The 576,716-nt window shown below is 35.5% G+C and overlaps 1 protein-coding gene and 1 long non-coding RNA gene across 8 annotated transcripts; one reads left to right on the top strand and one right to left on the bottom strand.

Annotated features, from left to right (window-relative positions):
* Positions 1-113,503: 113,503 nt before the first annotated feature.
* LOC123611849 (uncharacterized) lies at positions 113,504-115,562 on the bottom strand. The gene is made up of 2 exons (XR_006718946.2): positions 114,718-115,562; positions 113,504-114,586 (listed from the first exon to the last, which is right to left on the bottom strand). It is a non-coding gene; the product is annotated as an uncharacterized LOC123611849 (long non-coding RNA).
* Positions 115,563-115,675: 113 nt separating this feature from the next.
* On the top strand, positions 115,676-348,883 carry LRFN5 (leucine rich repeat and fibronectin type III domain containing 5). Of its 7 annotated transcripts, none has more exons than XM_074365589.1 (8): positions 115,676-115,811; positions 116,379-118,406; positions 233,247-233,422; positions 331,587-332,991; positions 335,647-336,359; positions 342,739-342,782; positions 345,038-345,070; positions 348,497-348,883. In XM_074365589.1, exons 4-8 carry the CDS (start codon positions 331,607-331,609, stop codon positions 348,512-348,514), a joined length of 2,193 nt encoding a protein of 730 aa, XP_074221690.1. In that variant the 5' UTR covers positions 115,676-115,811; positions 116,379-118,406; positions 233,247-233,422; positions 331,587-331,606; the 3' UTR covers positions 348,515-348,883. The 7 variants fall into 7 exon arrangements, 6 of the variants coding, with proteins under 6 accessions (XP_074221690.1, XP_074221689.1, XP_074221691.1 ...); XM_074365588.1 differs by having other exon boundaries at positions 115,746-116,296; XM_074365590.1 differs by lacking the exon at positions 115,676-115,811 and having other exon boundaries at positions 117,072-117,640; positions 117,852-118,406.
* Positions 348,884-576,716: the final 227,833 nt, after the last annotated feature.

The raw sequence follows: 576,716 nt of genomic DNA, 5'->3' as shown, positions 1-576,716 counted from the left end.
TGGAAGAAGATATTTTAAATTTTAGTTTTATTGTTAATGAGGCTTCTCATCACTTAAAGTCAATTTCACATTGTGCTTTGATTTTGCTGATAATCTCTGTACTATAAATCTCACCACTGTGTACCAGTTCACTCTTCAGTGGCACCTACCTGTATAATATGATTTAGAAACCCCATAAAAGTATTTTGACTACAATCAGATGATTGGGTGCCCACACGCTGTTAAGTGGTATTAGATTTGTTCCACAAAAGCCTATTGTTCTACAAGGAGGTCAGTGATTTGTTTTCTCAGTGAATTGATGTGTGCATTCAGTTCAATCTTTGATTTCACCTAGGGTCCGCTTTGGCTCATCAACTTTCCCTCCTAGCAGAAAAGATCTTAAGATAATTTAATTGAAAAAAGAGAAAAACAGGTCTCAGTTTGAGACTTCAAATCACAGCCACTTAAAGGAATAAGGTGTCAAGTTCTTTTCTAGACCCGTTAATACTTATTTTAGGCCTGAAAATTGGGGAGGAGGGGAAATTCTGTGTGAAATTTGCATGGAATATAGACAATGCCACTAAGATTATAAATTTTCTTAAAATTCATTGGGTTGTACATACTGCATTTCGAAAGAGAGGAGTCCTAAATATAATATCTTTCTTTCAAGGTAAAAAATACGTGAGATCGTAGGCAAAGAACGTTGTGCCTAATCCCTAGAGATATCCTAGTGTCTTTACTATTACTAAAAAAGATCCAGAAAGCAAAGACATCAGGAAAATGGGTGATTTGGCCAATATCCCCAAACTGTTTTCCTCCGTGCTGTTCAAAGTGGGAATTGGAGCCATTATATTGGCTTATTTTGGGCATGTTAGTGTGGTAATTGAAAGTACACGACAAACTTTAATCATAATCCTTTTCCTAGTATTTGTCTATGTTACTACTGTCTTATTAGCTCAGGCTGCAGTAACAAAGCACCATGACTGGCTGGCTTAAACAACAGCATTCATTCCTCACAGTTCTGGAGATGGGGTAGTTCACACCGTACTTGCAGATGTACTAATCCCATTATGAGGGGCCCACCCTCATAACTGAATCAAATCTAATTGTCACCAAAGGTCCACCTCAGAATACCATCAAATTGAGGGTTAGGGCTTCAACATATGAGTTTTGAGGTGATACATTCAGTCCATAATAGTTACAGTGATCAAAATGTTGCAGAGAAGTTGTTCCATCAAATGATCATTGAGACAGAGGGAGGGAAAGGGAGAACGGGAATACTTGATAATAGAAAGCAAAACAACCACTCTCCAAAACATGATGCATGACAATAATGCCTCACACAGCGGTACAGATTTGGATTAAGCACGTCCCGTATGGTAATTATATCCTCCAGCTCAGGCTGGAGAAGAATTAAAATTGTCACTAGCAAAGCCCATTAACAATTCCCGGGAAATAAATAGAATCTGGGTAATAAAATAAAGTCTAACCTCTTTTTCCTCTGTGCTTCGTCTAGTTTCACTTGCTCACAGGGTGCTGCGTTTCGAAGCCTTGTGCCAGGCTCCTCAGACCAGAGGTCCCGGTGGGATATGGCTGTGCCGGACCCTACCTCCGCGGACTGTATGCGGAGTCGCCGCCTCTTGCACTTTGATCTGGGGCGTGAGAGGCGCAGCTGCGCTAGACCCGGAAGAAGTCCGCTCCCTCCCAATGGGAGAACCCCTTCAAGCAGCCCCGCCCACAGACTGGGGTGGGGGGAGCCTGCGCTCTGGAATCTTGCTTCTGACTGAACTTGCTCCGGTTCTCCGCCTATTGGCTCCGGTGACACCAGGCAGGAGGACCATTGTGGGGAACGGACTCGAAAGGGTCGGTAACAAAATGCAGGTCTGGAAATTGAGACAATTTGTATCAAGTTAACTAAGCTGGTGGAACCAAAAACTGAGACTACCTATATCAATACAACTGAACAATTTGCATCAGGAAATTTTTGTCCAGAAAGGTAAGACTTCAAAACCTATAAATAACTTTACTGTTTACATTTTCTTGACCAGTAGATTTTTCTGGGAGCAGAACACAAATGTACCTATTTCAGTGGTTCTCAAATTGATACAAGAAAAAACAAATGTAGGGCAAGAAGAGGGCCGTCCCAGCCCTCGGCTGAGTCGCTGTGACATGCCCCTCCGAGTGTGGGTCCTTGGCTTCGCTGAGGAAAGTGTTCACAGGCGCCATGCCTCTCACCAAGCCACAGTTGAGTAAAGGTAGATTTATTTAGAGAGATACTCCATAGAGTGCAGGCTGTTTCAGAAGGCGAGAGAAAGGCCACGAGATGTGGGGGTTGGGTGCGCAGGTTAAAGCGAAAGTAGATGCATGCTCCACAGACAGAGTGCCTGCTGTCTCTGACAAGGGAGAGAGAGAGGCGGCAAGGCAAGGTGTTGCCTGCTTTTATGGGCTCGGTAGCTTCCCTTGCCAATGAGTGGGAGGACCCTTCCAACTACCCTGGGGAAGGGACTGGGATTCCCAGGAACTGAGCCCCACCCACTCTATGACATTTTATGGTCAGCCTCAAAGCTATCGTGGCACCTGTGGGAGTGTCATTTACTATGTTAATATTACAAGGAGCGTATAATAAAGCTCAAGGTCCCCTGGAAGTCAAGTCTCCCGCCCTCTTGATCCTCAAGGCCTCCTGGGAGTTGAATCTTCCCCCATTTTGGTGTTAATTGCTGTGTGAGTCTCTGAATGGCTGTGCCCTAGCCCCCTCCTTCCTGTCTCATTATGGGATATTTGGCAATGTATGGAGGCATTTTTGATTGTCACAACTTTGGGAGAGAGGTGGTTCTGTTGTGGGAGAATAGGTTCTTACCTCGCTCAGGAAAGAATTTAATAGCAAGGCGTAGTAAGGTGAAAGCAAGTTTATCTAGAGACACATTCCATAGAGAGAGTGCAGTCTGTCTCACTCAGAAAGTGACATAGCTTAGGAGACAGATACTCCATAGGCAGAATGCAGGCCATCTCAGAAAGGTGAGAGGGAGGGAGACCGAGAGGTGTGCGGGCATTTAAAGTAAAAGTAGATACACAGGACATAAAGCGCAGGTGTCTCAGAAGGCAAGGGAGAGCGACCACGAGGTGTGGAGTTGTTAAGTTTTATGGGCTTGGTAACTTTATATGCTAATGAGTAGGAGGTTTGGGGAAGGGGTGAGAATTTCCAGGAAACACCCCCACCTCCTTTTTGAACTTTTATAGTCAGCCTTGGAACCATCATGGTGCCTGTGGATGTGCCGTGAGGCTCAAGGTCTCCTGGAGGTCAAATCTTACGCCACCTTGGTTCTAAGCAGTTTGTCCTGTCCTCAGTTGCTGTGTCAGCTCTTCAGTGCTTGTGCTCTGCCCTCTTTCCTCCTGTCCCAGTTCTACAGGCATCTATGGCATCTAGTGGGTAGAGGCCATGGATATTGTTAAACATCTTAATGCACTAGATAGCCCCATCTCCCCCAACACAAAGAACTATCAGGTCCAAGATGTCAGAAGTGCGGAGACTGAGAAAATCCTGATCTACTTCACTTGATTTCTGTAAAGATTAAATAAGATAATAAGTCAATGTTTTGTTATACACCCAAAATTAAATATGCTATTATCAATATTTTTATTATTCTTACTCCTTTGTTTATCAGCACCTTTAAGATCTTTTATAGACATTTAATAGCTATAAAAGCAGAAAAGAAAAAAATGTTTTAACTGAGCAGCAGAGCACTATATGTATTCTCATCACTGAAAAATACAGTGAGTCACAGTAGAAAGATATACCATTTCCATGACTGCAATGGCACAAATGTCCACTGTGTAAGCATTTCCCAGTTTTAAATGGGAAATGTCAAAACACATATAGCTTTGTCTGTAAAAATTTTAGGAACCAATAGTTTATTTTCTCACAAATGTTTAAGCAATTTCACCATGGCATATGTTAAGTATCACTATATTTGGGAATGGTATTATTCAGTAGAGGCTCTCAAAAGCACTTCAAGTTTTTTTTTTTTTTACATATTTATTCCATAATTGGCAAAAAATCAGTTTAGAATTTAAATGCTTATTCACTGTATAATTACTTAAGTGCATGTTGCTCCCTCACACGTGTAGGAGAGTGCTCTTTTCTAGATTTAGTAGTATTTTTGGTTGGATTTGGCCCAATGTCTGATATAGTTTGGAGAGTCCATGGAAACCAGGATTCAAAAATAAATCTTAAATTATTTTTTTAATTTTCTTTTTTAAAATATATTTTTATTGAAGTATAGTCAGTTTACAATGTGTCAATTTCTGGTGTACAGCACAATACTTCAGTCACATAGGAACATACATATATTCATTTTCATATTCTTTTCAACTATAAGTTACTACAAGATATTGAATATAGTTCCCTGTGTTATATAAAATCTTAAATTATTGACATAGTATCCAAACACCAGTAGCAATAGTGTCATAATAAGACCAATAGCCCACTGATCATACCTTCATTTTCTTTCAGTACCAATTGATCCTGAGTTACACCCTTCACAATTCCAGGGTTCTGGTGGAGCTGTCATTCACTAAGCCTCCAAGCCAGTCAGTCGGATTCTCTACCTTCCTAGAACTTGAATCTCAAGCATCACAGGAGGCCGTACAACATCTGTCCTTCCAACAACATTGGGGAAGAGACCAGTGATCAGTTCTTGACTTTCAGTCTGGGTTATTCTCATTACTATATAGGTTTTTCAGACTTCAAAAAGAAATTCTTTGTGATTCCTAGTGTCCTGATAATAAATTTATTTTCATTTAAACTGAGTCATATCCTGTAACTTACAACCGGAGGCTTCTCACTGATAGATTATTAGCATGTGTGCCCCAACATATGCTCATTCCAAAAGCCTTCTATATTCTGAATTAATTTCTGAAAAAGAAATGGGAAGCATTTCCAAGCTGCATCAAACTTAGTGAATTGTATCAGCAGCTGCAGACCAAAGGGTGCTTTTTAACATTCTAACAGCATAGGGAAAGCTGCTACAAAAGGCTCTGGGTTTTCAACCACACCCCAAACCCAGAAGGATAATACTAGGCACAGTATCATATCCTCAGACACGAAGGAGATGATGTATTTCATTAATAATTTCTTACCTCCTCCTCTTCAAGAAAGTCTATAAATAGAAACTCCTGGCAGTGTAAACCCTAACCTGATCTTTTCTTCACTCTCTAAAGCTACACCCTGCAATAAAATGAAGATTGAATATTGAATCTCATCAGAGCACTCATACCATCAGGGCTATAACTATTAATTCCAGAGGTGACTACAGAGAAATTTGGAGGAAGAGGAAAAATCAGTGACTAGCCCTGGAGGGAAAAGGCCAGATTTGGCAAACTGGTTAAAATGGCCAGACTACTTAAATTATCTATTTCCATAAGAAAGCAATGACAATAAAGGTTAAGAAGGTTTGAGGCTAGTTATTCAGATAAAATTACATATTATTTTTTAATCCTTTCTCAGTTTACAACCTTCTCTAATTACTTATACGCAGAATCATGATCAGACTATGAGCCAGGACAGTTAAAGCCAGTTGAAGGCATGAGCATAGATTAGTTCTATGGCTTTACTTTCTGCTTCTTATCTCTCCCACAACCTGGTGCTTTTAAGTCTGGCCTAACGGTTTTCAAACTTTGGGTCTTAGGGCCTGTGCTAATTTACATAAGGATCTGGAGAAGAAATACTTCATAAAATTTCCATGTATAAATTGTGAGACTTCTATGAAATGCGCTAGTTAAACTTAGTGATAAATTTCTTTTACCAGCCATCTGGTTTAATTCTGTGAAATGCAATGTAGTCTCCATGACGAAAAGAAATGGAAAGTACCAGAGGGGATTTTTTTTTTTAACTTGGAAAATGTAAAAGCTTGACAGATTTTTGCAGAGTTCCTTAGAAAAGATCCCTTGGTATTTTTCACTAACTAGTTTGCTTACATTAAAGTATATAAATGATTGAATATATGAGGAAGTAGCAAAATACTGATAGATGTTAGAACTAATATGACTTTAATGAATGATTATTTTCTTAATCAGAATTGGAAAGATTAAGTTCTTATTATCTCTCCGTTTAAAAGCAATCGATAGTATCATATAAACAAATTTAAAAACAATGTCTACCTTGCAATGCTTCAAGAAAACCTATAACTCTTTTTTATTGCACTTTTAGCATTTGAAAGATAATTTATTAAAATGTGTATTCTCTTAAGTCTAACAGAAACAGAATAATAGTAAAACCTATTAAGTTCTGATGTTACTTTGAGGCCCTCCTTCTTATTGAATCTAAACAGTAGGTTATACATCATCAAGATGAAATTACTGAAACTGATAATTTGTAGATTTCATATCACCAAATAATATACTGGAGAACCCAAAAAGTTCCTTTTGGTTGACTGGATTTTTGCATGTCTCTCTTTTGTGACTTACTCTCTCTTAATTTATTTCTTTTTTATTGTTTACAATAGTAAATAATAGGCAAACAAGAAAAATAAGGTTATATTTTGATAAAATAAGTTGAATTGTTCCCTGGACAAGTTCATATATGAATAGCTTACTTATGTACCTAATATGAAAGGGGAAATTTTTGAAGCTTGATAATATGTTTTTTCATGGTTTTTCACATAGTTCTGCTTAATCAAATAAGTAATAAAATAATTACATGGGATGCTACATTATTTTGTTTTATTTTGTTGTTTCTTTGATAACATGAGCTCTTTCCAACATAATGCTGTAGTTTTCAATACAATGAGATAATGTTTTACATTGTTCAGTCATAAAATATTAGACAGCACAAAATTGTCTGGCTTCCATTAGCAAATATATTTTTAATCAGAGTCAAGTCAACCCAGTTTAGTTGTTCTTACCATAATTATTGGCAAAACTTCCTCTTCAAATAAACTTTAGTTAGGCTCCTCTGATCCCTCTTCTCATCAAGGCTTCTACCTTGGCCAGCCTTCAGCAAAGAATACTGCTGGTTGGTTTAGCAAGAATCCTCCAACCCTTGATAACTGATCATCCTTTATATCTGCTCAAGTTTCTCATCCTCTACCTTTGATATTTGCTCATTTTGGTCTGACTTCAGCAAGAATCCCTTGAAGTCTTCTCTTAGTTATTTTCCATTCCCTGATCCCCTTACTCTGCTCCTTGGCTATAAATCTCCAGTTGTCTTTGCTGTATTTGGAGTTGAGCATAATCCCTCTTCCTTATTGCAGAACTGATCCCTATTGCAATAGCCTTGAACAAAGTCTTCCTTATGATTTTAACACATGTCAGAATAGTTTTCTCTTTAACACCATGGATGCCTGGTTTCTGCTATAAAGATTAATTGAATTATATAACTTGGAGTTCAAGGGAGAAAAAGAGACATTGGTTTCCACAGTTGTAAATGATAGAATTTGTAGAATTGTAGAATCTCTTTTCTCTCCTGCCTTTTCTGGCTTAGGTTGGCTATTTAGGACAACTTCACCAAAAATTTAGAGGCAACTAATTCAGCATGGGATTACCAAGCATGCTCAAAGGTCTAGGTAATAAAGGAAAATAAGCAACAGGGAAGAAAGTTGAAGGTCAAAATATAGACCAATAGCCTGAAAAGAAACCAGTCACCTAATATATGTACTGTGAATCAGAGGTCCAAACAGAATCTAAGATGTACATGTCTTCAAAGTAGAAGGTACGGAAGTTTATTAACAGTTCCATGTCTTAGATCTCAGAACCTTCCTTCTGTAGTTCTTTTCATCTATCTTTTAGGCATACTTCTATGTACTTAAAGGGGAGCAGAATTTGCCACCCCAAAGTATGGCTCTTTGGCATAAGGATTATTTTAGGCTGATTATCTTTAAGAAACAGCAGACACAGAAAAAGCTTTGAAAATGGAGTGGAAATTAACCTTCTGTATGAGACCTTTACTTTTATAAGGGAAATCTCCATTTGTAAGGGTGACTCCCTCTCTGTTCCAGGAAAAGAAAGATAACTAAATTTCTAGAAACTCTTATAGATGGTGAAGGCAAAGATTTAGATCAGCATAACAACCTTACTCTGTTTACTGTGCTTTTCCTGATAATCTCCCATAACTAGCTCCCTTACCTTCCAACATCTTTTACCATTAGTTGAAGATGATATTTAATGTGCTGGCTTGGGACAATTGGAGCTGTTACTAGGTTTTTCCTATGTATCTCCCATATATACAGAAGGTATATATGTTATTAAGCTTCCGTCTGTTTTTCTCTCGGTAATGTCATCTATTTGGAGGAGTCTCAGACAAGAACCTAGAAGAGTGGAGGGAAAGTTATTTTCCCCCACAACGTATTTCTCATTCTCTCCTCACTCCAGTAAATCTTTTAATTCTCTTTTCTCCTCCCCTTCACAAACAAGATTCATGAAATATTTTACTTCCTCAACACCTATCTGCTCCTGATCCAAAATAATTGGAACCTGTATTCTGCTACCACTAATTCATTGAAACTGTTCTTATCAAGTTCATTCGCTCTTCCTTACTTCTAAACTTACTGAATATCTTTGAATTCTTATTTACTTGATCTTACAGCACTTGTAATGTTGACAGCTCTCTTAGTTTAGAAGTGTTCTTTGGCATCTGTTGGCATCTTATTCTACAGTGGCCATGTCTTTTATCACCTCTGTAAGTCCTTCCTGAAACTGTCACTTAAACACCCCATGAGTTTTTCCCCCAAGAAAACGCATTAGCCTCCTTCTCTTCTTGTTGTGTACACTTTCTGTAAGTATCCTCCATCACCTTGCATAACTTCAGCTACCATCATTAAACCGATGATGCTCATACCTTTTTCTATGTAGTTCTTACATCGTTCCTGAGATCAAAGTCGTATATCCAACTACCTGCTTGATACAGTCACATTTTAAATTCAACATTTCCCAATGGAAATAATTATCTTAAAGGGACATAGTTCCTCAGGGAGACAGCAGTAGCTGTAGTAGCTGTGGGCTTCAGTAGAGAAAAGTGTGCCTGTCTGAGGAAAGAGAAGGCAATGGAGGAATAAATATGGATTCAGGGGAATAAATACTTAAACTTCACTCTTCTTCCACCCTCTGATTTTCTACTGGAGCTCCCAGTGGCTAAACCTAATTAGGATGCATAGGATAAGGTAGTTTTCTAATGAAGTCCCTACAGTTGAGTGAAACAAGGTGAAGTGGATCTAGAGCGACAGAGTATCTAGCAGAGTCCAATATTTTTTCTTGTCAACACCTCTTCCTGTCAAGACCTCTTCCTGTCATTTGTCTGAATTAAAATACCAACCTCAACAATAAAAAAATGTATGACCCAGTTATCTACTGCCCCACCAGCCTTCCAGTATAGGGTAGAATTGGAACACAGTGTCTGGCATCACCAGACATCTTTGCTGGCACTTTGAGCAGTAAACTGTGATGATACTTTGTGTTCCTGAGAATTAGAAGTAGTTCAAAACCAGTATCTAATGTGCTCCAGAAAGTCTAAGCATTTTCCTTTCCCCAGTGCATAGTCACTCTAGTAAATGGTAAAGGCTTGAGAAAAAAGTCACAGTATATTCTTTTGGCTGTGTTTCAGGGTCCTTACTCAAAGTATTCTGACCTCTCCACTATTTGAAAGCCTTCATATTTGTGAACAAACATATGTAAACCCAACAAAAATCTTTGACTCGTCACTACAGTGATTCAAGTTACGTATCTGTGTAGCAAATAATGTGCAAGTACTCCTATCAAGAGGTGAAGCCTAATTCTCTTCCCCTTAAGTGTGGGCTGTAGTTAGTGACTTAACTTCTAATGAAAATAAGGTGAAAGAAATTACAGTGTATGGCTTCCACGACTAGGTCAAAAAAAGGGATTTGTGTTTCCTCCTTGCTCAGTTTCTTGGATCAGTCTTCCTGGGGGACATCAGCAGCGATGCCATGAAAGAAACACGAACAACCCTATGAAGAGGTCCATGTAGCAAGTAACTGGGGCCTCCTGCCAACAGTCAAAAAGAAACTTAGACCTTCTGCCAATAGTCATGTGAGTGGATTCTCTAATCTCAGTCAAGCCTTCAGATGAATGAAGCCCTAGCTGACATTTTTACCACAATCTCATGAGAAACACTGAAACCAGAACCATCCAGCTAAGCTGCTCCCAAATTCCTGATTCTCAGAAATTATGTTAACAAATGCATGTTGTTTTAAGATGCTAAATGTTTGGGTAATTTGTTGTGCAGCAAAGGGTAATTAATATAGCATTTCCGTCAAGTATCATCTACTCTATTTTGCAATCTATTTGGGATCAATTTGCCATTGCCAAAAATTCCAACAGTTCAAACGTCTACTTATTATTTTGCTCCCATGGCTTACATTTTATAATTATGCCTCCATTTAATTCTATCTATATGGGTCTCATTATTTCCATTAAGTTTAGGGAATCTATCAGAGTTAACTCTGCCTTCCCATGACAGCCACCACAACTCATCAAGGCCCCTTCATGATTGTGATTCATTTTATGTTGGACAAGTGCATCTCCCCTGGGTCCTGGTGAAGAGTATGCTAAGGCAATAGCTGAGCAATTAAGTTATAATCCATTCCAAAATTATCGTGTTCCTAAGCATTCGTACTTCTTTTATAGAATGCCAGTGAAAGTCTAGCATTTCACCCTCATTAACTGTGAGGCCACCAATGAGTCCAGGCATCAATTAACATAATTTAATGACCTGTTAATATCACTCCCAAATGCTCAGGCTACCATGTTAAATCCTGAATCCCAGGTGAGTGCATCCATGAATTTGAACCCATCTAATCTAATATTTCAATTTTCCTCATTTAATGACCATAGAACCCATCCCTTGTATTAGTTTTCTATGGCTGCTATAACAAAGCAACAAAAACTGGGTTGCTTAAAATGAAAGAAATGTATTGTCTCATAATTCTGAAGGCTAAATGCCCAAAACCAAGGTGTTGGCTGAGCCATACGTCTAATGGTTCTAGGACATAGTCCTTCCTTTTCTCTTCTAGCTTCTGATGTTTGCTTGCAATTTTTGATGTTCCTTGGATTTTAGACACATTATATCAGTAACGTAGCCATTCTTCCCTGTGTGTCATCACATCATCTTTCCCCTGTGCATGTCTACTTCTTTGTCTAAATTTCCTCTTTTTATAAGGATACAGTCAGATTATAACCTACCCTAATGACCTCGGTTTAAATTGATGACCTCTGTAAAGCCTATTTCCAAATGAGATCACATTCTGAGTACTGGAGGTCAGGACTTCAACATATCTTTTTTGAGGGACACAGTTCAACCCACAACACTTCCCATCCTCCTATCAATACTAATTTAATTGGTAAAGCCCCACACCTTTTCTAGTATATAAGCTATATTTTCCCGTACAATTCTGTTGCTTTGCCTTCGTCTATGCTAGAATTTACTTCGTGGATCTGGAGAAGATGAAGATTTGTTTCAAGGAAAATTGGCATCCTCTTGTGAGACAGCAGCCATAGCTGAAACTTTTAAGTGGGAAAAGGGATATGTTACTGCTTCAGTTAGAAGGTTCAGGGATTTGGGATTTCAAAATTCTCAGCCTTTTCTGTGACTGTGTACTCCCTCCCATGTACCATGTACAACTTACACTACTATCAGCAGTGCCTGGGTGTTCCTGTTGTTCTATTTGCTCACTAAAACTATGCATTTGTCCTCATTAAATTTGAACCATTTTGGAGGGTTGATACTATTATTTCACACTATTATTTTAATTTGCTTTCCTTTGATTGCTAAGGCAGTTCAGTGCTTTTTTTTTTTTCTTTAGTGTTTATGACCATTTGGATATCTTCTTTAATGCCTATTTAAAGTTCTTGCCAATATTTTCTTTTGCTATTTTTGACTTTCTTTTATCAATTATATAAATTCTTAATATCTGTTTCATATGTAATTTTCCACAGTGTAGCTTAAAATTTTAGTTTCTAAATGCTATCTTCTGAGACAAAGAAGTTCTTATTTCAATTATAGTCCAATTTATGAAATTTTTTGTGGTTAGTCCTTTTTTTAGAAGGTGCTATGTAAGTTTTTATCTATACTAAGGTCATTAAGTATTTCATATTATATTCTAGGAAATTTATGTTTTTCCATATGGAAACTGTTGAGGGATGGTGTGATATAAAATCAAGGTTTTTTTTCCCCACGTACATAGCCAACTGCTCCAACACCATTTCCTTTCCTCATTGCTCTACACTGGCACAATTTCTTTATTTCAAGGGTCCAGATATACATGGGTATATTTTAGGGCTCACTCTTCTCTTCTATTCTATTTGTCTGTCCTTGCATAAATATCATATTATCTAATTACCAGGTTTTTTAAGTAGTGTTACCTAAGAATAAAAGTTGTTCCACTTTAACTTTTTCGAGAATGTTTTGGAGAATGCTTGCCAGTATAAAATTTCTGTTGGAATTTTAACTGGGATGACATTGAATGTATAGATCATTTTGAGTAGAACTGGCATCTTTAATTGTAATAATCAAGTCATACAAATCATGAGCAGGGCATAGCCTGCCAATTATTTAGGTCTGCATTAATATCTCTCAATTCTGTTTTGAGTTTTCGGTTTAGAGATTTTACATTTCTTAGGCTTATTCTCAGTTGTTTGCTATTTTCTGTGACTATTATAAAGAGCTTCCCTTTGTAAAAATTTTATTTCTCATATATGTTCATATTATATGGACTTGCAGTTGAATTTTGCACTAAACTTATATCCAGCAAATTTGCTGAACTCTCTTATGGTCTCTGTTTCTGTCAAATTTATTAGAAAGCATAAAAAGTTAGCAGGAATGAGAATTTTAAGAATTTTTTAAAAATGGAAAATTCAAATTAGCCAAATATATCAATGTTAATGTCTGTTTTTATTGTCAGTTACCAGATATTAAGCTGATTTCTTACTGCTTTGACTATAATCTTTCCTAATTAAAACAAAAAGGTTGTAATTCATATAACTTTTCTCCAAAAAATATTTTAAATGAAGCATCTGAGGGTTTGAGAAAATACATTTGTGCTAGTCTTTTCTCTTTAAAAAAGAAAAAAGAAAAACTCAGAGACCCACCTAACCACATCTCAATAAAGATTATCTAAAATATTATCTCAGTTCTGATGGACTATTACTGTAGTTTAAAATAGTTTCCATTTTTATAATTTTGTCTATTTTATGAAACTTCTAAAATAAACATGTAATACTTTATAATCAGAAAAAGGACAATTTTTAAAAGTCAATCTCATTTATGGCATTAAAAAAACTGGATAGCAGGTAATGGAGGAACACGTGTTACTGCTTTAGGCATATGAAATGAGGAATCCACTATATTTAGCATGAGTGCATCTAATTGTTTAGGGTGAATTCACTTATTAATTTTAATATTATAATCTGAACATTCTTTTGATCTTCTAGGTATATAACCATAAAATAATAATAGTTTTATTTCTTCTTTCCAATTCTTGTAAACCTTTAGTTTATTTTTATTGCTTTAATAAATTTCCAAGGGTCTCCAATGTAATGTTGAATGTAAAGGGGGATAACAGATAACCCTTGTCTTGATTCTGACCTCTAAAGGAATACTTTAAACATTTTGTTAAGTGTGATGTGTACTCTATGATTTTTTAGATTTCTGTTATAAGATGTATAAGGGTCCCATCTAGTCCAAATTTGCAAGGAGTTTTCATCATAAGTGAATTTGAAATGGTACCACTTTTTCTTAATCTATTGAGATAAACATGATTTTTCTTTATTCTGTTAATTTAGTAGAATACACTGATTGTTAAATCCATTATATTTTTGTCCTTCTTAAATGTGTTGCTAGACAAAACACATTGTTCATATAATCTATTTTTATTTACTTACTTATCTACTTGCTGCTTCAGTTACTGACAGATATCTATTAAAAATCTCCTTCAGTGATAGTGGACTCATCCACTTCTCTTTGTAGTTTTGTTAATTTCCACTTCAGAAAATTTAAGCTTCTGTTATTAGCTGAACACAGAATTTTATATTTTATGGTAATTTGATTATTATTTTATTTCTGTGAAGTGTCCTCTTTGTTTCTTTTCTTTTTTTCTTTTTTTTAGCAGTGTGATTTTTTTTAACTTTTTTTATTGAGTTATAGTCATTTTACAATGTTGTGTCAAATTCCAGTGTAGAGCACAATTTTTCATTTATACATGAACATACATATATTCATTGTCACATTTTTTTTTTGCTGTGATCTATCACAAGATCTTGTATATATTTCCCAGTGCTATACGGAATAATCTTGTTTATTTATTCTACATATGCCTGTCAGTATCTACAAATTTTGAACTCCTAGTCTATCCCTTCCCACACCCCTCCCCCTTGGTAACCACCAAGTTTGTTTTCTATGTCTATGAGTATGTTTCTATTTTGTATTTATGTTCTTTTTTTTTTCTTAGATTCCACATATGAGCGATCTCATATGATATTTTTCTTTCTCTTTCTGGCTTACGTCACTTAGAATGACATTGTCCAGGAACATCCATGTTGCTGCAAATGGCGTTATGTTTTCATTTTTATGGCTGAATAGTATTCCATTGTATAAATATACCACATCTTCTTTATCCAGTCATCTGTTGATGGACATTTAGGCTGTTTCCATGTCTTGGCTATTGTAAATAGTGCTGCTATGAACATTGGGCTGCAGGCGTCTTTTTGAAGTAGGATTCCTTCTGGATATATGCAAGAATAAACAAATGGGACCAAATTAAATACAAGCTTCTGCACAGCAAAGGAAACCATAAGTAAAACAAAACGACAACCTACGGAATGGAAGAAAATTTTTGCAAATGAAACCAACAAAGGCTTGATCTCCAGAATGTATAAGCAGCTCATACGACTAAATTAGAAAAAAACAAACAACCCAATCCAAAATGGGCAGAAGACCTAAACAAGCAATTCTCCAAGGAAGAAATACAAATGATCAATAGTCACATGAAAAAATGGTCAATATCACTAATTATCAGAGAAATGCAAATCAAAACTTCAATGAGGTATCACCTCACACCAGTCAGAATGGCCATCATTCAAAAATCCACAAATGACAAATGCTGGAGAGGCTGTGGAGAAAAGGGAACCCTCCTACACTGCTGGTGGAAATGAAGTTTGGTCCTCTTTGTTTCTTAAACTCTAGTTTGCTTGATATAAATATAGTTACTCCAGCTTTCTTTTGTTAATTGTTTACATGGTACATTATTTTCTCACCATTTGCTTTCAAATGTCCTATACTGGTATGTTAGATGTGTCTCATGTAAGTAGCATATATTGGGATTTTTATAATCCAGTCTGACAAAGTTTGTCTGTTAAGTTCTTTTTAACCAGTTTTTATGTAATATGATCACAGATGTATTTGGATTTAAATCTAACATCTTATTATTTGTTTTCTTTTTGTGCCCCCCATCTTAAGTTTCTTTTTTAACTTATATCTTTTGTACTATTTTTCCTTATTCCTTTTTTTCCTAATATTAGTTTGATATACATTTTTAAAAATTTCTTTTACTAATTTCCTTTGCAATTGCAAACTTCATTCTTGGCTTATTTAAATCTAATATTGATTCGCACTTTACTCTCTTCTCAGGTAATGCAAGGAACATTAAAACACTAACTCAGTTTACCTCCTTTTAAATTAGTTGCCATTATTTCCACATATTTCAATTCTATAAATGATTAAAACTCAAGATATTTTCTTATTATTTATTCAATATCCATTCAGATTTGCCTGTTTTATTTCATTCCTTCCTGAACTCCTGAACTTTCATCTGTAGTTATGTCCCTTCTGCCTGAAGAACACCATTTAGTATTTTTTGTATTGTGTGTCTGATGATGATGGTAATAAGTTTTCTCAGTTTTAACTGGTCTGAAATTATCTTTATTTCAATTAATTCCCAAAGGGTATTTTCATATAGTACAGAATTCTAGGTTGAGCTGTTTTTTGAAGATAATTTGATTTTTTTTCCCCTCCTTGGCTGCTTTTAATAGTTTCTTTTTGTCTTCTTTTTTTTCCTCAACAGTTTTAGTGTGTGTGGCAAGCAGACACCTAAGAGAATCTCCGTGATTCCTGGTCGCACCACTGGTTACTTGAAAATGGAGGGGGCCGTGTTACAAGAAATGCAGATGGCCTCTTGAGAGCCTCCCCAATCTCTAGCAGCAAGGAGACAAAAAAAAAACTAAGAGCTATAAACACAAGAAAACCAACAAAAAGAGGGCGCTTTGGAAGAATCCTTCCCGTGAGCTCTCAGACAAAAACTCCGTCCAGCTGACACCTCGATTCCAGTCTTTGATGCCCTGAGAACCCAGCTAAGCAATGTTGGACTTCAGACCTACAGAACTGTGAGTTAGCAATTGGATTCTATTTTAAGCTGTTAAGTTTGTAGTTATTTGTCTTGCCACAATAGAAAGTGAGTAGAGTGTGATGTTCCTAGGCTAGGCTTTCTTCGTAAGTTTACTACCTGGGGTTTGTAGAGGCTCTGGAGATATAATGTCTTTCAGTGGTTTAGGAAAGTAATCAGATATTATTTTTTCACATATTATTTTATCTGTCTTCTTCTTCCTTTTTTTCTCTTTCTGTTACCCTGAATAACATATGCTAGACCTTTTCTTTGTATCCTCTATAACTCCTATTGTGTTTCCTTCTATTTTGTTTTACATCTTTAACCCCACTCTGCTCTATTTTCTTCTGAATTATTTCCTCTCCATTTATCCAATATTGTATTTAATCAACTATTTTGATTCTTCATTTGGTTATTGAATTTGTCAAGTTTTAGATTTCTTTTTTTTTTTTTACATTTTCCAATTTTCTGTTTAAGTTCTCGTTCTTGTCTTTATTTCACTCAATATAGTAAATGCCACTATTTTAAGTATATGTGAGGTATCCAATATCTATTCCTTTTATAGGACTATTTCAATTGTTGTTTTATGTATAATGTCTACCATTTTATGCTGTGTTCTGTTCTTTCTTTTTCTTTTTTTGTTCCTGCCTTCTTTTCTCTTTGTGGGTCTGGTGATTTTGATGTCAATATTTATCAGAAAATACTTGTAGAAGTAACTTTGAGAACTAGGGTGGTGTTATCTTCCCCCATGAGAATTTGGTGTGCTTCCTCCAGGTGCCTGTTGGTGCCTATAATCTAGGATCACCTTTATCTAATTTCATAGATTTACCTTTTCAAATATGAGATATAGGCTACAGAAAATCTATCCTAGTTAACTCTTATTCCTAGGTTGCAGCTTTTTAGTTTCCAACCTAAAGCAAAGGGGGTATACCAGGAATTTTTTCCACCCTTGATAGGCCCTGGGCATTAATTTCTGACACTTCAAAAGATCTACTCAGCCTCATGCCCTCTCAACTACTTCTTCCAGCAACATCCAGAAACCCTCAAATCTTTGTTTAATTTTCTGGTTCTCTCCCTTTCACTCAAGTCTTTTGTGGTAATTCTTCAATACTTGTTAGTTCTTCAATACCATAAAACAGATGACTTTAATAATTGTATTAGAGTTCTTGAGAGAAACAAACCAGCATAACACATACCTTCTTGAGAGAGCGGAGAGATGGGGGAGATGGGGAGAGAGAGGAGAAGGGAGAGAGATTGATAATATAAGGAATAGACTGATGTGATTATGCAGACTGTCAAGTCTCAAGATCTTCAGAGTGAGTTGACCAGCCAGAGATCCAGGAATACTAATGGGGCAGTGGCATTCTGAAGGCTGACAGGCTCCACACTTAGGGAGATCTGATGTGCCAGTTCAAGTCTGAAGGCAGGGAAAAGGCACAGTCTCAGTTTGAAGGTAGTCATACAGGAGGGATGACTCAGCCTTTTTGTACTGTTTAGCCCTTCAACTGATTGGGTGAGGTTCACCATATTAGGGAGGACAGTCTGCTTTACTCAGTCTGTTGATTCAAATGTTAATCTCATCCAGAAACACCCTCACAGGAATACTCAGAATAATGTTTTATCAAATATCTGGGCACTCCATGGCTCAATCAAGCTGACATGTAAGAATAATCACAATAATTTTCTCAGGTTTTCTACCTGTATCTGAATATGGAAGTACACATGATTTAAATTTAAGCTAATGCTCCTATAATTACTCAGTATAATCTAAATTCTTTAGCATAAAAAGTTTGAATCAAAATTTGACATTAGTGAATTTTTCAGACTTTTTATTATTAATTCCTAACACCATACCCATCAAGAATACTTGGCTTTTCTGCACATCCCAGGCAGCTTCACAACTTCTTGTACTTGTTAAATATTCTCCATCTGTCCAGAATGCCTTGTTCCATTCTCTTAACCTGACAAAAACCTACTTACCCTGAAAATTCTCTCTCAATTGTTGCTCCCTTTATGGAATGTTCCTTAGCACTCTTAAAACTAGAGAATTAATAATCAATTATTATTAACCCAGAGAATTAATAATTTGCCCCTTTTTCATGTTGTATATTTTATATATGTGTGTATAACATTCTATCACACATAAATATATGCTATGGAACATAAAAATAATAAAATGAACACTTGATACTGCATCTCTCAACTTAGAGACTAAACTGTGAATTTCAATCCATTGCAACTACCAGTTTCTCCTGTCTTATTTCAAATCACCTCTGTCCTCAAGAGATAATTACCTTGAATTTTTGTTCTTTTTTTGTTTATTTTCAGTTTTTTCTTAGTTTCTAGATTTAGCAGATGTAATTATTTTAAATTATTTTATTTAATATATGTTTCTAATGTAGCTTCGTACTGTTGCATGTAGCTGCCGTTGATTTATTTTCCCTGTTGTATACTTTTTCATGGTGGTCACAGAGTACTATTAATTTATCTAGCCTCTTGTCAACGAAGATTTTACTCACACCCTCTGGTTTTTTATATTACAGACACGGAAGCCACAATAATTTTTGTCCATGTCTCCTGGCATAGGATGCTCCCTGTGCAAGATATTCTCATATGCAGGAATTTCTCTAGAGTGAATGGCAAGAAATGAATCTGCTGAATCTTACTGTGTGTCCGTGTTTAACTTTAGGTAATGGCTAATGGTTTTAGAATGTTATTGATCAAATTCAACTCACACATACATCAAATGAGTTCTCATTATTTTATATCATTACCAACTCTTGGTATTTTTAGATTCTAAGTTTTTGCCAATTTGGACTATGGGAATAGGAACCTCTTATAATACATTGATCTGATTACTAGTAAGACTAAATATCTTTTCGTATGTTTACTAAGCAGTTATTTCCTCTTCATGTCTTTGCTGGTTTTCCTAGTTTTGTTTATATTTTAAATTTTGTATTTCATTTTCTGTTGATTTATGAGTTATTTATATAGTCTGGTATCAAACATTTATCGACTTTATGCATTGCAGATATTTTCTCTTGCTTTGTGGCTTATATTTTCAGTGTCTTTGTGGTGCCCTAGAGAGAACAGCAGTTTAAATTTTTAATGTGTTCTATTTTAACCATTTTTCTTTCTATGGTTAGCACCTATTATAATTAATAAATTCTTACCCACCCTAAGGTCATGAATTTCTTTATTATTTTCTTTGTTTTAATTTTCATCTATCTTTAAGTGTTTAATAAATCTAGACTTTTGTGCATTTTCATTCTTAATTAAGTTTTTTTTTTCTATATTGTTTGGCTCTTTTCTCAGCACCATTTAATGAACAGGCCTTTCTTTCCTCAGCCATCTTGTTACTGAACTGATCTTGAGTTCCCTCGCCTGTGTGCAGGAAAGCCAATCTACTGACACTGGGTTGTGGTGAAGGAAAGTCTAGTGAGTTAGGATTAGCCTGCGAGACTACAGCTTTTCTACAAACAAGAGGCAGGCACAGGACATGGGGGTCTGTCCCAGGAAAGCCCCATAGGGTTCTGCTCAGTTGCAATCTGTCATATACCAATTTCCTACATATGCATGGCTATTTCTGGGGTCTCTATTTTGTCCTATTTATGCTAATAATTAGTGGCTTTTATTTTAGCGTTTACTAGGTATTAATATCTGGTGACATCTGATGCAATATGGCAAGTCTCCTACCTTACTCTTTTTCAGTACTGTCTTGGTTCTCCTTAGGTTTTTGCTTTTCCATTTTAATATTCAAAATCAGCTAATAGTTCTTTTAAAGTTTTGTGGAATACTGATTTGAAATTATGGCAGGCACTGTATATTTGCCAAGTATACTCCCATTTGGAGGGGGTTGATCTACATCATGGGCTATGAGAGAAAGTACTGCTTGATACTTGTGGAAGTAAGCATTTGGGAATGGGTGTGATTTCCCCATATTCTCTCTTCCCCTGACTTGGTGACAAAGTTATGCGTGAGAGAGAGAAAAGAGTCTGAATCCTTAAGGATATAAGGAAAAGAATGGCTTTACTGTCTTGGGAGACAATTCTCCATTGTTTCTCACCTTTCTGCCATGTTTTACAAGCAGAGGCACTGATTCTCTTTGCCTGTACTATCCTATCTTTTCAAGGGTGTTTGCATGGCAAACAACATTGGAGGATAGAAGTGTCACGCTGCTGCAGAGGGCAGACATCCTTACTCTCTGGTATAAAACATTCAGGTTCTCAAGCTCAGGGTTCCTCTCGGTAATGCACTCCCCTGAATATGAGATGCAACCTGGCCCTCTTTGAGTTGTCCTATGGGAACCGGGCAGTGGGAACAAAGCAAACGTGATCCTCACACTGCTCACTCCCGTGAGTAATGAAGTCAGGTACCTCTGATGCATCAGGCTGATTTATAGCATATAAATAGAGCAGACCCTCCACAGCTCTTGACATAATGGATCCAATATTATATTATTGAGAAGTAAAGTTTTTTGTGGTAAGCCCCTGTGATTTTGGTGTGTTTATGTCACCTAAGAAAGCTTAGTCTAACCTGATACAGAATAGCACTGAATCCTGTTTTTTTTTTTCCTTCCCTATTATTGTGGGACTTAATTTTTCTTTCTTTTTTCTTTTACTGGTTATGTTTCCAGTGTGGTGCTTAAAAAAAAAAAGGTGGGGGGCATTGACCTAGAAATGATCATACTAAGTGAAGTAAGTCAGACAGAGAAAGATAAATATTATATGATATCACTCATCTGTGGAATCTAAAAAATAGTACAAATGAACTTATTTACAAAACAGAAACCCATCTAAACCCCTCAGATAGGTTAGCTGTACATTTTCTACTCGGGTGTTTCTGAAACATAGAAATCTCTCTTCCTTAGCCCATTCTTGCAAACAGTGACTCTCCCCATCAAGAATAGATTGATCTACTGAAACAGACTCACAGCCATAGAAAACAAACTTATGGTTACCAAAGGAGAAGGTGGGAGGAGGAATAAATTTGGAGTATGGAATTAACAGATACACACTGCCATATATAAAATAGATGAGAAGGATTTACTGTATAGCACAGAGAACTATATTCAATGTCTTGTAATAATCTATAATGGAATAGAATAAATAAATAAATAAATATATATATATATATATATATATATATATATTTTGTGTATCACTTTACTGTACACCTGAAACTAACATAATATTGTATATCAACTATACTTCAATAGAAACATTTTTAAATAAAAAAGAAAATAGTGGGACAAAGGGCATTATTTTCTTTTTCCTAATTCTAAAGGAAATGCTTCTAAAATTCTCCCATTAAAAATGCTGTATGCTACAGGTGGTTTTGGTAGATATTTCTTAGCAAGTAAAAGGAATATTCTCTTTTTACTGAATTACAGATTTTTAATCATGAAGGAGCATTGAATTTTATTGGAATCTTTTTTAAGATCCCATTGAGATGATTATACATGTTTTCTCCTTTAATATAGTACATATTTTCTAATGTTAACTGACCTTTGAATTCCCAGGACAAAATCAACTAGCTCATGATGTGCTATCATTTTTGTACATCAGTGGATTTGTTTTGCTACTAATTTGTTTGGATTGTTTTATAAATATTCATGAGCAAAATTTGCTTGCATATAATTGGCTTGCATATAATTGTTTCTTTGTCAATCTCTTGCAGAATAATTATGGCTTTTGAAGCAAGGACCATATCTTATTCATTTTTATATCTTCAATACTTAGTAAAATGCCTGGCACACATGCTATGCTAATAAATGTTTTGAATAAATGCACAATTGATTAATCATATGCTAAGAAAGAAATGAACTTGTGGGTAAGTTTTAAGCATTCTCAACTTTAAATGAGATAACACATATTCATCAAATTTCCTATCGGCTTTGTTCTTCAAGCCTTAGATATGAAAGCAAGCTTTGACACCTCACCATCACCAGACCCTAAAATTTTGCCTACAAAATGTCATTCTAATTTGCATTTTGTCAATTTCCATTCCTACTGACATAGAACCACTCTCTGGCACTTCCTGCCTGGGCTATTGTAAATGTCTGCTAATTGGATTTCCTAATTTCTGTTCCCCACTCCCACTTTTCCATTTATCAAAGAGAAGACAAAGTGATATTTTTAAAAGATAAATAAAATTGTTACCCGTCCCCATGCTTAAAACCTTTCAATTGCTCCGCAATATACTTGGAATGACCTCTTGAATACTTAGAATAGCCTATAAGCCACTACATACCCGCACAGTATCTTGCTCACCTCTTCTCGCATCTCTATTGCCTGGTTCCCTGCCAGTACGGCCACAGTGACTCCCATTCTGTTAAAACACGTTGGCATTTTTATTGCAGCAGTTCTCCCTTGGTTTTTGGCTTGGAAGATAGATGACTTAAGTCAGGAACTTCCTGGAATGCCAGGTCTAAACGATCACTCTCCCTGTTTTTGTCCTTTGTAACTCTATCACAGTATTTAATTAATTTGCCTTTGTATATTTAATTGTTCAGTGATTTTCTGTGCTTGCATGGTTGACACCATAAATGTATGGAGTATGTCTGTTTTGTCTACCACAATACAGCCAGTTCATAGTTGAAGGCCTTGAATTTAGATATTACTCAATAATTTTTTGAGTGAACCAAACAGGAAGAATATATGAGTTATAAAACTATTCAAAAGTTTTACTCTGGTCTCAAAAAAAATGTATTTTGCTACTTATAAAGATGAAATTTGTAAATAACACTCAAAAGCTAAATGGAAAAATATATAAGTGATTGGTGACATCTGAAACAGCTGTTAAATATTGTGGTCATGTGAACTACATCCATATATGCTGTGTATCCACACAATATAAATGTATTGTAGCAGATGTCTCTCCTATAGTCCAAGCTTTATTTGCAGTTCAATTCAGACATATTTGTGAATAACTTGTGCAGGACCAACAGAAGCCAATTTGCAGAAATCACTTAGTATTCCTGGAAAGAGAACATGGTCTAAAAAAAGAAAAAAAGTATATCACAGACAATTTTTAGTCTTAAGGGGAACCAAGTGATTTTAAGGGAAAAATCATGCTTGTTTTTCAGATTTGTCTTCTGGTCCCAGGCACTTGAGCTGATCTATCAGCCCTACCTTGTTATATTTGAAAATTCAAACAGCCTTTTTATTAAAAATCCAGTATTTTTATTGAAGCACGGATTTGGTTATCTTCCTGTAGAATGTGTTAACAAATGTCAGTTCAGGAGAGAGAAAACTGGATGGACAAGGATACAAGACAGAGAAGGCGAAGGAACTAGGTGGACAGGGCAGCAGAGCGAGCACTAAATGCCCAGCAGGAAAATCTACCCTGCCGTCTCCCCTGGGTCAAGGCTTATTTGCAGATCAGTTCCCCAGAGACTGGACATACATGAGGTTTCGGCAGAGTTAACCTGGCCTCCCTTTTTGAGCTTCAGCCTGATACATGAGAGCACTGCTTCCTACCAGCAATTTTTATGAAACATAACTACTTAACTACAACTCCTCTCCTCCGCCCATGGTTTCCATTTCCAGACCTCTGTCTCCCAGTTTGACCAGTCGTCATGTCTCCCAGTTTTCTCAAATCAGCACCAGCCATACCTCACCGCTTCATGCTTGGTCTTTTCCTTCTCCTACATGGTAAAGTTGGAGGTTGTTCATCACTATGAACTTCCCCCAGCTCAGAGAGTCCACATTTAGCCAAATAAACTACACTAGAGATTGTCAAAGCCTTAACTGCTGATAGTTATCTCACATGTCCATTTATTGCAGTAACACAGAAGAAGAAAGAGGCGTTCTCCCCTACTTGATAGATTTGTCTCTAGTATCTCTGGGATGAAGGCAGGAGACTACAGACCCTGCCTGAACAATGTAGTAGTAGTGTGTGGGAAACCCAGTGGGACCCCAAAAATGCACCAGGGAGCAAGCAGGAGCCAGAGCAGAGAGAAGGAGGGTCCATGGTGCCCAGAGGCCATAATGTTACCTGTCTGTGTCCATTCAAAAGAGACTGAGGAAAAGGATAGAAATAAAACCAGGATGACTGCATCATTACTGAGAATAGTCTGTGAGCATATGTGAAATGGCATTTTGAGAGTCCTGAAAATGTTAAAGGCTGAATGAAGGAGAAAAGCAAAATGCAGTATATTTATATAGGACCCCACTGGAGAGGTGCTGAGTCATCCTTACCCTTTAAACTGTCATATAGAGGGTTGGGCTATAGAACCACAGTTAGGGATCCATAGCCTACAGGAACCTGTTAGTCCGAGAAATGCCCTGAACTGTTTTCAAGTAGTGGGATCAGGGAGTTGTAAGATTCCTTGAATTCATTCACGCGAAAGGCTACAGTTTCCAGAAGTGAGAACAACTCCTACATAAGTTACCTCTTGTTTGACCATTTTGGCCTTGGACCTGGAAACTATATCCCCACTCGGCCATGAAGTGAAGAGTTTGGATTGTGTGTTGGATGGCCTGTTCTCGAGTAAGGGAGCAGATAATTAGGTCATCTACATACTGGAGAATAGTTCCTTTTTCAAGCTGTAAACATTGCCTGAGTGGTTCACTTGTATCCTTTTGGGAGATCATTGCTGTCCCTCAGTAAGTAAAAGATACGAACGTATGGTATTTCAGACCATTTGCCTTGTCTCTTGCAGAAGAGGTCAAACTGGAACGAGATGGTTGAGTTTATGCTCCCATTTATAGGCCACACTTCCTCTCAGGGAAGTTGATATCATGGCCAAGCAACATTACAAAGGAATGTTAAGTGTTCTTCTTTTGAGGATTTGTAGATTAAAACGGTTCCACTTGGCCAATATGGAGCCCAAAGGCGTCCCAGCAGGGATAGACGCTTGGTTTCCTGTCCTGTGCTGGGTGTCTCTGTGGTCTGGCTGGAGTGATCTCCTTTAGTTTAGCCAGTGGCAGCCTTGTCTTCTCGGTCCAGCTGCCACAACCAGCAGCAGGAACTTGTGCTCCGCTGGCTGACCTCGGGGAGGGAGAGGAAAATAAAGGAGGAAAGATTAGGTTTAAGCACACAATCAGAGTCACAGCACAAAAATTAATGTTACCGGGAAAAAAGAAATAAGAACTACCTGGGTTCTTAGTCACCTGAAAAAAAAAGAATTTTTGATGAGAGACGAAAAGCGTGATATAAGCAAGATTTTTATTAGTAAAGTAAAAAAAAAATAGTGAAAGATAGTACACTCCCAAGAATTGGGAGCGGGCCAATCCAAGGGAGGAAAAAATAGAAAAAATACATACATATTTGTAACATACATACATGAATCAACCAGGCTATAAAATAACAGTAATATAATTAACTATAGTTTCATATACAGTAGTTTTTCCAAATGAGGCAATATATTATTACTTTCAAGTTTAATCAGGCTATATTTGTGTTTTAATTTAATTTCATGTGGTAAACATTATTGTATTATTAAAAAAGAATATACACATGTTAATATAAAACATTGTAAATCTCCTGATACACAACTTTGAACGAATTTTTCTCCACTTTAGAGATAAAGGGGAAGCTTGTCACTGCTGCTGTGAAAAGAAGTTAATCAGGTAGAAAACATCTAAGCAGCTGAGGCTATGGGAGCCCTTATTCTGAGGTGAAAGCAATGTTATCAAGAATGAATAACACTCTGGTGACATTCAGTCTGAAAGAATACTAGGAGACTGACAGCTGGTACTAGAGACGAAATATCTCTGAGCTGGCTAGGCTGGATTCAATCAGAGAACATATCTCTAAACTGGTTACATTAAATAAAGCCTTTATCTAAAGGAAGGCATTTGAGGGTTTCATTATAGAGGAGAAGGAACAAAGGACAGTTGAACATGTGCTGTGAACAGAGTGACTGAATAGAGTCCTATAAAAGTATTATGATATACTGTCAATAACTTTGTCAAATAAAGTCAGGTTTTGTGGATAAGCATTTAGTAGTCAGAGATTACCCGTTACCATTTGATAATGCTCTTCCTGCAAGTTTAGCAAAATAGATACTAATTTAGCAATTATTTTTATTAAAAATTAATGAAATATGATCTTATCCCCTCATCTTGTTATGCATAATTACTTAACCAGACCACTTAATGCATGTGGCTTATACTCTATCCTAATCAGTGTCATGGTAGTGAGCTGGAAACAGAGTGACATTCAAAAAATGTTGAAGACACTCAGAAGTGTTTGGGGTCATATCACAGATTCCCAAGAGATTTTTTGTCACAGAATTAATTTGCTCTAACAGTGTTCCATTAGGAATTGAGATAAATGAGCATTTAACTTGGAGTTTTGCCCTGTGAAGTAAGAGTGAATAAAAGATGAAGGAAGGGTATCTTTCTTTCGCCTCTTCTCTGTAAGTAAAACCTTTGTGTGCATTGTATCAAGTCTGGCCTTTCTCAAAGTATCAATAGAGATGTGTTTAACTGTTCCATTTTTGAGAGAAGCAAAATGCTTCCTTAAGATCTGATAGTAATAAATGGTGAGCTGAAGCAGAACATAGAAATATAAAGAATGAAGTCTTGATGAGACTATGAAGAATTTTTAGATGGAAATAGAATACAGGTCTATCTGAAGTACAAGGTAGAATGCATTTCTATGCCAGATGTGTGAAAGCCATGGAAGAGTCATATGTATCCTAAACTCAATTTAGGAATCCCTAAAACAAATTTTAATTAATTAAAATATAAACAGACCCCCATACTTTAACTAAACTCAGACAGAAACAAGGATCTCAGAATCCAGTGCCTTTCTTAAGAGACTTCTCTTTCGTGCACACCAGGAGTTCTAATATTCCTGAAATATACCAAGACAGCTTCCTCTCAAATGCTGAAACAGTGTTCCTCAGTTTCAGGACATTCATTCAAGGGTGATCCCAAATGAAAGAGGTGCCAGTGGAACATTTACCTTATGCCTGATTAGATCAACTAGTACAAGCTCCATCCATCCCAATGATCTAAACCAGAACCATTTATCAAGACATTGCTTAAACCAAAATCACTCCTAGGATGTTTCATGTCTGTTTTGTGTGGAAACAGATAGATAAACTCAGCAAAGAAGCTGTAACAGGAATACTTCACTAACTCTAAGGAATCCACCTAAGAAACTCTCTTCTGAAAAATAAGATACTTAATACTTTGAGCACAACCTGCGAAATTTCCTCCCACAATTTAAAATCATTCATTTAAAAAAGGTGTAGATGTTATCCATTGGATTCATTCAACAGATGGTATTTTGTCTTCTTTTTTTTTTTTAAAACACCGGCCACTTTGTAAAACAGCTTGGTAAAAAGAGGACAGATTAGCCCCATTGAAAGGATAAACAGAAGATAGAAAAATTTTCTATTATCTGACACATTATAGATTCATGATTTCAATTTGGCTGTATCAAAAATACCTCTGCCCCTCACGTTTGATTGTATAAATTCCTCCCCTTAAGCTGTTAATACCCATAAATGTTGTTGTCTGTTGTGTGTATCCTTAACACAGTCAAAGAACCCACAGGATAGCTAGAGTTAGAATTATTGTTGTTAAGAATAAAAACAATTGTGTTTAGATGTCATCAATTAAGATTTAATTAGAAGGACTACTTCAAAATGAGAAGTACTTCAGGGATAGTAAACAACAGTCAAAGAGAAAAATACGTAAAGGACAGATCAAAAAGACCACAAATGAATAAACACTACCAGGTCCAGAGTGCAAATGCTTTGGGAATCAGCAGATAGCATATCAGGCAAGTAAACGAGGAGATGACAGAAAGTGGGGCTTACAGGAGGAACTGACTATAGTGAGCTTGAATTTACCTCACTGAAAGGAAAATTGGCTCCACTGAATGTTGGGCATGTAGAAATGAGAGCTCACTATTAAACCCTTCTTCTAATTTTGAATTTTTCGTAGTGTCCAGATTTTAAATATTGGCTTAAAACAATGAGCACTGTGTAGCCCAAATTTAACACTTCTCTCAGCCAGATTCTGCCCTTGGGCCACAAGTTTCTTAGATGGATGAAAATGGAGACAGACAAAAATATTTAGAGTAAGAATTGCAATGAGAACATGATTGAAACACCAGAAGATGAATCAAACAGATGTACTGGATGTACCAATCAAGAATCTGCAACTAACATGGAATTAAATAACATGCAACTATCAGCAGTGAATATATTGGTCATCATTCCCATTCCTCTTATTCTTAGTACAAGCATTTCTTTGATATTAAAAAATAAGTTTCTTATACATGTAACCATTTTATTTGCTATTAGCAAGTCACAAGAATAGATCATAGAATCTGCTTATACTTTCTAAAAACTGTTATTATTCAAGGACAACTATATACTGTTCTCTCCAGGGTCTGATGAAAGTATCACATTTAAGAAAGGTTTTTTTGTTTATTTTGGTTTTTTTTTTAATTATTTTATTGATGTACAGTTAAGAAGGTTTTAAATTCTCTTTGTAACATAATACATACATGCTCAAAATATGATTTTTAAAATGACTATTAACATCTTCTAGAGTGGAATATATGGTAACCTCCCTCATAACCACCAGATACTTGAGGCAACATCTTAAAATTACAACTCTTAGAGATATTCCTTATAAGATTAACAGTTTAGCTATAATTGTGGTAATTTTTCATAGTAATTTTGAATTTCTTTTACATATGTTATCCTGTTTGATCCTCACAACCATCGTGATTTATAGATAGAATTCTAATTAAATTGAGTTATATATAAGTGAGTTATCCAGAGTCAGAAGCTAGGACTTGAATTCAAGTCTCTGACATCAGTCTCTCTGTCTTTGTAATACACATCAATACCATGCAGCCCACTTGGAAGACTGACATCACAAATAAGACTATATGGTAACATAAGAAAAAAGAATGCATTCATAAGCCATTTAGAATGTGTAATCTTGTATTGCATTTAAACACTAACAGATTCCTTTGTAAACTTAGGTAAAATGTAAATAATAAATGAGTCCTATAACAGAAAAGGAAGGGCAAATTTCATATGAAAGGATTTCATGAGGCCAAAGGAACACATGTTGTCAATCATAGATAAAAATATTTCAATGAGGAAAAATCATTGTTGGAATGCAGTTGTCACCTTGGCTTTGTACTCTCTTATTCCCCATCACCTTGACGCCAGAGAGAAAGTTGCTGAAGAGATAACAAGAAATAAAACACTCTAGTAATTTTATTTAGCAGGCCAAATATCTTTATTATTGATAAAGACTGTGACTTTTATTTGAAGGTAATTGGGTTTCCAGCTACAAAGAAAAGAAGAAGATGAAGAAGAATAATTAGGCTAGCATACTCCCTAAACCTGGCAGTACCAGTTCTGAGTTATCTTCTGTTCATGAGCCCTGCCCCTGACATGCTTTCAAACCTAGAGGAAAAGAGGAAAACATACTTCCCACAGGCAGCTCACTCCAAGAGAAAGGGAAGAGGTGAAGTCCATCTTCCTTCCCACACGAGAAAAGAGTGAGGGAGTGAGAGAGGCCAAGAGTGATAGATTAATAGTCTCTCACTGGAGGAAGAAAAGGCTAAATTTGGGAAGAAATACTTCAAGACCCATGTGGAGCCTGAGGTACAAATTCTGATGAAGCCAAGAAAAATGGGAAAAAGCGATACAGAGCAAAGGGTTTATACAAAGCTCACGGAGGGAACATTGAGATGTCGCTTATTTTTGATAAGATTGGCCTCTGAGTAGTAAACTCTAAGATGTATAGGCTCTTTGTCAAATAAAGGTATTCAACTGGGCTTAACGGGACAGAACATCTCCCAGAAAAAGGTTTGAAGAAAAGAGGTGGTATTCACATAGGGTTAGTCACTGTTGAAAAGAGACCTTTGAAGAAAGACAGAAGCAAATACTGACAAATCCCATCCAAGAATAGCTGGTCATTCTAGGGGAGGTAAAACTGCAACTGCAAAATTGAATGAATCAGGATATTATTTCCAGTACAACTAAGTAACTCTAATCTTCCATCTGATTTTCCTTATTCTAAATGCATAATCAGCAAGCTGTGTCATTTCAATTATTATTAAGGTTCACCTTTAGAAATCCTATGAAAAAGAACACAATGATCACACTAATATAAGCATACTGGTCCTTTTTCAAATGTTATATTTCTCATTGCAAATTATGTAATTGATTTTCTTTTTTTATCGACATACAGTTTACAACATTGTGTCAATTTTTGGTCTACAGCATAATGTTTCAGTCATACATGTACATATATATATATTTGTTTTCATATTCATTTTCATTATAGGTTACTACAAGATTTCGAATATAGTTCCCTGTGCTATACAGTATGAACTTATAGTTTATCTAGTGTGTGTGTGTGTGTGTATGTGTATATATATATATATATATATATATATATATATATATATATATATATATAAAAGTTAGTATCTGCAGATCTCGAACTCCCAATTTATCCCTCCTCACCCCCTTTCCCCTCTGGTAACCATAAGTTTGTTTTCTCTTTCTATTTTGTAAATAAGTTCATTTGTGTCTTTTTTTTTAGATTCCACATATAAGTAATATCATATGGTATTTTTCTCTTTCTTTCTGGCTTACTTCACTTAGAATGACAATCTCCAGGTCCATCCATGTTGCTGCAAATGGCATTATTTTATTACTTTTTGTGCCTGAGTAGTATTCCATTGTATAAATATACCACAACTTCTTCATCCAATCATCTGTTGATGGACATTTACGTTGTTAAGTGAAGTAAGCCAGAAAGAGAATGAAAAATACTATATGATATCACTTATATGGTGAATATATAAAAAAAAAGGAAAATAGTGAGCTTATCTACAAAACAGAAACAGACTTGCAGACATAGTAAGCAATCTTATAGTTATCAGGGAAAAGGGGGTGGGAAGCGATAAATTTGGGAGTCTGAGACCTGCAAATGTTAACTACTATATATAAAAATAGATTTAAAAAATCAAATTTCTTCTGTATAGCACAGGGAACTATATTCAATATCTTGTAATAACCTTTAATGAAAAAGAATATGAGAATAAATGAATATGTATAGATGCATGACTGGGACATGATGCTGTACACTAGCAATTGATACATTGTAACTGACTACACTTCAATTAAAAATAAATAAATAAATAAATAAATGTCTGGCATACAGAGTAATTTGAACAAGTTCATGCAGCTTGAACATACCAGAACGGGGATTCAAACCCAGAGAAGCCTGGATTTGAGAGTACATGTTCTTAATAGCACCTCTCTGTCTGCAGAAACGAAGAAAGAAATCAAAATTTCTGAGCCCTCCACACCATGAAGAACTCACTATGCTGAAAGATGCTTTTCTGCTATCTTTGGGTCTGGCTACTTGAGCTTGCCAGCAACATCTAGACCATTATCAAAATGCACAGACATTGTGGTGTGCCAGGACTGGCAGAAGAGGCACACGGCGGAGGGAGAGTACTGATGATTCCTAAGTGTACCAGACAGCTGCAGGGATATGGACAGGAAGGACAGCAGAGTTCTTGACAAACTTTTTCTTCACAATGTTGCGATGTGTTCTTGACACATGAAAGAGGAGCTTGTGGAATCAACTTTTATTATCTCCAGTGTCTAACCTCATGATTCCTACACTCTTGGTCACTCGTGCTTCAGCAAGAGATCAGCTTCTTGAAATGGGTGGTTAATCCTTTCCAGCTTTATATTTTTGCATCCCATTTATAGACCTGGCAGACAGCTTTTTGATGGTCAAACCTAGAAAACAAACAGAAAACCTTGATTTAATTATTTGGTAATGTTCTCAGGCATAGTTGGCTATTTTGACAAAAGAAGAACCTTTGTTAAATTAGAAAACAGTAAAAAGAGCTGTCATGTTAACTGTTTATTGTTTTAGAAACATATTCTCTAACGTCATGTGAAATGTGCAAATACATTTTCTGCCAAAATGGAAAAACTAAAGTAAATGATTCATTAAAGAAAACCAACATTGGAATTTATAATTCAACATGGACACATCCCCCATGATAACTGAAATCCACCTCTGTCCATTTCATCATAAGAACAAATAATGCACATATCTGGTAATATTATTTTAATTTACAAAATAAGTTATCTTTGAAACGCCAATATGATTGTAAAGTCTGTAGGCCTAGATTAAAAGTCCAATTCTTCTAGACTTTTAATTTGTGTCAAAAGTCACTTTTTAATTTGTATAAAATGTTACATGTAGATATTATTGTTTACAACTTTTCATTTCCCCACTGTAAGACGCTCTCCTGTAGGAGGACTACATTCCCAGGAGCTGCAGTGCCTGCTGTGGGAGAAGGATAAACCTCTGCCTATTGACGTTGGGCTTGGCCATGTGGCTTTCTTTGACCAATGGAATGTGGCAGAAGATTTCAAAGTCATTATGTTTCACAAGCTAACTTGCTCTCTTCCCTCTGAAATGAGAATTTCACATTCCAAGTAGGGGCTGCTCCTTCACACTCAGTCTTTGAATAAGTAGTTTGCTCATACCCATAAGTATATAAGAAAGAAAATGTTTCTTATTGTAAGTCACTGAAATTTGGGATTAAAAAAACAAACAAAAATATGCTCAGCCAAGCTAAGAATTATACAGTGTTACTTTCTTATCTAACAACTATGAAGAATAATTTTAGTCTTTATAACATCATTCTGAGTAATAAATGTATGTTCAAGAAATGGTAGATAATCTACCTAAAATTTTTGTATAGAGATTTCAGATGAAATATAATAACTTAAGTAAAGAGTCATTATTTTTATTTAACACTATCTGGTGCTGCTCCTGACTTTATCAATATAACATCCCTGTGCTAGGATCACGTCTGATGATACAAAGTGTCCTAAGTACAAAGGAGAACCATGCAGATAAACACCCATTAGAATTCAGTACAGTATACATTATCTCTCTAAACTATCTTCCTAAAGGAGTCTTTGCCTTTAAATCTCAATTTCCTTTTTTAATTTATTTTTTGAAGTAGAGTTTACAACATTGTGTTAGTTTCAGATGTACAGCAAAATAATTCAGTTATATATATTTTTTCCAGATTCTTTTCCATTATAAGTTATTGCAAGATATTGAATATAGTTCCCTGTGCTATATAATAACTTAGTGCTTATCTACTTTATATATAGTAGTGTGCACATCTGTTAATCCCAAACTCCTAATTTATCCCTCCCCGACCCCTTTCCCCTTTGGTACCCATAAATTTGTTTTCAAAGTCTGTGAGTCTGTTTCTGTTTTGTAAATAAGTTCATTGTATCAATTTCTTGTATTCAATATAATTCTAAGGTATATAATTTCATCTTCCTATTCAGAATAATACAGAGGAAATAACAAATGAAATACACATTAACTTTAAAATAATTCATCGAACAAGTGAAAAACATCTTTACTGAAATAAGATCTATCAGTAGACAACATAGAAAGTAGTATGCAGGTGAAATTCTTGCAATAATAATATGAGTATTAGTCATCCAGTACTCATCTACACCTACACCTACACATTGGGTACTGAGTTGTGTGTGGCCATGTCATTCAAGTAATTATCTAATTAATATAAGCTGTGAAAAAGTTCTACCTTTCACTTGACTCCATATCACTAAAAACACCAAAAACGCATGAGTGAATGGGGGCTGATAGTCCTTGGAAGGAGAAAGTTACTGTCAAATTATTGTTTGCTACTTTTACTTAGGTTAATGTAGTAAAAGTGGTTATAGGAAAGTCAATGATAATTTATGTGGGTTTTTCTGAAAACACCAATTTAGAATAGTATCTTATATAGGTCAGCAGTGGACACAAAAAACAAACAAGATTTCCTTGTTAATATATGTATATTTAATTTAAAGAAGAAAATGTGAAGCTTGTCATTAAATACTGTAAGGAAGAATTTGGAGAAAGCTAAATGAGAAAAATATAAAGGGAATATTATACAAAGTTAAATGCCTGATATATGTATTCTTTTAGGGTAGTAGCTGAAACAAATTGGTATCTTTTCAATAAATTAAAAGTAATAGGTGTATATTCCTTCAATATGTAGGGAGGGTTGATTTAAAGTGATTGTATTCCACTTTGCAAATTTAGTTTCAGCAAAAGAAGAAGGAAGCTGGGGCTCTCCATAGAGTCACTGTCTTGGTTCTTGCTTGAGGCAGTGCAGTTTCAGCATACAAAGAATTCTCTCTATTGAGCATCTGAAGACAGAAAAGTGTAACTGCTCCCTCAAACTACTTTGCAACATCCTTAACATCATTATTGAAATAAAATAATACATTTCTTTAATGTTTATGCTATTTAAGAAAAAAACACTTGAAAGCACTGAGGTAATTTATCTTATCCAGACATATTTTTCCTTTTTTTAAACTAAGTCCAGAAAATGATATGAGTCTACAAAGTCAGCATTGCAATTGAGAGTTGGTAACATTTTATCAGATGTGCCTCTTTTTAAAATATAATAAATGAAATAAAAATTGCTGATAAAGTTTAACTCTCCATTGTTATTTATCCCCAAGAATTTTACAAAGAAAAAAATAATTTGAAGGATCAGACGTGGCACATATGCCCAATCCAACAATTTAATTGCTTTGAAATTAATATTGCTAACATTCTAATATCATCTTGAAGATGCTTCACATTTCAATCTTTATATTCATGAAAATTGTGCATATATTAAGTACAGGAAGGGTACCAAAAATACACACCTGCTTAGTATTTCCATGTTTTTACTGTCTTTATCCACCCACCCACCTCCAACTGCCCTCATCAAACCTGAAAATCAAACTAGATCTGGATCCAGGTGCTTTGTATTATTTTTTCCCGCATTACAGAGCTCTAATTCTTTCGTGAATTTTAATAAGAGATTTTTTGGCATAGAAAGGAAGCACCTGCTGTTTTGAGCAATTCCATCAGCTCTCAGCCAAGCAAAACTATTTTGTAGGTGATTATGGTCCTAGTATCAGAATATAACCAATAATTTTATCATCTTATTCCTAATTTGTAACTGTCAACTTTATCCATTGTTGAGCTTTGGGGAGAGAAGATGAATGTTCATAATGATCTCCAAATGCTATTTGAAATATTGTGGAGTTTTGAGTGAAATTTCTGCTTCTAGTTAGTTGTGATTATGTAAAGTTGCAGTAAAGTTATTTGACTCTTTAGGGCCATGTGCACATCTTCGGTACAACTGATTAAAATGTTAAAATTCAGATAATCAAAAGCTGTGTTTATCAACGGCAATCATTAAGAAAATAACTACTTTAATGACTGCCCTTTCTTTGAAGTTACCTTTTTCTTGCCATGTTACCACAAACTTCAGATGTAGGGTTATCACTATGTACTTGGCCTAAGTTTACAACTGCAGATTCTGCCCTCATTAAAACCACTCTCCACCCCACCCCTCATGCACATACATATACCTTGTGCACTCTTGCGATATCTGTGAGTCTCTAAAAACTGCAAAGTTTAGTGTAAGTGATAATTATTCCTATTTTTCAAGAAATGTACTTTTATTTAACCAAAGATACTGTGTCATTCCTGTATCCATCCTGCTGTTTTATCAAGAGTGGATAAACTGTAGTATATGTCTGATGAGCAGTGCACCCCTGGTAGCCAGTTAGGAATTTCTTCTTCACTTATCCATACATTCATTCCTATATTCAATAAATATATATTAAGTATCCAAAAGGAAAAGGTGCTGCATAACAAGGTATTGAATGAAACATACATGCCATTCACAGCTTTCGCAAGTCCAGTGAATATTACAGGACATTTTATTTTTAAAACTTTGGGAGGGGGTAGGAACAGCAAGTTACACAGCATATAGTTCTTTCTGTTAAATGGTTTACAACCTAGTGTGATTGTAATGTAGAAATAAAAGGAAATAAGGAGTAAGCCAGGTCAGTTATAAGCCTAATGGGAGAAATGTGTGTAATACTAAAGAAAATGTTTTAAAATATCTACAATAGCACAGAAAAAGATGAGAGTTTTTTTTGTTTGATGGTCACTGTTGTACTTTCAAAATGGAGGCAGTAGCATGTGAATTAAATTAGAGGTGAGGAAAGAGATGAGCAGAGGAGGAAAAGTACAGGTAAAATGTAGAAGGAGTATGAATTACGGCATTGAGAGCAGGAACAGATGAAATTCTGCTAATGTATGCACTCCTGTGAGTTTGTACACATCCTCTGCTCTTCAGAGTAGGGCTTACTGGAGTGATGACTGGCTGTGACAGATGTGAGTGCAACTCTCTGCTCCTTTACTCACTGATGGTGTGACCTTGGCAAGCGGTCTGCCAACCATTTGGCTCTCATTCCTCTTGGACAAGCTCTAATTCAGAGGAATGTTATAATAATCCAATAACACAATGCACAAAAGCACTAGGTTCAGTCTGTCGCGTAGTCAGCATTCAAAAATTCTTTTAAAAATAATCTGTTTCAAAATAAAAAAAAAGAATGCAGACTTGCAAGGAATACTTATTGATATGATCATTGTATCATCCTAGTATTGTCTTTTTATGTTTACTAAATAGATGAAGTGGAAAAGATTTTGAACTCATTATCAAAATAGTGAAAATACTTCGGAAAATGAGGATTTGCATGAACCTAATTGGATAGAACATCCTCTTTCTATAAAAATATCTTGCTTAAAATTGCTATCTACCATAAATTTAGGTTCCCTGGGAGTTACATGGGCAAGATCTCCAATGACAACCTAATGACTAAAATCCCGTGCTCAGTCATCCTGCCTGCCGTATCTCTGCAGCATTTAGAGAAGAAACCCGCTTTTCTTCTCAGAAGCCTCATTCACAGTTAGTTCTCAGGAGACTTTGTTAGTTCATTTCCTGCCTCCTTGATCATTCTTTTTCTGTCTCCTTTGATTTCTTCCTCCTCTCCTGCTTTCAGTTTTTTTTTAACCTTAAAATTTCTTTCTCTCTTTCTGCCTGTCTTTCTTTCCCTCTTCCCTTTCCCTCTCTCAATTCGACCTTAGCAAGTAGTTTGTCATCCTTATGTTTCTTATTTCTCTTTTGCAATCTCTAATCCAGAGGATTTTAAAAGAGGAAAAAAAATTATATATATATATATATATATGAAAACTAGATTATATACATTTATATATGATCTATTATATATCACCTATATTTACAATCTTAGAAAACTCATTTCCTCCCCTAGATTAAATAATCATGCCTATGAGAATGATTTCCAAATCTTACTCCTAGTTCTTACTTTTCCCCCAGTACCTGTGTCTCATTTTTCAATGCCTGTTAGACTTTACCATCTGAAGGTCCTTCCTACTGGCACCTCAAATTTAATATGCCTAAAAGATAATGCATTGCTTTCCTCTGAAACAAAGTTTTCCTTGAATTGTCCTTTGATTTATGGTTGCACCTTTTTCCATGCTAAAAATTCCAAAAGTATATTCAGATCATATCACATGGACACTTCATTCCCATGGCTACCACCATAATTCACAAGCCTGTCACATTGTACCTGAGTATTGCCTGAGCATAATGAGTGTTGTCTCTAGACTTTCCGGAAAATCATATTTGGTTAGGAACTTTTTTTCATACCTACTTTTATGTCAGTGCTCTCTTTGAGGCTTTTGATAAATATCCTGGTCATTCACAAAATGTAAAATTGGGAATATATTCTGCCTTGCCTTTTTTTTTAAGAAAATGGTTCTCCAAGGGTACTGGTGGCTGTGAAAACCAACAACCTTGCTGATAGACTTTACTTGATCTGACACAGAAGATGTAAAATACAGCAGTTTTCAGTGAGAGAGTGATCTTGGTGGGAAGCAAATGGGGAAGGCCAAACAGTTAAAGGGAAATCCTGGATATGAGAAAGCCACAGAGGCATTTGATAACTCTTCCCATACATTCCCAGGCCCACGTTGAGGCCGTATGCATTCTAAGGGATACTAAAGAGGGTCCAGTCTTTCCGTACATGCCTGATTGACCAGGAGGCTGCACGTGCGTGCGAAGGAAACACTGGCAGGTGTAGCAGAAAGTAAAAGCCAAGGTGGATTTGAAAAATGCCTGAACTTTGAAATCTGCTCTGAACTCACTCACAGTAAAGCCTATTGATAAAAGAAGAAAATCTTCCGTTTTTAAAGTGTTTGAAGACAACATATGATTATGTACTAGGTGATCACTAAGCTGTTCAGAGCCAGGAACAATCAGTAGGACACAAAGCAAAACAGATTAAAATAACACAAAAATATTAAGCATAAATGTCAGTAGCTGTAGACCATGAGAGAGCCATTCATCAAGCTTAGTCTAGGCAAGTTACTAAAACAAATAAATCAACCAGCAAAAAATAAATAAAAATAAAAACACTCAGGAAAAAACAACCAGAATTGCTGTAATATGTTTTCCAAAATGTGCAGTTTAAAAAATGTTATGAGATGTACAATTGATCCTGAAGGTGTCCCCCCATGGAACTGTGAGAGCTGTAGAACACGGATTTCTAGAAGCAGTGGTCTAGAAGGAAGTAAGAAGACTGCTTCAAAAAAAAAATTCTTAAATTCATAAAATGTAAATTTGAATTGATATATGAATTTTCCTGAAATGTGAGTCATGATATTGTTATTTCGCACAGAAAATAAAATTGAGAGTATTGAACTAAGCAAAGACAGAACTTCCCAGATTTCCCCACCCCTCCAGGAAGAACTAGTGTCCCCTGTGTCCTGCTTAAAGAGCGCTTTATACAGGTTCTATTCCTTATGTCTTAGGATCAAATTTACTTGAGTCTTCCTTCCAGGAGTTTAAACTTCAACCAGGCAAGGACTGTGTCTTAATCATTTTCCTATTCCCATTGCCAGAACTAGTGTTCAGTAATACCAGATGAAAGCAATACAGCCCTACCATGGCTACTTTCACCCTAGCTCTAGACACGGTTTCGGTAGAGATCTGCTTTCTCCTTTGGCCCTGTGTTCTCTTGCAGAGTGACTTTTTTTTATTATGCTGATTTAATTTTACAAAATAAAAAACTGTATGTATTTAAGGTATGCAGCATGATAAATTGACATACATATACGTAGTGAAATGATTACCACAAACTAATTAACATACCTTCTCCTCATAGAGTTAACATTTTTGTTGTGTGTTGAGAACACCTAAAAATCTACTCTTAGCAAATGTCTAGTATTCAGTACAGAACTGTTGAGTATAGTCATCACGCTGTATATCAGAAAGACTTTTCAAATCATCTAAACTGGGCAGAAACTTGTCTTTCTCAGTCTGGAAGAAGGAAAGTCAGATTTACATGTTTATAAAACTTGAAAACAATATTGCTTCCAGTACTCTATGAATTCAGAACAGAATGTTTTGGTATCAGTTCCAACAAAATTTGCTGATGCTGACTTGATATATTATGGCAGCATATTGGACTGGTTGGAGGCATTACCCGCCACTTCCTGCTTAAATCGTTAAGGGTGAGTCCCATGAATTCATATATTCACACCCCATCTATTTTCATTTCTGTTTCCCGTATATCCCTGATTTAGTGCTTATGAGCCAGGAAACACCCCAAATTTTTCATATTCTAACTTACTTTCTCATATCTAAGATGAACTACTGATTTATCTATTATCAAATATTTTGCCTCATAATGAATGCAGAGAACCTATTACCCACTTTGGCCTAATGGTGCTTGTAAATAATGCATTTGCATAACGAGCAATATTTATGAAAGCCAATTACCACTAATATGGATAACCTTTTGGCACCAAGTAAGCTAATAACCTTTCAAATGCAGACTAGATTACACAGTGCTAAAATAAAACTTAGGTATAATAGAAACCAGGCCCCCTTGCATACATGAAGGTTTTTTTGTTGTTTTTTTTTTTCTATCTTGGCTGCGCTTTTAAAGATCTATTAATTAAATACGTGATTTGAACTAAAAAATCAATGTCATCTTATTTTTAAATAGAGAACATTAAAAAGCAATGCAAGAGCCTTCTTTTTACAAAATATTTCTAATGAAACAGAATTAACTTTAACATGAAATACTATGAATTAGGCATTTTCAAAATGTTCATTTGCTAAAGGTCATATACATGTTATATCTATAGCCAGCTACAAGATTTTGAGTTTTTTATTGATTCATACATACTTAATAATAATGATTAATCATGCTGAAATTTTACTTATCTTTTAATAGGTCAAAATATAGTGTCTCTAAACATTTAATTCACTGCTATAAAACTGACCTATTTCATCTAATTCTAGGAGAATGCCAGTTCATTTTATTAAGGCGCTTTCATTTCTGAGTATTGCATTTTAAATTGTTTATTTACTATTATATGTGGTCTAATATGGCAGCCTAGCCATGGTGTGATGGTGTAATAGAACCACAGAACCACCGTGCATTACAGCAGTAAAGTACTAATGGAATTTGATTTTGGCTTCACTGCTGCATTCTATTCTACTTGAATTAGTTAGGAATCAAAATGTGATTATCCAAACAAATAACATTCAATTACATATCAAATAATTTTCAGCACTGATAACATCACTACAGGTTTGCTTTATTCCATCAAATCTAACCCTAGTGAAATTGCCTATAGTTATTTTGAGTAATCCATCTACTTAGATGTTCTGCTTTATCTTCACCTCTTTGTGACCCTGTCCCCAGGTGACCAGACCTTTTACAATGATTTAGTGATTACTCAGGCCCCACCACCTGGCAAGGCAGTACACGCCATTGCATCCCCTATTCACCATTCTGCTATGTAACTTTTTTTGTTTTCTTCCTAAAAAAATTACACTTGTGCAAATTTTTTAACCCTTTCCTTTGATAACAGCCATCTAATATGGCAAATTAATTACAAGAATTTAATTTTAGATATATGATATTTGCAAGCCCACTGGGAAATACCTAGGTGATTTGGAATTTTGCTTTTTCTCAAGAGACATGAAGTCTAATGGTAGAGGCACAAATTTACAAGGCAAAGTGTGGTAAGTGCTGTCAGCGTCAAAACTGATGATGGTGATGATGATGTTAGGCTTTATTTACTGGTTCCTGACTTAATAACCATCAGTGCTCCAAGATATTAACATGGGAACAGGTATAAAGGATAATTTTTATCTGACTCATCTGGGAAGTTATCATGAGTAAATTGTCATTTACTTTTTATTCTGAAGGCTTTCACAATTAGAAATGAAATGTGAAAGATTTCAAGGTAAGTTAGGGTAAGTCAAAGAAGTTTACTTGAAAACAACAATTAATAAAATTATAAGTTTCTGATAAGATTATAAAATGTCTACAGTGGAAAATAATAAATACCCAGAATAAGATCAATACTACCCCGACATTGACACGTGAGAATGTGTACTCCAGGACAGCTAGCTGAGTCCACGGAGGGAAAGAGAATCTCATCACGAAACAGTTGCTACTGTAAGCATAATATTAGTAAAAAACTGCTGCTTGATAAACTAGCATGATAACCATGACACAATCAATCATAAGAAGAAGACAAAGTGTGACAGTTAATGTCACCCATTTGCATATAGCAATTTGTATATTTAATGACCTAGGTCCTGAGTTTTAAAGGTAGAGTTTAAGTATTGTCATAGGCACACTTCCTCACCATGAGGGATAGGAACTCTTGGAAGATAATTATGCAAAGGTAAAACTTGGGGGCAAGACATATCAGGCCAATAATTGTTCAGGTAAACAGGCTTTTTCAGTAGTTTTAAAATAACCTCAAATAGTCGTCTTCTATGAAATACATATATGTATAGCATCAAAACAATTCCTTCTGTAGATTATTTTCCACATTCTGACTTTTTAGCAAGGCTTTGGTTTCATTGTTTAAAAGAAAAAAAAATGCTCTGTAGATTGTGCTGAAAAATGTACACTATCTAAATCGAATATAATGGGTGATGATATTAGTAATTTTATTTTCACCCCAAATCTTTCTTTTTTTCTCATTTCTCAATTTTGTAACTTTTCAGGTTGCTTTCCCTACTTTTCAAGCTTGAGGTCAGTAGTCTGAAATGCTGCAAAGGTAGCTAACTTCTAACTCAGAAAGCAGGAAGACTATATCATACTCCCTCAGAGAGATCAAACATCTTTAAAAAACCTGCTGAAGGGGAGAGGGAGGGAAAATGGGCCAAAAATTTTATGTCTGTGCTATTTGCAGTGAAAACATCTCTATTATCTAAAACTTCTGAATACCAGTTAGCTATCCATTCAGCAAGAGTCACTCGAGCAAAACACAAGGGTCATCCCACAGCAAAGAGGACTTGATGTTAGTTATGTTAGTTAGGTTAGTTAAGTTAGTGAACACTCATAGCTAGTATGATGTTAGGCTCTAAACGCCACACTCTGTGCTGCAAACCCTTCTCTAGTCTCCTTGAACTCTGTCCTCATTCCTTACTGCCTCCTCCTACACATTGTCAACATGCAAAGTCTTTATTCTACACCTTTTTCTTTTTAAAATTTTATTGAACTATAATATAATATAGAAAACCTATAAGTAAATTTAGAAGTACAACTTATAGGTAAATTGCTCTGTCAGGGTTCATACACTGAAGACTCTCTTGTAACAGCTTCTTAATAAGGAACAGAATAGTCCAACATTCCAGAAAAAGAAAGAATAGGAACATGTTGAAAAGAACATTCTCCAACGTTGTTTGTGTAATACAAGTAATATTTGGGGATCTGTATATAGAACCAGATTTTTGGCGATGAAGAACTACAAACATTTAGTGAGGGAAAAAAGTGAAAAATGTTAAACTAGATTACTCATAAATGAGCACAAACCAGGACAAACTCTGGCTTTCTTCTGCATCAGTAAATGCTGAAAATTAAAGCAACAGTGAATACAAAAATGTAAGGAAGAATATGTTTTCCTAAGAATTTTGTACTCAGCCAAATTACATTTCCAGTGCAAAGGCTATAACACCCATTCCAATTAGTGGTATCTGTGCTGGGTGCTCTCTTGTCACAAGGAAAGTTAATCCTAACCTCAGCTGAATAGCTACATTGGAAGACTTCATCAGAATTTATCTTGAACTTGCCTCCACTTAAGAAACTTCAAAAACTTGACTGAGAGCAACAATACTTCTGGAGGATTTTCTGTAGGATATTACTGACATCCAGTTTTATAGATAGGTACTCCTCAAATTGCATTCATGTGAACATAAATATTCCCAGAATTATTGATAGAAAAACACAAAGAAAAACTTCTGTGATGAAATATGTCAGAAGCATGATGAGCTAAACTAAGTTAAAAGAATTTCGGGACTCTGCCAAGTCTGTAAGAAACTAACATGTTTTGTAAATCTTCAGGAGTGGTGTGCGGTGTTCAGCATTCAAGTGTATCCACTTCCACTGCATCCCCCAAACACAGAGAAATCTCTTATCATTATTTCACATAGTACTAGTAGTAATCCATATACCATTCTTCAGGAAATGGACTTGAGATACTTGTAAGATTTATCCCTGTAAATGCCATGTTTGTTTTGGCCTGGACAGCCTGCAATGGGAGATGTTGTAAGAGATTTACTTGTAAAACCCTTGATCATATCAACTATGTTGCACAGTAGTGATACAGGAAAAATGGTGTGCGAGAGAAAGGCCGTGTCCCAGGTGAGTCCCTGGGACGCGCTTCATCAAGTGAGGATCCTTAGCTTTCAGCAGGAAACAATTCAAGAGTGAGCCATAGTTGAATAAAAGTAGGTTTATTCAGAGAGATGCACACTCCACAGACAAGAGTATAGGCCATATCAGAAGGCCAGAGAGGCCGCGAGGTGTGGGGGTGGATAAAATAAAAGTAGATTCACACTATAGTCAGAGTGCAAGCCATCTCAAAAGGCAAGAGAAAAGGTGAGAGAGAGAGAGAGCTCCAGAATCCGGGGTTCTGAGTTTTTATGGGCTGGATACCTTCATGTGCTAACAAGTGGGAAGATTATTCCAACTACTTTGGAGACACCACTGGAATTCTCAGGAATTGGGCCATTACCCACTTTTTGACCTTTTATGATCAGCCTTGAAACTGTCTTGGCACCTGGGAGGCTACCACTTAGCATCCTATTGTATTTCGATGAGCCTATTATTGAAGCTCAAGGCTTACTGGGAGTTGACTCTTCTGACATCTTGGTGCTAACTGCCATGTCATTCTCTTAATGGTTGTGCCCTGCCCCCTTCCCTCCTGGCTCAGTAGTGTCTTTATATGAACCAGCAGGAGAAATATTCCACTGGTCTTAATACCCAGAGTAGTTGTGATTCTCTTAAACAACAAATTTACTTGTTTGTTTTGGTTTCTCTGATCCTCCTAACTTATTGAGTTTTCTTTCACATTGTCTGCTAAAAAAAAAATTATGGAAAAAAAAATTGTGGTCAACTTCTCCAGAATGTGTAAAGGAGAAAGATACAAATAGGAGAGGAACAGCAGTACAATGATGGGGCATGACGGTGTCTGTCCTGATACCCAGATCTAGCCTTCACGTTGGACTTTACCCCATGAGTCCTGCTGGAGTGCTGAGCAAAACCTTCAGAAAATGTTTTTTTCATGAGAGATTTTGTGAGACTCTGTGTATAAGCAATGATGCTCTGGACCCAGGTGAATACAGGACAGGAGAGAGCACTTCTCTTCCAATTTGTGCTCTGACACAGTGAAGTAGGACTGAGTTCCTGTTTTGGCACTGTGGGAGTTTTGCAGTCAAAGGACACTAGGCGTTATGCTGGAGAAGGACGCATTCTTCCCAGGAGGGCAGTGGCAGCTAGCATATCAGACAGCCAAGAGTGAGCTGCAGCCTGATACCGAGACACATGCAACATTCAGGAATGCTTGAGGAGAAATTTGCAGGCATGAGTTCCTGCACATTTAAGGATGTAGGCTAAGCAACGTGTGAAATTCGGTACAAATGCTAATAATTAGTGAATTATGTCCTTAGAATGGTGATGCCTACGATTGTGCGGGCTTCTTGTTTTAATCCCAGCTCCAATTTCCTACATTTATCTTCTTTAATCTTACTTTTTTTTGGCATTAAAAAGTTTTATACTGTGGTATTATATACCTCTTCTTAAAACACCTTGAATAATTCCTTAGAATAAGGCAGTTTTAAGTAATTGATATTCTAGAGTGGAAGAAATTCAAATGACCAATAATCGTGTGATACCATGTGGTAGACAGAATAACGATCCTTTAAAGATGCCCACTGCCTAATCAGCAGTATCTTTGAATATGTTGCCTTAAATGACAAAAGGGACTTGGCTCCAGTGATAAAGGATTTTAAAATATGGAGAAAATCCTGCATGCCCCAGTCGTGACAAATAGGATCAACATACTCTGTTATATTTTATTATATAGTATTTATATGCTATTGTATTTTATTGGTTCATTGTAGTTATGACTTAGATATTAGGTGTATATTCTTATTAATAAGATAAATTTAAATTTATTCACAGCAAATTTTCACCTTCTTCACTAGTTTAGTATTTCTATATGTGAAAGCAGCTCACATTTCACTTAAAAAACATTACATAAGGACCTCCCCAACCACATTTTAAGTTATTCTGAACAACTTATATTGTACATGGACTAGTATATGTATTATTTGCCCTTCGTTGTATGACAAACCACTTAAACTTAGTGGATTAAAAAAAAACCTCACCGATCATCACTTTATAATAGGTAGGTTAGCAATTTGGATTAAATTAATCTGAATAGTTCAGCTGGTCTTGTCTGGGTTCACACATGTGGCTGCAGTCAGCTGGTGGCTCTGCCAGAGCTGAATGGTCTAAGACAGCATCGTTCTCCTAACTCGCAGTTGGAAGGCTGCTGGCTGGGATGCCATGGTACTCTTCAAGGGACTTGTCTAACAGGCTAACTTGGACATGTCTTCAAGCCTCTTCTAGTAGATTTAGGTAAAGATTCCTTTGTTGTTACATATTCTTCTATTCACATTCATTAATTGAACAAGGGTCAGCTATGTGCCCAGTGATATGTGAAAAACACTTTGAAATGTATGAAAGTTTTTGCCTTATATAGAGTATAATTTACTATTTGGAAAACTTAATCAATAATTTTAAAAAATCAATCTTCTGTCGGAAGGTGTATTAAGACAGTGGGAAAAGTAAGCCTATCTACCTGTTATCAAATATATAATTACACATGAATATGAAATTAAGCACTGTAAAATCTCTTGGAGAGCCATATTTGCTATCAAAATAGGTAAGCCAATTTTTGTACTTTTTTCCCAAAAAAGAGTGTTATTATGTGATACAGGAAAACTTTAAAGTATTTTCCTTGAAAATTATTTAAAACTAAATAGAAAAGTGGGCAGAGGTTATAAAGAACATTTTCAAAATCAAGCCAGAAAAACATTTTTTCAGACGCAACTTGACTTTGATAATAGATACATGTTTATAGTATGTTGAACAGACATACTTCAGACTATAATGAAAGCAAAACCATTTTTTCCCCATCAAGTTGATAGAATAATCTGCATACCTAGCCTAAACAGTTCTGTAGAAAGTCACAAAGAGAATATACAAAAGAGAAAGTGTAAAGAAAATAAAAATCTGTGCTTAAAATTATGGACACTTTATTGTACTCTCCCCCAAATCATTAAATTTGATATATTCTCTTTTATTATCATTTTATTAATCTTGGTAGATAATTGGACATATAATCAATAAAAGGTACATAGGAAGAAATTCACCTAAAATTGGCTGCAAAGTTTTATATTATTGAGATCATAACTCTTGGCTATTACTTTTTTCACAAAAAAACCAGCTTTCAATAAAACCCAGTAGAGAAAATATGTATGCCTAGGGGGGAGAATATTTTTCACCTTTATAGGCACTGAAATTGAATCTGTTTTGCTCATGAGCTATTGTTCATAGCTGCTGTCAAAAATTTTAAAGGTTCAAGAATTCACTTTTTAAATGAAACAATGACTGTTCTTGTACTGAGATCCCTTAATATATCCCCCAAGAAAACATGGCATTCCACATTTTCTACAATCATTTTACGTACGTGATTTTCTTGATGTGGAAAATAGAGAACCTTCACACTACCAAAAATAAATACTACCTTACTCTTTAAAGATTGAGTAGAGTTTGGCTTTTTAGGGAACTGTAGTGTAAGAGACACAGGTTTAGCCTACAAATCTACAAGGCAAAATAAATAGCTGTGCAGTGCTTTCAGAGGCAAAAGAAGTGGAACACAAATCTGGAGGGAAGGACATTCTGTTCAGAGATAAACAAGGAATTCATTCATGAAATGAGAAAGCATTAAACCGGGCTTCACAGGAAATGAATGAACTAGAGAAATCTCTCTCTAATTTCTCTCTAAAAACAGCATCCTGGGCCTTGTTCAGGTGAACGTACACCCGACTGAATGACTAGATTGGAATGGAGGACTGGAGGCTGGAATTACAAGGGAACGAGAGCAAAGGCCAGTATCACATGAAAGATGAGTATAGCTGTGAAACAGGGGAAGAAAATAAATTCAATAGGATAATTTTTTTTTAATTTTTAAAAAGACTTTCTTCAAGCTGACTAAGTTGTTAAACAAGTTTTAATATTTACCAACACATTCATGAAAAATAAAATGAAGGTTTTAAGAGAGAAGGTAGAGACAGTATTGTGATATACTTTAATTTTTATGTTGAAATGTAGAACATCACAGGTATCGTGCTAATGTTAATGAAAAAGTAGAGGATCTTTCATTCACTAATTCTACATATTTCAATTTCATAAATAAATAACTGAATAAATAAATGTATGAATACATAACAAAAGCAAGAATAAATACTAATATATATTTTAAATTACCCTATTATCTCTAATTATTCTTTAAAAATAAAAAGCACAACTACATTATTTAAATCCCAGGGTTACAATTTCCTAAAAGATTTCCTCTATTCAAGTTGAGGCAAATAATAGATTTTATTCATCCTTTTGCACATACTTAAAAGTGTAGGTTGGAATACTATATTTAAGCCTGTGCAATTGTCAATTCGTTTAGCAATTATTAAACATAACTAATACTAAGTTTTCAGCTTTCTCCTCAATTTTGTAGGCTAGTGTCCCATCACATGGTCTGGTTTTCTTCTATTACGGTGATTTGCTACCAATAATTTTGTTATAAAACATCGAGTTAGATCCTTTACCTTCCATTCCCATAGCTTCCACCTCTTAGAACCTCTTCCCTAAGGATTTGGCTGATCACTCTGCTCTCAAGCTCTGCTTCACACTTGAGTCTGCCTTTCTTCCCCTGCCTCACCAACATCATCACCAGTCTTTTCAAGCTCTCAAATAATCATCTTTCAAATCATATTTTTCCATGTCAAGGACTGCTCAGTATGAGCCAGTTCCTCTATCGACCAATCCAAAATCTTTATGTTTTTAAAGACTTACATATTTTACCCAAACTTATTTCTTACATCTCAGCATAGTTGATTTCAACCAAGCTTAGCTCTTTGTTGCTTCTTACATATCCATAGTCATTCCATTAGCATTTGTGCCTTTGCTCAACTTTTTCCCCAAAAACATGTACCCCCAATTCTTTGGAAAGTCTTTCTTTGTCCTTTCTATATAATCAAGTGGGATTTATCATGTAAGATCTAAATCAAGCTCCATTGTTAAAGCTTAAAATCAGTTTCCTAGAATTCTGGATACTCATTGTCCATTGAATTCTGTGGGAGCCCATGACTGGGTTAACGAATTGTAACAGACCCCAGCCGCTTCTGGGCTGGTGGTCTGCTTTAGCATATCTATAAGAATGTATATTATTCCCCTTTCTCCATGACTTCCTTAAAGGTAAACTGTAGGCCCCCGAAGAAATGAGTCTTGGGCTAGAATGATAAACAAGTTACAAAAAGCTGCAGACTCAGAGGTGAAGAGGCTGGTTAGCCAATGACGGGTAAGACCCCCAGAGGGGGCCAACCTAAGACAGGCATAGCCGCCTGAGTCCAAGAAAAATGTTCAAGCAGCTACTTCTCAGACATTTTGCCCTGATAAGCTGTAAGGCTCGCAGATGTCAACACAAATATGACTTGCTAAAACCTAGAGGGCCTTCTGACCTTGGGCCAGACCCTACAATCTAAATCCCACCCTGTCTTTCCCTAAATTCCTGCATTCCATCACACAATGGTCAGTGATTTCCTAAATTCCTGCATTCCATCTCACAATGGTCAATGATTTCTCCTTTGATTGTAGACAATAAATGTGGGAGCAATTGAGAGGTTGGGGAGTTGGCTCCCGACTCCCTCTCGCTCTCTTGACTTTTTCCACAAAGTCTTGAGTAATTCATTCCGTTTCGGTGGGACTTCTGCTGGCCAGAACCCACGACTGGTGACGAACCCACAGAATTCCATAAAGTTTGGTACTTTATTATTTTCTGATTTGATAAGTATACAACACCAAAACATATTCTATTGTATTTGAAGTACACACACATTAAGACTCTTCCAAAATACATATGCACTGTACTTGATGAATGGTTTACCCACACAAACTCAGGAGATGTACTTACAGAGATAGGCTCTACCTGTCAAAATTGAAGTCAAGATTTCTCCTCCATCTGTCATTCTCATATCACCCCAGTCTCCACACCCCATTTTTACCTAACCCATGTGTTTCTGAAGTCTTAATGACACCAATTTTCTTGCATCTCTAAAACCTTTCATGTTTCCCTTGGGTGAGTCACTTCTTCTGAAATATACCTATAAACCAACATGCTTTATCTTCATTCTTCACTCTACATTTTCTTTCTCTTTCCCTTTCTTCTTCCCTATTTGACAAAAAGATTCCTAGAACTAGTACATGATTATAGCAATTTTGCAGAATACAAAGTTAACATACCAATGTCAATCACTTTTCCTTACAGCAGCAATGACCAAATGCAATTCAAAATTAAAAACACAATACTATTTACACTAGCTACCAAAACTCAAAATACTTAGGTATAAATCTAACAAAATATTCAAGAGCTATATGAAAAAAATTACAGAACTCTGATGAAAGAAATAAAAGAAGAACTACAAAAATGGAGAGATATTCCACGTTCATGGATAGAAAGGCTCAACAAGATGTCCGTTTTATCCTAACTGATTTATGGATTCAATGTGGTCTCAATCAAAATCCCAGAAAGTCATTTTGTGGATATTGCCAAACTGATTCTAAAGTTTATATGGAGAAGTTAAAAAAAAAACAAAAACAAAAACAAAAAACAAAAACAGATTAGCTAGCACAATATTGAAGAATAAGAACAAAGTTGGAGGACTGACACCACTTCAAGATTCACTATAAAGCTACAATAATCAAAACAGTGTAGCACTGGTTAAAAAAAAAAAAAAAAAGATCAATGGAGCAAAATAGAACAACCAGAAATAGACCCCCATAAATACAGTCAAATGATCTTTGACAAAGGTGCAAACTGATATGATGAAGAAAAATGGTCTTTTCAAAAAATAGTGCTGTAACAACTGGGCATCCACATGCAAAAAATGAATCTTACTCAGACCTTACACACTTCACAAAAATTTACTAAAAATGGATCATAAAACTAAATGTAAGATGCAAAATTATAAAACTCCTAGAACATAACTTAGGAGAAAACCTAGATGACCTTGGGTATGACAATGACTTTTTAGATACAACACCAAAGGGATAATCCATGAAAGTAATAATTGATAAACTGGACTTTATTAAAATTAAAAATTTCCCTGTGCAAAAAACATTGTCAAGAGGATTTGAAGACAAAACACAGACTAGGAGAAAGTATTATAAAAGATACTGATAAAGAATTATTACCCAAAATGTACAAAGAACTCTTGAAACTCATCAACAAGATAAAAACAACCCAATCAAAAAATGAACAAAGGACCTCAACCAATGTATATCGAGAAGATATACACATGACAAGTAAGCATATAAAAAGATGTACAACACTGTATGTCATTAGGAAATTGCAAATTAAAACAGCAATGAGATACCATTACACACTATTAGAATGGCCAAAATCCAAAACACTGACAATACAAAAATTAATAAGGATATGGAGCAAAACATATGCTCATTCTATTGCTAGTGGGAATGCAAAATGGTATAGGCATTTTGAAAGAGTTTGGCAGTCTCTTAACAAAACTAAACATACTCTTGCTATACAATCCAGCAATCATTCTCCTTGGCATTTCTCAAATGAACTGAAAATTATGTCCACACAAGAACCTTCACATCAATGTTTATAGCAGCTTTATTCATAATTGCCAAAGCTTTGAAGCAACCAATTTATTCAACAGGTGAATGGATACATCCACCTAATGAAATATTATTCAGTACTGAAAAGAAATGAGCTCTCAAGCCCTGAAAAGAAATGGAGGAAACTTAGTTCCATATTACTAAGTGAAAGAAGCCAATCTAAAAAGGCTTCATATTTTGATTCCAATTATATGACATGCTAAAAAATGCAAAACTATGCAGTCAGTAAAAAGTTTAGAGAGTTCTGAAGTTCTTGAGAGAAGGCAGGAATAAATAGGTGGAGCACAGAGGATTTTTAGGGCAGTGAAACTATTCTGTATGATACAATAATGATGGATATATATCATTATACATTTGTCAAAACCCATAGAGGGAAGGGTATAGCTCAGTGGTAGAGTGTGTGCTTAGTATGCACAAGGTCTTGGGTTCAATCCCCAGTGCCTCCATTAAAAAGTAAATAAATAAATAAATAAAATCTAATTATCTCCCCACCCCTCTTAAAAGAAACAAATAAAACCAACCCATAGAATGTACAGCATCAACAGTGACCCCAATATGAACTACAGACTTTCTATGATAGTAATGTGTCAGTGTAGACTCACTGATTGTACCAGGGGCAGGGGTATATAGGAAATCTCTCCACCTTCCACACAATATTGCTGTGAACCTAAAACTTTTCTAAAAAATAGAGTCTTATATACTGAAAAAAATTTTAAAGCCACAAAATATAAATAAAATAAGCTTACATTTTCTTTCAAAGGCAAAGCAACAATGTTTTAATTTCTTAAAAAGTACAACATTGATATTTTTTACCTTTAGATCTCACAATAAGTTTGAAGTTGTATGATCATTTATCACAGGTATAATGGTCAGGGAACTACATTTCTAGGAACACACTTGCATTTCTTGTAATTGTCCTCTTCCTTTGTCATAGGAATAGCCAAAGTTAGCTTGCATAAATTTAAAGAATGATTTCTTTAAATGAGTGAGAGTGTAGAAATTAAAAAAAAAAAACTGAAAAGAGTATGGAGAATTAAAAACCTAGGATAAGCATATCTTGAATATTCTAGATCACTAAACAGAGTGTTCAGGATAGGGGGGTAGCTTTCATTTCCTAATTACCCAAGGAATATAAAATAAATTCTACACATGTGCAATAAATGCCTAATTTGGGTCAGCCCAGCAAACATTGAAGCCAGTGTCTCCCAGGATTCTTGTCTGTTTTTCTCTTTGCTTCTGTCTCTGCTCTGGTACTGATTGTTTTCTGCTCTTTGTCTGTTATTCTATTTTTGAACAACTGCTCTAAGATAGAAACCAGTAATGCAAGAGGGACTGTAAAAGCTGCTTTCAACTTTCAGATGGATGGCTTTCCTGTCTGAAAGTTACCACAAATCGCTTTCCCTGAGGAACCAGCTCTCATTGTTTTATGAAAGGTCTTCATTCTGCTATGCACCCAAAGACTAAAGCTTGCAACACGTTATTTTTTCATGCCTATTGTAAAGACTCTGAATGATTGACAGGTGCCAGCTAGATAAGTTTCCACGTGGTAAATTTTAAAATCTATTTAGAAAGCTGTAAAAAGAACACTGCTAAAAGTGTTTTGCCTCTCTTACGACTGATCAAGCAGTTGAACTGATAAATCCTCACGTTGGCAGAAAAGTACAAAAACTATTAAAGTACTGCATAGAATTTTATTATTAAGCAGCAGTCTTATTTATTCATTCTATGAGTTTTTAAATATTATTTATTTTTTGACAAACCATTTTACTTTCTTGCAAAATAGGAGAAAGCCCTAAATCAAAATGCTTATTTTGTAGATAGAAGTAATGCCACTCACTTGACTTATATCCTACCATTTACTAAGGGTAAAAAAGTGATGCATTCAGTTTCTTAAACAGCTAAATAGTAACTAAACTGAAGAATGTGAGATGACAATGTTTATTTCTCATACTTTCTATGTATTCAGTTAATAAAGAAGAAAAATATGTTCTCTAGCAATGACATCTTTTGGCAATACAAAGTATAAAACTACCTTTATGAGGCGCGGCAAAGAATTTGTGTTCATCTTAATGTTATCACAGTAATAAATATCTATAAAATTCCTGCCAGTATTAGAGGCTGTGAGAAATTTCATCTTTATACCCTGTTAGCTAGACAAACTTACAATGTAGTTGTACTCTTTTTTGACCCCAGTTCCTCCTCAAGACTAAGATCATGGAGTAAGAAATATATTCAGTGTAGTTAACTTATTCTGCAACCAAAATGTATGGATAGAAGTTGGAATTTGTCAAACGTATAAATCAATCTTAATTACTATTTATGCCATGTTTTCCTTCCAATGACATAATTTTTTCATGCTAAAAATCAGAATCTCTACAAATTGGAACTCATTATAATTTTTCTTCTGTGCTGTAATTTTTTCATGTATATTTTCTGAGAAAATAAGTCTTTTGGAAGATAGAATATTGAGGTAACATTACTTGTGATTTTGGGTTGTAGTAATATGTAATATGATAAATCTATGTGTAAGTTTAAAAATTGTGGTATATTTATTTTATTTTATTGATTTTTCTAAAGAATATGAGAAGTGTGGCAAAAAACACATAGATATTAAACAATTCTACTATTTAAGATGACAAAGAACATAAATAAAGTCCCAAAAGAGAGAGTAGGAAATAGTATATGTGTGTGTATATGTATGTATATGAAAGCACTCACATGAATAAAATTTTCTGTCCTGTCATGCGAATTTTTTCTAGATGAAAATACTAAAAAGACTATCTCATATTTCTTCTTTGAAGAATACTGACCTATGTACCGAGCAGTCTTTCAATGAGACATTTATAAAATGATATTCCATATTATCCATATGGATATTTTTATGTAAACTTCAAAGAAACCAAGGACATAATGTTAACTCACAGCACCAAGGAAATTTCCGTGGAGGACTAAAAAAGTTGAATATAGGATTGAAGACTTCCAGTAATCTGGCTTGCCACAGGTGCAGAACCTAAGGAAAGCGGAGCACTGATTCTCAAGGTGTGGTCTCCAGGTCAGAAGCACTAGCATCACAGAGGATCTCGTTCGTGTGACTCTTCAGGTCCTACTGCAGTTCTACTGACTCAGAAACTCCAAGGGTAGGGAAGGAATTCTTTATTTTACCAAAGCATTTCAGATGATTCCGATTCACCCTAAAGATAGCTACTAATCCAGTGCGACATTTCTCAAACTGTGTTCTGTGGAACATTAATTCCAGGAAGTATCAAAAAGTATTCCAGGGAGAAAAAGAAAACATTGTTCTAGTTTAAAAAAACAAAACCAAAAACTTTGGGTGAAAGTTAAAGTTGCTTTACTGTAATTTTTCTTAGGCTTTAATGTGATAAGCTTGCCTTAATGCCCCAAAGTTGGTTCTCCAACCAACAGCATTAATATCACACGGGAACTTGTTAGAAGCGAGTGTATCAAATCCCGTCCTGAAACTACTGAATTTGAATCTACATTTTCATGCCTATAAAGTTTGCAGAGCGCTGTGCTAAAGTGCGAACTAGAAGGCATGGCAGAGTGCACGAATTATAAGTAGTCTGTTAAAAAAAGCATTGGAGCCAATAATGGGAAAACCTGATCTAGAGATGAGTGTCTAACATGTGGTTAGAAATCATTCATGTCTAGCATGACCCAGATTGCAAAAGCAGAAGAAAATCATTTTTTTACACAGAATTCTTTTTCACTGTGAGGGGAGCAGGGGAGCTGGAGTTAAAGAGGATGTCTCAAGATAACTAGATCACTTGATTTTAAGCATTTCATGTTGTTGTCAAGACAGTGTCAACCAGTGAAACAAAGTAAAAACCTCAATTTATAAACACAGGTAAAAGAGAGGTGTGCAAAGATAGTTGATTTAATAGAGTATATTTAAAACATCTTTTTATTATGCAAATTAACTTTAAGTGTCAAAACCTTACAGTAGGTCGCATTAGAAGAATGATTCCAAGGAAGGATTTAAATAGCCTTGGAATTCATGCAAAATGAGAAGAGCCCTCTTACAACAACATGCTCACGTCCAGTGCTTTCTTCCTTAAGGCCACATAATACTTTCCCCAAATTTCCAACAGGGCATCAGCTGGATGGTCTAAAATTACAACATTTATAAACAGTTAAGGTATTGAAGCTAACATTCAGAAAACAGAGCTAAGATGTAATAATGTGTTTTATGCTACATATATATTTACTCTAGCTATATAGATATAATTTAAATATGATAAACTTAAAACCAGAAATGTAAAAGAAAATAATTCATCTAATTTTTTTAAAATGTCTGTATGAGATTTAAGGTAATCATATTTTGGAAGTTTTGCCCGCTTGGGTAAAAATACTAGCTGTTATTTCACTACAGTAAAATGACTCACAACTGCGAGCCCAAAGAAGATGCAATTTTATGGAGCTATTAATTTAAAAATACAACAATTTTCTGAAGAACAGGAATATCTAGTAAGTGATCGTTCTTCTGACTATTATTAGAACATAATAATGTTGCTATCCCATACAGTAGTGTTGTAGATACACCAAAGTATTTCTAAGTAGAATTGTATTGTAATAAATATATCCAATTTCTTTAATGGAAAATAATATTTTTCTTCTTACTGTCTTGTGAAAATTAAAACACTTAATTTTTACCTATGAACTGTATGTTTAATTAAAACTAAATAACTAATCAGACAAAGAAATAACCAGGACTAGGATTTGTAATACCTAGGTCCAGATAACAAAATAGAAATCCGGCTGTGGAATGCAGTAGAAATTCTAATCATGCTTAAATTTGTTAATAGAAGAACTATTGCAAAGCTACTCTTTTACTGTGATGGAAGAATATTTATTAAACACTTACCGTGTAATAGCATTATTGAAGGAGAGGACTGTGATTTGGGAAGCTGGTGACTGTGAAGATGCATGCATGCCCTCTGCTCCCCTCTTTTGACTTGAGAATCTTTCTCATATTTCCAAAGAAAAAGATTTCTTTCAGCCTCACTTCTAAAAATATCACTTACACGGAACCCCTATTGCTGTGAAGCCAAAAAAAAAATCACTGTCTATGGAAGAGGTGTCTTTTCCCTGCTCACTGCAAATGGAGTTTTCCCAAGTTGCTTTCTTAATGACCTTGAAAACGTCTAAATAATCATTACAGGGATCATGTGGCGCTGTGTGTGTGTGTGTGTGTGTGTGTGTGTGTATTTGGAGGGGGGGTAGTTCAAAACTTTGACCTGAGGGCAAGAACTGTCTTTTTCTCTTAATATCCCCAGCACCTACAACACACCTCAGAATGAAGCTACCCATGTATTTGTTGAATCCATGAATAGCCAGATCAGTAAATATTCTAGTTGCAAAGCATAAGGACCCTCTGCTTTATGCACTCCAGACATGTTAGAAAGGTATTTGACTACACTGGGATTCAGGAGTCCAAATATCAATTATTTATTTAGTAGAACTATTGACCTTGAGGTCATTTCGTACTGCAGTTTCTTTTTTGGGGTCTGTGGACTCCTCAGCTTAGCTGCCATAGTATTGGAAGTATGCACATAATTTTTAATATTTCAAAAGGTCTAAACATTTGCACAGCATAAGTAAAACTCTAAGATTCTTTGCTTTAACTGAATTTATATCAATTATGGTGATTTTATGAAGGCAAGTATATATGACATTAATTAATTTTAGTATTTATAATTTGTGTAGGTATAGGATTTATATAAAGATAAATTAAAAGATAGGTTAAAAATTTGGAAATCATTTCTCCAGTGTCAAAATAATTCAACTAAGTCAAATATCTAGTTGGTAAAAAAAAAAAAAGTAAAAAATCTGACTTTAGTTCCTAATCTAATATTCATTTTCTGATATAATAGGCAAATTTATTTCACTGCAAGATAGGAACTGCATCAAAGGAGAAAATATAACAGCATTTTGACCTTTCAAACTTAATAAAGTAACAAAGTTGGAAATTGTGAATTTATATTCCACTGCCTAAATAGTAACCAGTTTCCAGCAGAAATACAGGATAAGAAATGGAAATATATGACAGGGCTTAATTGTCTTAGAGAAAAAGAATTTAGGATGACAAAGTAGGTTACAGGCCCAAGGCAAGCAATTTTTTTTTAAGAAGTATATTTTTATTTTAGAATAATTTTAGATTTGCAGAAAATTGTGAACATATAAGTTCTCATGTACGGCACATTTGGGTCTCCCTACTATTAGCATATTAGTATGGTCTATTTACTGTATCTAATTTTGATATTTGTTATTAATTAAAATTCCACAGTTTTTCCTTAGTTTTTTGCAAAATGTCCTTTTCCTATTCTAGGATACCCTCCAGTTATCACAGTCTACTTGTCATGTCTCCTCAGGCTCCTCTTTGCTCTGTAATTTCTTGGACTTTCTTTACTGTTAGTAATTTTGACAGTTTTGAGAAGTACTGATAAAAAATTGTGTAGAATTTACCTCAATTAGGGTTTTATTATGATTTTGTGGTTTTTATAATGATTAGACTGGGTTTATGTGTTTTGGATAAGACTACAGAGGTAAATGCCATTTTCAAGGGGAGGGTATAGCTCAGTGGTAGCATGCTTGCTGAGTGTTCAATCCCCAGTACCTCCGTTAAGATAATAAATGAATAAGTAAATAAAAAAATCTAATCACTTCTTTCCCCAAATAAAAACAAACAAAAAAATTTTAAAAAATAGATATGGGCCTATTCAGATAATTTATATTTTCTTGTGTGAGTTTTGCTAGTTTCTTTCAAGAAATTAGTGCGTTTAAATCAGGGTTGGTGGTATAGCGGTAAGTATAGCTGTCTTCTAAAATTAGTGCATTTAATCTAAGTTATCAAATTTATGAGAATACAATTATTCACTAATCTTTTATTTAGACTCTACTGTACATGGGATGAGTAGTGATCAACCCCGCTTTCATTGCTGCTATTGGTAATGCATGTCTTCTCTCTTCTTTTCGTGGCTCGATATAGCTCATTTGTTTTTAGTGCTGAATCGTTCATTGTTTGGATGTACCACAGTTTACTTATCAGTTCACCTACTGAAGGACATCTTGGTTACTTCCAAGTTTTAGCAATTATGAATAAATCTGCTATGAATATCCATAGACATGTTTTTCTGTGGATATGATTTTCAACTCTTTTGGGTAAATACTGATGAGTACAGTTATGAGTCATATGGTAAAAGTATGTCTGGTTTTGTAAGAAATAGCCACGCTGCCTTCCAAAGTGGCTATACCATTTTGTAATCTGCTGTTGTTGGAGTATTCCATAAATGTCAATTGGATCAAGTTGATAGATAATACTGATTAGGTCAACTATATACTTACTGATTTTCTGCTTGCTTGATCTAATAATTTCAGTAAGAGGGTTGTTCAAGTATCTAACTATAGTTGTAGCTTTGCCTGTTTCTCCTCTCAGCTTTTGCTTCTTGTATTTTGACACTCTCTTTTTAGGAGTATACAAGTTTAGGATTGTTTTGTCTTCTTGGAAAACTGACTCCTTTATTTTATATAATTCCTGTATTTATTCCTGATAAATTTCCTTGTTCTCAATTCTGCTTTGCCTGAAATTAATATTTCTGTTTCAGATTTCTAATTTTTTAGTTTTAGCATGGTGTATATATTTTTCTATCCTTTTACTTTTGACTTTTCACAGTCTTTAAATTTAATGTAGTCTTTTTTGTATATAACATATAGTTGAGACTAGTTTTATTACAGACTCTGACAATCTCTGTTGTTTAATTGACATAATTAGACCATTCACACTTTAAGTGTTTATTGATAGAGTCAGATTAATATCTATCATGTTTGTAACTGTTTTCTATTCATTACATTTTCTCTTTTCTTCTTCCCTCTTTTTCTCTCTCCTCTGGTTTTATTTTATATAATTCCACATATCTCATCTCTCATCATATTAATTATACCTTAAATGAAACTTAGTTTTTTTCATTAGTTTCCATTATACTTTTTCAACCAAACTAAATATACCTTCAGATAATGTTAGAGTACTTCACATGTGGTGCAGACACCTTATAACAGGATATCCCCAACTGTTCTCTCCCACCCTTTTTGACATTGCCATTATTCATTTTCCTTATTCATTTGCTATAATCACCTAATATATTGTTACTATTATTACTTTAAACAAGGAGTTACCTATTATTGTTTTTTAAAGGAGTTAAAGTTTATTTGAACAAAAGCTCCAACAAGCAAATTTGTGTCAACAAAAGAGAAAGGTTTGTACTGACTACAGTATAGACACTGTTATATAGAATATCTGGTCCTTGACCGTGTTGCACCTTAAGTGATTTAAGAATGAGAAAAATAAAAGATGTTGTTTTACCTTCATATATTTCTTCTTTGGCATTCTTCCTTTCTGTAGGTAAAACAGTTTGTGACCTATATAATTTCTTTCTCCCTGAAGAATTTTACTTTTCTCTTAGGACTGGTATTGTCACAGTTCTTGTTTATTCTTATCTTTTTCTTCTTCATTTTGAAGGATTACTTCATTGGATATATAATTCTGTGTTGGGAGGGGGTTCTTTCAATATTTTGAAAATTTTGCTCCTCTCTCTTCTCGCTTGTATCATTTCTGTTTATAAGTCTATTGTAATTCTTTCGTTTCAGAGAAGGTGTTTTCTTTCTCTGGCTTCTTTTAAGATTTCTCTTTATTTATGGTTCTCTACAGTTTGAATATGATATGTATGTGTATGCAGATTTTTGGTATTTATCTTGATAGGTGTCCATTTTTGGTCATTATTATTTCAAGTATTTTTTCCACTTTTTTTTTTTCTTTTTTTCCAGTTACACATATGTTACATCTTTTGGATTACCACATAGTTCTTGAATATTGTGTGCTGGGCTTTCTTTTTAATTATTTTCCTCATTTCATGTTAGTGTGGGACTTTTTATTGACCCACCTTCAACCTCATTGCTTCTTTCCTTAGCCTCGAACAGCCTTGATGATTCTACACCAAAGGTATTTTTATTTTCGGTTGTGGTATTTTTAAAATGTGGCTTTTATCTTTGATAATTTCTTAGAGTTTACATCTCTCTGCTTACATTAACCATGATTTCTTTCATATTGATTTCTCTCATATTTCATTACAGCCCTTAACATATTAGTCATGGTTATTTTAACTTCCCTGTCTGGTAATTCCAACACTGGTGTCAGGTCTTAGTCTAATTTTGATGCTTCCTAGGTCTCTTCAGACTCTGTATTTTCCTTGAATGTCTTGAAATGACTTTCTTTGACATGCTTTGTAGTTTTGTTGTTGTTGTTGAATTAAAGACATGTATTTGGTAATAGAGACTGAAGTAAAAAGACCTTTCATGTAAGCATTTATATTAACCCGTCTAGGACTTGATCTCTGTTTAATGTTTGATATAGCTCTGGGGGCCAGAAGCTTTACATTTTTGTAGTGCTCTTGTTTGTGTCCATTCCTGACTTTGTACTTCCCTGTGTACTCCTCAGGGAAAATCTCTGTCTTGCATCTCTTTCATCTGTTACTCACTCTTATACTGGTGCCCTGTTGATGTGGAGTTACAATGTGGGGCAGGCAAAGCATTCTATAACTTTCTGATTAAATTTCAGTCTTTTTTTGGGCCAGTGTGTCTTGGCTTTGACTGTCGCTGATGTTTTTGTGGTGGTATAGATTTATTTCCCCTTAGGTGACGCAGGAAGCCTAGAGGAGGAAGAAATTGCCGGGAATTCCTTCCCCTAGCTGAGATAGGGCTCTGGTAGAGTCATTTTCCCCTGGAGAATAAGCCTTTTTATACAGAACCCATTGGGTGTATTTCACTATGATTACCCTTTCCTTTCCCCTGCCAGAGTCAAGAAGGTATCTTTGATCCTTACCTTGAGAACATTGTAGGATTTCTGAGGAAAGCCCATAAAAACGTGAGAGACCCTGTAAGACTGTGGTCCCCAGGACTTTCTAATTATCGTGTTAGTCCACAGTCAGCCTCCAGGAATACATCAAGATTACCATTGTAGTGTTCCTACTTTTTCTTTTTTCTCCAGGCAAGTGTATATTGACTGTGACTCTCCATATTCTGTCTGTCCAGATTTAGGATGACAGTTTATCCTGAAACCTCATATCACTGTTGGGACCAAGAAAAGTTGTGCTGATTTTCAGTTAGTACAAGTTTTTCTTGTTATAAGGATTGGGGTAAATGACATGTTGGACCTGAAGCTGTAAGTTTCTTTCCTTTTCCAGTTACCAAAAAGTTACCAAAAAGCTGCCATCATTGCATTGCTGTTGAAAAGTTTGTTCTTTATTTGATAAACTTCACCTTCAGAAGTCTATTTTTTTTAAAGAGAAACTCTATAATGTTTCCTATTACAGGTTAGAAAAAGTCCAGAAAAACACCATCAATTTTAAGATCATATTGTAGACTTTAGTTTACCTGATGTGGCTAAACTTTTATATTGCCTTTTATGTCAGTAAACAGAGACTTTTTTTATGAAGGAATACATACTTCTCCTATAAGGGGAAGTGAATTTCATGTTAAACTCAGTATCTCCTAGATTTCTTTCCTTATGTGGCAGAGTCGTAGGTGATGATACATCCTGGTCTGCCCTCATCAAAGACTTTTTGCTTTAACCATAGATATTCTCTGAATCAAACCATCCTACCAACACACCATGCAGCCAACACCCAAAAATCTGATCCTTGTTTTCTCTGACTATTTCAACAATAAACTAGGCTGAGGCAATGTTTTGTTAGAAATATTGTTCCCAATTTGTCTACCAAAGGCACCAGAATCACAAAATGCAGTTATCATTATCATCATTTGGGCACGCTTGTATTTTGTCACCTTAAGTCCCAGTTCAGTGTGAAAAATAAGAAATAAAAACCTCATTTATGCTGTGCTTCAGTCTTCCCAATTGCCTTTCTTTCCTCTGACTCAAAATAGGATCAATTTCTTCAGCTGTTCTCGTCTTTCTATTCATGCATGACTGTTGTGGTTCTCCCAGATGGATGAGTCGCCTCACATTACCTTCAGAAAATTCAAACCCCACTGCAAAGCTTCTCCCTGTGAAGCCTTCCCAAGCTTTGTGTGGAGATAGGGGCTGAGAGCTTCCAGAAGGAAGTATGATTATGCTCCAGAAAACAACACGTGGTTTTACCACATTTCCACTGTGCTCACCTTTGGCTCCTCCAGATGTGAATCTTAGTTCTCTATTCCTGAGCCTGAGACAAACAGCTCCTACACTGGGTCTTAAGAACAGGTCAGTGGAAGGGGCAGCCCCTTGTTGGAACTTCTTTTTTTGTTCATACTCAGGACCAGAAACATTTTTTTGAGGCATTAAACTGTTCTGACCAAACCATCAGGACAATCCATATCCTATTCTACTGTAACGTTTCCTTGGTTTCAGCCTCAAGACAGTGTTTACTGTTAGGATACAAAGTCAAATACCTTCTCTGCGTCAGAACCTGGGCCACTTGGAGCTTGCAGTGCACCATCTTAGGAAGAGCTCCTATCTTTAGAACTATTAAGCACTTCCTCTTCTTACAAATGTCTTCAACCATTCAGTAAAAGTCTTGTTTTTCCATAAAATTGTTTCTTCTATTTCTTTGTAGGATAAAGGGAACGGTCTAGATGATCCTTGAGTTCTCTTTGAGGTCTTAGATTTTATAATGAATAAAAAGCCTTCACAAGAATTTAGTTATGGAGAATCTGCTCATAATCTCTCATCTTATGTAATTTTCTTATAACTCTTACGTTTTACATAGAATTTACAGGTAATTAGTGTCATAGAATCAGCCACTTTTGATTAATTCCTGGGACACAAGGAACTGAAATTCGTCCCATACTTCTTCTAAATAAGAATTCAGTGGTACAACTAACAAGGACATATGGCCACATGAAAAAATAAAAAGCCACACAATGACATTTTTTTAGTCTTTGAGTGTTTACCTTTCATACAGGGCAGGATAACTTCTTAGGCATCTCTCAAGTTCAATCTCCAGTACCTCCAAAGACTGCAACAACTCTAACTATGACTTTATTCACTTATTCTTTTTAAAAAATGTTTATTCTTTTTTTTTAAAATGGAAGTTCTGGGATAGAACCCAGAACCTTGTGCATGCAAAGTGTGAGCTCTACCACCGAGCTACACTCCCCCTCAACTTTATTCATTTATTCTTTATTGTTTCTTTCATCCATTTGTTCAGAAAGTAATTACTTAGGCACTAAGGGGAAGACACGGAGGGGATCAACAGGTAAACTATTGTAATTCAGTGTGTTCAGTGCTCTGTTAGGAAAAAACAAAGAGGGCTAAGGGAGTGGATTAAAAAGAATTCCTAAATCTCCTTTGGGAGGTGGGGGCACTCAGGGAAGGCTTCGTAGAGGTAAGAAGTGAGCATAATCCTGAAGGATAAGTAGGAGATGGCAAATAAACAATGGTTAGAAAGGATATTCCAGTAAAATGAAGCAGCATACACCAGGCTAGAGGAGAAATTCTATAAAGTAAGGGACAACAAAGTCTATGTTCAGAAAACTGGGAACATAGGATCAAAAAGACTTGATGTACTGTGACAGGTGCAGGCAGGAGGCTTGGAGGCACGAGTGTGGGATTAATAATTAGAGCTTCCTCCTCCTCATTTCCCCAGGTCAGAAATCCCAAGTCTCTCTCCCACAATCGTCTTGCTCAAATCTTGTTCTGTGGTTTATTCCTATAGAATAGTCTTGTTGAAACACTTTATATTTAGTTTTAAAAACTTTTTGTATAATATTCAAAATTTTTTTAATCTAACAATTTGGTAAAATTTCAAAAAACTGAAATAGATGAAATTGTTGATCTGAAAGGAACAAGTAAGGCTAAAGGTTGTTTCCTATGATACAAACAACCAGGTGAGATATGAAGCCTAACAGGTTGCAGAAAAGACCACTGCAAGTTCATATTTGTTTGTTTAATGTAAGTCAGTGTAATATCAAACTGTGTAATCTTTCCTTAGTTTCCATTCTTTCTTTTCTATTGTTAAGCTGGTGAGAGCATGGGAGAGCAAGAGAAATCTGGGAATTTAGAGTCCTAAATCCTGATAAGTCCTATGAAAATTAAGATGATGGTAGTTAAAAATTTATAACATTACAAAACCTAAACATAATGTTGGCATTTAGCAAAACTATTCAGATGTCTCCGATTTGATAAACCTATTTCATATAAATAGAAATAGAATGAAAAAACACATATAGGCTTATGTTGCAGCAGGATTTATTAACCTTGGTATTAGTAAAATTTTGGGCCAAATAATTCTTTGCTGTGATAATTGTCCTGTGCATTGTAGAATGTTTAGCAGCATCGCTGACCTCTGTACACTAGATGCCAGTCTCACCCTACCCCTCAAGTCATGGTATACAAAAATATCCCCAGACATTGGCAGAAGTCCCCTAGGGGACAAAATCACCTCTAGTTGTGAACCACTGCGCTACATTCTAGTAGATATTGAAAGGCGTAAGAAGGCACTCTTCCCCTCAAGGGGCATATCATTGTTAGGGGGGGAAAAGACTTGCTAAAATCTTTTTCTAGTTCACCTAATTCAAATTAGATTGTGACTACATAAGGAACTTTTTAATACAATTATATGAGAACACAGAAAATAATTCTGGGGAAGTAGTAGGATGCAAAAATCATTAAATATTCTATAGAGAAAGTGAAATAGGAATGTGGACTTGAAAGAGAGAGAAGTAGAAGGGAACTGCAAGGAACAACAGCGCCCACAAAGGCTGGGAAGCATGAAAGCAAAGTAAGCACTTGAGAAATAGTGAAAATCCATTAAAGTCAGCCAGAATAAGTGATGGGTTAGGAGGCTAGAGAGAGAGATTGAGGACACGTTTTGAAAGATCTACAGTGCTGTGATGAGAAATTGGGGACTTTTTTACATCAAGTGCTAAAGGACTAATAATATGTTAGAGTATATTGGCAAAATCTTGTCTTAATGAATGTAATTTTTAAGCTTTGTCTTTAAATGTTTTATAATATTATAAAACAGTAGTGTGCTATGCATTACTTAGATAGCAACACTGGAAGGAAGCCTAGTTTTGAAACTTCAAAGATCTATCTCAAATTAGTGAGTTTGTCAAATTACAGATCACACATCTCCAATGAAAAGGATGGCTTTTTGAATATTAGCCTCACAAACAATATATTTCCAAAACATGGTTTCTATTTCTCTGTTTTGCTAATGAAAAGATGACTACTTTAAACAACAAAGGCTGAAAATTATTTAAGAGATTTTTTATGACATGTTGTAACAAGTAAACCAAAATAAAAACATATATTGAAATAAAGAATCTGATTGCATTAGACTATGTAGGAATATTTAAGGTGATGAATGCAGCCAACAGGTAGATTAGGGTTGGCTCTTGTCCATGAATAGAGTTGAGAGCCACTTGGATCCTCCTAGCAAGACTCCAGTTCTTAATTAGCATAGACAATGTTTTGGCTGTGTGCATTGTGCTTGAATTTGAATCGTATTTTGATAATCAAATAATCAGAGAGATTTTATTCAGCACTACTCTGCTACCTGTTTTTAAAAAGCCAAGTAAAACGTCTTTGTTGAAGAATTATTGTGCACAAGTGATCCCAAATAAGCCACGTGGTATTCTGTTGTCCTAATATTGGTGAAAATGTATATAAACAAAGTAATATATTTTTAAATCAAAAAATTGTAATGATTACAGCCTCAAAATTTTAACCCCAGCTTTAAAAAATAACATATTTATTCTTCCTTTCTCTCTCCTATTATATTTTATTGCTATAAACTTTTGAAATATTCTAATGGGTGAAGATATGAAATAATCAAATAAACATAAAATGTAAAGCATGTCAGTTAGTGATAAGTGATACAAAGGAAAACAAAGGAGGGTTATAGTTGTAGGGTAAACTTCGAAGGAATGGAAAGGAGGAAGTGAGATGAATGGTACTACTGCAATAGGGACCAGAGGAGGGAAAGCAGCCGTCCATGCCAATATATGGTAGAGTGTTCCAGACAGAACTAATGGAGGCAAAACTCATGGTAATGTGCATTTAGGTTTGAGGAAAAGTGAGAAAGCCACCAGAAGTCATACACTACTTTGTCCATGGTATTTTTAAAGTGCTGACCTCATTGTAGGAACTCAATAAATATTTGATGAATCAGCCCAGCATTCTAGAGCTGGGGCAGTAAATGAAAGATTGTAGGAAATTAAACATAGAAGTTCCAGAAGGGACTTGAAGGCTAGTCTAAAAAAAAAAATAACTGTGGCTCTTAGTCTGAGAGAAATGGGAAGTCATGAGGGGGTTTGGAAAATAGAAGTAACATTATCTGACATATGTTTTAATTAGATGCTCTGGTGCTGTCATTTTAGAGACTTAAGAAGAAAAAGGAGGAAACTAAGAGAGACATGACAGCATTTTGGACCAAGATAGTCACAGTGGATGTTGTAGAAATGGTCAGATGCTATATATGCTTTGAAGATGTAAATTGTAGGATTTGTTAACAAATTTATGAGTGTGATTTAAAAAAAAAGTCAAGAAGGACCCCCAGGTTGTCACCTGAGCATCTATAAGAATGTTACAAAGCACCTGTAAGAGTTATATTTACAGAGATGAAGGCAATCATGGGAAGAACAGATGAAGAAGAGTTGTGGAATAAGCAGTTTGGGAATAAGCTGAGTTTGAAATGTGTACTAGACAACTCTGTGAAGCTGAATGGACAACTAGAAATGCAATGCTGAAGTTCGGGCTACAGTTCTAGACTTGGGAGTTCTCAGCATAGATGGCATTTAAAGCCATATGATGAGATCATCAAGAGAGTGAAGTGTAAAGGAAGTGTCCACAACTGAACTCTGGGGCACACCAATATTCAAAAGACAGAAAGATGAGAAGGAGATCATGAGATTAAGAAGGAATAGCTAATGAGGTAGGAAGAAAATAAAAAAGGATCTTGGCAGGATCATCTATTAAGGAGAAAGTGATAAAGTCAATAGATCAATAAGATGAGAACAGGTATGTCAAATAAGTTGAAAGCTGAAAAGTGACATGACAGTCATTGGTGATTTGGACAAAATCTGCAAAGTAGTAGTGGAAACAAAAGTCTAGAGTAGGTTCAATTTAGAAGAAAAAGAAAGTAATTATAAATAGCAAAGGTAGATAAATCTTTTGATGAATTTTGCTTTAAAGTTAACAGAGAGATTGGGTGGTATCTGGAGGGATATGTGTGCTCAAAATTTTTGTTATTTGTTTTGAAAAGGATAGTATTACTTGACTTTTGTATAATCATGAGAATGACTCAACATTCAAATTTTCAGTGAAAAATCTGACAATGCAGGATGGAGAGGGAATTATTTGATACAGTGTTATACTTGAATGGATGAGAGTTAAAACAACCAAATGAAGGGTTGTTCTTAAATATGAATGGGCAATTTCATCCATATTAACAAAAAAGAAGGCAGAGGGACAATATGGGTAGATTGGTAATATGTAGAAATCATTTCCTTTCTTTCATTTTTCCCAGCGAAACAGAAAGCAAGATCACCTACAGGGAGTGAGGGAGGTGGAAGGAGGGGCTAGAGGATTCAAGAGAGGAATAAAGAGGCAACCATGGTAGCCTAAGAATGGGAGCATGAGCAAACTGGGAAATGTTAGTCCTACGAGGTAGTTCTAAGGGCTCATGTAGGTTAGCAGTCATTAATTCAGAATGAGATGAGTGTGCACAGTTGTCTTTTTCTCCAACTATTTTCAGCTACTTGGTATGGACATGAAGAAGGTGTAGAGCTTAGTATAACAAGGATTAGGAGTGAGAATTTGTCATAATTAAACAACATATGCTATATGATATGCATTCAAATATAAATAACATCAAACTAAAAAAAAATACCCAGCCAGATGAACATATATGTAAAATACAACACAATCCCATTTTTGTCTACTAATCTTAAACTTAGAAACAACAAATTAACTACTCTTGTTTGGCTATACAATCTCAAATAATCATATTTAAAATAATGTATACTTTATTTCCTTGTAGACGGTGATATTTAAATTATTGTACTTTCGGCACAAGTCAGGTATCAGTCTCTTCTGCCTCTTTCTCTCCTCACCCCTCTTCTCCATCACCCACACATAAGCACTTTAATTTGTTTATCTATGAAAGGGAAATAATTTGTGCCTAAACCTAGTCAGGCATCAGTATAACTGCAGCTCGAAAGCCATCCTTGTTATCTTTTTTTTTTTTAGAGTGAATGTAGGTTTATTTAGAGAGATGTATGGGCGGGGCAGAGGGGTTAAAGTAAAGGCAGATACACACTCTATAGACAGAGTGCAGGCCATCCCAGAAGGCAAGAGAGAGAGAGAGCTATCCTTGTTATCTTCATATCTGACAACTATAGCTCCTTCTAGAGAAAGTGAGTTATTTCTTTTGCCTAGAGAGTGAGGGGAAAATGTACCTTTCTCTTTCATTGACAGGCATGGTTGTTGTTCAGACAGTGTTTAAAATAATGCTTTTCCTATCTCCAATAGCTATTTTGACAAAACAGAGTGAAAGCATCATTAAAAATGTAAGACTATCATGTTGATGCAAATGGCATTATTTTATTCTTTTTTATGGCTGAGTAGTATTCCATTGTATAAATGTATCACAACTTCTTTATCCAGTCATCTGTCAATGGATGTTTAGGTTGTTTCCATGTCTTGGCTATTGTAAATAGTGCTGCTATGAATATTGGGGTGCAGGTGTCTTTTTGAATTAAGGTTCCCTTTGTGGGATTTCTGGATCATGTGGTAAGTCTATGTTTAGTCTTTTGAGGAATCTCCATACTGTTTTCCACAGTGGCTGCACTAAACTGCATTCACACCAACAGTGTAGGAGGGTTCCCTTTTCTCCACACCCTCTCCAGCATTTATCGTTAGCGGATTTTTGAATGATGGCCATTCTGACTGGTGAGGGGTGATACCTCATTGAGAAAAAAAGGGTAAACTGACAATTTTGAAAATTTCTCAGTGTCCAATTTGCAAATATTTACAAACTTAAAGTAATAATTTTATGCAATTTTATTTCTAATGTGGAAAATTTTGAATGTCTTAGAAGTTCATTATTCTCTATTCCACATTTCTTAACCATTAAAAATCCTTTAAAAGTTTTTTTAAAAAAGTAAGACTAATCCTGAAAAACAAAGCAAAGCAAACAAAAAATTAAAAATGACCTTTTTCACAATTGGTTCTCATTGACGGGTAAAAAAGCAACTTTTTAAGCTTGTGATTGGTTCCTTTATAGTAATGTGAGCGTGGTAGGAACCTGGCAGAAACCCTTCTCATTTGGAACAACAATGTCTTAGAAAGAAAAACAGAATTAACTCTTAGAAATATAGTTTTCCAAATATATTAGAGACAATTTGGATATTTGTGTGATAGAATTCTTCATTATTATTCTCATCACATTCATTAGTATAGAAACAAAACATTCAGCAGTAAGCTGTATGAAATTTAAAGTGATTCACGTACTTCAAGTTCATGCTCTTTAGTACCATTTTTGTGTAATAAGATGAGTTGAATGATTTGCATGTCTACAACCTGCGTTCAATGATGGACTTTCACGTTTTGAGTCAGGAGGGTTGAGTTATCCTTTTAGCTTACCATTAACTGATAGTGCAAAACAGAGGAACAAGATAATGTATCTGCATCTCTTTCTACCTCTGTACTTCATCTGTAAAATAAGAGATACAATCCAAGGGATCTTTCAAGGAGGGGAAAGGAAATTAAATATATAAGTTATTTCCCCTCTTTTTAATTAAAAAAAAATCTTGTGACTTAGAGTCCTTTTGTGTGTTCTTTTCTGAATATTTACTCAGCTCTTGCACTGTATTACTGGGAATCCAGCAGTATACCTCTCTGAGTTTCAGTTACCTCATCTGTTGATGAAATTAATAAACCCAGACTGCTGAGCTCAATGAGTTTCTGCCAGAAACCCCAAAGCATCTGTAAAAATATCTTTTAAATGCTAAAGGACCATTTAAGTGGAAATTATCAGTGTTAATCTTTAGATCCTTTTGATTAGACATTCTATTTAGAGCAAATTGGATATATATTTGGAAATATTTGAAGAAAATATTTTGCAAATGATCAGAAAATTATTCCCTGAAGGAAAATTGTACTATATCCTCATCCTCTTGGTATTTCTGTTAATAAGAAATTATAAAATAGAACTTTAGGAGAAAAATCATTTAGATTTGATTCCAATGGGAAATAACTTCTGAGAAAGAACTGTCATAAATAAAGAAGAAATAATTTAGAAAATTTAAAAATAGAATTGACTTTTAAATGTCTTCTCTGATTATTTGTTCGATTTTTATTTTTTAGACTTTTTTCTGTATTTCTTCTTTTTCTTTTTAATCCACGGGGGACAAGAGCAGCTTTGTTAATTCCTCCATGGTTTTGCTAAATAGCTTACAGTATCTTTGTCAGTCCTCCTTGTTTATTTATTTATCCTCTGCCTTATGTTATTTTTAGAAAATTTTGTCTTTTTCTACTTTGTATTGTTATTATATTATTTTATTAATATTAGAAGCTAAACTGAATAAATATATATATATTTTCATATGCAAAGTATATCGGAATGAAATACACATGGTGATCATGTTCAGGAAACCAGGGTGGGGAAATGAACCAATGAAGTTCGTTGACTGGCTTAGTGATGGAGTGCCACGTGAAAAGAAGGTCAGGGGTCAGTTCTCAAGTGGATAAACAACCAGGTGGAGTTCTGAAGACTGGACAAATAGCTACATGACCTTCCGAGTCAGATGAGTGGTCTGACCCCAATTATGTGTGATGATTATATTAGGGGTTATCATAGTATGCAATCGTGTGCTATTACGTGATAAGTTACAACAGGAGACAAGGAGCATATCCATAACTTCAAAAAGAAGAGATTTTTCGGAGTGTTAGTAGAAATAATTTGCTTGCCTTGCACAATAGAGTGCTTTAAAAAAATTATGGAATCCCAAGATACCAACTCTATGCACCATCTGGTAGTCAGGGAAAGTAACATCATTCTGTTTTCAAATTTGGTCATTATGATATTCCAAAAACTAATTAATAATAACAATAGCTAACAACTATTGAGTACTTACAATGTGACAGGTAATGTTCTGAGCACTTTTAATCCATATAACAGCCTATGAGATAGTTGTCACTTTCCCCTATTTTATGGATGAGGAAACTCTAGCATGAAGTAATTATGTAAATTAAGTAATGCCACTTAGCTAGGAAGTTTTGGAGTGGGTGTTCACACCTCCGCATTCTGACCCAGGTCCTACTGAAATCCTTATGTGAAGAGGATGAGGAAAGATAAGAAATCAAAAGCTTTCCCGAGAAACCTACAATCTAGTTGAGAAGTCATGGAAGAAAAAGAATGGGGCGTCACAAAGTTAACCATCCATAATTTAAACTAGAGCTTCATTTGTATAAACTAGAAGAGCTGTTTTGTTTTCTTTTCTCTTTTGACAGTCCTGATGGAGGAGGTGAATCTTTTAAAAGGAATGAAGATTTTTATGGATGGAAGGGAGAGGGGAGACTACTTCTAGTAACAATATTACATTCTATCTACCTGTTATGACTGTTAAGAAAGCCTCTACCCTTTTCTGGGAAACCGCTCACTTCAAAGAACCACCTTCCCCATACGACTTAGATAACACTCATGGATGCTCTCCTGCTAACCTACGACAAGGCCAGACATAGACCCTCCGAATCCCCATTCTTCCATAAATTATTATCTGAGTTGTTTGTTTCATTGGCTAGCCTGGACAAAATGTCCACTAATTTAAACAAACTAATTTGTTTAAGCTTTGATTAATTTTCTCTCCTTCCTCCAGATTCCTGAACTTTGATCCCCCTCAGCCTGAGCTAGCAGGGTCCCCCTCCTGAGAATCAGCTAACTCAGGGAAAGATGTTCTCTAACCAGCTAGGGCATCATGCTACCCACACATTCCACTATTTGGGATCTTTAGAATCTTGATTGTTCTTCTCTATAAAAGAAAAGCCCTTTCTGCCCAGACACCTACACATCTACAGCTTGGAGGGTTCTATTGCAGTAGTTCCCCTGGTCCTCTTGCAGTCATTCCTTTCCCACTCTTGTGTTAATCTTCAAATGAAATCTTCTTACTTACATCCAGATTTGATATTGACACTAGAAAAAAAGATGTAAGGGAAAAAAAAAAACTCACACACATAGGAAGAAATGAAAGGTTTTTTTTGTTTCTGTTTTTGTTGTTTTTTTTTTTAATTTATAGGACAGTGAGGGACTAGCCTAAAAAGAACAATAGAAGTATAATTTTCAGAGTACAGGGAAAACACTGTGTGAGCACCCTGGTGTAATATAAGACTTTAATCTGTTGTTTACCTGAAGAATCACAGCCAAAGCTGTAATAAATACTCTGCATCTAAAATGAACTGAGCATGTATATCATGCCAAGTTTTTACACGGTTAGCTCCTTTAAGCCTCGTGGGAGCCCTCTGAATTAGAGACTGCTTGTAAGCACTGAATCGTGTCCCCTAAAATTCATATGTTGAAGCCCTAACCCTCAGCGTGACTGTATTTGGAAATAAGGCTTACAGGGATGTAAGAAATGTTGAGAGATCATAAGGGTGAGGGATAGCCCATCAGTGCTAAGACTGATGTCCTTATAAGAAGAGAAGGAGACACCAGAGATCTTTCTCTTTCTTTCTGAGTATCCACAGAGGAAAGGTCACGTGAGGGCACAATAAGAAATTGGCCATCTGCAAGTCATGAAGAGAGATCTTACCACTATCCAACCCTGAGAACAACTTGATCTTGCACTTCCAAGCCCCCAGACTGTGAGAAAATAAATTTCTGTTGGTTAAGCCACCAGTCTGTGATATTTTGTAATGGCAGCCCTAGCTGACTAATATATTGCTTTTAATCTTACTTCACAAATGTAGAAATTAAGGCATATAGAGTAAGTCACTTAGCTGGTACGTGACAGGTCTGCGATTCAAACCACCTGATGCCAAAGGCAGGCCCTTGAAGCCTCCACTGGTCTCCTAGCAATGCGTAGGGGCTGCAACAGCTCTAGTGAGGTCTCAGTGGAAGGCTTCAAGCATAAACTGCTGAACAGTTTGACAGGAGGTGTCCAGCCCTAGAAAGATGCGTGAGGTAAACTTAGAGCCCCTCCACTCCAGATTCCTTCCTTCTATTATCTAGGTTAAGGTGACCACATAACAGACAGGGTGATGATAGTGCAAACACAGAGGCAGGCAGGAAAACACTGTCTTTCAAAAACCTTTTAATTATAAAAGCTATGCACAACACTCATTGCCCAAGAAGCAGTGATGCCTTAAATTCAATAAAATTCTGTAATATTTTCAATACATACCTCTTCTGTAATTGTTTCTACTATATTGGGTTCCATTTACTTTATTCTCACAATAATATATGATAGACATTATTCCAGGGTGGTGCGTACAACCTACCTATTTTGTTAGCCGCTGTCTTGTATTTATTGTGTTACATGACTTCACTTACTTAACCCGCACTCTATGAATGGAACTTCAGATTGTTTTCAGTCTTTTCTTTTCACGGTTGATTACAGCAAACTCTAATAAGAACTTTTGAAAATATATACATATAAATCTATATATACATTTGTACAATTTTATGATGATTTATTCCAAGATTTCTAGGTAAAGGCTTGCTGGGTCAGATGTTATACATATTTTGAATTATGAATAAACTGCCAAATTATTCTCTAAAAATGAATCAACTTTATGGTTCCCAAACAAGGAGCTAAGTGCTGCTATTCCTTGCCAACACTAAACTTTATTTAATCTTTCGCACTTCAGTGTTCCCATTCGGTAATAAGAGAAGTATCATTTGTAAGAACATATGATGGAAACAAAGATTCTGCTTTTTTCTTAGAAATTTTTAATTGACCTTGTTTATAAAAAAAAAGGGAGGAAGTTTGACGTGAAAAGTTAATGTTCTGAACCTAGTCTCAGAGTTCATCTCTGTTAATGGTTTTGGCATTCTTCATGTAACAGTGTTCTGCCACGTTCTTTTTTTTTAAACAGACTTCATACTTTAGAGTAGGTTTAGATTCACAGCAAAATTGAAAGGAAGGTACAAAGATCTTTCATATATGCTCTGCCCCACAAAGGCATAGCCTCCCTCAATATTAACATTCCCCACCAGAGTGGTACGTTTGGTAGGACTGAAGAACCTACACTGACACATCGTAACTACTCAGAGTCCATAGTTTACCTTAGGGTGGTGTACATTCTATGGATTTGAACAAATGTATAATGACATGTATCCCCCATGATAACATCATATGGAGAAGTTCCATTGCCCTAAAAATCCCCATACTCCACCTGTTTTACTTACTATATTCTGGACGTCCTTTCCTATTATTGGTACACCTTTTTTAACAGTTAGGTAGATTCTACTGAAGGGACATAATATTTTATTAAACCAGCTTCAAACTGACAAATATTTGTCTTCAGTTATTTGCTATTATATACAAAACCATAATAAACATTCTTGATAGAACATCTTTGGGGCACTTTTGTGAGTGTATCGATGGGATGATGAAAGATTTTTAAATGAGGAGGAAAAAAGAATGCATCAGTAACTACAAACATAGCCATGCACAGAAATAGGCAACCATGACACCATATAAATTTAATGTTAGGGAGTCAATGAGAGACAGGAAAGAAATGGGAAACTAATAATTTGTTTGGTGTATGCTGTGTGCCACATGGATAATCACATTTTTCCTGTGAACAGGATTGCAGGTTGACAAACATCATCCTCACTTTTTGGAGGACGACCCTCCAAGTTCACAAGAGAACAAATGTGTTGATGTGGTCATTCATGTCGGGAGCTAGGACTGTCATTCAGACCAAAATGCACACACTTGCATAGAAGTCCTGAGGCCAAGGGACTTGGCTTGGATCATCTGCAGGCTTTGTGGTAGAGCAGGTTTTGAAGCAGGGCTGGCCAACCCCAAGAATCTGGCCTCTGCGGTATTGTACCAAGCTGCCCCCAAGAGGAAAAGTTGTCAAAAACAAAGTAGACACTGTTCTTTAATGGCTTGATGTTCTATTGCAGTAAGTTAGCAAGACAAGGATGCTAACATTGTGCAAAAGGCAGATATCCCAAGTGTGACCACCCGAGGATATACTTCTTAGCCAGCCTTGTAGCAAGTTTTCCTTGTTATGGAATTCCAAAGAACGGGACATGCACATGGATGTCAAGGGGCCTGTGAAAGTATAAATGTCACAGTTGCTGAATACTGGTAAAGCTTTGAAAGTGCTATTCTGATCTTGTGAAAAATTGGCATTATAAAAATGTTAAGTAAATGGAACAAGAAATATTGTAAGTAAATCACCCAAGCAATATCTGTCAAAATGTAGGCACTAAATAAATATTCAATGAGATTTTGTTTTATTATTTTCAAAGGTTGTGCATATTCAATAACAAACTATATTAGAAGCAGGTTTTGAATGCATTTTATTGATTCAATGGAAACTTTACAATTTCTAGAATTCCCACATTAAATAATAATAAATTAAAAAATGAAAATCGTTTAATACATAACTGGCTGCTAGACCCAGAAGGGGCTAGGAACTTTAAATGCTACCTTTGTTGAAAAAACTAAATCAGATTAAACTAAACTAAAGTTGCCCTTGTTGAAAAAAACTGATCAGACTAAAGTCACCTAATGATAAACAGATCTCACTTAATGTATGTAAAGTCCTGAACAATTAGAGAATTAAAAAAAAATTATTCATTCAAACCAATTTCTAAATTATTGTGCTTTAAGAGCCTCACTGTCTGTTAGGTATGCTGATTATTTAAGAGAGGACACAACAATTAAAATTTCAAGTATGGCTGATTTCCATTAACGGTGGAGAGGAGAGAGAACATCACCCATCACAGTTTGCCTGTCACAGTCGGAGAGTGTACTTTATTCCACCAAACATATGAAACATGACTTGAGGCTTAATGTAGCCAATCAGTGACATAATTAGATACGAGTTTACTAAAATGTAATCTATGACTATCTAGTCCTACAAAACAGTTCATAATATGATGCCAGACGATCTTATTTTATAAATAAATTTATCATAAAATTTCTTAAATGTGTTCTCTAATGCATCTTAAACATTTTTTTTTAGGCACATAAAAAGCACTGTTGAATGATGAGGCATTTGAAAGCAAAGTATGGTAAAATACAATGATCTTTACTGTACACACGAAACCAGTTCTATAAACTGCCAGTCAGGAGTCAGATCTTTGTAAGTCTATGGAGGAAAATCTATAATTTCAAGAGGAAAAGAAACTAATACCTTCTCCTCCTATAAAATAAACATAAGGAAAGAGAAGTTTCTCCAGGTTGCAGTTCCAAAATTATTCCTCTGAATCTGGAAGCAAAGATTTCTGTAAACTATAATCAGGAAATACTAAGTTACTTATTTTGACTCAACCAAAGTTAAGCGAACCACTGGGAAGTGGGCACTGCATTTTTCGCTGGTTCAGAGCACAGACATCTGGGCCGTATCAGCTGGGTTCGGACACTTAATCAGCTGTGAGCCTGTAGCAGATTCCTTGGAATCCATTCCCTTCATCTGTGCTTCAGTTCCCTCATCAGTGCTTCAGTTCCCTCATCAGTAAAACATTGGCTGATGCTAATAATAATAAAAACTCCTTCGAAGCATCGTGAGGCTTTTGCTTTCACATAGGCAAGGCACCTAGAACAGTCTAGAACATAGCAGGTCAGCAGATGTCATGTAAAGTTCAGCTGCTATTGTTAGTTTGTTTAAATAGATGACATTTTTTATTCTCTGGAGTCTCATAGTCTAGGCTCTGTTATACGGGTCTAGAGAGTACCAGGAGGAAGTATGACTGTAATGTGGTAAGTATTAAGATTGTTACCTGCAGAGGGCTTCATATCTTAGAGGCAGAGTGCTTAGGATCATCAGAGATATGATTCAACATGTACATTTATATTTTTTAGGTGTATAGCTTATCAATAGTAGCTTCACAAAATTATAAAATTCCTGGCAAACGTACGTGGTTGAATTTCAATTAGAAGCATTACCTGTGATAGGGTATCTTTATCAAAGTCTTTTTCTCTTTAGCATTTTCTTCAGCTTGATTATGACTGAATTTTCCTTTTGCAAGGCTTTGGAAAGTTCCACATCAAAAAACAGATTTCTTCTGTATAGCACAGGGAACTATATTCTATATCTTGTAATAACCTTTAATGGAAAAGAATATGAAAATAAATTTATGTGTGTATGGGTGGGACATTATGCTGTACACCAAAAATTGACACAATGTAACTGACTACACTTCAATTCTTTAAAAAAAGCACCTGAAGACTATGCATAGTAACTTGTATAACCATTGATTTATAGCTAGCTTAACAAAAGGGGAGAACATCAGAGACTGGTCCAGTCTCGGCCCTTCAAATATTAAAGTACCGTTTACTTAATGTTGCCATCCATCTACAGCCCCTATAATATTTAATGTTGGTGACAACATCCATAAAAGCCAAACAAATTAAATGACATTTCCAAGTTTTTATTATTAAGGCCACAACTGTGCTTGGTACAATTAAACTAGCTCCAAGACTTGTCAGAAGTTGTAACTTTATAGGGCAATTGGTTGAATATTTAGGAGTGGACTGGCATCTGGATAAATTTCTTTTTGGAAAAGAAGGGAAAATGTATTGATGATTTAAAGAACGTAAGGTGGTTTATTTCATAACTGGCATTGTGTGGTGTCATTCAGGACTCTTAGGAGCCTAGGTTAGCTACAGGGTATATTTGAATATCTCAAATTACAAAGTATAAAACACAGGTCCTATTCTTGTCAAGTATTTTTTCTCCAGACCTTTTACAATCAAACATAATTTTTTAACATTCAATTATTCATCTTTTTTACTACACTGTAGCATTACTTCTCTTGGTAATACAACCAATCCAGGCTTTGGTCATCAGGCTCTTTCAACACTCAAGACTGCTCTGGAGACTTGACATTTATTAATCCCTGGACAAGGTCTGTGCAGAGAATACAGCAAAAATCTACATCCATACAAATCATGATATTGCTGCTAAAACCAGAATCATGACCTAGAAATTCAGTCAACAAGGATCCAAGCCATATCTTTTGACAAATACAAAAAGATGATTTAGAAAAAAATACTCAGTGAAGCATAACAGACCACCTAGGAAACAACTCAAGAAGCACCAAGATGTGGAGCCCTAGACTGAAGAGGCCACAGGAAAATGAAAACAGATTGAACGAAATGATGAAAGATGTCTCCTGAAGACTGCTTAGTCAGATGCTGAAGAGCAGCTACTCGTGGGCTGCAAAGGGAAGAGGAGAACAGTTAGCTGAAGGAGAGCTCTAGAAAGACATCACTCTGCGTTTTGTCTTCTCTTGCTCTACGTACCCCCTAAGCGAAGGGTCCCTGAACTTCAGAATTCTTAGGGATAGATTTACTTCATAATTAACCACTTCTAAACTTCTCAATATGTCATTTTTAAAAGCAGCATTGCAAGGTAAAAAGTGTATCCAGAAATGGAGTTTAGGAGCTGAATTATCTTTAGTCTGTGATAAAAATGATCTCACATAGAGTCAGAACCTGGCCACAGAGACATCAGATTTACCACTACCTTGTGTCTCCCACCAGGGCTAATGAAAATGATAGTGCTTTCAGAAGAAAACTCAAGATAAATAAAAATTTTCTGTTGGAGGTTTGAAAGAATCCTTTCATCTTATGGAATCTAAATCTGAACAAATCTAAATTGTGTGTGTGTGTGTCTGGTTACACAAGTTAGTTCTCAAATAGTTATTGTTTTTGGTCTCTTTATATCTTTCCAAATATGTTGTTTAAATATAATATTTCTACTAGCCCAGAGTTCACAGTTAATTATACATAATTATGCATCATTCTCTATACAGTCTCCTTCTTACTTAGAAGATGATATTGCAGAAAGATAACATTTTTGGCAGTCAAAACACGTATGTGTTCCTCCTTATTTATTTAGTTTTCTGAATATCATCTTTATTCATCATACATATTGGTTGGGCACTAACTAAATATGTCAAGCACTATAGCAAATGCTTTAGAGACATTATGTTATTTAATTTTCACAATAATTCTAAGAAGTCAGTCCTGTTATTGTGACAATTTTTCAAGCAGGGAAACTTAGATTATGTAATTTGCTTAAGAACATGTCACAATGGCAGTGAATAATGGAACCAGACTCATATTAGGCAGGTTAACATCAGAGTCCATATGCTTTCTCAGTGAGATTCTGCCTTCTTGGCACATAAAAGAAAGGCCTTGCATATATAGGTTCCCTGCATTCTGGAGTCTTGAAGAGTTCAATCTCCATTCTACTACCTATAACTCTGTTTATTTAATTCTTAAAATGACTATATAAACCAGGTATTTTTTCCTATATCTTTTTTTTAATTTTTTATTATTTTGTTTATTGAAGTATAGTGAGCTATAATGTGTCAATTTCTGGTGTACAGCATAATGCATATATATATATATGTGTGTGTATTTGCATATTCTTTTTCATTAAAGGTTATTACAAAATACTGAAGATAGGTAAACTGAGGCTTAAGATAGTTAAGTAACTGAGTTCCCTGATAGAACCTGACTAGGAAGTAGAAAACCGGTATTGATATGAATTGTTTTGACTCCAAAGTCTACGCTGTTTCCAATACATTGCACTGCTATTCATTTAGTTCTTAGTTAATCTTCTCAGCAACACTGCGAGATAAGTCCTATTATCTATCTTATAAACAATGGAACACATTAAAGGACTTGCCTGAATTCACCAGGTTACCAAGTATTGGAATGAGGATTCTGGTGAAGTCTGTTTGACTCCAAGTTTATTCTCTGTGATAATCTCTTTGTCACTGAGCCATTCTTTTGGTCAAGCTGCCTATTGTATTGATGTTTTTGACAGATTAAGAGCTTATGCATCCTAACCTTTGCTGTGTGATCCTGTTTGTTGATAAATGAATCTCTAGCACAAACTTGACCATTGTATAGCAGTCATTTGTTTTCCTAATCCCGATCCAATGATACTTCGAAAACATAAATGACTTAGAAAGGCAATAGACTTAAGAAGATGATGTTGCCATACAATATTTGAAGAGTTTGTTTTTAGAAATGAGTTTACACTATTTTGAAATTTTTAAGTGAGTCTGCTTAAATATTCATTTAAATAATTGAAAATGCATATTTAATTTATTTATATACTTCCTCATTCTACAACAAATCATTTAAGGGGTCTTTAGAATGGTATTTTATATTTGTTAATAGATGATCTCTAGAATATATCTTCTTTCAAAAATGGAATTAATGATGATAAAAGTCATTCTTGATTTAGAGATTACATTATGCATGGCACTAATAGCAAACAGATGGTACACTCAAATCAGGAACATCTAAGGAGGGCTTATTGGTAAAGCAACTAGTTGCAAAGGCACAGAAAGGGTGTGCAGGAAACACAAGGACTAGAGTATATTTCACTCATAGTCCTGTGTGGACAAGGAAGAGAAGGTTGCTGGAATTGGGAAGGAGTGAGTTGCGTATGAAAGGCCTGTCTCAGTAAGCAGTGACCTTCTGTCACTAGACACACCAGCCTAAGGTAACTGCAGAGAATGAGAAAAAGAGGAAACTACTGACCCTATATTTCTATCTGCCTGTCCTTTAATCTTGTTTCAGTGCCTCAGATTGGCCTAACCCAAGTGGGAGTCAGAGGGTTGGGAACCCATTGATGTTAACTGCATAGGTCAGTCTCCCAAGGCAGAATGTTGGGTGGATCAGGGCAGAGAGATCTGGAGGGCCAAATGGAAGTTTCCAATACAGAAATTAACACTCATATTCACCAGTTATGTACTTATTATTCATATCATTTTATATAATCAACCAGGTTGCATACATATGGTGCTACAGTATATCAAAAGTTTAGAGTAACAATAATTGTCATTAATAATGGCTAATTATAAATACATAAATATTTGTAATCTATCTCTTAACAAGAGAATAAAAGGGGCTAGAGTTATTTTTTAGAAAACTCAGAGGACTTTGACTTAGGATTCCTACATTTAAGTAATTCATTGAAGGTGTGATTTTTTTTTTAACATTTTTTATTGATTTATAATCATTTTACAATGTTGTGTCAAATTCCAGTGTAGAGCACAATTTTTCAGTTATACATGAACATATATATATTCATTGTCACATTTTTTTCTCTGTGAGCTATCATAACATCTTGTGTATATTTCCCTGTGCTATACAGTATAATCTTAAGTTTATCTATTTGAAGGTGTGATCTTGAACAAATCGGTTAACCTCTCAATATTTCAGTTTCTATTCTGTAAAGTAGAAATAATATACACCCTATCTCCCTCATGAGGTTGTGATTACAGTGAATGAGATAGTAATTTGAAAATACAAAATATTGTTTTCAAGAGGGAATTATCACATTGAATTAGGTCATCTGGAAAACATAATCTTAAATTCTGTTTTGTTTATTTGATGTTTTAAACGGAAACTCGTATTAAGAAATTATGTCTGTATGCTATTTAGATAAGTGTAAATATTCAATTTAGCTTAACCTGAATGTCCTAATTTCTCCTTTTAAGCACAATTGTCTTCTTTCCGAATAATTGACAAGTATAATACTTACCATATGGTCAGCTTACACATGACTGGCATACTTATAAAAGGAACAAATGTAGAAAGTATACTTTGCCATTCTAAAAATGTCAATCCTATATTAGTAGTTGTGCTTATTTAGATAAGAATATTAAAATACTCCAGAAATACAAAATAACTTATATAAGCTCTTGAACATGAGTTTAAATTTTAGTCACTTTCCTGTTTCCAGCCGGTGAACCCCTCCTGACACACTGCACAACGTGGCTCTTTCAGCTATGAGGCGATACTTCCAGGCTATTACTCACTGTAGGCATCTCTGCTTCTATATGTCATAGGTACCTCAAGCTCAATATGATGAAAGTCAATGAGATTATTTCTTACCCAGAATGGTACTGCTTTCTTTATTCAACATCTCACTATATATCCAGTCACCCAGAAATTTGGATATTAGCCAAGCAGTCACCACCTCCTAATCACCCACATCTAATTCATTGCAAAATATACAATTTAGTGCCCCTTGTCTCTAGACTAACATTTTCAGGCTACTGTTTCCAGTATTATTGGAGCGATCTTCTAAAATACAAATGCGAAGTTACTTTTCTGTCTAAAACCTTTTAATATCTTTCTAATGGATGACCATTATTTGAGCTTTATCCAGTTACTTTTTACTTTACCATTACTCCCACCCTACCCTAGTCTTCAACAAATATGGATATCTCCCACCCTCTAGCCTTTTCCCAATGATTCATGGTGCTTCAGGTCTCCATGTCTCCTGGTCACACTGTACCCTTCTCACAGAATAGTCTTATTCTCCACCCTTTTGCCACCACAGTCTGCCAGATACTCATCATCAAGATGTGCTGTTACCACCTCTATGTGTGCTCTTCACTTTTCCCTAAGAGTAGACCACATCATCTTTTGTGGTGTTTTGTCATATCACCCTTATTTTTTTAATCCATGCCTTTTCCATTGTTGGAATCTAAAACCCCTTAAGATCAGCAGTACTGACTTGGTATTTCTAATGTCTAGAAAAGCGTAGGGTTAAAAACTGCATATTAAATGAAAGAATGACTATAAGGACAAAACTATATAAGAATAGTTTTCTTTTACCAATTTATCTCCGAGTACCCCAGTCTTGTCCTTGGTAAACCTGAAAATAATGATTATTTCTGATACAGTAAGATAAGTATACTGAAAGTGTGTAAAATAAATGGTTGGATAACTAATAGAGTGGCATATTTCTGACTTTTTATATTGTTTTCCACAAAAAACATGCACAATAACAGCAAGTCTGTTATAGTTCACTGTTTCTTTTTAGCCCAAGATCAGAATTTTATTCATAATTTTATCATGTAAATATTCTTTCACACTGAACTTTCTGCCTCAAAAGAATTAGATACTAAAGGAGATAAATGCTCTTTATTTTTTGCCAAGATGAAAGAATTCTCTACTAAATTTGTTCTATGCTAAAAGAAGATAAGAATTAAAACACATAATTTGCATTCTCAGTATAAAAGTTTACATTTAAAAACTCAAAATGTGAGTTAGTCATGTCTTTTAAGTCTAGAAACATGTAAAATTAGGGCTGTAGATATGGGCACTTAAAAAATAGACTTTATCACCTTCAAGTCACAATTCTTTCCACTTGAAATTTTTTTTCAGATCAAAATTTCTATACCTATCCTTATGCTGAACAGATAGTTTCATTTAATGATAGAATTGTATGAATACTATTTCAATTAATCTAATGTAGTTTATTGAGTCCATCTTTTTCCAGCCATATAATCTGGTAAAGGTAAAATGTGAAATCCATGTTCTTTTTACTTTTTTTTAAAAAAACACAAAATATCATCAGAGCATCTACTTTACCCTAGAGGGAAGATTTTATAATAAGCTATAAAGCAAACATAGTTTTAGTATGTTTTATACAGTGTATAGGACAAGGAATTTCTTAAAGGAATCAGACTATGGCAGAGAACAATGTGTTAATTTTTTCCTTTCAGTGCACTTTTATTGAGATGTAATGACATATAACATTCTGTAAGTTACGGTGCGCAACATGTTGATTTGATACACTTGAATATTCAATGTGATCAGCAACATAGCAGTAGCTAAGACCTCTATCACATCACATTATTGTCATTTATTTTGGCGCGTTAGAACATTTACTATCTAGTCTCCTAACAGCTTTGAAGTATATAATACAGTATTGTGGTGTGCTAATTTGTGAGACAAAGAAACAAAGGTAAATCGAGTTTAAATGACCTGTCCCATATTACATAGCCGATGTTGATCAACTCAGTAATTCTGTCTCCTTCGGCCCTTTTCTCCTATCATATCACATATTTCTGTTCATCAGGTGTTTCCTGAGAAAATGCCTGGAGCTCAGGTGGAAAAGATCCCAAACTCTATCAAACATGAAAGTAGACACATACAATTGTGTCAGTGGTTGCTTGTGATTCTGGTGTCAGTGTGAGCATGGGACAGAGGTGTGGTTAGCTGTAGAAGACATTTTGTAGTAAAAGTCTCATTTCTGGGCCTCATCTTTAAGTCTGTTTTTCCCGGTGTCAAACGCAATTCCACATGGCCTCTATTTTCGTAAAGCACTATAAAAAGTAAATTCTGTCACATAATGACTTATAATGCAAAATTTTCTAAATTAAGGCTGTGAATTTTTTGAAAAAATTCTGGTGTTTGACTGCTCAGGTTCAAATTTTAGCCCAGTTTGAGTACCCATGGGCAAGTTGTTTAAAAAAAAAAAAAAATCTTTCCATGCCTCAGTTTCCCCGATTATCAAATAGCAATACAAAGAGTATCTTAGCAGGCTGTTGTGAGGAATATATAAGTAAAAAATCCTAAAGACTTTAAACAGTGCCTGACACGCAGTAAACCCCATGCTTAAGTTTTGGTCATTATGCTGTTTTATTATTAAACTTTTATATAGGCATTCACCTATAAATAAGAATAGGGACACACGCTTTTATGGTACATTTAAAACACACAAACTCTATGTGTTAGCATTTTTAAGGTATGCATTTATGACTCAGAAAATGGTAAATAGAAATGAACACAGTGTCATGGCAGTTAGAGCGACCCAAGTCTAGGATATGCTATTAATCTCATCACCTATAGGCTTATTGAGGGCAGGACTCTTGCGGCATCACATTATTTTAAATAAGTTCAACTGGTTTTACTTGAATCAGATGATAATTCTGCTGTCTGACTTTGTTAGTGTGATAAGCCTCTGAATGTATAATGCTTACACTGTAAAATTGTTGTATTTCAATTCCCACTACACTGTTTTAAATTCTTCTCCTTTTCAAAGTTGGCCATATTTCACCCCTGTTTCCTTATTCAATCTCATTTCTTATTCATTCCTCCTCTGATTGTTTTCCAACCGGACTTTTAGTTCCCACAGTCTTTCAAGCCCCAAAGAACCTGGCAGGCTTTCCTTCCCTCCTTGGATGAGTCCTCTGCCTAGTGAGGGAATGTAAAGAAGGACGAGAAGCCAGTATATGAGTGGATCACCAAGAAAGTGGCCCTGGACTCAAGCTCTCCCTCCCCAGAAAGGAGTCTTGTGCGTTTATTTATTCATTTATTTGTTCACATGTTGTTTGACTTACTCGTTTAACAAACATTTATTGAAATCTGTTCTTCACCAGGTACTGTGCTGGGCATTCAACATACATGATCTCCCTAAGCCCTCACACTAATACCATCTATCTATCTATTATTAACAGTAGTAGCAATAATAATGTATTATTGATTGGCAACAGTCGTGCCTTGGCTAAACCTCACTGATTATGACCTGGACACTGCTCAAAGCTGGCAGTACTGCTATTACCAACTCCAATTATACATGAAGAAACTAAGATTCAGAGGTTTAAAGTAACTGTTCCTTAATGTTAAGTGTTAGACACATCTTGCTGAACTTCTTCACAATAATAAGCCAGCCAGATAATATCCACACAGAAGTAGAGCAGGCCATCCTTCACTCATTCATTTACATATGCATTCATTTTTTTTTTCCTACAAAAGATAATTGTGTGCTCAGCTTTGTACTAGGTATTAGGAGAAAGTCTACTTTTAGGGAAAAGTAGTGTTACTCACCAGGGCCAATGTTTTATCTATGTTAACTCACCCAGTTCAACAATGGGCTGGCCAAGGTTGGGCCCAGGGGACTAAACGAAACTGCTGTACCCATCTGGCTCAGGTGTAGTATCCTTTACAATTTGGGCCCGATTGTCAAGATTCAGTCGTTCTTTTTGAATAATGCTCCTTGAGTAGTTGCAAGCCTTTGATTAATATTCAGAGTTCTGAAAAAGCTGATTTTGAAAACTTTTACTTTGTTATCATTGATTTTATTTTATTGAAGGGTGGATTTTCAAGGTCCTCACTCCATCATTCTAGAATTCCCTCCCTGCTGTAGTTTGAAATTCACTTGTAGCATTGCATTCTTTTTTTTTTTTAATTTAAGTATAGTCAGCTTACAGTTTTGTATCAATTTCAGATGTACAGCACAATAAGCTTATTTACAAAACAGAAACAGACTCACAGACATGGAAAACAAACTTACGGTTACCAGGGGTTAAAGTGGATGGGAAGGGATAAATTGGGAGTTCAAGATTTGCGGATACTAACTACTGTATATACAATAGATAAACAATAAGTTTCTTCTGTATAGCACAGGGAACTATATTCAATATCTTGTAGTAACCTATAATGAAAAAGAATATGAAAAGGAAGATATACGTAGGTATACGGATGACAAACGTTATGCTGTAGCACTGCACTCTTATCTCATTCTTTGCGATCAAGATCATTGTCATCTTTCAGTGGCAGTAACTGAGTCTTGGCTCTGATTTGTGTTGTAATAGTTCAGTATCTCCATTGCTAAGGTGGTGCTACTTGGTTTAATCCATCTTCCTAGAAAACATGTTGCTGAATCCTAGTATTGATCCCTGTTCTCTGCTTAAAGGCTAGAAAGGCGATCCCCTCGCTGCTGTATATCTGGCATATCTGGCACAGACTGAAGAAAGGCATGAAGTCACTTCTTTTATAATAGTCCTGGTATTATTCCGTGTGTATGATGTAACATATAGAAAAGAAAGTCACCTCTCTGGGCTTTAGTCTTTGGACTTAAATTTGCAGTGGAAAAGTGATCCTAGGTGTAAGTGTTTAAAAGATGATTGTTCTCCTATGAAGGCAGGAATCCCAAGCTGAAGATGAGAAAGCTATATTTTAAAACCAGCTGTCTTAGTTGACTGCTACTCTGAGTTGATTTTTCTTTATTGTAACTAATCTCTTAGTAAATTCCTGTGTAGAAATTTTAGCTTGGCCTCCAGTGTACAATGGGCATGTAATGGAAGGGTATTTGGGTATCGAGGGAGTACCATAAAACCTAAGGTCAACATGGTAGAGAAAATGATCATCAGTGAGAGAGCACCAAGGAAAAGATTTACCTTTTTTCAGGCTAAAAATAAGGTGAGGAGGTCCACCACACCTCACATCGATAATTCCCTTAGTAACCTTGGAACACTGGAAGTTATTTAGGAGACCTAAACATAGAGATTTTCCCTTGCATAGATATTACATGCTAACTACCCATTATCCCTGAACTTCGTGGGAGAAGACTTCCGTGAAGATTCTAAATGCTCACCTCCAGAAACTGGCCATGACCTCCCTCCCCAGCTGCAGGCTGGATTAGCTGCCTCCTCATGTATCCACACCTCACCCTGCACCCAGCCCACACCATATTCTATAAGCCCTTCCCTTCCTTAACCTGTGGACCTGTAAGAATTTCAACTTGCTTTTGAATTTCAACGTCTAGGGCAGGACTTGGTGCTACAAGATGCTCAATACATTGCTTGTGGAATTTTTATTTAACATTCCTCTTGCTTGTTCAGACTTCTTTCCATTGCTCCCCAAAAATCTGCCAAGCTGGGCTGTTTGTTTCAGTAGGATTTTCCTACCCTTTGTAGTTCAGCTCATCTGACTTGAAGAGTTGTTATACTATCATCTAACTCTCTTTTCCCACTGGCATTTTATCTTGACTCTGTTTTTCCTATAAAACACACTAGTATTGTTTTTCCTGTATTTTACTAGCAAAGATCATATTGGGGAATTTAGCTTTCTGAATCTGTTTCCTCTTCGTTTATTTTCTCCTTCTTGTCTTTACTCCCTTTAATACTGTTGAAATTGTACTTTAGCTATCACAAACTCCTAGTCTCTAAATAAACAGTGTTTCCCCTCATCTCCCATAATTCTAAACATTTCTTTGCATTACTGATCTATCTCACCCTCTTAGAGCTTCTCCCAGATTTGCAAAACTCTTCTCATGCTTGAATCACTACCTGTTTTATGAGTGTTCCTTTCTCAGTGCCCTCCAGAGTCTACACTCCTCACAAACACCTCAGCCTCACTGGTGCATTCCTGCCACAATCGGCTATGAAAAAAAAAAAGCAGCTTAAATCAGGTTAGGGGGCAAGTGGCCTCTTCTTGCGATTACTCACCTGCTTAAATGGCCTAGATCCAGAAATCCTTCTCTATCTCTCAATGCAAAATCCATTCCTTACCAACCACATTATATCTGTTTTGAGCCCTGTGTTATTGTATACAACGCTGTCATTTTATACAGTGACTGTAACTCTGCTTATCATCACCATCTGGATCAGGGGGCTGCACAAAAACTCTTCTCCTGTTCAAGAAATGCAGATCAAAACTACAATGAGGCACCACCTCACACCAGTCAGAATGGCAATCATTCAAAAGTCCGCAAACGATAAATGATGGAGAGGGTGTGGAGAAAAGGGAACTCCCCCCACACTGTTGGTGGGAATGCTGTTTGGTGCAGCCATTATGGAAAACAGTATGGAGATTCCTCAAAATACTAAAAATAGACTTAGCATATCATCTAGCAGTCCCACTCTTGGATATATAGCCAGAGGGAACTCTAATTTGAAAAGATGCATGTACCTCAATGTTTATAGCAGCACTATTTACAATAGCCAAAACATGGAAGTAACCTAAATGTCCATCAACAGAGGAATGGCTAAAAAACTTGTGATACAATAGAATACTACTCAGCCATTAAAAACGAATAAAATAATGCCATTTGCAGCAACATGGATGGACCTGGAGATTGTCATTCTAAGTGAAGTAAACCAGAACGAGAAAGAAAAATACTATATGGCATCACTCATATGTGGAATCTAAAAAAAGAAAAAAGAAGACACCAATGAACTCATCTAGAAAACAGAAATGACTCACAGACATAGTAAACAATCTTGTGCTTACCAGGGAGAAAGGGGGTGAGAAGGGATAAATTGGGATTTTGGGAGTTTGAAACTTGGAGATACTGACTACTACATAAAACTAGATAAACAACAAGTTTCTTCTGTATAGCACAGGGAACCATATTCAATATCATATAGTAACTTAGAATAATGAAAAAGAATATGAAAAGGAATATATGTATGAATGTGTATGACTAAAACATTATACTATACACCAGAAATTGACACAACATTGTAAATTAACTATACGTCAATAAAAGAAATACCCACAGCTCTACTCCTGTTCAAACTGTGCTTCCCCACATGGCAGTGTGTACTGATGCTAGGGGTTTGGCCTCAGTTTTGCTGGGAGGACTCAGGAACCACACCCACCTGCTCCTTCTCCCTGTCTTCCTCCCATTCTCCTGACATGTTGACCAGTTTTCCCGTTTCTGTCCTCCCTCACTCCCCTTAGCAATCACAAGCCTAGTTTTAGCATGGCTTTCGCCGCTCTCCTCCTTGGCTGATGTTCAACTTCCCCTCATTTTTCCTGACCACAGATCCTTTTAAAATTTACTTTCTTTGCTGGTTCCTCTTAAAATAGTACCTAAGCAACCCTGTGATATCATTCAACAAACATCAGCTTCTATTACTACTTTACTTGTACCTATTCCACACCCTGGGAAGACCCAGGGTCTAGAATTTTCTCCGATGTAATTGCTTGTGCTGCGTGGTCTAGCTCAAGTGATTTCTCCCTCTCTGACCAAAATGTGTGTGTACTGGGGCTGGAGGAAGGGGATAGTTGACCTAGAGCTTTTTTTTAAGACCTCCAGTTATGTGAGACTTACGTGGAACTATCCCCTGGCATGCGGAGGTGACAAGTAAATTTCTACCACCGTTTCTTTGGTCTTTGCTGCTCATCTTTGCCTTCCAACTTTTATTTTATGTTCAATTCATTGAGCCTGCCTCTTTCACATATCTTCCCTACCTGTTCCAAACCATCACGTTATTTTCCTTTGGTCTCCTAGAAACATTCCACCCATGCAGCCTCTTGCATGAGTGCCACTTTCTTATGCCTTTGCGCAACCCCAATTTGACTAAGTCCCTTGAGGACCCAACTGAACTCACAAAGACATACACACAGATACATGCATTCATGCTCACACACCCAAGAAAGATAACATTTTTCTTCAATCCAGAATAACTAGTCGGAATCTGAGACGTTATTGCAAGTTAAATCAGAAGGAACAAAGCCCAAACTTACAACTGTATCATAATGAAACCTTGCACGTTCATAAAAAATTCTGCCAGCATAAGGGCTATTCAGTTAGACTCTTTGATGGTAAAATTTATTCTAAATAAAACCTCACCTTCATGCTGTGCCCTTTCTACATAAGAATTAGAACCAACTCTGCAGATTCTGCACCTGTTGAGTTATACAGAAAACCAACAGGAAACCGAGAGCACGAATGCGTGTGATTAAATACACAAGGTTAGAATAAAAACCTTAGGTGGCTCTGGTTTCTGCTGTTATTTGAACTCTCCATGCTCTTGTACGTCGTATATCACTAGTGGGCAAAAACCACATAATAACAAATTACTAGCCTTATGCTTAATGTTCTTAGACAATGCATATTATGTGAATATCTGTGGCTATTCTGCGCACACAAAGTGATTAAGCCAAACAGAAAGGTTATCATGTTGCGTTTATGAATTTTGATAACTTGTGGCCTCATGTTATGCATGTTGGTGACTCTGAAGAGCAGGTTTGGGTTCAGCCTTGTGGCAGCTCCTGCAGGGACTAATCAGGAGAGCTGCTGTGACTAACACTAAAGTAGAAGCTGCAGCTGCCTGGGAGATGATTTTCATTAAAGCTGCCTGCCAGCGTCAATGCAGAAGTCAGACTGGATTTCAGACATGAAATGTGGGACTTGCAAGGCATGTGGGGAGAGTAGCCCTAACTTTCTGGGGGTGGCATTGCATCTTTTCACCAAGAATGGAAAGAAAATCTTTAAACACCTCTGGACATAAAATTCACCCAATTGGCTAAATGTGACCATTTTCTTATTCCCTTCCAACTAATAATTATATATGGAGGTTTTGCCATTAAGTATCCGTGTCTTCAGCATTTAAAAATGACTTACAGCTGCAGACAGAGATTAGAATGTCATCCTGAGTTGTGTTAAAGTCATGAAATTTTAACTGTCTTCTTTTTTTTTCTGTTATAATTATTGTCATGTTGTTTTATCACAATGAAATAAATGTAAAAATTTTGGCAACAAATTTTGGTTCTTTTAAAGACAAACATTAATCTTAAGTTAACATTATACATATAGCACTGTACTTTTATCATTGGTTTAAAAAAGCTCTATTTATGGAATTTTTTTTCTAGTAAGATAACAGATATTTAGGAACAAAACATAATTTTCAGGAAACCTCAAATAGATGTCAGAGTTTCTATGGCCATTAAGTTATAGGTTTATTAAATAGTGTTATCTTGGTTATTTTAGTGTTAGTCTTCAGATTTCAGATGATAAAATGATCTCTGTAAAATGATATGACTCTTTGTTAAAATTAATTTAGTCCTTAGAAACTACGTAGATAACATAAAAACAGGGAGTTATTTTCCAAGGGAAATCAGTATAGTGAAGAGGACTCACATAGGTGCTGTATTATAATTTTTGTTTGGCTTCAAGCTAGAAAAAATCCTCCTCCCCTCCATTGCTTTACCCCAACAAATATATTATTTCTTTAACCACATGCATGCCATATTTGATTTTATTTTTTTTTTAGTGGAGGTACTGGGGATTGAACCCAGGACCCTGTGCATACTATGTTGTGTTAATTTTTGGTGTACTACCTAGTGTTTCAGTTATACATACAGAGTCCTTTTCATATTCTTTTTCCTTTATAGGTTATTACAAGGTATTGAGTATAGTTTCCTGTGCTATATAGTAGGACCTTGTTTTTTTATCCATTTTATATATAGTGGTTAGTGCCTGTAAATCCCCAACTCCCCAAAATATGTTAAAATTTATTTGAGAAATAATGAGGAAATATCTTAACCCAAAACTATCTCATGCCATCTTGCCTTTATAACACTAATTCTGAGAGTGATGAATTCTTGTCTTTAAATATCAGCAAGTGAATTTCTTAAATAATTAACACTGCGGGTATGTAGTAATATCCCCTATTCTGTCTCTCTCTCTCTCATACACACACACACACACACACACACACACACACATACGCACATACACACATACACACAAGATCAGCTGGAAACATTTTTTTTAAAAAAAAGTTTGAGTAATAATTTTTACCTTGGGCATAATATATATTTTTCAATAATAAAACTGTAGTAGTTAAACAATTATCACTTCACTGACATTTAAACTGCAAAGTTTTAAGGAAAATTAAAATTTCAACCCTCTGTTCCCTCAAAAATAGACAAATCTAGCAACTGTACCAAACTTCTCAATTTAGTAAGAAGAATGATGTACTATGTTTTGTATAGTATTATAGAAATTGCTATGTAGATGATACAGAAAACTTCCACAAATAGAATGGTAGAGAAATAGGATAAGGAAAAAGAAGGGAAATAAGCTGAAATATAAAAATATGTGCAAGAAATCAAATATACATAGCTGATAAAGCCAGTGAATCTGCAACTGAATACAAGACTATGATGGGTATATATCTATAAATCCTTCTTTTTTTTACCAGCTGTTCAAAGTTCCCCATCTTTATCAGTGCTTCAGTTCTCACAGCTTTATACCTGCGATGGAGATTGGGTGATTCAAGCTTTCATTCCTAAAGAATTGGACACCTTTGTAGCCCTGACTATATTCACCCTGATGGTGATGGAGACATGGAGCTTCAGGGATGCCCCAAGTTCTATTCACACTCTTCCTGGCCCCGTTTGATAGCACCACGTCATTTCCCCTTGATGGGAAAGACCGTAACCCCAGTCAACACCTAAAATCCTTGTTGTGCCTGTTCACTCAGAGGCATGCAGAGCCTGGTAGGGGCATTTTCCCATAGGCGTTAAAACCTCTATAACATCACACCCACACATTAATAGGATGGAAAGCAGTTTTTTTGCCAAGGCATCATTGTATACATGAGTGAGAGTTACTATCCCCATTTCTATCCCTTTGTTCTTAAACTTACGTACTCTAGTAATGGGGGAAAGTATTTTATATTGTTCACTGGCTTGGCGCATAGAGCGCACTCTGGCTAGAGTGCCCCTCAACACTGACGAGGTGCTGCCACAACAAGTCTTCCAATAGCCATACCGATTTCCTTTACATCCAAGAGCATCTGGCTGATGGAGAACCTTGTAAGATCAGTGAATTCTCCATTGTCTTACTTTTTTTTTTTTTCTGTGAAATGAAATCATTTTAGAAAGTGATAAGTGACATAACATGATGTTGTATAAGGCAGTCACAAATTCCTCAGAGGATGATTCTGGCAGAGGCATGATGAAGAGAATATAAATTCAAATCCAGAATATGTCTATTTACACGTGAGAACAAAAGGCCAGCTCAAGGGAATGGGTCCAATGCAGTAAGAGTTCCTCAGAGAGCTTGCAGTGCAGGTCCCTTCTAGGTAACATTCCCCACTGGGGCTCAGTACTGATTGTTCCTGCTAGAAAGGTAAGCACTTCGCTGGGACAGTAGCCAAGTTAGCCTTGTGGAGGTGGAAGTTTTAGTACTGACTCCATGAATAACCTCAGTCTTTAGGATGGTCATTGGTATGACCCTACTGAGAAGGCACTGAGTGGGCAATTTTCTTTATCTTATTTATTGTGGGGACCTTGGGTGTGAGTATTTATATGGTCAAATGTTATCAAATTCTGGCCCTAGGCCCACTGGGAATGCTCTATCTACGTGATTCTTCCACAAACCTCCTTCACACTAATTTTCCTTCTAAGTCCTACACCATCTAGTCATCCTCACAAAGCAACATAGGTGCTAACTTCAAGCTTTCTCTGCTTTTAAGCAAAGTAGGCAACAAGATATGCTGCTGGATGTCCTTCCCCCTGGAGGATTTCTTCCCTAAATGTTCCTCCACTGCCACACCTCAGTGAGACACAGCAGTGCCCTCCGACCTGTGCAAGCATATCACACTGAATATTTGGTGGCCCATCCACCAACATTTTACTTCTTTATCAACAAATCTTGAGGATTCTATATAAGACCAGAGTTTGGGAAAAGGGAGAAAACAGACTATGCAGAATTCGGTATCCTTGGAATGTGATTTTTTAAAAATAAGAAACAAAAACAAAGTGAAAGTAAACTTGCTAGAGTATGAATTATCCCTTCTATGTCTTTGAGCCTAAATGGCTGCTATAGCATCATCAACTCAATGAAGAATCTAAGAAAAGGTAATATTTTTCTTACAGATATACTTAGATAGGTAGGCAGGCAATTGCTGTGACATTGTGTGGAGAGAGCAAGTTATCCAAATAAACACCATGCAGTGGAGAAAAATGGTATTTTCAGACAATTCATGGATTTAGATTTGGGAAATCTAGGTTACAATTCTAGTTCCTGAGAGGGTCGGTTCTGAAAGGGTAGAATAATAACCTCCCCAAATCTACTCCTTCACAAGAACGGAAAAAAAATGGGAAAAACATTCAAAATCAGCAAATTTTGATATCGACCTTTTCAGAATTTCAGAAACCAGCTAAAGACCTGCAACAACCTAAAGTGTGTTTATTCAAGAAAAATGGCTGAATCTTAACAAGAGCAGCAAGATGTGTGTTTAATGCGTTAATCTCATTCCCTGCCTCGCCAGCTCTGCAGTAGCCTTGAAAACGAACAGCATGGCAGCTGCAAATGACTATGAAAACCACTTGGAAGCCACTGGATGAGACAAAATGGGATTGGAGGTCCTCAGAACCCCCAGAAAACTGTCACTATTTGACCTGTCTGGCAGCTACTAAAAAGCTCCATTCTCAAGGGATGTCTGTATTTGAACTGATTCAGGCTCTGCTCTGTGAAGCAGCCTATCCTCAGGACATTTGTCAAAAGCAATTACAGTGGTCTCTTCGAACCTGCAGAGGATAGATTTCAGGACCCACCAAGCATACCAAAATTTGCAGATGCTCAAGTTTCATAGTTGGCCCTCATTGTCTACTGATGGTTCCACATTCATGGATCCACAACCTCAGATCATGTAGTACTATATATATTTACTGAAAAAAAATCCGTGTATAAGAGGATCTAGCAGTCCAAACCCAAGTTGTTCAAGGGCCAACTGTAGTCTTAATTGTTTGTCATCATAGCTGCCTAGGTAGCATTACAAGTTGAGGCTAATAAGAGGCTGATCAAAAATGTAAAAGGGAAAATGGGAATGATATGTCATTTAAAAACTACCAGCTCTAGAAAGCCACATCTATGTGCAGGATTGTGCACAGACTAAGGGAAGACCTGAGGAGGTATTAATCTCTGACCACTAGTTGACCTTAAGTGTCTACACAAGCAAAAAGTGAATACTAAGGAAAACATCAGCTGCTTGGCAGCGCATTGAAGGTATGCCCCAATACAAACACAGTGCACTTAGCGATATCTGGGAGATTCACTGGTTCAAAGCACTGAAGGAAATCTGTTCAGTCATTAGCTGACCACTAACTGCAGCAAGCAGACTTTAGTAGCACATTTGACAAAAATTACATACTCTATAGAATATGCCCAGAAAAGTAACTGAACAAACACCAACAATAACAAACCCCTGGGCAGAGGAACATTCTATTTCCAGAACTGAAATTTTTATTATTTAAAATGCCCATTCTTTTAGCCAAAATATGACATGTGCAGAGAGAAAAAAGTATGAGCCATAAACAGGAATAAAATCAGTCAATAGACGGTGCCCCTGAGGAATCCCAGATGTTGAACTTACTAAACAGAATTTAAATCAGGCATTTTAAACATATCCCAGGAACTAAAGGAAACCATGTGTGAAGAACAAAAGGAGAGTGTAAGAAGATAGCAATAAAAAGATATAAATTATAAAAAGGAATAAAATAGGAATTCTGGAGTTGAAAGTACAATAACTGAAATAGAAAATTCACTGGAGAGTAACAACAGATTTGAGCAGACAGTATCAGTGAATTCAAAACTAGGTCTGTTGAGATTATCCAGTTTAAGAAACTAGAAAAAAATGAAGAAAACTGAACAGAGCTTCAGAGCATCAAGCAAACCAACATACATATAATGGAAGATCACGAAAGAGAAGAAAGGAGGACTATTTGAAGAAATACTGGCTGAAAGTGTCCCAAATTTAGTGAAAAACATTAATCTGCACATCTAAGGAGATTAGTGAACTCCAAGTAAGATAAATTCAAATAAATCCACATGAAAATACCATAATCAAAGCTTCGAAAGACAAGTACAAAAAGAGAATTTTCAAAGTAGTAGGGGAAAAAGTGACTCATCACATAGGATTTTCAGTAATATTGACAGCTGACCTCTCAGAAACCAAAGAGGATAAAAGGCAGTGGGATGATGTACTAAAAGTGTTGAAAGAAAAGAGACTGTCAGTTTGAGAATTCTATATTCTATAAAAGTATTCTTCAAAAATTAAGTGGAAATTAAGACATTCCAAAGATTAAATAATGGAGAATTTATTGCTGGCATACATGCCCTGGAAGGGAGTTCCTCAGGCTGTAATGAAAGGAAATTGGATATTAACTTGAATGCACATAAAAAAATTAAGTGCACTAATGAAGGAAATATACAGAAAAACATAAGAGAAACTATAAATGTTTTTGTTTGTAGTGCTTATATTCTACTATCTGATTTAAAATAGAATACATACGGCACTATTTTTAAACCTGTATTGATGGGCTTATAATGCATGAAGATGTAATTTGTGTGCAATAACTGTACAAAGAAGGAGGAGAGATGGAGCTGTATTAGAGCATTTTTTAATATACCATTGAAATTGGCTCAATATTAATCTGATTTAAATTATTTTCAAGTAAGATGTAAATTGTAATCAGCAGAGCAACCACTAAGAATATAACTCAAAAACAAATAGTAAAAGGAAAAGCTGGAGCATCAAAATATAAAAATGAGACAGTTTAAGCCACCAGATCAGTAAGAACTAGTTTAAAAAATCAACCATAATTAGTAACACTTAAATAATCACTTTTTTGGTGTTTGCTTTTCTAATATATATGTTTTTTAAGTTCATATATATTTATACACACATATGTATCTTCATTTAACATGATATTGTAAACTTTTGATTTCAAGTTTGGATTTGAATTGTATGGTGGGGAATTTTTAAATAATTTTTCTATATATTGTAGAATCTGTACTTCTACACATGTAAACTGATATTTTACATGTTCTATAAAATTTAAAGTGTATATGGATTCATGACATGTTCATTTACATTAAACATATGAAATATTTTTAATAATTGCTTTTGATTTCATATTCAGGGATTGAAAGTTAAAATCAAGTCCCGTCATAAATCTTTACACACTCACATGGTATAAGGAGCTACCAGTAACATACATGATAATCCTTATCCTTTCTCTAAATGATTTTCATTCATCTGAAGACAGTTTAAAGAATTCTTTAGCCACAAAGTCTTATAAAGTGTATTAATAAGCAAAAGTTGATATAATTTAAAATATTAAGTGCCACATTCTAATGCTTTTGGTTTGTGGGCACAGGCAAATTTGCTTGGAGAAGTTATTCTCTCAGCATTCCCTTCACATGGGGATTTGGGTGTGATGTTTGTTTTCACTAAGAAGGAGAAAATGAAAAAGCTATTTCAGAACCTGATTTGATTGCTTTGAAAACAAACAAACAAAAAGTGCTTTTTTCGTGTGGCTTTGGGTTAATTGCTCTTCCCTTCAAATCTGTTTTTTGGGTGTGTGTTTTTCCTCCCTATTTTCAAGGTAGGTTTAATGGCTTGTGGGAAAAATTTGTTTAATTTACTTCTTTTTGAAAAAGGTTTTCTTCTCTATCTTTTCTTGCCCTACTCTCTCAAGTCTGATTTTAGTGTTACCATGTTAAGGAATTGATAATGCATGTGACTGTTTTTTTCCTGATATTTTTCAACTTTTAAGAGGTGGTACCTAATGATCTGATCCCAGAAATCTTATAAATCATGAATGTTCTTAATGGCATCCAAAATGGTGAATCCTTTCCAGAAGGATTTTGACTTACTTTGCCTAGATCGATTAGAGGAATCACTGTCTTTGGCAGCTGTAGTCTTACGAAATGTATTTCTTAAAGAGTAAGACTTGAAAGTTGAAATTACTGGTCCATCCATGGGCGGCAGAGTGGACGTCGTGTTAGCAGGCATGAAAACAACGTCAATCTTGTTGTACATCTCCATCAGAGCTTCCGGGTGATCCGGTGCCTTGTCAATGAGCAGTCACATTTTGAAAGAAATCTTTTCTGAGCAGTAGGTCTCAACAGTGGGCTTAAATATTCAGTAAGCTATGTTGCAAACAGATGTGCTGACATGCAGGCTGTGTCATTCCACTGATAGAGCACAGGCAGAGTAGATTTAGTGGAATTCTTAAGGACCCTAGGATTTTTCTAAATGGTAAAGGCTGGTAAGCTGCATTAGCCCCTAACAAGCGTCAGCCTGTCCTTTGAAGCTTTGATGTCAGGCATTGACTCCTCTTCTCTAGCAATGAATGTCCTCGATGAAATCTTCTTCCAGTAGAAGGCTGTTTTTTCTGCATTGAAACTCTGTTGTTTAATGTAGCCACCTTCATTCCTTATCTGAGCCAGATCTTCTGGATAACTTGCTGCAGACTACACATGAGCACTTGCTACTTCACCCGGTGCTTGTATGTTGTGGAGACAGCTTCTTTCCTGGACCTCTTGAATCAAGCTCTCCTAGCCTCAAACTTTTCTTCTGCGGCTTCCTCACCTCTCTCAGACTTCACAGAATTGAGGGGAGTTAAGGTCTTGCTCTGGATTAGGCTTTGGCTTCAGAGAATATTGTGGCTGGTTTGATCTTCTATCTGGACCACTCAGACTTTCTCCATATCAGCAATAAGACTGTTTGACTTTCTTATCATTTGTGTGTTCACTGGAGGAGCCCTTTTGATTTTCTTAAAGAACTTTTCTTTTGAAGTCATAACTTGGCTAACGATTTGGTGCAAGAGGACTAGCTTTTGGCCTATCCTAGCTTTCCAGAAGCCTCCCTTGCTAAGCTTACTCATTTCTAGCTTTTTTTTCCTTTTTCATATACCAAAAGAATTTAGTGTGTTTTTCTTTCTTTTCTTTTTTTTAAATTGAAGTACAGTCAGTTTACAATGTTGTGTCAATTTCTAGCTTTTGATTAAAGTGAAAGATGTGTGACTCTTCCTTTCACTTGAACACTTAGAGGCCATTGTTGGTTATTAACTGACCTAATTTCAGTATTGTTGTGTCTCAGGGAAGAGGGAGTCTCAAGGAGAGTGAGAGAGACGGGGAACAGCAGGTCAGTGGAACAGTCAGAACACACACAACATTTCTCAGTTAAATTTTCCGTTTTATATGGGTGCAGTTTGTGGTGTCCCAAAACAATGACAATTGTAATATCAAAGATTACTGATCAAAGATCACCATGACAAATATAATAATAATGAAAATGTTTGAAATATTGCAAGAATTACCAATATGTAACACAGAGGCAAGTAGTGAACTAGTGCTGTTGGAAAAACGGTGCCAATAGACTTGGTTGATGCAGGGTTGCCACAATGATCAATCTATAAAAATCAAAATATCTGCACAGTGCAATAAAGCGAAACAAAAAAAATGAGGTACACCCGTGTTCAGGGTTGCAGTGAAAGATTGTAAAACATAAATAAATTACATACAAAAATATACTTGATGATCAGCCATTTATCATGGCTACTTGAAGCCAAGAACTAACATTGTTAAGATCATATTTCATAAATACAATTTTCATACACATTATCTTTAAGAACCTTAAGTTACATAGGGAGGTATTATATATTTTCCCCATATTTCTGAATAAAGATAAAAGAATCAGTATTAATGGAGTGCTGTGATTGCTGATAATTGCCTGTGTAACTTTAAGACATAATAACTCTTCTGCACCTCAGTTTTGTAACCTACAGACAAGGCTGGTAATATATACTTGTCTTACTTCAAGGGGTTCCTACTAAAGCCAAGATAAGACAGGAGAAAAGTAACTGTGTTCTGCAAAGAGCTTTTCTTTGTCTCCATTCTTCCATGTGTACAACATGAGCTAACATTACAGCCCTAAAGTACCATTAACATTCTTCCTGTAACAAAAATTCTATGATATAAGCATAAGGTGTTATTGGTTGCTCATGCCCAGGTTTTCATCCTGGTTTAGAAATACTTTAAGTTATAACATAGGTAGCGTTAATATTTTTCTTCCTCTCACTGTTCATATTGTATGATTAAAATTTTAAGACATTCTGCTTCTGTTTTCCTGACTTGGATTCACTCAAGGTTAAGTTTGTAATGCGTTCCTCGTCTTCCTTTGTAGCCTTCGTGGGGATTAAGAGACTTGCCAGATCTATCAGGGTTTTAAGGGAAATCATAACTAAACAACAGCAGAACATTTATTTTTGGGAAAGGTATTTTCATGCTGTTCAGATAAACTCTCTCATGTAAAGCCTAGTAAGTGTTAGTCCAAAAATGGTATATTAACCAAAACGTACAGGTGTTACAGAAAGAATTGATACCTCACTTTAAATGCATTACTAGTAAACTATATTTTATATGTCTAGCAATTGAAACCTCTTTCAAGATACAAATTTCATTAGACCATAATCCCAGCTAAAATGTCATTTACAAAGGCTTGGGTCATCACTTACTACAAATGGTTTTAATCAAAGGAAAATGCTTAGAGAAACAGAACTGGCCAGTACTTTGTGTAATGCAATAGCTCCCCCAACTTACAGACAAAAGAATATAAACTGGAATTCTTCTTTGGATAAATAATACTAACAACATCTACATTTTATTTTGCTAATTCTGTTTTCTTGCCTGAACTGTTTCAAAGACGAGAAACCTTGTCATTGATGTAACTGTTCCAAAAGTTTCCATTTTTTCTACGTGATCTTCTGAGAACATAAAATTCTTACAGGACACTGAAAATATCTCAGTGACTATGGTATTTAAAATTCATCTTGTAAAGATAAATATCATGGATATCCTATGCTTTTTTAATATGTTCTAGGAAAACAATTTTCTTTTATCTGCTTGTATGCTTTAAAAGTGATGTTTGTATTGAAAAGTCTTTTTTTAAAGGTTTCTTACATTTTTACCACTTAATAACAGCATTCAGGTTTTCTTTCCAAATTAGTCTGACTCAATACTTAAATATTTATTTAACATTTTCAGTCTTGCAAAATAGCTAAAGAAACTGCTAAGCAACTTACTTCAGGTCTCCTTAAAGATGATTAGGTAGATAATTCAATTATGAACTCTAAAAATTACTTACCCAAGACAAGAGGATTTTTTTTTTTGCAATTCAAAACATGCATCTGCATGTAAATAAATTAATATATAAAACTTTCTTTACATAATATATGAATTAAAAATGTTCAACTTTCAAAGTTTTATCAGGCCCTATATACTATGGTGTTTCCCTATATTTAGCAGTATTAAACAAACCCAAATTGAAACAGGAAAAAAAGCTCACCACATTAAAAAAAATCATAATAATGACTAGAATAAAGGAGAATTGCAGATATTTTTAGCAAAATTATCTTTTAATATATCTCAAAACATCATTCCATTTGGGAAAAATCACTCCCCCACCCCCATAGACTCTACCAACCAGGTTTCTTGAGAGCATTTGGCAGGGAAAATAATGGTTAAAGCTATTGAATGCTTAATAAGGGAGCTGTATGAAGACACTTTTAGAACTTGGTAGCCAGTTGTACGCTGGGGCCAGTTTGTTGGTTAGCTGAAGCTAATTGTGTGCCTTTCTTCCCAAATCTGTGGTCACTGACCTCATATGGTAGCTTGAAATCACCCTAGGTTGTATCACTTAAACCATGGAGACTGGCAAAGGTTACATATCAAAACCTTTCTCCTCCTTTCCCCAAATTCTCCCACCAAGCTGGTTGTTAAGCATTTACCAGCACACTCCAGCCAGTAGTAAGTCCAAACCTATTAAGTATTTTCCAGCATCAAGATCTCCTTTTTGCTTTACACTCTGTGCAGCATTTCCCAAGTTGCTGAAATTTCCCCTACCGGCAATTCTCTGGCTCTATGATGCAAGTACGGAAATCTAGAACCACTATTCTTGCTTTTATACTCATACTGTCTAAATTATTACAGAACTACATTTGATAAGTGAGGACCATTATCTAATAAATGAATTTTAAAATGAAAATTCCATGATTTGTCATCTTCCATAAAATTTAACATTGCCATACGTAATTGATTCCATAAATTCTGCAATTTTGTGAAATTAGTTCTCAAAAGGAACTAAGAAAAATTTTAAATTAATGTACTAATACTTACCTTGAAGTTACAACATAATTTTTGATGCCAATATGTATTTTTGAATATATACATAGTATTATAACTGTTTGCATACTTTAAGTATTTTTCTTAAAAATCAACAACTAATTTAAACTAAAAGTACAAGTACAATTAGAATAGAGAAAAGAGGAAAATCAAAGAAAATAAAATTAAATAAAATGCAAGTTTATTAAAGTGCTTTTTTGTGGTTTTTTTCATTCAAATACATAGTGAAGTAATTGATGGACTTCAGTATTTAAATACAATATGTTTTGTTATTTAAACAGAATTAATAAAAACTGTTTAATATTTAAATAAAATTAACATAAAACCGGAATATCTGTTTTATATCAGTTGGTCCTTTTAATAGTTACTGTAGATAAATACAACCTTTAAAATAGTGGTTCTCAAAAGATAGGAAGCATAGGATGTCTTGTTAAAAGATGCATGAGCCCCAATCCAGAGTTTCTGTTTCCATAGATTGGGGGCAGATCTGAGAATCTGCATTTCTAGCAAGATGCTGGTCCAGGGACCACACTATGAGAAGTACTGCTCTAAAAGGGAAGGTCTGCTAGATACTAACTTTGTCAAGGCCAACCACCCTGACACTGACCAATTACTCCAATCTTTGAAACCTGGCTTGAGCTGTTGTCTAACTAGTAAACCTCAGTACCTTTGCTTTTTGAACAATAATGACAATCTGTTTGAGGTTATTATCCTGTTGGTTTGCAAACTGGCCCCTAAACATGGAAGTCAAGGAGAGATTGAAGGAAGAGGCAGACCACTCGACTGGTAGGGGGCAGATATAGTAAGCAAGGGAACGAACTTACGAGGCTGGTCTTGGGTGGCTGCCAGAGAAGTAGCTCCGCACACCCACCCACCAGAATCTTTACAGCGTACACAGGGGCCTTAATGAAAAATACAAACAGCTTAGATTTTCTTAAAAAACAAATTGGATATTTTCTGAAATTCAGTAACTCAAAATCCATCCATTCTGAATTTATTGTTTCTTATACTATAAAAATAATTCTCCCATAGTATTAAGTTTTTTCATAAAGTATTTGTTTTGGGGAAATCGAAGTGTTTCTGTGTGCTTTTAGAAGAAAAATTTGTAGCCATCTGAATTCTAGTAAAAGTTGTGATAACTGGTGACAGAAAAACCAAGGTGTTTTTGAACCGTTTTCGTTTGTCTTCTTCTTCTGTTTGTTTGTTTGAAATAAAAAATTTATGTTGTCTTTGATCATTTATTTAGATTTTTAAACTATCATTTGACTAATTGTTTACAGCTACTTTTTGCATAGCTTTTTATAATAATACATTTATCACAGAATCTTTGCACCTCCAAAGACAGATACTTAAATATTCTTTACTACATGACATCACCCTCAATTTAACTTAAAAATGTCAGTAAGAAAAGTCATGCAACAAATATTTATGGAAGAACTTGGAGAAGACAATATGTAATAGCTTCAGTCATGGTTCTAGAAAGATGTTTCTTCCTCTGCCTGGGGCTAATCCCTCATAGATAGGATCTTCTACTAACTCCTTGAATATCTTGCTCCAGAGATTTATTAACCCGCTTTCTTGTATTTTTGTTTTTTTATTACTTAATGGGATCTGACTTGCTAGATAGTTCAACCTCCTCTATATGCACTTAAATCTTCTCATGTGAATGATCCCTACCCCTGTCTTAGACTTCTCACTACCATTTTCTCCTTGACCCACTTAAAGAGGAATCCTCTGCTCTCATCATGCCACTGAAACTATTCTTGCTAACATCACCAGTGATGCACTATAAATCTTCTCCTCCCATTTCACTCTATCTGTTATTAACCTCCCTGCAACATTTGCTACTGTTCGCCCATCTATTTCCTGAAATTCTTTATGTTCTTACTTTTCTTGATATCATTCTCTCCAACTCACTATTAAGATATATCGCGTTTCAACTTCTTCCCATCTCTTCTTCAGTCAATTCCTTGGCTATTGTTATACTACTGAGATCCATCTTTAGTCTGATGTTCTCACTCATGCATTCTCATTTAATCCCATGATTTTAATTGTCACTTATAAGTTAATGGCTTCCAAATTGTATCTTCATCCCAGATTGCTCCTGTGAACTCAACTTATATATCCATATACCTCCTGAGAATCTTTCTTTCAACCATCTTATACTCACATGTAAAATCAGAATTAATTATTCTCACCCAAACTGGCTTTCTTTCTACATCCATATATAGGTAGACTAGAGACTTCAATATGTTCTTTCCTGCCTCCAGACCCACTTCTCAGAACACTTACCCAAACTCTTAGAGTCTGGCTCCCATGGCCTATTTGCTGTGTAAGTAGCAGGACATATTATCCCATCCCCTGAGTACAGCTTGGCCAGTCTGATCTCTTTTCTAGGAACTGAAGTTGAGACACAGACAGAATGTGGAATTAGCAGTGGGTGAGATGATCATATGTGGGCAATGTTCTCTAATTATCAAGCATGAAGAAAAAGCCAGTCTGAAGGAAAAGAATCATTAAAAGTCCAGGTGAAGAGAGCAGTAGAAATGAGAAGGTATTACTCTAGTAAGTGAAAGAGCTGGATAGAGTAGCTGCCCTGTTCTCTTGTAACTCTTACCTTCCTCTGTACATCCTTTACTTGGGATACTAGAGATATTCCTGTATGGATACAGTGAATTCTTCTTGAGGTACCTAGGAGTCAACCTAGTCTACTCTGACATTGTTCAAATTGGCCATTAGGTCATATAAGTACTAATTTCTTATCAACTTTTGAATCCAATCCTCTCTCCCCAGTTCATAGCCATACCCTGGTCTCACCTAATGACTCCCTGCTAACTACCAGATGAAGTCAAATCCCTTATGCAGAGCATGCTAACTGCTCTATGTCCAGGACTTGGCCAACTTTAATTTATCCTGAGGGTCTACTGTCCTGGATGTTTTTATTTGGCTCATGTTATTTCTGCTGCCTGGAATACTCTTCTCTTCCTTGTTGCCTGGATCATTCCTACTTACCTTTTCAGACCCAAATGCAACGTCTACACTTGCAAATCTTCCCTGACCTACCAAGTAGAGCTGATTAATGATTCCGTTCTTTGAAATATACACACATATACATCTCTGTACTATCTCATTTACTTATTTAAATGCCTTCCATTCATTCCAGACTATGAACTCATTGTTGATGGAGAACAGTGTTTTATTATTTATGCAGCCTTGTTTGTTATGATCTGACAAAATTCAAGAGGTGACTGTGTAATCCAAAGTAGATCTGGGTTTCCTGGATCCTAATAATTGACTACTGGTTTATGTGTTAATCCATAATCTAATTCACTTTTTCTTCAAGAAAGAGGACAACTTTAGAATTATTATAATTCATATTGAAAAATTCATCTTTTAAATGTCACAGAGCTCATGTTAAAAGATAAACTGAGGCACATTAAATTTTTTGAGAGTTTATCTGAGCCTGCATCGATTCCAGTCAGGGAGCACCAAAGTAAAGGCAGTTGGGAGCTCTCCACCAACAGGAGCGAAGGGAGATACTTCATAGAGGAGAAGTAGAAGCAAACCACAGAGATTATTTGATTGGCTATAGGTTAAGCAGTTGCCTTATTTGGGAAAGATGAGTTGGCTGTTTGCGACTGGTTGCTGAGTTTCATTTTCTGGGATTGGCGCACAGTGGCTCTGTGTTAGGGTTTGGTTTGCCTGTGTAGGCTATCAAAGCATTAGAATCACCTTAGTCTAATGGCCTCCTTGTCACACTACTTTAACACCCGTAAGTCCCTAGTCTTCTTTAAATGAATGGTTTTCTTCATGGCACTTCAAATTGTGATATATATTGCTATGATTCCTTAGAGCCACAATTTACTTTTTCCTACTCAAATTCCACAAGTATTTTTAAAACCAACTTCTTTTATCCAAATGTGGCCTAGGTGACTCCTCTTTACAACAAGGAGCCTTACTAATAAGATTTGAGACTGGGGGAAGGAGGCCGTGTGAGCGCTAGATCATACTCTACAAAGCTCCATGAAGTAGTGAAAGGTTAGTGGAGGGTCTCTACATGTCTGTTTTTTTAATACCTAAAATTAGCAGTTGAAATAGCCAATCTATAAATTTCCTCCCAACTTTAAATTTCTGTTCTCAGAAACTCAAAGCATTTCTAAATATTAATAAAAATAATAATTTGGAAAGTAATCATTAGTGGCCAGCATGCATATTCATATCAGTACTTAAAGGCATATATCACTGCTTGCATAAGCATACATTAAAATATATTAATGCATTTCTCCATTCCTAGGTGCAAATGTCACAGAACATTTTGATTATAATAACATACATATAGCAATGTACATAGTAATATATGTAACATGCATATGAAAGTATAGGGGCTATATATTAAATTAATGTAACTTTTAATTATCTGATTTCTATCTTGAGTAGATCAGAGATACAGTGCAACAAAAGGTCAGATTAGAGAGAAAAAGCACATATTCATTTGAAGGTAACCTCCAATAAATTGTGTTCTGAGAATGTATCATCATCGGTTCCTGCTATTAAAAGCCTGAAACAAAAACACTACCAGAAACTGCAAATGAAACAAAGAGTCAATTACTTTTTCATCACGACTGCTAAATATAAAGGACTTACTTTCATGGACTACAGTTTCTTAAAATCAGATATTGTTTCACTCATTATATATAGTTACAAGCTTAGAAAAAAATAAAACAAAAATACATTAAAAAATGTTATACCTTTATTGAACAGTCTGTTCCATGTAAATGTTATGTATATGGATCTTTTTAACATTAAAATAACAGAGGATCTGTTTGAAGCCACAAAATAAATGCTTTTTTTTAAAAGCCTGGCACATTATCTTATGTATACGTACATTATCTTCTCATAATACTTAAGACATCCAGGAATAAGTATTAGATTTGCAAATACAGAAGACAAAAATTAAAGAAGTCTTTGCATTGACTACACTTAAAAAATAATTACCACCTTGTGTAAGTGTGATCTACATAGAATTTGAAACACTGAATTTGCTGTCTGGATCATAGCTGAAACTACAGACACGCTTGGGAGCACTGTAGATGATGCTCAGTCACTTTCTCTTCCAAAATTTAATAACTTTGTTCAAATCCAGGGTTTAGTCTCTTGGGCTCCTCATTACTGCTGCCTTCAGTTCCAACATTTGCTTCTTAGCGCATGCCATGGCACAGATACATTGCACCAAAGCAAAAAATAGCAAATGAACCCCAGAGGGAGAGATTTTTATACCTAAAAGTCAAAGTAAAGAACCCATAAAAAAGTAACTGTGTGTTTATACATCTCATAAGACAGAAAAACATTTCAAGGAAAGTAAAATTAGCTTTTCCAAAGAGTACCTGCCCCTTGTACTGGACATCTGCTACACAAGTGTGAAATTACCTTACATATTTTTATAAGGAAGGTTTTCACATTTACAGAAGTAGTCTAGGTTTGGCCATTCTACACATACTGTTGTTATTAAAATTTTAAGTTTCATTGTAGGTTCCAAGTGGGGCATTTTCTGCAACTAACTATTCAAAGAAGTACTCAAAAACTCTCCAGTTCGACGCAGAATATTCCTGTGTTGCTTGGTGTTAGAAAACAGGCATACATTTCACCTATAAAATGATACTCTCTTGCCAAGAATAAATCAGAAGTGATTAAATAACAAAAGCAAAGAAAGAGAAGCTAGCGGCACAGTATAAAGACAGAATACAATAGCCAGAAATGAGTTCAGGAGGTCTAGGAATCCATCTCGTAGCTCACTGGCAATTTTCTAAATGAATGAGTCAAGTGTAGTACTCCTGAATCCAATCAAGGTTTCCAAGATGAGGTCACTAAAAAAAAGAAACTGTCTTATTCTAGTTCATTGCCTCAAACAAATGTCCATCTTCAAAATTAATACAAAATTTTTTTTGCATTGAGTATTTTCACATTCAAGACAAAGTGGAGATTTATAACTGCATTTCAAACTTTCCACCATCCACAGAGTGAAAAATAAAACCTTTAACATGTTATAACGATCCGTTGTATGTGCCTAGGGATATGTGCATGTTTGACACAATTCTACTTGTCTTTCTTCCAAATCTTCCATTTATCCCCATCTTATTTAAAGTCTATAAAATAAATGTCTCAATGGGATAGTATGTATAAGGCTTTTGGAAATAGAGAATTAATGTTTGAAGTGAAAAAAAAATAAAGCATTCCTAGACAACCTATAAGGAATTGTTTTTGTAGTTCTAAACATTAGCTTTACAACCTGCTCTCATTCTTTGCCTCCCCCTCCGTATTTTTCTTTCAAGATATATTGTCCCTTTTATTATGAATGAAAACCGGAGAACAATAACATCTCTTAGTAAACAGAGTCAGAAGCAGGAAGAGGCTAATCTTGTAGCATAACATAGAAAATGAATGAATGAATGTATGAATGAATGAATGGATTCAGTGCCCATGATTTTACACTTTTGGCTACATTTACCAGTACCACTAGCAATCAAGAGCGTATTGAAAAATTTCTACCAGAAAATGTTATAAATTATCAAATTCATAAAATTATAAAAGTTGACTATAATCAATGTGGATCATGTGTTTGAAAACCATATAGAATAAATGCAACTTCACATAATTTTTCACAATGATTTACCACCTAACTTTTTTAGTTCCTAAATTCTGTTGCTAACAGAACTAATAGAGAATATCTAATATGTCCCAACAATCAGTAAGTTATCATCTTAATTGTTTAACATTGTCTTTTTTTGGTTTTTAAAAAGGTTCCAAACTCTTGGGTGTAAGATAGACTTAAGGATGTATTGTACAACACGGGGAATATAGCCAATATTTTGTAATAACTGTAAATGAAAAGTAACCTTTAAAAACTGTATAAAAATTTTAAATAATTTTTAAAAAGGTAAAACAGTGAGCTATATAAAAAAGGTTCTAATTTTATGATATTATCAAAAGGTTAAAACATGCCAATCTAACATAAATAATATTTTGCTTATGGTTTTGACATATTCATGCAGAAACAAAAGAGATGACAAATGGATAATAATTAATTTAATGTTGCCAATATATAAATTCACTTTAGAGAAACTGAGACAATACCATTGCATCGCAATATAACACAATAAAACAAAAAAAGTGCTTATGTAGCTCTCTTAGAGGGGAGGGTATATTAGGAACTAGTACTAAACTTATAAAACACATTTTGAGGGTAAATAGCATCTAAAGAGAACAACTTGAATATTTAAGATTTTGCTAAATAGTATGTCAATGAAATCATAGAATATTTAATATGAAGTAAAATTAAAATATTTGTAGAATGTTTTAGGCGTCTTCCTGCGGATTTTTATCTCACTTTTATGAGCAAATTTTCTTGATTAAAGGTTAAATTTTCTAGATTATTTATAATATCCTTTCAGTGAAATTAGCTATTCACTACATAGTTTGAAACAGAGTAATGGCAAAGAACAGAAATGATATGTATGGGGTACTTGCTTATACTGGGTAGTCTACACAGGTGAAATCATTAAAATCTCTCAACCAAGCCAAAACCTAAGTATTATAATTTCCATTTTACACACAGCAGAGTTAAAGATTCAGGCTGGAGTTGAACAATTCCCACAAGTAATGCAGTAAATTTCAGAACCAAGATTCAAACCCAGGGATGTTATAGTCCAACATTTTATGGAATATGCTGTGTTGTCCTTCGATAAAGGACTCTGTCTGGATACTTCACAGGCTACCTCACAAGAGAGTTTGAATGCATATGGGAAAAACAGACTAGAAACCTAGAGCAATAAGAAACTATTATTGGAGCATATAGGGGTGGGTCCCAGAGGTCTAATAAAAGAAGACTTTGGACTTTATAGCAAAGTGTTGGTGGTAAAATAAAAGCAAGATCATATTGTAATGACATGCTTGTTGGTCTGTAATCTCCACTAGATGGTAAATTCTACTAGGGGGACAGAGACCAAGAGAATTATGATTCCTCTTCTCTCTCCAGTGCCTAGTGCAGGACACTGGCTAAAACAAGGCATTCAGTGGATTTCCATGGAATGAACCAAACTGCAAGCAGAGAAAGGAAGGTCAGTGTCTGAAGAAAGAAGTGTGCTGGTAAACAATCACAGAAAGGATCTACTTTCATTAAAGAAATTAGTGCCACTATAGCTAAGAGATAAATCCAAAAGAGCCAAGCTAGCCAAGAACGCAGAGTCAAAGTACCAGAGCAACTAGGATGTACAACGCACGCAGAGGAACGACAAGCAACTCAGTGTTCAACTTAATTAAAGGAGAAGAGAACTGGTGAAGAGATTAGGAGGAAATCACCTAATCGTGCCTTAGGGATTTACATTAAGAAAGAACTGCTCTAAAATAAATTATCTGCTCTCATGTAGATAAAACTTATCCAGCATTATTATTTTAATGAAAAGGCATCCTTCATAAAATAAATAGAAGGTAATTCTTAGTTCTAAATCTATGGTGGTTCTTAACAAAGCCAAACTCTGTGGTCTGGTCTCAACCACGTGAGTGTGTCACGTTGCTGCCAACTTGTGGCCACCTGACTGAAATTCAGGGGCAGGGGGGTGGATTTTAGAGAAAAAATAAACATTAGAAAACAGAATCTGTAAAACTAAAGCTTAAAAACACCTGCATTTTTATATAGTTTATCATCAGGTTTTGTAGACTCAGGAGTAATATATGCATTTTGAAAAAGTCCATAGACTTTCAACAACTTCATCACGTCCACCTAATATGACTTGGTGTGCTTACCAGTAGTCATAAATCAAGTCATAAGAACAGTCACACAAACTTTTATTTTAAGATAATTATGTGATGATTGGCTTCATTTTAGAATAGAGTTTCAAGATCAAGTGGAAATGTTCCTGAAATAGTAACTAAATATATAAATATAAAATTTTCTGAATGTTTCTTCCAAGGTTAAAAAATAGATTTGAGTAATTGTTTAACAGCATTTTCAAAAATACGAAAAGATAAAATATAAAAAAGTACCATACTTAACATTCAATCCTGTATACAAATTTAAAAACCACTGAGGTGTCTTTTGCTCCCTTTAAATGTAACACACTTTGCCTGAAATTCCACTTTATAGAAATTAAGTTGGCTTCATATTTTGGAAGTGAGTAAAGTGCTAGTCACTGACGCTTTAGTTTGATTAGCATTATGTTACTGTTTTCCTCTTAAGAATTTCATAAGATATATCTAATATGACTAAGCAGAGGTTTTGATGAGGCGAGGAAAATAAATGACAATATTGTGCCATTTTTCTGTGGCTTAGATGTTCCTACGTAGGATGCTGCACTTTGGGCTTCTTGGTAACGAAATGGAAGCACCAGACAAATACTGGAGTTAACACCAGAATGTAAGCAAATAAGCAAGACAAAAAAAGGAAAGATGGATACATAGTAAATATTAAAATTTACTTCCTACTTGCAACATTGCCTAAGAATTGCTTTGCCTGTCCAGCGATGTTTATCTCTGAAATTACCTCTTACCCTTGAGCACTCTCAAAAAATTTCTGCCTATGACACTATATTTTAAAATGAGTATGTTTGTGTTTTCCAAATGAAGGTCCCCAAAACACTGTTCTTAGTAAAAGAAATGACCACTCCCAGCCAGTCATTTATGGGGTTCTTAGTTCCAGCTCTCATGAGGTACACCTTAATCACCTTGTATGCAGTTATCATGATCCATAAAGGTTAAAAAATATAAGAAAGACAGAGGAAGAAGGGAAAGTAAATGTATGTTTTCCACAAATCAAGTTAAAAAAAATCACACAAAAATAGAAAATTTATTTTTATTTAAAAATAAAAGGGAAAATGTCTTGTGTAGCTCAGAAGAATGTTAAATAGTAAATAAATTTGATTTGGGGAGATCCAAAATAGATGAATGAGAAATCTGTTTATTATTGGTGACAGAAACATGTGAGGTCTGCAACTGTTTAGAGCCCAGCTGAATCATGTTTTTGGTGAGATTTAATAGCGAACAGTTTGTACTTTTGGACTATATTGTCAGGTACAACATCAAAAATATATTTCTAAGGTAAGCAGATCTCTTTCTATACTTCGAAAGTATGTAGGGCACAACTCTGACAGTGATTTTTTAAAAAAGATTTTTTGATGTTGGATTTCATTTATTATATTTTCACTAAGTTTTTCTTTTTAATGTTATTCCTTCATTTCAGAAACTTGTATTTTCCCGTTGTTTCTTCACATCATTTCCTGGTCTTGAATTAACAGAGAACTTTATGTTAGGAAAAAGAATCAAAAGCTCTTCACAATAGCAATTCATCACCCAGAAAAGATGGAGAAAATTTCAATTTAAACAAGCTTTTTAAAATATACAACAAACAAAAAATGAACTAAAATAACAATTTATTACACATTTCAAACCACAGAAATAATAAAACTCATGAGGTAAAGCAAACTAATTGTTAAAAGCAATTTTAAAATAGAGTTAATCATCCTTTCTCACTACCTCAGGAAAACAATGTTAAATAATAATACAACCAGAAACTCAGGTTTCCTTTTGGTAGTCATCATTTTAACTGCAAAACATTTATATTTCCATTTACTGTCTAAAATTAGCAAAACCCAACTTTTAAAAAGATTCTGGATTATTCTGGGAAAACACAGTCCAACATGTATGACCAAAGATCCTGAGAAAAATGATCTGGGAAAGGAAGAAGCCTAACACTTAAAAATTACTTGGCATAAACATTGGATTTGGGGATAAGCTAAGAATTTTTTTGACAGTTCAAAGTACACCAATTTCAGAGTTGGTTAATGCCAACAATAATTATATAGGCCCACTAGAAATTACCATCTCCTTTTTTCTCAGAGGCCTTTTTTCTTTGGTGGAAATAAAAATAAAAATCACCCTCTGTTAACTTTGAGATCCTTTGGGAAAGAATATCCTAGCCTCTCCTTAAAAGTCTAACTACCTTCTACTGTAAAGTGAAAACAAAGCTTGCTTCTTTCTCTCTGTTGGCAAACTCTAATCAGCTTGTATGGGAGGAAAATTAACAAATTTTACTGTACCTAGAGAGAGAAAGGTATAGGGCTTTACCAGCATGCTTTTTTGAGATAAGATGAAATGTGGAAAGCACTTTCAAATACAATGTATAAGGTGTAACGGGAAGGCTAAACTAAAGAGAGGACGCTTTCTGTGAGCTTGGTAGGGCTTGCAGCCTGAACAGTTAAATATTACTGAAGACTGAACAGTTAAAAATTACTACTCCCTACATTAAGAGAACGTTGATTTCATCTTATGCAAACACACACACACACACACACACACACACACACACACACACACACACACACACACACACACACTCCTTTTACTTAGAAGCACTCAAGAAGATATTTGAACTTTGCCCTGTTCCCAAGTCTGGTCTTCAGTTGGTTAAGTGTGTCCCTCCTCACCTCAGTCTGGGCACTAGGGAAAAAAAGAGGGAAAAAAGAAAAAGAAAACGAAGACGAAAAGTTATTTAGTCCAACAATGCAAGGTCTCTGGATTTCTCATTCAACATTTCTCTATACTTTGATTCCCCAGGGGGAACTGCAAACCTTTATCTCCTGGTTCTTAGCGGTTCCTATCAGCTCAGCAGGGAAGAGTGGCAAGTGGGACAATCCTAAAGGAAAAAGGAGTCACCCCCGCGTCCTAAAGTACTTGGAAGTGCTCGCTCGCATCTGCTTGTGGTCGGTGCTGGTGCGACTCCGCCGCCGCCCGTCAGTGAAGTCCCAGAAGCGGCCAAGTTTAAAGAGAAACGAAGATGGGAGCACTCTCTCTCCTTGTTTCTCGGGGAGTCCCTGGACTTAGTTCGCCGCTGGTTCTTGCCTTGGACTTTTCGGAAACCCCACTTTTTCACTTCGGGGGACATAAAGGCATAGAGGAAACGTATATAGTTTTAGTGGAGAGTCCCCTTGACTGCAGTGGTATCCGCTGATGTATTTGTCCGCGGTATCCCTTTGGTTTATTTTTTTGAGGTACGGCCGCACAGTTCCCCTGCCTCGAGAGTTTGATTCCAGCTCTCGAACTTGGATTGTCCAGCGCCGCCCGCGCTGGGCCGAACTCCCCCCGGAGCCTGGACCCGGCGCCGCCAGCGGACCCGGAGGGAGGAGGCGTTTCAGGTTTTGCAGCCCCAGAGCCGCGCTCTTTCCGAACAAAGCAGCCGGAAGAGTTGCGCCGACTCTTAAACCCCAGGTTGGACCTGGAGCCCTGGAGGAGTAGAGGGGGAGCAGAGGAAGAGGTAGAAGATGCCAGCAGTTTCCACCTCTAGCACTCCACCCCTCGGGGTCTTTTCTGAAAGAGGCAGCTGTGTGGGTCCTGCTTACGCGTGGGTGCACGTGTGCGCGCTTGGGAGAGCCCGTGGGTGTGCTCGAGTCTGAGCGCGTCTGTGCACCCGCAGGGCAACGCTAAAGCCTGAGAGAGCTCGATTGGTAGCAAAATTCGAGAGCGTCCTATCCAAGGAGGCCACTGACACGTGGCTTTGCCAAGTACGCCAGGAAGAGGCCCTTATTAAACAGCTTCCCTTTGCAACTACCAGCTCTTCCACTCTCTGGGTTCAAACTCGTTTGGAGCCAGCCAAGATCCGAGTTCAGAGGGAGGGGCTCGCTGGAGTGGAAGGCCACGTGCTGGTGAACCTGTTAAAGAGCAGTGTGTGTGTGTCTGTGTGTGCCTGCGCGGCCGCCCTGCCTCTGATCGCTGCCTGGGTGCAGAAGCGCGGGTTTCCTGGCGCCAGAAGATAAGAGCAGCTGATTAAAGTCGGGATTCCCAGGAGGAAGCCTTTTCTGGACTGGAGAGAGGGAGGGAGTGATAGGGTCGAGGAGGGAAACGGATTTGGGGCGAGAGAAGCCGACCCCCACGCCGCGAGGCCTGGCTAGCCCTCTCCGCATCCCTCATCTCTTTCTTGCTTCAGACCTCTTCCTTGTCCCGTAACCTTAGTGGCCTGGCCTGGCTTGTGGTAACTGTTAGGCTTGCTTTCTGCCGCTGACGTAGTAAAATGTGGCCAAATGCAGCACAATAATGTATGATGCTGAGCTGAGTTGATTCTCAAAGACAGTGTTCTTTTCAGCTTTTTGCTCCCATCTGATTAGTAAGCAAACCACCACCTACCACTAAGGAGACACTAGAAGCCAATGGCAGGTGACTGGGACCCCAAGTGAGCAGCCCTCCGTCTCCGATATTCTCGGCGGGTAATAATAGCTAATGACTTCTCCCTTTGCAGCCACAGCCTGACCCGGTGACACTCCTTTATCACGTAACCGTGGGGCAGTGGGCAGTCGGCAAGTACCTCTTTCGCAAGAGGCTGGGGACGCCTCTGGAAGTTCGCCTTCATCCTCCAGGTTTTTTTGCCTTTTCCCCTCCCCCAGCCTGCAACGCCCCCGCGCCTCGCCTGCCTGGGGATTTGCTGGCGCCTGGCGCCCTTTCCTCCAGCCCTGGGTAAATCAGTCCGGAACACGCCCGGCTCGGAGGCGCTAGGGCGGCCAGGCAGCCCCGGCAGGGGTCTCGCCTGACTCTGGGAGTCTAGGCTGCGCGGCAGCTCCCGTCACTGCGGCGAGGGCCGGGCCCACGGCCGCGCGCCCGCCGCTGCCGCCTCCATGCTGCAGCACGGGGCGCAGTTCCTCCCCGCCAGGTGGCTGCCGTTGTCCGAACACTCCGGCGCGGGGTGCCGGAGACCCCGGCCCGCTCGGGCAGCAACCGCAGTTCGGGAGCGGGGCTGCCAGCCCTGCGCCTGAGCCGCGGACTCGCCCGGGAGCCTCGGGCAGCGGGCGGGGCGCCGTGTGCAGAGGCGTGCAGGGAGGCGGCCGGCGTGTGCAGAGCGGTCCGAACTGAAGACTGTGTGTGTGCGTGCGCGCGGGTGTACGTGTCTTTGCGTGTGTTTTTCCTTCTTCCCTCGAGGATGTGAATGGCTTCGCAGCTGGCTGCTCCCTTAGGATTCTAGACTTCACCCATATAATCCATTTTGCACGGTCGGTTTGTATCAGGAGAAAAAAGCGCAACTGGACGGGGGTGGGGCAGACCGACGAAACCTGGAAATACAAACATGCACACACAACACTCAAAAGAGAGAGGAAGAATGAAAGATCTGGGAAGCTTTTCATAACCTTCCTGCTGGCCCTTCCTTTTTCCGGAAATATTCTGGATCTTTTCAACCTTTTGAAGTCTTCTTGGCTTTTTTTTTTTTTTTTTTTTGTAAGCCACTCTCCTACTAGCTCTGTGTGTGTGTGTGTGTGTGTGTGTGTGTGTGTGTGTGTGTGTGTGCGCGCGCGCGCTTATCTGATGCATTTGACTGTCTTTTATCCAACTGCCCAGAAGCAAATGTGTTAACTCAGCGCTGCCCCTCTATGCCCGGGTTCTCGAAGAGCGCGGAGGAAGCCCAGACCGGTTTTCCCGGTTGGATTCAGAAGGGCTGCTCAACTGTGGACCCTTTTGTGTGGATCACTTTACCCAGAGGCTTGAAAAGCGCCAGTATTAACCCGCTTTCAGGTACATCACAAGGTCATCAGAGGGTCTTGCAGCTGTCTTGTTTCTGTGCATCCAGACCTTCCTGTCTTGGCCAAAAGGATATTTACGTTTCGGTCCACATAATTTGACGCCCAAACTTCAGCCTTTCGAGCTGGTTTCTGCACAAACAAGGTAACAAGGATTGCCTTTCAAACTGCTTAACAAAATCCCCGACTCTTCGACTCTTCCTCAGTCCGTTCCTGGCTCTCTCCTCCCCATCAAAATGTCACCTGCTCTTTAAATTACGTGGATTTGGGTTGGAGGATAACTTGAAGGAAACGTGATCAAACGGCTATGCTAGACCACTCTCTTCGCTGCCTGTGGTCCGGTGAGCATCGAAGCCAATCGTGAGAAGAACCAGTCCCCTCCTTGCTTTTCTTCCCGGTGCTGTTACTGGGTGTGAGTGTGCAAGTGTGAATGCGAGTGCGCGCGCCTGGGTGCGAGTGTGTGTGTCTGTGTGTGCGTGCGCGGCCGCCCTGCCTCTGCCCGCTCCCTGGGTGCAGAAACGCGGGTTTCATGGGGCAATCGCCGCGGATCCCCCACCCAGCGCGACCTGCGGGCAGCGGCGGCAGTGGCAGGAGCCGCCTTCCGGACTCCCTAGGATGCGGGTGCTGAGCTATGGCAAAGGGCAGCGAAGTGACGAGCGAGACCCGCGTACGACTGTGAAAGCCACCTGGAGCCACCTTGCCGGGATTGTACCTGCGGGCAGAAAGTCCTCCTACGACCGTGTTTCCTATCGAGGCACCAGGTAACTAGCAAACGGCTACCCGCCTCACCCAGTTTCCTTCTGATCTTATTTCTCGTGTCTTATCTGCATTGCAGGCCACTTTACTTATTAATGTTTTGAAATCATTAGGAAGGGCTGGGTATGCAAGGGCGCTCTGTGATGTTGTAATATAATTTCCAGTAGGTGGAATATAAATCTTTATATGAGCACTTAATCTAGCAGTGAAAGCTAAGAAAATATGGATACGCTCCACCCTAAGGGGTGTTTTTGGAAAGCTAGGCGTGTTGAACCTGTCTAAAGATGCCAGAGATTAAAATCCCGGGTTTCCTTCAGGCTATGGTTGCCACGGACCATTTGGTATCCAACCCTCCCCAGATTGAGGAGTGCGAGAGGGTGTTTGGTTTCCACCCATCATTTCAGGCAAGGGTCATTTTGACCCTTTTGTACCTCTGGTACCAAGTTATTTTCCTTTCCTTAATTGTGGACGAGCTTGCCACATCCTTTAGTAGTTATAAATTAAGCATCTGGGGACTTTAATCTGAAATGGAGTTTTCTTGGAACTTGCTTTTTGCATGGAAGGGAATTCGTTGTCACGAGTGTGTGTGTGTTGAGATACGGTGTTTAACTGTCAGGGTTTGCTTTTATGTAGCAAAATAGATCCATGAAAGAAGTCATTTTTGTATCTAGAGGTGCAGTGCTAAAACCACAACCACCACCCCTACACGGTCCCCAGCTGTATTGTCTCGGTGGTGGAGAGGGGGCTTGTATGCGTGTGGTTAGTTTGTTTTTATTTTGTTCTGCATTTTTGTTGTTTTTGTTCGTCTCTGTATAATATGTATTTTGAAAATTCTTGCCAGTGCCTTGATTTCAAGGAGTAGGGTGGATTTTCGTGTGCCTAATTAATATTTGGGTCTGATCTGTTAAAATGGAGATTCCCTTGGCCGGCTGAGGCAGAACAAATTTAGCGAACTTCCAAAGCCCCTTATCCTCGCACCTTACTTCTCTCATTTCCTTTTCCCATCACCGCTGCGTCCCCTACAGAAAATTTCACTCCTTTCTCGAGGGCATTAGGATTAACAAGATAGAGCACTTCCAAAGTAGTCTTATCAATGTTTTATTCGACAGTGAAGGCAGTCTGAATAATTCAGCTGAGAAGTGCTCGTTTGTCTCCCGCCTTCGGGAGCTGCCTGCTAGCTGCACCCAGCGGAGGATTCGGCCAGCGGAGCGCACGGCGCCCTGCTCCGGGAGCCGGTGACTGGGGCTGCTCGTGGGGTTTCTCTTTGCTCAAGCCGCTTAGAAAGTGGAGGGGCCCTGCCTGCTTTTCCTCCGCTCGCTGCGTTTTTTGTAGATCTCCATACGATGGCATTTGCAGACTACCAGCTGGTCACTAGCTAGCTGCTCTCACTGTCCCCGAGCGTCGGTGTCCCCGACTCCTCTGGAGATGGGGCTCAGCTGCTGCTGCAGCCCTCGCAGGCTGGTGGTGCTACAAGGCCACGTTTGCAGCGGGCTTGGGGGCTGGGCTCCGCCACTGCAGCTGCCAGGCCCGCGTTGACACTTTCTTGGGGCGGGGCGGGAGAGCTCAGCCGGCCCCCTGGCAGACAGCAGGCGCATCGTGGCCGAGGTGGCCGCCTGGACTTGAGAGGAAGGAGGTGGAGAGACACGCGTGGAGGGCAGCGAGGTCCCGCCCGACTTCCTGCGCCGGTAGCCCCTCCCCCTTCTTCGTAAATGAATATTCAAGTCCACAGAATGAAAGCTGGCTGCAAAAGTGCCTTGATATTCAGATACTGCACGATTTCTCGGCGTCCAGAACCAGAAACTAAATGTATTTTCCCTAGATTTCCATTTGTTCCTCACTTTTCTCCCCTGGTGCTTTCCTGGATTTAATCAGGTCATTTCTACTCCTGTTGTATCTCCACTTGAAATACCACTGGAAAGACTAACCCCTCTCCCGCAATCCCCAGTAAACCGTAAGGAGTTGAGGGCCACTCTTTGGATTTGCTCTGCAACTTGGAGCCCTAGAGAGAACCAAGAAAGGATGCTGAGGATAACCCGACTTTAACAGAAAAGCAGGTCCCCCACCCCTACCCCGCCCTCCTAAGCCCAGAAAGAAAAGGATACTGCCTGCATAAAAACTAAACATAACTGGGAATTGGGGTGGAATTAGGTGAGGATTTTGCTTTTCTTTCATCTTTTTTCTTTTTCTCTTTTAGTGAATTTATTTGTATTTCTCCTATCACTTAGAAAATCCTAGACAGAGAACTGATTTGTGTGTACTCAAAATATGACAAGGACACCTCTTTGTCCCCCAGATTTCTCCAGAATATTACAACAGAAACTATATCATACTCATACTATTTGTTAGCAAATAAGGCATAGCTCTTCATAGGGTGGGGAAGAAAGACGGAATGCTAGTGGAGAATATTAGTACTTGGAAAATAATGTGTTTTCCTCCACCTCCCTCTCACTTCATTTCACTCTGGCCTTTTCTCATTAAGGATTCAGTCCTTTGCAGGCTAAGTCTTGTCCTTCTGCCCTCATCCGCAAGAAAGTTTAAAACCAGTGCATTAACTAGATACCACACGCTCAGAAGCCCACACTTAGACTGTGGGGTGATTCATGTTTAAAAATGCCATTCATTGGTGCAGACTGGACAGGTGAAATGTCATAACCAAACAGATCTCCTAGCACAGAGTTTCATGTAAAGAAGTTCCTTAGAAATGGAGCTTTCTGCCTCCCTTCTCGTCTCCCTTGTCTGGAGAAACAGAGAGGTGCACACCAGTTTGGAGATCTGAGTCCACTGCCAGTGGTCAGCGTTGTACATAGAACTGGCCTGATCCACTCAGATTAAAACCAACAGTATTGACAGAAAATTTCCTAGCAAAATCTTCCTTCCTTGTAAGCCCTCTTATGCTCACTAAGAGGGAAAGAATAATAGGAAAGTCAGGACTCCCCATGAGGACAAATATGAGCATACATGTAGGTGGACAGAAGTTGTCATTTAACTCCTGTCCCCCAACCATTTCTTTTGGTCATTTTTTCATTTTCTCTTTTCAAGAGGAGAATGACCTTGAGCAGCAACCAGGCTTCTGTGCTTCACATACCACTTTTCCTCCCTCAAACATGTGATGTATATATGACACACACACACCTCATATTTGAAATATGAGATTGCGGTGCTTGTGTGTTTTGGGAGGGGTTCTTCAAGGTATCTCTCTGATGGATACCAGCCAGAGGTGATTTTCTTTCCTCTTTTCTTAAGAGGAGAGAGTAAGAGCTGTGGTCACTTGGAAAATTTCCCCACCCTTATCCCCTCCTCGAGTATTTTTGTCTCGTCTGTCATTCAGTCTGTTCTTGGTGTTAAAGCAATGTCTGGTCGTGACTCTGGCGTTTAAATGACCATCATATGTTATAACTGCCTTTCATCTTTTCATGAATGACCATCAGTTCCCTTTTGTCCATTTAAACCGATGTTCTGTTCCTCCTGCTGCTTGAAGCACTTTAGACTTCGTAGTTTTGCTGAGTTTCCTAGCTGGTGAAATTAGGAGCTTGCTTTCTGCTGATACTGTTGCTGTGTTGTTAGGTGGTTGGGATGAAATGCTTGCAGATACCCAGCAATGTTCCTGCTTCTACAAAAAACTACAATGTCATAGTTCTATATCATAACTATTGAGTTATTTTAAGGGAAATTTACTACAAATAAGATTGCTGATCAGTATTTTTGCCAATTTTGAGGTTGGAAGAAGAAAGCTACTTGAAACCTTCTAATGGCTTAACTGGCTAATCTATCCACTCATTCCAGTGATTTTTATTTTCTATTTACTCCGAAATGTAACATATTGGTATTACTTTCAGAGTTTTGTGTATAGTATAAACAGTTCTAAGTTTTATGTTTCACTGAATAATAAAGGTATAAATTCAGGCCTTTAAACAGATGTGATTGTGACCCTCTAGGATATATGACTAACAGGTAATTTTGCTAAATCATTCCACTGACACATATGTGCACAGCTCTGCCTTGTTCAGTAAACCTTGGGAGTGAGACTACTTATTATATTTCTGTAGCCCACATTTTCATCCCTGTGGCATCCTTCAATCATTGAGGACTATTTAAAACCTAAGGCGGTATAATTTGTCCATTACATGGTGTGTGCATAGTGAAATTAAGAAGTATTATGTTTATAAGTATTGAAGCTATTCTGATTAGAGGTGTGCTGTTTTTATTATGCTCTATCAACATAAATTGTATGTTATGAAAACCCAGTTTCATCTAACAGGAGATAGAAAAATAAGAATTTAATTCAGAGAAGAGTACTATTTTAAAGCTTTTTCATCTTAGTGTTCTGATAGATTCTGTTCTGACAGAATGCTTTTTACTGATCTATGACATAATTTAATACTAATTATGAAGATGGTTAACAAGTGATAGAAAATTACAAAGGAATTACATGGTTATATAAATGCACTATCATTTCACTGATACCAAATAATCCGCATGAAAAGGCTTTATTATTTAAACTATAAACCACATCAGTAAGGTTTCTCACAAATTGACTTGGGTAGCCTATGTTTATTAAGTTACAAACTTGGTCACATTGGGAGGAAAATGCAATTGGCCAATTAGAGTCTTCATAGAAAATACATCTTTTTATAAAAGAAATTTGTCTAATCATAAACCTCATGCTATTCTTCTTTTATTTGTGGGAGCATGTATGTAATTTATTGCTTTTAAAAAGACTTTCAAAGAAACATTTTGAAATTGGTGTTATTATAATCCTTGTGAAGAACAATTGCAGAGTTACCACTGAATGTTGAATCTATTTTAGATTTTACAGCAAAAAAAAAAAAAAAAAAAAGCTCTAGAAAAGAAATAAGATACAAGAATAAAGTTATAGGATCCTTTCCTCAACTCTGAGAGCGGTTTCTGAATTCTTGGAAAAAGAGTGAAAGAAAGCGCCAATTAGTTCATTAGTTACTCAGTTAGAACTAGCACACTTAATCAAGAGATAGAAGCCAAAACAATGCTATTTACTCTTTCTTCACTTTGCCCTTTGGGACTCTTTTGAGGAAAAGAGCCTTAAAGGGCCATTGCTCCGTTGCCCTCTGGATTCCCTTACCCATATTGACTTCTCATTTCCTGTCTCCAAGTAGGTTTTTCATGAATCTTAGTGGTAACACTTCCAACGTTATGGGACATTTGCATTAAAGTGATTTACTAGTGGAACCATATCAACTCTGTAACCGTTAAAAACTTACTTGCTTGTATCTTCTGTGGAAGTAAAGGCCGTGGTATTTTCTTAGGAATTAGTTCTTTTTGTTATTTTTTCCCCATGATGTAAAAATTAGGTTATTAAGTTATTTATGTGCACTTATTTTATTAGTGCTAAGGCATTTGTATAGCAGCATTAAATGCATATAATTTATATGGCACAGTTGAGCTCTGTGTTGAGTAGGACATTTGCTTTATTTCATACAGATGAACAGCTATCATGATATCACCAGTATTCACAGATATTTCAAATTGAAATGCCTCATTTAATAGAAACGTGCCTCCTTTAAGTTGAAAAGTAGGGGTTGCTTATGGGAATTGTGTAGGATATTTGCCTTATATTGACTGTTCAAATGTCAGGCACTTTGACAACATATATAACAAGACATTGGATCCTCACCTCAAGAAAATTATTTTCTTAGTAACATGAAAGATACAAACAAATGCATAAGCTTGAAAATAACTGATATTTTAAAATTCTGTTTTGATATTCTATGCTTTGTAGTAGGGGAGACAGAAAGTCAGGAAATTGTAACTGTGTTTTGTGGACAACAGTATTATTGCACAGTGGTTAAAGCATGTACTTTGTCTGGGATTTCACATACCTACGTCTCAGGCCTGTGTAACCTTGAGCACGTCTTAAACCTCTCTGAGCCTTGGTGTCCTCACTTATAAAATGAAGCTAATAATAAAAGACACTTAGTTGTTATCATCATCATCACCATCACCATCATCATTATCATCATTAGCTGGCATGGGGGTAAAGGAGAAAAGAAAAAGAAGTGGTAATTGAATGTCTTCAAAGCTTATGCTTGTTGTCGAAGACCCTCAGGATTCCAGGGAGTGCTAAAGCTCTTCCAAACCAGGGGTCATGCCATCCAGTGTCCTCAGAGACCAAGCAGAAGATGTAAAGCAGGAAGTCTGGCTGGGTTTAAGAAACTAGGACGTAGGATCTCTGTTATGCTGGAGAATGCATGGCTTATCCAAGACATTCACATTTAAATTCATTTTAACCCCTGCTGGGTCTGACATTATGAAATTTCTGAGTTATTCTGAGTCAATCTTAAATTTTCTCGAAAGTGTTCTTGCCTTGTGGTCATCTTGACTCAGCTTGGGGTACCTTCGGGGATTCCAAAATTACTCCATCTAAAGCAGATTATTCCATTTTTATATAGTCTTATAAAATTTCTTTTTGAGATTGAGCCAAAAATCTGGCATCCTGTGGCTTCTAATTCATTTTAATATGGGAGACGGGACACACCGTAAGTCTGATCCCCAGTGACAGTACCTCAAATACTTAAACTGAGTTACTCACGATCTCCAACCCATGATTGCTGTACTTGTGATTAAACATAACTTGACCGAAAGAGGTTTGGGACAGTTTTCTTTGTGTTATGATTTCAAGCCTTTTACACTCAGTAAATATTAGCTATCATAAATCTTCATCATCACCCTCTTTGAGATGGGTTCCATGTTACCAGCACCAACAAACTGTGGGTCAAGTAGTGTAGAGTTGAGCAGGACCATTGCTTCCTTGCTTTTGGACCAAAGGAAATAAATACATGCAGTAACCCTCCATCTAGCACTCATGCCAGATATTACTGTTTGAGCAATGCCTTCTTCCCTTTTATGTCTGGATATGTCTTGAACACGTACCTCTGAGATGCTACAACTCATCAATCCAAGTTTGGTGACAAGATTTAAAGTATTTGCCATTCTGAGTCTAGGCATGAGTAAAGATACCTGAGATTGCTTTCTTAACATTCACATCACGTGATTTCCTCATAGGGATCAAATTAATTAAATCTTCTCCACTAAATATTGAGAAAAAAGTAACTTAAATTGTAATGGTGGTGTTCATAATATACAGGAAAAGCAATGAAATGAAGTAAGACAAGGTAGATTTCCACCTCACCCCAATTTGATAGGCTGGCTGTCTCACGGGCCCTCTGAGCTACACAAGAATGACTCAACGTCCATCCTTTGCTTCCTTTAGGGAATATTTCTTCATTATTTAATGCATGCTTTGCTACTTTGCTAGCCATTTCTCCCTTGAGACACAAAAGCCAAAATAGCAGATACCACTCTGGGAAGCTGCCTTCTACAGTGAGGAACAGATGTTCTTTCAGAGAGGCAGCCTCAGGCCTGAGTCAGACTTGATGGCATTCTCCTATCTTTGCCTCTTAATTTACCCTTAACCCTAGATGATACTGATTTCTAGAATATTTACTAAGTTAATTTGTGTTACCTCCTCCATTATTGAATAAAAAATCGATCTTTAGTCTCCTGGTAGTTTCCCCAGCCTTCGTATGAGGTCACCTCATAAATTTCCAACAAGGAGGAAATCATTTGAATACAGGAGGAAATGACAGTCAAACTACATCTGGTGTCCTTGTAGAATGAGTCTTCTGGTTCTTGACATTGTCCATAATCTTGAATATTGTTCTTTTTAGACATCATGTTTAAAAATGTTTTTTTCCCAGAAGTTTTACTTTTGATGGGAATGCTAATGATTACTCAAACTGACCCCCCAATTCTAAGTATAGTTAACCTTTTCTTAGCGACTTCAGGCCCTCATTTTATGTTAGTGATTGCAGAAAGCCCTTAGGGAACAATCCATGACATGTTTAAGGCAGTTTATACCAATGCTAAATTTTCTTCAACTTCTTTTCTACCCCGTCTATCTTCTATGCATGATTAAAAACAATTTTTTTCTTTGCGCTCAGATCACCAACTTTTTTCCAGTGGGCTTGTTTTTCTTTTTAACTGACTGATGGAAATTTAATAACAAAATGACAAGATTGCACAATAGAGCCTGAAGATGACTAAAATTCAAAGACCTCCTCTGTTGAGGAAAGCACATGAACTTTCCTCCCGCTACTTTGTGGAAAGCACTGAAAGATGCTAATGTATCTCATATAATATATCATTAGATGATGATGACAATGATGATGGTGATTAAGATCATCGTCATCATTTCCTGAGACCGTACTCTGTGTCAGGCACTGTTGGGTTTGACTTTCCTTTAATCCTTGCAGTAACCCTTCAGCTTAGCCATGGTTGTGTACATTCTTTTAGAGCAGCAACTTGAGGCTGACAAATTTATTTGTCCGTGATTATATGACTAATAGACAATTGGGCTAGAATTCAAATACACATATTTCTGATTCCAAAGAATATGCTGTATCTGGTATTTCTAGGAGATTTCCCATTTCTCCTACCTCTTAAACCTGTTTTTTGTTTATTATTATATAAAAGTGTTTTTAATCCCCTTCAAGGAGGATGACTATCTTCTGAATATGCATCTTATTCTTAATTTCTTTTCCCTCCATGACACTTTATGAATTGCCATGTTTCATATGTGGAAAGTTTAGGAAAGACTTTATGGTTATCCATTAAGGGATTCTGTAGCTGTTTATATTGAAAAGAAAGTGTTTTATCCCGAGTCTCAGATATTAGCATATACAGATTATTTTTTGCTAAATGAGACTGTGATTTGGGGTGATTTTACTCTCTCTTGTTCCCAATTCCCATCTTCAAAAGAGACTTGCAAGCCATTATAAACTGGCTGGTGTATCTAAGCAATGAAAAAATAATTGTTCCCTTTAGTACTTTTCCTAGTACAGAAGAATCAGAAAATTCTGTCAATGTTAGGATTGGAAGGAAAGTGGAGATCACTCTGTTTATCATGAGAACTTTTGCATTTGTCTAATTGTGCTCTCCAGGTCACTGGCCTCTTGTCTGCAGGCTGCTGTCACAGTCCTTAATGAGTGCTTCAGGCTTCACCCCTAGTTACCTCCTCCCTTTGGGACAGGGCCAGAAAAAAGTCAAATAACAGACTCATTTCCTCACCTTGTATCCAGATTTCTATACTGCTATTTCATGGCTGTTATTTGGCCCGACAGTAGCCAGAATCTGGCACTTAATTCTAGATATATCTGTTGGCAGAACAGACCATTTCTAGATAAAGCCCTGTGGTCTGTTCCCATCCATGATTTACTGTCTTATGTCATTTGGTGAATTCAAAGTAGCCACAAATCCCTTGCAGGTCTTTCCATCAAGAGTAGACGTCTGTCTCCCTTCCCCTTGAATCTGGGCTGTTCTTGCCACTTGCTTGGAACAGTAGTTGCGACAGAAGTAATGTGGTGTAACTTCCAAGCGTAATCCTCCAGAGGCCGTGCATCCTTCAGTCTTGCCCTCCTGGAGAAATGTGAATATTATGCACAGAAGATTGGATCCCCTGCTGTAGACAAGTGGCCCAAGTGACACTAGCACCAGTGGCAAGACATGTGAATGACATCACCTTACACCATCTAGACACCATTGAGCTTCCAGGTAATTATAGTCACATGAGTGACCCAGGTGAGAACAGCAGAAGAACCAGATCAAACTGATGACCCAGAAATCATGAACAAATGAAATGGTTGTCACTTTAAGCCACTCAGTTCTGGGGTAGGAATAGGTAACCGAGAACCAACACCCCACATTGGGTAATGGGACATAGCTGGCCACCATGCCAATTTTGGAAAACAACCCTGCCTCCTTTTTTCTTTTTTAATACTTTTAACATATATTTGTTAAATATCTACCATATTTAGGCATGCTGCCTCTCCATCCCTGGATTCATGGATTTTTGAAGAAGGGTATATTTTTTTCCTTAAGCCTTTGGAAGTATTTGCTGATCCCTCAAATGCCTTAAGTTTCCTTAAATTGCATTTTCCTCAGATGTTTCCTAACATGGCTGCACGTACATGAGACTTAATTTTGATTTGCCTGTTTTCTCCTATAGCCACTTATCACTGCCTTAGAAAAGTTTCTCTGAAAGGGTTGTCCTCTCATGCTAGGGATCATGCCAGTCACCTAAAGCCCAAGGGACAATTTGTCTTTGTTTCTTCAAGTTACATTGGGGCTTGATTTGGTTCAGAGTGACATTTTGTCATTTCTCCAAGATTTCATTTTACCTTCTAATTAGGTTTCAGTGATTCATATTTACTATTCATTTCTTCTGTAAATAAAATCTCGATTGCACAATTACTTTATTCTGGAACTTCATACACACCTCATTTTGTATAATAGTGTTCTCATTTATGTGTCAAATTACTCTACAGGAATTTGACATATTGTTACAGATATAATAAGGTGCAGAGTGTAGGCCATGGGGCAGTACAATTATAATGGTTTTATAGCTCTCTGATTACTATTTATTTGCAAAAAATATGTAATTACAAAATGAATAAAGTCAAATTTAGTGTTTTTATTTTCAGTAAAAGAGATACATTTGTGAGGGGGTGCGTGGGAACGCGTGTCACATTCACCTCAGCATTTTCTACAAAGGTGTTTTGTTATAGATTTGAAGTCTCCCTGGAACATATGTAGTATGAAATATTTTATTTATAGTTTATTTCTGCCATTTTGCACTGTGATTTTGAAGTTTAATATAAGATAGGTAATATATGTTGTGCTGATCATTTGAAATTTCTACTACCGAATTCTAAAATAACCGGGTACCTATTCTGTTGGCTGCATACTGCAATATACATACATTAAAGTTGATTTCCTTCTCATAGTAGTATCAATTTCCTCATCTGTAAACTGGAGCTAATGTTGAGGTCCCAAGGCCTGTTGTGAGGAGGAAGTGAAATAATGCATTCCTAGCATTTTGCACGTTGACTGGCAGATAATGGAATGCTCAAACAGCACTGGCAAAATACATGTCCTTATAATGTATATGACAGAGTGGAGTATTTGGCTTCAGTAATTGTCAGCTTGGAAATCTCTCTCTACTTTACTTTGTTGATGCCTCAGATTGAAGAAATCTTCTAAGACAGTACTGGGGCAATATTTTCCTTTCCAAACAAATGTGGAAGTTTTTTTTTTTACATTAACAAAAAAGCAAGCTTTCACACAGATCTAGAATAACTAAGTTTTTTTAAGCTAGCTGAAATGATATTTCAAGAGAAACAATCCAAATAGTGCATGGTTTTTAGAACATGATTAGGAAAACTGAAGATGATCATTGTTTTACCACTTCTCTAATTGGCAGGACAAATCCTGGCTGTTCAGAGTTTTAAAATTATACAATTTGGGGGATCTTTTGAAGGACAAAAAAGAAAATTACAAGCCCCAGATTAGCTAAAGTATCTTGAAAGGGTCCCGTTTGTGTAACAGTGGCTTTGTGGCCTATCTGCTTTTCTTTTTCTTTTTTTTTTAATTAATGTATAGTTGATTTACAATATTGTGTTAGCTTCAGGTGTATAGCAAAGTGACTTGGTTATACATATACATATGTATGTATCTGTATTTTTTCAATTCTTTTCCATTATAGTTTCTTACAAGATATTGAATATAGTTCCCTGTGCTATACAGTAAGTCCTTGTTGTTTATCTATTCCATATATGGTAGTGTGTATCTGTTAATCCCATACTCCCAATTTATCCCTCCCTCCTTCTCCTTTGGCAACCGTAAATTTGTTTTCTATGTCTGTGAGTCTCTTTCTGTTTTGTAAGTAAGTTCATTTGCTCTTCTTATGGAGCACATGTTCAATGAATTCAGAAGAAAATTAGTAACTTTCTTTTTTTTACTGATTGGGAAAATTTATGGTTCTACATACTAATTTGTGCCTAGAACATTTTTAAATTCCTGATAACTTTTTCAATAGTTCTAATACTTCCTTGAATGTATTTTTCTTAGTTGAAAATTAAAGTATTTCTCTAAGTAGTCATATGAGTATATGACTGTAGCACTTCTTGTTTTATCGAGATCAAAATAAATGTGCAAATTGATGTGTGCAATAGATGACCAAAATTTTCCAGTGATGTTGGGGAAAGTTTCTTCAATTTGAGACGATGTTTGTAGCATTACAGTAGATAACAGGGAATAAATAATTGTCTCTAAAGTACCTATATTAAGAAAGGAAACAGATTCAAAGGCATTGTTAAAGGAAAATAAGGAATTTCAGTGAAATCACACTTCGTACAAAATGTAAACTCAAGAGATGTTGTTTGAATATTGATATGTACATTAGTTAATAAATATGTGTTTGGGGATGTGGCTTTACAGCACTAAAGTCTATTTTTATGAATAGAAACTAATTTCATTTTTATTGGTGTTTACATTTTAGTTTAATGTTTGAATATTTGGGGATCCACGAACAAGAAAATAATCACTGTTTTTGAAATATTTTTAAAAAGCAGCCCTCAAAATACAGTGTGATGTCATTCTAAAGATTTTCTCTGTCTTATGTGTTCACATATTCACTCTATAAAATACTAGCTATGTTGGGAATGAGAAGTATCAACTCTTTCAAACCAATTCAAAGCACATAGTACAAAATTTTCTTCTATGGGGTGGTAAGTTTTATGGGATTCAGTGTTTCTTGGATGGAGAGAATCCATGTGAGTTGTGTGTGAGTGAAGTTAGTACTCATTCTTGCTGAACTGGTGCTATCAGTAACAATTTGATGATAATGATTTGCCACTGTAAGTTGAAATCACGTATTGACTATATAGCAATCCAAAGAGGTGAGACATGCAGGTGGATAATGTGTACAAGAGTGGGACAAACAGGGTGATATGATGGTCCTAAGCTTGTTGGAGTTCAGGTTGTATAATTAGCATTCTACAACTGAAGATTTTTGGTTTCAGTATCTTGAGTTAAGGCTGGAAAACAGGGTTGTGTCATTTGGTACTCATTTAGCTGCAAATGGAAAATCCAACACAAATTGACTCAAGCATCAAGGGAATTTTTGTGGTTCATTCAACGAATAGCCTTAAGCAAGATTAACTTCAGGTATAGCTTGATTCAGGGTTGAGCTAGTTGAAAGACTGGGATCCAACTTTTGGCTCTATTTTCTCCCTGTTAAATCCTTTCTCAGATTTGGAAGGGTGGATCACTGTAGCTTCATATCATCGCACTATGAAGTTGAAGTTCAAAGGCAGAGGGGAAAAGACAAAGAAAGAGGGAGGGGTGGAAGTGGAGGTAGGTGAGAAAGAAGAGAGAGGGGAGAAGGTGGGAAGGAGGGGGATGGAAGAACTGCTTCCTGATAATCTGAACAAAGGTCCTTTAATTAGTTCTTTTTCATCCCTAGTTGTTTGGCTACTGCCCTGTTAATATCTCTGAACTTGGAACTTGGTTAGAGGGAGTCAAATCCCTGTGTGGTTCATTTCCTTCTTCCTTCCTCCCGTCCTCTGTTCCTCCTTCCATCCTTCCCTCCTTACCTTTCTTTCAGAATTACTTTCCATGAAAAACCCCTCTCTGATCCCCCATGTAAAATTCAAAAGCCCATACAGCTTTAGTGAAATTTTAATATTTTGCTTTAATGGTCAGTCTTTCATGCTGTGGGGAAAAAAAAATAATTTTCCCTTTACTTTTCTAGATTCTTGGCTGAGCCCCCCTCCCCCACTCCATAATAAAAAGACAGATTAACGAGAAAAAGACCCCAGAAATTTCATAATGTGTACCTCCTATATACATGGAAGAAAACAAGTAACTCCTCAAATGTCCCTAAATGGCCCAAGACATCACCTTAAATGTAATCTTCAGCTAAAGACAAAAGATTTTGGAGGGGAAGGGGAGCCAATTATGGGAGATTATCAAGCAAAGCACAGTAAACCAGGGGATGGTTGTTAGGCAGATTCAAGTTGGCACCTTCTCCATTGATCTTTCTAGAGATTTAGTCATCCGCCTCTTTCTGGTACAGAGAGGGAGACACCCTTACAAGTGAATATTTCGTTTATAAATGTAAAATGTCTCTTACAAAAGGGTAACTTCTTCTAGGTATTTAGAGCTTTTCCTGTGTCTGCTGTTTCTTAAAATAACAAGCCTAAAATAGTCTTTCTGCCAAAAAAGGCATATTTGGGGGTGACAAATTCTGCTCCCCTTCACTGCTTTAAGATTTCTTAGCAAGTTTCGTTACTTTTGGGAGACACATCGAAAGTGGTCAAGCCACAGTCTTACTGTAAAATCTTTGAAATGAGTGGGACTAATAGAATTTAGCTCCAAAGAAAATTTCATCTGTTTATTTATCATTGAGAAGTTAAATAACACTTGTAATATTTGCATAAGACCAGCTTCATCTTACTATAACAGAACAGTTAGAGGTTATTTGTGTATACACACACATATCCACATAAGCTGATTTATTTATTCAAATTCAAAATCTTTAATATGCATGCTATATATTGTGCTGTTTGCAGTTATCACACTAAAAATGATTGCAAATAAATTCTAAACTCAATGGTTGTGGAAAAATAATCATCTTTTATTTTGAAATAAAGCGTAGTAAAATTATAAAGGAGGAAATGATAATGAATGAATCTAAATGTAATTTAAATATAAAGCCTCAAACAGCTATCATACTAATGCTGAATAATTGTAGCTTTCACATTTATTTTCATCATCTGTTTTTCAGCCCTCTAAAGGGTAGCATTCTCCATTATGATTTACCCATACTCTCTTTCTGATAGTACTAAGTCTCCATCACTTCCTTTTCATCTTTCTACTATAATTTAATATTAAGGTTATAGGTGATAATAATGAACTCAGTTTTAACTGGGATAAACCATCATTTTGTGTTGAGTTTCCAGTATGAGTTCAGTTGAAGGAAGGAATAAAGACCTGGTGTGGGCTGAGCTGGGTCAGTTTGAGAGCCTCTGCTTCAGCACAAGATCAGCTCAGCTCTCAGAGCTCAGCCTTCCGTCTCCCTCAAGGCTCATCATGGTTCCCTCAGGACCACAGCATTCCTACAGTCATTAATAAAGAAACTTCCGTTTGATGAATAAAATGGCTCAAATTAATACCAGTGGAGATTTTCAAACATTTCTGTGTGTTTGAATTCCTATTCAGTGGCACATCAGAAAAGTAATCAAACAGAGCTATGTTTTGTACGAAACTCTAATTTAACACAGTTATTTGTGTCTGCACCCTCTAAGTGGTTTTAAAAAAAATGTTGAAATATATTTTTATTGAAGTATAGTCAGCTTACAGTGTTGTGTCAATTTCTGGTGTACAGCACAATACTTCAGTCATATAGGAACATGCATATATTCATAAGTGGTTTTAATAACCAATCTTCAGTGTTTTTGTCATAAAACTCATTAAGAAATAAAAAGAATGTAGTCCTGACACTTTAGCTTTAACTGATGACCATAGACAGTATCTACTCATATTTCTATTATATTTTAATTGCAGCAGGCAAGCCTCTTAAGTTATCACTCATTCTTTAAAAGTTGAATATATCTGAGTCTGCTTCTGTTTTGTAAATAAGTTCATTTATGTCATTTGTTAGATTCTCCATATAAGTGATATCATATAATATTTGTCTTTCTGTCTGAAATCAGCTATATGTCAATTAAAAAAACAGTTGGATAGTTGCCTTCATTTTAGCTTACTTTAGCATAGTGGAGATGAAAACATTCTTTTCATAGTCAACTTTTGGTCAGAGTCCTCTAAAATTTACTAATTATAGTGAAATCACAGTTTTGCATTCTTCATCAGAAGGAAGTTGGTGACAGGCAACCTCTGAAGAAAATAATGCAGTGTGGTTAGCATGTGTTCTGGTTTCCTCTAGTGTAATGTAACTAGTTTAATCAATTACATATATAACAGTAAGTTTATGAGTTACCAAGAAGGAAATGGTTCCTGGCCTCTATATGTAAGGTATTTTAATGTCAAATATCTTGGTTTCAGCTATCCAGAGTTTGAAATAACTTTTACCCCTTCCTTCAGTATGAGTAGCATATAATCCATATATTTTTACTAGCTAGGCACACTTTGGAATATTTAGTCTTTTAAGTACAGTCCAAGACATTGCACTTTTAATCAGTCAATATGGGTTAAAATTTGAATGTCTGGTTAGATTTATTGCAATTAGTCCTGTTGTGGAATTACTATTATTCAATTAAAATCACCAATAGACTGTTCATAATCATCAACAAGGAGGATATAGTGTAATGTTAGCATCATATCATTTGCAACCTCTTCAGATGGCTCTACAGTGGGGAAAAACATTGAGCTGGAAGGTTATCAACAAAAATAGACTATAGCAAGAGAGATTAAAAATAGCACTCTCTTCCCTGTCTTTTTCAGTCCAAGCAGAGCATCCATTGTATGATTAAGCACCAAATCTGCAAAGTGCTGTAAGGATTCACTTTTAATTGAGGTAACCCTGAGCTTTTTGAAGTGTAACGAGTGACAGACTAAAGTGACATTTTGATTAAGCAATGGTTGAATTATGAAATACTGTTACTCTGTGTCACTGCTGGGAACCTTAATTGGTGTACAGAGTTTAACTAAAGGAACAACAACTACAACAACAAAGCAAAAACAAAGAAATAACTAAATCATGGCATCTTTTTATATCAGTTCTCTCACCAATCACACACAGAAAGAAAATACTTGTAAGTTTTTTCTTTCCATTTTTTTTGGTTCTTTTGTTTGAATCAAAATGAATGCCCCTCCTGATTCTTTTCTCCTTTTTCTTGATCTTAGTTCTTAAAAAATTGGCTAATTGCACATAAAAGATCTTAATTGTAGGCTAATCAGTTGCCAGTTTAATTTTTAATGAAACAGCTAGAAGGATATGCTTTTTGCTAGTATTTTCATTCATCTTTTTTCTAAGACACAAATTGCTTTCTTATCTTCATCATGACTAAGTGATGGATATTTAGAGGTACATTTATGAATCAGAGAGGATAGGACAATTACAGAGCGCTTTTCTGTATTATACTTCAACATTGTTAAAAGTTAAAAAAGATCAAGATATGGCCTTGAAATTTATCACAGAGATACAGTTACACAGAAATATATATTACAAGAAAGTTTATTGCAATATGATTTGTAATGGCAAAAACATATTTTACAAAAACTATACAACCTAAGTATTCATCAATAGTGAGCAGGTTTCTTAACAGAATATTGTGCTGCTCTTCAAATAAATGAAATAGATCTACACTTGTTGATAAAGAAAGCTGTCCAAAATAACATGTTTATATAAGAGTGGAAATTATGGTGGCTATGATGTTATCCTCTTTGTATATATGTGAAGAATATAAATACATGTATACAGATGTGTATATGTTTAAAATACACCTGCACATATGAAGATGTGTGTATATATATATATGTAAAAATACTTACACATGTGCTGATGCAAATAAGTGCATATGTATGTATTTACATTCTTTGGAAGGATACTACACACAAAATGTAGATGGTGGTTTCCCATGGGTAGGATGGTCAAATGGTTATCAGTTTTGTCCTTAGTTTTATGGTGTTTGAAACTTTTTACCATAAATGTGTAACAATATATAATTTTAAAAAACCTTAAATATAAGGTTTTAATAGCCATTATTCTTACAGGGCAAATAAAATTAAAATTGAATATCTCTAAATGATGAAATGCCACTCTGCGCAAAACATTATACTGTTGAATGTTTATATGTCAACAAAAACATCAATGATAATACAAATTTATTTTCAAGTAATGAGTTGCAGAAACTTAACCACCAGCTTATCCAGAATGTTGCTTGCACTGTGTAAAACAAGCTGTATGTCTGGTTCTTAGTGGCAATTTCACTAACTGTATGAAATGCCAAAAGCAATTGCTTCAGAGTTTCAGCTCTACCTTATATTACAGTTTTTTTGGGGGAAAGTAGCTATAAAACCTAAACATTTAATGTAATCTAAAATAGTAGGAAACTTTGACTTCCACAGTAAAGGGTATTTTACTCTGAGCTCTATTTAAGTTCATAGCTTCTTGTTTCTGGGGATAGAAATTTTGAGTGTTTTGTGCTTCTTTGCATCAGATACCAGCACAGTGTTTGCAGTTTAGATTAATGTTTGGGTCATTAAATTAAAAAAAAAATCAACTCTTTTTTTTTAACTAGAATTTCAATGTAATTTGAAAACAAACAATTTTCTAATTTACTCCAATTTATTAAGCAAACAAAATAAGACAAAACAAAACAATAGGAGACAGGAGGCCCTGCTAGGTAACCAGTCTAGAAAATTGAAAATGGAAATAAAAATTACCACTAAATTCCACACCAACAGAGAGGAAAGTTTTATTTGGCTCTTGTACAGAAGAATGAAGCTAAACTTTTGAAAACCATTTTACCTCATATTTAACAAAAATGTAATTATAACTCTGCATATTCCTAGAGTAAAAGAAACACTCAATTCTTATCAGTTCCTCTGCACATTTTCAAATAATGTTGATCAGTAGCATAAATGGCTAGTTTTTACTTCACATTTAACTCTCACAGCAGAACTCTAAGGAAGTGAAATTTTTAGAAATTTATTTTCTACTTTTCAATTGAGATATAGTTCACATATCATATAAGTCACCCTTCTAACATGTACGATTTAGTGTTTTTTAGTGTAATCACAAGTTTGTGCAATGATCACCGCTATCTAATTCTGGAACTATTTTATCTCCTCCCAAGGAAAACCCATACCCATTAGCAATCATTCTCCATTCCCCACTTCCAAGAGGTTAATTTTTGGAGGGGGAAAAGAAAAGCAGAAGAAAACTATATGACAAACAAATGAAGGCTTTTAAAAAAAAATATTTTCCCAAGGGTCTTTCTTAATCTTTTAGACACGTAAAGTGATTTATTTTGAAGCGTCTTGCAGATATGTTTAACTTATCCCGGGTTTCATTCTGTCAGGTTCTCATTTTGATCCCAGCAGTTATTCAACATCATTTTCATTGACTTCATGATATCCTAATTTTTATAAATGAAATATAATAAATATATTTGTATTGCAGTGTATTTATAATGCAAAGGCGATAATAAAGAAGTCAACATGGTCAAAGACATAACTGTCTCTGTGCTGATCTCTCTGACCATCTGTACTAGTGCTAAGTGGAGAGAGAATGGAATGGAGTTAACTACATAAGTGAATAGTTGATTAGTGAGTATTGCCTTGTAGTAACACTTTTTTCTGCTTTAAACAACCTTGTAATTTCAGAGACTTGAGTAAAGAATACTAGATTGAGTCCCTTTGCATATCACTTGAAATCACATACATTTTTTTCCCCTTTTGAGAGAGAAATATACCTAAAAGTTCTGTTTATGCTGTTGATGATTGTGAGTATTGTATAATAGGGATGAATTTTACTCATTACAGATAAGAAATTTAATATCTTCTCAGTATTTAGCACTCTAGGTTTCAGTGATACTTAACTAATTACTTATTTCAAAGTTGCTGAGTTAATATATGTTACAATAAAAGATCTATGAACTATGCAGGACTGTCCTGTCAAGGGTGAAGCCTGTCTGGTCTCTCAACTCTGAATTCCTGAATCTTGACTATAATTTTAATTTCCTTTTTTAGCCCTCACTTCTTCTTAACAATATTTCACTTTTTTCTCACCAAGGCATCAGTGAAATCATTTACTAGAGTGGATAAAACAAGACAGTTCTCTTTCTCTGTTGTCAGTTGCTACATCTTCAACGCATTGATTCCTTCATTCACACATTTGTATTGCCAGCATTCTACCTGTACTAAAACTAGTGGTAAGATCTATAGAGTCAGCAGCAACCAAGGGAAATAAGAGCATTGCCCTTATTGAATGTGCAGAGCAGCAAGGAGAAACATTCTCAGGAATTCATGGATTCAGTTTGTTGAGTGCCAGTTACATGCCTGATGCTGGTATCAGCATTAAGGAAGTAAGAGTTACTTTACATGCTGTGACACAGGAAGCCCAGTGTGCTCAGGGGACATGTAAAGCGGGATCCTGTCTAGATCAGGGTCTTAGCCCACGCTCTGTGTGTATGAAGGGTGGCACGAGTTGGACTGTCTTGTATGTCTGGGCTACTTTCCTGACTCTTTTATATTCTCATTTAGCCTGTGAACTATTAAAATTCAACTATTCACCACGAGCTGTCTTTTTAAAAAAATATTTTTAGTTAATTTTTAATTTATTTTTTCCTTTTTCAGTTTTATTAGGTAGAATTATTATAGTTTGACTGCACATATACATTATATTGCGTGTAAGTACATATATACAATATACTGCACATTTTTTTAGTTTACATATGTGTACTGATCATTGTTTCTAAGAACAGATTAGAGCTTTAGTTTTTTAAATTTACATAGTTACCAAAGGAATATAGGCAACCACAAAATAAGAATCAATAGAATGTAGTAATCCAATCATAAATCACCAGCTGTCTTCTAAAGGTATTTACAGATGTGTGTATATATGTATTATATATGATGCCATGGGTCTCCATATTTGCAAAAAAATACTTTCTTCATTTACTGATGAGGTCTGAGGATTTTCCTGTCTGTCTTTCTGTTTTGGATAATATAAACCGCTCTGGCTCAAGTCCTGGCAAGAAAGTTTATTTGAAGAGTATTTCTTGTTAGTCAAAAACTTATTGCTCTATGGTAGTTTCTTGTATTACACCCTCAGACAATTTATCCAACAACAGGAGCCTGGAGTTTTACTGTTCAATCAACTTTGTGCTCACTTCCTTGTGAGCTACGCTTCCATGCTGCTTTACAACCCTGAAAGGCTTCCAGACTACTTATTTGTAAAATAATTCCATTGTTTTACTTCAGCTCACTCCACGTCTACATATGCAAAGGTTCCTGCACATCATTTAGGTTAAACAAACACCATTTTATTTCTCTGAATGGACTTTCCTACTTCTAGTCGGTACAGCTGGCACAAAATCTTGCCCAGACATTACTAAACTATTTGTAGACTTCTCCAGACATACTAAGCTATTTCATGTCTTTAAGTCATTGATTTTGCTCTTCTGCCTAAAAGGTCATTTTCTCATCATCCTCAAATTATTTATTGAAAGGATTTCCAAAATCATTTTGGGGGGACATCTTCCCTGATGCCTCAGAGTAGAGGTTATCATCACACATTTTTATTCCCATCCTGCCCTCATCTCATCTACCCTGGAGAGGGAGCAGGTGGGTTTTCCTGTTTCTGTGCTTCATAAGGTATAGATTCAGTCCCAGGATCTTTGAGCAGAGTCTTTCTGAGAACTTTTCTTTTCTTCATAGTGGCCATTCTGTATCAGAGCACTTTTTCAAAATCACAGCACATGGTAGTTAAATCATTTCTTCACATCTGCTAGACAGACTTTGATGTGTTTGGTATATTAAACATATTTTTACATTTTAAAACCCAAATACCTAGAACAGTGTTTGAAATTACTGAAGTGACTTACTAAGTTATTGGAATGAGGTACTCATTTATGGGTAAAAGCAGTAGTGATGACACAAGATAAGGCAAGTTTTCTCAGAGATTTTTCCTGAGCTTGTTAATATTAAAGATTTGCTGTAGAGTAGTATTTGAAGACCCTTTCTCAATAAAGAAATACCAGAAAGAACTAGACATGACCTATATACACATCTTGAATAAAATCAAAGGAGAAAATTTTCTTTGAGTTAAATCAGTTTAAAGCTATGGCTTCACTTAGATATATAATTACCATTCTGAATTTGCTGCTAGATCATGTAAATGCTGTAAATATTTATCATTTCAAAATTATAATTTGAATGATCCTTTTTAGGGATTTCTGAAGGCTGATTTTGAGAAATAGATGGATTTAAGAATAAATCACTTTCTTGGATTATATTCTTTTCATTTGTTTAATGAGTCTATATTATATTCTCTGAACCCAGAAATTCTAATTCCATGGTGTATATTATAGAGTATAGTTATCATTTACTTGCTGCTAATTCAGATGCATGGTAATGGAACAGTGAGAAGAGTCTCATTTCTTTGAAAGCAGTTTGCATCATATACTTTTGAGAGGACATAAATGGAAAAAAAGGTATTTTTCTTTGACAGTAGAATATCTTAGTCATATAAGACATACCCCTGCTTCCATCACTGAGCATAAATTTCTCTACTCAGGTCCTCTTTCATCATTTTAAGAAGTCTTTTATAGTAATGAGATACATATTATTTTCTTGGGGTTTTTCCTTTGATGTTTATATTAGTTCTTTACCATTTTGCTTCTATATTTTCTATAATAAAGATCTTTACTTTAAATTCATTGACATTAGCTGGAAGATTGACCAAATGAGTTAAATTGGAATGGTTTATATGAAGCTCTGGACCCTCTACTCATGGTCTTCCCTCTTTCAGTCTATACTATATTCCTGCAGGATAGATCTTCCTAAAGAGCTTCAGTCATATAATTTCCCTACTCAAATACCTCCAGAGGGTCCCCATCGCTTATTAAATTAAATTCAAACTTGCTCTCTGACGTTCATCTGATAAGATCTAGCCTCCAGTCTCTGTGATGAGGACTTCTCCATTCACATTGCAAACAGCAATAAAACTGAGTTATCTGGCGTATACAGACTTGTATTACAGGCACTCAAGGTGCTCCAGGCCTGGCAGGTTCTCGGATTTGGGCAGACCGAGGAACCCTCACGGAGCCGCAGGTATCTCTGACACGCCTTTATCACCAGTGAGCGCAGTACACGGGCTTCAGTAGCGGGGCGGAAAGTCCCGTCCGCCTTCTATACCGACGCAAAGGCGGCAGCCAGCCAGCTACGTGAACTACGCGGGCTGACCAGAGCGCTTGCGCAGCGCAAGTCATCATTACATAACAATACAGGGGTACTGCGCATGCGGGATAATATTGCTGCCTCACTGGGCACCGGACGTCCGGCGAGGGAGCCTGACTACTCCATTTTCCCTACATTCCACCCCTTCAGAGTCACTGGCCGCACAATCTAAGGTTATGTGTCTTCCGCGAAAGTCCCTTGGCGAGGTAGGTGGACCCTTGCATCCAGAACCTACGGGGGCAACAGAGGCTACTAAACCGTGGCACAAGGTAGGGCTATGTAAATAGCCCTGAGGCAGGACCTTAAACGCCCATTGTTGCCCTTCCCAGGTGAAAGCAAATTGGTCTTGACTCTCGGAGGCGATGTCAATTAAGAAAAAGGCATTGGCTAGATCGGTGACGAAATGGTAAGTGCCCAGCTCATGGCTTAATTCATCCATCAACTCGGCCACCGGGGGCACTGCGGTGTGCAGCAGGGGGACTGCCTTATTTAATGCTCAGTAGTCCACAGTCATTCTCCGAGTACCATTGGGCTTACTCACCGGCCGTACAGGAGAATTGAACCAGCTATGGGCTGACTGTACAATACCTGCCTTCTCCAGTTCTGCAGTGGTGCCCATAATTTCATCATGACCCCACCTCCAGCATTCTTTATTGCTTGGTATTGGTGACCCTTCAGGGAACAGACAAACTGTGCTGGAGGGTGTTTTGCGTGTCCCCACTCTACCACCTTCACCACGCACACTCTCCGGCAGAACTCACCAGCAGTTGTCTATAGCCATAGGCCCTGAAGCATGTCTATGCCCAGTATACATTCTGGTACTGGGGACACATAAACTTTATATTCCCTAGGGGCAGCCCTGCTGTCCCAAAGAGATACTTTTCCCTCCATAGCCATCTATATATGACACTGAGCCTTGAAACTTACCTGGGTTGCCATGTAATAGGGTGCATTCAGCCCCCATGTCTACTAAGTCCAATACCTACTGTACGTTGGTCAGGGACCAATAAGTAACAAGTTCCACATGCGGCCTCCGGTTCCCCCAGCCCCTGTAGACAGGTTCCTCAGCCTTCATCCCATTCAAAGGTGAGTAAGTCATCCCCTCCCCTGGGCACCTCCTGGGGTAGCATATGGTCCTCAAGGCACACTGCTCGAGTCCCCAGGGACTCCTTGGTACCTTTCATAGGGGTGTTCTTTTTCATGGGGGTGAACCTCTGGTCCTCCCTCAACTGTTTCCAGGCGATGATCAGTGCTATAAAGGAAGATATTGCAAGTGCTATACGTAGAGTGTGGAGTCAGAGAGGAGAGCTGATGTTTTTATGAAGGGTGACTAGGAACGTGTCCTTTCAGGAATTTTGAGAGGCCTAAATGAGGGGGGGGGGGAGTGAGTTATGAAGCTATCCAAGAGAAGAACAGAGGTGGAGGGAAGAGTGAGTTCAAGAACCTTCGGGCAGCAGCAAGCTTGGTGTGTTTACAAAATGATCAGGAGGAGCTTGTGGCCACGGAGGGGTGAGCCCGACAGTCTGAGAAGGTGAGCAAGAAGTAGGTCCTGAGGGTCGCCTGAGGACTTGGACGGTCAGATAGGAAGCCAGAGAGGGTTTTGAGCAGACATGACATGGCATAACTTACATTATAAAGCATCACTCTGTCTGCTGCCTCAGAACAGACTGAGGACACAGAGAGAAAGCAGAGGAGTGCAAAAGAGGATGTCCATGAAGATTTGATGGAGGACTGAACCATGGTTTTGGTGTACGAAGTGACTAGATTAGTAAGGGTTAGTTTTGTAAAATAAGGAAGTATGTTTAAAAGGGGAAAAAAAAATCACAAAGAAAAAAAATTTGGAAAATTTAGGAGAGTCTGTCTTCATCTGCAAAGCTACCACTACTTTTTTTTTTTTTTAACAGCGATATCTTGTGCCAGGAACTTTACTAAGCTCTTTACTTCCATTATCCATATTTAAACCTCATAACAACCCTAGGAAATGTCAGTATTATTATTGTTACATTTTTACATATATGAGGTACTTTCAAACAGAGAAGTTGAATCATAAGAAAATACAATATGTCTATTTCTTTGTATTCTTAAGGGAGAAGAAATATGACTAGGAATAAATACATCAGTGTTAATAGCGTTAGATGAATGGATAATTTTTTCTTAGTATTTATCTGCATCTCTTTTAATAGATATTTTCTTTTACTTATTTTAAAATTCCTATATTTTGATGAATAAGGATATTGCTTTCATAATCTTACAAACATAAAATATGAAAATCATGATTTTTAACTCAGTTACCAAACTTTCCTCTTTTTATAGTTGGCAAAGTATAGGATTTGTACTCTTGGTTTCAAATTCTGTCACCTTGGGCAATTAATGTATCCTCTCTGAACTTCAGGGTCTGATCTGTAAACTAAAGCTAACAATCTCAAGATTTCAGGCTTGTTTTCAGGACACAAGTGGATGATAGTTTTAGGTACAATGTCCAAAATACAATAGAGCACAATAAATGATCACTATTATTATGTCCATATCATGTAGGTTTTCAGATTAAATTACTTAATAGATAAGCAAGACAAATAAAGTCAGCTACGTCATTTTATATATACAATATATATTTTATATGTCCCACAATATATATAAAATAATGTAGCTGACATCTATACCTAATAAATTACTATGAAAGTTAATTCCAGCTAAGAACCTTGCTCAGTTTTTGCAATTTCTTTTGTACCTAATGCTATGACTTGATTATACACTTTTGTGCTACTTTGGGGATGATGTTTATTTTCTGAAAAAACTTTTTCATGTTTAACATACTTTGATTTCCTTTTATTTTAAGATGCTTTAGATACTTAAGTTTCAATAATTATAAATGATCAACTTAGGGTCACTTTTAGATACCGGTTTAGTGTGGGCCAGGTTGGTTTAGTGAAAAACTCTACTGACGCCAGTTGCAAACAGACTTGACGTCATTGTTGGTTCATTCTGCATTCACATTTTAGGGTGAGGTCCAATTCCATAGAAATCATTGTAATTATGACATTTGTATGGCAGCATCATGAGTGTAAGTTAAGATCTTCCTCTATTCACTTACATTTTTAAAAACAGCAGGCAAAAATGTTCCCTGCAGTTTTTGTGAAGATTGCCTTCTATAGCTAAGAAATATTTAAAAGATTCATAAATGAAACTATTTAGATGAAGAAGAAAATAATGACCCCTATAATAATGAAATAGGCCTCATCTTCCTAACGTGCATGTATATATTGTATACATAGCAAGCTTTTTCCTGTCTTTTACCTAACAATCCAGATGAACAGCAGTTACACTCCAATTAGTGTGACTGACTGCATTTTTTCCTAGGGATAGGAATGTGAATAAACAGAAAATAATGCAGTCTTCTGCAGTGTATTTCAAAGTTATGAATCCTACTTAGTATTGTATGACTCACATTATATTGGTTTGGCTTCCCATTGGCTTTCACTTTTCTTTAATGTCACTGGGTTTTTTTTTTTTTTTTATTCCAATGATTGCTATGAAATAAACTGAGAACCATCGTATAACGATTCTCAATAAAACTAAGCAAAACCGGGTCCAGTGTGGGAAGGGTATCCACTGTAATGAGCTCCACCACACTCACTCAGTTATAGACATGTATGAGTCACCACTGATTCTAACTTTTCTGAAATTAGATCTTTCAGCATCTCCTCCTAGATTAGTCATGCTCATTTTTTTTTCAAAAGTCCCCCCAAAATGTCACTAAGTCAGGATGTTCTTCCAGTGATGGACGCGTCCAGAGATATCCCTTTGGTTAATGCAGTTTCTCTCCATGGAGTCTCCTGCATTTCAAGAAGCCATAAAGGCGAATAGCTTCATAAAGAGACAGGGCATACAGTGCTGTTTGGTCAGGTCTGAGATCTGTACTTCAACAGTGAAAGTAAAATAGTAAAATCATATCATTGGGAGCTAAAGGATAATTTCATAGTCCTCTTTGAAATGCTGTTGGTATGGTTTTAATTCCTGAGGCACTGAAGTAGGAAACTTTCTTCTAGGGCCTGATTAGCTGTCATATATTTGGTAGACAGACTCTAAGAACTGTATGTTCCCGTATATAACTAAAGACCCACTGCTTAAATTGGATCAAAGTGATCTGATTCCTTTTAAGCTGTGGGATTTGTTATGTTTTCATTTTTATCATTTTCCATTTTGATTCTCTTTGACATATTGAGAAATGTTTGCAAGTGGGGTTTATTCTTTCACTTTTCTACATTTACCGGTTCAAGACTCCTCTCCATTACTGTTCAATGTGGTGTATAGTCTGACAGATGCATTACTGTACTCCCTTTAGGAAACTATTCACAAATAGTTACAAGTTGCTCCCAGATGACAAGTATAAAGAGGCAGAATATTAATTTTTTATGATTTTAGGACTCATGTTATTTTTGTTTTGCAGTGAAATTCCCATTTCACTCCCATTAATCTCCAATAAATTATATTTTAAAAGTCAAAAACCATATTGAATTCTGAACATTGACTCAGAAACATCCTTCAAAACCAAGAACAATTAGAGTGTGCCATGCTATTTCTTGAAAGTGTCTTAATTTTCATAAATTATTTTAAAGGACAAATATAAAAGTTGCATATTTGCAGGGCTCTGTATCGGCCAGTACATATAGCTTATCTGAAATTTTACAAGTCAAAGAACCCAGCTACTCGGGTGTCAAGATTTTGAGTCCAGTTTTAAAAGTTAATGCATGCAATAAAAAGTTAGGTTAAAATGTCTAATCCTTCAAGTGAATTTAATGATTTAACAAAAATTTGTCTTAATATCAGAATGTCCTATATAGGATGATGTGAGTGGTTAAAAGATAAGAAAGGCATGATCTTTGCTTAAAAGAAAATTGTTATATTCTTGGGAAATAGGACAACCTTACAAATGATTCTGATAAAAGCAGAATTTGCATGGTGCAGTATGTGAACACTGGTTTGCAAGGTTAAATGAGAGAAAGCTAAGATCTAGTTAGGGATGCAGAAGCAGACCATAAAGAAGGAGACACATGAGGTGGTCCTTGAAGATCCAGTGAGATATGAGTAGTTTGAAATAAGGAAGTAGACATTATAGAAAAAGGGGCTCATATGCATCAAACAACAAAAAGAGGCTGAGTAAATATTTAGGAAAGAATAGTCAAAATATTGCTTGAATTTAGGGTATAAATAGGATAACAATGGAAGAAAATGCCTGACAGTTTTTAGAGGTAAGGAATTCTTAAATTTTGATGGGTATTGGGGGCCACTGAAATTTAATGAGTTAAAGAATTAAACATGGTTGGAACTTGCTCTGTTGCTATAATCAGATACTGGCTCCTCTGTAGACCTGGGAAAGTACTGGAAGCAAAGAGACCAGTTGAAAGAGAGTTAAAGCATTCCTAGTGGGTGGCGGTAAAGGACTGGATCGTGGAGCAAGTATGAGAAATGGAAATAAGGATGTGGTTCTGTGACCTCAGTGAACTCTAGTTTACTTTCATTAGAGCTTAGGAATTATATTTTAATCCATGTTCTTCTTTGAGATCACAGGAGTTCATCATAAACTCTCTTTTCATCTTGGGCTCTTGGCCTGAGGAAGGGGTTTATTAATGGGTCTCCTACAGTCTTCCTGATTGTGGGCATTTGCTCTGGCCTGGCAGCCCATCAGCACAATTCCATTGCTTAGGTGGTAAAAAGAAGTTGCTCAGCCATGGTCCCGGGTGGGAGGTGCACCTTGTGAGGCTGCTTAATTCCGTGGTTGTAACTGGGGAGAGTTGCTCTGTCTTCATGTACTCATCATCTCCTGATAGTGGAATTACGTAGCTTTCAGCGTGGCATGTTCAGATATATTGTTTTGTTTCCTTTTAATCATATAACACTTTAAAGCCTCCAGAATTGGGGTGGGGGAAAGGGCAGGAGGTTTTTTTCCCCTCCTTTTCTAAATCTTCTTTCTTCCTTTTGAGGTATAAACCGAAAGGTTCTAATTAGATCCAGAATCTGTCCATACTCGTCTCTGATTCCTGAAGGGCTTCATTCTGAATTTGCATACGCTACCCCTCAGCCTGCTACCCCAACACAGCATTCAGAACTAGAACTATTCTGTTTACCCAGTTTGGGGTCTATCTCAGTGAAGGGCCAGGCCAGCCTGGTGGCTTCATGTTATTCTTTTGCTCTGAGCTTTTTACACTTCATTTAATTTTTTTTTTTTTTAGGGTCAGTTGAGGGAAAGGGGAAATTGCAGCCTGTTTCTAAGGGCAGGGATCAAAAGTGCAGAAGCTGTTAGATTTGAATTTTTTATTAAGGACCCAGGGATATGACCTCATTCTTTGCAACATCAAGAGATTCTTTAGGACCTTTGTCCTAATGGGATGGGATCAAATTATCAATTCAGTTCAGCTCTTGAACGTTTTCTATCTGTGCAGGGTCTCCACTGTTGGTACCCAGAAAGGATTCTTTCTCAAGCATTAATTTGCCTTAGGGAATCTTTCTGGGCTTGGCTTCAAAGCCAAATTCTATTCTCTGTTTACTCTCTTAGATTGAAGATGAAAACCTTCCCTTATTTTCAGACCCATTTTTACCTATGACATCTACCCTGACCCCTCTTTGCCATGGCGCTTTGTAACCGCACTGTCTCCACCCACAAGGCAGCTCTGACACTCTGAATAGATGCTGCTGTGATATGAAAACCATGTGTCTGCATGGGTAACAAGACCCTGATGTCTTTACTTAGCGCAGAGAAATTAGGTAATCCTAAGAACTTTGGACCTTTGGAATTTCTGCCCTTATTAGTGAGAACTTCTTAAATGCTAATCTATGTTCATGTTACATTAGATAAAAGTTGTTCCTCCTAAGTGAAATGGTAGGGAGTTAGGAACCAAGGTTGACCTGCCCAAGAGCCATCGAATTCTCATTAGAAGGTGGGGGGGTATCTGCATTTTGTTCGGAGTCAACACTACCCTGTCAGGGGGCTGCTATTCCCAGAAACTATTGTAAGGCAGCCCTCCACCCCTTTGCTTAACTATATTTTTGATGGGTTGAATGATGAAAGCCATTTAGTGAAGAAAAAATAGACTTTGAACTACATTTAATTCAGTATTCTAATTGCTTTCTCTTGCTAAATGAAAAAAAAAAAAAGACATTTAAAAATATCTAACTTACCAACTTCTAGTTTGCAGTTCTTCTAGTGTTATGTATGAATACTTCTCCCTAAAATTTAATATTCTGCAAGAGACATTCTGGTTCTTAAAAGAAATAATTCTGACAAATCTCAATTTTTAAAAGTCAGTTTTAAAATTAATATAACCTAAATAATATGACATGTTTTATATAGCTGAATTATGTAATGTATGAGCAAATTTAAATTTGCTAAAGCTTAGAAGTACTGATAATTAAACATGTTAACATATATTAAATATTTTTATTAGAGCCTTTAAAATATGCTTCTAGAAATACATTATCAGGAATAAAATACATGGGGTATTTCAGACGCAGACAGAAATATTTGATATTAATATATCTCTTTGGCATCTCTTGGAAAGCATTTTTCTTGTGTTATTTTATTTAGTCCTTACAGAAATGCTGTGAGGTAAAAAAGGTTGGTATCGGTATCTTTACAGTAAAGATAAAAAATTTGTTCAATAAAACATACTTGAAAAGTGACAGAAATGGAACTAGAGTCTTCTGATTCCTAGTTTTATTCTGCCTCTACTGAAATGCTAAAATAATACATTTTTTCCCCTAAAGACAGAGCTCATGAACCATTTGTTTAACAGCAGTAATCCATTATGTTCTGCTTATGACTCGGTATTTTGCTAGGCAATGAGAATGCCAGGTACATAAGACAGTCTTGGCCCTCAAAGGATGGACAGTTTGGTAAATAGGTTTTATAGACCATGTAATAACCTAATCTGGAAATCACAGACGCAGAGAATAATTCGTCTCTTGTTCCTATTGAGAACAATATGATGCAGACTTTTCTCTTCTAAACTGTTGCTATTTGTTTTTTTCTGCAGGGTTGAGTGGTTGGCCTTGGTTAGAAAGGGCATTCTTCCCCAAACCAGGCAACTGTATTCTGTCTTTGCCTCTGAAACTAACTTGTTGTACTTGGAAAATATCACTTAACTTTCTCATGAGGTTCTTAGTTTCTCATTTTTATTTTATTTATTTATTTATTTATTTATTTATTTATTTATTTATTTATTTAATTTTTTAAGGGGTGAGATAATTAGATTTATTTATTTATTTTTAATGGAGGTACTGGGGATTGAACCCAGGACCTTGGGCATGCTAAGCATACACTCTACTGCTGAGCTACACCCTCCCCCTTTAATCGTAATAAAACTTGGTCCACCCATCTCGCAGGAATTGGAGTGAGGGGAAAGAAATTATTATAGTTAAAATCAAAATCAAAAAATGTAGGCGGACGGCAAGAACATACAGTGGAATAAAGACAGTGTCTTCAGTAAATGGTGTTGGGAATACTGAACAACATCATGTAAATCAGTGAAGTTAGAATACTCCCTCTCACCATACACAAAAATAAACTCAAAATGGCTTAAAGACTTAAACATAAGACAAGACACAGTAAATCACCTAGAAGAAAACATAGGCAAAACATTATCTCACATACATCTCAACGGTGTTCTCTTAGAGCAGTCTACCCAAGCAACAGAAATAAAAAGCAAAAATAAACAAATGGGACCTAATTAAACTTACAAGCTTTTGCACAGCAAAAGAAACCATAAGCAAAACAAAACAACAACCTACAGAATGGGAGAAAATATTTGCAGAAGATAAGATTGACAAGGGCTTGATTTCCAGAATATATAAACAGCTTATATGACTCAATAAGAAAAAAAACAAACAGCCCAATCCAAAAATGGGCAGAAGACCTAAACAAGCAATTCTCCAACGAAGACATACGCATAGTGACCAATAGTCACATGAAAAAATGGTCAATATCACTAATTACCAGAGAAATGCAAATCAAACTACAATAAGGACCTCACACCAGTCAGAATGGCCATCATTCAAAAGTTCACAAACAATAAATGCTGGAGAGGGTGTGGAGGAAAGGGAACCCTCCTACACTGCTGGTGGGAGTGCAGTTTGGTGCAGCCACTGTGGAAAACAGTATGGAGCTTCCTCAAAAGACTAAAAATAGACTTACCATTTGATCCAGCAATCCCACTTCTGGGCATATATCCAGAGGGAACCCTAATTCAAAAAGACACTTGCACCCCATTGTTCACAGCAGCACTGTTTACAATAGCCAAGACATGGAAACAACCTAAATGTCCATCAACAGATGACTGGATAAAGAATTTGTGGTATATTTATAAAATCAAATACTGTTCAGCCATGAAAAATGATAGAACAATGCCATTTGCAGCAACATGGATGGCCCTAGAGATTGTCATTCTAAGTGAAGTAAGCCAGAAAGAGAGAGAAAAATACCATATATCACTCATATGTAGAATCTAAAAAAAAAAAAAAAAATGAACTTATATATAAAACAGAAACAGACTCACAGACATAAAATACAGGCTTGTAGTTACCAGTAGGGGAAGGGGAGGGAGGGATAAATTGGGAGTTCGAGATTTGCTGATACTGACTGGTACATATAAAATAGATAAGGAAGTTTATACTATATAGCACAGGGAAATATATTCAATATCTTCTAGTAGCTTACAGTGAAAAAGAATATGACAATGAATGTATGTATATTCATGTATGACTGAAGCATTGTGCTGTACACCAGAAATTGACACAGCATTGTAAACTGACTATACCTCAATAAAAAAAGAAAAAAAATGTAGGAGGACGGGGCAAATACAGGTGATGGTGTCTAATTCTGACTATTGAGAAATTACTGGTAGATAACTAGCATTATAAAAACTGCCACGCTGACAGTATTCAACACATTCTTTAATTGGGTGCCATATCCACTGGGATCACAGGTGAAAAGTCAACCCAGGTAATGGAAATGTCAGAGGTGAAAACATACATAATCATCCCTCTGAAGACCATGACATTCCAAGTCAGCTTTGTCAATATCGTCACATAGGCCTAGGTGGATTGGAGTGCCATTTTTCCCTTTGCCTTAGGCTGTTAATACAAAGACATACTTTTTTTTTTTTTAATGCCAAACCACGTGGGGATAAGCTATTGTTAGACGCCTATAATAATTCCAAAATTTTAGGGCTTCAAAGCACTATATTTTTATGCAGTTCTACACTAAAGGAAAACCTCTGCTTTTGGGTGAGCAAAGTGAAGATGCAGTTCCACCCTCTAATTTTTTCCATCATGACCTTTATTATATCACATTTTACTTGTGTGTATGTCTTTGAAGCAGCAACACACAGGAAAGATTAGGACACTGTAGAGACAGAAGCATGCAGAGCACTCATGAAAAATTAAATGCCCTCAGCATACACAAAAGTAGGCCATTTCATTTTTTATTAAATTTGTATATCATAGTCATTTATAATTAGACAAGTCTGAACTTTCTTTCTTGCAAAGCACCTATCATCTATAACAGACAGCATATCAAGTTGAAAGGTTATTCAAGAAGATTCTTCCTCAAATTTCATTGCCCCCTGTCTCATATTTCACGACTTTACACTCAGTCTTGCATACTTCTAGGATTCTCCATCTAAATGACCTGTTTTTATCTTCAGTTGCTTGTATCAGTAGGAGATGAAAAATCTCAAGTCTAGATAGAATACATAGGGCATTACCTTAGGAACCATATCTGAATCCCCTGGTGTTAGAATCGCAAGGGTGAGTATTGAAGAAATGACACAGAGAACTTAATGTTTTTCAAAGGTAGAGGCTGAATAGACAAAGAATAAAAAAAAAAATTCACTGTCTCTCAAGTGCAAATTACATGAACTGTTGCCAGATACGCCCCTCCTAATGTAAAACCACAGCACAGTAACTTGAGACGTATTTGATCATTCCTGAAGTCAGGATGATCTCTTTGGAGGACATTTGAAAACATTATTCTGAAGGTCTGAAAAGGACATTGGATGGGTCATATGAAATATTAACTATATATTCAAGTATTGTATTAAAGCATTCTAGAGAAAGGGGAATGCATTTGATTGTGGATTTTAAAAATGTATGAAAGAAATAAACTCATATTTCACTTGCATTATCATTAAGAAAATATGACCTGTAGCATTTTTTATTGTTTATTGATTGATTGGGAATAGTAATATTTTGGTTAATTTAAATTGCAAGTTTTAGCTATTTTATGATAATATCATTTAAATGTTCCCCAAATCATACTATATTAATAAGGTTTCTATTTTCTCATTTCATGTAAAATCAGTGCTTTTAACATGGCTTGGCTTTTGAAGCATTTTTATATGGATATTTTTAGTTTGCTTGGGAGGATAACCTGAAATTCAACACCAAATTGCTCCTTAAATTCCACAGATATGCTGCCAAAGTGATAACTATCAGATTTGTAATGACCCAAATCAGATATTCACATGGTTCTTTGTGGTTTGATAATGGCTTTAAGATTTAGATTTAAAAGATTTTGAAAGGTGAAGGATAATTGTACTGCGCTGAAACATCAGAAGTTGAAGATCGGAAACATTACTGTTGTCACATAAATCAACCAATTTCTCTTTGTTTTTGTAGTGCAACAAATTTTTCCCTTGTCAAAAATGAGTATCAGCATAAAAGCCTCTTGAGCAAGAAAAATGAATATTGATCTCTGTAAGTGCATTGCAGTAATACCTTAGGGTTATTGAAATTGACCCTAAACCATGTTTTATTTCCAACAATAGATTCCTTTCGTGTGTTGGTATTTATTAATTTATAGCTTAATAGAAATGCAAAATAATTTTCGTTGGGAAAAATACAGGTCAAACCTTGTCTTACCGTTTGAATATGTTTGTGGCATTAAGAAAACATCACAAGTGTCATATTCAATATAAGAGTTCATAGATTACCCATCGTAACTCTTGTTAACACATTTGTCCTATAACAATGGGTTGAGATAGATATGCACACTGAATCATCCTTGTTACCACAAAATACACCTGGCTAGCAAGCATGTGGGAAAAATAGATTCTAGAGTGAAGGGCTCTTTGTGTTATAACCTGCATTCTAGTTCTTCTCAGACTTACTGTGTCATCCCTTTGCACCTCACATTTTCCATTTGGTAAATGGTGATAACATTAGTCTTCATCTAGCTCAGTGGCTGTTACAGAAATAGGTGAGACAGCATATGTGAATAGTTCATGGAGCTTTGAAAGTCTCTAAGCAGACTGAGGTAATGTGTAGGTCAAAGCTACTGGCTAAGGCCGGGGCTTCCTCATTGATTTAGTTTCTCCCATTCTAAGCTCAAAGCAGGCTGTCTGCCAAGAGACATGGAATGTCGTGAACAATTGACATAGATTCCAGGACATTAGCCTTGTATTCCTGATGATTTGAATTTGAATCCAATAGTGATTGCCAGTGTGGACTGATAGACAGTTTGCTCAAACCCCCATTCGCTACTCAGAAACTGTCTTTGTATTTCGTTTTCTTAGCATCTTGAACTCTGGAGTAAGTAAAATGCTGAGGAACATGTCTTATTAGTACATATACAGTATGTACAAAGTTGTGCATGTACAATATACACTAAAATGTATACTGTATGTCTCAGGTGTTTTGAATGTTAGGTAAAGATTAGAGAAACATAATTAGCTGGATTAAACCACTAGTCATTTAAATGCAAATGGCTTGTTATACCTATGTGCTGTTACTTCGTAGTTCATTGTCACAATTTATACCATATGTTTTAGCAAAAGTAATGAAAGTGGATTAAAAGTGGATTAAGGGCTTTACATAAATAATAATGTGAGACAGTCACACTAAACACAATTTTAAAAATATGTCTTAACTGATTTATAACTCAGGAGCAAAATATGGGGCTTAAGGAAATTATATGTATTTTTGACTTCCCAGATGTTTTGTTGGTAGGATAATTTATGATTACACAGGTTTGGATTTTATAATTTCTTCATAAAATAAGAGAAAAAGATATCACTGTGGGTTAAAAAATATTCTTAATTTCATTATATTTTTAAGAATATTTTGAATAAATAAAGATGACCAAACAGGAACTAAACAATTGACATCAGTGGAATGTTGAATAAATACTAATGCAGCTAAATCTGTTTATTTGCTATATGGCGTATCCTGTGAGAACGTTGAGAGGGGAATATTTCAGAATATATTTCCTTTCAGGAGTATTTTTAAAACTAAAACCCTCCCCAAACCCACTCACAAATTATGTATATTAGTTTCTAAATGTTCTAATATATTTGAAAATCAACTATCTTTGCATCATTAGGTTGATTCAAGATCCTGGTTCTATCTTCAGAAGCTCCCCAGTATGCACTAAAAAAAGGTAAATTCAGTAGTGTCATTTCGTGGTCCTCTATAAACTGTCTTCCCTGGGCACAGTCTCTCCCTTTTGGGACACAGACACAGACACGTGCGCGCGCACACACTCACAATTGCTGCTTAAGCTTGTTTCTTACTATTCCCACATGTTCTTTGCCCTCTACTTTAGGTGCTCTGGTGTTCTCATCCCTCCACACACAGGAAGCCATCCTTCCCTCTGTGCCTGTGCGCAGGTTTTTCCTGGACACAACGCTTGCCCTCCTAATCTCTACCTGTCACAGTCTCAAGTGCATTCTTCACTGAACACACTATAATCTCTGCCTCCTCAGAACCACTGGAGCTAATGCACAGTGCAGCAAATTGCCTTAAAAATAGGTGATGACATAAAAATAAATTACTAATGTAGAAAATTGAAGTGAGAATTAATTAGGATACTTTCTCTGCTTGAAGTCACTGTTGAAAATGAAAGCGTTGTCTTCTTTTTGATACTCTTCAGTAGGCTGACTTATCATTGCAAACCTCCAGGGACTTTAGAATTAACAGATATTCTGGGATTCTAAGGGTCCTATACAATGATTGTGACCAGTTTGATACCTCAGATACTTCACATATGGGTTTCAGAATTATAATGCACTTAAAAATCATCTGTGTCTGCAACACGCATGCTGGCAGATTCCAGGTCGGATCGGTAGGTCTTTGACTCTCTTTTAAATAACATATCTTTATCTTAGAGCACGTAGAAAGGATGAAGCCCATTTATGTTGCTTTCACTGTTTAAATCTATCATGCAACCAGGAAAATAGTTTCTTTGAATTTGCTCATTAATGCTTCTGTAGCATAATAATCTATAAAATGTAGATTGTGTCATGTCATATGTAATTATGTATAATGCATAATCTATAAAATAACACATATCCTACTATACACAGGATGCCATCCATTTCATTACATACCATAAACCATATACCGCATACTATGGCAGGATGGGGTAGGTGTTTGTGTGTGTGTGTATTGGCAGAGGTTACACGTGAGGAGACGTTTGGAACCATGTGGTACAAGGAGGAACAAGGGCTGTCCTAAAGCAAAATGTGTAAGGATGTTTCCATCAGCATGTGTTTTATGTCCTTCCCCTGCTTCCTACAACTTTCAGGCACTCTATTATTTGATAGTTTAATTTCCAGACATCGAGGACCAGAACAGATGGATGCTGGAATCCTGGGAGAATCTTGGCTGAAGGCGCAGGTTTATCTTCCGCAAAGTACACTAGGTAAAAGAATCTTAAAAATGCAATGGGAAGAAATTTCAACATCATCTTTGCCATTCCAAATTAAAACATTATTTCTTTTTTTATGGTATTCTAGAGCAGCTGTCTAGTTCCTTTAGAACAACCGGAGTAAGGTACCTACAGTGTAATGGTTAAGTGCTTTTGCTATGCATCTGTCCAACTGGGTCTGTCTGTTCTACCTTTGCAAGCTCAGAGAGCGGAGCCTTTTTATGCTTCAGTTTCTTCAACTGTGAAATGGAGTTAGCAATAATACTCACCTCACAGTGTGGTTGAGGGGATTAAAAGAGATGATGCACGTAAAGCGTGGCAGAGTGCCTGGAAGAAAACTCTCAACGACACTTAGCAGTTGTTTTTATATGATTACATTGTTGGAGAGCTTGTTAAAAGCCTTTTTCCATATTTTAAGTCCCAAACAACAGTCTCGCTACTTCCACGCATTGGAAGAGTCTACACCTTGTTGGAGGTATTCAAAAGGACTCTCTTTCAAGTGAGAACCATTTAGGCATTTAGGTCCAGGAAACATATTTCTCTAAATCTTTTCTATTTGAGGCTAAAATCCCAAGTTATTTTATCTCTTCGTATGTCATGATTTATCATTTGGGCCATCCTCTTCTGGGTATTGAGCACATGTTAATATTTCTCTGGAAGTTGAACGCGGTAGTCCTGGCAGATTGGAGAGGGAGAGTCTAGCAGAATTATCACCACGCCGTTGGCTGTGCCCTCTGCTCTGGTGCTGACGGCGCTATTGCATATCAAAGTAGTTGTGTATTTCGTTTTGAACAGGCAGAGTCTCCTTGTTACGTTGAGGCAATTCCACACTTCATTTTGAGAGGCATCATTTAACATCAAGTGTACAGACAACTCAAAATCTGAAGTGATTTTATCCCCTGTCCCTCTGATTGGATGGTGTTTTCTTGTTGCCTTCATCCTGTATATTTGTCTTAGTTTTAATTGACATTTTTAAGTCTTAGTGAGGAAGTTTCCCTCTATTTCTGTAAAAATAATTTTAGCCCCTGGGGCCCTTTTGTTTGTTGCTAAACTAGAGCAAGCATTGCCTCGGTTTCCTGGTGAAGATATTCAAAGTAAAAGGAGAAACGTTGCTCCCCAGACAAGGCAGACCTCTCAGGGACACAAATTCTCTTTTACATCCCATTTCCCAGGACCACTTCGCCCTGTAACTAACACTCCCCCCCATTACGTTCCTTCACCACGTGAAGATAACATGAGACATCTCTCTAATAATTATGCCCTGATGGGCTTGTAGCATCATCTCACTTTGGGGCTAACTTTTTAAATTTTACATTAGCATATCCTCAGTTTCCTTAGCAAATTTAGTTCAATTAAGTGACTTTTTATTGAGCATTTATGCTGTGCAGGACAGTGCGCACTGCTGTTAGGAGGATGGATTGCTTTCCTCACAGAGCACCTCTGGTGCCAGCTGGGCCTCAAGATGCTTTCTGGAGCCGTCTTCTGATGGGCAGGCACAGCAAGAGGAGGCTTCCTAATAGCTGCTGTGCCCAGACTGACTTGGATTCGGCTTTAGGCAAAGCCCGCATTACCTCCACCTTCAGCAGATATCATTTGACGTAAGAGCTGAGATTATTCAGAGAACACTAGGAATCCTTTGGTTTCCCAGGAGCCCGTGAGGAAGTAGAAAAAATAACTAGAAAGGTGCATTTGGTTAAAGATTTTTGAAGTGTAAATGTCCGTGTAGGTACCTGAACATTAGCTCAAAGATTATTTCAGAAACTGACTCCCACCTTCTTTGAGTCTCCTCAAGTTTCCCTGGTGATTATACTGTTGATTTTATAACCAGCAGCCTCTATGATCCTGTTATTATGATTTAGGTCTTAGGATACCCTGAAGAGATTTTGATCTGCATATTGTAAAATGCTTTCAGTGGTTACCAGTCACCATATCCCAGAAACAAAAGATGATACATGCTGGTGCCTGGCCAAGGGACTCAGACTATAGGTCATTTAATGGGCCCTGGACCCAGCTTACCTGGGAAAGCAAATCAGTCATCAAATGCCAGGCAAAGGGATTTGAACATTATTCTATAAATGTTGTATGTTGTAGAGGAATTTAGGCAGGAAGTAACATGACCAGCAATTCCATGTGTCTAGCAACATGGAGGAGGTGAGCTTTGGGTGCATCAGGAGACTTTTGCAGTAGACATGAGCAGACGGTGAGGAGGCCAGTCCACAAGCACTGGCAAGTGAGAGGGCTGGAGGACAGGAGGGAGGAGTTAGTTGGAGATGATGCTGTGGGGTTTTGTCTGATTAATTAATGGAGGAATTATGACTTTAATGAGGATGAGAAAGGCTGAAGAATCTGGCTTGTCAGGAAGAGGGTGAATCCAGGTTTGGACATGTTGATTTTGAATTGCAAGAATGATAAGAGCAGAGGTTCAAAATTTAAAACAGAAGTGAGTAGAGAGGCCAAAGTTGGACCAAGACATTTGGGATCATTTAGAGGAATTTTTGAAGTGATTGGATGGATGAGATTATCAGTTGGGAACAAACTGAGAGGGATAGATTGAGGTAACAGGGATATTGTCACACTTTAAACAACAGGAGGAGAGATACCTGGACTCAGGCTATCTCAAGAAGAGTGAAGATTACATAGGCAAATAGAGAGGTGAATTCAATAATAGCTAGTAAGAATAATAACTAAGAAGAGTTATTCAGTTTAGTGGTTTGAGATAATAATATCTTTGTAAACCAATGTTAACATATCTACATCTGCATCTTTATCTTTCCATATAGCTTCATCTTTGTTTTTTTTTACTTTTTTAATTGAAGTATAGTCAGTTTACAATGTTGTGTTATTTTTTTTAATATGAGTACAGTTTTGAAGGTAATACACAAGTACATGAGCATCATGCATAATGAGGAATCACCAAATCCATTATTATTACAATTAAACAATGCAGTAATTGTTATCTTCAGTACTGTTTAACAAAGTTCTGGAATGGAAATTACCATTATTGTTTGACATTATTCTTGAAGTATTCAGGAAAAAAATAGATACTGGAAATGAAGAGTTATATTTATTATTATTTACAGATTATTTTCTCAATCTAGAAAGCCTCCCAAATCAATAAATACATTAGAAATACTAGGAGTTGATTAATATGTCAGGTCATAATATAAATGAATAAGATTCAGTGGCTTACTTTTAAAACTCAGCACTAATCAGTTGAAAATAAAATGCTTGTGTTGTCAAAACAGTGACAGAAACATAATATACCCCAAAATAACTTAAGACATGTACAAGAACTTAATAAATAAAACTATAAGACTTCATGAAGGAAATTTAACAAGACATAAATAAATCCCATTAACAGGTTCCTTGAATGAGATGTATCAATATTGCAAAGATGCCATTTCTCTCAAAATGTTTTAATTCATTTGCTAGAATCCACCTTATACCTGCTCCCAACACAATGGCATCCTTTTTTTGGGGGGAAATGTGACCATATAGTTCCCAATTTTATTTGAGAATACACCTTTACATTAAAGGAATACATCAGGAAAATTATGATAAAGAAGAGTAATAACATAAAACTTGTGCTGTAGACTTCTAGTATGTAATTAAAATATTGGTGACAAAATTGACGAGGAATTTAATGAGACAAAAAAGTTATTTAAGAAATAAACCCAAGTAACTAATGACAATTTACTTTTTAGGCTAGCATTTTTACAATAATGAGAAAAAATAGATTATTTAGTAAACAATGTTGAGATAATTTTAAATTTGGAAAAATACTTAAGATATTTACTTATTACCATAGATGAGAATAAAACCCCAAATATTAAATGTTTAACTATTAAAATACTAGAATAAAAATGAAGTGAATAAATTTTATTTTTGTAATACTCAAAGGCAAGAATCATTAAAAGGTTTCAGTATTTAAACATCATTTTTTTCTTTTTGATAAAAAGAAACAAAAGCAATTTTAATCAATTATATCCTGATAAAAGACATTTGCAATGTAGATGAGAGACAAAGATTTATTATAACCACAATATAAATAGAAATAAGACAATACAGGAAAGACCAACAATGATTAGGTGATTTATAATAGGTGAAATGATCAAAGTCAATGAATGTGAAGATACAGACAAATTCATTAGCAGTTTAAAATGTGTCCCAGTGGCAATGAATCTGTGAGCAAATGGGAATTGAAATGAACTCTGTTGGAGGGTAAATTGTTAGAACCTTCTCAAGGGCAACCAGACAGTATGTATAAAATTTGAAGATTAGCAAGTCTTCTAGTTCAGAAAATCCACACTGAGTATTATCCCAAAAGGAGATAATTGAAAACTTTAAAAAATGTGGATTAATAGAGGAATATTTATAAAACAAAAAGTAAAACATCTTCAAGTTTATCAGTCATAGTTAAGTTAAAGTACTTTGTCATAAACGTACACACACAAACACACACGCACACACAAACATACACACATTAGAATATGGTGTGGCCATCAGATACTTAAATCAACATGTCCACAATATAAATAAAGTCCCAGAATAAAAAAGACAAAGAGAAAGGGAGAAAGATAATTTTAATATGCAGTGGCTGGAGGAAAATATACCAGAATCTTATAAAAATGTTACTGGCCCTATAAATTATTTTAATTTTCTTAATTGTATCTTTTTATATATAAAATAAGCATATATTAAATTAAGTTGCAGCTGGAAAAAGATAAGGCTATTTATAAGTATTGTTTCATTATTTAGACATGAAGACAGCAAAAAGATTCTGTGCCTGGCTTGTGGAAAGAGAGCAAATTGTGCAGATTATTTGCTGTCACAGCACCCTCATGAATCCTCAGCCACCACGACCAATTTGAGCTTCCTTAGTGGACACTTTCAGTGAGTATTCAAGTGATGCTGCATAGTGCAGAGTCACTGGGCTTACATGAGAGAGCAGTTCTCTACCTCTGCAGTTTTCCATGGCAAAGACGCAGTCTCCAGATTGGAACACTCTCGAGCTGTGCTTTTGAGATACTCCCTGAGAAAATCTACAACGTGAGCTACAAAGATACTTTAAACTAAATATGAATTAGCCAGCGCAATACAAAACGATAAATGAAAGAACAAGATTAAATTTTGACATTTGCACTCACACAGAGAACTTGAAATGGGGTGAGAAGGAAGATGCATTATTTTTCCACTTCTCCTAGTAGGTCGGTGTGGTACAGGCAATTCATTTCATGGATCTTTAATTTCTCCATAAAGGTATTTATCTGAACCACCTGGGAAATGGTGCTAGAATACACCAACCTTTAGCAAGAAAAAAAACAGATATCCAAATACTAAAGTCTATGAATCTTAACGTTCTTGTAGTTAATTTCAAAAGGTGTAATTGAGCCGCAGACACTACCAAACGAAGCATACTGTGTTACCTGGTTTCTGTTCTCAACCGTCAGTTAGCTTGCTAGAACTGCTGTAACAAAGTACCAAAGACTAGTGGCTCCAACAACAGAAATTTATTTTATCACAATTCTAGAGGCTGAAGTCAACTGTTAGTTTCTTCTGATGCCTCTATCCTTGGCTTGTAGATGGTCATCTTCTCCCCTGTGTGCCTTCGTATGTATAAGTATGTCCTAATCTCTTCTTCTAGGGACACCAGTCACATTCGATTAAGGCCTCCTCTAACGACCTGCTTTTAGTTTAATTACCTCTTTAATGACCCTGTCTCCAAATATAGTTACATTCTGAGCTTCTGGGGGTTAGGGCTTCAACAAATGGGTCTTAGGGGAGCACATTAAATTGAAGGAATGAGTGCTTGGCTGTATCAAAGACCAGATGAATCTTTAGTACTGTTGGTATAGTTTTTTTTAAATATATTCAACTAAGAAATATGCTGAAAAATATTATAATGGTCTAAATTATCTGAACATGGGCGATAGAAATCCTTCCATGTTTTATCCTATTTTAGGATAGCATGTTGATAAAATCATGTCGTCTCTATGATCTTCCTAGAGGTACAGAAATGTGGAATATAAGTAAAGTTTCTGGAGCAAGACATCTTAGGTTTTGTGATACGTAATTGTTAAATCACTCAGTCGGTTAACAAGTAATTATCAAGTGAGCCAGGCACTGTTCTAATTACTTGGGATAAGAATGAACAAAGGAAATTGAGCTCCTGCCTTCAGAAAGTTTGCACTCAAATGAGGAAGACAGTAAGTAAACGTGCAAACCAATAAATAATATAAGTTAGGAATTTTATATGCTACCAACAGAGACTAAAATAGGAAAATATGGTTGAGAGTTACTGGAGCTGGTATTTACTAAGGTCAGGGAAGGCCTCTGCTGAGACGAAATTTGAGTTATATGACCTTGCTGATGAGAAGGGCTCTCGGGAACAGCGAGAGCAAATTCCTTTAGAATGAAATGGTCTCCAACTGTTAAAAGACAGAAATAAGGAGATTGTAATCAAAAGGAAGTGAACAAAGCAAATGGAGGGAGAGATTGTGTTCAGAGAGACCTTCCAATTATAGAGACATTCTGGGGTTGCACTAAAAAGTTTAGATTTTGTTTTAAGTATAATTGCATTTCATTGAAGATTTGAGGTGGCAGTGTAACTTGACCTTAAAAAAAAAAAAAGGAAAGATCACTCTTGCTCAGAAGGGAGGCAGAGAAGGGGCAGGGAGACCAACAGAATTGTTGCTACAGTGATGCAGGCAGTAGGACTTCAGATGGACTTGAGAATGGCTGGAGAAGTGGACATGGGGAGTAGTTGCCAAATTTGGGATATATTTTGGAAATATATCTCGTAGAAGTAACATGTGGATTGGGTATGTGGTGTAAGGAGAAACGAGTAATCTGAGATGAATGTAAGATTTTTTTGGTTTTATAGCTGTTGAAAGGTGGTGTCATTTACTGGAAGATTTTTTTGTGGGGGTATATTTGTTTTGTTATTTTTATTGAAGTATAGTCAGTTTACAATGTTGTGTCAATTTCTGGTGTACAGCATAATGTTTCAGTCATACAAATACATACATATATTCCTTTCATATTCTTTTCATTATAGGTTACTACAAGATATTGAATGTCGTTCTCTGTGCTGTACAGTATAAATTTGCTTATCTATTTTATATATAGTAGTTAGTATCTGCAAATCCAAAACTCCCAGTTTATCCCTCCATCCCCTTTCCCTTTTAGTAATCGTAAGTGTGTTTTCTATGTCTGTGAATCTGTGTCTGTTTTGTAAATAAGTTCATTTATGTCATTTTTTTTTTTAGATTCTACATATAAGTGATATGGTATTTTTCTTTTTCTTTCTGACTTACTTTACTTAGTATGACAATCTCCAGGTCCATCCATGTTGCTGCAAATGGCATTATTTTATTCTTTTTTAAGGGTGAGTAGTATTCCATTGTATATGTATACCACTGTGGGGGTATATTTGGAGGAAAAATAACAGGCTCTCTTTTGACAAGGGAAATCTGAAATGGACAAGATGATAGACGATTGGCTAGGCATCTTATTCTCAGGGATGAATTCCATCCAGGCAAGAAGTGTAAGTTTGAGAGTTGTCGGTATGTACTTTATACTTGAAGCCATGGGGAGCTGAATGAGTTCATATAGGTTGTGTATAGAAAGAGAGAAGGGATTCTAGGACTGTGTTAAAAACTTTGCACATTTTTCAGGTTTGGAGGATAAGGAGGTCCTTATAAAAAATAGTTGTCCGTTAAGTGAGAGAAACTCAAGAGACTGGGGAACCTAGATAAGTTTTCAAGAAATGGTAACAGTCATTTGTGTTAAATTCTACAGAATGGCTTTGGATAAAATGAGAACAGGTAATTTATCATTTGCTTTGGCAAAATGAAGGTCTTTGGTGTTCTTACTAAAAGCCATTTCCTTGGAGTGAGGAAGATGAAGCACTATTTGAGTACATTTAATGAAGAATGTAAAGGAAAGAGGTAGATGCAGTCAGAGTAGATTCCTTTGAAAAATTTAACTACTGTAGGGAATTGGGCTATGGTCAGAAGCAAATGTGGATTCCAGATAATTTATGCTCATGGGTGGGTGTCTGTGGATGTTGCTTAAATTTGGTGATGTTAGTTGGTTTGTTGAAATGAATCATCCAGTAAAGAACAAGAAACTGATAATACAGGGAAGAGAGAGAGAAAGGAATACTTCAGGAAAAAAAATTCCTTGAGTAGTCAGAAGAGATGGGATTCAGGACACAGACAGAGAGGTTGCCCTTAGATAGGAGTGGAAGCATGTCTTCCATGGTAACATGATGGAAGGCAGATTTTGGAGACAGAGATGTAGGTGCATTAGAAGAATCAGTGGTGGGCAAATGAAAGAATCTCATTTTGTTGCATTTATTATCTTTATGCATTAAGCAGTATCATCATCAACTGAGGATGAAAGGATGAAAAGGTCTAGGAAACTTAAGGAGCACAAGGCATTGTGAAAGTAGCCACCTTCTTAATAGTGGGAAAGTGAGTTTACTAGGGAAGTGTAGTAGTAGAGGGGGCAGTCTGGCATTGTTAAAGGATTCCTTGAACTGTCATAAACTTATGCTTGATATTGCTGAGTAAACCAGTGCTGTTCAGCTACTGGGTTCAAGTTTTTTGTTGTTGTTATTCTTTGTTTTTTTTTTAGCTGTAACTTACAACATTAGTTTCAGGAGTAATGATTAAGATATTTCTTTAGTTTGCAGAATGATCACAATAAATCCAGCTAACATTTGTTACAGATTTTTTTCTTGTAATGAAAGCTTTCAAGATGTACTCTCCTAGCTATTTTCAAATATCCAATACAGTATTTAGTGTTATTAACTATACTCACCATGCTGTACAGTACTTCCCAAAGATGTATTCATCTTATAACTGGAAATCTGTACCTTTTGATCCCTTTGCCTATTTCCCCATTCTCCACCCCCTACTTCAGGTATCACCATTCTGTTCTCTATATCCATGAGCTTGTTTTTTTGTTTTTAGATTCCACATGCAAGTTTGAACCTATGGTATATTTTTTTTTCTGTCTGATTTATTTCACTTAGTATCATGCTGTCTAGGTCCATCCATGTTATTGTGAATGGCAAGATTTTATTCTTTTTTATGGCTGAATAATACTCCATTGCATGTATATATGTGTGTATATATTTTTTATATATATCACATTTTCTTTATCTGTTCATCTGTTGATGGACACCTCGGTTGCTTCCATGTCTTGACTATTGTAAATAATGCTGCTATGAACATAAGGGTGTAGCTATCTTTTCAAGATGTTGATTTCTTTTCTTTAAGATAAATACCCAGAAGTGGAAGTGCTGGATCATATTATAGTTCTATTTTTAAGTTTTTGAGTAACCTCAATACTATTTTTCATAATGACTGCACTAATTACAGCCCCACCGACATTGCATAAGGATTCCTTTTTCAAATGTTGACATTCTTATCAACACTTGTTATTTCTTATCTTTTTGATGATAACCATTTTGACAAGTGTGAAGTGATAGTTCATTGTGGTTTTGATTTGCATCTCCCTAATGATTAGTGATGTTGAACATCTTTTCATGTACCTGTTGGCCATCTGTATGTCTTCTTTGAAAAAGTATCTATTCAGATCCTTTCTCCATTTTTGATTGGATTGTTTGAGGGTTTTTTTTTTTTTTTCTTGCTATTGAGTTGTATGAGTTCTTTATATATTTTGGATATTAGCTCCTTATCAAGACATATGATTTTCAAATTTTTTTTCCCCATCCTGTAGGTTGCCTTTTAATTTTGTCAATGATTTCCTTTACCACACAGAAGCTTTTTAGTTGGCTTTTTAATAGTCCCACTTGTTTATTTTTGCTTCTGTCACCTTTGCACTTGGTATCAAATCCACCAAAAAAAATCATTGCTAAGACTGCTGTCAAGGAGTTTGCCACCTACGTTCTCTTTTAGGAGTTTTCAGGTCTTGCATTCAAATCTTTAATCCATTTTTAGTCAATTTTGTATATGGTATAAGTTAGTGGTCCAATTTCATTCTTTTGCAATGAAATTTTTGTTGGGTTGAATGTTTGCAGGAAGTGCACAGAGCAACACAAAGTCAAGATAATGCACAAGCAAGTAATACCACTAAACTGTTGACTCGTGGCTGAGCAAGAGGGATATGAACATACAAAGGAGGTGATGAATAGTGAAAATCTGCTATGGTAAAGAAGAGGCCTCAGTGACATCAGAACATTTTGGAATGGTAATTTTAGAATAAGTGACCTGGAAGGATTAGATGTGATGGTCAGACAGGAGGTGCAGATCCCAGTGATAACAGGGTCTGTTGTATGACCATATGCACGGGTCATACAATAGACAAAGAGTATCAAGGAAATGAGAGGCCATTGTGTTAAATGGATCATATTCCTGACTTTTAATGTAGTCAGGAATATGAAAGATGAGAATGGTGAGAATCTCAGTTGTGGACAGAGGGTGGAGACAGTTCGAAAATATCAAGGAAGAGCCCAGAGGACATTACTTCTATGCCTTTCTTACTCTACTTCAACTTCTCTGTGTGGGAGAAACAAAGCAAAAAAAAGCCAAAAAAAAAAAAAAAAAAAAAAGCCAGCGTTTTCTTGTGAAGGTGGCAGGGGAAGTATGTCTTCCAAAGAGCAGGTGTCTGAGTAGTAAAGGAATTGTGAGTGGAAGTGAGTTTCAGAGAAAACTTGGGATATCAGAGAGTAAGTTTTTTTTTTAACAGGAAAAGTAATAAGGCTTGTGAGGGGAGGGGTGGATGATCTTTGAGCACAAGAATTCATGTTTTCATGATGGTTAATTTGGGAGGCTGGGACTTTGAGTGGTGACTGAGTTGAATGAGGAATCGTTGTAAGGCAGAATGGTGATATCTCCTGTCCTTAGGACTGGGTGTTATTTAGGTTATCAGGCAACGATCTCACCTGTGACTGGTGAAATTTTTTCAAGGAAGGAAAGACTTATAACCAACCTTCAGGGAGGTTGGTCATAGTCTCAGGAGAATAAATAGCCCATAAAGGAGCTGATTTAAGAGGAGCTGGACTCTGGGAGGAGGAGGGCTCTGGATTCTCCTGCGGCTGGAGGTGTTTTTAAAGTCACTGTAGAACATAGGTCAGTGGAGGTGTCTGTTGTGTCCTGGGTTGCTCAGTTCAGTGTCTGTGCCAAATGCCCTGCAGCGGGCCTTCTTTCCCCGGGCCGGTTTCAACAGGGTTTCTGTGTGTGGTAGATTCTGTCGATCAGATGGATTTGCTCGAGCCTTGATTTTGGAACTCAGTTAAGGAGGAGAAGGCGTGGAAAAAAAGGCCATCATCATTCTGCTGGGACCGATGGTGACAGAGACAAAGTAAGTGGTTCTGAAGCTGGCACTTCCCACCCCCAGCAGCTGGTTGCTTAGTAGTGAAAGGAGCAGCAACAACTTTGGTGCCCAAGTATGAGGCGTTATTTTTGGAGGCTTTGCCTAGAATCTGCCTCTTGGGCTCTCTCAGTGATTCTGTAAGCCATTTTCTATCCTGGAATAAATGTCCTTTGCTAACACTACCCCAGTGATTTCTTTCCTCTACAACCTGTACCAAGCCCTTCTGTTCCTGTGGCTCCCCCTCCCCAGTAGGGATGATCCGCCAGAGGTTAGGTGCCCAGGCTAGTACATTTATTGGCTGTGGGGGTTAAAAATATTAGCTAGGACCATCAAATTTTCTCTCAGGATTTTTTTCCCCCGAGAAATAAGATTAGAATGAGTCAATTATGAGAGGTAAGGAATGTTACTTTCATAAGGTGAGCCTCACTGAGAGGATAATCAGGAAAAGAGAGGAAGAGAGAGAACCGTGAGCTGGGTTGTAGTACGTGTGAGTGCGTGTGTCTGCACACGTATCCACAGTACTCCTGAGTCGCTGACAAATGCTGTAAAGTGACTGAAGTGACTTGAGATATGACACTGCTTCCCCAGAATCAGAAATTACACTCACCAATGTGGTATCCCTTGTGTTCTCCTATTTTCCCTTCTATTTGCAAGTAGGCAGAAATGTTACTGGGCTCAGCAGTCACTCATTCCTCTCTGGAGTATTTGTTATCCGCCTACACGCGTCAGGCTGTAGGCAAGGTATTGGGGAAACAGAGAAGGAAAACTCAGACAAGACCCTTGACTGCATGAAGCCTATAGTTGACTGCAGAGGGTGGACATTAAACAAAAAAATTAAACATGGTTATTATTATGTGCAGGGAAGACTTGGTGTTAAGAAGCAAACCTCGTAGGGAAACCTAAACTAGTGTAGGTGGTTCTTCTTAGGGAAAGGTTACTGTCAATTTATTTCTACATGTAATAGTGTAATTCATAATGCATGCCATAACAAACTCGAGTCTTTTTTTTTTAATTTTTATTGAAGTATAGTTGATTTACAATGTTGTGTTCATTTCTGGTGCACAGCATGGTGATTCAGTTATACATACATACATATTTCTTTTCGTATTCTTTTTCATTATAGGCTGTTGCGAAGTACTGAGTGTAGTTCCCTGTGCTATACGGTAGGGCCTTGCTGTTTATCTATTTTATGCATAGTAGTTAGTATCTACGAATCTCAAACTTCCGTTTATCCCTTCCCACCCTCCTTTCCCCCTTGGTAGTTTGTTTTCTATGTTTGTGAGTCTGTTTCTGTTTGGTAAATAAGTTCTTTTTTTTCACTTTTTAAGATTCTACATATAAGTGATATCATAGGGTATTTTTCTTTCTCTGACATACTTCACTTGGTATGACCGTCTCCAGGGCCATCCATGTTGCTGCAGATGGCATTATTTTACTCTTTCTCATGGCTGAGAAACTCAAGCCTTAAAGTCTTAACATAACAAGAATTTGTTTCTGACTCACATAGTGTCAAATGGAGGTTTATTAGGTGGCTGTCCTCTCAGTGTTGATCCACACGTCCCTTCTTTCCTTCTTGCTGTTTCTGAGTTCTCTAGGGTCTCCTCAGATTCCCCTGCTGCTTTCAGCTGCCCAGAGATCAGAGCCAGGGTGAGGACGATTGTGAATATGACACTTAATTTCAGCCTGGAAGGGATTGCTCACATTCCACAGAGAGCAGTCCTGTGGACCCAGTGGGGGCTGGGTGGAAGGAGAGAGGGTTGGGAAATATAATCCTTCACAGGTTAGCTGCTTCCTACCAACAATTCTGTACAAAAGAAGGAGAAATTCCCTACTTGAGTAGCAGTTGTCTCTGCCACAGACACACGAAACAGACACACTTGCATTTTTGAGAAATAACTAGACTCAAAAAGCAGATGTAGAGAAAAATATGACTGCAAAATGTTACTAATGTTAACAACAGTCCTGTTGAGAGGATGCTGGGTTTAAATAGATGTTTTCATGTAGCACATGGGAAATCTAACCCTTAAAATTTGCACCAGAGATTAGAGTGAACACTAGGTATGTTACGCCCTGGGAGCTAATGCTAGAGTTCTGTGGAAGTAATCTGGACTGGAATTTAACCTGTGACCCCATTCACAAACTTGAAGTCTTTAGGAGAATCCAGTGGTAGGGAAACGTGGGTTTGACACAAATTCCACTTTCAGTTATTGTGTAATCTTCAAATTTGACCATTGGTATTGATACTTGTTGGTATTGATTCTATATGTGAAAATCACTGTAAGCAATGGAGAAAACCTATGTAATTTGAATTTTTATGGAAGAATCGCAGGGGGCCAAAAAAACTCGTGTTAACACAAATGGACCTGTGACAACAAATTACATATACTTTTTTACTTTTTTTTAAATGTTTCATTGTTTCTAAGGATTTTAGAATGTAGCCTGGGATGTTGTGATTTATAGCAAGAACTGTGATATTCGTCCTCATTTCTCTCACTGAATTCCCCACACCCTTGAAATTTCCTAAGTGCTGAGAAGCAGTGAAGTTGTCTCTTGTCATGGTAAGGAGACTTTTGGACCCCACCAGGGGAATGGTGGCCAAGAGAACCAATCACGTGATTATGGGGTCAGAACCTTTGGGGAGAGGAGAGAGTAGGAGGGTGTTGAATCGATTGCCAGTGGCCAGTGATTTAATCAGTCATGCCTCTGTGATGAAGCCCTCATAAAACCCCAAAAGGATCGGGTTCGGAGAGCTTCCATGCTGGAGAACACAAGGAGGTGCTGGGCGAGGGGCCTGGAAAGGGCGTGGAAGCTCTGCACACTTCCCCTCCTTGCCCTGTGCATCTCTTCCATCTGGCGATCCCTGAGTTACAGCCTTTTATAATAAACTCTTGATCTAGCAAGTAAAGTGATTCTCTGGGTTCAGTGAGCTGCTCTGGCAAACTAATCAAACCCAGGGAGGGGGTCCTGGGAACCTTCGGGGTTTGCAGACATGCACTACCATATGTAAAATAAGCAGTCTTACTGTACAGCACAGGAGCTGTATGCAGTACTTTGTAGTGGTCTGTAATGACAAAGAATATGAAAAGGCATATATATATGTATGTGTGTGTGTATATATATATATGTCACTATGAGGCCTATGCTGTACATGAGAAATTAACACAACGCTATAAACCAACTATACTTCAATAAAAAAAAAAACCTCTGACTTAACGGTCAGTTGGTCAGAAGCACAGGTAACGTGGGCTTGCAACCAGTGTCTGAAGTATGTGTGTGGTGGGGATGGGGGATGTGCGGGGCGGGGAGGGGAGTCTTGTAGGACTGAAGCTCTGAAATCTGATGTTGTCTCCCTGGTAGATCGTGTTGGAATGGAATGGAATTGCAGGGCACCCCAGTCGGAGAATTTCTTGTTTTGTGTAGCTGTCTCTGGAGTTTTCATTGACATGGGGGAGACAGAGTCCCCTCGTCTCCAGAATGAACAGACAAATACAGTGTGCGTGCAGATGCTGCTAGGTTCCAGGGAGAAGTGCCGTGGGCTCGGGGCAGCTGTGGGGAGAGTTGCTGTTTCCCATAGACTGGAGGGAGGCGTCCTCACTGGTAAGGTTTGAACAGAGACCTGAAGCAAATTGACTAAATCCTGCTGATACCTAGAAGGAGAGTCTTCCAGGCAAGAAACAGCAAGGACACAACTTCTTAGAAAGGCAAAGTGTTATCTAGAATGATCTAGGACCAGCAGCCCAGTTAGTGGGACCAGAGCAGTAGGAGTCACGGTTGAGTGGCAGGGATGAGGCCAGAATGGGAGGGCCTTTTAGAACTTTGTAAAAACTTATATTCTGAGTAGGCTATGAGAGTGCGTGAGAAAGTTTTGAGAATAATAGTGACACCATCTGACGTATAAGGAGATTACTCTGGCTGCTGGTTAGGGGACAGACTGAAGAGAGCCTGACTGGGGAAAGAAAGAGCAGTAAGGAGGCCACTGCAGCGATCTGCAGGTGGTGTGGACCGGGTGGTGGGAGGCTGGATTCTAAATACTGTATTTCAAAGCTGAAGACCACAAGATTTTTTGGTGGCTTAGATGTGGAGAATAGGAGAATGAAAGAAATGAAAGAACCAAAGATGACTTCACAGTTTTAACCATGGATTTTGGGGCTGTGATAAAGACTGCACGGTTAAGTCACACAATGGCTTTTCAAACAGTGCCGAGCGCATGATGAGCAATCAGTGAATACTAGCTTTTTATTGTTTTCAAATGCCTACCAGTTAGTTTCCACTCTTTCCTTTGTGCCTTCATGTTTGCTTTCACGTGTTTGACTTCTGGATGTTTACTTGGCTGTCACCTGAATGCCGTTTCTCTCAAGTGCTCACCATCTAGTGATATAAATTTGAGTAATGCAGTCATCCAGGTGCCGGTGCCTGGGACGGAAATCAGCATAGAGTTCACTTACTGAGTAGCTATGGGCAAATTACTAATCTCTCAATTTTGTCTCCTATGAAATGAGGATAATGATATTTACCTCCCGAGGCGATTATGAAAATTAAAGAATATCCAGATTCAAAAATGAGAGTCACTACAGAGTATGAGTTATTGCAGTTTTTATTGTTGCCTGTACTCCAAGAAGGCTCTTTATGCTAATCCTAGCTACTCAAAGGCATGAAAGAAATGACTTTGAACGCATTAGTCATTCACAGTGAGTTTTATTCTTGTTTGGTAAGATTTGAATGTTTTTATTGGTGAGATTTGGATTTTTTTTTTTTTAATTTCATAGTTTGGGATTTATTGAGACCTGAGCAGCTCTACTGAACCACTTTAAAAAACATTTATGAACCCAGATCTTCCACTCAGGATGAATACTGGGCCCAGGAAGGAAGTGTGGCCCTGTACCCTAATGCATATGAGATACTTCCGGGGTACAGCTATCAAACACAGCTGTTACAGATTCAATGCTCAGCAAATCTTGTGTCTAATAATTACAGCGTTTCTTTTGTTGTGGGGGGCGGTTGTAAAGCCTTGATCACTGAAACAAAAATTGAGGAAAGAACACTGAGGAACCAAGAGTGTGACTTTTTATCATATTTCAGTTGTTTCTTCTTGAGACTGAAGTTGGGAAAAAAAAACAAACCCTGTATGTTTTTCCTAAGCCGGGTAGGAATACATTGTTCATTGTTCATCATTTTATATTATTTTACTACTCACAGGGATTTCTAGGTGTGGACTCATTTTAAACTAAAAACCCTTATTCTCACCCATTGAGTTACGCTCCTTAGGCAGATATTATAATTCCTAATTAATAGAAAATGGAACTGAGACCAAATCACAGGGTTATTTGCTTAATAAGGGCAAGAGACGGTCTTTCATCCGTATCTGCCGTCTGCATCTCGGACCTACATTTTTTTTTCCCTTATGGAAAAATGGTAGCGACACAACCATTATGAAATGTTAGTCATTTAGTACCAGAATTGTTCTAATAAGTAGAAAAAAGGGTGGTATTTGAGCATTTGCATTTTTTGATAAATGTCTTATGGAGAAGCAGTGAGGTTATATTTTAATTTTAGGCACAAGGCAGTTACAAAATAATTTCACAGCCCTGTTTCAGTAGAGGTTTGGAGGATACGCATGTAAGCTGTTCAGCAGGCTTGTGTACTGTGCATTTCATTTTTATCTTAAGTGATGTAAAAACAGTGGGAAGATTCCTGTGATTGTCACTGGAATTTGTCCTCTGGTCTGACCTGTCTCAGAAGGACATCAGAAATGTGGCATTTTAGAATTAGGCTCTATAAAAAATAGTTATTGCATTTGGTTAGAAGCTCATGAGGTAATTTGAAAAATCCCTTTGTAACTAAGATACCAATGGCTTTTAAAATTCTTTGATATTTATGGGTACCTTCAAAATATGTGAGAAGGCATTTAAAGCCATTTAAAATATTTAAACACTTATAACTTGTTAGGCAATATTGTGATGACACGATGAAACCAAATTTATGTATATAACCATAGTCATTTTAAAAGCCTTGGTGTAAAGGCTTGAAATAGGTATGGAATAACTCAGTAAGCCTCATTCCCAATTCCTCTTTTTGTCAAAGGCACTCTGCAGAATTGTTGATGAATCTTAAATATACTTGTCCTCAGGAATATTCTTTCTTTCTCTCACATAGAGAATAGGAATAGAAATTGCTTTGGTAAAGTGAAAGAGGCTGTTGAAAATCAGATTTGGAAAAGAAGAGAAACAACTCTAACCTGTATCTACATTTTTTCAAGCCTTTATTATGAAATTCATATATAGTCTAATTGTTTACAAAGCTCTAAATAATCAATAATTTAAAACCACTTTGCAGTTAACTAAAGGAACAAAAAAATGTTTTTCTTAAGTCCTATAGCTAAAAAAAAAAATCGCTTTTTTGAGTCACGTGCTGAAAGAGTAAGTCATGCCACAAGGATCTATAAATCATTTTAGACCCAGTGCAGACAGTAGTCGCATATTTCATTTGATCAAAATACTGGAAACACATTTGTCAGAGAAGTTTGACCTTGAGAAAACATCAGACTAATTTTCCCATGAACGGAGACAGGCATTTTATTCATAGGCTTATGGAGAGGAAGAATTAAACTATAATTTTCCTTGATACATTTTTGATAAGTATGTGATTGGCACTTGTACCATCTTCCTTTAATCATGACTTAATTAATACATGCAACTTTCTCCAAGGAAAATGGTGAATAATAATTCATTGATTCTTTAGTCATTTACCTTACTTTCTTAAAAATGACATGTATGAACTTATGATACATTTTTTTCAAATGATTTTTCTTTCAGTCTGTAGCATGGTATTCATTTCTAATATATCAAAATTTTATCATGTGTAAATATGAATAATTTACAATTGGCTGTATAAAAGTTTTATATATGTAGCCAATGACATGTATTTATCTTACTAAAAGATTGAATTACATCTACAGCTTTGAAACTTTTCATGTAATTTTCCCAAATACCTTAATGCCTTGTAAATTTTTTCTCATTGCTAATTTTTCCTTTTGAGAAAGGAGGAAGATCTTTATTTTACTATTTACTTGATTTTATTTATTTGTTATTTGTTTAATATTAGTTATGCCCTTGGATATGGTTAACAATGGCCCTTACATTTTAATAATGCAGTTTTTGTTTGTTAGCGAATCAGATGATTTCTAATCACAGATTTTAGCATCACTGCCAGGTTATCTAATTCAGCAAAACTGTGATTTCACTTACTTAACTCATTATCTTGTTCCTTGATTGTTCTTTTCTCCCCTCTCTGTGCATTATGGTCTGTCTTATTTTCTTAGCCTCTAAAGCCTCTTTCAGCTCTTTTATGGTCATCTCTTCTATCCTGTTAGTGCTTCTATTTCTACCCAGAACTGTGCTGGATCATAATGTTTGAACATTTATAAGGCTGTAGTTAAATGCTGAATTATAATTGTGTCCTGGCCCACAGCCTTGAATCTCCCACTCTTAAAATCAAAACATACTGTTTTAGTCCACATAACTATGCAAGTATTTTCTGTGCATGTTCAGAAGACTGACTTGCATAAGACCTTAGAGGGTTTATTTATGGTTTTATTCTAGACATTGGAGCCATTTGTTCATTATTCTTGTATATTTCAGTTTAACTACTTGGATTATGTGTATCAGTGGTACTCAAATGGTAGGTGAATAAATCACCTGGAGTGTTTGTAAGGATATTTATTTGGTCAAACATTCTGATTCAGTAGGTGATGGGTGTTATCGAGGAAACTACAGTATTAAGCAGAGCCCTAAGTGATTCTGGTGCACGTGGGACAAGGATTATACTCTTTAAAAAATATATATTGGTAATATTTCTCTATGAACTACTTAGAATGAGAAATGAAAGAAACTAGGATACTTTGGCCAAGTCTGAACACCCATTACCGTTCTTCTCTACCTAAGATAATTAGAAGCACTCTAGTTCCAGTCTTGAAATCATTGCCCTGGTGTCTGTTGCATCTGTGTCTGATTTGAAGTGATTGTGTGCTCACTCATTCCCATGAGGTATAAAAGATAGACAGCAATTTCATATGGCTTAGAAGGAATGTATTTGCAAGTATAACCCTAGTTTTTCCAATTTATTAAAACCAAAAAAAGTTTTAGAGATAGGAGAGTATTGTAGATAATTTATTCTAATCCCCTGTTTCTAAATGAAACTAAAATCTAGTCTCCTTAAAGAATCTGCTCATGACATATATATTAGTTGTTGATAATGTCACTTCCATCTCAGTAAGAACTCCTCCAATTCAAGTAATATTTTTCAGATTTTATTATTCATGAGAATCACCCAAAGTGCCTATCAAAATAAAGATTCCTGGGTTCAGCCTCAGAAATAATGATCCGTATAAAGCAAAGAGCACAGGAAACTCTTCTTTTAACAATCGTCCAGAGTGATTTGAATATGAATGGTTCAAGGAGCACGTTCTGTGAAGTAATGCACAATGTCCTGCTGGAAGGCTTGAAGGGTTACAGAAATAAAAAGAAGAATAACTAGCCTTAATCAATTAAGAAAAAAGTTATTCAGCCAGGCTCTATGACAAGCCCTGGGCAAGTAGACACAGCTCTCACCATTCAAGAAGCCCACTGGTTAGAGGTGGTGACACGTAAGCAGATCAGCCTCTAACAGTGAGTCAGGTGACGTGGAGCACAGGGAAGGGAGCTCGCAGTCGTGGGGACTGTTGGTGTGGCCATCAGGAAAAGCATCCCAGAGAAAGTGACCCTTGATGTTTGTAGTAGGATGTGGGGGATGGCACTTCAGCTCTTGGGTAGTGAGAGTTAGCTTGAGTTGAGGAAACTGTTTCTAAAAAACAAACAGACAAAAAAAACTGTGATGAAGGAAATCATGACACGTGGGATTGTTACAGGGGATCGTGTCTGTGCTTAGCACCCACTGTAAACATTCAAGAAGTACTCATCTTTGTTTGTGTCACTTATTTTAATAGTGGGCTAAGACAAGAGATTGGGATGGAAAGAGAATCCCATGAAGACATTAAGAAGGGAAGGCCTGAAGCCCCTGAAGCTTTAGATCAAATAGCCAGCAAATATGTAGGGCATGATGTTATCCGTAGCTCACTTTTTGAATTCACTGCTCGATAATCTGTGGAGGAGCCAGCTTTTTCAAGGGCCAGGCCTTGAGCATCTGGGAAAATGAAACTTCAAGGGTATCAAATCTTGCAGAAAGGTCAAATGTAAGTAAGAACTGAGGAGTCTCCGCTGATCTGGGTGTTAGCTCTTCGTGACATTACTCCGGAGCACATGCATCAGAATAACTTGGGAGTGCTGATAAATATTCAGATCCCCGCCTTCCAGTTTGGGACTATTAAATTAGAATCTCTGGGGTATGTAGTTTGAGGATCTCAAGTGAAAAAGCATCCAGGAGGTTATTTTGCACAGTGAAGTTGGAAAACTAGTGAGCTAGGTAGACCTGTTTCGGTGTGTGGTAGAGGCACAGGCAACTGCAGAGCTTTCACTAGTGCAGAGAAAGTAAGTGGAAATAAAGCAAGTGTAGTCAGGATCTGTTATGAAAGCAAGACAGGACATAGAATAGTTAGGTCAAGGGAGAAATTTTTGTTTTTATATTTTGTTTGAATTAACAGTAATACATGGAAGAGCTTAAGTGTGTTATAGTCTGATTGGAAAGTCAGAAAAAGCTTTGGATTACATGTCTAGTTATGAGATACATTTCATTTGAGTTCTGAGGCTATAGGTTTGTACTAATTTGTTAATACAATCATCTCATGTATCCAACAGTTGAACATTTAGGAATCTCCAATATCTGAAGCACATCCCCCCCCCCCAAGAAAATATGGAGAAAAAAAGGACTATTGAATTACTCATTTAAGAGTAAAACTTACCTCATTAAAGTCTAGCATATTATTGGCACAACATTAACTGAGTACTTTCTATGAACCATCCATTTTTACAGACAGTAGCATGATTAAAGATGAGTGATATCCCTAAGGAAGAAATGAAGAAATGAGATCTCAAAGCGGTTAAGTGGATTGCTGGGTTTCACAGAGCTGGGATGTGATAGGGGCAGAACTGTATTTTAAACTATGTCAGGTCATTCATTTTAATGAAGAGCTTTTAGATTCTCACTTAAAGGTAGCTTAAGACACAGTTCTTAAGCTTCTATCACATGCTTTATATTTCTAATACTAGTATAATTTTTATGCCAGATATTATTAAACTTTTGAACTGCCTTCTATATTGAATACTAAATCATGACTGTCATAGCAACCACAGGCACGTTGGGAAAAACAGTTTTAACAGTGAGATGTTTCAGCCCCTCAGATCACACTTAACACCGTGAGTGTTAGGGGATAAGGGAGTTATAGGAATTTGACTGGACACAATTGTGGGAGGAGTTCGGGGAGTAAAATTCTGGAAAGAAAGTTGGAGGAGTCACTCACCAGCAAATCCAAGGAGCCAACCACATCCAGCTGCCTAAGTGTGACTAAGGCTGCTAAGTTAGCGGGGAGGTCTCTGTTGTAGCTCCCATATCTGCAGGTTCACGGTGGAGCATCTGCTGTGGATCTGGAGCTGCAGGTGGTCATAAAGCTCATCAGTTAGGGAAAAGAGCAGCGCGTGCAACAGACGTGTAAACTACTTAGAACTCACAGGGCATCTCTGCATCTGACTCACCGTATCTGACTGCAGAAAGACTGCCAGGGAGCCATGGGAACTCCTTCACTTCTGCTTTCTAAATCTCATGGAAATTCAACTTTTGGCTAACTCTAACTTGGACAACAAGAGAAAGGGAATTCTGGAAAACATGGTTGTCAGCTTGAATCAAGTTGCGGCAGCACAATCAACCCATAATTTATATTACCAATTGCCTGCTTTCTTTTGCATTTGGGGATTAGATTGGTTCCACATATAGTGTGAAGTCGTACTTTAATAGGAACATGAGAAATGCCATGTGAATCAGAATGGCCATTGGCTACTACTAACTACTGCTACTCCTACTTCTGCTCCAGTTACAGATAGATAGCATTTATTGACTGCTTATGATCTGCAAGAACTGTTGAAATTGTTTGCACACAGTTTAATTTCATCTTCTTAGAGGCATGAGAGGTAACGTTTTCCTTCTCTTCCAACAGACGAGAGATCTGAGGTTAATGAATGTTGAATAACTTGCCCAAGTTATAAGATGACCCATTGAAAAAATTACTGACTAGTTTGTTAGGCTAAGGGGTGTAGTCAAACCACTTTGCTGTTGAAAGTGAAGCCAAGATCCCCTCATTGTGAAAGGAATATAATGGTGAGAAGAATGTGCAGGGCCCTGGTAGGTGGTTACACTTCTTCCGGGTGGAGGAGAACCCGTTTGCATCACCTAGGAGAGAGGACTGGGAGACACAGTGCAGAGCCTCACAGGACTGCAAGACCTGATAGGAGGTGAATTGCTCGCTGTGTATTTACAGAGGAAAAACAAGCCTTCTGACATCTGTAGTATCTATCATGAACCCTTTGTGAAAGGATAGAGAGGGAAGAGTACTAGCAAGATCAAGTTATCAGAAAAAAAAAAAAAGAATAGGGAAGGACCACCTTGAATGGAGTCTAATTTTGCTTTTGGAGAACATGACTCATATGTACAGCAACTGCTTTTATAGGAATTGTCATTCTTCATTTTCTCATATAACCTGGCAGCTCATCTTCGTTGTGCATTGATGGTCTAGTGAGACTCTGGCAGGGAACTTGTTCCTGTGCGCTCTGTAAGCTGATCTCCATGCACGCAAAGTGGTACGTGAAGCCATGGATTTGGAATCAGAGAATGTGGGGAGAGTTGCTAGTTTCAGGGAGAAAAGAGAAAATGATACCTGTTCAGTCTAGTTTATACAGGGATTACATATAACTGTCATAGTGACTTAAACATTTTAAATCAAATGAATTATTTTTTGTAATGAAAAATATCTCATCTGGGAGGGATAGAACTTGACTAATACACGTTAAGCACCAAAAATAGGTTACGCTTGGATTGGGATCGTTAACTTTTTCACAATAGGAATCATGATAAAATGTTTTCCCTTTCTCTCTCCCTCCCCTCCTTTCCCCACATAATAGTCCTGGGTGTTATAAATGCTGCAAAAATACCTCATTCATCTCACCTTCTATCATTCCCCGAAACATAACTACAAAATTGAGCTCTCCTTACCGGTGTTTGCAAATCATCTGTAGGTGAGACATGGGGAGTTAAAATGACAGTAAGTTTCTCATTGATAGGCAGTTGCTAAATTTTATGAGTGATGTTTTACCTTTAGCTTAATTTTAAAATGATGTCAAAATAGCTAATAAAGAAACTATATTTAAAAATGCAGAATGTATGCTATTTCTGTAACTATAAAAGGTAACAGCATACCAGAACATTGCTAAAAGCAGTTTTCAGTTGTTAGGGCCATCATTTTGTGTCTTTTTTCCTAGTGGCAATTTTTCTTGGCGGTACTTATTACTAAAATTGGTAAGTTTGAAATGCTTGAGAGGTAGCTAAATAAGTTCTTTAAGGTGTGGAAGATTCTGGAATTTTCTCTCTAATCCAATGACATTAAAAAAAAAACCCTCAGGAATAATTATATAATGTGCATTCAGTCACAAAATAATTGTTTTTCTACTGTGCTTTTAAAAATTTTTTCTGATTGGATTCTTTTTTCTAACATGTTGGTATTGACTGGATTGAGATATGGTCCACACAAATCAATACATGAGAAGACAAGTTGTGTGTGATGACAGTAATTCTCTCTGCAGGGTAATGGCCAAATGTCTGGTTACCAACGATTGTATTTCAGGTAGCTGGTCAACACATGATAATTTGTTAGTAAATCATTTTGCTTTCTTTGGCTTACAGAATAATGCTCATTTTCTTCAAAATATATATATTTTGCTTACTATAATAGCATTATATTATATGTAGTATAATTATATATCATGGCTAGAAAGCTTGAAAATGAACATTCTTCAATTTGACTTACTTTTCTGACATATTTAGGGCATGAATGGTCTCAAAATCTTCATGCTATCTGGTTTCCAGGATTGTTTTATGTAGTATGTTGCTTGTGGCCAGATATAAGACAATGACTGCCGCTACAGAAAGGTTCTCTGTTAGGGAAAATTTTGTATACAAAGGTTAAAGAGAAGAAAAGGAAGGAAATTATATTAGGAATTTCTATAAGGGGGTTACAAAGGGGAAGGGTAAGAGGTATCATTCAGAGGACTGTGCAAGTGGATGGGATTTAGAAATCTCTAGTCTCGCTCATCGAGGGCAGAAAACCCCCTGGACATTTTCTCCCGGCACTCATTCGTTCCTTGGATTGTCAGCGTTAATTATTAGGCAGTGAAACACATTTCACATGGGTAAGAAAGGACAAACATCATAGTTACAAGAAAAGCATCAACGAAAGGAAGATATGATTGGGATTTTCAGCCTAAGGGGCAAGTGATCTTTACTGTTATATGATCCTTCTTAATTTCTTGCCTCTTTGAGCTCTGAAATTTCTAGTACAATTTCTATTTTTAGAGGCCAGTAATGATATGAAGCTAAAACTCCTTAGTAGGGGAGAACAGTGTTGCTTTAAAAAAAATCCCCACTTCAGTTTTAATGTCCAGAACTGATACCTACCATTCACTTAAATACATTTCTTGCTTTTATGACCTATTTGTCCATTTCTAGTTAAAAATGTAAATCCAGTTATAATACCATGTTAAATTTCCTTAAGTCTGTTTTTTATTTCATGTTGACTGAATATTTCATGATATTAAAGTTACCAACTTTGTTATCAAGGTTTATTTGTGTCAGTATTAAGTATGGTCAGTCCTACATTAGTTCATAGATATTTTAAACGGGAAAATTTCTTCAGAGATCATTTCTCACTTCAAATTTAACTAGCATTCTATTTTGTTCATAAAAGAAGAACCTGTATAACTAACATTAATTGAAGGGAGTTAAGTCACAGAAGTCACATATTCCAAGGGTTTTAAAATTATTTTATTTGAATTTATTTAGGTGACTTTGAAAGAAATTTGATCAGTGATGGGTTTAATTCGTGCTTCCTCTTCTCATTTTGTTGAAGTCCTAAATAGTAATTGTGGTTACAAGACATTAGAAATCATTTCAGAGAGTTTCACTTTTTAAGAAATCTCAAAAAGATCCTAGCCATAGTGCAAGGTGTGAGTCTTAACGCCATGTTTCAGAAACAGAAACTGATATTCAGAGTGTCTGAAGTATCCTGTGCTGGGCCACACTAATCAGCAAAGGTGCTTTATTAGTATTTCATTTCCTTAAGGACTATTCCAAATTATTACCACTACTTATGCTAGAAGGCAAAGTGAATCATGCCAAAATTTTTGCATTTTTTTCCCTATGGTTTCTCAAGGCTCTTTTTAGCTAGAGAGCTTACATGTTTGTGAGAGAAAAATGCAAACTAGAGGAGTTAATTCCTAACCGATAAAAAAGTTGCTTTTGTAACTATGGTTACCAGAGGGGAAGAGGTGGGGGAGGGATAAATTAGGAGTTGGGGATTAACAGACACATGTTACTATATATAAAAGATACACAGCAAGGACCTAATGTGTAGCACAGGGAACTATATTCAATTTCTTGCAATAATATATAATGGAAAAGAATCTGAAAAGAAAAAATATATATGCATTACATGTATAACTGAATTGCTTAGCTGTACATCTGAAACTAACAGTGTAAATCAACTACACTTCAATGAAAAAATTTTTTAAATTAAAAAAAAAGAAAAGTTGCTTTTGTAAGTGGAGTCCATTCTTTTAAAGTTTCAATTTTGTGGCTTAAGCATTGTCCAGCTGAGGGAAACCAAAAGGCCAGGAGAAAATTCTTGCCCTTGTTAAAACCTTTCCAAGTGTTAGGAGGTTCTTTGCAAGGGCTTGACAGCCGTGTCTCATGGAGTTTGTGGTTAGTCAGGATGAAGGCAAACAAAACAGACTGGGCTCTTAGTTTACAGGGTGATGATGTGGCTTCAGTTTGCAAGGCACACTGTCACTCACTCACTCCTTGCTTTGCTTTCTCTGACTCTGCATTCCTGAATTGCTCATGGGTATATATACTGCACACATCAGGACTGAATCAATTCTTGCTAAAATTTGAAAAATAATAGTAGAATTGTAACAATAGTGAAAAATAAAATCACCTTACTTCAGTAAGGGGAATTTTTGGTAACGTTCTCATCCTCTAGCAGTGCTGATAGAATAGTAGTAGCCACTCGTGCTGTTCAGCATTTGAAATGTGGTGAGTGTGATGGAGGAACTGAATTGTCAATTTTGTTTAATTTTAGTTAATTTAAATTTAAATTAAATATTTGCACATGGCTGGTGTCCACCACGTTGGACAAGGATGAGTCTAACTCTAGAGCTCCGAAGGGGCTGCTAAGTGTCCCTGTCCCTGCCCCTGCCACTTTCCAAAATCTGTGGAGCACTGGTTCTTTCTTTGGGCTCATCCACCCATACCTCTTTTACAAATTTGAGCATTCCTTTTCCCCTTTTGTGGGTCCAACTTGAATAGCCAGATCTCTATCTCTAAGACTCCTTGGTTAGCTAAGTCTCCTACTTGCCCTTTGGCTTTGAATTACTGGTGGCCTGTCTGCTTTCCATGAGTCTTCTTTTAATTGGGGCTGGATCCTGTTGCTTCCAATTCTGACTTACACTGACAGCTACTGAGCATGACTTCTGACAGTTAGAGCCGCTTACAGTGGGTGATTTGTGGTTCTTGAACACAGAGTACTTTCAGTATGTGCAGGGGACATCTTGGCCGTGCTCATTAGGGCCCCACGGCTAGTGTCTGCAGTCTCCAGGATCCCCACGTTCCAGACCTGGGAGGAAGCTGTCATTTCTCATTATGTTACTGCACAGCTGGATCATTACTGGCTGTAGAACCTTGGGGAAGCTATTTAATCCCCCTTGCTTCGATTTTCTCACTTACAAGATGGGGACAATAATAGTATCTACCTCACTTGGTTACTTGAGGAAAAAATGAGTTAATACAAGGGAGGTGTTTCGAATAGTTCTTGGTGTATAACGACTGCTGTATAAATAGCCATTATCAAAATTATCTCAGTAGTTTACATCCGATAACCCAGTTAAAATGGTTTCATTTATTTGCATTTAGCTCTTTATTTTTAGTATATGTCAGAATATCACAGAAGTACATTCCTTTTTTGCAATTTAGATTGAAAATTTTGTAGGGGAGACTCAAGAAAGAGACTATTTTGCATATCCAACTTCAGGAACTTGAAATTTGCATTTGACACTCAATTTCATCCAAAGTTCCTTACTCTGTGATGGGCAATTAAATGTGTGTGTTTCCTTTTTGTCTCCTTCCCTCGTGTTGTACCACTTCTTCTGTCCCACACTACCTACTTTAGTGACATATCCTGGATCAACAAGACTTTCTTAGAAGGTAGTTAAAAAAATATCTGTTATTAATTCACATGCCCTTTTGGATTTTACCACTGCCCCGAATAACTTTACAGTTTTTCCAGACAGAATACTCTCCACAAGCCCAAGACAGCTTTTTAAACCGCTTAGATGAGAATGATTTTTTAATGCAATTACACTTACATGTTAGAATTAGTGTCTCTCAAGTTAGAAATAAATATTTTATAATTGGTGTCTTTACCAAATACCAGAGTTTACATTAAGAATTGGATTTCCTGAAAAATAACCAAGCCAAGGACACCGTACACTTACGTTCATTCAGTACCACTGACTTTATATATTTATATATAAGTATGTGTGTTATATATGCATACGTATTTTGCTACTCGCTTACTTTACTTTTCCAGCAAGTATGCCTTGAATACATGAGAGAAGAAAGAAGTGGAAAATCAGGATGAATAATCTTGGCAGCTATGTAATAAAAATATGTAATTTTGTTCACAGAGCCAAATGACTAGTTTGTAAATAGTGTTGTGAGACACGGGTAGCCAGAAAGAAAAAAAAAATCTATAACTCAAACCATATACCAAGATGAATAGATACATTTATATGTAAAATATGAAATCTTAATAATATGAGAAGAAAACCTGAGAAATTTATAATCTTAAAAATGGAGCCGTGCTTTGTAACCATAACTTCTAATCTGGAACCCTTTACGGGGAAGAAAAATCACCTTAGAAAAATCAGTTACATTAGAATAAAATCTGTATAGCAAAAATACCAAAATCAAATGCAAAGGTAGGGACACCTATTTGTAAGTCATATCACAGAAATGTGCTAATATTGCTAAGATTTTCTAGAAATGCAAGAACAAGACAAAAATTAAACCCATAATGAAAGGGCAGACATTTAATAAAAGAGGGTGGTAAATGACTCTTACACATAAACAATGGTATCCTAATCCAACTCTGAATATCTCTCAGAGTCCTAACAGAAATTCAAACTAAAGAAACACAAAATTTTTTTATCGATTGGATGAATGAGCATCTATAAGCCTGTTAAACCTGTGCTACTGCTGTGGTTATTAGTAGCAAAATGACACTCTCATGTGTTGTCTGTGCAAATGTAAGTAGTACATCTACATTAGATGATTTTGTAAGATCTGTAAATATTAAAACTATGCACATGCTTTAACTCAGTCATTTCTTCTGTCAGGAATTTAGTCCTGTTGCTGCATATGCATGAAATACAGTTTTCACAATTTTTTCACTGTATCATTATTGTAATAGAAGAAACAACTTAAATTTCCATAGTGTTTGATGGTTAAATAAAGGTATGTCCATACAATGGAAGGCTCTACAACTCTAATAATTAAAAAAAAAGAAAAAGAATAAGGAAGCTATCTCTATAGACAATGAAAGACAACCAAACTGTATTGTTAAAATTCAAGTTACTGTATAGTCCATAAAGTAAACAGCATAATGCAGAAATGCAGTCCAATAAAAATATGTTTCAATATGCACATACGCATAAAGAACTGCTGGAAGAATACATATTGTTCAAGGTGTCGTATGGACACTGGGTGTTTAAGCATGAGGATTAGAAGGAAACTCTTCAATGTATAATTTTGTGTATGTTTTTGATTGATGAATAGCATAAATCTTTTTCTAGTCAAAAATAAGTGTATTGAATTATATAAAAGGTTAATTAGGGGAAGTATCCCTTTGAGAAATTCAGAATAAAAACTTGTATTTCTATAACTTACATTTTAAGCTGTCTGTGACAATATTAATTACATTTATTATTTTGTCATGGTGGACCTCTGAAGTTTATTATTTTGAATTTCATCTCTCATTTTATTTTGCTAAGTTATAAAATCATAGTTCCTCACTGGAACAGGTCCGAAAATTGTTCATCATTTTTATTTTAGCAGATAGCAAAATAAGACCCAGGAAGATTACATTTGCATAATGTCAGAAAGCTTAAGTAGGGGAAGAAATGGACTAGATTTTCTATTTTATAACTTGCAGTCAGTACTTCAATGATGATGAATTCTATTACACTGCATTATCATTTCTTATAAGTTCTATTTTAGTTTTAAAGGCTTCTATTTTATTATTTTGGAAAAACCTTGAACTACCTCTTCTTCAAGGACAAAAATATTAGCAAAATGGAACATGAGAATTTTGAACTGAAAATATTAATATCTATTTTTCTTTTAATTTATTATTAGTCTGTAAAGGTCGTCCTTTGCTACAAAGGGGGAATTCATTTTCTAGTATGAGAATGCTTTGACAATGTAATGTCTATAATTGACAATGTCAGGAAAAGTGATTACTATTATCAAGAAGTTTTATAATTTAAAATGAGACCAGGTTTTAATATGATAATTAAGATGAGAATATGGATATTTTTCTGAAGTCTGAAGATTGTGTTAATAGGAAATTAGTAATTGTTTTAGTTGAAAAATGAGCAGTCACCCATACATAGCATTTTTGTCTGTAAGATATTTCTCCTTTTCCCCACTCCTAACAATTCCATTTGTTGCCCTTACACCTTAGATACCAGCTGCTGTAGCTTGTTCATCTGTTTGCTCATCCTAGTCTCTCTTCAAACAATTAATCCTTGTTTCTTTCACTCCAGTCTCTCTTTCAACAATCCATCTCTCCTCAAACAAGACTGCTAAATAAATCTTTCTGAAACATCACTTTGTGGTATCACTTCCAAACCCAAGAAGCTCCAATAACTCACAATATGTGCAGGAGAAATCAAATACTTCAGAGACAAATCTTGATTCAAAGCCTGTTTATTCAGCATCTAACCATGTGCAAGTTCTCTCCAGACTTATTTCCTCTGTTCTTAAAGCCACTCTCTCGGGAAGCCAGAGGTTTACCTGAGTTTCCAGTTCGAGCTCTACTAGGTGACCAAGTACAAGTACTTATTCTTTAATGCTACAGTCTCCTTATTTGCAAAATTGGGATGATGAGGGTAGTTCCTTTACTCGATATTGTTAGGATTAAATGAGGTTAACACATGCAAAATGCTTTAGGAATGTATTTGATATATAGAAAGTACTCTACAAATATTAGCTATTTTTATTCCCTTCTTTCTTGAAGACTCAAGGTTGTGTCTGACTCCTCCCTTAGGTTCATCTGTGTCTTGTGTGTCAGAGTCTGTTCCTCCTTTCTGCTTACTCAAATTCTATCCTTCCTTCAGATCACAGTTTAAGAGACTTCTTTCTGATACCAACATCTCTCTGCACTTCAACCAGACACCCAACAACACTGGACTGCAACCTTTCCTTAGGACTTGATCAAATACTTCTCAGGAGTAAAGATCATGTTTTCACTATTTGATTCCATCTAATGCCTGGATACTCAAGCTTCTGTTAGAAATGGACAGTTAAAATGAATAAAGCAACACATTTTTTATTTATGTCTCTATCTTATGGACCCAACTTGAAAAAAATGTTACAACCTTCAATCTTTAATCTCTTCATCATCCTGGCAACCCAAATAAATGTCTTTTAATTTTTATGTGATAACTCAGTGGATGTTCCTTCAATACAAGAGTTTTTTCACTGGGATTTGTGTATGGGCTTCAGGAGGGCTATAGTCTCTCTGAAATTATAGAATTTGTGGTGTGTGAGTATGTTTACTTTCTCCAGGAAAAGTGGCAGGCCCACAAAATATTAAGAACCAATTTTAATAATTTATTGTTTTTAATCCATATGTGTTTTAACATGTAAGGGCTTAACTCATAATATTCAATTCTGTCAATATCAGATAGTCCATCATGTTATGTAAATGTCTTGTCTTTTTCTTCTATTCCATGCTTTTAGGGCAAGAACTATTGCATTTTATGAATTAAGTATATGAGATTATTATGAAACTGTTATTTATTATATGTCACAATTTTAACACCTAAGGGGAAATAATCCTTTTCTTTTTCCCATTTGACCAAATGGAATTAGTGCTTTCAAAAAATAAATGGTGGTTTTATTGACTTCCAGGGTGATGAAGTAAGGAGCAGGGCAAAACTCCCCAGCAAAACAAGTTAAGTTAAAGTATAAAATGTTATCATTTAACATCTATGGAAATTACCCTTAGGGCATATAGCAAACAGAGAAGCTCTATTCAATAAACATCTGTTATGTCTCTGTAAGAGCAGAGAGAGACTGTGGCATTTGAGCCACGAGTAGCTCCGTTACCCCCACTACCACCCAGCCCCATGTTACGGAAGCTCTGCTAAGGGCATAAGCAGCCAGGAAGCTAACGGCCTCCCTCTCCCTGTAGCTCAGTCTGGAATTATGGGTTCACACTGAGAGGCCTCTTATGATTAGTAGTTGCAAGGTATTATTTTTTTCAGTCCTTTTATTTTCAACCTGTCTGTCTCTATAGCTTATTATTATTTAATATCTCCTTTCATGAGTGTTCTTTGTTTTCTATGTGACTCTTCTTTGTCCCTTCTTTGTCTTCTGTATTAACTGAATTTGTTAAATAGTCCATTTTATCTTTTCTGTTGACTTTTTATCTGCAAGTACACATCTGCTGTATTTTAGTGATTGCTTTAGGGTTTGCAATATTCATCTTTTATGCCTGTCTTTGATATTCACCATAATATCAATTAATACAATTTTCTACCCTTTCTAAAATTGCACACCAATATTTTCTATAAACTCCAAAATACATTGTTATTATTTTTTGCTTTAAGAAGTCAATAATCATTTAAAGAACATTCCACTTGCAGTAGAAGCAGAAGTCTTATTGTGTTTGATTATCTTACAATTACTGTGAGACATATGTTAAAATATGCCACTGTGATTATGGATTTGTGTATTTCACCCTTGAGTTCTATAAATTTTTGGTTAAGTATTTTAAGGCTATATTATTAAAGGCTGATATTTTGATAATTTTAATATTTTCCTTGTGTGTTGATTCATTGTTGTTACATTTTCTCTTTATCTATATTAAGGAGTTTTGTTGAAAGTACACTTTCTCTTAAATTTCACCAGCTTCTGTAGCTTTTTTTTGTAGGAGAATTATCTTTTTCCATCCCTATATTTTCAACTTTTCTGTCCTCCTACTTAAGGTATAACTATTATAAACAGAATATAGTTTTTTAAAGAGTGTTTCAGTCTTTGTATTTCAAATTAAATATTGGTCTATTTACATTTTATGTAATTAATAATATGTTTTTAAAATTTTATTTTATATCATAGACCAAGCAAGTTATTAAAATATATCTGAAATTTTTAAAAAGTGATGAGAGTTTTAGTATAGCAAAATTACACTATGTCATTGCTGGAGGCAGGAAATGAGGCCAGAGAAATCAGAAAATTATTACAATTAACACATATTCGAGATACTGGTTTCTTGGAAAATTGTAGAGTCGAGGGAAAAAAATAAACAGAATTCTGCTCATGAAGGGGGTAGTTATAAATGTTTTTTATGTGTATTTTCCTTTCCAGTTTTATTGACATGTAATTGACATACAGCACTGTATAAGTTTAAGGTGTACATCATAATGACTTGACTTACATGTGTCATGAAATGATTACCACAGTAAGTTTAGTGAATGTTCATCATCTCATGTAGATACAAAGTAAAAGAAAAAATGCTGTTTCCCCCTTGTGATGAGACTTTCGTGTATGTCATGTAGCAGTGATAACTGTACTTATCAGATTGTACATTCTCAGTACTTGTTCATCTCATAACTGAAAAGTGTATACCTTTTGACCACCTTCATTTAATTTCCTGACCCCCCACCACCTGCCTCTGGGAAACACAAATTTGACCTCTTTTTCTGTGAGGGTTTTTTTTTTTTTAAGTTATTTTTAGATTCCACGCATAAGTGAGATCATACAGTATTTTCTTTCTCTGTCTGACTTATTTTTACTTACCATAATGTCCTCACTAAGGTGATGGACAAATTTAAGAAACATGTAAAGCAAGAGAAACCTATGAAAAATAGAGGCCAGGAACCTGAGAGATTACAGGAAAACCTGGATAGTTTACATTCTGAAAATTTCTTTTGGACTAGGTGGTTTTATAGAACCTTCTTATTAAAGTGTGGTCCTAGAACTAGCAGCTTTTGATTCACCTAGGAGCTTTATCAGATTCTACAATTTAAAAAATTTGCCAGGTGACATTTATATAAGTTGCATGCATATTAGTATTATCTGGGGAGCTTTTAGAAACCCCATTGTGCAGGCTATTACCCAGACCGAGTCAGAGTCTGCAGGTGTAAGACATCAGTATGTCTAAAGCTCCTCAGGTGGAGCCAAGGTTGAGACCCAATGCTATAGGGACATGGAACAGAATGAGGACTGAACTAAGGAATTAAGAACTGGGGAGGATTTCAGAGATTAGATTCTATCTTTGTTGTGTTATTGAGAGATAATTTATTTTTCGTGAAATCGGTTTTCTTTTTGTATCTTTTGAAAATTTTATTCAGCAAATATTTATGAAGGACATACTTTGTGCCAGACATCATGAGGGAAGTTGGATTAATGACCTGCAAACTCCTTCCAATTCCTAAATTATCTGATTTTACTTTCTACAGTTTATAAGTTAGGAACTAATTGGCAACACAATATATTGATGGCAATTATCTGTATAGCATCAGTGTGTGAATGGGTGCTAAAAAGTTTGCTGGTTGTAACTGTTCAAAGAATTGATTGAGTATGCACTACTGGTCTGAAGCATCGACTGTATCAAAAATGGAAAAGCAGTCAAAGTTGGTTTGTAGAAATAAAACTGGCCAAGCTGATTAGGGTATAAATTGAGGAGAGTTTTAGAAAAGACAAAACAGGAAAAAGTCAATGACAGACCTGCAGATTTTTTTTTTTTTCATTTTTAAACCATAGAAGTGAGGAGAATTGGACCATTTCAAACATCAGTGTACACAGAAACCACCTGGAGATTTTATTAAAATGAAGATTCTGGGGTAGTAAGTGTACCCTAGTTAGTCTCTGGGGTAAAGGCTTGAAGTTCTGTTTTTCAGAAAAGTTTCAGAAAAGTGATGAAATACTGCTGGTATGGGGTCCATATTTCGGGCAGGATGGAGCTGGAGCTCAGTTGTATGATGCAAGTAGAGCCAGGGTCTTGGTAAAGTTAACCTGCTCATCTTCTTTCTCAGTTGCCTTAGTAACTACCCCCATCAAGATAAGGATACCATTTTTAAAAATCCACATGAAAATATAAACTAGTGAGAGATAGAGTAGCAACATGTCAACATAATACGAGGACTTCTAAATTACTTTATTTTTTGATGCAATTTTAAAAGAGTTGGGTTTTTTTTACTTTCCTTTTCTGGTATTTCTTTGTTAGTGTAAAGAAATGTGACAGATTTCTGCATGTTAATCTTGTATCCTTCTAGCTTGCTGAATTCATGTATCAGCTCTAGTAGTTTTTGTGTGGAGTGTTTAGGGTTTCCTATATGTAGTATCATTTCATCCGCAGATAGTGACAGTTTTACCTCTTCTCTTCTAATTTGGATCCCTTTCATTTCTTGTTCTTGTCTGTTGTGGCTAGGACTTCCAATACTACTGGAATAGAAGTGGTGAGAGTGGGCATCCTTGTCTTGTTCCAGATGCTAACTACTGTATATAAAATAGATAAACAATGCGGTCATACTGTATAGCACAGGGAACCATATTCAATACCTTACTATAATAACCTATAATGAAAAAGAATCTGAAAGTTAATAGTGATTAACTGAATCACTATGCTGTTACACTAGGAATTAACACAACATTGTAAATTGACTATACTTCAATAAAAATAATATGAGGGAGAAATTTTGGTGAAGAGATTCTGTACTTCATGAAGGTGAGGTTATTTCAGGAAGACCTTGGTTCATCTTTTAAAAAGTTAATAGAATTTCTGACATCAGGGAACTTCTAAGGTACAGGAGGGCAGTTTTATTTCCACCTGACTTTGGTAATAGTCAATGTAAAAATCCCACATACTTCATGAATGCATTTTCTCATCTATTTATGTGACATTAATACTGGACAGAAGAGAGCCTTACAGGGAAAAGGGTTATTGAGTCAACACCAGATACTATTCAGGAAATGATAATGTATTTCTTATGGTGACATGGTCCATAGTGGAATTACAAGGAGGAATATTACAGAGAACACTGAAAGAAATAAAATCACATTAAAGTTGGGAGTAAGCCATGAAAAGAGAAGAAGAACCATTTTTGTCTAAGGATGAAAAAGCACACTGAAGTGGGAAAGTCTATCAGTGGATTCTTAATATTAGGAAAATAGGAAGACTGTCTGTCAAGATTGGGGAAAAGAAGAGGATTAATCCATCAGGAAAAAAAAAGGAATCAGTAAGACATTACTAATTAAGTGGTATGATTAAGATTCTGTTTGCTTCCAGACGCATACATTTCTGGTGGAACAGATGCATCTATGCTTTGCAGCCCAGGGAAGGCAGCGGAGGAATAGATGAGTGTGTGTACAAAGGAGATGGTGGCTGGTGTGGGTAGTATCGCAGAACCTAACTGTGGAGAGGAGTAGGGTTACATGGAAATGGCTGACCATCCATTTTAGGGAAAATACAGGTAGCTAGAAATGAACCAATGAATTGAGTGAATCAGAACACACTTTAGTTTGAAATTTCTGATGAATATAAAGGAGAAAATATGTTACTTTGTAGGATCTGGGGGTGAAAATTGTATTTGAAACCCTGGGATAGGAATATGGTATGAGATGTCAAGTTATCAAAGCAGGTTGTTCCAGGCATAGATGACTGATGTGGGGGTGAATATTATTATAAATAGCTTGAAGAGGAGTAGCAGTTTGTTTGTTTGTTTGTTTTTGAGAAGCTTTTTTAAAACCAGGATGCTGTGAGACTCCACAATGTGATTCTTAAAGTTAGTACAGATGTTTGCAAATATGGGTTGAAAAGGCAACAGTTAAGCTAGTTGTTGAACTTGTCAAGGAGGGAGAAAATGAATCCTAGTTTTGAGAATTTAGAAAGAGAAAATGATAATAACATCATAGATTAATAGGGTTGGGAAGGAGTTTAGAGCTAATACAGTCCACTAACTACTAATACAGTAGTTTTTAGCTGAGGAGGTACATAAATCAAGAAGGTAAATTACTTGTCCAGAAGCACAAATCTCTAAGTAAACAGTTGGGATTAGAGTATAAGGTGATTGACCGCCCTGTTCTTTGTAGCCCTGAAGATGATGACAGTGATTTTAATGATGGGGGCTTAGCTGTACACACCAAGGGTTTATTATAGACAGGAACTTTGCTCATAGCTGATACAAAGCAAATCGGTAAAATTAATGTTTTTGATAGTAATTCTCCCTGCAGAATGTTAGCTCCCTGAGGACGGCGGTTTTTATCTCATTTATCCCCTGGTACATCCCTGATACATATTTGGTACTTACCATATATCTGCCAGATACATGAATAAACATATTTTTTAAGTTAGGATTTTCTAATCAGATAGCTGCTACTGTAGAACTATGACTCTGCTAAGGGAAGTGTTGTTTTATGGACACTTAGCACTTTAAGTGCTACGTATTGATGCACAATCAGAATAGATAACACTCGCTGAACATACACTGTGAACCATGTGGTGCGCATATTTTTTAATCTGTATAACAACTCTTGGAAGTAATTATTAGGACACCAGGACCTACTCCTCTTTTTAAACTATTTCCTACTACTAAAGCTCCAGGTATGACTCTGTGGTGAACTTACTGAGCAGACCTTACAGAAGGTCATTTATAAGGAGGATTAAAGATTCTTGTGGGAGAGAACGTCTCCTAAAACAAAGAAGATGCCAGGCCAAAGCAGGTTCATCAAAAATTGTTAGTTATCAAGTGGGAGTTTCTGATTTGGTAGGTGAAACCTTTCCCAGATCAGCTGCATAGATCTATATGTGTGCTTTTGGCAGAGAGAAAGGCTGTTGCAGTGAATGGTGTAATACTCAGGAAAATGAGTAATGTGATCCATTCTTGGGAAGGCTCAGGGAAAGGGTGATAGCACCATAGACACCAGAGAGAAAAGTTGAGTTTAGCACACTCATCTGAAAGTCTGACCTCTCAGATTTGGCCCATGAGCCAGCAGCTTCAAGCATCATTTGGGAGCATTTAGAAAAGTGGAACTTCAAGCCCCACCCCAGATCTACTGATTCAGAAACTACTTTTTCACAAGTTCTCCACCTTAAAGTTGATGATGCCTGGCCAAGCAGTTACTGAAATGGAACCTAGTAGACTAGTGGCAATGTCAAGGAGGACGGACTTGCCCGTGAATAGTTGTGAGACTTATTCTGAAGGTTTTATACTGATTTGGTAGATGGATAAAGATGCTGTGTGAGCAGATAAGGGAGAATCTAAAAAAAAAAACAAAACTCAATAATTATTGTTAACATGACTCCATCTGTAGACAGAAGTCAATGGAACCTACAGAAAATTGAGGTTTTGTCTGTTTTACAAATGAAGATACCACAGCTCAGAGACTTAAGTAACTTGCTCAAGGTGATGCAGGAAGTCTACATTATTTCCATTCTACTGCCAGTATTTTAAATGAGAAGTGACCTGGCTATCAAGAAGCACACACTTACTGCTTTCTTTCCCACATGAAGCCAGGAGAGACAATATGCCTTTTCATAACGAGCATTTGAGCAAGATGGCTGTTAATGGTTAGGAAATGCCAAGTTTCTGCTAAAGCGAAAATGTGGAGAAGGAAAGTGGTAAAAATTTGGTGGTAAAAATGACTCAGTTGATTTGAAATGTCACCAAAAGAGACTGAGTTGATTCCAGTGATAGTTACATAGTAGGAGTTCTGGTTGTAGCTTAATGATAGCAGAAAATCAGAGAGCTTAGAGGTACCCAGGAGTGAAGGTGGCAGAGTGGTGAAATGGCTGACAAGGATGAGGATAGAAGGGAGGGAGAGGTGCTGGCAAGAGAATGATTAAACAGTAACTCTGGCATCTCTTATCCAGTCCACACTTCTAAGTTAAATCGGCATGAAAAAACTGTCACAGCACATACATACTTACTAGAATTCTGCTTATAAATAGGCCAGCTTCTATCCAAGGGCTCAGTGTATTTTATAAGCATAATCACATTAATTTGCACAGTACTTCCTGGAGACAAGTGAATATGCAATACTACTTAAATGTATACGTTTCCTATCTCTCAACTGAGAGGGAGAAAGAACTTGATGAAACAGCCACCTTCTCCCAAGCTGAAATAGTTCAAAGTGTATTTTTATTGACTCTATTTTATAAGCCAGCTGTCTTTTCAAACCATGATAGTCTTGTGCCTTTGACAAATTCCCATGTCTGACTTAATTATTGGAAATTCCTTTTAGATGTCCTGGTAAGACAAAAAGAAGAACAAAATGAAAATCCAGATTTAAAAATTAGGAATATTTTAAACCTGCAGGGTAGCCACCAAAGGCTGGTGTTGCTGTCAGCATTTATCTACAAATGAAATATAGTTCTTTAATTAATTAGCAATTAAATAGTTTAATCATTTTAATTACTTCAATTATTTCTTCCAGTCTTTCCAATGTGGATGATAGGTAGTGATATTAGATGATGAGTTCTTATTTATACACCGTGTGATTATATTATGATAATAAATTTAACATAATTAATAGTTGACTCCAAGTGGCTCCTTCTTAGAAGAAAACTTTTCTACAAACTAGCATTGGACTTTTTTGCTTTTTCTCCTAAACAGTCAAAATTATTTCTCCATTTTGTCTGTTTGCAAAAATTGCATTATTACAATCTATTTGACCAGTTTTCTTTTCAAGAGAAAAATTTCAAAAAAGAAAAAAAACTAGTCAAAGGTGTAAAGGTTTCTGCCATTAAACAGAATGGCTTTCAGAGCAGTGACAGTAAGACAATATTCTTTCTCACCTAAAGTGCTTACTTTTTTAAAAGGGCAGCAACACACAGCAGTTTTTGTTTCTTGTCATCTTTGCTTTGAGAGAATGACTACTTATAAATACTTGTCTGGAATACTGTGCATATTTCCCAGAGTAAATGCCCCAGACTTGATGATCATTTCATGGTAAAAGTCTTTGGAAATCAGCACACTTCCTTCAGCAAAGATATTACTGCCAGGTGATACAGTAAACATCAAACTGTTTTATCAGCATTATTATGACTTTTTTTTAAATTATTTTTTCACATCCTGATGGTGTAGGTTTTTTTTCTTTGGTAGACTTGGACTTTCATGTATTTTGGTTTCTTAATTAAAATTGGAGGTACATATCCTGTTCCTTGCAGCAAACACTGCAAACTGAGTCCTTCTGTGACTTTTCACGATACTCAACTCTTACCTGAATTAAAACTCAGTGTATTAATGTGGAGTGTCTTGCATATCTGAAGTGCTTTCTCCTCTGCTCGATGCCGGGTCTTCCCTCTGAAGTAGGAGAAAAGGAAGACACCTAAATTGAGACTATCTCTTTTACCTGCTTAAGTGTGGATGACTATTACTGTTCCATTCTCTGGGGTCAGAGGAGAATTCACATCTTTCTAATATTTTAACTTATAAGAACTGCTGCATTTTAAAATTTGACTCTCCTGGGGACAAACTTTTTTTTTCCCCTCCTTTCTGTGTTTACCTACGCTTATAGTTAGCCTAAATGTTGATGATGGCATTACTTCATCTTCAGGGTCATAAGGGATTGAATAATATTTTTTATCTTTCAGTATATGTGGAAACTGAAGTATTTCTAAGTTTGACTCTCCTAGGAACCAACCTTAATATTTAATTACTTTTTTCCCCTAGAACTAGATGAATTATGAATTGCTTGAAGTTAAGAACAGTTTACATCATTTAAAGATTTTATTGTTTCCAGGTAAAATGAGGTGACTTCTTCCGATCAGTCTGATATATGTTTACTCTATTAACAAAATGTATTTACTCAGCCATCTACAATAGTAGTCATTAATGCCTGGCAGAAGATGATTCACATGGATGTGGGAAAATGGGACAGGAGACATGTTCAGCTGCAAGGCTGCATAATACACACATGGTCTCTAGAGCATAGGGTTCTGAGGCACATTCATCACATTGAGAAGAGGTATTTTAGAAGGCATTTTGGCACCAAGTTAGCCTACAAGGTAATGCATTTCGAGATTGTAATCAGGATATCTGATCTTCAGGGCCAGATTAGTGTCACTTGAACTGAAAGAGGCTCTCTTATCACCTTAATGCTATGGTTGAAAAGCTTCCACTTCATGGAAAGTAATTTCTTTTATTTTCTACCTTTCTGATCCAATCACATATAAGATTTAGCATGCCTTTTCATATTAGGAGGTTATTCCTGGAAGCCTGCCTCTAAATGTTTTAAATAGTCATGTTGAGATTCTAAACAGAAATCTGAGGTAATTTTTGTGCTCCTTAAACTAGTCTTCAAAAGTACCTATTTGTTCATGGTTAGAAACAATTTCCAATCTGCTAGATATCATGGTACATTCAACCATTAGAACTCTGGCTTTTGATCTGTCATTAGGTGAGCCTTATTTTAAAGGTCAATTGTATATTAACACGCATAGGAAATATATAGATATGTATAAGAAGAGATTATTATAGGAATTGGTTCATGTGATTATGGAAGCCAAGAATTTCCACAAGTTGGAGAAGTAGGAAAGCTTCTGGTATAATTCAGTCCGAGTCCAAAGACCTTAAAATCAGGGGCTGATGGTATAAGTTCTGATCTGAGTCTGAAAGACCAAGAACTAGGAGCACCTGTACCTGAAGGCAGAAGATGGGTGTCTCAGTTCAAGCAAAGAGATGGAATTGGTCCTCCCTCCACATTTTTGCTCTATTTGGATTCAAAATGGACTGGCTGATGTCTACCCACATTGGGGAGGTCCATTTGTTTTGCCCAGTTCACCAGCTCAAATGCTAATTTATTATGAAAACACCCTTCCAGGCAGCTATCTGGGCATCCCTTAGCCCAGTCAAGTTGACACACAAAATTAACCATCATAAGTCCATCCTTTGTCACCTTAGCACCTATAGGCATTTCCTTAAGCCATACTTAATCTCCAAGTAAAAACAATAATAAGATCATAATTCCACCTAACATGATATAACTATCATTTGTACAACTGAAAACACTAATCCCTTCCCCCAGATGAGAATGTAAAGTCCTTGAATGAAGTTTACTCTTCTCCTGATATCCTGTAACTTGGATACAATGATGGAAAATTAACAATACTTAAATACTGATATAAAGCCAGCACAACTTATGTTACATGAGGAGGGGATAATAGAAGAATGAAAAAAGCAAACGTTGCTTGCCTAATGTGTGTATACATATATACACAAATATTCATAACAAAATTAGGAGGAAATACTCATATAATTAGTCCTCTTTTCTTAACTAGTCACATGGTTGTAAGCTGGTTTTTATAACTACTTTCTTCTACTACCCATTCTGTATTCCTTTTGCTTCAGCAAGCACCTTAGATGGTCATGGTTAATTACCTACTGCGGCGATTCATTCTTGAAGGGTCTGGGCCATTAGTAGTCCTCACTGGATTGGGTTGTTGTATGTTTTCCATTGGCCTTAATCACAGGTCATGATAATACTAAGAAACATCTTAAGGGATCTCATGTATTCCAGACCTACTCTTTCTTCTCTCCTTTGTGGTGCAGTAGTCCAGTTTCATCTTAGTATTCATGATCAGTCACCCCAGCTAACACTGGTACTCCTTTCCTTGCTTGATTCAGAGTCATGAGGAGCCAAAAATAGCCAAGTAGCAGTCTTACCTTCCAGTTCAATGAAATCATTGTTGTGTCTCCTGGTGGAAGCATTCCTCTCTCTGGAACTAAAATCTTTATATCAGTAGAGCATAAAGTCTTGGGAACAGGAATCAAAAAGTGTTCTAGAAGGTCACTAGGGGTAATAATGAATGGTGCCACTTCCGTTTCCACCCCTTGATTCCTGGACCTGTGAATCCTGGCTATGAGAGAGATAATGCCCTAGGTTATGTACTTGATTCAAACCATATGCATCCTCTAGGAGAAACTTGCCCCAGTCCTGTAAAATATTGCCACCTAACTGATGCTAACTTTCATGGGACTAGTCTTATTTTAATGTTGAATTGTTTCCTAAAATCCCTATTGTACAAGTATTACTGAGGGAAATCACTTAACTTCTGTTGTTTTGTTTTGTTTTGTTTGTTTTTAGTTGGGCTGTTTTGGGGGAAGTTTTTCTTTTAATGAGATTTAATGGTCAGGGTGACAATGTAAGAGTGGAAGGATGGAGAGGCTCCCAAAAATCAGTGTGTGATTTGTTCATCCTTCCAATCTAGTTAGCTCCATCATTTACCTCAGAACTTTCTATCCTGAGAACATGACCTTCTGTGTTCTATATTCAGGGAGATGACATCTCCACAAGGAGCGGATGAAGGGTAGTACATTTTAAAAAGAAGTCTAGTGGTCAAAATAGAGCTTTCCAGATGGCTGGTGGATTGCATTTCTTTGGATTTAAATGAAGAGTGCCATCTTATTCTCTATATGTGGAGGTTGTCGTTAGATGTCAGCAGCCATAGCTGTAGTTTGGGGAGTTATTTACAACTTCCAGAGTAATCTTGTAATTTCCCTCCCCGCCATGCATGTTGTCTCATCTCGGTACTTTACACCTGGTACCAGGTTGCTGTACCTCACCTCCATTGAGAATTTCACTTCCTTTTTTCTAGACTTAATGTTACATTTGATATTCTTTTTTATCCTCATGTCCAAAATATATTGTCACCCATTTTATCAGTTGCTAGGGGGTGTTTCTTATTCTTTGTACTTTTAAAAAAAGGAATTTATTATGAATTTGTAAGCTTGTTTCTTTGGTTTGCAAAGTCCTTCCACTCCTATCTGTTGTCTGTATTTAAGGCAAGATTCCTGTTAACAACTGACTTCCTTGGCTGATTTTCAAATCTAGTAGCCACTGCAAAATATGAAGGGTCGTCCTATTTTCCTACTAGCTCCTTGGTTATGTACACGGCAGGGAATAAATGTCCTTCTAAAATATTTTGGGAGAGGAAATAAAGGTACCTATTATGTTTGCTGGAATATATGATACATCTCTAGAGAAATAAGCTTATTGCAAGTAATTAGGTTTCTGGTTTCAATCTGCTCATGACTCAAATGCTTTTAAAGAATGAAAGATAAATATGAGATATACATTGTTGAAGTGATGTATGAGGGGCAGTCAGCTGTATATATCACTCATTAATTATAAGGATAGGTTATTAGGGGCTTTGACTAGTTCACTTGTTTGTTTCTAGAATCATTTTAAACTACTAAACTGTATCATTTTTCAAAAGAAGAACATAACAACTTTTTAATAAATTAACTAATATAATTGCAAATGAGCCTCAAAGTCTATTTGGTAAAAATATAAAAATAAATAAATAAGTAAAAATTCAGAATCAAAACAGCATAACACACTACTCAGAGCAGCAGCTGGGGTCTCAGTTGCTTCCTTGGAGACTGCAAAGATACTAATGTCACATGAATATTGATGTCATCATAGCTGTCAGTTCTCAAAGTTATCTTGTTCCAGATTGTGAAAATTCTTGAGATAACTAAGGTCATTTTTAGATTTTTTTTTGGAATAAAAATAATACAGCTTGAGGTTAATGACCTTACATAAAAAATAACACATATTATTTTGCATATAAAATACTTTTATTAATCATTCTGAAATAGCCATTGGTATTTTGGTGATTATTCCTACATCATTTTCACACACACAAACACAGGCATAACAGTGATCATATTATGTAAGCCATTGTATAGATCCTTTTTCAAGTGGGGTGATAGCATTTTCTCTTTCTTTTTGTTTAGCTCTACTTATCTTTATTCCCCTCAGACTTTAATCCCTACCCCAGGTAACCTGTGACCATATGCTTGTAACTTCATATGTCTCATTGTGCTCATATGAAATATATATGATGCATGTATTTATAGTAAATGATCTTTCTAATGTCTATATATGTATTTTTTATGTAGTCTACAAGACATGTGTTTTTCATATCTATCAAACATACCCAAACTCCACACTTACACGTATGTGTTATCACTATTAGCTTTTATAAACCTGGGTTCACAGTGCACACATTCCTTATTTAAGCATGCCTTGTAGAAACCCTCCATGTCAACTAGGATACCTCTAATTTATTTCTTTAAATTCTTACTGTAACACGTTTGGTATTATTTTTTCATCCATGTACTCATTGATATAATTTACTGATATTACTTACTTTTTTTCTGGTGATTTTTTTCACTACAGACACACTGTAATAAAAACTATATACTCTATCCTTAAATCCTTAATTTTTTTCTCTTGAATTGGGAAGATTCCCAGGAGAGGGCTTTTTGAGCCACAGAGTCTGTTAGTATTATCCCTTTGTTTTCTAAAAAGGCTATCAAAATTCACAATCCTGTAGCAATATGCAAGTATCCCCTAGCATCCAGGCCATCTGCTGCTATTATCAATTGTTTAGATTTCTGCCAGTCTGTTAGATGTTATCTAACGCCTTATTGTTTATTTGAGTGTGGGCATCTTTTGCTGTGCTTATTGGCTGTTCATCTTACTTTTACATGAACTGTTGTTGATCAGAGCTAGATTCACCTGTGTTAAATAAAACACTCAAAATCATAGTGCAGTGAACCATATAGAAGGTTGATTCTCTTTGTTATAAAAGTGATCTAAAGGTAGACAGTGCAAGCATTGGTGGCTTTCTGCTGTGACCTGGGTTCTAGGTCCACACTGTGCTCTGCCATGCTGTTCTACTTGGTTCACTGTCATGGGCTGGAACTTTAGAAATTAAATTCCAGACACATGGACGCAGGAAGAAGAGGAGTAAGTGCTTGCTCCTTCTCTGTAAAATAAATCTTTCTTAAATGCGCATGTTCATTTTTTTCTCACCTGTATTACACTGACTAGAAGGTAGGACACTCCTGCAGATAGTTAGAATATAGTCTGTTAAATGTAGTATTTTATGTTTTTGGCAGGATGCCTAGTTTAGATGCAGGTGTCTGTTACTAAGGAAGAAAGCAAGATTATACATTAGGAAGCCACAGGCATTCTCTGTGCCTGTGTCCTTTCCTATGTTGCTATTAGATTGTCTTTTCTGTTAATTTTAAGATACTTCCCTGCCACCTACATTTGAAAGTATTAGTCCAAGTATATAATTTGTCTATTAACTTTGTTTATATAATATTTTACTGCATAATATCTCGATTTATCTTCACATGATCAAATAGGTCCTTTATCTCTAAGTTTTCTGTGTTGGTTAGGAACTCTTCCCAAATCATTGAATGTTCATGACTATATAAAATTTTCCCAAGATTATTATTGCTTTATTTTGCATATGTAAATATGTAACCAGTCTGTACATATGTTTGCAAATGTTTTTGTCTGTCAACCATATCTAAGGATTGTTAAGGGTCTAAATCATCTTTTTTCCTAATGCATATTACATATGTTACCATTATTGTTTTTAAATGATAAAATTCATTATCCTTTTATCACTGAATTAAATTACCACTCTGGCCATTTATTTCATTTTCATATATATTGAAATCTACTTCTGGACTTCCTTTTCTTACCTGTTTCCCATTCTTTTGTCAACATCATAGTGATTTGAAATCATAATTTTTAGAATTTGGCAAACCACAGTGCATGGGGCAAATCCAAACCACCGCCTGTTTTTGTAATTCAAGTTTTATTTACTTGATTATGACCATTTTTGTATCATCTATGGTTCTCTTGTGCTGCATTAGGAGAGATGAGTTGTTGTGACAGAGATTGTATTGCCACAAAACCTAAAATAATAACTGTCAGTTCCTCTACAGAAAACTTTGCTGGTTCCTAAGTAACTGGTTGGTTGACATTTTACCACATTTATAGGTATTCAAAAACTAAACATCTGCAGATGTTTAAACATCACATGTGTTAACTGTTTTGAGCAATAAATGACATCTGTAAATACCAAAACAAATTATACAGTTAACAAATTATCAAAACCACTTTTTTGATATCAGGAAAGACTGTCAACTAAGTACAAAATTAGACAGTAAGACATTTCATATTAGTACTTATTTGTCACTATTAATGAAGTTGCCATTTTATGGGTAAACATTGCTAATGGGGATCATATTACATTATATTTAAATAATTTTATTACTTTTACTATAGGAAACTTCAAGTAATACATTTAAAAAATTGAAACAATAGTATAATAAACCTCTAAGTACACATTACTCACCTTCAATAATGATCACCAAATAGCTAATCTTATTTTATTCATCCACCTAATCTCTTTTTACAACCTCAGATTTTTTTAAAAACAAACCCAACATTGTGTTATTTCATCTGTAAATGTTGGAGCATTCATTGTTTAAGGTTAAGGAGTTTTTGTTTTAACAAATCTACATTACCATGATCACACCTGAAAAAAAAAATACCATTACTTTTTTATATAATCAAATATCCAATCAGTGTTTAGATGTTCATATTTGCTTCATAATGTCCTTTCCATGATGGGTTTCCTCTAATCGAGATTCAAAGGTGTTCCATAAATTGCGATTCATGGCCTTTTCATAGGGATCTTCCAATCTATGAATTCTCATTCCTTTTTTCCCTCCTTGCAGTGAATTAATTGAAGATAGTGGGCTGATTTGTACTTTATGGATCCCCATGCTATAGATTTTGCTGGCTGCCACATTTTCCACGTATTTTTCTGTTAACTGTGTTTAATGTGGACTGGTAGATCTGGATTTTTTGGACCAGTGTTCCTCCGTGATTTTACTCTGTATTGCACTTGTTTTTATCAGGGGGTACGTGACGTCTGGTTTTCTCACAGGTATGAGCTATCAAGTATTGTGAACGTGACATATCTGTTTTAGTTATCCATGAGCTATTCACTAATTTTTTGTTGATAATTATTGACATTTGTTATTTCATTAGGGCTTATGAAGTGGTGGTATGTTAGGTTTATCATTCTTTCTTCATCTATTAGCTGAAAATCATCAAGAAAGTAAAACTTACTCTCATCAACTATCTGTTACACTTAGGGATAGTTCTTGTAGCAGAAAAACAAAATAGATGCTTGATTCTTTCCCTTTATTTACAAGGCTTTCAAATATTTTTGGTTTCCTGGCATCCTCTAACCATAATCATTGTGGGTTTTTTTTTTTTTTTGGTTGGATTAATTACATGTTAAGCATCACTATGCTTAAATTACCCTGAATTTGGCTGGTAAACAGTTCTTTTGTTACTTGTTAAATTCTTTTGATTAGACCTCAGTAGTCTTCCTTACTTATCTGTTAAATGAAATGATCCAGAGTTCTCTCAGATATTTTTGGACCCAGACCTGAAATCCCAATAGGTTTCTGAGGACTGGAACTTGAAATCACTTTTCATTTTTCACATTGTTTCATAAATGTATCAATGGGAAAATACTTCATATACTGATTTTCTCATTTATAAATTCCATTTCTCACATTTTGCTTTAAATAGTTCCCAAATGTGTAAAAGAAGTGTTTTATGCCAATTAAAAATCTCAACTATCATTTTTTTTTATAGCACCAACTGTGGTGTGGTATTTCTTTTTGTATGTGAAAAATGTCACTGCGTGCCATCCATTTTTATTTACTTTGTATTTGTTTTGAATTTAATTATCATTTTGAAAATATGTATCCATAAAGTCCAAATAATGAGAAAGTGAAAAGAGAATGTAAGCTTATTTTAGCTTTATTTTATAAATACTAAATATGAGAATGTAGGATTTACCCCAAGATAAAGCTGTAAAGGAAAATATGGTTTATTCTAGCCTAAGTGACTTTTTCACTAGATGTAAGCATATCTAAAGAAATAAACAAAAACAACTGGAGAAACAGAAAGCAAAATAAAACAAATCATAAGATTGAAAGTCAGGGTTTGAGTTCAGATTTCTCCCTCTGGGAATATATTAACTGAAGTGTTACACTTAAATTATTATCCACTCTAAACTTTCATATCATGAGAGAATGCATAGTTGTTTTTTTTTAAAAAAAATACATTGCATAATTTACAACTTTTAAAAACTACAGAGCAGGATTGTTTTTGGCAGACATTTTTAAAGCAATGCTATAAATACATTAGATAAGTAATTTCTGTTCTCCAGTTTGAAACTACATGGAAGTATCAATACATTAGTGTTGATAATAGTGTGCAGTGATTTTAGATCCTGTTCAAGAGCCATAGTTCATAAAAATTTTGAAAGGACCTCAGATTAATGAAATTCCCTTAGTGGCATGTTACGGGTTATGAAATGTAACTCAGGGTTAAGTCTTAGAAAGCATTTGGCATAAATTTTCTGAATCTTTTTTTTGAAGTAGCTAATATGGTTATATTCTGTCAAATATGTACTCAGTAGAGGACTTCCTATTAATGTAAATCTGTTTAGAGTAATGACATAAGACACTTTTTTATAAAGGGAACAGTAATCCACTTTGTTATAACTGTAAAGAAACAAGTATAACATGAAGCATTTTAATTGGACTTTCACATTTATTTAATGACATATAATTTTATGATTCTTAATTCTGAAAATTACTGAAAAATCATGATTGGAAATACGTATTTAAATTTTTGTTGATGAGTTTCTCTCTGTCAAAAGGAAGACCAGATATCGAAAAAATATCTTACTATAAACAAGAAACAGTGCTGATTAGATATGACACACATGCACACACAAACACACACAGACACATAAAATTTGCAGGAAATTAATGGATATTGACTGAAGCATAAATGTGAAGTGAAAATAGGAACCTAGAGCGATAAGCAACTTATATAAACTGTTAGTTACTCTTGGGGGGATCTTGAGCTTCAGTTTTTTTGGTTGGGTACCTGTGGTGCAGGGGACAAGAGACAAAGCCAAGACACATATAAAATGGTTAATTCATAAGAGATGCCAATCCACTGCCAAAGTCTTGGAGAGTAACGTGCTTAGTGAATAAGGGAAGTAAGGAAAGATGCTCTACAGAGAGGGGAAAAATATAAGTAAACTTTTCTGCCTTGAATTTAGCATTTGAGCGACAAGACATATTTAGATAAATACATAGTCTCATGAGAATTAAAGACCTCAAAATGACTATCATATGTAAAATAGATTTGTGACATAAATTTATCATCTTCTGGTTCCAAACAGTCTTAAATTGTAAATTATTTTTAAAATAGTTCCTAGTTGGTAGTGTTTACTGACAACTGTCAGAAGTTTCTCTCTACAGAAACCCTCCTTAAATACAGGACTAAAATAATTTCATAGCTAAGGTTTCAATAATATAAACTCATAATAAAACATCAGGAAATATGTGAGAAAAAAAGCACTATGAATGAGAAATTAAGACCAAGCAGAATTGATAGAAAACAAAGTCAGACTCTGTTTTCATATTTAGCATGATGCCAGAATATAAAACATGTTTATATTTATGTGTGTAAAAATATATATGTACATCTGTATATGTATATACGTATATATACATACATACATATGTGTGTGTGTGTATATATATAAATCAAGAGAATGCTTAAAAATAGGAGACTGTGAAAAGCAGCCAGACAGATAAAAAAAAAAAAAAAACCAAATGAAACTTCAGGAAATGAAAAAAATATATTGAAATTAATAATCCAGTCAACAGCCTATTAGACACTGTAAAAGAAAGAACTGGTGACATTGAAGAGATAACTAAAGACATTACATAATAGACTATAGAAACAGAATATGTACTAGATATTGAAAGACATGAAGGATTGCTTGAGAGAATCTAATATGTGTTAAAATGGCCTTCTTATCAATAAAAACCGGGTACCTCTTTTTTTTTGTATGTCATCTAATATCTTTCAAGAAAGGATTTCAGTGTCTCTCAAGAAATTTTTTCAAAGGATTATTAATTTTCTTCAGGAAAAATACTTTGAATTTTGTTAGTATTATTCCTAAATAATACCTTTTTCTAAAATTGTCATTCCAAACAAAATTATAGTAGGTTTTGTTATGAAACTTGACAATTATAAAATTAATATAGAACAGAAAGGATCATAAGGACCAAGACACATTTAAAAATGAACATGTTTTAGGTCTTGGCCAAAACCCAAAGCAACAGTTGCCATATAATTTTAGCAATTAAGACAACGTGATATTAGCACTGAGATACTCAAGAAAGAATCCAGTGAAAAAGAGTAGAGATGCACAAACAAATCCACACAAATATGAAAACTTTATATGATAGATGTATTTTTGCAGATCAGTGAGGAAAGAGTTGATTATTAATAATCCTTCAGGAACAACTGATTATGCATGTGAAAATATTTGAAATTTGTGGCTACAATAGTCTCAAATCAGTTCCTGTTGGAGCAGAGACATAAGTGTTCAAAAAAATCTTTAAAAATTTTTGAAGTAAATAACAGGAGAATATTTATGATATAAAGGAAAATGTTTAAGCAATACATAATAACAAACAATAAGGAAAAATATGTAAACCATACAGAACAATATTGAGAAATTTAACTCCTATAAATTAAGATTTTTAAAATCTAAACATTTTATAAAGTACAAAGGTAAATCATAAACTTGTCTTCATTAACATATACTTGAAGATATATGTAACTACATCTGTAACTGGCAAAGGATTAGTACAAGGATATGTGAAAAATCTTGCATACACAGACTAAAATCTTCAGAATCACCCTGTAAAATGGCCAAAGGCATAAATAGATAATTTCTAGGAGAGGAAATAAGAATGGTTAATAAACCTATAAAAACACATTCAGTATTACTGGTAATCAAGGAAATATAAACTAAAAGCAAAATGAGATATTATTTCAAATCCATCACATTGTCAAACACTAAAACACTTGTAAATCAAGTTGTTGGAGTATATAGAACAACATTTGTAATTTTCCCTTCTGGTGAGAGGTAAATTGGTACAATCTCTTTGTGAAACTTGTCATTACCTTGTAGATTTGGGTGTGTGCATACCTTATAACCTGATAATTTCAACTATGGGGCTGTAATTCCAGAAAAGCTCTTCTTAATATAGGTGAGACAGTAAGAGCATTCCTGGCTTCACTTATAATAGCAAAAAGTCAGAATAATCTAAATGTCCAATGACAGAACAATGAATATGTAAATTGCAGTGTATTTATACAGGGAATATACTATGTAGCAGTGAACATGAGCTATAACTAGATGCATAAATGTGCAAAATAATGCTATAATCGATATGGAAAACATGATTCTAGAACATGTTTATGTGGATGGGATGCAGAACGGGGAGGAACAAAGGGCTTGAGAATCATATTATTATTTTCTTTAGATAGTATATAAAATGATGCTTGTTTCTTTCTTTTTGGTGGCCTGAATATCTTTGAGTCATGCCCCTCCTTGTGGATTTGCATTAAATCATGAGCTTTACCAGTACAGCATCAATATATTATTAATTTGTGTACCCCACAAAGCCTACAACATAATGCTTGACATATAATTATCATACAAAAGTAATTGCTTGTCTTTATTATTTATAACCATGTCTTTATTATTTCTAAAATTTCAAAACTCCCTGCATAACAGTTTCAGATTAAATTTCTCACTCTGCCATAGTGAACTCTTGGTGTTTTACTCTAATAGGAATTTAATTCACATTGGACAGACTTCTGTTACTTTATAAGATGTAGACAACAGTGGTATTTTAGATTTTTTGGTCACATAGGCTGAACATCATCATGATTTTCCAGAACTTTTCATAGTACTGTCCTCATGGGTTCCTCAAACTTCCCAGAACATACACTATTACTGGGATTATATGATGTATTGGTGGAGAAAGATATACAGAGGCAGACTGATTTCCAGGATTCTCAAACTCATGAGTTACATACCCACCAACTGAAGGAAATTGTACATTAAATAATATAGTGAAATGGAGAGAATTAAAAATAAACAAGAGAAAACATCCCTGAAATCTAGTGCTTCCCCAAGTAACTGGCTCCCCATTACCATTCTGAAATGTTTTGCTTAAAAATCAAGGAAGAATTCTAAGATCTGATCTTTGACGTTTAAAAATTTTTTCCTCACCATGTATCTTTCATCTGTATTAAGTCATCAGAGCATTCTCTCCATCAATCCAGCCTTGAGGAATGTTTAATTGACTTTATCATGAGTCTTAAATTAGGTTTATAATGCAGGAATCAGATGACTTTTTATGGCTTCATACCAAAGGTCAGAATTCCAGCTCGGCCTCTCTGGTCTTTATTAACCTCCTCCTGTAACAAAAGCACCTCACATCATATCTCATATTTGGTCTTAATTTTCAGATGGAGACTATTCTTTCAGAAACAAATGAGTTTATAATTCTCCTTGGTTTCTGTTCAGTTTTCTTCCTAACTTGTCTTCTTCAAGTCATAGTCCTCAATGAAGTCTTTGTTCTGATGAAGTTAATTTTCCAGGTTCTCTTTTCCCTCTTATTCTTTCAACTTTTGTCTTTTGTCAAACCAACTTATTTCTTAAATCATATCCTTTTTTGCTTTACATTTATTGCTCTCATTATTACAGAGGTGATGCATTTCTGCTGGGTTACATGCATGATTCTTGTTTTAGCTTCCAGATATTTGCCTATTACCCATGTTTGGGTAAACTAAAATAAATCCAGTCTTGTTCATTACCAAGTGTTTCATATCTGATCAGCTGGAAATAGGTACTTTGGCCTCCTAATTGGCAGGAGTATAACCATCTTTAGTTCCTGTGTCCCTAGCCAGAACGCCAGCCATATAGCCTCACCTTTAGAATTTTCCAAACTGCGGTCCAGTATCAGCCTCACCTTCCCTTATAACCTTAAAGAGGAATGGACCAGTCTCTGGGACCAGTGATGAGTGATGATTCTCAGTATGATAGACAGTGTGATACCCCTGCTCTCTTGTATGAGATGTGAGGAGCGGAAATGCCACAACATCCCTACAAATTCCTCCAAAAGAAAAAGTCTCTCTGCTCATTTTTTCAGCCTCAGACCTCTTACTTAGACTAGAAGAGGGTGATAGGCCAAAAATCACTATATATGTTTTAGATGACTAATCTCACAAGTCCTGCATTCATGATCTGACTCCTCCCTGTGAAATATGGGGACACTTGTCACTTCTGTATTGTTCTCAGCTTTTGTGACCTCTGTCAAAACCGAGACAGAAAGTGTCAACTTTTAGCGTCTTATCATAGGTAAAATGTAGACACATTGCAATGCATGTAGTGAAAGATAATTGGACTCGTATTAAAAGAAATGACTAGGGTCTTCGATCTGTCTCTTAAAACTCAGGGACCTTGGAGAAGTTACTTGACCTTTTGAAGCCTCAGCTTCTTCATCAGTCAGAAGGATGTCTGCTTTACTGGCCGTAGATGCCTGACAAATAGTAGAGGCACAGTAGGATGTTTATGGCATGTAATTCTAGGATATATACTTCTCTGCTTTGCAGTTTGAAGTATCTTCAGCATAAGTGACCACTGAGCTTATTGAAACTAACCAACCATATCATTAAATGTCAAGTTATGCATCTGTCCTTTGATTTGTTTGACATGGATTAGAAAGGACAGAGATGTATGTCTTTTTCTATAAACAGGCAAAAATGCTAGTAATTATAACCATTTTAAGCCTATATTTTATACTTAACTATTTTGTACTTAAGTATTTTGTACTTAACTATAATGTAAATTTTTAAAATCATAACAAAATGTTTAATTTCTAGAATTCACATGTTTGTATTAATTGTTTATCATGCCACATTTGTATGGAAGGGGCGTCCTTTTCAGGTGAGGTAGCCATTATAGTTGATTTCCTCAAATCCACCTCTCCTCTTGCTGATTGTGTAGACATTGAGGTGATTGGCAGAGGCGCCACAATCTAGTCTTGATTAATCTAAGCCAGGGACAGTGACTCCACCATTTGTGTTAGCTGCTGGTTCAGAAACCCAGCTTTAAGTACATCCGTGATTGACATTCCACTGCTACTTTATAAGTGGACATGTGGCCTGTGTTTTGGGCCATTAAAACTGGCAGCAGGTACTTGTCATGATTAGGGAGGGGCTTCCTGTGCCCCTTCCCTTGCAGCTGGCAGAACTGAGAAAGCAGGTGCTTCCAGAAGCCACTGTGTAATCACAAGAGAAAGTAACCTTAGGAGGAAGCTTGGCTACAGAGTACAGGTTGGACTGCAGAGTACAGGGGATCAAAGTAGAAAGAGCCAGGGTCTTCTGTACATTTTCTGAACTGTCTTTGCTCTGAATTTCCAGAATTATGAGCCAGGAGAATCTTTTGTTTTTAGTCATCATATAAAAAGCACAAAGAACACCATCTGTAAAAAAATGTGTTATTTTCATTGTTTTGCTCTTATCCTGTCTTTTGGCACTTGAATCATTTAAAAGGGCTTATATATTTATTGAAATATATCATCTTATTTGTTCTACTTAAGCCTTTCCATTTCAGCAGAAATAGAAGATTTCAAATGTGTGCTTTATTCTTTTTAAGCTGATAACTGTTAAATTCAGGCTTACCTTCGAAATATTGCAGGTTCAATTACAGACCACCACAGTAAAGCAGATATCGCAATGAAGCAAATCACACATTTATTTTGGTTTTCCAGTACATATAAAAGCCAAGTTTATACTGTACTGTGGTCTGTTAAGTGTGCAATAGCATTGTCTGAAAAAATGCACATAACTTAATTTTAAAATACTTTATTGCTGAAAAATGCTAACTATCATCTGAGTCTTCAGCGAGTATCTTTTTGCTGGTGGAGGGTCTGGCCTCGATATTGATGGCTGCTGACTGATTAGGGTGGTGGTAGCTGAAGGATGGAGTGGCTGGGACAATTTCTTAAAGTAAGACAATGAAGTCGGCTGCATTGATTGACTTTTCCTGTCACAAACTATTTCTGTGTAGCACCCAGGGCTATCTGATAGTATCTTACCCACCATGGAATAATTTCTTTCAAAATTGGAGTCAGTCCTCTAAAGCCCTGCTGCTGCTTTATCAACTAAGTTTATTTAATATTCTGAATCCTTTGTTGTCATTTCAACAATCGTTTGCAGCATCTTCACCAGGAGTAGATTTCATCTCATGAAACCACTTTCTTTGCAACTCCTCATCCATTCAAGTTATATCATGAGATTGCAGCGATTCAGTCATGTCTTCAGGCTCCACTTCCAGTTCTTGTCCTCTTGCTCTTTCCACTGCATTTAGTTACTTCTTCCACTGAAGTCTTGAACCCCTCAAAGTCATCCATGAGGGTTGGAATCATCTTTTTCCCCAGACTCTTGTGAATGTTAATATTTTGACCTCTTCCCATGAATCACGAGTGTTCTTTTTGTTTTGTTTGTTTTTGTTTTAAACGTTTTTTATTGAGTTATAGTCAGTTTACAATGTTGTGTCAATTTCCAGTGTATAGCACAATTTTTCAGTTATACATGAACATACATATATTCATTGTCACATTCTTTTTCACTGTGAGCTACCACACAAATGTTCTTAATGGCCTCTAGAATGGTGAATTCTTCCTATAAGATTTTCAGTTTACTTTACCCATATCCACCAGAGAAATCTGTGGCAGCTATAGCCTTATGAGATGTATTTCTTAAAGAATAATACTTGAAAGTTGGAATTTCTCTTTGATCCATGGGCTGCAGAATGGATATTGTATTAGCAGACATGAAAAGAACATCAATCTCATTGTCCATCTCATCTCCATCAGAGCTTTTGGGTGACCAGGTACATTGTCAATGAAAAGTAATAGTTTTTTAAAAAATCTTTTTTTTTTTTTCTGAGCACTAGTTCTCAACAGTAGGCTTAACATATTCAGTAAACCATGTTGTAAACAGATGTGCTGTCCTCTAGGCTTTGTTGTTTTGTAGTAAAGCACAGGTGGAGTGGATTTAGCATAATTCTTAAGGTTCCTAAAATTTTTGGAATGGTTAATGAGCATTGGCTTCAACTTCAAGTCCCCAATGCATGGGCCTCTATCAAGAGAGACAGCCTGTCCTTTTAAGCTTTGAAGTCAGTCATTGATTTCTCCTTGCTGGCTGTTGAAAGTCCTAGATGGCATCTTCTTTCAATAGAAGGCTATCTCATCTGAGTTGAAAATCTGTTGTTCATTGTAGTCACCTTCATTCATGATGTTAGCTGGATCTTCTGGACAAGTTGCTGCAGTTTCACATCATCTCTTGCTGCTTCACCCTGTGCTTAAATGTTGTAGAGACACTTCCTTCCTTAAACCCCTTAAACCGACCTCTGCTAGCTTCAAACCTTTCTTCTGCAGCTTCCCCACCTCTCTCAGGCTTCATAAAATTTAAGAGAGTTAGGCTCTTGCTCTAGGTTAGTCTTTGGCTTGAGGGAATGTTGTAGCTGGTTTGGTCTTCTATCCAGACCAGTCAGACTGTCTCCATATCAGCAATAAGGCGGTTTGGCTCTCTTGTCATTTGTGTCTTCACTGGCATGGCACTTTTAATTTTCAAAAACTTTTCCTTTGCATTCACTACTTGACTGTCTGGTGCAAGAGTCCTAGCTTTTGGCCTGTTCAGGCTTTCGACATGCCTTCCTCACTGAGCTTAACTGTTTCTGTGTTTTGATTTGAAGTGAGAGATGTGAGACTCTTTGACTTGAACACTGTGAGGCCATTGTAGGGTTATTTATTAACCTAATTTCAATCTTGCTGTGTCTTGGGCTAGGGAGGCCTGAGAACAGGGAGAGAGACAGGGGAATGGCTGGTGGAGCAGTCAGAACATACACAACACTTATTAAGTTCATCATCTTACGTGGGCACAGTTCCTAGTGCCCCAAAAGGGTTACAATAGTAACATCAAAGATCGCTGATCACAGATCACCATAGCAAATATAATAATAATGAGAAACTTTGAAATATTATGAGAATTACCAAAACATGATACAGGGACATGAGGCTAGCAAATGCTGTTGGAAATATGGTGCCAATATCCTTGCTTGATGCAGAGTTGCCACAGACCTTCGATTCTTGAAAACACACTATCTTTGAAGTGCAGTAAAGTGAAATGCAATAAACGAGGTCTGCCTGTATATGATTTTTAAATAATATAAAAATGCCCTAGGACTACAGCATCCTTTTATAGTCATATTGTGTATTATTTTTATATCTATTATACACATGCATATTTTAAGAAATTTCTGTGGGAATTATCCTGTTATTATAAGAGCTAGTATTCCAAGTCACCCACATACAACCTTTATTCCTCACTACTGTTTTTATCATAGCACCATGTAACTCACTTAGTAACCTTATAACCTTGGGTTTACCTGTAATGCAGCTTTACCATGTTCTCTTATATTCTCTCTAATCATAGCTTTTTGTTTCTGATAAAGCTAAATATTGTTTAGTCATTTGACCCTTTCCATCCTTTAAGATTTTATTGTATTTATTTTATATGTATATGCCATTAGAAGAGAACATATATACAGTATTTAAAAATATCAATGGGTATCAATATATATTTAATATTGGAAGAGAAGGCCAAAGACAAATAAACCAAACAAAGCAACCCCCAAGCCCCTCCCAAGATAAACAAAAACCTTTGTGAAAAGTTCTTAGTAGAATTCAACAACAACAAAGAAGGGCAGCTTCTGCTTGCGTACATTATGCTAAGTGGAACAAGCCAGTCACCAAAGAGCAAATACTACCTGCTTTCTCTTTTACGAGGTTTGTAAAATAGTCACACTCATAGACGCCAGGAATGGAAAGGTGGTTGCCAGGGGCTGGGGGGAAGGGGACCGATAGGGAAGGTGCATGTGTCTAGACACCTGCTGTCCAGCGTCGTGCTGTCGATGCTGCTGCTGCATTGTACACCTAAAACTCTGTCCAGAGGGCCGATCTCATGTTAAGTGTTCTTACCACAATGCAATAAAAAAAAAAAAACCCTAATGACAACTTTTGTTAAAAGGAAAAAAAATGAATTAAACAATATATCTTACTGAAATAATTTTTAAACATTGAATGGCATACCTAATTTGTCACATTTAGCAAGATTAAAATAGCCTAAATTTGGAATATTTGTCTTTGGAGGCTACCAAATTACAAACTAAAAACCTTTGAAATAAGACATTCATATTTCATTGTCAATTAGCTAACACCTTTAGCTAAGATTTGCTTTATTGTGCTACATAAAAGGCTGGGTCAATTTGCATTTGGGCTTTAAAAGTACCACTCATAAGCTTACATGAGTTGACTTATACTAGTTAAAAGTACAAGGGTGTACTAAATTACAGTATGTTTTAAGTAGCAAAATGGCCGTTTTTAATCTTTGTGTAATACACTCAATATGCATACTCCCTTTTTATAGGGTGTTACAAAGGTGTTCTTTCTATTGCTGACAGTATATACATAATCCAAGTAAACACGGTTAAGAAATTTAAAATTATAAGCATATTTTCAGGAATATATTATCATTACTATATAATACAACATATAATAAACTCAGGAATTTATTGCATGCGATAATTATTTTCATCTGTGCATGTTAATTTTCCCACCATACAATCATCATGTCAGTTCTTAATTCATTATTTCTCCATGGCCATAATAAAAGCCTCATGCATTTTTCCTACTTTTTGAGCTTTTTATTTCACATCTCAGTGATCAGTTACCATCCTTCGAAGACCCGGTAGATTTTCTATCACCAAATTCCATTATATTTTTCTGTCTTTTTTCCAGATTATTCTTGTTTTTTTTTTTTTTTAACAGTCCTGAATTGTTACTCTTATTGATCCTGTTGATGAAATATCTTACCCTAGTCGAATACTTTGCCTTGGGGCGTTGCCCTTTTCCTTTCTCGTTTCATAGCAGATGGTAGTTGAGCGTTGGTAATGGAAGTCAGCAGTGGTTATGCTGTTTTGATGAACACATACGTCAGGTACAGAGCCTTCATTCTTTCACTTCAGTTTTAAGACCACTTTAACAAGGTGCCTAGAATTAGTATTCACATTTTAGGAATGATAAATCTGAAGCTTAAAGATTATTCCTTAGTGATACTGCTGTTACGAGGTACAGCCAGCATCAGAAGCCAGGGCTGTCTGACTTTGGGACTCAGTGTTTTAACTCAGATCTTCTGCCTCCCTTTGGCTGGCATGGCTTCATCTGTTGTTTAGAGACAGTTGACCTTTGACTGCATCTAGATTCACAAGTTTCATTCCTCTGTATAAGGTGGCAGTTAGGTTAGGCCTAGTGAGGCACCTTCCTGTCTCTCCTCACCTTCACCAGGTATTTTTCACTGCCTGACATGCAGAAACTAGTTAGTTGTCTCAAAACTAAGACCCAGGAGTTATTCTTCATGCTCTAGTTGCTGGGTCATTTTTTGGGAGCAGAGCATTTTTAAGTTTATAACTTTCTTACCTTCATTCCAGTCTGCTTGTTAGGAGTTGGTAAGTATTTGCCATGATTACTGTAAATTGCCACATCTGTGTAATTATTTCAGAGAGTTTCTGGCCAAATACCATTTCTCGGTTTCCACTGAACCACACTGCTGTACTTTTAAAAATCTTTTACAGTCTTCCAGGAAAGGTAGATCTACTTCATAGGACATGTAAGTCCCTGTATGCTGCAGATACATTTTTTTTTTCTTTTCTGGAATAACCACTATTTACTCTTCACTCCCCAATTTTATATATTTTTGCTTACTCTTATGTTAGGCTAAAAAACACTTTGGAACACATTATTGTACAAAACATTAACCTGTTATTTTCTAAGTAGAAAATTATGATGCAGTTGGTTGAAATTTCTCATAAGTTATTTATTTGGGAGTGCTTTTATCTAGTTATTAAAAAATGCTTACTCTTGGAAACTCAAGCCTGTGGTATCAGGTATAATTGATGATCCTAATACATTAATTAGATAAAAGGGCACCATGTTGCTTGAGTAGCTTATTGACTGTAGGACTGTCCCTCTTTGGAGCTCAAAAGTAAGTCTTTGCTTCCCTCAGTCATTGTTTTCAATATCTGTTCTCTTAATTATGCCATTTTATAAATCTTATTATTCAAAAGTATCCATGGAACTTTCACCTTTGCTTATTTTTCCTATAAAATGCCTTTATTTTTCCTTCCCAGTTGTGTCAGTCAGAACTTCCCTTTCCTAAGCCATTGTTTGGTGGACCTCAATCTTTGTTAAATAACAAATATACGATGTGAAATTAACTCTTGCTAACGTGCATCGGGACGAGTAACAGATATGCATCCTTTCAGGAACACCCTAGGAATAGTAACGAGAACAGCATCTATGATGCACAGACTTACACAGGGGCATTACGATGTTGAAACTAAAGCCTGAGGTACTCCTGTAATTGTGTGTGAACTGCAGTCTGTTCTGCTTGGTCATACTTTCTCCACAACCAAAAGTTTCATTCATTTTTCCTACCCTTTGACTTCTAAAGGCCATCACAGGAGTCTGTCACTTACATTACAAAGACCTTGCAGATTTCAAAAACACCATCTTCTCCTTTGTCAGATTATTCCATTTTTTACCTTCTCCTGTTATATGAGGCTCAAGGTATAAAGCGTATTATACACTTTAAACTGTTTAAATTCGCACATGTAGTAATATGGGTGATATTTTAAGACAGTTGATAGATTTTCAGGAAAAAGCCTAAATCAAATCATGTTGGCCAGAGCAATATATGTTCACAGTATTAATGTGAGTAAATTAGTGTGAATGAATAAATATATATGTATAGTATTAATGTGGATTAACTGTACACACAGAATAACATTTTTATGTAAAATTACTTATTTGTCTTTCAGACTTTTTACCAGTTCTTTTTCCATATCTTTACTTTTAACTTTTACGTTGTACCTGGACAAGGTCATAAACTCTTGGTATTAGGTAACCAATGAGACATACAATTACTCAGTGCTTACACATAGCTAAGGTGGTTCCAATTGAAGATGAAACCTCTATTGGCCTTTCACAGTGGCAGACTTCTTATTAATCACTTACTTGAGGCTACTGACTTTACACACACCTGGAGGAGTGTAATGCTAATATTGGAAGTTAATTTAAAAGTCATTTTTAAGTTGGAATGGTAAACTGTTTATCGGTGATGATTTACCTTAAACAACATTTAACACTGAGGTAAGTGCTCTGTAAATTGAGGCAAAGCAGCCAATGTCAAGCAGCATGATATAGTTAAAAATAAATAAATAAATAAAAACAAACAACATCAACAACAAAATTAAAAATACAGATATTTAGACGAACTATTAAAAGTATGGATCATAGTACTGGCAATGACTTTGCCCGCATATGTGGCTTGGAGCCCGAGTACTTTTATTTTATCTCTATCTGCCTAGAGTCTTATAACTGTGACAGTGCGTGTCAGGAGGTGTGCGTGTTGGGGGTCGGGGTAGGGGGAGGTGATCTCAGAAGTGGTTGTTCTTTCACTCCAGACAGGCCAGTTGCAGATCGGACTGAATTTGAGATTCCAGGATAGTATGTAGGTATTTACTGTCTGGTGATATTAGAAATGGTGCTGAAAAGGGAAAGGTGGCCAAAAGACAAAGATCAAAGAAAAAAATTCACTCTCTTTATATCTTTGCCCAGGGGTTGATTATTAAGTGCTTTTATTTTTTAAATTGAAGTACAGTCAGTTACAATGTGTCAATTTCTGATGTACAGCACAATGTCCCAGTCATGTATATCTATATCTATATCCATATGCATATATTCATTTTCATTATAGATTATTACAAAATATTGAATATAGTTTGAGATTTGCATATGTTAAACACTATATATAGAAATAGATTAAAAAACAAATTTCTTCTGTATAGGACAGGGAACTATATTCACTATTAAGTGTTTTTTTTTTTTTTTTGAGGTACCAAAACAAGCTTTATTTTTCAACGTCTCAGTGTTAAGAGACCATCAGACTTTTTTTTTTTCAGAGTGTTTTGGAAGGAGTTCCTTATAGCATTTAGGGTTTATGGAAAGGATGACAAGTCTATTGGAAGAAAACCGTCTACATTCATTTTGGCCTTTTCTGCAGTTCTGTCTGATTTGTTTACCAAGAAAATCACTTTTGTTTCTCCTTAAGTTCTTCACATAAAAATTACACTGGAACATCCCTAAAGAGCTTTTATTTTTTCGTTTCAGGCAAAGTGCCTGTTTTGTTCTCATGACACTGCAGTAACATAGGCCCATCCTTATTTTCAGATCACTCCTCACTTAATGGGAAGGTTCTGGTGGTGATGTTGGCAATATCACTCCTCTGTGCGTGGCTTTTACAAAATCTAAAGTGCTTCACCTCACTTTGGGCAATCTGCCATTAGTCACATTTATTAGATAAGCTTGCAAGGTCAGCAATCACTAAAAGTACGTGCAGACAGAATTAGTTGGTGTTGCTTCTTTTCGAAGAAAAGGCAAATAAAATGGCTGTAACTGCCTCTTCGAGAGTTCAGACTAACAACTGAAAAAAAAAATTCTATAATCCAGAGGAAAATAAAATACTAAATAGGATCACTCAGCATAAAATGTCTAGCAGTGTCTGAGCCTCATATAGGTCATCTTAATGAACTCCAAGACTCTCAAAGAAGGAAAAATGCACCTTTGTTTATCCTTTTCAAAGAGTGACCGAAAAAAAAATCAACTGTAAAAATAAATCGAAACCCATATGCCTGTTTATATTTTAATATGACAAGAGTGAAGGATGTCACATGACATTTATGAATGTTTTTAAGCCCTTTAATTAACTTTCAGATTTCCATTGCATCTGAGAATTAGAATCTTTTGTAGACTTCTAACTTTCTCTCTTAATTCTTCATCATTAAGAAAATCCATCAAGTCTACTGCATAAGATTGGGACAGTTTCCAAATTTTATAGCTGTCTTCTATCTTGAAGCCAAAATATTTTATGAGTCTCTTGGTTCTAATGTTCTTAACTCATTTGAATGTCTGAGCATTTTAGATGAGAGACATTTTTATCACTTTGACAAAAATGGCAACTTTAATTTTAATGACTTCATCAAAAATTGATCAAATATGTTCTTGTTGTGAGGCCTTTCAAAAAATAAACTTACTAACCAACAATTTTAAAGGCCCATCCATTTTGGCTTAAAAACTCCCTTTCAGCTCAATACATGAATTAACTGTTTATTCACACATGGCATCTTTTAAAAATGAATATGAATTTTGCAGTTAGACATCCAGAACAAAGGTTTCCAACAGTAAGCTCACTTTTTGCAATTAATTATTCAGTCAAACTATTAAAAACTGTATTCCTTATCCTTATTTCTTTAACAATAATAGTTTCCAATTAAATACAAGAAAGACTACTAGTTTTGAGTGAAAATACTTTTGTAACTTCAATAATTTATTACCTTTGTTAAATAATGCTTGAACATCTCTTGATAGCTTAAATAGTTCTATGCAAGAGATTATTTTTTAAATTAAGGGGGCTTTTTTGCACCCCAATTTTAAACTGTAAGTTCTCTATGTATAATGTTCATTTTTCCAAATATTTAGCAGTAATTTTAGAGTATTAAATGTTTTTAAACATCTGTGATTATTAGGGAAAAAATTTTAAGAAGGTAATATTTTATTGTAAAATAAGTGAAGGATAAATTCACTTAACAAGATAGTTTTCTGAAAGAGTATTAACAATTTTAATTGCTGAAATCAGAGTAGTTATAAATTGTCTTAAAACATGAGAACAAATCTTCCTAATCCAATCTGTAGTCCTTTTTGCTCCAAATTGTGTCTGATGTTTGAACATTGAAACTATCTTTTTAATCACCAGTGCTATTCATTATTATGTTATGTATACAGATAAAACCATAGAAAGCAATAGACTTTTTTTTTTTAATGGCTGTCTTCTGCTGTTGACCTTTTATTGCATAAATGTTATGAAATGCTAATTAAACTCTGTAATTTAAAAATGAAGTCCTAATTGCTTGTGACCACTTCAGCAGATACTGAACATAATAATCATATCTCTCTTCCCTTTAAGCCTGTGATTGTATCGAAACTTACTTTTAGCATAGTTTATTGAATTTACAAACATTTTAGTGACTTGTAAGCATGGAGTACTTTGATGAATTCTGAGAACAGCATGGTAGATAGATAATGCATGAATCTTTCAAGGAGATGTGTGGACTGACATAAAACATGAAGGATCATAAATATTGAGTTTATATTATCAGAAGCCTAAAATATGAGCTGACCATACTTAGGAAAGGCTTACCAGAAGAAATACAGGTTGAACGTGGACTTGAGGTATAAGATTAGTTATAACATGAAGAGTATTTTGTGATTTTTTAAAAGTTAACATTCTAATTTTTTATTTTATTGCATACTATATAATTTTCATTTTTAATGACAAGAACATACTTTCTAGTTGACTCTTTTTCACTTAATCATTTTTCTGTTTTTGAACGTTAGTTCTTTTCTGTGCCTCTATTCACCACCAGAAATATATCTGTGATGAAAATCTTTTAATGTGTATTTTCATTAAAATAAACCTCCAAAATGATATTGTTTGGCAAATTCTTTAGAGAATTTGAAGTTGCCTTTCCTTCTCTGACTGTTGGCAATTTCTTATTCATGTCTTTGTATGTGAATTGAACCAAAGGTTCTCATCTGGTTAGCACATGGGTAGTACCCAGTAGAATGTCATGCACAGATTGGGCATTTGGTATCTAGATGCTTATTTCAAAAATGACAGGAAATGTTATTTCTTAGATAGCCCAAGTGCCTTACTTTATATCTGCAATATTTGATAATGCAGAAAGTTAATTTACTTGTCCAAGAACAAGAAAAATGTCAGGAACCAGGATCTGAGCACACACAGACTTTAGGTCTTATCATTCTCTTTTCTTTTTTGCCCGTGATTAAAATGATCTAAACCTGGTTTTTTTTAAACATCATGTTTTCAGCTTATATGAGTTTAGGGGACCATTTTATTTTTGTAAATTTGCATCCAATAGCTGAAGTGCTCACTTGCTTTGTAAATTTGCCTAGAACTTACCAGATATGATACTTTTCAAAGGTAAGCCCCCTTTTTGACTACCAGCTATATTCCAGGCTTTTGTGCAGACTCTTCACTTACATCTCATTTAATTCTCAGGCAAAATATATGAGATGAGATTATTGGTGCTTAAGTAAAAAGATTATTTCCCATAATCATACAGCTTGTAAGTGATAGAGTCACAATTTCAAATGCTGCTCTTTGTAGAACAGTGCTTGTACAGGCTTGGCATCAGACAGATCTGTATGCACTTCCATTTTTCCTCCTGCCACCATCCTATTCTAAAAATCTTACCTATATCCTGGACTATGGAAAACTTACCTCCTAACTGGTTTATATTCTTTTTTATTGGCCATCACTAGCCAGACTTTTTAATGTAAACTCGGTCTTATCACCCATTCTTAATTTTTCCCACTTAGTTATTTGAGCTAAATTTGGAAGTTAAAAAGTTAGCTAGGTAAAGAAGGAGGATAAGGATGCTCCATGTTGAAGAAGCAGCCTTTGCCGAGGCCTCACATGTCCAGCAGGTGAGGTGGTTTGAGGATTTGCAAATATCATTAGAGATTTTAAAGTTGTCTTCAAAATGATAAATGCTGGAGACAGTGTGGAGAAAAGGGAACCCTCCTACGCTGTTGGTGGGAATGTAGTTTGGTGCAGACATTATGGAAAACAGTATAGAGATTCCTCAGAAAACTAAAAACAGACTTACCATATGATCCAGCAATCCCACTTCTGGGCATATATCCGGAGAAAACTCTAATTCAAAAGACACGTGCATCCCAGTGTTCATAGAAGCACTAGTTACAGTAGCCAAGACATGGAAGCAACCTAAGTGTCCACTGATAGACAACTAGATAAAGAAGTTGTCATATATACAGACACAGAGACACACAACAGAATACTAACTACTCAGCCATAAAAAAGAATAAAACAATGCCATTTGCAGCAACATGGATGGACCTAGAGATCATCTTTCTAAGTGAAGTAACCCAGAAAGAAAAAGAAAAATACCATATGATATCACTCATATGTGGAATCTTAAAAAAAACCAAAAAAGACACAAATGAACTTATTTACAAAACAGAGACAGACTCACAGACATAGAAAACAAACTTATGGTTACCAAAGGGGAAAGAGGGTGGGAAGGGCTAAGTGGGAGTTCAAGATTTGCAGATACTAACTACTATAAATAAAATAGATAAACAACAGGTTTCTTCTGTGTACCACAGAGAACTGTACTCAATATCTTACAGTATCCTATAATGGAGAAGAATATGAAAATGAATATGTGTATGTGTATGTATGACTGAAACATGCTGTACACCAGAAATGGACACATTATAACTGACTATACTTCAACAATAACACCCCCCATCCCCCCAAAAAAAGTTTGTGTTTCGTATGCATGGAGCTCAGGGCACAAAGAATGGTGGAAGCCAGATGCTTATGGGCATTGTATGCCATACTAGAGTTTTATATGTGACACATAATTTAATTTGCATTTCATAGAGATAATCATTGTGGTGATAGCAAAATGGAAATACAGAGGATATGTTGTGATAAGACAGGAGCACTGATTCCATTTATGAAGCAATGATATTAATGTGGGTGAGAGACAGTGAAGTGTTGAATTACAATAAAGGTAATAAGGAATGAGTGCAAACAGAAACTAGGATGTTAACATTAAATCAAGAGAACCTTACTGATGAGATGAGAAAATTTTCATCCTCATTTTGAGTGTTCATTACCATTAAATTATTGCAATAATTAATAAGTAGCAGTTTGGAGAACCAGCATATATTTTAATAAGATGATCTCAAAAATGGTAATGTCAAGCCAACATTGATAGGAATACATGCATATTTTGAAACTATGTCTTTAACTTTCATTTTCATATTTTTTATATTAAAATATATTTTCTGTTCAGCCTATCCATCTTTGTTATGTTGAGATAAATTTAAACATACATTGTTCTTAGCTCCAAAATAGATTAGAAAAGCATGCATAAATAATTTACCAATTTGATTCCCACAGTTTAAATTTCCAGTTTATTTTTTATTGCTCACATCTCTTATAGTGCTATCAGTTCTCTTCTTTCTTGACTTGACTTAGTTGACATTTCTTGTGTCTCAGTAACTTTTTATATAAATCAGAAAAATGGAGCTGAATGGAAAGGGACTTACAAGGAGTCAGAGATTGTCTATTACAAAGAGTGGCATAGCCTTGTGCAAGTGACTTCCTATATCTGGGCCACAGAAAGGACATCAAATAACAGTGCTATGTGCCTCTAATACTGTTTTGAAGGCCAACCTAAATAATGTGCATGAAAAGCTTTGAAAATAATCAAGTACACAAATGAAATATTAAAATTGGCTCTTATTCTCTTCTGAGCTCAGTTACACCTTGGCAGAACCATTTGGCTAATGCACGTTATCGTGAAAGAAGAAAATCAAATTGTGCTCTTGCTCGGAGACTTAAAGTTCACAGAGCTGGTAGCAAATAGTAAATTAATAGTAAAATTCAAATGCACATATTTTTAGAGTTAAAAAGGAAGTTGCAGTTCCCTAGGTCAAATATGAAAATCAGAGACTAGAATATTGAATAATAATTAAACCTCTACCCTCTGCCCACACACGTGTTTGAACAGGAACATACTGCTTTTTGGTATGTCCTAAGGAAGAGGTAAATTTTCTTGTTTATATTTAGTCATAAGTATTTTTTTCTTTCTTTTTGGTGAGGAGGCGGGTAATTGGGTTTATTTGCTTATTTATTTTTTAATGGCAGTACTGGGGATTGAACCCAGGACCCTGTGCATGCTAAGCATGAGCTGTAGGCTACCCAGCCCCCCATGTCTTAAGTATTTATCACATTATAAATTTAGTTATGATACATACCTGTATTTTTTTTTTTTAATATGTCATCACTTTGGAAGAGACCTCTCCAAGCAAAGCCACACTGAGGGTGCAGGAAAGTCAGTTTCCCTTTGAAGAAGGGCCAGCCTCAACCTGGCTGCTTTACTAGAGGACAGTAACATCAGAAGGTATCCTCATGACCTCCTCCCCCAACCTGGAATCCCACACAAGAATGTCATCTTTGATAGTCACATAGAATGAGCCTTTCAGCAAACAGTGAGTCAGTGCCTCCAGGGCAGCCCATCCTCACGTGGGACTATTCAAATAGCACATTCTTAATATAAAAGTAAAATCCCCATGCAACTCCCATCCATCACTTCCAGTCATGTTCTCTAGTGTTAACACCCCCTTCTCCACCCCCTACACAGGATATTTGAAGGTATCTTCCCTGTGTCTTATCTCTTTCCCAACATAAAATTTCCAGTTTTGTTTTTCAACCCTTTTTTATTTGCAGTGGTTGGTGATAGGCCGTACTTTCCTTGAGTGTCTGTCTCCAGACAGGTTTCGCCAGAATTCAGAGACACACTGTTACAGATATGATTTGGTAAGGACCAAATAAGTCACTGCAACAACTGAACTTGCTGTTCTAGATGATCCTTTTCTATTAATGAACGCTGAGACTGCAGCCCTGAAACTGTTGACCCTTAGGATCGTGGAGACAATACCTGAAGTGCATTTCATATACCCTGCCTTCAAAGACAGCTCTCACCCTGCACTGTAATAGTTTAGTTTCCTAATCTAAGCATCTTTACCTTTGGCTCTGTTATATTTCATTTTTACAGTCTTGGCCCATCCATTAAACCCATGGAGACATTTTTAAATCCCAGTTTTGTGTCAGTCACAGATTTCGCGGATTTAATAAGCACGGTTTCGTGTGTCCTTTTGCAAGTCAGTGTTAAAATGCTGAACAAGAAAAGACCAAGGACAGTGGGGTTACTCTCTAATGAAATTGTGTATCTGAAAGTGCTTTGCAAACACTATTTTATATTCATGTTTGGTTCTGCGTCCTTCCTTTTCTGTCTTTTATACATGCTACTTTAGAACCTGACCTTATGGAGAATTCCTTCCGTACAGTCTTCATGGTTTCTTTAACTTTCTTTCGATAATAACCTCTTTGTCATCAGACTAACTTCTAATTGCATCATACAGGTTTGACTTTCAGAGCTTCATTTGCTTTTTGAGTCATTTTTTTCTCTTAGAAACTGCCTCAACAGGTAACTTCTCTGGGTTCTTTAGTAGATGATTTCCCTTTAATTGCAGTTAAAAATCTTCAATTTGTATTTCTTGAGTGTCTGCTGTATGTAGCTCAGTGTGCTTGATGCTGCCAGGCATACAATTACTCATCTGGTGTTCAGAGAACTTATGAGCCAATAGGAGAGCTAAGGCACATGATGTACCATTAGTGACATATTATAAGTGTGATGCCTCCTACTCCATCCTCTTAGTTCTTCCCTGTAGTTGTAAATGTGGCTTTAACTCCTCTCCACCCATCCAGCTAAAAGGAAGTACTCCTCAAAAATGCTTCTGGATGTTTTCCACACCCATATTGCCTGTTAGTATGTTTGCAGTGATTCCAACTTCTAACCTCTGTGGGGTCTTTGGCTCATCTGAAATTGCTCCAGAATCTTTTTTTAACCCACTGTGAGCGTAATTTACAGTTGCCCAACAGTTGCCTAGGACTTACACCCTCGTCTTTGACTCATTGACTTTAATCTAATATATATGCTTTAATGTTTTTATTGTGACCATTAAAAAGTATGCTCAGTCTATCTACTTACATGTTTATTTATATACTATTTTCATGCTCGTGAGGGTGTGCATTTTTTCTTTATGCATATATGCATGAAGTAGATATTTCTAATACACTGTGTACATGTATATATACATATATAGGTATTTCTAATATACTCTACATGTAGTATGCCTGTGTGTGAGTTGAATTTACTTTGACCATAAATTCACATGTTTGGATTTATGAATTTCAAGTAGATTTATTTTTAATATAGTTTATTTAACACTTTGAATAGAACTCAAAATAATGAATTAAAAACAAAGAAACAACCACCACCACAATAAAAACACAGAATGATTCCTGTCTACACATTCAGCATTTTCTCCCACTCTTTTAAACCACCTCACATTTCCCAAGCACCAGAAATCCACACTTTCTTTTACTTTTTGGCTAATAAAGTTAAGAGTAAATAGAGATTTTACTCAATCTCAGCCCAGCAGGACGTGCAGCAGTGGGATACTTTACCATACCATGTTCGTGGTGCAAAACCTAACTCCTCTTCCTTATAACAATGCCACTGATGTGTTTTATATCTAGCAGCTCAAAGCAAGCAACAGTTCAGTACTTTTCATTGCCTAAGGGATTTAAGTGTTTTGGGGCTTGGGGGTTTTTTTGTTTTTGTTTTTTTAGTTTTCTTGGAGACAATGTATTCAAGATGTGGTTTAATAAGAAACAGATAATTCACAGCAATTGTTAAACTTGATGTTCTGGATATTCCTTCTCTGTTAATGAATGCTGAAATTGCAGCTTGATACTGATGCCTCAGAAGGGTTGCTCCAAGGCACATGATGTACCTCTATGTGGGTTCACATGCAGTTGTGAGAAATAATACGGAGACACCCCCATATACACTACACCTAGTTTCTCCCAATGGTGCGTCTTGCAGAACTGTAGTATAATATCTAGTATCTCAACCAGGAAACTGACATTGCTCTAATCCACTGACCTTATTCAGATTTTACCAGTGTTACATATACTTGTATATGTGTATGTTTATTTTTCTAAGTTTCATCACCAATGTATGTATGAACACAGTCAAAATACAAAACAGTTCTATCACCATAATACCTCCTGCTACCCCTTTGGAACCACAACTGCCTCCCTCCCCCATCCCTAACTGCTATCCATTATGTTGAATTTTAAAAGAAGAAGTATACTCATGTATTACTTGTATAATTAATATTAATAAGCATATGGGACATGCACTTTCTCATCTGCATATTAAAAATGATCTGGTTTCTACAGATTTCTGCATGAGTCAGAATTCCGAAATGAGTACATGATACAATATACATGTTTTGAAATCCTATTTAAATGTGTTTTTAAAGATTCTTATGTTTAGGGGATGTACAATATTGTGCTTTCTTTATGCAATCATTTCTGAATTTACCTGCAAGAGGTGAGGTGGTGGAGGGAAGGAAATAATGAAGGGAAGTTGAGAGAGGGAGCCAGGAAGAGAGGTGGGAGGGATGGAGGGAGGAGAAGTAGGGGAATTGAGAGCTGCTCAATTAAGGGCCTAAGTAAACTGATGCATCATTGAGCAAAATGGTCAGCAACCAGATGAAGATAAAACACCAATACCAGTGTGGACTAATATTAAAGACATGATATCTCATCCTGATACGAAGTTTTGTTGGTACCCTGAAGAAAGAAGTGACAAAGTCAGGTTGAAATAGGCAGAAAAGAGGTTGAAATATAGAGGGTTTTAATTTGTATAAAATATACAACTCTTTTTTTTTTTTTTTTGCAAGTTACAGTATTTGAGCATGTGCATTACACACACAAGTGTGGGCATATGTGTAATATACAAACAACATTCACAAGGACTGTGATTTAGGTATTATTATAACCATCTTAAAACTAAGAGACAAAAGTTTTAAGTAAATCAGAGTCACAGAAGACAGAAGGAGAAAATGGGGGGGCAGGAAAGAAGAAAGGAGTGAGGCAAGACAGAAGGAAACTGTACATAGATACAGATAGTTAAACATTGTATCAATAAGATCATACAGGTACTCTCTTTTATTTGGAAAGAATCATTACCAAAGTGATACACTGACCGTGAAGATTATGTGACCGTAATATCTGGCTGCTGACTTTTGCCAGTTGACTAAGAGTAACAAGAATGTTGCATTTATTTTTCTGTGTATTCAGTGGAACAGAGCAGCCCTGACATTTAGGTGGTCAGAGCAGACCATGGTCTAGGACAAGAAGAAGTGAAAAACAGTTCTCTCACTTCACCAGGGGATGAAGATGTGCCACTCGGGGGTTGTCATTTAGAAAACAAAAAAAATGTTTCCTGAATTTGAAATCCAAAGACATTTCAAGGAAACTTTTAAGAGAGAAAATTTATCTTCTGAAGAATGTATATATGGAAGTAGTTTTTTGTTACCATTTTGGATTATTTTGATCCTGTCATGTAAGAAAATATTAGTTATGCAAGGAGACTTGCATATTAATTAGCTCGATAATCTTCATCAGGCCTTTCTTTACATTTCTTTTATTTGTTTTTGTGCAAGAATCTTGCAATTACAATCTAGTAAAAAGACTTTTTGTAATTACAGTCAAATTGGGATAATGCATTGGTTTCTTCACTTAGTTATTAATTTAGTATTTGTTGTTTATAAAGAAAAATCCATTATTTTAAATTACATCATGAAACTTAGTGAATGAGTTTGTTCCTTAAAAACACAATGCAAAGCCAACAACCACCTCTACCCACCCTCTGCCCTTTCCAAAAAAGCCCTTCACCTTGGGTTGTATCTTATTGAAATTAAGCATTACCTGAAGTTATTTTCTTGAGCTGTTATACAGGAAATTACAAATGCAGTAATAAAATTTGTAGGTCACCAAGATTTATGTTTTATTTAACTGCTGAACTCTAGCTATTAGAGGAAAGGAATGATTAGTTGTTCTCATTTACAATGTGACATTTACATTAAGCAGTCAGTGCTCTAGTGGTGCATTAATCTATTTATCATATGATCCTGGATGTGTATAATAATTTGTAAACATTGTCCTATAGCTAAGTACATGGTACTACACTCTTATCCAATAACGCAAATGCATTTCCATATTCAATCAGCACCTCTAATTTAATTTTTAAATTAGGTCTATCAGTGCTGATGATGAGGGAAACTTGCTTTAGTAATAGTATTTATATGAATCCTCCTGAATATTTATGCATTTTAAAAACTCATTTATGTGAAGTAATTTCCAATTTTAGTCTATATTTCTGGTCTATTTTTTCAAACTATTTGTCTCAATAACATTCATTTTTAGAGCAGTGCACTAGAGATCATGGTCATATTATGCCAAACAATATATTATATGATTATTATGAATTATTATAAATGAATTGCAGTGAAACCATAGAATTCATTTATTCATTTATTTCCAAACATCTGGCTTTTGCATCATGTAGCTCAAACATCCAGATGACTAAATGTTTACTTTTTAATCATTTTTAATACAAGGTAAATATAATTAAGGAACAAATGTAAAACACTTCCCTCAGGTTATTTTGCACTACTAGAGATAAGATGGAGAAAGATCAGTGATGATACCATTCAGTGGATTCATAATTGTTCAAATACTGGATCTTTAAATTGAAAGGAATACTTAAGATTATGTTACTTTTATCTTCAGATTTTTTAGGGGTTTCTCTAGTGTTCAGTGGGTTAAAACTTAGGGTAGCCTTAGGAAAAAGTTCCTGAAGGAAACAAAATTATTGCATGGCTACAGTGAATGAAGCACCATGGCTGGTACTCTCAGATAGACTATGCTTTAAAATAATTACAGCTTTTTGTAGTATTGTTTTTTCATTTTAAAAGCAAAAACTGAGGAATACTGTTACAGTTAGGATTCCAACCCAGGTTCATAGGCCTTTAAAGTTCTGCCTTTACTGATAGTGAAATTCAAATCAAAATACATGTTCCAACTACTGATGGACACTTAGCAAAGGCATTGTAGAGAAGAAAGGACCACTACGAGCTGGCAGGGGTCATAACTCTCAGTTATTTAAGAGCTATTCCCTAATAACTTCCAGACTTTTGCCTGTGTTTCCTGAGTTCTTTTGGAGTTTAATATTGGCATCCAAGATAATTGCTAGAGGGAGAACCATATTTCTTGGGAATCCATGTACATAAACAATAACAGTTGCCAAATTTTCTAAGACTATGGAAGAAGGCCAATACAGCAACAGCTTGGAACTAAGGAACTGATCAGAATTTCTTATAAGATATTTTATTTGAACATCCTATCAGGAAGAAAAGGAGATCTTTGTAAGACTGCACTGGAGAATTGCTTAATTAGAATCCCAATCTGAGATCTCCTGGCTTTGGCATTGCAATTGCCAAAATATAATGGACTAAAAACAGAGAGAGAACTAACATCTTATTTGGGTTTGTCTACTATAGAATCTATAATGATTTTTTGAAATCTTCACTTACATTGTAAGATACAAGATTGATTTGGAGTGAGATAGCCCTGGTGAGACCTCCAGCTGTCCCTGAGACTAGCCCTATGGTCTCCCTTAAGGTTTCTTGCTTTATCTCTCCCCCTGCTTTTTTGTTTGTTTGTTTTAATCACATTTTGTAGAAATATGTATTTATCTCATTTGATTCTTAAGAGAATTAATTTGAATCACACATGTTTTTTGGTAGCTGGCACGTGGCAAGTACTTAATAAAAGATACTATAACAAAAAAGTGTTACCATTAATAAATTGTGTAATCATACATAAAAAGAAGTTTCCCTAGGGAATTTGAATTAGATAGGATTTTATCAGTTATTGTACTCTTCATATTACAATGAAGATGTGGAAATACTGTTGATCATCAGTCTCTTTTTTTTTTTTTTCCTTTTTCTTTTGGTTAGCATAATGGTTAGAAATATTTATGCCCTAATATCATAATACACTAATATAAAGCATAGTTATAAATTCAAATGTATTCTTGCTGGTGTAAAGTCTCCCTCTCTACTACAGAGAAGGGATCATAATCAGAGTTTCAAAAACAATGAGATTTCTTGGGCTAAACATTTTAGTTCTTTTCTAGTTAAACATTTAGTTCTAATAAAACAGTTTAATTCTTATTATACTTACACTGGGAACTTAATATGCCATTCATTCACATGTGTGCATAGATACATATGTATGGACATTGATTATATCATTTTGTCATAAAGTCCTGGAAACTTGATAATTTTCAGTCAGGACATAATATGAGCAAATTATGTTGTATGCATATGACAGATATTGACTGATAGACTGGATGGGGTTGACAACAAAAGACAGAATTTGGACACTCTCTATGACATTAAATGAAAGGAACAGGACAAAACAGCATACAATATTCTTATATATGTATAAAAATCTACACATACACACACGCTTATATATGTGTGAAATATTTCTGAAATGTGAAATTGGGTTCTTTCGGAGGGGGTATATCTTGCTTTAATAAGTGATTTACCATTGGATTTCTTATATTTTTATCATGTATATATAAATGTGAGAATTAGTTTAAAATACCCATGGAAGGAAATAAATTAAAAGGTAAACAATAGGTATCTCATGTGATTGATTTGTATCCATGTGTGGGGGTTATGTCTGAGATATTCTATAATTGTATAACAACATCTTTCTTTTATAATACATATAAATTTCAAAAATAGGTAGCATTGGTTGACAGAGTCAAAAATAATATGAAATAAATAAACTATAATGTACTTTTATTCAAGTTTGCCATGTGGCTGTGCACTGATTTTTAGCATTTCTGAATAAATTCAGTATTAACTTAGCAATAGTTGAACTTTTCTTTTTAAATATAGTTGAAATTTCTTTTTAAATAAAGTCCTAATTAGTGGGTATCTCAGGATAAATACAATTACCTTCTTAAATTTTGGCTTTGTAAGATCATTCACACATCTTTACAAATGGAGAGAGCAGAGACAATAAACTAACCCTGATTCATCCTTGGATCATCTTCTTTTTTTAATCCTTGTTTTTTGGAAGTATTACTCCTCAAACTTGCTTCTGCAGATAAAAAAAGTCATAGCCAAAGTAAAATCAAAAAGCTTTTATTCAAGAACATTTTTTAAGAACTTAGGCTATTTCTATATGAAAAATGACAGTGATTGAATATCAGTTGGCACTATTATATAGATCTTAGGGGAGGGAAAGTTAAATATTGTGTCTCATAGATCTAGGTCAATTATTATTTAGATTGACATGGAACCCTCAGAAAAAGGTAGAAATTAGCAATCTTCTGGGTGAAGTTAAAATATAAATGGCATGTCTGTGGATTTCCTTTATAGGCATATGTATTGAAATAAATGGATTTCTTTATTTAAGAAAAATAGGCCATATGACAAAGCTATTAACTCCGTGAGGGCAACACTTAGGAGACTCACTCAATTGCTGTAGCCCCAACATCAGGTATCTGGTACTTAGTGGGTGATGACGAGCGTTTGTTGACTTTATGCAGTTTATTTAACAATAGCCTGCAAGTTTAATTCATTGAAATATGAAGAAAATTGAAATGATTTATCTTTTGATTGTTTAAATCATTTTCAATTATAAGATAATCAAACATCCAAAAATGAAAAGCAGAATATTGACGTATATATTGGAATCAGAGCTTAGTGCTTATTCCACTGGAATGCCTTATTATGCAAATCTATTTAAATTCTCTTTAGTGATATTCCTGATATAGTTTGAGATTGATCACACACTTAACAGCAACTGTATTTTTCAAAGATACCTCATAAGCATATTTTGATATCCTGATGTACTTCTTTTGTGCTTGTCTCCTTTGAAGAGTCCCTGTAACCATTCTGCCAGGTGTTGGGAAGATATGCAGTAGCTGAGCATCCTTACTTCTGACACCATCCTCAGTATCAACTTTGGAGATGGTTTCACCCTGTCGGTCTTCTGCAGCAGCTGGGCAGAGTGCTGACTCCTTCTCAGCGGTGAGGAACTCTTCAGGCTCCAGAAGTAAGTTGATTGTATTCTGTTTGATCATTGCCAGTGAGTTTAAAAACCCTGAGGGGAGGATAATTAGAAATCTTGCAAATTAATGTACAAATGAAAAACTAGCATTATTCATCACAGATTTTTTCATTTCTTTTCCGAGTCATATCTTTCTGGAGATGCAAAGTCTACCACGTTTTATGTTGATAACCTTTGTCATTGTGGAATTTTCAGATTTTTTTCCAAGATTATATGGCGTTATTACAGATTTGCAGCCTAGAGGGACAAGGGAGAGATTAAAATGATAATGTCTGCACATTATTTACAAATTAATAAACAAATTCAGAATGACCAAGTATTTTATCAAAGTTGCTTGACTAATGAGCTGTGAAGATTAAATAAAATCCAGTTTTTTTGATTCTTAAAAATCAAGTTCTCTCTCCAGGACTGTGATCTCTAGTGCTACATGGAGGGTAAGGGACTGCTGCTAGAAATAGCACTTTTTCTGATTGGTTGATTTACTGAATGACATGTTCTCTGTGGCACTGAAGGAGAGTTACAGCAGCCTATAAATATGCATAATGGAAAACTAAGGAAAAGGGAAATCACATGTAGGAAAATGAAATCAGGAAACATGAAGAGGCTACAAACTGTATAACATAACGTATGCTACCCAAACCCAAATTCCCAGCTATGTGTTTATCTTCCACTTTCTAATTACTGGATAATCTGGTGTCTCAATTACGTGGCTATTTATATTCACAGAATTTGAAGAGTAAAGATAATTTATTGGCAAAGTTTAGACTTTCCCACTCCACATGTACGAATCTATCATTTTACTATTTTTCTAGCTTACTTGGTTTAAATTTGACATGTTTCCTTTTTCCCTTCTGCCAAATACTTGACAAAGGCATCTCTTCCTGCTCTTAAGGATATATTTGTATCACAATGTGACCACACAGAAAATGATTATGGGTGCATTTTTATAGAGCACAGAGGTTTGGTAGAGACTAGACTGTCTACCAGTAATTAGATGCTTAACAATTGAAATTGCCTTGAAAGAAATGGGTAGGAGATAGTAAATAACCTTAGTTTTATTTTGCAACATATTACAGCTTAGTATGGCAGCAGCAGACTGGTCTGTGTCCTTAAGGGAACATAAGAGAGTGTGGTTAAGGATTTATTTCTGAATCATGGTGCTACCTTTGTATACAATTTAAAACAGCAGTGTGTTGTTCCTAGTATACTCAAAGTAATATTGAAGGGCTACTTTTAAGACACAAACAAAAGGATGTATTAGGTTATATTGAGGTTACTTCATTATAACTGTGGCATAAAATCGTGAGTCTGAGAATGCAGAAGATAGATTACAAAGCATTATTTTAGTGTAGGTTTTTTCTATGTATATTTTATTACCTTGTACTCCTTTCATACATGATTTATTCATTTCTCTTAAGAATTGCTTTCATGGCTTTTGTCCTTGAGCTCTTTATTAAATAAAACAACTTGAGGAAGATATCCTAAATTTTCCATCTTTTACTCTTAAAGAAATTGAGGACTTTGTCGAAGCCTGAGGTGATCTTACACATTTAGAAGATGTAGAATGTATGGGATTTGTTTCTCAAAGGCAACCCCACAAGAAACTCCAGAGATTTTATCTACCCAAACAATTAATTAGATAAGTAATGAATTTTTGTTTCCACGGTGAAGGCTGACTTTTAGAAGACATCTGACTTTATGAAAGCTTTTAGCAAAGGAAATATATTTACTGATATAGATCCCCTAGTGTAAATCACAAGACTTAGTGATTTCAACTACATTTTCATTTACTAATGGCTATAATCAAGGCCAAAGGATTTACTTAATTAACCTAGCAATAGAAGGCTAAACAGAAATAATTTATATATTGAAAACGACTCTTCTGAGTTAATGCTTAATTCAATTTTTTTAATTACCAGTCCATTAGACTGTAAAAGTAGAACCTTTTTTTCCCTTTTTATTTTTCCTTTGGAGTCACATTAGGCTGAAAATCTTGCATGGAATTAATCACCCTTAAGAAAGAGAAACTAAATACATTCCTAATTAGGTTCCTCAAATTTCGAATAGCTCATTGAAAATTCATAGCACACCCATTAAAATCCCTTTACAAACCTAAATGGGATGCTGGGAACTTTGCTAGAGAAGGCAGTGAATGGAGAAGTAGTAAAATAAGGAGGCAGTGAGATGCCCATGTGTTACTAGCGCAGGACAGTGGAGGTGGGGGTGGTGGTCAGGGTGGTTATTTTTCTCACTGTGGCAATTTTCAATTAGTCTTGGCCAGAAGTGGTACTTTGGTCTGTTTCTGCTGTTTTTGTTTAGCTAAAGCATAGATAATTTTGAAGAATAAACAATGATACCTGAGCAGGAGATGTGCATGCCTGTGTAAATATATAGGTATGTTATGTATTTATCTAAAGATAATTTACTATACACATAGCAGCAGTGATAATCATTCTACAAGGCCAGCATGCCTTCTAAATATAAAGGTATCCCTAATGACATTAAATATGTAATATTTAAAATACTTTTACTTTTCTGAAAAAAAATTCCCTTATCCTTAAGGCTTGTAAATTATCAGCTCTCATTACATTAATTGCCAGTGGCTCATCCCCTTACGTATTATCATAATAATGACCAACATACTATCATTTGACTCTTTCTAGTACTTTTTAACAAACATTAATTTATTAGATTTTTATACTGTTTCTATGAGGTAGTTTTAAAAATGTGAATATGCTCTCAACCAGATTTTTGATGCTTATTATCTTTACGTATGTTATGTATATGCTTGAAATCATTCCAGATACTTGAGCTCCAAAAACAAAGAGAGAATTAGGGTTATTGATAGGACAAAGTAGTGTGCTAACTATAAATGCTTAAGTGGTCACATGAATTAGCTTCAGGAATCCTGACAGGTAGATGTGTTATATCACGCAGTGCTCATTTTAAAAAGCAGAAAGAATAAAAAATTCTCAAAGAAAGCAAACTTCATGATGGCTCTGACTTATTTATGTTCTCAGTGCCAGTCAATTCCAAACTGATACATCTAATTACCTAAGTGCCTTCATTTAACACATGGCCAACTAAGCTCTTGGCCAACTTTACAAATACACGCTTTTGATATTCTTGACATCAAAATGACATCGTCGTATACCAGAAAAAATAAGAATCATCTTGTCACCTCTCTTCCTCATTCCACAGTCCCATCACCTAATCTGGTCGTATTTACCTACAAAAATAATTTCTTGAATTCATCCACTTTTTTCTCTTTGGGACCATCAGTACCTGGTCCCAACTACCATAATTTCTCTCCTGAGCTACTCCAGAGGCCCAATTATCTACTCACATCCACTGATGCACCTATTTTGTCTGTTCTCCATGAGTAGCCAAGAGAGCTTTACAAAATACAAAATTGAGATAACATACCTCTCTAAAGACCATTTCCCTTAGAACACAGACCAGGTTTCTTATCATGGCTAACCATGCTCCCATGGGTTAGCATTTTTCTCAGTATCTCCGCCTTACCCTGCACCACACTCCCTTCCTTCCCTGTGTTCCAGATGCAGAGGCCTTTCAGTGCGTCTTCCTCATCACGTGACCTTCCACTGAGGTCTGCACAGAGTTGTTCCTCCCTAATCGGATCACTAGTCCCATCCCCTTTTTGCTTGGGATCTCAACACAGTAGTTGCTTCCTGAAGGAAGCCTTTCTGGCTCCTCCTGACCAGATCATCTCCTTTTGTTATATGGTCTCACCATACAACTGTACAGCACCATACAACTGTAATTCATTAAAATGTTATATCTCTTTGTGCAGTTCTCTGACTAATTTGACTTCCAGATTATAAGAACTCTAAGATCATATTTATGTCCATTTTTCTCCACAGTGAGACCTCCTTTTTTTTCTCTTTAGGCACTGTGAACACAGGCATAGAGCCTTTCTCTTTCCCTCCCTCTCTCTCTCAGTCTGCATGTGTGTGTATATGTGCTTGTGTGTGTGTTTAGAAAAAAAAAATCCCTGAGATCTGAGAAAAATCACTGGAGTATCAGGGAGAGAAAATTGTAACAGACAGGAAATGTTACTGGAAAATTGGTGCTTAAATTTTGCCTTTCTACCAGCTTGGTTTTGTTTTTTGCCTTTCATTAGTGATTATGGAGGCAGTTTTCCTCACAACTGCCATGGCTTTTGTTTTAAAGTTCCAGAAATTTTAATTTTAAAATTCCGTGATTTTGCTGACAAGAACCAGACCTCTTTATTTCTAGAACCAATAGCATTGCAAGTAGTGGCATAAACTTGTTTTACTTCTATACTGATGATGGTGAATGTTAAATATGGATGCTCAAATGTTTACAGATGAGTATTCAATCCAAGGCACTGGTTGGTAAAATATAGGAAGCTTCCTTCATTTAAAAAATGAGCATTCTTTTATTTCAAAAAAGAAAGATTCCAAGGACAGCAACTGGATCAAAATTTTAAAATACCAACTATTAGATCTCTTCATTAGCTTCTCCTGTTGTCTCCTGTTGTCAGAGCTTGACCCTGTTTTTTGCAGGTACCCCCTTCACAGTGGGTGTCTGGTTTTCCAGTGTCCTTATTACTGACCCCCCCCCCCCCCACCTCTCTATTTTAGTCTCATTACCATTCTTCAGGGTCTTGTTTTTCGATGGGTGTTGGATTAAGACCCTGTTTTTGCCATTACAGAGCAGGTACAAATGAATCCAACTGAAATGTGTGTCTGAAAAATAATTATATATCAGTAGGAGAGGTAAGGGTATTATTGCAATGCAGAAAGAACTACCGGAAGATAAATAGTGAAGGAAAGCTACAAATTGTCTTTAAGCTCAGTGGAAAAAGAGCTTACTTACATCTGAAATTATACCAATAAAATTCTTATTAGAAATAGAATTCGTCTGGGCCTCAGAGTTAGGTTTCAGCCTTGGACTGGTGTTATTAATGTGCTGATGTGTCATCTCATTTAGGTAGAAATTTCAGAAGGTAGAGAGATAATGTGCAGTTCTCCCCAAAGCCCTTAAGTACTGACACCCAAATTAAAAATGCCTTAGCTGACAGTACTTGATGGAGAAAGGCCTCCTCTCTCCCTGCCCACTGTTAGTGTTGGCCCTGTGGGTTGCTAACATTATTGCTCTTACTCTGAAGGGTCCTGGGAGGAGGTCTGAATACCTGCTTTGCTTTAGGAGATAATGATTACTTTACATTTAGGACCAGAAGAGATTGATGTCATATGGAGAGTACTCCTGGCAACTGACATTAGATATAAGGCAACAATCTTAATTGCAAAGCATTGGCTATGAAACCCATTGGAAAAAAAAAATCCACTTTGTACAGACTCAACCTAAGTTATTATCCCAGTTGTTGTGATGAGCACCCTGGGCCACTGACTATGCACTGAGCCTCCGTCATATCACCACGGCTGTACTAGGGGCATTCTAACATAGGTCAGCTTTAAAATTCTCTGGGTAAACTGAGGCATCTCTCTGTCAATATTAAACAGAATGTGGGAGACTTTACAGCAAGGAAAAAATGGGCAGGACAAAAACTTCTCTTAGAAAAAAAAATCATGATTTACCGTGGGGAGAAACTCACAGACTGGATGAAGCTGTGTGTGCTATATTGATCATAAACACTAACTGAATGTTACTACTGACTTACAGTAGGAAGGGAGGAAACAGGGAAATGTGTAGTTACAGCTACATGGAAAGATAAGTGAAAATCAAGGACTTTATACACATAACATTACTAGCTGAAAACATTATAATATAGGAACACCTAGAGACTTGAGTTTGAAAACTCCTTACTTATATAATACACTTAAGTAAGATGTATTGACACAAAAGTATTTAATAATCTAGAATGTTTAGGAACCTCAGTGGTGCTGAAGACATTTTATTATGGAGAGGGAAGGAATAAAGCACACCATTGGGGATGCAGACAAGCAGGATGTGATGTATGAATTTATCTCAAATAATAATCCCTTCCATCACCCCTGGTTACGTATGTGAAGCTGGATGATGACTGTGGCCTTGCAGATGGTAGCTTGGTCTCGTTTGTCTGATTAATGGACTATTAGAAGTATTCAAGGTGTAACTTACTTGACATAAAAATGCGTTTTCTGTGTACTTATAGGGTAAAAGATCAGGCACATAAGGTTTGCAGCTACGGTGGCAGCTTTGTTGCTGAGGTAAAAGCAACTTTTGTTTTAAGGTGACTGTTCTCTCAGTGTCAGGCAATTCTAAATCCACAGTAAGAATCTGGCTTTCTTTTTGATCTCTTGCATGCAAATATGGATTACTATGCTAAATCCTGAAGCCTTAACACACTGTTTAATATCTGGAAAACAAATAGGTTTTTAATACCTGCTTACTTATTTATGTCTTGAAGATAGAGTTCCATTACAGGCAAATGAGTGCCTCTTAGATTATTTCAATACCTACTACAGTAATGATTCTAACACAGAAACAACCTACAATTGAAAACATGCATTCATTATTTATAAAGAGATAGAATGATAAACTTTTCCATAGTAAGAATTCTCTACTTAGAGGACTGAAAAGGAAATACTGACAAATAAATTTATTCATAATTTAATAAAATACTTTCATTTTATCCAGGTTATAGAATGAAGCACTTATCAGTATTTCTTATATGCATCTTGAAATTAAATGGTAGAATCTCAAAATTTTATATCGTGTTTAATTAAAGAGTGACTCTGTGTGTAACAATTACATGGTAATGAGAGTGGACCTGAGGCATTCACAGATTTTAGTGATGCAGTTATGTGGAAATGTCCCCAGTCTGGAAACTGGCTTCCAGAAATGAGTCACGTTAAGAGTGAGCCCACCAGACATCCAGTATCTGAGTCATTTCTTGGATTTGTCCTCTACTCATTACGACATACAAGTAACTTCTTTTAACAGTCAAGAGGGATTCTTTAAACTCCTTCAGCGATGCTTTGCTCTATTTTATGGGTAGTTTCAAAGTGGTATTCCTCATTTCTAAATATTTGGGGACAAAATCCATATATGTGGCTCCTCTTGCAATTGTACAAGGGTATTCATGTAAAGAGATCTATAATGCATTATGAAAAGTAATGATAAATAAGGAAGATACTGAAGAAAATGTTGGGAGGAATGTAGCAATCATCAAGTCTAACTCCTCTTTATCCAGTCTTGGTAGCATCCTTATAATTTATTTTTGCCACACGCTACCCATGTGAATAAGTAATACTTTGTTCTCATATATTTTAAACCTCAGTAATTATCAAGTCTGTCCTCTAGACCGAGACAGGTGTTTTACTTAAATATGTTTCTTTAAATGCCTTTGTTTCTCAGGATATTCCTTGAGTCACCTTCAGAAATAAGTCCAGACATTAAGAAAATACTAACTTTAGTCTGTAACAGGTGCTACTACATGAGAAACTCTAATTTAATCTACTCCAAATAAACCAAAGACCACTTATTTGTACATTTTGCCGTGCATTTTTATGCAAGATATTCATTAAAGAAACAGCAAATATCAGGGATTTACTTCTAAAATTACATGTATCAAATACATTAAAAATAATAAGAATGGCAACTCCAAGGCACTAGAAATCCTTACGAGGAATGGTTGGTGATAAAGATTTATACTTGTTTCTCTTTTTCAGTATTAGTTATGTTTTGATGCCCTGCGGTTCCGTGCAAATTAGTGATCTGTGTTTGGGGCATATAGGAATTTTCACTTCACTAGAATGTACATTAACCAGCATTCTGTAATCACTCTGAATAAATAGAAGTTTACTAACAATTTAAAACAAGAATAAACCTCAAAATGTTTGAATAAAAATATACAAAATTACTATCTTGTATCACAAACCCAAATATATAATTTAATATTTTAAATGGTCAAAAAATGTAAATTCTGGAGCTTAAGAAAAGGATCTCATGCAAGTAAAATATAAAAAAATATAAACATACAACTAAAAATTAGATATTCTATGTTCATGGAGGAGAGGACTCCATATTGTCAAGATGTCATTATTTGCCAACTTGATCTATAGATTTAATGCAATCCCAATCAAAATTGTATTAATTTATTTTCTGGATATTGATAAACTGATTTCAGTGTGTATGCGGAGAGCCAGAAGACCTAGAATGGCCAGTACAATACCAAAGAAGAGTAAAGTTGGAGGACTGGTACTACCCAATTTTAAGTCCTACTGTAAAGCTACAGTAATCAAGAAAGTGTGGTATTGGTGGGGGAGGGTATAGCTCAAGTGGTAGAATACATGATTAACAAGCACAAGGTCCTGGGTTCAATCCCCAATACCTCCTCTAAAAATAAATAAATAAAAATCTAATTCCACCCCCCAATTTTTTTTAAAAGAGTCACTAATGAACAACAACAACAAAAAAGAAAGTGTGATATTAGTGAGAGAATAGGCAAATAGATCAGTGTAGCAGAACAGAAAGCCCAGAAATAGACCCTCATAAGTATAGTCAACTGATCTTTGACAGAGGAGCAAAGGGAAAACAATGGAGCAAAGATAATCTCTTCGACAGATGGTACTGGCACAACTGAACGTACACATGCAGAAAATGAATCTAGACACAAACCTAACACCCTTCACGAAAGTTAACTAAAATTAGATCAGAGACCTAAATATAATATGCAATATTTTAGAACTCCTAGAAGATAACATAGGCAAAAACCTAGATGACGTTGGGTTTGGTGATGCCTTTTTATATACAACACATAAGGAACAGTCCACAAATGAAATAATTGACAAGCTGAGTGAATTTTAACTTCTTTAAAATTAAAAACTTCTACTCTGCAGAAGACAGTGCCAAGAGAATGAGAAGACAAGCTGCAGACTGGGAGAAAATATTTTCTAAAGACTTGTCTGATAAAGGACTGTTACCCAAAATATACAATGAACTCTTAAAACTCAAGAGTGAAAACACAAAAAATGTGTTCAAAAAGTGAGCCAAAGACACTAGCAGAAACCTCACCAACAGAGATACACAGGTGGCAAATAAACATGTGAAAAGATGTCATAAGGGAAATACAGGTAGGTATGTCATAAGGGAAATACAGATAAAACTGTGTTGAAATGCTACTTTGAACCTTTTAGAAAGCCCCACATCTGGAACACTGACAACATCAAATGCTGGTGAGGATGTGAAACAATAGGAATTCTCATTCACTGCTGATGGGAATGCAAAATGGTACAGCTACTTTGGAAGACAGTTTGGTAGTCTCTTACAAAATTAAACATAGTCTTCCTATATGATCCAGCAGTCATGGTCCTTGATATTTACCCTAAGGAGTGAAAACTTATGTCCACACAGAAACCTACACATGATTTGTATAGTAGCTTTATTCATAACTGCCGAAACTTGGAGGCAGCCTAGGTGTTCTTCAGTAGATGAGTGGATAAAAAAACTGTGGTACCTCCAGACAGTGAAATATATTATTCAGCACTAAAAAGCTATCAAGCCATGAAAAGACATGGAGGAACTTTAAATGCCTATTACTAAATGAAAGAAACCAATCTGAAGAGGCTGCATACTGTATGATTCTAACTGATTCTGACATTCTGGAAACAATAAAACTAGGAAAACAGTAAAAAGATCAGTGGTTGCCAGGTATTTGGGGGTAGGAGGATGCATAGACAGAGCAGTAAAAATACTCTTTATGATACTATAGTGATGGACACATGTCATTATATATTTGTCCAAAGCCAGAGAATGTAAAACTCCAAGACTGAATGGTAATGTAGACTCTGGACTTAGGGTAATTATGATGTGTCAATTTTATGGTCATCAGTTGTAACATATGTCCCACTCTAGTGGAGGATATTAATAATAAGAGAGTCTATAGATATGTAGGGCAGGGAGCATACAAGAAATCTCTACTTTCCCCTCAGTTTTGTTGTGAACCTTAAACTACTGTGAAAAAAATAAAAGTTTTAATTTAAAAAACAATATAACGATTTCAATAGTTTTGTTGTTGAACTTTCTTCCATGTTTCAGGTTTTAAATAAATTCCTTAGATATTATGAAGTATTTCTGTATCTATACTTTGGAAACTTACCATATTTGATATGAGATGCTTTCTCATTCTTATAGTAACTTGAATTTACTTGATTTCTTGATTTACTAGTAAGAGAGAATTTTGCAAGAGTTTATTGGCCCTTCAGATTTTCTTTTTGGTGAAATCCTTTGCTAATCTTCATATTAAGTTGTGTTTTTCTTACCAGATGGTAGTAGTTTTTTAAAAAAGTATTTTGCATTCTAGTCCTTTGTGGATTTCTTGGATCACACACATATTGCTCATACTCTATGGCTGATGCTTTTATTTGAATAATGTTATACAGTATTCATTAAGGACTAATATTCTAGGTTCAGGGGTTGAGGTAGGAGTAAGATTTTCCCTTCCTCAGTGACGCTCACACACAGGCATGCTTTGATGCCTGCTCCTAACCCCTGACACTCAGGAGGGCATAAGAGACGGATATATAGTTTACATTTTATTTCCACTCAGGAGAGGTTTACACACACTAGAGTCAAAGGAGAGTGGGAGTTGTGGAATTGTTCCTACAGCTTTCAGATCCCCAGGGACACTTGACCCTCTCCCATCCTCAAGGGAAAGGGCACTTTCGTCAGAGAATCTGTAGGTACAAGAGTGGTGACCTGGAGATTATGCTCCCTCAGAGTATACTGGAGAGATGGTCATTCGACGTCCTCTCTTACGGTGTCGGCTGACAGTCTCCCTGGGTCTTATTTAGTGTAAGTTTCTGGGGCTTACCCACACTAGTAATCCAGAGAGAGGCTTTAAATATAAATGTTACTGACACGTTTACCACTTCACACATAATATGGATGCCTTCATCCAGTGCACTTTAGTGTCATCAGCTTTATTTTCATATTTAGTAATTTCAGTCTTTAATTTTAAGGGACAGTGCAGCGACCCGAGAAAGTCAGTGTTTTTTTTTTTCCCACAAAGAGAAATTTGAACAAAGGACTCCCAGCTCCAAGGAAAGGTATTATTGCAGAAACTCCTTACCCAGATAAAATGTTTTCATTTTAATATGGTAAAATTATTGATTGTTCCCTTTGGTTTTGATAGGTGTGTGTGTGCATATGTGTGTGTGTGGGGGGGGGTTTGCATTGTTTAAGCCATTGTTCTCTGCTAGTGAAAAAACAAACATAATTTTCTAGGTATTCTTTTGATATTTTAAAAATCTCTTCACATTTTTGGTATAGTGTTGAAATTAAATTGCTTGGAGTAAAGTTCAGTTCTATTTTATTATTTCCATACTGATAGCCAATTGTTCTGATATGGTTTATTGAATAATTTATCCTTTCTCTATTGAACTGAAACTCTAACTCGGCCATACACAGAGCTTTCTTATGTGCATAGATATATTTCTTGATTTTCTATTTTATTTTATTGTTTTATCCATCATCCCTGCACAAATACCATGCTATAATCTAATTATTCTACTTATAAATCTTGATAGATTGTAAAATGAATGAATCCACTCCTTTCATTCCTCCTTCAAAATTGCCTTGGCTAATGTTGGCTCTTTATTCTTTATCTTTCTGTTTCAATTTTGGAAGAAGACCAGTTTGGTGAAAAATCATGTAAATTTTACTGGAGTCACATTTACTGTAGTAATGTTTATTTTGGAAAGAAATATTTTATTTTTAAAATTTTTAAAATTAAATATATCTATCAGTGATTGTTTCTTTTCTGTTTCTTCACAAGATTTTGTGTTTTTGCAAATGGGCTTTTAAAATGTTACGTTTTTCAGCTGATCATGTCTGCATAGGAATATTGCTTTTTATCAATATGTTTTCTAAGCGACTTTGCTGAACTCCTACTAGTTTTAGTAGTTTGTAGTTGTACTTGGATTGTATAATTTTATCTATAATATCTATAAAATAGCATTATTAAAAATTTCCCTTAAATTTCAATTATCTTATTGAACAGGTTAGGAGATCTCTTACAATGGTGAATGCAAATGGTGATCATGGCCATTTTTATATTTTTCTCTCCTTTAAAAGAACTGATTTTCATATTTTGTCATAGTGTATGACGTTTGTGATAGATGGTTTTATGGTAAGTACCAATTAAGGGCATATATACTTTTTCAAACCAGAGAAGCACAATTTTCCTCTTCATTATTTCTTGATAATGAATATTATGGAGTCTCTATTGCAATAGTCAGTTTTTGTTTTTCATGGATCATGGTAATGGAACTCTTCAAACCCTAACCCAGTTTCTGACTCTGTCTTTAAGATTTTTTTTTTCCCCTCATTTTCATTGTCAGCATTAAAACAACATTAAGGGAATTTATGAGTTGCTTTTTTCTGGTGGGGGGATAGAATCATGTTTGAATCCTTCATGATTTATTATTATTTATTGTATTAGAATTTCCTCCGGCCCCAGAATCATGACCTTTTTCTGCACCCTCCCAGAAAGTTTGATTTTGGCATATTAAATACCAAATCTTTATAATTGGAAATAGTGTGATCAATCTGATTCTTAGTCTGAATCTAGAAGTAAGTAGGAAATACGTTTTTAAACACATAGAAAATTAGCAGGTATTCACATCATTGAATAGAATTTTAAAAGAGCATGACTTTCTTCATTTGCAGTTGAAGAATTAGGGACCAAGAGAAGACTTTTGATATGTCTGAGCTTCACAGACAATTAATAGAAGAAACTGGCTTAACTTCTTCTAGGGTGTAACTTTAAAAATTCAAAGTCCCTTCGGGACTGTTTGACTATTTTACAGATAAATCTCTTTTTTTCCATCTTCCAGTTTATTTCTTTGATTATCGTTGTCCGCTTCACTGCCATTTACTCCCTTTGACTGGTTGTTGTTATGATTATTATCATTATGGTTTAATGTTTTACTGAAAAATGTGCTCTTGTTTTATCGTAACATTTAATACTTACAGAGAAGTTCATAAAACATTTATACATTTTAATGAATAACTACCATGTGAGTAACTGAAACTACCACTCAGTTCAAGAAATAGACCATTGCCCTGGTTCTTCCCTGCTTCTGTCTGAAATGTGGCGCTTCTTCACTGAGCTAATAACCGTATCACGATCTAAGCTATGCAATACTTTCTTTGTTTTACTTGAGAGTTTTCCTTCCTGTTATGCTTCTACAACCTATATAGTTAAATTTGCCAGACTTCGAACTTTATAGTAATGGATTAACACTGTACTTGCCATTTGTGTCTTGCCTCTTTCATATTCAAAATTAATGTAAATTAAAAAGCTTAATATGTTGCTTTTTGAGATGTGTTTTGATTGTTGTGTGTGGTTGCAAACTGTAGATCTTCATTGCTATAGAGTGATATGTTATATTAGCATACTTGAATTTTTAATTTCTTTTTGAGAAGTATTGAGATTATTTCAAGTTTTGCAAATAAAGTACAAGTTCTTCTGTTGCATCATAGCTGTTCCCCTGCCCCAAACTAGGTGAGTCAGGAAGGCGAGAGGGGGCCCAGTGGTTGAGAATCCCTTCTTTCCTTTCCTTCTGGAGTAAAATCTTTTCTTTGGAAACCTAAGCCTTTGCTATGGAGAACAATCTGGATGTTTCTCATATTGGTGACTTATCCCCTCCCAATGCCAGAAACAGAAGGGAATTTTTTTTTTTTTTTTTTTTTTTTTTTGTCTCTTCCTTCTGTAACTATAGTAGCTTTATGGAGGGAAAATCCATGAATGTGAGAGGTGGTGCTTAAGACTCCAGCCTTCAGGAATTTTCCAATCTCACATTCATCTCGCAGCACTTTATCAAAATTATCATTAAGTCATTCCTACCAGTTTATGGCTTTAGCAGCTTCTGCTCCAGGAGAGCAGATGTTGGCTGTGTCTCTCAGGATGCACCTGACACTCCAGATTCCACGGTGGCAGGTTTTCTTGTGACTTCAGTTCTCTAATGGGTTCAAGAAAAGTCCCTGATTTTTCTGTCTGTTGAGCTCTTTTTTGTTATAAGGGCTGGAGTGACCAGTGCTCAATTCTTTATGTGTTGGAGCTGAAACCGTTTCCATCTTTTCTTTTTCCCTCTTTTCTCCTCAACCCTATTGAGATATGGTTGACATACAGCATTGTATAAATTTAAGGAGTACAATGTGATAATGTGATACATATATGCCATGAAACATTTACTACTATAAGGTCAGTTAACATATCCTTCACCTGACATAAGTATCTCTTTGTTGTCATGGTGAGAACATTAAAGTTCTACTCATAGCAGTTTTCATGTAGACAGTACAGAATTGTTAACTATAGTCAGCATGCTGTACATAACCTACCCCGAGTTTATTCCTCTTAAAAGTGAAAGTTTCTACTCCTTAACAGCATCTCCCCATCTCCCCCACCACTTAGCCCTGGCAATTACCATTGCACTCTCTGTTTTTATGAATTCAATGTTTCTAGATTCCACATATTAGTGAGATCATAGAGTATTTGTCTTTCTCTGTCTGTCATTCTTTTTAAAGGTAGCCATTCCAGTTGGTGGCTTCAAGATTTAATTTGCATTTTGATTAATAACTAATGAACTTTAGCAACTTTCTGTATGCTTACCATCTTATTAAAAGGTATTCTCTTTAATATACTGCCCCTTTAAGACTGCCCATTTTTTGTGTGTGCGTTTTGTGTTTTGTTTTTTAATCAAGTAGTCTGTCCTTTCTTCCCTGATTTCTAGGGGAACTTTAAGTATTCTGGATATAAGTTCTTTTTCAATTATGTGTTATAAATACCATGTTTTGAGTTTTTGCCCTTTTAATTTTATAATAGTGGATTTTTAATAAAGAGCAGTACTGACTTTTTTTGTGTGTGCCAACAGTGCTTTACTGAATTCACTTAATTACATGCAGAAGTACTAACTTGTAATGAAGTATGGTTTATCAGTCTTTTTCCTCACTTTAATTGATTTTTGTGTTGTGTTTAAGAAAGCTACAGTCTGTAAATCATGAATACACTGTCTTAATGTTGTCTTCTAGAAGCGTATTTTTCCTTTCACATTTCATAATCAGTTTGTCATTGGTGTTTACATATGGTGTAAGGTAGAACTTCAGATTCATTTTTCTTATATTAAGAGCTGTTTGATCTATAACTGAAGGAAAATTCTTTATCCCACTGCTATGCTCTTCCATTTTTCTGAAACCTCATGTAGACATGGGCATTCGATGTATGACAAATGTGGTGAAGTATAACAGTGATGTGAAGATATGTTTGGGGCACTTTATTTTGTCCTGTCACTAATGGGCTATACCTTATACCACAGTGTCCTCATTAGTGTAACATAGTAAGTTTTGATATCTGATAGTGCCAATCTTCCAACATTGTTGGGTTTCAAAATATTCCTGGCTTTTCATGGCCCTGTTTTACTATAAATACCACAGTCATTTAACTTTACTTTCGTATTTACCTTGTTCTTCATTATTCCCCTAAACTCCTCCCTTTAGTAATTCCTTTAATGTGGGCAGGCTACTGGCTTATTTTCTGTTTTCATTCATCTGAAAATATTTTCATTTTGTCTTCCTTTTTCTCTCTGTGTGAAGCTTTGTTAATAAATACACATGGCACATCACCATGTCCTGGAAAAAATTAACACCTTGATTATTATGAAATGTTCCTCTTAATCTCTGTTAAATCTATTTTGAGTGATAGTAATATAAACAGTCTAGCTTTCTTTTGATTAGTATCACATGATGTATCTTTCCAACTTTTTGTTATTTATTTTCATTGTCAAATTTAAAGTGACTTTTTTAGGATTAATGTTGTTAGGTCTTGTTCTCACGTTCCATTTGATAATTTTTGCCTTTTAATTGCAGTGTCCAGACCATTTCTATTTCATGTGCTCATTGGTACAGTGGGGTTTTAATTTTCTATTTTGCTACTCCTTTGCTGTTTGTCTCATGTGTCCTCGGTGCATTTTTCCCCTCTCTTCCTGCCTTCTCGTAGAATAACTGAATATTTTTGTGACTCTACTTTATTTTCCTTATTGGATTATATAGCTGTATCTCTTTGATTTTTTTCAGAGTTTGCTCTGGAGTTCTAAATGTATATCTTTAACTTATCAGATAAGTTTACCTTTAAGTGGTACTATACCATATCACAGACAGTACAGGAACCTTACAGTGGTTTATATCCATATTTCCACTCCCAGCCTCTGGGTAGTTATTGTCATATTTTACTTCTACATATATTATAAACTCAACAACACATGGTTATTATTTTTACCTTAAACAGTTTTATTTTAAAGAGATAAACAGTGAGAAAAATGCTTTTATATTACATATTTACCATTTATATACTTTCATTCTATCTAGTATCATTTTCCTATTATGTAAAGAAGTTTCTTCAACATTTCTAGTACTCTGAATCTGTGATTAATTGCTCAGCTTTCATCTGTTCCAAAAGTATTTAATTATTAATTTTTAAAGTTACTTATGTCTACTCTAATTATACAATTTTTAAAAAAATTTTAGTACTTTACAGTTGTCTCTCCACCGTCTTCTTTCTGTAGTTTCTGGAAAGGTCTACTCTCATTCCTGCCCGTGTTCATCTATATGTAATGTGCACGTTTTTGTAGCCGTCTTGGAGATTTTCTGTTTATCCTTGGTGTTGTTTTTTTAGGGTTTTTTTGCTTGGGGTTTGTTGAGCATCTTCCATCTGTCAGTTTATGATTTTTTGTGTCATCTTTGGAAATATGTCAGTCAGAGTTTCTTCAGATTTCTTTATTGTTTGGCAGCTTTTTGAGGTGTCCAGCTATGCATCTGTTAGAGCACTGAACAGTCTCACAGTTCGCTGAGTCTCTGCATTTTTTTTCATTTTTTTTTTTGTTCATCTCACTATTTCTATTGTTAGCATTTTTCTCTCTGTGCTTAATTTTGGGTAGTTCTTACTGCTATGTCTTCATATTCACTAAACATTTCTTCTGCAGTATTTTGTCTGCTATAAATATCATCTTGTGGGATTTTCCGTTTTGATCTTGTAATTTGCATATCTGGGGGTTTCCTGTGGTCTGTTCTGTGTATCTCCCATTTGTCTCCTCATCATGGTCCTGTTTTCCTCTAACTTTTTGAGCATATGGAGCATCTTTATTATAGCTGTTTAAACATCTTTGTTTGCTCTCTTCATCATCTCTTTCTTTTCTGCAGCCTTTTCTGTTGATTGAGCTTCCATGGTTTGGAGTCATATTTTCTTGCTTTTTTACATTCCGGTAATTTTTAACCAGATGCCAGACCCAATGAATTTTACATTTTTTCGGCTGATGCATTCAGAGGATCTCTGCAGATCTCTGGAGCTTTCCCAGTGCATCTCCTTCTTCTCTGGGATCTGCATACGTATTCTAGACCCTTGACCTCCCTGAACTCTGGTCACTTTCCACACACTCAGGAAGACTCTTCAGGTCCCCACTTCGTGTATTACAACCTAGAAACTGTCTCCAGGCATAAAGTGTAGGCACACTGAGGTGTTACATCCATGCTATTTTTCTTTCAGCAGTTGCATTTCTATGCTATCTGTTGTCCAAAACACAAAATTGTATTGTATTTTTGTATGTTTTTTCTAGCTGTTCAAAACGTGGGAGGTTGCGTCAGTCCTGTTTACTTCATCATAGCTGGAAGCAGCAATCTGTTTTTACCTTAACTTCTCTTTTTTACTGGAGAGAGTATTATAAAGTTGGAGATTTTTTTTCATTTCATTGTTTTCTAGATTCCATTGTTCCGTTTCTATGTTTTATTTGAAGGAATGTAATACGTTGTTTCTTACTGCCGTTTAGATGTTCGTCTTGTGTTTGTTTCATATCAGATTTTTATGATGCAACTAAGTGTTATGGACTGAATATTTGTGTCTCCCCAAAACTCATAGGTTGAATCTGTAACCCCAGTGTGATTGTCCTTTGGGAGGTAGAGTTAGATGAGATCATGTGGGTGGAAACTTCATACTGGGATTAGCGAGCTGATATGAAGAGACACCAGAAAGATTGCTCACTTTGAGAAGGTGGCTCTCTGCAAGGCAGAAAGAGAGCTCTCACCAGAACCTGACCATGCAGGCACCCTTATCTTGGACTTCTAACTTCCAAAACTGTAAGAAAATAAATTCCTGACTCTTAGAACAAGAGATTAGATTTGTGGTTACCAGAGAGGCAGGGGGGAGGGGGAGGGAGAATTGGAGAAAGGTGATCAGAAGGTACAAACTTCCAGCCATGCAATAGGGATATCATGTACAACGTGATGACTGCAGCTAACGCTGCTGTATGATATATAGGAAAATTATTAAGAGAGAGAATCTGAAGCGTTCTCATCACAAGAAGAATTCTTTTTCCTTTTTTTCTTATTTCTTTTCTTCTTATTGTATCTATGTGAGATAATGGATGTTAGTTGAACCTGTTATAACAATTTCACAATCTGTAAGTCAGATCATTATATACAGTGACATATGTCAATTATTTCTCAATTAAACTGAAAAAAACCCTTTTGTTGTTTAAGCCACCTAGTCTTTGGTATCTTGCTATGATAGCGCAAGTAGACTGAGACAGTGAGTTATACATTTTATTTATCATGTTAGGGTTCATAGGTTTTCTTGAATCTCTTGATATCTTCCACCAGCTTTAAGGAATATTGTTCATTGTATCTTTGAGAATTGCTTCTTCTCTGTTATCTGAAAGTCACTTCTTCAGGGATTATGGTTAAATGTATGGTGTATCTGTCATCACAACCCATATATCTCTTTATTTCCTTTTTTGGATTCCCCCTTTTTGTTCTCTTTAAGATTTGATCTAGATATTTTTTCCAATCAGTTTTACATATATCTAGTTTTTCTTCAAAAATTTTCTAATTATCCTCCTAAATCATCTACCAAATTTTAAATTTTGGTTCTAGAATTTATTTAAAAGTTTTTAGTATGTTCTAGTTATCTTCCCAAACCCTAGATTTTGTTATTAAATTTCTAGCTCATATTAATTAAGTTTATTTTAAGGTCTGTGTCTGGTAACTTATAAATCAAATATTTTAATATCTTTTAACATCTATTGCAATTGTATCTTCCACTTTGTCTTATGCAGTCAAACATTACCCTTTTATTTGGCTGCTGAATTTTTAAAGATTATGTTCCAAATATTGGGTAGGAAAAATGTGAGAATAATTTAAGTATATTGCAGGTAGTTTCAGTAGATGAGAGCACATGTAGGATTTACTTTTCTAAGAGAAGGCAAGATGAGGGACTGTTCACTTGAATCCAGTTAGTGATCAGCTTTATTCTTTCCGAGGACTGATCAATTTCTGGTTCACCCTTGTTCTTGAATATAGCCCTGCTTGATCCTAGTTAATATGCTGGAATGTTTACTGAGGTGATTTCTGATTGGAAAGCCCCATACTCCATTTTTTTTTTTTCCTTCAAATCTAGTGACTCTCCAAAGAGTCCCAAAGAGGCTCAGCCTCTTAGCCTTTCAGTCACTTCTATTTCACTATAGAACAAAAATTACCTTTAGGATTATTGTGGTCCACGTGTCTAACTTGCTTTTGGAGGAGACGGTATAGGGGATCATCCTGTTTTTTTTTGGATCTTGTCACAAACTTGCACTACCTTACTCAGTTTAAACAGACACACAGACAGACACACCACAGTTTTTCAGGAATGTTGATCCATATCAAACTTGTCATTATCAAGAAGAGAACTCACAATGGTTTATTGCATTTGATTTTGAATCCAGCAAATTTAGTGAACTTGCATCTTTATTTTAATAATGTGTCTGTAGATTCTGTGTACTTTCTATTCTTAAGTACACTAGCATTTATGGACAGTGACAGCTTTGTTTTGTCCTCTAGAATTCTTGTTTAATTAATTTTTTTCCTGCCTTACTTTGTTAGAAAAATTTCCAGTAGAATTTTGAAAAGAATTGGTAGTGGGAGGCATTCTTGTTCTTTATCTAATAAAGACTACACTAGATGTTTCACTATAAATATTATGTGTACTGTTTTTTTCTAATCTTAATTTGCTAATAATCTTAATTTCTAACCTTAGTGATTAGTGTATATCATCCATTATTTTTCTTCTGCATCTACTAAGATGCATGTATGATTTTATAATATTTAGATAGTTTTACACTCCTGGAATAAACCTGTTGGCCATGATATGTTATCTCTTTTTGTGATTTATTGAATCTGGTTTGCTAATATTTTCCTTAGACTATTTAAGATACATTAGTAATCTGTTTAGAACAAGAGCTTAATTTCCAAAATATACAAACAGCTCATACAACTCAATAACAACAACAAAAAACAACTCAATCAAAAAATGGGCAGAAGACTTAAATAGACATTTCTCCAAAGAAGATACACCATGGCCAATAGGTACATGAAAAGATGCTCAACTTTGCTAATTATTAGAGAAAAGCAAATCCCAACTACAATGAGTTATCACCTCATACCAGTTAAAATGGCCATCATTAAGAAGTCTACAGATAACAAATGCTGGAGAGTATGTGGAGAAAGGGGAACCCTAATACAATGTTGGTGGGAATAAAAATGTAGCCACTATGAAAAACAGTATGGAGATTCCTTTAAAAACTAGAGTTACACTGTGATTCAGCAGTCCCACTCCTGGGCACATATCTGAAGAAAACCCTAATTTGAAAAGACGCATGAACCCCAATGTTCACAGCAGCAGTACTTACAATAGCCAAGACATGGAAGCAGCCTAAATGTCCATCAACAGATGAATGGATAAAGAAGATGTAGTGTGTGTGTGTGTGTGTGTGTGTAACTCAACCATAAAAAAAAATCAAATAATGACATTTGCAGCAACATGGATGGACCTACACATTATCATACTAAGTGAAGTAAATCAGAAAAAGACAAATGGCGTATGATACCACTTATATGTGGAGTCTAAAAATACATAAATGAACTTATTTACAAAACAAAAACCGACTCACAGACAGAAAACAAATTTATGTTTACCAAAGGGGAAATGCAGTGGGGGAGGGATAAAGCAGAAGTTCGGGATTAGCACATACAAACTACTGTATATAAAATAAACAACAGGGTTCTATTTTATAGCACAGGGAACTGTATTCACTATACTGTAATAAACTGTAATGATATATATCTGTTTATGAATCACTTTGCTGTGCACCAGAAGCTAACACAACATTGTAAATCAACTATACTTCAATAAAAAAAGTAATCTGTGTTTATTAGTGAGGTTTTCCAATAATCATTGTTTCTCATGTTCTCTGCTTCAAAATACTTCAGGGAATATTCCCTTTTTTTTCTATTTTCTAGAAGTGTTGATGTAGACGTGAAGTTATTGTTTTGGAAGCTTTGTAGAACTGAACAGTGAAGATACAGATCAGCCTGGGATTCTAACTGTGGGGAGGTTTAGGATTACAGGTTCCATTTCTTTAATACTTATAAGACTATTCAGGTTTTCCATGTCTGTTTAACTAGTTTTGAGAGATACATTTTTTCTAAAAACTTATGCCTTTAAGCTAAACTTACCAATTTATTGTTATTAGGGATAATATACTTTATTACATCTGCATCTCATATAGTAAGTGTTCCCTTTTACTTTTATGCTTTTTTCCCCTAAATTTTACCAGTGATCTAAGAACTGTTTGTGTCTTTTATCTTTTAAAGGTGTAACTATTGGTTTTCTTGATATTTTCTCTGATATATTTATTTTCTATTCAATTAATTTCAGCCTTTATCACAATTATTTTCTTTTTGCTACCCTTTATAATTTATTGTGATGTGTTTGTATTTTTTCTAACTACTTAATGTGAACTTTATTTTTCGCTAATTAACTTTCAGCCTTGATTCTTAAATAGTATATAAATATAAAGCAATTTTTTTTCATTTAAGTACAATTTAGTTGCAGTACATATTAGTGATATTTATTTAGTAGTAATCTCATCAACATTCAGTTCGAAATATTTTCTTTTTATATTTTATTTTATTAATTGTTAGGAGTGTTTCTTAGAACAATTATGACTGATTTAAAGCTTAATTCATTTTGGTCAGGAACTATAGTTTGTATGATTCTAGATTGAAATGTGTTAACACTATGCCTTACGAACTAGTAAATAGTTAAATTTTTAAATGATCTGTGTGTGTGTTATATGACTAGGTATTTTATAAATGTTGGGTGTCATGTACTATATATGTTTATTGGATTCACCTGTTAATCTTGTGGTTAAGTGTTCTATTTTATATTTTTTCTTTATATTATATCAGTAGCAGGGAAAGATGTGTTAAAACTCCCAGGTGTTGTTTTGGATTTACCTATTTACCCATATAAATTGGCAAAGTTTTACTGTAAAATTGGTTCTCAGTATCTATAGGCAGTTGTTCCAGAAACCTCTGTGGATACCAAAATCTGTGATGCTCAAGTCCTTTATATACAATGATGTAGCATTGGCATATAGGCTAGGCATGTCCTCCCGCATACTTTAAATCATCTCTAATTACTTGATATACTTAATGCAATGTAAATACTACGTAAATAGTTATAAAATGCAATGTAAATGCCATGTAAAAAGTTGATGGTGCATGGAAAATTCAAGTTTTTCTTTTTTGAGCTTTCTGAATTTCCTCACCAATATTTTCCATCCATTTGTTGTTTAAATTCATGATTGCAGAAATTGTGTTTATTTAGGGATGGCTGTATATATTTTGAGGCTATGCTATTCACTGCAAATAGCTTTAAATTGTGCTAGCCTGTAGTTGAATTGAAAATTTTAACATTATGAGCGAATTCATTATCTTTATGTTTTTGCCTTAAAGTGAATGATTATTTGTTTTCTTTTAAATGTCTTTTGGAAAATATTCTAACTTTATTGAAATTATAGTTTAGATACCTAGGAGACCACTGTATATAAAATACTTCAATAATTTGGAAGTAAGGTGATAACAGATCTGTCATGTCTCATCTTCTGGGAGTGCAGATGATCAGTCCACATCAGGAGAAGAGATCAGATGCAGTTCTCTACCAGTCCTACGTGCATAATGGATGCACTTGTCACCAGTCATATTGAATAGTAAAGTGAGATCTATAGGTCATAATTGGTAATCATGATTAAACCTTTTCCATATGGTGTATTGTCATGTTAGATTGACATTTACTTCACTTACTTTTGCCCTCCAGTGTTTCCTTAATTCTGATATGGGAAGAAAAATTTTCAAGATTAATTAATACTTAGATTGGTAGTTTTTGCCACAAGTCACCTCTTTTTAAAAAATATTTTGTTAGTAGTGTCATTGAATATCTGTCTTGGGTTTATTACTGATAAAAGTGCCTTTGACACTACTGTGTTTCCATTTGGAGTTTATTTCATTTCAGTTTCTAGGTCATATTGCTGACAGAGATGAGATATTATCGGTGGGCCATCCTTTACTTAAAGGTGAGGCTCTCCTGACAACTTATGCTAGATAAGCTTTCTGAATATTACTTATCAAATAAGAAGTGATTCTTGATAAGTCTTGGAATTTAAGACATCATAAAAAGGTTATCCAATATGGTAGAAGAACAAATTATGCCTTTGCAGCACTTAAAATAAATGTAAATGCTCTTAAAATCATAAGCAAAACACATCAAGCACATGGTTTTGATATGAGTCAGAATGTTCTCTCTGTGCACTAGGATCTGCAAAAATGCCATGCATAATAATGAATGTATATTCCATTCCTGAAATAGCTTCCATCCAAGAAAATTTCGTAATATTGTAAATTTTAAAACATAATTTTACTAGAAAAGACTTATTTGCCTGCATGATGGTGTGTTTTTTGTTGTCTCCAGTGCTTGAACATTCATTCATTCAAGGGACCTATAGATTTTATTGGCATGAGTATTCTTCCACAGGACCTCTGTGTCCTGGTCGGGTGACATTACAGTTTATTGTCCCCAAACTAGGACACTTTTAGCTGGACAAATCTTAATCCAAACAGTATGCTGAGACAATGGGCACCAACTGGGACTCACTCAGACATAACCATAATATACAGTCGCCTTACTCCTAAGGAAAAGATTTAAACTAAATGACATTACTGCCCAAGGATGATCCTGCCAATGAGAAATGTGGGTCAAACACAAAAGAAGATGGGTAACTAATTACTTTCTAGCCAGAGATTTTTGATGAATTTCTATTTTGGATGTTCAGTGGTTTTTTTTTTTTTTTTTGGCATATCCACTTGAATGTCCCAAATGCTCCCCAAGTTCAGTTTATCTGGAAGTGAATTCATCTTTGAAAATCTCCTGCCTTTACATTCCTTTGCCATAGCCAGAGGTAGTGATTAGAAATTCCTCTTGTCATCCATTCCTGTAATTCATCTGTCACCAACTTTATTGATTTTACTCATCCTCACCATTCTCACTTCTACTTCCTTGGCTCTGCCATATCGATTCAAGAAACATCTTGAATGCTATTTTTGCCTGCCATCTACCCTGGTAACATTGTTGCTAGAGTTTTGTTCCTAACATGACAATTTATTCAAGTCATGACCTTGCCAAAAAGAAAATAGAGCTTTCAAGGAATTTCAAACTCTACATGCCAGGATCTGGTTTATTTATCACTTTATAATTCATCCATGCCCCACCTCTGACCATTTCCCCTTCCTTCTGTGTATGTTTGGTTTACTAATACCAAGATGTTTACAATCCTCGTTTATTGTGTGATATTTCAATAGAAGACTGATGTTGCAATTTTCTAAAAATGTAATATTGTCCAATTGTAATAGTCATGAGTGATTATTGTACAAAATGCACAAATAAGAGGAAACAAATTATTCATAAACAATACTCAGATATTACAACTGCTGAAATATTGCTACCATGGCTGTCCAACATCCTGTATTTCAATAAGCTTAGTGGATGTGAATATGTACTGTAGTATACATGCCATGTAAGTAAATGAATTGAAATTACATTTTATAGAGAGTGTCAGATTTTTAATTTAAGTCAGTCATGAGCATTGTCTTTATTTAACTTCAAAAATACGTTTTTTAAAAGGCTGAGTAATAAATCGTTATCTGTACACACCTTAGGAACTTCAACCTTTGTTATATTTTTATAGTTTTTTATGTTAAGAATTCTTTAATATAGCACAGAAATGTTTGTACCTCTATTTTCATTAAAGATTAGTTAGGATCATGTTATAGGTGTTACTATATTAAAGTATATTGATTCTACTGTGTATTATAGAATTTCACATGACCCTCTCTGGTCATATTACTCTAGTCAACAAATTCATAAGCATTGAAACATGTGTACCCATCTGAGTGTTCCATTTCTTGCTTTAAGTATGTTCACTGAACAGATACTTTCAAATATTTTTCACCTAGATATAGAAGATAGTAATTTCTTAATATTTTCCTATGCCTTTTATCATTGAAGTTTTGAGTAGAGTTCTAATAGTCTTTACTAAATTTTGTCTTTTCCATTTGTATCTTTTACTTATTTTAAAAATTGAATTCTCTTAAGATTGATTAGTTAGAGAGTGTCTTATCTTGTGTACTTGCTACAAATGTTTTCCTACTTGGCTAACAATATTCTTTCTGTTGGCTCTTAATCTACCAAATTTTAAATGTGTATTGAATCAAATGTATAAAATGTTTTGGTACTTTTTAATGTCTCATGCATAGAAATTTCTTATTTACCATGAGAATGATTAGTCAACTCTGCTTCCTTACAGATTTTTAGGTTTGTTAAAGTTATGTATTTATTTGACCATTTGGGAATTAGTTTGGTGAATGCCATGGAATATGATTATTTTCCATCATAAACAATTTTAAAAGAAGTAAAACTGGATTATTAAATTATTTTAAGAATAATTAACACTGAATTTTAAGTAATTACAGTTGGATTATTTTCTATATTAAACAGTTTTCCCAGCGCAATTTGTTAATGAACACAACACCTATCCATTCTGTGATGATTTAAAAAAATTATATTTAGGTTTTAATCATTGAAGTATATTTGTTTTAACTTGTTGAAACTTACAATATCATTCTATTTTCAGTATGTATAGCTTAATAATATTTCTTAGTATCTTACTGGAAAAGTTCTAACTTTACTCTTCTTTTTAAAAATGTTTCTGTCTAAATGGGACTATTTATTTTTCTCTATTTAGAATTTGTTAAATTTCCCTCCAAAAGTAATATCCCAGTGGTATTCATTTGTCCCACTCAGACTATTTGTTCATTTTATTTTTAAAATATTTTACAAGAAATTCTGTACTTTACTTGATATGCCATACATACCAGTTTTAAAAATTACTGTTTGTTTTTTAAAGCTTCTTGCTTCTCCTGATCTTTTTAATTGTTTCTTTTTTTTTTTTTTCATTCTTTAGGTTTTCACATCTTTGAGTTATTTCTGATCATCAGCATTTTTTCACAGATGACTTTCTCTTAGAGTGAACTATGTCCTGCTGTATTACTGCTCTCTAGGCCTGCTGCAAGCTGATATCCTGGCCCCTCACATACGTACTTACTGGTTAGCATAATGGATCAATTTGTTTCTTGGACCATAAGTTTTACTCTTTCTTGGTTTGCTCACTTTATTGCAGCAATTTTTAAATGCTTCCTGAGAAAGTTTTTAGAAAGGAAATCTTGGTGAGTTCTTGCATGTCTGAAAATATTCTTAAATTTGTAGGTTGGCTTGAAGGCACTGTTCCACTCCTTGCTAGCACCAGTGTTTCTGGTTAGAGTCTAATATGTGATATATTCTTCTCTTTTTCCTCTCTAGAAGCTTTAAGAACTGTTTAATGTATTTGTGCATCCAGTAGATAGTTACTAAGTGCTGACTACATTCCATTTTGTGTACTCAAGACAGGCGGTGAGCAAAGTAGACAGAATTCCTGCTCTCACATTATCCTGGAGTGGGAGAGAAAGACTAGCAATTTCCTGATAACCGGGTCTGCCAAGATAGGTTTTTACATGCACTGTGTTGGACGTTGAGCAGGCCCTCTCAATTAGAAATGTTGTAATCTTAAGGAACAGAAGTTATTTCATATTAAGGTTTAATGATTTAGTTGACTATTTTTTTCTTTCTGAAACTTTGTCTTCTTAGAGTTTAAAATTCTATATTAATTTTTGTGACTCTTACATCTATTATCATATTAGCTATTTCTTTGTTTTGTTCTAAAATTTGGATCAGTTATTGACTTTATCACATAATCCTATTGATTTTCTTTTATTTGAATGTATTAAATAGGCTCATTGTTGTGTTCTCTGTTAATTTATCATGGTATTACTTTAATTTTTATTCCTTTAATTTTTAATCCCTTTGAGGCTCCTAAGTGAGGTTTTCTTGTGATTTGTGGCCTTTTTTCATTATAGTTACCTTTTTTTCCTTTTCCTGGGGTTTATTTTAACTTGATTTCTGATTTTCCTTAGATGACCTGGGAAACCTAGTTGTATGTTCAGATTTTAAAGAGAAGTATAAACCCAGTTGGGAGCACTGTGCACGATGCAAGCTTATTGACCAGCGCACTCAGCTTGGCAGGAGGGTGAACAGAGAGATGGCTGGCGGCTGCACTGAGTCCAGGGGCCAGGAAATGTCAGAATATGAAGATCTTTTCTGTAGAGTACAAATAGCCAAAAACTATTCTCATTCTTCCAAAAGAGTTTATTATTTTTTTTTAGGAAATCCCTTTTCAGTATTATGCCTGGTGAGTTGGAGGGTAGATTGCTACCAGGCATTATATGCACAGCAGGGGGTGTGCGTGCATGTGTGTGCACACTTGCATGCATGTGAGGGGGGTGGGTAGGAGGAGCAAATTACTGAAACAAATAAAAACTTACAATAAATGCCCCTGTTTCTGCTGTGTATTTCACTTCTCTTTTCCATCATACTTAGCATTTCCAGGTACAAATTCTTTTTCCAGAGTTCTGAAGGATTGCTTGCTTTCATCCTCAGTGATCATAATCTTCCTCTTCTGCACCTTCTGCTACCCTGAATCATAGACATTGCATCTCCTTCATCTACTTTTTTTCTACTGTCTGTTAAAATGTATTTTCAGCTGATGGCTTCAGGCCTATTTTCCTCATCACTGTGGATACATCTCTTCCTAAATGAATTTACTGTCGGTTTGACAGCAGGGCAGATAAGGAGGTAAATGTATCCGTTCAGTGTTAGCCTGTCCACAGGAACTGGAAGTTGGAAAAGTGTGGCTCTTGCTGCTGTTTCTGCCATTGTTGTTCTACAGTGTTTGAGTGATGGATGGTGTTTGTAGCCTAAACACTCTTTTTTATAAAAAAGTATGATCATACTGAAATGAGAATCTCAGGCTGTGACTTAGAGTCAATGGAAAGGAAAGGCAAGAAATAAAACATACATTCATTTTCAATTATTGATTAGATACTGGACAAAATATTTCATTTAATACTAACAGCAACCCTGTGATATCTGTTATTATTTTAACCAGCTACAGTTTCTAAAGGACATTTCCAAAATCTGACATCTTAATGGTGTGCCATGTGGCTCACTTAAAATTTGAAGTCATATCACATCCTATTATTATTTGTCTGCATTCTTCCATCTCTCCCCCACTTAGGTGCCACTAAATTGGAAGGTCCTAAAGGGCAGGATTTATGTGTGTTTAACTTTGTTTCCCAAAATACTGATCATAGCTAGGAACAAAAAATCCTTAGCAAGTGCCCTCAGTAAAAAATAATTAATAATGTAGCATCTTACTCTCATAGTGGTAGACTCAAGTATAAATGATTTACGATTCGTAAGTGATGAGTTTGCAACCATATATAGGTTATCTAGTTTTATACTCTAAAGAAACATTCCAATCAAGACTTCTCAGTATACCTATTTCTTAGTAATTGAGGGAATATATTCAATAACTGAACAAAGACGTGCTAGCAACTTCTGCATGCCTAGCACATCATTAGGCACTAGAGAGAGAGGCCAAACAAGCAACATCACTGTCCTCACTGAATACGAGCTTCATTGCATTCATAAACATGAGATGCAAAAGAAGTCAATAATTCATTAAGAAATGAAATTATATTTTTAAATTTTTTAAATTTCTAAATACAGGAATGCATGGTAAAACAGAGAAAAACATATACAATAAAAATCGAATCGAAATTTAGACTTTGGTTCCTCCTAATTCATAAACAAGTTCTCTAAGGAAAGCACGGCAATGTCGATTCAGACAAAAGTGTGGAAAAATCAGTGGTATTGCCAAAGTGCTTTGAAAGGAGAGGCAGAATTCTACTTTTAAAAATGTCAGTTCTTAAAAAAATGGGATGTGTATATCTCAGTGGTAGAGCATGTGCCTACCACGTACAAGGTCCTGGGTTTAATCCCTGGTACCTCCATAAAAAAAATAAAGTGGGTTTCTTAAAAAGGTGGTAAGTAAAAACGTTAGTTCTAAACAGCAAGACCATGAAGAAAAAGATGTAAGTTTCAAGCATTGCTTGCATTAGGAGTCAAATATAAGGACTGGATGTTCATATATCGTACTTAAACTTTTCAATAAACTACAGCAAAGTGACTGTGACATGTTTGTATTGATATATAATGGCTTTATCTCCCTATGTGTAACATTATCAGTTAGATATCAATTTTTTTGAAGAGCTAATTTTCTTAGTCTTAGGAAGATGCTTATTTTTTTTGTAGCCATCTCAATTATGCAAAAAATACTTAAAGCCAATATTATTAACCACTTATTATGTCCTAGGCACTTCACGTGTTAGATTAATTATACGACTAGAAATCCCTGTGGGGGATATACTATCTATTTATGTCTATAAGAGGATTTAAAATATCCAGTTTTTTTACAGACCTTTTAAAAATAGGATAGATTCTTACCTGTTGGGGATGATTTAAACATTGTGCTACTAGAAGACGGAGAGTGGGTAAATTGATTTCCCGAAGTTCCCATTAGCCCTTCAGTTTTATAACTTTATTCTAATTTCTCTATTTCCTGGGGAATAAAGAAATGTTTCCAGTGCAAGATACGAATGTTAAATAACACTTGTGGCAAGGCTGGTGATGGAGCAGGACAAAAACTGACTTTGGAATCTAATACAGTTTAAATTTGGTCTCTGGCACTTAGCGATAAATGTTGTGTAAATTTGCACAAAAGCATTTAACCACTCAGTATCTGTGTATGAAACATGGAACAGCATTCTTCCCTTGAAAAATGGCTGTGAGGATTAAGTGCATATATATTTCTAAAGTGACTAATATAGGTACCTGATTAATAAGGATGTGATTAATGACAAAACCCCACAAAGATATTTTTGTCTTTTTTTCTTAGTCCTTCATTCTGAAATTAATATTCATTAATAATATTGAACTTTTGTCATTACACCCACCGACAAGGAAGCAAGCTGCCCATCTTAAAAACAAGAGCCCTTGTTCTCACACTCAAAATGTTCTTTTCCCTTAGTATCGACAGTCACTCCAGAGTTAAGATTTTCTGTGCTCCATCAGTGCTCTTCAGGTTTCTAGTTTTCTCCCACACCTGTTTTCTTCTATTCACGATGGGTCCTTGAGGAGATGAAAGCTCATAGCATGTGCTCGTCATCCTAGACGTGGGGGCACTTGCAGTGCCCAGCAGAGTGTGTTAATGATGGTAAATAGGTTTTATCTCACAGTGTCAACTTTGAATGATTGGTAGTGACTGCATAAATTGCTCTGCAGAGAGTGGGAGAGTGTGCTAAAACCCTGCAGGAGGGAGGCGGCGTTTGCCACTGAGTGGGAGGGAGGAGGAGTGTCTGATTTGCCAGGTCCTCGACATCCCCAAGGGGTAATCCCTGCTGTGAGACAAGGGTGATAACAAGGAACCCGGAGGGACCTCACTGAGTGTGAAGAAGCAGAGTGAGCATGGGCTCTAAGTCCCCAAACTCTGGAAACTCTGGGAGTCCAGTAGTGGAGAAAGGAGATGAGACAGGTGGTGTTAAGATGGGAATATTCGGGGGCTCCTTTCAGGCATCATCCCTCCCCTTTTGAGTTACCCGGCAGCCATGTTAGGTTGCTAGTAGTCAGTCTTCACCACAGTATAATTCAGGAGGATAAGACAACATTCTCTTAGTCCTGGGAGTTCAGATCTTTAAGTTCTGATTGCAAAATGAGAATATTTGCTTCCAGTTAAGAAAAATTGTAGACTAATTCATAGTGAAGATGATATTCAGAGGGAGCAATATGTTTTGTTCTCCCTTACCTCTAACCTTAGGCTCCAAAATAATATATCATTTATTCATTGTTTAAGTTGTTTAATCAGATATATGAAATGGGAAGAGGGTGTCTGAGAAGGTGGATAATTATTTGGCACTGAGATGGGGTCAGAAAACAAAACGAAGGGGAATTGGGTATCATTACAGACAAATGTTAACACCACTTAATTTTTTGAGGGTATAAACTTTTCCTGTTTATGTTTTTCTCAGTATAGAAAATACATTTTATAGGAGTATTTCGTATTCTGTTTAATAATGCAAGTGTGCCTTAGTATTGGTGTCAAGACAAAGTGAAGCTTTTATGTTATACCTTCCAAAATAACAGCCAAAGAAACAAACGAAAAGCAGTGCTAGAAAGAAATTAGTGATTTCCAAATATCATGCCATTCTTTATATGTAAAAATCAGTTTAGTGAACTAAGTTATGGCATATATGAATTATCACCAGAACAGAGCATATCTTTCAGCATTTTTCATAGCTAGTGGAGATACAGTTTTCAGGCTTATTCATATGATTTTTTAATACTACATATAAAGTAATCAGAAAAGATGATTCAACTAATTGAACAGAAGGTTTGTGTGCATACACTTTTAATTCTGTCATTGCTTTCCAGTGTCATTTTCATAACAATATGTGCAGAACAGTGCCTGGAACATAGCAAGTTCTCAAAACATATTTGTTAAATGAATGAATGACTTACTCTCTTAATCTTTTTTCTAATTTTTAATTGCCATCAAATGTTCTGATCAGAAACTGACATTCACTCTAAAAGTAATAAACACTCAGAATAGAGATGTGCATTTCTGGTTTTTGAAATTCAGTTCATTAATTCTAGAAATCATCATTATATAGCTATTTCTTATATGAAAAATATCTTTAGGCCATTAGTGGTGGTGATAGTTTTACGTGGACAAAGGGAGGATGGGAGATCAACGTGACTCAGGGAGCAGATGGAGGATAACATTATTAAGATTAGCTACAGAAAAAAAGCAATAAATAGCATCTGTATTTTCAATTTAAATAAAAATTGGATTACAGTGCAATTCTGTGCCTGCTTTGTCCCTGAAGCATTACTTTGGATGTCGGCAAACATCTGAGCCTTTTATATATGAAGACATGTTGGCCAAATTGATCATTATAGAAGTGAAATAATAGCAAGATTATTAGATTGGAATTTTATTCTTATATATTATAAACATAAAATATAGAAGGGAAACCACATCAGTTAACCGGGGTTGGATCATTGAACGTTCTCACAAGACTCCTCAGGACCTGCTCACAGAACACTTGATTCAACTCTAGGATACAGTAGACCGGGGATGGAAGTGCAGGCACATAATCAGGTCTGAGTAGCTTTCAGGTACAGCTCTTTGGACTTGTTTTGTTGCACAGCATGACTCTTTTTTCAAAAATAAAGAATTACCAAGATGTGGATAAGGACTCTTGGTTCAGGGAGCCCAGACAGAAGTTTCCAGTGTGGTCCTTGATAGACCACTGGCCTTGTAGCCAGGTAAGACTGTATGGCAGGTTAAACCAGGTGTAAACCATCAGTCTGTGTATCCCTCAATAATATAGACAAGCTAATCTTAGGTGCCAACTTGAGAGTTTCAAACTTTAAACTGCACATAACAGGGCACTAACTAGCTCATCTTGGCCATAATTTGACTGAAGGTCAAGACGAGATTTCCAGGAGTCCCAGAGATAAGCATAGTGATACCCCAAAACAAGCTGTAAGATAACCTTGAACAGCGACATTGCATGGTTAGGTAGGTAGATACCTAAATCAAATTTGGTAACTTGAACACCTCTGATTTTAACTGCCTTTATTGTGTTCAGTGTTCGGGGAATACAGACATATGAGCCATCTGTCTAGCCAAGGAGTTTACTGCTTTGTTATGGAAAAATGCCAAATACATGAAATGGAAAAATGTACAGGGTAATCAATTGCTTTTTTTTGTACTGTTACCACTAGGGTAAGCAGAGAGGTATTCTTAGAAGTGACAGCACTTAAGATAGACCTTGAGCAACTGAAAGCTTTGCAGTGATTATGTATGAAAATGACCAGTATTCCAGGTACTTAAGTAATAAACTAGGGACGAAACCACATCCTTTAGACTATAAAGTGAACCCAGATACTTAACAATATGGGAAACATGTGATCAAAATAAATTCAACAAATATTTCCTTAGTCTATAGCATATACTAGGTAGTGGAACTAGAGTAAATAAGAACTGAATTTTGTTTCGGGAAGATCCCAAGCACAATGCAAAAGCTAGGTGGTACAGACCAGTATGTGCACAAGGGGGTTATGTGATGGTTTTTGGTGTATTTTTAGATTAGCGCAGGAGCATAGGAACAGCATGTGATGAAAAGAACGTAAAAGCAGGAGCAGGTTAAAAAGGAATTGAACTGCTTGCTACATAGCTTTGAATAAAGGTAGAAATTAGCTGAAAAAAAAATTTTTTTTGCTTGGCCCATGGGTATGGGTATGGGTATGGGAATGGAAATGAGGCACAATCTCAAAATTCAATGGCCCGGAAGCTTAGGTGGGATAGATGTTTCAGACCAAGTTGGCAGATTGTAATTGCCTCCTATAGTAAAGAATCTTATGGTTACCAGAGGGAAAAGGGAGTGGAAAGGGATAAATTTGGGAGTTTGAGATCTGCAAATGTTATATTCTTGCCTCCTTTGTAGAAGATTAATTGACCATAGGTCTGTGTGTTTATTTCTGGGCTCTCTCTTCTGTTCCACTGATCCATGTCTGTTTTTGTGCCAATATCATTCTGTTTTGATTACTGTAGCTCTGTAGTATTGTCTGAAGTCTGGGAGGGTTATTCCTCCAGCTTCATTCTTTATCTTCAGTATTGCTTTGGCAATTCTGGGTCTTTTGTGATTCCATATAAATGTTAGGATCATTTGTTTTAGTTCTGTGAAAAATTTGATAGGTAATTTGATAGGGATCACATTAAATCTGTAGATTGCTTTGGGCCATTTTAACAATATTGATTCTTCCAATCCAAAAGCATGGGATAGCTTTCCATTTCTTTAAGTCATTTTTAATTTCCTTAATCAGTGTTTTATAGTTCTCCATGTATAAACCTTTCACCTCCTTGGTCAGATTTATTACTAAGTATTTTATTATTTTGGATGAGATTTCAAAAGGTATTATTTCTTTAATTTCTTTTCCTGCTGTTTCATTGCTAGTGTAAAGAAATTTAACTGATTTCTGTATGTTAATCTTGTATCCTGCTACCTTGCTGAATTCTTTTATCAGCTCTGGTTGTTTATGTGTGGAGCATTAGTTGCTTGTTTTAATGATAAAAAGCATGACTAAGTCAGCACATACAACACAAAAAGTTATTCTATAAATAAAGAATCTCTACTATCTGGAACAGATTACACAGAGGGTAATCTTATTATAAGCTAACTGAATATTTCAAACCAATTTGTCATTTAACAGAGATAAAAGTCAAATTCTTTCTTTAGACAAATATATTTGAATCTGTATTATATTCCACAGTGGTACAAGGGAAAGAATATATACCTGATTTTAAAACTAAATTACCAAAACAGTGTGATTGGAGAAGGACTTTATTTTATTACAGAAATTTGGATTATTATATAAAATACTTAACTAGGAATTTCCGTAAGTTTTTTTTTTTTTTCTGAAAAGACTAGCACTTTAAAATTATTACAATTTTACTTTCTTTATTCCCTGGGAATTGTGAGAATATTAGTTTCTATAAACTAACCAGAACAGAACCCTTTATTTTCTAATTTCTTAATATCTTCTGTAGGCAGGAAAATATTTTATATTCAGATAATGATGTGTGAAGATTGTTCTCAATTTAATATATACAAGCAGACAAAACACCCTTTCTAAGTTCTGCACTGTTATATATTTTTGACAAAGATTGTAATTTCTCTTTTTTTTTTGCTTGAATGAAGTGATTTTGATACTATGAGTAGTCAATAAAATTTGTCAAATAAAATAAGTATAATGAAGGAATTCTTTAAACAGTTTACTTTGGAGCAGTGTCCCACTTAGTTTTGATCAATCTACTTTCAAAAGAGAACATGTGAGATGAAGTAGTGATGGAAAGTTTCATAATGGCTGTCCTATTGACCTAAATCTAGAAAGAGTGATGATCTGAAGAAACAGAGGAACTACGTTCTAGACTAGAAAAAGGCCAAACACAGATATTTGTGAACTGAGGTACCAACTGGACAGTGCTGAGTAGAGGATGTGTGTTGAAAGTGATAAGAAATAAGATAGGAAATTTGTTTCTCATTCTTAGAAACAATTTTATTCCTAGTGTTGGTCACAAATACAGATGTAACTTGAAGCTGACTTTGGGAATTAAACTATACTCGTCATCTTTTCCACGCAAATCTGTTTTCAATTTACAACAGAAAGCAATTATTTTAACAATTTTATCCATTTGATTGTGGACATGATTCAAGGGGCCAATATTTAGAGCATATTTTCTAATCCTTTCTTATTATGACCCCATTAGTCTGGTCCGAAAGGGCTATTCTTCATATATAAGCATTTTTACTGACAGTTGATAAGCATTAATTGAGTCATAGCAATAGATTTGAATTAAATGGCATGAAGGATCAACAGAGTAGGGAACATAATCCCTGCCCTAAAATATCTTATAATGCAGCTGGGGAAATAACAGTGCACATAGGGAGCCCTAGATAAGCAAATTTATAGAGCCTACTTAAATGATAAATTCTGCTGTGCAAAAACTAAAGGCACTATAGAAAGTCAGCAGTAGGAAAATCACTGGGGATCCAAATAGATCAGGAAAGACGAGCCTTGCTATGAACCAGGTACTGACCTTAATGTGTGCCTATACTACAAAATGGAATTCCTCCACAATCTCAGGAGCCTAATTATTCCTATTTCTCAGAATATTGAAATTGACAATCAAAATTGTTAGCTTTATCAATATTGCTCATATAGTGTGTGACAGAAAAACCAAAATCTAAACTTTCTGACTCTACATTCTAAGTTACCCTACTTTGCCTATGTTTTAAGTCTCTTCATAACTTAAAGAACTATGAGAAGCTGATAGTTTTTGATCTGCAACATACAGTAGGAATGGGTTTTTAGCAGAGAAAGAAGGTAGCAAAGAGGGCATTGAGAAAACCTGAACGTGATATTTGGATCATAGACTTTCCCATCTGTCCTATTAGAGAGAAATCAGTGCTATGGGGCTTGGGGCATTCTTATGTGGCCTGTAATTTATTCTGCCAAACAATCCAGGAGGAAGGACAGGGTTTCCGCTCCCATCCCCAGGTTATTAGAAGCAGGACCACCTTCAGTCCTAAACATCACCATACATTAAGCTCCGACAGTGGATCAAGTAGTACCTTTTGATGCAGGTGTAACAGGGTAGTATGGAGTTGGAAGACCTGGATTTAATATCCTCAGCCTTTACTGTCCTCTTTCCAGGGCTCCTATTTGAGGGTCTTGCCCCATCTGGTATTCAGATCACTCCTTCTGAATGGGCAGATCACGGGTCACTTGATACCGGAGTCCTTCTTGGGTCATACAAAGCCTGCTGCTTTAGGGGAATTTGAGGAAAGTAAGTAAAGCACAATTCAAAGACCTTTTTTATTCTTTTGGTCTTCACAGTAACCCCATGAGGGGAGGTTTTCTTTTTTTTATTATGATCATCTATTTTACAATGAAAAGATGACATGGAGTGCTTAATTATTGAGCAATACATCTTGCCTCTTACTACTATATCCTAATTCTTAACTACCTAATATAGCTTCTCCTCAGTTTCCACACACGCAAAAGTGAGCTCTGACCCTCTGTGTTGGGCAGGAATCAGTTGGGTGCTTTGACTCTAGTCCACCCAATCTACAAAGACTGGTAGTTCAGGGATACCTTGGAGATATTACAAGTCTGGTTCCAGACCACTGCAATCAAGCAAATACTGCAATAAAGCAAGTCACGTGATTCTTAAAAAATTTTCCCAATGCATATAGTTATGTTTATACTATAGTCTACTAAGTGTGCAGTAGCATTATGTTTTTAAAAATTGTATATACCTTAATTTAAAAATACTTTATTGCTAAAAAATTGCTAACCATCATCTGAGCCTTCAAGGAGTCGTAATCTTTTTGCAATGGTAATATCAAGGTCACTGATCAAAGATCACCATAACAAATATAAAAATACTGAAAATTCTTGGAAACTTGTGAGAATTACCAAAATGTGACACAGAGACGCATAGTGAGCAAATGCTGTTGGAAAAATGACACCGTTAGACCTGCTTGATGCGGGGTTCACACAAACCTTCAATTACTAAAACACACGATATCTGCCAAGTACAACCAAGTGAAGGGCAATAAAGCAAGCTATCCCTGTACCCAGATTTCTCCTTAATTTCATGCCATGGGGTGTTAATTTCCTTATTAAAGCCACATAGTCTAGTTGCACTTAAAGGAAGAAACACCAGTCCATCTTTTAAGGTACTGTTGTTCCTATTCCTTTGGTACCTGGCCTTTTTATTATAAAATGTGTCTTCCTCCTGGGTCTGTCTTAACAACTCACTAGCTGAGGATACTTGAGTCTCAGTTCACAAGTGTTGCCCCTGGTAACAGTGGTAACGAGATGCAGGGACTCAGAGCTTGGCCAGAGACAGGGTGCTTATGCTTAGATTTAGGTAGGGGCCCAATTTGAAAATATTAAAGTTTTTTGCAAGTGATATTTGCAAGGTATTGTGGAAGCAGAGTATGGAGACTGAAAAACTAAAGAATTGAGCCTTATTTTTTGAATTATTGATCAAACTAGGAAAATGTGAAATATCTTTTTTTCATTTTCCCTTTTTTATCACTTTTTTACACATTCTCTTTTTTATTTTTAATCTATCACTAAGCATTATGAATTATACCTCCAAAATTTAACTAAGTGTCAAAAATTAATTTTCCTGTTTTTCCATTAACTAATTCAAACATCTGCTATGTGTCACATAGATAACTGCAATAACTTTCTAATTAGTTTTTCTAGTATTAAGAATGTTTATGAGAATCACGTGTTAATATTCATAAAACCTTGCTCATGAATATAGTAAGTACTCTACAAATGTTATAACTATTTTATCTTTCTCCATTTAATTCTTCCCAGAGTCCAGAGTAATCATTTTATTGTTTCTTTTGGTGGGGGAGGGCATGAGGGATAGTTAGGTTTACTTATTTATTTAAATGGAGGTACTGGGGATTGAACCCAGGACCTCATGCATGCTAAGCACACGCTCTACCACTGAGCTATACCCTCCTCCCAGAGTAATCATTTTAATATTTAATTCATTTTAAGTTTTATTAAAGTAATGTATGTAGGTAGTTGGAAATGCAGATTATAACAGAAAAAGGATTTGAGTCCCCTGGCCCGCCACTACCCAAGCCACAGTTCTGCTCTGCCGGAGATGCTGTTCTACCTGGTATTTTTCTCCACATCTATGCATGATAGTCTTATATTACACGTCATTTCTCAAATTTACCTATCGTCTGCTAATTTCTCATTATTGTTTACCATGTCCTGGCTCATCTAACTCTTTCCTCACTTCCCCTCCCTCCAGTCCCCCCCTCATTTTTAAAGAATATTATAATTGTTATTAAATCTGTAACAAGCATTAATATTCTTATGTTCAACAAGTTTGCTCACCGAGACCACTCTTCCTTGTCTCTTTAATCTTTTATTTTTCCTAACTATAATAATGTGTTTCCTCTTTCTCTTTGCCTGGTTTTCTTTGAAGTTGCCTTTATTTAGATTGGACACTTTTACCACATGCATGGTTCTATCGATGTTTTCCCTATGCATGGACAATGGCTTTCCTTATTTTATTTCTTTATGTATTTATGTATGCATGCATGCACGTGTGGATAGACGGATTTATGAGAGAGAGAGAGGGTTGGCTTAGAAATTTAGTAGTTTTGATTCACAATAAGTCAAACAGATCAAATCCAACTTTGCAGAGTTAATTTTCTATTATCTCCTAAGTAGTTTCAGAAATATGAATTAGCTTTACCTGAGTCGCAAATCTGAAATGAAAACACATATAATCAGAACAGAATTACCCTGTCTTAAAGGATAGAAATTAATTAATATCTAGGAGGAGGGTGTAGCTCAGTGGTAGAGTGTGTGCTTACATGCATGAGATCCTGGGTTCAATCCCCAATATCTACATTAAAAAAATATTTAAATAAAATCTAATTACCTCCTCTAAAATAAATACATAAAAATGTTAGAAAAGATTAATATCTAGTTTATTAGTGTTCAATCTCACATAGTCTGTTTATCCTTACTGAAGTTTAGGGTCATTTTCTTTTCTTTTTTTTTTTTTTTTTTGAACTAGGGTCATTTTCAAGTTTCTTTTTTATGTTAACTGACTAGCATTTTGCATAACAGATAAAATGAAAGCAGAGCTTTTAAGACATAAGTTCACGATGGCAGTTGCTTTTCTCAGCTGCATAAAAAGAGATCAGTGTGTTTATTTCTAATTTTCATGAAGAAGTAAATTGTAGGAAATACTGGAGAATGAATATAAGTGCACAGGAATAAAGATAGAAACATGTCTTCAGAAGTTACTGCTTTTACTACTTGATAACTTGTATATATGGAGGGCATATATTTGCATGGGAAAATATAAAGCTAGAGACATTGCAAAATAAGAGCAAATGTGTTGAAGGAAAATAAAAAAGGAAATGAAAAAATGAACTGACATTCATTAACCGTTCCCGGAAAAATCTGGATACCATCTGACTTTAAATTTTCCTCCAGATAAATTCCTAAAATTATAACAACAAAACCATAGGCCAACTTTTAGTTTTGCCAATTAAAACTTCACTAATTATATTTGAGTAAGATCATAATATCTTTCCAGCCTTAAAGTTGAGAACCTTTTGTTTTAACAATGCTTTGTGTGTAATAATTTTCTGAAATAGCAGTAAATTTTACTGCTTATGTATTTCTAAGTTTAGAAGTTCGTTCTAGTTTTTATCTTTCTCTTTCTCTACTTTGCTTTTGCAGTAAAAGAAAGTATAACAGACTTGATCTTGCCTGCCAGTTTCCTTGATTATACTGTTTTTTCTTCAAAAGTTTCAATATTTGCACTTGCTTCAAGGTTGTGCTTAGTGTTCGTTCACTGTTTGGTTAATGTCAAAAGAAGACTGTATCTGTTCACAATAAAAGGAAGTAAGTCTTGTTTTATCATGAAACCAAAATAAGTCAAAGGAAAATATTTAGGTCAGCTTTCTCTAGTCATAAACTTTATGTCAGCAGAACAAACTGTACATTTTTGATGTTAGATATGGAGATAATCTTTCAGATTTAATATGGTTTCTTCCATTTATTTGTACCTAAATACCGACCTTCTTTTGCTTTGCTTTTTTCCTGTTATTGTAGAATATTAATCTGATGAGATGTGTTTGCATAAAGGAAAAAAAGTCATAGTTTAAGTCTTGAAGTTTCAACAGATCGTCTGTTTTGTAGGCATCAAATTAGCTTGAGAAGGCAGTTCTGCTAACACAATCCAGTTTATTTTCTTTCTCTACAATTTATAACCTAAGAGCAAACTGATCAGATTGCAGTTGAAAAACTGTTACATTAAGGCCCTTTATTCATGGGTTGTCTTTTACCAAATAAAGCAAAATGTCCCTTTACTTCAACGTTCTCTGCCTTTTCTTCTTCAGATAATGGTACCTCAAACATATGGTTGAATTTTTTAATCATCATGGTACCTCCTTTTGAGCTTGGTGTAAATGATGTTCGTTAAAATTTATCTTAACAGTGATTGAGTGTGAAAAGCTCATCTAGTGGAACCTCTCTTCCTGAGATACATGTATCTATCCTCTTACTCCATACCTGTTACCGGGAGGAGGGCAATAAAAGTTACTTCAGTTCTTAGTCATGTGAAAAAAAAATGAATTTTTAATGGGAGACAGAGAGCGTGATATAAACAGAAGATTTTATAAGTAAAGTAAAAAGGTAGTAAAATATAGTAAACACCCCTCCCCACCCCCGCGCCCTGAGAACTGAGGGTGGGGCCAATCCCAAGAGAGGAAAAATGGTGCCACTCCTTTGTTTTTCCTGTCTTTATATCCTGGTTTAAGAGGTGTTTTTTTTGTGTGATTACTTTATTCATGGCTCAGGTTCTGTGAGTGCTCAGGCTGACTGACAGCTCACGTTCCTTGTGCTCAGGCATGTCCATGCCAATCTCTCTTACACATGTTTTTACCCATGATGCACACAGAGCAACCTACAGGAGGGGGCTCAAACTGCAATGTTAATTACATAATGAGCATTGGGTCAAATTAAGCCAGGTCTTTCTCTCTACTGTGCAGCTGCAGTGTTGGACCCTAGCCAGCTTCTTTGCTGGCCCTCATTTAGAGAAAGAAAAAGTCTTTGGGGCCCCTTATACTGAGCTCAGGAGTACTGTTATTTTCTGGGTTGCTCGCTCCCCTTTCCTCTCCCCTTGCCTGGTGCTCATGTCTGTCTAACTGCCTAAAATACCCACTATTTCTTTAACAGTGACACCCAAAATCAACATGTCCAATAATGAACTCATAATATTTTTTCTGAAACCTGCTGTTTCTCTCACTTCTCTTAATTTATCCATTCAGTTTCTCGAGTCAGAAACCTAGAAGTCCTCCATGGCAATGTTCAGTTTCCTTCCCCATTGAAATCTAGTAAGTCAATACGCTTATTGGATCTCCTTTATAATTGGTTCCCAAATCTACCCACTTCATCTCAGGCCACACTGTCAACCTCATGATAGTCAGGGACACTGCCATTTCTCATCCTGAGTATTGTAATACCATGCCTTTCTCCAATCCCCGATTGCCTACTGCATCAGTTCTCTTAAAGTGGAAAATGCTTACCAGGGGCTTCATTGCACGGCCCCTCCACCCCTCTTTATAACTCTCTAGCCTCATTTCATGGAATTTCCACACAACAAGTGCTAGATTCACGCCCTCTTTCAGTTGTTCTGGAGCACTAAGCATTTCCTGGCACCAGGGCCTTACACATGATCTCTCTCCTTACTATACTCTTCCCTCTCTCCTCACTCAGTTCTCTTTCAGGTTTTATGACTTAACTATTACTCATTCACCAAAACTTAGCTTAAATTTCACTTCCTCAGGAAGGCCTCTTCTTACTTTGATAATGTATTCACTCCCAGTTTTATAATCCTAAAGAGTTCTGCAAGTTTCTTTTACATTACTCATTTGCATAATTGCATGTTTAACATTTGTCACCTCCTCTATACTCTGCACCCCATGAAGACAGAGATTAGTTTTGTGAACATAGACTCATTTTGTTAATTCCCTTTAAGATCATTTAAAAACAAAATCCACAAATAAATTTTTGAAGAGAACTGTATTGATTTCAATATTAACCAAAGGGCTACTGAGATCATGAATATTTATATCCATGAAGGGGTCGTATCTTCCCACTGATTTATTTTTAAAATATATTTCATGAAAATGTTATAGTGTACCTCATGATTACCAATTTCAGACAGATCGCCAATACTGCTTGCTGATTTATGTTTATCTGATTAACACTCTCCCCGGTTCTCTAGCAGGATCATTTCAAACCTCTTCTGTTCTCTGTAAACTTCAGAAGAGCAAAACCACCACCACATTTGCCCTCAATTCTGCAGATGTTCTTTCCTTCACATGAAAAAAAAAAAAAAAAAAAACAGCATCAGAAGAGAATTCCCTCAACTTTTCAGGAGTAAAAATCTGCCTACAGGTGCCTAAATTGTTTTCATTCCCTCCTCTGAGACAGAGTCCTTCCACCTATAATTTGATTCTTCCTTCTGCCTCTTGTGCATCAGACTTCTTCTCAAAAGAATTTATTTAACACAATGGCATATATAAGCTATTAAAGATCTCCTGTTTATTAAAAAATTAACTTCACAGCCATCACAAAAAAGCCTGGAATATTCACTTCCATTTCTATAAAGTACAAATACAAACAAAATTAATCTATGTTTTTAGAATTTAGGAATCATCGAGAAGGAGACGTCTAAAATGCCTGTAATGTTTGGTCTCTTCTTGGTCCTGGTTTTGTGTCTAGTTTTACTAGATGAATGTCCATCAAGATATTCCCTTGTGAGATGTGCACTTTCCCAGGTAAATATTGTACTTTATAACAATGAAAGGGAAAAAAATTTACTTTACTTTTCCTCTCCTGCAAGTGATCTTGCCCCTTCATAGCCCAAGTTGTTGAAAGAGTTGTATTAATTTCTTCAATCCTCACTAAACTAAAATTTTCCCTCTGTTCCTATCACATTACTGAAACTGTCATACTAGGAGAAATTATATAATAAACTTACTTTGGTTCTCCTATCCCTGGACTTCCCATCAACATTTGGCATCGCTGAGCACCCCTTCTGTCTTCAAGCAGTATTCTCCTTTGGCTTCCATGATACCAGACTCTCTGTTCCTCTGCTGTGTCTCTGGTTGCCTCTCTTCCATCTTCTTTTCAGATTATAAGGCTTTAAATATTGAAACTCCTCTGAGTAAAGCTCTTGGCTTTCTAACCTCATTCTATATTTCTTCAAATAAAGAAAAATATTTAGGCAGTGTGCTATACCTCTAAGATTTTAATTATTATCCATGTTATCATTATTTCAAGAGTAATTTTTTTTTCTGGCCCAGAATTCTCCACTGAGTTTCAGACCCATTTTGCTAGATGCTTTCTTTATATTTCCACTTGACTATTTCAAAGGCATTTCCAACTCATATTCTATATTGAATTGATTCATCATCCTCTCCTCTTTGCCAAATGGTGTCTTTATTCCTTTTAAACCATCAAATCAAACCAAATGAGGTCCTCTCCCTTTGTGTTCTATTTTAGTGAATCATCCCTCAGTATCATCCTAGAATCATCCATCACATCATTCCACATCCATTTTTATAAATCAGTAATTGGAAGGTCAGCCTTGACACCCTGACACCTTTTTTCCTCACCCTCACATTTAGGACACCACAAAATTCTGTATTTTTTACCTAAACACCATTTCTGATGTAATCATGATCTCTCAAGCAGATAATTATAATACCTTTCTAAGTGATCTTTTTTCTTCCCCTCCAAACTCCTCCAGTCCATCTTCTATATTGCAGAGTGATCTTTTTCAAAGGCAATTGTGATTATAATATTCTCTGCTCAGACTCCTTTACTTAATTGCCATTTCACTTAAACTCCAAGTCCTTCAGCACTACCTGCCTCACTAGTCTTCTTTTAATTCCTCTTTCTCTACATAGGAACTTTTTACATTTGTTTCTTTAACTTCATCAACTATACTTGGAAGTCACTTCCTTGGAGAATCTTTCCTTGATCTCCAGGCTGAATCCACTTGCCCTGATAATGCTCACTCATAACATGTGCTGGCACATATCACATTGATAATTTTACATTTATTTGTGTGTGTTTTTAAATTACCTTTTTCATTGGTAAATAACCATCTTTTTGCAGAATAGTTTAATTTCTGTTCTACTGAAGATTTACATAGCATTGAAATTTTTTGCTTTTTAGAGGTTAAAAAAGTATGTAACGTATATAAAAATAAATGCCAGTCATCTTAATAAGAGATAGACTGTTACCAACATTTTCCAGTTCTATTAATGATCATTTGCTTGTTAATTTTTTTCTACATTTTTCTGAATAATTACTGTCTTCCTATAAAAAAAAACTTCATTAATGTTTTTAAATACATCCTCATCTATTTTTAAAATTCCCTTTGAGTGCTTATTCCCTTACTCATTTAAAATATTGTATGTTTGTGTATATGTTTAGTTTCATATTGATTAGACTAGGTCTCAAAAGGGATTATTTTCTTTTTTTCTAATAATTTATTTGAATTTTCTGATTCTGTACATTTTTGGTAATAATTTCTTAAAACTCTCTTCTAACATCTATAAACCACTTCTTTCATAAATTATTTTCCATGGTTCATTTAAAAATGTATTTAGTTGAATGCTTAGTTCATCTATATTTTATTTATTGTTATTCATGAAACTATTTAGAGCTTTGGATTTATCACTGATAATATCTGTGACTATATAAATTAGCTTTTGAGAAGTGTCCCTATTATAGTCATCTTATAAATATTTTGTAAGCAGAAATTCTATTTCTTTTTAGATCAAAGAGTTATTTATTATCACTAACTTCCAAATGTTTGGTTTATATTTTTGTTTTTTATCTCCTTTGAATTGCAGTGGAGCTATGTGGCTCATATATTTTTGTTTCATTTTTGTGTTGATTTGGCAAAATATTTCTTTCAGGCCTATTCTGTGATCATTATAGATATATAATAATATTCATAAACTTTCATTTCTAATTCAGTTTGAATAAACACATCCTCAAAAATCAAAGCTAAAAATGTTAAAGAATTTTAAGGTTAAAAATTGTTTTCTCGTGTTCTTAATCAGCTTTGTCTTTTAGTACTATTACTTGATATATAGAATATTATGAAAGTTTTATCTTCATTGTACCTTATACATGAAATCTCCTATATCAGTATTTGATCAGGGAAGCAGAACAACTATGAGTACTCTGGGATAAAGAATATATTATAGGAGGTAAAATCCAGAAAAGGCACTTGGAGAGTCAGAGAATAGTCGGTAATTAGCACTCCTGCATCACTGGCACGATGGATGAATCTGAGTGGCTGGGAAACTGGGCACGTTAGTCAGCCAGAGGGGACCCGTATGGGAGGGTGGTGGAGAAGTGGACGGAAGGCTGTTGATGTTCCTTCTGATGTGGACCCTCTGGGCAGCAGTGTCAGCAGTGGGGAAGGAGAGCTGGACGTGGAGTGGCCGAAGCAAAGACCGGCTGGAACCCACCAGCACCTCTGCCTTGTCTCTCCCCTCCTCTCCCTGCAGTAATCTTCACAGTAATAGCTGTTACTTCGTCATTTCCTCTTTCCACATCTCACACAAATTTCTTTTTAGACAATCTCTACCATTTATCCATGCCAGAAATTCTGGGAAAAGTTGTCTTAGTTTACAACTTTATACATTTGAACACCACGATTGAAAACTTAGCATTTGTATTTCACTCCTTAATCAGACATTCTTTCTGAGCAAAGTGATAGAAAAACCATGCAACTATCTTCCCATAAACTGAGGTCATACTAACCTTCTTCCCCAAAGAGGATAGAGGTCGCTTGATCTATCTTTCAATAATATACATTCCTTCTCTAGCTGAGTCATAATCACCTTTTGATAGCTTATAATTTAAATATTGAGAAAGAAGTTCACCATTATTAACATATTTTATGAATAGAGCATGAGTAAAGGAAAACAATTGTGTGTATGTATATGTACTTATATATGCATTTATACACATGCTATACATATAATAGAATACGTAAGTGCAGGATGTATGCAACAAGCATGTGTGTGCATATGCACAAATACATATCTATGTCTACATGTATGTATGTATGTAAACATGTATGTATCAGTTTGGACCATACAACTAGTTACAGAAAAAAAAAACTGTGTGCTTATGAGTATTCCTTCCTTAAATTGAATATGCACACACACATACTGCACATTTATAAATATTATATATATATTCATAAATTTTTTCCAATTTATGTAATATAGCTACCACAGTCCTCTTCTTCTGGAACTAGTCTATGTGGCCCAAGGCGACATGTGCATCTACCCTACTTACCACGTTTTCCCTTGCCCTTGTCTTAGCCAGGACTGCCATAATAAAATGTGTAGCCTGGAGGCTTAAACAACAGGTGTTTATTTATCACAGTCCTGGAGGCTGCAAGTGCAAGAGCCGAGCGCTGGCCAGGCTGGCTCCTGGTGAAAGCCCTCTGCCTGGCTTGCAGACCTCTGCCTGCTTGTGGTGCCCTCACAATGTGGGGAGAGAGAGAGTGCAATTTCTATGTCTTCTTCTGTTTATAAAGCCACTAATCCCACTCCGAGGGCCCCACTCATGACCTCATTCAACTCTGATTACCTCCCACAGGCCCCGTCTCCAAATACCATCACACTGGAGGGTAGGGCTTTAACATAAGGATTTCAGGGGAACGCAAGTCCATAGCAGCCCTCATCAAGCAGCTCAGCCACTGAGGGGTTCCAGTCTGGTTAGGTGACTCAGGCTTTTATACTTGAACAAACTGTATTCCTCAGTGACCCGTGATATTGCTTGTCTTGTCCATAGTGGATTGTTCCCATTTCCCACTGACTCATCACAGCCCCTGAAAGCATCGAGGTGCCCAATTGTGTTCCTTCCGTTCCAGACATTCTCCTTTTCACTTCCACTGTGTGGTGCCAATCCAATTTCCCGTTAATGATCAGGATAATTAGTTCCTTCTGTGCTTGATGATTCACTGGCATGAGGAGCCCAAAGTGACCAGGTGGCATTTTCATTTCACCATTTAATGGAACCACTGTTGCGACCCTAGGGAGAAATTGTCCTCCCTTCAGAACTAAGATTCTTAAATTATCAGAACTCAGAGCTGCAGTGATGAGCAGCAAAATCCTCACTAGAGAATCATTAGCAGCAGTCGTGAAAAGGGCTATTCACATTTGTGCAAGTCTCCTGGACTTGTTCATCCTGATGTGAGAGAAGTGATACCGTATACAGGTCCCTCTTTCAGAGCATATCCTGTACTCAGAAGACATTGCCCCAGCCCCAAAATGTGTCACCACACAGGAAGCATCAAAACTGCGTCTTCAAACTGTTGAGGTTCCATTTTTCTACCTTGTCAGCTGTTTGAAGGTGATGGTAGACATTGTAACATCGGTAAATTCCAAGTGTGTAAGCCCATAGACAAACACTTTTTTCCTTGTAAAGTGAAAATACTGGTTTTAGAAGAACCATAGTAGGCAAAGAAGGCAAATCTCTCTCCAGAGTAAATATCTCTTCCTGTCAGAACAACATGCTGCCTCTCTTGTGTTAGAAGGGGCCCAGTATAATCAACCTGTCACCAGGTAGCAGGCTGCCACGTCTCAGGGAATCATGCCGTATGAGGGGCTTATTATGGATCTTTGATAGTTTCCTGATAGTTTGATCATTCAGTAGGGTCTCTAGCCAGACAGTCGTTGGTAAGTGGAAGTCCGCTTTGATAAGCTCATACATCACAACATTGTAGCCACTATGATAACTCTTTTTTTTCATGGGGATAAAAGGAGCTGGAGGGAGAGGCTAATTGACATTCACAGGAAAACGTCATCTTAGCCTCCTGACTGTGAAGCTCCTCTGCTGAAGTGCTGAGTCCTGGGCATCCACAAAGGACACACATTTATTCTTTCTCTGGACCCATTCAGAGAGGTCTGTCCACTTCCTCAGAATCTCGTTACCAATTTTCCCATTATATTTTTTTCAAATCCTTAGCTGTCCAGTCAAAAATGTTAGCGATTACCCATGAGTTAGAGAAAATCTATACCTCTCTTCATGTCTCTTCCAGGCAATATTACAGCCAGGTGCACTGCTCAGAGCTTTGCCCACTGGAAAGATTTTTCTTCACCACTGTCCTTCAGGGTCACCCTTGAGTAGTATTTTAATGCTGCAGCTGCTACTCTTCATATTTGTGATTTTTCAGTCAAGAGCAAGGAAAATCTGATACACTTCACTGAGCAAGCCATGTAGACTCGATTATTGGCTTTTGGGCAGTATCCAATTTGTCATTCACTTTTTCTACTTTTCTTAACTGTGTCAAGTTATTTTTTCATGTAATAACCAACTCCTAGTTTCTCCCTTTCTTTGGCATAAATCTCTTTCTCGAGAGAGTTGCTTTGAACTCCTGACTTTCTAAGCAGCCTTAACAAGGTGAAGTTGCGCCAGTATTTACTTATTATTGGGAATCTGACAGCTGAGGTAGATTCTTGTCCAACAGACTGTACCCCAGATATTATTCAAGAGGATAATTTTTGTGTGTGTTTGTGTATTTGTGTGTTTCTTTAGTACAGTAGTGTCCTGCTTTCCAGGGAGAGCTCGAGAAGAACATTTCTATTCACACCTCATCATGGCTTGTGCTGGCGTCCAGACCCACTCTGTGGGCTCGGGGTGTCAGTGGCATCCGATGGAGGGAGGCTCTACTTAAGTTATTTGTTTTCAGGGGGCTTCAGTGTAGTAGTTAGGCATCAGTTTGGGAACCACAATTCTTCAATATCTCTTGCAAAGTTTTCTGTTATTTTCCAAGTTCATTTTCTGTTTGATTTATTGGTTTGTTTAATGACTGCTTATATATTTATTTGCCTTTTCTTCTGTCATTTCATTGGGTATTTCAGAGCCAAAGGGATTAAGCTGAAGGGCTCAAATCACCATATTGAATGGGATCTATATTTGCTTTTTGAACCCAACTAAAGTTAGAACACTTAATCCTATGACCCTTGACCTATCCTCATAGTCTGCCAAGATCTTCTGTATGCTAATTACTTAACACACTGTTTTACACTTTCTTAGTATTATTTTATTTATTTATTTTATTATTACAATTTTTATTTCACTTTGACGTTGAATAAGTACATCACCTATAGCTTCATTTAATTCCATGATAATCATGTTAAATAGTACTCTGTATAATTATCTAATATCTGAGTGTGGGTCTTCAATATATTTTAGAAGAAGAAATTTGAAAAAAATACTGAGTAGAAGAAAATTTTAGAAACCTGAGACATGGAAGCCAATTTTTCATCATTACCTAGTGTTATTTCTTAAATAAAAAGAAAAAGGAAACCAAACTAAATGAAGTATAGATGTAAGAAGGAATACACATGGCAGTTACAGTCTTCAGCTGCCCTATTGAGAAGGAAAACAGAATTAAAGCCAGAACCGTTAGACACGTTAAGCCCCATTTTTGCAGGTGAAAAGGTGTGTGGGGGTAGCTACGCACTCGCCACTGTATTTCGCTAGTTCACTCTGCTGTGACTATAAGCTAAAATATGGTGTACTCCCTCCTTTGCATAAGGACACAAAATTGTGCGGGAAACAAGGATTTCAAATAAGCCTTTGGTCCGAACAATCCAAGCAGATGTTACGTTTGGAAATAGAACACCTGTCAAATACTTGGAAGTCAAATAGACCTTGTGATTTTAAATAGGGGTAAAAGTAGTCAAGGAAACGTTAAAAGCTAATGGGTGAATAAATGAGGTGGAGAGAAAACGATTTTGGAAATGTAAATGTTAATCTTTAGAGTTCATACGAAAGTAATGGTTCTAGATGAAAGTAATGGGTCATTCATAAACAGCATGTAATCAAAAGGTAATTTTAATCAGGTTAAAAAAGCTTTTTTTTTTTTTAACGTTTGAAAATGTGGCTTTCAGTCATCCTCAGAATTCGCTGTATTGCAAATACAATAATGTGACCACTTTGTAAAGATATAATCTTAAAATGAGCTCAAAAATTATATAACCTTCCATTTTAAAAAAATCACAAAAGATATAATAAAAGTCCCTTATGAATAAACTCTGTTCACTTGGAGTAGGGGGAAAGGGCACTAGAGTACATTTCTGTGAACTCAAACTTTGTACTCTGTTTCGGTGTGAATTGTCACACTTCATTATTCCTGTAACATGAATATCTGTGGATACATGGGGCAGTTTTGACTGACAAAGTTTTCTAATATATGCTGTTGGCAAAAAGATACTTGTTTTATCTTTGGCGATCTTAGCAAATAGAATCCATTATACACTCTGACCGAGAGAGCAAACACATTTCATTTGCAATTCATGAAGGAAGAGGAAATACATACTTGATACATGCATGTGCATGCTTATATGTAGGTATATATATATATGACTTGGCATGTGCATTTATATGTATATGTGCATGTGTATATTTGTTATAGGACATTAAAGGGAACCTTCTGGTTTCCTCTGATTTGGAGAATGGAGCCCAAAGCTGAGGAGAAAGAGAAACTAAGTCTCCTCATATTCAGAAGCAATCCAGTAACAGCTGGGATTGGATCCTACTCAGACTGCTAATAGAATCTTTGGCCTTGTGGGATTTGGGTTGCATAATTTCTGAGGCAGCTCCTTTGTCTCTGGGTGAGGACACAACTGCACCTAAAAAGACTCTCTCTTAGAGACTGGCATGTCTCCTAGAGTGGCACTTTTTTTCTCTTTATTTTGTAGTGAATATGTATAATATGTGTTTTTAATTGTGGTATAATTGACATGGAACATTGTATAAGTTGAAAGTGTCCAGCATGTTGACTTGAGGCATCTACATATTTCAGTATGATTACCTCCTTTCTCTTCCTTTTAACACCCCCTTGTTGGATATCTGTGTGAAGTCAGTGATTGTTCTTTTCAGCCTGTGTCTTCCTAAGGAGGGTAGACGATGGAGGCAGCGAGGCACAGAGTGGTAATGACAGAGGAGCAAAATGCCGCCCCCTGTTTGACAGGGTTAGGACGGGTGAATTTTCTTTGAGCCCAGTGGTTACTTGGGAAGTTGACCAGGTTTGAGTGATTTTGCCAGTTTCCCACTGAGGAGAATTGCTCCAAAGAAAGGAAACCAAGTTGGAAGCTCTGGGGAGTTGAAAGGTGATAGTGGTTGATTCCAGTTGATTTTCCAAATCAGAGAACTGGAAAAGGTGGGGGAGGTCCTAATGGGTCTTTGAAGAATTTTCACACACACTCCACAAAAGGGCCAGCATTTGGAAAAAATCTTGGTTACCTGAGTAGCCTCAAAAGTCAAGTTAGTGTCAGAGAAGCATCCACAGCCTGCAGTTAAGGCAAATCTGGACTTTTTTCCAGCCCACTACCCTACCCAGTGGTGAAATGAAGGCTTAGAAGAGGGCGATGTGGAAAGACACGTGGGGACAGAATTGATGTCCGCCTACATCTCGGACCCCTTGACCTGTCCCTAGATGATAGATGGGAGAGCTCTGACTCAGAAATGAGATTAGAAGGACTGACTGTATTAACTGAAAGCAATGTTAAAGTTGTAAAATCTGGCCAAATTAACAACCCACTTTAGAGGTAAATATAAATGTACATGGAACAGAAAACAGTGAATGATATTTGCTGCATAAAGATGGAGAGGTGTAGGCCAGAAAAAGGGAATAGGGACTTTTTTTCAGTTATTATGCCAGAGGCATTTTTAAAAAATGTATTTCCTGCATGTGCAACCTCTCTGTCATACAGATGAATGACTGTGTTTAAAGAGTTGCTGCTTTAAAATAGCTAGAACAATTTATCTGGGAGTTTATGAAATGATATTCAGCATTGAAGCTTGTAATGTGGAACAATGAAAACTAAATGCTAGTATAATTCTAATTTAGTTCTGTCTTGTGGGCCAGTTTTTTACAAATATACTCAGTGTTGAAAATGTAGGAATTGTATGTGCCTAGGCAGGGGCATACACACAGCACTGGCATACCCACAGAGAAGTGTATTTAGTAGTTGAAATAAAAAATCATGCATCATCTGGAAAGAGTATAAGGCCCAGTAGTTGAGTTTTTACATTGTAAAGCACATCAAAATGTTAAAAAAAAAAAATGGAATGGATGGATGTGAGCTGATCATTAGTGCACTTATGATGCAATAATGATTTTTTAAAAATCATGAAATTTTGAATTAATAATTAAAATTAAAAACCAATAAGAACTATCTTAATCTGTTTTTTATTATTCATTGCTAAAACCAAATCAGAGGAAAACTGGACTCTGGCATTACCTCTCCTTTGATGATCTTTCAAATAATATATCAGCTATTATGGCATTTTAATATTATGCATTTGATCTTGGAAAACATAGATTGTGACATGTGCAGTACTTCGTATACCTACACAAGAGATATGCTTCAATGGAAGAGGACTGGGATGGATGGCACCATATTGTAATGAGAGCTACACGTCTAGGGAGAAAGGCCCTTAATCTGTTCTTTCCTCCAGCATCCTATTATAATACCTGCCAGCACCACGTAACCTAGTTGTGAGTTTGTGCCTAATCTCTTCATTTAGAGCCATGAACAAAGTTAAAGAATTTAAGTAAAATAAAGAGAATTTAAAGTAAAATAAGCTGAAATAAAATGAGTAGGAGCAATAATGTTTATAATTCTTCTGGCAGATATGTCCCGATTTTCTTCCTTAGGGTTTTGAAAGATGGCACAATGGAAGTGAGGAAATAAAGATAAGAAAATAAGATTAAACTAAATTATTTCTAGGCATAGCTTGGTACTATTTTGAAAAAGTCATTAAATAATGAGTGCTTTACAAATGTATGAATAATATGTTTGTAAAGAAAGTAATGTTAGCTTTTGGGCTAATATGAAAAAAAATTTATTTGTAAAAGGCAACGTTAAAAATACTGGTAACCATGAACGTGTGGGCTTGTTCTTGGCCTGTTACCACTAAACATAGGACTGAAAACCCTTCTTTGTTTTAAGGAGAGTAAAAGAAAAACAGGTTTTAAGTATTGTTCTTTTTATTCCACCTTAGAGGAGCCAGGCTATTGGAGAATATGATTTGTTGTTTATTTTATGTCTTTTTTTTCTGTAGCTTCAGGTTTCAATATTGAATTATGTCAGTCTCCTCCGAATGTCCTTGGTGGTTACAAGTAGCCTATTCCATACAGAATGGAGTTTCAGTTTCATCAATTTGTCAAAATGTCTTGTTTCCATAATTTCTGTTTTCTCAGATTGTTCTATTAACAACTTCCCTGCCCTTTTTTTGATATATAGCAAAATAATTTGAGAGAGGAAAACAAAATGAATGAATTTCCTGAGTATTTGAATAGATGTGATGTCCTAGCCAAATTTTTTTGACCTTAAGAATATTTTTTTGAAAGAAAAGATTTCATGAAAGGTGAAATGTTTTCAAAAGTGTTTTTTTTCTTTGTATAAGCAATGTGTAAATCTTAATGAAAAATGTGATGACAACAATTTCAACAGCAACGCTGTATTATCATTTACATTCACCTATAGTGCTTATTACTAGTCCTTGTAACCCAGGTGATGGCTGTCTTCCTTTTTCTCTGGTGATGCTATACCATGCTTTCCTCAAGCAAGGTCATATTTTATTCTCAAGGTATATACATTCTGACAGGAAGGACTACAAGTTTAGGCTAAACATGAACCAAATATTTTACTTTCCGGTAACAATAGCTGTAAGATTTGTAGACAAAAATAGTTTAACTCATCATAGCTATTTCTGTGGAGGGACCTTAACAACAATCAGCTTATTGCTTCCTATCTAAATTCCTTGTGAACCTATTACTATACCCTTGCTGAGGTCTCTCCATTGAACTCCCCTGGCTTCAGCTAATTCAATTCCTAACCAGCAGGTATTGCTAAAGCATGCTGTGTTCACGTATTCCCAGCTTTGATAATACAGAAGGGAGCAGGCAAAGAATTACCAAATTGAGATAGACACACTGTTCTTGCTCTATTCACATTATCCTGGCATTCTGCTGCTTCTTAATTCTTCTGCTTTCATTCATCCATATAATCCCAACCTGTAATTTTAATTTCATGTTTATTTGGAGAGGTAATTTGAGCACGTGCATTAATTTAGAAGACATCTCTGAGTGTGCGTTAACTATAAAAGACCATGCTTGCTAGAGAGAAATGTCCAGTAACCTATTAAATGATCCATAGTGTCATGAAAGGTATAGACAAAAATGGATCAATCTAGTAGGCTGAGTGCAGAGCCTTAAAGAAGCTATTAAAATATTAATGTGCCTTTTTTTTAAAAACCCGTGTAAAGATATTTCTGCCACTAAGAAATTCAAACAACATATATGTAAGTTAATGACTGAATATCTCTAAATGTCTCTGTTCCCTTATAAAAAAATTAATACTATTATTGGAAGTTATTTTGTGGTGATTTTCAAATAAGCTGTTCCAAAAAGACATTCAGGCAATGGTGCCATGGAATAAATTCTGTTATTATTTAATCATACCTAATAAATATTTAAGTATAATAATATGCACAAAACAATGAAATTACAGATGTGGAATATAAAATCTTTTATTGGTGCTGAAGTGCAATTTAAAATAGCCTATAAAGAACTCTGGTATAGCACTCTCAGGCATAAATATTTTCTGTATGCATCAATAATGAATATCCTTTTTTCCCTACATCCCTTAAGTGGGAAATTTGTAACTTTGCCATTGTATTATCTTATAGGCGAGCGGAGAGAGCCAAAAAAAAATCATATCCTTCAGGGGACTGGAAGGCAACTAAAATAATTCTAAGCAAAAAACCTTGTTATTTAATTTTACACAATTAGCTCTTGTTGCTGTTAAATGTTTTAATACTGTGCAGTCCACTCAGTATACAAAGCCTGAGATGGAATTATTTTTTGATTCATTTAAAATAGGAATCTACTCAGTGTTGATAGTATTTTATTTTTATTTTTTAAATACAAATGCACAGGATAAATATGCGGGTAACTTATTTCAGCAGTGAGAATTTACATTTTATTCCAAAATGTTAGTATTCAAGGTATATATATATGTCTTCCAGAAACTCCAGTCAATAGTAGTGTGTGTGTGTGTGTGTGTGTGTGTGTGTGTGTGTGTGTGTATCAAAATGAAAATGAAAAAAAAGTTCCTTCACAATGGCAAATTTGTAACTATATAAATGAATTATAAATATATAGCTAACTAAATAAATAGAAGAACTAAAAATAAATCAAGAACTCCTTTGTGATATATCGATATTTTTACAGGCCACGATAGAAAATATATAAGGATATTGTCCTACTTGGAAAACTTGAATATGAAAAGGAAATTCCTGGAAGCATACTATATAACAACAACAACAAAAAAAAAATAGCTGTAGTGGATGGGGAGAGCTGGCTCTAAAGTTAGGGCTCTGGAGACACATAGCCTGGATATTCTCTCCAAGAAGTTCATGTATCTCCCTAGTTTAAGTACATTTGTCTGTGTGCCTGTATCAGGATGGAGAGAAGGGAGGGTTGCACATGTGCATATCCACATACAGCATTAGATAGTTTGCATGATTTTGTGTCTGATTTCTTCTACTCAGTGACATATTTTATAGATTCATTCATGCTTTACCTGTATCAATAATTGAATTTTTGTATAGCTCCACTGTATGAATGTATCACAGTTTCTTGAGGCATATTCCTCTCATGGTCCTGTGAGTTTTTCCCAGTTTGAGGCTATTATGAATAAAGCTACTTCAAACGTTCTTACACAAGTTTCTTTGTAGACACATGCACTTGCTTCTCTTATCTACTTAAGTGTTAAGCTTCTGATCATGGCGTGTAGATGGGTATGCCGGAGCTACTTCATTTCAGCTCACTAGTGCTACTTGTTACATTTTTAGATACTTTGTGAGCTGATTGTTAAATACAGATATTATTAAAAATCAAATTATATTCATTTAGAGTTAAGTAAATTCTATTAAAAGCAAAGTGAATAAATTCTCACAACTCATCACACCCTTATTACCCTACTGTATTTTAATATTACTTACGCTGTTGAGGTTATTTATGTATTTTAATATATGTATGGTGGGATGCTGTATTAAAGTGTGCTGTTGTACACTTTTTTCCAACTCTGCACTTGGTGATGTCATAATGAATAGTAAATCAGATACGGTGAAAATATTTAGACCACAGAATTTGATAACTATTTCAAATCAGGGCTGGATTTGTTTGTGGGGGTGGGGGTGTTTGTTTTTGTTTATTTGTAAACTTATGGAGAAAATGCCACCCATGCTGATTAGGCTTTAAAAATGTGTCACATCTATGACAACTGGATTGTGCATATCACAGAAACGTGAACAGATAGTCTTCCAGTATTTAAAAATTATAATTTGCATCAGCAAATTAGTTGCTCACATCATTGATGAAATGGTGACACACATCTTTGTTGTTTTACTTATGCCTTGCTGTAAGACACGTAAACAAAATATCAACAAATATGTATGTCATTATTTATTTTAATAAATAAAATTGTGTATTTAGTCATATTTGTACATTGAGTGCTACATATCATTTATATCAGCAAAATTTATAATCAATCTATATATGTATTTATATGCATACATTTACTTTAATGCGAAGTATAGTTTTTGAACATTTAGCAAAACACAATTTTAAAAAATAGTTAATTAGAAACCGACTGTTAAAATAAGTAAGCAAAAATAAACAAGTGGATCTACAACAATCTAAAAAGCATCTGTACATCTAGGAAACCATCAACAAAATTAAAAGGCAGCCTACAGAATGGAAGAAAATACTTGTAAATCGTTTATCTGATAAGACGTTACTATCCAAAATATATAAAAAGTCATGCAACTCAATAGGAAAAAAAAATCTGTTAAAAAACAGGCAGATGGTCTGAGTAGGCTTTACCCAAAGAAGACATATAAATGGCTAACAGGTGTGTGAAAATGTGCTCGACATTACTAATCATCAAGGAAATGCAAATTCAAACCACAATGAAATATCACTTTAACACCTCTCAGAATGGCTGTTATCAAAAGCGACACGAAATAACAAGGATGTGGAGCAAAGGGAAACCTTTGCTGGGAATGTTGCTGGGAATGTAAGTTGGTATAACCAGTATGGAAAACAGTGTGGAGTTTCCTCAAAAAACTAAAAATAGAACTACCCTATGATCCTGCAGTTTCACTCCTGAGTATTTATTAGAAGGAAACAAAATCAGTTATTTTAAAAAGATGTCCACACCCCCATGTTCACTGCAGCATTATTTACAGTAGCCGAGCCATGGATGAAAGTGATCATGAGATACAAACTTCCAGTTATAAGATAAAACACGTCCTGGAGATGGAATATGCAGCATAGTAACTGTCATTAGCAATACTGTATTGTATACAGTCATCTCTCAGTATCTTCCTGTGTCCTGTAATTCAGCTCAATTCTGATGCCCAGCTACGTGAAGATGGCATCAGATTCACTGATAAAGGATTCAGTGCTACAAGTCTGCTGCCTCACCTTCAATTTTGGATGCTAGTCCCAAGCCCAGTGTTGTCACTTGTGCTTCTGACAGACCAGCTACAAACTGGAGACTCCAGCAATTCCCTCCCTCTCAGGATGCCAGTCCCAAACCGAGGTATTACCTGTACTTTTGAGCAACCTGCTACAGATCAGAGGTTCCCCCAACTCCCTCCTTGGTTTTCATTAATTTCCTAGAGCAGCTCACAGAACTCAGAAAACATGTTTACTCACTAGGTTACTGATTTATCATTAAAGGATATAACTCAGGAACAGCCAGGTGGAAGAGACGCAAAGGACAAGTTACGGGGAAAGGACACGGAGTTTCCATGCGTTCTCCCAGCGTGCCTCTCTCCCCAGTCTCCACATGTTCCCCAACTCTAAGCTCTTTAAACCCCATTATTTGGGTTTTATGGAGATATTATTCCAGAGGTTTGATTGATTAAATCATTAGCCATTGGCAAAACATTCAACTTCCAGCCCCTCTACTCTGCCAGAAGGTGAACAGTCAGGGTGGGAGGGTGGGATTGATAGTGTCAGCCCTCTAATCACAAGATTAGTTCTCCTGGCAACCAGCCATCAACTTTAAATGCTGCCCCAAAGTCACTCATTAACATAACAAAAGGCGTTTTTATTGCTCTCATCAGTTAGGAAATACTAAGAGTTTCAGGACAACCTGGGAAGAAGACCAAATACGTGTTTCTCATTGTAGGCCCCAGTATCACACATGTTAAAATGGAAATAACACTTTATACCACTCATCTTTTCCATCACAGTTTATACAACTATTTACTCCTATTAAAATGAGCTCTGTTAGCCCAGGAACAAAGTTTCCTATAATACTTAGTAGATTGATTAGATACGAACTCATGGATGTTCAAAGGTCACCTATTCTCTGCCTCATCTTCATCACCTAAAAGATTAAAAGATTAAGAAGCACATAATTCTAACAAACATGTTTATTTAATAGAGAAATGTAGGTTCCATTGGTACTTTTTGTACCTTATTACTGCATCTGTTTTTTTTTTTTAATTGAAGTATAGTCAGTTTACAATGTTGTATTAATTTCTGGTGTACAGCATAGAGATTCAGTTATACATAATTATATTCATATTCCTTTTCATTTTTTTTCCTATTATAGGCTATTACAAGATATTGAATATAATACCCAGTGCTATACAGTAGGGTCTTGTTTATCTATTTTATGCATGGTAGTTAATACCTGCAAATCCCAAACCGCCACCTTATCCCTCCCCCTGCCCTTTTCCCCTGTTACATCTGTTTGCCACCTGTTACCCTAATCTCTTCACAGAAAACTTTCCCACATTCTCATAGCTGACTTCGAATTTGCCATTCCTCAATTCTCTTTGTATAAAGCTGTTGTTACGGTATATTTATATAGCAAACATATGTGACTTGTCTTGTATCCTCAAAGCACTATATTGAGCGTTGTAGGGGATCGAACATTGAACAGGACCTGGTAGCTGATGCCAGGAATTTCAAGTCTAGAGAGGACAGTACACATTTCCATAAATTACACAAGGGGACACGAAGTTGGTGAAAGTGGTTTGAGTTGATGTGGAAAAGTACTGAGGGTAGTTTCAAAATAGGACCATAATGTCTTGTGCTTCTATAATTGGAACTATGATTTGAGGACATTCTTAAATCTTCTTACTTAAGTAGCACCATTGTGATGAACTCTGTTTCATTTCTCTTGTTCAGATTGTCATTGGGTTGGTTTCTATTCTGCTCCCACACAGCTGTCCTAAATCCCTAACAATATCAATTCCTATATAGACATGTGTGCTATGGTTAATGTTTCTGTTCCTCCAACACCAAATTAAACTGTTGAAATCCTAACACCCAAGATGATAGTATTGGGATGTGGTGGGCTTTGGGTGATACTTAGACCATGAGGTGGGGCCATCATGAATGGGATTAATGCCTTAGAAAAGAGCGTCCGGAGAGACCTCTAACTCCCTGCACTACATGAGAACAGAGTGACAGGGCATCAGTTATGAACTAGGAAGAGGACCTTTACCAGAATGCAACCATATTGGAGAAGATGAAATCCGCATAATCTTTCTTGTACAAATAACTTAAGCAAAGTAATAAAAAACACTAAGGGGCCAATAGGTATGGAGAAGAACAGTTAACTCATCACAGAGGGAAAACAGATGACAAAGTCATGAACAATTTTGGCCATGCTAATAATTAGAGTTATATAAACTATCACAATGTCAAAACTCAACTCTCAAATTAATGAATATTTTCAAAATATGTAATTCACAATGTTTTTTTCTGTTCCTCCCTTTACTGATGGTACAGTAGAATTCATACAGATTTATTAATTCAAAAGAATGTTTCCATTTTGCTCACTTGACATGTAGAGGACAATTTTGAGTGGTCATCATCATGATGGATGATTTATTCTGGGAAAATGCTAAGTACCTACATGCTTTTTTTTTTCAGCTTCATCAGGTATAATTGACATATATTTTATAAGGTATACAAAGTGATCATTTGTTATAGGTATGTATTGTGAAAGGATTCTTCCCATCAAGTTAATTAACACAGTCATCAACTCATGTGTTTCTTTATCATAGCATTTAAGTTCTACTCTCCTAGCAAATTTTAATTATGCAATACAGTGTTACCAACTATAGTCAAATTTTATATGTTATTCGTCTTATTCATAGGGATTTTGATGTGGTAAGATGGGCATTTTTAAAGTTCCTGATTAAATTTAAAATCATGTATAATATTTTAAACACAGTTTAGTAATACCAATATCACATCTTTTACAGCTTAAACTACCCTGCCCGTGATTATACGTAATCATGGTATACTGGTAATTTGGCTCTCAGTCAAAAGTAGAGTTCTAATTTGTAACATTTTCTAATATTTTTGGTGTAGATACCCTTACCATGTCTGCTTTCAAGCTGCTAAGAGATTAACAATCCACTCACCAAGTTTCATAGTTGTTTCATGAAAACCAATAAAAGCCAGCACAAGGATTCCACTACGTGTAACTCTTTTTTTCTTTCATTTTTAAATGGCAGTGAATTGTTATACAAAAGACAAAATTAGCAATCTTCTTTAAAATAAAATTAATTATGTTTTAGGAGAAATGGATCTGGATATAGTTTATTTTCCACATTTAAAATGTGAATTTAAAAGACTTCCGCTTTATGAAGGGCAAGTTAGAAAGTCTAAACACATGCTTATTTTTTAACATAGAAATTCTACTTCTAGGAATTTACCCTAAGAAAATGTATGAAACACAGGTACTCATACTATGTACTTATTAAAGGCATGACTATTGAGTGATTAATACAAGTGATGGGTGAAATGAGGACAAGGTTGAGGTGCTGAGTAGATAAATCCAGTCACATAAATCTACTTCAGAACTGAATGAATTCCTCACCTAGTTCTTGTTGAAAGATGTTTGCATCTGAGAAAAAATAATTGTCACTTGCAAAGCATCTGCATTTAAGGATTACTGCAGGTCAGATTACCATCTCTTAGAGCTGTGCATATTATGGGATTAAGTACCACACAAAAGCATTAATTTCATTAAAGTAGAAACAATAAGAGGTAGAGCTAAGTAGCATATTAAAAGGAATAACAATTTCTCTGTGATACAGTTATCTCATTTCTTTATTTATGACTAGAGTCATTTCAGTGAGTAATTTTAGTTTCATTTTCTTTTTAATATCACCTCAGTCTGTTACAGAATCATCAGTTGGCCATTATTTTTACAGCCCACTGTTGTAGAACAGCCCTCTGATCTGTGCATTGCACCCTGGCTGTATCTGAGCCCACTTCTTAAAGGTTACACCTAGGAAAAACAAGTTATGACTGTTGGTCTTCAAGTGTTATTTCAGTGTCTCAGGAAAAATAAGTGTTACTAAAGTGTTACCGAAAGGAAACACCTTACCAGTCTTCACAGTAAACAAGTGGAGGGAGGATGGAGATATAGTTGGAAGGGAGGACAAAAGCGTCCCTCATTTTTGCCTATAGACTTAGTGATAATAAATACGTTGTTGAAAGTTGTGGCTTGTAAGAGCTTGCCTTTCTTGCTCACATGCATTTAATGTAAATTCAAAAAGATGAGCTATTTCATAGGTAACAATAATGTGGCACGCCATAGTTCCTACTCTATGGAAACATTATAATAATGTAGCTACTATGGCGAACCTACAGCCTGTAATTAAACCGTGAAGACAGCACCTGAATACACATGGTGAATAAATTATGTAAAACAATGAAACTAGAGAACAGTTCTTATCAGAGACTTTTCAAAATAGGTTTAGAATCCTAACGTATGAATTCCATTCTGGAAAATGTATAACCCTGTTTACATGGAAGATATTTTAAATGTGATTGCACATATATCATAAATATACTGAACGCAAAGCCAAATCTCTCTTTAAATATAAGAGCCAAAGTAAAAAGTTGGGCTTTTGATTATGTTACATATGGTGTTTAGATTTTTGCATAAAACACTTATGCAGAGATTCTCCAAGGCGGAAACATAATTTTGTGAAAAATTAAAAACACGTACAAAGGTACTTTTTTACATAAATGAATTTAAATGAAACAGGTATATCTGTTTTACATGGAAACTTATGGTGTTTGTTTCATTTTCTGAAGCTGTTCACAACAAGGTTTATTTAATAAAAATACTGTAAATGTAATTTTTAGTTTAATTTTCATAAAACAGGTTGGGTGGCTTAAAGTACCAAATGCCTTAGCAAAGCTGATTAAAACACATCCATTTCCATTACAGGGGTAGTTTATTAGAATTGCAGATTTAAGTCCAAGCATTTGACAGTCTCAGGTCTTCCCAGATATTTAATAAACCAAAGTTGACGAGTCTGTTGCACTTGAGAAATTTAGAAATTAGGATGGTTTATTAATGATACGGTTCTCACTGAAAAACTAATGCCTGACTTGATCCCCATCCTCTGGCAATGGTAATTCTTGTTAGCATTGCTGGAGATTAATGCAGGGAAAGGAAGAGAACCTCCGTAGAAACCATGACATCCTTTCTTCCAGCTTTGCCCACATTGGAGTTCTTTTCTAGTGCAAATTGTGGCTCCATCTGTACTCCCCTGAGTTGCCATTTCCTATAAATCGTAATGCTCAATACACAATTTTCAACATTCTCCTTACGTAGTATTGTTGATGCAGTTCTACTCAAGAGGATCCATATCTATGGCGCGAGATGCAGTTGTGTGAATTCACTCCCAGAAGTTGATAAATGATAATGTACTCAAAAGTATCTATTTTTTTATATTTTTATGTTCTGAATCAAAAGTGCCTATTTAAAGGAAGACAACGTCCTAATCCGTCACTGCCATCGACAAAATGCAAAAGTATTAATCATCTATGACAAATGAATATCAGGACGTCATGTAAATTTCCCTCTACGTGTAAATATGTAAATTTTCCTTTCCTTTCCTTGGCTTCTTTTCATTAATTTCCAGGTAGTTCACGAGTAAATCTGTTTCCTCACCCAGTTCAAACAACTTAAAAATATGCACAGCCAATTCTGAAAGGCATCCCGACTTTCAGATACCACGTATTGATGGAAAAATTTGTCTCTTCCAGTTCCTCAAACCTTTGTCCTTTTGACATATTTTGCCTGAGATGAATAGTTACTTTGTCCTTCTTGAAAATCAAATTTTCCCTTCACACTAACTTTCCAGATTAAGTTATAAGCCCCTTGTCAAAACTCCATTCTTCCACAGGTTTCCAGAAGCTTCTGTGCTAACATTCTTTCACAGATTATTGCTTCTTTGGCAGTACTGATGATCACACCATGAAGGTCTCTGCATGTTTTACCATCACCAGTGAATTGTCACGTTGGGGTAAGCACCCTGACTCCTCTGCCTGATCTTATATATACTCTGGTCAGCTTCCAGTAAGATGCTTCAAAAGAAAAGTCTTTGTTTGCTTTTATTTTTGACTACTGAAATCAGTATTGCTTTTTCTTTTTGTCAGGCTATTCCGTATAGGGTAATTAAGGTATATTAATATGCCTCTTACTTACAGGAACTCCTTTAATACACGCTTAGTGTTAGTCTCAGAAAAAAGATTTGGAGTTAACATGAATAAAGAAGCTGATTTATTCACAAAAGCCAATGTCCTCATGTTACTGGGCTTCTCCAGATTCTTGAACGGCAGTACCGTAGAAATGAGTACCAGTCCTCCAGGATTCTTAGGCGAGGCAAAGCTTCTTTTTGAGATGATAGTTTGTGCATAAGGGAGAAAGCAGAAAAGAGTGTCCGCTCTCCAAGGACTTTCAGGGAAAGGGTTTTAAAGGCGGTTGTGAGGGAGGCAGCCACCGGGTGCCTGATCAGCTTGTGCTCTGTTCTTGGACTGGTTGGCATCAAGGTGAAGTTTCCAGCACCATCAACCTTCTAGTTTCAACCAGTCTGGGGTCTGTGTGCTTGCAGTCAGCAGTTTGCATCTGGTGGGGGTCTGCTTCCTGCAAAAACAACTAACTTAGGAATGTATGTCAGACCTTTATCTGCATCTTTCTGGAAACTGGGAGTTCAGAGATTCTGCTATGTGGTAGATTTTTAGTCCCACTTTTGTCCTTTGGGACATATGTACATCAGTGTAACGGAATCTTTTTACTCCTGTGGGTCTTTGGTTGTTGTCTCAGAAGCCCAGGCCTTCAGGCGCTTTGTTTTACTGGGCCTGTCAAGTTTGCTTCCTAAAGGCCATTCCCTGGGTCCTTTTCCAAAATGGCTATACTCTTGTCTTCCTGTCTCAACAGCGTTCTTGGATTTACTATCTCCCAGTTTGAGAATGGAGATGATTTTAAACAAGTATTTTTAAAAATTCGGCAGAATCCATTTAAAGGTTTTAAATAAATTGCCTTCTATGTGTAAGGGAGGAAGACCTGCTTGCATTCATTAACTTATATAACAAGTACTACTTTGAGGTAATCGTGCTCAGCTCTGTTTTAGATACAGTGAGTGGAGTACCAATCTAGACAGCAGAAAAGACTAGTTAGTAGGAAATAAGATAATGGCATCTTGGTCTAGGAAAGTGACAACAGATATAAAGACAAGTGTATACATTTAGGCTATATTTGCCTGTAGATGGGATTTACCAGTAGGCTGTTAGGACTTAGCATGGGTTGGATGGTGGGGCATGAGCAAGGTGGTAATACAATATTGACTCTTCAGTGAGCTTTTTAGCACCTGAGGTGGGGAAAGTGGGGTTGTGGGGAATAGGTTTGTTGGCTGGAATCAGGCTTCCATTTTGGATATGTTACATTTGAGATACTTACGAAATATCTAAATGTAAATATCAAGAAGCAGGTAGACACAAAGGTCTAGAACTCAGGATGGAAGTCAGGACTAGAGATATATTGGGAGGCATAGTAACCTTACAGAATTTATTTAAAATCCTGGGGAGTGGTGAGATGACTTTAGGTAAGAATGGAGATGAAGAAGAATAGAGAAGCTCAAAGAAGGTTCTGGATCCTGAAGGAACAGCAGTGTTTGGCTGTCAGGTGAAAGAAGAGGCACCTGAATAGCTGTGGTAGTGAAGACGACAAAGGTATCAGCCACAGCTCTGATTTATTGTGCCCTTGTGCTGAGCCATGCAGTATTCTAAGTGTTTAACACTGTTTCAGAACATCTGTTTAAATCCTCGTGACAACCCTGTGGTGTGTGCACTGCTATCACCTTCATCTTGCCTGACGGGAAGCTAAAGCACAAAGAAGTAAAGTGACTTGTCCAGGGTGAAGTGAGTTTCTGTTTTTACTAAGGACACGCTAGAACACATTTTGGGTGCTGTGACCTAGTAGAGGTAGAGAAAAATGGCTAATGTAAGAAAAAGAATTTACCATTAAAATTATGACCTTGAGAAGGTAGAAGGGAGAAAATCCAGAAGCCAGAACTCAAGACAAGAGGTTGGTCTTTGCGGAAATCAGTGTATTTCAAAGGAGAAGAAATAATGAATAAAGGTACAATATGCGTATATTGTAGAGGTGTAGGTTTTCCTATGGGAAGGTGAGGTCGTTTCCTTTTGATTGCTTCTGGTTTTGTTGTTATTGTTGTTTTAATGGAGGTAATCAAAGGGGAATGGTTTTCATAGGAGAGCCTAATTATCCTGTAGATTATACACTCAGCGCCCTGAGAATCTTCACATTTCCGTTCGATAAAACAATGTTTCGCAAATAGCATACACTCACCAAGTATCTGTCTTATGAATTGTCTGTCTGCAAGGATCCTTGACTCTAGACGTAAATTAATTAAATGCTTCGGGTGAAAGACAGATAAAATTCTATCAAAGCTCAGAAAAGTGTGCATTTAAACCCAGTGATCTTGAAAGGTTCGTAGAGGAAAACACATTTCTGCTGATGCTCTTAAAAATGAATGGGATTTTGATGGGGAAAATTTTGAGGAAAGGGTATTCCAGATGGCAATGGCAGGCTAAGCAAAGGCATGACCAAAAGTAATAAAGCTGATTTGGCTTAAATGTAGGGTGAGGAAAGTTATATAGTAGGACATAATTCATACACAGCATTAGGGACAGACTGTGAAGGCCTTGAATATCACACTGAGTATAGATTTATTCTGTAATAAACCGGGAGACATGGGAGGTTTCTGAGCAGTAGAGTGATGAGACAATATATTTGGAAGTAGATAATGAGCCTTACTGTTTGGCAATTTGGAGGGTATGATATTTTAATACTACTGAATTTATCTAGCTACCCTTTAGGTTGGCTTAACTTTTCCTTATATTATCCCTTCTATTCCAAGCCTAAAGCAGCATGAGCACAATGTTCTTTTACACAGTTGTGCAAGGATGTCCTAGATACCAGGGTGGTTTTTCTGTCTGTTAAAATATAGCTAAATATTTTAACTACTTAGCATCCCATGCACATTTTCGCTTTGAAAAACTGAACTCCGAGGGATTCTTCTCCACTAAGAAAGCTTTTGATGCCTACTGTTAGCAAGCTGAATAAACATTTCTATAAATGTTTAATTAGACCTACTGCCTAAAATAAATTTTTGATTTACTTATAACAACACAAACAAAGAGTTCAGTAAAACAGATGTTTTTACCAAAAAACTATTCTACCTCTTAGACTATAACCAAATAAAAATGTATTTTATAAAATTATGCATCATTGTAGACTTTGTTAGTGTATAGAAACTTTTTAGATACAGCTTAGAAAATCCTCAATAATTATTTGCTTTTTGCAGTTTTTCAGAAATCAACCTGTGACCCTTTTTGTCTCCCCCACAATTATCCTGGTATCTAAGTGTTTCCAGACAGTTAATTTTGTGCTTTGGGGTAGTTGCCCTCCGTGAATGTTTTTCACAGAAATTTGTTGTATTAGCACAGAAATTGAAATGTTTATTTATCATAATTGAAAAGTCAAATCTCAGTAGAATTTTTTAGGAGGGGAATGCAGCATGTGTAGAAAGGCACTGTCTCTCTTACCTGGTTCTTGCAGCTAATACAGTGAATGGGCTTTCTTTGTGAAACAGCTGCTGACCACAGTTAGGGGTCCAGTCAGTAAACAAAGAGAATTATTTTCTAGAAACGCATGATCAGAATTAAGATACTGAATGTGTGGTTTTGACCTCTCAATTCATGCGTTCGACAGCTACTCCTTGATTATATATTACCCATCATGCCTTGTACTAGGTGCGTTGTGCTGGCGATAGAAATTTAAATAATACACAGCACTTTCTCTCAAGGAGCTCACGCCCCAATGGCGGCAATCATAGGAGACAGAACCATGAGAAGTGTGCTCTCCTGGTATGCCAGCATTTCAGACTTTTGTTTTCTGAACCATTTTTTGAACACATTTGTAACATCATGGCACTGAACTAGTCCAGCTCTGTTAATGAGTCTTCTAAGTATTCTTGATCCCTTTCCTAATTATTAATGGCTAATAATAATAGCTTACATGTAATGAACACTTACGTGCACAGTACCTTATATACGTACTTTACATGTATATTTTATCTTCATAGTTAGTTGGAGTGTGTATCATTATTACTAGTTGCATTTTATAGATAAAATCCAAGACACAAACAGCTTTAGTGACATGCTGAGGGTCGAACAGGAATTCAGTGACAGGGCCACGTTTTGACAGAGCCCAGGAAATGTAGCCCACACTTTTTTTTTTTTGAGTATCGGGCTGACTTTTTATTTATTTATGTATTTATTTTTTTAACATTTTTTATTGAGTTATAATCATTTTACAATGTTGTGTCAAATTCCAGTGTAGAGCACAATTTTCCAGTTATACATGAACATATATATATTCATTGTCACATTTTTTTCTCTGTGAGCTACCATAAGATCTTGTATATATTTCCCTGTGCTGTACAGTATAATCTTGTTTATCTATTCTACATTTTGAAATCCCAGTCTGTCCCTTCCCACCCCCTGCTCCCTTGGCAACCACAAGTTTGTATTCTATGTCTATGAGTCTGTTTCTGTTTTGTATTTATGTTTTTATTTTTATTTTTTTTTTTTAGATTCCACATATGAGCGATCTCATATGGTATTTTTCTTTCTCTTTCTGGCTTACTTCACTTAGAATGACATTCTCCAGGAGCATCCATGTTGCTGCAGATGGCATTATGTTGTTGGTTTTTATGGCTGAATAATATTCCATTGTATAAATATACCACATCTTCTTTATCCAGACATCTGTTGATGGACATTTAGGCTGTTTCCATGTCTTGGCTATTGTAAATAATGCTGGTATGAACCTTGGGTTACATGTGTCTTTTTGAATTAGGGTTCCCTCTGGATATATGCCCAGGAGTGGGATTGTTGGGTTATATGGTAAGTCTATTTTCAGTCTTTTGAGGAATCTCCATACTGTTTCCACAGTGGCTGCACCAAACTGCATCCCCACCAGCAGTGAAGGAGGGTTTCCTTTTCTCCACAGCCTCTCCAGCATTTGTCATTTGTGGACTTTTGAATGATGGCCGTTCTGACTGGTGTGAGGTGATACCTCATTGTAGTTTTGATGTGCATTTCTCTGATAATTAGTGATACTGAGCATTTTTTCATGTGCCTATTGATCATTTGTATTTCTTCCTTGGAGAATTGCTTGTTTACACACTTTTAACTAATGTAATTATACCATTTCTCTGGAAACAAAGGAGACAAATGCCATTAATTCTGCTATCTATGTGGTAAAACACTTAAGAAATAGATAGATAACTAAATACATCAATCAATCAATCAATCAATAGTAATAAATAAAATACTTTGGAAATAGAATCATACAACTTCCAGAAGCTATATTTCTGTAGATTCTGCTTTTGCAGCACATATGCTACTCATTGTTCCCCCTCCAGTTAAGTCATGTTATTTACAGTTGGTTTTGCTGCTAGTTACAATTCTGACCCTTTTGCTGGGGCTCTACAACTGGGTGCAACTCCTCTTCCATTTGTTCTTTTGTTCTTACATCTTACGCATACTGTTGTCCATCCCACGTGGTAAACACTGTGGTATAACCTGTGGTATAACCTTTGGTAGGGATTGTGATTAAAAGGGTGCATAAAACACATCCCCTAAAATTGAGGAGGAAACTTAAATGTGGAAACAAATCACTATGTGATCTTTCACGATCTCTACAAGAGGTCTTTTAAAGGAGTCACTAGAAGATAAAAGAGACAGCAATTTATACTCAGAAATGCCCATGAAGACCTTGTGGAGATGAGGATATTGAGACTGAAACTTGAGGGTTGAGAAGGGTAGGCAGGAGGAGAAGGGAAAAGGGATATTTCCACTGGAAATAAATTGAAAGAGCCTGGTTGATTGGTCAAAGAACAAGCCAGCCAGGATGATTAGAATTTTGAGTCTCAACAAGGAGCAAGGGGAAGTGAAAGCAGTAAGACAAGTTAGAGCTCCATTTGAAGAATGTTTATTTTGTAAATATATATTTGCAAATATTTTTACATTGAGAAGAGACGTGGTGAGACTTCTATTTCAAACATCACCGTGTTGAGCCAGTGGAAGGGTGAACTGGAGGAGCCGCAGCCAAAGGCAAATACACGACCAGGAACACTATTTTCATTGCCTCTGCTGCTCCTTAGGCAGTGGCCTCACTCCCCAACCTCAGGGGCTGTTCCTGAGGTTTTCCACTCTCTCCAAGCATCACCCAGTCCATGCCACCTTCAGATGTCAGCAGAACGCATCACCTCTTCTTCAAGAAAAAAGCCATCACACACACACTCTCAATTTCCGACTTCCAAACAAGCTGTCTGATTCTGCACGTTGCTCATTCTTTCTTTCCTATCTCCTGATCAGATTATGCTCTTGACTTCATCACCTCGTGGCCTCACAGAGGCTTTGCTCTAACAAGTACTTTTTCTGCTATAGATTCATTTTTTTCTCTTTTGGCTCTTTTCCTCAGCCTCCTACGGGTTTGGACTCTGGTAAAAACAAAATGAAGCAAAACAACAAAGGAAAAAATCCATCCTTTGATCCCACACGCTTCTCTAATCTTTGTCCTTTCAATCTCCTCTTCAAAGTCTGACTTTTCAGAAAACTCCAAAGAAACTCACTTTTACACTTCCTATCCTCCCATGTTCTCCTCAGCCCACTGCAAACTCTTCCCCCCCCCCCCACTACACAAAAATGAACGCACCATTAACCATGAAGTTCAGTGGATATATCTCAACCACCATCTTATTTGGGCTCTCCAGGCATTTCGCAGTTTACTCCTCTCAACATATTCTTCTGCTCTCAACTTCCTAACATTGTTCTCCCTAGCTTGTTTTTTTCCTCCTGCTTTTATATTTTCTGTAGAAATTCTGTCTTCAAGTACTGGTCCATGTGGTCTCAGTGATGATGTAAATTAAGACAAAGACCATTTAGCTGGCAGGCTATTAAACAGTAGTGTTTTGACAAGCGCGTAATACCTGGCTGGTGGTCGGGGAGGAGCCCTGATTTGTAGCATTTATGAATTTCTGTGGTGGTATTATTCCACATCAGAGCCAGTGTCTAGCCAATTGTTGGGTCAACTAGCTCACAAAATTCCTGAAAGCTCAACAGTTGTTTTTCAATAATCAGTAAGAGCCATCTGCAGCCCGCCATTGGATTAGGAAACTTTATCACTATGTATCATCAGAAATTAGATATTTAGGACTAAAGATACAGAGAGTGGTCCCAAATGATCTTATTAACTTTCCAAATATCCTCCCATCAACTTTAACTTTCTCCGAATGTAATTCTTATGTGAAACTACATCTGTTTGCATCCTTTTGAGAAGGAGGAGGAGTATTTAACAGAAGTAACCTGATGAGGAAAGGCCACTATTATTACCCCGTGATTGGTGAGGTCATATTTCCAACTTTAATGTAACAAATAGACAGTGGCCAAACTCCTTCCTGTCTCATGCCGAACATCACAAATATCTGTTGTGTTTCTTGCAGAGGAAAACATTTTCAGCAGCCATCGTGCCTACTTTTTGCCATAATTAAAGAGTGCTATAAATAGGCTCAAATTCTGGGGAAAAAATTCTACAGAAGAGGTTTCTACTCAAGAAACAGGATATTCAAGCATTATCCAAATATCTGGAAATTCAAGGCTATCCTAGCAAGAATTACTTAGCAGAAAAGTAGCAGTTTTAACATTTTGTCTGAATTTATCTCCAATAATATTTTAATAAAAATTATACCATTTTATTTCTAGTTACTCTTGTACCTTGAGACTCCCTCGCTGTTTTCATCATATTAAAAATCTCTCTTTCATCTTATTTTTGCCAGGTTTCTTTTATATTATAACTAACCAGTTACCGCATCAGTCATCTACCTTCTACACTGCGTTTTGGAGCAGGCTACTGTGGTTCACAGGTAGACAGAGACACATGGATTATACATGGGGATGGTGTAGTCATCATGCATTCTTCTGCTTGAATCTTGTCCAAGTATTCCATTATTGACTCCAAGGACTGTGGGACCTGCAGGTAGTTCTCTCTGCCAGCATCACCTTAGCACAATGCCAGCTGTCTAGAAAGAAAAATAAAGCCCAGAAGCTCTACTGCAGCCCGCAAAACAAACAAAACAAAAAAACAGAAAAATACAGGAAATTTAAAGGCATAAGACACCTAGCTTTAAAAAATACTTTTGTGCACTTCATACAGGCAGTGCTGATTAACAACAACAAAAAAACTTGCTTCTTATTGCATTTATCTTGTTTACAAAATAGTTATAAATATTTTAAACACTTCAGGGTTTTAGAAAGTCAAAGTGTGATTTTATTTTTTCTTTCCTTCCCAATATTAGTAGCTTTGTTTTATACTGAATACTTTTAGACCTGTTTCTATATAAACATGAATATATACATATACCTACATAGACAGCATTTTTTTAATATAAATGTATTTAGCAATGTAGATTATCCTAAAGTTTATCCTTTTTCATTTAACATTTTATTGGGAACATTGTTCTATAGCATACCCCAAAATTTATAACATATTTTTTCCTACTGGTTCACAGCATACCATATTTAATCCAGCTGCTGAAACTATTTAAAAGCAAAATAAAGAAAGGGAGCGTTTTCTTTCCATTTTCATCCAAGATTAGATAAACCAGGTAGATGACCTAAATTTATCTCCTTTGACTCACATGCTCGCCCTTGTCCAGAGCAGACAGGCAGAGCCCTGTAACTAGTCATTTCCCCAGAACCACCGGAGTGACAGTGATGTTCTTCCAGTAGATGGAGGACTTCCTTAGCAGATGAAGGAAGAAGGAATGCTTGGCAAACAAAAGCATCATCTACAAAGTGAAATGCCTGCAGATTTATATTGAAATACTTTTGAAGAGAAAAACTAAGGGACTTTTAAAGAGGGTTTTAAAGCCGACTACCCCAGTATTGTCCTTTCTGGAAAAGAATAATTTTGATCCAGGGTCCAATCCACATTGCATTTAGTTTTCAGGTCTCTTTAGTCTCTTTTTGACAGGACAGTTCTGCAGAATGATGTTGAATTTTCCTAAACTTGTAAGAACTTGTCTGTCAGTTTTCTTCACAATAAATTACTACATATCTCTTTTAAGTTAGTAATTTTTGTGAGGAGATATTTTGAGACTGTGGAAATACTCTATTTTTTTTTTATCAAACTTTCACCCACTGTTTTAACACCTATTAATGATGATGCCTGAATCAGTTATTAACATGATGTTTGCCTTCTGGTGATTTTTCTAGCTTTATTATTGTTTCTGTTTATCAGTTTGCCTTTTATTATTATAAGAAACATCATTTCCTTCTTCCCCATTTGTTTATACATTTATTCATTTCTACTAGTATTATCAGCAGTGACATGGATTCCTGTTTTATTCAACTGGTTGTAATCCATTACTATCTTGTATTTTGATGTTCAATCTGCATGTCATGCACTTTGTGCAGGAAAGTTCTAGCCAGCTTCATTTTAGCAAATTCTGCACTGCATTTTTAATGAACGATTTTGGTTTTCATCTTTATACTAGAGTTCTCTGAGGAGAGGAACCTTGTTTTACTCATCTCTGTATTTCCAATGTCTGACAGAATGCTTGGATTGTAGTAGTGATGGACAAACACTTGTTGGGCGGATAAAGGGCTGCAGTAGCTCTCGTGTGAATTAATTTTATCTTAAATGTTTATTGAAGAAAATGCAATAACCAGAAGAGTGCAAAAAGGAAGTGCATGGCTTGATTAATTATTACAAAATGAACAGTTGTGTCAACACCACCTTGTCAGGGAAAACACCACTTTCAACATTCTGGAAACTCACCTCATGCCCTGCCCAATCAGTAATCCATTTTTTCTCGTCAAAGGTAACCATGATCTTGACTTCTACACTATTAATTGTTTTTTCTTGGTTTTGTATTTTATGTAGTACACCAGCCAGAACATTTTGTGTGTGACTTCTTTTTTGCCCAATATTATGCATGTGAGATTCATCCAGACTTTTGAGTGTCAGTGTGTGGCTCAGTTTATTCTCTTTCTTGTATAGTTTTGAGCCATATGAGTACCTGCAATTTAGGGACATCAGAATTCCTTTTGGGTTTTCAGTATTGCATAGAATACTCATGTGAACATTCCAGTACATATCTCTTAGTACCTATGAGCATGCATTGGTGTTGAATATATGTCATGTGTGGAAAGGCTGGGTCATAGTATATTAATCTATATATGTATGTTCAGCATTAAGTGGAAAATGCCAAACTGATTATGCAACTTACCAACAGAGTATGAGAGTGCCCATTGCTACATAGTCTCACCATTCTTAGAATTGACAATTTTTTTTTAATGTAATTGCTAGGGTATGTAGATATGTAGTTGTAACCTATTGTAATTTTATTCTGCATTTCCTTGATGACTGATAAGGAAGAATACCTCTTTATATGTAAATTGGCCTTTTAAAATACCTCCAGGAAAGTACTTATTCAAGTCTTTTACTTCTCTTTAATTGGTTGTTATTTTTCTTATTGATTGATAGGGATTATTTACATAATTTGGATGTGAGTTCATTATTATATGTATATTAAATATCTTCTAGATAGTCGTTTGCTTCTGCTTTCTCTTTATGCTACTCAGTATCACACTGTTTTAATTATTGTGGCTTCATAATAAGTCTTGCTATGTGGTAGAACAGATCCACATATTTTGTGACTAGGTTGGAGTTTTAATCAATGATACTTTTAGAATATCGAATCTAGGGTTTTTAGTTAACTTATTTTTAATTCAATATTTTATTTATTTTTGTTTGTTTTTTGTTTCATCATTTTCACTAAATGCAATCCTAAGGTGTTTGACTGTTTTCCTGCTGTTGCAAACAGCAGATTTTTTTCTATAGCTTTCACTTTTCTTTGTACATTATCAATTTGCTAATAGTAACAGTTTTATTTCTTTCTTTCTATTATTTATACGTTTATTTATGTTCTTGTTTATTCTACTGTCTAGAACATCTAGTGCATTGCTGAATATAAGTGGTATTAGTGGACACTTTCATCTTGTTACTCAAACAGAAAATATTCAATATTTCATCACGAAGAAGAATAATTTAAAATACCATTTATTAGGTTAAATATTTTCAGTCTATTCCTCATCTAGAAAGGTTTATTTTTTAAAATCAGAATTGATGTTGAACTTTATCGAAATCTTTTACTGCATCTACCAAAATGATCACAAGTTTTTTCTCTTTTACTCTGTTAAAAAGTTACACTGATTTTGAAATGTCAAAAATAATTCCTAAAATCAGTCCTAATTCATCATTATATTTTTTCATTACACATGTGGCTTACTCAGTTTAATACTGATGTGTTAAGAACATTTGTGTCTGTTGTTCCTTAGTGATACTGTTCATAATTCTCTTTCAGTAACATTCTCTTCAGTATTTACTGTTAATGTTACGATGACGTCATAATATAAACTGAGAGGGTTTTTCCTTTTTTGTTTTCAATTCTCTGAGTGTGTAGGATTGCTATTCTTTCTTCTTTACTTTAGTAATCAGTAAAACCATCTGTGCCTAAAGATTTCCTTGTAGGAGGATTTTAATTATGGATTCTACTTCATTAATAATGATAGATAGGTTCACATTTTTAATAATTCTTTTTGTGCCAGACTAGTGTGGTAATTATATTTTTATGAAAATTTGTTCATGTGATGTAAATTTTTAAATGTATGGTCCCAATTAGTCTAACAGCTTCGTATTTTTAATAATCTTTTTATTATCTCTAATGGCATCCCTTTTTCTTATCCTAATCAATCTTGATAGTGGGTAATTACTTTTAATAGTTATTTTAAATAACATTTTTTGTTTGTTGAATTTTTATATATTTATATCCTATTTCAATAATTTTTGCCTTTGTCTTTATTTTCTTTCTTTTACTTTACATGGGCTTAATTTGCTCTTCCTTTTTAAACAACTTAAGAATGATGATTAGTCCTTGCTTTTCAGTCTTTTTCTTTTTTAAAATATGTCTTTATAGTTATACATTTACCACTTTATGATTTTAGCTACATCCCACAAGATTTGATATGCAAATTTCATTACCATTTAATTCAGAATACTTTCCGATTTGTATTATTAGTTCTTTTTTGACCTGTGGGCTATTTAGAGTATACTAATCAATTTCCATACATATGCAGGTTTTATAGATATATTTGTCATTTTGATTTCTATCTTAAAGCACTGTGGCGTGAAAAAATTATTCCAAATAATTCCAGTCATTTGAAATTTTTATAGATTTGTTTTAATTCAGACTATTTGATTTTTAAAATATTTTCTGTGTTTAGGGAATGTGTATTTTACAGTTTATGCACAGAATGTAGTACACATGTGTGTATGTGTATAAACTAGTTTATTAGAGCAACTGGTGAATCATGTTTTCAGCTATTCCATATTCCTACTGATTATTTTTATTTTTTCTGTTTCTTTTGTATGCAAGAGGATGTAGTATCAAATTATATGAGATGATTATGACTTTATGTTGCTTTATACATTTTAAGGCTGCATTGTTAAAAAAATACATTGTTTTAATTTGTCCATCTTCCTGTTAAAGTGTATCCTTTTTCTCTAGTAGTGCTTTTTTGACTAAAAGTTCATGTTTTCTGATATGAATATAGCTCTTCTTGCTATCGTTTTTTAGTGTTTGCATATGAAAATGTTTTTCATCTTTTCTTCTCAACATTTATATATTTTATATTTTATATATGTCACCTGTGAGCAACATAAATTTTAAATTCTTAATCCAGTATGATAAACTTACTTATCTAATTAGAGTTTGTATTATTTTACTGGGGCTAATCTGTGACAAAATGCCTAATAACTACCAAAACTGGGTGGCTTAATTAAGAGAAATGTATTATCTCAGAGTTTTGGAGACTACAAGTCTGAGATCCAGGTGTTGGCAGGGTTGCTTCTGTCTGAGGATTGTGATGGACAATCTGTTCTACGCCTCTCACTAGCTTCCAGTGGTTGCTGGCAATCTTGGATGTTCCTTGTCTTGTAGAAGCATCCCTGCTCTCTCTCTTCACCTTCATTTGGTGTTCTCTCTGTGTGTCTGTTTCCAAATTTCCTCTCTTTGTACAGACACCAGTCATATTGGACTAAGAGCCCATCCTACTCCAGGATGATCTCATTTTAACTAATTATGCCTGCAATGACCCTCTCTCCAAATAAAGTCACATTCTGTGCTATGGGGATTAGGACTTCACCATAGGAGTTCTGGGGGAACACAGTTTAACCCATAACCAAGCATTTATTCCACCTAAACTTCATGTGAATACCAATAGATTTTGGTTTAAATATACTGTATTAGTATTTGATTTCTATTCTTCTGGTATATTCATTATCTCTTTTCTTCTTTTCTCTCTCATCTCCTTCTTGATTGATTATTTCTCCCTTGAGATAAGAGCTTTTTATATTTTTTTTTCTCTTCTCTATTAGCTTTTTTGTTGTACCTTATTTTATTTTTTGTACAGCATATATTCTTAACTTATAGTAGGAAAACTAAATTAGTTATTTTGGCACTTTTCAAGCAGTAAACCGTATAGCATTTAATTTTTTTCTTGTTTTGACTTTTCCATTTATTAAAAAAAAATTTGTATACCATAAATTTGAAACAGCTTTATTGAGATTCACATGCCATACAATTTACCCATTTAAAGTGTTCCCTAATGGAAGGTCACAAACACTTACCTCTATGTTTTCATCTAAAAGTTTGATGGTTTTAGGTCTTACAATTTAGGTCTCTGAGTTGGGTTTTGTGTGTAGCAGATGGAAGTGGATCCATTCTCCATTTTTCCTCTTTATCTTATCTCTCCCTGGGAAGTCTGACCATTACAGATTGCATTAACGAGCTTTCTTATGCTCTAGCAGACCAGGAAGACGACATCTTTGAAGGTCTTGCTCATCTTTTGCAGGCTCAGGGAAGGTACGGCTGAGGACCAAGTCCAGGTCATCATAATGCTCTGCTCTTGGCTCTCTGGTGGGAAATAGGTTTCATCCCAAGTCACAGTGTATCTGAACTTGGCCCAAGGATTTCCAAAAGCTAGAAATAAACTACATGACCAGGTTTATCAGACTCCCATGGTACCCTGTTTTTATTGCGTGGCTACCTCTTCTTCAACCCCCCGATAACCCCATGCCAGGCTTCTTATTATTATATAAGAAAAGAGGGGGAAGTTCTGCATTTTCTTGCTATTTCTATCATGCTATTATTAATTATATGGAAAAATCAATATGAAACAGAGAAACTCCCTTATGAAGTGTATCACATAACTTAAACTTATCACCTCATTAAGAGGTTGCATTTAAGTGACAGGCTGTCAATACAACCTTATTTTAACATATCATTGTCTTAATTTCTAAGAACACTAACAGATGATGATCCAAGTTGTCTCTCAAAAGATCTATGAACAATCCTAAGTAACGAATCTAGAATATGACCTAGATCATGTTATTAGATACATCATATTAGGTCACATTATTATATGAACCAAGTGTCTTACATGTTATAATTATATTTGGAATTGTAGCTGTACTCTTCTTAGCATTGTGACTCTTGATGATTCACCTGAATGTTTGTCTTAGTTTTAAAGTGATTATAAGACCTACATCACAGTGTCATTATGAGTGCTATTTGGTATATTACACACATGAACAAACCTGTATGTATGGACCCAGTGGAAATAATGTTTTATTTCAGATAATCTGACTTGAAAAAAGTCAGATTTATATCTTATATAAATAATATCTCTATATTTTTACCTATTTTTAACCTATTTCCATCTTTTTTTTTTTTTTTTTTTTTTACTTTTTTCCACTTCTTTCTCCAGAGTGTCAAGTAAGTTGTTTTTTTGTTTTTTTTAAATCAGGATAAGGGGCCAAGTCTTTACTATTTGTCCACATTGGCATTGGTGCTTCCTGTGTACATCATCCCAGATGATTCTCGGACAGTAGCAAACCCCCATATTAGCATCTGTCAGTGGTTCTGTCCCCATCTGCTCTCTGACATTTTGTTTGATGATGAGCTGACTGAGGAATTCTCCCCTATAGACCCTTTATACGAGTCAGCTCTCTCCTTCCCTTCCTCACTTTCTCCCTTCCTCCCTCCCATCCACCCCCACCGGCTTCCGAGAAGTGCTCGCTTATGCTACGCGGGTGTGTTACTTGCTGCCGTCTTTGTCTCTGACACTTAACCTTTTTATACCTCTCATGCCATCGTTGCTAAGGAACTTCTGTTGGGGGAAAAAATGTCTTCCAGGGATGTAGACAGAAAGTGTGGGACATCTCTCCTCAACTGGTGGAAACTCAGAGTACTTTAACTACAATTTTCTCTTCACATTTCACCTTGGAGGTGCTATTCCTATGTACACATTTGTCTTCGTACTCTTTCTCTAAGCCAGAATATTTTTATCATCACCAAAATGACAAAAAAGAAAGAAGGCAAAAAAAAGCTATAACAAACTATGTAGTGGTAGGGTACGTTAAAAAATTTTTTTTCAAGACATAGGCCTTGGAAAGTAAAAATTAACTTTTCTTTATTTCTCTTTACTTTTTCTTTATGTTCTGTCTGCCCCTTGAATAGTAGATGACAAGGTTGTAAATTAGAGGCCAGGGGAAAGAATAGGTAATAAAATATATACAGGGATTAAGGCATTGCAGGACAAAAAAATGTTTATAGACTAGTATTTTAAACTATCATGCTCCCTCAAGCTTCTTAACATAAAGCACAGTTCTTAACATAAAGTCAGCAAATGGCAGCCAGAGCATTAATAGTTCTGATTTTAGTAGTGATAATAGTAGTAGTAGTCATCATTCACTTATGTAACAAAACCTGAATACAGTCTTAGACCTCCTGGCTTCCCCTGGCTTCTCAAGGGGGCACATAAAACGTTCTCTGGGAGCTCGGCATCTGGAGAAGCACGGCAGGAATGGGGTACGCCGTGCTGGAGAGTGTCTTTAGAGCATATCCCTCTACTCCTGGGACACTCCCATTGCCTTAGTGGTACCTACTTGGCCTAAGAGAGAAGAAGTACTTAAATGAAGACTGTTATTAATCCCAGGACACTTTGATTACTTTTTAATATTTAAGCAGTTTTAAATACTTTTGGTGGAATAGATTATTTACACCAACAGGAACATGAAACATACATGTGCAGTACAGTAATTATGAAATGAGCACGCAGAGGGTCTATTCCTCTGTCAGTCTGCTCCTAACCTGAGGGCATATCCCCTCCATCTCCTACACACAAACATAATCCAGACTTTTGTGTTAGTCCCTTACTTGCTTTTCTTTATGGTTCTATCACCTTTGAAATATGTTCCTGTTTTTCAAAGGTAAATAGAGTCCATTGTGTTTATTCATGCATGTTTTGCTCCCTTTGTCAACATGATGCATGTAAGCAATATGTTGCTCCCTGCAGCTGTAGTCATTCATTTTCATGGCTTTATAGTATCCCCTTGTTTAAATATATTCCAATTCATATTTCCACTTTACCGTGCATGGATGACTGGGTTGTTTCCAGTTTGGGGTCATTACAGATAACACCAGTGAAAACTGTTTTCTGCACGTCTCCTGAGCATGTGTGCAGCACCACTGGTCTATTAGGAAGTCTCTATTTACATGATCAGAAAAAGCTCTTGGGACAGAATTGTTTTTGAGAAGTAAGCTTATCTCTGTGGAATCTTACATTTCCTAAAATTTAATCTGGTATCCTTCACTGCCTTGTTAACTTTATGGAGATTTTTTAAAAGTTTTTCATTAGTATTTCATTTAGCTTTTAAAATTATACTCAGTAAAAGGGACCATATTATTTAGTCTAACATTATCAGAATCAGTATTCTATCAAGCCTTATTTATAGCTTTAGTTTAGGTTTTTTTTTTTTTAATAATTGTGTTGATAGTACACATCCAATTTTATATCCCACTTTTTAATCTAAATACTTTGTATCAGTTTTCTTTGGCTGTGATATTACCATAAACCTGGTGGCTTAAAACAGTACACATTTATTATCTGAGAGTTTCCTTAGATTACTCTGGGCGCATCTTAGCTGGATCCTCCGCTCAAGGTCTCGTAAGGCCACAGTAAAATTGTTAGCTGCGTTGAGTTTTCACCTAGAGGCTTAACTAGGAAAGAATCACTTCTGAGCTCCCTCACATTGTTGGTAAAACGCATTTCCTCGCTGCTGTAGAATCCTGACAGTTTACTTCTTCAAAGCCAGCAATGGATAGAGAAAGTCTCTGCTGCTTGAGGTGTCTAACTTCAAGGAAAGATCGGACAAAGGGCTCACAATACTAAGTCCCCAGAGTAAACTTTCTTTTTATTAACTTATATTCAAATAATTAAACATCTCAATAACATATGCAAAGTCCCTTTACCTTTGCCTCATTCTATTGGTTAGACGCAAGCTGCAAGTTTTAATGGCAGGCAAGGGGAGGAAACTCTTGTAAACAGTGCATCCACCAAGGAGCAGGAATAATGAGAACATCTTAGAATTCTACCTACCACATATTGTAACATGTATTTTTCTATTATTCTTTAATTTCTATTGTAAAGATGGTTGATGACCGTATTACATTCAAACATGAAGTATATTATAATTCACTTGAACACTAGATTATTGAGATGTATTTAATGTTTTACATGCCTAGTTTTTTAAGGTTTAGAAAACTCTTATCATATCTGAATAATATTAGGTCTCGGTTTTCTCAGCTGTAAATCAGTTGTCCTTAGAAAGTGGAAGAAATGAAGGGTAGGCATGTTAAAAAACGACTTGGTGTCTAGCTGTTTTCAAAACCCAAAAGCCAAATAGTAGACACTAGATTCATCTCATTTCAAAAAATGCACAATCTTTGACAGGTGATACTTGAAAAATGATCACGAATCATTATTTTGAAAAATAATAAAATAAATAACAGTGGGAAAATGCTCCCAAATGTAGACAATAGCATGCTGCCAAGAAATATAAAATAAGGCATTTCCATTGTCTGCAAACCAGCCACACCGCTCATAACCTTCAGGGATTACATGCTCATAGATTTTAATACCAGTATCTTGTTCATTTCAAAATCTATCCAGCCTGGATTTAAACAGCACAGACACCTTCAAAACTAGATTATCCCAAACCAAACTCATTATCTCTAGTCACATCCAAACCACCTTTCTTTCCTGTGTTTGGTATCTTAGCTGGTATCACCTTACCCACTCTTACTCAAGCCAGAATTGGGGAAGGAAGCCAATACTAGCATTTACTCCACTCATTTAGTCAATGACCAAATTAGAAATTTATTTTTACATTACATTCTCATAGTCAGAGACTATCTGTAGCTGACCCAATGCCTATTTTTATACAATTTTTCTTGGTTAGCTTGAAACAATTAATGAACTTTCATAACTAACTTACTATCAAACAGTGCCTCAGGAATTGAATGAATAGTGTCTGCCTGCTGATATATGACAGATGTGTGCTAAATGTGTTTACTCACTTTTATCACCATAAAATATTTCTTTTCAGCAATTTTGTGGGGTTTGTTATAGCCCAGAGCAATACCTGTCAAAACTCTCTGAGTTTTTACCACTCATATGACTCATTGCTAACACACATGAATTCATATTAAAGTAATCCAAGTTAGTTTTAACTTTTTTTATGTTACAGAAAATATGTACTCACTACATAGAGTGTTTTAAAAGTACTGGAAATATCCATGGATAGATAGACTTGAATGCATGATATTTATCTTTCTAGTCATTTTTAGCATATTTCTATTTGGTGTGTTAATGTTTTTTTAAATTACACTGTAACCAGTTTAGATTAGTTTGACTGTAAATAGCAGAGACTTTGCAACAGTAGTTTAAACATGCTAGACAGTAATCAGGGCTGGTAGAGCGACTCCACTATAGTTAAGAAGGCCTCCTCCATCATCCTGACTCCTGACTCCCATCTTCAGGGTCACCTCAAGGTCTCAAGAGTGTTGTTAGTGTTCCAAGCATCATGTGCAAATTATAGTTCAGAAGAAGGCATATGGACCAAAAGGACAAGTAAGGGTACACCTCATCTCAATCATCTCCCTTTAAGGCCCCGTCTCTGAAGTTCTTTTTAACATTTTCACTTATACCTCATAGGAACAAAGTGACTCACATGACTATATCTTCCTGCAAAAGAAGCTAGAAAATAAACTCTTCATTCTGGGAAGCAGTACGCTGGGTGGAAATTGGGGTTCTGTTACTGAAGAAAGGAAGAATGGATATTGAAAAGGCAACTTGTACTTAACACACGCACACACTCGTGTACATGTGCACACGTACAGGTGTGCAGATAGACTTGGATGTACATTAAACGTATATATGATTGCTTATCCTGTTTTTTCACTAAGCACCTGTATAAATTCCACTTCTTTGTGATTCTTAAATAAACATCTAATGGCATGATTAAAAAGTAAGTGAACTGATGTGTTATCATTCACCGTAAAGTTGATGGTAGGCTTTTTGATATTATTATTGCTGTTATCACTTGCTGAGCTGCTACCATGACAACGGCTGCTGCCACTTCCACTCATGGGGCAACTGTCATAAGCCAGTCATTTTGTTGACTAGTTTACACATGTGTTAGGGGAATAAATTTGGTTCTTGCGCCTATCTTTAGGCATGGGCCAGCATAGGTAGCACAAACCCCAAACCCAGGATCATTTACAGATCATGCAAATTTTACTTAAGGTTTTCTTCAGGAGTATAAGAGGAGATTGCACTGCCAGAAATACAATAAAACATCCTATAATGCTCCTCACTTTCATTTCCCTCACAACTCAAGGCTGCTGAATCCATCAGTTCTCGCCCTTGTCAAAAGCCAGTCAATTCTGGACTTTTCTCTTGTTCCTCCATTCTGTACTTTATCCTCTTCTCCAGCCTCCAGGATCCCTTTCATTTTAGGTGGCATAAAATTCTGAATGTCTAGTACCTCTAGCTGTGTCTGAAAATATCTCTTTACTATATTCTTACTAGCACTGATATTATAATTACAAAATCATAATTGTTTCACAAAATAGTATTTTTATTCTCACTTTAACTACTAAAACTTTGGAAATTTTCTCAGACATGTGCTAAATAGCTGGATCTCCAAATCATTTATTCAACCAGTATTTATTGAGAGCCTGTTTTGTTCCAGCCCTTCCTCTAGGTGTTGAGGGTAAAATGGTGAGTGAGAAAATCCCTGCGCTCATGGAACTTGCCTTTTACTTGGTGAGTCAGAAAATAAACCAAGATAAGCAAAATGAGTAGAAGATGAGATGATGGTGATTGTTAACAGAGAAAACTAGAGATTGGAGGATGGGGGCTTACAGTTTAAATAGGGTGGACAGGGTAGGCCCACTCTGAAGGTGACATTTAAGTAAAAACTGGAAGGAACTGATGAACTACACATAACTCTTAAAGACAGATGGTGAGATTCAGAAAAAAAGGAAAGGGGAGAGAAAAGTCTTGAGCAGTAGTTTGCCCAGTGTATTGGAGAAACAGCAAGGTGGCCAATCTGACCAGAGTGAAGTGAACCAGGGCTGGAATAGTTCTGAAATCAGAGAAGCGGGGGTCACCAGACCACGTAGGAATTCATGGACCTGAGCTTTTTCTCCAAGTGAGATGGAAAGCTAGCCGAATGTTTTGGATTTACTTTAAGTTTTAACAAGATCACTGGCTGCTTTTTGGGAAAAAGACTGAAGGACAATAGCCAAAGCAGGTTAACTGGCTGGGAGACTTGTTATATTCCAGGTGAAAGATGGTCACGAATTCACAGAAGTAGCTATGACCCCATCATGCGTGTGTTCTTACTGTATAGTCCAGAGGATTATTAATGAACTGGGTTTGGTGTATAACAGAAAGAGAAGTCATGAATAATTCCAACATTTGGGATCTGGGCTTTGGAAAGAATGGAGCTGACCTATAATTAGAGGCAAGTGCTATTGTAGGAGCAAAACAGGTTTGAGAGAGAAAATTAGGAGCTCAGTTGTAGACATGTTAATTTTGAGGTTTTTAAGAGATCAAAGTGGAGTGGACACATGGGCAGTTCAACACAGAAAAGAGTGGTCCAGGCTTCTGTGAATCATCTGTATCTTTTATTCAGTTATCTCTTAAATTTATATATTTATATATATTTTTAAATATAATTGGGCATATATATATTTATATAACTGGGCATAGACTTTTCATGTAGTAATACTATTGTATTACTTTTTAAAATATGCACAAGGGGAAGATATAGCTCAGTGGTAGAGTGCATGCTTAGCATGCACAAGGTCCGGGGTTCAATCTCCAGAACCTCCTTGAAAAAATTTAAAAATAAATAAATAAATAAATCTAATCACCTCCCCCACCAAAAAATATGCACATCACATTGAAATGATCACTATGTTGTAAAGGGCAAAACAATGTCAACACAAAAAATAGGAGAATTCTAAAAGACTGAGTAGGGTGGGTGTGTTTGAGAGACATGGGTGGGAGAGAGGGAGGGAGGGCTAGAGAAGAGGAAAGAGAGAGACAGAAAACACATTGTGCTTTCGGTGATATAAAAGCTTCCATATGGTGTTAGTTTGTCACAACATTTCTGTGGGAGGACCACCGGAACTTGCCACTCGCACGCATATTTAGTATTGAAACCCTCAGTAAACTCACTGCTTCCTCTGTATGTGTGTATGCCTTTCTTGCCTCTGCCCCCCCGCTTTTTTTTTTTTTTTTTTTTTTGGTCAGCTTTCAATTAGATTTTCCATTGGTGATAACTTGGCTGCTTCCGTGCCCACGATAATATCAAGAGAAAGTCTCAACCATATTTTTTTTTCTGAAGAATTATCCAGATTTCTCAAGGCCTGAACTGTGTCAGACATCTCTGTGCTGATCTTTCTGTCTGCGTGGCTCCACAACTCTGCCTCTTTAATTTCCATGGCAACAGCACAGTAGCACCAGTGTAGCCACAGAGACTAGTTACATGAAGTGTTCAACACCATCGGGAAACGGAAACATAATGGATAGCATGACAGCTCAAAGGCTCAGAGATTCACCTTGCAGAATTCCAAAGAAAAATGGAGAAAGCACTAAATCATTTACTGGATCTGAAACATCGATACATGATGTTCGAATTTGTCTTACAAGCCGCTTTATGCCCTTTCAAGTTGATATTAAAAAATAAGGTGAATTCTGAGAAGGAAGCTGCTGTATTCTTGGCAACTGGAAGGAAACAGGAGTCATCGACGGCTCTGCAATGACAGGATAGTGATTTGACTGCATTGCACATTTGGAATAATGTTCCATAGCCTAGACCTTTCTCCCCTGTGTCCATTGCAACCTGATTGCCTGCAATGAGGTGCAACAGAGAAATGGGCATATTAAATCCAGGTTGGAGTCTTCAGTAACTGATATTTTCCGACCTTCACTGAGAGTCAGTTTTCTCATCATTCAGTACCAAGTCAGATGTGGAACATAAGCTCTTTTTACTCTGATGGTTCCCACAAGGCATCGATATGGGAGGGCCACACTTCCTTAGGTGGGGAGCAGCAGTGTGATCCCCCAGCAAACAGGGCACTCTTTATCTGAGAGCTTCCTGATCTGTGACCTTCTGAAAGCCACAGCCTCTCACTGTTTTGCACAGAATCTTCTCCCTTGTGGGCTTCCTTCAGTCCTCTCTCCTCTCTTGTGTTCCACACAGTGAACTTTCATTTATTTTATCAGACATGGAATTTAGCTAGCCGTTTTTTCTTTATTGAAGTAGTGTTGATGTACAATATTATGTAAGTTACAGGTGTACAGCATAGTGATTCACAATTTTTAAAGGTTATATTCCATTTATAGTTACTACAGAATACTGGCTATATTCCCATTGCTGTATAATCCATTCTTGTAGTTTATTTATTTTGTACATAATAGTTTGTACCCCTTAGTCCTCTACCCCTATATTGCCCTTCCCCATTCCCTGTCCCCACTGGTAGCCACTAGTGTGTTCTCTGTATCTCTGGTGGTCCTTTTTTTGTTATATTTACTAGTTTGTTTTATTTTTAGATTCCACATCTAAGTGATATCATACAATATTTGTCTTTCTCTGTCTGAGTCATTTCACTTAGCATAATACCCTCGAAGTCCATCTATGTTGTTGCAGATTGAAAAATTTCATTCTTTTCTATGTCTGAGTAGTATACCATTTCATATATATAAATACACATATATATGTGTGTGTGTGTATCACATCTTCTTTATCCATCCATCTGTTGATGGACACTTAGGTTGCTCTCATAAACACTGATGTGCATGTATCTTTCCAAATTAGTGTTTTTTAAATTAAATATTTCATTTTGCACAGCACGCAAAGGAAACCATCAACAAAATGACAAGAAAGCCTACTGAATGGGAGAAAATATTTGCAAATGATATGACTGATAAGGGTTTACTTTCCAAAATATATAAACAGCTCATACAGCTCAACATCAAAAAAAAAACAAACAACAGGATTAAAAATGAGCAGAAGACCTCAATATTTTTCCAAATTTTTTCAAAGAAGATGTACAGATGACTGACAGGCACGTGAAAAGATGCTCAGTACTGCTAATCACCAGTATGCAAATCAAGCAACAATGAGATATCACCTCACACCTGTCAGAATGGTCACCATCAAAAAGAACATAAATCACAGATACTGGCAAGAATATGGAGAAAAGGGGACCCTCCTGCATGGTTGGTTGGAATGTAAATTGGTGCAGCCACTATGGAAAACAGTATGGAAGTTTCTCAAAAAATTCAAAATAGAACTACCACATGACCCAGCAGTTACACTCCCTTGTTCCATTGCCCCTTTATAATCCATGCCTTGTCATATTCACTGTTCACACACAAAGTGGATTATCATATTATTCTGTTAAACAAATAACCATCTACTCCCCAGATAAATTATACCTAGCCCTTAGAGGCACTACCATCTTAATTAGTTGAGGTTTTAAATATAAATTATCTTGCACTTTTATATACACATCCTCCCCTCCCCTTCCCAGTTATTTTCCAGTTGTATCTGAACATCCAGAAGGAGTGTTTGCAGGCAACAGAAATTCATTTAGGAAACCACTTGCCATCTGTGCCAGCTGACCCAGCTCCAGACTGCTGCTGTCCTAGCACAGTTGGGGACCTTCACAGCCTCTCACTGGGCCCTTCTAGGCTCCCTTCATTCCCAAGCTTTTCTGCAAGACAAGATACTGGTAGTATTTACTCTCAGGATCCAAGGACAGTCCATAACATTATAGAGTCTCTGCAGGCAGACTTCTGAGGGGGCAAGAAAAGGGACAAGTCAACCCACATCAGTGGGCGAATGCTGAGGCCTCTTTATACACAGAAATCACTGTCCTTCCTTAGATGGAATTCATATTCTTAAAGGAATACTCAGCATTTATGGACTTAGGTATTTAGGTAACTTTAGTTATATTTTGACACGTTAAAAAAAAATAAAGAATGACTGGTTAAATTTGTCATTTGGGTTTTCTTCCAATATGCCCTCTAGTCTCCACCACAATAATCTTCCAGAACCTCTTAAATGTAATTTGATTATGAAGAGAGACTGGGGGAAAATTATCATTTGATGAACTTAAGGAGTCATTTTTGGAATCAATACCACTTTATGACCAAGTGCTACAGAATCAGAAAAACACAATATAAATAATGTACATAAAAATCATATTCTCCTTGAAAGAGCATGGGTTTGGGAAATAAATACGTTTCCATTTTAAATGTACCGTTTTGTTTACTTTCTGTATGACCTTGAAAAGAAGGCTTAACATTTGTTAAATTTTATTTCATCATATAAAATGGGGAGAAAAACAAGTGCTTTATATGGAGTTGTGCAAGGCTTAAATGGAATTTAGTATGATAAGTGCATAGAATAACAAGTCCATTTCAGCTTTCTAATGGAAGCTAACAAAATTAATATCAAAATCATTTTATAAAGGAAATAAAGCGTTTCTCTATGTAGGTTTCACCTTAACTTTTTGTATTTATATTTTATTTTATTTTTTAAATATATATATATATATTTGCTGAAGTATAGTCAGTTTACAATGTTGTGTCAATTTCTGGTGTACAGCATAATGCTTCAGTTATACATGAACATACATATATTTGTTTTTATATTCTTTTCCACCATAAGTTACTACAAGATACTGAATATTGTTCCCTGTGCTATACAGTATGAACTTGTTGTTTATCTATTTTATATATATTAGTACCTGCAAATCTTGAACTCCCAATTTACCCTCCCCACCCCTTTTCCCTTGGTAACCGTAAGTTTGTTTTCTATGTCTGTGAGTCTGTTTCTGTTTTGTAAATAGGTTCAACTGGGTCATTTTTTTAGAAAAGTGATGAAATGTTTGCATATCTACTAGTTGGATAGAGCATGGCAAGTATTATACTTAGTAAACTGGTTTAATTATACGTCACCAGCCCCTCAATCTTGTTTCCTCATCTATAAAATAAAAGACCATTACTTACTTTATGTTTACCTGTGCTCACTGAATGGTATGGAATGAATGAATGAATGAATGGTAATTTTGGGGGGTAAAATTTGGTTTATCTAAGTAACTGGCCTATTATCTGTAATCCATTAGTGTAAATAATACGTATTTATGTTATATATGTATAGATACACATGTTGAGAAGAAAAATTACAGGATGCTGTATTAACTCATAGACGCATTTAAGTTGAGTAAATTTAATATCAGAATGTATGTTGTTAGAACTTTTCACAGTCTGCCTTTTATTATACTAATTGTGAATTCATTTGTCTAATCAAATTCCAGACTTCTAAGCATGATAGATTCTAGCAAAGCACTTTGCATGTGGTGCAGATGCTAAATAAATCTTGTGAAGAAATTAATGAAAGAATGAGTGAATGGATGTATGAGTGAATTTTAAAAATTCATTATGTTTAATGTGCTTAGGAATTTTGCTAGCAACTATTATAATCAAAGACCAAAGGATAATTGTTCTAGGTTATGTTTGTCATATTTTGAGGCCTAAATTTGAACAGGTTCAATTGCAATATCCTGAGAATGGAGTTATAATATCATTTATAGTCCTTCCAGAATAAAAATTAGAGGGAAAACCTAAAATATTTGAAATGAGTATCAAATGTGTTTGATTATCTAAATTATATTGTGAAATTTCCCTTGCCGTACTATAATCATTTTGACACATCCTAAAACAATTTATCAGTGTCAACAGGCATCGGCATCTGTTCCCAGGCCTTAACCTGGGCAAAACGGCACTAATTGAATTAGTAGAGCTCTGGCTGAATGATGGCAAGGCAGCTCTGGAGGAGCCGGATAGCTTTCCTTTAACTCAGCACATAAATTGGTACCGTATTGGTTTCTGCAGAGAATAGATTACACTCTCAGTTGGTTTTAAGATCTAAATTTGCTTTTATATCCCGTTCTAGTTGCCAAATAAATACAGATTCTCTTGAGCATATGTTATTCAATAGCCATGGGCTGAAGGAAGGATGCAGTCCTGGAAAATTATTTTCCAGTTTGTGTGTGATAGACACCTCTTTGTTTATAAATGTGTCACTCTATGTCTGAGCGGAATTAGCTTGAAAGAACATGTAATATAGAGGTGTGTAAATGTTATCTAAAGAGCTGCAACTCGAGGACTATTTACTAAGTTACAGACCCACTCAAATATTATTATTAAAAAGGGATTTTTGTTGTTTCCATCTAACTATTTAGAGAAAACAACAGACAACTCACGTTTTAAGAGTTTCACTTAACTAGATAAGAATGAGGATGCTGTGTTTGACGGTCTTTATAAATGTTTAAATTATGAATTCCAGCACAATATGACAACTACTCTGCTCTTCCAATCACATGCATTTTCTTCAGTTGGTAATATGGTCATTTAAAAATATGTCAAGGAGTAGCTTTTTAACTTGTAGGAAGTGAAAACTCTGTTTCTTTATGTGACCTCCATCTTCTGTTTTTACAAACCTCGAAATTTCTACCCTATCCTAAGATAATGTGGGAATACCCACTAATCACAATTCATACGATTCTGTCATTACTTAGAGATCTCACTTAAGAAATAAATATAGCATTAAGAAAGTGGTGCACATTTTATTCCAAACTTACTCTTACTTTGTAAATTACTGTATCAGCAGTGAGAGCGTATCGAATTAGGATATGTCAGAATGTATGTTGCCTTATGAAGTAATTCAGATTTTAAAATATGACGCATCATTTGGGTTGAAATGGAATCACATCTTTGCAGATATATAATAGAGCTAAGAAAATATGTGTTTCTACAATTTCTACACAGATTTTTTGACTCTGTAAAGGGTGGGCACCCCTAACCCCTGCATTGTTGAAGGGTCAACTGTGCTTGGAATTTTACCATACACATTGTTTTGTATCCAAAATTCTTCTGCCATAGGAGACGATTCTGAGACTTGTATTAGTTTGCTAGGGCTATCATAACGAAAGTACCACAAACAGTGTGGCTTTAACAGAAATGTACTGTCCCACAGTTGTGGAAGCTAGAGGTCTGAAATCCAGGTTATCTGTCATGCTGGGTTCCTTTCAAAGGCTGTGATGGAGTGTCTGCTCTGTTCCTTTCTCCTAGATTCTGGTAGCCTTAGGAGTTCCTTGGCTTACAGATGGTGTTCTCATTGTGATTCACATTGCCTTCCCTCTGTGGATGTCTGTCCTTGTGTCCAGATTTCCTCTGTTTATAAGGGCACAGTCATACTGGATTAGAGTCTACACAAATCAGCTCACTTTAACTTGATAATCTGCCAAACCTCTATTAAATAGGCTCACATTCATGGGTACTAGACGTTAGAACTTCAAAGTATTTTTTAACTGAGGTTATAATTGTCATATAACATTGTATAAGTTTAAGGTGTAAAACAAACCATGTTGATTTGATACATTTATATATGCAATACGATTGCCACTGTAGCATTAGCTGTCACCCTCTATCATTGCCACATACTTTTAAATTTTTTTGTGGTGACAATTAGTAAGATACAGTCTCTTAGCAACTGTGTTGTTTATAATACAGTATAGTTGTCTGTAATCACTGCATTGTGCATTAGATCCCTAAGACTTGTTTAGCTACTAGTTGCAGGTTTGTACCTGTAAACATGTCCCCAGTTCCTCCACCCCTCAGCCTCTGGTAACCACCATTCTGCCCTCTGTTGGGTTTTTTTTTTAGTGCTTTTTCTTTTACATTTTCTGTTTGTGCCTTACATTTTTTTAAATTAAAGTATAATCAATTTACAGTATTGGGTTAATTTCTGGTGTACAGCATAGTGATTCTTTATATATATAAATAAATATATATGTAATATAAATATATATATACACATATATATTCCTTCTCATGTTCTTTTTCATTATAGGCCACTACAAGGTATTGCATATAGTTCCCTGTGCTATATGGTAGGGCCTTCTTGTTTATCTATTTTATATATAGTAGTTAGTATCTACAATTCCCAAACTCCCAATTTATTCCTCCCCACCCCTTTTCCCCCTGGTATGAGACAATCTCCCTAGGTACTCTGTATTTTCAGACAAAAATTGAGGAAGAATTAAGGAAGGAAAGGACAATTGAAATGAATCCTCCAGGCAACCTAGACTTTCAGCTTTGGAAGAATGGCTAAGAAGCAGAACAGAAAGAAAAAGTCAATCATTCAGGACTTTCAGTTATAAAAGACCAGGAGAGAGCAGGCGGAGAGCTCAGTCTCTTCCCTCTCATACAGCTATTTATGACTTTCAACCACAGAATGCCTGGAGTGGCATTGAAGAGACGAGAAAAACTTCTTAGAGAAAATCTTTTCCTTCATAGAATGTAGGGTGGCTCAATTACAGCAACAGGAAAAAAATCTGGGGGTGAGATTAAAGATCAAAGAGATCTCCTTGGCCACCAAAACAGAACTATAAAGCAGGGTGAGCTCTCCAAATGTTTACAGATCAGATAGTTCATCTGTAAAACAGAGACGGCACTCCAGAACCACGTTCGTGCTAAGATCCGTGTTTTACTGAATAGGAAATTCCCAGCCATGCTTTCAAAACATTTGAAGCTGTGGTCAACTGAGTCACAATCATACTGTAACAAATTACAGACTGAGCTTAACTGCAGAGCATATAATACAATACTGTAAAACTCCCAGAAGATAACATAGGAGAAAACCTGGATGACTTGGGTATTGTGATGCATTTTTACATGCAACACCTAAGACATGATCTGTGAAAGAAATAACTGATAAACTGTTGTTCATTAACATTAAAAACTTCTTCTCTGTGGAGGACAATGTCAAGAAAAAAAGAAGAAAAGCCAGGAAATAGAAGAAAATATTTGCAAAAGACAAATCTGCTAAAGGACAATGACCCAAAATAACACAGAGAACTCTTAAAACTCAATAATGAAAAATGATTTAAAAATGGGACAAACACTGTCTTAACAGGCACTTCACCAAAGAAGATACACAGATGGCAAATAAAATGTGAAAAGATACCCCACATCATATGTCACCAGGGAAATGCAAATTAAAACAGTGAGATGCCACTACATACCTATTAGAAGGACCAGAATCTGTGACACTGACAACACCAAGTTCTGAAGAAGAAGAGATGGAACAGGAATGAACTCTCACACATTGCTGCTGGGAATTATGATGCAGCATATTTGATTTTTTTTAAACAAAACTAAGCATGTTCTTATGGTCCAGCAGTTGCACTCCTTGGTATTTACCCAAGGGAATTAAAAATATATATCCATACAAAAGTCTGTACACAGATGTGTATTGCCACTGGGTTCATAATTGTCGAAACTTGGAAGCAATCAAGATGTCCTTAAGTAGATGAATGGATAAACTGATACATCTGGACAGTGGAATATTATTCTGCACTAAAAAGAAATGAGCTATCAAGCCTTAAAAAACATGGAGGAACTTTGAAAAACATATTAAGTGAAAACAATCAATCTGAAAAAGCTACATACTGTATGATTCCAGCTCTATGATATTCTTGAAAAGGCAAAACTATGGAGATAATAGAAAGATCAGTGGTGGCCAGGGATGGGCTGAGATGAATAGACAGAGCACAGAGGTTTTTTAGGGCAATGAAAATACTCGGTATGATTCCATAATGGTGGATACATGTCATCATTTATTTGTCCAAACCCATAGAATGTACAACGCCAAGAGTGAACCCTAATGGAAACTGAACTTTAGGTGATGATGATGTGTCAAAGTCAATTCATCTGTTGTAACAAATGTACCACTTCAGTAAGGGATGTTGATAGTAGAGGAGGCTCTGCATGTGTGGGAGCAGTTGGTATACAGGAAATCTCTGTACCTTCCTCTCGATTTTGTTGTAAACCTAATACTGCTGTAAAACAATTAAGTGTTTAAAAAAGGAGTTTCTAAAAAGTTAGGACGATTTCTCTTCACCCCAATTTATGCCAGATAGTTCTCCTGTTAATTTTCGTGTTGGTGAGAGAGGAAGGTGGCATCTCTGGATCCCTCTCCTTTCACCAAGAACTGTCACTATCTGCAATATAGTTGCTTTAACTGTATTTGTATCCTCAGCATCATGATGTTGTTATGTTTAAAAATATATGATTTGTAGCTTATCCAGCATATTTGGTTGTTAGGGTGTGAATTTTTTTCTTTTTTTAATATATATTTTTATTGAGGTATAGTAAGTTTACAATGTTGTGTCAATTTCTGGTGTACAGCACAATACTTCAGTCATATAGGAACATGCATATATTCATTCTCATATTCTTTTTAACCGTAAGTTACCACAACATATTGAATATAGTTCCCTCTGCTTTACAGCATAAACTCGTTGTTTATCTGTTTTATATATATTAGTATCTGCAAATCTCGAACTCCCAATTTATCCCTTCTCACACTCCTCCCCCTCTGGTAGCAATAAGTTTATATACTATATCTGTGAGTCTGTTTCTGTTTTGTAAATAAGTTCCTTGGTTTTTTTTTTTTTTTAAGATTCCATATAACTGATATAATATTGTGTTTTTTTTCTCTTTCTGACTTACTTCACTTAGAATGACAATCTCCAGGTCCATCTATGTTGCTGTAAATGGCATTATTTTATTATTTTTATGGCTGAATAGAATTCCATTGTATAAATATACCACAACTTCTTTATCCAGTCATCTGTCAATGGACATTTAGGTTCTTTCCATGTCTTGACTATTGTAAATGGTGTTATTATGAACATTGGGGTGCATGTATCTTTTTGAATTAAGGTTCCCTCTGGATAGATGTCCAGGAGTGGGATTGCAGGATCATGTGGTAAGTCTATTTTCAGTCTTTTGAGAAATCTCCATACTGTTTTCCATAATGGTTACACCAAACTATATTCCCACTAACAGTGTTAGGAGAGTTCCCTTTTCTCCACAGCCTCTCCAGCATTTATCGTTTGTGGACTTTTGAATGATGGCCATTCTTACTGGTATGAGATGATAACCTCATTGTAGTTTCTATTTGCATTTCTCTGATAATTAGCGATATTGAGCATTTTTTCATGTGTCTATTGGCCATTTGTATGTCTTCATTGGGAATTGCTTGTTTAGATCTTTGGCCCATTTTTGGATTGGGTTGTTTGTTTTTTTGTTATTAAGTTGTATGAGCTGTTTATATATTCTGGAAATCAAGCCCTTGTCAGTCTCATCTTTTGCAAATATTTTCTCCCATTCCATAGGTTGTGTTTTTGTTTTGCTTATAGTTTCCTTTGCTATGCAAAAGGGTGTGAATTTTTTTGGTAACTTTTTATATCCACACCAGAGAATTATATATAAACCCATGAAAACACAATGAAGTATTTTATACCTACCCACAGATATACAGTTTCTCTTGCTTTTCATCCACCTAAACAGATTTAGGATTCCATCTGATATAATTTTCCTTCAACCTGAAGAGAATATCCTTTATACCTTCTAATAGTGCAGTTCTTCTGGTAATGAAACTTCCAGTTTGTTTCTCTTAAAATGTTTTTATTTTACTTTCATCTTTTATGAGTATATAAATATTCCCCACCCAGTTTGGCAGGCTTTTCTCTTTCTTGCAGGACTATAAAGATATTTTTAATTGTCTTCCATTTTGCTTTATTTCCAAGATAAGCCAGAGAGGAGTCAGATGTTATTTTTATTTTTATTTTGTTCACCGTATCTTCTTGTAATGTGTCTAATTTCTGTGACTGCTCTTAAGATTATGTTTTCCTTTTTCTTTGTTATCTGCAATTTGATTATGATGTGTCTTGGTAGGTTTTTCTTGTTTTGAGTTTGGATTTAAGGATTGTTGTTTTTCTATCACCAATTTGAAAAATTTGCCTTTATTTCCTCAGATACATTCCTGTCTTTCAGCCTTTCTCTGACATGCCAATTATGTGTATGTTTGACTTTGGAATATTTTTCCACAGTCACTGAGTTTTTGCTCACTTTTTCTCCCCATCCTTTTCTTATCAGTGTTTCAGTGTGGTTAGTATCTATTGCCCTGTCTCTGTGTACAGGGATTCCTGGAATTCCTTCTGATACCTCTCTCCTACCTGGTACTTTGCTCCATAAATTCAAGCCACCTGAGAATCCTGGCACACCAGTTTCCGTCCTCTTCAACTGAATAAAACTGTTCATGCTTTGCCATGTTTTCCCTCCTTGTGCTGAGGTTTGCGAAGTGTCCCCTGGGTTCAATGATAGGGTTCATTTTTTTTAAATTCACTTTTCTCAAGGATCACAGTTCTCCACTTCATCTTTTCCAATGTCTGAAAATTGTAGTTTTATATATTTTTGTTCAGTTTTTTTGTTTTTGTTTTTGTTTGCTTATTGTGGAAAGGTTAATTTAGTATTATTCTGTCATGAACAGAAGAATAAGACTGTTTTATTTGTTGAGAATGACAGTTCTTATTCATTGTACCCACATTTAATGTGACATAAAATAGGCATAAAATAAATCAAACCTGTAAGAATAGATTTTATTTAGAACACTAGGTGCATCATTTCTAGAATAATTCCATAGTTCATATTTTCATCAATTAAAAATTGATTTTCTCCAGCTGTTTTCCCTCTTGATGTTTAAAACTGCATGTCATTATTGAGGATTTTAATCATTAAGCATTGTTTTTTTTTAATTTTTATTTTTTGTATATATGTATTTTTATTGACTAGTCAGTTTACAATATTGTATCAGTATTTTTATTTTTGATGATTAGTTTCAAGAGCAAATACTTAAGAGCAAGATGGAAAATGAAACTGTCAAGTTTTTAAAAATTAAATTTGGATAAATACAAGTGCATTAAGATTTTCAGAAGAGGAAAGTGGAATGTGACATCTTCTGGGACTCACTGTCAAGTATTTTGATTACTGCTTTCCACAAATTATCTTTAAAACTCCACATTATATCAAATAAAATATTCTAATATTTTAGAGCTCAGAGCATTTGTGGAAAATTTTCAGGGTTTTTTTTTTTTGAGAACAAGATTGTATATTTGCAGTTGAGATGTGAAAGTTGTATTATTTTCAGGATAGTTTGTAAGGATGAATAAAATTTAATTAACAACGAATTACTTTCAAATCCTTGCCACAAGGTTAACAATAACAAATATTGTCACTTACTGTTTCTGCTCAGATTAGTAAATTGACATACCTGCAAAGCCTTAAATAAAAGCTTTTGAATTTACAAGGTGTCTTTTGGAGTTTAGGGGAAGTTTTCCTGAACTCCCACCCTCCAATCTGGGCTGAGTATCTCCTTTTCCTGCACCTATGGATTTTAAATCCCATGAGGTTGTGAATGGTATATTTTTTATCCTAGCATCCATAATAGCCACCCATACAAAGGTGATGTTTTATACTTGGCTCGGTAAACGCATGAATCAATTATTTCCATATTCTAATTTGCATAAAAAGATTATTTTAGGAGGAATATTAACATTACTCAAATGATTGGATGCTAATACTCTATTTTGTGTCTTTTACAGGCTCTTAAATCTGATCTACAATGGAAAAATTTCTTTTTTATCTGTTTTTCATTGGCATAGCAGTGAAAGCTCAGATCTGTCCTAAGCGTTGTGTCTGTCAGATTTTGTCTCCTAATCTTGCAACCCTTTGTGCCAAGAAAGGGCTTTTATTTGTTCCACCAAACATTGACAGAAGAACTGTGGAACTGCGTTTGGCAGACAATTTTGTTACAAACATTAAAAGGAAAGATTTTGCCAATATGACCAGCCTGGTGGACCTGACTCTATCCAGGAATACAATAAGTTTTATTACACCTCATGCTTTTGCTGACTTACGGAATTTGAGGGCATTGCATTTGAATAGCAACAGATTGACTAAAATTACAAATGATATGTTCAGCGGGCTTTCCAATCTCCATCATTTGATATTGAACAACAATCAGCTGACTCTCATTTCTTCTACAGCATTTGATGATGTCTTTGCCCTTGAGGAGCTGGATCTGTCCTATAATAATTTAGAAACAATTCCTTGGGATGCTGTTGAGAAGATGGTTAGCTTGCACACCCTTAGTTTGGACCACAATATGATTGATAACATCCCTAAGGGGACTTTCTCGCACTTACACAAGATGACTCGGCTAGATGTAACATCAAATAAATTGCAGAAACTACCACCTGACCCTCTCTTTCAGCGAGCTCAGGTACTCGCAACCTCAGGAATCATAAGCCCATCAACTTTTGCATTGAGTTTTGGTGGAAACCCTTTGCATTGCAATTGTGAATTGTTGTGGTTGAGGCGTTTGTCCAGAGAGGATGACCTGGAGACCTGTGCTTCTCCAGCACTTTTAACTGGCCGCTATTTCTGGTCCATTCCTGAGGAGGAGTTTTTGTGTGAGCCTCCTCTCATTACTCGGCATACACATGAGATGAGAGTCCTGGAGGGTCAGAGGGCAACCCTGAGGTGCAAAGCCAGGGGAGACCCTGAACCTGCAATTCACTGGATTTCTCCTGAAGGGAAGCTTATTTCAAATGCAACAAGATCTCTGGTGTATGATAATGGAACACTTGACATTCTTATAACAACTGTAAAGGATACAGGTGCTTTTACCTGCATTGCTTCCAATCCTGCTGGGGAAGCAACTCAAACAGTGGATCTGCATATAATTAAGCTCCCTCACTTACTAAACAGTACGAACCATATCCATGAGCCTGATCCTGGTTCTTCAGATATCTCAACTTCTACGAAGTCAGGTTCTAATGCAAGCAGCAGTAATGGTGATACTAAGATGAGTCAAGATAAAATTGTGGTGGCGGAAGCAACATCGTCTACAGCACTACTTAAATTTAATTTTCAAAGAAACATCCCTGGAATACGAATGTTTCAGATCCAGTACAATGGTACTTATGATGACACCCTTGTTTACAGGTAAGAAAAATGAAGCCCATTTTAGCCTTGCCATGCATCTTAGTGTAGGGCTTGATAATGTACTGCCAATTTTTTTTTTTTTACTGACAGTGCTCCTCTGTGTTGTAATGAAAGTACTCCATTTTTTAAAGTATCTGATGTAAGGCTTGTGAAAGGTGAATACATGTGGAGAAATATTTTGAATGGTGTTATTTTCAGAGCATTAAATTTATATTTAATATTATGCTTACTTACTTTTTCCCCCCTCATCTAAGAGATGTGACTATCAAAGAACAAGATTGATTAACTTTAAAAATTCAAAAACATACCAGAACTTACACATCCACATGAGTGTTCTTTCCTTCAAGGAAGTCACGTTGGGAGGCTATCCCATTATCCCAATGATGCTGCCATTGCTCAAAACACTTTTGGAATTATCTTTAGAACCTTCGTCATACTATTTTGAATATCCCCAGTGGTGGCAAATCTTCGTCTTTTGAGGGTGAATTTGAATTTTGGAAACAAGCAAAAGCCATTTGGAGCCAAGTCTTGTGAATAAGGTGGGTGATCAAGATGGGTATTGCCATTTTTGGTCAAAAATAGGAATGTAACTAAAAATAATGAGACTGTTTTGTTTTTTTTTTTTTTTGAGTGGTTGAATAATGTGTGTGTGTGTGTGTGTTGTCTCATATACACTGGTTCTTAAGACAGTTCCAAAGAGAAAGTTTGTAAGTATTTTGAGCAGTGAAAGTATCACTGGAGTGTGAAGTATGTAATCTCGGGGTAAGGACATTGGTGGAGAATTTGCATATGACTAAAGAATTTCTGGTATGTTTTTATGAAGTTCAGCCTCATTGATTTATAGTCACATCTTGTCCAATTTGCAGTTAGAAATATACATTTTTACCTCTCCATGTAATTTCACTCATGATAGACTATTATTACTCCTAGGAAATGATGCAAAATCATGGCTTTGAAATAAATATATATATATATATATATTCATCTTTGAGCTTTCCTGAAAGAAGATCAGATCTGTTCTTATATACCCAGATGAATTCTTGAAGATAATTTGGTTTTCATTCATGTATGGAAATGAGGAATGAAAGTAAAATTTTTTAAATTGAACATGTGCTGGTAGGGAAAAAAAAGCAAAACTGACCTAGCTAGCCATGTGATCTGTCCTGGGCAGGGTTCTAATTTTCTCATCTTTAAAAGGGAGAGATTAGGGTAAATGGTTTCTAATATCCCTCTCATCACTAAATGTATGGAGCTGTAGACACGATGCATGTCTATCAGCATCAAGCAGTTGCTCTTGTCATCCTCAGCTTTTCATGTAGGTTATGGATAATTTAACCCATTGTCGAGGATAAGCATCCATCCCTACCCCATATTTTCCTGTAGCTACTAGACGTTCCATGTATTTTAAACATTAGCTCTGTGAAGTAGGTCCATTTCTGTTTTCCAAATTCCAAGATTTTAATGCCGCCATGACAAGTAAATTCTCTATGACCCTGAGGAAATTCCTTGAGTCCGTGACCGTAATGTTTGTTATGTGTAAAAGAGTGGTGATGCCTACCTCATCCAGTCCTGGTGAAAATGAAACTGTAATGCCTGGCGTTTTCCTTGCACATGCTAAATGGTAGTGACTTCAACCACAAATGCATAGTCTGGCCTCAAAGTTCTTGGTTCATTTAGAACACATTGTTTAGGTTGTATAACAGATTAGCATTACCAAGTCTTGAGATTTCTAAAACTCAAGAGATAAAGTGTAGTTTCAAGCCTTTTTTTTTTTTTCCTAAATTAAATCTTAATTTAGGTGATGTATGGTTGTTACTTAGAACAAAAAAAAAAAAGTTACTAGAGAAAAGGCATCCACAGAAGACTTTTGTGATGTGATGGATTCAGAGGTGTCTTTAAATTCTTCTCAGAGTTTACAAAATTATGTTCTGAAAGTAATTTCATCAGCCCACAGTGGGGAGGACAAGGGATTTATGCTCTGGTTAACAGCTTTGCCCAGTTCCTGTTTCTAGGATAATACTGCTCATACATTTTCATCAGCCTCATTTATAGATAAAAAATACTGGGAACCAAGTGTTGAAGACATAAGAGAAGGCTGAGATCTGTAAATAAAGTCCTTTAGTCTTTGTAATTATCTGAGTTATTAAAGATGGATTTACCAGATACCATCCCATAGCAGCTTCTAACTGATTTGGAAAATAAATACTCCAAAACACATTTCCATTCTAGTTTCTAATGTGATTGTCAGTGTTTTCCCTTCCCTCAAATTGGCTTTTAGTCACAGAGGTGTTGTAAGTGCTAAATGGATTTGTTTAGTAGTCAGATAATGTCACAGTCACACCTTTCAAAAGCAATTTGTCATAAATGATTTTTCAGCAGTGGCTTTTATTAGGAGTTCTGCTTTGCCAAGCAATATAATTAGTAAGCTCGTCAAGGCATGATGTAGGCACCATTAATATAATGCAGAATCCAACAATGATGTTTAGCCATTTTAACTGGGTAAAAATATGATTAGAACATTTCCTGTATTTCATATCTGATAGAAATGTGCTTATCTTAATGAGTACTGAAATGAAACAGAACTGAAGTCATGATGACTATGTGTGTGTGTTTTGTTTTGCTCTTAATGTTAACATGAATTCCATTGTCCCTCAGAATGATACCTCCTACGAGCAAAACTTTTCTTGTCAATAACCTGGCTGCTGGAACTACGTATGACTTGTGTGTCTTGGCAATATATGACGATGGCATTACTTCCCTCACTGCCACAAGAGTCGTGGGTTGCATCCAGTTTACTACGGAGCAGGATTATGTGCGATGCCATTTCATGCAGTCCCAGTTTTTGGGAGGCACCATGATTATTATTATTGGTGGAATCATCGTAGCATCTGTACTGGTTTTCATCATCATTCTAATGATCCGGTATAAGGTTTGTAACAATAATGGGCAACACAAGGTGACCAAGGTCAGCAACGTCTACTCTCAAACTAACGGGGCTCAGATACAAGGCTGCAGCGTGGCGCTGCCCCAGTCCATGTCCAAACAAGCCGTGGGACACGAAGAGAACGCCCAATGTTGTAAAGTTGCCCAAGACAATGTGATACAATCTTCGGAAACTTGTCCAAGTCAGGACTCCTCTACCACTACCTCCGCTTTGCCTCCTACCTGGACTTCAAGCACTTCTGTGTCCCAGAAGCAGAAAAGAAAGACTGGCATGAAGCCAAGTACCGAACCACAGAGTGAAGGTGTCACAAAGGTTGAGTCCCAAAACACTAACAGGAACAACTCCACTGCCTTGCAGTTAGCTAGTCGACCTCCTGATTCTGGCACAGAGGGGCCCACATCTAAAAGAGCACATTCAAAGCCAAGTAAGTTTCTCACTTTGCCTGCTGAGAGATCCCGAGCAAGGCACAGGTACTCCCTGAACGGAGAATTAAAGGAATACTATTGTTATATTAACTCACCGAACACATGTGGACTGTTTTCTAAAAGGAGCATGTCTATGAATGCGATGTTAATTCAGCCCCACAGTTCTGATGGGTGTAGTGGAAAAACAACTCTTTCAAATTCCGAGTGGATGTTGGAAAGCACTGTGTAACCTATGATTACTTTTTAATGAAAAAATTATTTTGAGAACTCACATAGGAAATTGGAATTTGAAATCCCAGTCTTGTCTCTCTGATGTATGGCTCTAGAGCCATGGTGTATAAACCCTCTAGGGTACAGTTACTTCATATATGTACATGCATATATGAAGGTGATATACATATGTATGTATATATCAAATGGTTTAGGAAAAAAAGCATGACAGCAGTGCCTTCCCTTATTCTGAGACCGGCTTCCAGGTTCTGCAGTAGCAGATCACAAAGTGAAACTTGTCATGAAAAAAAAAAAAAGGCTTGCATAAATAATGATATCTCCTCCAGTCTTTCAAAATGCCACCTATGGATGATTGGTATTTTTCAATGAATAGATTGTATATTTTCTTTCAATATCAGCGGCATTTATTTTTAGGCAGATATTTTAGAGAATAGCTCTGTGTCGTTATGTTATTTAAAATTAAATATTCAAATACGTCTACCTAGGCAGGGTTAAAATACGCCCCCTTCTAAACAACAGTCTTGGTTCAGGTGCCTTATGGTTCTATGATGTTTCTCGTCCATGGCACAGATTTGTCAGTGGGAAGCAGAAGAAAATGCAATTGATTTTTTTATTTATCAAGAAAAGCCAATTCAGCTTTAAGTCACAGGCCAGTTTTAAGTCACGTGTCTGCCTGGGCGAATGAAGGTGTTTTCATTCATTCAACACATGTTTGCTGAATGAATGAGCTTTTTATTTTTCTTAATGCAAGTTAAATAGAGAGACAAAAATACAAAACTGCCTTTATCAAAGGGGTATTTATTTTTATCACCAAGTAAAATAAAAATCTTCTAATGGCGTTCTTATTACATTTATAAGCAATATAAAGTCATTGCTCATTAACCAGATAGTTTTGTTTTTCCCTCCTGTGCTGTAATTCTGAATCTGAATGTTTCTCTCTTAGAGTAAATGTATTTATTATTTGAACCAAATCTTGTGATGAAATTTAATTAGAAATTATACAACTTAGTGGGAATACATCATTTTACAAAGGATTTTTAATTTAGGCTGACAATAATATTTCTCCCTGATAGTATGGCATTCTTGGACAGTCACTGAAATTAAGGTCTGTAGACAAATGTTCTCTCTACCTTGAAATTTTTAAAATATTATATCTAAATTGATGGTGTTTTATTAAAGATCAGTAAATGGGGGTTTGGGTATTTTTTTTTCGAGAGTAAGGCTCATGTGGGAACCTTGCACAAAAAATATTAGCCATAATATAGTAAGATGTGTACTCTGTGTAAAGTACTCCCTGGGAGTAAGTTAAACCCACAGTAAAAGTTTATTAACTCTTTCAGATTACTTTTAATACCATTTAAAATACAGGTGAGGAGTGTCAGTCATTAGTTTAATTTCCTCTTGCTGGAGGCATTTATAAAATTTTCAGTTAATTTTAACTCAACAGAGGCACATCTTATGCATGATGTATTGTGATGACATTCAAAAGTAGCTTAGATTAAAGCAGTTAGAGATTACTTTCTGAGCCAGTCTTGAAAACACCTGTCTAATGGGCTTTCAACACCTTGGGTATTTCCTACATGCCTTCTCTGCCCTGCTTCTCTTTCTGAAGTTTGCCTTTCACTTCTCTAAAATCTAATCAGCCTTTGTGGGTCAGGTATATAGTTCTTGTGAAGAATAAATGAGGTCATGTGTGTAGTGGTATTTTGTAAAACCAAAGCATTACTCAAAGTGAAGTGTATTCTCAACACTCGTTCTGTGATAATGGTCTAACCCCCAACTAAATTTTTTAATTAACGTTAATTAATTAATTCTTCACCAAGTGCTGATTGACAAAAGCATATTACTTCTCCCCTTCTTAGGTTTTTACCTGCATAGCATTGAACAATCCTGAATATATAAAAGTTTTCAAGAATTAAAGACATGACTCCCCAAACAAGGAGTCTCTGGCATTATGAAGGCTATGGTCAGGGGGGCCCCGAAATCACACAGAACAGGCAGCAGCTTGGTGTGTCACCTCCAAGCTACTGATTAACTTATTTTCTATTTTCCAATTGCCTATATTTTTTAAGGTTAATTTCCTGCTTGTGTTTCTAATGAAATTTCAGCTAAATATCTTTTATTTCTCATAAACATTTAGAACTCTGTAATACCTAATCTCGTGAAATTTATTCTGTTTGGCTAAAGCCATTGAAACCGTTTAAACGATTGTATTACATTTACAAGACTATTTTTAGGGTGAATTAATCAAACGCTTGAACTCTTGTTCTGGAAGTGATACGAAGGCCTGTGTTCCTATCTTTCAAAAAGTTTATGTTTGAAAAAAAGTTTTGAACAAAAGACTGGCCTATCAAGAGGGTCAAATGTTATTTGGTTTTGTTTATAAGTATATGAGCTATGTTTTTCTCAGGGCAGTTTGAGTGTAAAGTGACTTAAAGATAAGTCTATGGGAAGGTTGGGGCTGATTAAAGGTACTTGGTATAATACCCGAAACGCGGTAGTTACTCAGATGAATGAATGTGCAAATGAATAGATGACTAACTCCTTGAATGGAGCCAGGGAAGAAGGTGCAATAGTAAGAATTTTGATTAATTAAGACAATAGAGATTTGTGATCCAAGTATTATGTTACTATAAGCAAGGAATTCTGTCCCTCCTTTTGCTTTTCTTTCTGCCGTTTCTTACGTTCCTTATTTAACTAGCTACATACGTGTGGTCCAAAGCATATGGTTTTGCTGTTTGTTGCTGCTGACAGTGTATAGGTTGTAGATGTTGTTTTGGCTTCCCTGTTCTTAATTATTTTTCTTTAATTTTTAGCCATTTTACACCATGCTGTCAGCTTGTTCAGTATGAAAACAAACTAACGAATAATGTATGTACAGATTTTTACTCCAAGCATTTTTCAAATTATATGTGTTCCTGTGTTAGTTTTTTTTTTTTTTCATTTCTTTTGGATAATTGTCCCTCAATTTGAACATGTCAAACTACTATTAAAGTAGGTCTTTAAAAAATGTGTAATATATGAGTCCCATAAAGGGGTAATGAAGCATCCAAAGCAACCTCAAAAATCCTAAGAAACAGTTTGATTTGATGAATATTATTCATTTTAGTCTACAAGTAGATTAGCAAAAAGTACATTAAATGCAATAGTTTAAATTAGATACAGTAACACCTTCACTGAAGACAACATATTTTCTATATTTTTTACAACCATTAAACGTAGTAGTTAAGTTGAGTTCACAGTAAGCTGTTTAATGCTTTTAGACAGTTGATTTTAGCTGCTTTGCAGATATAATTCACTAAAAACTTTTAGAATATAAGTTTTTGAGCTATTGCAAGCCATCTTTAGACATAACAAGTTTACTATCTGAATGATACATACTTTCTCTACAAGAATCTAAGAAATGCTTGAAAATTAAATGTCTTCCATTTGTCTATAGGAATCTCTTTTCATCTTTTTTTGTTAAGTATTTCTTCCTTCACTTTAAAGCACTGAAAAAAGTACTTACTTCAGAACTAAATTTTAACTGTTTTGCTTGTATTACTAAAAGGAAACTAAATATTTAATTTATAAAACAAAAAAAAGTTACTGAAGCATTTATCACAAAATTCACATCAGTAGCCTTTTGATTCCTAAGTTTTAATATTATCCACTCTGTTTATTCACAGTAATAAACTTAAAAACAATCATTAAAATGCCAAGAGTTTAAAGAATTCCAAAAACAAAAAGCATCTTATTGTACATTGAGTCGTGATGGTCAATGGGACATCTGTTCAAAGAAAATTGAGATATGAGCCCATTCTCTTTTCAGTGTGGCAGAAGTCCAGTTCGATTTTATAATGCTCAGCACGCAATGGTCATTTATACTAGAGAGAGTGAAGACTGTGTACTCTTTTTCCCTTTGCTCAGCCTTCCCTTGAGTCTCAGGAAGAGTCCAGTCTTTCTGCTTCAGCAGTGTCTATGTGTGAGTTTGTGTGTGAAAGAGTTTTGGAGAAAGGACTTCAGCACAAAGATAGATTGGATGGAAAAGATACTTTTTTCTTAACCTCCTCAGTTGGTAATAAAACTAATAATAATAATAATAATAATAATAATAATAATAATAATAATAATAATAATAATAAAATAATGATAATTTACCTTATAATGTTTGTGAGTTACATGTTAGTTGAGTTAAGTTTGTGGGTAAAAAATAAATCACTGTTAAAATTTCATAGAGAAGAGAGAAAGTAACCAAAATTAATGATTGGGCTTTGATAACAGTTTCAGAGCTCTGTGTGTCAGACTACTCAGTCCTTTTCCCTCCTGTGCCAGAAAAATGCATGCTGGGATTACAAATGCAGCTAGTTTTGTCAGATTTGAGGGTATTTGTCTGTTTTTTTGTGTTTTTTGGGGGGGTTTTTTGGTAACAGAAACAATCTTATAGCAGCAAGATCACTTAATATGGAAAGAATGGTAAACATATTACTGGGATTGAGTCCTGCCAAATATGCAGCATTTATCTAAAGTGAGACATAGAAATTAACAGTTTGTAAATGGGGGTATACTGAAGTATGAAATTACCTCTTGAAGGTAATGCTAAAGCATTTGCAATTTCATCAAATAGTACAAATACTCATTATAATAAAATAATCAGTGTGCCATTGTCTTCTGATTTGGTCAGCTATTTCGAAGTCAAAATTTAGGATCTAAAGTGACCATCGAATAAAATACACTATATGACATATACTTTTATATCTGTATATGTAATATGTGGCTATATTAACATGTATACTTATAAATTAATCATTGCAAATCACAATTTGGAGGCCTGCAATGTGGGTTGGAAGTAATGTAATAAAACTAGGTTTCAGTGGGCTGGCTATTAGAGGACTTCTCCCAGAACAGCGGCACAAACTGTGCTTATTATCAGATTACAGTGGAATGTAAACTCTAGTACAGATTTATTTTTCCAAACTTCCTCATGATAACCATCTCCACAACTTGTCTAATTTAATTTATTCTTTTCAAATAGGTGAATGTATGTTCATGAATTTTAAAAACAGCAGAAAAATTATTTTTGAATACATTCAGGGGAAAGCCATGAAGTTCATTTCATTTTATGTTCAGAAGTGGATGTGTATTTAATCTTGCCTGAGACATTAGCTAGACACTAAGTGTGACTTTGCTCCAAAATATTTCCAATAAATAATTATTCTACTACTTTAAGGGGCTTATGAAACATACTATATGGGCTCTACCATTATGTGATTTCCTAATTATTTTTTCCTGTATAATGCGAACATGTTGTACTGTTGCTTTCATGTAAAACCTAATCTCCAGAGGTCATTGTAAATTTATATGAGTATCTGTGCTGGAGGTTTATCAAAAAAGTATTTTGTACTGTTTTCATCACCTTCACCTGTGAACCCTTAGAGCGACATTTTCCTGAGACACTTAATTTTTTTCTCATAATTGTGTTACTTCTAGTGACCAGGAGTATTTGCTTAAAAATAGGACATTTGGGAAGGAAGCAGAATGTATACTACACAGGGCTATTTAATGATATTAAACATTTATAGCCAATTGGAATATGGACACTGAAAGGCAGAATGTTTGCATTTAGAACATTACTATTTTATATAAGGATAAATGAGTACTTGGCAAAACATGCTATTATCTTGGGGGGTTATCGAATAATGGTTTATATTATAAATGATTATTTTATACTCTGCATGGTGAATATGGTGAAACTACATTTCCTGCTTTGGATTTTTTTTTTCTTGATGTATCTTTCCATATTTATCACATGCAACTCTGTAGTTGACATATTAACTTTGCCTAAGGAAAGTTAATAGAAGCCTGATTCTCTTACTGATCTCTTGCAGGGAAAGTGCATCCTACATTGATAGTTAGTCATTTTCGTAACTAGAAAAATATTTTAAAAAAATTCTATGTTTCGAGTGTTATGTATCAAGAAGTAGCCACAGAGAGTATTATCAAAGTCAATTGCAATTAACCCAAGAACTGGTAAGTTTGGGGAAAAAAAAGTCTAGATAAAACTTTTTTAAGAAGGATCTTACCAAGATTTCAGTGAGAAGTATTTTAAGGTCTGTTTCATTTTTTTAAAAAGTGAATTGTTCATGACGCTGAAAATTTTATTCCCAGATGCTTTGCCGACTAATGTTGACCAGATTGTCCAGGAAGCACAGGTGAGCTTCTTGTTACCTGTCACATATTTCAGCACTTAAGTGGGTATATTCTTTTATAAATGAATTTTCCATTTGTGTTTTGCTGGCTCATGCAACATGTTGAAATTTTCCATTAAAACTGAGTCGATGCTCCATGGTCAAAATTGAAGTTCAGTTTGGTTAGGTGAATTTTCAGTTCCTCAGTTCAGACATATTTCTGGTTACCTGAATATTTCTGATTCGTACTGGATGAATAAAGGGAGTACTAGTGTGACTTGGGAGCCGCTCTTATAGTCACATGTGATGTATTGTTTATTTTTACAAACATTTCCCCACGTGAAGACAGTAACTTTATAGAGTATATTCACTCCTGTCCTTGGCCTCCACATCCTAACTGAAGCGGAGATGCTACATTACGCCTCACTGAAGTGGATGAACAGAAGTGTTTCACTGTTACCCAAAATGAATGAAGCCGCTGTAAAATGGAGCAAAAGACTACACATGAAATATTCATGGTATTCCTTTTGTCAGCAACCATTTACTCTTCTTGGTTTGCTTTTCTCTCTTTCTTTCTTTCCTTCTTTCTTTTTCTTTTTCTTTTTTTTTTTTTTTTTGAAGTTTCAAATGAGTATTTGATTCCTGCATTTTAATTGGATCCGAGAGTGTGTTTCTAGAGGAGAATGGCACTTCAGCAATCTGTTCAAACAGCTGGATGCATCAGCCGTTTGCTTAAGATTTGGCACAGAAAAAAAATGCTCTGCTTTTTAAAAGTCCTAAAAAAAAAGCCATTGGTTTATTTGTTCGTAGTAAAAATAAGGGTCTCGATTTTTACCATTTCTGGTTTAAAAGATAACAATAACTTGGAGCATCATTTATGGTTTCCCCTAAAGAATTCCATTCCCACATCAGACACAATGTTTTTCAAGCATCATTTCCTTACTGAATTTAGGATCCCGTTCCTATGCTGCAAAAAACGAACAGATGGCTCACTGCAAACCATCCATAGCACAGAGTCTGGCCCATGCTTGGTGTTAATAGAACTGAACTGACCTGAGTAAAGACACCTCGGTTCACCACCACCTTCTCTCTCTTCCTCTCCCTCCCTCCCTTTCCTCTTCCTTTCTTCCCTCCATCTCTTCTCTGTCTTTGATTTTAAAGAGTTCATTTCTCATGCAACTTTGGCTATCTCACTGTTCCAAAACTGGCTCGCCTTAGAAAGAGTTTAGGAGGTTGAGGTTCATCTATCAGAATCACCGTCCAGAACGGTGCGAAATGTTACATCAGGATTTGGAAGCAGGAGAGTCCATTTGGTCATTTTTCAATTACCCATTAAAGCAATTCCCCAATATTCCCATTTCATGGGGCATGTTACATATTATTGTGTTTATGTCTTTATGTTACCACCGTGTTAGAAGTCAAATTTAGAGAAAAGTAATCTCCTTGGGAGTCTGTGTACTACTTGAGGTGGCAAAAGGTTTGCCAACGTGGTAAGTATGTAAGATTTCTAATAATGATTTTCTTTGTCCTAAAGTTATGAGTATTAATTAGAGAACTTTGAAAAATACAGTTTAAAATAGAAAAACAAATGTAAACCTGTCATAACCCACCACCCACACACAAATACTAATAATCTGGTCCATGATCTTTCAGTGACTTATCATTTCTCTGTGTAGTAAATTCGTGTGTATATATGTGTGCTTGTATTAGATTTACATAGTGAATGTGTGTATATGAGAATATGGCATCTATTTTTAAAACGTTATGCTGAGTCTTTCTTTAGTTCCTTTTTTGAAACAAATGGCTGTGTCATAATGTCATAGCCACTTTCCTTCCATGCTTTGTCTAATTTTCTTTTCTTTCTATAAGCATTAGCAAGAAAAATCCACAGGCAAAGAAGAATTTGAACAGAATTTAGTGACAATACATCATTTACTCATTAGCCAACTCCTTGCTACATTTCTGTTGTCAGATTTAAGTCACCATGTGACCTCAGCATAACTATTCTTACTCGGTAAATGATGTCTGTGATAGCAGGCCTGTCATTGCTACAGCTGTCAGCACAACCGGACAGTAATGCCCCTTTGCAGAGACTGTGACCCGTGTGTTCTTCGTCTTCTCACGACCCTTCACGCTGTCAGCAGTACTTTTACCTTGTGAATGAAGTGAGGTACAGGGCTGGCAGAGATTCATGGGCTCACAGCTTCTTAATTTTTTTGAGGGGGGGGATGGAGTGGGGAAGATTACAAAATTTTATTTTCAGTTTCTGTTTCCCACAGGATGGTAACAGACATATCTTTTTCTACCCAGAGGCAAGTATATATTTTCCAAAAATGTGGACACTGCCCACTGCATTAAATTTAAATTAAAATGTTCCTCATGTATATAGATGGCAATATAAGCAAGAAACACATTTTTAATATATAAAATATTTTTCCAAGGTGACAGTAGTAAATCAATTATAACACAGTCCCTAATATAACATCAAGTTCTAATAGAAAGGAGCAGAGAGGGCAGAAAAGTTTCATCTAGTCAGCAGTTTAGGTGATCTTCATACTGAGGTATCTGCTAAGATGATTTTTTTACTGAGAAAAATGAGTTAAATTTACTCCATTTCCATTAGCCGGAATATGCTCTATGCCCGTTTTCCTTAAGACCTTTCCTATATATATACAGAAACAGAGTGAGCTTAACCTACTTAATGTAACACGTACAGTCCTTCTGTAATAGTCATAAGATTCCAATCACACTAAGATGAATTGAGAGGAAAGGTGAGAGGAATTGTTGCTGAAATCATTGATAATTACTCTTTAAGTAATAGATACTTACATTATAAATTAACCATATGTTTAAAAAACCTTATGTTTTTATGTTTAAAGTGAACTAGGTAAAACAATTGATCTGCCATACTTGGTAGTTAAAATAAGAACCGTTGACTAATTTGCATTTATACTGAAAATGCCTTAAGTAAAAATTTTTTTTTAAGTATTTATTGTATTCGGACCAACAAAATATGTGTACATTGTGTGTGTGTAAGTATGCACAAGAAATGCCACTTACACTGTGATTGCTTATACCAGTCTTTAAGATGATTGCTTTCTGGTTTTAATAGATTTGACTTATGATGTTCAGTATCAACTCTATGTTTAGTATCAATCAAGGTATTTAAATAATTTTAACTATCAAAAAATCTCTGCTACAGATACAATAACCTAGTTCTTTTAGAGAAACTGTTAATATATAAACAAGTAGAAAGTTATTTTGTTTAGAGATAAAGAGCTATATTAAAACAACTATGGGAAAACACAGGGTTTGGAAAATATATGAACTAAGAGTTAAGCAGCAAAGCAAATGTGTATATATAATCCAAATATCTTTCCAATGTTTTTTTTCAAGCAAGAATAACCAATATAAAATATTTGGTTCTGTAGGGGGTTTTTCCCCATGATACTCCCTTCAAGTGAATTTAAAAAATAAGAGAGAAATAAGAGTAATAGAAAAGGCACATAGGTAGGAAACATGTAACTATTTTGATAATGATTAAAGCATACTTTTTGACATACTTATTTGAACATTACAGAAAATTAGAAAAAAAAAATGGAACCCTAGTGTCAGCAGTGACATTTAGAAATCAATTCCTCCTTCTTTTGATATCCTAACTATACAAAATAAAAACTCTTCCACAGTTCTTAATTACACTCAGAGTAAGAGCAATAACAGTTTCCAAAATCCATGCAATGTCAGGATAATTTTCCTTCTCTTAATGTCAAGGTAGCTTTAATTTCCTCTTTCCTTTGTGGTATTGTTAAGACTGTGCAGTGTTTTGCATGCTGCTCTTTCACTGGTAAATGAGCATCTTTGACAAAACATCAGGAACGTACCCCAAATTGGTTATTTTTAGTTCTTATAACATTTTAGCCTAATTATAGTCTGTTGTGTTTTTTCTTTGTGATGCTCTTGTAATTTTGTGTTCCATATTTAAATCTTTATGGAATCACTATATGAGTTTGTTTATTGATAAGTAAAGTTGAAAAGTGTTATTTTGAATATCCTACATACAAAATTTTTATTCAAAGTCATATTATGTCATCGTTTCAATAGTGGTAGATTCAGGGCAGACAGATTCACACCATTGTTCCCAAAACATGTAATGTGAAATTGAGCCAAAAACTCTTTAAGCTATGTCAGCTTGTAGAATCATTAACTTGATATTAAAAGAAAGTTTGTTATTCTGGAAGGAATTATTATTTCCAAAGTCAAACTAGTTATACTGTCCACTGAATTTTTCTTCTAGGCTTTTCTATATTACTACTTCCTGAAACTTGAAATTTGGTGTAATGCAAACTTTTGACTTTTTAATCAAAGGAACATATTATAGGAAATACAAAAAGAAAAAAACGCTTATTGATAATTAATTTCACCAACATAAACTATGCCATGAACCCAATGGAGAGAAATCTAGATACTTGCCATTCTAATTTAAACTGATTTTGTAATGTTTTCCTTAGAATGAATATTCCAGGTAAAGTGTATAGCAATACCTATATTTCAGTATTTTCCAAGATAATTATTTTTTAACAATAGGATACATATCTATTATCGATTAACAATCTTTGAACATCAAGTAAGTTCTTATTCAATAATTTTTAAAATTATTGTTTGTGCCAAAAATAACTTTACTTATTCAGATTAAGTATTTTGAATACCTTCTTAAGTAAAATATCTCTATAGTATTTTGCCTACCTTCATCAGTTATCCAAATATACCCTACATCAACATTTTGAAGTAGAATATTTGAAGTTAATGAAGAATCTATATTTCATCATTCATTTGTTCCATGCATTTTATAACCCTCATCTTGTAAACATGTAGTTGTTCTTAAATGGAAAGGAGAAAAATTACTTCTGTTTCATATGTATGAAATTGTATGTTTCTCAAAAATTATTTTCCATCTTCATCAAGTATAGAATTTATAGACATATTTGAAAGCCATGAGTACTGAAACCCCATATTAGAGAAAAAGTATTTTTGTAATTTGTTATTTAAATATTTTAAATGTTTTTATACGATTTTCTTTCAAATTCATGTTAACTATGAAATGCCTTTGCTTGTGAGTAATTGTCAGTTTTCAGATTTATTTCATTTGTTCTGTGGGTGAAGAATGAATTAATAAAGGTGAATTAATAGTCTTCACCATCATTAAATGTATAATTAAATTTCATAAAACTTTAATATGATGCAAATTTCCAACAGAATATGTAAGAATGTAGAGCTCACTTAGCTCTTAGATGTGATGAACAAATTTGATCTAATATGTTCATATTTTAAAAACCAGTATGAATACTTGTTAAAACCTGAATGGCATGCTTTAATGAATAGAATCATTTTTTTCTCTTAATATAAATGTGAAAACCGAAGCAAGGAAAAATGCCATTCCACAATTTGTCTTTGATTTGCATAACTATTTAGTCAATACATTTAGATTTCCTTCTAAAATGAGATTTTTAAAATATATTCCACAGTTAAAAATTACCAAGCAACATTTTAAGAACTGATGTGCACATGGTAGTGTTCTGGGGTGTGTCTAGTATTTATAGCGATCAGCTCCTTCCTGGATGCATACAGCTCAGTAACTTCTAAATTGCTAGCACAATGATCTTATTAGCCATGTGTCTTCTTTTTCTTTCTTTCTTTCTTTCTTTCTTTCTTTTTTTTTTCTTCTTTTTCTTTCATTTCAGAGGCCGGAGTTAATCTGAAGAGCACTACTTCTCTCTCTCCTGAAAAAAATTGCCACTGATATTTTTACTGGATAAAATTTAAAAATGTTTCGATTCACAAAGGCTAATTGTTGAGCTGGTGTCCGAGAAGAAATTGTCCACAGGAGCCGAAGCAGAAGTCGCTGATGCAGGTGGAACTGGCTCTATCAGACCATGGTTCATCCCCTTTTAAAACCAAATTTTTTTTTTCTTCTGGCCTACAAGTATTTTTTTTAAAGAAGGAAAGAAAAAAGCCTACATTGGCATCGAGTTCTGTATCAATCCATGTTACATTGCCATCCATGATTTAAGACTGTAGAATCTTGAATCTATATCACTTTAACAAATAAATGTTTTACTATGACAGAATTTGCACAGTGCCTGATTTGTGGAAACCTCAATTGCTTCCAGTATGAATGGTGAAATGATGATTGTAAGACGTATAGTAATTTTTTACATCTATGAAGTCCAAAAACCTTAAGGGATCACAAATTGCTTTATAATATTGGAACTATTTCTTCCATGACTGAAGTGCACCCACTTCTGTGGGAGAGCAGTTCAGTCTTTAAACAGCTTTACAGCAATTTTCTGCTTCAGTGTAAGACAGAAAGTGATGAGGGATCTCATCTCCGAATGGGACTTCAGAAAGCATCAAGGTAGGCATATTGTAACTAATCCAAATTGATTCATTGCCCTTCTGGAAAGCAGAGGCAAAGAGGTTTTTAATAATTCTAGGCCTTATGTTTCCATTTTAAAAGTGCCGATTTCTCCAGTTTTGCAATTGGAGGTAATAAAATACATTTCCAGGTTAAATAAAGAAGGACATATATCCAACTTAGCACCAGCATGAATAGGAGTAAGAGGTCTTTGATGGTTAATAACTCAGTACAGTCCTCTTTCAGCAAGATTCAAACCCAGCAAGCCTGAGTTCAAACTCTACAGCGAAGTGATTGTAGCCAGTTACCCACTCTCCTCTTCCATATTCTCACAGGAGAAATAGTGAACGAAAATACATGTAAATGTATCACTGAACTTGGTGTAAGCAGTAAGTTTAATTTATAATATTATGAGTAGCATTGTTATTATCAGTTGAATTCAGAATCTTTAAAACTTTAGAGATTTTTAGTTCTGTTCCTTGACAATTCTGGTAGTTGCCAATCATTAAAAGTAATTGTAGTTTCAGTTGTTAAAAATTTAGGTAAAACTTAAAAAAAAAAGCCAGAAAACTGTCTTTGAGAAATGTAGGTTAATCTGTTAAGCATTCCACATCTCTTTGACTGTTGTAAATATCCAGCCATCCAAAGAGAGGTTACAGAATGTCAGCTGTTAGATGGCACTTGGAATCTGTGCTCAGGAGCGTAACTACACTAGGCAGCAGTTTAAACGTGTGCATGCACACAGCATGCACACGCACACACACACACACACACACACACACACACACACACACACACACACACACTCACTCCCAGACACACACACAATGCACAATTGAAACAGAAGTAATAGGTTTGAGTTGAAATGTCGTTAGTTTGTGATGTTGGGCAATGGACTTCATTCTGTGTTTCTTGACGACTCAGATGCCCAGAGCAATCCTGCTTCTGTATGTGTAAGTGGATATATGCATGGATCAATGTTTATGGTGACAAAAAGGAGTGGACAAAGTGGACAGTAAGCATTGCCTCTGTGAATCTGTTCCTGTTGTATACGTATTTTCTCCTCAAATGTAAAGTGTCAGGAACACAACTGGCTTTCCCGGATCTCAGTGCAGAGTTTAACTTGTTAAAGTTCTCTCTAGGGAAAACGTACTAACTTTTCTTCAAGGACATTCTCCTGTTTAGTCTCACATCTCACCCACCCCAATTTCCAGCCCCTTAGGCCTGATTCTTGTTTTCCTTGATGATTGTAAGAACATAGCTCGACCTCTTCATCTTTTTAGAACATTCAGGCTCTTGTGTTCTAAGGAACAAGATTTTTTTGTGAGTTGGAACTAAAATTGCATTTCATTGCTTCACGTCCTCACGCCACACCCCTACACCTACATCTAAAACTTCATTTATTCACACGTTCAAACAGCAATCATACTGTGCATATTTTCTCTTTTCTTCAAATATTGTTGAGGAACGCTGAGGCAGTCTCTGATCCTGTAAGTGTGTGATAATCAGTTGCTGTAATGGATAGATCCTTGTACTATGAGGTTAAGAGCACACAATTGTATACCCACAATTAAATAGGGTGAATGATCATTCACGAATTCATTCACGAATAAAAGTTTTGCAAAAATGTGACAAAATGGTATTTTCAGAATAAGTAGAAACAATTTCTTTTAGCTGAACATATTAGAAAAAGGTGAACAAATGCATGATAAAAAGTCTCGCTGTAGGGTTCTTGGGTATGCATTGAAAACCACTCCCATTTTTTCGTATTACTCTGTATTCCTGAGTAATTTTGGAAGTAATTTTGCTGCTAACAATGTATACTGTAATTAGTATGAATATTTAAAATTCAACTTGTGACATCTTACACATCATGCAAGCATATCAAATACATAGACAAGAAAATCAAGTGTTTTGAATGCAATATAAGCACAGCTTGGGAGGCATGAAAGTAGACTGAAAACCATGACTAAAATTTTGAAATCTACAATAATGATGTTTGAAATCCATATTCTGTAGAACAGAAGATAGAAATAAAATATTATTGGTTGAGGAATAACTTACCCATGGGAAGAAAACTCAAATAATTTTAATTTCTATTTTACTTGTAATTTAATAGCTCTCAGATTAGTTTGTACAAATTTTTGTCTGTTAAAGATACATAATATCCTATTTCATATGGAATGTTTTATGTTACATTCTTGGTTTGTTTTATCTAAAGTATATTCAGATTATTTTTTCTTCTAGTCTGCTTTCTGTGTGTTAAGAACTTACTCCATTTTTATTTATTTACTTTTTCATTTCCAAAATATATTTATATGACATCTCATAAGTCTACTTATCAAATGGTTGTGTTTGTGTATATGTGTATCAAGGAATATGTAAGTATTTAAAATGCAAGTGAGGGAGAATATATTATGTCCAATTAGAGTCCCTAGCATATGATTGTTTTATTTGATATACACATGTAATATATAGAGGAGCTACCTACACTGGATTTTTTTGTATGGAAAATATACGTAACATGAAATTTGATATTTTAGCCATTTAGATTGTACAATTCAATGGCATTAATTACTTTCACAAGGTTATGTAATCATCACCACAATGTATTTTAAAAACATCTTTATCACCCCATATAAAAATCTGCACTTATTAATCAATAATACTTATTCTCCCTCCCACTAATCCCTGTTAGACTCTAATCAACTTTCTCTGCCTATGAATTTGCCTACTCTAGATATGTCGCATCAGTGGGATTGTACAATGTTTGTCTTTCTGTCTGGCTTATTCCATTTATCATGTTTCTTAGGTTCATCCATATTGAGGTATGTATCAGAAGTTGATTTCTTTTTATGGCTGAATAATATTCCATGCAATTTATATAACACATTTTGTTTGTCCATTCATCTTTTGATGGATACCTGTGTTGTTTTTACCTTTTGGGCACTGTGCATAATAGTACAATGAACATTGGTAGGCAGGTATATATTTGAGTTTTTCAGTTATTTTTGCTATATACCTAGGAGTGAGTCTATAGTAATTTTATGTTGAGTTTTTACGAGGAATTTCCAAACTGTTTTCCACTGTGGCCACACCATTTTACACTCACTACAGTAATGTGCAAGTGTGCAAGGGGCCCAGTTTCTCCACATTTGTAATTTTCAATTTTTAATAGTCATCCTAATAGATGTAAACTATCTCATTATGGTATTGATTTTCATTTCCCTAATCACTAATGATATTGAGCTTCATTTCATTTGCTTATTGATCATTGGCATATCTTTTTTGAGGTCAATGTCAACTCAAGTCCTTTACCCATTTTAAAATTGGATAATCTTTTGTTATTGAGTTGAAGGCATTCTTTATATATTCTGAATATTAAACCCTTCTCAGGTATATAATTTGTAAGTATTTTCTCCCATTCTGTAGGCTGTCTTTTCACTTTCTTCATATTATCATTTGATGAACAAAAATGTTTAATTTTATGAAGTCTGTGTATATACTTTTTCTTTTGTACTTGTGTTTTTGGTATTATATCTAAGAATTCATGACCAAATCAGTGGTCACCATGATTTACCCCTATGTATTTCTCTAAGAGGTTTATGATTTTAGCTCTTATATATAGGTGATTGATCCATTTTTAGTAAAATTTTTGTCTATGATTTGAGGGATAGCTCCAAATTTAAATGTAAAATCCAGCTGTCCTAGCACCATCTGTTGAAAAACTATTCTTTTCTCATTGAATGGACTTTGTAGGCTTGTCAAAAATCAACTGATTATAGCTGTATGCATCTATTTCTAGACTCTATATGCTATTCCATTGGTCTGTGTGTCTGTCTTTATGCCAGTACCAAAACATTTTGATTACTATAGCTTTTTAACTTTTGAAAACAAAAGTGTGGGTCCTCCAGCTTTGTTCTAATTTTTCAAGATGGTTTGGCTATTGTGGGCTCCTTGCAAATGAATTTGAGGACTGGCTTTTCCATCTCCCCCAGAAGAAAGTTGGAATTTTGATAGAGATTGTATTGAACCAGTAGAGCACATTGTGTAGTTTTGACATTGTAACAATATTAAGTCTTTCAATTCATGGGCAAGAGCTGTCTTTAATTTCTTTCAACAATGTCTTGTAGTTTTCACTGTACAAGTTTTTTGTCTCCTTGGATAAATTCATTTCTGGGTGTTTAATTATTTTAGATGCTCTTACAAATGGAATTGCTTTCTTAATTTTCTTTATGGATACTTCATTGCTGGTATTCAAAAAAAACAGCTGATCTCTGGGTGTTAGTCTTGTATCTTGCAACTAGATGGAATTAGGTTATTAGCTATGGTAGTTTTCTTGTGAATTCTGTGGGATTTCTATGTGTAGAATCATGTCACATGTGAAAAGAGTTGGCCTTCATAGCCACAGTTTCTGCATCCATGGATTCAACCAACCATAAATCAAAAATATTTTTTTAAATAAAATAAAATTCTAGAAAATTCCAAAAAGCAGAACTTAAAATTTGCTGGCACCTATTTACATAGCAGTTACATTATATTTACAACTATTTACATAGCATTTATATTGTATTATAAGTGATACAGAGATGATTTAAAACATATGAGAGAATGTGCTTAGGTTGTATGCAAATACTACACCATTTTATATAAGAGACTTTGGCATTCTTGGAGTTTGGTATCCACAGAGAGTTCTGGACCAAATGCCCTGAGGATAACCAAGATGCAATGTGGTTTTTTTTTTTTTTTTTTTTTTCCTTTTCCTATTAGAATACTTTTAAGTTCCTTTTCTTGTCTAATTGCTCTGGCTAGAAATTCCTGTAAAACATTGAAATGACAGTGGTTAAAATAGCATTTTTATATTATTTTTGATCTTAGAGGAAAGCTTTCAATCTTTCAAGAGGAGTATGATGTAGACTGGATTTTTTTAAACTGTCCTTTATGCTGTTGAGGACATTCCCTCATGTTTCTTGTTTTCTGGTGTTTTTGATCAGGAGGGAGTGTTGCATGTTTTCCTAAATTATTTTTGTGTTTCTTGGAATTGAGATGATTATGTGTTTTGGGGGTTGTTTTTTGTTTGTTTTGTTGTTGTTTGTTTCTTTATTATATTAATGTGGTATATTACATTGATTGAGTTTCTTATCTTTAGCATTCCTGGGGTACGAATGCCACATGATCATGATGTATAATTCCTTTAATATGGTGTTGCATTTGTTTTGCTAGTATTTTGTTCAAGTTTTTCACATCTCTATACACAATGGATATTGTTGTATAGTTTTATTGCCTTACGATGTTTTTATCTGGCTTTGGTATCAGGTAATGCTGGCCTCTTAGAATGAGTTAGGAATTGTTTCCTCTTTTTTGAAAGTGCTTGAGATGAACTGGTGTGAATTCTTCTTTTAATGCTTGATAGAATTCACTAGTGAAGCCATCTCTCTGGTTCTTGAGTTTTTTGTTGGGAGATGTTGGATTATTGATTCAATTTTTTATTTGTTATAGGTCTGATGAGATTTTCTTTTCCTGTTGAGGCAGTTTAGGTAATTTGTGTAGGTCTAAGAATTTGTCACTTTTACGTAGGCCATCTAATTTGTTGATATTCCTAGTATTCTCATACAGTTCTTTCTGTTTCTGTAAGGTCAGTTCTGTCCATTATTCAAAGTGATTTTTTGAAGTCTCCAATTGTTATTATAGAACTGTCTCTTTCTCTCTTCAGTGCTGTCAGCTTCATATATTTTGGGACACTGGTATACATTTTCTGGTGTATGTAAGTTACAATGGTTATATTCTCTTGATAATGTGATTGGTCTTAGAATGTATTCAATATCACATATCTGATTATCATAATTGTTAACTGAAAGAACTTATTTTGAGTTTACTAGGCTCATTTGATAGACGTAAACTTGTCACACCTATGTAACTTGCTTCCCACCCAATCTATCATTGACTTCCCTCCTTACATTATTTACTGCCCTAATCTTTAATTTCTGTCCTAACTGAAATCCAGTTTTAGGGCCTAACACTTATCACCCACTTGAGTCGTATCAACTAATTTATATGCCAGTCTCCCTGTTATTAGCATATTACTAACCTCTCAGATCCTACTCCCACAACCAGCATTCCCAAACACCACCTAATCCAATCACCAGCAAAGAAATTTTTCTCTCTGTTTATGAAGCCTGTCATAAACAACCCTCTGAGTACCAGCATAAAAACTGAAAGAGACCACAAAAGAAATAAAATAATAGTGCTTTACAAAAGATATTGTAATTCATATACAAGTTACTTACAGCCTTTAGTAGCATAACATATGTGAATATATGTAAAAGTCAACAGTAAATACTCCATATTATTATAGCACAAATGCAGGTCGATTGTGGGTCATAACGTCTCCTTGAAAGAGTTGTTTTAAGCTGCCTTTTTGTTGTCATTCCTTTGAAAGAAAAAGCATCAGGGGTACCTATAAAGACAGGGCATGATACAGCATTGCATGACCTCTATGGAGTACGACATGTGCAAACGTCTAGAATAAGAAAACAATAAAGTGGGCACAAATTACTTTTCCACCTTAAGTTAAAAATAAAGTTGGGGCATTACTATTCATCAATGATCATATTTAACAATTTAGATACAAAAATATAATTGATGTGATTGGAAACTTTTTTATTTGAGTAAATTTCTGAGTAAAGTTTAGGAAATGTTCACAGGGAATCTTTAGTTCCTAAAAGTCATCTGTTTTATTTCAAAGAGAAGATTTCAAATCCTCTGACTTTATTAAACTTGTTCATTCTGCAGCCATTTTTTAAACACATAATTTGTCCTGTGTATCTTACTATTCACAGGGGATACAGAAATAGATGACTCAGTGCCCTTCCAAATGTTCGTATTTAGATGTTAAGTTAATGGGTAGACCACTCGTGTTGGTCTGTTCAAGCTGCTCTAACAAAATACCGTAGACTGGGTGGCTTACGGGGTTGCATTGTGGTGAAGTTTCTATCCTGATGCCTTGTCACTGTGTCCTCAGGTGGTGGAAGGAGCTAGAGATTTCTCTAAAGCCTTTTTTTCTAAGGCACTAATCCCATTCCCAAGGGCCCAACCCTCATGATCTCAGCATCGTCCAAAGCCTACTGTATCTCAGTACTATCATCTTGGGCTTTAGAATTTCAACGTATTAATTTAGGGTAAGAGTGGGACACAAACATTAAGACCACAGCACACATATGTCTATGTAGGAATTGATAACTGTTAGGAATTTAGGACAATTGGGTGGGAGCAGAATACAAACCAACCTAATGACCATCTGAACAAGAGAAATGAAACAGTGTTCATCACAATCGTGCTACTTAAGATGACTCAGAAGATTTAATGTCTGCAAATCATAATTCCAAATAGGGAACCACAAGGCTTTATGGTCCCGTTTTGAAATTACCCTCAGTATTTTACCACACCAACTCAAACTACTTTGACCAAGCCCTGAACCTCATGTCTCCTTGTGCTATTTGTAGAAATGTGTATCTTTCTCTTTAGACTTGAAATTCCTGACATCATCTACCAGGTCCTGTTCAATGTTCGATCCCCTACAATGCTGAGTATAGTGCTTTGAAGGTACAAGACAAGTCACATATGTTTGCTATACAAATATACTGCAACAACAGCTTTATACAAAGAGAGTAGAGGAATGGCAAATTTGGAGTCAGCTATGAGGATGTGGGAAGGTCTGTGATGAGACTAGGGTAATAGCTAACAAACAGATGCAATAATAAGAATCAAAAAGTACCAGTAGAACCTACATTTATCTATTAAATGAACATAAATATTTGTTAGAATTATGTGCTTCTACATCTTTTAGGTGGTCAAGATAGAGATTAGGTAATCTTAGAACACCTGTGTGTTCATATCAACTCAATCTACTAAGTATCATAGGAAATTTTGTTCCTGTGTTAAAGGGAGCTAATTTGTATTAGCATAGATAGATGTATAAAAAGCTTTTCCTAAAACAGGACATAACATGTGCACTATAAGCATAATAGATCCACTGTGAGAAACAGCGAGAATTAAATGTTACAAACGATTACCTGTTTCTGGGTTTGGTATCTGGAAGTGTGGTGATTAACACAGAGTGATGGAAAAAGATGAGTGGTATAAACTGTTACTTCCATTTTAACATATGGAATATTGTGACTTGCAATAAAAAATATGTATTTGGTCTTCCCAGGTTCTGGCACAGAACTCCTAAAACCCTTGTAATTTCCTGATGAGAATGTAAAGGTGTTTTTCTATTATGTTAATGAGTGACTTTGGGGCAGCACCTAAGGGCTGAGGGCAGGTTGCCAATAGAACCAATTTTGTGCTTAGAGGTTTGAAACGTTCAGTCCGACCCTCCCACCCCCACTCCTCACCCTCTGGCAGGGGAAAGCGGCTGGAGGTTGAATTGTTTGCAAGCGGCCTATGATTAGTCAATCATGCCTCTCCAATGAGGCCTCCGTAAAACCCAAAAGAAATCGGTGGTCGAGCTTCCAGGTTGGGGAACACATGGAGACTGGGGAGAGAGGCACACTGGGAGAGAGCATGGAAACTCCGTGTCCTTTCCCCGTAACTTGTCCTTTGCGTCTCTTCCATCTGGCTGTTTCTGAGTTAGATACTTTAATAATAAATCAATAATCTAGTGAGTAAACAAGTTTTCTGAGTTCTGTGAGCCACCTTAGCAAATTAATGGAACCCAAGAACGGAGTTGTGGGAACCTCTCAGCTGTAGCAGTTTGCTGGGAAGAAGTGCCGGCAGCCTCGAGTGAGTCGGCGCTGGGGCCCAAGCCAGAGTTCACAATAGCTTGCACCTGATAAGGGGTAAATGTACGCATGCGCCAGTAGCGTGAGTCGGCATTATGAACACCACGCATGCGCCACTAGCCTTCTAAAAGGACAAGTGCATACACCTGAGCGCCTCCTGCTCCGAGCTACCCGCTTGTACTGCAGTAAGCTGCTGTCTTCCTCCATGTCGGCTCCTCGCGCCTTCTTCCAGTTGCGGAAGCTCGCTTCCTGGAGTCCCTCTCCAGCCTTCCCGAGGCTGACACACAGGTAATAATCCTGTTTGGGTTTAGTATCCTGAGGTGGAGGGGGTGGTTGGAACCTCCATTCTTAACTGTTCTGTCAGAAGCTCAGGTAACAACACTGGGCCTGGGACTGGAATTTAAAGTTGAAAGGGAGGCTGCAGTCTTTTGAGAGTAAACCCTTCATGTGTGCAATCTGATATTATCTTCATATAGATAGACTCTAGATTTGAGTTGAATTGTATGGCACCCGGTTCGTGTCCAGAGAATTGCTTGATTCTGTGGGGGAAAACCTCCGCCTACCCCTACCCCAACCCCCATGGGAAATGGTATCAGAACCTATTTTAACATGTAAAATTTTGTTTGATAATGACAGCAATAGGAATTTGGAGTCTGGACACTGGGGATATGTACGTAACTATGTAGCATATAAAATAAAACTTAAGCCATCTTTCCTGGGTGCTTAACCACCCTGCTCTTGCTCTTCTCTAGGAAAAATAAAACTTCTGTCCTGAATGTACTAAAGTCTTCACAAAATAGTCTTGTCATCCTCTCTATGATTAATTTGTTCATTTCACCCCCTAGATTCTAGTTAAAAATTGCTTAACTAACTCTCCCTTCCCTGTTGTTGCTACCCTGACTGAAATAAAGTGTTTGAATAAAGTAAATTAATCCATACATCCTTGGTTATTATGAATTGATAAAATTGGCTGTATACATTTCTATATATTTCAGTTTTTGTGGGTTTTTTCATCTTTTACTTATTTTGTTGGTACTAATTGGCATTTCAGTATTAAATCAGGAAAGAAATGAATTGCCATTGTAAAGCATAAATAAATCTAAGCACATCCTTATGTGCCTCAAGAACAGTTTTTCCCAATAATTTTATACCAGTGCCCTTTTAGTGCTCTAGTTTTTTTTTTTTTCTATTGACCCTCTTGCAAATGGTTGAAGTGATAGCACTCGAACTAGAATGATAATTTTTATTTTGCTTACTTTTATTTTTAAGATCTAATTCCCAATATTTAGGAAACTAAATTTTGCAGTGATTATTCTCTGGATGCAAATATACTATAATTTATATCTCTGATCTTGTGAGCCCAAAATCACTTTCTTGTTTACATGGTAAATGAAATCCATATTAACTAAGCTAATCCTGCTTTGGGCAGATTATTTGAAACAATGCAACTGGATTATTCTAAATTCTAGGTATAGGCCCAGTTATCCTATTACTTCCTGCCCCTACTCAAGAATGAATATTAAAGAGCAGACAAACTTATCAAAAGAGCATTTTCAAGCTTTTTTTTTTTTTTAATGACACCAGATGGTATCTTACAACCTTTGTTTCTCAGACGTCAGTGAACGTCAGAATTACCTTATAAACAAGTATTTCTGGACTTCACCCCTGCTTCAGGAAATTTGTGTGGAACCAGAGTACCTTGATAGTTTTCATCCTCTGCCCCTCACTTGCAAGCAAGGTGATCAGAATCAAGATTTTGAAAAGGACTGACCTGTAGGATGTCACTGTTAACAGCACCCATTCCTCATGAGTGATTTTAAAAGTTTTCTTCGTTATTATTTGGATTGATTGATGTTATATAGATGCAGTCTTATATGACAGGAATATTTCACACAAAGTGATAGTTTCTGAGAAAATCAGCCAAAAGTTTCTCATCTTTATAATCTAAGTTGAATATTTTCCTTAAAAAGTGGATCAATTACTTAAAATGAAATATTTAATTTCAAATAATGGAAATTTTTGTTACATGTCACTACTCTCTATGATGCCATATCGACATCCTATGTTAATTCACTATTTGGAGGCCTTTTCTACACTGCAAAAATTATCTTCTATAATGGCTCCTAGTTTTCTAGGCATGCAATTTCAACTGATTATCAAAGAACAGTTCATTCTTTGATGCTAAACTGTCAAGGACTTGGTTGCAATGTCTAATTACATAAATTTAATATTCTAATAAATTAAACTCCCAGTGCCTCCCCAAATATTAAATTATTTGAGCTCTAAAGATGTTTATTGTAGTGCCTCCATCTTTAATCTCAGCGTTACCTCAAGAGAGGAATATGGAGGTCTCTTAAAGTTTTCCAAAGGAAAAGTTATCAAGTCAGTCACTATTAATGCATTCCTTAGCATTTCGAATTTGTTCAGATTTCAAAATGTGGCCAAAATTGTGATTAATATAAGACTTAACAAAGGAGAGCAAATCAACATTAGAAATTCAGAAAATAGGCTTGTAATACCATCTAGTTTATTAAAATGGTCAAATATTCTAATATTTTTAGTTATATGTTTCTATACCAATAATCATTCTATATGTAACATTTTAATGCTCTGTATTTTTATTACCATAAATCTACTCCAAAAGTTTGTATTCTAAAAACGACGTCTGAGTTTTAGATCAATCAACTCTTTAATGCATCAAAGATACCTAATTTATATATTTATTTAGCATCAATTGTAATCTATACAGGATCATTTCTTTCCAAGAGCCTTTGAAGTTAGAGGCAAGATAAAATAGTGAATAATTAATGTCCAGTTATTTTAGGTAAATAATTCTAAACTTTCTCCAGAGTGCTAGATAACTGAATTCTGAGAAATACCTTGTTACACCATCACTAATTTTTTGTTCATTTTTATCTTTTTAGTTTTTATTCTGCCTCTGTTCCATAGTGTAGATTGTAATGTGATATTCAACAATTCTATTTTTTACCCTAAGGTCTATGAAATTATATTGAAATTGTTCTATTTACTTTATTTGTGAATTATAACATAAATTCAAGTATATTTTCTTATTTTTATTTCAAGATATTTAAAATTGAACTAATCACATGCTGTTTAATTCTGTTTCTTCTCTCACTTGGCTATATGATTCTTTCTTGGTGTTGACTCTTTTGTAACTCTATCAGTGTTACAATCTTATAATTAATTATTCTGCTGTTAATTATAATTGTTATAATTAACAATAGCCAAAAGCATAGGCTTAAGAGAAATATTAAATGTACTAAATATAACAGATGATAAAATGACAAAGATACTCAAAGGTCATATAGAAATGGTAAATGAAACTAGAATTTTGACTGTCTTATTGAAAATAAATTGGTTAAGAAGAGAAGCCCTAGGCAGGGAGAGCAGGTAGGGAATTGGATCAATGAACTTAGGTATTTAAATATAGGGGCAAGGGCAGTGGGTGTGGGTAGGAGGAGGAGAAATACTAAAGAATGTAATGGAAAAATGGATCTAAATAATGGATTTGATGATTTTCCATGGAATGTAAGGGCAAGTGTAGAGTAGAAAAGCATCAAAAGCTCTTAAAAGGAAAAAAATGGTGAATAAAATAAAGAGCATGATAAGGAAAATATAAAATCTGTCTCTAGACTCAAAACAAATTTCAGTAAATTAGCCACATGACACCTAAGTTTGATAGGAGAGAGTCCATTTTTAATAGTCTGCAGACTAAGCCAGGAATGTAGGGACAGAAAGAAACATTTAATTTACAAAGAGCAACAATATAATAGTACAGGATATGTTGAGGAAGTGCCAATAAATGGAGGGTATGCTAAAAATTGAAATGGTGACGGATGTCATATGTTTGTGTCTTCTAGAACTTATTCTTACACTCAGTCAGGTAACAATAGATATTCTCTACTTATAAATTTTTAGTTTAATCTTACTTACATTACCTTCCCTGAATTTGCCAACATGTGTTGTCCTAGAATGAAAATTATTAAAATTATGATGCAACAGATTCCCTAACTTAAAAGCCCCAGTGTAGTATCATCAGGCTATATTCAAAGCTAATTATATTTGGCTACTGCTTATTTCATTGATGTCCCAGAGGTAAAAAAAAAAAAAAAAAAAAAAAAAAAGTAAAAAATCATTTACATGGCAAAGAACATAGTTCAAGACTTCTGACTCTGAGACCATAAGCCACTAGACCATATTCTGATAACCTTATTATGGATCATAGAAATAATTTATGAAGTTTTAAAAAACATGGTCTAGCCTTTTGGAGCCAGGGCTCATGTATTTAGAGAAGTCACTGTTTCATGCAATAAATATAAATTGATTTTAGTTGTAAGTACAATCTAACTAGCATTTAGCATGACTTATAAATGTATTCGGTATTAAATTACAGTTGGAACCTTTGTCTTCAAAATTAGAACACTTTACTAGATCAACTACAATTAAAAAATAGAACATTTTATTTTTTACTAGATCAACTACAATTAAAAAATAGAACATTTTATTTTTTAGACATAGAAAGTCCAGGTTCACCATGAGGAGCAGATGCAGCACTATCCTAGTTTGGTTGGAAATCTTTATTCCACTTGAGATAGCTGACATATTTTAAAGGACATTCATTTAAATTTCTGTAATCACTAACATGATACTTCTGTACTATTTTGTTTCATTTGGTAATAGTACATTTGCATTATTGATACGATGTGTTGAGCCTTATTCTCATTGGCACTCATGGACCTTGGTGGAAATGTTGAAAAAGTAAGTTTATCTCAAATGCCTTCCTTTGGATTATCCAAATGCCTTTGGATAATCTCTTAAATCTGACTAGATGGCACATCTGTAAGGTTCTTGCTGATACTCTGCAGCACCTCAAAAGATTCTCCATGGGAGGGCATACAAAGGCTGCAGTCTGTTTAAAGCAGAAAATGAAGCTGTGTTTTTCATAACACCACATAAAATTGAGACTATTGTTAATGTCTATATCCAAGGATGGGGATGGAGGTTCAGTGGTCATTTGTTGCCATAGCATCTGTCCAAAGAAGATTGTGCCCACTGAGGAGACATGGTCTAGAGGCCTTAGAGTTGTCTTGCACCAACAAGTAAGAACTTTGCTTTTGGGATATGAAACTGCCTGGAAAATCTGGTAAAAGTTTTAGTCAAATTTCCATGGCCCTAGAGAGACTGCTTTTGATTAGATCTAACACTACTTGTAGATAGATTAGATCCCAGTGATAGGCTGAATTGAACTTAACCTACTCATTAGTCACCAAGTATAAAGCAATCGGCTTAGGCAAACAGCTGTTATGTTAATTCAGAGGTATTAAACTGCTTATAATTAGCCTCATACCAAATGGATGGGGTGGCTAGACATGCATGTACATGACTCTTTCTGGACATCCTTAGAGAATGTATTTCAGATTGAATAAATTCCAATTCAAAATCCAAATCAAAGACACCACTAGCATAAAAGTATCTGGAAGTATCTAAGAGTTCAAAATTCTTAACTTAAAAGTTAAGGGATAAAGGAAATACTTAATGCTTAATGACTGAACTATTTTATTTCTAAATAAAGCATCCATTTCCCCCCATTTAGAGGGCTTGTGACCACAAGAGGTGGTCATTTTCAAAAGAGGGTAGATAAGTACTAAATTAAGCATAATGATTAATAACCCATATAAACGGATGCATGACACAAATTAAGAACTCTAAGTACTTGTTGAATGAATGAATAAAATATAAGTGGAAAATATTTTTCAAATATTCAGAAATAAGCCATCAACATCATAAGGGGATAATATTGTTTGTAGTTAAAGTTATCAAAATAATTTCTCTCTCTAAATATCTAACTTACACTAGCCAGGCATTTAACTAAAGATCAATTTGGAGAAAAAGATCAACTCTTAGAATGCTTTTAATTACTCACATAATATCAGATAATCTGATTTTGTTGAAGGAAATTGACCAGGTTCTTGGCTGAATTAAGTAGTTAATCTATGCCAAGAACATCTTCCTCATTGTATTTATAAATATAGACCCACATAGGTGGTAAAAATCTTAACTTAATTGTATGAAAATTGAGGTGTAAACATAAGAATATACCAAATCTGTTTCCTAAACACAGACATCCTGTTTTTCCAAAGTTGGATTGTTATATTAACATTACTCCAAATCCGTGAAACAATTACTGTGACAAGGAAAAACAAGAACAGCATCCAAAGGTAAATACTGTATTGTCAGACTGAGACAGTACTAACATTCCTGGCAGAAGGAAGCATCCCACCCCACCTGTGTCCATCTGGAGCCTTCGCTGACCTGTGCGGCCTGAATGCCACCAACACCTGGCAGGATTTCCAGGGCAACAGCCTAAGCCCCACCTTAATGCCCTGTCAGCCCCTGGAAGGAGGCCCACAGGAGCCCCTGTACCTCCCAAACAGACCCTCTCTCCACTTTCACCCCCTCCTTTCTTGACACCACGAGAAGCACAGAATAAACTATCAACCTCAAAAATATGTATTTGTGTGTGTGTATATACATATACACACACTATATATTATATAATATGTATAGTGTGTGTGTGTGTATATATATATCTCCACAAAGTTTATTACCCTTTACTGTACATAACATAGTACCCTGTTCACCTCATCTCATGGATCAGTGAATCATACGTATTTCCCCCTCTTATCAAACACTCTTTGAAAACATACGAAATACTGCATAGAATCAATTTTTTTAAATAAATGCATTATAATTAAATTATACCCCATATATTTCATTAAGGTGTTTTCTCTTTCTTGTGTGATATAAACACAACTATGGGAAGTTCTTACAACTATCAGCAGGATATCAAAGGATATTGCCATTTTGAAGTTCTTGACACACATGACCAAAATGGCACTCAAAAGTGTTGGACTAAGTTATCTTCACACCAGTAGTGCCTATCTTACCAAATCTTCACTAACATGGAGAATTATCATTAGGGAAAATGATCATCATTTTCAATCAATTTGATGATTTTCAATCATTTTATAACTATCAAATGATTATCATTTGATCAATTTCTAGCCTGAAAAAAATGTAATTATATGAGTAAATCCTCGAGTAATGATTTTGATCATTGTTACATGTTTGTTGATCCTTATACCTATTCCCACATTTCTATTGGGACATTCATTACTTTTTTGCAAAGATTTGTAGGGACTGTTAAACATAATATCAATAGTAATTCATTATCAACATTGACATATTTCCAAAGTTCATCGTTTGCCTTTATACTTTCATATGGTATTTCACAAATAATAGAGTTTTAATTTTGTGTGGTTGAATATATCAATTATTTTCTGGATAGTTTTTTGTTTTTATGCTTAGGAATTTCTTCTGTCCTGATAATAAATATTCAACAATGTTTTGTTTAAATTTGCTAAATTATTTGGAAATTTACTTTTCCTTTTAACATTCTTCTCTGTCTGAAATATATATTTGTCATATGGTATATGCTAAAAGAGTATACTTTAAATTTTTTAAATTAAAAATATTTCTCTTTCGCACAATTCTTTGATGGTACACTCCGTTCTTCACTTTCTTTTTCATTAGGCTTCTGAAAACAAATACTGTATATACACAAACATACATTCAATTCCATTGTGTCAGTTTGCCTAATGCCGTATCAGTTTAGCTGTTCTTGACACATATTATTTAACTTTATACTACATGTTTAACTGCAAGTTCATACAGAACTCTTACTTATACATTTATTTGTTAAAATTATCTTTATTTTTCTTAATTAATTGATTAAAGAATTGAGATAAAGGTAACATCTCTATATGTTTGAGTCATCCAATCCAGGAATATAATGTGATTTCTTGTCTTTGAGTTAAGATTTATAATTTTTGTCTTACGATTCATACATTTCTTATTAAATTTAAGGGTAACCTTCAAAAGTGAAGAGGATTTTTTTTTTTGTCTGTATTCTCTTTAGCTTGATAAGTCAACTTGAATTGCAAGGTAATTTCTGTAAGTGTTCCTTACCGTTGCAAGGCATTGACTGGGGGAACAATGCTACATATCTTCTAAAATGCTGTCTCTGGACTCCAACTTGTATGAATTTGCAAACGTACCTTATCACTTGTTACCTGTGGAACTTAGACAAATAGATAGGCTCCTTTTACCTCTGTTTCCTCATCTAATACAGGGAGTTATTAACATTAGAATGTTCCCTCTGTTTGTTGGGAAATATAAATAAGTTAATGACAGTAAAATGCTTATAACAGTGCCAAACAATTGAAAATGCTTAATTATAAAATCTCTAATTTTTGAGTGCTCAAGTGTAAGATGTTAGCTTTATTAGTAGCATTATATTTTACTGCTAAAATATAAGAGTATTATTATGATGGATAAGTTAATATGATGAAGAAATGGAGCAGTGATACAGTTGATGTGTTTGGGATAAGCAGAATTAATTAACAAGTCATTGAGACATCAGATACAGTGAACCACCCAGAATTGTATCAGTCCTGTCGAAACCAGCAAAAAAAAAGCATCATTCGATTCTGGAGAAAAGATCTATGACTGCTGAAGAAGCATAAACTCTAGTGACAATAACTTAGTAATGTTAAAAAGTTTATTCATTAAGATTATAATGACTTTCTCACTATTAATATGTTTCCATGCTATTTTAAATGTAAATTATATGAGTTCTAAATAATACATCAAAATTTAGTAAAACCAATGTGTTAATGTGTCCTCATAGATTTTATTTTATTGAAAAAATATTACTTGGAGTAGTGACATAAACAGTAAAATTTTGAACTGAAGTAAATTGGCATTTATCATTTTATTCATAAATGATGTAGTAACAAAATTATTTGATACTGATTCTGGAATAGTAGTGAATTAAGAAGTTAATACTTTTTTTTTTTAGCAAAAATTACCTGACTTGCTGAATCAAATATAACAATAGAATAAATCAAAGAAATATCAAGAACAAGAACTGTTGTTGAACCTGCAGTTTCAAACTGCCATAGCAAAGAGGTAGAATGTGTGAGGGCTTGGATGTTGACACAAACAAGCACAGGTTAAAGGCTTTTTGGTCAGAAGCAAACAGGGAGCAGGACATGAAACTGCATTAAACTATAACCCTGAATGGTCTGTAACCTCAAGAAAGGAAGGACCAGAGAAGATCTGGCTATTTCGACAGGCAGAAGGCAAAAAGCTGTTTCTCCTGGGTTTGTGGGAGAGTTGATGGGGGTTAAAGCTCAAGAAACTGAGTGTGAGTTTCAGCCCCGTTGTGACTGAAGGATCTTCAGGACAAGGAAACAACGCTAAAAATGGTCCCAGGATGGTGTTGTCAGGGGCATTCTTGGCTGAAACAAGCACAAGTACTTCAGGAGAAGACAAAATGAGTCCAAAGAAGGGTTCAAAAATAAAAGAATAAATAAATCAAGTCCTGTCTTTACACATTTAGTATAACTAAAGACCACTAATGAGAAAAAGAAAATATTAACAAAAAATAAGGGAAAACCCCCAGATTTTCAACAAAGGAACAATGATTGACTTCACTTTAGGACTCTTTACCTCAAATATTGTCCAAAGACAATAGAATGAGGTCATCAAAATGATCAGTAAAAATGTGTCAACTTACACTTCTGTATCTCTGAGCTAACATGTAAGGTAAAACTTTTTTTCAGGAATATAGTATTTTGTCAGTTATTTACCCATAGGAAACTGAAACTGAATCCAGATGAAAGAAAGGAATGCGTGATACAATATTGCACAAATTAATTGCTAAGTATATGACTAAATGTGAGCAATAAAAAACTGAAAAGAGTAATGATAATAATTACCAATTTGGGAGTAAATAGACATAACAAACAAGATACCACTGGATCAATGAAAGCTTTCTAACTTTGTTACACAGAAGGAAGGTGATAGAGATAGTGATAAAGTTAAGAAATTTCCAAAATCAAAAATAGCTGTGAAAATGTAAACATACTGTTATAATAATAAGGTTAAATGCCAAACAGTAGAGGAAATAATACAAAATGAAACAAACATGGTAAACTAAATAGCAAGCAGAAAGAGGAAACAAGAAAAAAGGTACAACAAATTCAAAGTTCAAAATAAGATGCTAGAAATTCATGTATATAAGTATGTATAATACATGCCATTTATGATATATAATCATAATATATACTTGGAAATAATAGAATAGAGAAATTATTGAGTACATAATATATACATATACATGTTTGTGTGTAGATATAAACTACTATACATATGTGTGTGCAAATTGGTGATAAAAAGAATTACTTAGATAATTTCTGTGATTCCACAGAAAGATAAAACTGCTATGAATCCGTATAGCCCTAAAAATAAAATGTTGACATTACAAAGCAAACAGTTCAACACTGGCAAGTGAAAATTTAAAATTTTACAATCCGATTTCAGTATTTTAATAGATACCATCCACAACAGATAGATCCAATTGACAAAGATGAGCAATGGTACAAAATATTTCCTTGACATAATTAACAAATCTGATCTAAAAAAAAAATAGAAATTTGGACTGAAGATTAAGAAAACAATTTTTTAAACCCTACATAGAATATTTAGGAACATTGATGATGTATTAAGCCACAAATGAGGTCTTGGCACAGACTAAATGAATGAGATTACACAGAGTATGATTTTTAATCTCAGTGGAATTATTAGAACTCAATAATGAAGAGATAAGACAATGCCTTACTTTTAGGGATTTAAAAATGTACTCTTAATTTATGGAGAAAAATTCATGAGTAATTAAATACATGAATATTTCTAGGATGCAACCAAAATAGCATTTAGAAGGAAACTAATAAACAGATTTGTATATTAGAAAGGAAAAAACATTGAATAGTGTATTTGATTCAAAAAATTTAAAAAAGAACAAGATGATGAATTGATAGAATGGTATGAGAGGAATTAATATGTGCAATTGTTGAACTTAAAGTAAAAAATAAAGGTAATGTAAGTGTCAAGAAATCCAAAACTGTTTTTTATAAATGTAATTCAATGGAAAAGTCCCCAGGATAACTGATCAAAAAAGAGGAGGAAAATTACAAATAATATATAAAATAGTAGAAATTTAAAATAAAATTAATATCATAAATCAATTGTATGATATTAAGTTGAAAATAGTATATTATATGCCAATGATATTTCAATGAAAAAAGGGAAAAAGTTCAAATTTTAAATAACTTACAGAAAATGCAATTATGTAAATTGACTTGATAAGAAAAATGAAAACAAAACAGACCTATAAGTATTTACACACATGAACCACACATGACTTAAGAGGATTCTACCAAACTTTCCAGAAACAGAAAATCTGTATATTATTCTGAATAATGGAGAGAGAACTTACTCATTCATCCTATAAGTTAAGAATAATATGAACAATAAAAGTCACACAAGGAGAAGAAAAAACTATCAGAATAAAGCTATAGACCAATTTCAGCTATAAATACTGGTATCACAAAAACCTAAACATAAACCGTCCTTCAAGTAAAAACCTCATGTACAAACACACAGATGCACACCCCGACTTTTTATACAGTGTGCTGGAAGTTTCAGCCAGTGCACCAAGCCAAGAAAAATATAAAGGGGCAAAAACCACATTTTCATTATTAACGAATATATTGTCACCTGGTAAACTCCACTTATGCTGTAGGCACATTATTTCAATGAATAATATTGTTCAGGAAGTTTGCTGCTTATGAGAAAAATATTACAAAAAGCAAAAACGATCAAATACATTCAAATGGTGGGACCCATACTGTCATTGAATTTGGGTCCTTGTGTTATACAAATCCCAAGAATCACGTTGTTGTTCTTTTATCTTTAAATTGTGATTTATTTAAACATCTTTAGTTTTTCTATTAGTACGTATGGCATAGTTTATCTTGTTTAGATTGTGAAGCTCCATTTTTCAAACAAAATATTCTATGTATAATGTCATAAAAATAAAACTCTAAATTAGTGTGTATACTTTTTAAAGTAAACCATGGAAGTTGGCATTTTTTATTCTGTGTAAAATACATTTATAATTGTAAACTTTGCTGAGATAATGTTATCCTTGTTTATTAAGCATGCCAATAATAATCTTGAGCTGTAAAGTATTTCTTAATTTGGTTAATTTTAGATTCTTACATTGTTTCCTTTTTTGCCATAAATTTATTTTTAATTTTTTAAATTTTTAATTGGAGTACAGTTGATTTACAATATTGTGTTATTTTCAGGTTATAGCAGAGTGGTTCAGTTATACATATATATATTATGTTCTTTTTTTGATTCTTTTCCATTATGGTTTATTACAAGATATTGAATATAGTTCCCTGTGCTACAAAGTAAAACGTTGTTTATCTATTTTATATATTTGTGCTTCCATCTTTAAAATCAGTTTGAAAACATTGAAATCTCATTTGCTTTATTAAAAAATGTTTTATAAGAAGCACATAAAATTTACCATCTTTTTAAGTGGACAGTACAGTTGTGTTAACTATATATACATCATTAAGCAACAAAATCTTACCACTTTAAAACATCCCTTTTTTGCAGCAGGTGCTAACCTACTATACCACAAATGAGTTTAACTGTGTTTCAAGTAGAACTTGCTAACTGGATTTCTCATGTTTTTAGATAGTCTTAGAGTCTGTTCTCTCTTCAAGGTTAAAGGCTTATGGCTATAATAAAATCACCTTAAGTTCCTCGCTGAATATGTCTCTTTACTTACATCATTTTTTAAATACCACCACCCCCATTTAATTTGAGAACTACTTTATTTTCACAGTAAAACTGTGAAATATGCAAAACTGCAAAATATATGTATGAATAATACATTATTTAAAATACCTCATCTAAATATGTCCATAGACTGAACAACCCCTTATAAAGAAATGCATCATATCAGTAATCGGTCAATAAAAATGAAAAGCATTTTGCTTCAGAAATAAAGTAGGAATGACTGTATGGGTTATAAAAATGTAGTGTTATTTAGATTAGTGAGAATATTGACTTCCATATATAGGTTTATATTAATATTTACACTTTTATATCAGCAATAAAACTAAAATATTATTATATTATTTTTTTTCTGGTCAGGTCATTTCATGTTCATTGGTTTCCATGAGTAGCTGATATACTCTGCAAAAACATGGCTTAATTTTATCATGTAACATCAAATTCTTTCAAAATACATCTATTCTAGGGAATTCTAAAAGGCCTTTTGGCAACAGTTACAGGTACTTATAATAAAAACTAAAATCTAAAGTAGTCTCTTAATTTCAATGTTTTTGAAATGGTGTTGAGTGCAAAGGGGCAGCCATATATAATATACTACTAATAATAATCGATGCCATTGTCTATTCTTATTGGATTACTGTTTGCTGTTATAACCAGTGCCCACTTCACACACTGCAGGTGACTAGGTTCCTGTCTCGTCGCAGAAAGAATTCAGAGTTGACACAAGGAGGTCAAGAAAGTCAAGTGAGGATTTATTAAGTGATAGGACACTCTCAGAGAAAGAGCGGGCAGATGCAGGTGAGTGCTGCTCTGAGTTTCTTTGGCAAGTTGGTTAAATAGAGTGTAAAAGTGAATGGATGGAATGTTCACTGGGGAGGAAGGGTTTGAGGTTGTGTTCCCTGATTTCCATCCCAGCTCCACCTTCCTGAGGAGAACAAAAGGTTACATTCAGATGCTAGAGATTCCTGCCTTTTCTCACCTTTGTGCTTCCAGGACACTCCTCACCTCAGAATCTGTGATTTCTTATCAGCCCGGAGGTTCCTGCTTTTCTCTTTCCGCCCAAGGACCCCCCTTGTTTACAAGATGTATGGTTTCCTACCTTTTGGCCTGTGCCCCTCCTTTCTCTGCTCATATCTGTCTACCCGCCTGCTCTAACGCAAGTACTGTGCAGGCACTGGCTTAGACTGTTTGGAAATGCAGCTTGTTCAACTTGAAGGACAAGATACTGGGCATTGGAGAGCACTGAGCTTAAATTCTAGAACTAGCACTTGGTATTTTGATTCTGTGTTTTTTAGCAAGTAATTGAAACTCTGAAACTTAGTTTTATTAAAGTGAATTGTGAATAACAATAACATCCACTTTCCAAGATTCCTGTATGGGTTAGCTAAGATAATGTAGGACGTTATTGTGTGTTTCTGAGATGGCAAGCAAGGCTATAGGAACTCAAAAGTCTTTTCATGGCTTGATCCCCAAAGTAACGATTGAGAGAAACATTCGGAAGGAAGTAAGATAATACATTAATTCATTTTATTTTAGTTGTATAAAATAGTCCCAGATGGAATTTTTTTAGTTTTCAAGTGTGTCTTGACATTGTTTGTTCACAAAGAATTAGATAAACAAAGGTACAAGCTGGCAGGGATAACATCTCATTAAAAATAAGCCTTTCACAAGTTCTAACTTTTAAACAATTCAAAATATAAGCAGTTTATGTGTGGAGTAACTCCAATTTTCATGTCTAATTGTGTATGATCTATGATATTAATGTGGAAATGGTTTGAGATCAAAATAGGGACCTTTGGTGTAAATAAATTGTTAGAGAAAAACTGGTATTATAAAATTCCTTTCAATTTTATACTATAGTTTTACTAATGGACTAAATGGCAAAGTTATAATTTAAAGATAGCTAAAAGATATGGAGACTCGAGAAAAAAAATAATTTTCATGGCATTATACCTCTACTCCAATTCTTAAAAAAGATAACTATCACCTTTGGGTTTGAAATGGTTTATTTACCTTTCAGTGATGGCATAAGTCTCAAAAATGTGGTCTGGAGCCTTAACACATTGTCTTTGAAATGACTCAATGCCTTTGAAATTTTTTGTTGAAAGAAAATTGGCACAAATGAGAAAGTTATTATTTGTGAGATAATTCTCACTCTGTAAAGCACAAAAAATAAGGATAAATTAAGTAAATTTCTGGAGGAAATTACAAGTATAGTTTTCCTGTATTTAATGTGGCAGTGAATTGCCTAATGATGTCCATTAACAATCAGCTGATTAGTACATTGTCCCGATGATGACAGTGCTCAAATCAACAGCACATTTAGGGTCAGCATTGGTCAAGTTAGGGAACAAGGAGAAAGTGCGAAATGTACTCTGATCTTTTCAGGGTCAAGAGGCACTTGGCAGGGTTTAACCCAGATTAGTGACAGCAGCTACCTTTTAATGGAACGGACCTTTCAAAATAGGACAGAATCTTCAGTGCAGATACATTGTAGTCTTTCAGATAGTCAATAGGCCTTTCATTATATGTTACATACAACAAGAAAGCTGATAATAAGATAAAAATTATAAGAAGAAAATAGAAAATACTTTGGAAAAAAAATTAAAAGAGAGAAAAATTGAATTGACTGAAAGGAAACAATAGACCAAAGCCTGAGGTCTCCTGCCTTTTTGCGGTGCTCAAAATTTTTACTTTTAAGCTTTTTATTCAGTATTAACACCTTGTCCGTGGGATTTCAATTCACTTTGTTATCTCTCAAAACATGTCTTTTTAAAAAAATAAATTGTGACTGCATTCTAGGGGCACAAATTAATTTTTAGAGGAAAATGCCAATGAAAAGATTGTATTTGCTTAAATTAGTGGCAGAAAAGCAGCTTGTTTTTAAAAACCAAACCGGAGCAACAATTGTAGGCTCTATTGATTATCCCTGTTTGGAAGAGTGATCATTAGTAAATATTTTGGCCCAGAGATTCAAATTATAGAGCATGGTGCTGAGCAGTCGGGGATGATTTACTATGGAAGGCAACGGGGGATGAGGTTTTCAACAGGGTGGCAGCTGGAAATAGGAAAACCATTACAGTCAAGAAATGCAAAAATGTGGCTTCTTAATGATAATCATAACTTGCCTACAGCTCCAGTCTGTGGTAATGAAGGAAATTCCATGATTACTGCCTTTCAGTTTTTCAAACAAATATATTTTTTCTGTAAAAGTTTCTATCCACATTCATACATGTGAATAAACATAAATCCAAGAAATCTCTATACATGCCCATGTGTATAATGTAGCAAATCTATATTTTTTAAATTTTACTGAACAATCATTCTTGTTTGAAATTGAAATTGCCGTGTATAAATGAAATCTTTTCACAAGTACTCTGTCATCAGAGAGAGACACACTATTACTGTTACTATTATAACAACTACAAATAAAACGAACTAGTAAGAGTCACAAATAGAACACATACTGATCTCCCAAAAGATACAGTATGAAACTATTTCTCTCATTATATATAAAAATTAAATTTAAAAAATGGTAAAAAAGGATTCTGTACCCAAACACAGTGATACTAATTATAATTACTAATGTTCTAGTGTTCTATTATTATAAGTAGCTTTTACTTTTCAAGATATGGTAAGTCTAATGGTATTACAATGTAATGCAACTGAAACACTGTATATAGAAGATACACTTTATGACTGAGCTAAGAATAGGTGATATATTGGTTACCTTAGGGGCAGAAAATACAGTAATTGATCATTTATGGTTTATTATTTTTAAAGTTAATTACTTTTTTCTCCCAGCTGGTTTATTATTTTGTTCTAGGTTATTTAAACCTTCATTTTAAGAAAATGAACCTTAAGAAATAATCATCCCTATGCTAACAGTCACTTCCTTTTTTCCTTTTCATAATTGTAGTTTACAAATGTTATCCCTAGACACTCTAGCAACAATTTGCTATTCTTTATTTTTGAGAAATTGATGTATATATAGGTGTCAAAAGAATGTCCCAGAGCTGTTCTAAAAGGCTGCTGAGTAAATATAGTTGTAATTCTGTGGTACTTTATTTCTTCTCTATGAAGAACAATTCCAAATTTTCTATGTAATTGTAATTAAAAATCAGGCAGCTATGATCAAAGTGTTACTCTTAACTCACCCTTTCTCTGACGGCCTTTGCCTGCTGTGTTCTCTGATCAGTGTATAGCAACACTACTCATCATTTGGATGTGGGTGTTTCCTTTGTCACCGTGGGTAAATGTACCTCTTATTTAATGAACGAATTAATCATTGCAAAACAGCAACTTATTTTAATCGATTATACTCATAGTATTTTCTTTCAAGTTAGGGAGCTGGAATAGTGTCCTAAACACTCTAATAGTGTCAGAAAGAGCAAAATATACACAGATATTCTGAGATGAGATTTCTTCTTTATTGTTATTGGGTTTAAAGATTTAGGTACATTCTATTTTTGGATGTCAATTGTGACAAAATGAAAGCATTTTGAGTCATGGCAGATGAAATTAAATGCATTTAAAATACACCTTTACTTCTTTTTCTGTACCTTTCCTGTTCTCACATATCCAGAATGATGCTGAACAAATACCTGAAGCAATGATTAAGTAGTTGCAAAAGTAAGGCTTTCTCGTTGGTAAGATTCCCAGGAAGGTCACAGTGTAGAATGTGAGAGATCCGTAAACCTGAATGTGAACTCCATGATGGGGAAGGTAGAATCAGGAGATTCTTGAGTGCTGCGTAATAGGAAATCCAGGAGCAGCAGTCAAACAGGACAAAACAAAACCTCAGGGGGATACACCTGCTGTGTGTGGCTTTGCATTTTATTTACTGCCATTTGTTTCCTATTTAGAAAAGGGAACTATGACAACAAAGGTACTTTGGCCATAAGCATCTTTGGCATAGACATATTTACCACAAGCATTTTTGCCTCATTACTAATGAGCCATTAAGCAATTGTGTCTCAAAAGATTAAAAAAAAAAAGAGAGGGACATTAAAAACAACATGATGAAATGTGAAAATGGATAACAAAATTTAAAAGACTTTATTGCAAAGTACAAATATTTGGATTCATTTAACATGAGTGTAGAGTCATGGCAATACTTCACAATAACTGATGTTGCTTTGTGGTTTGTACCTGAGCGCTCATCTTTGAAGTCTGGTTCATGATAGTACACATTTTTTTGCTTGTTGATTCATCTCCTCCTTGGGCATCACACTTTTTCTTTTTCAGTAAAATTCCTTTCTTCAGTAAGAGAGGCATCAGATTCCAAATACTAGGATCCACATTTGTGACTGAGCTTCGTGTTGTGTTGTGAAAACCTTCTGCACTGTTGCTTGTTTTTAGCATCTTGTCACATGTCCACTGATAGAGGGTCTAAAGTTCTAAGGAAAATGTAGGTTCAACTCTGTGCCTTACAAGCCCTTGACCTCTTTCTCCATCAATGTAGTAAATTTCAAAAAAAAAAAATAAAAAAATAAAAAATCTTGGGGCAAATTATTGCCACCTGTCAGCTCAATAAAACCATCAATAATGTCACTAACTGGGAAAAATGCTAACTCATTCCAACCAGTTAAAACCAAACTGTCAACCAGTTATTGCATCTTTTACGGCAAAACTGCCTAATTGCTCATATGTTTGGCATATAATTGGCAGAAATGCTTGCAGCAAAAATGCTTGCAGCAAAAACGTTTGTGGCAAAGATATTTAAGGTGAAAATACTGGACACGACAGCAAAAAGACACGCTCTTTTCCCTTATCTTGCTTCCTAGCACTTACGGTTATCATCCCAGAATCTCACATCTCTGAAGTTCTCTGCAAGAAAGCTCCGATTATGAATCAAACTCCGATTATGGCGTAAGTTATATCAGTGCAGAACAGCTTGTTCCTGATTATATCTCCTGTGAGCTCCAGCTTGTGTAGCTCATAGTCACGCAGTGGTCTGCACTTGAGGCTGCGGAGGAAAGGATGCAAGTGTATGATTTGGGGACTGGGAAAATGACCCTGGTTTTCAAACCTGATGATAACCCCAACCCTGATGTTTAAAGGATTTGTGCCTTTACAACTGTAAAGGATAGAGGAGGAAAAAATATTATTATTTATACTATTATAATCAAAGGGCATCCTGGAAGCATGTTAGCAAATACATAATTTCTTAGTTGTGAGAGAAAGAAAATTAATAAATGTAGAGACTGTCAAATGTGACGGTTATGTAACAAAAGGAATTCCATCATGCACATAGGGAAATCTGCCTCATTGCATTTTGGTTTTGGTTTTGTTTTTTTAATTGAAGTACAGTCAGTTACAGGGTGTCAGTTTCTGACATATGTCCCAGTAATGCATATGCATACATATATTCATTTTCAGATTCTTTTTCATTAAAGGTTATTACAAGATACTGAATATAGTTCCCTGTGCTATACAGAAGAAACCTGTTCTTTTTAAAATCTGTTTTTATATATAGTCACTAACATTTGCAAATCTCAGACTCCCAAATATATCCCTTCCCACCCTCCCCACGGTAACCATAAGATTATTTACTATGTCTGCAAGTCTGTTTCTGTTTTGTAGATGAGTTCACTAGTGTTATTTTCTTTTCTTTTTTTTTTAGATTCCACATATGAGTGATATCATATGGTATTTTTCTTTCCTTTTCTGGCTCACTTCACTTAGAATGATGATCTTTAGGTCCATCCATGTTGCTGCAAATGGCATTATTTCATTCTTTTTTATGGCTGAGTAGTATTCCATTGTATAAATACACCATAGCTTCTTTATCCAGCCATCTGTTCATGGACATTTAGGTTGCTTGCCTTACTCAGTTTTAGATCAATCACAGCAGGATCATGAAATATGTCTTCCATCTGAATCTTTTATCTTAAGAAAAAGTTTTTCATGTTTTCTAAAGAGATTAAGAAAACTCAGAAATGTCACTTTATTTATATTTTAGAGGTTGAATGGGGTGTCTGTCCTTCAAGTAATATAGGTTGGCACAGTGGTATGGGACTACTGAAAAGAAAGTTTCTAGAAACCAGATTTTCAGTAGTGAATAGTATTTGCCTCATTGGATCCTTGCATTAAAATGAGACTCATTGTGTACGTCATTTGGTACATAGCATAACACAAAATTACCATGTGTTGTTTTCTTCTAATTTCCCATAATCTCTCCTCATCCGCCTCCAAGTCAAATGCTTGCAAAACCACATTAAGGAAGACGTGCATTTTCATATAAACAGGAGAACATCTACATATGACCTAAAAATGGTAAAGTTAAAGCCACTTTGCCTGTTACAGAGTTATCTGTTCTCCAACCCTTCTCAGTCTTTCCTCTGATTGCACACACACACCACTTAATAGAGAATGCCATGGCATCATTCTTATCTTATTAAAACTACTTTTTGTCCATCAAAGATCTTCAAATAGTTATTGTGAATTCATTAAATTGATCCACTCTGGAAGCCACAAGTAACTGGAACCCATTTATTTTTGAGTTGCTCAAAGGCAATATAATTTAGAGCCTAAAGATTAAGACAAATTTTTGGCAGCAGGTTTATATCTATAAAATTTGTTTTAAATTTCATTTAAAATAATCATTACTATAATTGAAAAGAATAATTTATTAAGATATTTGAGCCAATGAGTATTGAGACATATAGCTATAGAAGGATAGAAGTAGAGTTAGGAAAAAGGAAAGAGATTTAGTTTTCAAGTTTTGCTAACCTGAAGAGTAAACAGACGGCAAGTAACTGTCTGAAACTGACACATCATTCTTTTTTAATTGGATGTGATTTAGATTTGTACATACTGCTTTTGTGTTCAGGAGAGAAGACAGTTCTTTTTTTCTCGAGACTGGCAGTAGCTACTTTAAACATGGTAGATGGTAACAACATCCTTTAAACAAATTTTGTAGGTTTATGATTCTTTGTAGAAGAGAAGATACTAGATATTAATTAAAAAATAAACTGTATTTAAATAATTTTTAAAGGGTCAATAAATTATACCCATAAAAATGACTATAAAGAAAATTAAATTAGAAAGTAACACCTCAGAACTAGAGAATATATGAAGCTTTGATGATATGGAAAAAATACATGTATTTAATTTGGGGCATTTGAGAAGTGGAAGGATCTCCAGATACATTGTGAGTGGCGATTTTTTTTTTTTCTCAGTGGGAGGTAAGATTAAATTGGCTTAACCCTATATAAAGAACTTTTTACATAATATGAATGACAGAGTGAATTTAGGTTGAATTGCCATTAAGCATTTAAAGGGAATGACCAAGGGAATTTGGTAAATTTGCTTTAAATAAGTTTTTAAAGCCTTTTCTGTTAAATGTACATCCCTGTTAGGTAAAATTATTGAAGAAATTGAGTTAATTAACCCTTGATATGCTCTGAATGGATCAAATGCGTATCTTTTTTTTTTTTTGTATGCTTATGACCTGTTACCACAGATAGAGAAAATGTGTAGTAATTTCAATAGTTTAGTTATATTATATATATATGTATATATATATTGAATTCATGCACACATAAGTAGATCCACAACAAGGCTATCTTCAGGTTGAAATCCCTCAATGAATAAGACTATATATACATTTTCAACACTATCATCCCTACCCCAAAACACTACAAAACTCTGTCCCCCTCTTTTTAGGGTACATTTGAGAATCCTTTGGTTAATACAAATACACACAAATAGACTTTTGAAATAATTACAGTAGGCAACTATCAAGAAAGTGAATTAACTGTTGAAAATTAGGTTTCCTTTAGTGTTTTTATTGTTCTGTTTTTCAGTTTGGTATTTTGCATCTGTCACAATTCGATCATCAGCATAAATAATTTTTGTGTTGTGGTTGTTTAATAAATAGGCTTACTAAGCTCCTTATTTAATATGTGAGCATGAATTCACTGTCTGGAATACTGAAGAACCTTGGAACAAGACATAAACGTGACTCACAGGAACAGAGTTCTCCGTCTCTTTCTCTGAGATTTCCCTAAAGTGAATCATGTATATGGAACAGTGTTCTGGCTTTGGGTTTCCTCTTAGCAACAGAGAATTTTTGAACCCCATCACTCTTCCATCTTTCATTCATCTCTTCTCATGCTATGCTGAGTGATTTGACATTCATAGACCTAGGGTCATATAGGTATATTTATCATTAAAATGATTTTTCTCTCTAGAATTACATTTCATGAAATCCCTAACCCATGTTTCCCAGCCCATTTAATTCTCAACTCATTCAACCTACATCCTTGTTGGCAGTCTTCACTAGTTGTCTAATGATTTTTCTGTATGTATTTGATTTAACATTCCCTCAGAGGGAATTAATTACACCTCCTTTTAAAAGTGGAATAGAGTAAAAATGAGAATTAAATAGATTTCTTGACTCACTATTAATGTTTTGCAAGTCATCTGTGTTTTAATGAATACAATTTTACAGGTACTAAGAACATAAAAAGATAATACAGAAGCTGGAAAGTTCTTAAGCAAGGTAGAAGTGTTTACGGAATGCATCTTGTATCTGTAAACCTGAAAGGAAACATTGCAGGTTAGTAGCTTTATACTTCAGAAGTGTATTTTGTATTTGAGTGAATTCTTTATTTACTCCATGGCCATGGAATCATGGCTGATATACAGTGTCCTTAACCTTGATGTGGTAAGACAGTAAGACAGAATTCGATATTGGCATTTACGAGGCCATTGCTTTTAATAAAAATTCCTAGATTATAAATTGCAATTTTAATAGTTAGAAGGGATGTTTGTTTTTCACTTTGAAGCAGAAAATAATATAACTAGGCAAAACAAGGCATTAACTGTTCTTCTTGTGCAGCTTCGTACAGAAATGAGTAAATCAATATATTGCAGGTCATATTACTCACTGGAGACTGCAGGGTACATTATACAACCATCATGTGATGTTTCAGCAGGGCAGTTTCCATTAATGCCAATGGAAGTTAGACTGTTGAAATTTCAGAATATAATTTAAAAGTATACTTTACAGGGAGCATATTTTAAGAAGATGCAGTAAGCCACAGGAAAAAAAAACTGTCAGATTTTTGTTACAGTTTAAATTAAACCATTGTGTGACATCACATCTAGTAAATTTTTATTTTATTTTCTAATTTTCTTAGAAAGGCTCAGTGGATAGTGACAATGAATAGTAAACAACAAAAAGTAACGGCAGGTAGATATAAATTTGTACTAAGAACAAATCATGGTCGAAAGAGGTATAGAGATATGTCTTACCTGACTTCTAATCTTGGATATAAAAATAGATATTACACATATGGCTTAAACCAACAAATTCAGCTATGTCATCTTATCGGTTGTCTGATTGTGGTTCTTTAATTTTTTAAATGTTATAAAGGGAGTGACATGGTTTAATTAAGCATAGGATGAGCTATATACTGTTTGTAAGATAAGAAAATAGGTATCATATTTGTGGCAATACGAAGTAATTGATAACTACCACTACAGTGGTATCTACTGTTAACTTTGAGTCCATCTTCACTGTTGCCAATAACTTTAGGATGTCAGCCAGTTATGCCATATCTTGGGACCTGTCTCTACTCTTAGAAGTTCTTAATGTCTACTACTCATCTAGACACATCTGAGCCAGATCGTTCACTTTCGTATTGGCATTGGTATCAGAATGCCAGGGTTCGCATCCCAACTCTGACACTATGTAACTCTGTCATATTGAGCCAGCTATTTATTCTCTTTGCCTAAGTTTTCTTATTTGAAAAAATGCAATAGTAGTTCCTATTACTCCGCATAAATAATTAAATGAGTCAATACGTGCTGTGGTTAAAATAGTGCCTGGATTATTATATGTTAAATGTTAATTATTATTATTAACATTTTTTATTGAAGTATAGTCAGTTACAATGTGTCAATTTCTGGTGTACAACGTAATGCTTCAGACATACATACATTTGTTTTCATATTCTTTTTCATTATAGGTTACCACAAGATAATATAGTTCCCCATGCTATACAGAAGATATGTTTTTTCTCTGTTATTACATATAGTAGTTAATATTTGCAAATCTCAAACTCTCAATTTATCCCTTTTGACCCCCGTTCCCCCTGGTAACCACAAGATTGTCCACTGTCTGTGAGTCTGTTTTTTTTTTAGATGGGTTCATTAGTGTCATCTTTTTTCCTTTTTTAGTTTCCACATATGAGTGATATGGCATTCTTCTTTCTCTTTTCTGCCTTACTTATTAATGTTATACCATTATTTCTCTTCCTCTTGCTGCTCTTGCTACTACTGCTGCACAAAGATGTATAATGGTTTTAGTCTCTTTGTGAGACAAAGCTTAGTCTTTAAAGTAATTCAACTAAATTGTGTTTGATATTTCTCATCTTTGTCAATGCTTAACCTCAGGTGAATATTCTCAGAGAGGAAGAAATTTTCCTCTCCCTTTCTAGGTTTTTCTGGCTGGTCTAAGAATTAAGTTGACATGAGATGGATTAACAGAAGAAAATCAAACAAAAGTTTAAAAATGCATGTATGTGAGAGGGACCCAGGATAACTGAGTAACTCATCAAAATGGCCAAAATCCTCCCCTTAAATACCATCTTCAAGTAAAGACAAAAGTAAATGTTGAAGGTAGTGATTTGGGACTTCAAAGGGGAGGAAGGCAATTGACATGGAGATGGAAAAGTTTAAATGAATGGTAAACAAATGTTTTGGGGGCCTTGAAGAGACAATGGGACACAGAGAGGACTCTGAATTCTGGGCCCTGCCAAGTTTCCCCCACCACACCTCACCCATATTCCTTGCAGATACATGTGATTATAGCTCTATTCCTGGAATAGGACCTCTATCTAAATTCTTTTAGGCAATTAGGAGGGGAGTCAAAGTTTCTTTCTGAGTCCTTTGGACTTGATTGTTTTCAGCTCAAAATAAGCCACGCACCAAAGAAATATTTTGGGATAGCGACTTTTTCTCCCTTACAGTATCAAAATGCTGATGTGAGGCTACTCCCAATACAGTTCAGCTTCAGCATGGTTTTCCAACACTGATGCCTCAGAATGCTTCTGAATATTTCTGTGCAAATATTTCACCTTGCAAAAATGTTTCTTGGTATTATGGTTGGAAAGGATGTATAAACCTTCTTAGTTTTATGTACAATAAGATTATCTTTGGGTTGGTTGTTACTAGGAACAGACTACCCCTTTATTCTGAAACCCCTTAGATCAACGTGATGTTTAATGTTCTAGTATCAAACAGAAGTAGCTAGAACCTACTTGTTGCTTGGGTTTTCCTACTTACTTTCAAATAATTTAAATGGGCATAACATAAAAGTATGGTTGTGCAGATCCAAAAAAAAAAAAAATACTGGGCTTGGGAACCCCTCTGAATTATCCTACCTGAGCTGTAGATCAAGAGACAGAGGTTACTAGATCAGCTGCCTTGAGAAAATCTGGTAGCAATGACTGTATAACTCTCAAAGATCAAGTTGCTCCAAGTTTTTGTAAAGTAGTTGAAGAAGATACATATGATCGAACGTTCTTCCTTGGACTTCTGTCTTTACCAACATAGAACTGAGTTGTTTTATTTTAGTGCTTGTTTTTCCCCAGATAATTGTTCTCTTTGTCATTATAACCATGACCCTAAGTGTTAAAATTGAGGAAATAACACTGTGTTACTTATTGACCTTTAACACAGGAGAGATCTGTACAGATGACAATTCTACTGCTCTGAAAAGTATGTCTATCAACATTCCTGTCCTTTCTACTCTGCATTTACTGCCCTTTAACTCATTAGGGTGTACTTTGCTTATCCAAAAGACTCTGTCCCTTTGACTCCCTGGAATTCTAAGAAAATTTCCCTAATCACCTCAGTGGACAGAACAGTAAAATGCATTCTCTTTGGCCTCAATCATGACTTTGAATGGAGATGAGATAAAATCATTTCTCTGCTGATTTTATGGGGCCTTTAGCTTCCTTCCTGTGTTGGCATGTTGCAAGATTTTAATACAATTCCAGTAAGAGTCTTTATTCTTTTTATAAAGTTATGACATCTAAAATGTAATCATTGGAAACAAGTTCAGATAAAATTCATTTTCATCTTACCCATTTTTCACTTGTCTGAGTTTTGATTGGACACTAACTGCCTAATAAGAACTTGCAACACAGTCATTCTCTATGAGAAGATGAATTTTAGATGCATGCTTGCTTGGTTAAGCTAACTTAATGCTAAGTATTGGATAGACTCAATCCCTTTTTAAAAATGGAATTGCTTAAATGAAGACTGTCTTTTGGAAAGAATATTGACAAATTAGCAACTGAATACCAATATTAGTAAACGAGCATATATTCTTTTTTAAACTTATTACAGAAACAGACTTGTTTCCACCACTCAACCTAGAAAATAATGGTGCAAAACATTTCACTCATGGATGAGGCATCCTTCTCCCAACAGTATACTTAGGAGCCACGTATCATTCAACCAAAGATCCATTGAGCTGTTTTCATGCTTCAGAGAATTGGTACAATTGCATTTCTCCCAAGGTGGGGCACTTAGTCTTGTACCAGATAATGTTGTTTTGGTTTTCCAGTGGAGGTCATAAAAGAGATTGATTCCTGCCCTTGGTTATTTTTGCCTTCCTTGCCATCTGTAGGGCTGTGTAGCATGAACTCTTTCCTTGGTGGCTAGTCTGATCCATTGCTTGTTTGCAGGGCCCTAGAGACTTAGAAAACGAAATTGCTCCTGTAGCAAGCACCCTGCAATTACTCAGGCTGTAACTACATAGACCTAACAAACTGCATCGCTCCCCAGGTGGCTTTCCCGTGCCTCACTCTTTCTGCTGTTAGGCCTTGTGCTGCTCCAGGGATCTGGGAGATTGAGCGTGAAACTTTCTAGAGTCATCTGATCTTTGCAAAGCTGAATTATACCCAGTGTGTATCCAGAGAAACATGTATCAAACCTCGTGTGCTTCAAGAAACTGAGCTGGTCTTATCTCTGTCAATGAATATACATTGAACTTCTGCTAAGAAATAGTGCACATCTAGTAGAAACGGATATTTAACAAAGCAATGTCTATTTTTAGGTTGTAGAAATGGTAAGAAAAGGAGAGAAAATCACATTTAAAATGAAGAGTTTAAATTGAAAAAGCTTAGAACTTTATTAAGTTAAGAGCCTCCTTTGTTTATGGTTTTCTCAAACTTTTCTGATGTTTCTTGAACTACTTTGAGATTATTAATTCCTTGTGCAGTCAATCATTTATGAGTGTATTGTCCTTTTTACAAAGTTATTCTATATTGATAATGGCAAATATAATATCTTTCTCAATAAGTGTGGTTTTTAATACTTGAAATATATTATTTGACAATTTCAGCAGGCTACAGTTAGGAGTCATAAGTAAAGCTGCAGTAACTTTTTATTTACTATAATTAATAAACTAAAGTGCTCTATAACTATGCTTAGAAGGAGCTATTTTTAGAATAAAACCATATACATGTGAGCCAGTTTATGTAAGAGAATGAAGCTATTTGTAAACAAGAGAATATTTTAGAGTTTTTATTAGTTAATTGCCTGTGATCCTAATCCTTTTGCCATATTTAAATTATTTTCTGTTTTGAGTCCTGTTTCTGCAACATTTTACGTTTTATAAAAGAATGTAAATGTGCAAGTTCAAAGGTGGGGAGCATTGGTCAAATTTGCATTGTTCATAGTAATTACAAGCCCTTCCAGTAAAATGTGTTTATTGGAAAAGTAAGGAAATGTGGGGGGAAAATGAGACTGCCATTAAAAATTGGTAACTATTAAAGAAATTGTTGAGTGATGACTGTTGGGAGGAAGAAAGTTTTCCTCTTACCTTCTAGGTTCTTCTAGCTGGTCGAAGAATTAAATTGACATGAAACAGATTAACAGAAGAAAATCAAATTTAATTTTGTATGTATGAGAATCCCACATACATGAGAGGGTCAGAGACTGCTTGTACATGAGTGGGTCAAAGACAGAAGAGGAGGTGTGGATGCCATCCTGAGCTAAGGAATCAGGTAGGAGCCTGGGGTTTCCAAGGACAGAAGGGTCATTCACAAGAGGATAGGAGGAGCAGATGTTTGGTAATTTGATGTTTGCCCTGCCGTGTATGGATGGGGCCACTCAGGTAAGATTTGCTCCGGTAATAACTCTTTTTCTGGGAAAAATCCCCAATTTAAATTCTCCTCGGTAGTTAAGGGAGGGGCAGTAGTTTCTCTGGAGCTTACCGAGTTTCTATTGCCTTTTAGCTCAAAATAATCCACACGTCAAAGTGACACATCTCGGGGAGGCCTGTTCTGAACCCTTACAACTGAGGTGTGGTGAGTCAGTAATCAACTGACCATTTCAGTCTCAGAGGTTCAGAGAGTGAAGCTCACTGGTAAGATGGAGGACAAGGCAACATCTGATAGAAAACAGTGTTTGGCAATCAGAGTAAATATTCTGAAACGTCAGTAATTACTCTTTATCACTTTGGAAAACTTCAAAGAAGTTAGACCTAAGACCCAGTGAAATTTTTTTTAATCTCTCCATGATATTCTGATAAAAATTATCATTTATTTTCATGCTACTGATGTTTAGATTTCCTCAGTTAATATCGACATAGGTATCAGATTGGAAACTGCTGCTACTTTTCCTGGTTGAAGAGCAGTGTCCAGTCACCGGTTATCAGAAAATAGTGGAGTGCTTTTTGCTGATTAGCCTGCATTTTTAAAGGTGACAATTTTGCTCAATATTGTGTGAGTCACTTGGCATCCTAACATTTGAGATGATAATAAAAATAATATTACTTTTTACTTCATTTACCAAATACATTTTATTTAGGTAAATTTCTGCATAAAATAAAGAGACTCATTTAGGTTTAGGTTTATTCAGAGACAGAATTAACAATATAACATAGCTTAAAATTCTATATTGCAAAAGCATTTCTTCTAAGTCTCCTGGCATAAACTCAGAACTATTAAATCAACTTATAATGTCTAATAGGGAAGGAGAGTGTTGAATAACCCTTCCTCCTTTTTTTTTTTTTTTTTAACCTCAGCTGGGTGCTTCCCTGCAAATGAGTACTTAATTGGTTAATTATGCTCTCCACACTTAATCTGGTGGCTGGGTCTCAGGCTAATGTTTTCAAACTCTGAAAAAAGTCTGAACTGTTCTTACTTTAATTGGAGCATTTTCCTTCAAATGAATTAAATGATAGAAGTTGTGACCTTTTAGCTTTGCTTATGAATTTCCAGTTATCCAAAAATGTGGCTTTTTCTTCCACTACGAGCAAATGAAAAAGCAGTTTTTGAGATGAATGAGGATATTTTTAGTTCCTTAAAAGTTCTGCTCCTTGTTACGCAGAGAACCAGCCACACAAGTATGCTTGCTTTCTCCCTCATCTCAAGTATCACCTTGGCCTCTCCAATATCTTAATTAAAACTGATACTGTTTCCTAACTGTCAGAGTGATTTAAGTACAATTTTAGTATGAATACATTTTGAAAAATAGAGCATTTTAAAGCAGGTTTCTACACACCAAAATAATTGTTTTTGAGACAGTGAACATGGGGAAATGAAAAGGGCATTTAGGCTTGTTTAGCTGTCCTTGTTAAAGCTTGCTGCCCTTAATATGCACAAAAAGGTGATAAGTCCTCTGGACCTTTTACAGAGCAAACTAGTATACCAAGGAACAAAAACCTCTATTCTTTTCCCACAATTCTTACGTGCCTAATCTATCATCGCTGCAGAAGGAAGAGTTGGGTCGGAAAGGCAGCAGTTTGGCACGTGGGAATACCCAAAGTAGAGGTGAGGAGGTTGACAGTGGGGAGGTGCACTGAAGAGAGAAGGGGACTGACTATGGGTTCTTTAAATTTCTTTTAAATAATGTCCTCTTAGCAAGGAAAGATGACTTCGATATAAATGCAGTGAGAGCAAAAATTGAAGGTATAGCTGCTCATCACTGTTGAAAAATAAGAAAGAAACTTTATTTTTCATAAAATTTTCTGTAGCTGTTGCCATTGTTTTTGGTGCTTTGGTGCCCTGTGGAAATTCTTAGCATAGATGTCAGCAGAACAGTAGCTCTAAGGCAAGAAGAGGCAACAGAAGGACTACCTGCCAAAACACTAATTATCATGCCCATTCTGGCCACGTTATGTAACTCAAAGAACAGTTTTGTAGTTCTGTAAAGAGAAGCAAAAGCGAATGCTCTCAACTTGGGCTCCCCGTGAAGCTGACTCCAAGATAGAGGTTGTAGGAGGTCTACAGGGGAGTGCTCTTGAGATGATCTGCAGAAGAGAAGGAGAGGAGGCAGGAGGAGCTGAGGAAGAAGTTAGGCTGCAGTTTAGTCTAAAGAAAACCTGTTCTGAATATAGCATGACCCTTCAGAGATCTCCCCAGTTCAGGCAAGAAACTGGATTCAGCCTCCCTGGGAAGGGGGTGTGATGTTTGGCAGGGTGGTTCCTTTTCATCAGAAGCATCCCCAAAGAGGACTGACAACTGAGAGTTGTCTGCTGGCTGTGCTCCTAACAGATGGAGAAATAAATCCTTTATTCCTCAAAGGGGAGTGAAAGTGGAATATGGGATTAGAATACTGGCAGAAGCATTTGAATTTTTTCCGACATCTGTTTCTCCTCTTTCTCTCTTCCAATCTATTCTGCCTTTAGCTGCCAAACGAATCTTGACTTGTTTATGAAACTGCAAGGTCTCCCGACTGCATTTAGAACCAAATTTTAGTACTTAAACTCCATAGTCTCTTTTTGCCTGCCCTTTCCCTTCTTTAAATAAATTTTTATCCCAGTGTCACTTCCTCCAAAAAGAAGTTTATAAAAATAAACTATCTGCTCACTCTTCCTGGGACACGTGCTCATTATGGTCTCTCCATCTCTGCTCATGCCTTTGCCTCACAGCCATTGTTTCCTTGTATTTCCAACCTCATTTTCGGTTTTGTATCTTCTGGAAGCATCTTCTTCCAGGCTCCCCTGATCTCTTTTTCTCTAGCCCTGACACACATGTGTTCTGTATGGCAGCAAGTCTTTCTCTAGTTACTAGAGGCAAATCACAGAGGGAAATCTACTGTGATTGTTTAGTTTTGTTTCTTCTCACAATTGCTAGCACTTTACTGGGGCCATGGAGGATACTTAAAAACACATGTTACTTATCTGACTGAATTATGTTTCGTATTTTCCGAGGCAAGCAATAATGGTTTTGATGTGGGGCCATACGATTCCTCCTCCTCTAAAGTCCCAGACAACTTTATCTATTTCTCTTTCATAAAGAATAGACATATATCTTCTAGGTATTTGCATATAAGTCTTATTTCTCTTATTACTTTGTAAGCAACCTTAGGGGAAGGCCATTGCTTATTCCTGCCCTCCTTTATTTATCCCAAATGTCTAGTCCAGTTATTTTCAAGTAGAAGGCATCAAATATGTATTCATAGTGTAGTGTAATGTTAACAAATGTTAACGGATATTGAGGCTATGAAAGAGTATATTTTCTGGGGAGAATGGAAGATGATTCACTATCATGACCTTGTTGCTACAACTAACCAATTATTACTCTATTGAAGGAAAAATATACCAGCCTCACTATCATCAGGTCTGTATTATATTTCAATAGCATATTCTGTGAAGTATTGAGTTTGAAGAGTAATGCCAGTGGATTTTTTTAGTTGCCTTAAATATTTGTGTAAACAAAGGCATATCTCTACCCAGATCTAATTAGCCCACTGAGTAAATTTGATCTTTGATGCCCTGTGTGAATACACAATTTCCCTTGTTTTGTGGACATTTCTTTACTGATATCACATAAAGCTTTTCCTATCTGTAGATTAAAAACTAATATTTTACTAAATCTTTTTCTTTTTGCTAAACAATGTAATTACTGTCACATTTACAGATACGTATAAAACTCTCTCCTCTTCCAGGATTTTCCTCAAAAACACAACTTCTGGTTAACATCACCAGTCACAAAATTTGCTGTCTCTTATGCTGCTAATATGCTATGTGAATTAATTTGAGATCAGAGAAGATAAAAATAACATCATTCATTTTAAGAAATTTACTCAGGGAAATGAAGACTTAAGTTTTGATGTTAAAATTAATTCATTTTCATCTTCTGATTATTTCCCATACTTTTTCTATTATAGCTATAATACATACTCATTATATTAATGAAAGTAGGGGAAAAAGCTCCATATATGTAGAAAAGTCTGAAATGCAGAAAATATAAAAAGTAGAAAGAACAGTCATATTGGACTTAGGCGCTACCTACATTGTGAGATTTTTCTTTCTTCTCTTTCTAAACATAGTAGTATGTATTTTAATTATCCTATATATTGAATTGTATAGGTTGAAAATTCCTGGTTCTATTTGAAGTGAAGTGATATTTTTCCCCCGAGTTAAGAACATTCAGGAAATGATCACTTTGACTCAAGCTATTCAAAATATATCCAAACTGACATCGAGGCAAACTATCTGAGATTTTTAATGTTCTGTGAAAATAGTAAGGAAAAACAATGTCATCTTGTAAACATCTGAGGTGGATGGCAGAAACGGCCCTTAGTACAATTATTTACTCTTATAACCATGACCTTTGTCATGAAACTTTACTGAGCCATCTCTCTATGGGGCTTGGTCATTTGACCAGCTTTGGTTAATGAAATAAGTTGGGAGTGCCTTTCTGCCAATTCCATACCAAGGCCTCAAGAGGCTTTGAGTGTTTCGCCTTGCTCTTCCATTGCTATGAGGGTGCCCTGGCTGGCCACCTGAAGAGAAGAGACATGTGGAGAGAGATGAGTGCCCTGCTTTTCCCAGCAAATACTCAAGTGTATAAAGTCTCCTCAACCAAGACCAAATGGATCTTCTATTCATTCCTGTCCTTACTTGATAACCTACTGATTCGTGAGCTAAATAATGCTTATGGATGTATAACACAGAACTTCTGTGAATGTTATACAAACTTGTGGCAAAAATATTCCTTTGGAGCTCTTGAGAAAGATTTGCATCATCCATTGCCATCCCAGGGGACATTATTTAACTCACAGAAAAACTAAGTCACTATTGAATGTTGACAGTGGAGTGGACTGTATTTTTAAACTTCTAATATTTCATATGTCTTTCGAGCATACATGCTGAGCTTAAAAATAGGAGATTCACTTAGAAGATTTTACTGTATGTTCATAGAAACTCTGTTATCTAAGAGCTTAAATTCTACAGTAGTAGCTTTCTCTGGGCTCTCTTAAATTTTATTTCACCATTATTTTTTACTACATACCTGTAAAATAATTTGGGAAAACAATGTACTTCCTTTCATATTTTTGGCTCACATCTAAAATGTTGTATTCTAATGGAAAATAAGTATATTTCTTACTTTTAAAAGATAGAAAGTGTACATTTCATTTTAAACTGTGAAAAAACTTGAAAATCCATTAAGTACTAATAAATATTTTATATATTTATAAGGTCAATTTAACTACTTAATTAAATAAAACAAATCTAAAAATATAATGTATTTTACCTAATAAAACTTGCAGAATTTAGCAGTCTTGTGACTTATACAAAACATTAATATTTTAAAGAAGGAGCATTAGTAACTGATGCTTTGGATATTCTGAATGCAGTTCTTTAGACATAGGTCAGAATATCCATTTCTAATGTAAAGTTCTGCATGTGTATTTATGTTGATATTCTGTGCCTATTGGGTGTCTGTCTAAAGAGAAGTTTTTAAGGTTTAAGACAGCTTTGATTAATGATTAGTAAAGGAGACTTTCCTGTATCAATACTTAAATGTATCATTTTATTTAGCATCCTAGAGTTTTGTTAAACCTTAGGTTGCTCTACTTACTAAAATTAGGAGTGAGAGAGGGGTGTGCCTATAATTGTGTAGGCTGGGAACAGACTATGTGAATTTAGGTTTGTTCTCAGATCAATTTTAAGAAAGGCATATAAAAATATAGCAATCAATCCCACTGAAACTGTGCATGCTAACCCCTTATGAAGTCTTTATATATTCTAGGACCCTGGGTTGAAGATCCCTGGTTGAGAAAAGACAAAAATAATGTCACTGTTGTCTCTTAAACCATACAGACACTCAGTGAGTTTCCCGATTTAGTGACACTGCTTCCAATTAATAGGGACAAGGAAGGAGATGATTAGGTGCTAAAGTAAGCAATCCAGGTCACTTAGTACTAAGGATCTCAGGGAAGGGAGATAAAAACATATAGAGGTGTAACGTAGCACATTATATAAAAAGACAGTTTTGCATGCCAACAATCTGCGAATGCATTTCTAAGTGTTCAGTGTGTGTGAATATCTGCGAGATAGAAAACTGCTTCAGGGCAGAAGCTTTGTCTTATTCATCTTTGCCTCCTTCACAGTATAGCCCTAGTGGCAGATCCCCTATATTGTTTCAATTCAGGTCAATCTAATCCAGTGAAAAGGTCATATTCCTAGTGGTTGAAAGCCTGGGTTCCAGACCAGATTGCCTGGGTCTGAATCTGGTCTGGAACCAGCTCTTCCATTTAGTATACATGTAACTTTGGGAAAGTTGCTCAATTTCTCTGTACCTCAGTTTCCTATCCGTGAAATGGAGTGCATAATCGAAGTTACTTCACTTAGTTGATGTGGGGTTAATTTAAATCACATTAAATAGTGCCTGGCTTATCATAAAGATTTTACAAATGTTAGCTATTTTTATTCAGTTAATCTGCCTTTCCTGAAGTCACCAATGTAAAGTTTACCTGAAAAACTAGGAATTTTAACATTTCTGTTCTCTACGGATTGAGCATTACCTAAGTAATGTCCATAGTCCAAGTGCCTTTATCCATTCAATGACTACTAACCTCTTATTGGATATTTCATTTGCAAATCTCTTCTCCCATTCAGTAGGCAGCCTTTTCATTTTGTTGATGGTTTCCTTCACTGTGCAAAAAATTTGTTTGATGAGGTCTCATTTGTTTGTTTTTTTTTGTTTTTTTGTTTGTTTTGCTTTTGTTTCTCTTGCCTGAGGAGACATAGGCAAAAAATATTGCTAAGACTAATGTAAAAGAGTGTACTGCTTATATTTTCTTCTAGAAGTTTTATGGTTTCAGGTCTTACATTTTAGCCTTTAATCAATTTTTGGTTTTATTTTTGTATATGGTGTGAAAAAGTTTTCCAGGTTGATTCTTTTTGAATGTAGCTGTCCGGTTTTCCAGTACCGTTTGTTGAAGAGTCTGTCTTTTTCCCCATTGTGTATTCTTGCCTCTTTTGTCCTAGATTAATTGCCTGTGTAAGTGTGAATTCATTTTTGGCCTCTATATTCTGTTCCATTGCTCTGTATCTGTTTTTGTGCCAATACCATACTTGTTTGATGACTGAAGCTTTGTAGTATAGTTTGAAGTCAAGAAGCCTGATAACTACAGCTTTACTCTTCTTTCACAAGATTATTTCAGCTGTTTGGGTTCTTTTATGTTTCTGTAAAAATTTTAGACTTATTTGTTCTAGGTCTGTGAAAAATGCCATTGATATTTTAGTGGGGATTGCCTTGAGTCTATAGATTTCCTTGAGTAGTGTGTTCATTTTCACAGTATTAATTCTCCTAATCCATGAGCATGGTATATCTTTCCATTTGTTTGTGTCATCTTCAATTTCTTTCATCAGCGTCTTATTGTTTTCTGAATATAGGTATTCACCCCCTTAGTTAGATGTATTCCTAAGTATTTTATTATTTTTGACAGGATTGTAAATGAGATTATTTTCTTAATTTCTCTTTCTGATAGTTCATTGTTAGTGTATAGAAATGCAACAAAGAACTCATACAATTCAACCTCAGAAAAAACCCAGCCTAACTAAAAAGTGGGCGGAGGAACTGAATGGCATTTTTCCAAAGAATATAGCCAACAGATAGATGGCTAGCAGGCACGTGAAAAGATGCTCAACATCACCAATCATCAGGGAAATGCAAATTAAAATCACAATGAGCTACCACCTCACACAAGTCAAAATGGCTATTTTCAAAAAGACAATAAATAACAAGTGTTAGCGAAGATGTGGAGAAATGGGAACACTTGTACACTGTTAGTGGGAATATGAATTGGTGCTTCCACTATTAGAAATAGTATAAAGTTTCCTCAAAAAAATTAAAAATAGAACTATGACATGAACTAGAAATTTCATTCCTGTGTATTTGTTTGGAGAAAACAAAAACACTAATTCAAAAAGATATATTCATCCATATGTTTATACCAGAATTATTTACAATAACCAAGATAAGGAAACAACCTAAGTGACCAATAGATAAATGGATAAAGAAAATGTGATATACATGTATAATGGAATACTATTCAGCTGTTAAAAAAGAATACTATTTTAAATTCTATAAACTGCATTTTATGTCACTAGTACAAACAGAATATATTTTGGTTTTTGATCTTAGCGTACAGATAATAACACTAGTCATATCTCTTGATTTTAATAATTTTTATAGATGATTTGGAGTTTTCTAGATAATTTTCCCATCTGCAAATAATAACATTTTGGTTTTTTAATTCTAATTTTTGCCTTTCATTTATTTTACTTGTCAAACTGTGCTGACTAGCATGGCAAATATTGAAGAGAAGTGATAACTGTGATTTTATCAGAATTATACCTCTTGGTTAGTATTTTTAAAATGAGACTTTATGCTTTTAACTATAAAATTAGTATATTTATATCATTTGGATTACTGACATATTCAGATTTATTGTATGATTTAGGGGTTATATTTTGACTATTTCTAAATTTTTTAACTTAGGTTCTTTTTTTCAATAAATATATATTTATTGAAGTACAGTCAGTTTACAATGTTGTATCAGTTTCTAGTGTATAGCACAATGCTTCAGCCATACATGAACATATATATTCATTTTCACTGTAAGTTACTACAAGGTATTGAATAGAGTTTCCTGTGCTATACAGGATAAACTTGTTGTTTATCTATTTTATATGTATTAGTGCCTGCAAATATCAAACTCACAATTTATTCCTTCCCACCGCATAACTTAGGTTTTTATCGTTGTTATTTGCCCAATTCTGTTTTTCCCTTTTAGTGGTTTAAAAGATACACATTCTATTTTTACACTTTTCCATTAAATTTTAACATGTATACTTAAACATCTAAAGTTAAGTAATACTGTTGCATTGCTCTGGAATATACTAAGTGTAATTTTGATCTCTTCTATTATTATTTTTCACCTTTTAGCTTAATTTATTTTTATCCTATAAATAAAATATTATTATTAAAATACAGTAAATGTTTGCTTATGTTTAGCTACACGGTTACAATTTTTTTTCATTTATTCATCCTTTTTGCTTCCCAGAACTTAATTTTTGAAATTTATTCCTAGGAAATTTTATTAGTGAGAGCTTCTTTAATAGTCATCTGTTTCTGTTTTATATATCTATTTTTTTTAATTTCACAATCATTCTTCCAAAATAATTTACTGGGCATAAGGATTCTAGTTTTGACATTTTCTCATACAACATTGAAGTCATTGCCTCTGGCTTCCACTGTTGCTGTTAAGATGGCTGCAACTGTCAGTGCAGTTCCTTTGAAGTAATCTGTCTTTTTACAGCCCCCCCCCCCCCCCCCCCGCCGCCCCATTATCTACTTTCAGACTCTTCTCTATGTGTTGTTTCGAAGCTCAGCTGAAAATGGTCTGGGTTTATTTTTACTTTCTGTTTGGATTTCTCGGATTTCCAGAAACTAAGAATATTTACCATTGAATCTATTCTGAATAATTCTCAGCCATTTTCTCTCCGAGGGTATTTTCTTCCTGCTCCACTCTCTACTCCACGATCTCACTCAAGAGTTCTGAAATATGTTCATATTTATATCATATGTTGTGTGTAGTCTATTAATATTTCCTTGGGATTTGAACTTCTGTTATAGTTTTTATTTTAAAACATCCTGATCATTGCTCTTTACTTGCATATTACTTTCTCTCTTCTAGATCCTCAAACAGATGAAACATGCTTATTTTATATTTTCTACCTGATAGTTTCAATTAGCTAAATTAGGTGTGTGTGTGGGGGTGGTTCATTTATTAGAAATATCTGCTGTTTCTTGCTTTTCTTGACTGACACTTGCTGGGTTTTTTTCCTTTTAATTTTCAGTTGTGTGCCCAGTTGTGTTACGGAACCCTTCATGGGTACTGTTTGACTCCGTGGGACATGTGGTAGAGGGCCTTCTTCCATGGAGGATTTGTGTTCTGCCTCTGCCAATAATCTAAACAGATGTTTACAACTTTAAATCCCTTCTTTTTAAATGGAATTATTTTTAAGGATTCAGGCTACACAGACAATTTGATTTTTGTTTCCCAAGCTCTGTAAGCTTATTTACGTTTCTGATCTCAAAGGAGTCATTTATTTTTATTCCCCAACAAAACTAACACTAAGAAAGAAAATTCTCTCCTCTGTCTGGCATTGCTGACTAGGTTTTCCCATATCCTGCCTTTATATGGAGTGTTTTTTCATCGTGACTTTGTATATTCTACATGGGGCACAGAATGTTTAGACCGTCCAGATTTCTGGATATCCTCAGGATATGTGTCAGAGGCATTGTTGGTGTGTATTCTCTGTTCGTATACTCCCCACCTTAGAGAAATGCTGTTACTCACATTTTCCCAATCATTTACAATGACTTCATTTTATCTTATGTAGCAAGTTTAGCTGTGTTTTAGCAGAAAGATTTTAGAATATCTAGTCCCCTATGTACCCTAATAATGGAAGTTCACTGTGTCTCTTTATATTTTGATTATATTTAGCTGTGGGTAGCTTTGTCTAGATCTTATGTAGGCTATGATACACTGTCAGTTAGTTCTTATAACTCATTTAGTTTATTCAGACTCTATATTCAAAAGGTTTTCTTTGAAGGAGGATTGTGGAAACTCTAGTGTGAGGACAGACTGCTGGGTTGACTGAATACAATCCTACCGGGGAAGAAGAGGACTTAATTGGAGTGATGTGCATATAAGTTCATAAAGGTGACCTTGCTGTCTCACATAATTTTAAAACATCTGGCACCGGATTTCATTCAACCTCTTGGAGGGTGACCTCTATTTCAATGTAAAGATCTTTTGAGACTGGGATACATACTCACTTTAACATGAAACCTTTGATTGTATGCTTCATTAGGAGAGGAGACATTTTGCGTACCATTTTCTGTTCAGTGAACATTTTGCTTGAGAATAATTTTAGATTTATGGAAAAGTTGCAAAGAGAGTATAGAGAGTTTTCATATACTCCACATCTAACGTCCTCTGTTATTTATATGTCACATCATTAAGGTGAATTTGTCACAGTAAATTAACAAATGCTGACTAAGTCAAGCCCACATGTCATTCACATTTCCTTACCTTTTACTGGAAGTCTTCTGTTCCAGATTTCTTTCACATCACATTTAGTTCTTTATATTTCTCTAGGCTCCTAGTTGCTATGACAGTTTCTCAGACTTTTTCTTATTTTGAATGACTTTGACAATTTTGGGAAGTACTGGTCAGCTATTTTATAGAATATCTTCATTTGGGAGTTTTCTGATGTCTTTCTCATGATTAGGTGGGGTTATATATAGATTTGGGTGAGGATGGCCACAGAGGTAAGGTGCCCTTCTCATTACCTCACATCATGGGATGCACTCTCGTCATGACTTCTCTTCTTACCCTTGTCCACACTGTACTTTTTCAAAGGAAGTGACTATGCACAGTCCACACATAAGGAGTGGGAAATGCTGCTTCACCTTCTTCAGTATCTACATAAAATATTTGGAATTCCTTTGCACAGAGATTTTTTAATTCTCCACATTAATTTTATTACTTATTTACTGTGACCCATGTTTACTTATTTTATACATACATATGGTAATAATTCACTAATACTTTAAAATTTTTTGTTAATTTTTTTTATCATTGATCATTGGGGACTGTCTCCTATACCCTGTGTCCCCATCATATTGTGTGTGTGTGTGTGTGTGTGTGTGTGTGTGTGTATGTGTGTATGTGTGTTTGGCACTTCCAGATACTAAAAGATGGCTACAGGCTTATCTTGTATAGGTCCTACCCTAGACCTAAAACCCATCATTTTGCCAAGAAGCCCTAGCTCTTCTTAGGTCAGGTAAATATATGTGGTTACTAACCTTTGTATATGTACATATCTGTAAGTATTTATACATATAACCATCTGTATCTATGTAAAATTGAACATTAGTTCATATAGAGCTTTAAGTTACTTTATTCCATCACCACATGGATGATTCTAGCCTTCTCCTCTTGCTTGCCTGTGTCCTTGTACTCCAGCAGTGAGAAACCTGGCTCCAATCATCTGGCATTTTCTTTACTTAAATTTTAAATCCCAGGGTACATGTACAGTGGTTTTAGAATTGTTAAACTGTTCTCCCATGGGGCACAGCTTTATCAGTTAACAGTACATTGTTTATATATAGTTCCTTTTATCTTTAGTCTTATAATGACTACCTATTTCCATAGGTCAGTCCATTTTCCCTCACCCCCTTCAGTGAAGTTGTTTCACTGATTTGTAATATGGTTAATTGTTTTTGTCACATTCTCTTTTCTGTCTTGGGATTCCCTGCTCTCCCAATCTTTCCTACAGGATTTTTAAAATATTTTCATGTGTATGGTTTTATTCTTTGTGCTGTAAAGCTCTATGGGTTTTGACAATAGCATAGCATCAGTATTTATAGCTATAGTATCATAAGTAATGGTCTCACTGCTCTGAAATATTCTCTTTACCAGTTCATCCTTCCCTCACCCCAAAACCTTGGCAACCACTTACATGTGTATCATTTCTACAGTTTTGTGTTTTTCAGCATTTCAGCTAAATGGAATGATACAGTTTGTAGCCTTTTCATACTATTTTCACTTAGCAATATGCATTTAAGAATCATCTGTGTATTTGCATGGATTGATAACTCACTCCTTTTTTGCTGAATAGTTTCCCATTGTATGAATATACTACTGCTTCATATAGGAAATTAACTTTCATATATTAACTTTGTATTTTGCAAGCAAGTCTTACTACTTTATTAGTGCCAGAAGTTTCTTGCTATAGATTGTTTGTTTCTTTTTTTCACATAGATTATCATGTTATTGGTGAAAAAAAGATGGTTCAAAACAACACAAATGCATTCTCTTACAGTTCTAGGGGCCAAAAGTCTGAAATCAGTTTCACTGAGCTAACGTCAAGGTTTCAGCAGAGCTGGTTCATTCTCAACAACTTAGGAAGGAAAAGGTTTCCTTATCTTTTGTTGCTTCAGGAAGCAGTCTGTAGTCCTTAGCTCGTGATCCCTTCCTTGCTTCTCTCTAACTTTATTTCAGCTTTTAGCTTCACATCTCAAGTCTCCCTCCACCTTCCTCTTCTAGGACACTTGTGATTATATCCACGGCTGACAAAATAATCCAGAGTAATTTCCCCATCTCAAGGCCCTTAAATTAATCACCTGTGCAAACTCCTATTGGCCATCTAAGGTAACAGTCATAGGTTCCTAGAATTAAGGCCTATGTTTCTGAGGGGGTCATTATTCAATCTGTCATGTAACATAATTGATCTATCCTCTAATTCATATATTTCCTTTTTGTGTTTGCTGTAGGCTTAATTTGCTCTTTGTTCAGTTTCCAAGGAGGGAAACTGAAGTTACTGGTTCTAAATCTTCTTTTCCGATATATGCATTTAATGGTAGCAGTTTACCTCTAGGTACTGTTTTACTGCATCCTACAAATTTTGATCCATTGCGTTTTCATTTTCATTTAGTTTAAACTGTTTTTAAAATTTTTCTTGACACTTCTTTGACTCATATTTTATTTAGAAATATGTTTTCCTATCCAACTATTTTGATACTTTTCAACATTATTTCTGTTACCGATTTCTAGTTTAATTCCGTCATCTGAGGACATACTTATATCTACTCTTTTGAAATTCTTAAGGTGTATTTTATAGCCAAGAAATGTTGGTCTGTCTTAATAAATATTCCATGTGTGCTTGAAAAGAATGTGTACTATGCTGTTGTTGGATATGCTATTCTATAAATGTCAGTTAGATGAAGTTTATTGATACTGTGATTTAGGTCATCTATATTCTTACTGATTTTCTGCCTGCTTGATTTACTAATTAGTGGCAGAGAGGTGTTGAATTCTCCAATTTTATTAGTAGATTCTTCTAATTCTCCCTTGTGTTCTGTCAGTTTTTATATCATGTATTTTGATGTTTTTTGTTAAGTCATGTCAGGACATAGTTAGGATTATATTTCTTTTTAAAGAATTGACCCATTTATCATTTGGTAATACCTCTCATCTCTGACAATGTTCCTTGTTTTGAAGTTTGCTTTGCCTAAAACCAGTATAGTTACTCCAGCTTCCCTTGAGTACAGTTAGAAAGGTTTATCTTTCACTACCCCTTTACTTTCAACCTGAGACTTTATGTGTAAAACAGGGTTTTGTTTTGTTTTTGTGGCAACGTATAACTGGGTCTTCTTTTTAATTTACCCAAACAATCTCTATGCTTTAGTTGGATTTAGAGGTATTTAGAACCTCATATTTTTATAATTTAATTATGTTTAAAGTGATTATTCGTGTAGTCAGATTAATATCTAGTCTGTAAGATTTATTCCATGTGATTTATCACTTTTCCCTCTTTTCTGCCTTCTCTGGTTTTAACTGAGCATTTTATATGATACCATTTTCTCTTATCACTTAGTGTGTATCAATTAGACTTATTTTTAACGATTGATCTGGAAATTACAATATACGTTTTTTATCTCTCACATTTCCCCAGTCACCTCAGCACTTACCCTTCGAAACTTTTGTCTGAGGTAGAAGGAAGAAATAGTAAGGATACTTTCCAGCATGTTTGTTTCTTTCCAAATTGTAGAGGTAATATTGACTCACCCATTTTGCTTCTGAAGTTTGCTGGTAGGGTTTGGAGCCACAGAGTCTCGCTCATCTTCCTAAGACCCTTCTCTTTGTTTCTATTGCAGCTGTCTTATGAAGGCTTTGAATAAAGATTTTTACCAACTTTCTTGTTTGATTTCTGCTGTAAAGTTTTTGCTGGTGTTTATAATCTTCCTTCATTTGGTTAAATATTAAGGGGACATGACTTTATGATATGGCTTGATTTTGCCATTCTTACTTCGAATCTAGAAGGATAGACTTCTACTGAGTTTATTATGTAGTTAAAAGACTTTCAGTGCCTTTTTTTTTTTTTTTTACTGAAATTGCTCATTGATAATCTCTGCAGCTTATATAAATCTACACAATTTTCTTACTCTTATCTTAAAGGTAGGATTACAAGCAGAACACATGTTTATAGGTAGGTCATTCCTTTGCGTTTTGTATCTTAACTAGTAGTGCAGCAGCCAACCTCCTTTTTTGGATTAGAACATTTGTAATCATTTATTGCATCTAATCTCAGTCACCCCCATGTTTTAAGCAATAACCACATCTACAGTTGCAACCCATCTCATATGTCTCCTCTCTTGTCACTTGTGTTGCTGCTGACCTAAGCCAGGTCCCCACTTTTTCTGACTTTAACTCTTGTAAAGTGTCCTACTAAAGTACAGGGAGGTAAAATATCCACCTCAAAATATGCCCTTTTGACCTAATGATTATTTTGAGCTAAAGGCACTTGAAAAACAGCAGGTATTAGAAGAGCATTCTGACCTCCCCTTTTCTTCCTGAAAGCGGGAGATAAAACTCCCATGTGAAAGATAACTTCTCTAAACGGGGATGAAAGAAACATTCTTATCGCCAGAGACAGGGAGTAGAGGCCAGGAGAATTCTGTACAAGCAGATCTCATTAAAATAACTCTTATCTTCCTTTAGCCTCCCCATATATTTTAGTTATTTTTCAACAATTGCCTCCCTTCATTCAACCTAATGTAAAAGTGTTCATGGTTTGCCACTTGTTTGGGGCTTCATTTCCTTTTGAAGGGTCTTGTGTCACTAAAAACTTAGATTAGATATATTTGTTTTTCTTTTTCCCATAACTCTGCCTTATGTCAGTTTAATTCTCAGATAGAGCTGAAGACTCAGAGTAGAGGTACAATTTTGCCTCGCCTGCCAAAGTAGTGGTTTCCTAAGGCATCTTGCTGCTACTATCTCTGTTACAAGTCTAGCCCGTCCATGGTACAGCTGAAGTTTGATTTTATTTCTTAGAGAGAGAAAGGTTCTCTTCTTCTGTACAAATTAAATTCAAGTGAATTATAATGACTTTTAAAGTCTTTAGTTATTTTGGATTCACTGACCTAAACTTCATCTACCTCTATATCCCCTAACCTCCAGTCATTAATCTGTGCCCTCATGTTGTAAACTCTATGAGCTTTCTCTTATCCACATCTTTGCCTGTACTCCCTTTTTAAAAGAAATGACACTTTCATTTGCACTATGAAAATACCCTTCTAACAGATCTCCATATTTCAGTCTGTTGTATCTGATCAAGTGAAAGATAGATATAATTGAATATAAAATTAGCAGTGAGAAGAGAAATCAGTTTCATTTCCAATGGTGTAATAAATAGGCATTATCTTGGCTTACCATTGCACACTTGGAGTTTATTTTATAGTGCTTTAATGAAGGATGAAGGAGAATTGAGGGGAACATCATGAAACAGGTTCATAAGGACAATAGCACTAAAGACTGATATTAAATCCATTTATGTACGTGCACAGGAACAGATATTAAGATGTAGTATCACTGTTGAATTTCATCTTTAAATATAATGTACTATGGAAATAATGCAGTTGAATAAGTATATAAAATGTTGAACGTGTTACAAAGGTACATATATGTATGTACATAAAGGAAAAACTAAATAAACTTCAGGAAAAAAAGTATTTGAAACATAAGAAAAATGTTTTGAAAGTATCCCTTCTCAAACAGATGAAAAGTAACCAAGAAGAGTTTTCCTCTGAAGAACTACAACATAAGATCTTTAAAGACGTCAAACAGATGGATGGTTTAATTCCAATTTTCTTCTTGGTAAATAAGATAAAAAATGACAACTGAAGGGTCTTTTCCCCTCTATGAATGTTTGGCAAACTTAATTTTATTGTGATCGCTGATCATATTTGTAAACATTAGAAGGGCAAGACAGCAGCTGAGAAGAAATGTGTGTGTATATCTCACACACACACACACACACACATACACACTATTGGCAATTCTACTTCAGCAAATTGTAAGTTAAAAATATTATTCTTAGAAAAAAGAGGATCTTCCATAATCTAGTGAAAGATTAACTAGCTGTATTCAATTTAACAAGTTTTTACTACTACACTTTCATTCCACTACCTTTGTAAAGAATAAAATAGTCAATGAAGCTATTTTTCCAGTAAACAGGAAGAGTAATCACTTGTATCTGGAATCTCCATGATAGCTTTTCATCTCACATTCATAGTTCAATTTTGTGCTGTGGGAAAGGAAAGGAGCTCCTTAGGAAAGGAAAATGCAAGATCCAGGAATATGAAAATCTGGTCAAGTCATGTAGACTTACATAACCATCCACTTGACTAAAAGCACTTTTGTTGTATAAAACATATATTCTCGCTTCTTTAGAGAAAAATGTGCCATGTTTTGCATTAAGGTAAATGAAAACAAGGAATATTTGACTTGTAGAAGCTTCTTAGGTTTAATTGCCACATGGTCCCAACTTTTGACATTAGAGCTAGATAATATACTGGTTCAAACATGATTTAGAGAGGAATTCACAAAGATTTTTGAGCTCTAAAACGTGCAGACCTTACTAAAACCTTTCCCACTTTTCTCCTCATTCCAGCTGTACCTACCATGCACAGCAAGTATAGTACAGAAACAATAGAAATGTTACATTCTCAAGATACATGATAGCAAACACTGATGGATTGTAAAATGACCTCTCTTTCCTTTCCCTTGCTTTACACCTTATTAGCTAGAATACCCCATTTGAGAAGCACATCTCCAGTCTAGATTTTAGACTCAGTGCCAGAATCACCTTTTAACCATGACTATGGCGATGAGGATAAAGCATGTATCTTTACTCTATTTGAAATGAAAGTATGGATTCTTCAGAACTCGTTAGAGGATCCAATATGTCTAATAATTCCCTGAAATTTTTGGGTGGTTGCCAAATCTCATAAATGCTGGAGATAAGGAAAAATGGTGAACAGGGAACTCTCAAGACAAAAGGGTCTATTGAAAGATTTTAAAATACTGGCAGCATGGTCTCCTTTTTAAAAAAAAAATTCTTGAATGCATAAAATTAAGGGCAGTAGTAGAGGAAATTCACATTAGAAACAGGTAAATTGATTTGCCTAAAGTATCTTAGGTTCAGAAAAAGAAATTAAGTCTCCAAACAACCAATCTCATGCTCAATTCAATCTATCATGCTTGGAGTAAGGTGAGCTGATAGGTAACTCAGGGTCATTGAAACTTTCAGAGTAGATGTCTTAGGAAACCATTTTAATGCAGTGAGCTTTCCAGTTCACTCATAGGTGTGTAATAGCATTTTCTTTTGATCTTTAATTCATTTATTTCACTTTCTCCTGAGTTGATTTAAAGTAAAACTTTACTAGTTAGTTGCAAGCTCTTTGAGCTAACTCTTCATTACCTAATTTTGTATTCTCTGCAACATAAGGTCTTGCCTAAGAAGGAGCATTAAGTAGAGATGCAAGTGAAATTTGATTGGTCTTGAGACGACAATTGCAGAATTGATCGTGACCATAAATGTTTTATGACTCACTTCTAATAATATTAAAAGGGAATCCTAAAAATAAGAATACTGATCAAATTTCAGATTTGTCTCACATGAGAATAGATGTTTCATATGTAAAACCCACTATCTGATTGTGGATCTTTGCTATCTTAAGGTTAACCAAGTATCCATCATTTCAATTTTTCTTTTTTATATATAATAATTTATAATACTGAAGAGAGTTATTGATAAAATATTTTGTAGTATAGCATATATTATTATATAACTTACATTATATAAATATGTATACATATTTTAACAAACTATAATATAAGAAAGTTATTGTCTGTTGAGATAATCTTCTTAGTCATTGTATTTAATTTAAAAATTCAAATATCAATTTTGAAAAACAGTTTTCTAAATTTATGAGGGCCCTGCTCATAAAGAATGGTTAATTCCATTTAACCATTGAGTATAAAGGTTTATAGAATAGAATAGGAAAATGAGGTATTGGAGAGTCCATGAATCCATAATACTATTAGGATATGCAATAATGAAGACACATAAATAAAACCTAAGATTATTGGGTAAATATATGTGATTATAACTAATATAATGAAATACATTAAAATTGTAATAACTTCATGTTGTATGATGTATAAAAATATTGAATTGCTGTATTGTACACCTAAAACTAATATAATGTTGTAAGTCAACTATACTTAAAAAAAAGAAATTCTAAGAAGTGTAAAAAGTAAGTATGGAGAATTAAGTCCTAAGAATTTAATGTCAAAATAACTATACATATAATTCTATCTTCTAGTTTACCTCCAATAGGAAAAATAAATATACTGTTTATTGTATTATTAACATATTACTGCAAGCTGAACAATCCAGTTTAAGAAATTGCAATTATGTTTCTCTTTGGCAAAAATGGTATATTCATATGCATCATTTTAAAAATCAAAAACACTTCATTCTAGCTTTCCTTTCTGGAAAGTTGATGTGAAAAAGGAAGATAAGCTTACGGGGTTAAAAAAAAAAAAATGCATACATTTCTTCCACTAGCCACCAGCCTATATTTTGCTTCACTTCTTTTAAGCAAAACATTTCCTCAGAACCAAAATCAAGGAAAACAAAGGATAGTGTTACATACTTGAAAGAGCACTGCTTTGAAATTTAGAAAATAGAGGTTTTCATCTGGCTTGTTCTATCAGCTAGTCATTATAGCCATATTTTGCCCCAGAGGTTCATATATTTTCTGAGGGCTTATATATGTTCTTGGGTCTCATTAATCCTTTATGTAGAGCCCCATATGTAAAGACTTGGAAGAAAATCTAACGGCTTCCATCTCTTTAGTTCAAAGTGAGGCAATTCTATCACCTAGAACAATATTCTTTTCCTAGATTTCTTACCCTTCTGGCTACCCTTGTGAAACATTTTTGTGTGTGTGTCTAATGCCATTTTTATCAATACTGCCTAGATACTCTTATCCTTCCTTACCTTTGTTACAATGTTGCCCTGATACATAATTTTTACAATCAGTAAGTAACCACAGAGGATTCAATTTTCTGTCTCTCCATTCATTGCTCTTAAAGATGATGAAGAGGGTTTTGGTTTGTTGTTGTTGTTTTTTGTTTTTTTGTTTTTGTTTTTTATTTTACTTTTTCTATACACTCCTCTCCTAGTTTCTGGGTTCTTTTGCTTCTAAGATCTGTACCTGCAACACTCTTCCAAGAAATATCCAAGAGCTGCTTGAACTACTTTGCCTACATGCACAGAGAGTCGCAAATGTCTAGCGGTGTTTTTATCATTCATGGCTAGTCCTGAGCCAGTGACTGACTTTTGGATTGATATGGTCGTATGAAAGGTCAGCATTGTCTAGTGAAGTGTAATTTACACTCTGAATTTCCCCTGAAGGATTATAGGGAGGTTTAAACTTTCTCCACATGAGGATTCTCCAGACTCAGCTTTGTTGTCCCCTAGGCTTTGTTGCTGGTTTCCAGCCTGTGGAAGGGAAAAGAAGATCATAGAGAAGGAACACCTGCCTTTGAAACCAGGGACTAACACATATTAATTCTGTTTGTATTCCATTGGCAAAAAACAGCCACAGAGCCAGACCTAAATGTCAAAGTGCTAGGAAATATAATACTTTTCTGGGGAGCAACTTTGTAGCATTAACTCCACTACTGAAGGAGAACGTGAGTGTTAGTCTTCCTAGCTATCTGAAACATCGTAGACTTACCTAAATCATCAGTGATCATCATAATCAGTTCAACTGGATAAAGTCCATATTGGTTTATTTTAAAATCTATTATGGAAAAAGCAGATCATGAATTAAATTCTGCTTTTAATGTATATATGTAAATATATATACATAAATATGTGTATGTATTTAACACATATTCTTCAATACTTCTCAATGAAAAAAATGTGTTAAGCATTATGGGCTACATAAAATAAGTTTAAAATATTATGAGTCTATAAGTTTATAATATAGAAGAGGAAGTTAACACACAAACCAGCTGAATTGTTGAGCTGAATCAAGAAGTATTAGATGTGTACTTAAATGTATGCACATACACACAAATATATAAGTGGATATACACATATATGTCACATCAAAGGAAGTAATTTTTATAACAGAAAAGGAAATTTTTACAATATAGGTGTCATTAGAGATGAACTTTTATATGAACTATAATTTTTATAGATTGTACATTTCAAGAAAATAGTCTATGTAAAGTGAAATCTTGGATAAACTTTTGAAGGTGTTTAAAGCAAATTGTGTTTAATGAAGTTATTAGTAAATTATTAACTGTTCCAGAGAGTATATGAATTATGGTTTAGAGGTAAACAAAATGTAGGTTTCAGAGGAAGTTTTATGCCATGGAGCAAAGTTTGCATTGTATTCTTTAGAAAAAAACAAATACATTTCTTCATACATGCAACAAAATCTTCAAAAAATTAAACAGAGATGTGAATATTTTATTGCATTAACTATATATTCCTTAGACTGGCTTTCAAAGCCCACCATAATATGGTAATCTGAACCAACCTTTGATCAGTTGGTTTCCTGAGATTTTTTTTCTCCTTTTCTTTTCCTTTTAAAGACCTTCCCAATGTCTTTTTCCACCACAAAGCTCTCTCTGGCTACTCCAGTTGTCTTTTGAACTTTCTCCACTGAACTTTCATGGAGTTGATTCTACCTATTTCTCACCTGTATTCATACACAGAGTAATTTTTTCAACTAAATGTTAGCCATTTCCCACCTAAGATGGCTTTGTGTGTTCTGCAGTTGCTGAAAGAGGTAAAAGAGTATCAGGCACAAACTACAAAGCACAGCTACTGGGTTCCTTGATTGGGAGAGAACTTTCTGCCCTCTGAATGAAGTTGTTTAACTCAAGTGGTGGGTGCTTATCAACACGAGTGCAGGAAGGAACCAAAGATCACAGTGCTTGCTCGGTGGATATAAGGGACCCCTATGGAAATGTGCTTTTATAAGCCCATCAATGGCTTTTCTAAGCAGTTTAGAGGTTATTATTTTTTTTTTAAATGAACAGCTTTATTCTATGAGATATTAATGATTAGGCTCCTACTGTGTGGTCTGCTTGCACAGTCTCGAATCATTTCTGTAGCAGTAGGACATTTTCTAATTAATTATTGTAGACTGAAAAGAAGTGTTTCTGAAATATTAAGTTGAGAGGGGGAATGCTTCATGGATAAATTAGTTCTAATAGAAAAATACCTGCTCTTCTTATGCCAGAACTGTAAAGTGGGGGAAGAAAAGATTACGTAGGCTGTCCATAGAAATTCAGTGAATTTCTGCTCTAAAACAGCTCATGAGATTTCTTTGACCTAAATCTCATAGTAATTTAGTGCCAATTTCTTCCCTGGCAACCCTAGGGTAAGCCTGAGTCTGAGCAAAACAAATTACCTGTCTTGTCATCTGTTTCAATCTGCAACTTAAATAAAGACTTGTACTTTATTATTGTTACTACCGCATCATCGTTTTGCCGAAGCCAAGGATTGGTCGTCTCTTCTGTTATCAGTCCCACCGTGCAAATGTTTAATAATAGTGTCATCAACTTTGCATTGATGTATAAGCTGCTATTGTTGAAGGGCTTTTCATTTTCTTCATTTACTTTCCTTGGGTGATTGCAATAAGTTGCATAATTTTAAATTATCATCAACCACAAGTTCAGAAATACTGATTTTATCTGTCACCTGAGTGCCAGATGCATATGGTAAAACTTCTTATAAATGACACAAGGCTTCTCAAAATCTAGTACTGGGCTTGTCTTTTCTTTTTTTCCCCAGCAAAACAATAATCTGCCCTATGTTTAGAATTCTGTTAAGTTGCACCACTGTCCCTCCAATTACCCAAGACAGATGTCCTATTATGTGGTACTTCCATCCCCCTTATTGCCTAATCCAGGACTTCCAGATCTCCATAAATTTCCTCAACTCCTATTCTCTCCTCTTTCCTACAATTATGTAAGTTCAGGCCCTCAAAATCCCTCAGACAGACAACAGTAGCATAGCTTCCTAACTGCTCTTACTCCTGCTCACTTTTCCTCGTCCCCACTTCCAGGTCAGACACCCAGTGGCCACAGAGCAACGCACGCATGTATCATTCTCCCACTGAGGACACTGTATGGCTCTCCATCAGCTACAGAAAAGAGTGCTAGTACCTCCTTACCTGTTGCCGTGTCTCTTCAAGTTTCTGCGGGTTCATGCCCCACACCACTCTGACCCTCCTCCTTCTTTACTCCTATATGGAACCATATATAGTTCCCATTGCTCACTCAGCCAGTTTGTTTTCATGTTGTGTAAACATGGTTCCTTCCTCCTGTTATGCACAAAGTCTCTACTGGTTGCTAAATTCATATCCATTTTTCAAAATCTCATTTAGCTGACAGACTGCTGAAGTTTCACTGGACCATTTCCTTGTGCAGTGCCTGGCATGTCCTCCCCAAAACTCTCAGTTCCATTCCTGTCCTTTTATAGAATTGTAGCATATTAATATTAATTTGTAATACTTCTACAGATTTTATCTACCCAGATAGACAGTATGGCTCTTGTGTGCAGAGACTTTATAATACTCCTGTTGAAAATTCTCTAGCATTTAGCACAGTGTCTAATGTATTATAAGGACTTACGTATTTAAGGTGAGCATATCTTACTGAATTTTTATAAGATAGGTTAATAGAAATTATACCCATTATACAATGAGGATTCCATAGCATACGGCCAAATAAATAAAAACATTAGGAAATAAGCTTAAGGCTGAAAATACAAAACATAATACTTGTCACTTACCTAAAATAAATTATATCATTTAAGCTAAAATTCAGAATGTCAGGTATTTATATTTGTTTTTAAAATTCAAAATTTGTTACTTTGAATACTGAGGCATATAATTATACAAGACAGTCTACTTAGTGGCTAAGAGCATGGACTCAGCAATAGAACTCGTTAATTTAAATCCTGTTTGGGCACTTTTGTTTGTGTGGCCATCAGAAAGTAATTCTGTGTCTCTTTGTCTCAGTTACTTTATCTGTAAAATTTACCGCATGGGATTGTTGTGAGGATTAAATATGTTAATATAAGTAGAAATATTATATATGGCACATATTAAATAGTCTATAAGCATTGTAGTTATTACCATCTACAGTTAGGAAGTCTCAAGGAATCCTAGTGAATACACACACATATACATACATATGTGTGAGATTTTCATACATATGTATATTCTCATATACATATATATGACTATAGAGTTTCTCTGACCAAGGTTCTGAAGTCTGAGAGCTTAAATTCTCTGTTTTTTCTTTATCTATTTTCAGTTAGTAGTGAATCAGCATTAGGATAGGGCTTGGCTCTGGGCACCTGCTCTAGTTGAATGTAGTTCTTTGTTTACCTGTGACAGATTTCATAAAATGTTCAAAGAACTATGGCTTTATGGAGATGCTTTAGCATCCTTACTAAAGGAAACACTGCATCTATAAAGATGATAAATTAGGAGGAAGGTATTTTTAGTAGAATTCATTAAATAGTAAATGGTTTTTCACCCCATGACTGAACATTTCCTGTGTTTGGACACATCGCCTTTTCAGTTGGCTCATTTCACTCATGGGCCCATGTGGGAGTTAGAAAAACTTTCTATAATAAGAAAAAGGCTAATTGAAATAAAGACTTTGGATATGGTCAGATCAGCAAAGTAACAACTATTCTGAGATTCAGTTACATAGCACTTGGCAAATAGTAAGCAATGTAAAATATTTTGTTCATCAGCTTCTTCCTTTATAAGAAGTTAAAATCTAGGTTTTTTTTTGAAGCTTTTACCTATTAGTCTCTTTTAAAGGTTGTACAATATTAGTACCTTAGGCACATAAATCCCTTCATTTAGGATAAAATCCAGAGATTTTCAACTATTTTAAAAACATTTCTCAAGCCTTACAATCCTATTAATTGATCATACTTGTCTAAATGGGTTTCCTTTTGTCTTAAATATTTTTTGAAAGGCAGGTTGTATAACAAAACAATATATCCTAAGTATGGTTTAACCATAGCAAGTATCAAACATTATAGATATTTACTTTTAATTAAAAAAGATGAAATTTGCTTTTATGTTAATTGTGTAACATTGACAACTAATACTAAGAGAATATCAATTGAAATTCTTAAGCTACTTTATATCTTTCTACCATACTTCTTGCTGCTAAGCCACTTTTCTTTCCAGACCTTCTTGTGCGATTAGATTTTTGGCCATAAGATATCCCTTGTGCAACCTTATGATTATTTTGATTACATTCATCTTGTTAAATCTGGCCCATCATTGGAGCCTGTCAGGATCTTGGAGCATGGTTCTATCATCATGCCTCCCAAATTCATATAGCTCTCACATTTTCTGAATTCAGCTTTGAATATTTTAATGCAAGCCATTAATGAAATAGAAGAAGATGAGACTCTGTGGCTTTCCACCATCATCAAATGGGCAGTGATTCTATATTAACATTTGGGTATGGTCAGTTAAGCAGTCAATTTACCTAACTGCACAAACATTGATTGAGGTTAAAAACAGAATTTTAAAAAAATCTTATCCTTATTTAATATCAAGATTTGGGAAAGTGGTAAAGGACTTTGTACTGGATGCTTATTCCACTTGTATAAATGGAGAAGGCTATACTAATACTGACCTAAAGTGTGGAAGATGGAGTATTTGAATTAATGGTGTTAAGACTTCTATCTTGTAATCTTGTACTTGGAAGGAAATAAGCCAATTGAGAAAAGCTCTTCTCTTCTGAATCACTTGCATACCTCCATCCCCATGCTAGTTTCTCTGTTTCTCTTACACACACACACACACACACACACACACACACACACACACACACACACTCACTCACTCACTCACTCACTTGAAGTAACTGAAGTAACTGAAGTAACTGCCTTGGTAGGAGGGACTAGTAAGAAATCAGTTCTGATGTGATGGAGAGTTTGGAGAGTCAGTATAAATTTCCGAATCCTAACTATCTTTAAAATGGTGCTGTTTGCCTAAAGCTTTCTATGGATAGAGACTTGAGCTCTGATCCTCCAGGTTTCTCTAGGATGGAAGAGCGGTAGTAAGCAGTGGTGCCATAGCGAGGGAATGGTCAACCACATCCATCTGACAGCAAAGCAAGCCCGGAGTGATGCATTTGCCACCATAATATCAAGGATATAGGAATAGAAGAATTGGATCTACTCCCATTTTTTTGTCCATCCATCCAATAAGTAGGATCATCTTAGTTTTATTGTGAAGACCTCCATTTAAACATTGCCTAGTCAACAGTCTCAAAAGGCTATAAATTATCAATGTTGTCCAACAAGTTAATTTTCCATGAAGTTAATTGGGGTACTCATTTGTGAGTAGGCACACAAAGAAAGATCACTGTTAGCATAATTAATGTGAAACCAGTACTTCAAACAGAATACTTATTTTTTAATTTTTTTCTTTTTTATTAAAGTATAGTTGATTTACAATTTGTGTTAATTTCTGACGTGCAGCAAAGTGATTCATATATGTGTGTGTGTATGTATTTATCCTTTTCCATTATGTCTTATTACAGGATATTGAATATAGTTCCCTGTGCTATTAAGTAGGACCTTTTTGTTTATTTTATATATAGTACTTTGTATCTGCTAATCCCAAATGCCTAATTTATCCCTCCACCACTCCCTTTTCCCTTTGGTAATCATAAATTTGTTTTCTATGTTTGTGAGTCTGTTTCTGTTTTGTAAATAAGTTCATTCGTAGCATATTTTAGATTCCACATATAAGTGATATCATATGATATGTGTCTTTTTCTGGCTGACTTCCCTTAGTGTGATAATCTCTAGGTCCATCCATGTTGCTGCAAATGTCATTATTTCATTCTTTTTTATGACTAAGTCTTATTTAACATCTTTTTTATCCACTCATCTGTCAATGGACATTTAGGTTGTTTCCATGTCTTGGCTATTGTAAATAGTGCTGCTATGAACATTGGGGTGTTTGAATCATTTCAAATTAGAGTTTTCTTCAGATATATGCCCATGAGTGAAATTGCTGGATTATACAGTAACTCTGTATGTCTCTTGTCATGGATCTGGCAAACATTGGTTTCCAATAAATATTTATGGAATGAACACAGTGAAGGATTAAACAAGAAGTATTCATGAGCATTTCTATAATGATTAATACAAAGCAAAATAAGTGTAAAGTTTATTTCATTTTTTTCCAGAAAAAAACTGTATCACACCTTTCCATGAACACCTTTTCTTAGCTCTTCTTCCTTACTCTCCCAAATGGAATTGATGTTTTAACTTTATTTAACTTTATTTAGTCCTTAAATGATTGTTCTTTTTACAAAAATGTAAATAATAGTAACTATACAAATTATAGCATTTTCCTCTAACTTATACCCTGGTATATTTTTGTGATCACTCTGTAAGAATAAAGTTACTATACTGTTATTATTTCCAGCTTATGCTTTTACCAGTGTAAATAACACATGAGACACTTTTTTTAAAATGATGACCTTTTTTCCTTAGCTGTTGTCACCTACTATCCAGATTCTAAAAGTTCAATGCTTTCAGTGAGATATATAATTTGATCAAATATCACTTATTCCTCTATGCATCCCAAGTTATTAATGCCTAAAAATGAATCAGAGGTCATTTATTTAGAAAATGTGTTATTTAAATTGCTTAAAAATGTTGTTTCTTCTTTTATGAGAAAAGTATATATAGGGAAGGAAATGACTATGATATGGTAAGCAGGGAAAGAAGAATAAACATGTGTTTTCTATATCCATATATATGTATGTGCATGTGTAAAATTAATTAGTCTCTAAATATGAAATGAGAAGCTAGATTTCATGCAGATTAAATGAGATAATTTGTGTATCTTTATTGGCTCATTTTTTGCACAAAATAAGCTCTTGGTAAATATTGATACTGATATTTTTCTTATTATTGCTATAAATATTGGAGCTATTTTTATTTAACCTTTAAATTGTACCTCATCCTTTTAAAATAAATGTTCAGTATTACAATAAAAAGCTTTTATTGGCCCAGAAATTTTGTTGGTCCGGCAATAGACCATTACAGAGAGCAATCCTTTCTTGCTGGTGCAGTCCATCATGTTAAGTCTTTTGACTTCAACATTTCTTAAATCCATGTGAAGAAAAATTGAAGAAGAGTTGATTAAATAATAAGTGTTTAATTTGATAATAACAAGTAAAGAGTGTGCCGTATAATACGTTGCTAATTTATTTTTAGCTAAATTGTTGTTTGCTCTAATTCTCCTTATTTTTACTATAAACAAAAAGTTTCTTCCCTATTTCTAGCGTGGTGTATAGCATATAACAAGTAATAGATGAAAATAAATATTTGTTGAATAAATGAATATAATCCTGAACAACTATACATAAAACAAATTATATTTCCTTTGATTACCATGTCATCATAATCTGAAACTTGATTGACAGTAATATCAAAATTTATGAATGTAATATATCTTAAATTGGCATTATTTTAAATAAAAATGGTTAACTTGCACCTGACACTAATTTATATTATTTGGGAACACTTAGCACTTAATATTTTAAAATAACACCACATGATAACCAAATTGTTGTAGGATGAAGTTAATTTCTGGAGATGAAATTTTCTGGAGATGGTGGTATCAAACTGAATCTTAAACAAAAAGTGGGATAAGAATGGAATGCAGCACAACACTTGAGGGTTGGGGTGGCTTGAACTAGTGAGGAAGTATAATGTAGACTACAAGCAGAAGTGGTCACTAAATCTGCAAATGCATAGAAACGAGGTGACTTTAATTGGTCACATGCACTACATGCTCTTTGAATGAATATGCCTTGGCACCCTTCTCCATGGACTGAGGCTTATAAAAAATTTAATGTTTAAATATATGTTGATTTTCGTCAATTCTACAACTCTGCAATTCTTTAACAGTTTCTATTTTAAAAAGAACAATTTTTAAATGTGAAAAGCTACTTTTCAGCATAGAGTGAAAAATACTTTAATAAGGCTTATATTATTCAAGAGGAGTAACAATAATGCTAGACCAACCTTTCCATTGTATGTGTAAAATTTTTTTTTAAATAAATGTGTTATTTACTTTCTTTTGAAGTTGGCTTATGTTCCATGTTGGAACCGTGAGTGATGTTCTGAATCTTTTACTGGACTCTTTTTGCTTCTCTTGTAGCTGTAAGCATACATACATCTAACAAGAGTGCATCACAGAGATAGAAAGAATTCCATACAATTTTCACATTTTGAGGTACTTGACATATTTTTAAAATATTAAATTGCCATAAAATTATAAAAATTTACATATTATAATGCTTAACAAGTACAAAGATTGTATGTGTAATCTCACATATACAATATTGAGAATTTAAAGTGCAGAGCCTCAGAATATTTGAGAACTTTTACAGATAGCTTTCACGTCCACCTACCTTCTGGCCATCCTTGCCCGTAATATACTCTATGTCCCTTTATAATGACAAAAAGATAATTTAACTGCTCTTAACTAGTTCTTAACTAGTAGTTATCCAATTGGTATTTACTGCAATACCAGTATGTTTATAATGCATTTCTAATTTCTCTTGGCTTTTTTTAAAAAATACCAAAGCACACATTCTTCTTGAACTTGCTCTAACACAGTTTATACGCAAAATTAAAAATTAGGTATTAAAGCTTATGATTGGCATACAAATTATTCTGGCCATAAATCACCTATCTAATGAAATTAAAAATTATAGGGATACATAAAGTAACAACTTTTGCCTATCATTTAAAAGCTTTAAAATATCTAAAACTGTTTATCATGTTTTGAAGGTTGCAATCAATTACATTGTAAAAAAAAATTTGGCATGCGATTAAATAAGTATGTTTCTAATAGAGCAGAGAGAAAGTGAAAAGTCAACTCTGCTTCTATGAAAGAGATTTTCATAAAAGAATGACTAGTCTCAAAATAACTGGTTATGATCCAGAAAATAATTTCATCATGTGGATGTCAGGAAAGACTAAAACCTGAAGAAGAAAAAAGTATAAAATACAGAATGGAATTTAACTATGAGGAATTAAACCATGTTTTTTCATTAATTAAATAACTGTTGTGAGCTAAACAGTGTCCCCTCCAAATTTATATGTTGATGTTCTGACCCCTACTACTTCAGAATGTGACTGTAGTTGGAGATAGGGTCTTTAAAGAGATAATTAAGTTAAAAATGAAGTCATCGAGTGGGCTTTAATCCAGTATGATTATAGTCTTATCAGAGAGGAAATTTGGACAGACAGGGACAGAGGGAAGATCATGTGAGGACACAGGGAGAAGATGGCCATTTACAGTACAGGGAGAGAGGTCTCAGAAAGAAACTAACCCTACTGCTGATACCCGGGTCTCAGACTTCCAGCCTCCAGAACTGTGAAGAAGTCAACTTCTGTTGATTAGACCAATTTTATGACACTTTGTTGTGGTTGCCCTAACAAATTAATACACTAAATAAAAAATTAAAGTATAAATAATGCTTCTGTAAATAATATATTGTTAAGTGTTTGGAGAAATCTCCCAAACTGAGTTACTTTGGTAACAAAGTTTTCAATAAAACTATGCCATTAATATGCTAAAAACTCCTAAACTAGCTGCAAGCTAAATCCCCAGAACACAAATATGGAAGTTAAAGTGAACAAAATCTGTGACCATTAAAGCAGAATAAAACGCTAGTTTTTGATAAGCAGCTAAGTGAAGATCTTCATTTTAACCTAAGTAATCTCCATCAGTGAATTATAGGGGTTCAGAGAAACACCGTATGTGCCTTCAAGGAACTAAGGAGATGATGATGATAATGACAACAGTTCTTGAACAACTATCGTGTGTTAAGCAGTGTACCAAGCACTTTCATTATCTCACTTAAGTTAACAGTTATTATTTTCCCCTTATTTTACAAATGATGATCAGAGAATTAAGTGATTTATCTGAAGTCATGCTATTAGCAATTAAGATGCCCTCACATTCTCTACTCCTAATCACTAGTATTTGCTGACTTTCTAAAGCTTTTCGCATAGTGAAGAGTTTACCTCTACAACTTCTTTTACGACAAAATTGAATTTGTACTTCAACATGGCCAATATAAAGTATCATGCAAAATCAATCTCTCTAAGTCACAGTAAGGGAAAAAAATGGTCATAGAAGGACTCCATTAAATAAATTTTCTGTAATAAGAATTAGAGAGGAAGAGAAGGTAAACAAACTTCACTTTTTTAAGTCCAAGACAGATGAATAGTGATATTTCTTATGTCAGTGACCATGTACATATTATTGCAGATACTGTGAAAGGAATTTTTACAATGCAGAACTATGGAGATGATAAGATTATAAAATAACATGTTAATAACAATAATCATATAATAGTTATCATTGAGTATTTCTCATGTGCAGTGTCCTACCTTAATTACATGTGTTTTCTGACTCCTCATAATAATGTTATTGGATGCATTTTGTCATTGTTCTTATGGATTAAAAATATGGAGGAAAGGCACATTGTGATTATGTAACACAGTCAATAGCAGGTCAACTGGAAACTCTAACATACCCTGTTTGGTATGATTTCGTAAACTCTCCTGTGGTAGCTTTTAAAATTACATTTCTCCGGTTATAACGTGTGACCATGGAGTTTAGTTGGCTAGGTGGATTTTTTTTTTCTTTTTCCTTTTCTTTCTTTTTTCTTTTTTTTTTTTTTTTGAGCATGCTCTAGGACAAACTCTTTCTCTCCAGTGGATAGATATAGAATATTGAGAGCAAGTAGATATACAGCTTGGCATAAGACCTGGACTTTTTGTAGAGCTTGACTTTTCCTATCGTCTTTAGTGGAGAGATCTTCTCTAGAGATGGAGACGGCACAAGTTAACAATCAAGGGATCTTTCCTGCACAACAAGGAACAGGGAAATGGTTAAGTGCTTCTTACTACATCTTCCTTATCTCTCCTGACTCCATAGAAGCTTTCCCAATCCCAAGGACTTTCTGTTTAAAACATCTGATTTCTAAGGGCAGATCAAAATTTTTCTTTTATATTCATGGACTCATTTAACCTGGAATTTGATAGGAAAGAGTGTCATTTGATTATGTTCCTGAATTACAGTTTAACAATACACCAACTCCTGAAAATGCTTACACAAAATGTAACAGAAGCATTTTTACCTAATTTATTTTACACTGATCCTGAGAGTTCGATAGGTTAAGACTTTGTATAAAGATAGAACTTTATTTTTTCTTTCAGTGAACACAAATTTGTCACTCATTGAAGTTTGGTGAATAAAAACAGTAATAAACATTAGGAAGAAGATGTATGAATAGCAGTCAATATTTTGAACTATGATATCACTCTGAACTTAATCATATCTCACATGGAAAAGAGTAATAACTAATATTTGAAAGCAGACAGGAGGCAAATTGAAGATAAATCTTAGCCAAAAGGTCGCGGTTGAGAGTCAGTATCCTCAAAGGATGAACACATAGTTGGAAGTAAATGAAACATTCTTCACATCTTCTGATTAACTAAAGAAATGCTTTCTCTGCTGCTTGGCTTCTCTGCACTCATACCACTTGCCCATACTCAACTTGGGTTTCTATTTAGTTTCACTTGCCAAGTAACATAAAATGAAAGAAGTCATTACAAACCTTTGATAAATGTCACATGTAGACACACAGAAATCATTCAGTAGCTGCCACTTTTAAGACTCAGATATAAATGATCCGTATGCAAGAAGTCTTTTAAAAATTCAGGACTTTAGTCTGGGCACCTATGGCTAGTGAAGGAACCTACATTCAGAACATATAAAATGCTCTGAAGCTCATAATTGTTATACCGAAGTAATGTATCCTTGTGAAGATGGTTTTACTTTTCTTTGATTCAAATTGAAATTTTTTTCTCTAAATTTCTGTAGCTGGTGTAGTTTAAATACTATTTACTGGCTATTAATTTTCTAAGAATGAACATTTTCTGTTTCTCATTAATTGAAGAAAGTGATCATAACTTTTAAAAATATAATAAACATAGAGAAGACTATCATTTGTTAAGTGCCTCCTTTTTACTAGTCTTTTGTTGGACCTATAAATGTTACCTTCTTATTTTACCTTTGAATTCCACAGCAAAGTACAATAGATTTAAACTCAATTTTTAATTGAATTTTAATTTTGAATTTAATGAAATTTTTTCCATCACCTACTTGACCACTGGCTTTATGTAACATGTTTTCACCCTTTACATTTAAATCTGTCCTCAACAAGACTATGTATAATTGTGAATTACAGTATTCCCATTTATCAGAGATTAAGAGAGTAAATGATTTGCCTGAGATCACACGTTAGTAAGTAGTATCATTCATTCCCAGTACACCACAGCTGTAGTGGCACCATATTGGGATGTAGTGGAGTGTTAAGAGAATCAGTAGATCTCCCCCAATATGCTGCATCAGGACTCTTGTGGCACCAACAGATACCCAGTTGCTTATGCGTTTTCCAAAAGTTAATGATCCTTTTTTCAGTGTGGAATAGTACTTAACAGTAACTGATTAATTGAATTTAAGCAATCTATCTTAATACCTTTTAGAAAAGAACTTGTTTAATATGATCTATGTCATGGGTCTTCAATGTTTATACCTTTCAAAATAGTAGGAATTTGTGTCTGTGTGATTTGTTCTATTTCCATATATTTTTACTTTGTATTTTCCTTGAGAGTAACTATTGTGGTTTAAACACAGATCACTGTATATGCTATTGTGTTACATACTTACTTTGTGTTTGTGTGATGGGGGAGGTTTTCTGGCATGTGACATCCTCAGTTATCTTCCCAAATATGTTTAAGTTTACAAATAAAACAGTAATTATATTGTAATTTTTAGTCACTACTGATCTTTTAATATTATGCATAAGATCATCAATTTTACATCTCTAATTTAAAAGTTTCAATGACCAATAAAATGGTAAAAATTGTTTCTATTGTAATTGAGTTTGCCTTATGAATCTTGACATAACCATGCCTATTTATATCAAAGTTAAGTAGTACTGCTAGATGTTGATAAATATGAGCATCTTAAAAACTCATTTTAAGACCCTGTACTGTTCACATCAGTCTTCCATTGCATGGTCTATCCTACTTCACATATAGTGAGCCCTTCTTATATTCCTGAATCCTGTCCATCACTGCTATTCCTCCGTCTTGCCTCTACCATCTCTGGGTGTGCAGGGAAATGTTATGAAGCTGTACAAGGCAATATGGCTGAACACTACTTGTCATTCTTCATGACATCGTCCAGAGATCTCTGTGGGACTTAAATGGCCTTTACGGCATCTGAGCATGGATAAGTTAATTGGTACTTTCTGTTTTTGCTCATCCTTTGCTTTGAGAATTTAGTTGGCCAGGATCTGGTAGGCTGGAAGGATTTCTGATAAGTGTTCTGTCCTCCATATTTTTCTTGTCTTGCACCTTGGACAAAGCTTTTGAAATCAGACATGACAAATTAATGGTTGTTTTCAGGTGCTATGAAAATAGAAAGTGACATCTCTCACTAGAACTTTAAACTTCTCTTTAGTTATTTTCCTGATTCTGGTGGTGGGTGACTAGTGAGGAGAACTTTCAATAACTAAGACTATGGTTTTGATAAATTTTAAAATGAAAGAATTTGAATTCACTTTTCTTGATTTTTAAATGGAGTCAGAATTTTTCTTCCACTTCAGTTTTGCAGTTGGAACTTTCAATCATTTTCTTGTAAATTAAATTTATTCTGGTCTCAAAACATATGCAGAAGTTTACGAGAAAGGAAAATATGAATTTCCTGACATTTCAGTGACAAAGCTTTACATTAAACTTTCATTGTCATCTTTCTTGAACCAAGTGCAGGAAAACACCATCCCGAGGGGAATTTCATTTGCATGTTGCTGAACAGCTTGAAGTCCTCAATTGGAGGACAGCAAAGTGCACAACAGGCCACCTGATTTTTCATGGCAGGGACTGAAATAGGAAATTGAAAAGAAAGAAGAATTTCATTCCACTCCAGTTATTTGGTTAAAGTTCACTTTGGAAAATATGAAATGTCTCATTCAGTTTAATGTATGCAAATGAAGCCTACAGAGGATGACAGACATCAGATGGCAAAGGCTTTCCCAGGTGCTGAAACTGAGAATGTGGTTGTTTTATTTTGTTTTTGAGGGGGTGCCATAACACATTGTTGCAGTGGTTGGAGAGTGTATTGAAGAACTTCATAGATGTAGAGGAGATTAATAATTAAGGATTCAGATTAGAAGGAAGGTGAGTAATTTAGCAACATACCAGAAGGCTTTCATCTCTTCTGAGTTGATTTTATTTTTCCTTTTCATCCAGGTTGGGAAAGGGAGTTTATGATTATCTGTTCACTTCATAAGTACGTTTGTATACATAAGTAAATTATCCAGGTACTTTAGCCTATAGAAGTCCTTTGGCTTGAAACACCCAGATAATTGAAACAACAGAAGAATGTTGACTGATTTTCTCTGTTCATTTGAACTACTGTCACAATATTAGCTCATTTTTTTCTCTGCGTATTTTATTGCACTTAAAATAGTAAAATAATAAATGTAGCTGGTCTCTGTAAACTGTATATAATTTTATTCGCTATCTTTAGTATTGTTGTTATATCTACCCCTACGTAAATTCTGTATTTCCAGTGCAGATGTGTTATATATTTCAGTCATGAACATTTATTGACTATTCATTTTTGTTACTACTTTGTCTTTACTTAGAGTTTTCCCTCAACTTGTTTGTTGGTGTATCTATCAACTGATAGACTGTTAACAATGCAGTCTTTGAAGACCCAATTAATTAATGCAAAGACATTTATAAACTGATCTCCGCAAATTTGGCTGACTTTGAATCCCAGGAAGCAATTTAGTTCCTTGATTTTTTGGTGAGATTTATATTTTAAATTATATTAAATAAAATTTTATGTATTAAATAAACCTATGCATATAATAGTAAATTAAAAAATTAAACAGAAAAATACAGGGGGGAGGGTTTAGCTCAAGTGGTAGAGCACATGCTCAGCATGCATGAGGTCCTGGGTTCAATCTCCAGTACCTCTAAAAATAAATAAATCTAATTACCTCTTCCCCACCAAAAATAAAATAATTAAAAACTAATACAAAAAAAAAGAAAAAAAAGAAAAATCCATGTGTTATATTATTCAATACCATACCAGTCCTTTCCATTAAAGATCCCAATGATTTTCGCTTCTTCAATTTTTTACCTGTTTCAAATTACACATGTATAATGATGCTATTTCTCAGTTTATTAGTTTTATATGATTATCTATAAACTTCATTTTATAGTAGATAAATATTTAGCTTTCTTTGACCCCCCGTTTTTTTTAATTCCTTCCCATTCTCATAATGTTTGACTAAATCAATAATTAATGTTTAAATTGGTATAATTTTGTTGATGTGTACTAGCAAACCAAATAGCATATATATATTATATAATATGTAACAAGTGCTCTCTCTATATATATACAATTTTTCTTTTATATTTTTGTTTTCTGGACTTAATTGTTGACCTGTTCTGCATTTGCCCAATATTCCATGAATGTTATGCTTTACTCACTCAAATGTTCCAACAGAATTTTAAAAATATTAGCAATTCAATTTTAAAATGCTTAAATTCATACAATACTTTATCAGCTCAATTTTTTTTTTTCCCTGCTGGTATGTTCTCAAACCTCTTGGCACTCTTATTCCCAAAATGAATTCTTGCTCCCCAGGCCAGTACTCTCATTGCAGGTACTCCTTTTGTCCCTCTGCTGTGTTGGTGTCCAGGCAAGTATCTGCCAGAGGCAGGGCCAGATTCACGGACAGCCAACTTATGTAGAACCCTGTGTCTTTTCCTTTTTCAAAAATGACTTCATGTTGTTAAATCAATCTCCTAATGTTTCCTATTAAATGGCACATAGAAATTAAAATTTTAAATAAATATTTTTATTCCTTATTCTAGTTTGTCTATAAGCCTTCAGGTTGTTCTCAGAATTGTGAAGGCATTTCTGCAGTGTTGTCTAAACTTTGGTGTTGTTATTGCCAAGTGTGATACCAATTTCATTCCCAATGGTAATATTTTGAATATTTTTTCTCACAGAGGATTTAAAAAATTTTCTTTTTATCCTTGATTTTATACATTTTTTTCTATTCTAGGACTCAATAAGCATTTGTTTATAGAAGTGAGTTTTAGTTGTGAAAAACTGGCTTGTGTTACAGCTTTGAAATACCCTCTCTCATTTATTCCTTCTATTAATTATCCTATTTGTTGGCCTTTGGATTTGCTGGACTGTTCCTCTAATATTTTTCATCATTCTATCCTATTTTCCATAGAATTTTTCATCATTCTATTTTAACTTCTTACTGACTTCCTCAAGTTTATTTTCAATGCTTTTCCTGAATTTATAATTCTAGTTATATTTAATTTGTAAGAGCTCTTTATTTTTGCTGACTATTTTCATATAGTAGCATGTTCTTGTTTTATTCACTATCAGTTCTTTCAGAGTTAGAAATTATACTTTCTTTGCATGAAGATGTCTTCCTTTTCACTCTGTATCATTTGTCTCTGGGTTCACTCTTATTTTGTTTTATTTTTCCTTCTTTATTTCTACGTGGTAAACTTCCTCAAATGGCTGCTGATTTTTACGTGTCCATTCATATTTAAGAGTTAGGAACGAAAGTGCTGATTAAACTCTCGGTGTTTGTACTCGTTTGCCGATATCTGAGGCCTTTTCTCTTTGGTCATTCTTCTCCTTTAGAAAAAATACATCTGGTCGGTCTTGCATAATTTGTGAGACCCAACGCAAGCTGGAAATGCAGAGCTCCTTGTTGAGAAAATAAAAGTCTCAGGACAGTAACTGTAGATCATTAAAAGCCTGTGGTCCTTCTAAGCATGTGACTCTCTGAGACTACAGACATTGCATGAGGCTGGCCCTGTCTCAGATAGGTGTTTGCCTGACCTTCTCCTCATCCCCAGTGTTCTGGGCACTGTAGTTCTCCACACTGAAGAGATCTTAGCTATTTGGACTTCCAGTTAATCCCCCCATTTCTCAGCCCTGTGCCTCACGTTTATCTGCTGCTTTTTCCTTTGACCTCCGTTTTAAAGCCCCTCTAATTTTTATTGAGAATAAGCACTATTTCCTGGGGGTGGAGTGGTGTGATTTCAAACAGAATGGCAAGAAGCAGACACATGGTGTTCATCCTCTCTGCGTACAGACTTTTCACCCACCACCTCCATTTCAGCCTACACCTTTCATCTTCATTCAAGAGCTTTTTGTCCTGAGTCCCATGAATGTGTTTACTATTTGATTTCTTCCTTGTAAGGACCTAGTAGTAGCTTTTTCCACATTCCTAACCAAAATTTATCCTATGCTTTTGTCTCATTTCAGTCTTCCAAAGACTTGTTGGAATCTCTTGTTTTTGGTTACCTTTGCTCCTGTTATCTGTGATTTTGTAACTCGTTTTGCTCCTTTGTGTCATTTACTGTGGTATGGTGCACAATAGGAGATCTGCTGGGTGTCCAATCTGCTGTAAGCAAGTAATAATCTTCAAAATAGTATTTTAAAATTTAAGGTAAATAATAAAAAATAAGGAAATTTCTTACCTTATTAGTAACCCATCTCAGAGTAAGATGATATATATACAATATATGTAATATGCATATAAATAATTATTATTTTGAATATAAACCTTTAACTCTCAAAACAGTAGAGCAGCTCTGCCTCAAAGTTTACACACAGAATGAATCTCATCTTCCCTTAGTGAAAGGAGTGAATGAGTTACTATATCTGTGTGCTTTAAACTGATAGTGATATAAGCTCAAACCCATCCTACAAAGAAAAAAAGAAAAAGAAAAAAAAAATCTGTACTTTTACTTGTTCCCTTCTCCCACCCTTAAAGATTTCGATGTCCTCTTTTACAACTTCATGTTTATTCTGTTGGACCTCATTGTAGTTACCATAGCCTTTCTAATTATAGTTTTCTTCTTTCTGTAGCATCCTGCTTCTTTTCTGTTTAGAGTAGACCTTTCAATATTTCTTTTAGCATAGGTTTAGTGTTGCTAAATTCTTTTTGTTTTTGCTTGTCTGTGAAGTTCTTTATCTCTCCTTCTATTCTAAAGGAGAGCCTTGCTGGATAAAATATCCTAGGCTGCATCTTTTTCTCATTCAGGACTTTGAATATTTCTTGCCACTCCCTTCTGGCCTGCAGTGTTTGTGTAGAGAAATCAGCTGAAAGCCTTATGGGGGTTCCTTTGTAATGAACTCTTTGTTTTACTCTCAGTGCCTTTAGAATCATTTCTTTATCTTTAACCTTCGCCATCTTGATTATAATATGTCTTAGTGTAGGTCTGTTTGGGTTCTTCTTGTTTGGGACCCTCTGTGCTTCCTGTAGTTGGATATCTGATTCCTTCTTTGGGTTTGGTAAGTTTTCAGTCATGATTTCTTCAGATACCTTTTCAATGCCCTTTGTTCTTTCTTCTCTTTCTGGGACCCATATTATGTGTAGGTTGGCACACTTTATATTATTCCATAGGTCCCTTATATTGTTTTCATTGGTTTTTATTTCTTTTTCTCTCAGCTGTTCTGATTGGGTGACTTTTGTTGTCCTGTTTTCTAAGTCACTCATTCATTCCTCTGCATTATCTAGCCTGCTTTTTATAGCCTTTAGCTCAGCTCTTATCTCAGCAATTGAGTTTTGCATTTTTAATTGGCTCCTTTTTATAGTTTAAATTTCCTTTTTGATGTATTCTCTGTCTCTATTCACAATCTCTTTTAGTTCCTTCAGTACTTTGATCATTCCTTTTTTGAAATCATGATCTAGTAGACTATCAAGGTCTATTTCGTTGATCATTCTTTCAGGGGATTTCTCTTGTTCTTTTAATTGGGAGTGGTTCCTCTGCTTCTTCATTTTACTTGTATCTCTCTGGCACTATGGATTATGGAATAGCAGTTATTTGCTGTGATCCTGAAGGGGTTTATTTATTTATTTAAAGTGGATGCAGAAATAAAACTAAACAAAAAAACCCAAAACCCAAACAAAACACCACCAACAGCAACAAAAAAAATTTTTTTAATGAATAAATTTTTTAAAAAGATTTTTTAATTTCAAAAGAGGAAAACTTTAAAAAAAATAAACAAAAATTAAATGAAAAAATTAAATAAAAAATAAATTTAAAAAAATCTGAAAGAAGAAAAGATTTGAAAACAGTATAATCAATAACAGAAGAACAAAACAGAGATATAAAAATCAAATTGAGTCAAATTTTAATAATTAATAAAAATTTCAAAGCAAAATAAAATTTTAAGAAGGATTAAAAAATAAAAAGAAAAAATTAAAATTAAGAAAAAAAGAAGGAAAATAAAGGGAGCATGTGTTTCTGTGCATAATGTGTGTTCCTAATAATTTTGTTGTGAGGTCCTTTTAATTATGGGTGTTTGCCACATCTTCCTTGTATGCCTTTTGGCTGTTATCCCTTTGGTTGAGAATGTGGCCAGAGCTTGCCCTGTCTATTGGATGAGGCCTCCTTTTTGTTCTGTGTTTGGCCCCACTCCTGCCCTTGCCCTACTGCGCACTCGCTCTCTCTTCGTTCCAGAGGCCCTTGGGTCACACCCAGTGCTGTGTTCCAGTGCTGTGTCCCAGCACCGTAGGTGGGCAGGTTGCTCCCCTATTCAGTGCGTCTCCCCATGCCATGTCTCATCCAAGTTCATGGGTGGCTGCACCAGCCCTTACCCCCACTGTGTGCCAGAACTCCTCTCCTTGTTCATTTGTCTTAGAGGTGCGGAGTTCACAGAGGCACCACAGAGCTGAGCAGTCCCCTTTGCCTGGGTCTGTAAACCCAATCTCAGTCCCGCCTATGAGGCTGCAGGGGCCCTAGGTACAGATGCAGGTTTTAACTCCACCTCTGCCTGGGAGCCTCACACAAGCGAATGTGGTGGCTGTGCTTCAGCCCCGTCTCTCTTCTCCAGAGAACAGGCCAGTACTGGTGCCCAGGTCTGCGGAGACAGAGGCTATGGCGCCCCTCCCCCCAGGGCACACCAGCCATGTTGCTTTGATTTTTTTTTTTTTTTTTTTTTGGTATTTTATGGGAGACCGAGGTTGTTCTGCTCTGTATACCCTCCCAGCCATGGTGCACAGCACCCTGCAGTCCCCTGGGGTTGCCTCTGTACATTCGGCCGGAGTCCTCTGCCTGGCTCAGGCAGTCTGTCTGGTCCCACAGCTGCTGGCTCGCATCTAGGGCTGGGGGTCACAGGGACTCTTTGTGCCTGTTTAACTTAGTTCTTTCAGTCGAGGGCTATTCCATACAGATCCGAGCCTCGGGCATTCCCCCTCCATCCCGCTGACCTCTCCTTTGGAGGGGGGAGACCCAGCGAACAAGAGCTATTCCTCCTTTGCCACTCCCTCCCTGAGGGACCAGTCAGTCCTGCACTAGTTTCCTTTTCCTTCTTTCTTTTTTCCTCTTCTGCCAGATTTGTGGCGAATTTTGTCTTTTGAAAAAGGTGATGTTCTGTCAAAGTTTGGCAGGTGTTCTGATTGGCTGGGTGGGTCCATGGATGTCAGTCTTGGTGTATTTGTGGGAGACGGTGAGTTACAAGTGTCCTTCTACTCTGCCATCTTGGCCTCTCTCTCCCTCTCCCTCTCTCTCTCTCTCTGTATATATATATATATTATATATTATATATTCCTTCTCATATTCTTTGTCATTATAGGCTATTACAAGGTATTGGATATAGTTCCTGTGTTATATAGTAGGACATTTTTGCTTACCTGGTTTCATGAAGATCTGTCAGAATTCAGTAGGTATTCTGTGAGAATTGTTCCACATGTGGATGTATTTTTGATGTATTTGTGGGAGAGGGTGAGCTCTGCGTCCTTTTGTTCTACCATCTTAAAGTCCCTCCCCTAGCATGTCTTTCTTTCGACACCATTTTCTGAATGCATTTTCCCCAAATACTCCAAATCATCATGATCCAATAATAGGCAACAACGTACAGTGCTCCATTCTTGACATCTTTTGATGTCAGCATAGGGGCATAGCAAAGGATTAAAGGTACCAGCTATGGTATCAGGACTTGGGTGTTGAGTTCTGGCTTAGCACTTACTTGCAGGGAATCTTTGGGTAAATCCTGAACTCAGGATAAGCCAAAAGTTTTAAAAACTGTATTCATACTGAAATTTCCTAGTTTGAAAATATATACTCATAATTAGTCCTCATTCCAGGTCAACCCTCTGGGGTTGGGGCCTCACAGAGCTCCTTTGATGATCCTAATGTGCAGCCTGCAGCCAGGGTTGAGAACTGTTGCCTCTGAGCCTCATTTTCTTCATCTTTAAAATGGGTGTAATAATAGTGCCAGTATTGTAGAATTCTTTTAAGAATTAAATGAAGAAAATGCATGTAAAGAACATAGCATGATGCCCAGAACATTATAAATAATTCATATCTCCCCCTCCCTGGCTGAACTATAAATACAATTAAGGAAGTGATTGCATCCTCCTTGTTCACTGTTTCATGCATGGCACGTACAAAGTACTTTTTGTGGTTTTGATGAATCACTTGCACTGTCTCTGAGAAGAGAGAGACATAGTATTGACTTTTGCTCAGCCACAGAGACTCATAAAAGAAGCAATAACAAAAAATTTTTTGACTAGGTTCTGCTAAAAAATCATGTTTTTCCTGAATGGTTAGTCCTAGTAATTATTTGTTTCAGGCTGTTCTCCCTCACTCCCTCATGCACTGTACTTGTATCTGTCATACATTGTACCTGTAGAATTTTCTTTTTAATTTCTCCTTCCCTCCTCCTCTCCCTCCCTCCCTGTCACTTTTCTTGTCATCTCCCTTTCCTTCTTTTCATTTCCCCCTCCCCCCTTATTTCCTTTCCTCTCTCCCTCTCCACTCCCAGCCTCTCACCCCACATCTCTCTATTTCTATCTCTATCATGGACAGTCTCTCTTAAAACTGTAGCTCCAGGCTAAATTGCTCTTCTCTTCACCTTCCCTGGCGGAATCCTGTCTACTCTGCTCACTTACCCCAGGCAGTAATTGTGAATTTGTCTCTAAGGAGCGATACCCTCCTTATGTGTACTTCAGCAATACATAACAATAATTGACTACTCAGCCTTACAAATAACAAAAAATACAGGTTCTAGCTCCAACACTCATGTTCTTCTTCCACAGAACCAATTTCAACATATCCATTAAATAATTTCTATGCATTCATTCCGCAAATATATTTTGTTCATTATTGTGTGTCAGGTCTTTTATTGATACTAAACAGGACAGACATAGACCTAGCCTCAAGAGAAGGACCCACAGTTGTCAAAATTTCAACAGATATGCAGATTATTACTGTATAGTGTGGTATGTGCTGTAGGAGAAATATTAAGTGCCTTCTGCATACGCCATGGAACGCACATGGCAAGGATCTTTGCTCAGTCCTGGTTACATGGGAGGCAGGGTTGGGGTCATGCCACCTGAAATGTGTTTTAAAGAGAGGCATTATGAGTCAGCTTTATGAAGAGTAAGGGTTAAGGGGGATGAGATGTGGCTAGGAGATATTCTGGAGTCTGAGGAAATAGGTGAGGAATGAGTCTGATGAAGTTAGGGGAAGTCAGGTGTTAGGGAGCTTGGGTTTTATACCTAGGGCACAGGGTAACCCTCCAAATTGCTCCTATAATTTGAATAATGTATGATGGAATGTTCTGAAAAATCAGAGTTCCCTATCCGTGTGGGAGGAAGTAAGAAAGGCAACTGGAAACATGCAAGGAAAATGCAGATAATTTGATACATTTTTAAGCCAACCAAAAATAATTACATCTTTAAAATTAATTATAATTGTGAAAATTATGAAGTACTATATGCCAGATATTTTTCTTAGAACGGTATGCATAGTAGCCACCTTTTAAGGTAGGTTCTATTATATTCAAGTGCACAGATGTGGACACCATGCCACCCGAGGTCACAGCTCCACTTTACCACTTATATTCTGTGTGACATGGGACAAACCATTTGATACACGTTAAATGCACTCACGTATTTGATAGTTTTGTGCAGCAGTTCAGGGTTTCTTTAATCCACATCTGCCCCTTTTTTTCATTCAATGTATTTTAATTACTGAAAAGAGACAGTAAATAATAACAAGAAAAATGAGGTTAAAATCTGAGTGGGGTTAAACCCTATAGCTCCATCAAAGGAACAAGCATCAAACAAGAAAAATAGATGAAATGAATTGCCTGCCAGCAGGAGCTTTGGAATCTATAGCAGGTGAAGCAGTAGGATGGCATAGGATGGAGGGCACCTGAGCAGGCAGATTCCCTGATGCCCTTTGGGGGAAGGGGGACTTCATGTGTATTATAAAGCCACTTCAAAGAAAATACATGTGTCTTTTTGGAATCCTGTCTTTATTGCTTCTCAATCATGTGACCTTGGGCAGATGACTAAACCTCTCTTTGCCTTTAATAACAGTATTAAACTCAACAAGATGCTGTGAAGATAGTAAGTTAAATATAATATACTTCAGTAGTGCTGGCATACAATACACCACATATGTTTATTATTATTATAATGACAGCCTCTGGGCTTCCCATGTTCGCATGTTTGTCTAATAGTAACGTGTATAATGCTTATCTTAAGCTTTTAAAACTGTAGGGCCACAGGCAAGGGTTACCATCTTTGCTTGCTGAATTGCGCATGTTTTCTACCTTGCTAGAATCAAAGCCTACTTTTAATGTCAGTCAAGGAGAGCTTCTAAACCGTTTGAGAATAATGCTCAGGAGAGGAAGTCAGCCAGAAGAAATACCAACTGCAGTGGACCTCCCTTCTTTAGGGAAGAGGGTGGTCATCTGAGCAGACCCACTTGGGGATTATAACGTCAAAAATGGATGTTTCATGCACAGTGCAGGAACTTAGGTTCATTGTGTTAGAAATGAGCTTCATGCAGAAATACCAAAGAAATAGTGCTCATGGAAGATGATTCATGTATCCCTGTTATCTAATATAAAATGAATGGTAGTGGGTTTTCCCCCTTGGGAAGGAAAGATCTCTGAGTGATGATGATTATGCTATAACACAAAGTTCAGACATTTTTCAGATGGTTGACAGGCACGCTTAGAAAGGAAAATTGGGGACTGAACTCTGAACACTCTTGGGGAAAGATGAAAAAGAAAACGCCTTAGAGATTGAGATACACAGCTGGACAAGGCAGAGATAGATCCTTTACGATGGAACATGGGGTGAGAGCTGGGAAGGCTTTTGCACCTGTGCTTGGCTGGTTGCTGAATTTAGAACAAGTTTTCTGCAGGGCAGAAATTTCTGTGGAAGCGTAAGTTTTTCAGCACCCAGCAGAGAAAGGATAAAAGAACTTGCAGTTTTATGGGATTAGATTTTTTTCCCCCAGTATTGTAGACTGTACTGGAAGTAAGTGACATAAAATCAAAGATCAAACACTTGCTTATATGAGCAGCTTAGGGCCAGGGAAATGGTAGTCAACTTCAACTCCCAAAGGGCTTATTTTATTCAGATTTCAGTGCAGGAAAAGCAAGTTAAGGGAAATCAACATAAAACAAAACAAAATGAAAAATAAGATTGGGTGGCTGGGATGAGGTCTCTGACTCACCTTCTCATCTTCATGCACAGGAGAAGGTTAGCCATTTTGAGGTGATCTGACCCAACTGCAGCCCTGATAAAGACAGTGTGGATTAGAAAAGGATGAGTTTCAAATTGAGGTGGCGTGGGGTGAAGATCTGCAGGACCCAGGAAGTTACCACTGGTCTTGCCCAGTCTCCTCTAATACAGACAAATGAGCATGTGAGCTCAGTCCACCCAACCAAGTAATCCCTTATTATTGTAAAAACAACAACAACAACAACAACAGCAGCAACAAAAACTGAGCATCCACATAGTCATGATGCTGGGAAATTAGTGAGGTCTTCAGACCAAAGCCAGTGGAACTCTGGGAATGAGGCTGAAACTGAGTTTGAGCTGTGTCATAGATGTTTCAGACACTTTTAAGAAAGGTGAAGGCTCAGTAAAAACGTATGAGCAAGAATTACGGGAAATTAATTCAAAGTTGTACTGAATACTAAATAACATGTTTCTATTACTTTTAGCCACTGGCATGACACTTGATCTGTGTTTCCCTGTGATAATTTACAAAGTCACAATATTTCATACTGACTGCAAACAGATTCCGATAATCTGGGGAATAGTATGTTGAAACTTGATTTGGGCAGAAGAGACTACTCAATAATGCCACTTCTGCAAATGTGTGTCCAGAATTGAAAGTCATGATTGAGTTAATGTTCTATTTGAGATCAACTAAAATTTGTTTTTCATGCTGCATCCTAACTGTTGCTAAGAGAATGGGTAGTAATGATTTTCCATACCTGCTAACAGAGCCCTGTGAAAAACCTAAGAAGTACTAGACTCAGTTTTCTGAGACGTTTAAGGCAGGTTGGATTTTGTTCGTTCCTGAGCCCCTTAAGTGTTTCTAAAAGGGTAGATAAAAGATAGGAGGATTTTTATGACCTTATATGTGAGACATGATCTGCTTAAAAAGGAAATAGTGCTTAATAGGGTAAAAATAACCCAGAACTTCTGAGAGTGCTATAGAATGATTGCTTTCTTTGAGATAAATTTTTCTAAAGAGAGCATAATAAAGAACTTTTAATTAATGCCATTAGCTTGTAGCCTGGCAGGTATTGTGAGTCACTGAACACGGGAATACATAATAAATCTTGTAAAATTGGAATATATGTGGATCAAAGAACACTGGAAAAAACAGATGAAGAGTAATCACTGCATCAATGCAGTTTCAGATTGAAAGAGTAGGTGGAACTACATAGCCATCATATACATGTGGAGAACTGAATGCAGAGCATGCTTGTCAAAATTAAAACACATAAAACTGAATTCTTAATATTACATCCCAGTATGGCTTCCCCCACATCTTCATACCCGTAAATGCCAACTTTGCCAAATTTGCTCAGGGCAAATCTTCAGACTGATTCTTGACTTAGTTTTCTTCCTCACATCCCATTTCATTAGCAACACTTACTGGATTTCATTTCAGAATTTATCCAGACTTGGATGACTTCTTGCCACTTCTGTTAATCCCCCGATACATACCTATTATAGACATCTTATGCCTGCATTATTTCAGTGTCTTTCTTTATGGTCTCCCTTATTTCATCCTTGTTCACAGTAATATTCATTAGGGACTTTCAGTAATGTCATCTCTCTCACATTGACCATTTAGTAGGAATTTACTTTTCTTTCCACTAACTTCATGGTTTGGTTATGTGACTTGGTTGGCCAGTGAAATGAGTAAGTATCAATATGTGTCCTTTCTGGGCAGTAGCTCTGAGAGCCAGTGTGGCTGATAGAGCTGCCATACTTTAGTCACTAGGATTCTTATTACAAGCCCTACTCCATTGCAAACTCTCCATAGATACGTAGGATACGAGAAAAATAAATTTTGTTGCTTTAAGCCACTGAGACTTTCAGATTGATAACCAGATTAATGTTGCCTATCTGAACTGATACAGAAATGGTTCCAGAATATGCCAGAAGCATAATAACAAAAACCAAAAATATTTTGTGTTCGTTACAGCAATGTGTGGTAGGTGTCAAGGAGATAACAGATGCTGGTTCATGCTGTGTACTAGCAAATTTCTAACCTGTGGTAACATGGAAAGCAAATATTGTACCCATTGGGTTTATAGCTTCTGACCAAAGAAGAAGCCAACAACATTAGTAACTTGAGATTCTCACTTTTGACTTCATTTTGACATGTTGCAACAGGGAGAGATAAAAGAATTGATTGATTTGCTAGAAGGAATGAAAGGGGTTAAAGAGAGTTTAGAAATGTGTGGACTTGTAAAAAACAAACAAACAAAAAAGGATCCAACTGGTTCCCATATCCATACAGTAAAATAAAATGGTGAAGGCCTTTAAAAAACAAATGCTAATTAAAATTCAGCACAGCAGTAGCAAGGGCCAAAACACAAGTGTGGCCATCAGTCACATTTAAAAATCTCTGAATGAATTAATTCTTCGCTCATAAATCTTTTCAGTTGAACCAGAAGGCCTAGAGGAAACTACTAGGAATACTAGAAATGCCTCTCCCAGGGTAACTGTTAAGTTTATACCCACAATTATGTCCAGAGAGAAGGGCATGTCTCCAAAAGGATTGTGAGGGAGATTATTGGCACGGGGACCTGACTGGAAATAAATGGAAATGAAATTACTATCTTTGAGAGAACTGCACTGTCAAAGGAGCTACCAGCCTGTGAAACTGTGACTGTTAAAGACTTAACATAGTCCCTGGGCCTCAAACCTTCGAGAGGTAAAGAAAGCTTAGAAAGCTGCCCAGGTCTCAATGAGGCCATATTTCCTTTTCCTTTTTTTTTTTTAAAACACGTTTATTGTGGTATAATTCCTGTACAGTAAACTACACATATTTCAGATACACAATTTGATGAATTTTGATAGGTGTATAAACCAATGAAAGCACCACCACAATCAAGATAGCTAACATTTCCATCGCTAAATGAAGTCAGTCAGAAAGAGAAAGAAAATACCTTATGACATCACTTATACATGGAATCTCAAAGGGAAAAAAAAAAGGACACAAAATAACTTATCTACAAAACAGAAACAGACTCAGAGACATAGAGAACAAACTTACGGCTTCCAGAGGTTAAGGGGGTGGGAAAAAATAAATTGGGAATTCGAACTTTACACCTCTTGAGGAATGAGGCCACATTTTCTTATATCTTCTTCAGAAGTGTCCAGTGAGGATAATGTAGGAAGTTCAGAGCCAAGGATCCCTCTGAACCACAGGCTGGAGAACTCCTCTCAGGGAGAAAGCCTTCACAATGGCTGTTCAGTTGGAGGTGCAGAATTTCCAAGGTTTAATGGCTTCTAGATGCCCCCTCCCTGCCCCGCCCCCAACCCTTCTCCCTTCTAAGTAGGAGTGTTTATTTCAGTCAGTCCATTCCTCTTCCGTGATCCCAACGGGTATAGGGTAGGGAGGGTCATCACATGACTTCTTTTGTGTGTATTTTCTTATTTTTGTATTTCTTAGGTCAGTAAAACAAGAAGAGGCACATCTAGATTTATGTAGACACACACATTAGACTTTATGCTTTTAAATCTGATAATCATATTGAATAGGACTTTTGAGTTTTCCCTCTTGGGGAGAGAATGAGGGTATTTTGCATGGGGAGGAAGGGAGTGAACCAAATATTTGTGACCATAAGGGAAGAATATTGGTCAGTCAAGGTGTTAAAAAAAAAAATCTCTTTTCTGGCTTTGAACATATTTTAGTATTGAAATTTGTTACCCAATTGAATGCATTCAAGATTATGTGATTTGCACGGACCAGTGAGATGTGGGCAGATGTGATAGTGTCACTCAGGGGCAGAAGGTGACAGAGCCAGTGCACGTTTGTCACATCTTTATACTCTGGGTGTGAAAGCAAGTCTGTTGGTTTTGTTGGTTGAGTAACTGCAATGATCCTAATCCCCTTTTGGCAAACAATGTAGATGTAGAACAGATTAAGAACTAGCTTTATGGTTGTAAGTCCCTGAGGTTTTCAGATGTTTATGAGCAGCATAACTCAACCTATCCTAATTATTATAAACCCAAATTCTACCCTCAAGGTAGAATTCAGGAAGATCATTTTTAAACATATCCTATAATTCACTCTTCTTTATGAACATCTCCAATGGATCAGAGAAAAAGATAGTCCTGTTATAAACCTTCTTTCCTCTAACATTGTGACCTAGTTTCCTTTGACTCTCCATTTCATTCGTCTTCCATTTGTGACCTTGCCCTTCTCAAATCATGGTAGGCACATTCATACTCTGCCTTTGCTGTTCCTTCTGCCTAGAAAACTCTTATCCCCGTTATACACATGGTTTTCTCGTTCACCTCCTTCACATGTGCTTAGGTATTACGTTACCTGTAAATCTTTCCTGATCACCTTTTACAACACCATCTCTTCCATTCCTGGCTTATTTTGCTTCCCTTTCCTCCAAAAGCATTTACCAAAGATTGGAATATTGTATGTTTATTGATATATCACTTTTATCCTCTCCACATGTCGCACATACTGGAATCTGAGCTCCATGATAGGAGAGGCATTGTTTTGTTTATTACTGTGGCCCCAGTTTCCATAACACTGTCCAACTGACAGTAGTTACTCAGAATACTGAATGAATGAAAACTAGAAGAGAGGAATTGGAGCTACATCTTTTTTTTGGAGGTGCTGGTATTTATAGATAATATAATTTTGCTTGGAAGGACCTAGGGATGTTGAAGGAGCACAAGAATAACCTCATTAGGGACCTGGTCATCTAGAGATGGCAGGAATAACACGGATAATTGATGTACTACATACAGTTGACTGTCTTCCATTAAAATATGTGAAAAGATTATTTCCCAATTGGGGATAAACTAAAGCAGACAAATTTTCTGCCTTCATCCACTGTATGTGGGAGAGCTCAGAGAGTGAGTAGATATTAGTTGAGTTAATATGCCTTTGTGCACTTGCTTCTGCTGGCCATTCAAAAGCCTTTATAAACTGGAAGACTTAGATAATGAGCTATAGCTAAGAATTTAGGAAAAATTAATGGAATGCCATATGTTGATTTACAGGCTAATAAGTCACCTACCTAACAACAGTAGTTTTTGTGCTCAGAAGCTTTCATAAACACATGTAGGGAACATATGTATGTGATACCTTTTCTAAGTGGATAGATAATAAATCTCCCCAAAATGTAATTTCCAATAAAACGGAATCTCAAGAAACAACAATAATATTGTACTTGAGTGAACTAGAATTTTAGTCATTATTTGTGAGAATTGAGATGTATGGGTATTGGTTCTCTGTCCCCCAAGATCCTCAGGTCACTAGCTCCTTATCTGGTGATTGGACTTGAATCACTGTGGATGAGACAGTGACAACTGTTTCCAAAATAGAAAGGTAGAGGTCACATCACTCCTAACATGTCTGGGGCTTGTAGCAAGAGTATAAATGGAGGCCCCAATGATAATGTATTGATCCCGAAGTTGAAATACAAGCGATCAAACTGTTACATAATCTATGCTCTGGACTTTCTTATTTTGACAAATATACATTCTCAATGACCTGGAAGGATAGAATTGAATTTAGAATTTTAAATTGTAGGCTCCTTTGAGTTCCATGTTAGAATGTAGTCATAACCCACATCGTGACCCCTTCACTTCCCACATCAAGTTCTGTATTGTGCAGGGTATTTATATGTATACTTTCACTTGAACACTCAAATTCTATATTCAAACCCTATAAACCTTGGCTAGCCCTTGGGCCTAAGAATACACATATACCCTGGGCATGAAAGATTCAGGGGAGAGGACAGAACAGGTCCTAGAAACAAGGTTTGGGTCATTTGTGTAGATAATTCTGAGACCTTCAGTATGCATAGTCTAGAAATGGGGAAAGTATTCTTGGGGTAGATACATCCCTTGACCCTTGAAACTCTTTTTCCCATGGAGGGTAGGGGTGTGGGGTTGGTCAGAGAAAATCCAAAATAAGATTTTTCCATACTGCAAGGTCCACGCAGTGGCCTCTCTTGCTCGCCTAAGGGCAGTGTCATACTAGTAAGGTTGGTGCCCAGAGGCACCTCCACAGGATCTCTCAACAAGAGCTACGTTTTCCAACCCTAAACCCTATTGATCTGAGGGCTCAATGGAGTATTCAGCGCCGTAGACAGTAGTGGAAAACAAACACTGAGCCTTTCAGACGGCAGTGCAAGCTTGAATTAAAGACAAATAATCCTTCTTTAGGAGAAGTAGAACATTTAATTCATTAATGAAGTATTTTATGAAGTAATTCAGAACCTCATAAATGTGCAGTTATGGTAGTTGGTGGAAATTTGGAGAATATTCCATGCACAATGACTTTGGATCCTTTGGGAGGGAGCTGAAGCTGTCATTGTAGAGGTGTGGTTTTTCTAGCCCATAATAGCAGTACAGGGCCAGAAAAGTTAGTTGTACAGGAACTCTTCACCACAAAGTACTGCATACCATGGAGTTCTTCCTACATAGGACACAGCTGGGCCTGTAAAACTCTGGAATTAATATGTGTTAACTTTTTCTTCATGAAGCCAGATATTCTTTTTTTTTTTTTTTTAACATTTTTTATTGATTTATAATCATTTTACAATGTTGTGTCAAATTCCAGTGTTCAGCACAATTTTTCAGTTATTCATGGACATATACACACTCATTGTCACATTTTTTTCTCTGTGAGTTATCATAACGTTTTGTGTATATTTCCCTGTGCTATACAGTGTAGTCTATTCTACAATTTTGAAATCCCAGTCTATCCCTTCCCACCCTCCACCCCCCTGGTAACCACAAGTCTGTATTCTCCGTCTGTGAGTCTATTTCTGTCCTTTATTTATGCTTTGTTTTTGTTTGTTTGTTTTTGTTTTTTAGATTCCACATATGAGCGATCTCATATGGTATTTTTCTTTCTCTTTCTGGCTTACTTCACTTAGAATGACATTCTCCAGGAGCATCCATGTTGCTGCAAATGGCATTATGTTGTCGGTTTTTATGGCTGAGTAGTATTCCATTGTATAAATATACCACCTCTTCTTTATCCAGTCACCTGTTGATGGACATTTAGGCTGTTTCCATGTTTTGGCTATTGTAAATAGTGCTGCTATGAACATTGGGGTGCAGGTGTCATCCTGAAGTAGATTTCCTTCTGGATACAAGCCCAGGAGTGGGATTCCTGGGTCATATGGTAAGTCTATTCCTAGTCTTTTGAGGAATCTCCACACTGTTTTCCATAGTGGCTGCACCCAAACTGCATTCCCACCAGCAGTGTAGGAGGGTTCCCCTTTCTCCACAGCCTCTCCAGCATTTGTCATTTGTGGATTTTTGAATGACGGCCATTCTGACTGGTGTGAGGTGATACCTCATTGTAGTTTTGATTTGCATTTCTCTGATAATTAGTGATATTGAGCATTTTTTCATGTGCTTTTTGATCATTTGTATGTCTTCCTTGGAGAATTGCTTGTTTAGGTCTTCTGCCCATTTTTGGATTGGGTTGTTAATTTTTTTCTTATTGAGTCATATGAGCTGCTTATATATTCTGGAGATCAAGCCTTTGTCGGTTTCACTTGCAAAAATTTTCTCCCATTCCGTAGGTTTTCTCCTTGTTTTACTTCTGGTTTCCTTTGCTGTGCAGAAGCTTGTAAGTTTCATTAGGTCCCATTTGTTTATTCTTGCTTTTATTTCTTCTAGGAGAAGATTTTTGAAATGTATGTCAGATAATGTTTTGCCTATGTTTTCCTCTAGGAGGTTTATTGTATCTTGTCTTATATTTAAGTCTTTAATCCATTTTGAGTTGATTTTTGTATATGGTGTAAGGGAGTGTTCTAGCTTCATTGTTTTACATGCTGCTGTCCAGTTTTCCCAACACCATTTGCTGAAGAGACTGTCTTTATTCCAATGTATATTCTTGCCTCCTTTGTCAAAGATGAGTTGACCAAAAGTTTGTGGGTTCATTTCTGGGCTCTCTATTCTGTTCCATTGGTCTATATGTCTGTTTTGGTACCAATACCATGCTGTCTTGATGACTGTAGCTCTATAGTATTGTCTGAAGTCTGGGAGAGTTATTCCTCCAGCCTCTTTCTTTCTCTTCAGTAATGCTTTGGCTATTCTAGGTCTTTGATGGTTCCATATGAATTTTATTATGATTTTTTCTAGTTCTGTGAAATATGTCCTGGGTAATTGGATAGGGATTGCATTAAATCTGTAGATTGCCTTGGGCAGTGTGACCATTTTAACAACATTGATTCTTCCAATCCAAGAGCATGGAATATCTTTCCATTTTATAAGTCTTCTTTAATTTCCTTCATCAATGGTTTATAGTTTTCTGTGTATAATTCTTTCACCTCCTTGGTTAGATTTATTCCCAGATATTTTATTACTTTGGGTGCTATTTTAAAGGGGATTGTTTCTTTACTTTCTTCTTCTGTTGATTTATCGTTAGTGTAAAGAAATGCAACTGATTTTTGAACGTTAATTTTGTAACCTGCTACCTTGCTGAATTCTTCAATCAGCTCTAGTAGCTTTTGTGTGGACCTTTTAGGGTTTTCTATATATAGTAACATGTCATCAGCATATAATGATACTTTTACCTCTTCTTTTCCAATTTGGATCCCTTTTATTTCTTTCTCTTGCCTGACTGCTGTGGCTAGGACTTCCAGGACTATGTTGAATAGGAGTGGTGATAGTGGGCATCCTTGTCTTGTTCCAGATTTTAGTGGGAAGCTTTTGAGTTTTTCCCCGTTGAGTACTATGCTGGCTGTAGGTTTGTCATATATAGCTTTTATGATGTTGAGATATATTCCCTCTATACCCACTTTGGCGAGAGTTTTTATCATAAATGGGTGTTGAATTTTATCAAATGCTTTTTCTGCATCGATTGAGATAATCATGTGGTTTTTGTCCTTTCTCTTGTTGATGTGATGTATTACATTGATTGATTTGCATATGTTGAACCAGCCTTGTGTCCCTGGGATGAACCCCACTTGGTCATGATGTATAATCTTCTGATGCTGCGTAATTTTACTGGTGTTAAGAAAATCAAATCATTTTGTTCTCTGCATGCCTGACATCCTCCAGAGTAGCTTGGCTGTTATGGGGGAAAAGTACCCTTTTTAAAATAAACAGTCTGACCCAGGAGGAGTTGTTGATTATTGACTGCTCTAGGACACGTTTAAAAATGTTTTCGACCATTCCCAGTCATATTTAAGGGATCCCTCAACACAAAAGAATTACAAAAACTTTGTTAAACATGCAAGGTATTCCCTCCTCAAATAAAATTTAAAAAAGACTGAAAGTATTGATTTGCTTTGTCAAGCAATTCTCAAATTTGGGGTCTCAGGACCCCATTATACTCTTGAAAATTATTGAGGACTCCAAAGGGATTTGTTTGTGTGAGTTATATCTATTGATATTTACCATATTAAAATTAAAATTGATAACTTAAAATATATCTAATGTTTATTTAAATAATGCGTATTTTAAAATATTTTTAAATAAAATATAGCTATATTTTTTAGGAAAGTCCAGAAAAGTAAGGCTTAAAACATGAGCTCTTGCTAAGATATTTGATAAGGCTTCCTTTGGATGTCTTACTTTTGATGCTCTGAGAATTTAGTTTGTACAAACTCTCCTCAGTTGCTTCTAAAAATAATTTATGTTAGAAATATTTTCTTGTAGTCTTGTTTCTTTCATCATGTTGTACTGTCAAATGGTACTGTGGTTAATTATATCTTTGGGTTCTCTGTATCTTTGTTGGACTATGAACTCAGAGAGGTTAGGAACTTAGCATGGAGCAGAGCATATAGTGCCCCCTCGGTGTGTTGCTTGACTGATACATCTAGGCCTGTTAAGGCAGTCACCAAAGACTAGCCCCACTGTTTCCGACTTGTGGGCTCATCATTCATTTTGATCATTCGTAGTCCTCCTCTCTGCCTCGTTAAATACTCAGTTCAGGATCTCTCCTTCACCCCTTCCCCATATGAATCCTGGATACTTTGAAAATTATTGAGGATATGAAGAGTAGTGTTTTGGGATGTTTCAAGCTGTAAAGCTCTAACTTTGAGCCGTGCTCTCTTGGACAAGTCACTGGCATCATTGGGATCTAATTCCTTCACCTTTCTTGAATCTAAATCCAGCTAGAACACATTATAATCTCTTAATCTTTTGCGTTATTATATTTATCACACCATATAATAATTTCCAACTTTATTGTGTTTCCTATTTTTATAGGGAAAAAAGTCTTCAGCCCTAAAGAACAGTTTCTGATTGGTTAATCAGCAGGCATTTACATTTATAAGTTGTTTTCAAAATTGACACAGTGCTATTGCATCTATTAAGAAAGAATATGCATCACATCACAACAGAGTGTTTTGTTTTCAAAGCCTCAGTGCCAGAAGCAGAAGTAATCTGGAAAGCAAGAAAATATGTATCAGCACTTCAGAAAGTGGTAGAAAAATGCTAAAGAATCACATCATTTAAAAAAAGAACTTTTGTCTAGAAGGGAAGAGGGCAAGCCACCTACAGCTTGACCAGGTGAAACAGAAAGGTGTGACAATTATGACAGGGTCTGTATGACAGACCTGTGCCAGGTAGACAGGGTAGGGAATATCCTGGCATTTGAAGAGGTTAAAACTTCTTCAGTTTAGGTCCATCAGCAGCTTTGGTAGCCAGAATGGTCTTTCTGAAGCCCAAGCTAAGCTATTTCCTGGTATGTGTCTTTTGGCTGGAAAATTCCTTGGAATAATCCTTTTTAATACCTTCCTATGGTTTACAGGAAGGCTTAAAAGGATTCTATCAGACTTTCCAATCAGGGATGAAACATTTGAAGTGCACTGTCTGGTTTAGGTAATGCATTGGCAGCAGCTGTTTTATTTAAAAGAAAAATCCATCAATTAGCAAGTGAACATGACAGCTAGAGTGACAGTGTTTCTCTGTGTTCAAAAGAGGTAGCTAAAGAAAAGGGAACACTGGGTATCTAAAGAGGAAAAATCACCCCTGGGGAAGGAAAAAAGAGCCCCCCTGAGAATGCAAAAAGCTCACAAATAGATCTGTCAGATTCTTTCAGACTTTGATGAAAGACACAGTGCTTAATATTAGGAAGAGTCTGGGCCAAAACAGTTCTTCACCTTAGATGAATTCTAAGCCCAGCTAAAGAGAGAGATTACCACAAAGGGAAAAATGAGCCAAGATTTGGAGATCAGTGCAAGGAAGAATAATTTCACCTGCTCTATATTTTGCTTAGGATAAGACTTACCTATCTCAAAATCAGTGTTAAAACAGTAAAAACTAGGCACTGAGAAATTTTTGTGTTGTACATCTGTGTAGGCACACTATTGAATGCCAATTCATCTTAGCAAGACCAGCATGAATGTTCATGTATTTGTTTTCAGAAGATTTTTCCCCAGATTTTAATATAGCTTAACAAATATTCACTATGTGCCTCCTGGGTACAGCAATATGTAGGTGCTACTGGCCATGCAGTAATAAAGGACAAAGAACTTGCCTTTATAGTTCTAGTCAAGTAGGGCATGTATGTGCATGTATTCAAGTAGGTAACATTTTTATTCCTTGAGCTTTGTATTTTTATAATCAGTAGACTGCTAACCAGACAATTAATTGAAATAGAAACATTACAGATTAATTCCCTAGTCTCTCTTACCATCTTAATATTTCAGAAACATACCATATTATTAAGCATTTGCTTGGTGATTACCTACTTTTAAATAGAACAATGATGAAAAGAGTTTTTGAATATTGAAAAAATAAAAGAGTGTCACTTCTGAGGCAAGGTCATAATAGCCATTGTAGCTTTTGCCCTGATCTCTTTTGGCCCCCACTGGTTCTGGAGAAAGCCAGTTGCTATTTTGTGTTAAACCATAAAGCAGCTGATCAGAAAGGTCCACATGCCAGTAACTAAGGTCCCTTGAGGACAGCCAGCATCAACTCACCAGCCATTCTAGTGAACCATCTTGGAAATGGATCCTCCAGCCCTAATCAGACCTTTACGTGACTGTAGTCCAGGCTAATATCCTGACTACAACCTGTTGAAAGCAAGACACCAGACCCCAAATGGAGTCACTTGTGTTAAGTCCCACATCAGCAAACTGAGAATTAATTACTGTTTGGCTCTCTCTCAAACAGAATCTTAAACCAGTCAATCAGGAACCACCTGATAAGCATTAGTTAGATAATCTGCCTGAAGGACCTCTGCCGTCCCCTAAAAGGAAAGCAACCTTGCTATAACTAACCTGACTTTTGGCCTGGTGTAACTTCCTTGTGCCTGCTCCCTTCTGTCTGTAAAAGTCTTTCATTTTGTACAGCTCCTTGGAGCTCCTTTCCATCTGCTAGATTGTATGCTGCCCAATTTGAATTGGTTTTTTTGTTCATATAAAAATCTTAAAATTTTCAACATGTCTCAGTTTATCGTTTGACCTTGCTGGTGTCAGAGGAGAGACTTGCAGACCCCTGATGAGCCCCAGGAGGCAGTAAGTAACCAGGTAGGGGTACCACTTGAACCCCTTGAGCTGACTGCTTTGTGTTGCCTTTGGAGGTCATGGGTTAAATCCTCCTAGGATTCTAGCTTCTGCGTTAGGAGCTTTCAGACTTTGAGCCTGTCTTTATCTGAATGGGGTCTGGAAATCAGCAGGAGTCAGAATGAGTCCAGCTTAGAAACTGGACTATGTTTGTAGTCAGACTGGGTCCAACTTGGAGATCAGATAGGGACTGGAAAAAGCCTAAATCCAAGGTCAGACTGGGTTCAAATCAGAAACCAAACTGGGACTGGAGTTGAAGTGAATCCTATTTAGAAACTAGACAGGATTCAGGGTTGATCTCGGTCCGACTTAAACTGGGATGTGTCTAGAGTGAAGCTTCAGGTGAAGAAAATTATAAAGGCTGAACAAGCAGGTTATCCATACCAAAAATAATCTTGAGTTATGGTGGCCACAACAGACAGTGTTTAACCTAGATAAGTTTATGCGTTTACGATGTGCCTCAGAGAAAAAAGGATCTGAGCTAAGCATTCACTGAGGGGGAATTATTTTTTCTTTCCTGAAGTTTCTCTTGATCAGAATGAGACCTGCTAGGACACTCCATTCTCTGTGGAATCTGCACATGGGATCCTGGGAAAACTGGCAGAAGCAAGCAAAGGGTGAGAATTCTTATTAAAATCAGGTCTTCTGGATCTTTATCTGTAGTTGCTGGTCAAGAGAGGAAGGTAAAATTTTATGTGGCCTCTTTCTTTCTGAGTTCAGATTGGTTGGCAAAAAACATTTGTAAGAATTAGATCTTTGAGTTGTGACTTTTGAATTTGCTCTCAGGCACCCACCCATTTGTTGTCAGTCTTTTCTCTCCCAGGCATAGCTACGCCCTCCTGTTTGTATTATTTTGTGTCCTGAGAACTTGGCTTGACAACTGGCAGGTTTGGGACCCCTAAAATATAGCCAGACAGAAATGTGGGGTCCACTCCAGTGGAGACCCACCTCTCAGGAGAATTGTCCAAGTCCTTCTTTATTTTCATTTTCTTTGGGATTGTCTCTGGATCCTGGGAAGGTAGTATCCTCTACACCTTCTTTGGGGATGCCTTTTGTATCTCAGGTGTTGTTTAATACTGCCTGGAATATTTACTGCTTTTCCCAGATGAGCCTGACAAGGTATTTGTAAGGAGATGGATACATAGGTAGGTAGAAAGGTAGATACTTTTTAAAGTAGCTCTATAACCAGAAGTTGGCTAAATTAGAAGCTGATATTCAGAACCTGACAGGAACTATTTTTAGGCCTTCTCCCCTAAGCTAAAGTGAAACTATACACCCAGAGGGAAAGAAAAACGTTCTGAAGCCTTTGTGGAAAGATTTCCTAAAACAAACCAAAGACACGCAGCTGTAAGTCGGTAACACAGGACTATCTTGATTTCTGTCTTAGGTGAAGATCTCCCTGATATGAACATGCACACTGAGGATAATGTAGTCAGAAGGGTGTGTCAGCCTCTTGATATCATTCAGTTTACAACCTACTTTTTTGAGGAATTAAAAACAACTGTACCTGTCTTACAAACAGAAATGTGGCCCTAGAAACAATGCAGAGCCCACCTGTCCTTTTGGGCTGATTCCCCAGACTTCCCCTGCTCATCTCAAAAAGCTCCTTTCTGTCTGCTAGATTGAGTGCTGCCCAGTATGAGTCAATTTTTCTTCAAACAAACTCTCAAAAATTTTAATATTTTATCTTTTAACAAACCTTGTAAGAGAACCTGTTCCAGAAACACAGCTTGCTTCTCTATGCATTGAACTCAGTTGCCTCTAATCAGGTGGAAATCTTGATGCTGCAGATATTCAGCCTTTTCCTTTGGCTCAGCAGTGGCAAGTGGACCTTCTTGACAATCTTTTTAATTAGCTAGCAAAAGTGTTACTGTCAGGTGTAATTTTTCCCCAAATATTACTTTTAAAGGCTAATTGTTAAGCTAATATTAATTCATTATCAGCAAAACACTTAAGATATATTTTGTTTTTATCCATTCTTTGCTCAAAATGCAAGGCATGATAGAATAATATATAGCCTTATTATAAAAGTTTTGAAAGAGTATATCTGACCATAATAAAAAACATCAAAAACAGGTTAGAGTTGACTTGAAACAAATAGACTGCCAGATATTTCTCCAGTGCAAATGGTTTTATGTGGGATCCACAGAGAATTGTAATTCCAGGTCTGCAACCATGGTGAGCCACATGACAGTTCCCCCAGGGCAAGAGAAGGACAATGATTTTATAGAGAAGAAAAGGAAGTTCAGAGGGTTATAGGAAACAAAGAATCCATGGTGTTACATTGACTAAGTCCTCCCAGGAAAAAGAGGAGTCTTTCTTCTTCCTGTTGACTTATGTGATAGTCACAGAGCATGAGCGTTCTCCTGCTGGTCTCCCAACTCTATTTAATTCAGATTTCTATTTACTAATTTTTTTCATTGGAGACACACAAATATACTTTTAACATGGCAGAATATATTATGTTTGGAGAAAATATGTAAACATGTTTTATTTCCAAAGGGTCAGTATTCCCCTTTTCTTAGGAAATGGTTTCTATATTCTAAATGTAGTAAGACAATTGAGATCAATAATGCCATTTTTATATTCTTGTAAGTTTATCCCAATTTTGACCTTCGGAAGCTTGACATCTTCCAATCTAATCTTAATATTTATGCAACATGTCTATAAGCCAAAATATAAATTTATATTTAATTTATAAATGTATCAATTATTTCAAAATCAAATATTGGTCACTATTGTTTCTTCTGTTTAAAGTATTTAATTACTTATTCATTTATATTATTTGAAAACATTTCTTTGTACGTAGCTTTTATCTTACTCATGTGTGTTGTATGTTCCCAAAGACTAAGGAGATTTTGAAATTTCACTTTCTACTCTGAGCTATGTAGGTGCTTAGAAGTGGCAGAGTGTTTTTAGTTTATATTATGCCTAAGTAATTTTTAGTATTTTCTTCCTCTCAGTATATTTTAGTAAATACAGTGTATTTTAATTGGTATAAACATAAGTAACAATCCCAACAATAATAAAAAATATGTGAAGCAGTAGTAAAGACTTAACATACAAAATTAACCAACTGCACAGACATTCTATTAGCTTGTGGCTACAAGGGCTAAATCAAATCGAAAACTAAGGCAGTTACCTGTAGATTTGCCTACAAGCCCTCTTAAAGTATTTATTAGTTGAAGGTAACATTCCTTTTTTATTCAAATTTTCCAGATGTTTGCTTAATTCCTTCACTTTAGTTTGCATGTGTAGACATGGCCTTAATCCCTGATGTTGTATGGTGAAAACATAATTTAGTTCCACTGAAGCTAATGAAGTGAGAGTGTAATGCTCTATTATTGTCCAAAAGTTCCATTTATGTGCATCGTGCTCCAGTCCAAAAAATAAATCTTGCAGTTCAAATTGCCATATGCTCAGAATTTTAGCACAGGTGAGCACAGTAAGACCAGCTGCTGCTGCTCTAAATAATGATATCATGTAACAAGAGAAAGTATCTTTTGAAAGTGAATATATGTTACTCTTTCAGATTAGAAACAAAGACATTTGGAAAAAGTGAGGATAGGAAGAAGTTCACTGTTAGCGTAGCCTTTACACTGTTTCAAATACACACTTCTCTAAGTTTAGAAAAACACTGGCTTTCTGGCTTTTGTTTTTAGTTGGTTTGGCTTTCAAAAATGACTTTTATTTTTAATAAACTATATATTACATTATATGTATATATATAATTTTAAAATAAAAGTAACACTGCTAACTGAGGTTACAAGTACATCCATGGGAATAAAAAAATTAGAAAAGAAATAGTTTCTAGTACATACAGAAATTCAGTATATGTTAAAGTTAGCAACTCAAATCGCTGGGACAAAGATGGGTGTTTTAATAAATAGTATTGGGGCAACCGGGTAGGCATTTTGAAAAAAGATAAAGTTCCATGCTTCATACCGTGCACAAGAATAAATTTCATACTTATTACAAATCTAAGTATTTTTAAAAATCTGTACAGCTACTATAAAACATAGATAAATGCTTCTTGTTTTTTTTTAATTGAAGTATAGTCAGTCTACAATATTGTATCAATTTCTGGTGTACAACATAATGTTCCAGTCATACATATATGCACATATATTCCTTTTCATATTCTTTTTCATTTTGAGTTACTACAAGATATTGAATATCCTGTGCTTCTTTACATATGACTCAAATCCAAAGATTGTGAGAACTGCTGATAAATTTGATGACATAAAAAATGCATGGCAGAGCAACTATAATAACAAAACCATCATAAACAGGCAAAAGTAGCTGATAAACTGAGGAAATATTTGTAACATATAGCACAGAAAGAGAACAAACATCACTAACATATAAAGAACTCTTAAAACTGATGAACAAAGGATCAAAAAACAGAGGAAAATGAGCAAAACACATGAAAATACAACTCAATGAAAGCTATAAAAGCAATCGATGATATGACAGAATTTTCAAACTCGTTCACGATGAGATAAATACATATCAAACAAAACTGAAACACCATTTCTTGCCAACTAAATAGTGGAAAACTTAAAATTATGAGAATGCATTGTGTTCAGGAAATACTGTTTCATAAATTGCTTGTTAGAGTACAAAACAGTACAATCCTTCTGATGGGAATTTGGCAGTAGCTGAAAAACCTGCATGTGCACTGACAGAGCAATTCTCCCTATAAGAATCTGCCATGATGCTGCCTCTCCCACAATATGAAAAAAAAATGTGCTCAATGAAAGGTTACTTATTTTAGCATTTGAGGGATTTCAAATAATTGACCTAAATGCTCATATATTGGATAGTGTTTTAATAAATTATGACATATTTACACAGTAGATTACTATGCAACTGTTCAAAAGAATGAGGAAGATCTTTATGAACTGATATGGAGTAATTTCCAGGATATGAAGCTATGTCAAAAACAGCAAGGGTATATATAGAATGCTACTTTTCTTACATGAAAAAGGGATATAAAAATTGAGCACAAGGCTCATTTGTTACAAATATAATAATGTATTACAAATAAATGTTATACACACTGAAGGGATTGGTGAAGAAAAGAAGAAAGTTAAGAAATGTTGAAAAGCAGTATTTTGACTGTAAACTGTAAGACTAAAGATAAAGATAACTATAAAATATCATGGTCTAATTATTAAATTTATTTTTCATAGAGGTATGGGCTAGCAGTTCTAAAACTATTTTCTTTGTATATTAGGATTGAAGAAATACATAAACATGTTATAAATAATGAGAACCATGTTTCTTACTGTCACAGAAAAAGTAACAGATAAGGAAAGGGGGAGGCTGAAATGAACCCTGCGATGTTAGGTTGTAATTGGAGATATTCACAGAAATACAAGCTTTGTCTATCTGTCTTTCTATCTTCCTGTCTGCTTGTCTATCTATCAATCATCTACAGATGGATTGAGATATAAATGTAGATGTGTGTATATATATATATATGTGTATATATATATATATGCACGTTTTAATGTAGTATACACATATTTCCTAGTTCTGTCCACTGAGGGGCCCTAGAAGGCATGAAAACCCAGTAGCAATGAATACACAGAATGCCCAGTGCTGTTCTCAAAGAAAAGAAACGAGTCTGTGGAGAAAATACTTGACTCCAGGACAAGGTCATATATATATAGGATAAGATTAAAATATTTTATAGTTCCAGGAAGTACCTATATGATGTAAAAATGATGAAGGCATGTCTAAAGGACATTGGACCAATACAAAGGAGCTACAGATGACCAAAGCTAGGATAATTTCAACCACAAAATAAATAGTGTTAGAGTTGAAATGGAACCCACAGAATATAGTGATTGTAAGTCCAAATTGATATTAACAAGTGGAATCAGTCATTCAATCAATTGTAGAGCATGCACAACTTTTTATTACAATAAAATTCCAATTAATAAATGTATAAATAATTAAAAATAGAAAACCAGAGCTAGGCAAACATCACAGGAATAATTTGTTGGGGGCAAATCAGTCATTGCATGATAAAATTAGTTGGCAAGAATATGAGAAACAAGACATTTACACAGTATCATTGAAACGTCTCACAAGGTAATTATTAAATACAAAGAGGAAACAATAACTTTTGGGGAAGTTTTGCAGACAACACCTTAACCAAGTGCTCAAATTTGACATTAGCAATACTAGAACATATCAGTATCATGTATTTATGCACAGAGAAGGGTATATTATTACCTCCAGAGTTCTTGCCAAAATGAACAGTCCCTTTCTAATCACCAGGAAACATCACCCAAATCAAAATAGAGGGACATTCTATAAAACAGCTAACCAGTTCTCTTCAAACTGTCAAGGCCATGAAAGAAAAGGAAAGATTATAAAATGTTTCCTAAGGGAGATACTGCATACCTATCTACTTTTTAAATCTCAATGTTTTATTGCTATTACATCTTCTTCTGTTCTCTTTGTCCTCGTTAGTTAATGCCTTATTTTGAACACATCACTTCCACTTTTGTAGTTTCAAGAGAAAGTTGGAGCTTATCATTTAATGGTTTATCAGGGACATTTAAAAGTGAATCTGGCATTTATAGTTACTGCTGTATATGGTGGTGAAGAATACAATGGCTTCCAGAACAATTTGGTGCCAGTGCCTTGATTTTCGCTGAGGTATCACCATCATTGCTTTTGCACTGTAAATGCAAATATGACACAATAAGAAAGGCACAAAAATGTGAGAAAACAGGGAGAGAGTTCCTGAAAATGGGTCTCAGGGATCCCAGTGTCCTCAAAACTTTAAGAAAACATGTTCTAAAGTATATATTTTCAGATAAAAATGTTAAAATAATTTCTAGAGGATGGACTGAAAGAGGAAAGTTAAGAAAGAAGATCTGATGTGAAAGAACAAATGCTGAGGAAATATAATTTTAACAATTAAAGTGAATAAAAATAAACATTGAAGGTAGAAAACAAACAGGAATACAATTCTGCTTTCCTTTAAAAATGATTCCATTGTCAATGTCTTTTCTACCCTCATAGCCTTAGCCTTGACATAGAATTTTATCCTATTTCATTTTATTGTATTATTATAATAGCCTCTTCTTTATTTCCTTCCTTTTTTCAGTGACTCACCTCTGGACTATATGTTGCAGTAATTCTTTATTTTCCACCCACCATTTCACTTGCTATTCAATTTGAGAACTCTTATTAGAATTCCTATTGGAGCTTTAGGCCCTGAGTTCTATATTCTTTTCTTATTTTTCATGCATCTATGTCTTTTTCCGATTGCTCTATCATCTCAAATAGTATACTTTGGCTTGATATCCCTGCTCAAAAATTTGAACTAAATGTCAATAGAAACATCATCATCAAGTTTCATTGAATGATCCTAAAGCAGTACTGAAAAGATGTATAGCGTTAAACAATACTAAGCCAGAAAAAATAATTTACTTAAAAGTTTTTCCTTAAGAATTTAGAAAAAGAAGACTAAAAATAAATTCAAAATAAACTAGATGAAAGAAAATGATAAGAGTAAAAGTTAATGAACTAAGAAATGGACAGAGAAAATTAGTAAAAAATTAGTAAAAGTAAAAACTATTTCTATTCAAGAAAAAAGAAATGATCAAAATTATTATTAGGAATGAAAGGGGTATTTCTTCATAGGTTCTTCATATAGTAAAAGAATAAGAGACTTCTTTGAATATAATAATGTCAATTAATTACAGTACTAGCAGAATAACAAAGAAATTATATAATAATTTTCATATGTATGTAGAAAAACACTTGATAAAGTTAACATCCTTTTATGATTAAAACCTCTCAACAAATTAAAAAATATAACCTGATAAAGGATTTTTTCAAAAACCTGTAGCTAGGCAAATAGTGGTGAAAAACTGAGTAATTTCTTTGTAAGTTAGAAAATGAGGCAAGTGTGATCTTTCTTTCAATTTTTATTCAATCTTCCTTGTAATTTAAGTCCTAACAAGTTTAATAAGGTAAGAAAATAAAAGAAAATGTGTACATATTAAAACTCTTTGAGGACATGATCTTGAGCATAGAAAATCCTAATGAATCTACAATAAGCTACTTAGAACTTAGAGCTAGTAAGTGACTTTAGTAAGTCTGCATGATAAATATCAATATTCCAAAATTAATTGCATTTCTATATATGACTGCACTCTAACTGATATATTCCTGCTTCCATATACTATTGTACTATCAATGAGCAATTGAATGTGAGACTTAAAAATATTATTTACAATAGCATGAAATACTTAAGAAAAATTTAGCACAATCTTTACAAGACCTTTTGCAGAAAAAATACAAAACATTGCTGAAAGAAGTAAAGAATATACCAATATATCAAAAGAAATACAATGATCATGAATTGGAAGACTAAATGTTGCTAAGATGTTGGTTCTCCTTAAATTGATCCATAGATCAGTATTTTTAGAGGAAATTGACAAGCTGATTTTAAAACTTAGGTGGCAATGCAGGTAACATTGAATAACCAAAAAAATTTGAGAAAAGAACAAAGAGGTTTAAACTACATGATTTCAAGACTTCTATAAGGCTAAAATAATACATTTTGGCAGTGCTATAAACACAGACATATAGAACAATGGAACGAAAAAAAGAGTTCAGAAGTAGGTCTCCACATATATTCTCAATTGAACTTTGACAAAGTTATCAAAGGAATTAAGTATGGAAACAGTAGTCTTTTAAAAAATTGTGCTGGAACATCTGGAAGCCGATATGTGAGAAACAAGCCTCAACTTAGACTTCACACCATATACAAAAATTAATTTAAAGTGGATTATACATGTAATCATAAAGCCAACATCTAAATCTCATAAAAGAGAACATATGTGACTTTATGACAAAGATTTCATAAATAGGATGCAAAAAAACACTAATTATAAAAGAGAAAAGTTATGTTGAACTCTATCAAGCTAAAATTATTTTGTGTGAAAGATAGCTTTAGTATGAAAATGCATATAAATTTTGTATTTCATAGTTTCATACATGGTTTTACATGATTAACATTCATTATATAATATTCATCTTATAATTATTTTATATTTAATATTCATTTCCCTTTAATATTTATTATATATATCAGATATATCAAAACATTTCCATTCAGATATAATAAGAATTCTTACAACTCAGTAAGAGTTAAGATCTAATTAAAAATGGATAAAAGGTTGTACACATACTTCATAAGAAAAGATATAAAAATGGACATTGAACACATACAAGGCAAATAACTTCATTAATCTTTAGAGAAATGCAAATTAAAACTAAAATAAAATACTTCTACACATTCACTAGATTCCCTAAAATTAAAAAGGACCAATGATAGCAAGTGTTGTTAAGGCTATGGAGCAACTGGGACTCATACATATTTTGTAAAAACATTTTGCTAGTTACTTATATAATTTAATGTGAACTTACCATGACTCGATAATTCCATCCCTAAGAGAAATAAATATCTAAGACAAGTAAGTATTCGTCCAGAAAATGTCTTGCAAAATAGATTCTCTTCATTCCTTGCCAGTGGCATTGGTTTTGCTTCCCATGCTGTGATTAATTTGTTTTCATTTTTACATTTTGGAAGGAGCATTCAACATGTTCAATTAGTCATCTTGAACTAGAATTACTACTTGGTAACCATACTTTCTTTAACAATATAACTTAAATGTTTTTACCTCCATTTATATTCTCCTCTGCATTATTTAAATAGCTGTATGTCATCACATTTTATCAATGTATCTGCATAATGACTTAACTAATACCTTTCCATCTTTCCTGTCACAAAATCCTTGATGTAGAATTACCTTATGCATTTTTAACATTAAGTCCTGCAACTCTAAGAAATACTGAGAAATCATTTTTTAACCATCCATATGCATTTGTTTCATGTTATTTGTCTTCATTCAAAGTTCTGAAATTTAGACACATTGGTTGTAGATTATATACTCAATTCTCTATCTTTTTGCAAAAACACTTGATATGCTATACTCAAAACTGTCATTGGTCTAAGCAATAATCAAAATTATTGAAACAAAAGTGGCCAATAAAAGAAAAAATTGAACTCAGTACTTTAATGTATCTGCTTTGAAGTTCCACTTCATGTGTGGCTGGCTAATTTTCACCACAACTCTTTCTCACACTGACTTCCAAGGATATTAGAGTGATGCTTGGAAAACATATTTAAAGGATAAAGTCTTTAAAAAGTAATTTCTATGAGTAAGATGAGCAAAAACTGTAATTCAAGTGGATAGTAAATGAAGTTTTCCTGATTCATGAAACAGAGTTGAAACCCTGACAACTTTCCATATAAAAATCCATAAAAGCATATTACCTATGACTTTCATTATTAAAGTTTGATTATTTTTTCTGGGTTTTCACGAATTATACAAAACCTAGAAACAACTCTTTCTTGCCAGTTTTTAAAATTTGCTTTATTTCCAGTTGTCATAATCCAAATATAATAGTACAATGATTAGTTGAAAAAACTCAATATAATGATGTTCCAGTATCAACGCTGTAAAGTAAAACAAGACCTTGGATTCAGAAATAATATTTCTGAATGGTAAATGTTTGCAATGTTATTTGAGGAATTTGGAAATAACTTTACATGAAAACACCTCTGGCATATAAATTAGAATTAAAACACTTAATATAGCCAAGGACTGATTGATGTCCAAATTAATCAACATTATTATGACCTAAAAAACTTCAAAGACTTCATCCAAAGCAGATACGGAAAAAGTTAAGTTAGTTTGTATTTTGTCCTTAGGCTCTGCCTTCTTTCTGATTACTCTACCCATAAGTGATTTTATCTAGTCTCATGAGTTTAACTGTCACCCCTTTACAGATAACTTTCATCTCAGAGTCCCAAGGTAGAAGACTTGGACCTATGTTTCCATTTGCACAATTTGACAGCAACATACTTTGTTCAAATAGTACTTCAGATCCAACAAACTTGTTCTTTCCCAAGTGTCTCTACGTCAGTCAGCTGTTCTGTTCTTTTATCTTACAGATTTATCAAAAACAATTTAAATCTGTAACTTCTCCAACTTCTTCACATTCAGTCTATAAAAAATTCTGTTTCCAACACAATAGACCCTATACTCATACTTTTTCATCCCTGTGGTCTTTGCCCTAACTTAGACCTTCATCACTTCTACCTGAAATATATTGGAATAGCCTTTTAATAATTTGCCTGTCTTCTTTCTTCCCTCCTTTTCTCCCTCCCTCCTCTGTATTTCTGTATTTTTGCCACTCATCTCTTTGTCACAACTGACCAGAGATTTTAGTCTTAAAACACTAAAAGTGTTAAGGTATTTCTATCCTCAAAAACCTTTAATGTCTTCCCCATTAAAGGCCATGCCTATTTTTCAGAAATGTTTACAGAACAGTATCTCTCATTCCACATACTCTTCTGCTATGTGAACTTGGCTGCTTCCCATCAAGAACCTGTCTCTTTCTTTAGCCACTTGAATCTAGCACGTATTATAGTTTTGATCAAATAAGGTGGACTTGATGCTGCACTGCTTCCTGGTGAAGCCCTTACCTGGCCTGCAATTTTATACTTTCTGATTTTTGAAAACAAGTTGCTATGTAAAAAGTATAAAATATCATGCTTTGTGATGCACAAGACACATGAAGAGAACTTGGAGGAGGGACCCCATGAGAAAGAGAAAGACCATCAAGATTCCAGATGTGTGAGTGAAGAAGATAGTTTAAAACTGCAACCTGCAGCCTGAGCTGCTCCATCTGACCCTGTGTTGATCAGATACGAACAGACAAGCCAAGTCCTTCCCAAATTCCTGACTCACTAAATTGTGAACAGAATAAAATGGTTGGGTTAGAATTTGGCATAATTTCTTTTGCAGCAGTAGCTAACCAAAGCAATAGCAAAGGATTAAACACAGTTTAATATTTCGGCTGTGATCTGACAAATCATGATTTCCAGTCATGGATTTTTACTATATTGAACCTATCACAGTTGTACATGCCAATATTAGTGTATGTGTTATTGCTTCCTTCTACTATGAACTCACATGCTATATATCCTTCAGAAGGGCTGTTACCTTGAGCAAAAACTCTTTGTAGAGCAGGAACTCCAAAGCCTAATCATTCTTTAAGCTACAACTCAAATTTATCATCAAGTTTGTGTAGTGTTACTGGGTCCCTGTAGGGCAAATTGCTCTGGTCTGTGTGTTTATCTGTATACTAGTATTTTCATTTAATATTTATGCCTCTCTTGCTTTTATCTCATTATTTTCCTATATGGTTTTCTCTCCATCCCCCATGTTTGTTAGGTAGGTGAGGCTATAGGGGTAACAACCTACTAAATTTTAGTGACTTAGGCCACAGTCCAGGGGACTATTAGTGAGTGGCTTTGCATCTCAGTGGTGGTGATTTGATCTAGTAAGTCTTTAAAGTCTATCAAGCAGGCTCATTACACCTAGAAGTTCTTCATGTCCTTCACTGGATCTTCTGCATCTGTCCTGTAGATGAGGGAAAAAATAGCAATGAAGGGATTTCATGAGCATTTAGAAACCAGGTCAATAAGTGATGTATGGTGCTTTTACATACATTTCTATGGTTCGAGTAAGTCATGGAGTCCCGTTTCAATGCAAGGTGAGCTACAACTACACAATAAGCAATTTATACATGTCCTCTTAAGGTACTGTGTAGGAATTTCTTGAGGAAAAGTATGGCTTGCTAAAGTGTTGATGGGCCATAGGATATGCTTGTTTAATTTGATCAAGTAGATCCAGATTGCTCTTCCGAATGGCTGCCCAGTGTCCATCAGCAGCAGATCATGATGGTTCCTGTAGTTTTTCCTCCTGCTAACACTAGGTGTTATCTAGTGTTGAACAAATCCAATAGGTATAAAATGATATCCCATTGTTGTTTATTTAACAGTCATTAACCTGCTTTAATTTTGAAATTATTTTCATTTATTATTAGCTATTAAAAAAAAGGAATAATATTCCGACCTTGCCGTTTTGTAACTTTGTACTTTTTCCCACTGAAAATGCTGTATTTCACTTTTGCTTGACTATATATATATATATATATATATACACACACACACACACATATATAACTTTATATATGTATATATATAATAATTTATCCTATTGTCTTCTGTTATTTTGGTAATAATATTTTAACTGAACAGAAGTACTTAAATATGATTAAATCAAGTCTGTCTATTTTTAATGATACATATATTTGAATGTTTAAGAAATTTATAAAGATTCTAGCTATTTCTTGCATTTTCTATAAATACTATAATTTTATATGTCTACTTTTAATGGTTTGTATATTTGAAAATTTGCTAAAAGATTCTGATCCAGATTCTAACTATTTCTGGCATTTTTCTATAAGGATCATAATTTTATCTTTCAGGTTAAGTCTTGGGTCAATCCACAGCACACTCTTGAATGTGGTACTAGATAAGAATTCAGTTTTATCTCCATAAAATGAGTCAGTTTTCCAAATACAATGTCTTCAACAGTCTATACATTCATCATTGAATTGTTGGATCATTTTTATCATATATTAAGGTTCATCTTTCAAGCCTCTATTTGTGCCATTGGATAACTTTTTGTTTGTTCACTGGAAATATACAATGTTTATTACTATGGCTTTGTAGTATATTTTAATGTCTAGTAGAGCAATTCCTTCTTTTATTCCTTTTTAAAAATATTTTCTTAAGGTTAAGTTAGCTATTTGTGGATCTTGATTTTTTAAAATAAATTTTATAGTAAGTTTTTTGAAATCCTTAAAAATATCAAACTACAATATTGAATGGGACTTGCATAATTTGGGGAATAAGAGGCCTCTTCATATTTTTTTCATGATCTTTCATGTCCTTTTAGAGTTTTAAGATCTTTTAAGTTCTCTATAGCTGGTGTTTTCTGTTTGTTATTTATGGTTTAAAGAGATACTATAAAATTTTTTTAGTTGATTTTATTTCTAGCAACTCTCCAAAATTATTTTGTGAGTAATAGAAAAACTGTTGAATATAGTTTTCTATGAAGATTTTCAAGCCATTGTTAATTTAATGAGTCACTTTATTTTCCAATATTTACACTTTATATATTTTCATTCGTAATAGTGGTACTCAGGGATAATGGTAGTATGCCAAACAGTAGTGATGATTCTGAGTATCTGATATTTTCTACATTTTTGTTTAGTGAATACTCTTAAGTTAACTTTTTTCTATTTTTTAATTTTTAAGACTTTTCATGATAAATATATGTTGGAGCATATAAAATACTTTTTATACTTCTATTGAGTACTCGTAATTTTCACCTTTAACTTATTAATGTAAATTATCAATCGATTGATTATGATTTAGGATGTCTTTGTATTTTAAAGATAAAGCTATTTTATTCTGTTATAATATTTTTGAGAATGTTATTGGATTTAGTCAGATAATATTTAAGATTTTACTTTAATATTTTATTTAATCAATAATTATTTAATTTTATTTTTTATTCATATTTTTGGAATTACAGTTCAAAGGTAAAATGGATCTGTGGTGCTCTTTTCTTTATCTTGTACTTGTCTGGTATTAGTATTAAGATTATACTAGTCTCATAAAGTGAGCTTTGTTTCTTTAACTTTCTTCTATTTTCTCTATAATCTTAATTCTTATCTGAGTCCTTCAAAATAGGCATTATCATTCTCAACTTGTAGTTGATAAAGTTGTGGATCAAAAAGAATTATAATTTTCATAAAGGCCCATAGCAGTACATGAAATTTCAGTCAAGATCTATATGATCTAAAAGTCTAATGAACTTTTCTGTAACTTCCTGTAACTTGTAGATATTCAGTAAATACTTGTGGAAATATACTCAAAGCCCAAAAGAAGTTTTTGAAATAAGGCAGAGAAGAATTTGAAGATACCTAAGAAACAGAATGAGAGAGTGCCCCAGATAAGAAGGGGACTGACTGGGCCTCTAGGAAATGAGAAAAGTTCAAGAGCAGCAAAGCCTTAATTTCAGAAGGCTGACCCCGGTCGGGAGCCACACTGTCTATGTCTGCGTCCTGAGTGTGCCACTTGAAGCCTGGGTGATCCTGATTACAGCATTAGGTTGAGCCATATGGAATTGCTGATGTTTGGATTTTTTTTTAATTTACAAAATAGCAATATCATATGGCTCTACCTAATATTTAATCATCTGTTTTCCTCACTTTCCTCACCTGTACTTACAGGTATATCAATAGAATGCATCTCCTATTTTTTTTTTTTTAGGAGAATTAAAAACTAGAACTAGAACCAGAGTAAGGATCTAAGGCATAATAGATTATAACAATTATTCCTTATTTGTAAAAGTGTATATCCAAAAGTTTCACCTTTGTGTTTAATTTTTGTATGTCATATGAGATTATAATTTTCAGAAAAGAATGTTGGATGAAGATTCACAATAGTGTAGTGAATTTAATTCAACAGTAAACATTCAGTTTCCAAGCAAGACCGAAATTTTCTTGCAAAATTTTGGGATATGAGGATAGATCATATTTTAAAATTCTCACTTTTATATAGTGAGCTTTTCTACCCATGATGTGTATTGTTTTAATCATCTAGTTCATCATTATGGGTCTAAAAAGACAAAGCATTAATTATAATTATATCAGAGTACCAGTTTTGCATATATACTATAAAAGCATTTCCATATTTTATGGCTGAAAATGTTTATTTTTTAATTTAGAAGATTAATGATTTGCAGTTAGATGCAGTAGTGACAAGGCATTCACAGTCCAAACACAATGAGACGGCTGCAGAGGAGATTTATAATGAAGTCAGGCAAACAGCAACAGGCAAAGTCCCAAGGCTGGTTATTTTGTTGACACTGTAGAACCAGATCATAATCACTAAAATTAAGATAGGAGGAATGTCCTAGTCACATCAGAATGTAGGATAAAGAGTATTTATCCTTAGCAGCAACTGGATCAAAATCATACTCACCTGCAATATCAACCTTAATGGAATAAAATATCCTTGTACATGAATTTTTTTTCACAGATTATTCTCCTCAGCTGTACCCTTTTTCTCTATTCAACATTAGCTAACAAACTTCTAGTAAAAAAAAAAATCAAACTTTCTTATAGATCTGTTTTGTTTTCTTATTTTTCAGAATCTATATACTCTTTATTTTCAAAATCTTCAAACTAATTTTAATATTTAGATAAGTATACTATCCATTCAGTATTTACTTTGGTCTAAGAGTAAGTGACAATCATAGAAGCAGCAAAGTTAGAATCAGAGCCTGATTTAGGTATGTTTTAAGGTATAGAAATGCCCCTGGCCTTTTGTCAGATAGCTTACCGTTTCTGCCACAGAGAACTACTGTATAGCTCAAGTAGGTGGCCACTTGCATGGAGGTCTGCAAGACAGTTTTTTTTTTTCATTGAAGTATAATTGGTTTACAAATTAGCAGATACAAACTGCTATATACAGAACAGGTAAACAACTAGGTCCAACTGGATATAGCTTGGGAAACCATATCCAGTAGCTTGCAAGACAATTTTAAAACATTTTGCCAATTGGCCAAACACAGTGTTTCAATGAAAGAAGTCATTCCTTCTGGATAAAACATTGTCTTCAGAAGTCATCTGTTAAAATCAAAAATGAATATTTTGGAAAGAGAAATGTACTGAACAGAGAACACGGATCCACAGAAGCATAGATGAAGTTACTACACAATGAAGCTTTTACCTGAGGATTTTTCTAGTCATTGTAAGCACAAAGTGAGGTTCTAAAGAATGGGTTGGTGATAGAAACATATGGAAAGGAATTATCTATGTTTATTCAGAGAAGTTTTACAATTATAAGACTTTACAATTATAAGACTTCTCTTGTAACTCCTTCCCAGATGAACTGTATGGTTCTGTTGGTAAGGTCAAATACAGGATGGAGCTGTCAGTCTAAAAACATAAAAGCATTGAATTGGAAGTGGAAATGGAGAGAAATGACCTCATTTGTATACCTTCTAAGGCACTGAACACTTTTCATTTGCAATAGATTCTGGATACTAATTATTAAACATAATATTAATTGATAGTAATTAACAAATATAATAACTAAATCTAATAAATCAATATAATATTAATTATAATATTGAATTAATAATTTAATGTGATTATTAAAATAAAAATAATTTATTGAAATAGAAACCACAATTTAATTATTATAAATAATATAATTATTGAATATAATAATTAAATAGCATTATTACTACAGTGGTTATATTAACTATATATTATTATATATTATAATACTATAATAATTGATAATATTAATTTCAGAATGATAATCAATAAACATAGCAATGATGCCTAGTTTTGCCTCTATTTTTTAAACTTTGGAAAGAACAAACCAACAGAATTAGAGGAAAAACAAAATAAGTTATAATCTTGTTTCTGCATGTTACTAATCTACTGTATGACTGCTACAATAATAGTAACAAATTTGTAGAATAATTAATTTTGTTGTTCAAACCATGTCTATATAATCTTTGAGAATATATAAATACATCTTGAGATGTATAAAATTCATCGCAGTTTAACACTCCAAATCAATTATTTCTGTGATAAATCATTAGAATAGTATCTGAATATTATTAAACCATTCTTTATTTGATCATGCTGAAATTGAAGTGAGGAACATGATGCTGATCTTGAATTGTATAAAACTGTTAAGCAGTATTACTTACAGAATTCTAAATAAGTATAATCTGAATGTGGCCATATTCCCTTACAGTATCATCTTCAAAGGACAGAATTCATTCTCAGTAGTCCTATTAACCAAAATAAAAACAAATTCAGAAAATTTTCATAACTTTACATTGAGAGAGCCCAGTTTCAGCTTGTTCAATGATAAAACTATAACTTTAAAATTAGGGCATAATGCATTGTAGAAAATATATTGTTTTTAAATATGCATTTTGCTCAATATGTTGCTATCATTTCAAAGTTAAAGAAGACAAAAGAATAGTTATGTTTTCTATTAGAAATATAAATAAAGATACTCAATCAGAACACAGTCATTATTTTTGTCCTCTCAAAAGTAGAATGCAGTTATAGCTTGTTTTCAAAATGAATGGCTTAAAACACAAATCTATTTTTTCCTGGGTAATTCAAAGGGAATCAGCATATTTTAGTGAATAACTTTGACAATACCGATAGTTGTTTTTTAAAGCTATCTATGTCAACTAAGACAAGAGATATCTTGCTAATAATATGAAGACAAGATAAAATCATATTTTAACACTATATATTTATTGAGCTTCTATTTTATATCAGATTATCTTTACCTGTCTATCCCAAGAGCATACTTACAAATGTCTGTTTTCTCTCTTTCTGTCTGAACTTTCTCTCTCTCTCTTTTTCTCTTTGCAATATTAACATATAACAAAATGATGTGAGAACATTTGTAGAAATTAATTTTCAACATAATCATTCAGGTGTTATAAAACGGGATAAATATTTTATTGGTTTTTATCTGTTACTAGAAATTCAGTATGTATACCTGTGAACCTATTACCACGGGTCTATTATCCCTCACTCTGTCATGTGCTAAATTTTTAACTTATACAGTATCTTTAAATTCCACAGTAACCCCATGAAGTACATCTTGTGATTGCTATTTTATTTAATTTTTTAAATAATGTAACATATTATCTTTGTGCCTAAGTTACTTGCTCAAGATTCCACAGTAAGGAAAGGCATAAATGGAATCATTATATATCATCTGGTTCCAATTATGTTCTGGACCTCCCCTTCACCTCCCCAAATAGCAGATAGACTAGTAACAACCTAAAAGTTTGATTTTGTTATTTTCTTTTCTTAGAATTTACCTAAGCAAGCTTGGTATCATTGAAGTGTTTTGCTTTCTATAGCATTTTGTATCCTGACATATGGTACATACATAGATATAAATGTACATAGAAGTAACATTTGTAAATGTATATATATATACATGTTGTATGTAACACAGTTCATTCATTCATTCATTTTTCCTTTTATGACTACAACCTCCTTATCAAATTTTATATTATCCTTAAATGCCAAAACTTTTGTCAATCTCCAGTTTACTCAATCCCAAAGATGTCTCCATTATTTGATAACATTAGAGATAACAAATAAAATAATTTAATGTTATTAATATCTGATATTTATGGAAGTCTTATTAACATCAGTCAATGTTCCATGTGTTTCACAAGTAAAACCTTATTTAAACCTCAAAATTCTATAATGTAATTACAACTACTATCTCATTTTCACTGATGAAGAAACAAATCACAAGAAAGTTCACTAATTTGTTCAGAGTCACAGCTAATAGTGACAGCTCTAGAACCCTAAACACAGTCTTAAACAGCAGTCTGTACATGTGCTTTGACGATACTTTTACATTTATACTACTTATAACAATTTGCCTTGCATTATGTTTTCGTGTAGGCTCTTTATTCTGCATAATCCTTGTATTTAATATTTATTGAGCATTAACCTCACACCAGGAACTGCTTTAAGTGCCAAGAATACAGCACTGAGAAAGAAATGGTAACTAGAAGAGACCTAATTTAAGTAATTAAACAACTAAATGGACAAAATGATTGAAAATACTGTTAATGGTTATAAATAAAACAAACCTTGTGTGTTGGAGAGGATGTCTCAAAGTGCCAAAGTAGATTAAACGATCATGGAAGGCATCTCTAAAGAGAAAACATTTGAGGTGAGAGGAGTCCTGAGTAAAAGAAGTTGCCAGACTTCTGACAAATATTAGAGGTCAGAGTGTTCCAGACAGAGGGAACAGCCGATTAAAAGGACCAGTGATAGGACTTTCCATCTGGGAGAAATAAAAAGATGGAGAGAAGGCTGAGCAATTCATTCTGAGAAGAAAGCAAGACCCAGATTATGGGTGTTTCTTTAGCTCATAGGACAATGAATGGATTTTACTTTAAATGTGATACAAAAGCATTGGCAAAATTAAGGCAAAGAAGGGATATAAACCAAATTGCTTTTCCCCACCACTTTTTTTTTTTAAATAACACTCTTACTGCTGTGTGAAGAATAAACTATAGGGAAACAGTGGAGCCCATTAGAAATTTACTGAATGTAATTTGGAGGTAGAATGAAAAATAATTAATACAGTCTTTTAAAAGCCAAAACAATTCATTCCTATTACATGTCCAAGAGTGTCCTGAATATAGTAGGCATTCTTTCATGTTTTGATATATTGAGTGTACTTAACTAGCAGTTGTATCAGCTAAACTATTTCAAACTGGGTAAATTTATGAAAATTTAAAGAAGGAATCAACATCAGTTCTCCACAATCTCTTCCAGAAAATCCGAGATATGGGGACACTTTCCAACTCATTTTATGAGGCCAGTATTACCCTGATACCAAAACCAGACAAAAACAGTACAAAAAAGAAAACTAAAGACCTTTTTTTCCCCTGAATAATACCAATGAAAAAACCCTCAACAAAATATTAACAGATTGAATTCAGTAATATATATTATTATTTGTATACAGTGTGATAGAAAAAGAATGATGTACCATGACCGAATGGGGTTTATTCCAGGGATGCAAGACTAAGTTGATATTTAAAAACCAATGTAATCTACCATATTAATAGGCTAAGGAAGAATAATCAAATGATTATATCAATCCATGTAAAAAAGCATTTGACAGAATTCAACATCCATTTACTATAAAAATTCTCAGAAATCCAGGAGTATAAAGGAACTTTCACAGTTTGATAAAGAATATCTACAAAAACCTCCCTGGCTCTTATTCCTGTCTCTCCAGTACCACCAGGTTTCCAACATTTTTGCTTTGCTTTGTTTTCTGTTTGGCTTCTTAACTTGTTTGTTATCTTAAAGATAATGTGTGACTATAGTCGTGAGATGGATTCCACCAGCCACTCTGTTTCACTACATTTTAGTCGAAAGTGGGTTTGTCCCTAGTATTCATTAATAATAATAATAATAATAATAATAATAATAATAATAATAATAATAATAATAATAATAATAATAATAATAAAAAATTTGTACTGGAAAGCCCAAATCACAGGATAAAAGATGGAGGGTGGACCAGGCGACATTCTATATGAATATACATTGCTTATGCTTTCTTAAAAATAAATAACTCAAAGAACAGTGAAAAAAATCTCAGAAGTAGTTTGCTGTTAATATATACATATATTGTCGAAAAAGATTTATTTTGGTTTTTTAAACCCTTGTTGACTTCTCTACAGTGACCTTTCTTTTAACCTGACTTAATAAAAACGTCAATTTTGAAAAAAGAAAAAGAGTTTCAGAATTCAGTAGAGATCTTGTTAGGGAAAATCAGATGAGCATTGGGCTTAGGTGTTCTCCTTCCCACCACGCTCTGGACACTTGAGGTCTCTCGTTTTTGTCTCCTGAGCCCTGTGACACTGCCAGAGTGCTGCTGTTTCCTCGCCTCTCAGTATAATCCCTCTTCCTGGTCTCCTTACCCAGCTCCTCGGACGCGTGCCTCATGCCCAGATTTGGTGAGTGCGAGAACAGAACACGTGGCTCCAGATGGTTGATTCAACTCTTCATGGCTTCCTCTTCTTCAGGATTCTGTCCTCCCAAATTTTGACAGCCTCAGAGGCAATCCTGTATATTCTGATTCATTTATTATTTTTTAATCATATTTCATTTTTTAAAAAATTGTTTTCTAGCTTCTCTCTCAATCTCTTTCTCTCTTTCTCTTGCTTTCTCTGTTTCCAACAAGATTGTTAGAAGTCTTGTGGGGTTGGGGGGACAAGAATAAAATTCAGTAAGTTTTTGTAGAGAAAACTTTATCAGACTGCAGAAGTTCCCATACACACCTGGGCCTTTGGCTTGCTGCAAGCTGCTTTATTTTAGCTGGCAGTGGAAGTCTTGAAGCAGAGGTTTCCAAAAGGGTAGAGAAGTAATCATCCAGAAACAATATTTAGAAGTGAAGAAGACACTTATCCTATTATTTGATTTTGAAGAGTGCAAAGGGTTGGAGAATGAGTAGCTTCCAAGAGTGTCGCAAAGGGAAATTGTCAGGTCACACAGTGAGAAAAAAGGAACAGTTAGCAGTCATCCTAGAGAATTCTATAAAACAGAACCCCAGTACGATGGTAAAGTACATTTAACTGTGTCTGCCCCACTGCTTTGTTTCATTTCACTTATTCATGGCTTTAGATTACCCCTAATCCTAATGCAGTTTATGCCCTGGTTAATTAAAGTCAGTGATTGGTTTTCTAGCTACAAACTAAACTACATACTTCGGAGTTTAGATCCAGTCATGTTCTCTGTCAGAAGTTCTGAACACTGTTCTTATTCAAGAAGATTGTGCTCAAGGAAGAGAATTCATTATTGAATTTGAAAAAAGAAAGAAAGAAAAGTCTAAGAACTATGCTGTTTATAGGTGAGAATGAGTAACTTCCAACTGGGATTTTTGTATTTTTAAATAGATTCCATTACTAAAAAGTAGACCTATAAAACACATAGACATTTAAAAATAGTTTTAATAACACGACTGCTTTAGAAATTCAGGCTAATGCAAATCCCAGTGTTATGTTTGTGTGATCTCTTTAGGGAAGGCAAGAAAATGTGTTCATTACATATGGCTATACACTAATTTTCATGTGTATTGTATGTACGTTTTTGCTAATATGATGTATTACTTTAGGTGTTTGTGGTTTTAGACTGGGGAAATTACATTCCATTTCAGACTGGCTTAAATAGGAAATGTATTCTTTCATACAGCTGGAAATAAAAGATGGTATAATCAGTTATGTCATGAAAGTCCCTACTTCCATTTGTCTATTTTGGCAATGGCAATAGAAGTTCCATCAAAAGATACATCCTCTGTGTTTGCAATATTACTACCCTCACCCCCAAATTTAGGCATTTTATACTGAGTCAACACTGCTCAGAGGCAATCATTTCCAAAGTTTCCCTTTTAAAAGTGTCTAAACCTTTCCTAGAATTACACTCATGTGTCATTGACCAGAATTATGTTCCTTATTCCTAGCTGTTTCAATCACTGACAGGGGAAATAGGAGTCCATGAGTACATCAGATCACTCAGAAATCTCTCAAGAGGTTAGGAATAGAACAGATCACTTTGGAAGCAAATGTTCAAAGGCAGGTGGTGGAGATGCACGAATATCTTAATAAAACCAGGTATCTGTTAGGGAGGATGAAAACAAAGGAGTCATGGATGATGCTTGATTACATTATGTTCAGTAAGTGACCATTGTTTTATATCATGTATTGTTCTAAATACTTTTCCATGCCTTTTTTTACATTTTATTTACAATACCCCATCATTTTCAACTACCCTATTATTTTGTAGATTAGAAAAGAGATGAAATGTGGAAAATGCATCTTACGGGTAACTCGCTCTTTGGGCAAACGCTTTAGAGTGAAACTGGGAAACTGATTTGTGCCTTCCCTCCTATTACTGCTTGATTTTTCTGTACACTGAAGAGAAACAGGCTTCATTCACAGAAGCTTTCCAGTATTATTCCTCTTCCAGTACTGTGGATGCTGGAACTTTTTTCTCATGATAATTTCTCAGCATTGCTGGATAAAAGAAAGCTAGCTACAGTCATTTGGGCTAGGATTTGTGGAAAGGATTTTCTCATTTACATCAGCTCTTCCCTGAAAACCTAACTACCTGGACTCAAATCAAAGAAATAAAGAAGTATAATTGACATTTTATAAGCTTTCTCTTTTTTGACAATTTAATATGTTTTTATCAAAAAGTATTTTTCCTCAAACGGAAATAGATTGGTTTTTCAAGATTATGGTTTTATAATCATTTCAGGTACATCTAACTTTACTGATTACAGGAGTTTGTGAGGAGTTGAATGTATCTTTGGCCAAAAGAATAATTTACAATGCAGTTGGGCATTTCATTTATAGAGTAAAAAACAAGTAATTTTGGAGATGTATATAAGCTATTCCTATTGTTTTGCTCTGAAATCTCTTCAGTTTCTTAACTTTTTTTCCAGAAAAAAAAATTATGTCCTATCAAATCAGGGCAAAAGATTTGCTGTAAAAATGATCTGATATTTTAGTTATAATTTTTTTGTGTGATGAGAACTTTAAGATCTACTCGGCAACTTTCAAATATTCAGTATAGTATCTTTTTTTTTTTTATCATAGTCACTATGCTCTGCATTACATCCTCATGCCTTATTTATTTTTTAACAGAAAATTTATACCTTTTGACCTTCTTCACCCATTTCTCCCACTCTCCATCTCCCCACTTCCTGCAATCATCAACCTGTTCTCTGTATCTATGAGCTTGGTGTTTTGTTTTATTTTATTTTGTTTTAGAGTCCACATGTAAGTGAGATCATAGGGTATTTTTCTTCCTATGCCTGGTTTATTTTACTTAGAATAATGCCCTCAAGTTTCATCCATGTTGTTGCAAATGGCAAGATTTTATTCTTTTTTATGGCTGAATAAGATTCCATTTGTGTGTGTGTGTGCGCACACACGTGCGTGCACAGGTGTACCTCTGATATATTGCTGGTTCAGTTTCAGACCACCACAGTATAGTGAATATCATGATAAAGTGAGTCAACCAAATGAATTTTTTTGGTTTCTCAGTGCATATAAAGGTTATGTTTACAATGTACTGTAACCTGTTAAGTGTACAAAATAGCATTGTGTCTGAAAATACAATTACATACCTTAATTAAAAAATACTTTATCGCTAAAAAATGGTAACCATCATCTGACAATGCAGGGTTGCCACAAACTTCAATTTGTGAAAAATACAATATCTGTGAAGCATAGGAAGGCAAAGTGCAATAAAACAGGGTATGCCTGTACCACTCTTTATTTATCCATTCATCCATCAGTAGACACCAACCTTGTTCTGTATCTTAGCTATTGTAAAATATGCTGCAGTAAACATGAGAGAGCATATATCTTTTTGAATTAGTGCTTTCATTTTCTATGGATAAATAGAAGTGAAATTGCTGGATCATATGGTAGTTCTATTTTTAATGATTTGAGGAACCTGCACATAGAGGCTTCATCAAGTTACACTCCCACCAGCAGTGCACTAGGGCTCCCTTTTCTCCACATCCTCACCAACACTTTTTATTTCTTGTCTTTTTGAAAATAGCTATTCTGACAGGTGTGAAGTGATATCTCATTGTGGTTTTGATTTGCATTGCTCTGGTTAGTGGTGTTGAGCATCTTTTCGTGTTCCAGTCAGCCATCTGTATGTCTTCTTTGGGAAAAAAAAAAAATGTCTGTTTAGTTCCTCTTCCCATTTTTTAATTGAATTGTTTTTTTCTATTGAGTTGTATGAGTTCTTTATGTGCTTTGGATATTAACCCCTTACCAACTGTATGGTTTGAATGCTTTTCATTTTGTTGATGGTTTCCTTTGCTGTGCAGAAGCTTTTTAGTTTGATGTAGTCCCACTTTTTTTTTCTTTTGTTGTGTTTGCTTTTGGTGTCAAATCCAACAAATTATTGCCAAGACTGAAATTAAGGAAATTTCTGCCTATGTTTACTTGTGGAAATTTTATGGTCGCAGGTTAAATTTATTTTTTTTAATTTATTTTTCATTTTTAATTGAAGTATAGTTAATTTACAATGTTGTGTTGGTTTCAGGTATACAGCATAGTGATTCAGTATATACATATACATATTCTTCTCAGGTTATTTTCCATTATAGGTTATTATAAAATACTGACTGTAGTTCTCTGCTATACAGTAAATCCTTGCTGTTTATCTGTTTTATAAATAGTCATGTGTCTCTGTTATTCCCAAACTCCTAATTTACCCCTCCCCAACCCCCTGCTTGTTTTCCCTTTTGGTAATCATAAGTTTGTTTTCTATGTCTTTGAATCTATTTCTGTTTTGTAAATAAGTTCATTTGTATCATGTTTTAGATTCCACATATTAGTGATATCATATGATATTTGTCTTTCTCTGGCTTACTTCACTTATTATGGTAATCTCTAGGTCCATCTATGTTGCTGCAAATGGCATTATTTCATTCTTTTTATAGCTGTGTAGTATTTCATTTTGTATATTTTATATATATATATTTCATATATATCATATGTATGTATGATATATATATATATATATCTCATCTTCTTTATCCATTCATCTATTGATGGACATTTAGTTTGCTTCCATATGTTGGCTATTGTAAATAGTGCTGCTATGAACTTTGGGGAGCAGCTATCTTTTCAAATTAGAGTTTTCTTAGGTTATATGCCCAGGAATGGGATTGCTGGATCATGTGGTAAGTCTAATTTTAGTTTTTTAAAGCAACCTCCATACTGTCCTCCATAGTGGCTTCACCAAATTGCATTCCCACCAACAGTTAGGATGGTTCCTTTTTCTCCACACCCTCTTCAGCATTTGTTATTTGTAGACTTTCTAATAATGGCCATCCTGATTGGTATGAGGTGATACTTCATTGTAGTTTTGATCTGCATCAAATTTACATTTTAATTGATATAAACGTATGTTTGGTTTTTAATTTTTTTTCTTTTTACATACATCATCTATTTACCCTAAAGTTATATTTAGAAACCTGTTTTGGTAGTTCTCTCTTCCCTACTAGACCACTAGGTTAATGAAGGCAGGAAACATCACTCTTGATCATCAGTGTATTCCAGGCATAAGCACAAGTTAAGTGTGAAAAAACTGTTTGCTAAAAACTAAAAGCTACACAAGCATTATTTTGCTGAACCACAAATGTTTTATATGTAGTCATAGCCTTGCCAATTCTATCAGTTGTCCTTATTTCTTTGTGTTTTGAAATAACTTCATTTTTTTATTTTTAAAATCATTTCTAAGAAGTTGCAACATTTTTCGTAAAAATTGGTTTTAAAGTACAATATTGTAATTTGGAGTTTTATTTTCAAAGCTTTCTTATTGCTTGGAAAGTAAACCTGCTTTTAGTCAATGTTTGCGGAGATTTATTTAACTAATCTAGGCAGCAACCTTCCCCCAAATGACTTAAAATGATGCATCTAGATTTTACGTTGAGAGTTGTTGGGGTGAGATCAAGTTGTTGTGTACACATGATGTGTGTGTGTGTGTGTGTGTGTGTGTAGTACATGCAGGGAAAATATGCGTAGCTTTTCCATGTTGCTGCTGAGACAGAGGAAGCCATCTTCTGCCAAGAGCTCCTGCTCAGCTACTTCATAGCTGGTATATGTACTGCTATTTTTTGAAAGTACAATGACTATGTTAACTCTGAAATTTATATATAAATTATATATATATATATATATATATATATATATATATATATATATGTTGTATTTAAGATAAAAGGTAAGTTTTTTTGACAACTCATCTCAAAGTCTGAATTTATGGCAAATGATTAACATTCCACTTTTATTAGTATTCAAGTTGGTAACGAGTAACTCAATTATGTTTATTTAATGGGGAAAAAAAAGGGGAATACATTCTGTGAGGGGATATCGACTCCAAATAATCTAGCAAGGCCTGGCAACATATAATAGTCAGTGTATCCAAACTGGCAGTAAAGCATTTTGGACAGAAACAAAATCAGTACCTTTGTGTTATCCTGAAATTGCCTAAGGTCCCACTGTCTCCAGTAGCCAACTCCTCTTGGCTGGAGGTGTTGGGAATGTAAAAATTGGTCACTGAATAGGTGGATATGCAGACATTTTATGTGTTGTAAAGAAGAAAAGGGATTTGTGAGAAATAATTGTTCGATAACAGTAGAAATGGTCTTTATACAAGCATTTAAAAATGTACTTCCCATTAGAAATAAAGAAGAAAATGTGATGATACCACTCACCATAAAAGGTTCTCTCAAATTTCTTCAGAGCTTGTCACAGTGACTAAAAGAGTGTGTGAAGGTCGCTCATGCTGTGTTAGAGGACGTGTGAAAGGGGTGCTGGTTGGCATGACTGGGTAGAGCATCTGCACGCCAGCAAATTGGGAAACTTCCAAAATAGAGCAGACCTAACAGAGTAGAGAATCCTTACAAAATCAAATACATAGATATTGTTGCTTTCTTACTCTTAACTAACCTAGATTTTTTTGGTTATTCCTTTGCCAATAGTGATAAAAATATTTCATCAAGATATCATAAATGAATAATAAATCACTGTCATCATATAATTATTTACGGACTCAAAATAACCATGATCTGTCTTTTGCTTACAATTTACAGTACCTGCTTCTTACTCAGAAATAGAAAAATAGCGGTTCAGATGCTAGCACACTGATTCTTGTTTAAACTGTTCGATTTTCACAGCCTGTCTTAAATTCAGACATAGAATTCTGTACCATATTTGTGACATGTAAGGTCATTATAGCATCGATTTAAGAGAAAAACAATTACAACATATTGTATCATTTAGTAAAGACATTCTGATGGAGAGAAGCACTGAGCTTGAAGGGCTCTGTGCATCAGAACTGAAGCATTTCATCATGCTCCTTATCATTTATAAAACTAACTTCATTCTACTTCCCAAGGATGGAGCCGGTACTACAGTCTTGTAATTGACCTGCTTGGTTAATTTGAAATTCAACTAGTTTTATTATAATGAGAATCTGCTGCTTCAGGAGAGTCACATGAATCATTTAAATCTTATTGAATCTGGATATTTAATTAATTTCACTCTTCAAGAGAGTTCAGGCCCCCAGGAATGCTTACGTAGGTATTCCTTTCCAGTTCTTCAACATTCTCACTACAGGTGGGGTTTCAAATGCCAGCCTGTGAGAAGGAAGAACAGGGCTTGGCTAGTTTTTTCATACTCTGTGCTGAAGCATATAACTTTTCCTACTTGCTGGGAAAAAAACCAAGGGCGAGCAATTGTGCCAGAAATTAAATGTTTCATCCTGTCTGTTGAATTTGGGACTAATCACCTGTAAGGATACAAAGTTTTTTTTCTTAGAATTCCCAGTGGCTAAAGGGAGAGAAACAGGCAAAATAAAGAGACCTGTGCTGTTACCACTCATCTCAATTTATTAAATACAAATGATAATATTTGGTTTATATTATTTTACTGTCTTATTTTCATAATATGTTCTCCTTTATATTATGCTATATAGGTTTAAAACTTTTATTTTATTACTTAAATTCATTAATATGCTTTTATTACCCATCACGTATTTATTAAATGCCAGTGGTTCTTAAAATTCAGCCGGCATCACAGTAACTTGGAGGGCTTGAGACAGCTCACATTGATTACTAAATCGCTTCCCTCGAGGTTCTGATTTAGTAGACCTGGGGTGGTGCCCCATATTTCCATTTTCAACAAGTTCCAGGTGGTATTAATGCTACTGATCAAGAGAATGGCTGATCAAGGCAGTGCAGCTGCAGCCGCGGTAAACAAAACAAAACAAAAACAGTCCTTGTCCGTGTAGTCTTTCTTTGGGAGATACAGACACAAAACAACTAAACAAACGGAAGATACTTGCTGTAGGCTGAATATTTGTGTCCCCCTCAAATTCGCATGTTCAAATCCTAATGCCCAATGAGACGGTATTAGTAGGCGGGCCCTTTGGGAGGTGCTTAGGGCTTGTGAGCTCTGCCCTCATCCGTGAGATTCACGCCTTCATAAAAGAGGCCTGAGTGGGCTCCCTTGCTCTCCCCCCAGGTGAGGATAAAAGGAGAGATGTTTGCCCGGAAGCGCGCTCTCACCCGCCCTTGCTGGCCCCGGCCGTGATCTCCGGCTTCCACCCTCCAGAACTGTGAGTAACAAATCTCTGTTGTTTATAAGCTACTCGGTTTGTGGTATTTTGTTAAAAGAGCCAAAACAGAGTAAGAAGTCGTGAATATTGTGGAGGAAATCATGGTCATAGATAGGAATTAGGTGGCTTGTAGTTAAGGATCATGTTAACCAGCGTAGCTAGAGAGGGAGGCTGTCTGACTAGGAAGTGGGCACTTTGAAACCCAGAAGATAAAGAGGCCAGTCATGGTATAAGCCAGGCGTGTTAAAACTGTCTGGAAGCGGTTTGACATGATGTTGACTAGGGGTCTAATCCTGGCTCTGCCACTCATTAGTTGTGTGACCGTGGTATAATTTCCCCTTTCCTATCTGCAAAAGGAGTAGAAATACCCATCACAAAGAATTTTCACAAAGGATTTTCATAAGGGTCCATTAAGAAAAAAATCAGGCCTAGTGTCTGGCATGACTTGTCATGGATGTATTCATACCTGTTGTTAAAATTTCAAACATATAGAATTTGGTGATAATTTTAAATTTAAATTCTCTGTTACCCTGGTCAGGAAAAAACACAGCTGGGATTCATTTTTGGCTAGCTTGTATTACCACGTATTTTACCTTGGGCACGGTAATAACTTCAAATTTGGTTACAGTTTTTGAACTAAACTCAGAAAATCATTTATATGTGATTCTGTGTATAAGTTAAGCAGACTACACTTCTAATACAGTATTTACCAATTTACAGGTGTTGATATGTGTTTTTTCCTCCACAATAAAATGCTATACAAAATTTAGTCATCTAGAAAGAAATCCTTAGTTAATAATACTAAGAAACTCAGAACCCCAACTCGGTATCCATTAATCTTTTCATGCTCAGATACTTGTTGGCATTCTAGAACACAATTTTCTGCTGGTCCTGATAAACACTTAGCATTGACTTTTGAGTAGATGAACGGCACTTACTAGGCCTTATGAGAGATAAAAAACTGAAGTAAAACACGAGGGCTTTGTTGCAGGCGCTTACAGTCTAGTGTGGGTGGGCTAAAGCGATTGCGTGGATAGTTGGATTGAAGAGGAAAATATGAAACATTCTTACTTAAGAAGGATAAAGAAAAATAGCTATCAGAGTAAAAAGGAGGGTTATCCGTAGGTGGAAAGGGTGCAGAAGACAAAAACAACTTTCTGGAAGAAATCATACATTAGGTGTAGCTGTAAGGAGAGGTAGGTTCAGGTACAGAGGGAGTGGGTCTCCTTAAGTGACTCCACATACAAAGATTAAAAAGCTGCAATGAATAGGGTATGGTCAGTGAATACTAAGTATTTGAAACTAATAGGGGTTTGTCAGCAGGTGGATAACATTTTTTCAATGACAACAAATTTCAGCTGGTGTTAATTATAATATAGAAGTTTGGAGAAAGAAAGTGGAAGATTCTCTTCAACTTCAAATTACTTACAGTTGAGAGTTTAAATGTGACTCCTCCTCCCCCATATATTCCTGAGCCTTTTAAAGCTAATTAATTGCTAGTAAAATAGTCAACAGTGAGTTAGGCAGATGAGCTCATGAGTATTGCGGAAAATTTTGTTTTAGCACGAAAGCTTTTTGCTCTGTGTGTTTTAGAATGAATCAACAATCTAAAGTCTTACTATGCTATACTTTGATTAAATGCTAGTACTACATCTTGCTAATTACGTCAGTATCAGGTTCAGTAAACAATAATACATTGAACTGATGTCTTCAGAATGCAGTCACTTTATGTCTTTATGAGTGCTAAAAATAATGAGATTGTCATTTAAGTATATGTGAATTTTATTTGAATTGGGGTTCATTAAAGCAAATACTTCTCCAAAATAATAAATGGCTTGAAATTAGAGTTGTTCGCTTTAGAAATCCATGTGTGAGAGTATTTTTGAAGGTGAGAAATACATTGAGTTTAAAATATAAGGAAGTATACATATGACTTTAAAAAGAATATCAAGCCTGGCATGGGGGAAGTGAGTACAGAGGTCACTTGATGCATGTCATCAGATTATGACTAACAAAGCTTTAAGGATGTTTTATAAAATTCAGAATTTAGGATTATAAGACTAGATCTCTCATTGAAGTAACTAAATGCATGATATGGAGTAAAATTCTATATTATATAAACATTATATAAAATGGTAAGTGTACATATAGAAAACAAAACGTGTGGGTGAGATTAATATATGCCAACTTTTATTTATGATATTGATGAAAACTTTGAATACTTTCACTTTGTTATCATGCTGAGTCTGTTTCACTGTCTGCTGATTTTGTAGTGTTTCATATGCTTTCATGTTAACCCATGTTTCTCGTTTTTTTTTTTTTAAATACATTCATATGCTGGTCGTTTCATTTACTTAAAGTATATTGATCAAGAGGAATACTTCCAAGGGCAGGGAAGAGCACCTGCTAACACTTAACACTTGATATTAGTATTTTTTCTCTTGTAAGCCTAACTTTCTTATTATGTTTTAAAATCTTAAGATGTCATGCAAAATTACACACATGTGAAATGGATCAATAAAATCACGCTATCATGCTGTTTAGATATATTCATTGTTCCCTGTATCTACTTTCCCATCTACTTACCCTTTTCACCATATCAGCAATACTCATTAGCAACTCCAAATACACCTCTATAAGCCAAATAAATCTAGTATGTATCCTCTTATTAACTCCATGCTTATATAATTATATACAATGTGTTTCATATATACATAATACATACATAATACACTAATTATATACAACACATATATACACACGTGTATACATATACTCACGCAAATAGCTTTTGGGGCCATTAATTTATCATACTTAAGTTTCCACATTGTATTTTTCTCACTGAACAAAGCCTCATGAAAATTCTACCAAGTCAACTTATTAAACTCACTTTTCTTAATGGCTGCAGAATATTCCATGATGTGGCCCTACCAAAATGTATTCACATGTTTCTTTCTTAATAATTACTCTTAATCTAGGTTTATTATCCTAGATTAACAATGTACATAAACCCATTTGTTAAATCTTTACAAAGTGATCTCAACTCTGTGGGATAGAATTGAAGGGCTGTCATTGTTTACTGACTGTATGCCTTTTCATGTTGTTTGATAGGTTTTATTGGCCATTTGTGTTAATCTCTGAATTGCTTATCTGTAACTTCTGTTCGTTCTCTATTGGACTGCTTGTCTTTGTTTTATTTTTAATGTGAAAAAATTCTTTGCAAATTGTGGCTATTAATACCAAATCCGTCATCTGAGTAAAAGTCAAATTTGTCTCTTAATGTAACTTATGGGGTTGATGTCACCCAGTTTTCAGTATTTATGATGCCAGGAGTTTCTGTTTTTCTTTTATAACTTGAGGTTTGAAGTTTAATGACAATGATGTCCTCTTTTCCTAGAGCATATAGATTTGTTGATGTTCATATTTTCTATTTTTTGGATTTCCTTTAAAAAAGCTACATGAATCTCATTTTTAAAGAGTCACTGTGGGGATAAGTAGGATGAAGGGTGCAGAGGTAGGAGTGCAGTCCTGAACTGAGTTGTTATAATAGGCCTCCCGAAGAAGGTGACATTGAGATAAGCCTTAAAGAAGGCGAGGGTGTGAGCCATGTTCATAAGTGGAAAGAAGTAACTACTTTGAGAGAGAAGTTGGTGAATGGCCATGAAGTGAGCAACTACCGGATGTGTCTCAGTGAAGTATAGAGTGAATAGGAGATATGATCAGGAAGATAACGGAGGAAAAGAGGGACCCATCATCTAAGATCATCAATGCATGCTGGGTATCTTGGCTTGGTTGTGAGAGGAAAGATGTGATTAGTGCTGTTTTAAAAATAGACTGTCAAGTAATGAGAGTCCAGTCAGAGGGGGTGCTTGGATCTGCTGAGAACCCAGGAGACAGATGGCTGTGCATAGTAAACGAACAATATCCAGCGATATGATGATCAGTAGAATTGGGAGGAGGATTAGTAGTCATTGAGAAGACTAAATTTGGAAGCGTGTTTGGGGAAATCTTAATGGAGTGAATGAGCGAGTGAGAGGAAAGGAACCGGAACAAAAACACATCTTCAAACAATTTAGCTCTGAAGGGAAAAAAGAAATGGGGAGCGAAAACTAAAAGGGAAAAATGGGAACTTAGAGAATATTTGGTTATTGTGAAGTGAAAAAAAGCATGTTGATGTGGTAAGAATTATCTAGTAGAAAGGAAAAGATTGTTACAAGGAGAGATAGGAAACGACTGCTGAAATAATGCCTAAAATTGTAAGAAAAATAACAGCTAAGAGCCAAGTGATAAGGTTTCCAGCTGAATTTAGACACAGATAAACTCTCTGTAAGAAACAACATATTGTTACTTCGGCTTAATGTGAGTGACTGCTATTTTTCTTTTCCAATGAGGACTGTAGTCCTACAGCCTTTCTCCTGCCTTCTAGAAAAAAATTAAGGTAACATTTTACTGAATTGCCCCCAGTTACTAACAGCACCCAGTCCAGAACCACCTCCACTTCTTAGGCCCACCCAGGTTCACACAGAACAAATCCCAAACCTACAGCGTGCCCCTTCCACCCCTCTCTTGTTCTGATAGTCCTTAGAGAACCTTGTGCTTTCACTTGCCACAACTAGCTGTTAAGCCTAAGTTTAACTTCCTGTGTGTTCCTGGTCATCTTCCGTCGGTTCTTGACAACTCCTGAGTGTGTTCTGTGGGATCTATCACATGAAGGACTTCTATAGAAGGGACAAGGGAGGGAAGTCAGTGTTTGTGCTTATTAAATACCAGGAGGTGGATAAATGAGGGAATGTGTTTAAATCCGCTTTGAGCAAGATTATTAGCTGACAGCGTGGATGTACTGGTAGTTTTAGAAGTTGAAGGAAATAAAAGTAATAGAGTCAGCTTTGCATGGGGAGAACGAATGATAGAAGAAAATGATTGTCTGGCAGTGTTGAAGACTCAGTATTTATCATGCAGTGTTTAAAGTGACCCCAGTCAGCATAACAATGCATTTTTCTCCAATAAGCTGAGCTGCGGGAATCCAGGCATAGAGTAGTCAAAAACTGGAGTTTACCATGGTCATGGTTTGCCAAGAGAAAACATGTAAGTATAAAGCAGTTAAAATGTATGCAGGAAGGCTAGTAAAACCATGCATTATCTCAGATCTTGATAAGAGGCAAAAAATAGACATTGAAAAGGCTTGGGGGAGTTAAGAGTAAAAAGAATAGACATAATAATCTGTAGGTTCTGGTTGGGCCAACAAACTGTTGTCATGGGGTACCTGAGGGCGTATTTGTAAAGTGCGATGGCTGAAATTATTAGGAAGGCTTGCAGAGCATGTGAATGAGTGGCTGAGGTAGGAAAGAAAACAACTGACAGAGATTAATGTGCAGATTCATTTGTTGACTTTTATTTTTAATGATTTTCCATCTTTATAGAGAACACAAATTTTTCATTTTCTGACCTGCAAAATTTAAATGAGAAGGTAGTTCCTCTCAGTGTATGAAAAGTCAACTATGAATCCACCTGGCCCTGGAGTCTTATATATAAAGACCTCTAATAGTATTTCCAAACTTTATAGTGGTAATAGACTTATTTAAGACGTCTCAATTTTGGAAGTCAGTATATTTTACTAGGAAATCATCAATATTGCCATAGCATTACTTGTAGTATTCCCATAGAACGTTGTCATTAACTCTGATACCTGCGACTTTTTCTTTTTTGACCTGTATATTTGCAGTTTTTCTTCTATAGTCAATAGATGTCTACATGAAAATTTCTGTAGTTTGACTTTAAAAATATTTTGTTTTGCCAAACTTCAGCCCTAGAATCACAATGGACAAAATGTCAGGTTACACTGTGTGGGATGAGCTTTTAGAATTGCTTCTATTCTGTGTTCATCCCTTACCTTTAAATATTGCATGCCACAACACATACATTAGATTGACACCCTGTTGCTCTGCTTTTCAGGTATTTTATGCACCATTCCATATAGTTTATGAAGGTTCTTCAGGTAATTGTGCAAGTGGTAATTTGATTCTCTAAAGTAACTTTTATCATCTTTGAGAGGTTTCACTAGGCTTTCATAGATGTCTTAAGATTACCTCAGGTCCAGAGACCTGCTGGAGAAATTATTGGGTCAGCGTTTATATATGTTGTACTCAGCTTGTCCTAATACCCAGATACTGTCTTGAATATAAAGTCGCTTTGGCCCTCCAAAGTAAAATACCCATCAGGCCTGAGTAAAGATTCACAGTCAAAAGTATTCCAATCCAGAGGACATCAATTCATTAGAGGACATAATCCCCCTCTTCTAAATATTTTCCTCCCTCCCAGCTATCTGGCTCTCCGTGCTGGTCATTGTTGCTGTTAGGAAATAACACATGCTTCCGCCATAGACAATAGATTTCTTGGCCTCTTTCATCTGGAAGTAAATTCGTTGATCAGTTGAGTAAGAGAAAAAAGCAAACAGGATTTATGATGTCTAAAATCTTGACAGACAAAAGGCAATTCAGTCGCTTGGCAGTGAGCCCTTTACTATAACAAAAGGCAGATGATGGCTATTTTGGAGTTAGTAGATTCATCAGTTGATAAAGTACTTAACTATATTCCCATTAAATTTTTTAGAAAACATTTGTTCCTATTGCTCTGCTTACAACCTTAAGAAAAAGTAACAAATGTAGCCAAAAATTAGTATTGATTGGTTGTTTACTTATCAGTATCTAGGAAATGTCTTAAGGTCAGCATAATGTACATTGGTGTACCTACCTAGTGTCAGGGCCAGTGGTTAAAACCATGATCTTTAAGGTGTGGCAAATCCTCAAAAATGATTCAGTTATGCTCATTCTCCAGCTGGTAACGAGGCACAGAGTTGAAATTGCACCTGGATAAGACCTTTGTTAAGGGCTAGGAATACCTAGTTTACTGGCTAAATAGTTACCAACACCTGCTTACTTGCTGGTACTGAGTAAGTACCAGATATGTGCACTCTCTAAGGAATAGCAGAAGGTTTCCCTGTCTCCCAGTGAAATCATGTAAGTGGACAAAGTCTTTGGTCAATACCATTTTATTGCTGAGGACTGTTTGCATTTAATCTTTCTGTGTAAAAATCATTTTCTACAATCGAGCCGCCTTACATAAGAAAATACAGATTTTTAGCTATTCAAAATTTTATTGTTTATGTCTTTAACGTTTTGAATACATTTGAAAAACAAACTCTTGTAAAAGTTCTAATTTACAGAACAATAATCATTTTTTCAGTTAAGTATAAAGCAATGCCCTTACAATATAAAATGAGAGGATAAGATGAATTTGGGGTATCAAAATCTATAAACAAATATCTCAAAATGGGAGGCTATTAGATAACCATGACCTTCAGAAGTATCTTGTTTGACCAGAATTGGTTATTTTTAACTCATTATACTTTATTTTAATGTATTTAGCTGGGGTGTGCACTGACCAGTTTATCGCTGGCTCCATTGCTTCTGTTCCTTCTGACCACAGGGCAGACTATACAGAATAACTGATTCCTAGGACTGTGTAGACTCAGGGGGTCTGTAGAATGGCCCAGGAAACTGAATTTGTAATAGATACCACCACTTCCTCTCTGACTAAATTAAATGCAGATGGTCTGCAAGCCATATATTTAAAGAACGAAGACATGTTAAACGTAGGATTAAACAAGGTAGATTCAATGCATATGGGTTTAATATTTATTAATTTCTGGCTCTGATCATTCAAAACCCCATTAGGATACTCAGTCAGCATGGTTGCAAATAAAGAGTTTTTCTCAGCTCCATTTCTTGTTTAATTGGGAAAATGAGCTGTGTGTTCACTGCACCTAGAAAAGCTCACCCAAAACAAAACTCACACTCCCATAAAACTTAGCAATAATTTTGTTCATACTCAAATATTAAGAGTCTTTGGACATACCAAGAGTTTTTGTTCGGAAAATAAAAATACATATATTTTTGAGCTAAGTAGGAACAACTTCAGCAAAATTATAAAGGGAGTGAATTTTTATTTGCTGTTTTCCTGATTATGTTTTTCTGTCCTTATTCTACTCTTAACACCTATTATACCTTCTTTTTTCAACCTTTTGATCATAAGCGTTAACAGACCAACCAAAGAGGTTCCCCTTCCACCACTCACAGCCTCCTACCAGGCCTGGTCCAGAAGCATTTTCATCCTATCCTTGACAGTTCCCTTATTATATATCCTTTGCTATATTCATGGATATTTGCAAAGCTTTGGCTAGAGGACTTCTTATTGCAGAAAAATATAAAATAAGATAAGAATTCAAATTTCAAATGTGGGATTAACTGATGAAGTTGAAGACTATTTTTGGCTTATAAGAAAATGATTTCATAATAAAGTATTTAATGGAAAAACTATTTACAGTAATAATATGAACAAGCTAAAAAGCCATTTATAAGCAGTAGCATTTAATTCTAAATGTGCATATACTTGGGAAACGAAGTGTAATCTGTAACTTCAATTCTTGCAGATCAAGTGCCTTGACTTGAATGTAACATGGTGCTAATTTCAGACCCTTTATCCAAGAATTTCCTGATCGTATAAAAGAATTCAAGCTGATTTTAAAAATAGATTTTTTTCTCAGCATTACTGCAGCTCACTGTCTTAGATATAACTGAATATTTATGTAAAAATTACTGTAAATCAGACTATTTCATAACATCCACTCAACTGATTGTAATTGAAAGGAATTTCAACATATTAGATATACAAATAGAAGAACTTTATTTAGGAGGTTGACATGATCTCTGTTTACACTGTCTGCATTTAGCAAAATGTTGAAGCTTAGACTTAGGGGATGGGGAATCCAATTGTCTTAAACTGATGTTGTATTTACTTAGATGGGACTTGTTATGGAAATGCTGAAAAATGAGTTGCCATGCTTTTTGGATTATTTGGAGTATTTTTATAATCCACTATTGATATTATAAATGTTACTGAAATTCTGGAAATTTTTGGTGCTATAAATGTGTAGTGCACACACTACCATTTTATGGAAACATATTTTCAACACATATCACCAAGTATTTAATGCTTGGAAATCTATAGATGTACTTTCACATTTTTTATTTATTGGAAATGAGCACTAAGTGATTCTTGACATTTTTTTCCTTTCGATGAATTCTAGAAGCTATAGTTGAAGTATGTGTTGAATTTTAATAACTTCTCTTTCGTTATTTCCTTCAAATTACTTATTCTTTGTAATATGTCATCTTGGTGTTATAGTTGTAAATTATCTGTTACAACAGGCTTCTAATTTTTCTCAAAAGGAGGCAACATAAAATACAAAGCAAAGCAGAGGAATTCAAAGGAAAGGAAAAGTGTATCTTTTTAAAGAGGTATGGGTTTTTTTAGTGCAAGAGACAGGGGAGTTGTATTCCTACTTTATTAAAATCATGAAAAACATTTTAACAGTGAAATAAAAGTAAACTACGTCAGCATAATTATATTGTGAATCTATACTTTTTATAGCATCGAACTTCTCACAGGAGAATAAATTTTTTTTTGTCTACAATAAATAAGTTCTGATCACATGAATACATTCATTTGAAAATTTTTAAACAATATTAAAATTTTAGGAATATAAGTTAACATCCTAGAATAACACTATAAATATTTTGGTGATCCCACTATCCTATTTATCCATAACACACATGTGCATATAATGTTACATACATAAGTCCACATGATAGGATTTTATACATTATGTCATGGTTAAGTTGAATATGTATCCCTTCTGTTTCTCATCTTATTCCAAATTTAGATAAGCCACACACATTTTTTCATTGTTTCCAAAAATGGTAAAAAAGCATAATTTAAGTGCATTTTATGCATTTCTTTCTTCAGTGAAATGATAGTATTTGATACATTACTATATCTGTAAGCTCAGTTAATTCTTTTATCTCAGTATATAGTAGTTCACTTGTTGGATATATCGTGGTGAGTCAGCCACTCATCACTTGTTTCCTGCTCTTGTACTGTAATAAACGCCCCTATGTGTATGTCCTGAGGGATCAGCACTTCCTTTATCCTTATGGTCTAGCTGCTCATGAGAAGAATTGCTGTATATGATGATCTAAGAATCCAAAATTTTAATATTTTGAGAGTCGTAAAGTCAGACTTTGACTCTTCAGACATTTCTATGATGGTGTAAGAAATTCATCCACATTCCATACAGGTTTCATAGCCACTTAAAATTCTTGCCAGCTAGTCATAAATTGAGAAATCACTCTTAATTTTGTGTCCCTGACTATTAGATTGAGTATATTCGGACCTCATGACCATTTGAATTTGCTCTTTATTGATATTATCTGCTTATTGAGGGGAGGCTTTTGCTGTACTAAAACATTGCAGCAATTAATTACTGCTTTTCCTGTTACCTGCATTAAGTACTTCTCCTGTGTATAACTGGTATATTAATATTGTTAATGATAACTGTGCAAAATATATCACAAACATCTTAAAAGAACACTTAACATGTATTCACTTTGTGGCTTGGTTTTAGTCTTGAAATAAGGTATTACACTTACATTATAAATTTAATCTGCTAGAATTCCACACAAGATTTTTATTGCTTGATTTTTGGCATCTAATTCATTAAACAGATTGGAATACATTTTTCTATATAAGATGAAAGTGTTCAGTTTTTACTTTCTTCTTGTGGTTATTTAGTTGCATTATCATTATTTAAGAAGTGAATTGTCCTATTGTCAATGTTTTACTATTGTTTTGCCATTATCAAGAGAATAAAGTGGCTTCATAAGATGTGTTGACACATGACAAATTGACCTTCACTGTTGTTACAATTTCTTAAAGCTGTTAGGGGCCTAAGATGTTTAAGTTCTCTTTACCTAAGAAACTCAATTGCAATTTAAATGGAATTTTACTAACTTTGTATACTGACTTGGGAGAAATTTGCATTTTTAAATTGAGGGTTTCTTTTCATCCAAGAACATGATACACCTTTCCATTTATTCAGATACTGTGTTGCCTCTCTTAATATCATTCTTCATATAGGTCCTGCGTCTTTGTCAAATTAATACCTGAGTATCTTAACTTTGGGTTGCTGTTTTAATTAAATACTTCCCTTTTACATTGTTAGTATTTTTTGCTAGAATAGTGAAGAAAAATGTTTTAATATTTATCTTAGAGCCAGATACGTTATCAAATTCTCTTATTAATTTTAAGGTTATCATAGTGTCTTCTCCTTTAAGATATTTGTTTTTCATTTTTCAATTGTGCATTAGTTTTGTTTGTGTTTTACATAGAATTTTTCTCTTTGTGGGTCTTGAGCTTTATCAAGTGGCTTTTCTGTCGATATTGACTAGGACAAGAATAGTCCTCTTTAAAAGAAACTGAAACCTAACAGTTGGACAGCATTGCCTTTGACGATTTGACAAATACAGCTACAGTCAAACATCTAAACCATGGGAAATAACTCCTCTGAAATGACCCGGATGAAAAGCAGTGTGTTGCTGTGGAAGACACACACAGCTGTATGATGATTGCAGAGTCGGGAGGAAACAACCACAACAAACAAGCGCAGAGTCAGTATTTCAGCTTTGTTGGCAAATCATGACAAACTCCTCAATGTGCAAATTGGAAGTTGCAGTCATGAATAAGTGTAAGGTCTTTAAGCCCAGTTATTCCTGGTTACAAAATGAAGGAAAGGAACAAGAGGAGAGATGATGTATGCCCAACTTTGGAGAGTCATATTAGGATTTAAAATGCAGAGTTAGAGCAAGTGTTATCAAAAATTATATTTGGAGTTGCGTGTGTGTGTGTGTGTGTGTGTGTGAAAGAGAGATATTATATCTCTGGAAAACCTCCATCAAAATGAAGGAAAGAGCCCAGAGAATGAGATTCACCCCCAAGTGATGTTCAGAGTCAAGGTTGTTTTTCTCGTATTAGAAGGCAGTTTACTCCATGCTGTTTTTGAGAAGGTATCTTTTCAAAGGCACAGTGACACAGTCCTGAGCAGCAACAGCAGGAGGTAGAATTGGTTTTCTACCTTCAGTTTGGCAGACAAGGCTATAGAAACGACATGAAACTTCAGGGTCAAGGATCATATGATCCAAAGGACCAAGTGGTGTTCCTTTTGTTGTTGTTTTTTTGTTTTTGTTTTTGTTTTAGGCAAGATGTGTGAGTGTTTTCAGTTTGGCATTTGGATCTAAAAGTTTGGAAAGGAGAGACTTTGTCATGGAAAAATAAATAAAACAATATATTTATCCTGATATAAACTGTGAAAATGATAGTTCTGTAAAGTTGTAGATTAAGCTATAAAGTATGGACAAAGTACAATTATTGGAATTCAGGAAGATTTAATTTTTAAATTGTCAGATTGAGCATAATTTGTGTATTTAAGATTAAAAGATTGATCTATACTTGTTTTAGATAAAATTCCTATTCAGAATAATTTTTTATCATATTGTGTTAAAACAGTGACTTTTAGAATTGGTACCAATAAGTACTATCACTTTGCAATATCTCATCTTTTAAAAGTTGCTTAACCATATAATTCTAATAGAGCACCTCATTATGCCAAGCACATTCCAGATGCTGGGGCATGTCAAGGGACCAGATAAAAATTCTTGCCCTTATGAAACTAACATCCTAATTGAGGAGACTTAGAGTAATATAGTAAGTACACTCTATGCTTCATAGTAGTTTACAAAATAAGTGCTAAAAAGATCAGGGAAGTGCTGTGGGAGGGGTAGATGCAATGTTACATGTGATGATGGAAATGGTGATACAGGAGCAAAGATTTGAAGGAGGTAAGGGAATTAGCATCTGGATACAGGGAGTGGAGTGGTATAAGCAGAGCTAAAGTAACTGCAAAGACCTTAGGTGGAGAACATGCTTGGCAGGTCTTAGGAAATGGAAGATAAGCCGTTACGGCTGGAACAGGGAAGCTTTGAGAGAGTAATAAGGAATGCTACCAATGTAGTGGGGAGGAAAGATCAGGACCTTGAAGTGGCTGTTACTCTGACTGTATTACCAGATGTAAGTGAGTTGTATGCAGAGCAGTGTCCTACTCTGATTGACTTTTTTTTTTTTTTTTTAAAGGATCACTATGGCTGTTCTATTGAGGATAGGCTATGGTTGGGGATCAGGGTTGTCAGATGTTTTGGGATTAATGGATATGTTTTGAATATACAGTCCTCAGGATTTTCTGATAGAGAAGATGCAGGGTGTGAGACAGACAGACACGTCGAGGTTGACCAAAAGTCTGGCCTGAGCAAGTGAAAGAATGAATTTGCCAATAACTGAGCTGAGAAAAATCATAGGTGGCTCAGGTCTGGGAGAATAAATGAATTCCATTTTATACAAGTTTTTGCACTGATTATTTTCAACTGCAAGTGTTCATATATCTATATTTATGTATATAATCATATTACATATTATTACAATTATATTGCATGTATATGCAATACTTATATATTTAAAGTATTAGTACATGTAACATAGTTTTCCCTCAATAAACAACTTGGTAAGTACAGGTATATAAATGGGAATTGTAACCAAAATAAAGTATATATAAATGGGAATTGTAAGTGAAGTAAAGTATATATAAATATCTAAAATAGTGGTGGCGAGGGGGGAGGGTATAGCTCAAATTGTAGAGCGCAAGCTTAGGATGCTTGAGGTATTGGGTTCAATCCCCAGTACCTCCTCAAAAAATAAAAATAAAACTTAGTTACCTCCCCCTGCCAATTTAAAAAAAATAAAATAAAATGATATAGTAATAGAATAGTGGTGGCATTTCAATATAAATTCTATAAACCACTTTAACTTTTACATAAACTTGGTAATAGTATCCAAATACCCTGATCTTCAACTACCTCATTTGTAAAGCTACTATAAATACTTTTTCTCTTAGCTTTAATTTCAGAGATGAAGGTGTTAAAATATCAAGGTTGATAGCAGCAAGTAATTCTATATAAAAGAGAACTGAAAATAGAACAATTGCAAACAATTGAATGCTAATTCATTTTAAACTCTGATGACTGTAGAATCTTAAAATTTATTTTAGGAAGAATATTACAATAGAATTTGACAATCAGCTAGCCAGCCCTCTTACTGTAAAAAGCACAGCTATGGCACGTGTATCTTTGAGACATGATGGATTCAAGGAAGTTTCCTGTACCCTTCCTGCCCTCCTGTTGGTCCAGGATTAGAATCATAATCTGAGATGCAATATCAGTGACGTGGATCATGGGAATCTGTACTGCAGTATCAAGTGGCCTGTGAATTTTCTGAGAAGTGAGTTATTTTTATCTGAACTTGTCGACAGTCTTTGGCTTAAGATCTGAGTCCAGTAAATGCTTATGAATAGAGCTATCATCGCTTCTGAGTCTAGGCTCACATTTGAGCTATGACAGCACTGAAAATTAAGAATAAAGATCAAATGTAAATATAAGTGTTTTGCAATAGGAATGAATGTGCATAAAGGAGTTTCACCAGAAATCCTGCAAAAAATTACCATTGTGTTGAGTGTTTAAAACTATGGAAATTCTTACACAGTGATATAAAACAGCAGTGAGATATATAAATATGTAATGCATTCAGATTATCAAATTCTGTAAGTAAAAACACATGTCTAGAAAAAGTGAAACTCAAAATTAAGACATCTGATACAGTGGCTAGATAAAAACATGAAAAGCTCTTTTTTAAAAAAGTGATAATCAATTTGGAGTTTATAGTCTGTTTTGGATAACAAATGATTTCACTTGACCATCTGTAATGTATATAGTTAAAAAATGTAAAATACAGCTTCAGGAAAATGTTGATGCTACATTTGTAATTACACAAATGATTAGGTCCTACAGAGTTACTGAAGCTGAGTTCTGGTTTAGATATAATCTTTCATGGTGGATAAAGTGAAAATGGAAATAGGATCACTTGGAGATTTCTTCTGTGCAGGAGAAAACAAAATAGACCCCAATCAAAACCACAACCCACACCAAAAAAACACACAGTAACAGTGCCAAAGAAGAGCAAAACTTTCTTAGCAAAGAGAGTGCAAGACAGATCATTGCAACAGCATATGCAGGGAAAGTTGGCATGAGTTCAGTTCTTAACAGTCTGCCTCACTAAAAAACAAAAAAGGTCAACAATCAAATTAGTGAAAATGAACATTGAGAAGGCTACAGATCTACCTTGTAATCATAAAGCTTTCTGATGGTCTCATTTGATTTCAATGATAAAATCTAGTGTATAACTAAAATCTTTGGAACATTTCTCTATAAAAATTCAATGATTACTTCCTCTTTATAGAACTTTTGAAATGGCACAGATTATATTGTAAGATGAGTAATAAAAATTGAAATTTATGGAAAAAGACCTACTTTGCAGTCTCAAATTCCTATCAGTTCATTCAACAAATACTTATTACAATGTATGTAACATTTTACTAGGCATGGAGAGTGAACTACTGAATGAAGAAGGTATTGCTTCGGTGCTTACCACACTTTGCTTGGTGTTGGGAGTTAAGTGCATTGAAAATAACATATTATTTGCTATGATGGGAGAAGCAGAGCACTTAAAAAGCAGTACCACTTCATGGAATAGAATTAATAACACAGTATTAGTTTCCTATTGAGCCTGTAAAAACTTAAAACAATTTATTTTCTTACTGCTCTGGAGTTAACAAGTCTGAAACAGGCTGCTAGGGCTGCTTTCCTTCTGGGGGTTCTGGGAGCGTATCTGTGATCCTTCATTTCTAGCTTCTAGAAAACACCTGTATTGACTCATGGCCCATTCCTGTGTCTCTCTGTTTCTCTCTGTGTCTTTTCTGTGTCTCTCTCTCTCTAGTTAAATCCTTCTCAAGCTATGGCCTACTTACCTGTTTCTTATTAGGACTTATGTGATGACATTGGGCATGCCTGAACAATCCATGACAATCTCCCAATCTCAAATTTTAACTTAATCATCAAAGTCCCTTTTGCCATGTGAGGCAACTTATTTACAGGTTACAGGATTTAAGACAGATATCTTTGGGGGTCATTCTTGCCCACCCAAGAAATGAACCCATTTTCTATGTAAGTTCTATAACAAATTAAAGACACATTTTTATTAAACAAGAAAAATATTCTTCAATAAATGATTCTGTGATAGTTGAATACCTATTTGGGGAGAAATCATCCATTTAGCTGCTCACCTTACAAATTAATACCAGAAAGAATCCCTTATGAGAATTTTGAATACTACCGATAATGGATTGTGAGAATGATGCCCCCTAGAGTTTGATCGTGTCACCTCACACAACTGACCACAGTAGCACTTTTTACGGTAGCAATGAAAATTACAAAATTTTCAGGAAGGAATTAGGCAATACATATCAGGATCTTTCCATTATGCATGCCCTGCTGGTAACTTCACTTTGTACTTTGCTTTTAAGCACATAGTGTACTTTTCTTTTAAGGAACCCTTTATGTGTGATAATAAGCATCCTAATGTCACATTTAGTGAAAGAGTTTAGGAATAGTCAAGTATTTCCAACACTAGTAGCTTAAGTGCTGAAACATTTTGCACACATTTGATATAAAATTATTAAAATGAGTTTTTATTGGCAATAGAAAATATTTAAGTTGTATGATAAGGATAGAAATGCCATGTATTGGAGACTGGTTAACCATAGTTATTTCCCAGACATTCTTACTTCCTTAGTCTATCAGTACCCCACCAAAGTGCAATAAAATATATTAATCTGCTACTATAAAGAGAAGGGCAGAATTGATCAGAGCACAATAAAATTTCAATAAATGGAAAACAGAACGGAAGTAGAAGTATGACTAACACAGAGTAGGAGGGAATGCAACTCAATGGTTAGAATTTTAAGCTTTCTTATTTCTTCGCCTGGTTTCATTCTTCATTCAGAATCTCTGGATGGAGTTTTCAATTCCCAAGTTTAAAACACAAAGTGTATTAATTACTGAAAGGGAGGAAGGGGGGTTAATATCTGATCTCTGATGAGTTCTGTGGTAGGAGGTGTGGCTCTGCCCTACCCATTACCAATCCTAGGCAGCCACAAATGAGGAAACTACCCATTACCTGTCAAACAATCTCCTGTTTTCTCTCTTGGCTACTATCTTTGCTTATCCCAAGATGTACTTGTGCTTACCAGAATCGAGTACTTCAAGTCTTACTCTAAAGAAAAAATTTATATATAAATGACTTATACTATATAAATATGTATTTTACAATATATGTAATAGCAAAATTTTATATACATTTTTCTCTAATACACTAAATTAGGATGAATTATTTTTGTCACATGATTATTTAATAAAGCCAGTAAGATACTGTTTTTAAAAATCTCATTTGTGTATACTTCTGGCTTTCATCCTTCTACAAATGAGGATATGTCCTTCAAAATATCATGTTTATGTTGGTGAAGTTGAGTCTAAAGTCTACAAATCTGCAATAAATTTTAGTATAGATAAGTGAATGCAGTAGGAATGTATTCCCTTGTTTCACTTACATGTGCAAACTTTCACATTTGACTTTTTTCACAGCACGTATTTTATTTATACAACTAAAGCATTGACAGATGAACAAGATACAGACCCTATTATCAAGAAAGGCATTATTGAGTGAAGCAAATATGGAAACCTAATGTCAAAAAAAACAGTCCAATGAATACTTTGCCCGAAGTATGTACAAAGGGACTTGGGAGCAAAACTAAGAATTTACCTTGAAGACATCTTCACAAGAAACAGAACACTTAAGTTCATCCTAGAAAAATGGAATGAACACCATCAGATCAGGAAAGATTAACATTACAACTAGAGGGCTCAGCATGTGCAAAATCCCATACAGATAAAAAAGCCTTCTATGTAAGCTCATTACCTAAAGAAACCTTGGTGGATGTTTTGAGCACCTTAGCGTTACAGTGGTTATAAAAATATCTGGGGAGAACTCTGGGCTCTGAGTTTCACTTTCTACCAGTGATTTAAAATCTCTGCTCTTCATTGACTAACCATTTCATTTGGGGTATCTTTTTCTAGTCTCTTGCTCTTCATTGCAAATCTAATAGCCTCATTCAAGCTCGCACGGGTGAGTACACTAATGACAAGAATGAGTTTATGAACAGCTGACAAATCTCTGCCAAAGTTCACTCCTACAGTTCAGTGGACAGGTGGCTATTTGAGTTGAGAAAGAAAATAAAGAGACTATCTAAAATAAGTTTATTCAATTAAGGCCTCAGAGAATGGAGAAAAATAATGTACTCTTTAGAAAGTACTGCTTTCAGAATAGAAGGTGATCTCACTGCCCTGAAAATGTCAGTGAAATGTCTTTGCTCATGTAATTGAAAAATGACTTGTTTCCAACAGCATTCTCTATGTAATCCTACTTAATAGTTAAGACAGTATAATCATTTTATTAGCCTTACTTATCATTTTTCAGTGGGTTTTATTGATGATTGTCTATCAAGTTATTTTGCTGTCATTCATTTTTCCCTTCACTCTAAATTCCTTCCTTAAAATGGAATCATTTCCTTCAGTCAGAAAACTTGCTGTAATAGTTATCATAGTAAAATGCATATGAACATGGTTAAACAGTTTCTCAGTAAATAGTTTAAAAAAATACTCAAATAAAAGCATTCTCAGTGTGGTCCAAGTTTCTGATGGATTAGCACCATCAATTTTCTTGGTGTTAACTTCCCACTTTTTTTGTTTATCTCCTACAACTATAATAGTTTCCGTGAAGGCAGGAGTCTTTATCTCTTCTTATCTGTTTTATTTAATACTGTACCTAAGATCCTAGAACAGGTCCTGACACTTGGTAGGCAGCCAATTTACTTACATTGAACGACTAAATGTACAAGTCTAACACCTTGTACCTCAGTTCCTGAAACTAGGAGGCTTTACTGGTCTCCCTGTGCCTTAGTCTCTTCACAATATTTCACAAAATTGAATTAACCCAAAGCACAGAATTTTGTATTGCTATTAAGGAATACAGTCTCTAGGGAAATTCATTAAAGCTGAGGCTCTGCTCCTTAATTTCACTTTCTTCACTCCTTGAGGAAACCATGGGCGTGAATAGCCTATATACGATGCTCCTCCTGCCTGACTAACCTGTGCTCACTGCCTGCTGCTGCCTGCCCACAGAGGCTTTCATTTCTTCCACTACCCTGGCTATGCAAGTAGGTAGTCTATGCGTGCCTGTCTCTGCCTGGCTGGACTCAGAGATAATGAAACCCTTGGGTTCCTGTTCTAACAGTGTTGCTATTTTGTGAGTGTGAAAGGGCAAATTGTATTTCCTTTAATAATAACAACAACTGGTCCGGGAAGTTCAAGGCGGTAGTATAAACAATCAGGGGGGATTAGGTTGTTGGGAATTGGCAGAGAATGACAGACATAAACTTCTCTCTTATATGAATCAAGACAATGATTAAAAGAATACTATAGCAATTTAAAATTTAAGAATTTTTATGCTGAATACAAACATCTAAAAAACATTATATGGTCTGATATTTATAACATAACCTTAAGGAGGAAACAACAGTATAATAAAAGTATTCTCCACAGCAGTCGTAAGTGAGACATAGAAACGGGGAAAAAAATCTCACTCTAGCATTTTTTAGGAAATAATAGAAAGACAGTTACAAAAAATGAGAATGGAGGTAAAAACCAGCTACAACCAATGACTGGAACTTTTGAAAGAGGAGTACAGATGACAAAGAATTATATCCATTAGAAGTCTGAAAAGTGAACTATTTTAAACTCTCAATCATGATAGTAAAATTCAGGTGCCAGCTGAGATACCCTTTAACCCAGTTAAATCAGCTCAAGTCATACAGTGTATTAATGGCTGCCTGGAGATCTTCTAGTCATGCTGGAGATTGGCTGGGAAAGACAGTGAAGGGTGGAAGATTTTTTAAGCCTCTTACAGTTCTAAGTCTCTGCTTCTATAAAGTTAAACCACTCAGTGTGCCATCGAATCCTCTGTGTACCCATTCTGCTGCTAAAGTTCCAGATGAGACATGGATTTTCTCTTTAATTTCCCTAGGAAAACACTCATCCGAGGAGCCCATGCGTACATGTAGGGGGTGTGGGATTTTCTTGAGGTTTGGGGCCCTGCAGATTTGTCGGTTATTAGATTGCTTGACTTCCTTTCTTCCTGTAAATACTCCATTCACATATTTCCTTTCTCTGCAGTTTTCTGGATACTTACCCCTCTGAAGATCTCTGAAACTCAATTCTACAGTCGTCATTTCACAAAGCAATTTAACTTTCCACTCCAACACAGTGTGGCTGCTCATTTCTGTGTACCCGGAACTCATCAGCGTGCTGTACTAATAATGACTTACCAACCACAGGACATAGTAACTATCAAATATTTTGAAATATCCACCTTTCCTACTCACCAGTATGCTAGAGGGAATTTAATACAGATTTTTATACCATCAAACATATTAACTACAACATTCCCCTTAGATGACAGAAGTGACTACCTGTGTTTAGCTTTTGGTTAACTTCTCCTTTCTTTATAGCAGTCCTCATACTTGACAGATACATTCTGGGCAACGATCATCGCTAGAGCAGTTATAAAGCACCTCCTCTGGGCCAGCCACCGCTAAGTACACTATATCCATAAGTACAACTACTAATGAACATTTCGCAGATTTGTAAATGGAGACTTAGAGATGTTAACTTGACTCATTTCACCTAGATTTTCATTATTCTAGTTCTGATCCAAACCCATGTCATCGAATTCTCTAAGACATATACCTGTATTTCACTTGCTGATTGAGAAAAAATGTGGAGATGATCACTTTTTTGAGATGACTGATCACAAAATGTTTTGAAAAAAACTCTTAATATTCCCAATCTTGTTGTTTTAGTCATGTTGACTATACAGTGAGCATTTAACTGCTAAAACCATAGGCTTGTGGACATCTCTTATTTAACAAGGAGGAAGTTTAACTGTGCCTCTGCTCAGTCTGGGTAAAAGATGGAAGCAGAATTTAACTCATTTTGTTTTCCCTTTCTGAAAATACCACCACATATCTCTGTTCTTCCTACTGTTCTCTCAGAGTATTACTGGGCCTCCAGTTATTTAATTCATTCTCTACAGGTTTTAAGATAGGAAGATCTATGATTTAGAACAATTTTATGAGAAGAGGAAAATAAAGGAAAACCATCATTGAACCAATAAATATAAGACATGCAAGTAAAAGATAATCAATATTTTATATTTTGATTTAAGTCACAAGAGCTTAAGATTCATGGTCCTTAACATATATTAGCTCTTGTGTGTTTGCTTTATCCTTTGGTGATGCTCATTTTGCTTGAAGTCTCTTAGCAAGAACTATAAATGTTCCTAGACTAAAAAAAAAGCAAGCTTTCTAAATAGGCAAGTGGCAAACTGGCAGTCTTTTTTTCCCCCCCTGACTGCAGTTTTGTATTGTACTTCTTTTGCAACCAGCAATATTTCAGCTATTTTGGTCCCATAATTCATTGGCATACAGAAATCAACATTGATCTGAACACAGCTTTTTTTTTTTTTTTTTACTATTACCCAGAATTATCCAGTTAACTTGAACATTTTCTATGCATCTACATTAAAGAACTTTATTTGATTTTATACATGGGTTTAAAAATGATTAGGTAAAGTCATGGTTTATATTTTTATTGATTTAAATTTTTAATACTCCACGTATCTTGAAAGACTAAAAAGAATGTGAGAATTCCAGGCACAAGAATAAGACCCTGGGTTGGATTTACCATCTTACAGCTCTGTTTCCATGGGTAAGCCACTTCATGACTCAGTCAATTCCCATTTCTAAAATGAGATTAATTATACCTCCTTCAAAAATTTGTTCTGACCAATGGTATAAAAAAAGTGAAGGTGCTTGTTCACAACTAGCAAAGTGCCTGTTAAATATTACATCATTTTTTAAAGTTTTATGTATATATTTTATAGAATTTAGTGCATATTTCAGTTATTTATATTTTAAAATGAATATGTGCAAATTCCACACAAGGGCAAGACGTAGATCACTCAAACATATATGCCTGATGCCGTGTTACTATTTAATTAACATGTAATTAAAAACAAACTTTGTCTATAATTTCACATTCTTCCTTTCTTGATATTTTACAATTGCTGCTCTGTAATGATCATGTTTTTGCTCCCATTAGGCAAGAAAATACCTTATAACTTGCTACCGTAGATGCTCAATTTGAAACTTACATGTGGCTGATTTATTTCAACTTTGAGACAGTCATTTACTGAGAGGGAAACGAAAGTCATAGAATTTGCATCTTTTCCTTTAGATAAACTGGAAGGCTTCAGAATTTCCAAGAAAAGCGGCAATACTGAAGAAGACTTTGAAATCTATCCCATTTAGTGGCCTGTAATTCAAGGTGCTCAGATACTTACAGCTTGATCTGTGTGTGTCTGCCAAGGGGCTGACTTCCCTTCAGGGGACTTGGCCATCGGCACCATTTGGATTCTGCTCAGAAATAGGCACCTGATCCATTATCTCTCCTACCTCTTTACCCAGAGCAGGCTTTGACTGCTCCTACTTCTAGTTCCTGGCATCTGATTTTATCTTATAAGTTAATACTAGGCTTCACTGCAGTGATCCAGGGCTTTAAATTCTGCTGCCCTAGGCAACTAATGGCACCTGCCTTTTGGTTTGGGTGCTAATAGTAAGATAAAACTTAAAATCCAGTAAAAGTTCATTTGTGGTTTTGTCCTTATCTAAAGGGCTTATGCTAAAGAGAGAGGTGTTTCACAAATGATTCTGATATTATCAAAGTACCAGATAGGGAGTGAAGGAGAATGGATTGGAAAGGATCTTTATTCCTTTGTCCTACTGACTTTGAGCTTTGTTCTTTTTCTAGCTCTTTTACATATAGGGTTATATTGTTTGATTTTTCTTGTGTCTGAATTAAGCCTGCATTACTGTCAGCTTCCCTCTGAATACTGCTTTCGCTCCATCCCAAAGATTTTGATATATCATTTGGTGTTTTCATTTTCATTTGTCTTCAGATACTTGATTTCTTTTTTGATCCAATAGTTGTTCTGTAGCCATGAGGGTTTAGTCTCCACATATATAATGACTTTTCCAAGCTTTTTTTCTTATAGTTGATTTCCACTTTCATACCATTGTGGTTAGAAAAAATACTTGATATGATTTTAATCTTCTTAAATCTATTGATACTTGTCTTGGGTCCCGACACACGGTCTGTCCTCGAGAATGATTCATGTGAACTTAAGAAAAATATGTTGTCTGCATTTGAATGAAATATTCTGTACAAATCTAATAAATTGACCTTATTTAATGTTTCATTTAAGGCCACTTTCTTGACTTTCTGTCTGATCTATCCATGGAGGTAGTTGGGTGTTAAAATTCCCTACTATTGTATTGCTGTCAATTTCTCCCCTTAAGTCTATTAATTATTGCTTTATGTGTTTTTATGTTCCTATGTTAGGTGCATATGTATTAACTGTTCTGTCTACTTGATGGATTGTCCCCTTTATCATTATATAATGTCCTTCTCTTATTACGTTCTTGGTCTTGAAGTCGATTACATCTGATAGGTGGCTCTACCGACTTTCTTTTGGCTGCCAATTTGCTTGAAGTATCATCTTTCATCCCTTCCCTGTTAGCCTGTATTTTTCTTGAGAGATGAGATGAGTCTCCTATAAGCACCATATAGTTGAGACTTGTTTCTTAATCCATCCAGCAACCCTGTATCTTTTGATTGCTGAATTAGTCCATTTCCATTTTAGATGATTATTGACAAATGAGGATTTAGTACTGCCATTTTATCTTTTGTCTTCTGGTTGCTCTGTATCTCCATTGTTTCTTTTTCCTTGTGCTCCTATCTGCCATTTTTAGTTTGTTGCTTTTCTATGATGTTTTTTGTTTGTTTCCTAATTTATGTTTTGTGTTTCTGCTCTAGATGGATGCTGTGTGGTTATCATGAGGTTTGTATAAAATGTCTCAGATAAAACAGTTCTTTTCCTGCTGATAGCACCTTATTTGCCTATATGCAGTTTCCATCATTTTCCTCTTTGACTTATGTTTCTGCTATCTGAAATTATTCCTTATGTTGTGAATTTGTTACCCAGTTAAAGTAGCTAGTTATTCTTACTGCTTCAGCCCCTTTAATCTTTCTGCTGTAATTGCAATTCTATGTCAGAATAAGTTGTTAAACAATTTTCTCATTCTACCTATTAGTAACCTTATTTGAACTTCTGTGAACCTTTTTGTCTTTTTTGGGTAGAATATCTCCTTTCAGCATTTCACATAAGGCAGGCCTAGTGGGGATGAACTGCCTCAGACTTTGTCTGTCTGGGAAAACCTTTATTTCTCCTTCATTTCTGAAGGAAAAAATTAGCTGAATAAAATATTCTTGGCTGGCAGTTTTTATCTTTCTGTATTTTGTTTAGCATATATATTCCACTCTGTCATGTCCTATTGAGTTTCTCTTGGGAAACCTGTTGATAGTCTAATGTGGGTTCCTTTTCAGGTTACCATCCCATGTTTTTGTTTTTGTTTTTGTTTTTGTCCTAGACTTCTGTCTTTAATATAATGTATCTTAAAAGAGGACTGTTTGCATTGAGGTAATTAGGTATTCTTAGCTTCATGAACTTGTATATCCAGTTCTTTCCCCAGGTGTGGGGAGATCTCAGCTATTATTTATTTGAACAAACTCTGCTCACTTCTCCCTCTTTTGTCCTTCTGGGATAACAGTTCTTATGTTGCCCTTCCTACTAATGTCAAGAGTTGCATAAAACTTCATATTTTGAGTCTTAGCTGTCTCTACTACCTGAATCCTTTGTAGATTGCAATCTTTGAGATTACCAGTTCTCTCTTCCTAGTTCCTTCTGCTCTATTTCCAGTACATTGTAAATGTGTTCTTCATCTCATATATTGGATTCTTCAGCTTGGGAATTTGGTTCTTTTTTACAGTTTAAATCTCTTTGGTAAAGTATTTCTTCTGTTCATTTGTTTTATTCCTGAGCTCATTGAACTGCCTTTTTAAGTTTTGTAGCTCATTGTATTCCTTCAAGAGAGCTATTTTGAATTCTCTATCAGATCACAGTTATTCCTTGACTTTAAGTTTGGTTTCTGGAGAATAAGGATAATTAATTTTCTTCTTGTTATACAGTGTTTGTTACTGTGATTCTTCATGGTCCTTGATGCATTGTTCCTCTGCAGGTGTATTTGAAGTAGCCAACACGTATTTGATTCTAAGGATTCAAGTGTAGCAATCAGAGGCCTTTCTTTTGATTTCCAGTAAGTGGCGCTATAGCCCAAGTTTTGGTTTCTCTTATCTGAGCTTCCTCTGGTTATATTTAAGAATTGGCACTTCCATCCTCCATGACCTTGCCAGAGATGTTGTCTGGTGTGCCCTTGTTGTTGCTGCTGGTGTCGCTGCTGTCTGGCATTGTCACCGGGGCACCAGGATGATGGGTGGCTCCTCTGTGTCTGGGGTTTCTTGGGTCGTGGGCTCTGCTGCCATGGGCAAAGGTAAGGATGAGGGAGGGTCACAGGTGCCTCTTCCATGTCCAGAGTTATCAGGTTCATGGTCGCCACCTCGGTGGGCTAGGGTTCTGCCATTGCAGGCACCTCTGCAAATGGAGGGGAGAACTGCAGACCTCACTGTCACTGTGTTCCCTGTGGCCAAGGGTGTTTCTGTCACCTAGAGGCCAGAGTTGTGCGTACCACCTCCTCTGGTGCTAAGGTTCTCCGGGAAGGCTGGTTAAGCTGCTCCAGGGGGGGCCAGGGTTGTGGATACTGTCTCCACTATTCCCCTGGTCCCAACTCCTCTGTGTTTCAGTTCATCTACCTTTAAATACACAAATGTGTGGAACTCTGGTGTGTTAGGCAGAGGAACTTTTGAGTTACGGGTATTTTGCTGGTTGTAGATTGAAAGGGAGAGGTAGTCTCCGCTCATTATCACTTTTTGTTTATCTTAACAGATGCCATAACCTCTTATGCATTTTTGAAAACATCAGTAACAATACTTTCTGATAGTTTAAACTGTTTTTCATAAAATCAGCTTGGCATTTGACATCCTTCTGGTATTAAGAACGCTTTTCCAATCACCTTAAACTGCAGTACTTTTTCAAGTCTCATGTCACGTATGCAAAAGCTAAACGTTTCTTTAACGTGTAAATATGCTAACTCTCTCTAGAAGAATAATTTCCTTCTGAATTGGAGAATGAAGGCTCAGCAATAAGAGTAAGATCAAGACTCACTTTTCTAACAAACACTGTAATTTTTAAAATTTGTATGAATTGCATACCATGCTTATATTTTTAAAAGGGAAATACATTTGTCGTTGTCATATAACAGATCAGGTAAGTACCAAGATATGTCTGGCAGATTTGGCAACGGGTGCTTATTGATATTTCTGAGAGCAGGAAAGAGCATGATGAGAACAGAAGGAAAATTACAGCGACCGAAGATTAATTAGAAAATGAGTACACATAAAAACCTCAAGAGGAGATTGTGGTTCCAAGAAGCTATATTGTGACACGAGAAGCAAGAAAGCTGTAGCTAGAAAACGAAACGGAGTTAGTTTTTCCTTTCTTTACTTTGTTGTTGTTGTTATTGTTTTAACAAATTGAAACTTGAGATTATAAGCTTGTAGAGTGGTAAGTTCCAGAAGAGGGGTTTCTCATCAGTAAAGCAAAGTTTATATATATGCACATGTGTATATATGTGCACGTATGTGTGTATATGTATGGGCAATGTTGGACGAGAAGAACATGATCTTAATTTTCAGGCAAGATGGGAGGATAATGGGTATCTTTGATGTTAGAAATATAGTTAGTATCTTTTTATATTTTTTTTTTTACTTTTCTGTGAGAGCATGATAACATTCTTAATTAGAAAAGAATACATACAAAATAAGTTACATTTGAAGTTTTATCTTACATCAATTCCTCAGACCATTCAGCTTTTCAGTTCTAATTAAAGCAACCTATATCTTGAAAGGCTACCGAATTCCTAAGAATATTTTCTCTATGGTAGAATAATTATAGTAAGTATATGATCAGATTTATTCACAAATACATAAAATAGTATTGGTTCTTTGAGTTATCATCACAACGTACTTGTCATTTGTAATAAATCTAAAATTGTTTAGAATTTTTTTCATGGCTCCTTTTGAATATGATAGACCAAAGAAATAGCAGTAAATGAGTACAGAAAAGAAGTAGCTGAAAAAAAATTGGAGCCAAAACTTTAAAGAAACAAAATAAATGAGAAATAATGTACAGTAAACAAGATTAAAAAAGATACATCATTACATTAAGATAAAAATTGAAAAAATGTTAAGATAAAAACCCCCGCCAGCCAGAGACGCCCTGGCCCTTACCGACGTGATGGTGATGCAGCCCTTGGATGACAACGGGGGTTACTTTTGGGATGCCCCATAGGCAGTCGGATTCCTGGGGAGTGCCCGGTTGGCCCCACATCCCAGACAGATTGGTGCCATAGGTAAGGACTGTGCAACGTCCATGTCCCGCAGGAGGTAGTTCCAGAAGAAAAGAGAGTTTCACCCATGTTCCAAAGATTAGTCGCAGCCAATCTGGCAGGGTCAGAATGTGGAGCTGGCTGGCACTCTCTAGAGTTGTACAATTCCCGCCCCTGCGCTCTCTGTGTGCCTGGAGCCGTTGACACCTTAACCTCCACTCTCCACTACAGGACCCTTCGCATTTCTGCAGGATATAAAACATCTTCTCTTGATGTGTGTTTACCCTAACAAAACTCATTGCCCCAAGAGATATCCCATCTCACAATACCCTAAGCAAAGAGGCCTCACAGCCTGCCCTTATCAAAGTGTCAAACCTGTTGTTCAGAGGTTTAAAACCAATCAGGTGCCTGTGCACGAACTGATCATGCAGCCCCTACTCCTTGGGTGCACAGCCCCTCCCCACAATAAAAGACCCTGCACACCCACCCTTGGGGGTCACGCAGGCATCTCTTGCCAATGTGGCCCACTGTTGCCTGTAACAGTGTACCTATTAAACTTTCCTAAACTCTTAAAAAATTTAAGTAGACAAAGAGGCAAAACACTTTACATAGGAACCTATGCTACAGAAAACTGAATGAAGAAAAACTTTGCAAACTTGAAATATTTTTTTTGAAAGCTCGGCCATATGCCTCTCACATTGTTTGTAAACCTGAAATATACCGTCCTAAATCTTTGTAAACATGAAATGTACCTAATGTAACTTCTTAAAAAATGTTATTTTAGCAATTATATATTTTAAAAATGGAATTCACTGATTTCTATAACAAGTTTTTAAGTTTATAAGTGTGTATAAACTGAAGTTTGAATTTTTAGTGAATTAACTTTATGTAATGTATAAGTGACTTCCAAAATGGAACAGAAAGGAATTTACTCCAGATTCAGCATATTTGATGGCATAAGTGTTTGTTACACTTAATTTCCTTTTTCAAAAGCTTTCAATATTGTCATTTTGTCTAATTAGGTTTTATCTGGAAAACAAAGGAACAGATTATAAAAAGTGGGTTATTGACAATTTTATTTAAATCTTGGGTAAATTTCTTTGTTATAATACAAATTACATGTATTCTGGAAATGATTTTATTAAAAATTCAAGCACCAAAAGGATTATATGGAAAAATAGATCTATGTAAGCATAATCTGTTAGTCTGTTCTTTTTTGAAGCAGAAATAAACCCATAGCAATCAACAAGGATGACAGTCATTTTACCCAGAATAAATGTATTGTGAATAAAAAGGTCCTTGTTTCTCTTACAACTTAGGTCCTAGATTTAAATGTGTGAATTTGGCAGGTTAAAAGAAAATAATCCAGGAAAATCAAGAACTCTAAATAGGAAAGATTTTTTGAATAACCATAGAAGATAATACCTGAGACCTCTATGTTCCTATTCTTTTTTATTGCTGACTGTTGAATTTCCATAAACGGGCAGACTGCAAACATCTTTAAAAATAATTTCTTTGGCTTACTTACAAAACAATACCTTAACCATCCTTGCATTTTTTTTATTAAAAAAAAAAAAAGTTTTGTACCTTTCTGTTTTGATAAATATTTTAACCAAATTGGCCAAGTGCAGTGCTGATGAACTAATTTGTTATAAGCCAGGTAAGTGTGTTCTGTTCCGTGTCAACAAATCTTGTCTCCTGCCCTGAGTGAATCTTTTCATTTAAATGTGCCATTTATCATAATAGGAATCAAATGATAGAGACAATTGGGTACGTTCGAATATTTTATTACAAAATGTTAACTTGCTTGAGTGAAATTCACACGCATCAAATCACTATACAAAAATTGCTGTGCATTATGTAAAAAAAAATTAGAAAAAAATTTACCTTGCTGTTATCTTTTACTTGACATCATAGAGGCAATCTCTAACCATCTATTTAAATAGAACGTGTTTAATCACCGTCTAGCTCAATAAGCTATTAGTATTTCTTCTTAGTGCTTATGCATATCTGATATATTACAGGTATCATTTCTTCCCCTGCCCACTAGAAATGAAAGCTCTCTTGGAGCAGACTTTTCCTCTCTGTTCACTGTTTGCCTAATACTTAGTGTCTGACACAGAAGTGCCCAGTAAGTGGTTTTGAATTGATAAATGAATTACTTATCCTTTACCCCATAAACATAAAAGAATAAAGTTAATAGTATAATATTTCAGGAGATACACATTTTGAGAAATATTTCAATGTATACACTATAGTTTGGCAGGCATAACAAAAATTAGACTGTCAGCTTCCCGAACTGTACAGAATTAAGTGTCCTAAGATCAATGTGTCATATAAACAATTTTGATAACATCTTAAAAGCAGTGAATATTTCACATGCATGTATTTTCACCATTGTTTATTCCACTACAATGAATAATTAAGCAGAGGCATCATAAACATAGTCTAATAAGGATTCTTTTTTTCTTCACACGTTAGTGGACTATGGATATATTTATTACCTGGTTTAATGTACAGCTTATTTAAACACATATTGCTTTTAATTTCCCTGTTTTATAATGTGAATTCAGTCATCAGGTGAGGCTGTGAAGGCTTATTCACAATAATCTTGAAATAAGTCTTGTAATTGTGACTTCAGTTGATACTGTGAAATTAGCCCAAAGTACCATTTTGAGACTAAATGCACAGGAGATAGGCCTTTCCAAAATCTCCATTTTTTCATCAAGACTTTCAGAGTACTAAATGTGTTGAACTTCTCCAGAATACTAGTTCATATTTGCAGAAATTTTTAGAATTACTTGAGCTAACTCCTCTTTGTCCTTCAGAACTTAAGTTCTGGTTTAAGTCTCATAAATCATGTATTTTCAGCGATATCTCTGGAGGTATTTGTCAGAATTTTGTAACATTAGTAAACACATTTCCAATGACATGAGAAAGCAAGCAGAATTTAAACAAAGTAATTTCTGTACTTTATTGGGTAAAATCAAATTTCCAATCTAAAATAAGCTGTTTTGATGGTAAATGAAGTAATTCTCAATGCTATTTGTGATTGCTTTAGTCCAGAAATAATCACTTAAAATTTTTACTTGCATTAGTAATTTAAAAATAGTCTTTATTGCACTTTCCTTTAGGAATAACCTGTTGTACATTTATACTTTCAAATAGGATTGATCCGTTCCTTTATCCTTTATCATTGTCTTCCATCTTTCCTAAGCTGCTTCTGGTTGAAAGGAGGAAGTCTTTTTGAAAAGAGACATAGACAAAATTATAAATTATAAATACTGTACTCATGTTCATTTCCAGAGAGATAGTAGAAGACAAATTTCATCTGGTCCAGAACTCCTTTAGGGAAAAAAAATGGTGAATTAAAAGAAAAAGTGAATTAAAAAAAGTTCTAGAGCTAGAGAAAACTAAGTTAATGCTCAAATGCCAGAAATGATGAGAAATCTCCAATCCAGACACTATGCTATTTTTTTTTTAACTCTAGGGGCATTTACCACTACCTAGTAGTGTAACGTATGGATTTTAAAAGGTATAGGGCTATTAGAAAAGGAGAAAAATCCAGAATCCCAAGAAATAAAGTTGGATCAGAGATACCACTATGAGGGGAAAAAAAAATGCAAAGGCAGTAATTCCAGAGCGTGAATTGGGAATAGACCAGTTCCTTGACAGAGATTTCATATTTGCCTCTCTTGGTTCTAGATAAAAGGGAAATTTGCAAATAATCCTTCTTGATAATTACAGATTACAAATTTATGCTTAATGCAGATTGGGTGCTAGAATTTGTTGTTTAAATTTTATTGTTTAATAAGTTTATTTAAACCAAAAAAAGGAAAGGAAACAGAAAAGAATTTACCCAATTCTCCCAGCCCCTAATCCATGCTCTGGCAACCACTAATCTGTTCTCTGTATCTATGAGCTTGGTTTTATTTACTTAGATTCCACATATAAGACAGATATTACAGTATTTGGCTTTATCTGTCTGATTTATTTTACTTACCATAAAGCCCTCAAGATTCATCCATGTTGTTGTAAATGGCAAGATTTCCTTCTTTTTATTACTGGATAATATTCCGTTGTATGCATGTACTAGTTTCTTAATCCATTTGTCTGTTGATAAAGACTTAGGTTATTTCCATATCTTGGCTATTATAAATCTGTAATGCACATGGAGGGAAGGGCATATATATTTTTGAGTTAGTATTTTTATTGTCTTTGGATAGATACCCAGCAGTTGGATCATATGGCACTTCTATTTTTAAATATTTGAGCAAGCTTCATGCTGTTTTCCATAGTGGCTGCACCAATTCACATTTCCATCAACAGTGCACATGTGTTCCTTCTCTCCACATCTTCACCAACACTTATTTCTTGTCTTTTTGATAACCTTTCTGACAGGTGAGAGGTTATATCTCATTGTGGTTTTAGTTTGTATTTCCCTTGTTAGTGATGTTGAACACCCTTTTCTCATACCTGCTGGATCTGTATGTATTCCTTGAAAAAAAGTCTTCTGCCCATTTAAAACTTTAGATTGCTTATTTTTGCTATTGAGTTTCATGAGTTCTTTATGTATTTTGTATATTAACCTCTTATCAGATGTATGATTAGCAAATATTTTCTCCCATTTTTTAGGTTGCCTTTTTATTTTGGTAATGGTTTTCTTTGCTGTGCAGGTATAGTCCTACTTGTTTATTTTTGCTTTTGTTGCTTTTGCTTTTAGTGTCATTCAAAAAATTACCACCACAGCTTATGTCAAAGAGCTTATGATATTTTCTGCTGGGAATTTTATGGTTTCAAGTCTTATGTTCAAGTATTTAATCTATTTTGAGTTGATTTTTATGTATAGTATAAGATAGTAGCCCAGCTGCATTCTTTTGCATATGACTGTACAGTTACCTCAACACAATTTATGGAGATTTTTTTAATCCATTGTATATCCTTGGCTCCTTTTTTTGTAAATTAATGGACCATATAAGAATAAGTTTATTTCTGGGCACTCCATTCTGTAGCCTTAACAGGTGTGTCTATTTTTATGCCAATACCATACTGTTTTAATTACCATGGCTTTGTAATACAGTTTGAAATCAGTGAGCATGTTGCCTCCAGGTTTGTTCTTCTTTTTTAAGCCTACTTTGTCTATTTGAGGCCTTTTATGAGCCTATATACATATTAGGATTGTTTGTTCTATCTCTGAAAAATGCCATTGAAATTTTAGTAGGCATTGCATTGAATCTGTAGATTCTTTGGGGTAGTGTGGATATTTTGTTAAAATTAATTCTTCTAACTCATGAGCACAGAATACCTTTCCATTTATTTATCTTTTCAATTTTTTTTAGCAATGTCTTAAAGTTTTTGACATACTGATCTTTCACCTCTGATTAAATTTATTCTGAAGCATTTGATGCAATTGTAAATGGGATTGTTTCTCTTAATTTCTGTTTCTGACAGTTAATGATTAGTGTACAACACAACAGATTTTTGTGTATTGATTTTTGTATCGTGCAACTTCAGTGAACTCATAACAACTTTTTGATAGAATCTTGTTTTCTATATATATCATCTGGAAACAGTGACAGTTTTACCTCTTCCTTTGCAAGTTGGATGCCTTTGATCTTTTTCTTGTCTGATGGCTGTGACTAGGACTTCCAGCAATAAGTTGAATAAAAGTGGCAAGAGTAAGCATCCTTGTCTTGTTCCTTGTCTTAGGGGAAAAGCTTTCAGTTCTTCATCACTGAGTATGTTAGCTTTGGGCTTGTCATATGACCTTTAGAGTTTGAGGTACATCCCCTGTACACCCACTGTCAGTGATTTTTATTATAAATGAATACTGAGTTTTGTCAAAACCCTTTCCCACATATATTGAGATGATCATATGATTTAACTGTCTGTTAATGTATCACATTGATCTGCAGGTGTTGAATCATTCTTGCATCCCTGGGAGAAATCCCTGTAGCTAGTGGCATGTGATCTTTTTAATGTATTATTATATTCAGTGTTCTAATACTTTGAGGGTTTTTGCATCTGTGTTCCTCAGGAATATTGGGCTTTAACTGTGTTTCCTTGTGACATCCTTGTCTGGTTTTGGTATTTGAGTAATGCTAGCCTTTTAAAATGAGTTTGGAAGAGTTCCCTCCTGTTCCATTTTTTGTAAGAGTTTGAGAAGAATTGGTACTAAGTCTTTTTTAAATCTTTAATAAAATTCACCAGTGAGGCCATCTTACTCCTGGACTTATATACACTGGGAAGTTTTTGAATTCTAATTCAGTCTCCCTACTACTAATTGGTCTGTTCAGGTTTTTTTGTTTTGTTTTGTTTTGTTTTTTTAGTTTCATCATTATTCAGTCTTAATAGGTTATGTATTACTAGGAATCTTTCCAATTCATGTAGGTTGTCCAATTTGGCATATAGCTGTTGATATAGTAGTCTCTTATAACCCTTTATATTTCTGTGGTACCACTTGTAACATGTGTTTACTTGTAATTTTGAATCCTATCTTTCTCTTCTTGGTGAGCCTAGCTAAGTGTTTGTCATTTCTGTCTATCTTTTTGAATATCCAGATCTTAATTTCATTGATCTTTTCTACTGTTTTTCAAGTCTCTATTATGTTTCTTTTTTCTTCTCTGATACCTGTTATTTCCTTCCTTCTGCTTTGGTCTTTGTTTGTTCTTCCAGTTCCTTGGAGTATAAAGTTAGGTTGGCTGAGACTTTTCTTGCTTATTGAGGTAGACATTTATCAGTTAAAAAAAAAAATTCCCTCTTGAAATTGATTTTACTCCATCCCATAAATGTGTGTTGTTTCCATTTTCATTTGTCTCAAGGTAGTTTCAACTTCTCTTCTAGTTTCTTCTGTGAATATTTTTTCTTCAGTAGTACATTGTTTAATCTCCAGATACTTAAATTTTTCCTTTTTCTTTATGTAACTTCTAATTTCATACCATGTAGTCAGAAAAGATGCTTTATATGATTTCAGTTCTCTTTTTTGGGGGGGAGCCTAATATATGATCTATCTTGAAAATGTTCAATGTGTACTTGAAGAATGTGTATTCTATTGCTTTTGGTTGGAATGGTCTGTAAATATCTGTTAGGTACATCTGTTCTAACATAACACTTAAGGCCAGTGTTTCCTACTGACCTGAGGTCCAGATGATCTGTCCATTGATATGAGTGGGATATTAAAGTCCCCTATTACTATTGTTTTGCTGTCTACTTCTCCTTTTAGGCCTGTTAATATTTGCCTTTTGTATATACATGCTGCTGTGTTGAGTGCATATTTATAAATGTTATATCTTCTTGTTGGATTGACCCTTGTATCATTATGTGATGCCCTTCTTTATCTCTTATTACAGTCTTTGGATTTAAGTCTATTTTGTCTGATATCAGTATTACTATCCAAGCTTTCTTTTGATTTCTGTTTGCATAGAATATTTTTTCTGTCCTTCATTTTCAGTCTGTGTGTGTCCTTAAAGCTTATGTGAATTTCTTATAAGCTGCATGTAGTTGGGTCTTGATTTTTTTTTTTTTCTGTTCAGCCATGCTCTTTGATTGGAGAATTTAGTCCATTCATGTTTAAAGTGAGTTTTAACAGATAAGTGTTAATTACCAGCTCTTAGTTTTCTCTCAGACCTTCATGCTTGTCCAAGCAGCCTATTACATTTTTAATAACTCCCAGTAGTTGAGGTTGTGTCAAGGCTAGTTGTGGTCCCAAAGGGAGGATATCAGCATCTAGATTCAAGATAACTGAAAGCCAGATCTTCAGGCATCAGCTTTTAAAGTCCTGTTGGACTACAAGCATAAGCCCTGGTGGCTACCAGAGCCAGGTGATCTAGAGGTGTTCCCTGACAGTAGAAACAAAAATGAGGGTGCCAGACAGGGATATGGGCTCCTTTCTGGATGACACCCATTATTACAGTGCCAAGGGACCAGGAACACAAACTTTGCTGTCCTCCAGCCAGGATTCAAGAGCTGTCACCTACGCTGAAGCGACAAAAATTGGGGCACCAGTCATGTGTGAAAGCTCCCTTCCAGGAGATACTGGTGCTCTGGAGTGCTGAAACTCCAGATACTGGTGCTATCTGAAACTGGAACCCTCTGGGATTTATACTTTGTGTCCTAAACATGACCAGCCAAAAATTTAGCTCAGAGTGGCTTCAATTTCCAAGCAATAGCAAATCCCTAATTATCAGACTTTAAAGGACCACACAGATAGAAGTTTAAGGAAGATAAGGCTTGCAAAAAAAAAAAAAAAAGGGAAAACAAAGAACACATGGGGAAACCAACCACCATGACTGAAGATGCAGAGAAAAAACAAACTGTGCACAATCATGCACAAATGATGGCATGTCTATTACCAGATACACGCTATAGAATTCACTTATAAATGTATTTCATAGTTTAATAAAAGGAGTTAAAATATAAAATGGCAACTTATATATAGCCAAGCATATTTGGAAAAGAACCATTTTCTAGAACTAAAAATATAATTAGAAAATAACCTTAATAACAAATAATGATATCTAGTCAAACTACAGAACATTAAAGGTAAAACAATCTTAAAAATAGTCAAAAATGACAAATTGCCTACAGAGAATGAAAATTAGACTAATAAGTGATTTCTCAATAGCAATAATAGAAACAAAGCCGTATATTCACCATTCAATTAAAGGGGAAAAATGTATAAAGTTAGAACTATATACCAAGGAAACTATTTTAATACTGTAGTCAAAATAAAGCTATTTTTCGATTCACTGTGGCTAAATTCTCAATACAGGATCTTCTAAGCTATGTAAATTAGGAAGAAGTATTGGTGCAAATGGAATGTCTTTAACGCAAAGAAAATTTTAGCAATTACATGGCTAATGGAAATATTGACTGTATAAAATCTTAATGATGATGAGGTCCCATTGATAGCTTTGTAAAAAAGATAGAACTAGAGCATTGGATTGTATTAGCTTATATGCCCAGCATGCCTAGAAAACTAACTTTCAGTGTTGAAAGAATGAAGGGAGCCATGAAAGAAACCAAGTTATTCTAACGTCTTTGAATAGTTCAGGAGAATGATATATGGATTAAAGTTAGCATAACGATAAAAAGGGCTTTATTGCAAGAATCTGAATAGGCTAAAATGAGCTTCATTGAAGAAGGTCTGCATATTATAGAGCTGATAACTTTAACTTTCTAGCCTTTCCATTGGTGCCTGAAATTTTCTTGGTTTTCTGGTATGCTTCAGCTGCTTCCTCTCTTGCCTCCCTCATTTCTCCTTTCATGTTACCCTAGAGTACGTCTTTGTAATATTGCCTGTCCCTTTAGAATTCTATTTGAACAGCTGTTTGTGTGGAGAACAACACTTACTGCAGTTTTAATTGAGTGCATCTTTTAAAATTTTTTTTTTACAACAGTGAAATGTTTTTAATAGTACAGTTTGTGTATAAAGGAAATTTAAAGTAGTTTTCTCGCCGTTATACATATATATGTGTGTCATACATCATCTAATATGACAAGGGGGAAATGTGGCAGTACAATGGAAAAACACAGCACAGGAAGAATTTGTTTCTAATTTATGCTCTGTACTGATTTGCTCTGTGATCTTCTCAATTCACTTAACCTCTCTGGGTAATAATACCTGTTTTTCTACTTCGAGGATAAAAAAGGGATAATAGCTATTAAATTGCTGTGAAATAGTTCAGAGTGCTCCTATTACAAAAGAACAGGCCACTCATCAAAGAGAAAAAACACAGCTAAAATCCTGCAGCCACTTCACTTTTTTTTTTTTGTCATGCCCATGGGGATTATTCAATCAAATGTTGAGCTATCCACTTTAGAATCCTCCGAGCCATGAAATGATCAATACTTTATTTGCTTCTCTTTCTATTTGTCTCATGTAGCTTTGATATGAGTGCCGGGTTGAGACGGAAAAATCAGAGATTGGATATGTTTTCCACATGGGGGCTGATGCTAACTATAGTGTGTGTGTGTAATTCAATATAAAACATTCTGATGACTCATAAATACTGCTTTGAATGGGAAAGGATTATTCAGGGTTTTTTTTCCCCCCTTGGAAGTGTTTATAAAGGAGCCCAGAGTAATTGTGTAGAAACTAATGAAAACAAATAAATGGGTTACGTTCTGGATAAATGCTATTCCTTTCTACAGCTGTATCTGATAATATCATTCTTTTGCTCTAACAGCCTTGAATTTTCTACTTTCTTTTCCTTCTCAAGACATGCATGTCTTTCCCAAAACTCTTAATTTCTTATTTTGTGCTGTAGCTACCTGTTTACCTGGTCCAATTAAACTATTTTACATATTGTGGAACATGTAGCCTTTTCTAAGACTAGTTATTTGATCATTGAGCTACTTAAAACACTTATTTTAACATTGTACCTTTGGCAATGGTAGACTGTTTGGTTTTAACCAACTCTCCCCTGAGAGCAGTTAGGAAAGTTGAAGAAAATTATTTTTAAAACCTCTTTCTTAAGGGTGAACTACAAAGCAGTGAAAAACTATGGAGGCAAGCTGAGAGAAAAAAGGACAAAAATATGGCATTTAGTGTTTGAGTTTGAGGCTTTTTCCAATTCCAAAATCAGCTGAGAAGTTGAAAAACTGAGTATGTTTGAGGATTCAAGCACTGGGCGGGGTGGATATTTGGAGTTCATGGTCCACCAAGGAGGAACAGTCATAGTTAACCACTAAGCTTAATGTGTGCTGTCATTGTTAACCTCTACTCTAGGTGCTTGGCCCCCACCCCCAAATGAAAGTAACTTCATCTAAAACTGCAAATTATCTCTACATTTAAAAATATACAATGGCTGGTACTCAGTAAAAATCAGGCATATGTGGAAACACGAATTTCAGTTAGAAAATCTAGAGAAATTTTAGACAGCAGGAAATAAACTGGGAATACTGATGTGGACTTCAGGATGAAAATGGTTATAATGATCAAGGAATTAAAGGCAAAACTGAGAATTTAAGTCAAGAACTAAAAACTGTTTAAAAGAACCAAGTGGAAATTCTAGAACTGAAAGCTATAATAATTGAAATTTATAATTCAATGAATAGTTAATTAATAGAAAATTAACTATAGCTGAGAATCAAGTAAGTACAGTGTAAGACATATCAGAAGAAAATATCCAAAGAAAAAAGGATAAACCATATAGAAAATTGTGCAAAAGTCATATGGGGTACAGTGTAAGTCTAACATGTATATACTTGGTCTTAAAAGAGGAGAAAGAATATGGCAAGGAAATTTTTTAAACCGTCAAATACCAAGTCACAGAATCAATAAATGCCGTAGATCCTCAGAATAAATAGAAGTAAAACCACATGATGGCATATAACACTTAGGAAAACCAAAAAGTGAAACCAAAGAGTAACTCTTAAAAACAGGCAAAACAAAATTAGGTATTTTGAAGGCACAAAAATAAGACTGGACTGATGCCTTAAGCAATGAAGATCCGAATAGAATAGGTTGATTAAAAAGTACTGAAAGAGAATAATCGGCAACTTAGAATTATATAACCCATTAATATATCCTTAAAGAAACCAAGTGACTGGAAAAAAAAGTGCCCAGAGCTCAAAGGCTATGTTGACAAATATGAAGCATTATAAAGAGTAAATTGGTGAATTAAAGGATCAGAATAAAAGAAATCTAGATTAAAATGGATGAAACTTAAATATGTAAGAAATGTTTGGAATTCTATTAGTTATCTGGTATAGCAAAATACCACAAAGTTGCTGTACAACAACATGCACTTAGTATCTTGCAGTTGCCATGGTCAGGAGTGTGAACATCACCTCACTGGGTCCTCTGCTCAGGGTTTCACAAAGTTGCACTCAAGGTACTAGTAGTCAAGCTGTGTTTTTTCCTATAAAGTGTGGCTTCCAATCTCATGTGATCATTGGCAAAATCCAGTTCCTCTTGTTGATAGGACTGAAGTTGTATTTTCTTGCTGCATGTTGGCTGGGACTGCTCTCAGGTTCTCAAGATCTCCTGCCAATTCCTTGCCACATGACCCTCTCCCACTGGCCCCTTCCTACCAATATGGTGGATTAATTTTCCAAGACCAGCAGAAGAATCTCTTGCTCTAGTCTGCTAAGGTGAAGTGTTATATAATGTAATGTAGTCATTGGAGTGATTCTGTTGGCTAGAAGGAAGTCTATTTCTACTTCCATTCAAGAGGAAGGAGTTACACAAAGGGGTGGATAAAAGGAAGTAAGAATCACAGTCAGCCTTAGAAGTCTGTTTACCACAGGAATATAGTTGAAAGGTCTGAAACAGTTGTAATTGTAATCTGAATATGGGACTCTACAGCAAGGGCATAGATTAAGAATGTGTTGCAACCAGAATTCTCCTGGGTGGGAGACAATGTTATACTTTGAAACACTGTTGGAGAAGATCATTTATCACTAAACATTCATATATAGTCCATATGTTACATTTTTAGCAATATATTAAATGTAAGTGAGCATATATGATCACCAAAATATGCAACAGAATGTTCATCACAATGCAATTTGTAATATACCTCTTGTTATGGACTGAGATGTGCTCCCCTCAAAGTCCTAGGTTGATGTCCTCACCCTCAGTGTGACTGTATTCGGAAACAGGACCTTTATGGACATGATTAAGGTTAAATATGGCTATAAAGGTAGTGGCATAATATGATATGACTGGTGAATTTGTTTTAAAGAAAGAAAGAAAAAAAAGGAAACAGGCATATAGGTGTGTGCACAGAGAAGAGACCGTGTGAGTTCAGAACTAGAATATGGCCATCTGCATCCCAAGGAGAGAAACTTCAGGAGAAACCAAACCTGCTAGAACCCTGATCTTAGATTTCTAGCCCCCAGAACTGTGAGAAAACAAATTTCTGTCATTGAAGCCACCCATCCTTTATGTATTTCATTACGGCAGTCCTATCAAACTAATACAACATGCAAACTGAAAACAATCCAGTGCCCATCAGGAGTAGAATAAATTAACAGAGCTGTAATCATACAATGACATAGTCCATAGCAATAAGGAATAATGATCCATTAGTACATATACAATACGAGGGAATTACACAGACAGTCTGGAGTCAAAGAAACCAGTCATGACATATTTTATGTTACCATATATTAGTTTGCCTTTGTTGAACTTCATAAACATGGAATGAGAAGTAAGCACTCCTGTTACTCTTTAAGAGTAGCAACTGGAGGAAAAACATACAATGTAAGGCTTCTGTTTCTTGACCTGAGTGCTAGATACAAGGAAGTAGCAAGTTAGTTAAAATTAACAAAATGTATACCTTTGAGATGTTTTTTCCTTGTATAAGTTATCTTGACTTTACCCTTTTAAACTTTATACTTATTTCATTTGATCAAAAATAACTTATCCCCAGCCAATCTTTCTTAAAGGAAATAATGAAGAATGTTCTTTAGCTGAAAAGAAAGATCCCTGATAGAAGCTCAGAAATACATTAAAGAATAAAAAATTTGAATGTATTGGGGAATGTAAATAATATTACATTTATAAAATAAAAACAATGTATTATTTCATGGAACATATAATATTATAAAGACAAATCTAATACGTAAGTCAGGAGCTATATTCATGACCTAAAGTATTCTGTTACTTGCATTTTATTGGAAATAAAATACTGATTATATTAGTTTTATAAATTAAGGCTGCAAATTGCAAAATCTAGAGAAGCTATTGAAGGAGTAGTGAATATGTTAATATCAAACTAAGATAGTGCATTTTCCCTTAAGAGAAATACTCAATCGAAAATAAGACAAAGAAGAAAACCAGAAATGCAGGCCAGGAGGGACCAATAAAAACAATAATATGGTTACCAGGGAGGAGAGGGGGAGGGGGAGGGATAAATTGGGAGTTTTGGATTTGTAGATACTAACTATTATATATAAAATAAACAATGAGGTCCTACTGCATAGCACAGGGAACTATATTCAATATCTTCTAATGGCCTATAATGAAAAAGAATATGAGAAGGAATATATATATACATGTATAGCTGAATCGCTATGCTGTGCACCAGAAATTAATACAACATTGTAATCCAACTATACCTCAATAGAAAAAGAAAAAAACAATAATAAACTAGATTTAAAACCTAATATACATGTAACTACATTAAAAGTAAAATGCTAAATAAACATTTTAATTAGAAGACAGGTTGTCAGACTAGGTAAAACATGTGCACACAGATACACAAAACTGGGCTGCTATCAAGAGACGTATGTTAAATATGAAGATTCAGAAAAGAGTGAAGTATAAAAGTGAAAGGAAAGGAATGACGGAAACAAATGACAGTAATTCAGAAGAATGTTGCTATCACTGGACCAACAGCACACAAAGTAGGTTTTAAAGAAAGGAGCATTATCCTGGATAAATAGATAATAATTTTTATTTACCTAATAACATGGTCTCAAAATATATAAAATTTATAGAACAATGGCAGTTACCAACTACTTTAGAAAATCTCAGTGGCTACTAAACATGCAGATAGTAAACTTGGTAAGAATATGGATTTGAACAACCCAATTTAAAAGCTGACATAATATACACATACTAAATACCCTGCAGCAACTGACTAAAAATAGTCAAGACTTCTGAATAGGCCCACAGTAAATGAGGTTTACTCGATGAGTACCTTTTTTCATATGTTGATTCACCAAAGTCATTACTAATTTTAAAAAATCCATTTGCAATTACAAAATAAATTGAAAAAGGACAGTTTTAAGTATCGGTAGTGAGATGGAGGAGATAGAATTATAGACTGCCAGGAGGACTGTAGATTGGTGCAACCATTTGGAAACTGGTTTCCCTTGGATGGCCACCTTGATAGGGAGATTTGTATGCAGGAAGTCTATTCAGAATTGCTCTCACTATCATTTGTGAGAAAATTAAACAGGTATGAGCAGAGGAAGAATCAAATTGCTGTATGCTGGAAACAAAAAACTTCCATTTCATCCTATGTAGAGCTTTGGGAATTCACTGGTCCTTCAGAGTTGACCAGAGTTTGAGCTATATTGTTAGGATTTTATAAAAAATATGTGATTTAATCCGTGGATTAGATCTAATCAGATCAGGCTGCTCAGCTCATGTCGATGAATGGCAAGTTTGCGAGAACTCGCTTGATAATGGACAGTTATCAGTTCTTCGTGCAACAGACACGTTGAGCACTTCAGTCCTTGGAAGACGGGATCTGGACAGCAGACCAGCAATCACTGCAATACCCAATAGACATTTGTGTACATGGGCACCAAAGTCATGTAAGGGTGTTGGTTCCTAGCAGTATTTGTACTTAACAAAATTTACAGTGAACCCAAGTGTTCATCAACTGTTAAGTGGATAAACTGTCATGTATTCATACCAAAAACAGTATTTAGCAGTGAAAATGAATAAACTATAGCTAACTCAACTGCATGGGTAAATTTCACATGCATAATATTGATCCCAAGAAGTCATACGCAATGGGAAACACACTGGGTGATGCCATGTATACAAAGTTCAAAACAAGTAAAACAGTAGAGCCTTCTAAGGTTGGTGCTTACTGGAGGCTAGTCACATAATTCATTGAAGTGTACTCTTGTGATCTGGCTATTTTACATTATGTACATTTTTATTGATAGAAACACAACAACATTTTTTACACTTGTCTCCTAACATTCTTTAAAATATGGACACATACATTCAACTTCTAATATTAAAATTAGTACAGAGGTATAGACAGCCTGATTTTCTATTTGTTTTCCATATATTATCTTTAAAAATTAACCTTGTATGTTAAATGTTTTCTGCACTTAAACTTTTCCCTTTAATTATTTTCTCTCATTCTTGGTGCCATACATCCCAGAGTGAATAGTGTGGTCTTGTAAATATATATATGAACATATACACACATACATATATGTACAACTATTATTCATTCTTTCATTTCAGGAGTGTTTACAGCTTACATTTCTGGGGAAATTAATGCATTAAATCTGAAGGGAAATAAAATGGATACATCTCCATTGCCTTCATGGACTGTCAGATCTTCCAGGAAACCTATGATTTGTATTTTATTACCTGAAAATTCTTATTTTATACTCTTCCCACTAAGTAACGCTCTTTTTCTTACAAAATTGCTAATAATACCTCAAGTGTAGAAAAAAAATTCTGACAATAGGCTGAAAACAGCTCATATGTAGTCTTTAAAAATTGTCTTTTTCTTCACATTCCAAAATGCCATTCACAGGGTGAAATTCAGTTATTATCCAGGCACCTGGATAACATTTCTCTGGCTATAATTCAGTAGATGAGGAAGACGTTTGGGTGGGGAGACATGTTTGCAAATATTTCAATTTCATAGACTCTGGCATGGATTCATATTTTAATTCAAGTGTTGATGGCCTACTGTGTGCCATAGAATGTGTCGTGGGTACATCATTGAGGCACTAGGTAGATTCTTGCCTTTAGATTACATTCTAGCAAGGGTGACTCAGAACCACCACTGTAGTAAATTGCTCAGTATATTGGATAAGTGCTAAGGAGAAAAGGAGAAAAAAAGAGGTAGCATAAGGGGAACTGGAAGTGTTAGGGGAAAGAATGCAATTTAAATAGTGTTCAGGGCAGGCCTCACGAAGGAGGCACTTGAACCATTGCTTGCAGGATAAGAATTCGTGTTGTGAGCACAGAGAGAAGAGCTGGTGAAAAGGCCCTCAGTTGCAAATGTGTCCGACAAGTTTGGAGAACATCAGGGGCAGGGTTCAGTAGAACTGGAGCAGGGTAAACCTGGGGAAGATACATAAGAAATGCAACCAGAAATTCTAGGGGTGGGGATGGATTCTGTGAGCTTTCTAAGCCATTATAAACTTTCTGGTTTTTGAAATGAGACATTTTGGGGGAAAAAAGGAGCGGCATTATGACTTATTTACTAAAAGGATTACCCTGACCATGGTGGGTTGTGAATAGACTGCAGGGGGCAAGGGTGAAAACAAGGAAATTCATTAGAAGCTTATTACAGTAATCCAGCGTAGAGATGATGATGGTTTAGGGTCGGGTGTTAGCTCTGAATGTAGCCGAAAGTGGCTGAAATTTGGGTACATTTTGAAAATAGAGACGGAAGAAAAATCTGACAGATGCTGATGTGAGAAATGAGAGGCAACAGAAAAAAATAGTTGCCATCAACTGAGATGAGAAAGACTGGGTGCACAGTAAGTTTGGCTGGGAAGACTCGGTCTTGAGTGCGTTATGTTAAAATATCTCGGGCGTCCAAACGAGAAAGTTATTTAACCATCCAGATGAGGTTGTCAATTGCTACCCTAAATCATGCTGGCTTAACGCAGTCGTGTGATTCTTTTTCATAATTCGGAGGAATAACTGATGTTCAGCTGTATGGTTTTTGGATTGTCATGTTAAGTCTTTCCTAAGGATGTAGACAGATGATGACTCAGGGAGTAAGTCTAATATGGCTTTACCTAAATGTCTAGTGTTTTGTTATGAATGGCTGGAAGTCTGGGACATGAAGACCAGGTGGGCTTCTCTCTTCATGTAGCTTTTTCATGTGGTCTCTCTACCTAGTCTTTTCATCAACAGTAGCTGGACCACATGAATGATGGTTTAGTTCTCCAAAAGCACAAAAGCAGACCTTGTCTGGCCTTCATAAGGCTTAGGACTTGAACTATCACCACCTACTACTTCTCCGTTTATTGGATTAAGCAAATCACATGACCCCACCCAGATTCAGTGTGGCTGAGGGCTCCAAATGCATGAATAATGGGGATGTGATTCACCAGGATGGCTTTGGAGACTAAATACCACAAGCACATAAGATCTCACATGTGTATTAGGCATCGAAGTATAGATGTGAAGCAGACAGTGAGATATATGGGTTGAAATTTTAGAAGTGCAGTCTGGTTCGGAGATACAAATTCTAGTGTTTCTGGCATGCTGAATAGATGAAATGAGCAAGAAAGTGATTTACAGGAGAATCAAGGAGTCTGAATGTTTCCATTATTATGTGTTTTTGTTGTTGTTGTTCTGTCATTATTTACATTTATTACATCTTCTCATTGAGTTAACTTTTGAATTTTTTTCATGTTTTTAGACAATTTGAGTAAATGAGGCATTTCATACTAGATAGGAAGGAGGGAGGTAGACAGACAAGGGTGTGTGTGGCCAGGGAGACAGCGTGTGTCTGTGTTAGTTATATGGCAGTCCTGTACTCATTGTGTTACCTTGTCTTGCAAGGTTTTTGTACTACTTAGTTGAAAAATTGGAAATGAAAAACAAAGTGGTGTGTAACTTAGCTGAATGTACAATGTGGCCGTGGGGTAAACTAAATAGAAAATAGAATATCCTACTCTGATCCATTTTTATGGTCTCTGGGGAAAAAAATTAAGATATTGTCAAAGTATCTTGGGGGCTAAATGGTTCACCTCATTAGCCTCAGCTGGATACAAAGGCTCAGAAGACGTGGCCTCGGGAAGGTTCAGTCAAGGTTGTTGTAACTCTGCTCCCTCTCCTGTCAGTCCCATCCCACACTCTGCAAATAGAGCAACAACCAAGTTTGAATCAGAGCTGTTACCCGTTCTAGTTCAAACTTCCTGTGCTTTCCCAATCCCACTCTGTCTGAAGGATTTCATAAAATCCAGGGACATTTATTGAGCTAAGGGATAAGCCCTTGCATTTGATAGTTAGAGAATGAGATTGTTCCTTTTCACTGTCTTCCCAAAGGGAGGTGCGGCAGTAGGAGGAGAGAAGGTCCTCTTCTGCTTGTGAGAGGATGCTCTGGGCATTTCTTCTAGCCTTACCCTAACTCCTCAGGACACTAAGCCAGAGCCAGACTGGCTAAAGAAAGCTTGGAACTGATAGGTCAGCTCTGCTTTTTGCTTTCCTTTCCTTTGTTATGGAAATAGGAAGATAGGTAGAGAGAGCCAAAGTTTTGATCTGGGCCTAGTGTGAGCCAGTAAAGTGAGCCTCTTAATCTATGCAGTGCTTTAAACATCTGTCAAAATTATGCCCGGCATTGGGGGGGGGGGTCCTTAAAGTCCCTGGGAAGTAACTGACTCATCAGTAAACGGGACCGGAGTTGAGGGCAAAGCCATTTTAGTAAGAGAGGGCATGCATTTGCAGGGGTGTTCCTTTTCTTTTCTCTCCATGAGGAATCTAGTTTAAATAGCAGGTGGCTGTTGAAGAATTCAGGTACTCAGCAATCCAGTTACTCCACAGAATGCCGTCCTAGTATTCTTGACAACTGCTTCAAACTGGGTTCAATGTAGATAGTTCTTTATGGGTCAAACCAATGCATTTAACTTTTACCTTCTCTCTGTGCAGTGTAAACGCAGAGAAAATAGACTAGTCGCTTTTCTTATGTTACTGTCAAAACTGTTACTTGTGAAGCTTGATATGCACCACTGAGTTGGGAAGAACTGGGCTCCAGGGAAGTATATGCTGATTGGGTGGAATTCCCTCTGCACTTTATAATCCTTACAGACTTAGAACAAGCTGCCCCATAGAAGTAATCCGTGCCTTCCTCTTTCTTATGATGCTGATTTCCCCCACTTTGGCTGCAGCACAACATTTGTTTCATAGAATGTATTGTTTGTTTACTCATCCTTCAATGAGGCAAAATTACCCCAAAACAGTGTGTGCCAGTAGGGGGTGTGTGTGTGTGTGCATGTGTGTTGCTCTCTTGGATCTGGTTGCTGGCCACTCATGTATATTTCAAATACAAATTGATAAGCACAGCCCCAATTCAAATTCTCAATCATAATAATAATGAAATCCATCTTCAGCAAGGGTTGATGTAAAGATTTTTCTCTACATCCACAGGCGAAGATTTCCTTCCCAAAATGCAATCAACACATCTCTATTAGCTATTAGCTTTTTTCCAACCCAGTTTTTGCTTCTGAAGGTCGATGAGCGTTTGGAGGTGGGACTTTTGGAGGAAGTTAGGGAACAGTGGATGAGAAGCATGTGCATATAACCTCACAGTAAATGAAACTCATACTATAGGTACCACTGATAATTTTCTTGTTGATTCCTAATCACAAAACTTAACAGTATTCAAGTGGTTGGGGAACAGAATAGGAATGGGAAGACAATTTATTTTTACCTTCTTAGAGTGAGATGAAGTGTAACACCAGTCATTTTTATAAACTATGCTACAGTTTTGACATCAGTTATAAATAAAAGGTTTTGGCTTCTGTCATTTAAAAACTTTTTCTTTCTGTCCTTGTACAGATTTATGTAGGAATTTGGAAAATGTTCTCTGCAGGGCTGCTCTTCCAACTGTTTGAATTACAAAGAGACTCTTTGACTCCTTTAGTCATTTTGGCTTTAATTCCTATCCTTCATCTCGATTTATATCATGTCATAATTTGACCTGCTTTTTGTTTGGAGTATCTTACAGTTCTTGTCTCTGAAAAAATTCCAGGGTCCCATGTTTGACTAGGGAACAAATAATTACAATCTCAATGCCAAAAATACATAGCATTGAGCATATATACTCCATGCTTATGGAAACATCAATACATCTGGTTTCAAGCTCATAATTCCCCTGTGGATTCAGTAAGAGAATAAACTTCTCATGCATGTGTTAGCCCCACTAGCTAGCAGAGGTAAAGGCAGGACTAAGTAGTTCTTTCATTTCTCTAAAAACTGAGAACCAAGGCTTTGCCTTAATGTTATTCTTTCCATCCTACTCTATCCTTCATTTTCTGAATACGACCAAAGGATAGGTAGAATGGAAGAAGAAATTAAAGATAATACCTGGAAACCAAAAGGAAGAATATAACAAACTAGACTTGAACTGAGAAATAGGGCTTCATGATTAAATGTCCTGAGAACAACATGAATTTCTGATTATAAAATCCTCTATTTCTGAAATTCTGTAATCTCCATCCTCCAAATGAGAGCACATCTTTCCTTATGACACCATCTCTAGAAAACTCCTGAATCCCTATGCACTTAAAGCAACATATTGGTCTCAGCCCAGAGTATCTCTGATTTACATATAATGATTCCTAAATCTTATTCCTCCTATCCATGAATCTAAAGTAAAATAAACCTTTATAGAATCCAGAAAATATCAGATAAACCTCATTTTCTCAGGTTCAAGTTGGTTATAAATGGCACATTAGGTGTTAATTTTTCATAATTTCTTGGTTATGAATCTATTATGAGCCCCATGGTATAAACTGACAGACTGATTCATGGTCTCTTAACAAAAATGCATACAATATACAACCTACTTGGGATTTATTTTATCATCTACTTTGGCCTTGATCTTCCCCTTCAAAATTCTCTATTTCCCTTATTACCTTTCAAATGAACCCACTGTGGACTATCAAAGAAGTGAAACATCAGGTTTGGTCCATCCTGAACCCCTGTTTGTGATCTAGCATGCTTTTGTATCTCATTGGCTGGGACAGTGTTGTCTAAAGCTTAGCCCCTGGGAAGCAGCCGTTCGCATCCTCATCCTACATTGTACCTGCCGTCTTTTCCTGCTATGACATCTAACCTCCTCCAGATTTCAGTCCCTTGAGGCCCACACCTGGGAGAAGGAACGAAATATGTCAGGTCTCTGTTAACTTACAAATAGAAATCTAAGACCTAAGGCTTTCCAGCTACTTTCTTGTTTTTGCAGTATGTCTCTTGTACTCTTGATCCCCCAGGGTCCTGTGAGCTGGCCCTGCTTTCTTTGGTCCTAGGGGGACTTGAATTGATGCAGATTTGGCAGTTTACTTCTAAATGTGTTCTTAGACACCTTCGAAAAACACTTGAATCAGAGATGTCTGCCTCTCCTTGTCAGTAAAATAAAGACTCAAACACTCCACCATTCTAAGGTAAGGTTATAACCTATCTGCAAATGAAAGCCAGTTATCACTAACTTGCTTATTTCTGAAGATGAATTATCATATTCTTTCTGAACAGAAGAGTGAAGAGTGAATTGAGACCACATAGCCTTTATAGAGAAGACTGCTGAAACAGGAAGCTGTAGAAGACAGATGTAATACATTTTTATTATTTTGCCTAAAATCAGTGCTGCTTAGGGCATTAGTTAATACTTTGGATATTAATATGACTTCAGTCACAAAAGGCATTAGAGAGATAGGTTAGATATGAAGCTTTTCTGTAACTGAAGATTCTCTGCATTCTTGTCATTTTTACTCAAATATTCTGGGAATTTCATCCCTTATCTTTGCAAGAAAATTTCTGCAACTAAAATTGCCAGGTTCCCTCCCGCCCCCGCCCCCCGCCAGAATGACTTGTGTGCCAAATTAGTTTCTTACAGTTGTTGTAACAAATTACCAAACTTAGTGGCTTTTTAAGATTTATTATCTTCCAGTCCTGGAGGCCTGAAGTCCAAAATGAGTTTTATGGTACTAAAAGTTAGGTGTTGGCGGGGCTGGTTCCCTCTGGAGGTTTACAGGGAAGTCTGTTTCCATGCCTTTTCTGGCTTCTGGAAGTGCCTGCGTCTTTGTTGTTCATGATCCTTCCTTGTGTCACATTTCTGCTTCCTTTTTCTGTAGTCAAATCTCCCTTTACTTCTCTCTTGCAAGGACATTTATGATCACACTTAGGGCTTACTTAGATAATATAGAATAATCTCACCATCTCCAGAATCTACATTTAATCATACCTGTGAAGTCAGTGTTTGCCATGTAGAGTAACATTGCAGGAATTAGGACCTTGACATCTTTGGGGGCCATTTTTTAGATGACCATATATGTTGCTAGTAATTATGTTTTAAATTTTGTTTTTCAGTAATAACTACATTTAGCAGGTGTTCATTAGCTATTAGCCTAGAAATATTACCATTCAAGTGTATTTGGTTGAATATTAGCTGAACTGGAAAACGTATGTATTCATATGCACACTCCATAATTCTTACATTATCCTATAGATTTTGTTGTATTTAAAATTTTCAGCACGTCAGAGAAAGCTTTCAGGAAGAAAAAGTCTCCCAATCCAAAATTTGATTTGAGTTGCTATGGACAAAAGTTCATTTTTACCATCTCCAAATTTTTTTTAAAAAGATGTTTCTAGTCCTTTTGCATGTATATATGGAAATACACCCAAAATGTAAATACAGAAAAAATAGCCTGTATATGTGTTAAAGAACAAATTGAAAGGATACTACTCTTTTTCAGAATAACAATCTCATGAAACCTTGAGACGCCTTCATGAAAAATAAAAAAATGCTTAATTTGAGTCCTCCAAAGGTCATCTCTGTGCATCTGTAGGTTATTGCTGTTTGCTTGGAGGTTTCAGAAGGTTGGAAAACTATTTGAAAAGGAAGAATTTTGGCAACCAGTCAATGTATCTTCTAGCGCTTTTGAGAAAGGACTGGAATGCAGTGGCCACCCTGGTGAATGGCACTGCAGGAAGTCAGTTTCTATTATTGCAAATGTTAAGCTAAACTAAAAAAAGTGGTTACTCTGTCAAAAGCATAAGTAGCTGTTCCTTAGGAGATTTAGATTTTACCAAAGTAGGTCCCAGCCGGTATAAACTCTATAGCCATCAATCTCTTTGGAAAGTAGATAGAAAGAAAATGTTTAAGGTAAAATCCCTGCAACTGTTGGCAGAGGAAGCAAAGAAATTTGGTAAATGTCAATTTAGATGTTAGTTTAACCTGAAATTCAAAGATGAACATATGTATAATCCGCATTTTAGCAGGTATGCTTAAGGTTACACTGATTAACACTTCTATACTGATACAGCTGCCCTGATAATCTAATACAGAAGTGGGTTGGGAGTAATGATCTCTCACTCTAGATGGACTCAGAACATGTGTGAGTCGAATCTGGAGTTTCAAGAAAATTAAAGCCAAAAATATCTATTCATTAGCAGAAAGGATTATATATGGATTATTTTTTACCTATATTTTGACAGGTTGGGGGGTGAAAAATAGCCAAGGGAGGGAAGTAGTTATACTGATAGGTTTTAGGAAGCAACATCACTGACTATAGCAGATTTGGGCATTATCCTTACTTCATATTTAACCATTTCCTTGCCCGCTAGTCTAACTTCTAACTTTCAGCAAACTTAAATTTACCTGAAGATTTTCTCTCAACTCCAGAGTTGTCTCCCCAGGCTTAGTCAGCACAGAGTGCAGAGAATCAGTGATGCCTGGAGCAGCCTTCAGGCAGTTGCCGCTCAGTGGGCTAACCTGAACCTTGTGTTCTACACAGGCTCCCAGAGTTTCTCATTTAGACTAAGCTCCTTGCTCATAGAAGTGACTTGCTTATTAGTCCATTCTTTACTAACTGCCTTCCTCTCCCTTCCCTATCTTATTTCCTGGCTCCTACACTGGGTGTTTCGAAGGATCACTTCCCAAATAAACTGCTTTGCATTTGGGTATTTGTCACAGGGTCTGCTTCAGGGGAACCCAAACTAAGATCATTGTTGTTAAAACTGGATGTAGGAAGCAAATTCTCAGGATGGAATCCTGGAATTGTATCACATCACTCCCTGACCAGAAGGCTGTAATAACACCGTAGTGTGGTAAGTCCTGGCGTGATGATCTAGCAGAATTAAAATGACCACATTTGTGGATACTAATAAATGAGGTGCCCTGGCTTATTCACTATGTCGTGAATATAAGGGCTAAACAGTTTGGTTGATGAGTGTCCTTGAAGCCCTTGATGACCATGTTTTCAGAAACTGTCTCCCTTGTAGCAGAGGACAGATTGTGTTAGAAATCATAACCAGCTGCTCACTTGAGGAGGGTGTGCCTTGCATCCCTCTATATTTTGGTTCTGGTTGCTGGAGAGGTGTTGGCCTCTGTCATACAGTGCAGCAAGGATCTCACCAGTCCTCATCGTGCCTGTTGCCTAATCATTTTGGACACATTATGGCAGCAGACAAAGAAGTCACTACGCTACCTTGGATAAAGAACCCTAATTTTCATGTAGAAGATAAAATTGCTAACACCTAATGGGATGTCTGGAACTGGGGACTCACCAGGGTTATTGTGGATACTTTCCTGCCAGCAAGTAACTATAAGTGGGGAACTGCAGTAGTCAGGTGCAGACAGTGGACATGTTCACTCTTAATCATAAGTTTAAATGCCTTAGGGAACTTGGCCTGAGTTACCCTACTGAAAAAGCAATCTAGAGTAACAGAAGTTCTGATCAAGGGTAAGAGATCTAGAAACGATAATAAAAGAGACAGAAGATATATTTGTGACCTTGATAAAAAACTGCAGCACTGTGAGTGTAGCTTGTCACATAAACCCTCCAAAGATCTTTTTTTTTTTTTTTTTTTTTTTTAAAGAAACTGTGGTTAGCCACTACCTTGAATAATCAATGACAGGATAGAGTAAAGTTATTGTGGGGCATGAGTGGGTCTAAATGCATATACCTTTATTATTTTCATAGACATTAGCCCATCTTCCAAATGTCAGCCCCCACCTTGCTTTGCCCCTGGGTGCTTTCTCACCCTGGGAATCTGATCGAGAAATCACAGGTCAGGCCACGAGGGGGTATTCAGGATACTGTCCCTTGACCCATGAGCCATCCTCAACCAGAGACTTCTACAAGTTGGTAGGTAAATCTCATAGCACCTATAAATCACCCTAGAGTGGGAAAATGCTAACATAGATGTTCTGTAGCTTGGTTTCTAGAATTCTGAGTAGAACTGAGATCCAGTTGCCTATGGTGGCAAGTAGCTTGTTAATTTTAATGGACCAATATGGGATACATGACTATATCAGTTTCCTCTTGCTTCTGTAATGAATGACAATGAATTCAGGGTCTTGAAACAACACAAATCTGTTGTTCTAGCTCTGGAGGTCTGGCATCTGAAATGGATCTCATGGGGCTAAAACCAAGGCGTGAGCAGGGCTACATTCCCTGTGGAGGCTCAGGGGGAAAGTCCACTCTCTTGGCTTCTCTTGTTCCTCGAGACTGCCTCATTCCCTTGGTTCGTGGTCCTTTTTAACATCATTCCAACCTCTTTCACTTTTTATGTCAGGTTTTATAAGTAGAACTCAGTTGATGAAAATTTTTTTTCATCATTATGAGGATCACTATTTTTTAACCTATTAGTTTTGTCATCCAGTGCTGCTTTTGGCTCTCATTTTTATGGCTACTTGGCAACAGAACCTCTTTTTCACTTTAGGTAAAATCAGTGGATTGATACTGCCTTTGTTTGAGCCACCACTCTTTTGACAGATGGCTTAAACGATGTATACACTTGAGAAATTAAGGTAAATTTGTTCCACATTAGTGGCTTTGTTGGCATTGTATGTTAAATAGCCCAGAGGTGGCTGGGTGGAGAGTTATAAAATTCTCTGGAACCCCTTAAAGCAAAGGAAAATTAGAGCTTTTTAACATATGCAGCCAAGATGAAACAGGACTTTTAAAATTCAGAGGTAATCGTCTAAATTTACGACTTCTCCCTCTTATTTACCAAGTGGTAAGGACATGGAAAAATGTGTGCGCTTGTTTTAAAGGTGACCTGTATTTCTTTCTACAACTATAGTGTGACTAAAATTTCTGAGTATAACAACCCAAGGTTGTTGGTGTGGCAGCATCACAAGAGAAAGCACAAACTGTTCTGCTCTGGGTAGGATGACGTTGAGTTGTTTATAATCAGTTACTTTGTGGGCGTAAATAGGAACATCTGGATGCCTTAGAAAACATTGTATGAGTTTCCATTTCCATTACTTTCCCACATTCTAAAGTTCACCTGTAAAGTTACCAGTATGTGGGATTTTACTGCCATCACCCATAACCCATGGAAGAATAGGCCTGACCTAAGTATGCTTATCCATTGATTACGGGTACCACGAGCATTAGATGTGAGCACTGGAGGTTGGGAAGCTCATAGATGAAGCAGAGGCTTAAAGTTGGAAGAGGAATGATGGAACAGGAGGGAACAGTTCACTTGAGGTGTATCACTTCTTCCTGTGTCTCAGGAACGTGTTTCTAGAGGCAATCTTGGTGACTGGAAAACACACTGGACTGGGAATCAAGGCTTAATCCTTTCAGAGAAAATCATTTTGATCCTCTCATTCTTAGTCTTTTCACCCATAAATGATGAATTCATATTGCATAATTGGTCATTTCTCTCTCAGTTCTAAGGATATACTTTCCCTTGTAAGGGCAAATACAAATTAAGAGACTTAATTCTCCCTGTTGAGAATAAGGGGAAAGACCTTCCTCCCCACACTCCCCCCTTTTTTTTTAGAGCTTTCACTTTAGAAAACCTCAGTTCTTTCCTAGTCTTTATAAATGTACATTAATCTTTTTAGAAGCTTAATACATCTCTGGCTAGCTCTAGACTCAGAAGTGTCTTTCTCCAGGGCTTGGGAACCACTTTTTGAAATAATCAGGATGGATGATGCCCTCATCTCCCTTACCTCCTCGTCTCTAGGGGAGGGTAGGAGCCTAACTTTGGCAGCCCCCTGGTTCCAAGCTGCAAAACTACTCATATCTTTATGACAGGAAGTTCTTTGTCTGTCATCCTTTGGTTAAAGCCAATTAACACAGATGCTCACTTCAGTTACCAAGTGAATTTGAGATGAACTGTGTGAGACGTGGTGCTGTGACGTCCTTACTTGAGGACTAGTTATCTTGAAAGTACATGTCATGAGTGGTGTCTGGCTATAAAAGGGTATGCAGAACTCCTGAGCAGAGTAAGGCTTTGTGTCTGTGATCTTTTAGCAGATTACCTGTGCAGGGCATCATATTCTGGTTTTAATGCTCATTCAGTAAAACACACACACACACACTCTCTCTCTCTCTCTCTCTCTCTCTCTCTCTCTCTCTCTCTCTCTTTTACTTTCATAGAGTTTTCAAGGTTGTAAGATTTTGTTTTTAACTGTATTTCCCCAACAACCTGGATAGCCTCTCATCATTAATCATGATGACCAAATTATACTGCCTTCTGTAAAGAATTTTTAAAGTCATCAGATAAAATCTACTATAAGCAATCATATATGTATCCTCCAAAGGTTGAACTTAGAACAGAAGAGAGTCAGAAAAAACTTAAAATCTTTTGTAGAATCTTTTCTTCTGCGTTGCCTTCCCACTCCCAAGAAAGGATGTTCAGTCCTCATTTCTGCTCTCAGTCCCACTCTTTAAGTCTAAAAGTCATTTTACATGGTAAAAGTAATACATGTATATTGTTCTTTGAAAAATTAATCCTAGGTTTCTTACTCTTTTCTTCTTGGTCCATCTAATGTAGAGCTTCAGGTTGCAACATCATATTTAGAGAGAAGAAGCATTTACAGTGTTTTATACATTAATACCACAATTAGTTTCATTTCATGGTTGGCTTAAAATTTCATCGTTTGGAATTTTGTAGCCACCCTTCTTACACAGATCCTGAGGGAATCAAAGTTTAGAAGACAGTTGATAGTCCAAGACTGCAGAGCAAGGTTTACAATACAGAATTCTGGAGTAAGTAATGCTTTTAGTCAGGAAAACTCCATTTTGAAAATAACTCCATAGAAAGAGGTAGTTATAAGTGTGGCAGTCGAATGACTACCTTAACGTGTCCAATGTAACAAATGTAGAAAAGGAGGCAATACCATCAAATTTTAAGTTAGGAGCACTTCGTAATGAGGTATTTCTAAAATTCTCTGAAGTGACTTTGAGTTTTTGATGATATTTTCCAGGATATGAGGAATCTTTTCCAGGATAAATCATTTTCTTATAGTTATGTGTAAAATGATGACTTATTAATCATACCTGAGGTAACATAACCCCCTCACAGTTGGGGTCACCTTGACGGGATACCTTGGTTTTGACTGAGTAAATCTACGAGAGCCACAGATGCTCGAGTTACATTAGCTGTGTTTCTTCGGTTCAATTTGCTTTTTAAATCCACAAAATGCTTTCAGCTGGTAGTGGCAACCATACTCTCTCTATAATTAGAATGTTATTAGCCTTAAAAGGCAGATCTGGAGGGGGCTTGTTTTCTCCTGTAACTTCAGGCACACCAGCCCTGACGAATTTCCTCTGAGCTTTTTCTCTAGAGACTTAGAATCTGTGTCTTTTTAAAGATTTAAATTAGTCACGGGGCACCAGCAGCAGTAGCATTGCAAGATTTCCGCTTATTCTCAGTCTTTAACTAATTGCCCCATTTAAATGGCAGCCAAGTTGAAAAAAATCAATAGTTGCTTTGCTCAGATGCTGGTTGAATTGTAAAAAATCTACTTTGTAGATCACTTTGCCAGTCGACAAAGGATAATATTCTTTTAACCACTTTTTTCCAACACTCTAATTGTACAGTCTGCCAAGTCCTGTGTTACTTGGTCTCAAACAAATATTATATTTAATCTTCCGTAATCAGTTTCATGTCTGGAAGAAACAAAACAGCTGGCTTGCAGGATTTCTAAATGCCAAGGATGCCTGTCTCACCATCAATAACACATTATTTGCTTTGAATGGAAGTGAAATTCAAGACAATTGATACCTCAGCTGCTGAGGAAGCAGAGGAAGCGTCAGGTGATACAAAGGCTCAGTAAAATCGCAGCATGCTGGGACGCCCGACCGACCGTCAGGCATTCTCTCTGAAAATCCTGCTTCAGTGGGCTGAGCATTGCAGTTGACCGACTCATTTCAGATACAGCAGAATTTCTAAGAGATGTTGGCTTGTAGATGTTCACAAACTCACATTCAGTGAACTAGACCAATCCTCTAATGCAGATGTGTATCTCAGAGGTAGTTAAAAAACATTCCTGCAAAGTCTTTGTTTCTGCCTTTTGTTGGAAAGAAGGTCAGTGGCCCTTATCCTTGAGACTAGGTGAGCCCTCTTGATAGCTTCAGCAAATTGAATAGAGTGGAAGTGATGCAGTGTGACTTCCAAAAAGCAGGTTAGATAAGGTCATATATGGAGTATCTGCTGGTCCCTCTTGGGATACTTGCTCTGGGAGCCTTTGGTTACCACATGGGAAGTCCTGCTACCCTGAAGCTGCATGGAGGAGTAAGACCACATAGAAAAAAAGAGAAACTCCAGAAGTACAGTCATCCCTAGCATCCACGGACTGGTTCTGGGAGCCCCTGGAGATACTAAAATTTATGGATGTTCAAGTCCTTTATATGAAATAGTGGATATAAAGGGCCCACTCTACTTGCTCCCAGCTATTGGGTCTTCCCAGGTCAGGTGCCAGAAATGAATGGGGAAGTTTCCAAGATCTCCCGAACTCCAGCCACCTTCAGATTGCAATGGTATGAGCCATCCAGAGTGAGAACTGCCTCGCTGAGCCCCATGAACCCACCAAATAAATGATTGATATTATTTTAAGCTATTGATTTGGGGTGCATTTTTATACAGCCATAGATACTTATTTGGGAATGTTTCATTACATACTTTTTTGAACTAGAGGCTAAAAATACACAGTTACTTAAACATCGATTTCTCTTCAAGGGGTTCTGCCACATTATATGAAACATTTCCTCGCATGATTGTTCTGACTCTACTTAGTTTCTATAACTTCGAATATTATTATGTTAAGCCAAAATTGAATAATGAATTCAACATAAACTATGACATAAAATATTTTTAAACTCTTAAGTGTAAAACAGATAAAATTTGGCAGGTGTTTTACTAATGTTTTTCTTTCATGTTGAATATGAGATACACTAAAACTTTACTCTTTCCTTATAAAATATATGGGTTTTAATAGTTTTTTAAATGTAGCTAAGAATCTCAGTGATGTTAAAAGAATAGGGTCTTGTTCATGCTTAGACTCACCCTTTCCACAGATTGAATGTATTATATTACTTTTTTAAAGTTCCTAAGATTTGAAAGATATTTTATAAACATTAGGGGAACAGATAAGAGGGCTCTGAGATACTTGTTTTTATTTAAAAAAAGAAAGGAAATCACCTAAGACCATTGTAGCAATTTTGATAAATCACTCTTAACATCATCACCTTAACACATCCATTTTCACTTTTATAGATTATTATCTAATACGCACATGTGTGAATTTTTAAAGTATTACTATACAATTTATATTTTAGAAAATACATACTTTTATTTGATAATGTATGTTTGTATTTTATTTGCTTGGACTACTATTCAAAGTCACGTCCTGGGAAAGACTAAGAAGGTCTCCTTGCTTCCCAGAGTGCAGTGAACCCACGGCTTTCACAGAGCAGGAGCTTAAGTCCCCGGAATCTGCATTTGTAGCCTCTTTTCTTAAAACCATGTTTGTCCTCCACCATGTCTTTTGGACAATTTTAACTCCCACATCTCCAAAAGAGGTTGAAAATAGCAATTGATGGTAGTTAGTGATCACCAATGCCAAGCACTGTGATGGAACCCCCTCCTGATCACAGGCATCATCCTTAAAACAGTCTTTGCAGGTAAACACTTTTCCTCACACTATTTCTACAAATAAGGCAACCACGCCTCAGAGTTTCAGGGACATACCTGAGGTTTCCTTACTGTTACGTTACAGAGCGGCTGTTTGATACCACCTCTAATATCAGAAGGCAGATTCTTAACTCTTAGTTTACTTTGTTTCACAAAATATAAGCAGACCTTTATAGAGTTAAGTTAGAATGAATAAATGTATATTAAAAGAAGGCATGTATTTTTAATGAATGCCTTTTTAAAATAATTATCTAACATTACCTAAATTGATTTTCTTAACACGATCAAATTATATCTAATGGGAAAATCAGTTGACTCATTATCCAAATGCCAATAGATGAAAACCCAAGGTTTAACCATGTTTTAATATGTACATACCTGTTCAAAGTCTAGTGTAACTTAAGGATCTTACTTATGAAAGCACAACAATTTGTAAGTAATTAAATCATGAGGGAGAATTATTGAATTAAAATAGGAGTATATTCTCATTGTTCTTAGAAGACATGATAGACATACAATATTTATATCACATAAAGTAAATGGAAAAAATTTTTCCTACATGTTGGTGGTTGGGGATAAATTTGTATTTTGAGGTTCCTTTTATATAAAATAAAAAAAATTGCCATCAATTACAAGGCAATAAGAACAGAATGCAGTTTACTGTAATCTTTGGGGTAAGTCTCATTCCATTTCCTCACTTTCTTAAATGATTAATCTATCGTACGAACTCCACACTGAATTTAAAATACCTCATGATCTGTTCCATTCTGCTGTAAGACTCTACCATGTTAGGAAGCTGTAAGTATGATCAATTCACCTATTAATAACTCCATGCTCTTTATCCATTCACCTGTCCAGGTAGGATGTAAAGATGGCTAAAGATTGTTTCCTAGGATGTAAAGATGGCTAAAGATTGCTTACTTCCAACAAGTTAATTGTAAACTCTAACCATGTTGCTTTTGCTGCCAAGATGATAAATCCTGAATAGCTTGTGAATGAGTAGAGGTCTGGTAATCTTTTGAAAGAAGATAGAACAGCAAAAATTTGTTTTTCATTTCACTCTTAGTCGCAGCAACATGAAACATTAATTTTGAAAAAAATCAGACCTTAAACTTGGTAGAACCTGGTAGGTGGTAAAAAGGAAATACATAATTGAGCTTATACAGGAACAATTTTGCCTTAAAAGTGTTTTATATTCATTCCAAGATTTTTTTTTCCACTTTGATGCATTTATAGCATTTTTTGGAAGGCTGATCATACTGGAGAATGCCCTGTATAGCTTTTAAAATCCTTATATATAAAAATTGACCACTGTGACCTCTACTATCAAGTAAATTGGCAAGATCCACTGAGAGATGGCATTAGTGCTGCTCTACCACGCTATATTAAATACACTGTGTTCTCCAAAATATCATGTTTAAATGATCCCTTTTTATCCATTGCAGACTGTAAATGTATTCTTTGTTAACAGTCTATTAATTTCAAAGCCACTGAAGCCATCAAGAGCCGTAGAACAGCTTTGCGGGTGACAGCCCAGGTTGCTGGAACACACAATTTGAATATCCAGGGCACTGCATAGATTGGTTTTCTATTACGGCAATAGGTAGTGTTCATCTCCCAGGTCTTCCTTTGGGAATGATAACTTTACATATGACTGCACAGCATCAGCTTTATAGATAAGTTTCTGATAGGCAAGAAGAATTCTACTTCTGCTTAGATTTCAGGCCTTCTGATGAAGACATTGTTTACTTGTGGACACTAGTGTTGCTCAATGTAAACAAGAACGAAATATACATAGGGATAAGAATAGATGTGCAAGAGCACTGAACTGTGACAGGGCAGAAAGTCTCTAGGAGGAAACAAAAATAGAAGGACGATTTAGCTCCAGACCAGAGGAGCGGGAGTATATGGAAGAAGGTAATGGAGACAGAAAGATATTCTTGAAAAGAGTGAATTAAATCAGAACAACTTTGAGTCTATCAGATTCACATCATCTGGCCATCAGGTCAGACTGAATGAGAGCAGTCACCTTGTTAGATCTGTCAAATGGGCATTTTCAGCATCAGTCTGGGAGTTCTTCCCATATTGGAAGAAGGTGTCTGCTTCCTCAGAAGGCAAGGTGCTTAGAGAAAACTTAGTTAAGAGAGGAAACTAACGATTTGAAAACTCTGGGACAAAGAAAACCTCACTTTGCAATACTGTTACCTTTGCTACACCAACCTCCGTGCAGCCTGCCTCCGCTAGTTTTCTACACTTGGATAGAAAAAGACACTTAACTAGTTTGAATAGCTTGACAGAATGAATAACATACTAAAATTGAGGTGCTAAGGGAGTATGGTTGTAGAAATCACTTGGGGAGCTTGATAATATTTCAGATTTCCAGGCTTTACCCCCAGAGATTCTGACCTGTGGGTCTAAGGGATGATTCAGGTAATTCTGGTGAAGCAACTCACTTACCCTCTCAATTCCACATCAAGAACTGTGAAGGGTCGGGTAATCTTACTTGCAAGCTAACAAATCCACTTGCTACAATTTCATGGATATTGGTGAAAGAGACAAGATTCTTGGGTCAGAGACTAAGATGCAGGAAGCAGCTTGATCGTTGGCATCCCTGCAGCAGTTCGTCTTGCCCCCAGAGCTCTCAGCGTGGTGCACATGGGCTCAGACATTCAGCGCGTGCGCTGGGCTGTGTTCTAGGAGAGGGAGGCTCAATTCAGAAAATCTTGATCTTATCAAAACTAGGTATTTTTATCAAAACCAAACTCTGGGTACAGGTTATTTTTTTTTTTTCTAAAGAGTACTATGACTCTGGTCACTTTCTCTGACCAGAATCTCTTGAAAGCATGAAAATGGATGCTTTGATTCATTGTAGATTTGAAGTAAGTAAACATGATTTTGAGTGCTTGCCCTCAGCCATTGTGTTTTCTGCAATCCAGGCAAACTTAAGTAGCTGTCTTTTACTCATAGTTGTGATTGTTTCTGTTTCTGTCCTACACAAAAATACCCCTTACCACTGTATTTGGTTTTCTTTACCCATGTGGCATCTTTTCTCCTCATGACCACTCTATCCAGCCAATGGAAGCAAGAATCAAAAGTACATGACTAGAAAATGTATTTTTATTCTTTGACAAACTAATGAGAAACCTCATTTTTGGTTTTGTTACGTTTCATTCTGACCAAAGCAGTTCCACCAAGCTAGAATTGGCTCTGGTTCACACTGGTCATATCTTAAAAAATATATATATATATATTTTACACATATATATACGTGTGTATATATATATATACACACACAAACACATATATACACACACACATATATACATACACACACACACACACACACACACGCACACTTCACCAATGCCATGTTTTCTGTAAAAATCTTCTCTTCTTCAAGATAAATTATTTCACCCCATATATCTTTCCTGAGGCCTTAGTTTACCTTTCTGTGTCACTTACCACATATACCTTGGATAACTGGACATACCCCTGTTTTTCCAGTAAGATAGTAAGGACTTACAGCTCATGGATCAGGTGTTAGTCATGGTATGTTCTTCCTGTGCCAAGCATGGTTTATTCCTTCATGTGATCTAGCCTTTGACAGTCACACCTGCATATCCAGCCTAGCATCCTGGAACTCTCCATTCAATTCCCAAAATTATTTTTTGGTAATGTCTCACTACCTGTCTACATATTTTTTCTGTTTTCTGACTCAGTCACCTAACTCCATGATGACGAAGACTTTTTAACTTTGTTTTACTCTCTTATCTGCAGCACCAAAAGAAGTGCCTGGGAAAATATAGATATTTAATAAAACAAAAAAGTCAACTTGAAAAAATAACCACCTAACATGACATATGTCTCTATATACAGTTAATGTGTTTAGTGGATTGATACGAGTAATTTATAATAAACAATTCTTAAAATGGCTTCTACTTAGAGAATCACTAGTACCAAAAGTTATCTGTTCCATTCTTTTGACTTCAGCTAGGTAATATGTCATTATCTGCCTTTCATATACAATTAAGAATAAAATACCTAGTGATTAAAAGAATTTAACAGAATTTATATGGGGAGGTAATTAGTACCTAAGTTGGTTAATTTGGGAGGCAGTGGATAATAGCATTATTTGTTTCAAGATAAAAAAAAGGGTGTCAATGACAAATCATTCTCCACTTAGTATTTTTCATTTGTTCAGATTTTTTATTCTCTACCAAATCAAAAGTTAGTGTTATCCATATATTTGTTTATTCTGTTAAGGAAAATATTTTCATGCTACACAAGTCATTTCTAGCATGCTATTTTCTTCAGTAGCTCTTTTATTTTTTTATTAAGAACTAGTTTCATTAGATTCCTTGAAAAATCAACTGTGGACCATCAGAAGAGTTACTTATCAGTATGGAATTTCCGTAATACCCACATTAGAGGAACATAAATTTAACTATAGCCTAACCTTCTTGCATTTGACTTTTCTAGTTAATATTCCAGACTTTCTGTGTTCTCCCCAAATTTTCTCCACAGCAAATCTACACCAAAAATTTTTTATTTTTTAAAAATATTTTTATACTTTTGTATAGTTTATATTCTGTATTTGCTTTTTGTATTCTTGCAGTGATAAGAAATTTCTAGATCAAAATCATTTATTTTTTGGAAGAAAGGCAATCATTTCCTTGGAAGTAAGGGACTGCAATTTTAGTCTTATTTTCAATTCTGTGTGTATTAACAAAATCAAACGTTTTTATAGTTCATGAATATCTGGGAAAAGTTTTATTTTGAGGGATTAAATTTTAACTCTAAACACTTGAACAAAGAGACTGGGACTTCAGTTTTCATATTAGTGGTGCAAAAACGAATACAAAGCAAAAAAGAAATAAGATCATAATTATCTTGCAACTTTTTTCTTAAGGAAGGACCTCATGTGAGTTCTGCCTGACATTGGAAGTAGACTTTTAGGTGTAGAGAAATTGGTAAATACTGTTTATCATATTTGGTCAAAAATTAGAATTCTGTCATGTGGATGATTACTGAGGTGGACAAATATTGATATGAAATACATGGACAAGGATAGAATAGGACCTCAACTATATCTTGGAGCAAACAGGAATAGTGTAGCTGATCCTTATCTTAGGAATTTTTTTTGCTAAAAATCTGTTACTAGAGTTGATTAATTATCAGGTATGTACAGAGAACAAACTCAAGTTTAATTCAAAGTATAGTATATTACCATCTGTATATTTTATTTTCCAATATCAGGCATCAAAACATTTATGCAAATGATTTTCAGTTACCAAGACAGTTTTGGTTTGTTATCACCTACCTACTTTCCTAGGTATGAATGAAATTCTTTCTCGACAGTAACTCAATGTGCAGCAAACAGTATCAATTTATATTAAGTATTGAGAATTAGGTCTTTTGGTGTTCATGGATAGAACCAGAATAGTACCTTGTGGAAGCTCAAAGCTAATGATTGATTGCTCATTCAGACATATTTTGCTACAACATGATTTTGGATTAAATACCTGTAGGCAGTGATTTAGACAATAATGAGAAATAATGGCTAATTTGAAAACATTTTTACACTAGGTAATTAATAATGGTGAATTGAGTTTTATTTTTAGAGATGCCTTATTTTTGAAATTATAGTCAACACAGTCATATGCTTTTAAACATAAGCAGTTCCTCTTTTGGTTGCAGATTTCATTATATCCACCTACAAAATAATTCAGGCAATATTGAAATCTATGCCTTTTAGTACAACTTTTCTCCATTTGCCCGATTGACCTTCCATGTATTGCAAATCTAATCTCACTCAAAAGCATAATACTTCACTGCTTGTATAACTAATGCCTTCCCCCTCTCATTATTTTTCACTGCAACTTAATTTTACTGCTATATTATTCTGATATTCCTCTGAAATGAAATTTAGAATGAAAAACTTCTAAGAACTGCAGGATTATGATAAGTAAGCAGATACCCTGTCACGTGTATTATGATTGTGGTATTTCTGTGTGATAGGTGATGAAGAGCTGTTAGCAAAGTGTATACTCATTTTCCTGTAATAGTGTTGATTTCTAATCACTTTTTGAAGCTTCTCTTTATTTTTTCATCCAATACCGTTGAAAAATATTCAACTCTGTGATATAGGAAAATAAGGCATAATTTCAGTAACGTTGGATATGGTGCAGAGGTAAAGCTTAATTCAGCTGGTATTTTATAGTATGTACCATCAAAATTGTAAACATTTCTCAGATAAATATACAACTGCCTCATTAGGTAAAAAGCTAGCTTCCACCAGTGCATCCAGGGAAACCCTTTTTCCCTACGAAGGCCATCAACACGGTCCCTTCAAAACAACTGCTGTCAGTAGAGATGGCTCTTTCTACCTTCATCTTTGTGTTCTTTTGTTTTCTTTTTTTCTTTTTTTTTTCCTGATCTGGCAATTGCTACTGCTGCTTGCTGAAGCCAGCAATACACCCAGGAGCCTGCCTCTCCCCATTTCTCCACCTCTTCCACACTTTGATCACCATGCAATTAAAAATGCAATAATGGTGATATGGCTGGAAAAAGACTGGTAGTTGCTACTATGTCTCTCCAGAATATCACATTTCAATTATGTTCTCAATATACAGGCATGTGTCATGTACAAGTGTCACAAAGCTTTACTGATAATAAATACCAAAGGTTTTTTTTTTTTTTTTTAAACATTAAATATCTGAGGGACTCAAGGTCATTCCTAATTCAGTATCTCTCTCACTTGTCTTCCAATATGCTCTTTGAGTAGCTGGAGTTTGTCTGGTGCTAATGAACAGATTATAACTCTGAGGTACTCTGACTTTGTGCAGTGAACATGAATATTTCTGATGGTAGTGTATCTTTCCTTTCGGAGAACTACTGTCCTCCCACTCCTATTCCATGATAACTTTAGGTCTTGTGTTTTATGAGAGCTGGTTCTATATCCCTATCTTTAACACTAGTCCTGTAAGCCCATGTAAGCTCATGGCATATGGCCCAAGCCTTAATTATCAAGATGTCCCACTCTTTGCCACAGTGAAAATTTCAGGGACAAGTGAGGAAGCGTAGGTGAGCTTATCAGAGTCTTCATAAGGACTTTTTACAGTGCTATAAATACTGTTTAAAGAAGACCATTCTGAAAAGGTGACTTGGAGAGTAGGTGAAGCCAACAACTGGGAGAAGAGGTTGGATGACCCAGGTCCTGGGTTTTTCCAGCAAATCTCTTCCTTCTGTCCTTCCAGCCTGGGCATGGTGGTCAAGGCTTGTTGGAGTAGCCATTCTCTTGCTTTCTTCCCTGAAATCAGCTTGCTTTCCCAGGTTTCCATCACCTGAGTGATGCCTATTCTCTTTGTTTTTAATACTAAAAGGTTTTTATTTATTTTTCTATTTGGATTCTAACAAATAACTTGTTAGATCTTTTTTTTTTTTTTTTGGCAGCAAGATCTTTTTTTCTAAATAAAGCTTACTGAGAAGTCTAAAAATAAAATAAATGTAGAGGCATTAATAGAGCTGCTTAGGTGACATAATTTTATAAAATTGATTTGATTTCTTTCTAGTTTTCTGTCTTCCCAAATCCCTGGAGCACTACCTAATACAACTAAAAATACACTGCTGTGTTCTTTTAGTTGGAAATATCTGGATCCACTATTAATATATTAATGTCTTATTTATTTGAGTCTTATGAGTTCTTTATGTATTACAGATGTTAACCCCTTGTTGGATACATCGTTTGTGATAAACAAATGGACAAATGAGCTGAATAGACCTTTTTCCAAGAAAGACATAGAAATGGCCAACAGATATGTGAAAAGATGTTTAACATCCCTAATCATCAGGAAAACGCAAATCAAAACCACAATGAGATATCACCTCACACCTGTTAGAATGGCTATTATTAAAAAGGCAAAAAAATTAACAAGTTTTGACAAGAATGTAGAGAAAAGGGAACCCTGCAGCACCATTGGTGGAAATGTCAATTGGTGCAGCTGCAAAGAAAGTGGTATGGAGAGTCCTCAAGTTAGGAGTAGAATTACCATATGATCCAGCTTATCCCACTTTTGGGTATTTATCCAAAGAAAAGGAAAACGTTAATTTGAAAAGATATGTGCACCCCTGTGTTCATTCCAATATTGTTTACAATAGCCAAGACATGTAGACACTCTAAGTGCCTATCGACGGATGGATAAAGATTTGTGTTTATATCATGGAATACTATTCAGCCATAAAAGGTGAAATCTTGCCATTTGCAACAACATGAATGTACCCTAAAGTTACTGTGCTAAGTAAAATAAGCCAAAGAAAGAATTGCTGTATAATTTCTCTTGTGTGAAATATAAAATATATGAACAAAACAAACATGTAGATTCAGAGAACAGAGTAGCGGTTGTCGGAGGGGAAGGGGCTGGGGAGGAGGGAGGGTGAAAGAGGTGAAGGGGACAGATGGAAACTAGATTTTTGGTAGTGAGCATGCTGTAGGGTATACGGAAGTAGAAATACAATGTTGTACACGTGAAACTTAAGTCATAAACCAATGTTACCTCAATAAAAACAAATCTAAAATAAAGTAAAAAATATATATTATGTGGATGTCACATAACAAAAATAGAAAAACCTTGGAAATATTGTGGATATACCTCATCATAGAAGGGATGGTGAGGTCCCTGTTCCATTATGATAAACGTCTTTGAGTACACGTCTTTCATATCTGCTAGTCACTCTAGAAATTTAGTCTAGCCTTAAATTTATAATTTGATAACATATCTTTTCCATATACTGTTCTTGACTAGAGACTACCTTTTCTGTTTCTTTCCAACATTTCAAGACTTCTCAATTCTGAGACCTATTTATGGACAGTTCTACCACTCACCTTCCAAAACCCATTACTGTTTTATTGCTGCTGTCTACTTCTCTCTCTCTCACTCACTCATCTCACACACATACCTGCAGGCATACTTCAGTGCTGCATTTCAGTAAGTTGTAAGACCCTTAGACAATTCAGTTTTATCCTTGTTCACTGTAACTCTTACCAACTAATTCTGACCATCATGAACCCTGACCTCCAAGGATCAAATTTCCCATCACAATAGTCTGCACCGAATTGTACATGTGATATTTTAAAGGAAGGTTGTATCAGAGGAAGTAAGCTATAGAATGGCTAGATTGAGTGAGGTAATATATGTGTAAGACAATATTGATTAAGTGGAAAATGCTGAAACAATTACACAGGATTAAGAGACTGCTCCCAGCCACAATTTGTAATGTCAGACATCCTTTCTAGACTATACCTGCCAGGGGCAGCCTGCATCCTCCTACAGTAAATCTTTTTTCCTAGAGAAGACACAGTGACTCACTCAACAATTATTTATTTAATACCCATTCTTTCCTGCTCCTTGTATCAAGGCCTTGGGCACACAGGGATGACAGGCAGGGATCATATCTTCAAGTACCTTGCATTTTCACGGACAGACAGGAGTGCAAATGACGGCAGTGTGAAGCAGTGTAGCTGCGGTGAAAGACTGGGTAAGGTCCTACGGAAGCTGAGACAGCTTGGCTATTAAGGCTGCACGGGGGGAGGCTTTGCAGAGTAGCAGGCAAGTCTCAAATAACTGTGTGTGACTGAGGCAGAGAAGGAAGAGTGTCTTTGGAGCTGAGGTGGTGACATGAGCATCCAGCCAGCTTCCCAAAGCTAGATGGCTTATTGAAAAAAAAAATTGGCAGGCACATCACATTAATAGACACATAGGACATGCTTTGTATAAATGAACAGAGGTTGGGTGGCCTAGCGTGGTGACAGAAGCAGATATATGTGTATAGACCTTCATTCTGAATATACTGACAGTTCTCTTGGGTGTTGCAAGGTGTATCAGAGACAGTGTGTGCTAAGCACTTAACAGTATTTGTCACATTGGAGGCAACAGAAGTGGAGGTTATTTACAGTAGCCTGCATGTTAGTGAAAGCAATAGTGGGGGCTGTGTTGCAGAGTGATTGATTATATGTGGTCCTTTGGAATTACTCCATTAGCCAAGCCATATCATCATTCTGTGCCTGCCTGATATCAGAAGATAAACTCAGGAATTTCAAAATGTATTTTTCCTGGTGCTTGGAATACTAAGGAAGGATAATGAATATTTCTCTGCATTAGGAAATATGCTTAATTTAGTTTTAAAAGGCAAAAGGTCCTAGTTCTCTGCACTTTGTACATCTAGGACCCAACTTTAAAGTCCCTTACAGTACATCTCTGTGGCAGGGTCAAACCTGCCCTCCCACACCCATCCCTAGAAGGTAAGTGCCTTCTAGTGGTTAAGATGAATGTAAATAATGTCCTTAAGCTGTCCAGACCCATTCTTTTAAAACAAGGACACAGAGGCTGAGATATCTGAGCCCTGAGTTCTGGCTTTAGTGAAATGGGACTCCTCTTCAGACCAGGATTGGCTCTAATTAAAAGTTCAGGCATTGCCTCTTTAGAAGAAGGAGTAGTCTTTTTAGGAATAAAAAATCTCCTCAATAATTCTTGGAGGGAAAAAATCACAACAAAACCGCAAACATAAAGGCTCTGGGGTAGCAAGAGACCAATTTTTCTCTGGTCGTTTGTGAAGTATGCATGTGTTAGCAGATGGGGACTCTTGAGAAACATCCTTCCATTTACACAAAACAAGTACACAGCTTGGGCTTACGCCAGGGCTGCCCTGTCTGAAGAGAGGTAGAAGTGGCAGAGTGTCACAGCCAGTACCCCTCATCCTCACTCCTTAATAGTGGAATAGTATTTGCAGGTTTTATCAGTAACTTAATCAGGCATATTTTAATTGCAGTTTATTGGTTTATTTTGTTTATTGGTTTATTATGTATCTTCATTTTACTTTGAAGTACCTTATTTATAAAGTACTTTGATATTTGAAATGTCAAGTTTATGAGTTGAACTATTTTTATTTTTCCATACAGGATTTTTGAATTATCTATTTTAAGAAATTTTGTATAGGTATATAAATAATCCGAATAATAATCAAACTGATCTTAATCATATTCTTTGTGTTCTAAAGAGGTTTCTATTAGTAAAACCAACCTTAAATTTGAGTACTTGGAATGAGGCTGTATTTAATGATACAGGGACATGTCCATAATCATTTTTTTCAAAACACGTTGTTAATTTCTTTTTAATTTGAAAATAGTTTCAGAAATGTTAATCAACTTTTATTCTGTTAATTTTTTGAAAACATTAATCTTAGTCTAAAATAAGTGTCGGGGAGGAGGGCAAGGTGTGCCGGTGTCTGGGGTGGTAAATGGTAAAGAATTTGCCAAAGGCAAAGGATGAGAGCAGAGAAGGAGTTGCTTAGGCTGCCGTAGGCAAGAACAGGCCACACAGAGGAGAGGGGCTGGTGTGAGCACCAGGGCCGGATGTTGGGGCCTCTTATCAGGCAGGGTCACAAGGTGCCTGATCAGTTTGTGCCCAAGTCTCTGGTTGGTTGTAGTGTGAAGTAAGAAATTTAGGGTCTGTGAAGGGTGGTGGGATTTATAACTCTGATAAGGTGAGCTGAAACTAGTCAGCCTGAGCTGTTGGGGGATTAGGCATTACTTAGGGCTATTAGTTTGTTAGGGGAAACGCGCCCAGTAAAGAATATACTTTATCTGTTGAGGAATCCCAGGGAGACATCTGAGAGCCCAGGAAGGGGGTTGTCAGGCTGTGAAGGATGCCCATTGGCTCCACAGTAAGTACATCAACAGCTTTTATTTTTAAGCAAAAAGTGATAAATCTAGTACGTACCGATTGTCTTAGGTTTACTCATACAGATTTAAGTATATATGTTCTCTCTCTTTGTCTCTCTCTGGCTTTTCTGTGTGAAGATTATTTCTGCTGCAAAAAATGAGAGATGTTAGAATCATGACAGTGTGTATTCACTGGTCCACATTGCTTTGTGGGAGTAAAGGCAGCCAGGCAACAAGGAATTCATTTGAAAGGAGTATTTTCATTTGTTGATCCTCTTTTCTGGGTTTTCAGATAAATTGCTCCATACCATCCAACGTTAAACAGTTACAATATTAATATTTAATGACTGAAAGCTTTTATCACATGATGAATTTTGTTTCTGACTACTGCTTAGGGTAATTCTACAGTTTCGTATTCCAAAGCTATTTCCATGGGGTGTTGCTTGTTTGTTGATTACCAAACACACTTTTCATGGTTATCTTCCACAACTTTGAGGAAACAGTAATGATGGGAAAGGGAAGGATGTTGGAGTATATTTTAATTTTAGTCGGTAATTTTAGAGAAATCGGGCAAATACAATGAGGCGAAACAATGGAAAAATAATGCCTTAGAAACATCTAAAAAGTGATCATTATTGATTACATTTCTAGGCCTAACATGTTAAAAATGGGACTTTAAATATAGAACTCAGGAAGAATTAATGAAAAGATAATATCTGTTGCAATGAAATTTCAAGATACTGAAAATGGTGCAATAGAGTTTGACAGAAAGTAGTGATAAATGTCATGGAACTGTGTCACAGCAGGAGTTGTGGAGTAAACACGTTGTAGACATTTATAGTTCTGTGACTATATTCTTCCCAAAATTGCAAACAAAATTGAATTGGCTAAATGCATTATGGTGTACATTTACAACAGAATAGTATGTAGCCACTAGGCAAGCTAGTTTTCAATGACAGGGAAAGGCCTATAAGCATTTTGTTCAAAATACATTGCTAAATTTAAAAAAAAAGTTGAAAATAGTTTCTAAAATGTGGATCTCTTTTTAAATTTGTAAGGAAAAAGTCTACAGAAATAATTCAGAATAGTAGCATTTAGTAACAGAATGTTTTATTGATTGGTAGAATAATAGATGATTACTTTTACAGTTGCTTTTTGCCTCTGTATATTTCCTAAATTGTCTATAACAAACATTTATTGCTTTGGAAATTAATCAGTGTTATAAATATTTGTATTTAAAATCATCCCCTCACATTTTAAACATGTGCATGTGACTGGGAACATTATGTTTTTTATCTCTGCATCCTAACACAATGCTTACTGCTTACCATGTAAGAGGATTCCTAAATATTTATTGAAAATAAAAAAGGAAGTATATTTGGAAAAGGAATTGTTATGTCTTCTGAAAAGGAATGCGTACTTAGAGAACAGGACATACAACATTGGCCTAAAGGTGCCTCGAATACTCTCCTGTTTTGGTGTATACACGGTGGCTTTGGCTTTAACTCACTTGAGTTAGCAAATTTGAACACTGACTTTAGTGAAGTTAAGTTCAAAGTTATTGATGTCAGTGGGTGTGTTCTGCTACTCACTCTTTGTTGATTTCCTGGTTTCAGTTCATTATCTTCATCTCCAAATGAAACAAGGATCCCATACCAGAGTTCACCTTGGAATTCTGACGTATTATAACACAAACACAGAAGAGCCTTCCACATCAGTGAATTTGGTTATTTTGTGTAGTTTGGCAGTAAAAACTGTGGGTTAAGAGATTCCAATTTTATGTGCATTCCTGTATTGTCAATGAAAATAATCTTTAGATTTTACAGTTTCTACTTTATCATGTGTCTTTGATATCCCCTTTAGAACCTCCTCATTTTCTACCATTTTTTGAAGTTGTCTATTGTTGTTTTTACATACAGTCCATTTACTGTGATCTTTCCTTTGTGTCTAGGTTTTTTCAGCCTTTCTCAGGCAGTTGGTACAGCAAACATGGTCAGTCTCAGTGGCCCATTCTCATTTTCTGGGACATTGTTTCTTTTGTCTTTAAGCTATCTTTTCTATGCTGTTTTGTTGATGTCATTACTTAACTGAAAGTAAGAGTTTAATTCATTAAATGCCAGCTGGCATGATTGTCTATGATTATCGAGATAAAATATGTCTCTGGCTCCTTTCTGCATCCTTTTCTTCTCGTTTTCAGTCCACAGATATTAAACTGATCATTAGACGCACAAACTCTGAAGCCAAACTGCCTGTGCTTAAATCCAAACGCTGTCACTAATTAACTGTGTGACCTTGGACAAATTCCTTAACTTCTCTGAGTCTCAATTTCCTCATATGTAAAATGAGCATGTTTACAGTAGGTGTGGTAGGCAGAGTAATGACCCTCTAAAGAGATCCATGTCCACAAATATGCTACCTTTCATGGCAAATGGGATTTTGAAGATGTGATTAAGAATACTGAAGTGGAGAGATAATCTGTAAAAGTGAAATAGGCAAAGAGTCAGAATCAGAGATGTGATGAATGCAGAGGGCCAGGGTGATGGCAACAGATGACAAAGACATGACTGACCACTGATGGCTCTGAGGAATTGAGCCATGAACTGAGAATGGGGGGTGTCCTCTAGAAGCTGGAAAAAGTAAGAAAAGAATTCCCCTCTCAAGCCTCCAGAAGGAACACCTTGATTTTAGACCAGTAAGACCAACCCATTTTAAGAATTATAAAATAACTTGAGCTCTTTTAAGCTACCATGTTTATGACAGTTTGTTATAGTAGCAAGAGGATATAGTAGGACTTCTAGGAGAGTTTTGAAAGTTAATATATGTAAAGCAATTAGCAGAGTATCTTGCTTATAATAGTCATTGTATGCCCTTAGAAAAATATGTATATACTTAAGGAAAGACATATTCAGTGAGTTCTAGAAACTTCATATGCAGTTAGACAGAAAATATATGTAAAGAATTGTCCCTTTTTTTCAAATGTAAGATACCTTAAGGGAGGCTGCAGAAACACATATTTTAAAAGGTGCATATATTAAAGCTGCTGAGGGCTTGGGCACATCCAGGTACTGATGAAACAACAGGGCTAGGAATGCAGGGCTCTGTGTAGTTGATTTAATGATGTTGTTCTAGTACTCTTAGATACAGTGCTGTGAACATAATGCTGGTCTCTCAATGGCTAAATGATGAGGGGCAAGAAAAGCCTTCACTAAAACAGCTTTTCAGTTCAGATGACAGAACTTCAGTTCAGAAACACACACTTTAGTTTCAAGGAAAAACCCCAAAAGTATTATTAGCCTGCATAGAGGTGCTTGAATAGCAAAAGGCCTTGGCCTCTGCATAGGAATTGGAAACTGCACTTGAGAAACTCAGATAAACACCGCTCCCCTCAGAAGATTCGGTGGCAGGGGACTGTCGCAGCTGGTCCACTTAGGACTGACTTTTCAGGTGTTTTTCTTCAGTGAAGAGGTTGCAGCTGTCACTATAATCGGAGCAGATGGCGGCCATGCTGGCACTTGGAGAGCAGTGCTCCGAGACTCCCTGTCTGCCACTTGGGCTGATTCAGTACTTTTGTGACTCCAATTACTAGACCTTGGCAGCGTCAAACCACATGCCTGACTCTTGGGAACGGGCCTGTTCTCTTTCCTGACTGAATTGAATGATAACCCAGAAACATCGTCATGAAAGATGTCTGAAGCTAAGAGAGAGATTAAAATATTTCCACACCCACTACAGGTTAGAAAAATTGAAATACTAGGATGGAAGGCATGTATTCTCTTTTGAAAGATGATCAAGGGAATTATCCCTATGTTAACAGAATGCATTGCCTTTTCCAGGTCATCAATAATGGGGGTAGCTGGAAAGCCTGTGGATGGTCATATGTTTTGCAGAAACAACTTATCTGTGTACTTGACCACTAGTACAGTTTGATTTTCAGACAATAGAAGAGAGACATCTGCAGCTCTCCAGTTTTAAAACTAAAAACTAAAAACAAAACAAAAAAACCCCCAAAAAACACCAAACCCTTGCATTATAGAGAAAACCTTTGTGTGTTACTAGCTTAAGTACTTCATGTATACTAAGTTCTGTGTTCTACATAGTCTTTTAAACCTCATAATTCTCTGAAATACACGTTGATTCAGCCGTGTGCTTCAGAGATGGAAACAAGATACACAGAATGAGTGTTTCAATTTACAGAGCTCAGATTCCTCTGACTCCAAAGCTTGAGCTTGTACTTCTGCCTTCTACAGCCTTTTCTGGGCACTATGTGATTATCCACAAAATATAAGGCAAATATTTCAAATATGTAGGAAACACACACACACACACACACACACACACACACACACACACACACACACACACACACACATGTTTAATCCTATGAGTCTAGGATTTCAGATTTGCTCTGTGACCTTATCTGTTCTATCTCTGGTTATTGAACTTGACTGTGCACAGCTGCTTTAGTAAACATTAAAAACCCACAGGAAGCACAGAGAAGCATGCACCACAGAGGGCCCTGCAGTGCCTTTATCAGAAGGCCAGAGCAGTAAATCAATGTAACCGAAATGTACTTTCATCCCAAAGTGCTCCAATCTTAGAAGTTACCTGTAAGATGTAACACATTTATCTTACGGACAAGATTTCCTGGTGGGTTGCTCCTCAATTCTCCCGATCTGTGTGATTTTCTTCCACCAGGGGGCGCTAGTGCAGCAACAACGGTACTGCAATTCTGGAGGAAAGAGACCTAATTTTCTCCTAATTATGACTCATTTATAGAGATAAGGTGGTGGCACCTGTAAGGACAATTCCTGATAAATCAAAGCTTCCCAAGAGTGTGGTGTTAATTTTAAGGCAGGATAAGATAATTTACGTATACTAAGAATTCTGAAACTTTGTTTACTAGAATATTCTTCCTGCCAGAATGCCTAAGCTGTTACCAAGAGGTAATTTATTTTGTTTTCTGCCTACTACTTTTCTTTTTAATGGAAATTGTTCTTAGAAGAAAGGCAAAAAGTTCTGCTAAAAAGATGAGGCATGTAGTAAAATTAGCTACTTCACAGTAGAAATCGTGTCATTTGGATAACAGAAAGCAATTTTTTAAACTCAGACTTCTTAGAACTCCACAAAGTCAATATTCACCTCGAGTATTATTCCTAAGAAAGCTTAAAGTGGAAGTTCCCATTCCAAATATCTCATGCACCCCTTGGAATAATCACCAAGTTTCGTTTGTATGTTTTTTATTCCCATGCTTATTTGTGTATGTGTGTCCACCATGCATATATATTATACAATATAAACGCTGTATATATTTTAACAACAGACTGATACAGTGTGTATGTGTAATTGTCAGGTTTTTAATTCACTTCATATATCAACATTTTTCCACATGTGAAAATAAATACCTAGTTCTTTTCTGGAAGTCTGCATTACTGAAATAGCAGAAATAATATAGAGCTAGGTAATAATGATTTTTTAAAAAAATCATTGTGAAAGCAATTCAAAGTAAATTCTTTATGCTTTTAGTCCTAGTATTTTGTTGGCATGCAGTAGTTTATTTGAGTGAACTACTGGACATTTCTGCATTCTTTGTGGTGGGGGAACCCTGGAAGCTATATATCCGTCTGAGAGAATGACAGTGCCCATGCACTTAACAGACTGTCAGTCTAGTGGTAGAAACAGTTGCTGATTTCCTTTAGCCTAGCATTTCACAGACTGAGTGAAACATATCACTTTTAAAATAAATATAAACATGTATCTTGGCAGACAGAGATGGTGATACTTCATTCCAGGTCAGTTTTTCTGTTCTACCCTGGCCCTAGAGCAGTGGCCTTCAGATTCTAACCTGCATATTAATCACTTAAGGATCTTGAATACTCAGTAGGTTTGGAGTCCCTGAGATTCTGCATTTCTAATCAGCTCCCAGGTTATTCTAGCCTGCCGTGAATAGCTTTGACCCCTGGGACCTGAGATTAGAAGAAAGAGTATAACTCACATAGAACAAAGTTTGTTTTAATCGCAGGAAATGGCAGGGAGTGAGAATTAGAATGATGTTTTAAGTTCGTAAAAGGAATGTTTCCCCCTTTATTTTTTAGCAGTTCACTTGTTGGTGCTTTATATTTGAGTGAATTTTTAATACTATCTTTGAACACAGGAAAGATCTCTAAAGAAAGTAGCGTGGTTAATATTTTACATGAGATATTATTGAACAGCAGTATATTAGCCAGATTTGGGAGTAAGTAAGAGAAATGAGCTAAAAAACAAAAACAAAAGCAAATGCTGTTGTTGTTATAGTCCCCGTGCCAAGTACCACAGCCCTGCCTGATACATGTGGAGTTCCATCGCAGCCTTTTTACAGTGGGCAAGCTGTTCGACATACGTAACAGATGGGGTCATAACTTCCCAATTCCATAAACATGGTCTTCACTCCTGGAGGCAGTAATGTACTAAGATGCTTTTTCAATGCGTTTATAGGAGGTGCGTTGCTGGCATTTTACAAGTTATTGAAGCTCAGGGCAGCAATAACTTGTAATGTAGTTTTCAACATAGCTTCAATGTGTTCTTAGGGGTGAGGTACAATAGATGAGCAATACCTTAGTGAGTTATTCTTTCATCCTGTCAGTTGCTCCAGGAACATTAGGCCCCGGCATTTGACTGTGAATTTGCAGTTGTTTTGGCATCATTGTTTTCATAGTTTGTCCTTTGTTGGACCATCTTGTCAGGGAGGTTTCGGTTACCTCCAGTGAACGGCGTGCCTATGTCACACTCATCACATCGCTCCCAAGATCGGTCGCAGTAGGCTACTGTCTAAAATCCAGTTAGCCTCACTGGAGACACAGCATCCCCAAAGACAAGAAAAATACGACTCCAGGAGAACATACAGAAAATGCATTTCAGGGGAGAGTTATGTTTTAAGTTTCTTCTACTAGCATTATCTTCATCTGTTGAACCAGTGTGTGTGTAGAATATCCAGCCAGTTGGCAGTTGATACATGTGAATTTTGGTGTCTTCACCTTTCCAATTTCCAAAACTTGATTTCAGGAAACAATGAGACAGTGATAATAAAATAATTACTGTGATCCAGGAACTCAAAATCTAGTGAGGAAAGGAGGAAAGCAACAAATTGGGATATAGTAATACATTATAGCAAATGCACATGCATATGTATATGTTAGGTGACAGAGAAATCACTTGATTTAGTTTGAAATGGACCTGTTGTTGATGGGGGAAATGAATAGGAAAGCAAAGATATTATTACTACTAATTATTATTATTATCTGGAGACTTAGTTCTGAGAATTCTTCACAGCACCTCTACATCTTCATACTTCCCACATAAATACTATTCTGTGTCCCCTAAACATAGCAGTTATATTTTTGTTCTCTATAATAGCTGGTGCACTTTTTACCTTAGATTACACTTTTATACATGATTGACTTCATGTATTAGATTTAAAGTCATTGACCAGAAAGCTAGATTTTGCTTGTTCTATCATATCCTTGTCCTTACTTTGAATCCTGAATAGACAGTAACGGGCACTGTAAGTGCTCACAGTTAAATAAGGTGTTGTTTCTGACTTTATATATTGTGATGAAGTGCACAAAGAAATGGCATAGTGAATAGACCTGTGACATTATGCATGTTTCCTGTTGGCAAGCTTCAGTCATATTAACAGAGCACTTTCTCTTGCACTTTATAGAATTGTTGAGGTTAGTGGATTGAGATTAAAATGTATCTTTAGCTCACAGTACTTATTGGTTCTTCTTGTCTGCAGAACCCAGATGAATACAGTAAACATACGGTAAGACCTATAAAGAGATGATAAAGGCCTTGGGTAGGCAGGTTTGGCGAGAATATGGAAAGTTGAGTTTACACATGTTGAATTAGAGATGTCTGTTAAACAGACTAGTCGAGATACCAAAGAGGCATGTATATTTTTGGACAGTCTGGCCTAGAGATGGAGATAAAACTATGGAATTGTTTTTATATTTATAGTAAAGAAGAGGACGAAAGATTGAGATACTACAATTTTAAAAGTAGGGATGAAGAAGAGGAATCAGAAAAGATGACAGTAGGTGGAGTAGGAGGTTTGCCAAGAGAATGTAAAGTTCTGGAAACCAGATTAAAAAAATATATCAAGGAGATGGCAGTAATCACCTGTGTTGAATACTGATTATTGGTCAAATGACATGTGTAATGACAGGGATAAACATTGGATTTCACAGCATGAAGGTTATTGATGGTATTAACAACAAGACTTTTAATCATATAATGAGGACAAAAGCCTAATTAGAGTTTGGCTAAAAGAAAAAAGGGGCGGAAAGGAGAGAGGGAGAAGGTGTGCACTATGGCTGCCGTCACAAAGTACCACAGATGCGGTGGCTTAACCAACAGGAACTGATTTTTTTTCAGTTCTGGAGCCTAGAAAGCCAAACACAAGGTGTTAGCAGGGTTGGCTTCATTAGGCTTCTTTCCTTGGCTGGTTGATGGCTGGCTGTCTTCTCCCTTTGTCTTCACGTGTCTTTCTCTTCCTGTGTCTGTGTCCTAATTTCCTCCTCTTAGAAGGACACCAGTCATCCTGGAATAGGGCCAACCCCAACCACCTCATTTGAACTGACTTACCTTTTGAAAGACACCGTCTCCAAATACAGCCACGTTCTTAGATACTGGGGATTATGACTTCGACATGAGTTTTGGAGGGAATGTCAGCCTATAACATAGCTCCACTCTTCAGCTCCCCAAACCTTATGTCTGTCTCATGTGCAAAATATATTCACCCTATGCCAGCAGTCCCAGGAGTCCAAACCTATTCCAGCATCAAGTCTAAATCCAAAATCTCATCTGAATATAGTTGCTATATATATAATCTGCTATAGTTGAGAATCAAGGTATGATTCATTCTGAGGCAAAGTTCTATTCCAGCTGTAAACCCATGAAAGCAGACAAGTTACCTGTTTCCAAAATACAATGGTGGGACAGGCATAGGATAGATATTCCTGTTCTGAAAGGGAGAAATTGGAAAGAAGAAAAGATCCTGGATCCCAAGCAAGTCTGAAACCTAGCAGGGACAATATATTAGATTGCAAGGCTTGAGAATAATTCTCTTTGGCTCAATCCTCCATCTACTGGGCCCACTGGGGTGGCAGCTCTACCTTACATGCCCACCAGTGTGATGGCCCGTCTCCTAATTTTAAGTTACTTAATCTTCAAAGACCCTAAGTACCCTATCTTCAATTAAAGTAGCATTATGAGGTATGAGGATTAGGGAGCACACACAGCACTCAGACCACAAAAGATACTATAGCCAGTTCTTTTCAGGATTAATTTTCAAAGGTCAGCAAGGATATAAACAGTAGCTGATAGAGAAAAGTGAGTGAAATAATATGATATTTCTACAATCATACAATGGATGATCCACTAGAGGATCTTGATGTTGTAGAAGAGAGGGGAGAAATTGCTAGAATAATATCCATAAGTATGCAAGAGGGGATGGACCAAGTATAACACTGGAGGACTTGGCTTTAGATGGGAACACAAACAGAGGGGACAGGCAAAGATATTAGTAGGTGGTTGATGTGAGATGGAAGTATGTGTGAGTTCTCTTCTGATCTCTTTTTTTCTTTCAGTAAAGTAAAAGAGAAGGTCATCAACTCTGAGCCTGACAAACAGGGAATGAGGAGAGTTCGGGTTTTTTTGTTTGTTTGTTAGGGTTTTTTTTTTTTTTTTTCCCTTCAGTTTTTAAGTTTTTCTCTGTATGGCAAAGCAAGAAAGGGGCAAATGAGACCAGGTTATTTCCAAGGGGGTGATTTTAATAATTGACTATATAGTTCAAGCTGTGTAAGAAGAGGGGAAAGACATACAGGAGACATAAAGGATAGGGAAATGAAATAGAGGTCCTCACAGTGTCAAGAGATGGTTGGAGTCCATGTTTCAAAGAATGTAGCCTGAGAGTAGAGGACACTAATGATCAATGAATCACCTTTTGGAAACCTAGGTCACAATGAGTAATTCTAGTTGTGGCAATTGAATGTTACTGCTCCTTCATGTGTAGCTACTGTGTTTAATGTAGTTCAATGAATATTTAGAAATATTTTGATAGTTGATTATATGTTTAGTATAATTATTTTAGTTATCTATGCAGGCTTAGAAATTACTACAAACTCAGTGATTTAAAATAGCATTCGTTTATCAGGTAACTCTTTCTGTAGGTCACAAGTCCTAGGACTGCGTAGCTGAATTCTGTAGAACTCACTGAAATCATGGTATTGGCTGGTTGCATTTTCAACTGAAGACTCAACTAGCCAAGGATCTACTTCCACCTTCCCTTGGGTTGTTGATGGATTTCACTTCATTGTGGAAGGTTTCTTGACAGTCTTTTTGTTCATTTTTCAAGGCCAGCAGTAGAGTCTCTACACCAAATCTCTGACTTCTAGACCATCTTTTAAATGACTTTCCTAATTAGATCAGGGCCACAAGAATAATACCCTCTAGATTAATTTAAAGTAAACCCATTAGGGTGCTTAATTGCATGCAAAAAAAATCCTTCACTTTTCTATTTTCTATTGATGAGATGCAAATTACAGGTACTGCCTGAATTATAAAAGGGTGTGACTCATGACTGAGGTGGTGGTGGTTACCGTGGGCTATATCCACCACAGTAATGAATATGTTGAATGAATACTATTTAATTAAAGATACTTTTTCAAGAGTTTTGCTTTCACTGACAGAGGATTAATTGTCATGAGGATCACCCTGCTACTGTAAAATACTAGAACACTGGGGAAATGGGGCCTGTTTTCAGACATTGGAAACAGGCAGCATAGATCTATGATTCATGAGAGAAGGGAAATAGCAACATGTTACCTGTGATACTGAGCTTACTATCTAGGAAGTTTCCATCCATGCCACAGAAAATGGCAGGGGGAACCCAAACATAACTCAGTTGAGTTGGGAAGATACTGATGTTGGTAGAGACAAAAGTGACTAATTTTCAGGGGAGAATTCTAGAAGTGGGGAAGACTGATGATTGATTGACAAGGGGAAACAGAAGGGAAGAAAAGAGTGGAGAGAGGGCCCTGGAGACCTGCAAAAGGATCCCATCAAGTATTTGACAAAGTGTTGACCAGCCTTCCAAGGAGGTTGGGGATGGACTACTGGAAAGTGATAGCACAACAATTATTGGAGATCACATAGGGCTAAAAATTGACATTTGCATCACCAGAATAAAAATACTTCTAAATACACAGGGCAGTGTGTAGAGTGGTTGAAACAGTCACATCTTAGTTACTAGACTAAACTAACCCCAGAGTAAAATCTGCTCTGAGACTGTCCAAACTGAAATTAAGCATCAAAAGGAAGAAAGTGAAAGAATGTAAGCTAATTATGTGATAGAACAACATTCAATAATCTTTAAAAAAAACATAAGAAAATCCAGCATTCATCAACACATGACTTAACTAACATACAGTCAACATTACTAGACATACAAAGAAGTAGAAAACTATGAGCCATCATCAGGAGACAAACCCATCATTAGAAACAGACATTGAAAAATCAAAGATGGAATTAGTAGACAAGGATTTTGAAAGTGCAATTGTAAATCAATATGTATCTAAGGATTTAAAGTAAAATATGAACTTGAAGGAATATGCTGTTTCCTATTTCCTTTCTCGACCTAACAGCATTCTCTTATCAATTTTTCTGTACCTCTCTAGGTCTAATTTATTTCAGCAGCAGCAGTTGATTCCACTGTTGAGTTTTTCACAACACTCTCCAAAACATCATGGCTTAGCTAAGAGGCAACAATATCAGTGGGCCAAATGAGCCAAATTATGGATCAAGTCATATAGTAACACTGAGTTAAGTTTATTTCACATGGCAGTCTACAGGACAATATTTGCTTCTCAAAAAAGTTAATAGCATGGAAAGTAAAAATTGAAGGCTATAGAATAAAAGAAACTAGAGATATAACTCAAAGAAGTGGTTGACAATCCAACTATAAAAACAGCTGTGTGAAAGTTGGGAAAATGTGAATATGGACTATATATTAGATGATATTAAGAGACTTAAACTAAAAAAAAAACTTACATGTGAAAAGGGTGTGTGTGTGTGTATGTGTGTGTATGTATATATATATATATATATATATATATATATATAAAGACTTGTCAACATGATATATACTTAAGGTATTTATGGATGAAATGTCATTAAATCCTAGATTTGCTGAGAGGATTCAGCCATAAAGGGACTGTAAAGAGGTCCCTTAAAAAAAAAAGTGGTCCCATAAAGCCATAAAGGGGTAAAGATACAATATAAGAAAATTGTTAATAATTGTTGAACCTGGTTAATATAGGTACCTGGGGTTCATTGTATGCGTATCTACTTTGTGTATGTTTATACATTTCCCAAACAAAATACTACAAAGGGATGTTTTGGATAACATGCCCATTTTCCTAAAATTTTAATTTATTTGACATTTTTTTGACATTATTTTTAGTTTTTCTTAAAGCTGTGAGTCAAGAGGGCCTTGTAGTTTAAACCCTATTCATAGCATCCTACTGTTAATCTAGCAAGTATTGTAAACAGACCTTCTTATTGTCTTATAGAAGACGTTTTGCAAACTGCTGATAACTGTTTTAGCCATTGTAGGCAAGCCATGCCAAAATCTCATTAGCTAAACACTTTTTTTTAAAGATTTTCATTTTATCTTTTTAGATTTGACTCAAGTGTATTTTAAAAGAAGAAAACTACATTATTAAAAGCTTTACTGTTTGGTCCCAAGTTTTTAAAATTTTCTCAATCTTTTTTGAAAGAAATGGGCTGAGTGATAATGCTTTCCTATTTCTAAAATGTTTGGCCCTGTTCCTTTAGAATTCAGGGTCTACTGACTATTTTTTTAATGCACAAAGTTTCACTCCTTGTTTGGATCAACATCGGATGCAAGTTGGTGTTGGTGATGGGGGACTCAACACTGATTTACATTCTTTCCTTCCATCTAGCATGGGAACAAGCCCTGAGATGTTGTGAAGGCTCAGAGGGGAAGTTTCAGAGGCCAGGTCTGCAAGTGGCACATACCACTTCTGCCCACATTCTATTCACCACACATCAGTCTTATCCCACCCAACTGCAAGAGAGGCTGGAAAATTTAATGTTCTGTATGCTAGAATCAGCTATGAGATTTATTGAACCCCAAATATTTTCTTTGCCAAAAGAAGCATTCAGTTTAATAAGTACTTTCATATGTTTACACTTATAAACAATCCATTTAGCTTAATTTAAGCTATCAAAAGATAAACTGTCATAACAGAAGTATGAGTGGAAAGCTTAATTTCATGAATTTGATTGGCAGTAAATGCTTCTGAGCCATACGCCAGAATTAAATTCCACCATTCATCCATTCATAAAAGATTTGTTGAGTGCCTAACATAAGGTACTGCACTAGGCACTAGAAATGCCAATTAGAGATCCTGAAAAGTAAGATCTCTTCTGTGAGAGAGAAGAAGAAAGGATGCAGGTAGTCACACTGGAGTGAGCGCTGAGAACAGGTGAAAGGAATACCAACTTCAATATGGGGGCAGGGGGGTGGGGTTAAGCAAATTTCAAAAAAAGTGAGGCGATTATTTTAACTGAACCAAATGTACAAGAAATGAGGAGCTAAAGGGATTAGCCAGATGAAATTGGGGTTTTACGTGTGCCCCAAGCCCAGGCTAAGGGAGTGGCATGTGTGAAGACTCAGATGTCTGAGCAAAGCATCTGAACATTTGATAAACTATAAGGGCTCAATGTTTCTGGAGTCTAGAGTACATAGGAGAAAAAGCAAGAGATGAGACTGGAGAGAAAGTAAAGCCAGCTGGTTAACTGTTTATTAGGAGAAGGAGTTTGACTTTAACCTGATGTAAATAAGGGACAGACTTAAGTTATGGGTAACATTAGCTGTTTTCTAAAATTTTAATGTATTTCGTAGAATCTCTAATTTTGTTGAGCCTGTGCCTTAAAAGGGTCTTGTCATTAAGAATTTTTTGGTAGCATTCTGTTAAATATCACAATTTCCTTACATGTCAGACCTTATTTTCTTAGAGAAAGCATACGTTAGACTGTTTACCTCTTTCCAACAAGTTTTTAAAGATTAGGGCTCTGCCTGTTCCTTAACAAAGGGAAATAGAATACAGCATTTGTTAAATGAAAGTGATTCTACAAATATCATTTTGGTTTCTCTGAAATAATTGAATGCTGGTCCTTTACTAGTATTTTTCATTCAGACTTTTCTGTTGAGATCAACGTGTTGAAAGTAACTTGGTACAAAGCAAGCAATGTAATTTTATATGGGCCTTTCTTTGTAATAGTTCAGATAATGTAAGTAATGACTTTCTATTAGATTCTATTTTATAGAATTTTGAATTTTTAACATGGTCTTGTAATAACAGCGTATCTGCATTTACTTTTCCCATATTTTCTTAATCTGCACATAGATAACATACACACAGATATGAACATCTATGTATAAATGTACATACAGTGAGCTTTTCTATTTCAGATTTCAAAATATCACAGTGTATTAAATATGCTTTAAGTTGTCACTAATACTGCTTGACTTACAGATATTTGAGATTACAAGTTATGAAACCAATATAATTAGAAATTAGAAAATACCATTTATGAGACTATATAGTAAAATGTTTATTTTTGACATACTTGAATGATTGTTACTGCTTACTCTCAAGTACAAGCAGTCTTAAATAGGCCAAAAATTTCAGAAATGCAGTGTTACCATATACTAAAGACATAAGTTTGTTATCTGTTGAATGATGCTGAATATTTTGTTCTAACAAAGCTTTCAAAACATTTGAGATGAGTTCCAAAATATGCTAATATCAATTTAGATGGAATGTTACATTTAAAAATATTTTCATAATAGTATAATTATGAAAATCAGATAAGCTGAAATTATACTTGATTTATATCTTTGAGACATTTATAATAAAATTACTGCATGTAATATGTACTTATATTAAATATGAACAATATACATGCATATACAGACATGTGAATTTTTAACAAAGGGCGAAGTGTACATTACTATTTTGTAACCTTTTTAAAAAAAATTCAGTGGTCTACAGAAATTTGTGATCATGACAATCAATATTAATCTACCACTTCATTTTATTGATCAAAAAGGATCCAATTTTATGAGGGCGACTAATTCAGTTATCTGTTTTCATGTAATAACCAAGTGATGGTCAAGCCTTATTCTCTTTCTCTACTCTCCATTCCAAAATTAACACATGAACATATTTAAATACAAGTTTCCAGTAGTCTCTCATTGCCTGCTAAATATAATTCAGACTTGAGACCTTGCCATTAAACAACAAAAAAGGCAGTTTATATTACCTTTGTCTTACTATTTATAACTCAGTTGACTGTATGCTTAGTATGTGCTGGAACAAATAATTTTGTGTACTTACTTTAATCCTAAAAAAAAAAATCTATGGAAAATTCACTCTACAAAATAACCCGCCTGTATTAAAACCTCAACTTTTTAAATCGGAATTTTATATAAGTGATTAGGACAAGAATACTTGCTGTAGACCTTTGAGACCATATTCTGAAATAAGAACTACCCCACATCCACATGCATACTAAATACTCTACAAATGATATGCCCTGGTTTCAGATCTCAATAGCCAATTCTTTCTCACTTTAAGGAATCGCTGGCAATGTTTTTACCAGTAAGATTAATAGAGTGTTATCTGTGCTTCCAAAACCACTTTGTTGTGATCCACAAAATCTGTGTTTGGCCTCTTTCTACCTTCCCTCGATTACTGAACTCTCAACATTTACATCTGGAAATGGTTAAAATTATCTAACATATACATCCTATGTAGGCCTATTCTCCATTCAGTATACCCTGGGATGTTTTATTGTATGTAACATTGCCTTGGCACATACGGTAAAAGTTGGCTTGGCCTAATTCTAAGGGATGAAGGCAAAACACTCCTGTGACGTCCACACGAGAATGCATAAATCAAGGAAAGGAAAATGTAATTTCTGGTAATATGATTTACTTGTTCACACTGGGGCTTGGTTCTTCTCCTTTTGAAGTAAATATTTCCTGTCCTCATGAGTGTGCTTCTGCCAGTGCATTCTCTGCTACAATCAGGGTTCTGTGTGAACGGGCAATGAGAATGGTGTTTTAAACTCTGCCTGGAAGAGACGATCATTTCTTGTTTGGAATCTAAGTTGAAATCCGATTGCGTGTTTCCTTGGGCCAGCCCATTTCTTGGCACTAAACTTCCCTTTGACAGTGATAAATCAGGGGATGTAAATTTTAACCCCTTCCTGTCCAATTTAATGAAAAGTGAGTGCAGTCATTAAAACCCCTGTTTTGCAGATAAGTAAATCAGTGTTTACAACAATCAAATAACTTTTTTCCCCCAAGGCAAAACAGCAAGTAAAAAATAGATTGTAACCTGGGAATCCCATTCTAAGTCCAGTTCTTTTTGTGCTACAAAAAATATGACCCTGTCTAGCATCCACTTTTCCATTATTGAACACTGGGGACAAAACAGATCCTCCTGCTTAAAGACTCAATGTCAACTGAATTTCAGGGATTAATGTTTTGCCTATTCAGAGGAAATTAAAGAGGCCCTTGGCTTCAGGCTCAGTGATTTCTTCTGATTTGCTTTCAAATATACTGTAGTGGTTAGACTAAGGACTCATTTCTTGGGACCAAACCCTTGAGCCTTAGCCCAGTTTTAGGAATAAAACTGGAATAATTTTTTTATTTGCATTTAATACAATATACTAGAATATATATGATGAGACTATAATACATGACAAGATATAAAGCAAAGGAGAAATTTTTAAAATGTTACTAATTTCAAATGTGTAAACTGTCTCAATACTCTCTGGGTCCCCAAATTCCTTAATTCTTGTGGACTGTTTTGCTACTCTGCTCTTACTTTTCATGCATTCATTCAATGAGCATTAATGGAATACTTGGAATTCTGGCATTGAACATCAGATTTTACTACACAAGAGATGGAAAGAGGTCTCAGTACATAAACCCTTCAAGCACCCATATTCTATCTACTCATAAAAAATGCTAGTCCTAAAGGTGAGATTTCCTCATACTTGCCTGCCTGCCTAATACATGCTGGGACATAAGTGATTATCTAGCTTTGCTCCTCTGAAATGTTGTATCCTGCAACTCTGAAGCTTTGTCCCGCTGCTAATTCTCTTTGCTTTTTTAGAAAAAGAGCCAGACTAACCCCTAAGTTTAATCTATATGAATTTGGTTTTTTGGCATGTGTTCAATTACATGTCCATGTCACATTAAGTTACTAGTTCCTTAAAATCCAGTTCAAGTATCAAGTTCTCACCATTTTAATATCAAGAAATTACCTTCCTTTTAAATCAAAGGAAAAAGTTCAATATTATGTTAGGGTGTTGTAGGTTCCCCCCAAATCTCATGTGAGTGATTAAAATTGTCAGCCTCTCTGATTAGGTTATATAAAATATTTTAGACTAAGGAAACCATAGAGAAAGGGTTAAAACCTTAAAATTAGGGTGTGGTACAGCCTGTTAACTGTACAGTCACATATATTTAATGAGATTGATTAAAAGGAGTCTTAGGACTTTATCCATGCTCTTCATGTGTATAAGGAAAACAAGTGAAAAACTCATATGCACATTTAGTATATATCCAGTGACCTCATTTCTATTCCTGGATTTTCTGTTGAATCTCTGTATCAAGTCTCTTAACCTCTTAAGTTTCTTCTTTTGTCTGTAAAATGAGGGTAATAATAACTACCTCCCACATCACAGAAAAAGCAGATTAATGAGATGTCTAAGGAATATTTTAGCTATTTAGAAAATGTGTCAAGGAAAGGTACATTTTATAAAAGCATCTTTAAAAAGTGGCATTTCCTATGGAATAATGGAAAGACTCCTTTACTGAAAATAGAAAGTTTTTGAGAAAATGCTTAAAATTAAACTACTCTTTACAAGAGTATCTTAACGTGTTTATATTTTATCTGATATCTGATTATTGATATTGATAAGGTCAATGTTTTAAAAACTGTTGGGGGTTACACAAAACCACTGAAAAGGAGACAATGTTACATGAATGAAGGCTTGAATGAATGAATGAGCAAGTAAGGACTGATGAGATGGAATGAGTAGTAGGGTCGAAGAGTGTAGAAGAGTGGTGATTGTTACTTAAAATAACCAGTCCCAATGACCCACCATGATGAGAGTGTGCTCTAGGGAAAAAAGGGGGATTACATGGACACTGAAGATGCCCTTTGTGCTTTAGAGTGCAAGCAGCTCTTCTGTGGGAACTGCTGAGGATGGAGAGGCCATTTCATACTCCAGAGGTGATTGCCAACCATTCATTACAGTGTGAATACTCAGGAACTATAGCTTAACAGAGACAGCGGCCACTGAGGTCCCAAGGAAGGCAGCCAAACCTCAGCAGTAATAACAGAGACTGCAACGTTGGAAGACAAGTGCACCCTGGGGAAAGAGCTGAGGTCCTGGAAATCCGAAACGTATTTTCATTTTGATGTTTCATTTGCATACACCTGCTGATGAATCCCTGGGGCATTTGGATGTATGTGATTTATTTTTAACCATATAATTATTAATTGAGAATTTTCATAGGATTGAAGAGGAAGTTGTATCGTCAATGTAAATAACCATTGTTCATAATTAACATGTTAAAAGAAATGACCAAATAAAACCTAAATGGATATTTATTGGACAGAACTATGGATTAAGTAGTTATTTGGAAAACATTTATGTAGCTCTTACTGTTGGGTATTGAGCTAGGTTTTTAGGAGCCCTCAATCTGTTTACAGTTTGAGAAGAAAAGGCCAATTGAGAGGAAATAATGATAAAATTACGTGATAATTACCATATTAAATATATGTGATCAGTGCTATGGAAGAGAGAAAAGTTTGCCAAGAGACTTCAGAAAGTATGCAGAAGCTTAAAAGACACCTACAAAAGTTGGTATTTTTAGATGGTAAGGTACATGGGACCACGGGTGAGATTAAGAGGTAGAATGAATTTATATCTTGATGAGCCTTGTATATTTTCCTTGCTAGGTAATTGGGAGCCACTAAATGATCAGATTTGCATTTTTTAGAGTGACTCTACTTTAAGAATTAAATAAGAAATCTGTACTACTTTGCTGTTGCTACTGTAATATATTATTAGAAATACATATATTGTAGTAATCAAATTTAGTGACTTAAAACAATATAAACGTGTCATCTTACAGTTCTGGAGGTCCGAGTCCAATACCAGTTTCACTGGGCCAAAGTCCAGGTGCTGGTACCTGCTGGGATCTCTGTGGGTTGACTCCATTTCCTTGCCTCTTTCAGCTTCTAGTGGCTGCATCTATTGCTTGGTCTGTGTTTATTTCCTCTCTTAAAGTGCATCACTCTAATCTCTGCTCATATGACAGTCTTCTGTTCCCAGTTAAATCTCCCACTGCCATCTTCCTATAGGGATACTTGTGATTACGTTTATGGTATGTCCATATATTCTGAGATTATTTCCCCATCTCAAAATCCTTAAAATAATCATGTTTGCAAAATCAAAATCCATTTTGCCTTATAGTACACACGGTTTCCAGGGCATAGGACTTGTGATACCTTTGTAGGCCATTATTCAGCCTACCCTAGGGCCTATTTCAATTACAAGGAACCCCTCACACATGTCCTACTACAAACATACACGTACATGCACACACACATATGTAACAAAAAATAAACCAAAAACCCATCGGGACGGGTGTCTGCACTAAGTCAATGGTCATGGTGGGTTTGGTGAGTGAGTGGTTGTGTAGAGTGTAGAAAATGGAAAGTTAGAGTTGAAATCTGGATTTATGGATTGTGTAACAAAACATATGATAGTGCAATTAATCAAAATGAGGAATTCTACTCAAAAATGGAACCAGATATGTGTGTGTGTATATATATATATATATGTGTGTGTGTGTGTGTGTGTGTATATAAACAAAACTATGGTATAGTTAGGCATTCAGATTCTCTGTATGCTGGTCTGTGGTCATTTCTTTTAGAACGACTTCTCCAACAAATGTATATATTGAACAATCACTCCCACCATAACAGCTCCATTCTATACTGGTAATGATGGAGGAAATATTTCTAACTGATCTGTCTCCATGGAATACAGTTCTGTGTTCTGAAAAGAATAGTAATTAATTTCAGATCAACGTATTTGAACTAAGTGAATGCTCTCAATGCTAATATAAGTTTTGAACTATAAAATGCTTAGGTTGTGGATTTTTACTATTAGATTTAAATTATAATTACTATTTTAAATTTTCATGTGCTGCTTCTTTACATTTTATAACAGGCCAAGGCCCAAAGATGAATTACTACCATTTCAAAAAAAAAAAAAAAAACAAACCTAATCACTTCATAGCAGAAAACCAGTAATACCAAATTTAATGTAATTTTTCCTCAACTCAGTCGTTCACAAATAACACTTTTCATATTTTTGTTTGGTAAAAAATACAGCTATAGCATAAGTTTGTAAATAATAAGATGCCAGAGGTTTGGGGTTTTGAAAAGTAATCATTTCAAAGCAGAAACAATATGATACAGTGTAAGTTTCTTTTTTCTGGTAAGAATATAAACCGAATACTGTTTCTTATGTGTGGTTTAATACGAAGTATTTATAGATACTTGCATCTTGTAATTCTACAATGTTTTAATCTGTAGAGGTTAATTTGGATTTTCTTATAATCTTTGAATTTTTATAGAGAATTATTGTCTAGGAAAGAAAATAGTCTTCATAATTTCAAGTACACTAGAAAACAAATCCAAGTGGAGTATATATAAATGAAAAACTCCATGCATTTCTTTCCTCATAAAAATATTCCTATTTTTCTTACCTCTTTGATAAGTCTGAACTAAAATCTGTGTTGAATTATCTGAGTTCAAGAGTTCTACATAGCTAACTTGAACCATATTTTATACAGTCCAAATTAAGGCATGTGGTTCAAACCACCATTTATGATAGAAAAGAATATTTGAAACCATTAGCTACTGGGAATGAAATGGCAAATATACAATTACTTTTTTTGACAGAAATCTTGTAAGCTGTAACTTGGCCTCAATAGTCTTACCTGTCAAAGAAATGATCATATGGAATTCATTAGCTTCCCTAAGTTTGACTGTTTTAGATACCTCATGTAAGTTGAATCATGCAGTATTCATCCTTCTGTGTTTGGTTTATTTCACTTAACATGGGTGAACTTTGAGAAATTATGCTATCACATATGTCATGATTTCCTTCTTTATGAAGCTGAGTAATATTCTATTGTATGTATGTACCATATTTTCTTTATTCACTCACCCATCAACATCCATCCCACATCTTGACTATTTTGAAAAATGCTGCATGAACACGGGAATATAAGTATTTCTTTGAGATCCCGATTTCAGTTCTTTTGGATAAATATTCAGAATTGGAATTACTGGATTATGTAGTTTTATTTTTAATATTTTAAGAAATCTTTATACTGTTTTCTATAGCAGCTGGACCATTTTGCATTTCCACCAACAATGTGTATTTTCCACATCCTTGCCAACACTTTTTATCCTTTGGTTGCTTTTTATAATTAATTAATTAATTAATGACAGTAGTCATCCTAACAGGTATAAAGTGATAACTTATTGTGGTTTTGATTTGCATTTCCCCAATGAATAGTGATGTTGACCATATGTTCCTATGTCTTTTAGCTATTTGCATACATTCTTTGGAAAAATGTCTATCCAAGTCCTACACCCAATTTTAGTTGGGTTATTTCTTTTTATCCTGTTGATTTGTAGAAGTTGCTTATATATTGTAGACATTAACCCTTTATCAAAAGTAGGGTTTGCAAATACTTTGTCATATGCCAGAGGTTGCTGTTGCACTCTGTTAATTGTTTGCTGTGCAGTAGCTTTTTAGTTTGATTCAGTCCTACTTGTCCATTTTTGCTTTTGTTGCCCATGCTTTGGTGTTACATTCAAAAACTTATAGCCAAGACTAATGACATGAAGATTTTCTTCTATATTTTCTTTAAGTAGTTTATAGTTTGAGGTATTACATTCAAGTCTTCAATCCATTTTGAGTTGATTTTCATGTACAGCATAAGATGAGGCTTAAATCTCACTCTTTAGCATGTGAATATTGAGTTTTCCCAACACCAGCTGTTAAAGTGTCTATCCAGTTACCACTGTGTATTCTTGGCACCTTTGTAGAAGATCAGTTGGCGGTTTTGTGTGGATTTCTTTCTGGGTTCTCTGTTATGTTCCATCTGTCTGTGTGTCTGTTTTTATGCCATTACCATACTGCTTTAATTACTGTAACTTTGTAACATATTTTGACATCAGGAAGTGTGATGCCTCCAGCTTTGTTCTTATTTTTTCAAAATTGTTTTGTCTATCATGGTCACTTGTGATTTTACATACATTTTAGAAATTTTTTCTATTTCTAAAAAAAAGAATACCATTGAGATTTTGAGAAAAATTGCATTGAATTTGTAGATTGGCTTGGGTAGTATGAACATTTTAATATTAATAGTATTAGTTTTTCCAGTCCATGAACATGGATGTCTTTTTATTTCTCTGAGATTTTAATTTCTTTCCTCAATGTGTTGCACTTCGCAGAGGGCAAGTTTTTCTTTTCCTTAAGTTTATTTCCAAGTATTTTGTAGTTATTGGTGATATTGTAAATGAGATGATTTTCTTAATTTCCTTTTCAGAAGGTCAGTTGTTACTGTATATAAAAATGATTTTTAAGTTGATTTGAAACTACAACCTTTAATGAGTTTATTAGTCCTAATTTTTTTTTGTAAAATTTTTAGGATTTTCTATATAGATCATATCATCTTTAAACACGGAATTTTTCCTCTTCCTCTGATATGACTGCCATTAATTTTGTTTTCTTGCCTAATTGCTCTGACTAGAATTTTTATATTGAATAAAATTAGCAAGAATGGGCATCCTTGTCTAGTTCCTGATCTGTTAGTTTTTAATCATTGAGTATGATGTTAACTGTAGGCTTGTTAAATACAGCTTTCAGTTCCTACTTTGTTGGAGTTTTATCGTGAAAGGCTGTTGAGTTTTGTAAAATGCTTTTTCTGAAACTATTGAGATGAACATGTGATTTTTATCCTTGATTTTGTTAATGTATTACATCAAATTAATTGAATTTTCATATGCTTAACCATCCTTGCATCCCAGAGATAAATCCCAACTTGGTCATGGTGTATAATACTTTTTATGTGCTATTTAATTCAGTTTGCTAGTGGCTGGTTGAGAATTTTTGCATTAGGTTTATCAGGGATATTGTCCTGTAGTTTTCTTTAATTGTAATATCTATGTCTCTGTCTTTTGGGAAAGTTATTCCACTTTCAAATAAAGTAGTTATTGACAGAGAAGAATTTACTATCACCATATTGTTCATTGTCTTCCATCATGTAGTTTTTTTTTTCTCTTTTCCTCTGTTGATACCTTTCTTTGTGCTTCATAGATTTTTTTTTAATTTGTATGCTTTGATTCTTTGTTCTTATTCTTTTGTGTATTTTTACATATATTTTCTTTTGAGTTACCAGACTGCTTGCTTAAACATAGTCATCATACTGTGTTTAAAGTTGTAACAACTTAACTTCAGTAGCATACAAAAACCCTTCACTGTTACTTATCCCCTCTTCATGTTTTTGATGTCATAATTTATATCTTTTTATATTGTATATACATTAACATATTTTAATAATTTTTTTTAATTCTTTATGAATTTTAACTGTTACGCAAGAATTAAAAGTGATTTAACCTCCAGTATTTACAGTATAGTGGTCCCTTAGTATCCACAGGTGTTCCAGGACCCACTGCAAATACCAAAATCTGTGGATGCTCAAGTGCCATAGCTGGCCTTCTGTATCTCTAATTCCACATCCTCAGATTCTGCTAACTACAGAGAATGTAGTATTATGTATATTTATTTTAAAAAATCTATGTATAAATGTACCCATGTGGTTCAGACCCATGTTGTTCAAGGGTCAACTGTATTTTGTATTTATTTAAATATTTACCTTTATTAGAAAGTTTTATACTTGTATACATACACTTTTGTATTGCTGTTTTACTTTTTTTTGTTTCAATTTGAAAAATTTCCTTTAGTGTTTCTTATAGATCCAGTCTAGTGGCAATGAATTCCCTCATCTTTTGTTTTTCTAAGAAAATCTGTCTCTCCTTCATTTTTGAAGAACAGGTTTGCCCAGTATAGTATTCTTGGTTGGCAAGGTTTTTTGGTTTTTTTTGTATTTTTGTTTTGTTTTGTTTTGTTTTGCTTTGTTTTGTTTTGTTTGTTTTCTTTCAGCACTTTAAATACATTAGCCTTCAAGATTCTGCTGAGAAATCTGCTGATAGTCTTACAGGAGTTACCTTGTACATAACAAGTCACGTTTCCCTGCTGCCTTCAAAACTCTTTTTGCCTTTGATTTTGGCAACTTATTTATAATATGTCCTGGTGTGGATTTTTTTGGACTCATTTTGTTTGAAATCTCTTTGGCTTTCTGGATTTAAATGTCCATTTTTCTCTTTAGATTTGGGAAGTTTTGGCCATAATTATTTTGGATAATATTTCTGCCCTTTTCTCCTTTTGGGATTCCATCATGCATATATTGTCTGCTTGATGGTGTCTCATAAGTTCCTTAAGTTTTCTTTACTCTTCAGTTCTTTTCTTTTTGCTCCTTTAACTGGGTAATTTCCATTAATGGGTATTTAAGTTCATTGATCCTTGCTTCTGCTTGATCTAGTCTGTTGTTGAACCTTTCTAGTGAATTTTTAGTTCAGTGTTTTATTCTTTAGTTTCAGAATTTCTGTTAAGTACTCTCAAATATTTTCGGTTTTTTTGCTGGAATTCTCACTTTGTTCATGCATAGTTCTGATTTCACTGAGTAATTGTACAGCAGTTATTTTTCTCTGTTAGGTAAATAATTTATGTTTCATTAATGTTTGTTTCTGGAGATGTATCTTGTTTCTTTGTTTGGTACATATTTTCCCATGTCTTCATTTTTCTTGATTCTTTGTGTTAGTATCTTGCATCAGAAAAAACGTCTTTTCTTCCAGTCTTCACAAACAGGCCTTGTACAGAACACCCTCACCAATCAGCCTGTTTAGAGCTTCTAGGACTTCTCAAAACTTTGTGCTAGTCCAAACAACTGCCTTTATTCTTAGCAGCCACCAGGATTCTAGAGTATGCCAAATCCCTTCAGTGCTTGGAGTCAGGCAAGAGAGAAGTCAGTTCCTTGGGAAGCCCTAGAGATGTTGGAATATTTGATTTGTGGTCCAATTCTTTTTCTTCCCATAGAGAAGAGATTATCTGGGTGTTTCACTCATGACTGTACTTTGAGTAGATTAAGGGAGTATTGTGACTGCTTGCATGCTACATCAAATTGCAATCTTTGTTCTTAGTGATCCCCAGGCAACCAGATTATCTCAGGTTGCATCAGCACAATAAAACAGGAAATAAAGAAGCAACTCCCTTAGACAGCCTGGGGAAGTTGCAACATTGGACCTGTGGTTCAACTCTTTCCATCCCCAGGGAGAAGCTGGAAGCTAGACATTTCCTGTCCATTGCATGGCACTGGGCTCTAAGGGTAGGTTTTATGGAGAAAGAGAAAGGGTGTCGAATTTTCCTACTAGCTTTGATGTGGCTGATTTAACAATTGTCTAGGATACAGGGGTCTTCAGAATAGTTTCTGAATTTCTAACAAAGGAAATTTGTTCATGTATAGTTGTTAAATTGGTGTGTCTATATGGAGAAAGAGTCTAGGGACTGCTATTTGGCCATCTTGCTGATCTCACTCCCCCAAAACTGCAACTTTTGAACAGATGTGCTCAACTATCAAAAGTAATAATAACTTGGACAGAATTGGGGTTAGTTATTATATTGTGTAATCTCCCAAAAAAAAGACTTTAGTAACACACAATCATACTTCTTCCTATCTCTTTGCTTACAAATGAGTAAAGAATGATAATAATAGAACTGCAGTGTGAATCATGTGCATAGGGATAGGGTTTTCCTTGTGGGCTTGGAAGGATAAAATGTATAAATCTTAGACTGAATAATTTTGAAAGCTCAGATCTTCCCATGTTTTCTAGAGACTTATATTAAAAGTAAGAATCAGCTGAATAAAATGATGTGAATGGTAAGTATTAATAATGGTTGTTAAGTAGTTTAGTATTGGTTTAAAATTTTCAACTGTTTTCCCTCAGGAAAGAATTAAAAGCTTAATGAAGACATGATTTCTCTTTATATCCATTATTCTCAGATCTAGAAATAACCTTTCACCTGGGAGATTATCAGTAGTTGGCTAAATGAATGGTCAAAGGTGCATATAAAATGAACTGTCAGTGTCCATCCTATGTGTATAATTTGAATAACCAAGAAATACCCATTGCAACATTTCAATCATTACACTGACTCCCCACACTTTCAATTTTAACCGAATATGTATTAACCTCAAAACCTTTTTGACAGTAGTTTGTGAGCAAAATACAAAATTAGATAATCAAGTGATATCTGTAACTGAGGATATAAAAGTTTTATTCTAAGGTCTTTTGAATGAAAATTGAAAAATCAAACATTGTGAATAACAAAAATGTCATTTCACTGTTTTTAATAAAAAGAATCTACATTTATTCTATTCAAGAAAAACTGAATTAGATTTGAAAATGAATTTAAATGAGGAAAGCAGTCTCTCATTAAACTTAAATTGAACATAATATAATATTTTGCAATATGCATGCAGAGAGTTCTGTAATGAAATGTTATTATGCACATAAGACTAAAGAATACAGTGCAAAAATCTTCTGCCTTCCAAACAGCACCATATGAACCACATCCAATAAATACACCCATCAGTATTTTTTGTAGGATAAGCAGTCTATACTGTTCTGAGGGAAAAATATAGATTATTGTCTGTTGTACCATTTTGCTTGGCACAAGAGAAAAAAAGACAAAAGATCTCCACTGCCATATAATACTCTTGACATATTTTTACTTCTGTTAAATACTGAGATAATGGCATGAAAACATTTCTAAACTTGTAACATCATACAAGAAAATGAAATTTAGTTTTTAGTAGATTAACAGAATCTTACTATAGTGGTGTTTTGATATTATAGTATATTCTAAGTTGAAAAGAAAATAATGTATGTTGCAGATATGTTTTAAAATGAGTGAGAACACTTACCATCTGGTAAAATTAAAATTCAGTTTATATTACATAATGTAGTTATGTGTAAATGACAAGACAGCCCTTAGACATAGGAGCTGAAGAAAGCTAAACACACCTTGTAACTACTCTTGAATATTCAAATATGATGTAACCAGATTTATTAAAGCACTAATTTTAATAAGAGCAATATTTCCCTGAAATCATTTAATTAGAAATGAAAATAAATAATACTTCAATTTTTAAATTAATGGATACAATTTCCCTATAAAAACTTTGATAAAATTATAAATAATGTATAAAAACAAAAAGTATTGCTTTGGGATGTCATCTCTACCTTTGATAGAATCACTTGAATTAGACCAGTGCTCTTACTGAGAACAACTAGAAAAGCTGGATGAAGTACAAAAGAGATCTCCTTCAGGGCACCAAAGACCTGCCAAGTTAGACAAAACTTCATGGGCAGACACCATGGAGAGAAGGGAACTTGTGAAAGGTGAGCCAATATTTTGAACTGTCACTTTCTTCTCTACAACATTTCATAGGGCAGGTTTCTGCTGATTATTGGAACTGGGCAAGAGGACCACTGCTAGGGAAGAGAGAAAGCAACAGAGCTGTTAACAATCTCATGAGGCTAAAGAGACAAAAATTGGAGTTTGTGACTGACATTACTGCCAGGTCTTGAGGATCCATGAGTTCAGAGAGAAGGGAGGTATTGAGAAATGAACATGAGACTTAAATTTCCTCAGAGCTTTTGCTGAGTTCATAAGCAGCATAAGATATCAGTGGAAGAAGCCAAGTAAAAAAGGGCTGAAAAGCAGAGTAGAATTTTCTACGGTGTTCTGTTACTGTAGAGACAAAAATCTGAGTGTAGGGAATCAAGGTTGGAGAGGCCCTTGGACACACACTAGTCTCTAGGTTTGTTTCCCTGAAGGGATAGGAGCAAACCAAAGACAGATGGAGCCTTACAAAGACTGAAAACCACCATCAGGTAGCTCATTGTTGATTAGGTTAAGGTGATCTGCTCCTACTTTCATAGCCTACCAAAGGATTGAAGAACCTACTCTGGAAGAAGTAATAGTATTCAGAAGCCTTACAATTTCATACACACAATTTCTAGTGTTTAATAAAAGGCACACAGAAATCTAGATTACAAACCACCCCAAACTATGTAGCATAACACAGTAACAGCTTACCTTTTTTCATTTGTCTATGGCTCAAATGGGGCAAAGGTACTTTAGCCTGATGTTTGGATAGAAAAACTCCATATCATGCATGCTTATTCTAGAGTCCATGATAAAGGTGTTTTGTTTACCCAAAGGAGGTTTTTCTTATGGTAGAGATAGAAAGTTACCAGAAAATCAGGCAGAGACCCAGAATACCTACTGAAATCTAGGCTGGAATACTATAAAGTATCACGTCCACTCAGAATGTATTGGCTAAAGAAAGTCATGGAGTAAGCCTACTCTCAGTAGGCAATGCACTTCGAATGGTGTGGGAGGATCTATGAAGTCAATGACTCAGGGCATGGATTCAGGGAAGGCTAAGAATTGTCAAAGCAATGTCGTCTACCACAGTCCACCATTGTTATTCCCACACCTACCATTATAAAAATTTACTCATACTCATCCCCAAGTCCTCAAAAGTCTCAACCAATTATTATCATACTTAAAATCCAGAATATTGTGGCTTATATCAGGTCTGGATGAGGTTTCTCAATTTGGAGATCTAGTAACTAAAAAGGCAAATTTTCTATCACACACTCTAGAAAATAGTTTCTGGTGTAGGGATAGGATGACTGTAACAAACACTCTGATTTGAAAGAGAGAAGCAAGAGAAGTAGGTAGCAGTCACTGAACTCTAACAGTTCTTAAGTCTTGCTTGGGAAATTTTTTCTTGGTCCCCTAACCTGGGGTTAAAGAATAGACCTTCTTTTGCCCCCTGTGAGTTTCTCTTCAGTTTACTGTTTTCCCATGGCTTTTATCTCCATCCCTTTGTTTTCCACCAATCAAGTCTACTTCTGAAGCTATCATGGGAGAAAATGCCTTACTTGGTAGCTGAGCAACTTCCTCTAGGTCAGTCAGCTGCCTGCGTGTAAGAAGGTGGGACCCCAAAAGTCTCTTTACATCTCAGTCATACTCTTTTGGGGGTGGGGTAGTGCCAATATAAAAAAAAAATTAATTCCTGAGATTCAGGTTAACTCCATGTGTCCAAACCACATGCCCAATTCTTGGCAAGCTGCCTTTCTCTCTAAATTTATGTGTGGATACTTGAGGCAGGTAATGATTGTTTGTGACTATGTCTTTATCTTTTTAGAAGCTGTTTATTTAAGTAAAGTGTTCTAGACACCATTTCCATTTTCTCAAAGGCACTAATAAAGAGGTTTATAGACACATACTCGATTTAGGACTCACCTATTTACCCTGAGAACGTCTTTCAATGATGGAGCCCTAGATTCCATCCCCACCCCAACCCCCGCACCCTTGGCTGAAACTGTTAGAGCACTAATCTGGTGAGAAACAGAATACTTGTCCAATGCGTCTTCTGGGCACTGTCTATTCCTTCTAAATTTTATTTTCAAACTGGATAGTTCTTCAGTATCTTATCCATCTCTTATAGTTCTTTATGAAGTGAAGCTAAAACAGCCAACTCATACATTCAGCATTCTGCTTCAAAATCTTAACCCTTATGACAAGTTAGGTATATTTTCTGCCTTCCAAGTTATTGCATGTGACAGTTATACCAAATATTTGACAGTACCTAATAGAGCTCATCAGATACACAAACCATCTCTAACAATTTCCTTATAGCATACACTTTTCTAAATTCTAAGAATAGTTTCTTTACTGTTGCCTCCTTGTCCTAAAGTCACTGCCACATATTTTAGTTTTATTTATTTCTTCTTCTAGCTACTCCTTACTTATAGGTAGTAATTTCTATCTCAGTAAACGATTACTATAATAATACTGGTTAACTAATAACCTTAAGATTTCAGTGGCTTAAGACAACATTTATTTCCCTCATTTATATGTTCATCAACTCTGTTTCAGATGATCTTGGCTAGAGTGGGCTCTGATTGGTTTTAAGCTGGATGTTGGCTTCATAACGGGTTTGTGTGCCCTTTATTCTTTTACAATGAGGGTTTGTTCCTTCTCTAATGGAGTTAAAAAATTCCCAGAGGGGCAAGTGGATGTGTGATGTCTCAAGGTCTAGGGTCAGAACCCATACAATCACTTCCATTGACATTCTATTGGCAAAAGTAAGACACATGACCAAACCCTAAATCAGTGGATTGAGGACACTTACTCAGCTTCTAGTGAAAGGAACTTCAAAGCCACATGACAGAATGCCTCAATGCACATGACAGAATGCCTCAATGCTGGCAGGAAAGAGTTGTTTGGAACAATAAGGCAATCACATACATACATACATACATACATACATACATACATACATACATACGTACATACATACATACATACGTACAACCCTAACTACAACTTTACCACAACAAAAAAACAAAAAGGACTAAGTGGACAAAACATTAAAGAAACTGATTGACATAATTTTATCAGATAATAAAACTAAGAACAAAGATGAAGTATATTTATCATAAAATAGGAACCTGTACTACAAACAATAGAAATCCCATAGCTTAAAAAAAAAAAAAAGTATACGCACAATATTTTGGTTTGACAGTATATTTGATAGGACCAAAGATAATAAAACATATATATAAAAATGAGTCAGAGTTTAAAATTCTATTACAAATGTAGTATGGGGACCAATAGTAGGAAAAGACAATGGTAGTTCAGAAATAACATTTGAGGACATAATGCCCAAGAAGTTTAAAAAACTGAGAAGCCGTAAAGGTTCTGGATGCACAATAATACTCAAGCAGGATAGAAACAACTGCAACCACTAACACAGCAACAGAAAGCTCACCTGGGCACAACAAAGGAAAACTACTGAAAACAAACCACAAGAAGGATAAGCTTAAATCTTAAGATATTTGAGAAAAACACCAAACTTTGAAAGGCACAACTTCTAAGAGAATTTCAGCAATTTTTTTCCATGGAAATTATGGAAACAATTTAATGCCATCTTCAAAGTGTAAAAGGAATATCAACATGACCTGTAAGTTTATACTCAGAAAAAAAGTTCTTAAATGAGGAGGCTTCTAGAACAAAAATTATTAATCAGTAATATCAGACTCCTACTAAAAGAATTATAAAAGCAGTTTTTCAGGCAGAAGAAATAGGATCACATGTGGAAAAATATTTTTTAAATGCATAGTAACAGAAAATATTCATTTTTAGGTAAATCAAAATAAGCATTCATCATACAATACAGTGATTATAATGTGCTTTGTGGTTTAAAATATGTGAAGAAGTAGCATCATCCAAACAGTAAAAGCAGAGAGGAATAAGTGGAATTAAGAACATTCTAAGGTCCTTCTATTATTTTGAAAATTTATTAATTTACTGTAATCAAGAATGCAAACCATAATTTCTGATACAATCACTAAAATTGTGTATATAACTAATGTGTTAATAGAGGAGAAAAATAAATAATAGAAAATACTCCATTAATCAAGAAAAAGGCAAAACTGGAAAAATAAAGCAACACAAAAGATTAGATATGTTAAGGAATAATATAGTAGACATAAATAATTCAAATTTAGTTATTTTTATGATACATATAACACATACTTTAAAGGCAATATTTGCTGGAATTAGTAAAACATAAATGTCACCATCACATATCACTCCGGCAGGATTAAAGTTCTGTATTATTGCTTTTGTCTATAGCCTAAGTCCCTGACATGAGCAAAATCCATCCTTTCTAATGCTCAATCAAAAATGGCTAGGTATGAGTAGATAAGGACACATAAGTAAAACCTAATGGCAAGAAAAACCCCCGTAGAAATAGATGTGGTAGATAGTAGTATTGTCCAACATGTACTTAAAATAATACATGTTCATAGATTAAAAA

Source organism: Camelus bactrianus, chromosome 6 (assembly GCF_048773025.1).
Source record: "Camelus bactrianus isolate YW-2024 breed Bactrian camel chromosome 6, ASM4877302v1, whole genome shotgun sequence".
Taxonomy (NCBI): Eukaryota; Metazoa; Chordata; class Mammalia; order Artiodactyla; family Camelidae; genus Camelus; species Camelus bactrianus.
This window is presented reverse-complemented; position numbering and strand designations above follow the sequence as displayed.

Excerpts from the sequence above, each read along its gene's own strand:
- LRFN5 (XM_074365589.1), top strand. The coding sequence starts at position 331,607 with ATGGAAAAATTTCTTTTTTATCTGTTTTTCATTGGCATAGCAGTGAAA. Across the intron at positions 336,360-342,738 it reads AAGAGCACATTCAAAGCCAA|ATGCTTTGCCGACTAATGTT; the intron begins GTAAGTTTCTCA and ends TTTTATTCCCAG. Across the intron at positions 342,783-345,037 it reads AGATTGTCCAGGAAGCACAG|GATGGTAACAGACATATCTT; the intron begins GTGAGCTTCTTG and ends TGTTTCCCACAG.